This window comes from Neolamprologus brichardi, chromosome 14, assembly GCF_056152115.1.
Source record: "Neolamprologus brichardi isolate AB-2024 chromosome 14, ASM5615211v1, whole genome shotgun sequence".
NCBI lineage: Eukaryota > Metazoa > Chordata > Actinopteri > Cichliformes > Cichlidae > Neolamprologus > Neolamprologus brichardi.
Window position 1 is genome coordinate 28,133,342 of NC_142117.1, and position 576,716 is coordinate 28,710,057.

Here is a 576,716-nt window from a genome sequence, read left to right on the forward strand (position 1 = left end):
ACACGTGAGTAAATTTAACTTTTTTTTAATTCCAGTTAAATTAAATTCCTGTTAAATGATAAATGAGTGCAGAATGAGTGGTTGTATGCATGAATGAGAGCGTTGTACAATTATATTTAAATTAATAGCAGGTCTGGTGTCTGGTTTTGATGCTCTTTTACCTTCCACTTCCACCACTTGTAACCTTCAGCTCATTTAAGCACCCACACATACTTAATAGGCACTCCTACTCTGCATCTTACAGTGAGTTTAATTCATTTAAATAACTCCATCTACATTTTGGTTTTATGAAGATTTTGCCAAAACACTGAAAATGAGATAAAGAAATTTGAATAATAGAGGTACACCAGATTTTAATCACACACACAAAAAAGGCACAATTTCGAGTTTTGGTGATGACATAAGAAGCAAAGGTATTATTAATCATCTAAATTTTCTCTTTAAATGAAACCAAAAGCATCCAGATGGACATTGTGCATTTTCTGGACTCCAAATCAAATGATAACAATCAAGTAGAAAGTCAGCCAAATTAATTTTTCTCTTTTCCATATTCATGTTTGAATGAACTAAACATGGTGAAAGATAAGCAGGAAAAATATGAGGGCTCCCTCTTTTCATTTGGAACTCTTGCTGAAGCCAATGGGCTGTGGACTGTCTAATAAGCTTCTTCTCATGCACACAAACAGCCACTAATGTTTAATTTGGTGATCGTACTAAAGAGAATTAAGCAAAGATGTGCATTTGTTTTATTATCTGCTGTGCTTCTAGCTTTGTTAACTGGAATATTTCCATTTTTATAAACATTGTGTTGTAGCTTGTAACTGACTAGAGTTTGAATGAAGATGAGCTTTATATGGAAGCTGAATTTGCTGTTAGAATATCTGAAAATAGATTCATTCTAAAAAGCAAATTGCTAACTATTTTTCAGGGTATCTGGTAAATTAGTATTTTTAAAAGTGGGATTTCATTCTTCACCTTTTTGGGTCTTTCTGCTATTTCGTGGATTATGGTCTGAACTACATATACAATTCTTCATAATTCAAATTAGGACACATAGTAAGACTAATCTTGAGCACCCAAAGTGACGCATTTACCAAAACCTTAGAGAAAATGTTACCAGCTCTCAGTTTTACCAGTTTAAAGGCCACAAGGCTGAAATGTTAGCACATAGGTGTCAAACTCTGGCCCGCCGGCCAAATTTGGCCCGCAGCCTGATTACATTTGGCCTGCGAAGCCATACTAAATTACTATTAGAGCTGGCCTACTGGTATTATACAGCTAATATATATATCTATCGTTTAGTATTAAGCTTTGCTTGTTCCATATTCAGTTTTTCAGCAAAACTTGTTTGAGTCCATAAGAAAAGATTCATTCTTATATCTGGAGGAAGATTTTTTTTTCAATAAATATTAATGTTAGCCCGCGACTTTGTTCCAGTTTTGAATTTTGGCCCACTGTGTATTTCAGTTTGACACCCCTGTGTTAGCAGGTTTGTTGAGCTGTCCAAAGTAAACTAGTGAAATTGAGACATCTCAGCTGTTTGCCTCAACCTTTGTTAAAATGCCACCTATTGACCTATTGGATATTAGATAGCAGAATAATATGATTTTGGTTTAGAACCACAGATAAATATATAGTTCTAATCAATGAAAAGGATGAGCATCATGAGATTTTTCAAAATTTTGGGAACTAAAAGATGAATTAACAGATTTTCCATTCTTTATGCTTAGCTAAGGTTATTGACTATCGGCTATAAATTCACCATATGCACTTTTATTCTACATCTTTTATTCTAGCTCTTAGCAAGAATGTAAATTGGAGTATTTCCAAATTATCAAGATATTTAGTTTAGGTGTTTGAGACCTAGTGTAAACGCTCACGCCTTCTGATTTGAAAGCTCTCTCTAGATGGTCCAAACTACTGACAGCTGTCAGCAAAAACAGCTCAAAACATTAGCTGAGAAAGTTCTAACAGCTGGGAAATGGTGCAGGCAATTATTGAACAGCAGCATTTTCATACAGAATCAGGCTGACAGATTACGTCATCTCCCACAGATCACCTGTTGTAGCATGTCTTATTGCAAAAATAATTTCCAGCCTCTAGCTCAGATGTTTTCATGTGATAATGTCTTAATTACGCAATTATTACATGAATATGCAGCACTCGTGGGTTAAACCACAACAGTATTCAAACTTGGCACCTAATTTTCTAATTTCACCTACAAACCTGTGCGTGCATGCACATGCATGCATAAGATATTACATCAACAATATCTGTCCACGGACATGCAGACACAGGGGCAGACTGTAAAAACCTGCCACAGCAGTCAAAGCTGCTTTTGTGCTACTTCCTGCCGGGTGTCCAATGAATCATAGGATGCCATGATTAAAAACACGCATACACATACACAGAGCTACAAGGTGAAAACAATAGCAGCAATGCTGTTGCAGCTGGTAACTAGCTTAAAGCCCTAAAAAAAATGGTGAGTGGCTCTACAAAGGTTTTAAACCAATGATATCAAAAACAAGAAAAACCCTCATCACATTTGTTGCTCTATTTATTTAGCAGCCCTATGTGCAGACAAAAGTCAAAGAATTAATGACACCAAAACCAGATAAGTACTGTGTGAGTTTTACATCAAATTGTTTGATTTTCTGCAACTTTGAGATAATTTTGTATCTGGCTCACTCTCATCTGAGTTGACCCACTTATTTGGAAGGTGCATCAAAGACGCGTGAATAATTGTAATTGTCTCATTGCAGAGGAAATCTCGAAGCAATCATACAGTCAGTACCTAATTCAGCTGGAAGAGCCTCTGTATTTAAAAAAAAAAAAAAGGTAGGGCACCAACTGTAGCATTAGAAGCTGGGGCCAAAATGCTGCTGCATAATTAAAACACAAGATGAGGAGAAATAAGTTCTAAAATGTGGAATCATTAACAAAATGAGAGAAGCGCTGGGAAAGAGCAGGAGGCTACAGTACATCAGTAATTGAGCGGTTAGACGGAGGGGAATTGGCTCAGATTCATGGGGGAGGAAGTGACACATGAAGGGAACACAACCAGACATGATATCACAGCAATGAAACAGAGAAGAAAGGAAGTGGGAAAAACAAAGAAACAGTGAAAAAAACAAATAAAAGAGGTGTGTGTTATTTCAAAGAAGCCCAAAAGTCTTTTTTTCAGTAAACACACACACAGATACAAACATAAGAAACACCAATCCCTTATCACACATCACCACAACACACTGCTGGCCCTAATATAGCGCCAGTATAAGAAATGTTCTCATCACTTATTCATGCAGGAAAGATGTTGCTTGTTGATTTATCCATGTCGACAGTATTGTGTACACAACACAGAAAACAGGTCAGAAAAACCCGCACACCCCTTTAAAAAACATAACAACATCCTTTGACTATCTGTGCCCATTTCTTGGTTTTTAATTGACTCGCTGTCACTGCTGTGTGGCTTTAATTAAAACCATGCAATTAGAAAATTGAAAAGGAGATGAAGAAACTGGGTGAGCTGGAAAGAGAGACGACACACTAGGGGATGTGATAATTAAGAGCCGGAAAACACCACAAAACGCCACAACACTTGCACCTTATGAGACTCTCCATTCCCCCGTCTCCTCCGAGTCCCACTCTCCCCGCTCAATCACAAAGCTAATGTCACCTCTTTCTCCATAAAAAAATGAGAGAGAAAAAAAAAAACGTTTTTATTCTGGCTCTTTTATTTGGTCTATTTATTTAGCTTAAAATCCCCCCAGAGCAGTGGCGTGCTCCAATTCTCCAAACCAGCCAGCCTGCATACTAAACTAAGAGGACTTGAGCAGCCCAAGGCCACAGCACCACCTGCATGGATTTGAGGCTTGCTAATCCTCTCTTATTTGACCTCAAGTCAGATGGAATATGCAGGAAAATTACTGAAAGTCAGCGTGGCATGTTTCTCCATAACAATACATCTAGGTTAAATTATTTTCTGTTGGCAGGTAGGGGAGGGGCTGGTTGGTGGAGTGTTTCTTTTCATGAATCATATTTCCCTGGTGCTGATCTTACTGGGGTGAATTCTCTGTTGTGTACTGTTGTGCCCTGAAGTTACCCTGAATGTAGTTGCTTTCCAGCTGAACCATGCATCATCACAGTTTAAATGTCCACTCTCAGAAGTGCGGCATCACGAAGAAGCCAGTTCTTTGGCAGCCACATTTCTCATGTGGTTTAAATTTGATGTGCTTCCACTTTATCTGACTGACTAAACTCATTCTTTCTGTGAATGCAGTCTATATTGTTTACATATTGAATACAATACACATTCAAAGGCCACTTCATTAGGTACACTAGATCAGCAGTCCCCACCCAACCTTTTTTTGCGCCACGGACCGCTTTATGTCCGACAATATTTTCACGGACCGGCCTTTAAGGTGTCGCGGATAAATACAACAAAATAAAACCAGTACTGGTATCCAAAAAAAGGAAGATTTATTCATAACACACGGTAAAAAAAACCAACAAAAAAACAGGAAAAACCGTATTAACGATAAAAACGATTTTACAAAAATAACAACAAAATAATAATGATAAAAATCGATACAAATGCTGAAAACCATCAATTTCACACCCAAGCCACAACTCTCGCGGGCCGGTATCAAACAACTCACGGGGCCCAGGGGTTGGGGACTGTTGCACTAGATCACCTGGTGCAAATCAGCAAATCAAATGTTAGCAACTCAGCAAACATGACTAAGAAGAAGAACTCTCTGAATGTACAACACGTCAAACTTTGACGCAGATGAGCTACAGCAGCAGAAGACCACACCAGGTACCACTCCTGTCAGCTAAGAACAGGAAAGTGAGGCTAAATTCACACAAGACCACCAAAACTGGACAAAAATGTCAATGAACCAATGAATCTCAATTTCTCCTGTGACATTATTAGGTTCTGATGGTATAGTCAGAACTTGGTGTAAATGACATGCAAGCATGTCTGCATCCTGCTTTGTATCAACAGCTCAGGCTGGTGGTATAACAGTGTGGAGAACATCTTGGCACCCTTACTATCAACTGAGCATCATATAAATGCCACAAACTACCTGAGTATTGTTGCTGACCATGTTCATCCCTTTATGGCCACAGTGTTCCCATCTTCTGATGGCTGCTGCCAGCAAAATAATGTGCCATGTCACAAGACTCAAATCAACTCAAACTGGTTTCTCGAACACTACAGCACGTTCACTGTGCTCAAATGGACTCCAGAGTCACCAGACTTCAATCCAGTAGAGCACCTTTGGGATTGAAAGATTCCTATTAGGGATGTGAAGCTGACAAATGTGCAACTTTGTGATGCTATTATTTCAATATGGACCAAAATCTATGAGTAATGTTTACAGCACCTTATTCAATTTGTACCATGAAAAATTAAGGAAGTTCAAAAGCCTAAACTGTGTCCAAAGTGGTACTAGCTAGGTGTAACTAATGAATTGTCAGATGAGTAAATGTGCTCATCCTCTGGTTTGTTCTTCCTGCTTTCCATCTCATTTACAATTAACCACACACCATCGGTTGAGGAGGGCTGAGAACCAGAGACATGACACTTTGAGCATGAAGCAGCCGTGGAGCCTATCACTGCTATCACTCCTAGAGGGGTCCACAGTCAAAAGGCTAATGACACACACACACAATTAATCACTTCTTTAGCAGCTCTGACAGAAGAGCTCCTCTTTACAGCCTCATTTTAATCTCTTCTGGTCTGCTGATGAGATGTCCTTTTGTGTATTGTACAGTGAATACATGGAGATAATTGTAGCATTAGAAAATGCCAATTAAAATGTTAGAATAAGCACAGTTTCTACATCTTAAAGAAGTACAAAGGAACTTAAACAAGCTGCTACATGGTTTGAAGAAAATGTATAATTGTGTGTTTCCTAATTATAATTATTATTTCATCTAAAATGTTGGAAAGAACCATCAACCACTGACCAATTGAAGGTTTGTTATTAGAGCAAAGAACCCAGTCGACATACATGTATACCTATTGCCATTTTCATTTATACAGATTTGTACTTACTGGAAAAGCCATTAATGAGCTTGATCTGTGCATTTTTCTGTTTCTAAAATCCTGCGAAAAAATTGTTTTATGACAGTGATAAACCTGTAATCACAAGAGGGGAGAAAAGATACACAAAAGAAGCAGGATAAGGCATGACAGATTTTCACAAAGTATAGAATGACATTTCTCATTTCCCAGAGATAAAACAGCAGAAAAAACAAAATCTTTCCTTAAGCAAGAATTTCAATTACATCATAACTCAGTTATCTGAAATATTAGCTCCAGAGTCCATAAACAAACAAAAAACTACTCATTTAAAAAACAATTACACATATTTTTTTCTGATATTTGTCGGCACTTACTGTAAAGAGATCTTTAATATCATTCCTGGCATCTTCTGGAACCACTTACCCAGTTTGGGATTCACCATCCCGAGTACTCCGATTACCATTGGGACCACTGTTGCCTTCACCCTCCACGTCTCCAAGATGATTTCTCAGTTCTTATTATTTTTCGAACTTCCTTTCTTCCTTCTCCAAACTTCCTTCTTCCCGATGTTGCTATCACTTGTTATAGCAGCCGTCTTCCTCTGCATTGTCTACCACTACTATGTTTGGTTGGTTAGTCATCACCGGTTTGTCCATCTGTATCTGGAAGTCCAATAGGATCTTAGCTCGGTCATTCTTGACCATTCCAAATGGCATATCCCATTTTGACTTTGGGACTTTTAGGCCCTACTGAACACAGATGTTTCTGTATGCTGTGCCAGCCATTTATTTATGGTGTTCCATATGCCCTGTCTGCTAGCATCTTGCTCTCTGCAATCTGCTAGATTGTCTCAGTGGCATCTTTGCACCTCTGCAGCTGAGGTATTGCCTGGTGTGGTAGACCCCAGCCTCTATTGATTTTGTGGGCAAAGCTTGTTCCTGTGCTGCCGTGATTAGTGCCTCTCTGCTGTCTTTCAGTCCAGCTTTGTCGAGCCATCTATTTTACTAAGCATGTGATCAGTTGTGGCCATCTTCCTGATGTACTGTGGATATTTGTTTCATGCTGGATAGTGGTTCTGACACTCATTAGTCCTAGGCCTCCTTCCTTGCACTTAGTGAACAGTTAAAAATTTGAAAAGTAGGTTTGCTTTGTAAAAACAAAAAAAAAAGGACAAGCACATTAGTCTGCCTCTGCCATGTTTATTTATTTAACACAAAATAAGTGAAAGCTAAATTGTGTGGGTTATCTGTTGGTTGGTTATTTGATGCTTGTGAACATCTGCACAAGATAAATGCATCTGGTTCAAAGAACTTTGCACTTTCCCTATAAAATATGCCAGGTATCATTATTGTCAGAAAAATTCCTAGAGAGGTAATGTCAACTAGGGGTGGGTTTTAATAATCGATTCATCGATTAAAATCGATTCTGGCTTGGATAACGTGATATCAATTCATTAAAATCCTGAATCGATTTTTTTATATAAATGCATTTTGCCCAAAATTCCAGAATCTCAGGTGAAACGTCACAAATTTTTGACAACCACCAAACATTTAAAACAGTAAATGAGAGCAGGTACGGCTTCTGCACAAAGACGTAAACACAAAGCGCGGAGCCGCGGATCAGAATCAGTGAGATGTCGCCTTTCTCACCCGACGACACGGACACGGTCGGGGCTGAAAGCCGACAGCTCGCTGATTCTGATGTTTCGGCGGGTCCGCGCTTTGTGTTTACGCCCTTTTTGCGCTGATTCTAAAGCTGTTAGTTTTATCTCTCTCCACCACAATAAAATCACACTTCATGCACAGCTCTCTCTCTGTTTCTCAGTGTAATTCAAGAACAGTTTCCCGTCTATCCACAAAATCTGTTTTCTGCATTATTCGCTTGCTTGTTACGCACAAGACTACCGTTGTTTACAGCGCTGTCGGCCAATGTTTTCTTTTTTCCTTTTACTTACTTCCGAAAAGAAAACCTAATTTCTGCCGTTCAACAGGCTTCTGAACAAATGTAAACTTTTTAAAATTATACAAAATGCAAAACGCTTAGCCGTGTCTGTAATAAAACCGCTGTAACTTCAGAGGTAATGTTTATAAGTTGATTAATGGTTTTCTTTCGTTTTTGATGTATTGCAGAATATTTTTATAAAATCCCAGGCCAGGAAAATCACCTTCATGTTTTTCTGTGTTTTATCTTCAGCTACTTTGATACAAAGGCATCTGCTGTGATGCTTACACCTTTGATAAAGTCTGGAAAGTGTCAGCTTCCTTTTTATAGATACAAAAATATGTAAATGTACTGATCTGAATTATAATATTTCTGACTGTCTAAGGCAAAATTTCCCAGACTCAAATCAAATTGAATTCAATCGAATTGAATTGAATCGAATCGAATCGTGGATCGAATCGATTCAGGACCTTGTGAATCGGAATCGATTCGATTCTAACAATTTAATAACAATCAGTCGTCCCGCCTTTAGATATAAATCGTTCATATTATTCATATTATAAAAATAAAGAATATCACATTATCTTGGTTTTAATTTTAGCAAGACCGCATTGTTTGTATATCATTATGCATTATTGTGTTGCAATATGTTATAATTTCAGCTCCTGGTGAACTACAGGGCAACAACATATAGCTGCTTTCTTGACATCTGAGCAAAAAAAAAAGACACATTGCTGCTTTTTTCCCCACCATACATTCTGTGCCCTGATATCTCCCAGTTTTTAATTTGAATAAAACTCTGTTCTGATCTACTGACAAAGTGGCTCTCTGGCTCTTTAACCGCTGGGTACAAAGAGAATGAAATATGCTGATGTTGTAGTGATTTTGTCACTCACCTTGAGGCTAGCCAGTGACAGACCCTCCCAAACTCACTTAATCCTCTCTGCCTCTCTAAGTACTGAGAAATACCACGGTCTTACCAGAGAAGCCAGGGTGCTCCCCTGTGCTTTAACAGAGCAGTGTTTTATATGCAACGAAGGGTGGCAGTTGCAGCTGATGGACCAGATCACTGGGCCAACTGCAAAGTCTAATTATCGCTGCATATTCTGCACACATTCAATACAACAATGGCAAAAGTCCCAAAGCCAATACTTTGTGTGAAGCTGTGTGCTAATTATGTACAACAACATAATAGAGGTTAATAATCAAAGGGTGTTTTGCTTCTTTCACTCTGTCTTTAAAAACAACATTGCAGTTTGCGCAGATTCAAAAATGACAAGAGACTGCAGCATCAACAATAACAAATATAACAGAGAGAAACAAAACCAAACCACCTCTTGTGTATCAATTAAGCCTCATTTTCAAAATACTAATGTAAAATAGGAAGTGCAGGAGCACATTAACTCTGTTATTCTGCAGAGGCTTTTCTGCTACCGTTCCAAGATTACATGTCACTAAGTTTTGCCACTCCAGCAATTAAAAAAAAAAAGACATGAAATGCTTGTCCCCTCAAATTCGCATGCTCCCACTCAGTGGGAGGCTGCAGGGGGCATCTGAGGTTGACTTCAAGCTTGTCTCACTGCTTCGTTCTGTGCTCCTGCCCAGCGGCACAAGCATCACGCTGATAAGCACACACCCACACTAACACATAACACTGCACATTACAATAACACAAACATACACTTAACAGCACATATTATTACATGTGATGCTCATCGCCCTTTTCTCACTGAGACACATATGCCAGCATACATGGGTGGTATCAGTATGCTTGTATGGCTTCCAAGTAGGTTTGTACCACCCACACAAGTACCAGACCCCAGCTGTGTTTACAGAAAACAAACCCTGCTGATGAACTCAGTCTGTGGCCAAATGCCAGACTTTGTTGTGTACGAATACTATATCAAAATGTATACACAATATGTACAATTTTTGAAAGCAGTTGGTTTGGTTAATATTAAAAACTGCATGTGAAAGATAGATATACCTACTATATCAATCACTGCTACGTTGCCATTTTTGTTTGAAGAAACTAAATATTATAAGCAATTGACACACGTGACTGAGAAAGGGAGGGCAGTGCATGCTCATATAGTAATACAGTAGAGACTTCAGTATTCACTACAGCTGTAAAATTAATCCTTTGCATCCTAGCCAGAGAATAAATTGAATGATAGCTTTTGGGTGTGAAAAATAAAACCAATGCCAAAGTACCTTAAAAAAAAAACGCTTGGATATTTGTGGCCTGTATATAAAGTCAGTATAAGTACATTTGTGGTCAGAAGTCTACATACACCCATCATGGGCATGAAAGTCATGGCACTTAGGGCCTTTTAATGTTTTCTTTGAACTGGTTTCTTTTTCCAGCGCTGAATGATTGTACAGCATACATCTTTAATTACTTTAAAAAACAGTGCAAAAGACTGAATGCATTTTATTTTCTCTAATCCATACAGGATCAAAAGTATACATACAGGCCCAACTATATACATACACTTCCACTAGTAAGTTGCACCCAAACTAGATGTTTTTAATCTGGTTGTTAAGTGATGACGTATGAACCCTGCTTCCGGGTCCAAACTACTCTGTGCTTATTAGGTTGTTGTGTTTTTAACATGTTTTAATTCTTTGTATCTTGTTCTATTTAATCTGAGCAAGCCCCGAAAAAAAGGCAGTGATCACTGTCGGCCTCTCTCGGTTTTTATTACCACTATTCATTGGCAGCACGCTTTAAAGCTCAGTTTTTAAAACCTTACAATGTAACTACAGCCCAGCCCATGCAGCAGTATATTAAGGATTAATCTTGTATTATTGATGGATTATCTCAGTTGTTTTCCTGACTTAAGTTTGGTCCGTTTACATCCTGCCATGCGATTGCAATTTTATTTTTAAGAAATCCCTCAGTCAGAACATTGCTTGCCTCCACCCCGGAGGGAAGGGTAACATCTCTTGGGTCTGGGTGCCGTTTCCCCCTCTGGGGGCGAGGATACCTGGACCCGGGGTATAGAGTATGAGTGAGTGCTGAGTGTTTGTATATGTGTGCATGAGGGTGGGAATGCGTGTCTGTGTCTGTGTGTGCCTGTTTGTCTGTGTCTATATGTCAGGTCGGGTCTTAGACTCCACCTCTCTGGGAACTCCCAGGCCCTCCAAGTATGGAGGCCTATCTCCCCTCACCACACTCCCTGCCGGTGACTGATGCCCTCAGGGGTCGGTGCATTGTTGGTTCTTGGTGTCCAGGGCTGGGCACTCAGGTATGTACCAGCTCACTCCCGGTGGCTACTTGGCGGGGCCTGGCGCCTGTTGCTCGGTCAGGCCTCTTCCGGGGCGCGGAGGGCCCTTGGGCCTCCGGCCTCTGTGCCTGCGGCTCGGTTCACTCTGGCACAGCTGGCTGCCGGCGGAGCCGGTGCAGCCCCCTCTAGCTTCTGCCCGATGACTACTGGGTGACCCCTCGTCTGGGGATCCTCAGCCCTTCCCATGAAGGTGGCACGGATGCCCCTCCGGTGGTCCTCCTTGGGCTCTTGCACTCTGGGGCCTCTGGATGTCTGGGGCCTGGATCTCCTCCATGCCTGCTTCATGCCCTGGGGGACGGGGCTATGGCTCTCTACATCCTCTAGCAGACCATTACATGGGGAAACCTTTTGAATACACGCGCGCCGATCCACACAGGTGTGCACACGGGTGTTCACTGTTCGTAGACTTAAATCACACCTTTCTTGACTGCTACTTCAAAGCACATTGTGCGCTGTCTGTCCTGCGTGCTGCACAACAACATTCAATATTTAGTATTTACTGCTGTTTACACTTAGCTAGATTAATGCGATGGTGTTGTGTTTAGTATGTTGCTTTGTTTTGGTTTTTTTTGCTTGTTTTCTATTCTTTTTCTCTCAACAAGTGATCCCGGAGATATTTTTTTCCCCCCTTTCTCACTGTCCCTCTCCCCTTCTGTTTTTCTTTTCCTTCCTCTTTCTTTCTCCCTTTCCTATCCCTCACTCATGTCTGTCCCGTCTGTAACAACTGAAAATAAAATAAAATAAATAATAAAAACAAAGGTCGATCAAATGGACCAATACGGCAATGCCATGATGATCCATTTGGCAAAATAAATCCATTGGGTATCCTTGCTGGTCTTCAGACAACAATTCTGACGGCTAAAGAACCAAATGGGACAGGCAAAAAAAAAAAAAGTCAGAACATTGTAAATCATCATTAGATGGAAACTAGCAAGCTAACTTCAAACTCTGTTAAACTTCATAAATTCTGTTTTCGTGGATGACTGGATGTTAAACTTAATTGTTACACCTGGTAGAGCACACTGATCATTTTATTAAAGAAGAAAGAATTTAGACCGTTTGTGATGCCGCAGTTGTTCGTTTGACTTTGGGACATGAAGCGGAGTTTGGACCCGGGAACAGCTAATGACATCAGACTTAAAAACCGGATACCCATCAACAAGCTTCTGGCTGGGGATCACATCACTCATGAAATGATCAAGTTAATTGAAATTGACTGGTGTCCTGACGTGGACCTGCCTTTTAAACATTGCCCAAAAATTTTCATGAAAATTTGGGTTCATTAGATTCCAGGAAAGCTATTCCAGAAATGTCATGTTAGCCTGCTTTATCCATTTCAAAGCCAGTTTTAGTGTGTGTTTGTGCTGGGACACTCAACTGTGTCCAAGTTTCAAGCAGCTGTTGATTTGAGGTGACGTTGAAGATTTTGGTAGTAGTAATCCTCCTTCATTATTCCAGCCACTTTGTGCAATGTACCAGTGCCAGTGGCAGGAAAACTGTTTACAGCAATATTTTTTCACCGTTTTGATGGTCATTGTAGTGGCTATATTAATTTCTTAAAGTTCTCTATTTCTCTTATATTTAATATAACCACACTACGGACGGACAAGCGCCTGTTTTTATGCGTTGTCATTAGCAACAACGACGGTAACAGCATCGTGTGTGCGCTTGTTTATGTTCCACATAAACCTTTCACAATAAAGCTCAAGATCCTGTTGAGACTTTTCAAAATAAACTGAATCACGTGAAAGAGCAGATTATTTACGGATGAGAAGCAAAAAAGAGCCGTCAGGTGCTAAAAAATAAACCTTAGACTCAAACGTTAGAACAGGCTTTTCCCCGAAGCACACCGTGTAATAAATACTCACAAAGAAAACGGCGGCTCTTACAACTTATGTCTAAAAATGTATCGTTTCATGCATCGGTTAAAACACTCGACTCCAGCTACATGATGCGCAGTTGGAAAAACTTCCCGCAAGTCGAGCTGCCCGAGAGTCACAGAATGTACAGAAAATGTTACATTTTTGTGATTTATATCGTTACCTGGACGATAGAATTCTTATATCGGGATATGAGATTTTGGTCATATCGCACAGCCCTAGCCTGTATGTATATTTTTTTTTCTTGTGTGAATTAATTTGCTTATCCCCGACAGTACTTCAATACTTTTGTGTTTTGTATGCTGTTGTGTCCCATTCAGAATGCAGACAGAAGGTAAATGATGGTAAAGGAAAGAAAGACAGCACTTTGTTCGCACTATCTTAGGCACTACTGCCTCTCACATTAGGGAAAAGATCTGTATTGATTTTCTGGCAAGTGAATCAGGTTCTGCTTTAATTGGATGTGTGCATTTGCAGTTCTTCAAGCTAATTGCACAAGGCTATGGCTTCTCAGAGTGAACTGCTTAGAATGGACCAGCATGATAGGTTTTACAGGCACTGAAATCTCTACCTTTGCGTAGAATAATCACTTTATGTCTGCCAAAGAGGACAGACGTTGTTTTATCACTAGTGTGTCTCAGGTGTGACTACATTGGAATCCCAATATTATCCCTGGAGGCATGAGTTCTGGTCAATAGCTGATGAGTGATGTCAGAAAATCAGCCTGGTGGAAGTAGGCTGCTGCAGGTGCTAGAATTGATTACTTCAATTTTATGTATCATTAGCTCTGTTTAAAAGTGTGACCTCTTTTTTTTTTTTTTTGCACTTGTATTACCCATCCTCTTTTATTTTTTCCTACCATAAATTTGCATTCATAAGCCCTGTTTTTGTTTTGTTTCTTCCTCCCTGCATTTGCAATGTAGCTTCCACATCTCTTCTTTATTGCCTTTTCTGACAAGTTGCTGATTTTGGCCAATAACTGTCCATCACTGCAATAGCATGTAACTATTTTCAGGAATTTGTCTGTATTTGTGTACATTCAAGGATTTTGAATGTGAGACATGCAGATCTTCACCTGAAAACAATAGCATTAATAGCATTGCCAGTTGTCAAAAACTCCAATGCAACACCCGTCCCACGTTCTATTGAGAGGGGCCCTGGGTTCCTGTTGTTGCTTACTACTGATACTCCCTTTTTGATGCTTGTGACATTAATGTGCAATAAAATAGGCTTTATGGAAACGAACCACACACAAGTGTGTGAATTATAAAATCAACTCCACTTTAGTGATAATTAGTTCCAATAACAAAAAAGAAATTAAGTAACACTAATAAAGGTTGTCGAGCAATGTTAAGGTATCTAATATCAACTGAAACCAAATAATTAAATAATATGGTGGGCCCACACACACTCGCACTGACACACACACCTTAACTGCAACAGTATTTCTGTGTTAACAAACACCTCGTTGCAGGCTTGAGTCGTGGTTCGGGTGCGCTGGGACCTTGTTGCCAAGCAGCAAAATAAAAGCACAAAAAAACAGTACTCAGGCCTTCAGGCAGTTCAAGGGGATAGTTGGGGCAACTGGGTCAAGGCCGCCAGCAGGCGCGGCCCAGCACCCACAGATGCAGTATCACGTGTTCCCACTTAACACATAAGCACAACACACCAGCAGAAGAGACCTCTGTGGCACGCCAGCAAGACGTCCGTCTCCTCCTACCGAATCAACTAACCCAGCTAAATGCCAACTGTCATGCTTTTAGATACTGTCTCCGCGATATTAGCATTTGCTAAATACATGAGCATGAGCTAAGCAAACATGCTAGGCTAAACTAGCGGCTAAGCTAGAGGCTGATCACAGCTTGCCCATCTTACATGGTAACTTAAGACACAAGTTTCAAACACAATTCACAGATTCATATTTACCTTGCGGTAGGGTACAACAGCTTTCACACTCCAGTTAACTGATCGTCATCCTGAAAATAAAAGTTTGTTGCTTGCCTATGAACTTTGCCTCCACTCACACTGTTGCTCATCTCTCCTCTCTCTCTTCCCGCGGAGTGCACACTCCCTCCCTCTACCTGAGACCGCTTGAGGGTTGGCCGGAGCTGCAGTACATACCAATAACTTTGCAGAAAATAATGACATACACCTCAAAATGCAAATAAGAAGGGTATGCATCTGATTGGCACACATCAGATACCTTACAGACGTTTGTATACATTCTTAAACACTGAGAACATTTGCATTCAACCATCAAAATTAATGAACTATATAGCCAGAGTTACATGTGGTTTTAAAAAGGTTGAAAGGTTTGTGTAAAAATAAAACAAAGACTTTTACATGAGTCAGGAGAGACCTCAGTAGTGTTACCTTGAGAGTGAACTGGGTGAACTTGATGTATAATTTTTATTAATTTTAAGAAACATGAAGTGGAGTTGCTTGATGCTTCTTGATACCTTTACTATACTATATATAAAGATTAAGCCTGCTATATATTAAGACGTATATGCTTCCCCAGTATAATCACACCAAATCAGCTGTCTGCACTGCTGGCAGGGAAAGTAAATGTCATTTAGCGTCCTGATAAATCTCTCCATGTCAGATATAATTGATAATTACGAGTGATTAATGAAGTGACCTCTGTTACTCCATGAGATTTAAATGTGCACAACAGGCTTTAGAGATGAACATTGATTTTGCTGTTGTGTGCTGCTTCCAGGATTTAATAAACTCAGATGGAAGACTGTTAAGCTGCTGGAAGCAACAAACAAAATCTCAGCTCCTGCTGAAACTGGGCTTTGATAATGAATCCTGCATTTTGCTGTAATGGGTTGTGAAGAGGAGTTAAATACCTGAATATCTTGGACAGCTCCCACAATCATAACTACTGTGTGATTGAGGTATTTACAGTGGTTGTCACACTTTATTATTTATCATTTGTACTGTTAAACAGCACCAGCTGTTTGATGTGTAGAATTCACCGTGCTAAGCGGTTTGGTAAATTTTGATGTGTTTTTGAAATGCTCACTATTTTGGATGTTAAGCTTAAGTTTCCCTCCTCTGTGGTGGGACAAAGGAACCCACTCAGGGTTAACAGTCACCTTTTAAATCTGAGCTCTCTGTAGCCCCTCATGGCACAGTGCAACCCCTACTGACCGTGCCAATAATGTTAGCTTTGGAAGAGCACAGCTGGCAAAAGCAGGTGCACAACTAACATGTAAGGGAGTTCTCCATGCTCCCTGATGTCCATTAATGCACTAGTTTCTTCAGAGGAATTCCACTAGCCCAGTAGATTTCTAGCAATCCTCAGCGATGCTTACCTATGTCTAATATAAAAGACAGATAAGATTTTTTTTTCAAAATGTGACCCTTGAATATTTTTATAATTTTTATAATTTTTTAAAGATATAGTTTGATTCTCTAATGTGTTGTTATATGTTTAAACCTGAGTTATTTTTGCCTCTTTTTCATACTGTGATTGTAAAAATGTTGTTTTTTATCACGTCTTTTCTTTTTTTCTTTTAGTCACACAGCTGTTTCACTATGGGGCAGATCAATTTAAAGTTCTCACTGCAGCAGGGTAAATTGATTTACTGGGAAGTGATTGATTTACTGGGGGCAGGTGGCTAACTGCCTAAAATGAAAACATGTAAAGAAAAACAATGAGGTAAGTGGTAGTGACAGGTAAATGGAACGAGTGATGGGAAGGTAGAGACAGCATAATGACAACGAACAATGGTGAGCATTTTCTCCAACATTCAATATAATTGCAAGGAACGGTCTATTTTGTGAAATAATGTTTGTGGAGTGTGTTGTATAAATGTGCGTAGCAGAGTCCTTTGCTATCTCCCTCAGGGTTTGAGCTGGAAGATCAAGCTCCAATGTCGCATCCCCAAAGCACTGACAACGAACGGTGAGGCAGCGCTGCGTGTGCCTCTCCATCACGGGGGACTAGTGGTACTGCTACTCATGTCAGCATGCCTTTTTCTCCTCACTGCTAAAAATAAGATGTTAAACCCTTTAAAAAAAAACTGCCTCCCATCTCACTTAGTTTTTTCTAAGTTGCTTCAACGCAGAGACTATAAAAGATTCAGTCTTTCCCATCAGCTTTGGAGCAACACTTCTCTACCCCACAAACACTGGGGAGGGAACTGTCAGATTCGAAAAAAGCTCTGTTACACATTGAAATGATTACCTCCGTAGAGTGCCACATCAGTCAGAATAGAAGGTGGTGAGCAGAAGAAATAACTTTTCAAGGTCTTTTCATAAAGGTGGGTTTCTGATCAAAGAATTCAAAACATTGCAGATGACTGTGATGCCATGAATTTGTAAACCCAAACCAGAAGGAACACAGACTCCCATGAAGGAGGGAGGTGTTTCTGCTCTCTTTGGTGACTAACAAAACATTTTCAGGTCCACCTAGGGGGTCTTTGGTTGCAGTTAAACTTGATTTCAAACATTTGCAACCCACACTGTATGGCTGACTGTTGCTACCGTTCAAAGTGAAATGTGCTACCCCACTCTATACCTACATCAGGCAGAATTGTCAACTGATTAAACTCTGTTTCCGTCTTCAGTCTGCCACTGCATCCAGTCTGGTAGATTTTTCACGGGGATTTTATTTTGGAATTATAGGGAAAGGTATCTGCTTGAGTATAAAGTCGTTTCAAGCTTGAGTTTTAAGAGATTAAAGAATTACAGTAAAGATAAAATACAATACCAAAAAAAAATAAGGATACGTAATAGTGCTGCACCTTTGGTCCCCACTGTTATTGTTCCTGCTTTTTAGCTCTACTGCACAACACTTAACAAATGTGCCAATCCCAAGCATGATGCTTATTAGCCAACCGTCCTCCATCATCACTTACTGGGGCGGATTAAAATGGGCCGGAACCATCTAGAATGGTGTTCCGGTACTTTGAGTTAATGACTAATTACAGTGCAGTGAAAAAGTATTTTGTCCTCTTGCTGATTATTACTTTATTGCATATTTGTCACACTTATATGATTCAGATCATCAAACACATTTTATTTCCTAAGTAAATTAATTTATAAAAAGCACTTTGAATTGATTTGTGTTATGTTTCTCTAGTATTAAAAACACTATCCAAATCTACCTGGCTAATGTGAAAAAGTAATTGCCACCTAAACCTAATAACTGGTTGTGCCACATTTGCCAGTAAGAACTGCAATCAAGTATAGTGAGCCTTTCACATAACTGTGGATGAATTTTTAACTATTACTTTTTTGTAGAATTGTTTTAATTCAGCCACACTGAAGGGTTTTCGAGAATGGCCTGTTTAAATGGTAAATGGCCTGTATTTGTATAGCGCTTTTACTAGTCCCGCCTAGGGACCCCAAAGCGCTTTACACACCCAGTCATCCACCCATTCACACACACACTGGTGGAGGCAAGCTACAGTTGTAGCCACAGCTGCCCTGGGGCAGACTGATAGAAGCGAGGCTGCCATATCGCGCCATCGGCCCTTCTAGCCAACACCAGTAGGCCAGTAGGTTAAGTGTCTTGCCCAAGGACACAACGACCGAGACTGTCCGAGCTGGGGCTCAAACCGGCAACCTTCCGATTACAAGGCAAACTCCCAACTCTTCAGCCACTACCACCACCGTGTGTATGAAATTCTCTGTATAAAATGCTGTGTAGCTTTTACGTTAGATGTAAAGAGACACAAGGCTTCCTAAAAGTTATGCTTTGTCCTCAGAATATATTCCCAAAGTCTTGGAGATCATTAAGATGTTTTTTGGCAAATGGGAAATGAGCCATTGTGTTATTTTTGGTCAGCAGTGGTGTTTGCCTTTTAACTCTCCCATGGATGCCATTTTTTTCCAAGTCTCTTTCTTACAGTTGAATTGTGAACACTAATCTTTACTCCAGCCTGTAGTTCTTTAGATGAAATATACAATGACTATTAATTGCCTTTGGTCTGGAGCTCCTTGCAAGATCTTGTCACATGCAGTTAGGGAGGTCATGAGAAAGGAGTTGGATAAGCAGAGCTTGTTGATGATCCAAAGGCAGCTGGGACCAGAGCCACAAAGAACACCATTGGTAACACACATCATCAGCTGATATCTTGTAAGATCACAAAATCCCCCTGTTCAAGAAGCCACATGTACACACCCGTCTAAAGGTTGTTAGAGAACATTTAAACGATTCAGAGAGGTTTGGGGAGAAAGTGCAAACCAAAACTTTGCTCTTTTGCATCAACTCGGCCTGTGTGTTTGAAGGAAGAGAAATGATCCAAGGAATTACATCCCCACGGTCAAGCACGGGGATGGAAATATGCTTTGGAGCTGTTTTTCTGTGTCACAAGCAGATTTGACCCCACTGAAGAGAAAATGGATGGGGTGACGACCATAAAATCTTCAATGAGAACTTTTTCCCTCACCCAGAAATGAAGATGGGTTGTGGATGAGTCTTCCAGCATGACCATAACCTAAAACATACCACTAAGGCAACAAAGGAGTGGCTAAAGAACAAGCACATTAAGGTCAATGAGTGGCCTAGCCAGTCTTCAGACCTCAATCTTAAATCTGTGGAGGGAGCTGAAGCTTTGAGTTGCCAAGCAACAGCCAAAAAACAGATTTAGTGAGTTTGTGTAAGGGGCAGAGAGTTAAACTCCCTTTTGATATGTGTACAAACTGGTGACCAACTACAAGAAACGTCTTCTCTGTGCTTGCTAACAAGGCTTCTCCACCAAGTACGAAGCCATATTCTGCTTGTCGATCAAACACTTATTTTACTCAGTGACATGAAAATAAATTTTTACATGATGCATTTTTCTGGATTATTGGTTGATTTTCTCTCTACTAAAATGAAGCTACCAAATCTCACTTTAATCCCTTCTGATAGGACTTATTTTTCAATTGATTCTTCACTGCATTCATGTTACAACTACTGTTGGAACATGTTCCAAAGTTATTGTAATCACATCGCATTTTTCAGTACGGTAATACATTACTGTATTAAATTTAGTAACTACAGGTAGAGTTATGTTGTTACTTGCTTTACAAAGGTTCTTTAATTATCTGCAGGATTGCATTTTGTTTGGACTTTGTGTTCATACTTAATCACCAAAAGAAAGATGGTGTCGATGTTCTCATCAGGAATCAGTAGGATCAATAAAGCAGTAAGATTGAAAAGTTTTGATCCAAACAACTCTTCTTTCTCAGTATTATAAAAAAAAAAAACTCATCAAAAACGTTCTTCATGTCCTCTCCAGACCCATCACATTTGATTCAATTTGAACTTGTCAGTTCAAACGTGCTTACCCCTCCTTTCCTTCATACACACACACACACACACACACACACACACACACACACACGTAACAACACACGACAAGAACACAAGATAGAGAGGCATTGCCTTTAGTTCACGGTGGGGAGAAGAAAGCTGACATTTGAGTACAAGTATCTGTCCTGCTCAGACATGCAGTGACGCAGATGCACACTGTCCATTCCACTCAATTATCAACATACTTCTGTAAGACTTTCATCTGCTTTAAAGCCCGGACAAAGCAGCCGCTGTGAGCACACACATTGCTGTACAATTCTTCCTCTTTTCAGAAATGTCTCATCTTCACCAGAATTAGTGAATTCATCTCCAACTCTGAGCTCTTCTTGCTCGTATATCAGCGAGTCCTCGGAAACACACTCAGCCCAGATTTGCAAAATATGATCATCTTTCAATCTGAAAGACAAACACACTTGCCACTCGCATGTCACTGATTCTGGTCAGTAATGGATGGAGCAAAAATCATAAATATCTCACAGCTGATGAACATTTATTGTGAAACTGTTTTGAGATCAACGTTAATTGTTGCACATAATGACTCATCTGTTGTCTTGACAAGGCTAGAAGATGAAATCAGTAGACATGGAGAAGTTCAATAAAACCACGATTGCTTAAAGTGTTTCTGCCCAAATAAATAAATAAATAAAAAATATCTGTTGTGAGTCGGCTCATTTTTCGACTTATAAACAGGGGCATTTATTAAATAAACAAGTTAAATGTCATAGCAAGCAACTGGTAAACAACAAAAACACAACGTTATTAATGGAATGGGGCGCCTTCAGTGATATTGTTTTTCATATCAAATAAATAGTGATAGGCAGTTTCCATAAAATACCACAACAGGCAGTGATGAAAACAAAAAACAAATGCATTACAGGACAAAACAGAAGTCTCATTCACAGCTGTGTGATGTTAAAAAATAGGGATGGGTTTTAATAATCGATTCATCGATTAAAATCGATTCTGGCTTGGATAACGTGATATCGATTCATTAAAATCCTGAATCGATTTTTTTATATAAATGCATTTTGCCCAAAATTCCAGAATCTCAGGTGAAACATCACAAATTTTTGACAACCACCAAACATTTAAAACAGTAAATGAGAGCAGGTATGGCTTCTGCACAAAGACATAAACACAAAGCGCGGAGCCGCGGATCAGAATCAGTGAGATGTCGCCTTTCTCACCCGACGACACGGACACGGTCGGGGCTGAAAGCCGACAGCTCGCTGATTCTGATGTTTCGGCGGGTCCAAGCTTTGTGTTTACGCCCTTTTTGCGCTGATTCTAAAGCTGTTCGTTTTATCTCTCTCCAAACAATATTAACTGAACCAGCAGCAAAAGAAGATCCAAACTAAGCTTCACATAAACATCGTCATGGATTCCCTCTTACTTTTGCTGTTTTGCTTCCACCACGATAAAATCACACTTCATGCACAGCTCTCTTTCTCTTTCTCAGTGTACTTCAAGAACAGTTTCCTGTCTATCCCCAAAATCTGTTTTCTGCATTATTCGCTTGCTTGTTACGCACAAGACTACCATTGTTTACAGCGCTGTCGGCCGCTGGGTTTTTTTTCCTTTTACTTACTTCCGAAAAGAAAACCTAATTTCTGCCGTTCAACAGGCTTCTGAACAAATTTAAACTTTTTAAAATTATACAAAATGCAAAACGCTGTGTCTCTAATAAAACCGCTGTAACTTCAGAGGTAACATTCATAAGTTGATTAATGGTTTTCTTTCGTTTTTGATGTATTGCAGAATATCTTTATAAAATCCCAGGCCAGGAAAATCACCTTCATGTTTTTCTGTGTTTTATCTTCAGCTACTTTGATACAAAGGCATCTGCTGTGATGCTTACACCTTTGATAAAGTCTGGAAAGTGTCAGCTTCCTTTTTATAGATACAAAAATATGTAAATGTACTGATCTGAATTATAATATTTCTGACTGTCTGAGGCAAAATTTCCCAGACTCAAATCGAATTGAATCAAATTGAATTGAATCGTGGATCGAATCGATTCAGGACCTTGTAAATCAGAATCGAATCGATTCTAGAAATCAGTGACGATACCCAGCCCTAGTTAAAAACTGTAATAGTTTAGGTTTGACTTTATTGTTTACCACAGTTTATACCTGAGAGACATCAAGAGGTACTTTACTTTAGTGCCACACTCAGGTCAAATGTCTATTCTCATGAAGCATTAAGCTTTTTTCTCATCATGTGTCACCAACACATACATTCAACATGACAGAGGCCACCAACCCAGAGGTGAGAGGTTTTCTCTCTGCCACTTATTAATCCAAATGTTCCCTATTCAAAATGTACGGGGTCAGAAGGGCATAATATCCATATGGAAAAGGAACAGAAAAAAGGGTTTTCAAATTCACCTGTTTCCAAAGGTGACATATTTTTCACATGGGTATTTATTTTACATATCCACCACCTGAAACTATGGACAGGACTGAAGACTGAAATAGATCAGAGGGCTGTACACTAACAATTTTACTATATTCCCAAATGTAAAAGTAGCATTTTCTTTTCTTGGAAAAACAACATATAATCAAAGAGTGAAAGACATTATTTAGTTTCATGTGGACCTTTCACAAAACACAGTATGAGTGTGATGTCCATTTATGCTGACTTTAGAGGCACCTACCCTTCCTGTACTTATTTCATGGACTCTTGACAGCAGAAAACAAGGATTAAAAAATTCTCTTTCAGCAGTGGGGAACTGGGGGGGAAAAAAACAAAGCCTCTAATGTTTTTCATAGGAACTTTTTTTAAGCTTCACCAGTTCTGCTGATTTATTTTTCCATGTTTTAATATTCAGGAGCCTTTATTTTGTGGTTGTGTGTCATGAAAGTCACTAAGATGCAGTTTTCAGTACACTGTCAAACCTTTTGTTTTTTCTTTGTTTTGTTTTTGCTTGTCTTTTTTGTCTTTTTGTGAAATTCAATCAACCAAAATCTTTGACTTTGAACTTACAACCTGTCTACTTTTACAAGTTTAATTCTAAATGATGTACTTTGCTGGAAATTAGCTAATTAATTGGATAGACACAAGTTGGGTCAAACAAATTAATTCTAATTTATTTTTTGAACCACAGAGATATCAGCAGGTGTATTGTATTGTATCTTCCCCTGTGCCATCATTGCACAGTCAAGTGAAGCAGTACTGACGCTCTCTATTGTTCTTCTCTACTGCTGCTTTACTCCTATGTTTTAATTTGTTCTATCAAATGATTAAAACACAGGCCATCTAAATTTCACTACAAACCTATCGGTGCATGTATCTCTGCATGCTTGCTGTCACTTCCGGCAGCAGTAAAATAACTTTTATGCTGGTCGACAAAAATGTATTGAAAGTCATATTTCTCCACATCATGAAAGAACATGACCACGTTTGCGATGATATTGTGAATTTTGTTAAATTATTTCCTCCCTCAACCGTTCAGAGAGGTTGAATTTTGTTCCACAACCCAGCTCCTTCTTTTTGTATGATTTTGAGAGCTGCATCCTGATCTGGAGGTTTTGAGGTCTACTTTAGGAGTGCATGTATAAGGTCTTCTAGTTATTTTATCTTCAGGATCATTTTCATGCAAGCAACAGGTATCCAACAAGTTTAGTACATAAGCCATAAAGGGTGCAAAGGTTGTGTAATGTTAGAATCACGCCTAGTGTGTTAAATTAATTGCAAACATTAAAAAAAAAGCATACATAAAAGGGTTAGTCTTGAGAAGTCAAAGACTAAAACACAAGCAGTTCAACAACTTCAATAAATCTGTTCTCAAAAATCAAACTGCAAAGAATTTGGAAAGATTCATCGTCTATAGAAGGTAATATTAAAAATCCTGATCTTGATAAATCTGTGTATACAGGGGACAAGGACAAGGCAAAACTAATATTGAATGACTGTGATCTTCAGGCCTCGAGGTGACATTTCATTAAAAACAGTCACAGCAAATGTGTGGATAATTTCTTGTTGGAGGGGGGAAAGTTCTGCACACTGCTATCTGCAAATGATCACACACTGCACTGGTTCGTATTTTGGGACAGCCTTTGTCCACAAACAAGCAGAAATGTACTAAACTGTTTGTACATTAGAACAGAGGCACATCGTGTTCTGTTCAATTGACTACAATTTTAATTCATTTAAATAAAAAAGAAACTAGGAACAATAATGTTTACGAAACTGTAATTGAAATTGAATGTGCTAAAGCATAGGACCTAATGAAAAATACTTACAGTATAGAGTGTATGTATTATAAAATGCTAAGTATATCAATATTAATTATATCTTAGTTACCTCTTTGTTAATGTGGCCACAAAACACATACACATGTGCATGAAAACATTAAATCCACTGAAAAATGACACAAAACAATCAATGGCTGCAATAATTAAGGGACGGCTTTTGGAGGCATTTTCCGAATCCTACAGTTAAATGCTTTGGTTAGTGAGGGAGGATTTACAGTAACAATACAGGTGCACCCAACCCAATCAAGCTGCCAAGTGGCTGCCAATAAACCCAGCCTGGGCTCAGCTCCCCATTGATCAGCAGAACTGGTCGGGTCACTGTTTGAGTACGCCTCATTACTAGAGGTGGCCTTTCATATTAGCTTTTTTGTAATCAAAGAGAAAGCAGAGAAAGGGAGCCAATGGAACAGCAAGGGCATTTACAAAGCATTTTATTCCTTAGCTCTCACCATGTGACAACATCAACAAATATGTGTGATGAAATGCTGAAAGGCTTTTTTTTTTTTGCATTCATTCACTGTTTAAAAAGACACTAATAATTGACCCTTTTAGGGCTGTTTTTGTTAATAATTGTCTCTGTCAGGTTTCATCTCACCCTCATCATTTAACTGTTCCTTTGGACCCTCTTCACTTGCATCTTGGCATTGGCATCCCTTTATTCAAACATAATAACCCATTATACATCTCAAGCCAATCATTCCATTTCTACTTATCCATTTATCCATGAGAAAGACATTTCAAGACATAATCAATTTTTGCTGAATCAATAACTTGAAGAGATGAAATGGGGACTATATTCTCACTGAGCTGTCATTATGACAGTTTGCATTACTTGTCGCCATCATCTGCTGCTTGATGGTATCCAGTCAACAAGTACAAACATGCAGAAGTATAAGATGCACAGTTAGCACAGTGCTCTGCCATATCGGTCCGTCACACCCTGATTTTAATTACACACCACCTCGAATGTTACAGCTCAGTGGAGCTGAGTTCGCTGCTCCAGTAAGCACAAGGTACCCTTTTGCAGAATCAACATTCCTTGAAACCCAATAAAAAAAGTAATTTCAAATTATTTAATCATATCTACAAATGTTGACATTTGTCATTACAACTGCATTACCGTGGCAAATACAAAATGCATTTGCATTTCGCTCTCAATGAGCGATGTAGCGTTACAGCTGGAGCTTTAGCCTCCCATTTCATGTGTCATCCTGTAAAACAGCTGAGCTTTAATTGGAACCGAGTCAAACAGCTTTGAGTGTTGTATTTACTAATGCAGTGTCTCGATGAAAGATAATGGTTCGGGCAATGTGAGTTAATAAAGGCTGCAGATGTGTTAAAGCCTGTAGAATTTAAAAAAAAAATTAAAAAGAGCTACTATAAAAATAGGTGCTTCAAAAGAAACTCTCACTTTGTGGTAACAGGGCAGACACATAAAAGCTTCTTTCCTAATTGCAATAATGGGTTGCAATAGTTACAGTAGGGGGCATATTAGCTCATTGCTAATATGGTACACAAAATACAAACAAAACTGCTAAACCTGTAGTTTCTCTGTGAAATGATACAGCAGACCTGTTCAATGTAAATATAGGTATTATGTTGGATATACTAGAAGTTTTGGCTCACTGTTATCATTAGCACAGCTAATGAAATACGCTACAAAATGTTGTACCCACAGCCCTCTAAGTCTCTTTAGCAGCATTTTCCAGAAAAATCTGTCATATGATTTGGTGAAGAGATGATGTCCCTATAGGCTCCCAGAGTCATCATTAAGGATTAGACAGCCTGACAGATATGTCAATATTTGTAAGGCCATTCGATCGCAAGAGGTGTTCCCATTTATCCTGAAAGATGCTACATTAGCCCCATAAGACAAATCTTGAGTGACAGGTATTTATCACTGAAAGATGCAACTACTAATTCGTCAGACTGGATTTAGAGCAGTTTGATTACAAGTAACATGTTCCCTGAAAGCAGTCCTTGATGGCTTGTGGATTTCCATGCAACCCTTAGAATGTAATTGCTCTTGGGTCCTCATATAAATCATTTTTCTTGGCTCTGTAGTAGCAGAATTAACTCTTTGTCATTTTTGAGGCTGTATTCTACAGCAGTGTCGTGGTGGATGGCACTTCAATATGCCACGCTCAAACGTGTTCATGTATTTTGTCAACGTGCATATAAAAAGGTGGATAAAACATTGAAAGACCTCCTAAAAAGACTTTTTTGCTGCTTTTCTGATTACTTCTTTTCATCGGGGTCAGTTCACCAAATCAAAAAAAGAAAAGAAGAAGAAACATTTTTTCAGGTTACTCTTCGCAGTGCCTAACCATGCAGACACTCTTTCTTTTATTACACCCAGGTTTTAAGATGTTTACTGCTCAGATTTATGCTTCACCCTAGACTAATGGAGTTAAATGGAATTGTGTTTGTGGTGCTCAAAAAAATGATAGTAAAATTCAAACTGAGCATCAGTGTGCAAAAACACTGTCTGGGTTACACTGTTTAATCTAGAGACCTCGCTGTGAACTGCTTTATTTTAAACCATTTTCTTTTGAATAACATTGTCTGTTCGCTGCAAAGTCTGTCGATAGTGTCACAATAATAGGCCTGCACACTGTGCACATTCAAATTAGCTTTGAAGTAAGATTATTCTAGAGTTTAAAAGGTGCTTTTCTCCACCAGCTTTGAAATTAATTGCTGAAGCTCAGCTCATACTTGTGCAGCATTACATCATAATATTTTTCTTACATATACACCTAAATATGCAAAACTAATTACTGATTATTAGTAAGTTGCTAAAATAGATACATGCTATTTTTAAGAACAATAGCTAGGTGTGTCTGCTCATAATTTTTTTGAAAAAGTATCTCTGGCTGAAACTTTAACCCTTTAAAACCGGTCAGAACGGGCACGCTCTGTTTTGCGTAAGTATTTTTAAATCCCGGTAGCACTGCAACCACGTAAGCTAGCACAATAATTTTTTTTGCATATGAAACCGGAGGAGTTGTACTTACATCTTATGCCATCAGCTTGTCCTCGGTCAGGGTTTCCTTCCACATATAGCTTTGCAAAAAACTGCATAAAAAGCACTTGCAGCAACAAAAACATAATATTCCACAAACACGCTTTGCCGATCTGATCAGCTGTTCATAACACTTCCTACTGGAATAGATGTCAGAGGAACTTTCGCATGTCCGCCATTACCTGCCTGAAACCGGAAGTGACGTCATTTTCGCGGAAATGTAGTTTTTCACCATCAGGGGCTCATGAGCCTTTATTGGTGTTTTTAAAAGTTATCTTTGACTTTATGACTTTCTGTGTCGTTTCTGGGATGCTTAGAAGTCATATTGCACTGCTGGAAATAGTTTATTTTGATGCATATGCTGTTTTTTTGCAAATTTGCACTATAATATTTATTTTCGTTTTTCCTACAATATATAAAAATTGGTGTATTTCAAAAATAAAACTATGAAGACACTTAAAATAAATTTCCTGTGGCGGGAAACTATTTTGTGCAACTTTTTTGTATTTACAGTTTTGAGGGATAAGCCTCTTAAATTTCTCTAACTAGAAATATATGTTAAAAAAAACAAAAACGATTTTCAATTTTTTTGTAGTTTATTGCACTTTTTTGCAATTTATGTAATTACTATGCACTTAATGCATACATATTATTAAGATTTGGGCTATAAAGGTTGTATTGATGTATAGCAACTTGAAACGCTCCCAAAAAATGGCTCCACAGCATGTAAAAATATAATATAAGCTCTGGCGGACTTGGTTCTATGGTAGGTCTTAAAGGGTTAATGGCTTATTAACTTCATATCAGCATTACAGCTGGGTGTGATCAGAAAGGTGATTTACTGTGTTGTAAACACACCAAGTAGTGATGTCATCGTGTACCTGTACAACACTCCTGCGAGGTGAGAAGTAAACCACTGGAGATTTAACCTGACGCACCAGATGGTTTGTTTTTCAGAACCATCTGGCAAGTCGTCCTTTTAAAATGTTTGGAAACTTGCACTGGCACTTCCATACTTGACATGCAATTGAATGAATCATTTGTATTTTTTCACCATAAACCAATAATAATACTATGTAGTTAGCATGTCGTTAGATGAATCTGGCTGTTATTTGACAAAACATGCGGATAATGCCAAAGTTGGAGTCTCCTGGAATCATCTAGTCTTAAATATATATTTGCCTCACAATGTAAGAACAGCAACAATAAGAATAACAAAAGCAAGTTTTTCACATCTTAGAGAGAACAATTGGAGTTGCAAAGTGGGTGGAGGTACTCCAGCTTCAACCCCATTTTACCACAGAAAATGTTACATGACTCACAGTGGGTGCGTTTTGGAATAAATGAACAAACTTCGCTAGCTGAATCAAAGTCCTTGAGGAAGCAAGACTTACCACTGGGCAGCTATTTTGAATCTAAGTAGTTTATTTCAATGGTCACTAGGACAAAAAAGGGAAAAAAAGAAAATGCATGAACAAACTCACCAGTCCATCTAATAAAATACACTTTACTTTACTGAGCACTCAAAGTGCTTTCAGCTACACATGACATTTTAACCACACATTCATGCTGTGCTTTGATTCTGTACACTTCATCAAATTGATTTCCCTTATATCCACGGGTAATTTATAATCCACAATTAACCTAACATGCATGTGTTTGGACTGTGGGTGGAAATCAAAGTACCTAGAATAAATCCACACAGGCACACGGAGATGCATACAAACTTTGAAACAGGAGGCCCCTGTTGGGATTTTAACCAAGAACTTTCTGACAATGAGCCAACAGTGCTAAAGAGTGCATTATCATCTTGCCCTCAAATTTATATTTCTGACACCATCTTTGCTGTAACAGAAAAAGTTCATCTCAGGATTCTTCGAATGCGATGTCTTTGTCTGAATCATCTGTAAATCAGAATCAGAATACTTTATTAATCCCTAAGGAAATTATGTGGTTACGGTTGCTCCAAGGCAATAAGAAGAGTAACAGACTGAACTAAATTAAATAATAAAATGGATTACAAAGTTACAAAATGTAAGAAATAGCTTTAATATATACAAATAGCTCAATTGTAAAAATCCAGAACATTACAGAGATTAAAAATATATGATTGACATTTTACGCTAAACTGTAAAACTTAACAATTTTCACTGTAGAGGATGTCCAAAATGGTGCAACTACTGCACTGTGTACTGTGCATTATATGGAAGAGTTGTACAGGGAGATGGCCACAGACAGGAATGATTTCCTGTGTCGTTCAGTGGTGCATTTGGGTAACCTCAGTCTCTCACTGAACGTGCTCCTGTGACTGACCAGCATGTCATGAAATATGTGGGAGGTATTATCCAGCATCCTTTTTTTAGACAACATCCACCTCTTGACACCTTAAGGGAGTCCAGCTCCATCTCCACAACATTACTGCCCTTGCAGATCAGTTTATAAAGTCTGTTGGCATCTGCAACCCTCAACCTGCTACCCCAGCATGCAACAGCATAGAGCATGGCACTGGCTACAACAGAGTCATAGAAAATCCTGAGCATTGTTAAAAGACCTCAGCAGCCTCAGAAAATAGAGATGACTCTGGCTCTTTCAGAGCTCAGTTTATTAATAATGTGTATTTCGAGGCATATATAGTTTTCCATAATGTCCACATCGACCCCCTGGATTGAAACGGGTCACAGGTTTCCTGAAGTCCACGGTCAGTTCTTTGGTCTTTGTCACGTTGAGCTGCTGATGATTCTGCTCGCACAACGAGTCATAGGAGTCACCCACAGCGTGGTACTCCACCTCATCACCCTCAGGCATCCAACCACCGCAGAGTTATCAGAAAACTTCTGAAGATGGCAGGTCTCTGTGCAGTGGCTGAAGTCTGTGGTGCAGAGGGTGAAAAGGAAAGAGGAGAGGATGGTCCCTTGTGGTGCCACAGTGTTGCTGATCACCTTGTCAGACACACAATGTTGAAGATGCACAATCCAGGACACAAGAGAGGTATCCACCTGCATCATTATCAGACTTAAAAGTTCAAGTTCCAATTTCAGATTTTGCTACACAAAAGCAAAAATAATACAATGCTGAGGAGACTAATTATATATAATGCACTTAAAAAGATTCATTTTTGAAGTTGAGCAACTACAGCATGTGTTGTCAAGTGCAAGAACAAATGACCTACAAAGTCCTGCTATAAAAGAAAATGTGTAGAAAATGAAAGGTGGCACAGTGGTACAGCGGTTACAGCAAGTTCAAATCCAGTCTGGGGCTCTTCTGAGAGGAGTTTGCATTTCCTCATGTGTGTGTGGATTCTGGGTATTCTGGCTTCCTCCCACAATCCAGAGACATGCGTGGGGGTTAGGTTAATTGCCAATTCTAAATTGATCGTGGGTGTTAATGCGATTGTGAATGGTTGTCTGTCTCTATATGTCTTAACCCTGGAGCAGATTGGCAGCCTGTCCAGGGCGTACCCCACCTCTTGACCCATGACAGCTAAAATAGTCTCCAGACCCTCTGTGACGCTGAACTGTATAAGTGGAAGAGAATGGATGGATGGATATTTGACAATATAATAACTAACCAACCTTTTTACCAATACCATCTTAATTAAAATTCACATATATTGTATTATGCAGTACATAAAATATTTTACAAAATATAAAATGTATTTCCCTCACACTTGATTTTTTTTTCTTTGCCTCATTTTGACTTGCTTTTGGAAACTGTCTATTCTTCCCTCTGACACGAACCTTTTTTTTTTTTTTACTGCACTGTTTAAACAGAAAAGCAGTCAAACAGAATCACCAGTGACTGAAGCATTTCTCCTGGTGGGCTTATTCTTTATCAGGATAACTCAGGTTATACAACATGGCAGGGGCCAGTGGCAGGCCCTCTGTCTTTATACACAGTGTAAACCCCCGTCTTAAGGGGTTGTTGTTGATTCCAGAACTGACAGGCATGAAAGAAAGGATTTAGATGTTGACCCAAACATCTCTCCACCTGACTTTGAAGCCTGTGAGTAAGGCCCAGTATCACACAATCCCACCACATTGCTTTCTTCTGTAAAGCTTCCAGCACAGCTCCCAGTCAAAGATGTACCTGCAGGTTCCAATGTAACATTTCCCTCTGCTCATCTACTTTTGTTACATTCCCTGTGTGGCTCAGTGGTGCAGTGGCTGATGAGATAAACAGTCCAAATACTGCCCAGACACACAGACCATTAAATGTCCCCCAACGGATACCTCACCATGAAAGTCGAGCACCAGTAAGGAAACATCTATGTTGCTGCTTGGCCAAATCAACACCTCAATTAGGCAAAAAACAATGACTGCTAGCTGAGGCTACAACTGGCCTGAGGAGATGTTCCCACCCACACAGCAGTGTTATCTACCACACTACAGACATGCATGCATGGCCTGGAGCTTCGCAGACAAGACACACAGTTGGCATTGGAAGTTCTTGTTTAATTATAGCTCTTCACAGTAATGCTGCACATTACCTTAATGTTTCCTCATTAATGGCTGTCATAAAGCATCCCATGGCTTCTCTTGTAACCCATATTTTCAGTTTGTTGATTTTATTAGTCAAACACAAGGCACAATGGCTTGTAAGTAATGATGTGAAATGATAGCTGCAGGGTATTTGCTGAATTAAAGCCACCGAGTTGGCAGGGCAGAAAGTGAAACACCTTGACATCTGGGTAGTGTGTGTGCAGTTCAGTATCTTCTCTCTTTTTTCCACACATGATAATGTGAGGCTCAGCCACAGAAAGAGCGGACTACACTTCCAAAGTCCCCTGCCAGAAACACAAACAAGAGTCACTGATCTTGTCAAGACCTCTAAATTATCAGCGCTGCTTCTTCTGCATTGATCTCTCTTTGACAAAAGAGCTGACGCCACAGTATGTGACACAGAAATGTTTCTTTTTTTGCTTGTCCTTCACAAATGAATATTACAAGGATCTCACAGTAAAACGATTATTTCACCAAACTAGTTTCTCGATGTCTCTTTGTAGAGGTCTAATTGTTAAGTCTGCACGATATGGTGTGGCATATCACTTCACTAACTGCGAAGACATGCATCCTCTCAGTAATAAGCTCAAGACGGCATATTTTTGTAGGAATGCTTTAAATGAGACAGTCGTAAACAGAACAACACATTTTAAAGAAAAGGAGCAAAAACTGTGATTTTCAAGAGGATTTGCTTTATTCATTTAACTCAAGCCTTCATTCATTGCCAACGCTCCTTTTCCATCGCTTTCACATAGTAAAGGGTTTCTCCAGTTTCAGCCTTGTCTTCAAGGGGGTTGTAAAAAGATGTCAAAATATCATCTCCTGCAGGAAGTGTGCAAAGCTGCCTGTGCAGGCATTCTGTCAGCTCCCGAGACAGCACAGTCGCTCTCCCTGACTCCTACTTTTTTCATCTTATCCCAGAAACAGGAGAAGGCTCCACTGACAAGTAAGTAAGTAAATAAGCCAATTTTGCCTTGCTTTCTAGTTGTCCCTCCAACTGTGTCCCTCTGGCTGATCCGGTTTAGCATCTGCCAACAACAAAGAGATTTGCGAAAATGGAGCACAGTGCAGATACAGGAGAAAAATTACTTTGTCACCACGGTGCATCACCCTGAGCATCCAGAGGGACAGACTACCGAGACATATTGTAGCAGAGCCCGAGGCTACGGCCTCCACTCAATGGGTCCGTTTGGCCTAGCCTGCTTGACATGGAGATATAATCTGCATCCCGGAGAGACACAGGGGAGCAAGCAAATTTTCTTTTCCCAACAAGCATCAAACAAACATCTTTGAATGCATGAGTTCCACTTGGACTCCCACTGCACTGAGGCGATAATGTGACCAAGGACAGATATCGAGAAAAGATAACAATGTAAGAGAAAATAAAAAATAAATAAAATAGAAAAATAAAAAAATAAAAACAGGAAATGCTAAAAGTGAATCTCCACACTGAGGAATTCTATAAATATAGAAAGTACAGAGATGAGGAAAGAAGCATAGAGGATGGGACTGAGTGAGTTTGAAGTCGTGTAGAATCCCCTTTCTCCAGCTTGCGTGTCCTCAAAGCACACGCAGACGCACACGAAGGGACAGAGTAGAGGTCACAAACTCAAGCCTGAAGGCAGCAGCATTTCTTAACAATTAAAGTCCCAGTGCATGAAAGAGTGAAAATTAGAGAGAAGAAAAGAAAGGAAGGGAAAGTGAGGCACAAAAGCAGCATGAGGAGGAAGCAGTTACGTAACTAAAAGGCCTGTCCAATTCCTACTCCACAGGGACATGTCCCTGTATAGAAGCTGGAAAGGATGGGAAATGGAAGCAGAGAGAGATGGAGAAAAGGGGCTGAATGGAGAAGGTGGATGTAGTGATGATGTATAAGTATCCAAGAACTGGACTTTACAGTACTGGCATCACAGTAAATTACTGTTTACGATGCCATCGGAGTTTATTCAGGCAGACAAGTGTTTCCAGAGGGAAGACAACAGACCCACACGCAGTACGTTCTCACTGCGGTTAGGCAGCCTCTGACAGGCTCCAACACTTCTCCTTGGCCTGTCTAATCACTTGTTATCTTGACACTTCAATGAACTCGGAGATGATACCACTCCTCGATATTCACTGATGAGAAGCCCTTATTCAAAGTAGCAGGTCATCCAATTAAAGAGAGCCGAGACAAGGTCACCAGCACCTGTACATACAGAATGAAGACCAGTGCATGGCATGTCAGTTCCTTTGTGAGTTTTACAAAAGAGCAACATGAAACTTCAAAGTTATTTTGAAACTGGAAACCATACTAGAATAGTAATTCCAGTGACGTTCAGAGCCTTTGATGTATTTTTTCTTTTATTTATTTTTTTTCCCTTTTTTCCTGTTTCAATGTAATGAGTAGATGGAAAATATACTGGCATGATTCAAAATTCCCCTGTGGTGCTGATACCTTCCCTTCAAGAAAAGACAAGAATAAATAAATATAAAATGACTGACAGGACAATCCCACCCCACACCACCACTGTCTCTCCTAACACATGTGGAAAGAAAGCCAAAAACAGGAATTTTATCAAAATGTTGCTGCTTTAAACACATCAGATATTCTCAAGCGGTTTCCTATTTGAAGAAACAGAAGATATATTTTGTACGCTCAGTAATTATGTTGAGAGATTGCATAACAAACCTTAAAGGATCATTACAAAAAACAGCCAAGGAAGTCAGCAACTCAATAATAAGATTTACTGACAAACAAATCAATGTAGCTGAGGTCTTGACAGAAAGTGAGTGTCTTTTCTAATTATTTCTGAAAATATGTTTCCCATCTTTCTTCTTGTCACTATTCAGGCTAATATCCATACAATACCGTGCACAAGTCTTAAACCATTCCTCATTTCTTTATATATTTGCTTTAAAGGAGCCAGACTTTCTTCTGATTTTTATTGTGGTCTTAGACCAGTTTTAGATTCTCTGAAGGTCTTTAAATTATTCAGAAAAAAATGTAGCTAACTCAAGAGATGAACCAATGTTGCTCCTACACATAGCAAGGAACCTATGTTACTAACAACTTGTCACAAAACACATCTTTTTAAGAAGTTAAATTTCTGAAAGATTACAGTTTGACAGGCACAAAATAATATTTTTCTACCAAGGTGATTCCCTAAGAGCCGTTTCCTGGAAACTTGGCAAACCTCAGCAGGGTGTGCTGTGTGTCCCTCAAGAATGTGGACAAGTGGAGGACAAAAGAAGAGCTATTTACAACATATGAACTGTATTTGGAAGTCACGTCCTTATAAAAGTAGGGGGGGGGGGAATCCAGCAAAGATCAGTCACAAGACCTGAGAGATGCACCTGACCCTTTAGTAACCAGTAGATGGATCAACTGAAGGGTCATCAGGAAATGTCTCAGCCATTCTTAATGAAAAGAAACAGAAACAGCTGAGGTGGACTATACTGGCATAAGCAGAGTGGAGGCTCTATCATGATTTGGGGTGGCATTGCAGCCAGTTCTGTTGGGGATCTTGTCAAAAATTGATGGAATTATGAATCCAGCAAAGTACAGTCAGATTTTGATTCACATGCATTAGCATATGACTGATAGCAACTTCATTTTTTATGATCCAAAACACACTGCCAGTGCAGTAAAAAGCATACCTGAATAGAAAAACATACAGTGGAACACTATCAGTCATGGATTGGCCTCCCCAGAGCTCAGACCTCAACATTGGGAGGGATTGTGGGATCATTTTGGTAGAGGAAAGGACAAAAGGCAGCCAACATCCAATAAAGAGTCTCGAAGATAATGTTTAATACCAAATAAGCTTGTATTGTAAAATTCTGGTTTTGCCTTACATAGTGTAATTCCATGTATGTTTGCATGTTTTGATAAATCACTGCATCCATTTCCCATTTTCCTAGCAAAATATAAAGAAATTAGGCTTACAGTATTATTCAGATGTAACCTAGTAAATTACAACTGCCCAATGTACTTTGATGGCTTCTTGAAGAATTGAGAATTAAACAAATGTCTTCATGTAATAATTTATTAACATTGCAAAGTGGTTTTAAATTGCAGGGAGTGATGAAAGCAAATGATATACTATACAGCCTGGCAAGCTTGGTCTCTGTTGAGTGACCTATTCTTGACTCTTATTTTTCTAGCCAAATTACACTGTTGGAGAGCAGAGCTGTTTGCAGCTAATGCATTCACAACCCGTAGGTGTGAAAAGTGTAGAAAAAGTTGTTCAAAACAAGTGAATAAATGGAGAGATATCTGTGTGGAACTGAGGACACAAAGTCAGAGGAAAGTAAGCATCTTACAATTCATCTATATAACATTAATTTTTAATGACGCAGACAGCATCCTTCACACATACCAAATCGCCCAATACTCAGCTCTGAAGTATCCAATCATTATCACTTACATGTTGCAAGCAGTCTGTCAGTCAGAAGATTTTGCCAGACAAAATTGTAGAGACCAAAACTATAAAACCCAAACTAGATGATGCTGCCGTGCTCTGGAGAATTGTACAAAACAGATGTGTCCGCAGTCTGCAATTCTGTTGAGAATATTTGTGTGAGAAAAGCAGACCACAGAAATGAAAAGGATTCACTGAAATTAAATCAAAGTAAAGTGCATTTTCCAGGATCCTGACAATGATGAGGAGTCACTGCAGAAAACAATACAAACTCCCTGCTCGGCCTTATAATCTAGTGCTTGTGAAGACAAGCAGAACTTTATCTATACCCAAATCCAATTAAAGTGGAAACAGGATTGGGGCCCAAGACACAATTGTATCTACAGATTCAATCTGCTCTGCTTTTCAGAACAACAGTGGATTATTACTTTATTTGATTGCAACAATTATTGTAACAATCGGCTTTCCACCTGCCAGACATTTTGACTGTCAGTGTAATTTTCTGCACCCTATTTGAAGACGGAACACAAATCCTGGCAGAAATATTCCCTCTCTCGTATAATCACAGTTCTCCAAGTGGCCAGTCAGGGAAAAAAAAAGTAAAAATAGCCATGCTGAGACCGTGCTACTTGTGTTTGGTCAACAAGTCCCAAGACTAGTCTGGACTGCTGCACGCTCAAATACAAACACAGCCTTCCACCGGTCCCAGGAAAGGACACCCGTGCACCAGGAAGGCAACAAGACTCATGAATCATAAAGAAACACACACACACACTGCTAACTCCCATTCATTACAGCAGTACCCAAGGGGTCCTCCTACCGCCCATACATCTTCTTAATGTCAGTGCCACAGGCTCTCCTGCATTCCACAGTCTCAACCTGCTGGTCCAAACAAGAAGTAGTGGCGATAAAAGCGAATAAACAGCAGACTGGGAAAGGCCAAGGCCGAGGCTGAGGCTGTTGATAAAAACAATAACTTATTGATATACAACATATTCTCATTTTAAAAAAAAGACCCTGTAGTCTATGTGCATTCTAAGCGACCATGCACTCCATAACGTCTGGACCGATTCCACAGTGAGGAAGCTGAAATACAGACCACCAGAAACACATTAAATGCCTGTACTGAAATCAGTGCATTGCAGGAATACATTTTTCCATAGGATTAATCGATCCCACTCGCAAAATGGCTTTTGTTTGTATTTATGTTAAAGCAGACACTGAGGCAACAACTCAGAGATTTCTTTTTCCTCAAGCCGTTATGTAAACAAATCGACATATAACACAGCTATCTATAACAATGTATTACAAATTTACCAGATGAGCAAATCATGGAGTATTATTGAACTGAACCCTTTATTGCCATTATTCCTGCATCCATAGTCAACAATGAAATGCTGTTTCTCAAAGACTGAAAAACAGCAGTATATCCAATTGATAATACACAATGTACACAATGCAAGATGAATATTCACATAGTGAACAGGGTTGTGTATTTGAAATGGAGATGGGTAGTCTAATTATGCACAAAGTTTACAATGCAGTGTGCAAAGTGGTATAGGTGGAGAAGTTGGGTGATCGTGTAGGTGACAGTTGGTGTGTGTGCATCACAAAGTCTACATAGTTGTAGGGATATAGGATGGTTCAGGAGGATGGGTAAGGGGTAAAAGCGTTCATCCTAAGGTGTGAAGCTGTTGAGAAATCTCAATGTCTTGATTCAGATGCTCCCTGATGTTGGGAGGGGGAATAACGACTGGGAATGGTGAGAAGGGGTCTGGATGAAGATGGAGCTTCTTTAGATCTGCAGCATAGAGAGGGAAATAGCACTAATAATCTGTTTTCAGAAGTCTTTACTGGGTTTTCTTTATACATCGTACAGCTTTGAAACCACACTCCATCCATTCATTCTACTTTTTCACCAAACACTTATAGACTGGTTGGGCAAACTCCCACACACCCTTGAATATCCTCAAGAGGATGAAAAGAGTCCAATGTTCCACAACCAGGACAAAAACGGCATTGTTCCTTCTGAATTCAAGGGTGGTACTGCTGCACTTTCTTCACAATTGCCATGGTGAAGTCAAGTTGTCTGATACACAGCATATATGTTCAATGTCAAATTGAACATTTAAAAATTGTTCTTATGCAAAAATTAAAAAAAAAAGAAAAAAAAAAAAGGACTCAGTAGCATTTAATCTTTAAAATGTATGTCATAAAATAAAGATCAAAATATTTGCAGAGGTAGAAAGCCAACCAGCAACAGCCCAGGAGTCATCAAGCATTACAAGGTGCCTTAGGTGCTCCATCTTATTGGCAGTTGTAATCAGAATTAAATTCGTGTCATTCTTTAAGGGGACATGTAAACCTATAAATTATATTTTCCAGCACTGACACAGAAAATGTCAACCCTATAAACACCTCGATGAAATAAATGAGCACAACAAAGAAGCAATCAATGGCTCATCAGCAGCACCGCCTGTGGTTCGCCAATATGTACTATGACTGGTGTAAGTTGGGGCAACAAGAATACTTTCTTCATAACTCAGCAACACACATGCCCAGTGGTGTTTGGCACAGAGCACAACGTTAATAAGACTGATCCATTTTATTCTGCACTACTGAAATATGCTCATGCCTACTGGTCATAATCGTGTAATCACTACATCGCAGAAGTGTGCTGTGCTTTCAGGGAAATTATTTACATTTCAGAATATTTTACTCACATTTGGAGGAATAGACAGAAACCGTGTGACATCCTTGCACCAAAAGCCAAAATATCTTTGGCAGCGAATATAATATAATCAGATGCATTTTTAAACTAATGCATATGGCAATAAATATTTATTGTTATTCACTACTGCAATTCTAATTTATCCCAGTCCAAAGGCGATGGCTGGATTCACCTGTTGGAAGCCCCATACTGACTACAAAATCTCATCCTTAGTGCTTTGTGTAAATACGAAGACATAGACTCAAGCTTTAAGTTTATTCCACAGTTATTGTGATAAAATAATACTAGTGCCAAGTTTGTAAATAAAATTTATATTTGGGTTGAATGTAAATTTTGATACAAGACAAAGCCATAAGGCTTGGCAGTAGTTAATAGCTTGTCCCACTCAGTATTTTACATTATGAGCTCAAATTTCTACAACCAAATCATCACCTTGAGTTTGATTATGAGGTTCACAGGGGTAATTGCACACATTTAGTTGGCAATAAAGTCCTGTAACAACAGTTGATTCGATGGATTTTTATACAATTAAATTTCACCTTCTTAAATGTTTTTTTAAACCGGAAGAGTTTAAACTCTTCTTTAAGTTTAAACAAGCAACTCGTTTTCAACACCGCTAGCAGTCCTTTCAGTTAAACTGTATAAATGGACTACAATGCAAACATCTACCAGAGAAATGAGACAAACAGTAACCATTTGTTATTTAACAGTTGATGGATGAACCCTGTCAAAGCAGGGTCATCAAAAAGAAACTGCATTCATTTATAGTAAAACAACAGTAAGCTTTCTCAATAAAACAGACTACTTATTAGAATAAGCTGAAGGGTAATATAAATTAGCTTTATTTTTGTTTAACTAACTTACACAATGACAGACAAGTTTATCTTACTGCTCTATTATTCAAGGCGTCTCCAGGGCATCGAACAAGACCAGTTGCTGGGATCATTACTCTCAGCAACTTGCTTTTTGCACACTGCATGATAGAGATTAACTAAAAACATTTTGTGATTGAAATTAAGTTGTTGCTTCTGCCAAACAGTCAGTAGGTAGGTTAATTATTTAAATGCAATTATCTTTGGGGTGCTAAGCTTAAATTTATATCTGGTACAAACTTACATTTTCAGTGTACTGTACAGGGTCCTGGGAAGAACGCCGTGAACTTCGCTGATGCTCCATCTTGCCATTTTAAAACTTTTTAAACTGTGCCCGATGGAGCAGTTTTGAACCAGAAATGGGTCTTTTGACTGATTATGGGTCACAAACATTTTGCCCAGCCATACTCACCCATTGCTAATAAAGCTGCAACTGCAGCTTATTCTTGGGTAACAAATCTAATTCAGTCCACTTTGTGTTCTCAGTCTAGTAGAGTAAGTAAGAAATCCAATTATAAACAGATTTTTATGTTTTGTTTTTTTGCCTGGAACTGTGTAATCATCTCAACTTGAAAACAGGTGTGAGAATTAAATTACCTGGTTATTTTACTTTAGCCAATACCATAACAAGTTCTCCTTTTTCACAAAAGCGTATGGGGCAGCAGATGTAAACAAGGACAATGCCACCTCACCACAGCAAAGTCCCCAGAGATGCTGCAAGATCTACAAACCTCATCCTCAACAGTAGTGTACAAGCACATGAATAAAAAACAAAAATCAGTTCGGATGCCTTAAAAGCCCCAATGTCTTTGTGTTTGGTAGACTAAACAGAATATAGCATTACTGTCTACATTTGACACCATCTGACGCTACATCCAAGTTGTGTTGCTCTGAAAATACTCTGAATGTACTGCAACATCCAGAAAAGCACTAATAACTGAAATGAAAAGGAATAGAGGTTTAAAAAAAAAAAAAAAAAAAAAAAAAGCTATCTGGAAAGAAATGGAGTGGTCTGGTTATATAAACCTCCATGTCTCCAAGCATGTTTCCCCTCCAAGTAAAACTTACCTTTCCTTACCATTTCAAGACAGCTCGAATCCATTTCAACACACTACAGGCAACAGAAACGATCAACAGAAACCAGATGTTATCACAAGAAAAATGGGAAGGTGCAGCCTCACTGATGTTCTGCTTTAATAGAACATGAAAGTGAAGTTTGCAGGGAATCTGTTGCACATCTGAGCAAAACCTTTAGAGATGGAGGGCATTGTGCACCAGCTCTCGCATAAATCCCCTGAATGCACACTGGGGGCGGGGGCGCACATGTTATTGATGTTTACTTTTAAAAAAAAAAAAAAAAAAAAAAAAACGAGAAAAATGGGAGGGGCAGAGGTTCAGCCCAGGATCAGGTGTTCCAAGCACCATTATTTTGCATTAATTATGCGCATCACTTAACAGGAATACACTTTTTTTTTTTTCAAACGTGATTACAAATATCTTTATTCCAACTGATAATTATCACAAATAAACAAAACTACAGAATCTGTGAAACACACAGTGGACACACAAATGTGTCTCTACTTAACACAAAACAGAACGTAGTACATTTCCCATTAGGCCCACACTGTACATGTGTCTATGTGCTTATGTTTGCAAGTATGTATGTGAGAGTCGGAGGAGGAAAAAAAAAAAGAAAGAGTGGGAAAGCAAATGGTCTTATCTGGCATGTGCAGGTCCAGCCCTGCCATTCTAAGTGCACGTCAGAGGGTGAAAAGGAGTGCTTGCTACTTTGCTGGTTTTCTGCTTAAAAGCAGCTACCACCTCCACAAGACCACAGTATACACATAAACAGGTGGCTTACTTAAGACAGACACTGTGGTGATTTATTCTTTTGTGCCTTACTGACCCACTCTCTCCTCTGACTTCACATAATAACAAAAAAAAAAAAAGAAAGAAAAGAAAATCCTTTTTTATATGATCATGACAAAAGGACAAAGAGTACCAAAAGATCATTTTGACGTAGCTGATTGGTAAGCAAAAACTACAACACAGTGACAGCCTTTTTTTGTACAGAAAATGAAAGATTTGCAAGGACAAACAAAACTAGAACACTTGTCAAAGGTTCCTAGTGGTTAGCCGCCAGTTTCCTTATGTTCAGGATCAACCTCTTGCTATACTCTTTATGATCAACAGGCTTTACATCCATCACGGTAGCTTTAATCCTCGATTCATCCTGTCAGAAAGAAAATGACATTCATATGAGAAATGGCATACAAAATCAAGTTCGATACATACATACATACATATGTATGTATGATATCTATCTATACAACAAAGACAGACAGATATCGATATATATCTGTCTCTATCGATATAGATAGATATATCTCCAAATGGCTGTATAAATATATAGAGCCATTTGGACTTTGGCATTTATCCCATGGTAAATGCTTTCAACAAGATTTTGCTAACGACTAAAAATCATTATGTAATATAATTAATTACCAATGAAAGACAGAGTCGAACATTTAAAGCCTTAGACATCTCCATAGCTGTCTAGACAGAGGAAGGCCGTTCTACCAGGGCTATTACTCTCTGCATTTAAACAGTGGTTACACTCCTTTTGTCTCCGCTGATTGTCTGTTGCTTAAGTGGGTGGCAAGAAACCATTTTTCTTTGGATATGAACCCAAGTCTTTAAGAAAAAAGAAATCATCAATAGATCTTAATGCTTGGTTTTTTGTAAGTGAAATATGCAGACAAATATGAAGCGACCTCAAACTGCGCAAATTTAATCATATGAATGGAAATTGATGTTAGAATCAGGGCAGAAGACCTAGGGGAGCCCTGCACGGTGCACATTTTAGCACAGGAAGGCCAAATTTCACAAATGCTAAAAGCAACAAGTTCAGATATAAATATGGGTGTTTTATTTAATTTTCAAAATGAAGGCTAATGAAGTCATGTACTGTATAGAGATTACTATAGGAGAACAAGTGCACTGCTCACCTATAACCCCAGTAAACGCTTTCCTAGAAAGACTTCAATCCTATTTATTACAACATTATGCTGTTTTTTGTCCCTATAAGAGTCACGTAGTCTCACGTAGTGCAAGGCTGGGCAATTCATTTGCTTTACTCCAGGGCTACTTTGTGATTGGCAAGTTTTTACTATGTGCATGCAGTGTCCCTCAGGTGACAGACTGAACTTCAACTACCAACAGGTGACATCATGGTAGATATGTCCTTTTATATACAGTCTGTTTATCCTGGCACAGTGTTATACCAGTAGTTCCTTCCAGACTGGAAAACTGGATGAGTGCAACTCATCTGTGGTGGTGGAGTAAAAAGCCTGCTGTGCTCAGAACAATCAGTGTCAGAAACTACTTTGCTCCTCTCTAAAATCACACCCCTCACCTTGCACTAAAGCCCCAAAGTGTGTGATTAGAGATCGCCACATCCCATCAGACAGAACTCATGAGGGCAAAATAAGGGAGATATCCCTTCAAATCCAGCTATTTCTATTTAAAACTGGAATAGTAGTGATCAATGCGGGAGAAAAGCTACAATAAAAACTCTAGAGCTACTTGGTTCCAGGCAAGTAAAAGGTCAAGTACTGACTTGAAATATTTATGAGGTCAAATAAACAATTGATCAAAGTATTTAATCTACAGATTTACATTAAATTAAATTATGCATAACACTATTTTTGCATGATAAATATAATTAAGAAGTTTCACCAATTAATCATAGTATTACACAGCCCCCATATTGCTCTTAAAAGGACAATAATATTATTTATTTAAGACCTTATGCATATAAATGTAGTTCAATGAGATTAATAATGGCAACCTCAGGTTTTGACTTTGACACCAGCAACATCCCACAACCCTGTCTTTGTTTTTTATTTTAGTATGAGCTTCATTCTAATTTGAGTCCGTTCGCATCGTTAATTCCAAACATCTCCTTCAAACTCTGTTTTAACTGTACAACCATTAAATAGTGTGACAATCAGAGAAGGCGCTCTACTTTGTTGTACATATACATTACAAAAAAAATAATTTTGTACCAGTTAAAAAAATAAAAATAAAAGGAGAAAGATGTAATAAAAAATAGCAATAAAATGGAAAAGGATCACATTTTCCTACAGTATGACATGAAACTTTTCATTTTCTTTACCAGCATTATAAAATACAAAGGATATGATGGCAACGATACTTAATAAGTCAATAATTACTGAAATAATCCAATAATTATCTAAATTGCCAGTGCTTAATTACCTTCTTAGGTTTAATTTGAATAATTGCACTGCACTGCATCTGTGTATTTGGCTAAAAATGTGATGGATTCTATTCTAACATGTGATTATAGCTAGACTGACCTTTAAATGTGCTGATGGTGTGTTTCACTGTCTTACTGGCATTACAGAAGGTAATTTTATTACACTCCTTACAGGGGAACTTCATTCGGTTAAAACGAAGAGTGTAATTCCCTGAAATATTCTGATGATGCTCTTTAGAGGGGTCCGGTCAATATGCAAGTCACACTGTGTTACAGCGGACTGTTATCAACTGTTAAGAACCTGCTTTGTCCCACACCAAGCCTATAAATCAAAGTACACAACAATGTGCGAGAGCATGACACAATGGCTGGATTGTAGCGCTGAGAAGTAGAAAATAAACTCAAAGAGGGGTTGCAGGTGTCTCTGTTGAAGGAATATGGGGTGTGGAGACAGAAGCCAATACATGCTTGTAGCAGTGCCATTGGCAGTTAGGATGCTGAGCTGAATGTGACAGACACAGTGGCCCTTTTTTGTGTGTTGAAGGCGGATGCAGTCTCTGGCTTGGCTCCAGACTTCCTGCTCAGAGTCCCAGCCCAATCAATTCTTTTATGTGCTTCCCTCAAAACAAACCTCTATCTGTGTGGCCTACAGGAAATACTGACCGCAGCTAATCTGTGCGTGCATCCTTCACAAAGCCACTGAAAATGAGCAGCATCCCAGGACAAACACTCTGACGGCTTTTTTTTTTAAGACTCAGTTCATCCAGTCAAAATGGGAGAACTCTCCCATGTTAAAAAGAAGAACAACAAAAACAAGCAGAACCTCTTATGTTCCCGCTGTGAAGTTTCAGTAGTTCAGGGACGCAGAGACACGGCCTCATTTTTCTCGAGATTTCTTTTTTTTCCCCTCTGAATGCATGTGGTCTGTCTGACACTGTGCTGCAACGACTAAACCCTGGGCATTTTATCACACTACCACACCATTTTTACTTACATTATACGTTTCCAGCTTCACTCTGTTACGGAAGACGAAAGTGTTGAAGTTGGCATGCTGGAAGACCTCATCGAAGGCAGCTTCATTCTGAATTTTAAATAAAAGTTCAGATATAATCCTTTAATCAGAAGCCAGTTTCATCAAACAGTCTTGAGTGCAAAGGAAAGTAAGTGTCTGACAAAACAAACAAACAAACAAAAAACTTTGATTTTTCTAAGTAATTATAAATAGAAGAAACAAAGCACCACAGGTTTCAGACATATTTGCATTTGTCTACAGAAACGTATGTGTGTGTATGTTTGGGGAGCATGAAGCTTAAAGTTTAGCTCTGCCCTGGTCGTTCCCAGAGGAAAGTATTACATTCAGCAGAGAAAATCTCACCGAGTCCTTGAGCTGCCCCAGGTAAGCTGCATTCTGGCCCAGGATAGCCTCTGCACTCTCCTGGAAGCAAGTCACCCACTGGTTGTCCCCATAATCTGCAATGTTGGCCTGACGGATAATAAAGGGGGGAAAAGTTAAATGCATAAACAACTATTGACCAGAGTAGCCTGGCTTACATTTTGTGAAAGGGTGTTTGTTTGATATAACAGTTAGTGGATAGCCTATGTACTCCCGGCAAGTGTGACACAAACACACAAAAGCGCGCACACACACTCACAGGTTAAGCTAAAGCTTGTGAATAATAATAATAAAAAATAATAATAAGTCAACTGGTGAGTGGTACGAAACAAAACCCGCCTATTTCAGATGCATGCCTCTCACTGCTTGTTGCTCACTGAGTTTTGTGTAAAATGGTAATGCCGACGGAAAAGCTGCTGCAATTAACCCAACGTAACTAAACACATGGGAATACAACATGTGTCTTCATTACACTGCGTCACAGAAACTGCAGAATGGGATTTATACATCTCTAAATTTAATCACAAAGAGCAGATTGGGAATATGTTTAAACACAGAGACAGAGCCATAAAAGGGGTGGATTGGATTGAGCCCCAGGATATAATAGGCAATATAAAAGGTAGGGATGGGCTTTTAAAAAAAAGAAAAAAAGAAACTACAACATTTTCGCTGGAAGCAATTTGATTGTTCTTTGAAGCTCGCTTTTAAATGACTGTGCACAGTTGTGGCAGACTTGTGACGTGCTAGTTTTAGTTAGTGGACTTCATATTAGAGCCGATTTAATAAAAAATTTTGCAGTCGAGCTACAGATAGACCTTCGTGACAGTTGTAGCAGTCTTCTGCATTGCACCGTTCTCCTCCTTGTACATGACATGTAATTTACAAAATCTTCACCCATCTGATGCCTGGTAGTTTATTAGATGTATAATTAGATTATTTATTAGACATATTAGAAGAATCATTGACTCAGGATTCAACGAAAACGGTCTTTCAATGTGTGCATGGGCATATATGTTTCTGCAAGTGGATGCCATAGCTTAAAAAGAAAAAGAAAGAAAGAAAAGACAGCCAGAAGCTTTTGGGGGGACCCACGCTGAATCACTTACAGAGAGGATGAGGCGGTACTTGAAGTTGGGGAATTCTTTGTCACACTTCTCACACCGAAACATGCCATTCTGCTGGTCAACCACTTTTTTGTTGCAGTCTTGGCTCAGGCAGGCCTGATAAAGACAGTTTTCCTTGCGCAGAAACACAATCGTAGCTACGCAGGTGTAGTAGTCAGCCTAAACAAAAGACCAAAAAAAAAAGTATAAACATTGTAACTGTGACATACTCATCACGTCTCACTCTCATGACCTTTGTGTTGTGGATGTTGACTAATGCAAACCAAAATAGAAACAGGATAAAATTAATATTAAGATGGCATTTTTGGGACCATGCAGTGATATATGCGAATAGTCAGAAATAAACTTATCATCTAAGGAGCAGATGCATAACTAACACTGCCAACCCGAATGCTAATGGCAAGACAAATGCCAACTATTGAGGGAGCTGCTGCTTTTCCACGGATTCAAACTTGAGAAACATGCTGCATGTAAACAGCTTCCAGGAAGTTTTCTTTGTTGTCATGGAAAACATCAACCAAGTGACATTTGCCATAGTCGATGGAAACAAATCTCCTGACAGTCCTAGTTTCTAGTTGTCCCTTTATTCTCCGTCTTTGTTGCAGTCCAAAAGCTGACTGTTTTTGGAGAATCTCCCACCTCATACCAACCTCAGAATAGCCTGTCATAACATAAGTCTGGCTTTTCCACGGTTTGATGAAGGATGAATAACTGTGCCTTGGCAAAGCAACTGACCTTCCATGTCTGAACGATAATGTTCAAGTCAGATGTCAGAAAACCATGAAAATGTCTATAATAACTTGGTTAACTTAAATACAAACAAGAGCAAAGTGCAATAAAAATATGATTTTTAAACTGCTCTTCTGTTCATACTGACCATGGCTATAACATGACATACAATCACCTCAATTAACTTCCAGCTCAAGGACAATTGTTACTCAATGTCACTTGTCCTTAGGAGTGAGGTAAATGACAGGGAGAAAATACAGGGGAAACAAATCTTGTTTCAACACACAGCAAATGTCTAAGCTTTCTTTTTTAAATCCTTGACTATTTTGATTGAGCAAAAAAATAACCCTGACACCAACCTCTACTAGTTTTCCAAGAGCTCCAATTAATCAAGTAAATACCTCTTTAATTAACGTGTGACAGACCAGTAGGAACATGGCAGAAGAACTTGTTTTTTTTTTGGCCCTGTCACTGGCTCTTACAAATGGGATGTCAAGCCAACAAGTGGAGGGTGACCACTTGCTGTCAGAAAGGGCAGAGGGGCAATGTGGAAACTTGAGATTGTGGCACACAAAGACTTTGTGACGGCAACAATTAATTGCAAGAAAGTTCCCTGGGTGTGGCCTTGAAAGCCTGACCCCATGCCCTTATGTATAGGATGCCTCAGAGGGTTAAAGACCGGACTAACCTCATTTGTCAAAACCGAGCCTCATCATGTGCCCAATGGCAAAAGAAATTCACCTGAAATTGGCTGAAGATTTGTGTTAAAAATGTCAATTTTTAACAATAAGTTGCATTGATGGACGACGAAGGAGGAACAGATACTTTCAGCTGCACCCTTAATCACAAGAGGTCACCACAGTAAGTAGCTCCTCATGTTTTGGCAGATCTTCAATGCCCTTCCAGACAGGACACAAAAGGGACCTCGTCTCCTACTGGGATCGAACCGGAGCTCTTCTGCTTGTGAGACAAATGTGTAAACCACTGCTAACCAATAGCGTTATTTGTAATTTTAAATCATTCATCTCAGCACAGTAGATGTTTGACGGGGTCACTAATTGACTGTTATGCTCACTATTTAAAACACAATTACTCCTTAAAGTATATTTTACTTAACAGTCTCACTCCTATACTTTGTCTGAAGCATTTCTTTGCTTTCCTAAGCTTCCACGTAGCCAGAATATCAATCCTTACAGTCTTAAATTCGTATTTTACAGACAGTGTCAAACTTGTTCTCATTGATCCCCTCATAATTGCTTGCATCTATTAATTGTCCCAGTTTTATGGGGCGTTTTCATCATACTGTGATGATTACTAATGTGTTAAATTATGTTAAACTACACAAATTAAGATCTCAGCACAGGTCACATTATCCATTTTGGAGAATTTATACACCTCACTGAGCTCCATTTCCCTCAACAGCACTGATGAAAAAACGAGGAAATTGAAGAACATATATTACTTTACTTATTTGAGGGCAAGGAATTACATTACAAATGGGCAAAGAATAAAGCCAATGTAGAATCTATTCAGCACTAGAATTAAATGTGACTTTCACCAAGAACATACAACAGGGCTATGGAGGGGACACCCACAAGGCAATGTATTATATTGCATTAGGATAAGGAACTTTAGTAGGATTCGGTTTAAGCGCACATACGTGTTGGTGAAGTGCTTTTATACAACGCTGATTCCAAAGCCTTTTTGCTTCAGGTTTGCAAAGCAGAGCTAGAAGTAAAAGCTACAATACAGAAGCCTATACAGAAATGCAGCATGCACCTTGGATTTCTAATAACAAATGCATTTTGACTGCGAGCATTTCATATTTATTGTTTGGGATTCAACAGCGGCCTTTCAGTGTGTCCTTGAATATCTTCAAAGAGGCAACCTTGAATAACAATATTGGGGTTACCATATCTTTAATGTTCAAGCGTGTCAACACAAAGCCGTGCGTGCGTGTACCTTGTCTCCGTGTCCCAGATGCTCAGTCTTAACGTCAGATAGAGACTTCCAGTTGGTGTTTCCTCCCCCGCTGCCACCTTTCACCTCTGTCAGAGACTGTCCATCCATAGCGTGCCCCTCCTTGTCATACCTGTGTAGAATACAGCAAATACCAGTTACTGCTGATTTGACCCAAATAAATGGTTTTATTACTGATTAAGCTCTCGATTATTCTTTAGTTAATTGTTTGGACTACAAATTTGCAAAAGTGATTAAAATGTGTATTTCTCATTTTGTCAGACTAATAGTTCAAAGCCAACGCATTTTAAATTCACTCACAAAGGACCAAGACAAACATTTGACAAACAAATATTTCCAGTTTAAATAAAAAAAAATGGCTTATTTGATTATGTAAATAGCTGTCATTTAATTTTCTGTCACTGATTTTATGATAAAAGCTCTGTGTTAAGTATATCTTTGTATTACATTCACTAGATTCCTGAATTATATGACAGTAAAAGTAAAAGAAAAACTATAATTGATAATATCAGAGCTCATATTTTATTCTATGCAGTTCTCTCTAATGGACAGTTTGATCACTCCACTAATACATCAAAGGCTTTTACCCCTAAGCTGGAAAGCATTTTTACAGTTTGAAATGGGAGTGGCGCATTTTTTTACAGATTCTAAAAACGTCAGTACCGTGACAAGGTGTTGAGCATCTTTTCAGCACTGAGCATTTGCCGTTTTTTCTGATTTCCAATAGCCAAAATACGCTCAGCTTTCACAGTGGAGGACTGGCAGGACAAATTCAATACCAACCAACCATCACATCACACTTGTAAAGGTGCTGAATAACAGTCAAAAAGTTAATACTGCTAGTGCCGAGTCTCCAAGGGACTCTCAGGCATTCCCAACCAGGCTTTTTCATAAGAGCGCTTTCAGCGGGGGAGGGGGGGGATAACCTTTGGTCTACACACCAAATAAGGAATCATAGGGCTCTTTATAACAGTCTTCAGCCTGAAAAGTGACATAATTTGTAGTGCTTTATAAGATTTTTGTATAGCTCCCTCTGGAGCCATAAAAAGCTTTATACATATGCAGTTATGGAAAAACATGTTCATGTGCACAATCTGTGGTCTTCCCTTAAGTAAATGCACCATGGTAAGTTGATAAAATTATATGTAAAATATTTCGACTCGTCACAACACTGCTGTGCAGAAGCCCACTTATAGACTGCAACATTCATTTTAACACATCCCAACCCAGGCAGGAGGCACAATACACTGCTGTTCACATGACTGTCAACAGACTGCAGGCTGTCTATTTAACAGTTGAGTTAAAAAACAAAAATTTTTGTTGTGCAGAGAATCTGTTTGTGTTTGTCAAAGCAGGGACAGCTCATCTGAGGGGAAGGCAGGCTGAGAGGCTTGTGAAATGAATCAACAGCAGAGGGACTGATGAGCTGGCCAGGGTCAGGGCTGTTACGGTGATATCAGAAACCCATTTTCATCTAGTGTTCCCGGTAATTCAGGGAAGACAATAGGAGAAAAAAAGGGGGTAAGGCAAGGTAGACTGAGAAGACGGATGAGGGTAAAATGCACTTGTGGGGGGGGGGAGAAAAAAAAATAAAAAATAGCAGTTTAAAACGGTCACCAAGATCAATACAGCTTAGTAATCTGTTGGCCACAAGGCAGAGCAGCGTACAATGGCAAGGCCGGGTTGTAAATACAGGGAGAACTTGCTGTGCTCCTGACAAGCATGACTAATAGAGAATATTCCCATTAACATTTTACACTGTGGCCCAAGCGAAACACAGGTTGTCGATTTCCAGCTCCTCCTAACAAATGTAAACAATTCCTTAAAGTGGCACCAATTTCCTCACCAGTGTACCCAATTCTGTCTGCATCCAATCAGAAGCTTCCCCTGACCAATCAAATGACAAAAACAGATGGCATTCCTTGGCATGAATTAATGTCTCTAAAGAAATTATCGCCAGAGAAGGCAAATACACAATATTTAAGAAAAGAAAAAACTGCAGAATAGCAAGACTTCACATGGCTTCCCTGGTAACCTGATAGACAGATACCCAGAAGAACATAGTGACCAAATTCATTTTAAAAAAAGAAAATCGGCTGCAGGAAACAGAAATGGCACACAAAAATTAGTGGTTGTGATAAAGAAGACAAAAAGAGGGCAAATTCGGTCTGGCAGAAAATGTGCAACAGACAAGTGAGAGTGGAAAGATCCAGGCCTAGAGCAGAGTGGTTTCAGTAAGACAAGAACACCATGATATCTGGCTGGAGGTTGGCAGACGCATGAATGTGCATAACACAGACATGTCAAGTGTCACTGTACAGGAGTGGGGACATGTCAGGTAAAGGGACATGAAGTAATGATAGAAGACTAGGCTCCAGGCTAGGGCTGCAACGATTAGTCAACTAGTCACGATTACGTCGACTATCAAAATCGTTGACTAATTTAATAGTCGAGGCGCCGTTTGAAGCTTTGTAAGATCCCAAAAGACGCAGGAATAAGTAGTAGGATTTAAGAGTGTAATAACGGACTGAAACAGAAGATGGCAGCACTGCATGTACAAGGATGCCAGCTGCCGTTAAACCCCGAAGAAGAAGAAGCAGCGTCCGGTATCGTAGCTGTGTCCAAATTCAGGAACCGCATCCTCCTGTGCCCGCATTTGTAGGCCGATTACGTTACAGCGACACAACGAAGAGTGTCCAAATTTGAAGACCCCGACAAATGCATCCTTCATTTCCCCAGATTTGAAGGATGGGTCCGGGTGTATACTTCGTGGCCCAACCTATCCCAGAATTCATAGCGCGGCCCAGCTCAGTTTCCAACAATGGCGGCAGCTAGTTAGTTTTAATATTACTCTTATTATTCTTTCTGGGTCACAAAATAAACATTTAACATATTTTCAGGAGAGAATGTAGCTGTGTAAACTTCAATTATCTGCTCAGTTTATCAAGACACCACATATTTTCAAAAGCGCTCCGATGTTTTCGGAGACGTCTGTTACCCACTAGCTCGATAGCTAGCTGGGGTTCAAGGCTCATTAGAGCCCGTGAGAACACCGGACTCCTGGCAAATCGTTTTCAAACCCACCGCCGTCTTTCGCTACTCAGGTTAAACGTATATAAGTCACTTAGATAACTTAAAAATTTTATTGTTTGGCTTTTTTCAGTATTTTTTTATTTGTTCCTGAGTAAATCGGTTTGGCTGAGATTAAAGTTATAGATTTTACACAGCTGAATAAACGTCAAGCAGACAACTGATTATCAGAAGTGTGAGATGCTGGAGAATATACTCCGGTGTCCCGTTATATTTTAGATAGCAAGGAGCAGACAGCTGAGTTTATTAAACTCACAGAGACAATCTGCAAATTTCATTAAAATTTAATAAACTATCATCTTGTCTTTATTTTTAGTTAGCACATACCTTAAACACTTCAAGCTGTAAGCTAATGATAGTTATATAAGAGCAGATGCATGGTGGTGCAATAAGCTGTACGTTTTACGTCCAATGGATGCATGATCTGATTAGTCGATTAATTGCAAAAATAATCGGTGACTAGTCGACTATCAAAATAATCGTTTGTGGCAGCCCTACTCCAGGCTGACTTGTGGATTTTTACCTAAAGTATTCAGATTGTTATCAGCAGCATAACAGTCAATTCAATGACAGATCATGTTCTCCACACAACTGTGCTCAAATTTGTTTGCATCTTAGCTGGCATAATTACATATGCGCTATGCACAAATCCAAATGCTGTAGTCACAATATGCAAGACAGAAAATGCCAGTTTGGACTGTGACTAAATGAGCTGATGACGAATGTCTGAGGTTGACAGCTTAAAAAAAAATGAGTATAAACCTGACAAAAATGTCAGAACAGGGACTACACCACCTGTCATTTTAGAAAAAGACAGGAAGGCGATCTAAATGTGCTGTTGCCACCTAATGGACAACCAAAACTTCACATTTAGTTACAAAGAAATGCTAATGTGAAGTCTGATTCTGAAGATTCCTGCAAAGGGCGTAGGCCTTCACTCTAAATCTCAGAACAAGGTACAAACATCTAAGACTAACAGAAGGCCAAGAATATTAGTGCTGGATTGTTACTAAAATAAATGAATTCTACAGCAAGGTCATGAAATGTTTTAACAGGGATTTTTTTGTCTTTTTAATCACCAATATAGTTTAGAAGAAACAGCTGCAATTCAGCTTTAATTCAAAGGGTTAACCAAAATATATGAAACCCTCTGTAACCATAACAAATTAATATAATCATAAGTAAACTACTCAATTTCAGTACTTTGTCAAGAGTCATTTGCGGGCAATGACTGCCTGTAGTCAATAACATGTGAACATGAAAGGATGGGTTTGCATTGTGATGCTTCGCCAGGCTTTTCACTGTAGTGGCCTTCATTTGTTTTTGTTGTGTATTGGTCTTTCTGCCCAATGCTGCTAGACTGGTCTGAGATTATAGACCAGTATATAAAGGATGGATGTAGCCACAGTGCCATCACCCACTGGCACTGTATCTAATCCTTTTACATGTTTAATGAAGGAACACACCAAACTTGCCTATAAATGGCCTTTGTAACAGTTGTCCAATTACTTTTGGTCACCTGAAAACCCTAAGGTTTCTCATTAAAGAACTTTAATTGCTTAACTTGTCGTCTAATTGGGATGTGAACGCCCTTAAATTCAAGCTTAAAGTCATCTGTACTTCAAGCTCAGATGCTTTATGTAACTAGCTTGAATGTATTTTGGTAAACATGGAAAATAAAAACTGTCAATATTCAAATACATATGCCCTGAACTATATTTTTGCCTCTCCCAGATTAATTAGTGTGCCAAAGGAATGCTACTCAGCTTTCTATATAAGACCACTGGCAAGCACTGAGCAGCACTGCTAATATGCTGCATGAGTTTGAGACAACAGTTCACCAAGGATACACTATTCATTTGAGAAGGTCCCAAAGGTCTGCGCCAAAACACAATCAAATTAAGATGCCTCTGCAGGAGTAAAACAATGTTTCAGCAGCCTTGGCACATTAAAAAAAAAAATTTTTTTTGGCTGATGGAGAGAACACTTTGGATTCTCTTCTGTACGAGATTAGAAAAAAAAAAACAACATAATTATCAAAAGATTAATTTAGAGTTTAATTGTTTTTCCTTCCCTTATCTCTGTTTGTGAATTTCATGTCAAGCTTACAGAAAGAGAGAAACACAGTCTGTAACCATGGCCCAAGTTTATCAACAGCACAAAATCCATGTTACACGTTTCACAGCAATCAGTGGTACAAGAGAGAAATTTCTTCTCATGTTACCTAGATGTAATTTTGGATATAGCCTTTACAAATATATCATACAAGCAATTGTTATATACAATATAACAAGCAATTATTTTCATCTGCACAGCTTTAGACAGTTGAGGCTACATTTTCAGATAAGTTATGTAATGGTACCAATGCTTGTCAATGCTTTTCATTTGACAAATGAGTCAGGATTGGCATCATTCCATTCGTGAGAAGGGAAGAGAGAATGTAGTAAGTAGGGCTGCACGATTAATCGTTAGAAAATCGCGATCTCAATTCATACTTATGTGCGATCTCATTTCCAAATGACAACAATTTAAAAGAAAAAAAAAAAAAAGACGACGACGATTGTACCGCATTTTGATCCGGGATGTAATCTGCATGAAAACAAGCGCTCACTCTTCCTGCTCAACAAATGACAAGGGCGGAGCCTTATACCACGTGATACAGAAGCTTGGCAGGGAAAAAACAACGGAGAACACGTCAGGGATGACGAGAAAGTGACAGGAGAAAATCCGTCCCGGTCAACCACCCAAACATCAATAACGGGAACCTTATACAGCGCTTCCCTATACCCGTCGAACTCCTGCAGGCACAAAGAAATTACGGAGGCTATTACTTATCACCTGACCAAAGATATGGCTCCCATCAACACTGTGCAAAACGAGGGATTTAGGAAAGTGATCAAGACCCTAGACAAACGCTACACAGTGCCGTCCCGCAACTATTTTTCTATTGTTGCACTACCTGCTCTATACACGCAGTGTCGAGCAACGGTGGAGACGGAATTTCAAGCAGTACAACATTTTGCGGCAACGACAGAATGCGAGACATTTGTTGTTTTTATGTTTATTTATTGTTTTTATGTTCAGTCTCAACTGTTACAAAGTTGATGTGCAGTTAATAAGCGCAATAAATATTTATACTGGAAAAGAAAATCGTGAGAGAATCGTGATCTCAATTCTAAGCAAAAAAATCGTGATTCTCATTTTATGCAAAATCGTGCAGCCCTGGTAGTAAGTGTATAAAATCTGCTGCAAGGGTCTGGAAATGCGACTAAGGACTTCATGGTGTACAAGTAAAAGAAAGCGTAGGACCCCAGAGTGGTCCTGATGATGCTCAACTTCAGAGAGGTTCAGTGTAGTTGGCATTCTGAGAAATGAGATCTAAAATATTCAGAGAAGCCAGCGGCTGTTCAAAAACTATCATAAAGAAATTACCATCACCCTATACATTAGATTAAAAAGCCACTGAGCATAATTTATTGTCTGCTGCCTTCTCACCTGCAAAAGGAGAGTCACATTTCACTGCTCCGATTATGCAGATCAGGTCCCGAGTATAAATACCCAGTCACATTTTATAAGGCAGAAGAAAAGATTACGCCAACTTGTCACAAAATAAATTTCAACTGTTTAGTGTCTTATTTCTTAGCGTGGAGCAGACACTGGTATTGGAAGGTAAATAAACAAAACCCTTTGGATACAATCGATTGGCCCTCCACTCACAAACATAGACATTTGCCTTCATGTCAGTGAGGAGGGGTCAGACACGGCCTGCTTAAGCAGGATCAATACAGAGGACAGATCCATTAATGTGCCACAGTGCAAGAGTAAGGTTAAGTACCACCCTCTTTAGTCCATGTGAGGACTGCCTCATGTATCAATCATGTGCCAATCGAAACAAACTAACGCGCAGCCTATAAAAATACTACCCACCTCACGTCTCGCACAAAGAGCACGGCTATTTCAGGTCATGTTGAACACTAGGGGATAATTGAAAACCTGGCACATAATGCAAAAAAACCCATTTTTTTTTAAATGTTGTAAACCTGTCAGCATATAACTCAGCATCCACCTCTTAATAAATTCAACTAAGCGTCAACACACATGACCACATGTGCAGAAAGAGCCATGAAGACAAAGACTTTATGGCTAATTTCCACATAACTGTATGTGTTCAAGTGAAAAAAAACACCCAAACAACATACATATGCACACACTATAGCCACGCAAACACACGCACACAGCAAGAGAAAAAAAAAATGCTACAATCAACATAATCACACAGAAATGAGTCGGGATTTCGTTTCTTCTGAAAGGCGATTAGAAGAGCAAAAGACACATTTTCATAGATTAAATATGATTTCCATTTATATCTAATGCTTCACTGAAGCAACCCCCACATTGTGGCTAATGGGGGAAAGCTAATCTTGATAATGAGAATCAGTGTATGTACTCTTACAACTTGGGAAATACAAGCTGCCTCTTAAATCCTTAGAGTTCTTTATTTGTAACCAATATCTGCATCTATGAAGCAGTCTTTAAGTTTGTGAAAAAGATAAGTAAAGCCTTATGGCAGTAAATATAAACCAGATTTTAAAAAATGCTTAAAATGCTTTACAGCAAGCATTTTACACTTGCTGTAAAGCCACTTTGTATGATTGCAAGAACACATGAGCAATTTCTACACTGCATTATCTATGAAACTCGAGCCTACTTACCAGCCTCTGAGCTTATATGCCTCAGGGATGTCTGGGTTGATCATAAGAGTACTGCTGAAGGATGCAGAGAGTGACCGGCCTCCAAAGTCTGAAAGCTTTGCCCCTTTAATGGCAATGACAGGTTGGCTAGATCCGTCAAACTTTTCTGCCTATGAAAAGAAAGATATACAATATTTAATTTGCTTTCTCCTTCACTTTTACAAACTGACAACATCAGATATACGTGTTTTTGGACAAAGAGATCTTTTATGGTTTTAAATAAATATGGGCAGAGGTTCATCAAAAGATTTAGAAAATCCCTGTCCACAAAGGACAAGTCAGAAAATCAATATTGGATGCCCATGATCTTCAGGCCGGCGGCACCACATTAAAAACAGGCATGAGACGGTCATGGAAATTACTCCATAGGCTCAGGAACACTTCCTCAAATTGTCTGTGAACAGTTTGCCATGCCATTTACAAATTCAGGTTAAAGCTCTCTCGCGAAGAAGAAGCCATTTGTGAACATTCAGAAACACTGCTGTCTTCTCTGGGCCAAAGCTCATTTAAAATGGACCGAGACAAACAGGGAAGCTGTTCTGTGGTCAGAAGAATCTAAATTGGAAATTCTTTTTGTAAAACATGCATGCTGTGTCACTGGACTAAAGGGGAGAAGAACCATCCAGCTTGTTATCAGCACTTAGATCAAAAACCTGCACCTCTGAATGTATAGGGGTGCATGAGTGCCTGTGGAATTGGCAGCTTGCACGTCTGGGAGGATGCCATCAATGCTGAAAGGTACATACAGGCTTTAGAGCAACATATGTGCTATATATGTTTGTTTGTTTTTTTTTTTAATTTTCATATTTTAGAAAAACTAGGCTAAAACACATACTGCAGATATTACAACAGCATGGCTTCATAGCAGAAAACGGTTGGTGTTGAGCTGGCCTGCCTGCAATACACATATTTCACCAACTGAAAACATTTGGAGCATCATAAAAAGAAAAGTACAACAAAGAAGACCCAGGACTGTCGAGCAGCTAGAGTCCTATATTAGACAAACACGGGACAACGATTCTCTCCCAAACAGCTGGTCTCAGTTCTGAGATGTTTACAGAGTGTTGTTAAAAAAAGAAAGGACACTACACAGTGGTAAACATGGCCCTGTGTCAAGATGTTGAGTTATACTGATACTATCAAATTCCAAATGACTCCCCCACTAATCTCTCAGTTTGAACATTTGATTATTAGACTTGCATGTAATTTTATGTATGTTTTTAATGTACATTTTACACAGCATCCCCACTTTATATTTTTATCGTTTTGGTTATGTGGTTTCATTTTGGGTTCAATTAGTTTCACCATAACTTTAAATTGTTTTTGCCTTAAAACTAGAAACTAAAGATTACAAGGTCTGATTTCCCCCAGTAGTGGCAGCAGCAGGGTAAAAAAAAAAAAAGTAAATAAATAAAAATCAAATGTCAAACATAATTTGCCTTCTAACAAGATAAAACTATAAACACACTTGCTGTTCAGCTCATAAAACCAAAGAAAGAAGAGCAGCGCAACAGTAAAGCTATCATATATAGGGGAAAATATCCCCAACAATTGATTTTTGGCAATTCTATTGTTCTTTATAAACTATACGTCTTGTGCAGTTCTCTGAATCCCTCTGGAAAAAGTGTAACTGTCGAACAAATACAGGGAACACTGCTTCTTGTCTGGAGGAAAAGAATTGGTGGTGAACTCAGCGCAGTCCCTCTGAGCCACAGGTAAAAATCAACTGCAAGAGCGCGCTTACTTTATCACACAGTGACAGGAAATGTAGTCAATAACTTCAAATCTATCGCCTTCTATCACGCAACATGCACACTGTTAAATCAGTGCTCAGAGCTGTTCACCTGTGACCACCGAGTGCACTGAAGAACCTTTTTCATTCAATGCCTTTCTGACATAATTCTAACCAAAAACTAAGGATTAAAAGCTACACACAAGGATGATTTAGCGTAGGCATTTGCTTTACAAGTCAATGGGCTCTGGCTTTAGACCAGTACCTATCATTTACACCAACTACTTTTATCCCTCCTACGTAGAATAAAACCATCTGCTTAAATTTAGTTCAGGTAACAATTAATTTTTGGAAAGAAAATTGTTCTGAGAAGAAAGCTTTAACATGTTGATGCACTGAAAACCTGTTAATGACTTTCACCACTTATTTGAAAACTCTAGACACACGTTCCATTACACATTTTGTACTTTTTGTCAAGTCCATACTCACTTCCTCTCCCCACAGTGTGACAGTCACCACCTTCCCAGACATATCCATCAGACTGAGTGTTCTCTTAGACACTTCACGGTTGGACTTGGTTGTCAGGCGGGATATGTCGTCCACACTCTTGCACACTCCAATTACATCTGTAAAAGGATATACACAACAGAGAGCATTTGCTTTTCTATTCCGCATCCTTGTGATTCACAGCCTACAGCAGAGTTACAAGTATCTAGCACAAAACACATAACATAAAAACAACAACACACAAACAAATACTGTGTCTGATTTGTTTTTTCCCCATACACAATTACATCCACACACAGAGGTCATTCCATGTCCCACAGCTTACGGCACAAATTGGCACTTGGCGATTCATTCATGACGTCAGAGGCCAGCATGCCAGGAACTTGCATCCATAATATTGGAGAGAAGTCAGTAAAGGGCTTTAACTGACTAACGCAATCAAGCACAGTAAACTGGAAGAGATGATCTATAATGGTACAGCACTGGCATCTCCATCAGCAGTCAGTTTTAAACCCCAACTCTGAGCCACCGAGGATTTTAAACACATTTAACCACTACAAAACTTCTCGATGCTACCTAGCAGGCAGAAGAGAAGTTACTCAAAAAGCAATTTCCATTGAAAGAATTACAAGCCAGCTTCTTATTACCGCCTCACTTTACCTATGACAGCAGGTTCTCATTTTCTTACCATAGGGCCCAAAGTCAATCTGCACTACAGGCCATTACTGTCATCAGGTTTATTAATACCACTTTTATCTGTCTGCTCGTATAGTGTAATTACCTCAACCTCCCAGCATATCCAGTTCGACTTTCCTATTCAGACTTTATTCTCACCTTATGATCACTTATTATTGGGCGCTCGGGAACCCCTCTGTTGGAGCTGGGCTCGGAACACCGGCTGGTTGATTTGTGCTTTTTGTAATACACAGTAGTTAAGAGAAATGTAATGCGTTTAGGCCTCACATAGTCACCTGCAGTTTGGTGAACAGTTTGCTCACCGATTGAAAATTACATTATCGCTCCCCTGTGCACTGCATTATGCAATTCTGCTCTATTGTTCCGGTTACATAAGACAACATCTGAATTAATGTCTCATGAAATAGATTGGGGAAACATGGCTACCATTTAAAAATATCATCCTCCTAAAGTACTGCTGTATAAGACGGCGTAAAATGTCAATCGCAACGATTTAGATATGCCCATTCTGAATAATCAAGCTTCTACCGAATGGTTTCCCAATATCAAAAATCAAATGATTTAAAAATAATGTAAAAAATGATTGCATGTGTTCTTAGAAACATGCTCTCTTTCAGGTGTAGCAAGCTGTATGCAATATTTTCTACTTTAAAATGAAAAATGTCAGCATAGTGAAGGATTTCTTTTCAGAATTAATTTTAGCCAGTTGAGACTTTCCGAAATCTTTTAATGAAAAAAATCCTGATGTACCTTTATGATTTTTTGCTGCACTGATTATTGTGCTTCTCTTAATTACCGACTGCTTGATTGCGCAGCCAATTCCTAGGTGAGGTTGTGTCTCTCTCTGTCACAAACCATTTGTCTGATGACAGTCTTGCACCAATACAAATTAATTCATTGCATGTTAGATTATGTCTCCAACTTCTGAGGTACTCAGACACACATGACACACCTCTCTCATGCGATAGATGTCCAGTTTTTTTTTTTCCTCTGTACTTTTTGGGGGACATGTTGGAAGGATTAAGAGGCTTTAATGAAATGAATGGATATTGTCTGACGAGAAGAATTGGTGAACAGATCGGCCTTTGCCATATATTTATGAGGACTACAGGCTAAATTTTTATGTTTATACAGCCCGTCTTCTTAACAGTATTGCACTTTGAGAGTTTCAACCTGCCAGCTTCACTCACTGGACTTTGCAAATACCCACAAACACACTGACAAATCAAAACATAAACTATCACAAGTCTAATTTTCAGCAGGAAAACCAGACTTGAGTTTTTTGTTGATAATATTTCAGGAATATGCAAAGGCACTTTTGACTTATTTTTCACACAAAGTGCCCTTTATTTGCAGTTAAAGGCTGCAGGCTGTTTATCAGTTCACCTCTCAAAATAAACTGTGCGAACAAGAGAAGGAACAGACACAGTTATGTGGGACCTTAAAGACACATGCTGGGTTCAGAAATTCCGGTCCAGATTGTTACTTCTGCTCCTTACCAACAATAGCATCTTTGTCTCTGTTCTCCAGGTCGCCGATAGAGACAAAGTCACATTGCACCATGGGAACATCACAGCTGTCCTCACAGGGGATAATGGTGGACTCGCCATTGAGTGTCATCTCATAGTCATTCTTTACTGATGTGTACTGCTTGTTGGCGAGCTTAAGGGAGCCCTTGGAGATGTAGTAGACCTGGCCCACACAGATGGATGAACCACATGTTAATCAGAGATCTGGGTAGCATTTCACCTGACTGAATGGAGCAAACAAGATAGGACTTCAGGCAGTCAGTGGGAGGGAGGGGGGTGATCAACAAAGGCTGGCAGATGATCATAAGCAGCTTATTGTATGGGTACAGTGCAGCCAGATGACTCATTCATAGTCTCTGTGGTTTTAACTCACAAAGTACTGGCAGCTGTTGATAGCACAATCTACAGCCAAATCAGTCTTTGACGGCGCAGTAAAAGGCGGTTTTGGCATAATAATTAGGACATATTGAATCATTATCTGAAGGAACATCTCACCTTGCCAGCCTCAATAAGACTGTAGAACTTGTCCACTTCTTGGTTGAAACCAGTCACTCGTATCTCTCCCTGTGGAAAAATATAAATATTTAATTTAAAACAAAAAACATACATCCAAATTGTTTCTAAATCAGGAGATGTTTGGTGGGTTTTTTTGTTTTTGTTTTTAAACACAAAAATTAACAGTCAGAGTACAAATACACTTACACTCTCATCAACAATCTCCATGGAGAATAGCTTGCCATCCCCCCGAGAGTTGCTCCACGTACGAATGGAGCTCTTGTTGGTCACACGAGCGCGGATCGTCCACCTATTACAAAAAAGACGAATCTGAGCTCATCATTTCCGCATTCTTCATTTTTCGGGCACCTTATGAGCCCAGATGTCAGCTCCACACACATGTAGGGATTCATGCACTTGGTATTGTGACCTTTTAAACATCTGTCCCTAGAAGACCTTTGCATAAATATCACTGAGCAACAACATCATTAAACCCGTTTAATTTACTTGCTTCTTTTGCAACAGGTTTTTACAGACATTCTGATTACCATTTAGAAAGAAAATAACAGATGTACTTTAATTAGCCTAATATTAAGTTAATTGTGCCAGCAGTATGAGCTCTGAACTGGCATTCCTCTGTAAGATTTGGTCAATGGTTAGTAGTGCCTGTGTTGGTTGCTGGAAAGGCTTGTGCAGTCTAACATGCATACATTCATATTGGGATGTAATCTCCTTAATCCATTTTAAGACTGAAACTGACCTTCCAAAAAGTTCTCCAAACACACGTGTTCCATGCAACACTGTCGTGTAAAGTCTTGGCTATTTAACATTTGTGTGTCACAGAATTGTGAACCTTAGAGTCATAATTACTTCCATCAGTCATGGCACCACAGCTGAAGCAATCAGTGAGAAGGGCCCCAGGATATGTCCAGAGTTTCCACCAATCACCATCGACACCCACGGCAAGTCCCCCTTCGTACCGAGCCCCACAAAGCCACCCCTCAGATCCCATCCTTATTCCAAAGTTATGGATCTGGACATCTGAATTCCATTATCAGTATAGTGGTACAGTGGTTAGCACTGCTGCCCCAGGGCAGTGAGGGTCCTGGGTATAAATTCAGGGAATCTGCACGTTCTTCTGTTCAAGTGGATTCTTTCCGGTTACACAGCCCAAAGACAGTGTGATAAACACGGGTTTGGTTATTTTAAATTAAGGATTGAAATGTAATTGAAGTTTATACCTTCTACTTTATTTAGGGTTTAGCAAAAATACTGCAATAATGTTTAAGAATTGTCGGGCTCAAAATTACTGGATTAATGACTCAAAAGCAGTTTTAGTGCCAGCTGTTCCCTGGTTTTCTGCTATTTCATGACAAACAGCATCTCCCAAGTATTAATTTTGCATTTCCTAACTGCACTGACAAACAGCTGGTTTAATGATGGCCTCCTTTCCTCATATGAATACTTTTTTGGTTGACATTCAGTTTTTTGCCATATGTACACAATGCCTTTTGCTGACCCAGAAATATCAAATATATATAGCATTTAAAGATTAACGTGACTGGCAAACATACTTACTTGGACTGGTAGGGGTTGAGGCTCGCAATGGGCACAACTTTGGAGCTTCCCCCTGGAGTATTTGGCATAACAGATGGAGCTTTCTTCCCAAAGTCTCTGTTTAAACCTCTGTTCACTGCTGAGGGAATGAGGAGAAAAATAAATGATCAATGAAGAGCAGTGATGAAGAGTCATGAGAGAGGCACATTATTCAGAGACAAATTACAAAAAGATAAAAACCATCCAGTTTCTTTGGATTGCAGTTGCTTGATCACTGTAATTATCTCGTATCATGAGAAAGAAGTCCATCCCCCCAAAACCCTACAAAAACAACCCATTGACTTAAAAGTACATTTACCATCACTGACTCTTGAAACTAGCAAGCAGGAACAACTCAAACAGGAAACAAAAATCCTGTCAAGCCAAGTTGTTGGCGATGTGTGATCCAGCATTTTGGTGAGAAGGATGATTCACATTTCACAGAATCAGGGCAGAGTGTGAAATGCTATAACAAACTGGAGCTGCTCTTCCCCCGGAGAGCGGTGCAGCCTGACTTTGAGATTTTCCGTTTGAACAAGCGCTGCACATTTGATTTGTGTGCGTCTCACGCGGAGGATTAGAGTTCAAAGTGTCCACTTAAGTCCTCCCACGTTGCCAACCACTGCACTTCTGGTAATTAAGCCCCCAGATCAAGCAGCACACACAGAGAAATGAACAATGACTGTGCTGATGAGGAGGGTGGTTGCCACAACCTCAATTCCCACACGGCAGATTAGAGGGATGAATACCTGCTATGACACACTGGAAGACAGCAAAACCCTTATGATAGCTGGACTGCACACCTCACCTGGTCCAACTTGTCCGCTATGCTGTGATATACTGCTCATCTCTGACATGATCAAGTGACAGTGTTTCAAAAGCAAATTCAATACTTCATTCATCTCTTTCACACTCTCCTACGAGTCTGTGTTGCTGCGTGTTTGTTCAGTAGCGTTTTCAGTCAAAGGAAGATAAACATGGTGATTGACACACGCAGGCACAATCAGCTCTCCATCTAGACAAGCTCAAGTAGCTGTTGAATTTCATGAGGCTACACAGTAACATGAAACAAGACAGTTGGAAGATGTGTGTCAATAATAGGACATTTGAGGCAGCCAAAAAGAAAAATATTTCACAATGGGGTTGTCAAAATTACTTAAGTCCTATAAATCTGTGGGTCACCCAGAATACCACAAAGCAACAGAAAAATGCTACCACCTGGTGGTCCTTTATGTACTACATGCTCAGTGTGTTTTTCTGTTCCCATATACAACCTCCAGAGCTGAAAATTGAAGTAAACATGGCAAAAGTTGAAGTTCCTCCAGGTGCCACTTGAGGCTGGTCACAAAACGGAGTCAAGTTTAAATGCCCAATTCTGCAGCATTAAAAAAGAAAAGACAAAAATCCTATGCAGCACTCTACCTCCTGAGCTACACCCTACCCCTCGTACAAAAAAGATTTTGATCACCAAGGAAAGTTTCCCCATTTACAACAACTCTGAATGGGATTTTTTTTTACATAACTGAACCACCTGGATTAGGGGTAACACCACATTGATTGGCAGGTGTACCAACACAGGCAGCTGCAGTTGACTGGAATCTACTAGGTCTCATCCACTACTCTGAATCATTAAATTGAACCTTTTTACGTTATGTGCACTGTCTGAGCCATTTGGAGCGTTTTTAATGGATTATTGGATTAATATTATAGCTTTGTGCTTCAGTTTAGGTGAGTGAAATTCCAGCGTTTTTTTTAGTCCCTTCCTTGGCACTAATGAGCCAGTGTGTGTGTCTGTGAGTTGCACTCAGTTTATGAATGCCGCGTGCTCACTAAACTAGTATTAGTAGATAGATTAAAAATCTCACTCTTTCATCCACATAAAGGTAACTGCTGACAGTGTTAAACCTTCAAAATGTGGAATCCAAAGCCAATGGGTAATGTCACAATGACCCCCCCCCCACACACACACACACACACACAAATCTTAAGATTTCATTAATTTGAATTCATTTTCAAGATTAAAATAAACCTTTCACTCACCTTCATTTCTGTTCTGTGGCTGCAGCGGGGGTCGGTTTTCAGGGACAGGAGCTGACTGTGGGCCTTTGCTTTGCCCTGTAAGAAAGACCTGACATTAGTGTTACCCTGCAGTAACAGTATGACCCATTATGTGTGACTAATGGATCTCTAAATTAGTCCCACTTCATAAGCGTATTCACTGAGCACTGCTGTAATATCAATGAAGTATATTTCAAAGACTTACCCTCAGTGTAAGGAGTAGGGTCTCCTATTCTACCGGCAACATCTTTTGCAGGCTTAATGACATCAATTTCCAAAATGATTACTACTCGTCTGTAATGAGACATGTCCATTAATGACAGAAAACAGCCCTCTGCTCCGTATTTATTCATATTTAAGTGTTTTTAAGGCCTGTTTGCTTCCATTAAGTCGAGAACGTTAAAAAAAAAAATGTGCAGAAAATGTGTATACCTTCCATCCTTCAGTATATTGGTCACGTGTCTCTTCAGATTACAGATGCAGTTTGGGGCCAGTATGTTTTCCTCAGCCATATGGTTCAGCTGGGTGGAGAGCATGAATGCTGCAGACGGTTTAAGAGAGGAAAGTCAGACAAGAGTGACCCAGGTTCCCCCTACTTATGAGCCTCTTGAGAGCAATAGCTTAGTGTTTAACCCCATGCAAGTAGTCAATTTAGTAGACCATCTTTTTAAAAAGCCAATTAAAATGTAATTTCATGTAAGAGATTTGTCAGCGAAAACTCGTGACTCTCAATAATTTAGAACAGATGGTTAAAATGGGTACATGAACATGTTTAAAACTTCAATGCAAAATACATCAGTGAAGAAACTTAATAAAAACCTTACATGACAGAGTGTGCCTTCCATCACTCATCATCACCCGAAAGCGAGAAGGACCATTTCCTCCATCGAGCTTGCGAATATTCTGAAAAACAATATATGAATAAAACTGTTCAATAAATTAAAAAAAAAAAAAAAAACACACATTTTTTGACCAATATTGTGTCCCTTATGTAAACTTGCACATTCTGTGATTGCATTATTTAAAGTATAGAGGGTATTTAGTTATTGCCTATGGGCCTGTACTCCGTATTCCCAGATGCTTTTACAGTGAGATGGATTCAGTAAGGATGATTTTTCTGTAGTCTTTCCTCTTAAGTAAAGTTACTGCTCAGAGAGAGGTTTTAACTAAGAAACTGTAGCCTTTTGAAGTCTTATAGTGATTTGTCAGACCTGCCCCTTAAGAGGGGTCAGTCCCTAAAAAAATGTAACCAAATCTTTTACCATTTTTAAACACGTTTGAGCCCTCGTAACATAACCACGGGAAAGTATGTGTTCAGGGGGAACTGTCAAGGGCCATCAAAACAAGTTATAAGATATGAACTGAAAGACCTCAGTTTGATATTTAGATTTTTATAAATTCAGTAAAAAGGACTGCCACAAGTTGAACGTGGAATGAAGCGATAAACTCCCAACAGAGCATCCAACTGTGTGACTTGATTATTTACTTTTTCAGTAAATAATCGGAAAACCGACAGAAAATCCAGTGTCCCATTGTTTGTTTGTGCTCCTGTCGCGGGCAATAACAGTCGAACCGACAGCAGTTTTTCAGCCCTGTACGTATATTTAGCAACTAAGTTAAGAGGGCTCAAAACTGATGCAAAATCTCGACCCCACACACTACACATACGTTCAGGGACAGAAACCAGCTTGAAGATAAAACCGTGCAGGCCTCCAATAAAAAAAAAAAGTTAGGTGGGGACTACGGACTGATTTTTCATGGAATGATCTAGAACTAATCCAGCTTTGTTTTGCAGAATTCATCCCATCTCATTTAAATAGATGTGGTTGTTGACGGAATGGTGTAATATTAAATATACATTTTCAAAAAAAAAAAAATAATTAAATAAGCTGCTACTCACCACCAACTGAAGCACTGCGTCGCTGACACCGGTGCCATTTGAAAGAGCCTATAAATACAAACACGTTCAGATAATAAATTCTACATTTAATACAACTATTGTCGAAAACAAAACCACCCTTTCCCTCCTTGACTTTAACACATTTTGGTACAATCACAGTTTTTAGAAGACACAAACGTAAATAACCGCTAATATCAAATTAAGCAACCGTCGAACAACGTTCGCAGTTCTGATTACAGCGGATGCAAAAATATGCAAACAAATGTACGATAGCGAACAACTCCACCTAAACAAAGACACCATTAAGTAGACGGCGCCAATTTACATTGAGCTTCTACAGCTTGCAGTATTAAACAGCGAAATATTTATGCTGTAAAAATAAACCATACCTCTATTGTTCCCTCCGAGAGTTTCGTCATGGCTGACAAAGGGTGATTTTAGCTACCACAACAAAAGAAAAATATCTGAAAGTTTTAACAAGACAGAACCTCAGTACTACTAGCACTGACAGTAAGCAACAAAATTATGACCGTGGCGCCAACAGCTTCTAACAACGCGCCAAGGCGCGTATGCGCTGCCACGACTTCCGTTTCCGTTTCCCGATCTGCTTTCAGTTTAGCCTTTCTAAACATCGTGCATATGCGTGTCTTGGTTATACTGAAAACTGATCAGAGATCAGCTTCGCTAAAGTCACCGCCAACAATGACGTGACGTCAGGCGGGTTTCATGGTGCCTTCCTATTTATAGGAAACTGGGATACTTCAGACTTTACCGTAACATTTTTGTAAGATACGAAGAAATCCCTTAAGGAACATAGATTTGACAACATTATGTTGATATTTTTATTTGCCAAAAATACCCCAACTGTAATGTTAACTGAACATCTGCTTCTTTTCTTTGCATTTAGGAAGATCGTGTCCGTCAAGTCTTTTTCATAACAAACACAAAAAGAAAAATGGTGAGGTAGAAGATACCACTTCATTACCTGAAAAGAAGAGGCAAAGACAATTATCCACAGCAAGAAATTGCTGAGACAATATATGTAAGAATGCTCCCTACCACTGATTGCGTCATTACATTTTCCCAGTTTTAGAAATGCAACAACTTACAACAACCCTTTTCTTTTAAAGATATGTCATTTTGAAAACAGAATGAAGGTTTTCACCACAACTTCACCTACTTCCAAGCTGCATGGTGAAAAACAAGGATCTGAAAAAGTCAGCGTTTCGGTCTGTAGCCAGGGTCATCCACAGGCCGAAACGCATTGGTCAAGTAATAAAGTTGTAGTCTTAGTGTTGCTGAAGCTTCGACCTGTTTTCACGATGTGTCACAATGAAACTCATAAGCATGACGTGTGATTCAAATCAGTTCAGTTTATTGAGTCATTACATCAAACCATCCAATACACATACTGATTCAGTAATAATCTGACACTGTAACAAATTTACTTTGTGTTGAGATCAAAATGTATGTGCCATCAAATTGAAATAGGCTCAGTATAAGCAACAATGACTATACTTTTTTTGTTTAATTATTATTTTTGACAAGGACGTCTCATCTAATAGCAACTATATTATTTTAAAGGAATACTCAAGTTTTGGGCTCCCCATTTTGTTCACAGAATCAGTTTTCACAAATATTTTGATTAAGCTAACTAATAGTCTTTCCTATAATAAATGTACTGGTCTGAGTTTTCCTGGAAGAGCTGTAAAGGGTTTTAGTCCTTACTTAGGTGGGCCTCCAAATTGGGCCCCATCATTCTTGTCAATGGGAAATCCCACTTTATCCTTGCTTCCAAATTCCCCTTTCTGTAGGACAGGAGCTCCAGGATTGGGGTTGTTGATTACACCCATAAAAATCGGTATTTTAGTTACATCATGCATAAGTGCAAAGAAGAAGGGTTGGCTGAGATGGAAAACTGGATTGGATGCCCTTGAAATAACCACAGTAGTAGCTGCAGCTGCCTCTGCACCGTCCTCATTTATCTCCATGCTGGACTTATGCATTACACTGGACACCAGCAGAGGGCCATCTGAAATCTCAGCCAGGTTGGGAGAAGAAAATATCTCACCAAGGCCTAACAAAGAGCACAGAGTATAAGGTCAGTTCATGGGTTAAATGTTGCTACCTTTATCTCACACAAAGTCCAGTAGTTTCATGAAGCAATACTGTAATGTATAAGTTGTAAATTATAAATGTAACACTAAGTTCACAGAAAACAGGTCTTACCCAATTTGATAAAGACATCTTTTAACTCTTGAGCATACTCTAGTTTGAATTTGGGGACTTTTACTTGAACTGCCCTCTCTTTGGGCAGTCGATTATACAGGTTAGAGACATCGATCTTTGCAGCAAGTGACGAGATATTTGTCTGCAAAGACATAGGCACGACCACCAACAAACTCATAGACTTCAGGAATGGGAAGCTCGCTACCTGCACAAAGAAAAAGAATGGCGCTTTAGTAAAATGGAGGGTATCCAAGGAATGTAATTTTCTCTTCAAACATTTGAGGTTTGAAAATATTTCTGTTTTACCTGAGCCTCCAGTTCATGATCAATGAAGAAACTCAAGGGATGTTTGGCATCTTCCATTACCTCTACATCAACCATGTGCTGTTCATCGAGATAGAACACACCTCTGGAGGTAAAGCGGGGGTCAAATCGAGCTTTCCACTCTCCTGTGGGAGCAAAGGAGGGAGGATCTCGGTTTGAGATAGCAGCAAAATGTAAAACACTTCGGAACACAGTCAATTTCACTCGGGATTAGAGAGGAAACAGTATCTCATAAAATGGGCAGAATTTTACAAATACAGTGGCATTTAAAAATCTCACTCGCCTTTGAAATGGACGGCATTAATGAGCATGAGAAGCAGATTGGGAGGTAAAGCAGAAAGGAAGTCAGCTATCTTTCCTTGAGTTGCGTTCTCTACCCATGTGTTTATTTGCTCCAGATTCTCCAAGATTGCTGGTTCCGAGCGATAAAAGCGGTGAGACTCATTGACAAATACTTCCTTCGGCTTAAACCCTAAAAAATATAAACATCCCGACTTTATTTCTCCTAAATACTCTCAGATTATCTTTAAGGTGTAACGAGAGAAATTGTTTTAAAATTTAAAGACACAATCTTCTCAGTCATAACCTTCACGCAGAAAGATACGTGTGGCAATGTGTAGATCGTTGTTTTTGAGCTGCATCAAGATACTATGCAGAGACTGGTGGTAGCAGGGGAGAGTGTTTTCATGAAGATGATGCATCAGCAGTTCCCTCGTCTCATTTACAGCACCTGTAAAAAGAGAAGAAAAAGAGGGGCACAATTACTGGATGAGAAATATGGTGTTCTCTAGACAACAATAAACTAGGGTAAGTTGCTGACACAATTCATCAGATGTGGTAACACCATATAAAAATAACAACTCGCTTAGATAAAATATGATGCAGTAAAAGCACATTAACAAGACATGCATACCTAAAGCCAGCTGGGAAAGGCCTAGTGATATGCTTAAAGGAGATATGATAATATTTGGCTGCTCTGGCGTCATCTCCAGGTTCTGCAGCAGCTGCACACCCATTTTCTGAATGGCAGCAGCAACAATTTCCTTGGAATGTGGGTTTCTGCCAATAGACAGACAACCCCCATCATCTTCTTCTGTCGACGAGGCTCCGGTGGGCCCACTACTTGTTGTAGGTGGTTGATAGGATGTTGTAATTATAGAGGCTTCTGTAGTACCTGCGGATTCTGGCTGTGCTGTACTGCTGTGTCCTGTTTCCTATAGACACACATCAGAATTCCAAAGCTTATTATTTTCCAAGTTGCTAATTTAGGAGTCCAGAACCATGACCACGGAAAAACAAAAAGAAAGAAAAATAACAGCAAAAGCGTTTTGACTCTAACCTCCTCTGGTTTTGTAAGAGGCACCAGCGAGACTGGTTGATTTTCTTCCACCTCAGCATTCTGTTGTGCACAAAGATAATATAGATTAACAATCGGTACAGGGACAGGACATAATCATCCAGTATAATCTTAACAGTGATTTTTTTTTTGAGATCTTTAAGAGGTTTACAGTGGCTCCTTGGCTACAGAGATAGATCAACAGGAGTGTCAGGCAGAGGTCCATTTCCTCACAATGCAACTGTGAAAGAGAAAATTAGGTTAACGGCAAAATTCTATATCCTGCTTAGATTTTATGGATCGACACAATTACCTTTCATGCTCACTGCAATTTAGCATGCTATGCGATAAAAATGAGTATGCCTCTGAAAGCAGCATATTCACTCTTCCAGCTAATAGTTACAAGCTATTGAAAAAAGAAAGACATTAAGACACAACATTCCTCACCGTTATTTAGAATTACTTTGATGGATTGTCTGAAAGAATTGAGCACTTTCACTCACTTTCAAAGGAAATCACCAGAAATGTGCCTAAAACACATGTGGATTTCAACCATAAATTGTCTACTTTCAAGTATTATTCAAGTTGCCAAAGCACATTATAATAGAGCAGATTAATCTCTAAATAATTATTTGCTTTACAAATATTTTGAAAACCATTTGTACTGTGGTATTTAAACATGGTATGGAAATCTAAATCAAATGTCAAAAAGGCATTAACTCGGATTGCAACATTAACTCCCTTGCAGACCTTATACATGAAAAATGTTAAAACAGTGATATTTTGTGTAATCATTTAAGTTTCTAAAGTATTCAAATGTGCAGGAGTGTTTAAATATATGAGTATGTCTTACCTTATATTTAAATTAGAAAAAAAACTTGCTGGCTTGTCCAAAAAAAGCGCAACTAAGTGCGGCGCATGTCAGGATTCCTGGGAGTAAGGGATTGGCATTTGCTCAGCAAACAGTTAAATATCAACTTAGATTGATTGGGGCCTCATTTAAGCCACTATTTGTTTGTAAATGTAACTCCTGAAACTCTTGCAGGGTTAAATGTTGAAGCTAAACACAAGCAGCTATTTAGCACATCAGTGGGGAGGTGATAATTTCATGACACATTTAAATCCAAAGGGAAACACGGCAACTTGTTGCAAAGGTCTGATTAATCCAGCTTTGTGTCCGTAAACAAATACAAGTTGCTTATTTCAAAGTTCTACATTTGATGTCAGAGAACACACCCCCACATTTCCCAGAAGCCCTGGACTTAATCCATGATTAACTTAAGATCTCAGGCAGCAAAACCAGAGGCTTCGGTTAACAAATCACTGTTTTGTGTTGTGACCAATAATACCCTTTAGATTCTCAAAGAAATATATATATATAAAAAGAAACTCATCTGTTGGACTTGGTCACATTTTACCACTAAGCAAAAACGATATCGTTCAGATCACATGACTGCAGTCTGCAAACACAAAGAGGACTTTGTACAATCTGAGCTTTAGTGATTCAGCCAAGATCAAAGGACATGCTAGCAGTCAATGTATGTGAATCACAGAACAACTGGTACACACACAGAAAAACATTGGAGTAATTTTTATTAATCCAGTTAATAAATAAGTTTTTCACTGACTTCTTGTAAAATGTTTGGAGACAGAATATCGATTGTAACCAATTATCAATGTGCAACTACAAACTTTAAAACAAAGTTGGTCATTTTATGGTTTGCGCTTTCACTCTGGATTTTCTAAAAAACAAAAACAAAACTAAACAAAAAAATCAAAACCTGTAATACACTTAACAATTTTGAACTTTAGGCAAATAATTAGAAAAGTAGGCAAAGAGCAGAGCTTTCATAGTTAAATGCTACTAAACTTTGAAAACTTGAGGTTGGGCTAATTTTAAGGAGCAAAATTTCAACTGTATGTTAATTTGCATCACACCATGACTACATTATACAATACATTTATTGATCTGTAGCTTCTGTTGCCATCTCAGCAGTTTTCAAGCAGTTAAACATAATGGTTAAAATACAAAAGCAGTTTATCTTGGCATTGACTGTTCTGATGCTAGCTTTTAAAGTCAAAAATTAGAAGGTGATTGCAGAAGTCTCTGCAATAGCTGGCAAACCCACTTAAAGCAGCATCTGCTGGGTTTCTCTTTCAGTGTATTGTTGCTACAGGTTTTTGTGAAGTGTTAAATCAAGAATACCTAAACATTGTTTAGAAAATCCCAAAGCAACTTCAAGTAATTTATTAGTGGATAAAAAACATTCAATCTTTAAAATCTGAGTGAGACTCTAAATGTTACAATTCAGGCCATACTTGTGCAGTAGAATAAAGGCTGTGCATCAGTCACTAACTTTTTAATGTGACGACTTAAGTGTCTCCTCTCTGAGAAGATACACCAAGACTGTCATCACAACAGCGAGTGTACTTTTATTGTTCGTGATGTATACACAAACACTGAAATATCTAATGAAAAATGGAGCAACACTAACACAAACAAAGGATTTGATCTACAAATACTGCATAGTTTAATCAGTGCATTTGGATACATATTTGTTCTATCATGAGGGAAATAAAAGGTGAGGTCAATGTATTTTTGGTTTTGTTATGCATCTATTTGGAAAAGTGTAAACACTACATAAGACCTTCCTGAGCTTGTCTTCCAATTCATTCCTTTGAACAGAATAAGGAACCTAGTCAAAAGAATAAGTGACCTTGTCTATATGAGAATCTCCTCGTATATACATCTATAGGTTTAAAAGAACAAAATAATAAAGTAATTCAATATCAATGTACATGATGCATGTCAATAGCCTCAATGGCAATATGCAGTAGACATGAAACTTATACAATGCCTCTACTTGTGCTGCCTCATTCAACAAACAGTTTAAAGGATATGACAACCTGCCCTATCAGTATAATTGACCAAAAGCACAGAAGGGACAGAGGAGCTCAGACACTTGGCATCTGGCATGAATAAGACACTTTGAAGGTCAATGCAGAGAGTGTTTAGTATAGCTTGTAACTATTGATTTAAGCTAATAACCTAATGGCACCGTTCTCAGAGCCCAGCAGCAGAAGCCTCTTAGTGGGCAGGACCGCAAGGCTGGTCAGAGTACCGCGGAAGTTCTCCGTGCTCAGTTTTGTGCTGCTAACGGGGCTCAGGGAGATATCAGCCATAGAGTACACTCCGATCTTATTAGCCACTGTTCCCGTTACAATCTCTGAACCGTAAAGGTCAAAGGCGTGGATGGGGTCGGATGGTGACTTGTACAGGCGAAGAGGCTTGTGTTCCAGATCTTTCCACACAGTCAGTGTGTAGTCAGTGGAGGAGCTGATAACAATATTTGCTTCTGCAGCCTGAAAAATAAAACAAGAAACAAGAATCAGTGATTGTGGATGGCGTGTCCCAGTAAATTAAAACAAAACAAAAATTAGGAAAAAAGACTAAAATGTCAAATACAGCAAAATCATTATAGACCTTGCAAATACTCTAAAATTTAAGGAATACAACAAAAGATGAGCTGAATAAACACAGAGAAACACAGACTCTTAGTAAATAAAACTAAATGGCAAAGGGGTTTATTTGAAAATATCTTTAAAACAGAAACATTTCGCACATATTCAGACAGACAAAAATCAGCCTTTAGCCTTGTTTATATTAAGTTTCTAAATCATCTTTTACTATCAGTAACTACCATTGAAAAACAAACAAAAAAAACAAAATAAATAACAACCACTGAATAACATGTTCCGTATCCATAAATTCCTAACCTTCAGTTAGAAGCAAGGAAAATTTATTTTTAAAGTACATTTGGAATAGGCTGCTGCAGGTAAGAAAAAAGGGGGAGGTCCGAGTGATGTGTGTGCGCCAATGAGAAATCTCCGTAGTCTTTCTAATACCTAACCTGTGTCCATATTTGCCCAAACTTGTGAGTTTAAAACTGGGGCCCTTATCTCTGACCTAATTTGGGGTTAAATAAAGTTTGCGCTATGTTGACAACATATTTGCTAGGTACAACTTTCACCATCTCTGTGCCCCTTAGTATCTCTTAATCACTACCTATGGGGAATACCAAAAAATAAAAGACACTTGACTGATTGTTTTAATATTTATTTACCTGACCACTGAACAACACAGCTACACTTCCTGGCTTGAGCAAATTATAGTTTAGGAATCCAACAGCAAAAATGTCTGACCCCTTTTTTGGACAGTCCTGGTGTCAGGCAATATCTGTAAATCTTAAATAAACGCTGGTAAATTATTACTCCACTTATCAACCTAGAGGTTAGATGCGCATGCATAATAAAAAGCATTATTCAGTAATCAGAGGAGGAAAATGTGATGATGCTGCTACTATACCAAGTACATCAAAAACAGTTCAAGTAAGTAACAGAACAAAATTTTCCATTTTGTGTCTGATGTAATGTGGGTCACTCAGAGCGATGGAGTCTATGCAACTGACAAGCGATTAGCTGTGCACTGCGTGGGCTGTGTGGTCACCCAGAAGTTTCCACTGTTTACCAGAAAGCCCGATAGTGATTTTGTACAGCCCAGATTCAGCTGGTTGAAGTGTACAATGAAATGATTACATTATACCAATAAATAACTGCAGGGGTCTTGGATTTTATATAATCCAATCATCTGACCCCATACTAACTGCTCCTGGTGACAAAATAAAAAGTTTGACCAAAGCAGAGACCAATATATGCAACAACCTCATGATCCCCATGCATCCAGCCCAAGTCTTCTGTAAACAACTTGACTGGTACTTGGTGTAACAAAAGCTACATTCACACTGCAGGTCTTAATGCTCAAGTCCAATTTTTTGATCAAATCAGATTTTTTTTTTTGTCTGGTTGTTCACATTACAAATAAAATGTGACAACAAACGCGCTCTAGTGTGAACGGTTCACGGCCCTCAAAGCGGCCGCATGCGCAAAAGACGACATCACAGCCAGGTGACAGCTGGGTTTGTCGCCCAAACTCACCATAAAACGGGCAGGTGACTCGATCACGTCCGCTTTGTTTGTTTATATCTTTAGCTTCTTTAAACTTGGCTCTGAGGCTCTTCACTTTCCTCTGACACTGTAGCCACGTTCGCCTGTGCCCTCGTTCAACCATTTCTTTGGCAATGCACTCGAACACAGCCTGGTTACGATACGACCCTTCAAGTTTAGCTTGAATGGAATTCTCACCCCATATGCTAATCAAGTCCAAAACCTCAGTTTCTGTCCACTGACTCCCTCCGTCTCCAGTTTCTGCCGCCATGCTTTATCGTTTGTTTTCTCCGGCGTTGATAATTGGCGTCTGTCTTGTGTCAGTGGCGTGAAAGATGGATTTAATGCGACATGACCATTCAAACAGCAGTCGCTTTCTAAAACATCAGATATGTATCGGATTCAGATCCACATACGAAAGTGACCTAGGTCGGATTTGAAAATATCGGATTTGTACTGTTCACACAGTCACACCATGATCGGATATGAGTCGCATAGGGTCAAAAAAGTCAGATTTGATGCGCTTTCGCCTACAGTGTGAAGGTAGCCAAAGATTGAGGTTCATGAATCAAGGTATCATATACATTGAGAAAGTATTATTCTAAGCTGAATAAACCTTTACCTTCTTTTTATCTACATTTGATTGAAATAACAGCATCACACAGTTACTGCAGATTTGTTGACTGCACATCCATGATGTCAAACTCCTGCTCCACCACATTCCAGACGTGCTCGATTGGATTGAGATCTGGTGAATGTGGAGGCCATTTGACTACAATGAACTCATTGTCATGTTCAAGAAACTAGTTTGCGCTTTGACACAGTACATCATCCTGCTGGAAACAGCCATTAGAAGAAAAGAAATTTTTCCTTCACCCCATTATACCACCACATTCAGCCTGCTTTCATGTTGTTTATGCCAAATTCTCACCCTACCATCCCAATGTTGCAGCAAAGAGGAGACATTAGGCAACAGGCAACATTCTTGCAGTTTTCTATTGTCCAACTTTGGTGAACCCATTTAAAACGTAGCCTTAGTTTCCTATTTTTAGTTTATTGGTGTGGTAAGTAGCCATCTGCTTAAAGGTCTGATATTTTGTGCATTCAGAAATGCTCTTCTACATTCCTTGGCTGTAACAAGTGTTTATTTGAGTTACTGTTTCCCTTCTGTCAGCTGAAAGCAGTCTAACCATTCTCCGCAACAAGGCAGTTTAACCAAGTTTAACCAAGTCAGACTATTCTCTGTAAACACTAGAGATGGTTGTGTGGGAAACATCCCAGGAGATCAGCAGGTTCTGAAATAATCAAACCAGCCCATCTGGTACCAAAAACTATCCTAAGTTCAAAATCACTTAAATCACAATTTTTTTCCATTCTGATGCCAAGTTTGAACTTTAGTACTAAGTAGTAGTCTGAAGACATAAATAGGTGTGCTTGACAAATTGGCCAGCGCGCGTATATAACAACAGTCAAAATCTGACTACATACTCCCCTGACAACTCAAGCTGTTACCCAGACATACCGCCTTACCCATTTGACTGAAAGGTGACTGAAACTGCATACACCACATACAAACTGTAAATATACCTTCATTTGGAGTATGTCTCCTTCATGAGCTGGCCAGCCCTTCAGTACAAGCCCTGTGCGTGCATCTAGCAGAACAATGAAGCCAGATGAAAAACCTGCCGCCACTGTGCGTCCTGAAGGGTTTACAGCCAGATAACGGATGAGCCCAGCACTCACATTGTTGTATGCCAGACGAAATTCATGCTGAGTACATAGGGAAAGATTACTATTATTATTACAGTAGAGAAGCACAAAACAGCTATCGTTTTCAAAACACAGTAATGAAAAATAATTGGTGGGTGATGTATAAACTAGGCCTTAACAGATAGATTGAAATTGTTACCTGCAATCCAGGTTTGCGAGGATCAATGAAGCGGAGAACAGAATCTGCGCTGCCGTACACAACACTGCTGTGTGGAGCGGGCATGGTGGTGACAGCTGTAATGGGATTCTTCCCATCCACGGCTTCGTGCAAGCGGATCTGTTTGCCTATGTAAAGAAGATAAAAAACTTATATTTAAGCTAAATGAAAATGTTTAACTTGTGTGTAGTAATGCACTGCAGTTCATCTCCCTACCTGTATACTGGTCCCACAGGTGCACGGTACCATCACAGCTGACTACCTCCTGTGAAGCCTCCAGCTGTCCAACATAGAACACAGACTTTCGATGGTCGTTGTACGTCAGCCTGGGCTCCACATCCTGCGTACCATCACCGTGGTTATACAGCGGCCAAAGCTTCACGGTCTTGTCTTTACTACCAGAAAGAAAGTAATCCTCTCCTGCAAGAGGTGCCAAACACTTTGTGGTGCCCGAGTGACCCAGAAAGCTCTGTAATCTGATCTGATGGAAGTGAAAATGTGGATCTTGTTGATTAAGACCAATTTCATACTGCCAGTAGGCCAGCCAGTTGCCCTGCAGGGAGCGGCTACTTCGGGGGAGCTCCTGTTTCAAGACGCTGTCCTCTGGCGTGGGGCTTGTCACCCAGGAGGAGGAGAAAGAAGCTGCGCCAGTGGATGGTGTTGTGAAGGTGGAGGCTGTTGTAATGATAGGTGTGGTATGACCAGAGCGTCCCCAAGGGTGAGTCAGGCCAACGTTTGAGCAGCCACCATAGTCAGTGTCTCTGGATACTTGAATTCGGTTTCCTACGAGGTGGCTCCCAAATGTGCCTGACTCAGGAAGCAAGTCTCCTTGCAGGGTGGAACTAGTTGAGAGGGATGGAAACGTGCTACAATCCACACGTCTGCCAAAACCAGAGGGTGGAAGTGGATCCACCCTGGATGCTATGGTGGTTGTTTCTTGACTCTGACTTACACTCTGATGGAAAGACTCGGCCAACTCCCAGACCAGCTCATGATTAGGAACTAGTTTCCGGATTGCTGTATCACCTAGAGCAATGACAAAAGAATGGTGTTTTATATCTCTTTATTATTAAAAAAAACAAAAACAAACAAACATTACTTTTAGCACAGATAATTTCCATTAGATAAAGTATTACATTACAAAACATAAGACATCTCCTACCGATGAGGCAGTAGAAGGGGATGTAAGAGGCATGAGCCATTTGAGGGTTAAATACAGTCTGCAGCTCTTCCAAGACCCCCAGCTCATATGTCACATTTGACTCTTCAGTGGTACAGACATCTACCACTGTGACTTCTCCCACAACCCTGCGAGGGGCGTTGTTGAGCTACAGGATAAAGACAGACTATACTGACATATTTGACATAACTGTCATTTTAAATTGTATTCCTTTTTTGCAACTCCAAGAAATAAGTGTAACTAAAATACACCTTTATATTTATTATAAAAATGTTATTATAGGTTTCTATCTAGTTTTTTTTGTTTGTTTTACTGTTTTGTCACTTCATGTCAAATATTTCTCATGAAGCTATTTGTGACAAATTTCTAGTTGAAAGCCTTTTAGAAAAAACAAACAAACATGCAACATAACACTCGCCAGTCATTATGTATTAGTTGTTGGGTTATCCATCTTTGTGAGGACCCAGCTGAGACCCTGTGTCAGAGTTATGATTTAGTTTTTGGTGGTCAGCATTTAGCTGTGACAGCTAAGGTTGGAGATTTTGAAAAAGTGCGTGTGTGTGCGTGTATGCATACCTGGGGCTGCAGAGAATGCAGCAGCGAGAAAACAGCAAAGAATCGACGCAAAGTGTCAGCCATATGCTGCTGCACCATTTCCCTCCCAATGCGTAGACAGATGAGAGCCATCAGGCTGAGTGTCTTGAGACAGACAGCAGTGCGTGTCTGAACTCCACTGGGAAACCTACAGAGTACAGCAGAATGGGAAAAACAAAACAAAAGATAAACAGATGTAACAGAGTTTTTTTTTTTTTTTTAAATAATCATCATCATCATCTTTCTGAAACAAAATTTAAAGCTTTTTCACTTCAAAACATAACAACAGCTCAACAAGTTAAAGCAAAATCATCCAACAGTTTGCTGTTTAAAAAGGTTTTACTGAATTCTGGCACCCTCAGTGTCTATTATACACAGTCCCCTCAAATTAATGTACTTGTATATAATTTAGTTTGTAAATTACCCCATACGAGGTGTAGTAAGCAGGTCCAACAATGGCAGAAGAATATCCTGATTGATCTTCATAAGCATGTCCATTAAAGTGGTATCAGAGAGAAATACAATGATCTTCTGTGTAAGTGCAACAGCTCCAAGCAGACTTGCTTCCTTGCGTGTGTTAAGACGTTGAGAAGAGGGTGGAGAGACCTGAAAAACATGAACGTTTATTAAATGAATAGCATATTTTCATTTGTATTTTTACATCTTAAAATACATTTGCTTTCCCATGACAAAGAAAACTAGCCTCAAAATGCTAATAGATGGCTTCATGTGTAATTGTCAGAAAAAAGTCTATTGTTCCCTTCTTACTAGATATCCAATATAAGGCAGGTACTGATAAGTCAGTACAGGCTCTCCATAAAGCTGAGCTATATAGATGAGGCAGTCCAGCACAGGCCCTGCAGTGTGGTCACCCACAACAGGTTTCTTCTCATATACACTGCCCATTCCCACACTCTCTAGGCTGCTCCCGTCAGATGCCGTTGTCACAAACTGGTGATTTTGAGGTCCTAAAGGCAGAAAGGAAGGAAGGAAAAAAAAAAGAGGAGGAAAGAAAAGGGAAAAATAAAACAAAACAATAAGATATAACAAGAGTTAAGAAATGCAAAGCTCCAGAGCATCATTTTATTAATTACCAATTAGACAATTAAGCTTTACCTGTCATAAATTTACATACCAATGTAACAATTTGTGAGCAATCGCAGCAAATTTCTGGCTACATATCGAGATGTCACTGTTGGTCCAAGTTTCGCTGACAGCCATCTAACTGTTTTGCAGACTGTATCTGTTTTTAGAAACATGATCAAAATGTTAGATACTGCCACTTTATGTAAAAACATTTGAATGAACCACCGTCACTAACTCACCAAGAAGAATTTTGTGCTCTTTTCCCTCAGATTCTTCTGACGGATCATGGTCATCCTCTTCGTCTTGTCCTTCCACAATCTCTTTCTCCGTCTCTTCCAGTGTCATCCCATTCACAAACTCACCCTCTAAAATGGCAACTGTGGCACCTGAAGCTTCTGTACAACCAGAAAGAGTAAGCTCAAGGTTGAAGACTTCTGGGTCATTTGTCCCCTCTTTATCCTCACCAGCATCTGGCCCCTCATCGTCCTCCAGCTCTCCTCCCTCCTCTCCTTCACTGGTGTGTTTCAGGTCCTGGCTGCTGTCAGCTGATTTCAGGCTGGTTCGATCCCGCATTGAGTCCTCACCCAGAGAGAGTTCACTTGCGCTACTTTTGTCACTTAGTTTCCCCACACTGACAGACTCTTGGTCTTGTTCCCTGGCTGCAGAGTTCTGACTCTGCTGTTTCCCAGTAAGCACCCCTGCTCCACTGTTGACATAAAACCCATTCTGAAAGTCTTCTGGCTCCGAAAGAAACACCTGGTCACTAAGACTGATGCTGCCGCTAGCCCCCATATTACCGCTAACAGACCCAGACGTTGGCCGAACCTCACCACACTGAAACTCCTCTTCTTCCTCCTCTCCCATATTACACATGCCATTTCTCAACCCTTTAAAAGGTTCTGTTCCAGAGCCTGAGTGGCAGCTTTCAAAGCCAGTGATGACCTGGAGCACATGGGGAAGTAGGCTGGATAGAAAGGCCTGCAGGCCCAGTCTCACAATCAGCTGCAGAACGAAACAGTCAGTGTAAAGATAGAAACGGCCTCGGAGGCAGTGAGGGCTTTCATAAACATTAATCAGCGGTTTCAGTAAGTATTTGTTTGCATTTCTGGGACCCAGTACTGTAGAAATGGGCTCAAAAAGGTACCAAGATGCATAGACAGCAGTGGACTCCTCAAGCATGAGGGCTAGAATAAAGGGCAAGAGGATCTCAAGACCCTCTGCTGTGATGTTACTCCGCAGCAGTGCTTCAAGTTGCTGCCACAAGTGAAAAACAACATCTCTTCCTTGAAGGCTACTAATATTTTCCATCTTAGCATGGTAGGAAAAAATAAAATGATGAAGTGCTGCAAAATAAGAAGGGAAAGGAAAGGGAGTGATGACAGAGTTCAGTAACTGAGAGGGGCTTGGAGGAGGCAGACCATTGAAGATGGGGTCATATTTGAAGAGGAGAGGACTTGGGTAATCTGATAAATCTTTGTTTGCTTCTCCAGAATGTTTCTCTATTAGCAAAAGTGTCTCAAGAGCATGGTGCAAACACAGTGGTACATCACGGAGGCTGGCAGCACATAGCTTTATAACAGCTTGGAAACGCTGTTCGAGTGCAGTATCTGGTTTCAGTCCCCTTAGTTTAGTGGCGTAAAATATCTCAGCGATGAGAACACCAAGAGCCTGCATATCTCTTTGGTAGAGATGCATAAGAGAGGGGAGGGATTCGCTCATCGGGTCAGATCGTACACTAGAACCCGAAGGATGCCATACATCAGCGTGCAGACTTTTTACCAGAAAATTGTTCAACTTCTCCAGCTCTTCTAAAGGCTGAAATGGGTTAAAGCCTTCAGGGAGAATGATCTTCATTTCCTCTGTACTGGAGGCAGTCACACTTCCTTCCCCATGCTTTTTGTTCATCGTCCCACCTCGTTGCAGCATGGCACTTCGGAAACCAGGACCAACACCACTTGCGAGGTCACCAGGGAATGAACCTGGAGACTGAGATACAGTAAGTGCTGTGTGGTCTCCTCCTGTCTTTCCACCTGATGCACTAATACCTGGCATTGGCACAGAGCAAGATGCAGAAGTGGATGAGCCAGTGGATGCTAAAGAGTCCAGAGCTTCTGTACCTTGTTCAAGCTCTTCATCTTTGTCCACTGTGGTCCAGCCACTGGATTCACATCCTGTAGATTCTGGCACCATTCCATCCAAAGTGTCGGCCAGAGTCTCATTTGGAGTGATGGGTAGAGAAGGCACAGTAAGAGCAGCAAGGCCAAGAGGAGGAGGTTCTGCTGGGGCATACTGAGAAGGAGATAAGCGAGGTGGGTGTGGCTGGTCAAACAGCTGAACTACACCATAAGTAGTTAGATGAGTGTGGTTGTCCACGAGATGAAGGCACACATTCTTGGCCTTGATAGCTTCTTTACCTGACAGCTTATAGCCAAATGTGAGATCAATCCAGTGATGCAAATGCTGGGACACCTCTCTGCTCTCCAGAAGCCGCCGATGGACCTCAACGAACTCTTCAGAAGACTTGCACCACGAAGGCACATCCAGGTCTGGCATGTCAGGGTGAATTGAGTGGAAAATGGAAGGGTCTGTGTAGAACTCTGGAATGCACTCATCAGGGGTCCAGCTCTGCATGCGCTCCATACTGGCTGGGTATTCATTGGGCTCCCACTGGGATCGAACATGGCTGCACAAAACTGACTTGGGAGTCTGCCTGGCTTTGTAGACATAGTATGTAATGTCTGACAGAACATCGGATATGTGATGAGGTACATGGAGGTGATCAGACTGTCCCGCACCAGCACCACCTCCACTGAGGTCTCCACCAACACCTCCTCCACCAACCCCACTGCCTCCTGCAGCTGCCAAAGCCTCTTTGGTCATCTCGTATGTAAAATCCAGTTGCTTATCCCCTTTATTGAGCCTGAACTTTGACCTCCTGAGATCCCGAAATTTTCCCTCTGGCACAGTGAAATCCACCACCCAAGGCAGAACTGGGTGATAATTTGGGTCTCCTTCTCGCCGCCCCGCTAATCTGTTTAGTTCCATCAAGTAGCGGAAGTTACTGACCCGTCCATGGACCCAGTCCAGAACCAAAGTCCTTAATTCATCAAAGCAGTTTTTGCAAAGTCTTTTGTTCTCTTGGCTCACACACAGAATTTCCCTTGGCAGGACACTTTTTGGCTCTTTCCTGCGACTAACATTACTTTCTGCATCCCCTTCTGTTCCCAGTTCCTCATAATGAGCTAGGTTGAGCTTTAGGCGGCTGCACAACTGATCATCTACTGTTATGTCCTGAAGAGACAGCTCTCCACAAGATAGGCCTGCTGCATGACATGCCTGCATAGCTATTAGAACCTGGTAGAGAATGAACAACACTTTGGCATTGCTGTTAGCAAGCTTGGCTGGGCTGAAGGAGACAATATCACGAAGTGAATACTGAGTGTAAGGGAGAATCACATAGAGCATTTCTGCTGTCTCCAAAAGACATTCTGCTGGCAGGATGTTAGGACACAGACTGTCTGACTGGGATTTGGAAAAACAAGAAGAGCTAGATGGCAAGCAGACTTCTTTCTCCTTGTCTCTGGCAGGAGAAAGCAATGGAGATACTTTTTCAGTTGAGATAAATGTGGAATTAAAGAGCTTCTGTAATGCATGACGTACTGCATCTACAGCTGCAACATGCATCTGTTCACTGGCTCCTGAATATGGCCGCACAAGTTTGTTATGAGCTTCACGCCATAGATTCCTGAAAGAAAGAAGAAGGGCAATGAAGACTGTTAGGCATTAAACTCGCTCTTAGATCATAACGCCTAATGTTGTTCGGACTGCATGATTAAGAAATGCCTCTAAGTAATGAGTAACCATGTCCTAACTAAAGCAAGTAATAATACCTAACACAGCTCATTTAATATGAAAGCATTACACATTAACATTAGCTGTGGACCTAAAACATATTTTTCATTACTGACTAATCTAACAATTTTTAGTAAACTATTTATTGAATAAAAGCCCTCACAAATACTCTCTCACACAGTCTTTCAGTGCTCAACGATTAATTAACTTGATCAGCTCTAACAAAATATTGCAGAAAATGTTTTCTTAGACAAATAATCTTAGCTTAATCAGGATCTAGAACTACAATAAGGTGGTAGGCAAAGATATATTTTGCATTCGAATTTAAATTATGTTGAGTACCTGATATTATGCTGTGATACACTCTGCATTGTTTTGACGTAAGAATCCTGTGACAGAAATTCCATTTGTTGTTGACATGGCTCTTTGGCCAGTCTGTAGCTCAGCTTACTTTTCCTCAAACCCTGAATGCACACTCTAGTCCACCCAGGGGGCAGTTTCGCCTGAGAAGACTGAAGGTATGTGCAAATTTCTGCCTCACTGATGCTGTCAAAACGGGCACAGCGCATGACTCGCCCCTCTCTTAGGCCCATCACCCAGCGCACAGGAACAAGGGCTACAAGCTCTTGAGGACGGCGCCCTGGGCCTTGCTGCCGTCTTTCAATCCCCAAGTCTTTTTCAACTGCATGTATCAGCCAATCCATGGTCAATCTGCAACTGGTTGTTCTCACTTAGACAGTTTTCAGCTACTTTCCACTCGCTGTCAGCCACTAGAAGTTTTCAGTTTTCAGATATCCATGGAGGAAGATATAAAATCACCAACAGCAAACGTTATCTCCTCATCCACCTGTCCCTTTAAAAAAGAACTGTAAAGTATAAACAGACAGTTAGATGAGCAACCACTTTAAAAACAATACTGCTTTGATGCTTTCTACTTCTCTCATAAAGTTTGAGCTCAGCTCACATGACTCAAGTTCTACCCGACAACAAATCTAATTTGCCCTGTGGGCAGGTTTTGAAGTCACCGCTTTTCATAAATGCTCACAGCTTGCAGGCAGATATGACACCAAAGAAACAGCAATTCCCAATTTAAAACGACTCTTTCGGGGATGAAAACTTAACAAAGTCACGTAACTGTGTTTACATTATGGCAACCTTTTTAACATATTTAGTAACTCAACGAACAAAGTTAATAAAAACCGTCGGTAAGATTAAGAAATGACCATTAGGGAAGTAACGTCGAAAGTTATCGCTAGCTAACAGTTAGCTTAACGAAGGGACTAACCTTACGAGGCACAACTGATGGAAGCAAAACGCAACCATGCAGTTAGTTGCTAAAATTTCTAGCACAAAGCTAAACGAAAGCAACTACCTCGTTAAACAATAACTAGAATGCAATTGCAGACCAATTGCCACCAACGTATAGCTCACCTCTCACCACTTGTAGCAGTTGACAGCTAGTTAGCGTTGAGCTAACAATGCACCCCGGTTCCATGCATGATGAGTTTGTCCGACATTAACTTCATAACACTTGGACATCCTGCATGATGACATGTGTTTGCTTCATTTTCTGGCATTTAGAGATGAGTGTCAGCAGCTAGACGACAGTCAGTCAGCCGATTGTGTTTTGCTCTGAGCTATTTGGAGCCATGTTTTAGAAGCGATACCTCACGTGACATAACACCAGGCCCCTCTCATGTGATTGCTACTGATGCTTGCTCCCTGCAGCTGTGACGGCAGCGCTTCCTCTGCACTACACGTATATTTGCGCTTCAGCACTTTATTCTGCCATAAGCCGCAGAAGTAATGTTTGTAGTTACCTTTTTAGAGAAGATGTATTGACAACCTAATTTTGATGTAATACATTAAGGATAATATATTAAAGGTAAAGAATGTCCGAAATTTAGCCAGTCCTCTTGGCACATCGTGGTTCTTTATGCATTGGTTAATAATACTGTTTACTAACAATAAATCCCTCGTATTACAGAGACACTAGCACTACTATTAATGTCTAAATAATATGGATGAAATCTAGCCACAATTTCCAGATCTTTCTTCATTTTTTTCTGACCTTTAAGGACCCAGGAAATCACCTGATCATATTTAAGGTCGCATCACATGATAGGCTACTTCCCAATTTCCAAGTTCACAAAGAGAAATACTGTATTTACCTGATTTCTGTGTTGTACGGGTTCTCTCCACAAGGTGGCATGATGTGTGTATTTTTATAGACAAATCCTTCACTTGTGCAGACTTTGCAATCTGCACAAGTGAAATTCTTCCGATCTTCTTGCGTTTATAATATCCCAAGCAAATACCTGCTTTCGGATATTTGCCTGCCACTGTTATTTGCAATGTGCTCCTGTCATTATAACTGATGGCTGGCATCCAATAATGGTCACTTTTTTATTTGTAGTTACAACACCAAAAACATGAAATCTGCTTAGAGTCAGTTGTTTCTATCCAAACTAAATTAGTGTTAGTTTTCTATCCCAACTAAATCATATTTAAGGCCGCATCACATGATAGGCTACTTCCCAATTTCCCAGTGTTCCAAGTTCACAAAGAGAAATGCTGTATTTACCTGATTTCTGTGTTGTACGGGTTCTTTCCACAAGGTGGCATGATGTGTGTATTTTTATTCCTTGGAAGTGAAGGATTTTTAAATCCTTCACTTGTGAAGGAAGTGAAGGATTGTGCAGACTTTGCAATCTGCACAAGTGAAATTCTTCCAATTTGCTTGAGTGTCTGCTATGCATATAATATCCCAATCAAATACCTGCATTAGTGCCTTTGTCTGTCATTGTTATTTGTAACGTGGTCCTGTCATCATAACGGTCACTTTTTTGTTTGTAATTACAACACCAAAAACATGAAATCTGCTTAGAGTCAGTTGTTTCTATCCCAACTAAATTAGTGACTCCTTTAGAGACTATATGAAATAAACTGAAGTACACTGCATGTCATAGATGAAATGAAATGGGGGGTGGGGTGCATATCTTCTTGTGATTTTTTTTATGTTTTCATGTATATATCGATTTCAGTGTTTCTATTCAAATTATTTCTCTGATATTGTAAATAAATAGAACTTGCATAAATTTGAGATAGAGACTACTACAATGGTCACAGCTGCAAATTTTATGGCCGCAATTTACTAAACACAGCACATTTGAACAATATGGCTCTCACTATGCAATGATCAACGTTGTTTTATTGCTGTATGAATCCTTTTGTCAATATCTGAGACAGCACTCATGTTAACACTGTGGACAAAACATGTATTATACAGTGTGTATACACACACACACACACACACACACACACACATATATATATATATATATATATATATATATATATTGTAAATGTATGGACGTAAAGCAGCAGAATTAAGGGAATTGACCGTCCACATTATAGTATATATTTGCATGCCTTGCCATGTCACTACACATGGTTGAAGACTCACAATTACAGGGACACAAATTAAAAGCTTCTCTCATCCTAGCATACCACCAATGCAGGATAATTACTGTTAGCACTTTCAAAGAAAAGATGCTGCCAAAAAACATGACATTCCTTGGCTCAGCATTTTATGTTCTTCTCTTACTTCTGCTCTTAGTTTTATTTAACTTCCATGCAGAATGTGTTTGATGTCTTAAAACAGTGTTGGCTTGGGTTTATGGCACTCACTACAAATATCCCAAGCTTACAGTACATTAAAAGGGAGGCATAATGAGGCGTATTGTGCATCACATTTCAGTGTATTACAGTAGCCCTGGAGTAAATACTGTTTGTACTTATTTGTACTATTTTCACTTCTGTATTTTGTAATGCAATCATGATCCAGCTCCCCCACTACACTAGTTCCATAAGTGGTTATGATCATAGATAATTAAATAGTTATCATTTGAAATAATGTGACTAATGTTTAATAAACTCACTGGACGGGTTAGAGAAAATAAAATTGCATAAAAATGGGTATTATTTGTTCGGGAAAAGGAAAAGGAAAAAGGAATTCAGTTCAGTCAAAGCTTCTGTGATGTTTTTGGTGAAATGTTGATTGTGCTGTCTTAAAGAAAGATACAACGGGATTTTGGGCGGATTACTGCCACCGTTATAAGGGCTTATTTTATTTACCTAAATTGACCTTTGTAAAACTAACTCCAAACCCCTTTTGTTAGACAGTGACCAAGAAATTTTACTTTTAGCATTTTGAAAAGTAAACCTTATATACGTTTATAGAATTTCAAGAAAGCCTAGCTTGAAAAAAAAAATACTTGGTTGAATTATTTGTTGTGTCTCTTGCCTAAGCAACAGCAAGACTGAAGTCTGCCAACCGCATTCGACCTCCTCTCCCCCGCCCAAGAGAGGTGATGGACCTAATGTGGGGAATCCTCGGTTTCAAGATGGTAAATGTAAAAGATGTAAACTATTGTGGTTATTACGTGGAGGAACTTTTTCACTTTTAATTGGTCAGTACTTTAGTTTAGGCGTTTGCGTACCCCCCCATCTCTCTCTCTCCTCATTACGTTTCTCGCTCTCGCTCTCTTTTATTTGCGTGGGACTCCCCCCCCCCCTCCTTCTTCTCTCTTCTGCGCCTCAAAAGTGCCATCCACGGTGCAAAGTCTGCTTTTCTCCATTTTCCTTTCAAGATGGCATTCTTGAAATGCCTTTACTCTGTCAAAAATGAAGTGATCCTCTTCTTAACTCCGTTACTTCTTCTTCCACTGCCTTTGGTGATCAGGACACAGGTATGTAATTAATCTGCGTTTGGCTTAAAACTAAACACAGTGATAAGAAAGGATGAAAGAATAAATTAATTTTAATGACAGAGATGTTACTTACTTGAATAACTTGAATGAACTAAAATTACGTGAGATTTTACCTTTCGCCCATTTTAATTTGCACTAGGTCTTTTGCACCTGTTGATGCGCGGTCAAGTGCACAGCGCTTGGAGCGAGTGCATGAGAGCTGTCCAGTGTTGGCTGGTGTGTTCTCCGGTTCTGTTACTTTAACTTCTTTTTGGTAGCATGAAGCTTAAGCGTGGGACATCAGAGTAAAAAGGGCTCTTTACGCGTCGTGGGTCACAGAGACAAAAAAATCACAGGGTGCAGGCATGTTATCACTGGCACAGATCTAAATGCGAAGCATTGAAAAAGAAAAATCGGTTTTTCAAGCAGCTGATATTTAACCGGAATGAAACAATTCTAAATAAGGTAGTATCATTGACAATCCAAGTTTTGTTTAGATCTCACTTATGTTATCCCGACAGATGTAGAACCTGGCGATGAGACACTACAGATTATCTTATCTTCACCCTTTGAACTATCATAGTGTCTCATTAAAATTGCATCATAATTATTGATCTTAGCTGTTTATGAACTTAAGTCAGATTTTCATAGATAAGTTGCTGACACAGACTGAATGTAATGTCTTTGTTTTGTGCAGTTGTCTGTATGTTATAATTTTTTCTTATTGCAGGTGGCAGAATGTGCTTATGTGATAATCCTGATGGCAGTGTACTGGTGCACAGAGGTTCTACCTCTGGCTGTAACCGCTTTGCTTCCAGCTCTCCTTTTCCCTTTATTTGGAATCATGGAGTCCAAAGATGTAAGTAAGAAAAACATGCCACAGTGTATAGGCTTATTTATGTGTGCATACATCTTATCCAGTGTGATCCCTTTGTCTCAGGTGTGTATGCAGTACCTAAAGGACACAAACATGTTGTTTGTTGGAGGACTCATGGTTGCTGTAGCTGTGGAGCACTGGAATCTGCACAAGCGCATAGCTTTGAGGGTGCTGCTCATTGTTGGTGTGCGTCCAGCACTGTGAGTGGTTAATTACCTTTCAGACCGACATTATATCTAATCTGTTATGACATCAAAAGCACAGATACAATGTAGATTAAAAAAAATAATCCTTTCACTCCCATCATAAAACTTTAACATACTTCATGTTCTGTCCCAAGAGCACGAAGAGCACCTTTCTGATTTTTTTTCTTAATTTACTATTAATTTTACTTTATCTTCTTGGCAGACTGATGATGGGCTTCATGGGTGTAACAGCGTTCTTATCCATGTGGATCAGTAACACCGCTACCACAGCTATGATGGTGCCAATTGTCCAAGCAGTGCTGGAACAGCTAAACACCAATGAGCCAGAAATGCCTCAAATCTTCAGCTCGGATGAGCAGGTCCAAACATCAGAGACTGACAATAAAGCTGATTCACAGACAGAGAAACAGAATGAGGGACAAGGTGAGCCCTTTGTAACTTCTTTATGTTTTGCTAGGACACAAAATCAATAAAAATCAACAGCTTTAAAGACTTTTATTAAGCTGCTAGTAACCCCTTTTTATTTCTTTCTCTTTGTTTAAAGGCCCAGTAGTAGTGACTTTCTTAGATGCCACGACTGAGGCTGTCAGGCATAAGGAGGCAGCAGAACGGCGGAGAATGTGTAAAGGCATGACCCTGTGTGTTTGTTATGCTGCCAGCATCGGAGGAACAGCCACACTGACAGGAACTGGTCCCAATCTGGTGCTCATGGGCCAGATGAACCAGTGAGTGTTCTCTTATCAGTTATTAGTATTGTGCCAATATTTCAAATCATGTGTATTTATATATTCCTCTTGTTTGTTTTGTCTTTTTTATTAGGTTGTTTCCAGAAAACGGGGACATTATTAACTTTGCATCCTGGTTCGGTTTTGCCTTCCCCAACATGATCATCATGCTCACACTGGCATGGCTTTGGCTGCAGTTTGTCTTTATGGGATTCAAGTGAGTTTGATAATGCTTAAAGCCTGATTATAAGTGACAGAGACTTGAATCACCATCAAGAAACTTTTTACCGCACTAAGACCGTGAGTGAGTGTAGAAGTGACACAAAGACTTTTCTTCCCATGTGATCCTCCAGCTTTAAGAAGACATGGGGCTGTGGGGCTGTGAAGACAGAAAAGGAAATTGCTGCATATAATGTGATCCGTGAACAGCATCGCCTGCTGGGGCCGATGTCCTTTGGAGAGATAAGCGTCCTGTGTCTCTTCATTTTGCTCGTGTTGCTGTGGTTCACAAGGGATCCAGGCTTTGTCAATGGCTGGGCAACAGATATCTTCAACTCCCAAGCAGAGTTTGTATACATATTTTTATAAAAAACATACAATTCAACACCTAATTTTTATTCATTCATAAATTTACTTTATAAAACTTGGATATTATTTGATTTTTGCTTTCACTCAATCCTTCAGGTATGTATCAGATGCCACGGTGGCAGTCTTTGTCACAGTCCTTCTCTTTGTTCTGCCCTCCAAACCTCCACGCTTGTGTTCTTTTAGGACTCATAGTTTTGACATAGGTGAGCCATCATTTCTGAAGAATGTTCTGAGTAGGCTATGCTGTAATTAAACTTTGATGATTTGTTTCTTTGATCTGTAGCATCTCATCAAACTGCTGGCCCAACACCTCGTCTCCTCAGCTGGAAAGCTGCCCAAAAGAAATTACCTTGGGGTATTGTGCTTCTTCTTGGAGGAGGGTTTGCTCTGGCTAAGGGCAGTGAAGTAAGTTACAAAGGCAATTGTTAGATGCAATGGTTGTGGGGCCAATAACAATCTCTCAAGAAATTTTGAACTTCACAATAGCCATTCAGTGTCTTGAGATTCTGATTCTACTAGTTTATTTTAGAGGTATGAGGATTCATAGAGATGTTTATCAAATCGACCACCAATTAAATCTTTTTTTAATGGTATCAGCATCATGCTTTTTACCCCTGTAATCTCCTAATGCAGTTTTAAAGTTTTATGCAAATCAAATGATTAGTAAATCTCTGGATTCAGATGTTTTTGGTGTTCTGCACATACAGTTGCATTGTAGCGGATGCAATATATTGTGACCAAACCTGAATCACAGTCTCCTCAAAGTAAATGTGCACTTTGTTTTGTTGTGTCTTTAGGTGTCCGGACTATCAAAGTGGATGGGAGATCAGATGGCTCCTCTGCAAAGCATCCCTCCCTGGGCAATTGCCATTGTCTTATGTCTGCTGATTGCCACATTCACAGAATGCACCAGTAATGTAGCCACTGCAACGCTCTTCCTACCCGTCTTAGCTTCGATGGTAAGCAAGTGAAGCAGTATAGAGCAAGTGAAATATAGGTGGTGTGGGAGAGGACAGAAAATACTGTTTGGGTGCAATAGCTCAGTTAGGTTAAGTGCTTCCTAGCGTAAATTCTTTCCCCCAGCTGGAGTTCACCATTGAAACTACTCCCAGTGAGAGCTGGTCCATTTTCCCACGTTTTGGTTTGGTTACCCATCTTGTTGGTCATTCAGGCTGAATATGTTTGGCCCCCTTCTGTGGGCCCCTTCTCCCATTAATAACCTGCCAAACACCAATTCAGTCCAGTGCCTTGTAACAGTGCCCTCCCCGCTGCTGCTTCTTCTGAAGAATAGCATTTCTGTGCCCACTAGCTGAGCACTGGAGAGAATGCCAAAACGAGGTCTGAAACGCAAGTAGTGGTTTTCACATTTATTGATATCTTGAGGGAAAAGCCAAGTAGATGCACACGGATGATCAACCATTCTGTGTTTAGCCCTTGAAAATACAAACAGAAAGTGAAGAAAGGGAGAATAAGTACTTTAGTCAGATTCACACAAACAGCTAAAGGCATGGTGAGAACACTTTGTGGCAACGGTGGCTTGTGTCATGTCACTTTGTGTGTCATCCTGTCAAGAGACTCTTCAGCATTTGATTTAGGCAGAAACCCTGTGACAAGACAAAATACTGTCATCCTGGTGACCTGATATACAGCTGAAGTTTAACGAAGACTAAATATAAAGTTTAGGTCCTTTCACCCTTTGGTTATTTTGAGAACCAGAAATTACTGTGCACTTGTAAGCTAGTGTGCTGCAGGATATGTAATTCAGAAGCAAATTCCACTGAGTAATGTCTTTTGCAACTTTAAAGTCTGCCATTATCTCCACATATGTAGTACGTTTCTTTTTAAATATCATGACTCAGCACAGGGCCAGCAGGAATTACATCTTAATTACACACACCTAATGAGAGTTTTCCCTGCACACAGAATTGCATACATTTCATTCTGAGTTATGAGCTGGTGATTAAGGTTGCAGAAAAATAGCCAGAAAGAGTAGTGGAGGATTTTGTGATCAAGGCTGTATTCATCTGTGAGTCAGACTGCTGATACCTTGTGTGTGATTATTACAGTCTCAGTCCATTGGAATCAACCCGCTGTACGTCATGGTTCCTTGTACCCTAAGTGCCTCATTTGCCTTCATGCTGCCTGTCGCAACTCCTCCCAATGCCATAGTCTTCTCTTATGGATACCTTAAGGTTGCTGACATGGTAAGTACGACGTTGGTTTCGGTATGCTTATTGTGTAAATTACATGTTGCAGTGCTGTGACTCTGGGACCAATGTTGAACTGCTTGGTCTGCAGAATTTACATTCATAAAAACGCGGTTGTGACCAGAATCTCTTAAGTGACAGTCACATTTTGACGATAGCTGATATTAAGGGTATTCTTTAGTTGTGTTCCGGCTGCAGAAGTGAAGCAATATGTTTTCCAGTGTTTTACAATAGTAAATGTTACCACTGAAAAGTTGTAGCACATGATGAGTCACTCTAAGTAGCCAGTGTAATCTGCAATCGATTTAAAATATCGGCCGTTTTCTGTCACATCCTTGTATGGTTATAAGGCATTTTAATGAGTCAGATTATGCACATTTTCTGTGCAACCTCATACAATTTCAAATCAAATTAGTTTGGTATGTAAAATTTGTGTCTCAAGGTCCCCTGCCATCGACTTTCCAGGAATGTTAAACAAGTTTAACACCTTCCAATTGAATTATTGATGTGGATTTGTTACATAAATATTAAAGTGGTAGATACAAACAATAGACAATAATAATATACAAAAAGAGTGGGCACATCCAAAACACTTCCATGGGTTAAAACATAAACTTGAGTTTATCTGAGAGATAACATTACAGTACATTTAAAGAAATATTCCAATCTACACACTGTGGGACTTCCTTATATACTTCTTTAGGGATAATGATCTTCTCATGCAACTTTCAGCAACAAATATAGATGTTAACATTAAACTAAATCTTGAAATGACTGCATTCTTTTCTTCTCCACCAGGCCAGAACAGGATTCGTCATGAACATCATTGGCATTCTTTGTATTACACTGGCCATTAACAGCTGGGGTAAAGCAATGTTTCACCTAGATTCTGTCCCTGCCTGGGCCAATGTCACTGGAGTATGAGACTGGCTCTGCAGTGAGAGAGGATCCATGCACAAGCCTATCCACAGGTGCCAGACTAAGACCTGTGGTCAGAGGGATGGTATTGGACCACGCAGTGAGATGCATGTGTGCAATTGGAGTTAGGACACAAGTCTCATGAGGCTCGTTTTGATTGACACTTGAGTGAAAAAAAAGTGGCGATCTATAAAATTAGGGAGAAAAATGGTTCAATTACATAAAAATATTCATTTTCATGTAATTGAACTTTATATATACATACATAATGATGTTAAACTTCAAAGAAGTTTAGATCTCTTATATAGACCTATTACACTATTTGAATCTCTTATAATACACATTTCTGTTATTCAGTACAATGGAATAACTGAAACAATATATTGGGACTATAGTGTCTGTAAATTTACACTCCTTTATATCCTTAAGTGAACCAAATGACATCTTGTTTTCTTTTTATCAAAGAAAATTAGAGGAAAAGGAGCTGTTCATATAGTCAAAGTTATTTAACATGTACCCATGTGTTTATAGCAATAAGCCATATTGTTTGTATATCTTGATGATGCAACTTGAAAATATTTGACGTACTTCTTTTTTATTTAATTTTCCTTCTATGCCACTTCTGCTTTACTGAAAGATATTTTCACTTTCACATTTGTCGGACAGCTCCAGTAACTGGTTACCTTTCAGATTTTACACTTAAAGAAATCTTTGGTTTTGTAAAATATTATACATTGATACCTTGATAATGAATATAAAGTTTAATACTATTAGTCCCACATTGAAGTGATAGAAAAAAACATTACTTGTCAATACATTAGCAGTAATTATCCGTGAACTTTCATATAATATGACACTGACAAGAGCAATTCAGCTGCATAATTATTACTTTTACTACTGATACATTTTTGGCTCAAAATATGTATTTCCATAAATAAAAGACTCTATTTTCAGACATTTAAGGAGCGGATTATAAGGTAAGATATTACAATATCAATAAACGGATCTATTTTTTCATACATAAGGTGGACAGGATTATAAGGCGCATTAAACAAAACATGACTGATAGCCTTGAGTTGGACTTTGTAAGCATGTCTCTTAACAGGTGCCATTTTTGGGAAGCAATATTATTTGGAAGCACAGTACGTATCACTCCGCCAGGCTCCTGACTACGGTAGACGTAATGCTCAGACAATCCATCAAGTAGTACGGTCAAGTCGTACTAAAATATTTTGACAGATTTTTGAGCGCCGTGTACCACATAAAATCAGTTTCAGGTCAGTAAGCACAACCAGAATTAATACTTAAGCCACACCGATTATAAGGGACACTGTCGATTTTTAAGAAATTTAAAGGATTTTGAGTGCGCCTTATAGTCCAAAAAGTATGGTTTTAAATATTGAATGCTTTTTTGGTTGTAATGTGGGCAGCATAAAAAATATATAAACTGCAATATTTTCTCAATCACTCCTGTGCCACACAGAAGACTTTGCAAGTGAACATTTCTTAAGAGATTTGAGGTAACAAAAGCTAATGGCTTGGTTGGTGAACTTGGTATTTATCAGTTCAGAGCTAATACTGTATGTGCTGAATCAGACTTTCAAACTGGCTATGAATAAAGGATCAACTTTTTATCCTATCAAAGCAAAAGCTGTATGTAACGTGTACAAAAAGGATGACTTATTGTACTGTAAACACATTTGAAATGTTTGAGTCAGTACAGTTTGTCTCACAGCAATATTAATTGTAAATGAATTGCAATGAAGTGGTATTTAGTAATAACCGCATATAGTCTACTATTCTCTTCAGTTTCAAGACTTTTGCACATGTCAATTTATATAAAAATAAATAAATAATACAAACACATCCGTTGACGTTTCTTTTCTGTTCAACGACTTCACATTAGATGTTCAATAACAATGGAAAAATCACAAAATACATCCAAAGTACAGCTGTTTTCCACACACAGCATTTTTTTAATTGAATGGATTTAATCGAATGAGGCGATTAGACATCAGAGATGTTTGTGTGAGAGAGACTTGTCAAGATAATACACTAGATTTAAAATGATTTCAAATGTGAGAAACTCAATTTGGCTGTTATTAACTGTAATGCTGTCTATTATTTTAAAAAGTGAGGATGGTTTATTATAACAAAAGCTCAGTCTGAGCTGTCATCTCTCACCATCATCCAAAACAAAATTATCAGATTTTCCTCACCATGCAACTTTTTCTCAACAGCATATGACTATTATCCATCTTTTAAAGGACAAGTATGTTTCGCTGCCTCTTACTTATTGACCTCTGTCTTATGTATAAAGCTGACATGATCCTTTAAACACAGCATGGAAAGCCATAATGAGCCTGGACTTAAAGGCCACACCTAATGGCAAGAGGCCTATGACATTGTAATCTGAGATTAAGGTTGAAGGCAGGGATATTGTTAAGCATTATTGTGCATCATAAGCATTATGAGCTTAAAGAAGCTCATAAGAAGCTCTTACGTCTCCATTTAAAGATCTGCCAGAGAACTTTAATATCACCTCGTAAGTGTCGATCACTATGTTGGGTTTCTGTTTTAAAAACATGACGAAAGTTAATCATAAGACTCGGGGAAGTAAACATCAACAAACCCTGTTGTTGGTATGGTGTGACAGTAGAAAACATGGCCAAAAGGTAGCAGGAAGAAAAAAAAAATCAAAGGATCACATCAAAGTTCTGACCCCATTCTTTTGGGACAATTAAAATGTTAGATGGTTTTTGGTTAACAAGCGGTTGGGTGCATAGAGCAGTTTAGATCACTATGATCTCATGTCCCACTGGGAAGGAAAACTTTTGTAATTACAGTGTCTTTCTCTCCTTTTGCTCCCTCTGAGCTACCCACTCATTATCCAATTGCAACACATCGTCTTGTGTCGTGGACTATATTATTGGCTATATATACATGTAAGGCCTCGGCAGGAAATTAAACCTGCGAAGTGTTCACTTTGCTAAGATTTTGTCCAACTGACTGCACAGGCAAGGACTCTGGTGAAGCTAAACACGCATTTCTATGAACCCATTATAAACTAGGCTTTCTAGTTGCAGAGTAAGCAAACAGTGAGCTTAATGAATGACTTCCATAAAAATATGAAGTAAATAGGGAGTTAGGAGTACGTAGAAGAGGTCAAAAAAGGAAACTTTGTATTTCATCCACTTGCATTTGGGAGTATTTTGTTGATGAGAAGGCTTTTGAAAACCACATTGCCCTTTCACCTCTTCTGTATCAGTTACATATGAGCACAATATGCTGCCTGTCCGATACAATCAATCCTCCCTTGAACATAAAGACTTGTGTGTAGAGATGGTTTCAGTTAGCAATTGGAGTATCCAATTAAGCTTCGGACATGAGTGAGGCCAAAAGCAAAAAAGATCCAGAAGAGGACAGAGAGCTTTTTCATTGCTTACTTTAGGCCAAAGTACATCCATTGTTTAATGGGGATGGGTGGGATTTGGTGTAAATGATTACAATTTTATGAACTCTAAGTCAGCAACAATCAGCAATGAAGACACATGTTTTTATTTTAAGGTACTAAGACAAACACTGAATGCAAACGAAGAGCAACGAGGAACAAAGTACTATCGACTGTGCAGGATTGAAACCTGGAGCTGATTTACAACCACGATTCCCAAATCAGTTTTGCCCGGTCTCTTTTCACAGTACTCTCTTTAGCTGTATGTGACTATTAGGATGCTGTAAAATGTAAATAGAAACAGAATACATATTTACAAATATAAACCAATGATTTACTCACAGCAGAATATAGAAATTATATAAAAAAATGTTGTTCTCTTATGAGAAAAATACTGGATGATTTTTAATTTGATGGCAGCAAAAAGGATTCTAGCGATATTTTTCACTTTATGATGCATCAAATGTTTTTGATTGGTGAAAGGTCTGATTTGTAGGCAGGTCATGTTAAGCATAACTATTAAGCTATGCTGTTGTAATAGATGCAGTACTGTATACAGTTTAGGCTTAGGCTCCCTGAAAAACATGATCTGGATGGGAGTTTAGATTACTCTAAAGCCCGTAAATGCCTTTCAGGATTCAGAAAGACTTTATTTGTCCCCAAAGGGCAATTAACATACAACAGAGCAGCATGACGTTGAACATAAGGACAGGGCATAAACAGGCAATAAGAGTGAGATAATAAATATACAGTATATACACATTGATGGTGCCTTTCTAGATGTGCAAGCTGCCAACTCTAAAGGCGATAATGCACCCTCATGCCATCAGAGATGCATGCTTTTGAACTGAACGTTGATAACAACATGGATAGTCCCTCTCCTCTTAAATCCAAAGAATGCAGGGTTTCACATTTTAAATTTTGGTTCATCTGATGACAGAACAGTTTTCCACTGTGCTTTAGTTCATTTGGCCAAGACAAGACAAATGCATTTCTACATCATGACGGCTTCTTTGCATACTACAGTTTTATTCTCGATTTCTGGATGGCACATTGAACTGTGTTCACAGACGGTGATTTCTGGAAGCATTCCTGAATTAATGCAGTGATTTCCATTAAAGAATCATGGTTTCTTCTAATGTGATTGTCATTTTTTAACTTGTTCCTTGCACACAGATTACACACAGAACGCAGTGTGAGGCAAGGCAGGATAGGACACAAAATCTAGGACTCAAAGACAAGAACTAAACTTCAAGGTAGCTAACGGCTGATTACAAAACTCACTAACTAAAACTGGGAAGGCTCTAGAAATCTAAACTAACTGACAGAACACACAGGAGAAGACACAGGCGATATATATAACAGAGGGAATCAGGGCAGAGAGGAAACAGCAAGGAAACACGGCTGACTAAATACAGGGAACAGAGGAATGAGACAGAGATAAGAGCAGGAGGGACAAGGCTGAAAGAGCGAGGGATGGAGAGGGCGAAAGGGAGAGAGAAACCACACAGAGACATGACTGGAGAAACAGGCAACTAAACACGGAGACAAGACGGACTTCACAGGGAAGCACGAAGCACAAAAACTGAAAACACAGTCAAAACTCTGAACCATGACACCTGATGGCATTTATAAACTATTTAATTGAAAAGTTATTCTCCAGGGCTTTCTTTTTTTAGTAGCACTTACTTTTCAGCTTATTGTTGGTCTATCCCAAGTTTTTTGGATATGGGTTATTGCTATTTTTTTCATGAAATATTAAATATGTCTAAACCTGTTATTAAGTACACTTCATAATACCAATTTAACTACAATTTTTAAGTCCTCAGAACAATTTCTGTTCGCTAGTACACAATTTCCACAAACTATCCTTGTGGTGGGCTAGTCTCTCTTGGTGTCTTTTGAGAACTATCACACAGTTGGATGGGTTTGAGAATCGAATGCGATGCAGGATCACAAAGCATTATGCAGCAAAAGTAGGGAAAATTTCCATGAGAAGAAAAATCACAGTGGAGAAAATCTGCTGGAAGCCATCTGGAAATTATATCTCTTGCAGTAGCCTCTCCCATAGCCACTGACTTCAGTGGTTATAACACTTGGCCTAGCAATTTTGTGGTGACACTACTAGTCTTTTTCTTGGTGAAGTGCGTGAAACCAGTTCAATGTTAGACACCTCATTTGTGGAAAAGAAGTCACAATGTTACAAGAAAGGTCTCACTCAAATTAAATCTATAGATGGACAGTGGAAAATGCTTTTACAGATTCAGGCTATTCAAAATAGCCTCCAAGAGCCCAGTAACCTGTTTCGCTTACTCTGTTTATTGGTTTAGAAAGTGGTAAAGAGAGCCAAGGCTGAGAAAGTTTTCATTTAACTGAATTTGGGTATGAATTTATTTGGAGAATACAAGCACACAAGTAAGTAGCTATAGAGCTACTCCCAAATATTAATTTGTGTAATCTGGATAATCAATTACTGTCTGTCTGGTTTACTATCTAACTTTTACCTTTGCCAAAATTTAAAATATTCATTATTTTGTTTGTAATGCGTTAAAGTTCTTCATTAACAGTCTCAGAGTCATAGTATGTCAAAAATATTGCTAACATTATGCAGAAAAAGGATCGAATCTGGGTCACCTTTAGCCCAGTACACTTGGGAATGTTAATCTGGGCGTGCATGTCAAAATATTTAAAGGTCATGAGCTTGTTAGTGTTAAGGGCACTGTCATTCGCAAGGACTATACTGTAATGAGACTGATGTTTACAGTGTTGTCTTTTTTTAGAGTACCTCCATGTTTTCTGGTGTCTTGGTGTCTACTGTACCTTCTGACGGATGAATTCGAGGTACCGCTCGACAAAAAATAAACCATGTGCTCAAAACAGGCTGACAGATGACTCATTGGGCTATATGACCACAGTTCATGTGTTCTTTGCACCGCTTCACTCACAAAAAGGGCATTTTTAGGTGTAATAAGAGGTTGTGGCACTGCAACCCTACTATTGTGTCTCTTTCTCTGAAGTTCTCAGTTGACTGCTTTCATAAAACTAAAAGGCCAATTGAATCCAACATTGAGATTTACAGTAAGCTGATTCAAAGATGCCCGACTGTTTTTTCTCTGCAATGCAAAGCACAGACATTTTGATGACCAATGAGCACTCACATCTGTCCCAAAGTTCCCTTAACCGATGATATCTTTCCTTCAGACCCACAGACCCAGATCACTAATACTGAGCTATTTTAGTGCAAAAAACATGTTGTTGGCAGTTTTAATCTTGGACGCTATTGCAAAAGAGAACTTTGTGATTGTTTTTGTGCTTTTGTGGCCAGAATAATGTCAGTCTAGCCAGAATATAGCCCTGCATTTGTCATAGGGATCAAACCTGCGTGAGATGGATTAGATCTCATTGTACCCAGCGTCTCCTTTTAGAATTTGAAAAACCACATAATTATATTTAATACACCAGTGTTTTACCTTTATCTTCCTCAGGACAATACAAAATATGGTTATGGACCGGATTCTTTCCAAGATGCCTTTAAACAACTACAAATTTCTGGCTACAAGGTGATGTAATTTAACGCACGAACACACACAAAAATAAATTTTTCAAAAAAATGAATTCACAAAACCTTGATCAAACGTTATTATTTATTCAACGAAGAAGCAAAATATATTTTTTATATCACTTTTACTCTGATATTGGTGTCATAAGTAGGTCTAATTGCAATTTATAAATCCTGGTAAATTCAATAAATAACAAGTCTTGATATGATTTAAGCTTTAGTCGTTATTCAACAAGGCTTACAAAGCTAAATATAATGTATCCAATATCTACATTTTAACATACTATGTAAGTATGAGAACTTTAAAATGCACTGAAACATGCTTTTCTCAAAAACCACAAGCTTAAATAGGAACACAGTAAATGGCTCCATCTGGTGGTGCAATGCACAATCAAACAACAGGCAAAATTACATCTCTGTGTACTGTATGTACACCACTTACTTAAGAAAGGAAGAAAGAAAGCTTCTAATGGTCAGACCAGAACATTACTAAACATGGAAATTGATTTCCAGCTGGCCATCCAGCTCACTATTACAATTCTTTGGCCTTGAAACCATCAAATGACCCTAATGTAAAGTAGATTTACTGCAGCAGAATAATGTTGACCTTAGCTGGTCCACAGAGCAGTTGAGACACTGATAAAGGTATAACCACAGGTTTATACCCTCAGCAGAACCATCTTTTCTTCTATATCATCTCCCCTACACCCAAACAGTTTTGTCCAGCTTGTTTTACAGTGCCCTCTATATCTGTATGTGACTGTTAGGAAGCTGTGTAAAATGTAAATAAGAACAAAACACAATGATTTGTAAATCTCCTAAACTCATATTTTATTTACAGTAGACTAAGAAAACACATCAAATCTTTAAAATTATATATTTAATTTAATTAATATTTTAGATCTTTTAATATTTCATGAAAACTATTATCTCATTTTGCATTCGATGGCAGTCATACATCTCAAAAAAGTTTGAGTGGGAGCAACAAAAGGCTGGAAAAGTGAGTAAACGTAAAAGAAACAGCTGGAGGAACATCTCGCGACTGGTCAGCAACCTTATTGGATATTAAAAAAAACATCTTACAGAGGCACAGTTTATCTGAAGTAAAGAAAAAGCAAACAAACAAAGAAAAATCTGTATCAACAAATTGTAAAAAACAAAACAAAAACAAAAAAAAAAGCAACAACAAAAAACCATTAATATGTAAATAATGTTCCTCAGTGTGAAACTGTGAAGACTAAAATGCCATCATCATCTATCTGGAGAAATTTCTGTCCGCAAGGGACAAGGTTGAAAATGTTTGAGCCACAGGTGGTACTGTATTTTTTTTTTTTAAAAAGGCCATATGCTCCCAGGGATGACCTTTTTCAGGCTTCAGACCTTGCATATTTGAGCAAGACAGTACTAAGCCACATATTGCATCTATAAATATTTGAGGCATCATGAAAATACAACAAAGAAGACACCGAACTGAAGAGTCCTGTGTCAAACAAGAATGGGACAATGTTCCTTTCCAAAAGGCACAACAGTTGGTCTCCTCAGCTCCCTGACGTTTATAAGATGAGGGGATGCTACACAGTGGTAAACACAGCCTTATCCCAGTTCTCTGAGACATTTTGCTGCCATCAAATTCAAAAAGACCATTTTGGGGAGGGGGGGTAAAATCATGGATGGAATATGAAATCACCATCCACTAACCAATTATTCTAAAATAGCATCCCATCCCTGGGGAGTAGGAGGATCTAAATGTTTTCAGTGGAGTCTAAAGTTTTTGTGTAACGGCAGTTAGCATCAGCAATAAATATAAATTATTACATTCCTTTATTTTTGTCTGTTGGCAGCAAACAATTGCACAGCAATTTTATTGTCCTAGAAGCATTAATATATGATCCTACAATAGGATACAGGACTGCATCTCAAATTTGATATAGAATAAGCCTGTGCTTGAATCCTGTTTTTATATTGAAACTTTACTCTCAAACCCTTAATCCAATTTTGACATGTGCGTGCATTCATGTAAAATGTTGTTCTACTTTATTCCAATTTGCTGAAAAGTAACTGTTGGAAACACAGAACACACGTCAAGAATACCTGTTAAATCAGTCAAATGTTTCACTTTGATCTGTGACAAACTCAAGCGTCTCTCTTATTGTGACAGTACATTTTAATGGATCCGGGACGGGGGGGGGGGGGCGGACTCTAATAACTGAACTTTGATCAACCTTTAACACGATTACGGTTACGCAATATTCAGACAGAACTGAGAATAAGAGTTTCACACCTTAGCTTTCCCACACGTTAATGTGAATGTGGTGCAATCCACACGATTCATAAACACGTGGACAGCCTTTGAAGGCTCGACGAAACGTGGTCAAAGCAGTTCCCAATTCGTTTTTCGACGTCAAGACCAGCTGACTTTACGGGGAGTGCTTGACGTGTGCTCCTCTCACGCGGTTCATAAAGCAAACTTTCAACCACTTTCATCATGAATGCTAAACACTGACAGAGATTCTTGACTCACCGGAAGAGGCTCAAGTTCAACAGCAGCATAAATACAGCGGTCAATACAGAAAGACATTTTCCCCCCTCCCCACGGAAACATGGATATCGGGGCAGAGAGCGCACCTACCTCATGGAGGGAATGTTTTATATTAAAGAGAATCCGCATGCTGGTTCCTGTTGGTTACAAGAGCGAAATAAAAGAGCTGTCAAAACTTTCAGTACCAGTGGTAAGTACCCTGTATTTAAATAGACGCTGGTCAGTAATCAGTATAATAAAAAATAAAAACTTAAAATAATACATTGGCATTTGATTATGTGGATTAATACCAAGATTTTGACTGTCTTCTACAGTCATTGATTAATACCGATATATATCGTACAGAACAAATTGACCCCTCACGCTGTAAATTACTAGTTTTAAATAGCTGTTTTTGTTGCCCTGGCAACTTTTAATTCATTTCGAATTTCCTTATCAGATGATATCCCAGCTCATGAATTTTTCCTTGAGCCTTGTAAGTACAATATTTTGTGGCCATCTGGGGAAGACAGAGCTGGCAGGAGTGTCCCTGGCCATTGCAGTAAGTGAAATTCATACAATCACCTTTTATTAAGTCATTAAACCAATAGAAAAGTGACATCCAATCCATCAATGTTTTCTAACGTATTTCCAGGTTATTAATGTTACAGGTATATCTATTGGTAATGGTTTGGCATCAGCATGTGATACTCTGGTTTCTCAGGTGCGAATCTTTGGTCCATCACAAATAATTTATTATCAGATATGATGGTGCTTAACAATAGCAATGGCAGACTAAACTGTTCTGTGCTTTTAGACCTTTGGAAGCCATAACCTACTGAAAATTGGAGTTATTCTGCAGCGGGCCATCCTCATTTTGCTCCTGGCCTGCTTCCCCTGCTGGGCCATCCTTATCAACACAGAGCCTATTCTGCTGGCTGTCAGACAAGAACCAGAGGTGGCAAGGTCAGCCGTGACAATCCGCTCATGCTTTCTTGAATTTTAAAATGTGTGTTCATTTTGATGGGATAAAATCAATCTCTCTCTCTTTCAAGGTTGTGTCAGATGTATGTGAAGATCTTTATGCCCGCACTTCCTGTAAGTATGTCTAAGGCTAAGTGTGCATGTGTGTGCAACACAAAAGCCACAAAATTGAACCAAGTGGGAGAGAGGAACAGGCTGACATGCATCTCCTTGGAGGCCGACCTGATTGTTCCTTACGTGTCCCTTTTTATTAATGTTTTAAGATAGATTTAGAGTCACTCTTCCAAATAAAAATACACCTACAAAAAGGAGGCCTTGCTAATCCCAGATACAGAAATCAAATATCCCCACAGTAAAATCTTCTCCAAAGTGGGCTAACTGGTCAGCTAGATAAATTCAACCCTGTTTTTTAAGTAGCTAGTAATCGCGTTATTTTAAGTAGAAATCAATGAGTCTATAAAGTCTCTGCTGGACACTTACTTAGTTGGTTAACTTACAGCATAGCTCTATTTATTTTCCCCCTTGTACAGGTGTATTTGATGATGTAACAAGCTGTCACTACCAAACAGGATGAGTCCCAGTCTAATCACATTAGAATAAAATGTTTCAAATAATTGCAACCCAGACTATGTTGTTCTTTTCTTTCTGTTTTTATTTTTTTGGTGTGTGTGTGTGTTTGTGTGTGCCACAGGCTGCATTCATGTACTCATTAGAAACAAGATATCTCCAAAACCAGGTAAATATCTCCCTGATTATTTTGAATAATACAGTTTGGATCGCAGGGAATACAGATTGTGTTCTTCTTTTATCCACAAAATGATAGAGTAGATTGAATATACAATATGTGTCTGTAAGTGAGACTCCAGTCCTACTGGCTACAATGTTTAATGATTGATGGTGTCCACATACAGATAGCAAGGAGATCAGGGCTCCTTGAGCCCTTTCATGTCAATAAAACTATGATTCACTTCACTTGACAAACACTGCGAGCTGCTGTTTTTGATTACAGGAAATCAGTCAGATATTTAATCATCCTTTTGTCTGTTGATGGAAAACTGTAATGATGTCATGTACAGCAGGTAAAATAAGTATTGAACACATCACCAATTTTTTTTAAGTAAAATTTTTTCGTTAAACACAGGATAAAAGTATGAACGCAGGTTGTCTAAATGCTGTTCAGCAAACTTTAAACATGCTTCAACATGCTGTTTCTTCAGCAATATGTGGTAAGCATGCATACAGGGCACGGTGGTTGAGTGCATTACTTATTGTTTGATTTGAAACAGTTGTACCTGTTGATTTAAGGTCTTTCTGTAGCTCTCCACAAGTGGTGCTTGGCTCTTAGACAACTCTTCTGATAATTCTTTTCACTCCTCTGTCTGAAATCCTGCGGCTAGCACCTGTTCATGGTAAAAATTTTTGTTCTTTCCTCTTCCAGATTATGGCCCCAACAGTGCTCATCGGAAACTTCAGTAGTTCCGAAATTCTGCTGTAACCAGTGCAATCAGTATGATTTGCAACAATAAGGTTGGGAGGGGCTCGAGAGAGTTCATTAGCTTTACCCATCGTGAGATGATTCTTGTGTGACACCTTGGAAATGAGATACTACTTATAAGCCATCAGTTGGGACTGAACCAGAAGTAACGGGGTTGATTTCAGCTGGTGTCATGACTGCCCATGCCTTTTTAAACCTCCCTTTCTTCATGTGTTCAGTAGTTTTTCCCTGTGTCATTTCTCATTGTAACACAAAACTGAACATATGGTCATCTATGGTTTGATTTCTTTGTGTTTGTTGATTGGATGGGTTGTTGCTGACATATAGTGAGAATTTCATGGCAATAGCAGCTTTACAAATATATTTACTTAGTAAATTGGTGACGTGTTCAATACTTATTTTACCCAGTCTATCTGGGCTGTCATTTCACCATTTCCTAATTAAAATAAACTTGTTGCATTTCTGTTTTAGGGCATTATATGGCCACAGGTCATCACAGGCTTTCTTGTCAATCTTCTAAATGCACTCATCAACTACATCGTCCTCTTCCCGTTAAACCTTGGAGTTGCGTGAGTTTGTTTTATTGTATTGCACATGACTTCGTTAGTGTCGTCTTTAGTGGTATCAACTGACATTATCACATACTGTATAACCAACATGACACATTGAAATAATCTTTACAGAGGTTCTGCAATAGCCAATGCCATTTCTGAGTTCTTAATGGCTGGAATCCTCTTTGCTTATATCATATGGAAAGGACTTCATAAGGCCACTTGGGGAGGTGAGTACTGCATATACACTGGATACTGGTTATATTTAATATTAAGAGAAACCCAAATGAGTTTAACAATGATTAACAACTAACAGAAATCTTTATTTAACTGTATAAAATATAAGTTGTTTTACACAATTACAAAATGAACAACTTGTTAGAAGTGTTTATAGAAAACATAAACATGTCTGAGAAAGACTATTATTTGAACTATTGTCATGGTGACAGCTGGATGTAGTGACTTTTAATGGAAGGGTTAGGTGGATGAGGTCAACAGATCATCAGATAAAAGTCCGAAGGTCGAAGCTGAAGTTGGACTGAACTGACGAATCAAGCATTTAAGAAGCAATAAAAAAAACAAAAAACCTACAACCAGGTTACAAACAAAATGAGCAGAGTTATAACAAGTTCATGTTTATTTTCCTTTTAAGTGGACCTGTTTTATTTTCTGTTATTATACTGTGACATTGGTGAGTGCTCACATTACACAGGGCTACTTTGAAAGACTAGGTAATCCCTGTAAGCAAAGCCCAGACTTCAGACTGCTCTAAATGCTAAACTTTTCAACTCTTAGATTTTATATGATGCTAAAGAGAAGTGATTTCTTTCATACAGCCTGGGTGTAAATATGGGGATCCAAACCATCCGCTGTTTTAATCTAAGCAGCAAATCAGAACAAAGTTGTCCTTACAGCGAGAGGAGCTAAAATGGCTTGTTTTTCAAAATGAACAGACTGTGAGATGAGAACACCTAAAGGGAGCAAATAAAAAGGAGGAGATGATTAAAAATTTAAGCAAAGCCACATAAGCACACAAGTCCAAGGGTGTCATGTTTATGCTGTGGCAGGCAGGATGAGGATCCAAACGCAGGACTCGAACGATGGGATGAACAAAGCAAGGCAGCTTTGTTACGCTAAGATAAAACACAAACAAATTTGTGAAAACCAAAACTTGAACATGGAAACTGGAAACTAAGAACTAAACACGGGGAAACTAGAGACTAAGGACAAATAAATCCAGGCTCACAGAAGAACTACACAGCACATGGTGTAACACCAGACAGAGAAAAACTCAGGGCTTAAATACACAGAGAAATAACAAGGGAATGAGATGCAGATGGAGAGCACAGCTGGGAGTAATCATACATGACGAGACGGGAAGGAAGCAAAACTGAAAACACTAGCATAGGACGCGAGACTGTCAAAGTAAAACAGGAAACAAGAGACATTCACAAAGACACGGACTTTACACTGAAACAACAGAGGGAACATGGAGCACAGGAAGGGCACAGGGACAGAAACCTAAAGACCAGGGACTATAAATATAATATAAGCAGAAAAAAATAGAGAGAACCAAAACCATGTAAAATGGTAAATGGCCTGTATTTATATAGCGCTTTACTAGTCCCAAGGACCCCAAAGCGCTTTACATATCCAGTCATCCACCCATTCACACACTGGTGTGGCAAGCTACAATGTAACCACAGCCACCCTGGGGCGCACTGACAGAGGCGAGGCTGCCGGACACTGGCGCCACCGGGCCCTCTGACCACCACCAATAGGCAACAGGTGAAGTGTCTTGCCCAAGGACACAACGACCGAGACTGTCCAAGCCGGGGCTCAAACCGGCAACCTTCCAATTACAAGGCGAACTCCCAACTCTTGAGCCACGATCGCCCCAATGTAAAATGACAAATCAGAGAATATAACGTAAACCAGAAAAACACAGACACTGGGTCACCACACCCAGTACTATGACAAAGGGTAAAACTATAGAACTGGAAATTAGCGTATTGAGATTTGCTTTAAATCATGTGGTAGAAAAGCAGGTTGACAAATGATTTATTGGTTTATTATATGACTACTATTTGTTTTGAGAGAATTTTTAAAGTATTTTATTTCTTTTGCTTTTGTATGCACTTCAATTTAAATATACATTTGGAATTGCTAACATCTACTTTATAAACACTTACGCAGGTTGGTCTCGAGAGTGCCTCCAGGACTGGGGCTCATACATCCACCTGGCTGTCCCTGGCATGGTCATGCTATGTGTTGAATGGTGGACATATGAGATTGGAGGTTTTCTAGCAGGTAATGCCACAGGCCACTTTGGCATGCCTTTGTCTGTAGAAAAGCAGCTCTGAAATCTATCCGCTATCTGTCATTGACAGGTCTCATAAATGAAGTGGAACTCGGAGCTCAGTCAGTTGTGTATCAACTGGCAAATGTTGCATACATGGTGAGCCCTTTTGATGTGAAAAAACCCTCTGCACTGCCAAAAAACTTTATTCATAAAGAATTTTCTCATTTTACATCCATGTAACAACTTTTTTTATTTTTAGTTCCCTTTGGGTTTCAGCATAGCGGGCAGTGTAAGAGTTGGAAATGCTTTGGGAGGTGGAGAAACAGAGCAGGCCAAGCTGTCTGCTAAGATGTCAATGTTCTGTGCAGGTCAGAATGCATCAATGTTTATTTCTTTGCCGTGTTTTTTTTTTTTTTTTTTTTTTTTTGTTAGTTTTTTGTCTAATATTCATTTGAAAATATTTTTAAAGACAGTCAATTAAAGGTAATTAATTACATAATTTAATGTTGCATAATTCCAATTTTGCTCTCCAGAAGGAAGCACAAAAGTAGCTTAGAAATTTTAAACAGTCTCCGTAATTATAAATGTTAGCAGAAAGCGTGAATATTTTCACTTCTCTTTATCTACCTATGATGTGCCCTCGAGAAAGGGTTTTGATCCTATAAGGAAAAAGACTGTTAAGGCATGTTGCTCCCGAAAAAGGTAAATCTTTAATTATATTTCTGTCTTTACTGCAGTGTCAGTGTCTATATGTTTGTCAACTCTCATCGGGAGCCTAAAGGACCACATCTCTTATGTTTTTACATATGATGAGTACGTATATAATTTTATGTTTTTTTGAAACAGTTTTGAAACAGTCAGTTTTGTTTTATAAATCACAGCAGTTGTTACTTAAAAAGAAAAAAGAGAGGAAATACCAGCATGGGTTACACTTACACATGCAATTTCAGTATCAAGTCTAGGGGAGATAGCAGGCCTCATAAACGACCTTTTACCCTTACATAAGTTACTGTCATCCTTCGCTTACATAATCTCTCTTATACTGAATAGACACAAAGGTTTATGGTAGCTGCACTCAGCTGTGCTGATAATTATTTACATATTTCTCCTGTTCCTTAGACAGCATAATTGTATAACGTCGCACAAGGCTCAAATTACACAAAAATCTGTTTTTACAAACTCAACAGTCTCACTTTAAAAATTTAGACTCTCTTCTTTCAGACAAATCAGGCAAAGGGTTTCAGATGTCCTATCTTTTTATGCACCTTTCATTCTACTTGATGCAACATCTGTGAGTATCTGCCATACCCCAGAAACATCCCATAAAGTACGTGTTTGTGGGTACTTAACCATGTCTTTATCCTTTTTGCGTGACTAGGCTGCCGTGTCTGGCATAATAAGAGGAGCAGGTAAACAGAGAGTTGGTGCTATTTGCAACATTTTGGGATATTATGGTGTTGGCTTTCCGATTGGAGTGTCACTGATGTTTGCAGCCAAACTAGGAATCATGGGTGAGATGTTTTCAACCATCAGCTGTTTGTATCCATGTTATTTTTGTCCCTACAGTTCTTTTTTTCATTTGATTTCTACCACAGCATCAACATCTCCTTCCTCCTCTTAAAGAAAAACATGTTTTGTTTTCCTCAGGTCTGTGGACAGGCTTGTTAACCTGTGTGTTCCTGCAATGCTCATTCCTGATTTTCTATCTAATCAGAATGAACTGGAAAAACATCACAGTTGAGGTTTGTGTTTAAGGATAAATATTTAATTTTCAGTAGTTTTCGGCTGTCTCTTTATGACTAAAGGATCACGCATTGATTCGTCTTGCAGGCTCAGATCAGAGCAGGAGTGCATGTAAGCCCCACAGACACAGGTAAGGGACAGTTTTCACAAATTATTTAATTTGGCTGAAGAGCAAAAGTGTTTATCCTGTTCATCACGAGAAACAAAACAGTTCTGTGTGGAAGTAGAACATACAGAGTTTAAAAGATACCTTTAGAAGAATATTTAATGAATCTTGTTTGTGTATTTGAATTATGTCTCTACATTATTCACAAAGATTTTACAGACTCTTGTGTCCCCAAATCTTCAATAGCATTGTGGACCCAAAAATGACGCAGGATAAATTTGTTGCAAAACCTGCGACAAATGTATCCTGCGCCACCAGAAATGAATTATGTTGTTGTTAGTTTGATTATTGCAACAATGTCTCCATATGTATGTGCAAACTACCTTTGTCATATTCAAGCCACAATAAAACGTGCTGAGTGCGGAAAGGTTAGGACAGCATTATGTCACCAGTAACTTCTTTAATATTTAACAAAGGCTAAAAACTTTTAGAATAGAATAGAATAGAATAGAATAATCCTTTAATTGTCCCACAAGGGGGAAATTTGGTTGTAACAGCAGCCAAAAAGACAAATATACAAACAAACAGTACACAGGACACGGAACAGAAACATACACAATTTTTCTTACATATTTTCCTACCTTCACTTCACCAATTGGTGTGACTTACAATTTATCTCTGACAATAATCCTAAAAGTGTCATGCTTTAGTTGCTGTAGACAGGGTAAACTAATAAAAGCACAATTTACATGTAGAAGTAAATACATTTAACACTTTTAAAGGTCTATAACATATTTTGTAGCTATTTTATTATTGTTGTCATTTTGATATGTTTGTATGTAGTAAGTGTCCTTACTTTTGTTTTGTTTTAATCATGCAAGGTCTAAAAGTATGAAACGTTCAAAGTCCAAATTGTTGTCTGCAAATTGGTATTTGCTAAGCAATCAGAAACCAAGATCTTCATATTTTTTAAATGTTCTTTAACATCTTTAACTTCAGTCTATGGCAACACTAAAAAAACACTCAGTTGGATCAGCAGATAGAACCATAAAAAAACTAACAAACAAACAAAAAACAATTCAGAGATTTTAGATATTGATTATACAGCAATTAATATAGAAAACTTCCAAAATGTGAACAATATTTTGAATAACAATTATAATTTCATGATCCCTAACATGGAACATTTGCATATATTTATGTCCAGGTACCCAACTAGAAGACCCTGGTAACTCAGTGGGTCAAGCAGACACCATTGATCTGATGGATGTTGAGGTGGAAACAACAGTGCGGACAGCTGAAGGAGAGCTCTCTTTCAGGACTCTGGTTCTGCGTAGAGGCTTGGCTCTAGCTTTCATGTTGTTCATCTTGGCTGTTGGTATTATTTTGAACCTACTTATCACCAACTTGGCTACCTGAACATGAGTAATGTCTGTCTCGTTCAGTGAAATAACTCCAGAGTCTCCAGTGCTGCTTTTCTGGGAGGTCTCAGTAATATGCTAGCATTTGCATCACAAAGCAGACAGTGACGGATGGCACAAGCAGGCACAAAGGCAGACGAGCAGGAAATGAATGAATGGTCTCTTGATTAATCAACGAACGAGCATTATATTACTCTTAAACATGACGAGTATTTGGCAAATTTGCCTGTGCTCAGTTTACAACACCTTGCAGAGACAAACAAGTCAAACTAAAACTGGTTTGAGAAGGCAATATCAGATTCTCTGTACTTACAACATTAAACAGAATCATTGCAGTCATCTATTGTTCACTCTGACTCTTCATCTGGCACCAACATGGTGGAGAAAATTTGATCAGGAGTATATGTAGTGTTGATCGAGTCCACAGTAGAGTTGGTCTTGGGCAAAGGCACAAGGAAGTGAACACCTGCTCCCACAGCAAGAAGTGCAACTGCAGCAAACATAACGAGGCCTCGCCTGAGGATCAGTTGGGTGATGGAGAGGCGGCTGCCCTTCAGCTTCTGTGTCACATCTCGATCCTGCACCACAGTGCCCCTGTCTTGGCACTCGGTGCTCACAGACATATAGCCATCCATCAGCTAGGAAAAATGAAACAAAAACACCAGCAGGTTGGTCACACTGCTGTGGTCATAACCTGTGTGCATGAAGTATCTATATGAAGGATGTGCTGTGCTCACTGCAATCATGCAGAGTAGAGAAAAGAGGGAAAAAACCCCATTTGCAATCAATCCAGCATATAGAACAGTGTGAAAACTGAGCTTTTAGCACATAGGGATTACTTACTCTTTGAAAATCTGGCCATGTTGAATATGAGCATCCACCACTGCAGTATATAGTACTCTGCAAAAATCTAATTTCTCCTCTTTTTAAAAATATTTTGCTGGGAAAACAGTTTAAAATACAGTTTAAAATCCATTCTTTGCTAATTTATCTGTTGTGTTGACACAAGACTAAAAAAAGTTTGTTTGTTGTATTTTTAAAGTTTCCATGATTCATAGGTAAGTGCTAAATGACTTAGCAAATACAAGGAAATCATTCTTCTGAAAATGGCCGTGTACAGGAACTGAAATGAGTAGAAAAGCAAGTCATGTCAAAAGAGCAAAGGGTGGCTCAGGACTTTAGCACAGTACTATATATATGTCAGTAATGGAAGAAAACATAATATAAATGTAATCAAGAACGGTTTAAGAAAAACAAAACTATGTCAAGAAATTTAGATTAATTGTTGCTATTGCTGACTTTAACTGTTACATAGACTCACATTACTTGATGTTTGATCTTGGGTGCTGTTATCCACAGTGCCTGTCACGGGAGCTCTTCCTAATAACGAAGGATTTTTCTGAGCCCGTTTCACAGCCTGTAAACATGAAAAGTCAGTGTAAGCAATAGATTCATTAATATTTTTGGGGTCTTGGAAGCTAAGTATAAACTGATCTCCAATTTGAGGCACAGTATCTTTATTGGTTGTTTTCATATGATACCTCCTCAGTGATTTTCTCCCAGTTCAGCTTAAAGATGACAATAATGTAGAAGGTAGATTGTAAAATGACACAAACAAGCAGTCCAAGCCAGAAACCTGCAGAGAAAAAGACAAATTACTTAAGTGCAAGGCAAGCTTCACTTTAAAAGCTCATTTTAGTAAATTACAAAAAAAAAGCATCACTTTGTGCAATTACCCAACACTCTTAGTTTTGCAACGAATGTCAACGTGATACTTAGAGAAAGCCCTATGCAGTAGTATCCAATGAAATTAGCCACAGCTGGAATCTTCTGTTTCCCTGTGCCTAAGAAAATGCCCGTGCACACACACTTGGATGAAACAGAGATAAACTTTATATTAGATTTACTTGTCATGCTTTTAGGAGCATACACGCGCTGCCAAGTGTAACTAAAACTCACCACAAGACCATCAAAGAACTGAAGGAAACAGTAAGCATTCATCAGCTGTGAGACCAGACCTATGATCTTCCTGAAAGAAAAAGGTTTAATTAAAGTTTTGCACATCCTTGCCAATCTTTGAATGCAACAACAGTGTTTAGGAATATTACTGTTAGTGAAATGCGAATGCAGCTGAACTCACTCATCTGACGTGAAGATGAAGCCAATCACTGTTTTGACGGAGCCAAGGACAAGGCCTTCTACAACTGCAATGCTACCTAGAAAACAAGAGCTCCAAAATCTGTATAACGGTAATAAAGTTATGGGAAACGAATATAAATCACGATACATTTCTAACTGACCTGCAAGAGTCAGGGACATCTTGCTAGTTAGGAGTGCTCTGCCGGTGTCTCCTGCACCAAGAGCATTACCCACCCGGGCACATGCCGCAGCTTGAATACCAAGAGGGAACTATGGATTCATTATTATGAAAAAAGTATAGGAGAAAATTTGCTCTCGGGGGGTTCAAAGCAACCAAAGAAATATTTTAAAGGGAGAATTTAATTCTCTGATTTGTAGTGATTAAACTATACCATATATGTTATGACAGTCACCATCATGACAGCGTGCTGGGCTGCCAGCTCATTTTCGCTCAGCATTCCTGATTGTTACAGACAAAGAAGAAAGAGCAGGCATGATTCAAATATTTTTTAGCTGGTCTATGATCATCTAAAAGGAAAAAAAAGGATTACCTGCAAAGAATCCCCCAAACTCATAAACCCACCACTCAAAGCATTTCATTAATGTACTGGGAATAGCCAGCTTCATGTAGGAGCCCCAGTCCTGCAGTGATTCTACAGACCAGCCTGCAGGGGGCGAGAGACACTCATTTATATAAAACTAGGGAAAAGAACAAGATGGTGCATGAGATCATCACTGTTCTCAGTATACCTCCCCATGTTGTTACATGAAGCCTCTTCCACAAAATGTAAGCAAACAGAAAAGTACAGATGTAAATCTGAGACAGAGTATTTGCAGCTGCAGAGCCACTGCAAGACATTTGGGTTGATATCAGTGTTAAATTCTTTTATTCAGAATGAAAGCATTAAAGTGATATGAGTGTGAGTTCACATACCTAACACCCAGATCCAGCCAGTGAATAAAAATATAGTTTGTCACCACATTTGCAATGTTTGCCAGAGCAGCACTATACATTTGTGGCAGTATTATTCCCTGAGAATACAAAATGTAGTCAGCGTGATTACATTTCCTTTTCCACCAAAATTGTAATTCGTTTTAGAAACAATTGCGATATCTGTAAAACCAGTACGGGATCGGAATAGAGAAATGGACCTGGTTCTGCAGGTAAGACACCTGAAGATGATGTAGAAACATTGCCTACGGAAGAATAACAAATTATTGCACAGCACAAAAAACGTCAAACATTGGTTTTGAATGTTTGTATAAAGGTTAAGGAGAAAAGCAGCGACTCACTGGTACAGCAGGCAGGAAGGCAGTAATATACAGCTGGGCTATTCTGAAAGCAAGAAGTGCATATGAGTACATCTAGTACATTTTACATTTTAGTTTATATGTATTCATAAAGGCCTTTTCAGAATAAAGTTGTACTGAACTACACAAACAATTAAAAATAAATAATTTCAGTAGAAACAAAAGCAATTTCAAATCGAAGAGAAACCAATACTCATGCAATCTTACACATTAAAGAAGTTGCTTTGTTCAATAAGACATTAGTGGGTTTAAAAAGCCAAAAAATAAAAATGCATTTAGAAGAAGCTACAGAATTAGCCAGCCTGAGGTCATTAGGCAGAGGCATCAGGCATGACTGAATATTTCAGGCAGCAGGAAGTTTCATATGGATACAGCAGCTTAGATATGCAGACAGGTGCTTAACAAAGTTAAGCTTCAAAAATGATCCGTAAAATCATTTCTAAGGCTAACAGGTAGGAAGTGCAGAGCTGTAAAGACTGATTTCATCTGGTCACTTATTTTGTTAAAAGCCTGGCAGTTGCAGTTTGAATTATTTGTATCTTATTTATGTTATGACGATGAATAAAGTGCATTACAGTGGTCAAGTCCAGAGGACATAAAAGCATGGATGACCTTAATCGAAATGAGATAGGAATGATATCTGTCTAAGCGGAATGAAACACGACTGCATAACTTTAAACACCTGCATATAAAAGAGAGAGCTTGGACCCAAAATTACCCCAGGTTATGAGTCTCTCTCCAGACATTTTTAAATACTGTAGGAGACCCAGATTAGAAAAAAGATCAAAAGTGCTGCTAGTGCTGGGGGACGAGGGTGTGATTATAATTACTTCAATTTTATGATCATTCGGGTTTAGAATGTTTTTAGACATCCAGTTCCTAATTCAGCTAGATGGGACCTAATATGTGAGATATCAGCGGTAAAAGGTTTTAATAGGACATTTGTGCCTGCATAGCAGCGAAAATCAACTCCATCCATTTGAATGAGAAGATGAGGCTTTGTCAGTCATTACAGAAATTTACTTGTTTGATAGACCTGACATAAACCAATCCAGCGTCACATCACTGATACCAGCACTGTTCTTTAGACTGACTGAATTAAATGTTCTGGTCCACAATATACAAGGCTGAGATCAGGCCAAGGAGAATGAAAATAGAGAAGAGCACAGAGTCAGCAGCAGATTGTTTGAGACCTTGACAAGAGTAGTTTGAGCATTGCTAGTGAAGCTCCTAAGACATATTTGGTGATTCCCTGAATAAAGCAAAAAGTTAATCAGAATGACTGTGATGTGGACAGTTGACAGTTGTTTTAGCTAGCAAAGCGGCATGGCTGATGTGGAGTGAAGCCACGTTAATGACAACGTGTACAACCATTGGAGATGTGAGCAGGACAGACGGAACAATTGACGGAAAAAGTGTGGACTTTATACCAGTTTTTAAATTGTGTTGATAGGCCACGTAAAACCAGAGTTATGATAAAAATAATCAAAAAATTATATGGCAACATGGCATTTAGTTGTTTAGGAAGGGGGAAGTTTTAGGAATGACGGCAGTGTTTTAAGATGTGAGAGATTTGCGACGTTTAGCGCAAATCTTGTGTAGTTAGTGTGTAGTGTAGTTAATAGTTTTGTTGTGTGTGTCAGAACAATGAGGCGACTGCTGAATGTTACAGGTGTTACAGAAGTGATACATCTCCTGTTGTCAGGCCTGCAGGTCTCATAGTGGACAAAAATTATTTTTTGGAGTGGCACAAATAATTTGTGTGGCATCAACTTTGATGCAGAACAGCTGATTGTTCTGTAAATAGTTTCAAATGTTTATTTTAAAAAACGCCTTGGCTGCATTTTTAGGTAAACAGCTGCAAAAAACTTTGTTGTTTGCATAACTCAGTAACTTTTTTGAAGAAGTAACTATTTTATTAAGTGCCCAACATTGGTCATTATATACTGTATTTTGCAGACAGATAGTTACAGGACTCTCTCCCAGACCACAGACTCATACTCATTATCAGTGTTGGTCAAGTTACGTGAAAAAAGTAATCAGTAACTAATTACTGATTACTTCCTCCAAAAAGTAATCCCGTTACTTTACTGATTACTTATTTTCAAAAGTAATTAATTACTTAGTTACTTAGTTACTAAAAACACGATTTACAACCTGGATAGGTGATAAAGCGATAGATCTTTCAGCCCAATTCTACTTTTTCTGCATAATCCATCATACAAAAAGTAATCAAATGGAAAAGTCTCTTTTTAAAACTTGTTTCATTAGTTTTAATCTTTTAACTTTATGCATCAAGCAAAAATTTAATTATATGCAACATTCTCTGACTGGAAGAAATTTGTTTAACATTTAAACCTATTTCCTGCACATTCCAGCACATAAAATATATACATATTTTTATTTACACTCACTCTTTCAAATAGATGCAAGTAAAAAACAGCAGAAAATAAATAAAATCAAAGACTAGCGGTCTTGTTGCTCTATTTTCACCTGTATAGCAGGAGTAGGGTAGGCAGAGGTTTACCCTGGTGCAGGTGTGCCGCAGAGGTCAGTGGAAGAATCCGTGAGTTTGTCTGTGATTTTCCCATTACGTGGTAGCGCACTCGGTGCTTGCTTGGGAGTTTAGGGGGTTTTTTTTAGCTGTAAAATTAAGTTTTCTTCCCACGCACAACGGACGCTAATGTTTTTGTCACTTTTTATGGAATCAAACTCAAAGTAAGGTCAGTACTTCCACGCTTTAAACGCTGCATGCTCATACTCTGTCCCGCACTCGATATATTATCCATTGTTGATCTGCACACAGCTGTTGTCACGAACTCGCTTACGTCATGAGACACTCTCGCAAAAAAAATCGTGGTTTTAGTAACGCAGTAATGCAGCGTGTTTACGGGAAAGTAACGGTAATCGAATTACCGTTTTTGCAATAGTAATCCCTTACTTTACTCGTTACCTGAAAAAAGTAATCGGATTACAGTAATGCGTTACTGCCCATCTCTGCTCATAATACAAGTCAGAGCTTTATATATATAAAAAAAGAAAGTTGTGTTTTCAAAATTAGAGTTCAAGTTATTTTTACTTCCAAAAGTTTTAACATACTACACAGGTCATTAACAAGATTTTTTTTAAATTTTCATTGTAAGTGGGCTAAAGCAGTTAATTAAAAGTAGTCTAACATAAATGCTGTAATTTGATTATTTTAATAAACCATGTACCTTGGATGGATTCGATGCGGGCGTGACCACAGTGCACACGTCTGCTGTTGCTCACAGTGGTCCAAGGGACCGCTAAGGGAGTTTGTGTTCGCTCAGACGCATAAAAAATTAGAGGGAACATTGGTTCAGTTTTATACGATTAGTTGAGATAATTTTGACATTCACTTAATTTGTATTGTGATTCTGTTTAGTGAATCTTTGGCGACCAGAAATGGTTTTAATGCACAGATGTTATTCCTGAGAAGATCAGGTTTCATGTTTAAATGTACATTTATATCTATGCTAGTTGTAGCAATAATATTACTGTATATTTGCTGCTGTTAGTTACCTGGCCACCTCAGGGTCCTGGCCCACACATAATAGGATGGCCTGAGCATTAATGAGGAGACCCCAGCAAGGCAGACAGAACAACAAGAGGATGATTATGCCCCGCTGAAGGATCACGCCCACCCGGAGTAGATTTTTAGCACCAAAAGTCTGTCAGGATAATGAACATTTTAAAGATGGCAGCAAAAAAAAAGGGAAAGCAAAAAATTCCAGTGTATGATATCATCATGTCGACTTGGTTTTACAGACCTGAGAGACCAAAGTATCACATGCCAGTCCCAGACCATATCCTGTTGCTGCAGTGGTAATATTAATTGTCTGAAATGAATGCAAACTATTATAAGCAAAACTTGAGTGATTCTTAAGAGCAAGTGTCAAGTGCTGAGCATAGATTAAATCACAAACAAGTGTTGTTGCCGAGTGATTACGAGACAATTATCTTGCTGACTTAAGTAACAATTCCTTTTCTTCCATCAGCATCCTCGTAATTACTTCTTCATTTAGTCCAAGTAAGCTTCCAAACATCAGCGGAGCATACAGATGATGACTTACAGCAGAAGCTAATCCATAGCCAGCCATCACGTCATTTCCCAGACGGCCACAGAACATTGTAACCACAAACGGAAGCATGTAATTGAGGATTCGAGACAGCAGCTAGAAAGAGAAATACCATAAATGTTGCAGGAGTGATACCAGTATCACATGACAAGTAATTTAAAAATAAACCATTACATACTGCAACTAATTATCGTGGTACACAGATTTCCTGACAAGTTTATTTTCTGCAGTTTGCAGTCATTATTCAGCAAGTAAAAAGTGCCAAATATTGTTTCAGTTTTATTGTCACATCTGTGAAAGTGTGTTTTCCTGACATCTTAAACTTTTTTTTTTAAAAAAAAGACTGTCATCAGTCTTCTGTTGTATCATCAGCAAGGATAATCTCCATCTACGTGGTCTGTTAAAGAAAGATCATGGCACATGACAATCCCAGTACTTACCAGAGGACCTGTCATCTTCAGGATGTGGTACAGTTCCTCTCTGTGGGCCACAGGAACCCTGTGGCACACCCGTCTACAACAAAAACGTTTGCCGCTGGACCTCTCCATGTCTGCAGCCCCAGATGCAAATGTATGTTCTTCCACTAAAATCTTTCTCTATACTCTCACACAGTCATCTTAGTTGCACTCCAGGATGCTGCAAAGGATGCAGCCACAGCTGCCTTGGAGCAAAACAAAGTCCAGCTGAAACAACACAGATTGTGAGAAGGAAGAGAGAAACACTCAGCAACCACAACAAAGGCAAAGATGGGGGTGAGGACTTGAAAGCAAGAATGTTTTGATCTGGGTGATTAAACGTGTGTAAAACACAAGTAACTGCCTCTAGTTGTGATCAGCTGAGGAAATTTTACAAAAATAATAACATCAGGATTTTAGAACTGCAAAGATCAAACATTCGCGCAATGTTAGACCAAAAAAAGGCCATTGTTGGAGACAATCTGATAATGTAATCTATTGTAGTATTTCACAGACTTCTTAAACAATCCAGCATCCTGGGAACATGAAATAGCTTACTTAATGCCTTCTCAAGCCAAATTGAAAGTGGTAATTAAGAACTCAACCATCAAAGAGGTGTTAACAATAGAAAAGGAGTAAAGAGGGAAATGTGATCTTTTTGTAGTTGATTGTAGTTGCACCTCCACATTTAAAAGAGCTGGTTGAGATGTCTTCGACATATGATCAGGATGTCCCCCGTAAGATGTGGGGTTAAGTGAGGTGTTTCAGGTATGTCCTACCAGGAGGAGGCCACACAGCAGAACCAAGAGGTGATAGAGGTTATTTCTCAGAGCAGAGAAAGGTCAACTAAGGTCTCCATAACCCAGAGCTACTATAACACTCTAGCTACCTAACATATATGCAGTGTTGGGGAGTAACGGAATACATGTACCGCCGTTACGTATATAAAATACAAAATATGAGTAACTGTATTCCGTTACAGTTACCGTTTAAAAAGGTGGTATTTAGAATACAGTTACTTTGTTGAAATAAATGGATTACACGGCGGTACTTCGCTGTTTTATATTGTGGCGGGTCAGGCCTGTTTGGGTTTTGTTTGACAGCTGCGTTCTGTTGTTCCAGGTGGCAGCGTTACGGTTGCCATGGTTACAGGGTGACGCTCTCTCTCTGCGTGTTTCCTGGGTGAGAGAGGCCTTTTTGTTGTTGTTGTGCTAAGCTAATAGGCAGAACGCTACCGGTATAGCTCTAAAGAATGTAGCATCATAGGCAGCGTAGTCCGTGTTGCAGGGAGAATGGACTGCCATACACGTTATGTGTCTGTGAGCGAGGGAGGGAGAAAAAGGAAAAGTACGAGCTGTCATCGAGCAAAAACGGGAGCTGGAAGCATGTAAATATAATAATAACCACTGCAGCCAAGAAGAGTGCCTGACGAGCCCAGTTGTAAGTAAGCTATTAAGACTCGACTGTACACCGTGTTCGTGTTTTCCTCCAAAAACAATAAGTTCTGTTGGAGCAGCCTTTCAACGCCTCTCTCTGTCTCTCGCTAGCAAAGTTGACCCAGACAACAAAGTAAAGCTAGTTTTCGGCTACGAGCCCGACACAGAACCCACCGTATTAGCCAGAGGTCCCTTTACTACGGTTCGGAGCCGCGGACCTTCAGTAACAGTAATAAATCACAGCAATTGTACATTCATGTAGTTGTAAACAGCATGATAATATATTAAGTAATCCAAAGTATTCAGAATACGTTACTCTCATTGAGTAACGTAACAGAATACGTTACAGAATACATTTTGGGGCATGTATTCTGTATTCTGTAATGGAATACATTTTAAAAGTAACCTTCCCAACACTGCATATATGAGGGTGAAGGCTTTTAGGGGGACAAGTGCATACTCTTAGAACAGGATCCAATAACTATTTTTGAGACAGAAACATTTCTATACAGCTGTTTTTTACAGCTTTCCATTTAACAGTGCAAAGACATGAAATCCTTATCACCTGAGCAACACATTAGATATGTTTTTAAAATATTTCTAAAAAATTGAGTGAAATAAATTCATGATTTCATTTTTTCCATGCAGAAAAAAAGGAGAAAGAAATTAATAACTGGACTCTATCTTACATCCCGCATCATGCAGTCTGAGTTTGGCCACCCCCACATAAACAGCTTGGCTTCACCACGACAAAAACAAACAAATAAACAAGCTAAAAAAATTCACACAGAAGAGTTCAACCTAGAATGTTTTTTTTAAATAATTAAAATGGAACATCTATTTACATTTCTGTCAACAACATTATTTCTTTGGTCATTAGACAAAGTTTAATTTTCATCTCCAGGCAGGATTTATACTTAGCAACTGTTGACATGTATTCTTAAAAACAAAATGCTGATAAAACAATCAGATACACATTCATCACTTTGTGATGAAATAGGTCATTTATTACTTAATAATGATGATAATTTGAAGAAAATGAAATGTACCCAACACCATTAATTCACCTTATTTTTGAATCACATCTGTTACAGTTGGGTCCTGAAACAGTCCAAGACAATCATTCTGTAAGAGCTTAACACTGTGTTTTTACGCTATCTCCCTAATGTGACCAGCACAGTGGTGGAGATTTGATCAGGAGTATCTGTACTATTAATCCTGTCCATTGTAGAGTTTGCAGGTATCATCTCTGGCAAAGGCACAAGGAAGTACACACCTACTCCCACAGCAAGAAGTCCAACTGCTGCAAACATAGTGAGGCCTCGCCTGATGATCAACTGAGTGATGGAGAGATGGCTGCTCTTCGGGTCGTGGTCCACGTGTTCGTCCTGTGTCGCTTGGCACTTGGTACTCACTGGTGTGTAGCCATCTACTGACTTAAAGGAATTGTATTTTCCATTACTTTATTAAGTTAAATAAAGATAAATGCAATGAAATGTAAGAATAAACATAGAACAAAGTACTAGAAGTAGTAGAAGTGCTACTTCTACTCTGATAACAAAGTAGAACAAGACACATCAACCAATTTAGATTGGACCACTTACATTCCCATTGCTTGATGTTTGGCCAATGTCTGAAACAACATCCATGCCTAATGCCGTCATGTAAGTCTTTCTCTGAGCTCGTTTCACAGCCTGAAAAATAGAAAAGTTGCAAAACCAAATCAAAATTTTCCATATTCACGTACAGCTTTGTCTCACTCACAGATGCCTCAAAAAATTAAAACAACAAATCTCTGTCTGTATATGAACAGCTGAGTCCCTGCATGACCTTGATTGTTATATTAGTCAGTTAATATACCTCATCTGTCATTCTCTTCCAGTTCAGCTTGAAGATGACAATGATGTAAAAGGTGGACTGTAAGACGACGCAAATGAGCAGTCCAAGCCAAAAACCTGCAGAGAGAATGACAAATGGGTCTGTTGAAATCCCGCTGAGCATCAGTTGTAATAACTGGCTCTTGCTAGGCAACAATTTATTCTTCTTGCATGTCTATGAACTTAACAAAATATGACCACTTGATGTAATTACCTAGCACTCCTAGTTTTACAACAAACATCAGAGTGATGCTCAATGAAAGCCCTATGCAGTAGTATCCAATGAGATTAGCCACAGCTGGTATCTTCTGTTTGCCAGTACCCAAGAAGATGCCTGTGCACACACACTGGGATGGGGAAAACAAATTTCATATTTGACATGAATCCTTTGGAATCATGCTGCAAATATAGTTGCTTTGAATACAACGAGAGCTGGTAGACTCACCACAAGGCCATCAAAAAATTGAAGGAAACAATAAGCGTTCATCAACTGTGACACCAGAGCTACAATTTTTCTGTAATGATAATTAAGCCAAAGTCTCATGTATAGAGTTTCTACTGTATAAGCAGGTGTTTAGGTACACAGGTACACAGACTCACTCATCAGATGTGAAGATGAATCCAATGATTGTTTTAGTAGCACCCAGGAAGAGGCCTTCAACAACAGCAAAACTACCTGGAAAGGTAAGTAATCTGTCATACTGAAAAAAAATCTAACTTGAAATACTCATAAATATCAGACACCACAGAAGAACACATTTAGCTAACCTGCAAGAGCCAGTGACAACTTGGCTGATAGAATCGCCCTGTCAGTGTCTCCAGCCCCAAGAGCATTGCCCACACGGGCACATGCTGCAGCTTGAACACCAAGAGGGAACTATGGATTCATTGTTTTGAAAAAGTTAAATAAATCACCCAAATTTGAGACTTTTTATGAAAGAAGCGACAATGTAATGTTCTGATTTGCAGTCACTACACAGTACCATGTAAGTAATGAAAGCCACCATTATCACAGCATGTTGAGCTGCCAGCTCATCTTCACCCAGCATTCCTGATCATTACAGACACAGAATAAATTATAGCCCTTGCAGACTGTATTGCCAGCTCTAAACCCAATTATCTTAGAAGCAGGCTTTACTGATTTAATCCTGTATATTGCACATATTCCATGATAATTGGATATATATATATTTCACGCCATAAATAGGGATTACCTGCAAAGAATCCTCCAAACTCATAAACCCACCACTCAAAACAAGTCATTAAGGTACTGGGAATGGCCAGCTTCATGAAGGAGCCCCACTCCTGCAGTGATTCTGCAGACCAGCCTGCAGGGGGAGAGAGACGCTCAGTTTATATAGAACTTTTTAGTGCAAGCACAGAGAGAGCATGCATTTTAAATATCTCACCTCCCCATGTTGATACGTGGAGTTTCTTCCACCAGATGTACACAAACAGAAAAGCGCAGATGTAAATCCAAGCTAGAGTGTGGGCTGCTGCAGAGCCACTGAAAGCCATATGCAAAGACACAGAGATAGTCCAGTATGACATTTTTTTTTCTGTATACATGTGTGTGTGTGTGTAAAATGATAGTTGAGATGAGTATATCTACCCAACATCAAGATCCAGCCAGTAAAGAAAGATGTAGTTTGTCACCACGTTTGCAATGTTTGCCAGAGCAGCAGTGTACATTTGTGGCAATATTATTCCCTGAGTACACAAACACCAGATGATGCAAGGCTTACCTTTCTCTCTGTATCGCACTGATTGAGACAACAAACTGTGATTCTATTATATAAAAAGGCAATCATGTACACAGCATTAGCATACCTGGTTCTGTAGATAAGACACCTGAAGATGATGTAGAAACACTGCCTAAAAAACAATTATGACAAAAATGCTTAAATTTAGCAAAAAGAAAAAAAATTGTGTGCATATGTGTCTCTACTGAATTTGCACAAAAAGCAGAGAGAAAAATCACATCTCACCGGCACTGCAGGAAGGAAGGCCGTAATATACAGCTGAGCTATTCTGGGGGAAAAAAAAAGGAGATGTATTCAGATCCAATCAAAGCTAAAGAAATGACTATTATAGTTAGATACACTGTTCAGGCTGAGATAGCTCTGCTACCACTCAAAAAGTAATTTATGGCAAGAAATGTTATTGAAAGTTATTGTACTGCATATGACTCCTGTAGGGACAAGTGTTAGTGTAGAGACTTGTTAGCGTTGAGAGGGTATCTTGTTCTGACTGACAATAAGATTGAGTTGTATGTGCAAGTTCTGTGTGCTCAGTTACCGGGCCACCTCACGGTCCTGGCCCAGACATAAGAGGATGGCTTCTGCATTAATGAGGAGACCCCAGCAGGGGAGACAGAACAATAGCAGGATAATGATGCCTCGCTGAAGGATCACTCCCACACGCAGCAGGTTCTTACCACCAAAGGTCTTTAAGCAGCACACAGGCATAGTTAATCATTTTATGAATGTGAGAAATAGTTACAGTTAGGATGTGCATTAAGGGAAATTAGGGGTCAGGGGGAAAAAAACTAATAAAATATGAGTTTCCAAACCTGAGACACCAAAGTATCACACGCCAGTGCCAGACCAGTGCCTGTCGCTGCTGTGCTCACGTTAATGGTCTGAAATGAATATGAAATATAGGTATATAGAGAACACTAATTCATAGCTGTAATATCTATTGTCCATCTGCTAGGTGCCTGGAAACTTTGTCTTTATTTATGATTTCCTTACATCAGCCTCCACAGACAACCACTTACAGCGGAAGCTAGTCCATAGCCGGCCATCACATCGTTTCCCAGACGGCCACAAAACATTGTAACCACAAACGGAAGCATGAAATTGAGGATTCGAGACAGCAGCTAGAAAGACAAATACCAAAAATGTTCCATTGGTGATACAGGTATCACATGACACAACGTCTTACAGGAAGAAAAGTGTAAGCAGACAGTATCAGTATTTACCAGAGGCCCCGTCATCCTCAGGATGTGATACAGTTCCTCTCTGTAGGTCAGAGGGACCTTGTTACGAACTCCCCTGCAGCAGAAAAGCTTGTCACTGGAAACCTCCATGTCTGCAGGACCAGACGGTTTTTCCACTGAAGCATCCATCCTGTCTGTCATGTACTTGTATCTGTAATGCCCTCTATGCACAGAATCCACCACTGATGTTCTAAGTTTTTCAACATCTTAAAAGGTTACTAATGAATTTCCCCCAAGTTATCCAGTAAGTCTTTTTTGTTTATTTTCACAGTATCATTACAGAGGTCTAGACGGTTTCCTGACTGCAGATACACTCTAGGAATTTGCATTTCATTAATAAGTACATGTAGCACTCGTTTTGCAATCTTTCTGGTTTTATGTCGTTTCTCTTTTGCACACACGTGGGAGCTTTGCCATTTTTTGCGAGCAAAATCACCTTCAAGATCCCACCGCATGTCTGTAGCTGCTAAATACATGAATGTAATCAAAATCAAAACTTTATTTATATCACACTTTTCATACAATAAGGATACAACACAAAGTGCTGTACACATTAAAACCAGAAAATAAACAAAAACATACATAGATCCCCTTTATTATGCCCTCACTGCACCTACATTCTCACCTAGATATTAGACGCCAACCCATTGTACGGAAACACTGGCGATAAAATGAAATAAAGTTTTAAAAAGGTAGATATACAGGTACATATAAAGGCAATCAAGTTGAAAACACTGACTGAGAGCCAGTGCTGAGATCTTAAAATTGGTGTAATCCGGGCTCTTTCTGGTCCTCATCAACATGTGCAGCCGAGTTCTGAAGCAGTTACAGGGGTAACAAAGATTTCTTCGGAAGACCAAAAATAAGAGCATTGCAGTAATCAATCCTGCAGGAGATTTATAGTGTTTCCGTGTCATACTGGAGAGCAATAAGGTTATGCAGTCAGTGCTCTAGAAACATATCACTTGAGATGCAGCCTTCTGCTGCTGTTAGGCATAAAACCCACTCAACTTGCTATCTCTGTGAGAGTGATTGCATGTAGTCTTCTTTTATAGAGTTCAAAAAGATGTTTTTACCACTAAGTGATTTTGCTTCTTTCTTTCTTGTGAGCTTTTAAGGAGGCAAGGATTTTGAGAGTCTCTAATGATACATTTCAACTGGAGGGACCTGCAGATTAATACACAATTATTACACTTTTTTGAGTTGAGTAAGCTGTTCGCTTTTGTTAAATAAATGCAAGTTTGTGAGCCGTGAGCAAAAGTCAAATAATAAAAATATATCATTATGTAATAGAGCTGTATTATGTAGTATTTGTAACACAGTACAAAGTCTGTTTCACGAGTTAATATTTGCTGGTCCATGTGTGCATTTCAGTTGGAACAAGCAGGAGATAAATATATAATTGTTAAATTGTTAAACTTGTTTCCATAAACTCACACTGAGTCACTCTGAATACTTCTCTTATTGAAAACCTAACTCTCTTATCATAAATGCTTGGAGTATACAATTAGTAGGGGTGCAACAATACACAAAATTCACGGTTCGGTTCGGTTCGATACTTTGGTGTCACGGTTCGATATTTTTTCGATACACAAAAAAATGTTCATGCCTTTTTATTAATTTGTCATTTATTAAATTTTCACGGCACATTCTGCACCACCTCTCTGTGCGTTCATCATTTGTTTGAAGCCAGCTCACCTCCTGCAACCACTTTTCCGAGAATACGCGCTTCTTTTGTGGTTCGGACTCCTGACATTTCTTTGGAGGTGGAGGAACACCAAAGTAATTGCTTAAAGGAGCTTCTTCGACATCTTTAAGAGTTCTAAACAAATGTCTGTCCTCCTCCTGAAAATCTTATGTATGCAAACACGCGTTGCAACTTCTTATCTTGTGCGCGTTTTTTACTTTGACAGCGAATGCGCACCTGCGGACCACTAATGTGTAGACCTGGTTATTTAGCTCCTCATATTGCAGCCACAGAAATTCTTTTGTCCATGAAACCATAAAGCTGCACTTTCTTTTTGCCTTATAGTCTGATTTGTCATAACTTTTCCGTTTTGTGGTAAGCTTTTCTTTGGCTGTCACGTCTTCACCCTGACCTGTCTTATTTGGCTCAGCAGAACTAATATATATCCTGCTGCTTTTACACACACACTCACATAACGCTCAGCGATTCTCTGCGCGATCAACCTCTCACATGTTTAAGCTTGCTGCAGGAGATTTCACTTGTCATGTTTGCATAGTAAGCTAACGATTGATAAGACGATGTCAGAGGAATTGGTGCGCAAATTATCATCACTCACCAATCAGTGCTGTCGCTCTCTATACACAGTTCACGCGATTGCAAAGTGAAAGCAAAAAACAAGCGCAAATTCAAACGCGATTTCAATATGTCACATATTGACAGTGGCTCACCGATGCCAATGACATAATTACCCAGCTACATTTCCGAAAGAATGCAAAAGCATTGACATATATTTTTCCTTCCTACGATAGGCCAACGAGCAGAGCAGGGCAGCCCGACTGGAAAAATCGCTAGCCCCGGGACGTCGGGCTAGCGATTTTGCGAGCCCTGTATCTGATTGAGGAATCACTCATCTTTGGAAAAGAGAGTTTATTACAGAGAAATGTCTCTTTCCAAAATAAAAGCTATACTATATGCTTCTTCTGGGCTATATTCTCAGCAGCATATTAAACATATCAGGTCCCCATAAGGAGAATCATGTGCTAACGGCTGTCTAAATGACTCGGGTAAAGTTTGTATGCGTGCTTGTTGTTTTTGTCTGCTTCCACTTGTCTTTGCACTAGGATGCTATCGGGTAAATGTGCAGTCATATTCGTTGTGTTCCCACTAGTGCTGTCAGCCTTAATCTGAAATGAGGTTAACGCCACAACACGGCAAATCTCCGTTAACGAGCTAGCGCGGATTGCCCCGTGTGTGGGGCTGGACAGCGTCAACACATTAACGAGCTAACTGCGCTAACACACTAGTTCCCACTCATGTAATTGAGCATTGCCTGGCACATCTGACATACTGTTTTACTTTAGTCCATGACACGCTTACCTTCAGGGTCATATGTCACATGAAGACCAAAATAGTTCCAGACGCCAGATCTGAATGAGGGTGGGGGAGGTTCAATTTGCCATGTTGCAACAAGCTTAACTTCTGTCTAGCTAGCTTGCCCTGCGCTCAGTGAATCTGTGTTCGACTACTCCGCCTAGGCTGCACTGTCGAGCGCAGATCCACTGAGCGCTCAACACAGACAGCACCGTCAGAAGGAAAGTTGATAAAATAAATTAAAAATGTTGTATTGTTCGATACATATGCGTACCGAACCGAAAGCACTGTATCGAACGGTTCAATATCGATACGAGTATCGTTGCACCCCTAATATATATATATATATATATATATATATATATATATATATATATATATATATATATATATATATATATATATTAGTGTGAGATTCACTTTGAATGATTCAACAACCTTGATCATTTTTCATGTGACAAAAGGATTGTTTGTGCACTTCTTTAATCTCACAATCCAAAAAAGGTGAGTGAATACCAGCTATAATTGTGCAGCTGGTGACAGGGAAGGATGAGCAAACCATTCTGCATGTCCTCCAAGATGCAATGGGCTCCGCTGAGTGTGACAACCTGAAGCCTTCCAGGCTTTACTTCAGCTAGATCAATCAGACTGCTGGAATGAGCGCCACAGATACCATGTGTTGTAGTGCCAGTGATTTGTATCTGTCAGTTATTATTTTCCAAAACACTGCTCTGGCGTTTGTGTTTGGAGAGTCCAGTTGACGACATCTCATCTAATTTTTCCTATCTGCCTTGCTGTGTCCCTGCCTCAAATCAATGAAGCATGCATCATTGCTTAAACTGTGAGGACTTTGTGAAACAGTAACTGCGAATACTTTCGAGTTATTCTTATTCTTGTTTTTCACTGAAAAAACAATAAAATAATTATTTGATATCTCACAGTTAACTGTGACATTTTTGTTTAAGCCTTGTATGCAAAACTCTATAAGTTTAGTATTAGGAATGATTGGATAAAACCATTTAGAACTGGATTTAAAGTTAGCCACTTTAATTATTTGCTAAGCAAACTTATACAGTGTATTTGATACAAATCTGAATAAGTCAAACCTCTGAGGAGACACTGTTCATGCATTTGTTTCTCTTTTAATTATTCACTTGTATTTTATCTCTCACAGTGCTGCGAGTGAAACAGGTTTGGTGTTAATGAGCTACAGAGCTGACAAAACATTACAAAGACAGCTCAAAAAATGTCAATGTTTACCTTCATTCGTTTCAAATTCAATACAGAAATGGCAGAATTGTAAAAACCATTCAGAGCGAAAAGCTGTTTCACATAAATGAGACATCTTGCTTTAAGAGAAAAAACAGAGGATGCTACTTTTAAAGCTTGTCTCCACTGACTAGCATAACAATCAAAAAATATAAAGAGGATGAAAGGCTCCTAACCCTCTCTTGTTCAGAGCAGTCAGACCATTAAGTTCAGTAAAATATTGATGACTTTGGTTAATGATGACAGTGAAAGATGTGAGCTTTGCCATGAAGGGACACAGTCTGTCACATCTGATGCCAGTGAGAGCAGTGATATGTGGCTTCAGCATCTGACCCTCTCTCCTTGGGGGCATTTTGCATAATTGCTTTCTGAAATGCAATCTACAGATTCCCCCACCAAAAGTAATATAGAGCAGCGAGTTTCCAAATTCTTGTTACCCAGAACTGATTTCAGAGGATGGGTTGCAGGCTAATGTAACAGGATTTTGCATGCATCCAAGTGCCCAAGCTTCAAACCACCATGGTGTCCTCCAAAGTGATTTTGTGGCCTATTTTTAATCTTGCTGAAATTCATCACTTTAGTAATCTTAAAAACTTTCAACAAACAGTAAAACCACTTTTCCCAGGATCACCATGCCTAAGGACGGCCACACTGAAAAACTACACTGGGTCTCATGACCAAGTCTCATAAAAAGTGGAAAGCTGTAGCAACTATAACAAAGTAATACAGTGACCATGCCCAAAAACTAAAGTGGATAAATTTAGATTTTGCAAGATCTGATAGTAAACAAACTTGACCTATGTAAAACAATAAAGTTTTGGTCCAGGATGGTGCTTTAGCTAAGAATCTGTAGAGTGTGATTTACTTTATGTTGGGTCATTTGTGTTGCAAAAAGCTAGTCTGCCTGGCTCCAAGAAATCTTTCTCTACATCTCTTTTTCTCTGTCCCCGGGCTGTTCTTGACTGTTCATCTATTCAGATTTTAATGCCTTCTTCATTGCTGTCATCCAGAAATCCCCTGCTAGATCACAGGACAAATTAAACCACAGTGTACTATGGAATGACAATAAGGCTGATTCAGTTGTGCGGCTGCTGTGCAGAGCTGGAGGTTGTGGTCATTGTTAAGTTGCTGCTAGGTAACTGACTTGATTTACTTTGCAGAGCATACGCTGCATAAACACGATCACCTAAGAACGACAATTTCTGTCTTCGACAATCAGTGTGTTGTACTCTTAGATATGCATGGGGTGAAGTTACGTAGGAAACCTAATGAGCAGATTGTTTATCAGCAGTTATCTGAATGTCTTTACCCTCTGGGCGATTCTTTGATTGCACTTTGAATGTGCAACACGCTGAGAAAACTAAATTTGGTCATTCATTCACAAGTCATACCCATCAATCTTTAAAAAGATCCAGACTTTGTGGTCTGACAAGAAAAAGAAAACAACACAGAAAGTCAATTAGGTATGCAGAAATCCACTTTATGTAATCAATACTCATGTTGACATTTATTTTATTTATTCGTTGATTTGCAATAATTATTTATTTAATCAATGGAGTGAGTACAGGGAGATGCAAGGCAAACCATTTCATGTAAAGTGTCCCTAGCTGAAGCTATTTTGTATCTCCCATCTCTGGTTAGGCTCTTATATATATTCATGTTGACATATTGTCGATTACCCATTATGCAGTAACAGATTTTTGATAAATATATTTATGGGAAAAAGACAGAAAATAATTGGGTACTCTCCATAATTCAATAGCTTGTAGATGTACCTTTAGTAGCCATAACTTTAAGAAATCATTTTCTGCATTTTTTTCTATCACTGTGGAAATTTATCCCACTCTTCTTTACAACATTGCTTTAGTTCATTGCGGTTTGTGCACAGCTCTCTTAAGGTCACGCCACAACAAGGCCTTGATAATTTTCTTTTTTAGTAATTCTGCTCTAAATTTGCTGCTGTGCTTGGGATCATTGTCTTGTTGCTTGTCCCAATTTCAGCCAAGCTGTAGCTGTCAAACAACATTTGACTCTAGAATACTTGGTCAACTGAATGATTACAAGGGCTGCAGTTTCTGTAGCTGTAAAAAAACAACAACAAATCATCCCACCTCCACCACTGTGTTTGCCAGTTGGTATAATGTGTTTGTGCTGATATGCTCCATTTAATTTGTTAGATTTTCTTTAAATGTGGTGCCGATCATTATGGCTGAACATCTCCAATTTGGTCTTCCTTGTCCTTGTTCAAGATGTCTTTGTTCAGATACAGCTTTGCAAACCTGAGCTGTTCAGCCAGATTCCTATATAGCGGGAAAAGGATTACTCCTGGCAACCCTTCTATACAAGCCTAACTTTACCCTTTAAAAGGATATTTTTAGCTTTTCATAGGACTCCATAGAGTCCTCTGAAAACTGTCTGTTATCAGTGACTGTGTATGTACATGGATTCTGTTTCACTTTTAAATGTGATGGCCTTTTAATAAATGTGGTAATCTTTTATAGCTTTGGCCTTATTTGGTTTGTTATTGGATGTTTAAATTTGTTTATTAAACAATATACATAAATAGAAATGTATATTCAATATATAATGTGTGTGTGTGTATATATATATATATATATATATATATATATATATATATATATATATATATATATATATATATATATATATATATATACATATATAAAATATATAATTTAATGTTTCATCTGTGTTACTTTCATTTAGTCATAGAGGACCCCCCAAAATATATATGACATAAGACAAATGTATATGACAACATATGCAGGGTATTTTTAGCAATATATTCATATCAGAATGTTAGTTTTTTGTTGTTGTTTTTGTTTTTGTTGTTTTTTGTTTGGTTTTTTTTTTTTGCTGAAATGAGAGCATAAGGACACAGATTAAGAGGCCTGTGAGCCAGAAACATTTGCCAAGGTTCAGTTATACTTTCTTTAGCTCACTTTAATTTTCTTTTATGTGGATCGTAGATCTTGGAATAAGGGAGCAGTAGTTCTTCTTTTCAATGGGTGAATTTCTTGCCTGTTTTCCCAGACCATATGTTACTAATGAGGCTTAAATGTGGCTTTGAGAATCACAGCTCCAGCTCATTATGCCAAATGTCTGAGGTGAAATAAAACATTTAATAATGAGCTTACATATCCCCGTAACTGTCCTCATTGCCTTCAGATTGATCAAAGCAGTTCGTAAATTTGATTAAATTATTAATGTTTTCAGGGTTTGTTGAACTGGAAAACTGAGTTCATGTGGTATTTCTGAAATATTTGTTTAAACAACGACATTCAACAAACTGAACAATGGCTGAGTTATGAAAATGTCTCTGACATTAATATAATTGAAATTACTTCATGATAGGTTACCTCAATTCAGCTATGCAGAAATGGTAGCTTACACTAGATTGGACAGATAAAGTGCAGTAATTTGTATGTGTAGCTAACAATTAGGCATGGTTATTGTATTTGTGTAACTGTATATGACCTGTATGACAAATATTAAAACAAGTCTTTTCTATAATATGTCATGGCAGATAGGATCTGTACATATTTACATTTCAATATTAATCCTATATTATTGATCAGTTGTCTATCATTTGGTTTACTAAAACTTTAAAACTATTATTCGTTAGATTTTGGCTGTCCATCAGGTTCACATCTGTTGTCTTTAGTGAAATAACTACTGGATACACTGAACTTGATACATTAATGAAATTTTGTAGCTACATTCTAATGGTGTGCTCTAATTATTTCAATAACTTCACATGGTGCTTTACTTCAGTGGAAACCTGCAACATTAGGGATATTCCCCACTAGTATCTTACCATTGAATTTTGTGTCCAGCCATTTTACATGCGCTCTGTCAAGGTAAACAGTTTCTTGGTCACCCCCCTGACTAATGCCCTTCTATCCTAACAGCCCAGATTGGTTGGGTGGTCAGCTTTACAAAGAGTCCTGGTGATTCCAAACTGCTTCCATTTACAAATGATGGAGGCTTCAGAGGTCGCAGATAATCCCTTTGATTTCATGGATTGGTTTGTGCTCTGATGTGCAATGTCAACAATGGGACCTTATATAGACAGGTGTGTTTTTCCAAATGATGTCCAATGAGCTGTTGTAGAAACATCTAACAGATGGTTGGTGGAAATAGGATGTGCAAGAGATTTTAAGTGTCAAAGAAAAGAAAAATAAAAGTGAATACTTTTGTTTTTGGAATAAGATATATACATGACAAAATATGGAACAAGTGAAGACAGATGCATATCTTTCATGGGTAACTTCACCCACTATTTCTGAACATGTGAAAAACTAAACATTGTTTTGCTGTTACTGTGAAGTATTTGGGAAGAGCTGGGATTCTGATGCATTTACAGCTATCTTTGGGTTGACCAGCTATTTAAAACCTGTAAACAAGTATGAATGGATTTCAATTCTGTTTGGAATATCATAGCAAAAAAGTTAACACTACAGTAGCGGAAAAAAAGACTGCATTTGAGTTTTGGAAGGGAGAAATATGTGTTACATCTGGAGAGTTTAAGACTTCTCAACAATAACAGACATAATAAATTTGAGAAATCCTGGAATCGTGTTTTAACATTTTTGAATGGGAAAAAAATAATATGCTCTGTGTGAGTGTGTGTGTTTCTGTGTTACGTATTTATATTGTGTCTATACAAGATGTTGTGGCTATTGTTGTCAGACGTGCTGTTTGTCTTCCATTCAAAATACAATAAAAATTCTCCTATTATCCTGTTTTCACCTTGTCCTGTTTTTTCTCATTGTATTTCCTTGTTCTGTGCTATTGCTGATTTGTTAAAAAATAATAAAAGAAAAAACTGAATATAAATATTGACCAAAAAAAGTTCAATTTTGGCTTTAGATGCAGTCAACAAAACCTGCCACAGTGTAAAAACTCTCAATGAATATTCAAACTCAAAGTCAGCAAATTATTGACTGAGCTGTAACTATTGTGTGGGGTAGAATAAAGTCCACAGCTTATTACAAATAAATGCGAGTATTGCATAAGTATTAAGCATGATGTAGGCTGAATTACACTGATTCATCTTGTTTAGAAAATTAACAAAAATAAGATTTTTGAATGAGATTTAAACGTTTGACTTGCAGCAAGCCTTACAAATATAAAATAAGCGATAATAAGATCTGCACTCAGCTCTGATGCCCTTCAGTAGAACACCTGACCTTGAAGAAGCTTATCGGAGGTGATTCACCCTCTGTCTTCAGAGATAAGGGGGATGTGGAATATATAATAAGACACTCCTGCAGCAAAGCTAAATTCTTCCACTGTGAAATATCTTTATTTATGCACTAATGAAAGATGGACTTAGTCCAGTAAACACAATAACATGTTCATCATCATCACAGGGGATATGTACAAAACAACAAACGTTGCAGCACTGAAACCAGGAGTTTTCCCCCCCTCTTTGGTCAAGAGGGCAATGTAAAAAACAAAGACTTCAGAATAAATAAGAGCTATTTTCTTTAAAAGAAGCTGTAACACCAAGTTGAATAACTGACTATAGTCATACAAATTGTTAATAAATGGCAAATTAGGTCAGTACCCAAGACATAATTTGGAGAATACTAATTTGACAGCATTAATTAGCACTTAGTGAGGTTAGTAATACGATGCTCCCTCTTTTGTGTTTTTTCTCACATATGGGAACATTTTTTTAATTAACTAAAGACTGTTTAACATTTTATTGGAAAAATGGAAACTAACTTCACTCTTGATTAACAATTCTCTGTCGATGAGAGTATGGACCATACAGGTAAGAGTATTTTCACTCTTTAGATCTTTATCATAAATTTACTGATTTGGATCTTGCTCACTGTGTAGTATCATTACAGCATGTCCACGAATCATCATTCCCCACCTTTTAACATTAAATACTTTGCTGTTACATGACATTGTCATGTTTGTGTTACCTCAAAGGTGGCAACTGATAGTTATTGCTTACAGCATCCAATCAATCTCATACACAGAACAGCCACCATCTAACCATTAGATTATTATTTGCCATTTACTAACACTGTTGTGGTGAAATTCCAACTAGATTTTCAGTATATCCTTCAGTATATCCTTTGTACATCAAAATAAAACGTATGTTTTGTACACTTTGATTCACTTTGATTACTGTGTGCACATTGACTGGAATGATTGGTATGCTTTAATATGAACTGTTTAATTACAAAACAAAACTGAGTAATTCAGCATTGTATCTGGGATAATATACAGTTACCAGGTAATGCTAATTGGTGCACTGTAATTACGGGGCTGAACTACAGGGAATCATACATACTTATTAGTGATCACTTAATCAACTAATGGACCATCAAAGGCAGAGGAGTCAAGAATAGATCCAACCTGGCTTTCGTGTTCCGCTCCATGCAGGCTTTAAGTTAAAACAAGACACCCAAAGAGCTCATATGCTCTTTTTCTTTCAAGGTAAGCATTTAAAACCTTAACCAAGTATCCCCCTGATGCCCTGCTTAAGCTCAGCATTATAAAAAATACATGCTCCCTTCTGAAGAATCGGCAGTATTGAGCTGCAGTTGGATCGTGCAGATATATTAACACTGGTCTGATTTTTCTCTGCAGAGGCGTTTACTTATCATAGCTGTCTTCATGTTCTCAGTAAGTACAACTATACAACAAATGCCTCTAAACTCACACACTCATACACACATCCACACACACACACATATATACTGTATCTGATCAACTAGATAGAATGCACTTTGTCATGAAGTAACAATAAAACTCAATACTTTGACAAAACAAATTATTTTGTATTCCTACACAACATCAAATACAGTTTAAGGCAAAAATCAACAATTCTACAAGTAAAACAACCAAAAATTCAAAAACATACATCGAAAATATTTCTATTTACAATATTTGCTCATAGAAAAATATGTTCAACTTGCACAGATTTTTAAACATGACCACAATAAGATTCAATTCAACTTCAAGTGCACAAGACGGCATCTGATTTTATCACAAATCTATTGGTTCCAGGGCAGCTGTTATAAATGGACACAAGGGCATCCTGGTAGAACCGACAGGGATTGTGTCTATTATACAATTCTGCGAGCTACACAGCTAACATTGTATTGAAATACTGGGATTAAATATTTCAGAGAGGACTTTAATTTTTACACTTTCAGAGCCACACACGTTGTCTCTAACTAACTCTAATCTGACGTTGCCTAACAGCTGGGGGATGGCCAGCGGTTGTGGCCCATTTGTGTTCTGCAGTGACCTCTACTTGCAAAGCAGTTACAGACTTTATAAGTCAGTTAGTTAAACCAACGCACTGATGTTTTTTGTTTGAATGTTTGAAAATAAGAGGACATATTTAAAGTTTTTTTTTATTCAGATATAACAACTTCTATACATAATAATTTATATAATCTTGTCACTTTTAGCACTTATTACCATGATTACTAAGTACTTGTATAATTTGATGCTATCCAAAGTGAGAATGACACAGTGTAAATGATAAAACATGTTTGAGATAAAAGTTATTTTTCTATGTTCTTTGTCGTGTTACTTTTTAGTGACATGAAGAAGCAATGTTGAAATATTTAAGCAGCAAATATTTAACTAGTTAAAATTCTGAATTTGACTGCGAAGAGCGTGGAGGTATTTAAACCCTGAAAAAGTGCACTGCAACTACCAGTCAACTACCAATCAATACTTGACATGCTAATTATGCTTTCACTGTAATGATTTAGGCAAACATGTTTTGATCACCATTTCACGGCTGTGTCTATCAATCAGTAAACATTTTCGGTAAAGTGAACACTTTGCTATGAACTATTTGTTCAGTCGTTCAGTAGTTACAGTAATCAACAAGCAGTGACAAGAAGTACAAATACACCAAAAATGCATCTCTTTGTTTCTGAAGCTCGAACTGCAGCTAAATCGAGAGCCACTGCTGTGTAGTGCAAATGCAACCTCGGGGGCCGAGCCGTGCACACCACAGTACTTCAGCGGCTGCGGACCAGGTCTGAGGCAGCTGTCAGATGGCATGTTCTGCCTGACTGGTTGAAGGGGAGGGCGGTGGGGGTGGGGTTGAACTAGTACTAAGCCAACCACAACGTGAGGGGAAACATCCAACAGTGTGAATAAAATAGAGGCAGAGGCTGGAGTTCAGAGAGGTTGGGTGTTTGGCGCTCTGGATTGCAGAGATTGAACTGAAATGTCACAGTGCTTCTGTGTCCAGAGGCCCACACAGGGATAATGTGTGTTGAGTATTTACATCAGTGGAGTCAGTGCAGAAGTCATTCAGCGTGACCACCTCTCAGCACAGCAGTCTGAATAGGACCGTGGTACGTGCAGCATCTGTTAATCAGCTGCTAAGGCTGGAAAAGGGTCATAATAGCTTCAAGGTAGCCACCATCATCGTTTTTCATCCTCTGGAGCATGTGTGTGTTCATAAATATGTGTGTATAGTAACACTTTAATTACATTCTTAGGTTTGACAGTGAGACACAACTGAAGCTTGACACAAACGTTGACAAAAATTGCTGCCGTCCTCGGCAGCTGTTTCAAATTTAAGAAGACCGAGTGACCTTTTCCACCGAGCAGGTCAGGAAAAGGACCGAACAGGTGGCGAAGTGTACAGGGCCAAGCAGGAGGTAAAGAACAGGAGGATCCAAAGTACACATAGAGTAGGCAGAGGTGACGCTGTTAAATGAGAGGAAGGAGAATTAGAGTTTTACTGTAACGCAGTTCTAATTTTCCATTTGCACAACTCAAATTGCACAGACAACATTTCTAAATTAATATATGAGTGAATTTCAAGCATTAACAGACATTGCAGTTGAGCTTGCATAATCATTATCATGGCCAGATCTCCATTCAGTCCTGCTAGGGAACTGCTGCTAATAATAGCACCCATTACTCTGGTTGCCACAGGAATATGTGGTATTGAGAAAAAGAGAACGATTATTCCCCCGTTGTTCATTTTTCCCTTATTTTGTGCTCTTAGACTTATTTATGCATTTAAATTCAAAATGGCTCTCTGACTAAAAACATGAAGACTGCAAGTCAGATCAGATACAGCACAGAGCATCATTTAATCAAGGTGGACGCTTATTGACTTTGCTGGAGCTCAACAGAAGTGAACAAAATCAATCTGGGTTTGTGTCATGGCTTTGCAGAGCCTCGTGCTGTTAAGATTAACACACAATGCAGCGAAGTAAAAGGTGAAAACTTACATTATTCAATGAGGATTAATGTGACAGTAAATAAAACATTACTTCGCAGACGTAACATGAGGAGGCGTATTACAGCACTCTGATCATAGGCTGTCTGAAAGAGCCTGCCTACAGTTTGAAAGTGTGTGAAAATGTTTGCTTTGCAGAACACACAACACTGATTTTCCATTTTGCACAAAATGACAGGGCCACAATTAACTCTCACAAAGTGATACAAAGAGACTGGCTTTAATCTACACTAAATAATAAAAATTGGGGGACCAATGCATGCCACTGTTGTGCTGCTGAACACTCTACTGATGTTCAGTTTTAGGTTGGACTAATGGTCCAAATATTGAACTCTTTCTGCTTTCAGATCTAACAATGTTTTTCTTAATGTTCTTGTGATTTGATAACACAGACAACAAAAATGCTGTATTTTTTTACAAAACAATAAAAACTATTGAAAAACTTGGACACTGTGGAAAAACTCAAAATAAAAACAAAAATGCAATGATTTGTAAATGTCATAAACCGATACTTTATTCATAAAATAAATGTTTAAACTGAAAAAAATTACTATATAAGAAACATAATGGCTTGTTTTGAATTTGATGGAGCAACATATTGCAAAAACACTTGGGACCAGGCCATATTTATCACTGTATAGCATTCCCTCTTCTTTTAATAACAGCCTGGGAACTGAGGAGACTACCTGCTGAGGTGAGAGGTGAGAAATTTTCTCTTTGTCACTTATTATTTCAAATGTGTCCTATTCAAGATGGATAGGCTAACAGTTTTCCTTCTGTTTTTTCCTTTTGTTTACATTATAAGGTGTATGAGAGTCTCATATGGCTTTATGAGATTTGTAAATCAATCCATTCTGTTTTTCTAGCTCTGGACGGATCAGTCTAAGAGACTTGTGCCTCATTTGTCTGTGTTATTTCTCAGACACACTCTGCTGCACCTAACCACTGCACGTTAGCAAGATTATGCATAATAATCCCTCAATTTCCTAAGAAAACTGTGTTTCCATTTCAGCAAATATGCATGGAATATTGAACCAAGTCTATAAAGGACACAGTCTATAATCGGCAAAGGGCAGTAATATACTACACAATATGGGGAAATAATTTGTTTTGTTCAACCTGTAGCTTGTCCAGGATATAACTCCTTATAATAGGTCTCAGAATCTTATATACTGTCCTATACTAGCAAAATTGCAAAAAAGTATAAGAAAAAAGCAAACAACAAATTGCAATGTTATAACCTGGAATATGGAATAAGATGTCACCTTGGCCCTGGACACTAAGACCCCTTTGTTCTCCTCTTCTGTCCTCCAGCAATCCTTTCATCTCTTGTCTCTTGTCAGGGAGTTGTATCTCCGCGATGCATGGAGGCTCGTCCCCAAGCACCTTGTCCTTGCCCTTGCCCTCCTCCTCCTCCGCCTCCCCCACCACCATGATCCTTATCCGATTCTGGTTGGCTCTGGGCTCGCTCAGGCTTAGGGTTGGGTGTGCACGGGGGGTCAGGTTGTTGGACTGACATGGTCCTGCGCAGGTGGGTTCGTTTACACAGAAAGTCAGGCTTCGCTGAGAGACCAAATGAACCTTTCCTTAAGACCATGCGAACTGAAGGAGATTTCTTAGGTCTGGCTCTGTGCCCAAACTGAAGAGTGGAGAGGTGTGCTGCATAACCTTCGCTCAGGAACTACACATACCACACAGGCAAAGAGTTAGAACATCTGACAGGGAGAAGTGAGAAGATCAAAGTACACAAATGTAAACTGAACTACCTGGCACTGATTTTGGTACTTCTTCGAAGGTCTGCCAACAATATAAATTTGTGAGGGGCTGAGGCCAAGCATGTTGTAAACAGAGATGTCCTTCATGGAGCCATAGGCAGAGTTGATCTTAATGTGACACTGGTGAAAGAGAAAATAACCAGTCACACACACGTGTGACATTTTGATTCAGCACATCCCAAAGCTACAAAATTGTGAGTGAGAGAGTGAGAAAGATCTCACTGTACGGCGGGGACCAAAAGGTCTTATTTGCTGTATAAGAAATATTAACTGCCTATGTTAATGTCAGGATTTACCTCCTGGATGAGGTTCCTGAGGAAGATGGTCTTTTGTCGCAGGGGGTCATGAACTAAGCCCTCAGAAAAAAAGATCATCCCGTGGGGGAAATTGTGCTGCGAGAGCCAGGACACCACACGCTGTTTCTGCATATCAGGACGGCCTGTGATGTAGATGATCAAATATCCCAAGTCCTGCCAATGCCTGGATGTGAATGCATAAAATCAAGCACACATCAAAGGGAATAATTGTATCACGGTGGCATTATCACAGAGAGGATGCGCATAAATCCTTAAAACACTGAGAGCTCCAACAAAGCACGCGCATTGACTACTGAATTTGTATTTTCCTGTGAACCCATCTACCTTCTCAAGATTTACATGTAGACATACAACCACACGCATGTATAATCAAAAAGGGTAATCAGTTACCTGACCACATCGACAGCTCCAGGACGGACCTTGGGGTCGCTGCCCATGATTGACACACTGGCAGCAAAAGAGCCATCAATGCTGAACACAACACACTCCATGCCCCTTGGTAACACAGTCAGGTAGGCCTCTGCACTAGTCTGATCCCCCCTGTGGATTGAAAAAAGGAGAAACTACATATTAAAAAAAAAAAGAGAACTTAGTTGTTACTCCCTTCAAGGCCACTATTTATGCAGCATTATCCAGCAAGGAGCTCATACTCCAACACAGAGCATAAATAAATAAAATCTTTCTCTTCTTTCTACATCTTATTTGATAATACAGCACTTTGTAAAGGGAATGCCACATGGATGCTTACTTGACTACCATTTTAATGGGATATACTCCTAGGCCAAGCTTCTTGGTCTTAGGTATTGTGTATGTGACTCTGCCACTGCTGTTGGTCACCTCTGTGTCAAAGTGCACCCAGCGGCCCGACTGAGGCTGTGTCATGAGCAGGATATCCACCTGAGAGGGGCAGGGGTATAACACATGCGATTAATTGATTAATGTCAGCCTAACAAAGAAACGCACACACATCAACATAAATCATATCGCTGTTTTTCACCTTTTCTCCAGTCAGAGTGACCATATCCAAGGGGCCATACATGAAGCGACCAACCAGAGTCTGGGGTCCATCCTCGGTGGCAATGACATCATTCACCCTGTGGTTTGCTGTGACGTTCTGCAGTTAGTGACAAGAACTACCTCCATTATTCAGGACACAAATGTAACACGTGAGCCTTTACGGCAACAACAGTTTGTCTCTGGTGCGCTACCCTGGAGTAACTTTTATGACTCATGCCGAAATGTGATTAGAAGTAACAGAAAAAAGGATCAGTGTCAGAGTTCAAATTAAAAAATATAAAGGATATTATCGCATGAAAAATATATCTAAATGTGCTATGAGCAACATTTAAACATTTAATAATTCATTCATTCATTTATATGGTTAAAGAACAGTCTGCTACAATTGTTTGATGCCAAGTTTGACGCAGCTGCAATACTGTGTGGCGTGCCTCAAGGGTCTAACGGTGCTTTTTAATCTTTGTTAATCATTCTTCAAATATCTGTAATTATTAAACTAGACTTACTGCAGTGAATTATTACTCTGCTCTACAGCTGCTGTAGTGCTTTTACAAAACATTATGATGCCATCTTGAAACTGTCCTTCGACCTTTTAGATGTAAAAACTCATAATTATATCACTACATCCGAAAACACATTTGTGAAAAGGTTCATTATTATTAGTGCACCATTAATAAAAACACATATGAGTGCTCTTTTTCTAAACAAAACAGAAAATGACATTACTTTACATTACTGTATATAAAGCATGTATAAAGACTTTACATCCACTGTATTTCTGTCTAGCCTTTCAATTTAAAAAGTTAATAATAAAAAGGCAAGAAAATATTCCCCACATTTAAAAGTAAATAGTTTAGCACAAAGGGAATTTGTCAGATTAATTACCAAATGAGAAGGGATAAGATATAATACACATTCATATCATGCTAATTTATTTATTTATTTATTTTTTGCCTGTCTCATTTGGTTCTTTAGCCGTCCGAATTGTTGTCTGAAGACCAACAAGGATACCCAATGGATTTACTTTGCCAAATGGATCATCACGGCCTTGCCGTATTGGTCCATTTGATCAACCTTTGTTGTTATTATTTATTTTATTTTATTTTCAGTTGTTACAGACGGGACAGACATGACTGAGGGATAGAAAGGGAGAAAGAAAGATGAAGGAAAAGAAAAACAGAAGGGAAGAGGGACAGTGAGAAAGGGCACTTAAAAAGAGAAAGAAGAGAAAAAAAATCTCCTGGATCACCTGTTGAGAGAAAAAGAAGAGAAAACAAGCAAAAGAAACAGAGCAACATACTAAACACAACACCATCACGTTAATCTAGCTAAGTGTAAACAGCAGTAAATACTAAATATTGAATGTTGTTGTGTAGCAAGCAGGACCGACAGCGCACAATGTGCTTGGAAATAGCAGCCAATAGAGGTGTAGTTTATGTCTATGAACAGTGAACACCCGTGTGCACACCTGTGTGGATCAGCGCGCTTGTATTCAAAAGGTTTCCCCATGTAATGGTCTGCTAGAGGATGTAGAGAGCCATAGCCCCGTCCCCCAGGGCATGAAGCAGGCATGGAGGAGATCCAGGCTTCAGACATCCAGAGGCCCCAGAGTGCGAGAGCCCAAGGAGGACCACCGGAGGGGCATCCGTGCCACCCTCCTGGGAAGAGCTGAGGAGAGCCCCAGATGAGGGGTCACCCAGTAGCCACGGAGCAGAAGCCAGAGGGGGCTGCAGTGGCGTGCCCGCCATCTCTGCCAGCAGCCAGCTGTGCCAGAGTGAACCGAGCCGCAGGCCCAGAGGCCGGAGGCCCGAGGGCCCCCTTTGGCCCGGCAGAGCCTGACAGGCACCAGGCCCCGCCAAGTAGTCACCGGGAGTGAGCTGGTACATACCTGAGCGCCCAGCCCCGGACACAAAGAACCACCAACGCACCGACCCCTGAGGGCATCAGTTACCGGCAGGGAGTGTGGTGAGGGGAGATAGGCCTTTGGAGGTCTTGGGAGTTCCCAGAGAGGTGGAGTGTAAGACCCAACCTGACATATAGACACAGACAAACAGGCACACACAGACACAAACATGCATTCCCACCCTCATGCACACATATACAAATACTTAACACTCACCCAACATAGGGATAGACATACATGGACACTGTACACACAATCACACTCCCCAAACAAACTCTATACCCCAGGTCCAGGTACCCTCGCCCCTGAAGGGGGAAACGGCACCTAGACCCAGGAGATGTTACCCTTTCCCCCGGGATGGAGGCAAGCAGACTGCCCCAGGCTCCGCAGCAGCAGGGAGGCCCCGCATCCCAGATCCCAATCGGATGGCCAACACCTCCTCCCAGCCCCCCCGCCCCGATGGCCAGCAGAGAACAGGGGTGTGTGAAGACCCCAAACCTTCCTCCTCTCGCTCATGTGTAGTGTTGCTGCATGTTGTTCTAAGGTGCATTTAAAACACGGGAGAGCATGGTGCTGCTGCCAGAGAGCAGCAGGTGTTAGCACGGCCCCTCCCGAGAACCCTCAATGTCTACATGGATTTAAAATTGAGAGGTGGGCACCGGCGCCAGAGGTGGGGTTGAATACATAGACCGTCGTTAACGTGCCCACCGTCAAGGCCCTATATGTATGTGTTATGAGAGTGTGAGTAATGTGGATGTCTAAGTTGTGGAATAAAATTGAGGCACGGGTGGCCAGAAGGGGGGGGGGGTAATGCCTCCCCTGCACCCTGGTGACACACCCGCACCCCAAGGCCCCACTTGTGTGGGTGGGTGTGTTGGAGCGGGAAGAGGGAGGCAGCCGGGGATGGGGAGGAAAAGAAGGGAGCAAGATGCCCCTCCCTGGGCCAGCTCTCCCGCTGACCCCAGTAGGCACCCCCGTCCTTCAGCACCCACCAAGGCAAGGGAGCCCAGGCTCATCCAGATCGGGGCCTACGGCAGCAGGACCGCCCAGCCCCACAGAACCCGGGGCAGCCCACCCAACCCCACCGCAGAGAAAACTGTACCCACCCTAACATTCAATCATCTCCCAGACTGCACAAGACAGTAGACACCCAGGTTAAGTTTATTCTCCACCTCTCCTATGACTCTCCCCCACCTGCAGAGTGGACTCCTGCAAGGATGGAACAAACTCCCTGTCAGTTGAAGAGCCCCCTAGTTAGGCCGATGTGCCAGAGGCCCCCTGTGCCAGGGCTGAGCCCCCGTGCACCCACCCGCCCACAACCTCGGCGACACACCAACAAGGGCCTAAGGCCCCAAGGCCCAGCCAGAGCCCTAGCACGGAGGCGAAGCACCCCTGAACCCCAAGCCCCCACGCCATCATGCTAATTTATTAATAGCTTCATCAACAATACTGTGCAAACAAGCACAGATCATAGAGTGAAGACACTTTAAAAAAAATAAAAGAACAAACTTAAATCAAAATTTTAATCAACCACTTGTTGCTTTTAGCACAATTCTTCTTGGGACACTAACAGTTTTTCAAGGTTTGTGCTGTAACTAAGGGAACATCTTCTGTGGATTTAAGCTTTCTTGATTCTCTGTCTCTGTCATGTAATCTGAGATGACTCTACAAGAGTAAGTCTGCTTCATCATTTGTTGCAGGACACCTTGCTCCACCTGTAGCTGAATGTTTCTTTATGATTAAGGGTTTATTGTCCGGGGACATCATTAAGCTCTGCAAAGTGAATTTATGAACAGATGCTTTCCTGATGGTAATGCGTAATGTATAAGAAAGGGAACATCTAAAGCACCTGAACTATTGTGAACTTCCACCAAAATTAGTCGTCACTTTTGTCTGTACATGGCCTGTCTTTACAAGCCTTTGAGACAAACACAATGAGAGGGAATGAGATGAAAAATAGCCATAAATTTCCTGCTTTCATGCCCTGTTTTTCCAGATTTCCAAGTCCAGCCAAATATTGCTGAAGAGTGCACTGTGGGACCTTACAGAAAAGCATGCTAACTCCCTATTAAGCTTCCTTGTCATGTTCTATTCTCCATATTGCGCTATTCAGTGAGTACCTCCAAGTGTGCCAGCAGTGGAACACTAATCCCTAAATCTCTTCTTGCTGAGATGGTTGCATTTTAATAGCACATTATGAGCACGCTAATGTATAATTCACAGACTCTGTTGTGGGTCACCATGACAGAAACTGTAATTTTCCCTCCCTAACTTCTCTGTCATTTCTGCAACCTCAACGTTATACTGAAGAATTTTAACAGCATACAGTGCAAGTTTTATTGGCCTCACGAAGCTAGTATTTCAATTTTGGATTTATGTTTGTACATTGTAACAATAATTGATCAAAATAAATTATCAAAGGGGCCAACATCTATAAATAAAATATCACAGGTGTACAGCCACACGTGCAAACAAAAGCAGCAGCGACGATAAATTTATTAACTCAATCGTTGTTTACTGCGGTTGTTTCATCAAGATTAAAAGGCTCGGATACATTTCGTTTACTTGAAAATGTTCTGCTGTTTATTGACAACACTCAGTGAAAGATAATGGAGCATCTGCACATGACAAATACAGCTAAATGCTAATGTGATCAACCATGTTGTTGTTGTGCTTTACCGTCTCACCACATCGGCTAATGATAATTGATTTAAAGGATGTGACATCTAACAACGAAGTTCAATGTTTCCAGCTGCTATCCCGCATTAGCTTTGTCAACAGTTAATTGTCTGCCAGCAAGAGGCGTCACTTACTCATCCTGTGATGGCAATGCAGAGAGAGAACATGTAAATATATATGTGCATACCTGTGCGTGTACATGCACCAGCATACAGTTTAACAAGATCCCAGCCTGCAGCTATGTGACTTGAGTGCATCACATGGCTCAGCATAGATTTATTTTTTGTGTCATGAACTCTGTGTGGAATATGTGAAAACAATACGAACAAGCAACTTGTGGCTAATGACACCATCAACTCACAGACAAAACTATGGAGGACACGAGTTAGTGAGTCAGACACCTGCCTGTTAAAGAGTAGCACACGAGAAGCAACACAAGAAACAATTGCCACAGTAGTGGTCCCTCTCCAGCTGTGACAAAGGCCTCTTACCACAGCAAGAAACCTTTGAAATAGTTGCCAAATCTCTCCGAATAGCATCGCCCTGAAACAGATCATCTGGCTGCGCCCAGACTGAATCGGCATGGGGCTGCTTTAAATCCACACGTACCGACTCGTATCCAGGACGGGGGCAACTGCTTTCAGCACTAACATAAGAATCACATCACTTAGCTGAGGTGAGGCATGAACAAGACGACACCGAGAAAAAGAAAACCTTCAAACTCAAATATAGTTATGTTTCCATGGCACTCTGGCTATTCAGTTCTATTTATAGCCTCATGAAAAGCAAGCAGTCATTTTGTGTTTTTAGAAAAGGGATAGCAATGTGACCTTGATTATTCTACTCGGCAGGGTTCAGGAACATCGAGCAATTGTATGCGTCTGCCTGTATCAGTGATCAGGGAGTATTTTAAGATTTTTCCAACTTCAGACCATTCATGGAGGCCAAAGACTTAACTACTACAGCTTCAGCCATCTGTAGTACCCGTATTTTAACCCTGATTAAGTGCATGTTACAAATTAGGGAAAGATGACTGAAATCAGATTTTGTCTACTACTTTTACACCCTTTACTGTGTTACTTCATCTGCATCTTGCAATCGAACCCAGTTGTTGCAAACAAAGGCATTTAATTTTTCTTTTTTAATTTGGATCAACATGCCATCGTTGGTCCATGCCTTAAAGGCACAACCAATCTCTTAACCACCGGATTTCTGGCTGGCAAACCTGAGGCTCATCACCTAATCAACACCCTGCAGTATATATACACTAGCTCGCAGATTGTTCGTTCAATTGTTGTGGTAGAGGGGAGCCTTTCTCGTTTCCCAAACTCTTGCTCTGATCGCTAGTTTGCTAACCTGCTATCTTTGCGCCCTAGGTTTCCTGTGTGAGCCAGCCAAACCTGTGTCAACTCTATCTGCTGATTGATTTGACAGCTTGCCAACCCTGCCTACCACTCTACACGTCTACAGTCTTTGCCAGTGTCAGCCACAGCTGAAAAAGCCTTTTAACTAAACTCTAGGATCATCTTTTTAGTCAGCCAATTCTTGATTCCCAAAACACTGAACATCATGTTAATCTGGTATTAAAGTATATACATCCAAAAAAAAGGGGGAATTTTAATTTTTTACCCTTAGTTTGACATGTGTCCTCCTTCTAAGCCACTTCTCACGGGGACCAGAGGGTGAGAAAGGAGCCGAGTCCAAGTTGTCTGCTTCCTTTGCCTTTATGCAGTCACATCGCATGAGCTGTTAATGAATACAAGAATATTTAAAAATAAGAACAGGCATTTCCATAAGATAACACAGGTTTGTTTGCTAATTACTGTTAGCTGATATACTGACGAACAGTGCATCTAAAGCCTTAAAAGAGGTTCATCGTGTTTCTAATTCACAGTTTTGTAGGGAATTACTGCATATTGCTTGACTGAGGCTCTGCTTATCATTTTTGACCAGGTGGCCTAAACATCAAGAGAGAGTTTCCATTAACACAGCAACAGAAAGTCTGGCAAATGACTTTTCACACAACTTTTACATTCTGTTACAAATCGTAAATATTCGGCAGCACAAATGATGCTGTACGCCAAGGTTTATTAAATTCCTAATGACTTCAATAGAGCTTTGTTTACTTTGTGCATCTCTAAATCCTCTCCACTGTCTCACAAAGACAACACACAGCAGATCGAGCCAACACGAGATTTCTTTTCCCTATGGAAGCTCTGCTTTCTAATCATCTGTTTTAAAAGAGTGCCAGTGTTTCTAGAAGTTTTTCATAAGAAATAATGTGATTAAACAGATGTTTTTCAAATGTATTTACTGGCATAGTGTTCATTGGTATCTGAGGAGTTACAGATTCTCCTTATCCTTGTTATCATAGGTTAAAGCTGAACTGCCCATAACATTTTTATGGGCAGTTCAGTGGGCAAAATGTGGCATAAACCTTGTCAAGGTTCATTGCTTAATTCCAGCTTTAGTGCTAGAAATATATACTGCCAGCATGTTAAGACTCTCCTGATCAAATGATGGGTCCGTATGACTAATTAAAGTTGAGGATGGTAATATGGAAATGGCTACAGCTGAGCCTAAGCTGAGAACATATTTGCAGAAAGCCTAGCCAAAGAGTTGGTAGCACACATACATTTTCAAACTTTTGTAGATTTCAGTCATACGCTTATTGAATTTATTTATAAAGCAGACTAGACCACAAAATCAGACATGTCCATATTTTTGGCATATCAAAGAGCAAGCTTGATAAAAGGGTTTCAGTTTGTCAGAGGCTCAGCTGTGATGGGTCAGATGAATCCTGAACAGCTTCACATAAGATCAAGCACATCAAGTGTAACCTTGCCTTGTTTTGCACATCGTGTGTGTGTGTGTGTGTGTGTGTGTGTGTGTGTGTGTGTGTGTGTGTGTGTGTGTGCGCGTGTGTGTAAAAGAGAGTAATTTAGAGAGTCCTATTTCATGTTTTCATGCTGACAGCTGAAAAGTTAGGCAGCATCTACAACATATGCTGAACAGAGTTTCATGTCTGGACAAAAATGTGAAGTTTGACTGGTTGTGGTTGTTGTGGACTTTTGGAAACAGATCAAACTCAAATGGCTGAGTTCCTCACATGCCATCCATTCAATTACAGTGAAGCACGCTCCCATTTACAGTACAGCTGAACTTTTTTCTCCGTCTCTGCTAGTCTGAGCGTGAACGATTCTCTGCGTTCTGAATTAGCCTTGTGATAGACAGGTGACCTCTCCAGGGTGCAGCCCTCCTCTTGGCCTGTGACAGCCGGGATAGTATTCAGGCGATCCACGTGACCCTGAATTGGATGAGTGGTTAAGAAAACGGATGGATGGACTATCTCCTAGTGTGACAAATAGGTCAAGTCATTGTATGCTCTTTGAATTACACATTGTATGAACTGTTTTACATTAATAAACCCTTTCTCTTTTGTCCTGTTATGTAGAGAACAAGACAGTTTATTGTTTTAAGCACACTGCATGAAATGCCAGTGCATGAGTCTAAAAACACCACAGTTTATTCTTATAATGTTAAGATACACTGTTTCCAACTTGACACCTCTGCTCATTATCTCCATGTCCTACCTCCCACACCTTTATCGTTGTTTTTGTTGCTATATTGAACTGCGTTAGAGAGCTGAACTTGTTTTTGGTGCATCTCTCAGAAAGAGTCCAGTGGATGACGCTTTTAGATATTTAAATACAGTTAGGTAAAAAGTAAGTACAGCCTCTGTCATTTTACATATTATGATATAATACAACCACAATTCCAAAAAAGAGTCGCAAATAAAAACAGAATCCATCTAATTTCCTTTGGAAACAGTAAGTGTGTACATAGACAGAACGAGGATGGATAGGTGGATGATGTGTTTGTATTTTTAAAAAATGATGGTGGTTCTTTATTTATCTGATTTGTTTGTTCTAATAGGCAATTTATATTTCATCATTTGCAGGGAATGAGTGACAATAAGATACCTCTTATACCTAAGATACCAACAAAAAGCATACCTCATCTAGTGATCATGTCCAGATCAAAGCTGTGATTAAGGGTATAAGTGAGCTGCAGGATTTAGTTAGTCTTCAATTTGAGCTGCAAAAACAGCCATTTTCGAGAAAACAATACTGCTATTAGCAAGGCTCTCTCACCTGCCGAAGAACAAAAGCTGCCACGTCAGTGGACTCCCAGTAGGAGGCGTGAAAAAGGTGAGGCAGAGCCACTGTTGGAAACGCAGTCAGCACATCAGGGCAGTACAGAGCATAGTCCAGCCTCTTGGAGCCCCACCAACTACTGGAAACTGAAACATAAACACACATCCTCATACTTAGATGGGGGATCTGAGGTCACTTTAAAAGCTGTGAAAGCTCATCAACTTGAATTAATCTCCAGAAGACAAATGAAAGACGACGGCGTGGCCTTTCTGTCTCTTTGTTTTCCTCCCACTCACTGTTAGCGATGGTGTTTCCAAGTTGGCCCATGGAGCAAATCGACATTTCACTTTCCACACTGGTCACACTGGCTCTACGCCCCCCCTCTTCTCCTCCTCCTCCTTCAGTGTCGGTCTCAGAGGACTGCTGCGAAGTCGGCCCTCCGTGAGTTTGTTCACCTTCCAAAAACACATTTGGATGACTTTGGATACTGTCTGCTATAGAGGGAGGGGAGGGGGGGTGAATACAAGAACAAATGGAGAGGGAAGAAGGAAATGCTTTGATTACAACAATTGACTGGTCTGAATCTTTAAATCAATGCTGCTATTTGCCTAATAAGCCAGGTTCTTGCTGTGTATTGACTTGCTTTGCATTTTATAAAGCAAAACAAAGACAAGCACTATGTATAAGTGTGATAACAGACGAAAAGCTTCTTCCACACTCTGTCGGTTTGAATCAATTTATTAGACTGTATTTGGCATTAGCTTTGGGAGCCAGAAAGCATCTTGCTGTTGGTTCCTGCAGACAAGTAGAATAATTTATCAGGTTGGGTTCCTCGTTTCCCCCAGCAAGGCTCTACACTGCATTTTCCTATTTGTTCTGTCTTAATACTGAAGATCCCAGAGACCTCGTTTCACTAGACATCCCAAACATAACAGTTTTCTCTCACAGACCCTAAAAGAAAAAGCATCATATGGTTATTAATTCAGACAGCAGAGAGGCAAAGGCCTATCAGCTCTGTTCATTAGCACATTTATCTTAACAGCTATAAAAGATTCAGGACAAAAGGAGATTGACGCTGAATGTAACAGAGCTTCTACCTGAGAATATCCTCTGACAAGCTGAACAACAGCAGCAAATGAAAAACAGCGAAAGGCTCATCTCTTTGTTTGAGAATGCTCCCTTGATGTTTTCTGCTTTGACCTATACTATAAAACTTTTTTATCTCTTGAGAGTACTGATTATTCCATTAGCGAAGCCATTTTTTATGAAAGTAGAATGGCAACTACAAACCCACCATTACATTTCTATCTCTCTTTCTCTCCTGAGAGCAAATGCTAATCAGAACACATCGTGTCTGGGCTGGTCTTTGATCGGCGCTTCGGATACAGCATACCCTTCACAGTTTCTTCTGTCAGTTTACTTCTACTTGTGCCAAACATAAACATTAACATTACAGATAAACATCTGTGGACATTGTGGATGCCTGCCTCTATTCAGTATCTGCAAATGGCTGTGATGTGTCAAAGTCATTATCCAGAATTTTCAGTTTGTTTCACAGCTTGTTATTCTCACGTAAACCCTTTCGCTGCTGTTGGAATGGCTATAAATATGCCAGCAGATGAAGTCCCATGTTGCTTGTTTGGTTTGAGAAGGATGAGCAACTGCAGCAGAATACAGATTAACTGCGGTTCTCAGAAACATGGGGGAGAATCAGCGGTGGTTAACAAATCCCCGCAGTCGAGGCAAAGAATAGTCCACATTCGGTCTGTTAGGAAGATGAAGATGATGAAGAAATCTGACACATACTCTGTACTTATCAGTGCCGGGCATCTGATTGCCAAATTTTCTGTGTCACAGGTCTGTGTTATGTGAATATATGTGGGAAGAAAAGACATTTTTAGATGAGAAGGGAAAAATGTAACTGTTCAGTATTTTAGGGGTGTTTTAAATGAAGTCTACCAGGTTAAAATATAACTTCAATGCTGTGTTACATAAACACATTTGTGTGGTGATGAGCATGTGGGGTCCTGCATTTGCTTGAACATGCAGTCTTTTAACAGATAACTACTCAAATCTTTGCAGGTCGCATTACTGGACATTGTTTTTACTTATGGCAATCTTTTTTTTTTTAAGGATATGTACTGGGGATGACACAACGATTCAAAAACAGGATTGTTATCTAACACCCGATTCTATCTAGGACCACAACGAGTGGGATTTATTCTTTAGTTTGCTGTTGAGAGCAATCTTTCATTATCGTTCCCCAACTCAGTAAAAACTGCAAAACAAACACGCCTAAATGTCACAGTCCTAGGGTTCTGTTCTTTTGTTGTCGTGTTTGAGTTTCATTGTTATTCCAGTTTTTGTATTTTGATTGCTGCTTCGAGTTCTTTTTCAGTATCGCTCTTTGTTTTCGAGTCCCAGCTTTTGTTTATCATTTATATAGGTTTTATTCCCGTCTTCAGTTCATCTTATTTAACTAGAGTTTCATTTTTTATCGATTTATGTTGTTATTTTATGGTAGAGCCTATGAAGTTAAATGAATTGCAAAATGTGAGCGCTTGTAGAATAAATGTGAGAACCTGTAGGGAAAAAAACACACATATTTACCTTCATACTTGTCCTCCTACACTGTGTTGTTTGCAGTTTCAGTTTTTTTTGTCATTTCTTGGCCCTTGTTTTGTCAGAGTACATTTACTGTGCTATCTTCACGTTAGCTCGTTCACTCACAGTATTGTTGTGTTTCCTCATTTCCGTGAGAGTTGTTTGTTTCCCAAACACAACTCATTGTTATTAGAATCTGTATCTGATTTTGAGTTGACGCCCTCCCATTGATTGTCTGATTATCCTCATCTGTCTCTCATCACCCAACTATGTCCATCCCCCTGATTAGCTCTCTCATGTCTCCCCTCAGTCTTGAGCATCTGTGTGCTTTCCCAGTGTGGTGCTTGTTTGTTTCCCTGGAGTTGTAGACTTTTTTAAACTTTGTGTTAAATATACAACATTCACCCAGTAACACAGTTCTTTTCCTATGCCTAGCACTTTATATATCTCCTTGCCCAAGGATACGTTGGCATGCCGACTGGAGCAGCCGGGTATGAACCACTAACCCTTTAGTAGATAACAAATTAGTATATAACCTGCTCTACCTACAGCTAGAGCTACTCCACAGACTTTTGCATATAAATTCTCCTCAGCACAACAAGCCTGATTCTTTGATGGCACACCAAAGGATTTTCTGTCAGTGACCTGGTGCTAATCACAAGAGGCCAAGATCTAAACAGTAATCAGACAGTTGGTATAAATGTATTATTTGAGGGGCATAAATTTTGTTTAAATGAAAATTTCCAAAGCTGTACATCAATATCACACAAAAACCCATACACCTTGTGTTTTATAGTGGTAGTGCTTTATTTTCACTTCAATAATTTGAAAGAAAAAAATTCCTTCCTGTACTTCCTGTCGCTACTTTATCACTCATACAGACACAGTTGTATTTAAACTGAGGACATCACATTGATTCAAGTTTCACTGTAGTACTCCTGCTGTAAACCCAATCAAACCTAATCATTTTCTAAGCTTAAACATCACTGTAAAATGTTATGGGGGGGGATCTTGTGAAGCTTTACCTCCACTGTCCCCATGACAAAAGTGTTCAAAGTAAGCACACACAAGTGCAGACACACTCAACATCCTGCTTTCATTAATGAGACCTGCCCTAAGCCTCTCAGAGGGACCTTCCTCTCCTTCAGTCTATCGAACAATTGCACAGCCCTATCTTTCTTTCACAGCACAATGAGCAAAGAGAGTCAGAAAAGGTGGGGGCGGCACTGACTCTGGCGTCATTTTCTGAAACATGCGCCACCAAAGATGTGTGCTGAGGAAGAAGAGGGTCATAAAAATCTGCTAGAGTTGCCAGGAAAAATGGAGATGGAAGGGGACATACATTTTCCAGCTTTTCTTCCCCACCTGTTTATATGCATGTCTGTGTGTGCCTAAGTTAAAGCAATAAGAGCAAACAGAGGTTTGGTTAAATTACCAGTATTTACATAGAAGGAATTTTCAATAAGTGTGAAGAATGAGTGGTAAAAGAAAGGATGAACAGATGACTTTGCAAGTGAGGGAGGATGATCCTTAGAAAGTCGTTGTCACAAAAAGACATGAAAAGGGACTTTCAACCCACTCAGCCATTGCAGCGCTCTCAGCCTCCATACTGAACATCTGATTAACAAATACATTTATGGTGAGCTAAAATATACTGCCGTCAACCTTTTACATTAAAACGCCATTAGCTGTGCCATTAATACTGATAAGGATTATTATAATTCCTTTTGCATTTGCTGTTTGGATGATCATATTTCCCATTGGGCTGTTGCTGGAAATCAATAACAAGAGGGCCCATTCTCTGTATATTAGCAGCATTCATCATAATAAAAGCTCTACTGTTGGCGGGTGTAGATGTCAAAGTCATACCCACAGGAGCCTGATTTGATTGGCTCTCCATGCCTTCATAACAACTAATTACCATATTACAGAGCAGGAAATGGGTAATGTGAGCGCTGCTGTAACTTCTGTGCGCCTGCACCTGTCTATGGTTTTTGATTTAACACACATCGCAATTTGAGAGCTTCCAAGTCTGATCAACAGAACTGGGATGCAGACCTCTAATTAAAACCCACTGTAGCTGCAAGCCAGTGCTGTCTGTGTGCTTTTTACACTTCATCACCTTTATCAGCACTTCTGGCTCTAAGAGGCGTCAAGCATCTCCATTTGTGACCAGCTGGATGCAATTACATTTTTTTAAAGAAAAGGAAAAAAAGACCTCAGGGGTTCAAGCATGTGTCAGATATTTCCTTTACATAGGTCTCATTGAAGAATCAGCCATGAGTCCATGTTTAAACAACAAATGATTCAATGATCTAATGACTGCTTCAATGACTGCTCCAGGATTAGATACAGTAGTTTAGCTAATTAGATTCATTTCAAACAAAGAATAACCCTACATGGTTCTGTGTTAAGCATTCCCCATTGACACTCGGAGGTTTCTGTTACATAACTGAACCCTCCTTACAGGAAATGAAAAAAATAACCAGATTTCTCACTAATTACTTGGATAGCAATAAGTGCTCAGAGAAATCTGCTCACTATTCAAAAAATGCTTCAGCATGCAGTAGAGTGATATGGGAAACATTATTCTTATACGTAACATATAGTAACTAAAGTGCTAAAAATTTGCTTATTTGTGGTGTTTCTGTCATGGTCCTGGGTCAGTGACCCAGTGTTTTGGATTTTGCATTGTTATTTTTTATTCTTAGTCTTTGGTTTCATCTTGCTTCATGTATATTAGGATTTAATTTCTGTTTGGTGTTTCTATCTCTTAGGTTTTGTATCTCTTAGGTACTCAGTGCTCCCTCTGTTTAGTGTCTGGTCTGTGTCTCTGTACCTGCCCTGGACCCGCCTTTCCTGTCTAGTCGTCCCTGTCCTTATGTTCCTGATGTATCAGTATCATGAGTCTGTGTCTGTAAGTTCTGTCTGTGTGTTTCCTGTTTTAATTTGAAGGTCCGTGTCTCAGGTTAGCGTATTCTGTCTTGCTTCCCTTGTCTCGTCTTGGCCAATTAGATTCAGGTGTGTCTCCCTCCTGTGCGCCACTTCCTTTTTACCGAGTTTGTGTATTTAGTGTCCGTGTCTGCTCCTACTTGTCGTCGTGTCGTACCCTCACCAAGCGGTGTGTTATGTCTCCCTTGCCTTAGCTTACGTTTGTGTCTCTCGGTTTAGTTCAGTTTGTGTCCAGCAATAAAGCTGTTAAAGCTCACATCTGCCCTTTTTGAGTCTGCATTTTGGTCCTCCATCCCTTCCTGCATGCATACAGCCATGACAGTTTCTAATAGCTTATTCCTGTTTTTAATGAAATACAACAATGCTGAAGTCTTTGTTTATTTTTATTTTTTTTGCCTGACATGCAACTTCTCACAGGAAAGGACCCACAGAGAGGACAGCTGCATTGAAGTTCCAGCCTTCAATCAACAGGCTGTAGCCAAAAGAAGCAAAGGTAATTGGAGAGTATGTATGCTGAGTGAGTAATGAGCTAACTGTACAGCAGTGCAGCAGATCTTCAAAAACATAAAGCAATTTTTAAAAAAGGAATCTCAAAATTAAAACAGGAAATAACAGAAACAGAAACCCAAAACTATGACAGGCAGGGCAGCCAATTTTTGACTGCCATCTCATATGTGCAACAAGACTCGTGTGAGTCACACTTGTTGATTTTATTTTAGTGTAATGCTGAGCACAAATATTTGTCAAAAATCATAAACAAACATGTACATCATCTCTGTTTGCGCACAAAATTATTTTTTGTTCACTCGTGTCCCAGCTTTTCTAAAGGGGAAACAAGTGTGACACAGAAACTGATAAAATTACATGCATGTCTGGTTCTAAATAAACAGTTTCTGCTCTTTTCTTTTTCAGTAGTATACCACTTTAGGGTTTCTAATAAAAAAGGATAGTTGAAAGCAAAATGGAAATTAATTTTCCCCATAACTGAGTAGACACGACTGACAAATCTGCTCTTAGTTCAGCATATTTCTAAAGCTTGCACTTCAATAGCAGGGTATACAATTTTCTAAAGCCTCACACCAACCCACAAAGCCTTATCTTCATATCTCTTCCCGTAGGCTGTTAAAACAAGCGATCAGTCCTTGTCCTACTTTCTCTCAGTAATGTAGGTGGATGGAGAGAAAGGGGAACCAGACGATGCATCATAACTGCTGTTAAGAGAGAAGCTTTATGTCCCAAGAGTGGGCTAAAACATGCACCAAATAAATCAGGGACTCATTATGGAGTCCCTACAACCAAGAATCCCAGAGAGATTACAGCAGTGCTGTGCCAGATCTAACAGCTGACTACCTCACATACTGTGACTGATCCTCAGAGAGAAGTGTAAAGCCAATGGTACTCCACCACAAGAAGATAAAGTAATAATTACTTGAACCGCAGGCTTTAGGGGGCAATTTCGGTTCTGCCTCTATAGGACAAAAACACACAGATGGGATCAAGGCTCTCTGTGTCCTGTATAAATGTAAATGGGAGAACTCACACTGCTAAGTCACTTAGTCTCTCTGTAGTCAGTCTACCCCTGTAATCCAGTCAGAGTAACAGAATTCAAACCAGATTTCATAAAATTAGAAATGAGAAAATAGATTAAGCAATGAAATATTCAGGAGCAGCAGTCCTCCCATATCAGCAAATTGATTTCCAGGCTTAAATCACTCGGCCTACCTATGAGCACCGAACGTCCATCTCCAAGAGGGTAGCGTTGGTAGCGTGGCACAGCAAAGGGTGGCAACTTGTGGAAGAGAGGCTGCAGTAGCGGCTCCAGTCTAGAAGCTGAAGGATCCGAGGGGTAAAACAGGTTGAAAATCTGAGAGCAGGCTGGACGAAGCTGGCTCACTGAGGGTCAGAAAACACAAATGACAAGCATGACCATAAGAAATGATTTCAACCTGAGTCAAGCGAGCCCTTTGGATAAGTGGAGTGATAAAAGCAAAGTGAAAATCAGTTTACCCTAACCCAGTGTAAACTTTGTTACAACGTTTTCATAGAAAAACAACATATTGATTGTATTAAATTTAAATCTACAGTACTTAAATACATGTTTTGCATCATTTCTCCTTCTTACCTTGAACAGCGGGCAGCACAGTGCGTCTCATGGCCAACACTAGGCCCAGCGGGCAACCCAGCAGGAAGCAGTCCGATACCTCAAAGTCAAATCTGCCTGGGTTCAACACCAGACTAGGACTACTGCCGCCACGCACCTCTGTGCCCTCCTTCATCAAACTGGAAGTTTAAAAATAACAGACACAATATACATCATTCATACAGGCAATTCACATTTAACATAATCCAGTACAAGATAAAAATATAATTAGAGTTCTGACATCTTGGATCTGAATACGCAGAAACTGGGGAGCGATGAGTAAACATCCCCCCGGCGCTTAATGCTAAATGCTCGGTTGGTGGAAGGGGTTGAAACAGCAAACAGTGATGGAGCAGCACTGACATCTCAGAGGGGGAGTTGGGAAATTTATAGCTTGAATGGGCCGTCAAATTGGGAGGGAGCGTTTGTTATACCACTCGAAAACAGAAAGACATGTTACATGTGAATGATGTAGTGCAGCCCAATTTGTCTGCCTGATTTAGCTCCATCAACACCACCAAGCTTTTTCCCCCTACTAACTGCTTCCATGGTCTAAGAGTCCAAAGGTGTGCAGTGTATGCCCTTCTCTCACCTGTAGTTTTTCCATTTCCCTCTCTTTCCTCTGTCTTTCTGCACATACTTCCATTTATAGGTGTTTGTTTCTGATCTCTGGCTACTTGCCTGAATAACCAAACATGCTCAGTGCTTATTCTCATACAGAAAATAAATAAGAAAAATGTTATTCAAAGTTTCCCTTTAAAGTACACACTTGTATTTTATATAGAGGACTTATAAGACTCATGTATTTTATATTTCTATATTTTTTTCTCATAAAATATATTGTTCACTGTATCCACACATTTAATTCTGATGCAAGAGAAAAATATTAAAGAGGCCACTTTTACAAGTGCTTACAAGCCTTTAATCCCTTTGAAAAAATGCAAAAAAAAAACCCATGGCGACCGTGGCTCAGGGGGTTGGGAAGCGTATCTGTAACCGGAAGGTTGCCGGTTCGATCCCCGGGCTCTCTGTCCTGGTCGTTGTGTCCTTCGGCAAGACACTTTATCCTACCGCCTACTGGTGTTGGCCAGAGGGGCCGATGGCGTCATATGGCAGCCTCGCTGCTGGTGGAGGCAAGCTACAACCGTAGCTTGCCTCCACCAGTGTGTGAATGAATAGTGGCATTGTAAAGCGCTTTGGGTGCCTTGAAAAGCGCTATATAAATCCAATCCATTATTATTATATTTACTATGACATGTTTTTATTTCTTTTGGGTTGTGTGTGTAAGGGGGTTTCTCGCCCTTTCTCAGATGCAGGGCAGATGGTCCCCCCTTCCAAAGCCTGAAGCTCCTTCCTATTAAAAGAGAGTTTACTGCCTACTGTCAGCAAATGTCCCGCTCAAAGGGAATTGTCGTATCTAAATTAATATAAGGTCTCCGCCTCAATACGTAAAGTGCCCTGAGATGACTTTTCCTATTATTTGGTTCCAAAATAAACTGAACTAAATTAAATCACCATGCTATCTTCACGCTCACATGCACTAATTCACAAGCTCTTCTTTGGCAAAAAATGTTACTGAATTAAGATAGTGCTCATGATTCACAGTAGCTAAATGGAAAATGTGAAAATGTTACGGAAATGATTAAGTCCATCACTGGTGTGTACATAACATTCAAACGAACGCTTCACCCTCTTAACACAGATTAAGGTGCATTCATCACTTTTAACATCTCTGCTTTCCATGAAAAATATGAGCAAGTAGGAAATTAATACAAAAAGATCATTTTAATACAGATTTCTGGCGTGTGTGTGTGCAGGATTCAGCTAACATGATGACAAAAGCTGGCAGTGTAGCAGCGTTACATGTGCAATAAGACAACATTTTAAACGAAAGTAGAGGTAATCCAAAATCTCTTATGGTGAACAGTTGGAGCAGAATGTTGGAGCAGTTGACTTGTGATTCTTTTTCTTTGTCCACATTTAAATGTAGGCTTGCATGTTTTAACATTCTGGGGTTGTTGCAAGCCCTGGGCCTAAATGACTCAGCCAGAGCAGCTTTTCACCCGGTCTTCACAGTCTGCATCACACTGACAGTTGTTTGAACAGCCGAGTTGGTCTCAGACAGAACCCACTGCTGCTGAATGACGAGATCCATTTGCTTACCAGCAAGCCAACATTTCCCATCAAGTCCTACACAAAGAGGACGGATTAGCCAACAGTCTCCAGCCATCCTTAAAAGCCAAATCAATAGTGCTTTGATTGCTTTCTGATTCTATTTTTAGCTTTTGTCTTCACACACACGCACGCACACACACACACACACAATCGACTTCATTCACAAACAATACACACAAATCTGTATTTAAAATGTGCAGAAGAACAACTCACATATGAGTCATGGATTCATTAATAGTTTTTTTTTTTACCTGAATTTGCAAAGATAAATTCGACCTGCCTTGCAAACATCTGGACACAAAGCATGCCCGTCTAAAATGTAAATGCATCACTCAGCTAAATGAACTCTATTACTGCATATCCTAAAAATCTGTAAAATAATTAATGGTATTAAAAAACTAATTAATAGCCATACTTGCTGGATATCATGACTTCCATTCAAATTGTTTGCCATGTGCAGTGAGTTTTATTGCTTTTATTCTTCCTCCCCTCACCAGCAACCAGTCGCAGCAGCTGGCCGTCCCTCCCTGAGCCTGGTTCTGCTGGAGGTTTCTTCCCGTTAAAAGGGAGTTTTTCCTTTCCACTGTCGCCGAAGTGCTTGTTGATAGGGGGTCACATGATTGTTGGGTTTTTGTCTGTATGTATTATCGTAAGGTCGGCCTTACAATATAAAGCGCCTTGAAGCGATTGTTGTTGTGATTTGCTGTGCTGTATAAATAAAACTGAATTGAATTGAATCCATGTTACAACTCTTTGCAAACGTAAGAGATGGAGTGTGGCAGTTTGCAAAGAGATTTCAATGATCAGTGGGCCTAAAGATGAAACGTGCAAATTCATTGAAACGTTTTGTGCAAATTTCTAAGATTTCTGCACACACATTAGTGAACTACACCACATCCACATCTTCACTTTGTCTTTGTTTGAAAGAAAATTCATTGCTACAGAAAAGAATTCCTGAAAATTAAAAGAAAGCACTCTTGTTTGTGTGTGATTCATTGAGAATTGTTTACACAGCAGAGGTACCCTTGGGATTTGGATGACTAAAACACTGAATATATATTGTTTAAATACATTTTCATGTTAAATTTATTTCTGCTGTCCATAAGATGCTGGAGTGTGCTATAGCTCAATAAGTGTTATTTGGCCCTGTTTTTGTAGGAAGTGAAACATTGTTCTTGTTGTTTAGAGGCTGTCCCATCCTTTTTTTTTTATTTCTCATTGAAGTCGACATTATTGTCAGTATACAAGATAAATCTCACACACATCCCATTTGTGGTGTTTTTGTGTGAATGGTTGACATTTTATGAGACCTAATGAGTATTGAACGCATGCTGTGTCATTACTGTACTAAACAGATCTGACACTGATGCCTCCACATCAAGCTAAAGCACCTCTGATTCTGTGATGGGCTAGCCAGCCATTCTCCAAGCAATCTTCACATAATCTCATCTTTTTCTGAGTAGTTTGAATAAATAAGATTTACACATGTTAACAATGTGTTTTGGTGCTTTTTTGTTGGAAATTGTGTCTGTCTAAATATCATTGAAACTGATCCAAACAAACAGAGACATCTATGGTAAAATAAATGGTAAGCACAGCACACCCTTCTGGGTTTCCACGTGAGAAATGTCATGATCATTTGTGCATTATCTCAAGGGCAATTTTTAGTCTGGAATATTACAAACTCCCGGGTGAGAGACATCAAAAAAGCAATTCTCAATTGAGGAATAATGTCCATGCAAGAGGAGATTTAATAAGCCCTCATGGTGACTGTAGGGAAAAAAAGGCAGACCCAGGCGAGGAGCTTAATCAGGAGTGTAGAAGCAAAAAGTGAGAAGGGGCATTGATGTGAACTATGTGGCATAACTGTGAATTGATGAGATCCTATTTCCAGTGTGTCTGCTTAATGGTGTAAGCCTAGTAGAGCATGTAATATGCAATGGGAACACTGGTTGCTTGAACTAAGTCAACATGGCAGTCGTTCCCCCTTCAGGCCCCAGTCATATTCACCCGCAGTTCTCAGTCTCCATCACAAACTGGCTGGCAGAGGTACAAACGGGCTATTTATAGTCCAGCAGACTATAGACAGGTAGAGAGGATGTGCAGTCAAGCTGTAAATATTGATACAGAGCAGGGACACAGGGCAAAGTATTCCAGACAAACCTGGAAGAGGGCCAGCACACAACATCTGGTTCATCATATAAAGCTGTAATGTAGCATTGCTGATCAACAATGGCTGCTCTGCAGATACAGATGTTGAACAATGAATAAAATCATCTTTTATGGTGTATTATTTTTAATATCACAATATTGATGAATGTTATGAAAATAAATAAAGAAAACTAGGGATTAAATTGCTAATTTATTGAAAAAATGATGCAAAAGAAAACAGCAAGTCAAAAATCTAATACTAATAGATACTATCTTAAAAAAACACTTGGTTTCACTTTATTAAAAACACTTAATTTCTTTAGTTGTGGGTTAAGTTCTTTTATCCTGTTTCACCTGGAGAAAAAGCTGTGCTGGCCAGTGGACGAGGTGTCTCCATCATAAGAGTCGCTCTGTTTACGGCTGAGTGGTGGGCCGCTCTGGCCTTCGTTGGGAGCGGAGATGTCAATGTTGCTTTTGCTCAGCCTCTTGCTAGAGCTCAAACCCGAGCTGGACTCCCCCAGCAGGCCCGAGTTATCCTGAGAAAAACATGCAACCTACTATAAGACCTCAAGTCACGACAGTGGTTACACCCCAGAAATTACACATAACATGATGGGACTTGATCTGTTTTCCCAGGTGAACAGTTAAATGGAGGAGGGGAAAACTGTCTGCAAGAGTGAGTCTATTAGATGTGAGGGGATCTTAATGGAAAAATAGGGCTGAGAGGAGGGAGGGAGTACAAGGCTGGGATCATGCAAGGCGTAGAACAGGGAAATAACAAGCTGCTTCAGGATGGCAGTTCGGCACAAGTGTCATGATGAATATGTTACATGCACACTGCAGGAACTCTAGTCCTCAGGAATATTCAGATCCCCTTGAAATCCAGCATGGAGTATAAATGTTGACCCAAATGTATGACGAAGGCCCAGGAAAACACAGGTATGTCATTTTGATGTTTATTATCATACATGTCCAGAAAGTGTTTTGTTTCATTAGACGGTAATAGTCTTCCCTGTGCATCATCAGTGTCTGTGTCCCTACCTTCAGGCTCTCAGTGCTATTGTTCCTGCTGCTGTTGTTGGGGCTGCCAGGCCTCTGGTGGTTGCTGAAGCACAAAGCGTCAAAGCACAGAACACCACCCACACAGTCGCCCATCAGGCAAACCTGCACAGAAAATATATGATATAGAGACCCACTACATGAGATTCACTCAGTGATAGTAGAACTGGAGCAATGAATTTAGAAAACAACATATGTTACTGGAACTAGAGGGCATGACGCTGACTTTGTCTTAGTTTCTTATTGTATGCAAACAGAATATTGTAGGTACCACAGAATAACTGCCACAGTATGCCATTAGTAAAAGTTAGTATGCAAGGAATTTTAGTGTTTTGCAATTATGTAGTACATTTATCAGTGGACAGCAATAATAAATGTTGTTATGATAATAATAGCAGGTAAAAGCTAACAAAATTAAAATTAAAAAAAGTTGCTGTACAGCATTATTCTGCAGCTGTTTCACATCTGTGAGCAACTCCTCAATTTCCCTTGGGTATTGCATTGCCCAAATATTTTTTATGGCGAAAACATTTCCAAGAAAAGCATTCTCAAAGATACAGTTCATGCAATAATTAGAGGCCCCTCCAAGTTATAATTCTCACTCAGGTATATTGGGAATTTGGACAATTAGAATGTCTCCAGTTACATTAGTTTGTTTCAGTTCTGCTAGTCTTTCATTTCCTGCTTTACTTTCTTGCATAGTTGTCTCTGGTTAGTTGCGTCTTTTTTTGAGTTCACAACCTCACTTGCCTCACTGTCTAGATTAAGCTTGGCTGACTCTCATCGCCCTCCTGTTTCCTGTTCCCTGATTACCTCATATGTACATGAGGTAATCAGGGAAAAAGCGCTATACAAATACAGGCCATTTACATGTAGGCTTATCCTCCTCCATTATTATCTTAGGGTTTGTTTGCATCTCTCTGTATAATTTTTTTAATTCAGTTTCTGTTAGTCTGCCTTTGGTCTTGTATTTTAGGATCTGTCGGCCAATAAATAGGTTTTTGCTAATCGGGCTGCCATGAAGTCCTTTTGTCAGCAAATTGGTTAGTTTATGTACTCCCAGTCAAAAATCTGGACACACTTTGAATTTGTTTTTGTTTTTGTTTTGTTCTTTTGTGTGAGTTTAGGTAATACGTCTTTTTTTTCTTGTCAATTAACCAGTATTTAGGCAATTCTGTGACTACAAAAGTAGCATCTGGCTCAGCACCAAGCAGTAATACTTGTCACACAAATATCCTTGCACTTTCCTTCTGTATCACTGAATGCATCAGTTTTACCAATGCTTGTTTTCAGTGTCTTTTGGAGTTGAAGACATTGCAATTAGTCTGCAGAATTAAACTGAACACATCAAGTCATGTTTATATTTGCATCAGTCTAATGATGTTAAAAATATGCAGTGTTGGAACTTGGTAATTACAACAATAGTAATTACTAGGAGAGAAAATACTGAGAAAGCATGCCGGGCAGTTTTAGACATAAAGCAGGAGTAGAATAAATTATGAGCTTAAACACAACATCAACAACATCCTGCAGCATACAGTATTGACACACACACACAAATCAAAGTTTAACAGGCATTGACATCTCTATCTTTATCATAATGGTCCTTGCACTGTTTTGAGGATACTGACTGTTAATGTAGATGGCATTGACCATTAGCTACATGTATTTACTATTTGTCATGCACCATGAAGTCCTGAGCATTTTCAATTTTTTACCATATAGTGCTTGAAGAACTGAATTGTAACTACATTTAAAATAGTTCACATATTTGGCATTTAAGGGCCCAAATCCAGTGTGTGAATTCAGGTCCACTGTGAACAGCGTTCTCACAGATTATTTCCCCATTATGAGATGCAGCCCATGACTAAGAGCCTTGTAAGTTGTTATGTATAACTAAAAGAGGAAAATGTGGTCCAATAAACATTCAAGATCTGGTGCTCTCTGAGGGTCTGAGCACCCACAGTTTCCACACATTAGAAAGCCCACTCAAAAACAATCTTTGCTCCATTGACTTCCATTAAAGGGCCTAAAGCCCATTACTAAATGATGAGAGACAAGAGAGTAGCAGTTCCCCTCACCTCTCAACGCTTTTCTAAATAGAAGAAGGTACTACAGACCTGACCGCTGAACCCTTGACCATCTTCTGACTGCAGGAAACTGCGATAGACTTGGTTGGCCCGGTCAATGACGGTCGCCACAGCATCCTGGTAGCGTGGAGAGACAATGGCGAGGAGGGGAAGGGCAGCAAGAGGCAGGTGGTCTACGCTGCTGGACACACAGCTCTCATCATAGCTGTAGGGGTTGAGACTGGAGGGGGTGATGGTAGGAGGACAGGAAGGAAGAGTTTAAAGAGGAATAGATGGATGAAGAGCAAGAAGGAAGATTTCATTATTATTTCATACCTTAAAAGGTTTTTTTTACCACTTTGTAAAACACCAGCATAACGGATTTTTAATGTAGAGAACCCTTTTTTTGCTGAGGTTTTAATGTTTGGGGGAGGCCTGAAAAAAAATCAAGACTGATGAAGTCTTTTGGAGCTCAGTGACCTGTCTTCTATTTGTCACTGTTTGTTTCTGCTTCATGACGGGCCTCAAGGACAGCCTAGCTGGTTTTTGATAGCTTAAACACAACTTAGTTTTGTCTTATCTGGACTATAGATATAGGAGAGGGTATACGAATAATTTATATACACTGTAGGGATGAAGATGCTTCTTATAACAGCCGTGTTTATCTCCTTGTCATGTAAGAATAAATGAACAAAAAAGATTAAAAACAAAGAAGTTAACGATGTCTAAAATCAAAGCATCATCAAGAAAAGTTCCTCCAGTGTTATGTGATTATTCCACATCCATTCATGGCACACGATATCTGAATTTAGCTCAGGTTTTTCCACAAAGCTTGTGTAGGCATACATGCATTTGTGTGTGGTTATGTGTTTGTGTAGGCAGGCAAGGTGAGAGGTAGAAGAATGTGATCTCTAGAAATAAAAATTATGTAAACAAGCAGCTACAGCAATGAGAGCAGAGTGTGCATTTTTAGCGAGCGTGCGCGCGTGTGTGCGTGCGTGCACACACAGATCAGACGGAACACTTTTTGTGACAGCGTGGGGAAACAGTAAAAGATGGTATTGCCCTGTACTGTCTCCTTGAGCTGCACTTCTGCCACCATCCATCATCTGCTCTGATTACAGAAAGAACCACCAATGCCACACCAAGGCTGAAATTCTATCAGCAACCAAGTTGTGTTTTTTTTTTTCTCTTTTTAAGTTTTCATTACATTTTTGACAACAGTTTTGGGTACATGCAATTGCTCTACTGAGATACGGGTATCAATTATAATGTTATCACTGTTTAATCCAGCCACTACAGATTTTCGGTCCTGTAAATCGGTAAACAGTTTTTTACAAGCTTTGACACACATTTGTGATATATTTAGCTTTACGCTCCCATGATGTCTGCATATTTTATTAGGCAGATTTTTACACCAGATGTCCTTCTACAACCATGCCCAGTTTCAAACCAGGGATCTTTCACGTGTTAACAGTTACACTAGCTTACTTAACTATTTTATTTAAGATTTATATAGAGAAATTTAGCTCTTTGTAACTCAGCTTGAAAGCAGGCTTGAAACTCATACACTGAATTTATAAGATAAATGCTTAATTTAACATTGGTTTGCATTATTGTGCAGTTTTTGGACAATTAATCAAAAATGAACACACATAGTAGGCTGGATTTGTGTATGGTATTATGGACTGAATGGGTGAATTCTGATGTACAGTTCAAACTGTACATCAGGATGTTGAAATATTATTTAATTGACGTTAAACATGGCATGGTTTCTGGCACCAGACAGGCTCGACAGAGTATTTCAGAAACTGATGATGGACTGGGATTTTCCTGCACAACCATCTCCAGGGTTTAAAGAGATCCAAAAAAGAGAAAATACTCAGTAATTGGCAGGAAAAAAATACCTTTTTGATGCCAGAGGTCAGAGGAGAATGGCCACACTGGTTTGAGCTAATGGGATGGAAACAGTAACTCACATAACCACTACAACAAAGGTATATCCATGTTCTGGTGGCTTCTTCTAGCAGGATAATGCACCATGATAAAAAAAAAAAAAACCTCTAATAATATCAAACTGCTTCCTTGAATATGATATATATATGATCTGTTAATTGTTCTTAAATGACCTTCATAGTAAACCGATCTCAATCCACCCATCTACCTGTGGGATGTGCAGCTGACAAATCTGCAGCATCATGTCAATATGGACCAAAATCCCTGAGGACTATTTCCAGTACCTCATTGAATCTGTCACAAAGACTTACAGCAGATCTGAAGACAAAAGGAAGTATAATCCAGTACTAGGAAGCTGTTCCTAATAAAGTGTTGGGTGCATGTATCTGCAGCAAGAGCAATCCATGTGAGTCCTGGGCTTCAAGCAACACAGCATTCTGCTGTCAGCCAGTCACATATACAGTGGATAAAGCCACCTCCACAATTCTCATTGTCACATCAAGCACACTTATTCAGCTTGATTTTAAAAGAGAAACTGTCGGTAAATTGGTTTGCTTGTCGCAAAAATCCCTTCATTCTCTGCTCATAAAGCCGCATAAAAAATGCACACAACACAAGAGTTTCACAAGAAAAACCACAGATGTGCCCCTGATTGGTGTTGAAATACCCCCTGTTGAGCCCTTTCTCCTTATTTGGCAAGTCAAGTTCACATTAAGTCATTTTAAGTTCACATTAAATATTGAGTAGGCACAGCTGAGAAAAAAAGAGGAATATGAGAGGAACAAAAATACAATCTTAAAGCCATTTGCCACAAGGTGTCACACAAACAATGACTTCAGAATCACCTCTGTAATGGATAGGGGGAATTATGTGTTGCAAACTAAGAATATTTAAATCAAATAAAACCAGTGTATTTGTATATGTAGTGTAAACCAGATTTGAACCGTGAACTTCTCTTAGCTTAACTCCTACTCCTCCTAGCTACATGACAAAATATGCATACAGCTTTTATTGTTATTGAGAACTCTGGCGTGCTCTTATTTAGATGCACAAGGTAAACAAATTAGAAATTCAATGCATTTTGATAAAAATTGAAGTTCTTGTTTTTCATGAAAAGTTGAAAACACCAGAGTGAGTAGAAGATGAAACCAGAAAAGAAGTGCATTTTCCTGCCTGATATTCAGCAACTGACCAGAGTTGCCACACCCATTGAAATGCAAATTATGACTGCTAACAGTTCACACGATCTACGAGTAAAGTCAGATACAGTGAAAACCAACTGCCTGCAAGTGAGGCGTCCCTTACATTTGCCTTTATAACAGCTTTGCTCACAATATAATTGCCATGTTTGAACTTATATATATATTATAACTCAAAGAAGAGTAGTTTGTCAGATTTTAAAGAGTTCCACAAAACACTATACATCTTCCAAATTCATGCCCAACAACAATATTGCTGAGTAGATGTACAGAAAAATGTGACAGCGCTGTGTGAAGGAAAGTGACTGGAGTTGTCAGGGGTTTTCTTTCTTACAATTTACAAGTTATAGAACTAAATCAGTGCTTGTGTGTTTTACCTGTTATGTTTCCAGAGGTTTTGCTAATAGCACTTTTCCACTCTGATGTGTAACTGACAGCAGATCTTCTAAGACTATTCACCCTGCAGTGTATGAACTCTGCTCTTAGGGCAGCTTTCTGACAGTGATTCAACACCTCAAGCTGCTTTCATGCAGATTGTAAAAAAAAAGAGAGAGAGAGAGAAAAGAGAGAGAACGATAGAGGGGAGAAAAAGAACGAAATCCTTTGTAATGTATTCGCTGTTGCTGGAATGGCGCAGCTATCTGCATAACAACAGTGTCACTCCCTCTACAGAGGCCGCTGTGAAATATTCAGTTCAGGCAACTGCAGCACAGAAATGTCAGGATATTACTCAGGAGCAAGGCTTGTTGTCCAAAAAAAGAAGAAGTAGAAGAAGAACTAAAAAAAAACATTAGGTCACCTCATAAATTGAATCAACATAAATTGTTTATCCACTGGTTGTGTATTGAGCTTTGGAGCTGAGAGAAAAGAAACCCACTGTGGGTTTGGTCCAAGCCTTGTGGGGTCCTGATCTTATTAAAGTCGTGTTAACAGATGTTCCTCTCATACACTCACAAAACACACTTGCTTTTGGAGAAATGCAAAAAAAAACCCCTGCGATTAAGATTCCAAACACAACTCTACCTCTGAAGAGGTTTCACAAGTCACACGACAGGAACAGAGGTTTTACACCTGCTGCACTGCTCCACAAATGTCAGGTGAGACACTCATTATTTGTGTTGTATAATTACTTGATTATGCAAGCGCTTGTTAGTATTAATACCATGGAACAGCCACTGTTTTACATTAGAAAGAGTGCACAAATAGGATTTGTTTGTATGCACATGAACCAGACTCTTCTCTATTTTATAAAAACATCCTTGAAGGCTGCAGGTTATTCTCTGCACAACATCCATTATTCTAATTAATGTCAAGCAATTACTACAATCTTTTTTAAGACAAACATGTGCTTTGAAACAGGGTTTCGCTATCAGACCATCTAAATCCGATCTGTATTTATTGGCTCTATCATGAAAATGATTTGATTTCCTTTCCAATCTTTGTCATCTGGATTTTACAGTTCAGTATAGTGGAGGATTCAGACTCCTAATTAAGAGCCTAATGTAATATAGCAGACCACAGGAATGACGAACTTGGCATCAATCAAACAGCAATGAGATGGCTGATGATTCAAATGTACCACTTGGGAGGCTTTTTGCTCCTCAAAAGAGACGCACCAGCATCTCCCTGACTGACAGACGAGCGTGCCTCATGTCGCTGTGACGTTTCTTCCATCATTATTTAAATTCATGAGTCATGCACTCACGAGCAGCGGCATTTACCTCATTCAAATCTCCGAGCTCACGTTCAAAAAATGTCAGCTAAGAATATACGAATATACACGTAATATCTGCATGTAATGAAAGCGCATGACTCTGAAGACTCCCATAACAGGAAGCATTTTTTTAAATGGGTAACATCATCTTCATATCAGCTGTAAGGTTATCCTTTACATTCGAAGTGAGAGAGGGTTTTTCCTTTGCCTGTGATTACCATGTTAAGTTACTTAGTGCCACTTAAAGGCAGGGTAATTACAATACCCTGCTATATGTACTGAAGTCTTCCTCGACAGTGCATAGTAATGTGATGATGCCATGATGAAGAGCTCCACAAACAAAGCATGGAGACGATAAAGCCAAGTAAGCCAATTAAATCTCGAACCAGCCTCATCGCACACAGCATAACCTTGAGACAGACTTTGTTATGCTGCCCTTCAAACCTGTCGCTTCTCGCCACATAATGGCAAACTGAAAAACTCTGAAGTCACTCAGATTTCCTGCCTAATTGCTCTCCCAATTTCTTAATGCCTGGCTTAGCACTGCATAGCATTTACGCCATTAACATGAACAGCAGCAGCACTCTGCTAAGCCTTATTAATTAGAGAGAGGGGGCATGGAAAGAGTATTGGCATGTCCTCAGTTACCAATGGCCAGAATAATGAGCTTCTACCCACCGAACAGAGGTCATTCTCCCTGGAGACGGACAAGTCAAAATCCTTGCAGCTGCCCTCGTTTGGCCTGAACACTGATGGGTGTACAGTGGCACTGAATACAATATATTTTACTCTCCTGCTGCTCAGATTTTAAAATCTGAGATGCTTCTATTTAAATTGAGGCTGCAGAGGAAATCAATTTGGGAGCATTTGTGTTGTTGCTGTTAATTGGATGTGCCATGGTGCTGTAATATACATTCAGAGAGCTTTCCCAACTCGTTCCGTGTGGGATGTTTTTCTTCCAACTGTGTTTATGGATTACGCATGTGTTTCTGTGACGCTCTGCTCCTCGTCAGCACTCCCAGGTATGTTCATTAGTACAGTGGAGCTAATAATAACTGCTCTGAGCCTTGTGGGACACAGTAGCTCTTGTACACACAGCAACAAGAAAACTGAAAAACATGTTTATTCTCTATGGGAACCTTATATGGTACGCAAGGAACTACTAAACGGAGTCCAAGGTTTGTTTGTTTATGTGAAAGTTTCTCTTTGAGGCGCTAAGAGGTTTTGCCACCTCCACTCTGTGGTGTGATTTTCAGCCAAGCTGTTACCCAGAATGAGAACAAATTACCCACACTGCAGTAATTCCTTTCTGTGTGGCTTATTCCTAAGATGTTTATATTGGCATCCAAATAAATGAGACTCCAAACACCCACAAGTTCAGCACTATCATTAGAGAAAACACTGTTAAATGACAATAGTGCAGTTGACTGAGTGCTGTGCCTTCATGTTTGTAGGCATGTATTAATCCCTACTGACCACACATATTGTGAGAGTATATTAAAGACCTAGAGCCATCTGCCCAAAATAAAGTTTTATATATTTTCACTGCAGATCAGAAATACATATCAACTTCAAACTGCTATCAGGCAATTGTAAAAAAGATTCAGATAAACTACTGCAGATGTATGTTTCAGTATCTGGTTTGCCTACATTAAAGGACTGACAAGTTGTTTTTTGTCAGCTACAATATGTATTTAGCATTTAGTGTGTATTAGTCATACTGACATGTGTTTATGGTAAAAACACAACAGGTTAACCTATAAAACAGTTTAACAGTGAATGAAGGAATAAATTGAAAGGTACATAAAAGTAGGGAATTACTATTATTATTTATATCAATAGCAATAGTCCAATCTAATCCTGTAAGGTACTACAGGTACTGACGAATAAAGACCATACCTGTAAAGCTAATCTTTTCTCACTATACAAATACATGAACTTTGACGCAAAAAGTGTAGTTTCTCAGTGTCTTCTTTCCCCATGACAGCGAGAGCAGCAGGGTGTACTACAAAGCAAGATTACTGAGCCATGTAGACCTTAAAAGCCAGAGTTTCACCTGGCTGGATCACCATGGTAACTCAATACATAACCTAGTCCAAAACAGGTGATGTTCAGAGTTTCAGTTTGAAATGGGCTGGAACCTTTTTTTAGTTTATTAACAGTAGGATTTGCAATAAATAAAGTGTGACACAGATTCCCTGCTTCGGTTTCAGCAGCACATGCTGTGTGTTTTACATTGTCTCTGGAATTTCCATGTATTCAGCTGGTGACCCAGTATGTGGATACATTTTTATGTTTGTCTTTTTAAATCTGCTGCTGAGTCTTCTTTTTTCATACTGCTGGAATAGCAGCTAGAGCACAAATTAGAAACTGAAAAAAGATTTGCTGCGACGGAATATTAGGGACACATTAGGGGAAAAGAATATTGTTGATCATTTTGAGAATAAAGTCAAAATTTCAAGATTAAAGTCGAAAATGTATTTTGAGATGTGAAGATTACCGTTACTGTTTCACAACAAACTGCCATGGCTGCTATACCCTTTACAAAACCTTGTTTAAATGAGTTGGTGACACAAACTGATCAGCCACCTTGTGATAAGACATACATCCTCTTTATTGCACCACAATATCACCATTGATAACCTTTCATCTGTCTATTTTAAGCCATTCCCTTTTGAAATGGTAAATTCCCATTTACCATTTACCATTCATTCCCTTTTGTGATAATCCACTCGTCTGCATTTGTGTTTTTCTGCCTGACCACAAGCACCTTTTCAAAACTGATTCTGAAGTACGATTTCACTAACTCAGAGGGTCCAGCAACCGTGGCAGTTTGTCTTGAAACAACAACTGTAATCTCCATAGTTTGACTTTTTTCTCAAAACTGAATTACGACTTTAATCTTGAAATTTCAAATTTATTCTCAAAACCTTTATTTTTCTTAATGTGGCACTCATACTCCTTCCTAATTTGCTGTTAATAATAAGCTGTTGGATCAACAGGATAAATTTTACTTTGATCTGACAGCAAACTAAAGATTTTCACACAAGTTGGAAATGAACACACTGAGTAACCTTTAATGTTTGTGTGTCTGCAGTCTTAATCTCTCATGTTAGAAATAAACAGCAGCACACCGAGCAGAAAATAAGTATAATAACTGTTTATTTCACCTGCACTTGTAACGATCTAATCAAAAGGTTATTACTAGAGTATTACTATCTTGTATTATTTTGCAGCAGCAGCATCGGATTTTACTGTTATTTTTCTAGATCTTTAGAGAGCTCTATCACCGGTTCTTCAGATGATGCATCTGAATGGAGCAAGCCCTTAATTCTTACGTTTTATGCAGAAAAGTCGAACGATGTGTCTCACGCTCACAATTATGTGAGTGAGCACAGTCTCTGAATCAAAAAAGCCTGAGTTAACAAAGAATGATGATAGTCACAAATGTGGTACTCATCGTCAATCAAACTTAACAAGACAATAACAATAATAAACAATAAAATAACAAAGAATAAATGTATGACACATGAATAATCCTAAATGTATTGGTATGTGTGCATAAATTGTTTCTTTAGTTATACATTTCCCCATCTCTTAATTTTATTTAATCATTTATTTATCTCCCAGGAAAACAGCTTTGGTTGACACACTGTTGCAATAAGAATAGTTTTTTAAGCGAAATTTCATGCGTGCCTGTGTGTCCACACGCTTTCAATTACAGACAATCGAGACACGCAGCCATATAACTCAGTTCCGCTCAACTGCAATGGGAAACTGTTGTCATGAATATTTTATCTCTGGATGTGGTGAAAGCAAAGCAGACGTCAAGCTGCTGAGCAGCTACACAACTCAAATCTCTTTACACTTGTCTTGCTTCCAGTCTGTACCTCTCTCCAGCTAGCATCAATCACAACGCCAAACAGAAGCCTCGACTTGACTGCTAAACACATTCTTTCAGCCACGGTGATTAGTGACAATTCAAACAAAAAATATCCTCGGCATATAATTGGGGGCCGTGAAAACCGAGTGACGCTGTCAGAGGCAAAACTGTTGACCACTGGGACATGTGACATTAAATGTAAAATGAAATTATTAGTTACGCTTAAGCAGCCGTCTGAAAAGACAGCAGTTCAGACTAAGGAAAGAGAAAGTCATGCTTTTGCCGTCTATATCTCATAAACACCATCCAGCAGGTTTCCATCAATTTCTATTGCAAAGAATAAGAGCTGTGAGTGTTTATGGATGTGGATGTGGATGTTTAATATATCATAAAGAAAGAATCATCTGCTAACTTCTGTTCATTACCATGTTAATATAACAATGTCTACAATTAACCCCGCCCCCTTGAAACTGAAACCTGAATGCAAAGTAACAGCAGCTAATTAACCAAACAGATCATTGCTTGGAGAGGCCTTAGAGGAAACTGTATAAAGTCATTAAAGCATTAATTTTATCCACTAAGAAGACACCTCTACTATTAAAGGGGAGCTTTAACAATTAGAAGCAGCATTTAAAAAGTTTAGGGGTTATATTTTCCACATGATCACATGCTTATGGGGCCTGAGAAATGCCCTGAGCATGCTAATTAAAACAGCAGTGTGGCTGACCTTCACCACCTGAGCAGCACTGGGCATTAATTCCTGCAGACATGCACATTCTTCAAGCATCTTCTTCAAAAATAAAGAATTCAATGCTCCTTCATTGTAATTGAAGCTTTCAATCAAAATGGGAAGAAATTAAGATAAAAAGCTACAGAAACAATTATTACCTTATGGAGCACTTGGCTTTTTCCCTTTGTTTTCCTTGTCAAAAGAACCGAGCTGGAATGCAGCTTACTACGGGCAACAAATTACAGTGTGACAGCATGAAACTGCTCAGCGTCATGCCTCATAATCATTGACTTATTCATCAGCTGACAAGTGAAATCACAGACTCCTAACTCTCTCCAACACACTTAAACTTGGGCAGGTTGTGAGAGTAAGCCACGTTAGCTGTCATTCATTTTTTAAATATGGAAAGTAGACCATGAGTGTTCGTGTCTCACTCATAGTCCATCCAAATGTTTACGCATGTGAAAGAAAGAAAGTTAATGCAATAGCATTAGCATTAACTTTCTTCAAGTTACATATCATTGATATGAGGAACTTTGGTTTATTAGTGTGTCAGTGACATCTTTCATTTATGTGAGTATGGGGAAAATAAATTATTAAAGTGGAACTATTTTGCTTTTTCTTGTTTTATGTCATATAGTTGCTGTTAAAATGGTGTGTAGTGATATTAAACATGTGACCCAATATCAGCTGCTCAGGACAGTTCAGGAAACTTGTGGGTGAAGCAAGAAGACAAAACTAAATAAACTGACTATCTGCTAATATTTATACGAATTTTACTTTTGAAATGTAAATTTTAAAGGTGTTCCAACTCATTCTAATGTCTAATGCACTGACAAGCACAGGACCTTTTACAGAGTTGTCACTGATTTACAGTCTGCAGCGACAGAATCAACAAAATAGCTGATTAAAAAATCTGGTGTCACTTTTCCCACAGTGTTCATCCATTCTACTTAACTTCATATCATTTTAGATAAACACGGAGCTGTTTATCAGAGCTGCCCGAGGCCACTAGTTCGTGTTGTCCTCCCATCCAAGCAGCAGAAGGCACATTATTCTATTTAAGGTGTGAAAGGCTGTGTTTCCACATAATTTATTTCCGACAAGAAATTGTACTGGCAACTGAAAAATTCTGGTTCACTGAAAGGGATAACCCTGGGAGTTCTTAAAAGTGCCTTAGTGAGGTCTGGGTCACACGGAGCATGAACGACAGCTTTTATTCTCATTCAGTTGTGAAATTCGCTGCATATCTCTTCATTTGATACTTGACTTCAGCTAATATTTTGGCATATTTTTTTTCCTGAGTCTTCAATTTTTGGGTAGATCTGGAAGCGGTGAAGGCCACAGCACATGATTTACACCATTTTCACATTTATCAAACTATTCACCGTGCCTCTGTGCCCTTCTCCAGTTATGTTTTTCCATTGATCTGTCACCTGTGTGGCTAAATATGAATGAAAGAGAATTAAATCATCTGGATTTTATCCAGGTATGCAACACTTTAAAATGTCAAGAGTACATGAGGGCGTGTGGTTTAGCATCAGCACTTACTTGGACACCAGAGAGAAGGCTTCAGCACATACAGCTGGACATGGCACCAGCTTGATCATCACGTGTTCGGCAGCAGCTTGGAAATGCGCCCGCGTAACCTTGTCGAGCACCGAGGCCAACGTGGCCACATCGCCAGCTTTTGTGCTGGGATCTCCGCCCACTGTGTCCAAGATGTTTCCCCCATGCACCACAAGTATTAGCACATGGGTCTTACATTTTCTCTGCAAGGGTGTTGAAAAGGGACACGTTAAACACGGGAGTGAAAGGGAGAGAAAAAATAAGGGCAACATTTTGTGAAAGGGATGAGTACTCCTCCATGTTATTGGCTACTAGTGAACAGAGGCTGTTTTGTAATGGTCCTACCTCTGTATCGTCCACTCCTTCAATGCTGCTCTGAGGGGCACAGCGTGGACCTCCCAGCTGGTACAGACCCTCTGTATTGCATGAGTAAAGTATAGGGGCAGGAAGTAGCAGCAAGGGAGAACGAAGGAAGGAACAGAGACAGAGAAAAGGAAAGAATGGGTCACGGCAGGAGATACTTCAGCCAGACACACTAATAACAAAAGCATAAATGGATATTGATTAGTGAATATGGTCAACATTACGAAAGCCTCTTCATCTCTCTCTATTTCGACTTCAAACTGTGCAGTGGTTCAATATGCCCTGAGGCTCAAATAAAACAAGCATGAGATTCAGAGATCAGTACCAAACAGCAAACAGCAGTAGTTTTTTCTGTGGCAGCATCTACAGCAAAGCATCACGTGAGATGCAGAAAGAAAGATGGGGGCACAGTTTTTGTTTTGTTTTTTTAATATCCACCAGTATCTCTCCCTCCCTTTTGAAGGTGCAGCATTTCTTTGGAACCTGGCCAAACTCATTACCCTCTCCGGAAGCCTCTGCATGCTGTGTCATCCTATTCCTGAGCTCTCTCCTGTCTCTCTATTTTCTCTCTCCCGGCTTAAGGCGCAGCTCTGTGCTTTTGCTCGCTCACTCGCTCGTTGTTTATTTGGCCCCCTCGTCTGGGACTGACTGTCATGGGAGGCTCTCACAGACTCATGCACCGTCGGCTTCCTTCTACCCAGTTCCTAGCCCACAGCTTGCCTCCAACTGCCTGCTTGTCTAGAACAGATCAGCACGCACAGGGGACTCAGCATACTGCACTATTCTAGTCACAAAGTAACAGGAAATCAATGGAGTAAGTTTTTTGGGTTTTTTTTACTGAAATAGGAAAGTAGGGTAGAAAAGTTCTTCCAAAAACCTTGAAGTATTTTAGCGTGCAAACACTGCCGAAGACCAAAATGTTGTGGAAATTGACAGCAAATACAAAACCTCAGCTGCTTGACAAGAAGATGGCTGTATCTACTTTTTGATTATTCATTAATGTGTCAAACATGAGGCCACTGATATAACAACAGGTGAAGAGTGAAGAACAGTCTGGATTCAAACCGAGAACTTTCTTCTTTCGAGCTTTATTGTCCGCACAAAATGATTAAAATAAGAATTAACTGTTGACTTTTCAGTTTCCGCAACCATTAGCACCATTAACATGTCAAACAAGCACATAAAGCTACCGACACAATTCTCAACAGCTTTTGTCTTTATTTAAATCCATCATTTTAAGCTTTGAAAAACTGTCCGTTTTGTTTTCAAGACATGCATGTGTCTTAATAAAATTATGAACACCATTTAATTAATGGAACTATTTGTATTTAACATATTACTGTGAAAGCTGGTTGAAGTCCAGACGGAGACACAAATTGAGTCCGTGTCAAGAAGGGGATCCAGAATAAAACTCTGCGAGGTCAAACATTTGGAGGTACCCCTATGGCAAGGGAGTGACTCACAAACTGACATGAATAAACCAATACCAAACTTTTATTACACAGAAAGAAGTAATCACAAATAGTACAAAAAGTCCAGAACATACATTTTAAATTCTCAACAAATACAACCACAAAGAGATATTACCAGAGAGCCAGACACCAGGAAAACTGATGCTATAAACACAACAAGGACCAGTGTTGGGAGGTTACTTTTAAAATGTATTTAATTACAGATTACAGAATACATGCCCCAAAATGTATTCTGTAACATATTCCGTTACGTTACTCAATGAGAGTAACGTATTCTGAATACTTTGGATTACTTAATATATTATCGTGCTGTTTACAACTACATGAATGTACTATTGCTGTGATTTATTACTGTTACTGAAGGTCCGCGGCTCTGAACCATAGTAAAGGGACCTCTGGCTAATACTGTGGGTTCTGTGTCAGGCTCGTAGCCGAAAACTAGCTTTACTTTGTTGTCTGGGTCAACTTTGCTTGCGACAGACAGAGAGAGGCGTTGAAAGGTTGCTCCAACGGAACTTATTGTTTTTGGAGGAAAACACGAACACGGTGTACAGTCGAGTCTTAATAGCTTACTTACAACTGGGCTGGTCAGGCACTCTTCTTGGCTGCAGTGGTTATTATTATATTTACATGCTTCCAGCTCCTGTTTTTGCTCCATGACAGCTCGTACTTTTCCTTTTTCTCCCTCCCTCGCTCACAGACACGTAACGTGTATGGCAGTCCATTCTCCCTGCAACACGGACTACACTGCCTATGATGCTACATTCTTTAGAGCTATACCTGTAGCATTCTGCCTATTAGCTTAGCACAACAACAACAAAAAGGCCTCTTTCACCCAGGAAACACGCAGAGAGAGAGCGTCACCCTGTAACCATGGCAACTGTAACGCTGCCGCCTGGAACAACAGAACATAGCTGTCAAACAAAACCCAAACAGTCCTGACCCGCCACAACATGAAACAGGAAAGTACTGCTGTTTAATCCATTTATTTCAACAAAGTAACTGTATTCTAAATACCACCTTTTTAAACTGTAACTGTAACGGCGGTACATGTATTCCGTTACTCCCCAACACTGACAAGGACTAATCGGGGGAGTGGAAATACCTGTGATTCAAGAACCAGCAAAAAACTAATCAAGGACAATGAGACAAGAAAAGTAAAAGTAAAAAGAAGATACAAGAGACAAGTCAAATCAAAGCTAAGGCTCTAAGGTAAAAATGAAAAGCAAACAAAAAATTCTCAGAAACAGCCAGAAAACTCAAAATGACCCAAAAACCTACAAACCATAACAATTATGCCTGATAGACGCAGACCAGAAATCTTCTGGTTTAAACTTTTTTTGGTTCTCTTGAGAGAAATGATGGAAACACTTTAAGAGTAATGACTCACAAAATGCTCTAAACTCACTTTCAGCAAATAAAACCTGAAAACATCTTAAGGTGAAACCACTCGAAAAATCTGACCATAGACACACTAACAGAATCACTTGAAACAGTGTGCGAGAAATGAAAATCTTGAGTGAAACCTGGAGAAATTGGAGCAGCACCAAAAAGCGGAAAGCTGAAATAGGTTTCATTACATGTTCGCAGAATAATATCACTGTGGCTGAATGAGTGACATAAGATTAATTTGGCTTGGAGAAAAGGAAATGTTGCAGTGACATCCAAGGCAGTTTAGATTTTTGATGTCCAAAAAAGAATAAAGCCAGCGGATCCTGATTCTCTCATATCATTTACTGATTAAACTAGATAGGACAATGACATTGCATCCAAGAAATGCCAGTATAAATAAAACCTACATCTGAAACATGAAAAATGAACTGGCTGCCAATGGGCAGCAAACAGCTGCATTCAGCAGGTTGTAAAGAGAAAGACAAAGGAAAGAGCAGAGCTTCACTCCTCACCTCGTCATTTGTGAAAACAGGACACATGCTGCGCTCCTCCTGGCTTCAACATTAAGTGAAGCATTTGTCTGATATGGGTGCATGTTTCTATTGGCGCAGCTCAGTGGTATAAACTTGCCTTCCTGTGGCTAAAGCTAAACCATTTTCTTCCATCTACAGCAGACTTTTTTGCTGCGGGGGTGGGGGGGTTCTTACCATCTGCGTTTCTTTTTCATTTTCTTGTGTTTCTTCTCTCAGAGGTCTGAGTCCTCCCGGTCAATATGGGCTTTATGAAGCACATATTGATCTAACCTAGAAAGCACCCAGTGGGAAGTTGACAGTGCCCTAGTTCAGTGGCATCGCGGCCATTTCCAGTGGCTCTAAGCCCAGGCAGGCACACACTAACAGCAGGCGAACAGAGTGCGTCAATGCATCTGTTGTCATACTGAGATATTTCATAAGTTATCTACGAGAGACGGAAAGGAAAATTGAGCTAAGGAACAGGGTTGCGAAGATGAGAACAGCTCCACAGAAAAAATCTCCAAGAGCTGAAAGTGAAAGGTTGAAAATACTGACATATTGATCTCTGTCAGGATGCCCCTTGTGTGTCATTCTGTCAGTGTAACTATGATTTAAAATGTCATTGTCTATAAAATGGTGGCTTCTTTTTGTCTCATTTATCACCTTGCATTCAGCAGATGGAAGGAAAACAAAAGCAGCAGGATGAGACTAACTTCCAGACAACAGAGTTATAGCTTCCCCAGGGTCTATGAAAATGGCAAAACGCACTCAAAGTTTCCTGTCTGTTGGAGTGTGATTCAATTCATTAGAGTTCCAGTATCATGGTGAATTATCTGTGTTCCCGCAAAGACGCGAACAGAAAACAGCAGCATTTTTCCTTCCCATCTTTGATTGAACAAGATACACTATAGACTCAAGCAGCAAGACAAAATGTGTGATGCAGAGCAAAGCTGCATGATGTACTAAACAGGTGTGGGAGAATAATCCGCAAAGAGTGTATTAAAAAACAAACATTTAACTTAAACTTCCAAGTGCATTTTCAACATAAAACCTACACTGACGTATTATGACTGCATAGAATCTTTAGGGTGAATGTTGCAGGCGGTATAACGTTCGGCACAGCATCGCTAAACTCTTTCACGTCTCTGTCACATATTCTCACTGTGAACCTGCCCTCACCTGTGAAGAGAATGGGTCACACGTTGCACACCTGCCAAGTCTGGTGTTCTCTAGCGAATGCCAATCGAGCTCCATGATACATGGCTGTGTGAGCAGTCCGACTAAACTGATTCTAGCCATTTAGTCAGAAAGATGGACATGAATAGCCGACTGGAGGTCATGTTGGGGTGGCTGTAGCGTAGAGCAGGTCACCTACTAACTGGAAGGTTGGTGGTTTAATCCCTGTGTGCTCCAGTCTGCATGCCAAATATCATTGGGTGACCCCATGTGATGCATCCATTGTAGTATGAATGTGTGTGAATGTTAAATGGGTGAATGAGGCAGTTGTCTAAAGCGCTTTGAGTACTCAGAGTAGAAAAGCAGTATATGAGAACCAGTCCTTTAACCATTTATCATGTTGTAGGCCTCCGTCAGTGCTCCTCCTGTTTCCCCTCACATAAAGGAGCTGCTTGCTGGTGCCCTTCTACGGCCTTGACCAGCTCATCTCATGTAATATTTCTTCGAAACTCTTGAAAATGTGCTGGGAGACACAGCTGAACCTCTTGCAACGGCACGTATGAATGTGCCATCCTGGAAAAGCTAGAGTACCTGTGCGACCTGAATGAACCGCATGTACCATCTCATACTACCAGTAGCTACAAGAACACTAGCAGAAAAAACACCTGTAGCACAAAACCTATAAAATCCTGGCCTTCATGGCCGCCTATCTTGTTGCTTCTCCCTGTTATCACTTTCATTTGCGCCAGAGCAGCAGAAACCGATTCATCCTTCGGTGATCTGGGTCAGTCTTCCGAAGTTTAAATGACCTTGTGTTCTACTGCGATGGTCGAACGTTCCCTTGACTTTTGAGGAGTGTAATTATTTGAAAATGAAGAAAAATGATACATGCTGCTTTTAGGGGGTTTTTTTTCTTTCTGTTTCAAATAAAAATGTCAGATGTCAAAGATGAAAATGTAAATTGAAAAGCTTGATGGAAGGCATTTATTTGTTATCACTGGAGTTGGTTGTGTGCCTCACAGGATACAGATTTCAACTTATTCAGGATGCAGCTGCTCAAATTCTACCCAAGATTTGAAGAAAAAAAAAAGGATCATGTCACTCCAGTTACTCCATAACCTCTGCTGGCTATGAACTGCTTTCAGAAAACATTTTAGGATTTTCCCCCTGGTAGATAAAGCTTTTAATATCTTTCTTTCTCTCAGTCTACATTGTTAATAGACCTCTCAGGTCACAAGATGTTTCTCTCCTTCACAGATCCAAATCATTTCAACATTTTTTTGTGGCAAAATTTAAGCCGCTGAGAGAGACATTTATATACATGAGGCAAATAAATCATGCGTAACTTTGTAAGTTCTCACTATGTGTTTATTTGGATGAATGCTGTCTCGTAACTGGGTGAACAAGCCCCTCTGACCTCTGGCACAGTATAGGCATGCTAACAAACTCAGCCATCTGTTCAGCGCCGCTGGCATCAGGGGTCTGCTTTGTTGCCCTACTGAGAAAATACTCGAGGGGACCCCACCAGTCCTGCTGCATGACAAACCTGCTGACCGAACACATCAGCATACACACGCGCACATCCCATACGACTGTGCAGTTTATATACACTGACTGCAACCATCAAATGCACTCACAATCTGTGCCTAACAATCCCAGCTGCTCCCAATCTACATGACATGGCTGCTGTACAGCAACACACGCTAACGCAGAAATCTACAGCACACAGAAGTGAGGAAGGAGAGGCTACTTAGTACTCACAACAAAACCCAAGCGTAGGAGACTTTGAATTCTTTGAATATAATCTACTTATTATTCTGTTTAGAATTTGCATTTGTATTATTCTGCCAAATCCAAGGGAAAAAAAAGTTTACAAATATACCCAGAAATATATTGAAATATACTGATAATGAGCAGCATTGAAGACCAGTAAACAAGTCCACGACTAGTGGGACAAATATAAGTACTATGTGTACTTTAGGCATGTGCATATACACTGGATCCATAAGTATTTGATCAATGACACTTTCTGCCTCCGTACATTACCACAGTGGACTTTCTAGTACAGGGTTGGACTCCCTTTACATTCAGAACTGCCTTAATTTTTCATGGTATGGATTCAATAAAGTGCTGCAAACATTCCTCAGAGATTTTAGTTTATGAGACTGACATGACAGCATCATACAGTTACTGCAGATTTGTCAGCTGCATATCCCAATAATTCCCCACTGGATTCCGATATGGTGACTGTGGAGGCCATTTTAGTACAGTGAAACCACCATCATGTGACTTGGTGCATTATCCTGCTTGAAGCAGCCATCAAAAGATTGGCACGGTGGTCATAAAGAGATGAATGTGGTCAGCAACAATACTCAGGTAGGCTGTGCTGTTTAAACGATGCTTAGTTGGTACTAAAAAGCCCAAAGTGTGCCAAGAAAATATCCCCACACTATTACACCATCAGCAGCCTGAGCCATTGATACAAAGCAGAAAGGATTGTCATGGGCTGGGTCGTGTGACCCAGTGTTTGAGTTTTATGTATTTTTGTATCCATTTTTCATCTAGTTAATTTCTAGGTGGCTATTTAGTCCTTTACTTCTTAGTTGTTTCTGTCATCTCCCCCTGTACTTAGTCTCCCTGATTCGTGCGTCTACCTGTCATGTTTCATGTCTGTGTGGTTATGTTAAGTTCATGTCATGATTTATCTTCATGTCTCTGGGTTTCCTGTTTTATTTTGAAAGAGTCTGGTGTTCTTTGTTCACTGCGTTTAGGTTTACTCTCCCCTGTGCTGTAATTATGTTTCATTCTAGTAAGCTGTGTCCTCATGTGTCTCCACTTCCCCTGATCACCTCATGTGTGCATTTAGTCCTCAGTCTTGCTGTGTTCAGTGTCGCGTCGTCTGTGTTCTCACCTCCATGCTTTCACGGTCAGTCTTTGCAGTGATCATCATAGTCTCTGAGTCTTCTTAGTTTGTCACAGTATTAGTTTTCCCAGTTTAGTTATAGTCTAGTTTAGTCACGCTATCCCTGCTTTGTTTGTACACTTTGTCTTCAGCCATAATAAAGGCTCGCTTTCTGTTAAGTTCACTCCCGTCTACCCACTTGTGTACGCACCTGGGTCCATCACACACACCACCGCACGGCCTGTCTCCGCAGACCGTGACCAGGATACATGCTTTCATGTTATTTATGCCAAATTCTGACCCTGAGAGCTGTGCAGATTTGGAGCTGACAGCAGCCATGAGACGCTATCCAGACGAATGTTTCCATTTCCTTGTTAACTGTTAAAACATGCATACAGTCTTACAATGATGCTCAGTAAATAACTTTATTGTTCACAAAAATCAATATACTGTATGCTGTACTCTATTTTTTTAATACACTGTTAAGCTCTTATTTTCTTAGAATGTTAAGTGGCAGAAACGAAGGCAGCTACATGCCATATAAACATTTATGGCAACACCCGATTAACATTTCTAAGCAGTAGAAATCTATGTGGAGCTGAGTGACAGATGTGGTGTACTGCTTGGGTTTCTTCCTCCTTCCTATTTCATATCTTCGTTCTCGCTCCTGCTCGCTCTTCCTTTTACCCCCCCCCTCGTGGGGCTCCAGGCTGCGACAGTGTTGTCTGCGTGTGATTATCTGTTCCCCATGTGCGATCGCACAGCCTTTCTTGCTTCATATCCTGTCAGACAAGCATGCTCATATGCACACATCTGCACACATACAGATAAACAATTTTCACAGGCGTAAAAGTACAAATAGACACAGAAATGGAGACACAAAGGTGCCTTTGTTAACAAAAGCATTATAACAACTGAATGCCTTTAAAACATTGTAGAGATGAGGCTCTGGCTCATTAGCCACCTAGATCACCTCCTGTTTGTCTGCAAAGCCCTCTCCATGATCCGGCTCCATCTTACATGCCCAACATCTTATACTCTACTTCCAGGTCCCTCTGGTCAGCTGATTGGACCACAGTCAGAAGCATCCAATCTAGATTTAAACTCAGAGGAGACTGTGGGTTCTCAGCATTCCCCTCACATTCAAACCTACCCATTTTCCACCAAGTCTTTAAAACTAGACTTAAAATGTATTTTTATTCATTAGCATTTGAGTCTTTCTAAATTTGCTCATGCACATTTGTTTGCCACGACTGTATAGTTTAGCACCTACTGGCACTTTATTACTTTTACTTAATTCTCATCTGTTCTCTTGTTTTTATCCATTCTGCCTGTTGAACAGCACTTTGATCAACGTGTGTTGTTTTTAAATGTGCTTTATAAATAATTTCGAGGTCGAGAGTATTAAATTGCTAAAACCGTCAACTGCTAAAGGGCCACAATTTTATCCTGCAGCACAACTGTCTCCATTAAACTAAAAGACTATTTTTTTCTGACATGAATAGACGTAAAACCAGCTTTGTAACTAACAAATACGCAGCTTTGAGATTTGTTTATTCTTTCCCCAAGCTAGAGGAAATAGCAAGGACAGACAAGACCAAGCACTCAGTCATTCGCCTGATAAACAAAAGGGTGTTTCTTGTCATCTCATTCCTGACATGCGTAAACTAGCGGACCATATTTGTCCAGGACGACCACACAGACTGTTCACATATGTAAAGAAACCAACATCTGTCTATTATAAGGTCAGCCAGGAGATCTGTGTCAGGCGGCTAATTTGTGCAATTTCTGAGCTGGTCAGTAGCAAACAAACCATTTTTACTTTGACATGGGCAACTACTTTGTGGGATATTTTCATTATTTTTGTCCCAATTAATTATGTTGGTCCAATGACTGATAATACCAAAGTTTTTTTTTCTTTGAGGTCAGAGATTGTATTATAAATATCTCACTCCTGCATCTTTTTTTTTTTATTTGTTTCATTATTCTACAGTAATTGCTTTTGTCTTCCCTGTGTCTATGCTTCTGTTTGCAATTTTGTTTTCAGAGAAAGACAAAAACATTAATTTAATGGGAATTAAAGCAAGAGTGACATTGTGCCTATCCAAGCATCGTGTGTTAAAAATGACTGCGGGGATGCATGGGTAGAATACAGATGAGCCTCAGACCTTAAATTTATGTTTTCTGTCTCACTCTGTGTGTTTTCTGAATAGAGCTCCGGGGTGCATTCACAAAAGAGAGCCGTGGTGCTCCACAGAAAACAGAAAATCATTCTCCCATTCAATATATTTCTCTCCAGGTCACTTAGTGTGGAATTATATTTCCACCATATATTATGTAGCCAGAGAAACATCATCTGTGGCTGGTTATTTGGTAGGGCTTATCACTTAGTCATCTCTACCAAAGTGTTTGACGTAGCAATTTCAGATAATGTTATCCCAGCTTGGCACCGCACGCCAAGAAAGCAGCCAAGTCGGAGTCAGTCACTTTTGTTTATCAAGCAGCCCATATTTTTTTAAAAAAAGATCACTTATGTAATGCGGCTATTTCAGGTCTGACTGTATTATATCGTATTAGTCAGTCAAAGAAGTGGAAAAACACAGGAATGAAAGGAGCACAGCATAAATATACAGATAATAATCTTTGCATAGTAAACAGATGGGAAGTATGAAAGATGCTGGAGCGGTGGCCGATGTGAGATCGCAGCATCTTACCGAGCAGAGATAAAGAAAGAGTGCAGAGGAGAATAAGGGGCAGTTGTGCTCCAGGCATTCCTCTCTGTTGCTGAGATTTTCATCACTGTAAGTCACCTCTACTGCAAGAGAAAGTGTTTATAGGAGCCAGTGGCTTGTGGAGTAATGAAAGTAGGAAGAAAAGAGAGGGAATAAAAGAACATGATGAGGCTTATGGAATGAATGGGCATAGAAACTGTGGAGAAATATAAGATGGAAAGAGCCAGCTATGTTTCTGAGAAAACAGAAACCGATGGAGATTAAAGGGCAGTGGATGTCAGCTCAACTGCTAAAAAGACTGACTGACAATAGTCCAGCTGCAGGTTTAGCTGCAGCACTTTATGTTTTCCTGATTATCACAGATTTTAATTGATAATATAAATCCCACAGGAAGCAAACCACAACACAGCAATGTGATTCAGCCTTCTTCTTATTTTTCATTAAAAACCACTGACAGTAAATCACCAGCAATGAGGTGATTAAACAAATGGGCAGCTGTAGCAGCTGCGGTTATTAGTGACTCATTTACCTGGTATGAGAGTTGATAATTACAGCACAGTAAATCTTCCACAGAAGACAATTTGGACATGTTTAGATGTTTTAGAAGGATTGATTTGGATGTGCTAATGCCCAAATGCATCAGATTTTTAAACACTTAATCCACAAAAACACTTGTAATGTAGCTGGCACCCAACACCTTTCCCCCAATACCTTGGATTTTTATACTCTCCTCACTAATTGCTTTGGTTCATCCACCTGTGCTTCACAACTTTATTGTTTTGGTTCACTCTCTCTGGTCTCCTCGGCATCATTTATGGCAATTAAATTAAATTAAAATCTCAGTGAACAAGTTGCACAGAAAACAAACACAGAAACTATGACCACGTAAAAATCATAGAATATTATTTAGGAGAGGATGCAAAAACAAAACCCTTTAAAACTGCATTATTTTCCCAAGTAGTCATACAAGTTATGTGGCCTAGTCATGTTGATTTCAATGACTTGCATGTTTCATTTTCCTGCCCTAGTGAAGTGCGTTGTAATAAAGATACTGATGAAGGCTTTGTCTTATAGAGATATTACTCCAAATGTCACCTACTGATTCTTAACAAGTTAAATTAAAAAGATTTTTCAGGCCTCTTCTGGGAATAAACTGTTTTGTAGACACCACTTACAAATTGCTTTCCCGCAAAAATGATTCAAACATCAACATTATCTCCTTAGTCAAAACTGACGTTGTGACTCATGATGGCAAAAATGATGGTTTTACATGAAAGTAGAAATTTCAGTCCTCTATTACAAAACAACAAACACAAACGCTGTTTGGATTATTGCAATTTATTTGATGAAGACACTGTCAAGAAAAGACTTCCACACAGTGCACACAGGCTACACAGACTAGCATTACTAGTTGCCTGCCATCCCTTTATCCATCCCTCCATCGCTCCCTTATTCAGGGTTGCTGGGACACCACTCTAAGCAGAGAATCCCAGACCCCCCCTTATATCCACTTCCTCCAGCTTATCCGTGGGGACACCAAGGCATTCCTAAGCTAGCTGAAAGATATAATCTCTCCAGCATGTCCTGGGTCTCCTCCGGGGCCTCCTCGTGGTATGACATCTTGCCCACCTCAAATGACTCTTTTCAGTGTGGAGGAGTAGCCCCTCTACTCCCGAGTGCCTCCTGAATGACTGAGCTCTTGACCTTATCTCTAGGAGAGAACCCAGCCACTCATTTCTGACGCCTGTATCCACAACCTCATTCTTTCAGTCCCTAAACAGAGTTTGTGACCACAGGTGAGGGTAGAAACATAGATTGACAACATTTATCCCAGTTATTACCTGGGTTCAAGCATTTTGAGACGACAGTAGCCTACTGTGTAATATCAGCCAACCATTTGCACATATCTACCAGCCTCTACAGCTCAATCCCCATGTTGATCAGTTACTTCAGTAGGATAAGAAATGGTCGGAGGTCTTCCTCTTTCATTTTGTTCTTCTTGATAAAAGGATAATACAAATACAAATTTCCCTTGCTAAAAAAGCAAAGGACATCCAGGGGACACTGAGGTAGTGAGTCAAGCTCAAGGATAGGGATGCACCGATACCGATACCGGTATCGGGTATCGGCCTCGATACCACATTTTCTAAAGTACTCGTACTCGTTAAAAGCCCCCCATCCCGAGGACCGATACCACGGTCTGAGACCTGTCTATGTTTGAGCGGCATGTAAGGGATTAATCACAGGCGCCGAGTGCCCGCCCCCAGGCCCCGGCTGCAGCTCAGAGCTGAGAGAAGGGCAGGCGAGACAAGTCAGCCGTATGGAACTATTTCAAAGTGAACGAAGACGCGAAAACAAAGGCGGACTGCAAATTGTGCTCAGCGAAATTGTCCAGAGGAAGCTCTAAAGGTAGCGCATTTAACACAAGCAATTTAATCAAGCACCTAAAATCCCAACACAACAACAAGTACAGAGAGTTTACCCACGCTTATTTACCCACGCTTATTTACCCATGCTTATTAGCACAGAGGAGCATAGCTGATGCTATAGCAGTGGGGCGGAAAATAGTTGGGCATTTTAAACATTCCGCCTTAGCTTACTCCCGCCTCGAGGACATTCAGGGACAGCTCAACCAGCCAATAAAGAGACTGCAGCAGGACGTACAGACGCACTGGAACAGCACGTATTACATGCTCCAGTCCCTCATTGAGCTAAAGCGAGTGCTGGGTGTGTCCAGCACGAACTCCCTGACTATCTCACCGCTCACCAATGGGCTCTTATGGAGACGACTGTTGCCATCCTCGCCCCCTTTAAGGAACTAACTAAAAAAGTGAGCAGCTACGATGCACTAGCCTCTGATGTCATCCCAGCTGTGACTGTGCTTGTGAGACTTCTAAACAGAGAAACAGACGAACAAATTTACAATTAAATTTTGTTTTTTTTGTAATTATTTATTCTGTAATATGTTGCATACAACATGCTTTTCATTTTAAATAAATGTTCTTAATTCCAAACTAATCCCTTGTTTGTTTGTTTTTTGTTAAATTATAGGACTAAAGCTGTTACCTGCAAATTTAAATCATGTTTTTATTAAGTACTCGGTATCGGTACTGAAATGCAAGTACTCGTACTCGTTTCCAAAAAAGTGGTATCGGTGCATCCCTACTCAAGGAACTACTTTTCAAGTAATTTCTGCTGTTTTATTAGTTTTTTTCTTTCTTTTTTTACCTGCTGGAAATCATAATTCATTTTCCAGATATATTTGTATCTAACCTTGTTGTGTGGATAGTTTTTTTTTCTGCTTCGATCAGTTTTGCAAAAATTAAATTGACATCTTTAATGTTTCTGTGCCCCCCACAAGCAGATTGCAAACTATTAAAGCATGCAGATTCTTACCAGGCATGTACACACTTTTATGCAGCACGAGTAATGGAGAGAGTTTTTGTGTTGAGTATGTTTGATGTAAAGACTGAGTGGAAGAGAGAGAGAGAGAATGTAATTACAAATGTCCCCAGAAAGTTAAAATAACATTCTCAACAGCAACGAAAAAATGTTCTCTATTTACTTCCCCTCTTATAGGCTCTGTGGAACAAGATGTCATAGATATAGTTAGAAAATATGTTTCATGTAAAGCATATGTGCGCAATATTATTATTGCTTACACACATGTGACGAAGCTTCTGATTTCATTAAAGCAGGGTCATGTAAATTGTGCCACTTTTCTATTTGACAGGGACACTTGCGGTGTTTCAGACATGACTCTGTGTTTTCTCAGTTCAGCCTCTCAAAGAATGCAAAGACTGCAGCTTAAGACCTTCACGGATTTAATGTACTGTACTTCTAATAATGCACTAAAGGCAACATATCCCTCGTCGCCTACAGTATAGCTGGGCTATTTTCTTTAACGGACACTAAGTATACTTAAATTTTTATAAATCACAGATGTGCCTACCAGCATCAGACACCCTGACATTACTGAAGTAATGGTGCATAAAGAAGGTGCTTTTTATCTGACTTCTATGAGCTAAGATCTGAAAGACCTACATCAGCTGACAGCAATGGCAGCTGGAAGCGATCACTACATAATCCTCCTGTCGTGCCCAATCAACAACTCTCTCTAGTCTCCTTCCAGTTCTACAGCTAGATAACCAGATACGTTCCTGTGGGGTGTGCAAATATGCAATTTTAGCTGTTCACAAACAGTCATACAAACTTCATCACATGTCAGTGTCAAGCTGTTCAAATCCGATAAAAGGGTTAAAATCAAGATTCTTAAGCTCCGAACATCATTAATCAACCCAGGATTAAACTTTGTTATAACTAATGCCATGGCTAACACCAATATTGGAAAACACAAAGTTATACTTCTATTTGATGTTTTATGTCATCGCCCTTCCCTTTACTCCAAGTCCCTCTTTGAACTCTGAGATCTTTTATCCGATTACTCGTAAAGTAATCTGTGTCATTGATCATTCAACTCACTTCGATTCAATAAAACTTTATTGATCCCGAAGGTTGGCCCCGAAGGAAGTTGGGTAGATCATGTGCAGATGTTTGAGATTATAGACTTCTCTACAAATGCAAATAAATTCACTCAGATATAATCACACTTGTGATGTTGTGACATACGTACCAGAAAGTAAACTTTTAATTATTTCCAAAATAATGCTTGTTTTTTAAAGTCATTAGATGTATGCTGTATAATCATTCTACAATTGAAACAGAACAGTTAAAATAATCCTTTAAAGTCCAAAATTACCATGACATTCATGCTTACAATTAGTGTAAGTAATCTTCTGACCACAACTGTATCTCCAGGCTTGCCTTCTTTCAACAATGCAATATTGTCACAGTTAAGAAAATCCTTACAGCATGTTCTGATAGCTCCCTGAAAAGCTTTCAGCTTGTGCAAAATGCTGCAGAGGTCATAGTTCTCTCATATTCATGTCTCTTCATTGGATCTCTGTTATATGCAGAATTTAATTTAAAATCCCTCCTCTAACATAAAGTTCTAAATGATCAGTCCCATCATATCTTAAAGACCTCATAGTACCGTGTTATCACAATACAGCACTTTGTTCTCAGAGTTTGGCTGACTTGTGAGTTTCTGAAAGTAAAATGGGAGGCAGAGCCTTCAGCGATCAGGATGCGCTCCTCGTGAGTTTGGGCTCAGGAAACCTCTCTACTTTTATTACTGGGCTCTAAACTTTCCTTTTTGCTTTTAAGTTTAGCTCATGTGACCCTGAACAATCCTTTAATTAGGCTCGGGCTGTTGGTGAATTGCCCAGGATGCACTGAGCTCCTCTCTTCTAATTTCCTCTTTCACTCCCCATGCATTTATATGCCACAACTGCATCTCATTTCCATATTTTATACTTCCTCCTCTTTGTCCGTGCTCTCTTTGGATCTTTTCTGTAGGTATCTCTGGCTCAAATGTTGTCTCCCCTTTCTTTCTCTCCTTACTTTGCTGTCACCAGAACCATGGTGGCCGCACTCCAAAGACTGCTCTTCATGTTAAAAGGGAGTTTTGACGTTTGACTTGCAAATATACCTGTGTGCTTAATGCCTAAAAAAGGAAACTGACAAGCTGACTTTCTCTTTTATTATATTTTAAGATATTTGCCTCTATTCACTGGCCACTTTATTAAAATCACAAGTTCAGCTGCTCATTGAATCAAATATCTAATCAGCAAAATCACCCAGCAGAAACTCAACGCATTTAGGAACGTAGACTTGGAATAGATGACCTGCTGAAGTTCAAACTCAGCATGGGGAAGAAAGGTGATTCATGTGACTTGAATGTGACACGGCTGCTGGTGCCAGACCTGCTGATCTGAGTATTTGAGTATCTAATCTGCTGATCTACTGGGATTTTCATGCACAGCCATCTCTAGGGTTTAGGAAGAATGGTCCAAAAAAGAAGAAAAAAAACATCCAGTGAGCAGCAATTTTTTGAGTGAAAATGATTTGATGATGCATTAGATCAGAGCAGAATCAGAATCTTATCAGACTGTTTTCAGCTGATAAGAAGGCAACGTGATTTAAATGTATGCAGACGAGCATCTCTGAAAGCACAACATTCGAACTGTGAAGAAGGTGGTCTAGAGCAACAGAAGACCACACCAGGTAGCTGGGATGATGAGCCTTGAAGAACACAACTTGGATCCATGTGGATCCATCCTGCTTTGTATCAGTGGTTTAGGCTGCTCGTGGTGGTGGTGTAATGGAGTGAGAGACATTTCCTTCCCATAATTTTGGCTCCTTAATACAAATTAAGCGTTGTTTAAATGCAACAGCCTACCTGGGTGGTGGTTTTGATATGTCCATCTTCTGATGGCTGCTTCCAGCAGGATAAGACATGTCACAAAGCTCAAATCACCTCAAACTGGTTTCTTGAACATGACAATGAGTTTATTGTACTTAAATAGCTTCCACAGTCAACAGATCTCGACCCAATAGGCAAACGGTTATCCAACAAGCTACCGAAAGGGGTACATAAAGTGGCCAGTGAGTGTATATAGTCATGTGTGGAAATTTAATTAAAGTACACTAAAGTTCCTATCTTCATAGTAATACAGGAATCTCTCACAAAGAACAAGAGCTCGGTTCAGTGATCCGTATTTAGCCAGGAGTCAAAGAGAATGATGGATGGCAGTGGCACAGGAAAATAAATGATATAAACCTTCAACAAATAAGACAGATCTTAAATCATTTACTTTGACGAAAACAGACTGCTACCGTGACACTCCAAATGGTACTGCTACAATGAGCTCATCACGTGTCATGACTAGTTTACTAAGAGGTCTGTTGATCTGTGAGTGGCTGTAAAGAAGACATCATTTTATATATAATTCTCCAGTTAGCACCACATGACTTGGGTACAGCTTTCCTGCAGGAGCAGCTTCTTTCATCTCTGCAGGACCAGGCTGCACCCCCACTGAACTGCACTGATTAAAAGCATCCACTCCAGTTTGTCAAACCTCAGAAATGACCTTTGCAAAGAGGGCCAGTCCATTTCTCAGTAAACAAGACCAAGAAAAAAAAGTGCCATGCAATAAGCGTGTGCTATCGGCATAGGAAATTTTATTAATGTCTACACTGTCTTTTGCCCACAGCTAACCTGATGAACATTTTCTATGGATCTTAAATTATTTTTATTACATGTTAATAGTAAATTCTCGCACTTAACCTTCAAATATATAACTATATTATAGTATTTTTTTAAAAAAAAGGTTAGAAAACATTGACATCAATTTACACCTGAAGGCCTTTGAATGTCATCTCAATTCATTCCCTTCTGTTCTACTAAAAGCCACTGATGTGGATAAATCCCTGAACTGATTTATGATCTTTGAAGGCACACACTGAACTTGTCTTTTTGTCTGAGAAATACTGTAGCGTTAAATCTCTGGGCAATATGTAATTCATTACAGTGGTTAGATAACCACGCAGGAGAGTTTCACAAAAGAACGTAATCAAATAAATTTCTCACAGGGAGAATTTGTTAGACGAACCACTCGATCTGAAGTCTGCACTGAGGTCTGAATATGAAAACTGTTGAACAATTATGTTCCTCCTGTCAGTACTCTTTGTTTCATAAATATTTATACTGCTCCGTACTGGGAGAGCATCTTTTTATTTTCTCAAAACACAAAGAATGTAGATGTAGACATTCATTGATTTTCTCGATTGTGATTAAAAAAAAAAGCTCATTCGCTAAGAAAAAATCAAGAAAAAGTCTTTTGATCCAAAAATAAAGTGTAGCAGTTCCTGTATTAATCCTGAGGACCTTGAAGTGAAAGCACAAGGGAAGGGTAGACGTAAAACTAAGCAGAAAAGAAAACGCTAAATCTTTAAAATCAAAGGAAGTTCTGTTCATTGAAATGTAATAAAAATGTTCCTGTATGTACATTTTTCGGCCTCATTAACTCTTATTTCCTGTGAGGAAGGGTTGGATCAGAAGAAAGTACAAAGCATCCGACATATATGAGATCAAGCCATCCATGGTCTTGTTTAAAATTTAGCGACAGTCTTGAATAGAACTGAAAGAAATATTAGAACGTTGCTGCTTGTAAAGAATTGTGTTTTATCAGATGCTTTGCATGCACACAAACAAACTGAGCAGCACAAAGAATGAACGCAGATATGCATGTTTCATGCTCAGTGATTTTTTTTCCGCAGGCATCAAAGTACATATCTCTGCCAGCCCCGTGTTTATTAACTGCTTTCAAAATATTCTTGTTATCTAACTGATCAATTACAAAATATTCACCACATGCAAGGTAGCCTGACCCGGTCTCTTCCACTTTAAATTATGCCTTGGACTGTGTAGGAGGTTGTTTTCTCAAGTGGTTTTGATGCAGAAGCTTTAACCTAAGTTAATCACCCTTTCCGATATTAGGCTGGCATCAAAGAACTCAGCGTAATGTGAAGCGGTCACTGGTAATAACATAATCTCTGTAAACATATTCCTGCATAAAATCATGTAGACTGTCTAGGCAATGGACAACACCTACTACATTTACTCCCACAGCTCTGTGGTTTCTGTTTGTAGACATTTTGTAGGTACAGTACTGAACAATTCTGTCTGTGCATCCTAATGCAGTCCATGTAGAGAGCAGAAGAAGAACGCACTGGTCAAAATACAATCTCTACTATTGTCTTGTCAGCCATTGTATGACAAGAGTAGCTTTTTATTAGCTGTTTTAATTATAAGCACATGTATGCAAAGACTAGAAACACTGACTGGCATGTGGAACACAAGTGTTGACCTGGACATCAACATTATCCATTGTCTAAACATCCGCTGACTTCATCAAAGCCCTCTAAACATTGTTTGCTGTTCTCAGCCGCTTAAGATACCAGACAATAGCTGGTGTTTTCCCAGATTGATTGAATAATACAGTGATGCGAACTCTGGAGGTCTGTCCAGCTTTAAACCTGCGTTTCTTTATTGTTGTTATAATTTAGATTTACAGTGGAGGACAAACAAAGCTTAAGTTATTCTCACACATTCTCTGCATCCCTGAACTTCTCTATGACTTACCTGACAGATGTGCCCAGATCAGACATTAGCCAATGTTTAACCTGCCAGCTCCCTATTTACAAAGTCCATGTGATGTCAGATTAACCTGATGCATTCACTGCTGGTGAGTAAGTCTTATGTTTGCTGCCTGGTGCACATTCAGGTCTCTCTCTCACCTCCTTTCTCAGAGAGCAAATGCATCTCAAATGGTCGATTTTCTGTTGTGGAAACTCCAGAAAACATCCCAGCCTGATTCTCCCAAAATTGTCCAAAGTTCATGTGTAAAATTGCCTTTTGTCACCAGATCTTTGACGTGAACTGGCTGTATTGAATCCAAATAGCCATTGTCCAAAACACCAGCAGCTCTTGTTTGTTACTAGCAACTGTGAGTACCACCTCCACTGTTTTCAACTGATCTGTAATTCATAATATTCTACTTTCTCGTTAAAACCACATTAAGAAATCATGATAACTACAGAAACAATCATCATCTTGAAACTCTGTCAATATAATGGTGTTAATCTCATAACCTTATTTGCAATGCATTTATATGCAAGTTTTTAGTGGACCAAATAAGAGATGTTGCCCTGAACACAAGACACTAATGAACTGAATAAATCTGATTCAGTCATTTAACTGATTTGATACTTGGTTATGTGACTGGATACAGTGACTGCCAGCCTTTGAGCTTTGACTAAAGTGACTAGAATCAGCACAGGGAAATTGGATTTCTATGTCTCTAAAATGATGCTTATGATGTTTCCTGCAAAAGAGCCTGGTTAAACAAAGTTTGCACTACCTGTCTGACACTAAAAGAGCACACAAGTCCCGGTGACGAAGGTCAAGCTGCTTAAAATATGGATATTTTCCTAAGGATTTATTGTTGGGCACAAAACCTTCAAAGGCCAATACGTGTTAACCATTTATTCTATCATAGTATCTATTAGTGTCAAGTGGACACTAATGCTGGCCAATCAAATACATGGAAGGGTCGACACCTGGCATCATTATAATTATTTACCATTTTATTCTGCAAAAAAACTATAAATTGCAAGAAATCTGATGACCTGTAAGAGTTATAAAACTGCCTCAAAGAAGATATCTTACTGTGCAAAAGGCCTCCCTGGTAGCAAACACACACTGAGGGCTATTTTGGGTCTGCAGTTCAAAGTTGGAAAATATTACCCTGTACTCATTATGATTTAATAAGATGAAATCAGGGCAGTTCTTTCACTTCTTTTGGCCCTTAGTGGTCAAAAATGACATAATGTAGCTTTAAATACAAGCTACAGTCCATTTACGATCTGGCCGCTATTATCATCATTCAGTGGGAAATTTTCACTATCATTCCAGGCAATTTGGACCTTCACTATGGATGTGTGAGCAATGTAAAAACATCACTGCACTGATGTGTGTGTGGGTGTGCAGAAATTACCGTGTGACTGGTCCTCCATGTGTCCCAGCGTTTCGATCTGCTCCACCAGGTCATTTGAGTTCCACTGACTCATCCCCAGCAGAATGGCGCTCTTCCCCTCGATAACATCTGCTGGGACACACACACACACGCACGCACAAAATGAAGTAAGGACAGTGCAGCAAAAACAAAGGCCTGTTCTTCTTTCTGCATATCAATAATATTCCAAGTTATTGAAGCTTAAACTGATCAAAGTGAAACAACATTAAAGGCTCAGAGTAGACTTCTTCTCTGTTGTTTCCTGGCATCTCACATGTTCTCATGTAAAACTTTTAGCACTCCTTCTACCGCCTTACACCTGTAGCAAATGGTCAACACTCTTACATTTTTATTTTGGTTTGCCAAATAGTGTATGTTTATGCCAAATGCAAACACATCTTAGTGTGTGGTAGCCAACAACTTGGCAAATAACCAAAAGAAAGGCATAAATAGCTATTTATGCCTTTCATCGCCACATAAGTGAATCACAGACATTGTTTATTAATGTCTAAAACATTTGGCACTGCACACATGTCTGATAAGCACATACCTTTCACATTGACTTGCTATTGTGTTGTCTTAAATTGGGTTTGGATGATGTTTGGGCAAATTGATCTTTCACGTAGCTGTTAGATGATCTGAACACTTGGAAAAGTCAGTTAATAAATTGTAGAGCAGCTGAAAGTGTGAATATTTTTAAACCTAAATTTAGAATCTAACTCTTGACTTAGGAACATAACAGATTCTATGGCAGGGATACTGCATTAGATAAATAATAAATACACCACTGGACCAAACCCAAGACAATATTTTGTGGTGTTAAGCTTTAAAAAGGTTATCTTATTATTGAGAACTTGGCAATTACATGTTTAAAAATAAGATATTGTTTATTGAATGGAGGACCAAGCACAAAAATGTAACTGGAATGTGTACTATCAACACAATAACTGGAAAATAAGCATCTGTAAAATGCAAAATATTTTTCAAATGCTGTTTTTTCATGCAAAATAAATGTGATCCACGAGATCCAATAACATTTGTTAAGTCAAAATGAGTCACGAGATTTGTTTTATTTTTGGTGTGCGGGGAGCCAACTTGCCTGTTGTGGACCTGGCTTGTATATGCTGCCAGCACACTGTGGAGTCATTTGTAACCTTAAACCTGCCAGTTGAAAGTAAATCTCAATTTTTTTGCCAATAAGACCCGATTCTTGCGTTGGGCTCTTGGGCCCACTAACCTGAGCTCAAACATTTATTTAAAAAGAAATTCCATGCGGTGGTAAAAGAGTTCTACCAGATCCAGCTTCCTGTTTCACCTACGATGCTTGTAGCCTGTGTAACAGAGCTTATTAATGGCATTCTAGGAGAAACAGGCATTCTATCATGCTTCTTACCTAGTTAGCAATGTTTTAAAGGGTATATTATATCGGTTTTATATTAGGTATGCTTTCTTTAAAACACAACTCACCACATTGTCATAGTAAATGACAGGCTCTACTCATCACAGCTTGTCATCCAGGACCGTTTGAGATGGGCCCTGTCATGCATGAAGAAACACCTCTACCTGACAGACTTTTCTCCCTAACATCTTGGCTGGCAGCCCTGAGAGACTCTGACGTGGAGCTACAAGCCCCGTCTATCTGGATCACACAGCAGCCAGAGTGCTGGTCACAGTTTGTCTTTCGCTATCTCCTCTGACTCTTTCACCCTCTGTGCCCTCTCTTTCCACTTCAATTACACAGTACTGGGATGAATATAATAATGCAGAAACACACACACAGACACACAGACACACGAACACACTCACAGTTTCAGACACATAGACAAGCACTAAGAAAAGGGAAAGCACTAAGGAGGAGACGCATATTTGATCCAAGCAAAGTGTTTCAGGATGTAAGAGGCCAGTTTTTTGGACAGGGGGAGAATGTAAAGTGGGTTTTACACAAAACCATGAAAACACAGGTTACTGAATATCTGTGGAAGGGAGAGCAGAGCAACAATACTCATCCAAGAGGCTCCTCTGAGAAGCAAAATGTATTCACAATGAACAAAAAAACCTCCACTTAAGCTAAAATCAGCATGGCACAGAAATAAGCTGCACACAATTTCATCTGCAAATGAGTAAAATAGTAACACCAGCTCAGGAAATCAGGTGGAGCACAATGAAATGTGCTGATAAGCAAGAGGGTAGTAAAGCCATTTATGTCCACCGCATCTCTGGCTTCTGGAGTATACGAAGGAACAGCTAAATCGGATTTGAAGAACAGGCATAAAGAGGAATGGAAGTGTGAGATTTGACTGCAGCTGACAGCCCTGAAGGAGGGAGAAAAGAGATTTAAAAACATCTCTCAACCTGTCAGCTCGCAGTCAGTTGTTGTCAGAGTGGAAGCTGCCTCGATTGACCCTGACCACGCCGGTGTTTTAACAATTCTCAATTTCTTCGTCTCATCAGAATGAGATGGTTGCAGGAAGGGAATACCAAAATACTACTTCGGGCTTTATTTTAGGTCCATTCAACTTCCGATGACTCGCTACGAAAATGAGATTGCTTTGGGGATTATCCGACAAAATGGCATAAAAAGGATGAGTCGGGTAAGTAGGCTGCTGAAGATGGATGGCACTGAAGTATCACGCGCAGCTCACATACAGACAATAAATATGTGATCAGTTATACAAAAGCCAAAAAGTGTATAAAGGATGTGTAGACACAAGTTTATGCCTGAAGAGGAAGGTTTTAGTTTTTCATCGTGTACTTCCAAGTTATATCAGCCATCTGACTTTTTGTTGTTGAAGACATAATAGAAATATTTAAATCAAGTCTTTTAATGTGTGAATTATCTGCTCTGTCAGTGTGACAACCAGAGTCTGTAAAAATACAGAGCAGATGGACAATTTATCACAAGTTTGTAGGAGAGGGACCCAAATGCAGACAACACAATAAACAACAAATGCACTTTTATTCAAACAGGTGGAAAAGTCCAAATTCCAAATGACAAAGCCCATACAGGAATGTACAGTAACATGACAGGGAAGACACACTGAGCCAAAACAGACATGACACAAGAGGACAATAAGGAAAAGTGAGGACAGCTGATGGATGTGATGCACAGGTGAACAGAATTTAGGTGATGAGACAAGGAGGAAATAAAACTAAATACAAAGCACAAGAGACAAAGGAGTCCTAGAATATAACAGGAAGCAACAAATGAGGGACAGAGACAAAGAATTAACAAGACACAAACATTTCTTGTAATTTAAACTGAATCACAAAAAAATAAACACAGTACTTGAGATGTAAACAGAATACAACACAACATAAAAGTAACCAACCTAAAAGCCAAAAAGATAAACTATAAACTTTACAAAATTTAAAACATTAGGCCAGAGCTCCAGGACCTCCTCTTTACACATGATTTGCTTGAATTCAAACGGTTTGACAAAATATTGCGTGATTTGAACAACTGATTTGATCAAAAGTCCCCAAGTATCGATTCCAAATGTTAAACTTGATTCTTTTCTCTGGAACTCTCAGTATGAGGTCCAAAGAGTGGCTGATGCAAGTGAAGATGATTAGAGAGTTGAGAGAGACAGCAAATCCACAGAGGACAAATAAAGTGGATGATAACCATTTCTGTGATTAAGAAAAAAAAACAACAACATCTAACCAAGTCAAGATCAATCTCGTAGAGGTATTGTTACTAAGGTCTACAATCAAGAGACACCTGCATGAATGGAAATACAGACGGTTTATGACAAGCTGCAAACCCCTGGTTAGATTAATGAACAGGAAGACCGGATTTGAATTTGCCAGAAAACACCTAAAAGAGCCTGCACGACACTGGAGAAATTCCTCACGCAAATGAAACCAAGATTAACTTGTTAACTTGTATCAGAAAGACAAGAAGAATAAAGTATAGAGAAAGAGAGAAAAACCTCTTGATCTGAAGCATGCTGCATTATCTGATAACATGGAGCCAGCAGGGTGCCAGTTCAGCTCGATGGGATAAGCAGGTAATCATATCTTGCATAGCTGAGAGCGGCTGGCCTGGGTTCAAATCTAACCCACGACCTTTCACCACATATCTTCCCCTCTTTCTCTCCCTCTGCTTTCTTGTCACTGTACCTTTTTAAATAAAGCTGAAAAAAAGAACGGTGGCATAGCTATGGCATGTACAGCTGCCAGTGGAACTGGGTCATTAATGTTTATTGATGATCGGTCTCCTGATAGAAGTAGCAGAATGAATTGTGACATGTACAGATTCTCTGCTCAGATTCAGCTAAATGCTGGAAAACCGATTGGACAGCGCTTCAAAGTACAAATGCATAATGACCCAAGCATGCGGCAAAAGCAACTCCAGAGTTTCTGAAAGCAAAGAAGCCGGACGTTCTTAAATTGTTCTTCAAGTCCCTCTGAATGTGTGGAGCTATTCTACAAAAAGCTATTCTACAAAAATAGCTGTAATTGCTGCAATAATTTTGTTAAAACCCTTGAATTACAGCTGAAAGTCTGCACTTCAATCACATCTTGATTGCTGGGTTTAAAATCCCTTGTGGTGATGTACAGAGGCAAAATTACAAAAGAAAATGTCCAAATTTCGTTGTCCAAATTTCAATGGACCTGACTGCAATTGTACAATCAGCTACACTAATGAGCTACTCAGCTTGTTCACAACTAGCGAAGTGTAGAGCTTGGCAATACATGAAAACATCTCTCCCATGCAGCCATATCACCATTCAGCCCTTCACCATAGCAACTGGGGTCGCCAGCGGTGGACATTTAATCTGACATTAGAAATCAATTTTGATTAATTATGTGATGTAACCTTTTCAGGATTTAGCAGCCTTGTCACTGCTGCCCCAAAATGCTGACTGCAGTGACCCTGAAGCTGCATGATCAATATAAGCACTCACCATTACTTTGATGATGAATCTGTTCTTCTTCTTCACACCACAAACTGGGGGGTGGGGGAGGAGGGGGGGGGGGGGGGGGCAGTATAAGAGGAGGAAGTAGGTGTAGCTCCTGCAGGGGCCCTGTAATTTTTAGTGACTGACATACTATGTTGGTTGTTGCATATAAGCAAATGTCCAAAACGTACAGTTTTTTAATATAACTTTGTCTTTTTCTTTGGACAAGTAATCATCACAAAAGCCCTGGAGGGCCCTAAACCAAACTAAAGATAACTACTCGATTACTACACTGTTTATTATCTCTATTAATAGAGGATGTGTCGCGATCCTGGGATGTTTGACCCAGCGCTTTGAGTTTTAATATATCCTGATGTTTATGGTTTATTTTTTAAATTTATTTAGTCATCTTAATCTCCTCGGTCGCTCAGTTATAGTTCTTTGTTTATTAGACTCCCTCTGTGTCATCACCCCCTGTGTTTAAGTCTCCCTTGTCGGTTCATCAGTCTGCTTGTCTTAACCTGTCATCTTTCTTGTCTTCGTGTCCTATGTTGTCAAGCTCGTGCCATGTCTGTCTATTATGGCGTTGGGGGTCTGCCTTCTATTATGTTTTCTGTTTTATTTTGAAAAGGTCTGGTGTCCCATGTGTGTTGTTTCACTTCCCCTGTGGCGGCATTGGCTGTATCCCAATTCAGGGTCTGCAGCCTTAAAGTACGCAGCCTCAACGATCCTCAAGGGCCGCGTACTTAAAGACCGCTAAGGCCGGAAGTGCGAGGCTTGTGAAATGGGACGGTCTAGCCTCCGTTGCGCTGCCCAGGTTGCCTAGCAACCATGATACTAACAGCTGGAAAAGTTTCATACAGCTTTGTTTGACAGAAATGAAGGAGAACATATTTTGTTCATTTGTTTGTTTGTTTCTACATGAGCTTTGATCATTCTCTGATTAAGGTCAGCTATTGAACGGCGTATATTTTAAAGTAAAGGCTTTAAAACCAAGTTAGTACAAACGTCACTAAAGTCACATAACTTTGCTGACATGTGGCCAACAGTAATGTTTTAATGTTCTTCGTTATTAAACATTTGCACATAAATAAGTGACATAATATTCAGTACTTACTTAAAGTTTACTCTTCGGGCGCCCCTCATCCGCCATTTTTTTCGGCAAAATTATCCACACCCACTGCCGCGCTATGCATTCTGGGATATGTTGGGCCACGAAGTCTACACCGCCACGTCCTTAAAATTCAGGGAAATTAAGGACGCATTTGAGGGCCGCATTTCGAGCAGCCTTCGAATTGGGACAGCCTTCGTCGCGTCGCTGTGACGTAATCGGCCTTAAAATGCGGCCTTTAAGGCTGCAGACCCTGAATTGGGATACAGCCATTATGTTCATTCTAATCACCCGTTTCCCCATTTGTTTCCACTTCCCCTGATCACCTCCTGTGTGCATTTAGTCTGTGTGTTTTCATTCATTCCTCATCCAATCGTTTGCTATCCTGCCATGTCATGCCATGTTTCCAGGTCTTCAGGTATTCATGTATTCAAGCCAAGTAGTCACGCTTAAGGTTTTTTCATGTTTATTTTCTCCTCGCCACATTTTTCCATGGTTAAGATGTTTCATGTTTTCTTTCTAGTTTTCCCCAGTTTAGGTTATTGTTTTTGCTCAAAATTATTTCCGCCCTTTTATTTTTGTACTGCTCAATCAGCCATAATAAACTACGCGTTTTCTGTTAGAATCAAGTTTTGTTTTTGCGTGTCTGCATTCGGGTCCTCCTCACTCCAAACAGTCTGCTTGAGACAGACTTTGACCAGATGTCATTAAATGCCACTACAAATGTACAAACACTGTGTAAAAGAGCCCTGGTTTGAAGCATATCCACTCACAATCAAATTAGATTTTAACCAAATATAGTTCAGGGAGTACACAACAACATAGTAATGCAAGTCTGACTTGCATTAAAACCCAATTTACAACCAAAACAGTCATATGTTTTAATATCCTGTCAGGCTCAGTCCTCTCGCTATTTAAATTTATGTCGTCAAATAACAAATCAGGATTAACACACAGCAAATTTGTTAACAGCTCACATCAATAAACAATCGAGTTGGCATTCGCCTAAGCAGCTAGAAGGCAAAAATAGTCCTGATGTAAAAAAGGAAAACTAAATAAACTAAAAAATAACTGTCTTCTCCTCATTGTGTATGCTACTCAATTGCTTTTGAATGCAAGATCCTTAAAAAAAAAAGTCGAGATGTATTTATATTCCAAGGTCTGTATTATGCATACAAGCAAAAGGCAAACGTAAATGTGATATCATCTAAAATCAAAACAGTCCGGCATGTCTCACAGCGAGGAGGACAAGGAGGAGGAAATCAAACAGTTTTGACCTAAAGAACTGTTATAGCTCATCAGGAATTTAACGGTACCACAGCTGACTAGGGATGAGTACCAGTATCCGGTGCCATCATGGCACCGGTTCTGACATAAACGGTAGTAACCAGACCGAAAAGCAGCGCACGTTTCGGTGCTTTATTTCGGTGCTTTTTTTTTCCTGAGCTGTGATACACTTTAGATTCTAGCCAATCATTTTACGTTTCCGAGGATAGTAGGCGGGTCCAGGTACGTACGTTCTTTTAGAGCAGCGCTACAGATTAAAAACGCCCAAGGCGAAGCGGTCAAAAGTCTGGCTGTACTTCACAGCAAAATATGCAAACTCAACAGCCTGCAACAAGTGCTTTACGCTGATACTGTGATACTGTCAAAAGAGGTAACACCTCAAGTCTGATGAAACAGCTGGCGACGAATAGCGTTTTTTTTAAAAGCAGAGAAATGTGCCGTATTTGATAGCTTGCTGCGAGACCTCACATCGAGCACATCTACGGCGGGTGTGGTGCCTGTTATCGGACCCGGAGTTAGCAACATCCCTCAAAAACCCGAAGAGGAGAGTCCTGGCCCCTAGCCCTGCCAGTGTAGCAGAAATGATGACGGATGATGATGGCAGCAGCAGCCGTTCTTCTCTGCGTGAGTAGCTTAATGTTGTTCGTGTGTAATTTACGTTAAGTAGGCTAACCACGTTATTACATTAATGCATGTAAGGTGAACTAGCAAACACCATCATAGCTACATGCGGCTCTCTCCTTGTTTGATGGCAGATACTCCCTTCACCCTGGCCAAAAAGGCTAAAACGACCAAAGACAAAGTGGAAAACAGCTAAACATGAGAGGTTTTTGGACAAAGTTGATGTTTTTTCCATTGTTTAAGCACTGCGTCCAGCCAAGAGTGATACCATATATGCCCCATAGCTGCAGAAAAGGCTAACATTGTTACCTTTTTACAAAAGAACAGCTGAACATGAGAGTTTTTTGGACCAATTTTGTGTTCTCCATTCTTTAAGCACCGGTTTAAGCACCGTTTAAGCACCAGCACCGTTTCAAAAGTACCGGTTTGGCACCGGTATCGGATAAAACCTAAACGATACCCATCCCTACAGCTGACACTTCCGGTCATTAACCGCAATAGAAATTTTGCTTTTACTTATTAATTATTTTCATTGTTTTTGTCTGCTTGCATTCATTTTAAAAATACTAACGACATGGTGCTGAAGGGGTGAGAGGCTGAAGTGAATGTGTAGGATTGAGAGAGACAAAACTTTTCAATTTTACTACTACAGATGGTGTAAAAAGAGGAAATGAAAGCAATTCTCATACATTTACACACACTGCTGTTGTTGGTAATACAAAAACAACACTTCACGTCGCAGAGAAACAGACTGCATTTCTACATTTACGTCTACGACATGACACAGCACAAACCACTCTGTGATGCAGGAAACCTTAATCATGTTTCGTTCCATTTAACACCCCAAATGTATGGGATTGGTGATGAGAAATGCCATTAACTGCAGCTTTTCTGCACTGCATTTTCATTTGGAAACAAAAGAGCCAAGAAGAATCGTAGCATTGTCTCTTAAACTGTTACCCTCAACCCAAAACAGGCCAGTTATCGAATAAAACTGGACTATGTTTAGTCTTACTAAGCAATTTTAATTAGAATTGCAATGTTTAGGTTAGCACAACTTATTCAGCAACGCAAGAGTAATAACTCAAAGAAAAAGCCTTTATTCTATTGGCTTGCTCAAACTAATGATGTCCCATCATGTTTCTGCATGTGGTTTCTTCACTGCAGGCAGAGCTTCAAATAATTTAACAATTTGAAAGTATCCTCTTGAAATGAATCGGTAAAACTCCTCCTAAGCAGAGTGGTTTGGATTTTCCTTGTCTTCTCTGAGGATAAGCTTTGAATGTCTTGTAATCTCCTTTCACTGGAGAGCTTTCTGGATTTGAATTGGAGGTAAACTTGAGGTTTACCTGCCTCTGGTGGAAAATTAATATTTTATGCTCATCGGTGAAGCAGACTCCAGAGAATGGGGTGGACGTTCATGAATCCGCTCAGCATCTTCACCGGATCTTTGTGGATGTCTGCACGTCAGCCTGGGAAACTCTGTGACCCCCAGTGTGTGTTTCGCTTCTGTTTTTGTCATCACTGTAGGTCAGCTCCAGAAGCCTCTGACGATGTGACAAACTGATTTTGTGTTTGCGTGTTGGGGTGCGTGGGGGCTTTGCTAAGGGGCAGCTGTGCACAAAGGAGTCAGGGGAGTTAATCAACAGAGATGACAGCATCAAACATCCAGCAAACAGCTGTGTTGCCTCTACACCATGTCACACAAACACTGGCTGACACGCAACAACATCAGTAACAAAAAAATAAAGCTCACAGCCTCAGTTCTCATCACAGACGTTGATGAATTTCATGTCTGCTTCCCCGTTTAACAATATGATTTACACTGTCATTTGTTACATCTTATTCAATTATTATAATTTTTTCTTACAAAAAACTGCTCAGATTTGTACTCTAATGCTACAGTTAAATTAATTTTCATCACACTAAACAATAAATCACAAATATGCCTTAGGGTTTATTTGAATTTTTTTTGCAAATATTAAACTTTGATGGCTTTTTAGGGAAGAATCTGTTTCTGAAAAAACGAAAAATCTGTGAAAGAGCAGCAATGAAAATCGGAGAAATGACAAAGAGGAGGATTGTGTGGAAAGAGGCACATCAGCAGGATGAGATTTGAGGCAAAGAATGTGAGGCGCTGTGGCTAAAAACACGTCTTTTTTGCTGTACAAAGCACATATGTGACTAGCAGTAACAGATGGGACCCAGCTTCAGTAATATGTATGAAATGCTCTGTTAATTAGAAATGATATGCTAATTAGAAATTGTATGATAATTATATGGTAATTATTTGGCTGGTAATTATTATTGGTTAATATCTGGTTAGAGAATTCTAATCTAGTGAAAGCTGTAGTATTTAAAGATCTTTTAGAATGAATTTGAACATCAGAATAATATAGTTTTATTTATTTGCTTTGTTCTGATAACTAACTATAAAAAATCATACTTGAGATGAAACATGGAAGTTGTCCATTTGTTAAACTAAGCTACGGTTAGCCTAGCCCCTTCACTGACTGAATGTTTGTACTACTGATAGAATACCATCCTGTTTTCATTCATCAGGCAGAACAGAAAATACAAGCACATTATTTAATAGGAATGCTGCAACCGGCCTCTCAAGTCTCATTTAATGGGACACTACAGGAATCTTAATCTGCTACGTTATGCTAGAAATGAGGGGCCAATACATAAAATCATACTTCCCATACAGTATACTGTCACCATATTATTGTGAACCCCCAAAAGGACAAAAGTGATGCCCTAAACTAATGCTGCAAAACCAATCTGCTGGATGACAGATGAAAAACCTCACAAATGTCAAACCCTTGTGTCCTCCGCTTATGTGTGCATTTTCATCTTTTCTTTTTCGCAAACTCTTTACAAGCAGTCTTTGATCAACTTGTAATAGATGCATGCTGTGACCAACCAATTATATTGATGGGTCTCAAAAGCTTAGATGAAGTGAACGCTCTGGAATACAGTGTAGCCACTTCTGAATACTCAGCTTAAAATGCCATGTGCAGTGTGGGCAAGAGCCCTAGAGATGCATCATTTCCTTTCCAGGAAGATCCAGAGAATATATTGTATTTACAAAACCATCTGTATAGATACAGCTCATAATCAAGGAAATGGTTTAAACAACTGTTTAAAACAATACCACCCCCCACCCCACCACCACCCACCCACCCCCCCCACACCACCCCGACCCCCCCACACACACAAACCCAAAGTGATAATAGAGGCAGCCTGGGCTCATCTTTTTAGCAGAAATCTGGGGAAATGCTCTGACAGTCTTCATACATTTTCATGTGTTTTTTTTCCTCTGTCCACTGGGTAACGCAGTGCAGAGGAAGGCATTCATCATAACAGCATAAATAAAATTCCCCCAAGCTTATTGTGATGGTTTGAGTGGTGGGCCTATAATATGACAAACTAACCACTCAATCATGCTTTCATTCGGAATCCAATTCTTTCAGTTTCTCTCTCAACTTTTCTAACTTTTAAATTACTTTTCATGAGAAAACCATATATCCCCTTTGCCTGCAGGAAAAAAAGAGATGAGTTATACACAACCAACACTCAGAGGCCTGCAGTTAGCAAGCAGCTGTAGTGGGTCATAATTTCAACAACCTTTTATGACCTTGGTCTGGTTTCCCTTTTAAGGAAGGCATCTTTCATTCTAAGCGCATGTTTATGTTTAGAATAACTTGCTCTGTTGTCTTTGCTGCAGGACACAGCTCCACTTCTCCCCTGAGCTCAGGCTATAAAGTCACAGACAGACCACAAGGAAAAAATAAACTCAGTTAGAATATGCTCCCCTCTCTGTGCTACGCTGTATATCCTTTCACTTGTGCTCATTCTTAAGAGCCTTCTTTGCAGAATGAAGCAGTCTTGCTTTTATCCAACTTGAAAGGATAATCCAGGGTTTTCACAACCTAATACTTCAAAAACACTGGCCTGCCCCAAGTCCTTCCGATGGTGTGCTCGGTGAGAGATGACAAAATGAGATGTGATATGTTTGCTCTCCACAGACCAAACAAACAAGCAATAAGCCAACTAGAGATGGACGAAATGGCCTGAAATAAAAGACAGGACCAAAACTGAATGGTGCTTTGTGAAAAGCGTCTTGAATACAAATTCAGGCCACTCTACAAAGAAGCAACACGGTTTTCACCTCACAACAGATGGATATGGAAACTTTGATGTTACAGATTCTCTATAAAATGCAAAATTCATGACTGGAAAACAATAGCATCCTCCTTGATCAGTGTTTCAGCTATCTTGACTGCTTTGAGGAGACAGATGTTCCACAGCAGTTTATGTCTGAAGCTACAGATTATAGCCAGTTAGCTTTGGTGGATATAAGATAAGATAAGATAAGATAAGATAAGATAAGATAAGATAAGATAAGATAAGATAAGATAAGATAAGATAAGATAAGATAAGATAAGATAAGATAAGATAAGATAAGATAAGATAAGACTTTATTGATCCCACAACGGGGAAATTTTTGCGTCACCTCAGCTCAGGTACAGATATCAGAAGGAAATACAAAAATACAAATAAGTACAATCAATGAAAAAAAGTAAGATGATACACTATATACAACACTATACACTATACACTACACTATATACACTATATACAGGCAGGAAATTAGGAAAAAGGTTAATTAACAACCTAAATCATCTTGACATGGGATTATTACGAGTGGGGACATCGTGTCATTTAGAAATTACCCTCTAACTGTGAAACATGTCACTTATTACCAAACAATGTAATAACTGACATCTCTGGTTGCTATTTGCATAACCATCAATAGGCTGCACACAATGACTGCTGAGCCTGTTGAAACGCATGCTACCATGCACTGAGCTCTCTCTGTAAATTGGTCTCCAGGTTATGTAGCAATATATATCCTCTTGAAACTGCACTGTATAACTTGCATACAACATATTCATCGTGCAGCAAAGAGGCAGAAAAAAGTGTGCTTTAAAAAAAAGCTGAAATCACAGGGGACTAACGGTAACACAGGGAGTCTTCTTTTTCAGCTGCTCCCTTCAGGCGTTGCCTCAGCGGATCATCATTTTTGAATATTCTCTGCAGTCTTTCTCTTTGCATCTCCCAACAACATAGGACTTCTCTGGTTGGAAACCTATAGTAGAATTTTTACTTTACAAATTAGAGGCATGGCAGGTTCTCACAGGATTAGGATGATAGATGACCTCCGCAATGATACTAGAGGTCCGCCAATCCTATTTAAGGTGTAAAGACTGATTCCAATATCAAGTCCATACTCTAACTATGAAGCTTCACAGCTAGAAGGCAAATAAGCACATTTTCCAACAGTGCCAAAATGTTCATTTGAACTAATTAACAAGAAATACGTAAACACAAAGAAAATATCGTCAAGATAATTGCAGCTTCTTTTCCCATTAACCACCAATATTTAATCAAAGGACATAAGGGACATCTCCGTTTCTCTCCGCTTCACAGCCACGTGGGATATTTCTTGGCTGAGAGTGGAATTCCATGCAGATAGTGTGAGGGTGATGAGGTACATCGGCTCACATATAAGGCATGTGTGCTATCTTATCCCCCAGTGATTCCTCGCCACTGATAGGCGCCTCGATGCCGGTCTCATAAAATGCAGTGCAATGCACAGCTCTGCTCTGCAACAGCTGTGATAAGGATAAATATTTAATGTTTTCTAAGACTATGAGTTGTAAACGTGCCTTTTTTTGGCAAAGAGACAACGCGGGAGAGGGGAGGGAAGGAAAATCAAACAAAACTGAATAAAAATGGAAGGGAAAATGGCATCAATAAAAGCAAAAGTTAAGGACAAGACTGAATAGACAATGTTATATAAAGCTCCTCCACACCGCACATGTGACTTACATTTTCCCTTAAATGCAAAAATAGAAATGAGTGCAGCACTTTTTATCTGATACCCCAGAGGCACATTTTTATCATGTTTTCATCTCATACAAAGGAACACTAAACACCCGAAACTCTAAACACACTGCTGGATATTCACCGATGTAAAATAAGAACATGTTACACTACTAAAGCCATAATTGATAAGTGTCTCTACCATCAGACTCTTTGGGGATAAGCACTTGGAGTGGCTAATTGGAGCGATAAGTGTTGTACTTATTCGCTGATTAACTCCCACTGGGACCGTGAAAAGGCTAGCAGTCCGGCATGTTCTCAAGTGTGTCTATTTATGGTCAAGCTGACATCTAAATGAATTTAAAAGGATCTTCAGCAGGAAAGTGGACAACAATTAAGAGTGACAGACTTCATTTGTCATCTATATCAAGTCCGGTCACTACAGCAATCATAAATACACAATACGGACCTCCTGCTTTGAAATAAAAGGAGCTAATTAACCTTTGTCACAACCTGTTACATTTGTCTAGTTTTATTATTTGATTTATTATTCTGTAGTTGGAATTCAATCTTGTATGATATCCCAGATTCTTAATTGTTGAGATTAGTGATTATTGCCTCTTTTAAGCAAGTTTTCATCATTGAGAGAAGACACTGAAAAATACCTGCACCACCAATCGAAGCTGTCTGTGTAGTGTTTGTTTGATGAGTAAAGGAAACAGACAACTCTGCAATCATTTGAAATTTGTTATTCATTGTTATTCATGGTTCTTTGTATAATTCTGTTTGTTTTTCAGATTTGTTCCTGACTTTGTTTGTCTGCCTTGCACCCACATTATGCTGACAAATCATCTTGTATTTGTTGCTAGCAGCTGCACCAGCTCCTTTTGGCCTCTTTTCCCTAAATGCTAAACGAGGATGTGTCATTTTGTCCAGCAAGAGTTGTGTTATTTTGTTACTTGTCCTTGCCAGCACAGATGCCTTTTTAAAATAGTGTTACTGCTATTTTTTAATGCTTCTTCTGGAACTTTTCAGTAATGAATAATTTATCTATCATAATGCCTACAGGATACATTTTCTTCAGCTCCTTCAGTGAAAAGGGCAGCAAGGAAAACAAGTATAGAGGTTTTTTGAAATGCTGATCATAAGTTCAGGTTATTCCATTCACTAATAATGTTGGAAAGTCCAAAAACTACAAGATGAAGGCACGAGGAGATGAGGACATGCAATGTCTTACTAACCTCTGGCGTCAAAGAACTCCTCATCGGAGCTGTCGACTGATTCTTGTGCAATATTCTGCAGGCACCAATGAGTGGCGCTGTATTTTCTTGACGAACCTGTGAATCCAAAAAAAAAAAAAGGGTGAAAATTCTGCTTTTAGAGTCGGTCAACATAATGCAGTAAATGAAGAAAGACAAGGACAGACAACTCAAACATATTTGTATTTTTTCCTTTTCTTTATGTTGGTTGACACCTCTAAAGATTTGGAGAGAAAAGCAAGTGTGAAAGCCCCAGGTGGGAGTGCTTGGCCTTTCAAGTGTCACAGCAGGTGAAAAGACCCAATTGCACTTTCCTTTGAGCACTGTCGCAGCCCACAAGTGTCTCAGCAAGACAGCCAGGCAGTGTTTTTCATGACCTTCTGATACAAGAACAGAAACAACAACAAAAAATTTAAGCCTTTTTCCATTTGTTCACAATGTTTACTCTCAGGTATCCACACATAAAACCACTGCAAACAGCCAAGAACAGCAAAATGATTTCTTAAAATTCACTGAAGCGGCAGTAGTCTGAAACACTGTGGGTCAAAACTGAGAAAACACTATGTCAACTCCACTGAATGCGCTGGATCTCAAGTGAAGTTCAAAAGGCCTGTACCAAAGTTCAGATGATGTTTATTTACTGTTCTTCTCCTTGGGACAGCAATTTGATAAAGCTCAAAGAAAGATTCCTCTGACCTCTGCTGCATTGTGATGATGTACTGGTAATGAACCACATTTCCTTCCTGACTCCTCCTGGTTTAATCTTAAAGCAACATTTTTGCATCTCCTTCAATGTGCAAGAATTCACTGGGCAGTATAACTTTTAGAATAGAACAGAATAGAATAGAACTTTATTAATCCCTTGGGGAGGTCCCTTCAGGGAAATTATGAATTATTTATGAATTATTGTGAATTATGTCCTTCATTGCAAACCTACACATGTAAGTTTACACTACAAATTTGAAATTGTTTAAAGCGATGTGTAAAAATACAGCTTATAAGGCAACAGGAAGAGTTTGCACAATATTAATTGAAAGTCAATATTCTGTATGACCACCTTTACTCTTCAACACACTCTGAACTCTCTCTAGCAAGCTTTCCTGTAATTTCTTTAAGTAGCACTTAGGAGCAGTTCTCGAGGACATTCAACACTCTTCTTGCCTGCCTTTTGCTCCATTCTCTCTCAAGATAGTCTCACACTGCTTCAATAATATTGTGGTTAGTGCTCTTGGAAGGCCAGTCCATGACTGTTAGTGCTCCACTCTGTTTTTTTCCCCATAGAGGCTTTTACCTCATTAGCACTGCGTTTACCATCATTGACCCGCGGAAAAATAAAGCCATTGATAATCAAATGCTTTCCAAATGGTACTGCATCGTGGATCAAAATTTGACTTTATTTTCTGCGTTCATAATTTCATCAATCTTCGCATCATCCCCAACACCACTGGCAGAAATGCAGCACCAAACCATGACAGGGCCTCTACTGTGTTTTACAGGTGGCTGTAAACACTCACTGTTGTACCTCTCTCTTAATTTCCTTCATAAATATTGATGATGGTTTGAATCAGATATTCCAGAATTGGACTCAACACTATATTGCCATTGATTTTTACTCCAGTTTTTGTGTAATTTGGCATACCTTGGCTTTTTCTCCCTGTTTCTCTTACTTAAGAATAGCTTCTTCACAGTGACTCTTCCACTGAGACCATTTCTATTGAGGCTTCAGTGAAGAGTCAACTACAGATTGAGATTGCAAGATTGCATGTCTCAGGTTGTGTGTCAGGTCGTTGCTGGATTTTCACTTTTATCTTTCTTTTTTTTTTGCATGACTTTGTGCATGACTTTCAGATACTGTTACTCAGCTGTTTTTTTTAAAAGCCTACCACTTCTTCTGTCCTCCACTTGTCCAATTTCTTCAAATTCTTTAAGGACACACTGCACAGCATGCTGAGGTATTCCAGGTTTTCAGGTGTTAGCTAGTGCAAAAATACTATTTATGTCTGTTAAATGATACTATCTTTGGCAGTTTTCATAGATTCAGCTAACAAAATCAGAACAAACTATATGTTTTAAGATGGGACCTAGTAACAGTGCTTAAAGGCAACTAAAACTGATTCTTTGTCAAGCTGTCTGTTATGTGTAGACAGAACATTTATGTTTGAATGATTCACAAATCAAGGTTAAGTGGCTTAACAAACAAAAAATATTTTATCTAAAAAATGGTTAAGAATCTAAACTTGACTGAAAACGAGTGAAAAAAATTAATTAAAAAAAATAAAAAAACAGCCAACCAGCCAGCCTTTAGAAAGCCTAGACAGCTATTGCTTAAGAAATACCAAGAATGTCTTGCACCTTGAAAGCAAAAAGACTTGTTGCACAGCAGCATATGTGATGAAAATTGCTAAATTATACCACCAATCATAGAAATCATGCAAATCCTAAATATTTAGCAAAGACAGAAAGACTCTGACTACATCTCCATACAACAAGTTCTGCCAATTCAATTGTGCACTGAGGATATTTAGTGATATCAATCCACTGTAATGTATCAATCTACTTGCCTGGAACAGGCAAACAGCAGAGGCGTGATGGCACAGGTGCATGTCTGCTCACACAATAGGTGACGAGAGAGTTTATTTACAATTTATAGCCGATACCAGGGAGGAAGAACCAAATAGTACAATAAAAATGATCTAATCTACTGTAATTCATAGATGTAATGATTAAACATAAGTTTAATGCCCAATGATTGCATGGAAGTTTTTGGTATTCAGCAACCAATTTCAAGTAGTTGTGCAAGATTGCAAGGCAGCTGAACAGGCCCTCTGATGGAATCTGTCTCCAAAACATTGCAGTCTGTATCAGATTGACTGCAATCACTCTCAAAGCGATTGGTGAAGGTTTGCAAACAACCACCATCTATTATAAATGCAAACAAGCAACCAAGCTGGTTGCCAGCTGGTTGTAACCTAGTTATATTCCAGCAAACACCTATTTAGCCATTAAGCTTTTAAATTATCATCCTCCAGCTACTACATCACTATTTGCTGAGTAATTTCTGAATTTCTGTTTCAAATCTATGAGGTTCAGGTTCAACAAAAGATTTATAACAGACAGCAACAGATTTGCAATTTTCACTAATTTATCACAGTTAATTGCTCCATTATCACAAATTTATTTCCCAGCTTGACCCCAATTGCAAAGTAACAGCAGACTGATAGTAGACTGACTTCATCTTGATGCCATTTAATTGTTGTTTTGACGTAGCAAAAATGAAGACGGCTCCTGAATGTGAGCAGTCACAGGATCTTTCAAGCAATGATTTCTAATAATAATAATAATAGATTGGATTTATATAGTGCTTATCAAGGCACCCAAAGCGCTTTACAATGCCACTATTCATTCACTCTCGCATTGGATCGTGCCATCAGCCCCTCTGGCCAACACCAGTAGGCGGTAGGATAAAGTGTCTTGCCCAAGGACACAACAACCAGGACAGAAAGCCCGGGGATTGAACCGGCAACCTTTCGGTTACAGATATGCTTCCCAACCCCCTGAGCCACGGTCCCCCAAAGGCAACAAGACTGCAATTTATTGCACCATTGCAATTGTTTTGATTATGCGTTGGTCTCAAACCACTGGTTTGCATAGTGTGACTACAGTATAAGCCTGGCTAGGAAGAACTTATGATTTCTTGTTGTAATATGCCACATAGGCTCGGATCGTATAGCTTCATATTACGTCACATCTAGGCTGGATCTTTACTCACACTGGACTGCTGTGAGGTAGCTCTATGATTATGGCATAATCACAGAGCTACTTTCAGCATTACAGAGGAATAATATGGATAGATGACTCAGTAACCTTGCTTTTCTCCCATAAAGGATGATGACATAAATAATCAACAGGCCTAATAAGTAAGGATTAGGGTGAAGTTTGCTCTTCAACCTTTGACTTAGCAGCAACTTTCTCTATCAGCAAATTGTCTTCAAGGGACTATGGGATCCCTGAACCACAACACAGCCTTTTCCCTTTTCTCTGCAATGGAGAATGATTGAGCAGGCTCAAGTGTGGATTAGTCCAGTCCTTGAGTGAGCATTTATTGTGCATCAACATTCAGACCAGCAGCAGCACCCCCAGCCAAAACAGCATTTTTCCAGCACATTACACAGGAATCCCTTATATACCATCCCTGAGTACTAATTTGTGGCAACAACTGGTCAGGGAGCCCAACGTACACAGAGCAAGGCAATCTAGCCAAAATATAATTCTCTGCTCACAGACAAATAAGCAATTACTGCACCAAACACCAAGATGATTGCTATTTCCAGGAAAACACTTCTCTCTTTGAAAATGGAAATATGCTTCCAACCACTTTAACAAAATGGAAACAGGAGCTATAAATACATTTAAAATGCTCAGCAAAGCCTTGACCAGAAGACAGGTAAGTACAGCAGACAAAGCGCACATTATTCTATTATTCTGTAAGTGAGTCAGCAGTACAGTGCTATGAAACAACAGACAGCTGGCATGCCTGCTTGTGGTAGCCCACTTGCCCACCCTCTCATTTATATTGTATGTATTGTGTCAGACTGACTTCTGGCAGTGGCACAGACATCAAAACAGCACGAAATACAAGATGAGATGGAGGACAATCTCTGGTGTATTTATCTTTGCCTGGTACAAGATTTGCAATGCATTTGGTTGTTCATTTGAGCTGCATTAGTTCTAACTATATCAACAGGGTCACGCTCAATGGAAGAAATAATAATGAAGACATTATTTTTATTTGTGTGCAAAAAGGATGCATTAGAGCGATTTTATCCATCTAATTTAGTTGTTTGGCTTACGTCCTGGACAAGAGATTATAGATTTATGCCTAAATGATCATGAGAGCAGAACTACTAATGCTGGCATTCACATTGTAGCCCGTGGTTCTGATTCAAAAAGGGGAAATACTGCACAATCACACAAGCAGTACCTTTGAAAGGTGCTTTTTCTTTCAACAATCCCTGCAACCCCTGCATTCCCTGCCATCTGCAGTTATAAAAGATGATGGGGAAGATTGGTATACTTATCCTTTTCTGCAGTGTTTGATATTTGTCTGGGACGTTCATGTGGTGTCAGGGCAAGTATTGGATGGATGCTCTGGATTTATTTACTGTGTATTCTTATTGTATGTTACTGTATTGTTGATGGTAATGGTCCAGTGGGTTGCTTCAAGAGGAAATATTATCTTTTCTGTTCTCTCTCTCTCTCTCTTCTAATAAATAACTGATTACAAAACCGGTAACCCTATAAAATAATATAGTGTGTATGAATGGTGACAAGTAGAGTATAGCAGTTAATGTTGGGAATAAAGCTGTGATTCTACTGTACATAGTGAAATTGGAAGACTTGGTCATGTTTGCATTCTACATGAAAGCAGGCAAACACTCTCAAAGGGCAAAACACAAACTTTCAGGCTTGTATGGTTACAAGTCTCTACCTGTATGTAATATCTGAGCCGTCACTCTCCACTGTGCTATCTATTTTACTGTCAGCTGTTTGAAAGAGCCGTGAGGTGGAAAGTTTTTTGTTTTTTTCTTGTTTGTTTGTTTGTTTTGTTTTTGCTTTGTTTTATTATTTGCTTCGAGCCCTGTGTACAGGAGCTGCATGCTAAAAGATCTTTTGTTAAAAGGGTTGGCGTAATAAGCAAATGCTTCAGCCAATACCTTTTGATTAGCCTTGTCTCATGCTTTCTTGCTTTGTGGTAAATCTTTGTTCTGTCTTCACTGAGATATTTGAATGCTAATCAATAAAACATGTGAAAGCGTACTGACGGGAGGAGGCGTTCCTGCATGCCACAGAGTTGAAAAGGATGGTGGGCAAGGAAAGCTCATGCTGAGTGTGAAGAGAAGCCCATGGGGTTCACAGCATCCTAACTACTTTAAAAATAAAAACTCTTACTTTCCACATATATCAAGTCAGCTGCTGCCTTAAAAAAAACAGCCGAGCAGGGCGCTCCATTGTGGGATTTGATTTGTCGAGTGCCCTGCATACACTGTCAGTCACCTTATGAGATCCTCCAAGTGTTTTTAAAGTGCTACTTTTTTATTCAGTGGACCTACCGCTGGCACCGATACCAATCTAATGAATATTCTGTGGATGTTGCTACATTCAGTTTACTTTCGGAGCTGCGCATGCACTCTGAATGCATTATTAGGTTTAGGAAATCTAACCAATTGCTTGGGTGGCTGAAACCTCACACCACAGTGCCTATCACCACACAGTGCCTTCCCCACTGGGTAATGGAAATTATTGCTGTAAGTTCCCACAGGGCATTCATCCTACACTATACCCCAAAACAGATACTGGTGACAGCTTGAAAGAACTACAGACTATGATCAAGCAAACTGCAAACAGTATAAATTTCAGCATCTTGCTGGTTTATGGAAATCAACAGGCTTTAGTAAGCCCTATTAGTAACTGAAAATTAATATTTTGAGTCAGACTGTTGAGACTAATAGTGCTCTTCTATCTACTTTCAATGCATATGTGAACTGCAGTTACCCCAGTATTCACTTAACTCTAAAATAGAGTCAGTCCCATGTTAAAATGTCCAACAGCAACATGGTTGCAGCACTACAAAAAACTGTTTTGGTTTCTATCGCTAATTTCCTCTTTTCATCCACACCTGTGTTTATTTATTTATTTATAAACACACCCATTTGGATTTTGCTTAGGCATAAAGTCACAAAAACCTGTAGCCAGTCTGGTAACCATCGTTTTGCTAACTCGAGTGACTGAACCTGACCTCTCAAACTTGTTATCTAAAGGTAGAACAGTTCACTGCAGGGTAAGACTGTCCTAGAAGTTTGAGCTCCAGTTTTGAAAAGTGACATTATAGTATTTCATATTTAGTAGGTATCTATGTCTATGATTTGCACCCATACAGTTAACGAATACAATTTGGTTGCTTAAGCTCTAACTTCTCATTCAAATATGGCAACTCCAAATCCAAAACAAAACAAAATCAACACAGCAGCAGATAAAACCCTAACAGGCTTCACAATGTAGACTCCAGAAATTATTATACATACTCTACGGGGTGAGTAGGTACCTGATCTACAGGTTTAATGGCCTGGGTTCATAATCTTCTTCGCCTTGTAAAACTGCCTTAGATTAACGGACACTTTTTAATCCATCCATTTAGTGCAGTTTGCTTCACAACAACATCTTGTCACCACTTAGCTCTACTAAGTATGCTGTGAAGAGTGTTGTTTTCTGTACCCTTGCCACTCCCAGTGCACACACATTTTTTGTGATGCATTTTCACAGGAACACGACTGTTGATGTAATCGGGTTGTAGTTCCAAGTCCCAGTTGTGTTTAATTATTAACACCACTTAACACTGAAAGCTCTAAAATACAAAAGTGCTGTGTTTTTAAAAACAAATTGGAGGAAAGAAGTATTGGAAGTCACGACAGCATACTGTGACAGTGATGCTTTACAGGAGAAACGCTTTGGGAAGATAAACATTCAGAAAGTCAGCTTAATGAGAGTGAACTGAACAAATCATAACAAATAAACAGGTCAGACACAGGACTGTCATCCTGGAGTTAAAGTCCATGTCCTATATGAAATCAGAAGTTCTTCTGGACTATTTTGAATATTGTTGATTTATTGTTTAATCACAGTTTATTTACATTTATTAATACATGCATATATACATTTAATACATACACACATATATATTTATGCACATTTTCTGTTATAGCAATATTTTTGCAGTAAGCCCTCAAGGCAAACTTCTCTCATTTGCCAGTGCTCTCAGGGAACTCCTAACATGTTTGTGTTTATCAATATCTGATCTTGATCTTACAATACTCATTTGCAGTATGTATGTTGAAGCACTTACAGTGCTTAGTTAAGATTAGAGAAAGACTGTGGTCTGGTTTTAAATTCAGCAGCGGCTGTGGATGCACAGTGCACATTTATTTTATTTTGCACTTTTATTGTGCAATCATAATAATAATAACAGCTTTAACAAACAACCTATGGGTTTGTTTTCTGAGGGAGGACTCAGATATGCTAAAACTGTTCAAACAAAATTGATAATTCATCATCACGCTGCCTTTGTCTACAAAAATCAAAGGCAAAATCCAAACAGCTGCTCTTTGAAATTGAATGTGGAACTTATGGAAACTAACAAAAACCGAGGGAGAGAAGCTCAGCACTTCACTGGACAGTGTTCAAAGAAAGCCCATGTCTAAATATCTAAAAAGCTTTCCTTCAGAGCAGCAACACAGCAACACGAGGCTGCTCGTGATTCATCCTTCTTTCATCTCTTTCTTTCCTTTATTTACTTGCAACAGCGTTTAAACAGAAGCCTGCCGCCAGCCGAAATGGTGAGCTGACAGTATCTCTTACCAAAGCACCTCCACTGCAATCACCCTCTATCTGCCACTTGCATACAGCAAGCACACATGTTGTGGCAGTGTTGCATGTGTGAACAATTTGTCGCAGGAATTTTTATGCATCAAATGTTTTGACTTTCAAAGTAAGCGGAGGATGATTAGCTCAAAATAACAGGTGAATTTCAAGCATTTTGACATACATCATATGCCTCTCACCCCTTTAAAACTGCTCCTACCCTATTTTTCAGCTACAGAAGCCAGCTGTAAAAAAATAAATAAATAAATAAAACTATCAAGGGCGCTGTATGTAATTTTCTCACCACAAAATAGGCAAAAAATAGCACTGTGTTCAGCAGTTCAGGAGCCAACAATAAAGCAAAATGAAGAATGAATGTTGGACATGCATCACGTGGGGGTAAATAAATACTGCTCCAGCAATTTCTGCTGAATGCTTAGTACAATCCTAGCTGTTCATGGTGAGCAAACACCTCCAAATTGTGTCACAATTTCAGCTTCAGCATGAATTCAAACCAGAATATATGAAATGTTGGTGTGGAGGGGTTTAAATTTTCACAGACACCTGAATGGGACAAAAGTGACACTAAGTAATATAACTAATAAATGCTCCATATATTAATGTTATGATATTATTAACTGTCCACTGTTCAATATGTTATTATTTCCATGTTTATAAATAAATAATTTATACAAATATGCAATTATACACTCACAAGCCACTTTATTAGGTATTAGGAGATTTTGGTCCATGTTGAGATGACAGCATCACACAGTTGCTGCAGATTTGTCAGCTACACATACACAAATCTTCGGTCACCATACCCCAAAGGTACTCAAGTAAGCTGATTGGTAGTAGGGTAAAATGTGTTAGAGAAAATATCCCACACATATTACACCAACACCAGCCTGAACCTTTGGCACAACTGGCCAGATTCTGACCCCACCGTCCAAATGTCACAGCAGAAATGAAGATCAGACCTAGCAGTGTTTTTGCCAATCTGCTATTGTATTGTGCTCTTCTGCCAACCTTGATTGTAACAAGTGGCTATTAGAGTTACTGCTGCCTTTCTATCAGCTCAAAGCAGCCTGTGACCTCTAGTATCAATAAGACATTTTAGATGGATAGATAATTCAGCATCTGGTAAGTTTAGTGTATAACATGGTTGTGTCATTGTTGTACAGTTTTGATGGGCCAAAAACTCTGCTCCAGGTTTCCAAACACAGCAAAACGAGTGAAGACAAAGAGACTGTAACAAACAAAATGCAAACTCCTTCATCTTCAGGCAGTATAAACACATTAAGTGGGATTTATCTACTTAAAGAAACTTCCCTGGATTAGGCACTGAGCAGCTACTGGACTGCATCTTTCAAGCTCCAGCTGACTCTCCGCCAACAGAAGCTACTTGGTTTTCCTTTAAGGACGTTTATCTGTCAATGCAAATGGTGTTTAGCTGCTTTCAGTTAGTTGAACCAAAGGGAGAAAGAGAAGCATACGCTGCATGGTTGTTTGAAAAATCTCTTAGAGGAATTTCTGCTTTATAGCAACCAAAAGATATTATGAATTCAGATTTTTACAACATTACAGGCAATAGGGAATATTTAAAAATCTGAAGTCAGAGTTCTAATAGAATATTTTCTTTTTTGAAGGTGTTAAAAGCAAATGGGCTTTAACTCTGTTACGAAAAAGACACACAAAAATGTGTAAAGAGTTCAATCAATAAACAGGACTGGAATGGAAATTAAAAAATTAAATCAATATCCAGCTGTACTTAAGGTGATAAGTTGCTGTATGTGTGACTAGTCTGTACTTATAAATCAAAAGCAACATCAACAGTATAATAAGTGAGCAAAGAACATCTCTCATCCTGCATGACTCATATGTTATAGGACATTCGCAGTGGGAGAAAAACCTCTCTCTCTGACTCAGGCTATTCTATTTAAACAAACCCTACAATTTATTAATCTATATGCTATTTCCCACTGATTTTCAGCCTGTTTGCTATATTTAAGTGAAATTCAGTAGAAATATGTTAATTTGAGGTGGGAATTACCAGGCTCGATTTCACAATGTGAAACATTCTTTTTAGTAGACTATTGTGACTGAGCCATTGCTTTGCTCTAAATTAGTAGGTAGCTTTGTCCAGCTAAGTGTGCCCAGTGTTGGATGGTTTTTCGGTTTAAATTAAGTTTGCTCAGCTAATATTACTTCAGGATGGTGGTGCATGAGATGAGCCCTCTTGTTCGTAGTATTCCCAGAGTATTATAATTTATTTAATAAACTATCTATACCTGGTGTTTCTTGTGTCAACACAATATCACAATACAAATATCGCAATGCAATTTTTTCCCCTAACCGTTATCTGTAGCACTGTAATAAGGGCAAGTCTTCACTACTCAGTAGCTGCAGCTGTTGAAGAGACTGTGAAACTAGAGATTCAGAGAGAGAAACAGGAAACAGTTCTGATGCACCTCCTGAAAGATTTATAATTGAACTCATTTATCTTTCTAGCTTCCCTAATACATAAAATACAAGTCTGCCAAAAACTCTACTAAGATAATATCTCACCTCAGGCTGACGCTTATATAACCTCAGTAATTTTTTTAAACTATTTGTAAAAAAAAAAATCAAGTAATGAATACACAATAATAAACACATATTACATAAAAGCTTCAGCACATTATGAGGTTATAAACAGGACAACATTTGGTGGTATCAAGCCCACAAAGAGTACTAAATCTGTGGTTCATTAGCTGGTAACGTATCCAAAGGTTGTGGTAATTCATCTATATCATCTGCAAGTTGATCCTGCACCTGGCTTTAATTGCAGTGAAATAGCCAAGCAGGTGGCTTTGCAGGAAGTCACCATTTCTCAAAATCGCACAGCATCTATTCATATGTGTTTTGTGTTTTTTGTTTTTTTTACAAAGTGGAACAAAAGGAGTGCTAACAAAAGGAACAAAGTGAATTATAAATTCAGCAGAGTGCAGACATTAAACCGCCTAAAAAACTTGCTGATACACAGTGGTGCAAAAAGGTTGCTAAGAGAGCATGCTGTGTTATTTTCAATGTAATGCAGTAACTACTGCAGAGAAAACACCTCTTTATAATGCACTGTTCTTCTCAGATAGTCATGCTCTACAGGTTTTCACATGTTTAACAAGAGTGTGTTCACACTTGCAAGTGTTGTTTAGGTTTTATGTGTTATAGGATTCACACTTCTAACATGTGAAAGTTGTAAATACAATGAATAAAGAGGTTATATGAACTAACAAGTACCTCTTATTCTGCAATATCCTACATTGCCCCACATGTAAGATTCAAAGCACTGTTCTTATTCTGGTGACTGAGTAGGCACTTAGTCAAAGGAGCTTGCAAAGAAAAGCGTCTGGACTTCTTTAAGTTCCTTGAAGATGTTTCACCTCTCATCCGAGAAGCTTCTTCAGTTCTAAGGTCAAATGGTGGGGAGTCCCAGATTTAAACCTAGTGGGAGTATCCCCCCACAGAGGGACAAAAGGACCCCCTGATGATCCTCTAATCGCCTGAGCCAAGGTGTGAAAATGGGTGTGGGTCCCAATCAGCCAGAGTTTCGGATGAGCTCGTTGTGAAACCTGGCCCCACCTTATCATGCGAATTCCTGAGGTCAGATGGCCCAGGATGTGAGTGGGCGTTAAGGCGTCTGGGGAGGGAACTCAAAACTGGATTATAGATGGCAGACAGTTGGTGTTGTATGTCTGTGAAGTTTCTCAGTCATCCAGGTCATCGTAGTCAAAAGAGCTTAGGCGATTAGAGGATCATCAGGGGATCCTTTTGTCCCTCTGTGGGGGGATTCTCCCACTAGGTTTATATCTGGGACTCTCCACCATTTGACCTTAGAACTGAAGAAGCTTCTCGGATGAGAGGTGAAACGCTTCAAGTAACTTAAAGAAGTCCAGACGCTTTTCTTTGCAAGCTCCTTTGACAGTTGGTGTCGTAAACCACCGCCTCTGTTCAAAGATGGTCGCTCAAAGTGGACATAGATGCTTCTTTCACTCCTCTTTCAAACCATCTGTCCTCTCTGTCCAGAATGTGAACATTGGCATCCTCGAAAGAGTGTCCTGACATAGAAGAGCCACCTCCACAGGACAAGACTCAGCAGTCCATCTGCATCTTAAGGATAAAGGACACTCTTTCGAGGATGCCAATGTTCACATTTTGGACAGAGAGGACAGATGGTTTGAAAGAGGAGTGAAAGAAGCCATCTATGTCCACTGTGAGTGACCATCTTTGAACAGAGGCGGTGGTTTACGACACCAACTGTCTGCCATCTATAATCCAGTTTTGAGATCCCTTCCCAGACGCTTTAACGCCCACTCACATCCTGGGCCATCTGACCTCGGGAATTCACATGATAAGGTGGGGCCAGGTTTCACAATGAGCGCACCCGAAACCTTAGCTGATTGGGACCCACACCCATTTTCACACCTCGGCTCAGGCGATTAGAGGATCATCAGGGGGTCCTTTTGTCCCTCTGTGGGGGGATACTCCCACTAGGTTTATATCTGGGACTCTCCACCATTTGACCTTAGAACTGAAGAAGCTTCTCAGATGAGAGGTGAAACATCTTCAAGGAACTTAAAGAAGTCCAGACGCTTTTCTTTGCAAGCTCCTTTGACTACGATGACCTGGATGACTGAGAACCTTCACAGACGAGTAGGCACTTAATTACACTGAAAGCTTTATCCATCTTCTCTGGTAGTTATGAAGTGCTTACCCTCACAGAGAAGTTACATATGTGCATTAGTCAAGACTGCACCTGATCTCCTTCTTAATAGCAACAGCCAGCATGAAATAGAAGAAGGAAAGTGTGTCTTGTGTAGTGATATATGATGGACAGGACCATCACATTGGTCATAAACTAAATTTGCCACAAACAGTTGTTTACATCCACTTGAGAAGGACTGCTTCAGGAATTAAGAGAATAAACCTTAAATTTTATGAGAATTAAGTTATTATTACCTTTTGTACACGTGCACAGATAGACGAGGCATCTATTTTAAGTACACTAATGGAAATTTGTAGATCAACATCATTTTTCCATTTTTTGTGTGCAAGAACACAAATAATATACACTCACCAGTGTTGTTCAGTATGAACAAAAGCACGGATCCATCGTGCCTCATATCAAAGTTCATGCTATTTCTGGTGGTGATGTGGTACACTTTGCTTAGTATTGCAGTGTAACTAAAAAAGTGTACCTAATGAAGTGGTCAGCGAGTGACAGAACAGAATTAATTTATATTTTATTAACAATTAACAATTTCAGGGTTTGTCATGACACTGAGCTGTTATTTGTTTCTCGAGTTTGGTGGTATAAAGGTGTGCTATTGTCATTAAAAATGGCAAAGTTACTTAGGATTATTTTAGATGTGTAAATGTCACATTCTTCAGTTTTTGTCAAAATTATACATGCATTTGGCATAAAATGAGATACTATTGCTTAAAAAACATTACTTAAAAAATATATGCAAATGGATCCTGTAAGATTTACAACCTGACTGCACAGCAGTAACACTTGTGGCTGATATGCCTGGATTTATTGGCGTCACATTTCGGCTTTTTGGCCCACATGGCTCACAGGCTACATTAAGTGAAACTTAATAGACACACATTAATCTGCAGAGCATTAACACAGGACCAATCTTTTCTACTGGATAGCAGCAGCTTTTGAAGTTTTGAAATTAGGGATTCAGGATAGCAACTCCGGGAGAGAAATAAGAAATAGTTTTGGTGCAGCTCCTGAAAGATTTATAATTGAACTCATTCGTCTTCCTGACTTCCCTATTACATAACATGCCTCAACATCTCTGTCAAATACTTTACTAAGAAGATAACATCTCACCTCCGACTGCACAGCTGACTCCAGCTATGCAGAGAATGACTCTTGTGTAAACTCCTGCGTTAAACTTAACCATGAGCTAAATTGTTTGGCTTCCAATATTTACAAAAAGAAAAGCTTAACATAAAACATGACATTCTCATATTGTCTCGCGTTATAAAATCCAGTGCACCACTTTCCTGTATCTCTAAAAACACCAAACTCATTTCCTGCCTGGCGAGTTCTCGTCCCGGAGAATTAAACACTGCTCCTCTGAAAGAAGAACTGCTGACGTCTTCAAATTACGCACAAGGTGTCCTTCAGTTTCTGCGCCTTGACTGTCGTCCAAGACTTATTGGAAACCTAGAGATAAGAGTTCATTTTTAAAGAGGAGGTTGTGCTGTGGAACCGGAGGAAGTCAGAAGTTTGCAAGCAAGGACACCATAGTTTGTCCTGTTTGGGAGATGCTTTTTAGTTTTGCTTTTACTGGTTAAGTTTAAGATAAGATTGTGGTTTCATAGCATTAAGCTTGGATAATGAAAAATTAAGCTTACCCAGTAACACATATAGACACTTTATCAGTGTCTATATACGCTGAGTTGAGTATGACAGACCTGCCTTACTGTCACCTAAAATGGCCTTTTAAATGGCCTGTATTTGTATAGCGTCTACACCTCAGACAAGAAAGGAAACTTTGTGTGTAATTTGGAGGGATATTGTGGCATCTCTACTAGTACTCAAGGTGAAATGACAAAAAGAAAGCCTTTATTTTTCAATTGACTCATGTTTTAAGCTCGGGAAAACTGAATCAATACTTAATCATGTTAAATAATTGTGATCTCAAAACTGACTAAAACCCTGACTTGGACAAGCAGAGGATGGATGGATGGTTTTTTTTATCTAACCACAACCTTCCACAACTTTTATATTCATCTTTCAACAGAAAAAAAATCTGCCAGTAATGCAGTCCACTGTTAAGAAATCATTCTTACTGCTACGTCTTATTGAACTAGACATGTAATAACGATCATTTGTGTAGGCAAGATGAAAGTATTGCAATTTTGAATGTGAAAATTGCTTCAGTGTGAGCCTACAGAAGGTTAAAAGTGCTGTGGGTTTTGAAAATAAGGAGCAAGCCGTCAGCATTGAAGATGGCCCCATACCGAGGATCACTCTCCATCCGAGACCTCATCTGCTTTTGATCAGCTGCTACCTAAAGATATTTCTTCCAGTCAGAGCTTTATCTCTCACTGCCCTCTCAAGCCCAGATGGCCTGTAAGCTACACTTGTGCCAATCTGCTCGTTTTATAATTACCAGAATTTAATACTCAAGGAAGTCTAAACAACTAACAGCCCCTAAAAGAGCAATGGGCTGCAGTGGCTGGCAGGAAGGGCAGAAGAGCTCTCTGGTGGTGCAAACCACTTCTGAGTGATTATTGGACAAGCCACAGCATCAGAGTGTGATATCTGCATTGTCAAAGGGAAAACCAATTTCGCTTTTCTTTTGTGAATGAACAAGAAGGAGGAAACTGCTGATATTACAACACGAAACATGTCCCAGTAAAAGTGAAGCTGACTAGATGTAGCACTGAGCAGATTCTTTGTCTGCTCAGTCTTTTTATGTCGTGCCTCAGCAATCGGCCCATGGTAAACAATAAACAACAATATACCCAGCCCTGCCATTACCTATCCTTTAGCTGCACAGATCAGCACTTCCAATTGACTGTTAATGGACTGCTACACTACAATTAGATAATGATTATCATTGCTGACCGTGTTCTGCATCCCTGTCTGTCTGTGCAGTAATGGCCACATAATGCTGTACTGTTTGTCTTGCTTGAAGAAGACTTCTTGCTGGTTTACATTGTGAAGTCTACAGTTTATGGTAATATAATCTGAAACTGGATTGGTTATAAATAGAGATGTGGCATAAATCAGAATTTTAGTACCTGACAGCAAAGCAGTCACTGCACTACCACTAAGCAATAATAAAATTCTACAATTCAAAGAACACAAACCATTAAATGAAATGACCGAAAGATAAATTATGTTCTGTCTAGGTTGTGTTTAAAATATTTTATAATTTGGCTCACGTGCAGAAGCAGAAACAAGATGTAAAAACAAAAGTAATATAGTAATTCAACCTTTTAAGTTGCTGTGACAAACCTGTTAGCAAGGAAATGCCTGTTTATGGTTACATTATTTTTATGTAAACCCATATTTACTGAGTTTTTGATCACCACCATCTCCTGAGACAATGATGGTAAACAGACGGATTCTTACATAGCACTTTTCTACTCTACCTGCTCACTCAGCATGTTTTAAACATTTCTCATTCACCCAAACACTTTTTTCTTCATCTAAGTGCTTTCTATCTACATTCTCGCACACGTGCAGATGCACTCCAATGAATGCACAAGGAGGGTCTTCTGGCATGCAGACTGGAGGGGATCGAACCACCAACCTTCCAATTAGTAAATACACTATCCTACCTCCCACCATATTTTGTTTAGCTCATTAGCTGCTAAATCTTTTTAGCAGCTAAGGTTTTTATAAGCCAACATTTTTGGTATCGGATAGATGCTGAGCAGCAGCTTTATCAGTATGTTTATTTACTGAAGGCTAAACTAAGCTAAACTAAAACTGTGTCACAATTGCGCCTTGAAATCACAAAAATATTCAGTTTGTGGCAAAAAAAAAACCCCAAAACAAACAAAAAAAAAATGGACAAATCTTTTTGAGATGCAGGAACCAATGAATGTTTTGACTTTGCCAACTGACATTTAGAAAAAAAATCTGAAATCAGAATCAGTCAAGAAAACTGCAATTGCTGCATCTCTACTATTAAGTGCAGCTTTTAAAAGCTGCCAAACAATTCATCAACGTGAATGGCGATTTAACTCAGGCCCATGTGTTTAAAGCCCTGAGCAATGGAAATTACCAGAAACCCAGAATGGTATCATCTTGCTCGCAACATTTTGTTCCCTACTGGCAGGACACATGCTGAGTAATTGTGCCTTTAAAAAACCTTTTCTGGAGTCTGTGAATATGATTCAGCAAAGCGAAAAATAGAAAACACAGGTTGTGCCTTCCACACCACATCAAGACTTTTGGCTGTGACAGATGACAAGTGAACTATTGCCGTGCTCCAGGTGAGCTGGTCCCCTGCCACTGCCTCATCTGTGACCTCAAACAGCAGCAGCAGCCTAGCTGCTCTGTGCGTTGTGAATCGCTGCTCCCGGACACAAGCCCACTGTGCCTCCCCATGACAAACAGCTATTAAATTCAAATTAACACTGTTTTGTATGATCAAATAAAATAACAGAGGTCACAGGCTGAATGCATTAGCGCACGCCTCTGTAGAATTCAGAGAACATTGTGTTGCTGTTTGATAAACAAGCTGTCTGGGGACCGTTTTACCAGTTTGACAACACTATACACAGCTGGTGCTGGCAGTATGATGCAGTATATAAAGTATTCATCGTGTCTTAAAGTGAGTGATAAGAATTGGGTTTGGAGAATCACTGACAGTGCAGAATCAATTTTTTTCAGAAAATGTGCCACCAGTCTATTTCCCGTGAAGAAACATCACAAAACAAATTATTTTAACATAACAATACTGCCATTCCCCCTATTCACTTTTGCAGAGAGTGAAAAGTAGGAGCAGAAAGAAAGAAAGGGGAGAGACTGTTCACCAGCATCATCCAGTTCTATTTTTAGCTTGATGGTAAATCTCAGCAAAACACCAGGTAGCCTACCCATTTATTTTATTTGGACAGCAACTGAAAGAAAAGGCTTTCTGGCTGATCTAGATTCATCAGCTCTGAGAAATACAAAAACTCAAAGGTGCAATCTTACACTGAGCTTTGGAATAGTGAGTGAAGTCAAACAGAGGACAAACAGTGGAATCTGTAAGACTGTACTCTGTACAGAGGGAGGAGGTGACAAAGATGACCGACGGTGATTCGAAAAAAAATCTTAATAGAGGTATTACACCACAATACCTGTCTGGCTCAAGGTTCAGCTTATAGTGGAAGCAGAAACAGGGATGCACAATCAAGTGTAAAACTGAAGTGTGAATTCCCGTGCCAGCTGGTTGAATTACTCGTCTCATTAAAGGATAATAAACTATCAAATGTAATGTTGAGCTGCTTGCAGAAATAAACATTACACATTTGTATTTCAGGGTAGCACTATTATGATCATATAAAAACCACAAAGGGTCATGCAAAACCTTGTGCTAAAATGATGACTTTGTTTTTTTTAACATTTAAATTGTCATTAAGTTACAAAGACATCAAAAGTTTATGATATTTCTTGTTTGTTTGTTTTGTTTTTTTGCCATAAGGTAGCAGTAATGCAACTACAAGCTAAAAACAAGAAAAACATAAGGAGCATGTTAAGATGCTACCAGTAAAATTGGATTAGATACTCCTTTGCAACAGTATTGATACTAACAGTGCAGTCTTTGCTTCACACCACCTCTGAATCTGAATCACAAGCAGGCAGTGATTCAGCCCCTCCCCTCAGCTAGCAGCTGAACACATGAACCAGCTAGCAGCTAAACACATGCACACCATCAAGACAAATTTAGCAAAGCAATGTTAAAGACAATCACCCCAGTCTTTATGAAGAATTTTGTTAGATCAGTAAAGCTTCTGTTTGAACAACATTTAAGTGTTAAACAGTTCTACATGTTAACTTGCATGGCACACACTTTGTTAATGTTAACCAACAGTCGCACTAGCTATCCTTCTGCTAGCATGGCTACACAATGAAAAATCCATTAATATTTCTTACACTCTGAGTCACACCTGCTTTATTTTAAGGACCGAAGCTTTACTCCACACAGCTCTTATAATTCCTAAATCCTTATTACTCTGCTCTAATTATCTTTCAGTGTTTGGATGATTAAAACTGAGGCTCTCATCTGTTTTGCTAGACAGTCAGTGAATCTGGGCACGAGGCCATATTTCTGCAAAAGCCGAAAAGGGGAGTACAAACCGAAAGCTTAGATCACACACACTTGCTGTTACACTTTAATGATGAAATACAGAGCATATCCATATTATCTTTGGCTTACATTTCATAGACCCTACACTCGATTATAATGAAGATTTTTCTCCCAAGTGTGTCAAGAGATGATTTTAAATGAGAAGTTCATCCCCTGCATGGCTCCTATGATTGAAAATGACAAAGTTAAGATCAGCATACATACGTGAAAGATATGAAATAAAAACATCTGCATTGTCCATGTTGCTGGGGCTTTGAAGAGTAATGTTTTGATAGGACCTGTTCTACTTCACAAGTTATACTGGGAACTGAGGTCAAGTGATATTTAATAAAAACAGATACACAGCATGCTTGATATATGGCTGTACTAACAATAACCCCACACAAACTGCGCATCGCCATCAATCTGCCACCAGCCTGCCAGAGCATCGCAGGGTTTGCATGATTTTATAAAGAAGGCTGAAGTAATATAAGGCAGCACAGTGTAGTTTCCATTAGCTAGTGAATTTTACGGCGAGACTCAAAGAAATATAATTAAGATTAACTGGAGAAGACATCCAGCTACAGCTGGTGAGAAAAAAAATGGCTTTCCGTGCCTCCAGAGAAGCTAATTTGTCTTCTGAGACTGTTTACTAAAAATAAGACTACTCTCTTGATTTCTGTGAAAAACAAACTCCTTCCCATAGAGGCTGCACCTCACTCTCAGGGGCAGGCTGTGCTGCAGCCTTGATGGTTTGATCCCCAGCCCTTCCGTGTGTTGAAGTATCTCTGGGCGAGATAGTGAACCCAAATTTGTTTCCAGTGGCAGGTGAACACCTTGCATGGCAGCCCGTCTGCCACTGGTGAGTAAATGAGAAACACACAAATTGTAATCCACGTACCTTTGCCTGGGTTTAAGAATAAACTGGATTTTTATTTTGTTGGTTCAGTTTCAGATTTCTGTCAGGATATTATTGGCTCATGCTTCATGCTAAATATACTGTGCTGTCAGTCTTTGTTCAGATCATCATTACTCTCTAAGTTCAGGTTTTTCTTTAACATTGAACTTACATCAGAATTGTGTGGCTGAGGTTTTTAAGGGTCACAAATATAAAAGCTATATTTTTATTTCAAGTGACATCGTTTAGGGCAGATTATTCGATTTTTAAAAGACCAATGACTCTTGAGTCACAAACATTTCTTTACTTATACGCAGAAGTTGGTGTCTTGTAAATCGTCATAGAAGTTACAAGACTTCACTTCATACACACTTACATGCCACTTCATTTCACGTGCCAGTTCACCAGCTTGTTAAGACAAATATTCAATCTGCCAATCACACAGCCACAAGCCCCAACATTTAGGCATGTAGACTTGTCCAGGATGACTTGCTGAAGTTCAAACCAAACATCAGAACGAGGAAGAAAGATGATTTAAATGACTTTGAACGTGGCATGGTTGTTATTCCCAGACAGACTGGTCTGAGTATTTTAGAAACTGATAATGTGCTGGGATTTTTTTCACACTATCGTTGCTAGATTTTATAGAGTATATAGAGTGGGGTCTGAAACTATCCAGTGAAGCTGCAGTTCTTTGAGTTAAAATACCTCAATGATGGCAGAGGTCAGAGGACAAAGGCCAGTCTGCTTTCATCTGATAAAAAGGTAAGAGTAACTCAAACAGCCACTCGTTAGAACAAAGGTATGCAGAAGAGCATCTCTCTGAACCAGATGGGCAGCAGACACAGCAGCAGAATACCAAACTATAGACAATAGAAGACTGGAAAAACCTTGCCTGGTTTAGAAAGTCTCAACATCTGCTGTGATATTCAGATTATAGGGTCAGAATTTGGCAAGCAATATGACAGTATGGATCCATCCTGCCTTGTATCAATAGTTCAGGATTGTGTTGATAGTGATGTAATGTGTGTGTGTTCATTAGTGATGAAGTGGCAGTTGATTGTTTGTGGAGCATTCTGGAAAAACCAAAATATTTCTACTGTTTTCTAATGGTAAACACATAAAAAGTGTCTTTGCACACTTCCTGAAAGCAGGACAGAATAAGTTAAATAAAGTAAGGAAAGTACTGAAGTGGGAATTTTGTGCACAATTTTAAAATGGTTTGGACAATTTTGTCTGAATCAGCTTGCTGACAATAGGGATCTACTTTGTGTTATTTCAGAGATGTTCGCCGTTGGATGTCACTGCACCCTGTGCCTTTTATTGTGTTCTACTTTGAATCAGAGGAATCGCTACTTTAAAGACCAAGCCACGCCGAATATTATCCCCTCTGTGTTGTGACACTTTCTGCCACCACCTGTAGTAATAATGATTTGATATTTCATTGATCCCTGCGGGGAAATTTTCCATCCACTCGCAGTTGATGTAAAAGGTCAGAGCACAGAGGCCACTGTGAGCCTGAAGCTTCCGGGGATTTGGTGACACGCTCACAGGCTTTTCCGCAGAGCAGATGCATGAAAGAAGAAAAGTATCACTACTCACAACATCACAACCTGGACTGATGGTATCATGCATCCAGGTTGTGAACCCACTTATTAATGTTTGACACTATATCACTGGAATATGGCTTAATTTGCACACCAAAACCAAATAAATAAATAAATCCTGGTCTTTCACTACAGCTATAAAACTGCAGCAGGTGCATAGAAAGAGAATAATAGCAGCCCTTTTAAGCACTTCATTTCTAACAGATTAGCAGAAAGAGCACAAACGCAAACAGGTGGCAAGTGTGAGCAGCAAACCCATCTTTCCAGTGAACAATAAACCTTTTATGCCACAGAAATGTCAGGACTTCAAAGGCTGATACTGTCCTGTCAACACTCTTTCACATTCCACATATCCAATTTAACAATCAAATGAGCTGCATGAAAAAAAAAAAAATCTTCAGCTATTTTTAGCAATGCTGAACTCCTTTGCATTATTCCCTTTCTTTTGCACTTTGTCCTTGATGTTTATATTGTGATTTACGGTTTCTTTATAGACAGAGTAACGAATGCAAAATGTGATACATATTGTGACCATTCACCTTTAGTAACACGGGTCTGTCTGTAGGTCACTCGCACCTCACCTGTCCAGATTTGACCCTGCAGCAGCGTCACAGAATCTGACGCAGACCTGCTGTGACACCTTTACGGACACACGGAGACAGGCAGGTCAGACAAACCGTCTGACTGATATAAAGACGGACCTGGCTGGACAGTCCACCGGACCGCTTCTCACACAGAGGTCTGTATTGACCGTAGCGCATTCCTACGGATCGCCTTCATCCACGCAGCACACGGCTGTGCGCGCCAACATCCAGCAGCAGCACGAGACGCAGGTTTCAACCTGTTAGCACAGACCAGGCATGTAGTGTCTCCTTACCTTTTACTCTCGTCTCCTTTGACATAGTGTCCTCTCCCTTGTGATTCTGTCAGTCTGCGGCCACTCAGCAATGCTGTCACGTTATTCTCCGTATATACACCGTTTCGTCGGATAGTTAATTGAACATCGGCTCTTCCTCTGTCCCCTCTCTCCTGGCTGCTGCACCTTGACGCTTGCCAGGCTGGATCAGGGTGAAGTGGGGCACGGGGAGGTCTACAGCTGCCTCATCGGTCTCCTCTCAGCGATGAGATGAGAAAATTAAACAAAAAAGCCAAAAACAGGAGAAATCTGCAGCTGTGTTCTCATTCACCTGAGTCAAGTCCCTCGGAGCATCGACCCGCCCCTCCGCAGACATACTTTGGCTATGTGGTGTATCTGTGCAGACTTGGCTCACATGTCATGCCCACCCAGCTCCCGTTCCTCTCTCCTCTCCGCCGCTAACAGCAGCCAGAGTTGTGCCAAAGCTCCGGTCTGCAGCTTGACTGCCTCCAGCGGTGCGCGCACGTCCGCGGCTGCTGAAGGGCGTCCGTCTTCCTCTTCCTGTGTCCGTTTTCTGTCTGTGCAAAACACTCAAGGAGGACCCTAAATGGAGACCTAAAAAACAGCTGGTCCATTGCTTTTCTCATGCCTGGAGCCGTAATGAAAAAGCAGTTTACCAGCTATATTGTCACTGGGACGACACATTTAATTAGCCAAGGCAGTTTAAATCAGTTTTATTTAATCTATCATGCCAGAAGCCTTTGCAGAAATTACACATACTCTGTAAGAAAGGTTGCTGCATTTGTGTGCTGGGGTCCCAAAAGTCCGGTTTAAAAAAGAACAAGGCACAGCTTTAATGAAAGAGTAGAAAAAAATACACAGAATATTAAATGTAAAGTAGATTAAAGTATTTCTGCAGTGTCATACAATCTGGTTTTGCTGTATAGTTTGGCTGTAAGCAAAAATAAATAAATAAAAATCGAAATTTTGATATGGAAAACATGTGGCATAAAGAAGAAGAGCATGGGGGCGCAGTGAAACAGGATGGAGGGGGGAGAGCCAGCACCCCTTTAAACCATCCATCACAAAGCAGCAGATGCCAGATTGGTCGGTCAGCTTGGGCAGTCACTCAGGTAGAGAAGCAAATCTTTTGGGCTTTGAGAAGTGCTTCAAAATGCAACCAACCATCAAAACAAAGCACATGGGTGAAGCACATGAACCACGTTTCTCTCAGCAGCTTTAAATCCTTTAAATCCAGTTGTGAGATCTGGTTTAATCTCACAGATGCTTCACCTAATGGATTCCTCTAATTCATTTCTACGCTTATTTCAACCTCCAGTCCTGCAATACTTGACCCGAATAGCTGCAGAATAGCTTCCCTCACGTTTCTTTATGGTGCACATTAAGCAGCAGTGTGTCAAATGGTCACAGTAACACCTGCTGTTTTCAACACTCGCATCCACATATGTAACCACACATGAGCTTACACAGTCCCTTAAGGATGGTCTGGTTGTGGCATCAATGGCCAGTCACGTCCACACAAATGAATATTGATGGGGGAAATAGTGATGGCCGAAACATCACCCTGGAATAAGACAGCCAGACATTCTAAGTTACCAGACTCTACTAGGAATACACACAGCCAATTTGTATTTATCATGGAAGCCAATACCAATACACTTCTGGTGTAGAACAGTGAGTTGCAATCCCTACTAAGGAAAACTAATAGGGAAAAGCCTTAAGGCCAGGAAGACAGGAAGACAGATTGCTCTGATTACACCAAATGGCAGCACTGCCTGGATCCAAGAGGAAAAGAAAGGCTAATTGAATTATGTGAATTTCTTTTGTAAGAAGAATTCTCTTCATGCCATTGGAGACACAACTCAAAGCAGCACTTTGCTTCTCAACAGTGGCTTTTGATGTTATTTGATGTCAATATTCAGTAAGAAATATTTTACTGAACCATACAATTCTAAAAAAAAAAAAAAAAACAACAGATCTCTGAGGCAATTCAGGGCCAGTCTAGGCACTGAGAATTCATTGTAAACATGACTAAAGTCTTACCTAGTAAAGGCAGAAAGAAACTCAATCACACTAAATGTTTTTGTTGGTATAAACACTGCAGGGGTTTTGAAAAATGGATGCAGCATTAAGCTTTCAGGGAGCCGTTAAAAGACTCACAAACTACAGTGCAGGCAGTCAGCAAACTGAATTTAGCACCCAAGGTGCAGATTTGTTGTTCTTTTCTGTCTTTAAAAAATAATCCAGCAACCTTATGGAAGGAAAGGCACCGTGCTGTATGTCACAGCACTCTCACGCAAGGTGAAGTTGTCAGCTGGCTGTTTTTACTCTAAGGTGCTGTTTGATGATGTGGCTTGCTGTTTCACACACATGCAGATATACTTACTATTCTACTGTTTAACCCTACAATTCACTGTTGCTGTGACCCTTTTGTCCTCTTTATCATATTAGCAGCTTTAGAGAAGTACTGTGATCCAATAGGAATGAATTGGAGGTTTAGAAGAGAACTGAACTGTTAACCAGCAAGTCTCTTGTTGTTAAAATCTATATTTTAAAGGAGACATGGCCTACAGGGCACACCACTATAAAGTTATGAAAATAATAAATTAAGACATAATTAAAACATACAAAGAAAAAAAGAAAATGACTTAAAATAGGAAAGGAACAAAATACAATTCAAGCTTAGGAATAGTATTTTTATTCCTTGGTTACAAAGGTGTTTTTTAAAAAAAATAAATAAATAAATAAGAGACTTATATTCTTCCATGCAATGTGGATGGACAGGTTGACTGATGAGGATGCAGTAGTGTCCATGGTTCACAGATGACAATGTGATCTGTAGGAAGTCAGTGAAAGAAATCCTGGAGAAGTGGAGGTATGCACTGGAGAAAAAAAGGAATGGCAGTCAATATAAGCAAAGTAACTGTAATGTAGAAATTCAACACTTTTAATCAGCTTCCGATATCATGTCTGCTTCATTTGCTGTGAAATCTCAAGGAAACAAGCTTTACCTGCTTTCCAATTAATCATCCAATTCATATTTTCTTCTTCTGGAGTTCAGGTATAACAGTAAAAACACTCAACAGTTTCATTGTTCATTATTCATATAAAACACAACTATTATAGGTATTGTGAATTGATTTTTAATGTAGTGAACATATTTATAATTGTAACCTGAGTAAATTACGCTGGGGTGCAAACTGACTTACGTTTACTTCCTGTAAGTACATTTAAGGCTACCTTATTATTTAACCTTTGCAAATGATATTAAATTCTTATTAAATGTAGTTGTTGCTATGGTGTTATTACACTTTAACCACCTACAGTAACATGCTGCTAACATATTCATGCATCAACCATGAAAATTGAAAACACCAGTTTCTGTAAAATCATGAGCATTGAATGCTTTCACTTTTAATTTGTTCTACAGGCTACGTTTTGTTTATCCGTACTTTCTCCTGAATATATTTTGTACATTTGAAAGCAGGGCTTTAACACTTTTACGCTGTGGTATTGCAACTTCAAGTGGAGAGCATTACTACTTCTCCCACTCTTTGATCAACCATGATATCAAAGAAAGGTCATGCTGCTCCTCCTGCTGAAGTGAGCTATTCTGTATGTCGGCCTATACTCAACTGTATCTTACATTAATAAAAAATAAATGAAGAATATATAGTTTTTCTAAATAACTCCAACATGTTCACTCTGCCTTGTACGCACGTGTATTGAGCTTGACAGATAATCATTTCTATCTCATGATCCATCATTGGGAGTATAGTTGGCTCTCTGCAAGGACTCGATTCATATAATAACTACATAACAAACAATTCAATCTGAGAGGTATTATTAATCCCAACAATGCAAAGCCATGACAGATGCTTCCCTTCAGTCATGTATTTAATGAGATCTCAGATGGCCAATTGCGTCTCAAAATGGTCTGAAAAAAAAGGGGAAAATATGAGAATGCAAACGATGGTGGTGTCTGCGCGACAGACTACTCAGTGATGGCCAGCATCTCAGCAGAAATCATCCCTCAGATACTTCGTCTTCGACAGAATATCCCCCGAGAGGAGCAAACATGACTAACAAGCAAGGATCCATCTGTCGTAAACACTGAGCAAAACAGACCCAACTGCCACAAAGCAACTTTAACACACCTGCATGCCAAAGTGCCCCTGCGAACGTGAATATATTGCAGTCAGTGTTCTGATAATGAGTCAGCGCTGACCGATGGCAAGGTCGAATCTCTGTGATCATTTGAAATTATAATGATGAGCAAAACTGTTCTAATTCTGGTCTTTCCACAGTAATATGTTTGTGCATGGTGGTTACTGCATTAACGCTGAAAAATCAAAGACATCCAAGTCAACCACAGTAAAGCCTGAAAGATCAAAACAGTTTGGTCTTACTGGAAGATTTGCTAAGCTGCTCCCTGATGTTAAGCAGTGCTGACAAAGCAAATATACACTGATTTGTCTTTTAAACGTCTCCTGAACTATAAAAGCTAAAAATAATCATAAATCAACTCATTATTTTATGGTCTTTGATGTTTCCCAGTCGCATGTCAGAGCTACCTGCCTTCCTTATACCTATGTAAAGACAGCAACACCTCCCTCACATTGAACGTACCAGTTTGTATTTATCAGAGATCGCAAAGGGGAAATGTGCACTGTGCATGAGCCTGTTAAAGCTTGCATGCATTCTGACACCCTCGTACAAAGAAACACGCACACACAAAAACACACAACACAGCCTGAGAGGAAATACGGGGCAGCTGATGCTGTGTGAGCTAATTCATTCAGTCACTGTATGTCCCCAATCAAAGGCTGGTCCCCACAGGCCAGTGCAGCATCTGCATGTGCCCCCATTGCTCTATCTGCCTGGCTTTCATGTTGCTCTCAAGGGACTCAGACATTTTCTCAGCCTGTCAAGTTTGTCCTGTTTAATTTGTGCTACACATTTTACCACAATTAAGAAAGAAAAGCACAGAAAAGAGAATTATTAAAATAGTTCTCAACCAAGTTCAAAACCCTGAAAAGGAAAAAAAAATCCCTAACCATACCCTTATCACTTTCCTTTCATGTGGTCCAACCCTCGAGTGGACAGAGATTACAGGGATAACACATTAAATTTAGAGGGAAGTATTTTTTCTGTGCTGAGACACTTTATTTAGACATTAAAATGAATGAGAAATCAATTTACAAGACCTCAAGCGCACCATGTCCTTGGCTTACTACATCAGTTTGGTGGAAACCGTATGCAATTAATTTATTACCATATGCCAATGTGAAAATAATAAGTGTGAGTAATCCTCAGGGAGATTTAGACCAAGTGCAAGGGGACGGCTGTAATCTTATAATCCTCTGTAATGTTCTAATGGTCTCTCTAAGCTTATCTACACTAAACTAACTTTCCCAGAGGTACGCAAACACAGATACAGATGGACCAAAAGAAGTAATGTGACTAATGCTCCCTGTGTAACTCAACAATCTCTTCTGCCGAGCTTTACAATAAAATGTGTGATCCCAGTAAAATAAAATCCTATTGTGTCATTGCAGAAGTTATCTATGAACGTGTTTTCAGACCTTTGTCTAAGATCAAATAAATAAAAACTTTCAAAAATAAAATATCTGATTGTACAACATACAAAACTCTATATAAAAATAATAAATAATAGTAGTCCAGGGTTTGACAATGTAAAAATTTCCATCCACAGCAAACATAATATCAAAGGTTTTAAAGATAATGCTGCATCCATAATGCTGCAGCATCCTATTGTCCGGCCAAAGATGCGGCTGAAGCGGGTGGCGACCGGATCGGCTGCAGGAACTCAGAGGTGAAGATGGCCTCAGCATACTCCTCCACGACATCCTGAAACTCTGCTGCCACATCAGCCAGAGCCTCTGACAGCAACTCGTCAGCCAAGCTGTGAGAGGATAACAGGTGCAGATGTTAGAAAATATGGTTATTTTCCTTAAATCATATTTAACCTGTATAAAAAAAAAGTCTTCTAAAATTTGAAAACGTATACGCTTCAATTTGGTAGAATTCATTTGTGGCATCAAAACAAATCACATATGACAATGGTACTTATGTTGCTACTGCTCCTGCTATTTTTGGTCTTCTCACAAGATTTTAGGCTAGACATTGTGAAAGACATGCAAAATAAAAAGGTCAGTGGGCCTGAAAACAATGGAAAATGCAAATCACTTGAAACATGTCCTTTGAAATTATAACCACTGTGCACAAAGTAAATGTAAATCATCAGTCTTGCGTCATTATCTTCAAAAATGCAGAAGGTCAAATTAAAGCTGGTTTCTCTGCACAAATGCGGTATCTGTTTTTTAAGAGGTGCACATGCAAAACTTAGTTTAAAAACATAAAATAGAGCAAAATAACTTTGAAGCCTCATGAACTGTGTGCAGCACCAAGCTAAATTTCAGTGTTTGATCATTATCTGGGTCAGCACACACACACACACACACACACACACACACTCAGGCAGAGACTGAGGCAGGGACATAGAGGATGAGGGAAAATGGGAAACACTCTCACATATCCACTGAAACGTCAGTGCAACAAAACTATCAGAGTAATTGTGTGTTTTTGAACTCCCTGTTCCTTTAAAGGGGCATGACAAGAACACTTTGCTCACAGCACCATATAGCGAGAGAAATCCAGAGAAGAGTGTGCCGCTGTGGTTTGGGAACAGGCATTATAAAATATCATTAACATCAATATACAAGGAACCATGCTTGCCCTTCTGAATTACTCCAAGTTATCTTTATATTTAACACACCAGTAACTGCACAGCGTACCGTTTATGCTAATGTATGAAAATCAGAATAAAAAAGCAGATTCATACAAAGTGAACTAGGATCCTAGAACCCTACTACTGTTTTATTTACATGCATAAAGAAATTCAAATAGCTGTTTTGGCAGTGCTGACGTCTTTCTATCTTGCAATCAGTCTGTTAGCAGACAGAATGAATGAGATCCTCCAGGTGGTAATGCTCCACAGCAGCACAGGGCTGCTCATTACCATCTCATCACACAGAACGCTTTCTGCACTGTGTCAGAGCAGCAGGGGTCATACTAGTCTATACGTATGCCTTCTCCGTCTCCAAAAACACTGAGATAATTGGATGGTTTCTCACGCAATATCTTGTTGTTGTTTTTTCCAAGTACAGATTCATGTCTTAAAAATTTTGGCTTTTTGATGTGAATCTGATAATGTCAGCCAGATCCCATGGGTGGGACTGGACAGTTTTTCAGATCTAAACTTAAGAAAGACAGTTTATCAAGCTGTTTGGTATCCCACGCAAGTCTGTGACGCAGAGGAAAGAGGATTTCAGAAGTTTAGAACTCATATATTAAACGCATAAGTTCAATATGTTCACAATGATGGCACGAAGCCAGCGTTGCACCAGCAGCGGCCTGTCAAGTATGTAAGTTTGTGAGTGGGAGAGAATGCAAACCATAAACTCTGCATGATCCTCTCTGAGTGAGCGCCTCCTGCTGTGCACAGTGTCCTTCAATCGTGTCCAGGGACAAAATAAATAACAGAAAGGACAGATCTGCTTCAGCGTGGTTCTAGTTACAAACACTAAGCATGTCATATGATTAATGTGTAGCACAACTTAAAAAAACCTTATATTTCACTCTGAAACTGCTGCAGAGTGGAAGAGACTCATTCATAGCAAATAGTTATATTAGGTGGAAAATGTCTTGTTGTTTGAGGGCGTTCTAGATGAAACTGAACACTGAAAAAGGTCCTGCTGAGAGCTAATGCCCCTTAATAAAGATACACATGAACACTTTATGTGCATTTAGAAGGATAACTTATTCCGAGAGAGGAAGCTGTAACTTCACAACCAGTGTTTATGTCTGTCATCATCTGACACTGGTACAGGACAGAAATCAACCAACATCCATAATGCAATCTTTGTTTTTGCCTGTGTTGTGGCCAAGGAAGGGAATTTCGTAATTCGTGTTAAAGGAAGCAGAAACACAGTAAAGCACGCACAACAGGATCTCCTGCTCTCCATTGGTCTTATAGCAAATGAATCAGCCATCGCTGCGTTCACAATTTCATTCACTGCTTGTGTTCGAAATGACTGTAAAGAGGTCAGAATGTTAGGCCATGGCAAAGAAAAATCTAACTGGGCAGCACTGCTACTTTGTCTCTCATGTTGGACCGAGCACAGACTGACTTATTCTCACATCCTATGGTACAAAGTGACATAGCAGAAGGGCCAGCAATAGCAGATTAGCATGCTAACGCAGAAGGAGATGAGTGCAACACAAGACATAATGTCCAGCTATCTATTTTCTTAACAGCATGTCCAATTCAGGGTCGCGGGAGGGCTGGAGGCTATCCCGGCTGTCACAGTACAAATGCTGGGGTACACGCTAGACAGTTTGCTAGTCTACTGCAGGGCTAACACAGAGAGAAACACAAACATAGCTGTAGATGTGAGCATGCTGTATTTCACAACCAATTAATCAATCACTAATTAACCTAACATGCATGTCTTTGGGCAGCAAATGGAGTATCTAGAGAGAACCCAAGCAGGCACAGGGAATACCCTCACAGAAAGGACCCAGATGGTCAGTGAATTTGAACTCTGGACTCTCTTGCTGTGAAAAAACAAGGCTAACCACTGCACTGTGCCGTTCAATATACAAAGCAAAGGTAGCACTAGTGGAGATCTATGCACACATGTAATGTCACAGGTGTTAAATGTAAATGTTTCAAGCTGTTTTTATCCTATACTGTCATCTTACATATTTACCTTTAAGCTTAAGCTAAACACAAAACAAGAAGGCTCGAGCGGTTGAGGGAGCTTATAAAAATCTTTATCTATAGCACTGTATTGAGATCCCTCCCCAGACCACACAAGCCCCACGCACACCTTGACCCATGTGAGCATAATGACTCATGTGATGTTAGGGTGGAGCAGCGAATTGACACCTTGGCTCACGTGACTCTAATCACTCACATAATGACAAGGTGGGTCAGTGACTCTCACCTTCAGTGGGACAACCCCACTAAGAGGTAAATTCCTGAGACTCCCTATCAGCTTTTATAACTGAAAAAGCCTCTCGGATGAAAGGTGAAACGTCTTTAAAAATCGAAAAATACAACTGCAGTTGTCTTAAACTCAAGCACTTTAGACTATCCCGATGACTGAGACAGATCATAACTGCAATGCATACTTCAAACACTGGTGGCAATCAGCCAGTGCAAACAAAATTCCCTGATCATGTTTATGCACATGTCTCATTAGCTTAAGTCATTATTAAAACAATCAGTTTTCTACCCGTCTGCAACGGCCCAGGGGTCGAAGCTGCCCACAGCCTCATGAGCCACAGCGCGCAGGTAAGCCTCATAGTCTTCCCGGTACTGCCGAATGCCTCTCAGCATGCTGCCTGGCACTGAGATAACAGGCGCCTTGCTTCCCTCCAGAGGGCCAGGGAACATGGTGTTGTTTGCAGGATGCTGCTCATCTTGGGATGCCTCCTCTGTCAGGCTGTTCTCACACAGGAAGCTGCGAATGTGGAAAAACAAGACGATGCTCAGAAGGTGAGACCAAGAAACATATTTTTTCAATATCTCAAAATTGTATTTTCAGTTCAATTCAGTTTTATATCATTTTAAAGGCACTTTAGGGCAGGTAAAAACCTCATAATATTATAGAAAGAGTGAGAATCCCATTGAGAAAGCAACACGATGAGTAGATGACCTCTAAGAGATGTTTATGTGGAGAAAAGGTAACTCTGCGGTAGAACACAAACTCTCGCCGTGCCTGACGTGAGGGTGTAGATGATGAATTTAGGAGAGGTGTCAGAGTGCAAGCAGCTCTCTTGCTTGCCCCTTGCTCAGAATGAGCAGGGGCTCAGCTGGGCATCGCCGTGGTCTGGCTTTATAATCCTCTCTGTTTTGACAAATCAGCCTGGCTCTTGCAATGGCGCTCACTGTGCTATATTTAGTGTTGCAGCAGCTCTAAAGCAAAGTGCCTCTCTATTGTGCTCCCTGGGCCTCAGCTAAACTTGTTTCAGTGTTGACTATTGGGGCTGCAACCCATGGGGTGGCCATAAATATCAAAGTGCCAGCACAGCGAACCATGCTTCCAGTCTGAAATGGGTCGATTTACTGTTTGACGGGAAAAACAACAATTCTGTACCCTGCAAACTCGCTTATTTTTAAAGTCGCAATGGCTCCCACGCTTCTGAAAAGAAAATAGACCAGCCTGTGTTTTCTGTGAATGAAAACCATTCAGATACTTTGGCAAAAAAGACCATCTGCAAAGCAAGATTAGTCTTGCATAACAATCTGTGAAAAGGTGATATGAGTGCTGAGAAAAAGATTTGCAAATTAAATATGACAAATTCTTAGTAATAGTTTGTTACTCTATTGTGCCCTACGAAATTCACTCGAAACTGAATGAGACATCTATAATGAACCTTCATTTCAAAATCTGTGCTTTCACAACTCTGTGTACATTTCTGTTTGGCTAGTGCATACAAGTACCAAAATGCTGAAACACTAACAAAACATCCTCTATCCATCACGCTGTAGCACCTGCAACTTGGCCTGCACACGGGATTTACACAAACCCAAACAAGCAAGCAGCATTAGCCATTAGCGCGATCACCTCAGGTTTGTCTTCTCATTTCTCAACAAAAACTAAAGCCACGCTGAGCCTGGCAAAGATGGGACCTGGCACAGGACGGTGCCATATGTGATATATCAAAAGGGATCCAAGCTGGGCTGAAGCTGAGTCAGATAAAACCACAAGTGGCTGAGAGATAGTAAGGGGGTGATTCAAGCGAGGCTCAATGAAGCCTCAGTGACAGCGCGGAAGATCAGTGTGGAAAGAAACAGGTGGAGGATACTGGGGGGAAAAAAACAACAACAAAAAACAGAAATCCTCAATATTCCAAAAAGAAAATCCTCTTTTATAATATTGCACTGGACTGATTTAAATGTGGGTGCAGAACTTAGAAGACATCACAACTATAAATCTACCAGGTTACAAAGTGACGAAATACAGGAGGGGACAACTGTAGCCACAGAGGGAAAAGGTGGGAAAGAGCAGTGTGAAATAAATAAATAAAATAAATGCACGGTTTTTAATTTTTCCGAGTGAGCTTCTTATCTTTTTATTGATTTGCTTGACCAGCTGATGGAGCTGTAGGGGGGATGGGGGAGACTGAGGTTTGGGCTCCTCACCATGGATACATAAATCTTATCTGCTGCTCTGCTGATGTGTTAAAAGACTGTCTCCGTGGTTGTTTGACAGCGCTCACACAGGCACCTGAACAAAGACACCCAAGGTAAGAAGCACATGCTGTTTTGGAAAGAGTATTTAGCGCGACAAAGGCAGCGTTACGCCTGGTGAGAGTCAATGGAAGTGTTAAAACCCTCTGGGCTCTCCTGTCATTACTAAAAAGTAACCCCGACTATAGTCAGCAGAGATTAAAAGAAAAGAACAGAGTAGCAGCACTCACTAAATATAAAACTATTTTATTCTTTCAGTTAGTATTCTTTTGAAAACTCCCGATCAATCCTCACCTTCCTTGGCTCAGTGCTTACAGAAAACCAGCTTAATACAAAAATCAGGAAACCGATAACCAATACCATGTGACAATGTCCCTCTTAGCTATCAAACAATAGCCCCAAAGCACCTCCAGTGATAGTCACACTGAGAAAATTATGCAGCTTTATTTCCATGGCATGTTGTTTTTCCCCCATGGTGTGTATAAATATGTGTGTGAGGCACAAAATGACGAGCATGTCGCCTGATTTGTCTCTCAGGACTGAAAAATTTGGGCTGTAAACAACAACTCAGGGCTGAGACAACACATGATGAGCTCTTTGCTCATTTTCCCGTTCCCAAATTAAACCTCACCATTCTGCTACACTGAACACCGGGACAGTCAACACTGACAGAGGATTAACACAATCCCACATCAGCACGAAAAACAAACCATATTTTTAACCACAGGTTTTGATCCGAGAGCTGCGGAAGCAACAGGAAAGTGCTGCAGTTGTGAAAAGCTGCTTATCAAAATAACTTTCCTAAATGTCTGGAAAATGATGCTTCTTAGAGAGCAACCACTGGGATGACCTGCTGCTCTCTGGCATCAATTTTAGAATTACCCTTATTTCTCAAGACCTGATCACTTTGGTGAGAGAGGTGAACTATTATACAAAGGGCTGCTGCGCACACAATCTGACATAACCTAAAGTTATAAAGCAACAACAGTTAAATTTAGCGTATAGACTGCAACAACATAAGGCGAGGCTGTTTTTAACTTATAAATAGAATAGAATTAGAATAGAATTCAACTTTATTGTCATTGCACATGTCACAGGTACAGGGCAACGAAATAAAGCATCCTTGGTGGTTTGCTTCCGCATTAGCTTTTCATCCCTTCATCTGTGCTGGTATGTGTTGTACTATGTGGCACCTGGGCCTCTTTATCCTTCAGCACAAGTAGCCAAAGCATCTCCCTTACAGTTCAGTTCATTTTACGAAGCAACTCTGTGTCCCCCAAAGACAGCTCTGTAAAACAATGTGCCTAATAAACACAATTTCTCTCCCCATCTCACACCAAACGACTCCCTACTTCCAACTTTATTACTTCTAAGGGGGACAAAGCACTGTGAAAAAAGAGACGCTGTAGGTGGACAACAAGTTCCTTCTTGCACTTTAGAAAGAAAACAAACAAACAATCTGTCAGAGTGTCTTGCAGGGAGGTTTATTCTTTCGCAAGTTAGATAGTGCAGTAGTCATGGAGTAAGTGCTGAACAGGCTGGGTCATGCTTCATTTAGAGAATAGAGAATGGGGACAATATATAGAATCCTTTTTTCATATGCAAATGAGTACAATTACTGCATTACAAGCAACCTCAGAGCCTAAAAATACTACGCATGCAAGAGCCAATGGCACGACCACCATCAGTCTCGTCTTACTGCCATTATTGGACTAGGTAAGTTGACGAGCATCTTATGGTTAAAAAAAAAAAAAAAAAAGGATTCTGTGATGGCATGTGTGACTCAGCAGACAGCGAAGCTACCCGCCCTCTGTGCTGCTGAATTTCTCTGTCAACCTCACTGATTTCACTAAGAGACTTAATCGATCTGTGTACCAACAGAAACCAGCTGCATTTTTCTCTAAGCATGACCAAGAAATTTCAAATGCTTTCAAACAAAAAAACAAGTAAATACAGATAAAACATGCCTCGCAAAAAGCTAAAATACGGAGCCGATTAATTATTCACTGATATCTATGTGAATTTAAATTTAATTCAATTATCACCAGCTGTTTTGTTATGGTACAATCGTCCCTTTTTGAATACACAGCACAGCCGAATTACTATTTATCTTGTGATAATAACTCAAGGGGCTCAATACACACAATCACCTTGTGTGTTCTTTTATTCATAAGCATTCTAGTCAACTTGTTTACTAAGATTAGTACTTGCTTTCAAATCAAAGTGTTTTTCTATTGATCCATGTCAAAAAAAATCAAAAACAAAAAAAACAAACACCAATCACATCCACTGTGATTTAATGTGTCAACCAAAACAAAACACACAAAGGTCCAGTGGGCTGCCAGCACTTTTTAGAGGAGCTGTAATTCAGACTGAGGATGAAAGTGCTGCAGACGGGTCTGTTCTGAGCTACAGTGATTCAAGGTGTTTCAGAACAAATGAGCTAGCAGTTATCAAATGACTGTCCCCGTTAAGAAGCTGGAAGGCTTGATGCCTCTAAAATGAACAGCTAATTAAAAAAAAGACACCTCTTAAAAAAGCACCTGTGTTATGTTTGCCAGAGAACTGAGTTATTGCTTGATAGATGCATTAAGAACAGTTAAGCAAAGTGCAAAGCAAAGTGGCTCTTAAGGCAAAGTTTCCATCAAGTGAAGTGAACCCGAGGCAGCTGAAGACTGACAGACTTTAATTTGCTAATGTTTGCAGCTTGAATTTGTTAAAAGTATCCTGCTGGCTTGTCTGTGTCAACAACTTCTAGTCCCTTCCAGTCTCTTTTCTCTTTCCTTCCAAGTTCCTCGTTAATTTAAGCAGTATAGCAGCTGCAGCTAAAGCCCTGGGCAGTGGAGGGTCTCCCTGTGGAGTCTGCTGCCAGAGTCAGGAATAGAGTCTGCCCTGGGTGCAGTAGCCACCAAGTGAGTTTTGCAGGATGAGTAAGGACTCCCAGTGGAACAGTGATTACAGGGCACACACGTCATGTGGAAAAAGACTAAATGTGTATAGCTGGGAAAAAAAGAACATTAACCACTTCCTTGTCATTGAGTCTAGAGGTGCAATTAAACCAGCACTGAATTACTTCCTGTGGAAGATGCCGTTTGTTTCTCTTCATTACAGCATCAGCAACTAAAGCAAGTCATTAAAGGTAATTTGATATGTAATTTGTCTCATAAGATTTCATTAAAAGTCACCTGATACTTTCCAAGTAATTAAAATCCACCATTTGCATTTGTTAAAAAAAAGGGAGTATATCATAATTTTGTGCAATCAGGAGCATTGAGCCGAGCTATGATGACCGATAATTGAAGCTAAGACCTATAATTTCAGCTCAAATGATTGGAAAGGGAGTTAAATAGGTCAAACCTTAATACTGGGCTCCAGTTAATATTCTGAGAACACTCCAAAATTTCCCTACTGACTTTTCAAGATGAATTAAACAGCAATGAATGGAAGCCGTCAGCTAAAGATGACACATAGAAATGACTTAGGTGCAGTAAAGGGGAAAAGACAGAGAAACCCACCCAGTCTCGACAGGTTTTTCAAGGACAATATCCGCTGCAGAGGTCTGCTTCAGCACTGGATTTGTGAGCCTAATTGGCTGAGGAGAGGCTGGCCTGGAGCTGGGGGCATGGGACTGGGATCCTGAGAAGAAGAGAGAGAAAGCAAAAGAAGGGGGAAATGTTAAGAGGGATGGGTGGAGCAAGGAGCAGACAGATAGAAACACAAAAGGACAACAGCATACAGCGTGAATGACAAGTATTCATCTGGCCTTTTCAGTTGTAGCACTGTCTCCACCTACAGGAAAGGTCTGGGAAATAACTTTCTAGGCTTTGCACTTGCAGATAACATTTTTGTTTAAGTGCAGAAATTGTCTGTTTTTGGCTTCTTCTTTTTTTACCTGCTGGTCCTGGTAGTTTCAAGTAAAGAGGGTCTGAATAGGTGATAGAAGCAAACCGCCTCCTCACTTCCTCCTGATCCCGCTGTCAGAGACACACAGAGAACCAGATTCTATAAACACAGCATCCTACTGACAAAGAGCCTTGTCAAACAAATTGAACAGTGTAATCAAGTCTGGAAAATGCATCAGTATGCAGACGCAGACCACAGCTGTCATAACAGCTCATTATAAACACTAAACCAGTAACCAGTGACCTTTCAAGTTCCATAGTGACCTTTCACTGGTGGGTCCCTCTCACCTGTATCTCCTCCATACGAAGCAGCATACTCTCCAGGGTTGGGGCCTGCAGCCTGTCCTGGCCCATGTCCTGCAGCTGTCTGTCTGTCCTAACTGTCCACGCCACCCGCCACAAATCGTCCAGCAGCTCTTCACTCAGCTGCTCAGCACTTTCTTCTGCCTGTAAATGGCAATAAATACAAAAAACAAACAAACAAAAAAATACAAGTGTTCTGAGTTTAGCTGCACAGTTTTTAAATCCTTGCCATGATAAACTTAAATGTCAAATCTCCTGTAGTGAAGCTCACCCTCTCTGCAGCCTGTTCAGGCACTCGACTCCTCAGTGGAGAGTTCATTCTGTTGTTCCTGGACTCACCAATTTGCTGAACGCACAATAAAAATCTCAGTTTATTTTACGAGGTAAATCTGAAGCCAAACACACGCATACACACAAACTTAGATTTATTTAATCATTCACATGCAACAACTGTCTCCCTCGTCTTTAGGGGGTTTATAAAAGGAAGAAAATCTGGCACTAGCTGGACAGCAGATAATTCCTCCTACCTGGGCTTCATCCAGAAGGGGCTGAATTCTCTCTCTGGCCTTCTGCTCAGCTCTCTCAGCCCACTGAGTTGGCGAGACAACTTCAGACCTGTGAACCAAAACACACCCACACTGCAAGCTGTCACAGAAGTTCTGAAGCTGAGCTGCTTTAACTTCAAGACACAAAATTTAAAAAAATTTAAAAAATTAAAAAAAAAAAAAGTATTTACACAAAGTATAGTTAAAAATATATTTGGAATTTTAGCCCACCTTGGGTTCAGAATTAATTAAAAAGATTGAATTTCTCTGATTAAGAAACAAAAAACTTTCTGCCAAGATTTTAAAATAACTATCCGTTTGAGTCGAATAAAACATTCACATTACTGGAAATGCATGAGAGAATTAATTAATCATCACTATCAATCATTATCATTGACGGCCAAATGTATTCACACACAATAGAAATAGTCATCAGGCTCAGTGTTTTTTAAATTATTCACATTAATCTGTAATTATAATAGGCATATAAGGTCAAAACTGTCAAACTCTTTGCTGGCATTATATTGAATGTCTTCTGGTTACGTTCACTGTTAAAACCAATAAAAAAAAAGCCATAAAGGCTGACATGCCAGTTAAGAGTTTCACCATCTGAGAGCAGTTGGAAGCATAAAAGACTCACTAAGTGTGACATAAGCATTTTATTCAAAATGCAGCCTGTTGATTGTATTAATGTCTATTGTGTCCAACTTATCACCTGTAAACAAGTGAAGCAGTTTAGTGCTTTTACTTCTCACAGTGGCAGGAGGAAAAAAAAACAGATATAGTGACTCGTTATACGTCTAATTTAAACACTTTAACACTTTTCTGCAGCTTTCTTTAGCTTTAAAACAAAAACAAACAAACAAACAAAAAAAGAACCTGCCATGGGTATAACACACAGGCAAAACAGATCTGTAATAATGGTGAATTTTCCTTCAACTTTCCATGTAACACACTATGTGCAAATTTGTTAATGTTATGTAACCCATAAAACTATAGAGGCTGCATGTGTTCTTAATTAACATTACATGTTTCCTGCAGTGGTATTCCCCTCTTGACAAGGTGAGTAAATAAAGAGCAGGCCTACACGTCTTTGTGACAGAGAACACAGTAGCGTTAACCCACACATTCACAGTAGTGTAATTAAGTGTTGACTTTGCTCTGTGCACATTGCGCTTTGTTGCCAGCCTTTTAAAGTTGGGCTCTCCAGTGACTAATTAACAAATACACAGCGGTCTATAGGAACATATGCTCTCCTTGGTGCTGAATGGATGCGCTGCAATCACAGTCTGCATTATTTTCCACTCATTGTTTTGTTCTGTTGTCGGTAGATAATGTTGCTCATGTTGTAATTCCCAGAGTAAATGCTCCTTTGATTGTGAGCACAATGAACCGAGTGGGAAATGTTTTATTTTCTTCTTAAATAGCATAAATGCCAAGTATTTACAAAGGTTAAAGGGCAAGTGCATATATCGCTATATATACACACTGCACTTACTTTTTTATGTCATTAATTAATCCCTTTTAATTCGGTCAGAGGGAGTTTGTTATCATCCCATAGTGTCTGCAGAGGTTGTGATTAGGGGGCACATGAAATAAAAAAAAATTTTGGCTAGATTAATATTCACCATGACTTTAAGCCTTCATCACCTTGGATCCAAGTCTGCTAAAACAATAATTTTATTAGTACTGTACCTTAATCTCTGAATGCGTTCAGCCTCTTCTTTACTCAGCTGGTTCAGCTCTTGCAGTCTCTGCGCAGTGATCTTATCTAGCCAAGCTTTCCTGCATCACCCAGGCAATCATCAAATGAAGCAAAATGTAAGCTCAAAGAAGCTTTGCACATAAATAATTTATAATCCTCATCTTTAATCACGCTGATAGCCACTGATTAATAAGAAAGCACAACTGCAGTAATTAGGATTTGATTAAACGGAGACATATGTGGAACACTCAATCAATGAGGTGCTTATAAAACAGGCAAACTATTAATCACTCAAAAAGAGAAATGGCCTCAATCTAGCTGGCACCTAGATTAATTTATTGGAAAGAATTAACTTTGAATTAGAATCAGAGTATTGCCTCTGGCTCTCAGCAAGTGGGGTCTGACATAAAGGTTAGAAATGGCTCTCTGAATGTTCTCATTAATGTTCCTTTTCCCTAGATTCCACCCATGTGGCATTTTGCTATGACAGATAATCTAATGTGAGAAGCAGAAATGACACAGATTACAAGGTAATCTGAAAAAAGATATTTATAATAAGTAGAAGCGATAAAAGCTGGGACAGGCAGATTTTTCACCATCAGGCAAAAATTCCCAACTAAACTGCATATTTCTTTGGGCTCCATTATCGGGTTTTAAGAAAACCTAGCCAATTATATTAGATTCTGGCCAATCAGAGGTCCTTTCAGAGAGTCAAAAAGTGCAGATGCACATGCAGATCACTAGTGCATCCCTAGAGAGAAGAAAGCCTGAGCCAGTGTCGGAAAATATTGCAGGAAAAGTTGACGGTCCCTCACTAGCAACAGCTGCCTCTGGCCTGCAACGCACCACAGTAACAGGAAAACAGACTTATCAAAACACATTTATATCTAATATTATGGTCACAGGTCCTGCTCATAGGGGAGCCAAGTGTTTGCCTTTTTTTCCACGATCACTGTAAGAACAGCCATGAAGGATGTGTAATTTATGGTTCAAAGCTTTGATTTTATATGTAACATCTTAGACTGTTATCATGAAAGCAAGAGTAATAAGGCCTTTTTCTAAACTAAACCAACCAGCTTACACATAGCTTCTGCAATGGGCACAAGAAGAGTGTGATCATCTGCAGGGAGCGAGCTTAGGACAGAGGAGAGCTGATGGAAGAGAGATTAACTTTCACATTTTATTTCCCTATTGTTCCCGATTACTGCCAACCCGTGTATTTAAAATAAGGTTAAAAAAAAACATTGGGAGGTAAGGTTCACCTTAATGCTTCATTCTGAGCTTCTTTCTTCCTTTGTGAGCTTAGGCCTGGCTCAGTTGCCAAACTACCTCCAGGCCTCTGCTTTGGAGGGTCTGGTGAGGATTTCACTGGAGAAAAGAGACAACGAGGCTCTGGTCCTCCCCTTTGTGGGGATCTGCTGATAGCAGAGAATGATGAATGGGTTAAAAAATGTAAACAGAAAGATGCTATATTAAACAACTCAATGGAAAGCGAAAGAGCAATTTTTATTTTGACACTTACATCTCTTATACTATATTTACCAAATTCCTTTTTTTTTCCAGATTTTCCTTATAAGCAACTGTCATCAATGAAAAATTAAAAATTTGGTGCATATGGTACGTGCTGCACTTTACCAGTAACACTGAATACAATCTACAATCCTATAATGTATACAACCTCTTAGTCCATCAGATAATCTGATTATGCCTACTTGCATCCACAATCTGATTGAAATTCATAAAGAGATAATTGTGTAAAATGGTCTTTTTGGGGGTTTTTTTTGTCCACACATATTATTTCATACTAAATGTAAACTGTTACCTGGAGATCAGAGTTTCAGACATTAAAGCAGTACTTACATAATGACATTAATCATCGAGTGAGCCGAGGACTGCACAGAGAGATAACAGACTCACCGTTGTGGAGGAGGAGAGTGAGGGGATGTAGGTATCCAGGGCACAGAGTGCTCTTTTTGAGGGAGCTGGTTCACTCTGAGCCGAGAGGAGACTGTAGGCTGCTGGAAGCCTGCATCTTGCATCTGATTATGCTATAATAAAAATAGAAAATAAACATTTAATTATCAGTTTACATTAACCTCACATTGGTTACGTCTGATCATTGGTAAAAAAAATTAATAAATATATGTTTTCACAGGGGATGATATCAAACAACAAATCATGTTGCTAATAACGTGTTATTAAGCGTTCTCTGTGTCTTGTGAAATACTGAGTTCAGTACAAGCCCAGCACCTTTATTGTTTCAGCCGTTTTTCTCTGAGAGGGCAGCTCTTTTCTGCTGTTAGTATTGGTCTGGGATCGTCTCTGCAGCTCCCTCTGCTGGACGAGGCTCTCCAAGCCCGACCGCAGCACCTCTCTTCTATTGAGGGGCTGTTGAGTAGTTTTGGGTTTCTGGGAGGCCATTCTCTTATCTGCTAACAAAAATAAAAAGTTAAACAATTTATTTGTTTTGATCTTAATTTATTTAAGTTCAAACTAAATAAAATTCAAGACCAAACAAGATTATTTATCCCTTTCAGTACAATTCAATTAAGTTGAACCCCGATGGGAGTAGACAACACGACCAATTACAGAATTTGCTTGCACTCTTGACAGCCAGGTGGATGTGTGGTTTAGGTTCAGGTTTCTAGGGAGATCTAGATTGCAGATGAGGCTCACTCTAGGTGTTTATATCATCACTGCCTCTCAGCCCAATACCCAGCAGGACTTAACTGCTCATATGCTAAACAGCAGGGGACCAAATGCCAGAGTTCTGCACTTGTTTTCCTATCACTTCCTGGCTCCCTGATCAATTTTAAGCCTGGGTACAGCAATTTACGCACAGTGGGAGGCCCCAAGACAACTGCACAGAAGCCCTTGGAGGGCTTTTATATACATAGGAGAGCAAATGGTTTGTCCTTCGTCAACAGGCCTCTATCAACAAGTAGGTCTTAAGTTGAAATGATAGTCATTAAACAACACCCACGAAGTCTGCATTAATAAATACACAAAGCAAGTAAACAGTGGTCACCATGGAGGCCTCTTCTGGGATTTTTTGCTTTGCAAGGACCTCGAGCCATTCCTTGCAGTTTGGGACGCCTGGGTGCAGTCGTAGGAGACTTGCTGCGATGAGGAGATTTCCTTTGCGGAAGGCATGCTTGAGCCTGCATCTTTATGAGCATCTCTTGTTTACTGAGAGCAGAATCCAAAGTCTATTAAAAATGAAGTGACAGCAAAGCCTGAGATTATTCACTCAATTCAAAAAATATATATTTTCCTAAAATAAGTTTTACTTTTAGACAAATTCCACAAAATATTGATTAATCCTGCAGCACAAGTCATCTATGTTTACAGTAATATCACAAATAAACAATGTAACAAAGAAAATAACATAATAAAAATATATGATGCATCTGCAGAAATCATATCATTTAGGCATATTAAAATCTTATTACTACTTCGATCTGTGACCTAGAAACAGCAGCAGATACAGAATCTGTTCTTGTAATGCTCTGCTAAACCTGCACTGCAGTTAGTTGGAATTCATGCATGAATATTTGCCTTTATTAAGTAAAATAAGAAAGTAGGTTTAAAGTCGGGACCAATACAATACTGCACTGGTTTGCCACATTGAGCTTCTTTCTGCTGATTGTTTTTGCATTGTCCAGGAGCCAAGTCTACACTAGGAAAACACACATCACTCTGTAAATACAGCGGTTACATCGTGATCCTTACCTCTAGTTTCTGCAGGATGTCAAGGGCCTTCTCAGGCACAGCCGAGCCCTGGTCCACTTCAACTTTTGCTGTGCACAAAGAGAGCTGGCGAATCAGCTGCCCCAGTTCTTTGGAATAAGCAGGCACTTTGCTGTGAGACAGATCAGAGAGTTGATGGATAAAAACCTGTAAAGCCCTCAGTGCCCCACGATGTGCAGCTGCAAGCCTGTTTATCGCCATGGACTGAAAGTAAAAGAGAATGCAAATAAATTAAGAACAGAAATGTCAACTTTTTTTAACAAAACTCCTTCATAAAAAAAACCAAAACAAAAATCAGACACGAGTGATTTTACTCATTTAATTCAATTTTATTTATATAGTGCCAAATTACAACAGTCGCCTCAGGGCCCTCATAATGTAAGGTAAAGACCCTACAATAACAAATAAATAAAACAAATTTTAAAAAATTATAAAGATAATGGATAAAACAATCAGACCCCCCCCCCTCCCCATGAGTAAGCACTTGGTGACAGTGGGAAGGAAAAACTCCCTCTTAACAATAAGAAACCTGGTTGAGTGGTTGAGGCAGAGGGGAGAGCCATGAAGTCCAAAATGTCACTGACTTTCTTCTCACCTTTTTAGCACCCCACATTTTCTGGCTTCGTAGTTTTTCTATATCTTCTTGTATCTCTTTTACCTGTTAAATAATTTGAGAAAACATTGTCTAGAGGAGCAGAGCAAAAGGAAATCCAGTGACAAACATTTAATGGCATTCAATAGAAATTTAAGTACCTGTTGCTGCAGAACATAAATAATACGCGCTGAGCGAGCTGCCTGTTTCTGTCTGCGTATCTCCAACTTGTTTTCCTCTTCAGGTTCTAATGACTCCTGTATTTTCTCCCCTGTTGTTTAAAAAAACATTATAGATTATTTATCAGCATCATGCATTGGTAGTGAAATCATAGGAAAAGTGTGATCATTGCAATGGGTTCCAAAATTATGATTACACTCCATGCATTTCAAGTTATAGGTGTCTTGTGGGCTACCTCTGTTAGCCAGCTCTTCCACTTTCTGAATATACACTTCCAGCTCATTTTGCAGCCTGTGGATCTCGTGGCTTAAAGGTGCCTCTTTGTCTCCTTCTACCTGCCTAAGGCCAGGGTCTCTGGTTGGGGGTGAGCGGCTCATTTGAGGCATGGATGAAATAGGATGTTTCTGGGATGTGTGTCGTTTGGCTCCAGCTACAGTCACCTTCTCTTTTGGACTGGATGCTTTTGACATCATCTTACTTGGACTTGCTGCAAACTCCTATAAAGAGAGGAAATAAACTTCATTTGCTAAACAGGCACAAACAATTAATTTCATATTATAGAAACAAGAATGTTATTATAGACAAAAAAGTAATTAAATTACCTGACGGAGTTCTACATCACTTGTTTCAAAGAGTAAGGCCTCCTGAGAAGGTTTGGCCGATAATTTTATCAGCGATTCAAGGCGCCTTCGTCTTAGATCTCGCTTGGCCTGCTTAACAGCTGCCTGAAGCCTTTCCTCAGAGAGTGTGGTGAAGCTGAAAGAGCTTCTGGCGCTGTCCACATTTTCCTTAACGTCTGATACAGGCAGCAGTCGCTCTATCACAATGGGGGCAGGCAGGCCGACATGTGTGGCACGGTTTCTAGTACTTGCAGGGACGGTGTCATTGAACAGCAGCTGTGGTGTGCAAGACAGAAGTCAGTTTTATCTGGTATAATCAGTCATTATGATTAGACCCAATCACATATATTTATCAATAACAGGTATTCAGGAAAAGGTGTCATTGCATATAGTTGTGGTCAGAAGGATACATGCAATCATTAGGGGCGTCATGGAACCAGAATTACCATGAGATTCATACGATAAAGTATACCATATCATATAAATGTCGTAGTAATTTGGGGCTTTTAATGATTTCTTTCAACAGATGAGCAGATGGAATAATAATAACATCTCTTTGTGCGAAAGCTATATTGTTGAAACTTGGATACAACTGGATGTTGAACAGGACCATGATCTCAAACACACATCAAACCTGATTTTACAAAGGATAAAACAGGCTAACATGAAGCTTTTCGAATGGTCTTCCCAAAGCTGTGACCTTAACCCTGATGAATATTTGTGGACTGTGTAGGCTCATGCCAGGAAACTAACCAATTTAAATGAACTCTACCAATTTTATCAAGAAGAGTGAACGATTATTTAGACAGAATAATGCCAGAGGCTTGTGAATGTGGAAAATCATCTAAGGGACATTTAACCAAATGTTAGTGGGGGTGTATGTATATATTTGAGCCTATATGTATAATATGTGTATTAGATGGCATTCAAATATTCAGAAAATGCGCCTAATTCTAGTGCAACCATCTCCAGGTCTCACTACCATCTTGTAAACCTTCCTTTAAATCCTAATGAATGAAGCCTTAGCTTGATGCTCAAATGAAATGAATGAATAAATGAATTTTATAGTACCATATCACCCCATTAGAGCACTTCGCTAAGTATTTAAAAGAAGAATGGGAGGGAGAGCCTTCGGTTTTCAGGCCCCTCTTCTATGGAACCAGCTTACAGTTTGGATTCGGAAGACAAACACTATCTCTACTTTTAAGATTAGGCTTAAAACTTTCCTTTTTGCAAAAGCATATAGGTAGGGCTGGATAACGTGACCCTGAATTCTCCCTTTGCAATAGGTGCAGGCTGCTGGAGGATTCCCATGATGCATTAAGCATTTCCTTCTCACTCACCATGTGTTAACAGACCTCCCTGCATTGAATCACACTTGTTTTTAATCTCTGTCTCTCTTCCAGAGCATGTCTTTTGTCCGGTCTTCCTTCTCTCACCCCAACCGGTCGCAGCAGATGGCTGCCCCTCCCTGAGCCTGGTTTTGCCTGAGGTTTCATCCTGTTAAAATTGAATTTTTCCTTCCCACTTTCACCAAAGCGCTTGCTTATAGGGGGTCATATGATTGTTGGGGTTTTTCTCTGTATGTATTATTGTAGGGTCTACAATATAAAGCGCCTTGAGGCGACTGTTGTTGTGATTTGGTGCTATATAAATAAAACTGAATTGAATTGAAATTGAATCCAACTAAAAACAGCACACGAATCTCTGGTAAACTTCACTGAGGCGCTTTACTTTGACACCAAGCTATTTACAAACATTGTGATATGAACATAGTGATATGCTTCAAACTGAAGTCTTACAAAAATCTTAAAAATGAAGACAGAAAGAGTATTATAACAAACACTTCACTCGCGTCTCCACCTCTTTTTCATTTTCAGAATGGTTGATCCCGGGTATTTAAATGTCTCTACCTTCACTGCCTCTACTCCTTGTAGCGATAAATATTATGACTTTCAGGACTGTAATATTCAGATTTATTGTTGACATTGTGCTGCACTCTAGGACCAGCTGATCTCAATCAACCAGCTCCAGGTCTGTGTATGTATCACTAGTATGTGGCCTTAGCTTTTCCATTTCAAATTGTGTACATGCAAAGATGAACTGCATATAATAAAGATAGATGAATATTATCAGACTTTCAGTGCTGTTTACCTTGGTATGAGAGATCCCAGCCGTTAAACCGCTGCGGCTGTGAACATTTCTGGTTGATCCTAAAGCAACCCAGTCTCTCTCTTCGCTCTGCTTTCCTGAGAAAATCCCGGGACCACTTTGCAGGGATTGTGCAGTCATTACAGCGAAAAACAGTTGTCACTGTAGTAAACAATACTAAATGTTATGCTAATGGGAGCTAATTTTGCTAAAATAAAGTTAATCAAATCCAGAAACTAAATTCAGGCACTTCGCCGTCGTTAATGATCAGTTCTTCCACTTTCTGTATATGAATTATAAGTCAGCTATACGCACCGAGTGGCTAATTGAAGCATAATTAAAATACAGGACCTCGTTAATATCTTAAATTTCAAATTTAGCTTCTCAACAATTTGAAACGGCGCCATGACAACAACACAACCCTAAAGACGGAAGTAGTTTTTTTTTAAGTACGGCTTGTCAAAGAAGCCAAAAATCAACGCAAACGCTTTATAATAACGTGTGATAGAATAGGCATTCTCACTAAATATATCACATATGATCACATATGATATATCATATTTAAATACTGGAGAATAATTAGGTGTATAAATAAGAAAAAATATATTACAATGCGATTTCTTATAGCGGTTACTTTAAGAACTTTTTCCACAGACCGGAAGTAGGCGTCGACTTAAGAGTATTGCTACCAGGACCAAAGTTCAGAGAAGCCGCATTGATTATTACACTTGCCGCACGGGTTAAATTTAGCAGTTTAAATTTGTGCTTTGTCACATTAGCTTTGGTTAAAATAATGGCCCATTACGAAGAAGTAAATGTACACGGGTATGATGAATTCTGTCGGGCTGTGTCTGAGAGAAAAGGGAAGGATATTTTTGCATACTTTTCAGGGGATAAAGACGAGCAAGGAAAGAGCTGGTGTCCAGATTGTGTCAAAGGTAACCTCAGAAATCTTATACTTGGATATATTACGCAACTTACAGCCACAGCTACTATTCTAACTGTTTTGTCGTGACTTTTTTGGTCTTAAAGACTTTGATATTTAAATGCTGCTTCACTTAGCTTTGGCTACATTGTTAGTGATAGTGCACTCTTTTAATGGCATATTATATAGTAAAAGCATAGACATTAATCTGTCGTTATGTATTTAACGCAGTTTAGGTTTACATATAAGAAATTAGGTTTACTTAAGGATTTTACACTCACCTGCTTCTGTTTTGTACACAAGGTGATTTAAATACTGAAATACTGCACGGTTGTTGCTGTTGCCTGACGTGCTGGTCTGAGTGTTTCAGAAACTGCTGAACTTTGGGGATTTTGCTGCACAGCCAACTTTAAGGTTTACAGAGGATTAGGGGTAGTTTTCTGGGTGAAAATGATTTAGAATGGCCAAACTGCTTCGAGCTGATAGGAAGACAGCAGTAACTCAATTAACCACTTGTTATAGTTATAGAATGGAGAAGAGTATTTCTAAATTCACAACACATCAAAGCTGGAAGGGGATGGGCTACAGCAGCAGATGACCAGACTATGAACAGGAAAGGGAGTCTAGAATTCACACAGGCTCACCAAAATCAGGCAACAGAAGATTGAAAAATGTGTCCTGGTCAGAGTCTCAATTTCCTCTGTGGCATTCAGATCTTAGGGTCAGAATTTGACATAAAAAATGAAAGCAAGGATCCATCCTGTCTTGTATCAAAGGTTCGGGCTGATGGTGGTGTAATGCTGTGGAGGATATTTTCTTGGTACACTTTGGGTCCCGTAGTACCAGTTGAGTATCATTTAATCAGTGCACGTCCATCCCTTTATGACCACAGTGTACCCACCTTCTGGTTGCTGCTTCCTGCAGGACAATACACCATGTTACAAAGTTTAAATCATCTCGAACTGGTTTCTTGCATTTGACGCTGAGTTCACTGTACTCAAATCACCTTCCCCAATCGCCAGATGTCAATTCAACAGAGCACCATAAAATGTGATTAAATGAGAAATTTGCATCATGGATGTGCAACCTGCAAGTCTGGAGCAACTTTGTTATGCAGTCAATATGGACCAAAATCTCAGAGGGATGTTTTCAGCACCTTGTTGAATCTATGCCACAAAAAATAGTGAAGCTCTGTAGGCAAAAAGAGGGTCCAGCCCTGTGCTAGCAAGATCTACCTAATAAAGTAACCAGTGTATGTGCATTGAAATTACAGAATGTATATGTATGTATGTGGTTTAGTAAATCAGCTCTAATGATAAAATAAATATTTTGACTGATAAGCACATAAAAAAAAAAAATCTAACTTCATTTCTACACAAAAGTTTTAATTAACCAGGTGAAATTAAGAGTTTGGATATATTCTGTCTTTTTTGAATGTGACAGTGTTATTTAAATGTTATATAACAATTACATTTTTTCATAAATGTGATTGTTTTGGATGGAAAATTTGGCTAAAATGAAAAGGAAAGTAACGACATTGCTTATCGCTGTTGAGATTAGAACTATTGAAAAATAACAAGTCGAGTTCTTTCTTAGCATTTCTTTATCAAAATTGCATAAAGAGCATTTTGTGCTTCATCCTGTGACTTCTACCTTTCCAGCCGAGCCAGTTGTAAGAGGGCAGCTGAGTCACCTTCCGGAGGGCTCTGTTTTCATCTACTGCCAAGTTGGAGAAAGAGCCTAGTCAGTATTTTATGCTTCCTTTTTCCGGCATGTTGTGAGAAGCTGTTATTATTTCAAACTCTTTAGTCACACAAATGTCACGCGCTGTCACCACTATAGCACATCATCATTATTTCATGTTTACTTGTTGAGAATCACAGGTAGCCTGTCAATAAAAGGATTTTACTGTGGCAAAAAAGCTAAATAGTAACTGACTGAATCTCCATTGTAAAGTTATATAGAATTAAAAGATACATGAAACATGAGGTAATTTCATTGAAATTGAAACCGATCATTGTTCTGATCAGAATTGATATTTTTATTTTGTTCAGCTGACCACAGAGCCAGTTAAACATTTCTTCTTTGGTATAAAGTGCTGTGATATTTAACATCTTCCGATGAGGTCTCATTATCATGAGACCATATCATGAGACCATGAGTACATTCTGAACCTTTACATGCTTTTTATATTAGGAGACTTTAACTCTTTGCTACTTTTGCTATTTTCTTTGTTTGTTTGCTTTAACTAACCATACTACTTCTGTTTATGTTTTATTCTCTAATGTGAATTGTGTGTTATCATTGTGTATTGCATACATAAATCACTTTTGTAGTCTTATTGACCGCTCTAACCAACTCAAACCACTTTTATAAACACTAATGCACGTTAATGATATACTGAGTGCTGTTTGGGGGTTTATTATCTTGCTCAAAGACACTTTCACATGCGGTCTGGAAGAACCAGGAATGGAAACACTTCAGTAGTTAATTAAGTTTAACTTAACCTTTTAATTCTTCTGGAAGCAGTAAGGAAGCACAAATTTTATCTGCAGTGTGAGAAAGACAGAGTTGTTATTGACGACTGTTTACCGTTTCTGTTTAAACAGTATGCTGTGCAAATGTGCAATATCCGTTTTTGCTGTGATAAATTTTTTTTGCCTCCCAAGAGCCATTTGTTCACATGAATGCAAAAATGTGTTTCAATGCATAGTCCAAAGTGTTGTTATGTTATTAAATGTTGTACTGTTAAATTTTAAAAGCTTCCTAATAATGTCTTTCTCACTCCAGTTGGAAGGATCCAAAGAACGATTTCAAGGAGACACTGAAGTTGACTGGAGTTCCCACACTGCTGCGATATGGCACAGTAAGAATGCATTTACCTTTATTTGTTTATGTATTTATTTGTTTAATAAGGCAGTTAATATTGAATATTTCTGTAATGTTAAGCGTCGTTTCTGTGTAATCTTTGTTTCAGCCTCAGAAGTTGGTGGAAGAGGAATGTTTCAAAGCAGACCTGGTGAAGATGATGTTCACCGAGGACTGAGGAATACTGCGCTGCTTTCATCACTCAACTAAAGTTCAACATTTCAGCACTTTTCCCCCCCTAAATATAATTTAAAATGTGAAATATCTTCCACTTTGATTCTGATAGAAATCAGAATTTGTTTAAGTTTGCTCCTAAAACAGTACTGACTCGTTTAGGTATTTAAATAAATGCTGTAATGCCTATGAGATGCACGCTTTACTTGCTGTCTTAATGTTTTTTTTTTATTATTGTGACTATTGATTTCATTAATTTTGTTGTTGCAGTGGCTTTAAATGGAGTGACACTTATAGGAGTAATTCTCTGGGTTCCTCTTTTGATCTGTCACACATGTCTGACCATGTTTTTGTTGTGCTGTTGTGGGTGATGGACGTACATGGTAAAGTTCACATACACAATGTGTTTTAGTTGTTCTTCATCTTCTATGCAACTTCAAAATAGATGAAGCTGTGCCAGAACTTTTCACGAGTCATTCTATGGAAAATTAGTGAGTGTCACACCCTCAGAATCAGTAAATTTTTGTCATACAATAACTTTTGCATGTCTAATCAAGACACTGAATGTTCATATGTCATACTGCAAAAATAGTCCGAGATAGAGCTCGTCAAAGTGCAAGGATGATTTAAAATTTGGTGCTTTTTAGTTTTCCTTTATTTATTTTATTTTTTGTCACTCTGGAACACCCATAACATAACAGTTACATTAGCTAGCAACATCAGATCTTTCCAGGCTGAAAAGCGTGTTTAATCTATTAAAAAACTGGAACCAAATTCAATTTAAACCCACTCCATTTGTCAGAGCTAAAGCCAAAAGCTCTTTTTTGTTTCAGGATGATCAGTTAGTAGTTTAAATATTTCAACACAAACTTGATGTCAGAAACAGAAGAAAACATTGCTACTTTGGATGTTTTCCGTGTTTTCTGATCACTCACTGTAGCAAACGTAAATGGTAAAATTTTGGAATTACTTATTTTAAAGCTGTTGTAATTACGAATCAGCTGACTACGAGGGGATCAGATAGGTACTTTTCTGTGTGATGTGACTGACCCTTGTTTTCTTTTGTGAGGACTAGGTGGCAGCACATCCACAGGAGTTGAGTTTAGTCTCACCCCCAGTCTAAATACAAATGAGTAGAATTTAATTTACAGTTGTCTAAAGAAAATTAATCGACTCAAATTTAATGATGTTTGCAAACACAAGACTCTAATGCGATTCTGGAGGTCAATCCCGGAAAACCGCTGTTATTATTCTGAAAATTTAACAAAATTAAAAAAAACCCCATAAACTCGGAAATTAAAACAATTCAGCTGCAAGTGCAGCTTTTATTGCATTTGAAATCCATAAATTGATTAAAGTGGCTTCCTTACAAACAGAATGATAAATATTGTGACAAAAGTGTGTGCTTTTCTCTTAAAAGAGTGCAACCGCTGTTGCAGTCAGGGCGATTTAAGCGGAGCGCATTCCTGCACAGCGCTCGCACCGGAGGACGAGCAGCGGTGAACACAGAGACCGCAACGCCTCGCCGGGGCTGGGAGCTCACCTAAAACCTCAAATTGGAGGTGGAGGAAGTGCTGGGTGTCGCTTGAACATAGCGGTTACATGTACAGAGGTTTCGGCTGAGGGTAACGTTGTGTGTTCGAGGACTGTACGCTGCGATGTCGGAGTTTCTGGTGAGTCTACTCGGGGAGCGGCTCGTCAACAGCGAGAAAGCCGAGGTGGACGTGCAGTCTCTGGGCGCGAAGCTGTCCCTGGTCGGGCTCTTCTTCGGGTGCAGCCTGAACGCCCCGTGCAAGCAGTTCAACGGCAGCCTTTGCGAGTTTTACAGCAGGTTCAAAAAGACGTCTGAACATAAGGACAAATTGGAAATCGTCTTCATCTCGTCTGATCCGGATCAGAAACACTGGCAAGACTTTTTGCAGGAGATGCCATGGCCTGCGTTACCTTTCAAAGACAGACACAAAAAGGTAAGATGGGCAGCGGTGATGAAGAGCAGCAGCCGAAGCAGGGCTTAGTGTCTGAAGGGGGGGTTTCTGTGTTGTACATGGGTTGAAAGACCCTGGAAAAATAATTTAAAAAAACCCTACACATTTAGGCTATGTCTGCTTCTTCTGTCAGAGCACAGGTGTAGTTTTTAATTTGGGTCATGAATTAGGTTTGTCCTACATCGACTTATTTTAATCAGATTCATTCAAGTGGGACAAATGGGATCATCTTCAGATTCTCTGTGGAAATCTTGTAACTGGTATTCGTTATCGATAACACACAGCTATCACACACTAACGTGTGCGTACGTGTGTGTGTTTTTAAACTATAAAATCAGCTGTTTATTTTAACTGACATATACATGATTGAATTGTCAGTTTTTCCACAAAAATATGTAAGAAATGTTAACTGAAATGTGACTTTTAAAAACCACATTTCAACCATTTTAATTAAAAAAAAAAAGAAGAAGCAAACAAACAAAAATAAACACTTAGAGTAAAAGGATGGACTCTTGCCCTTTGACTTGATTTTTTATCAATATATCTTAAAAGTGCCAGTCTAGACATTTTTGAGTTATGAACAGGACAGATAACAGGCTTCTCTTCTTTTTGGTTCTTCACTTTGCACTGGCTCATATTTTGACCACAGAGTCATTGCAGAAGCATAGTTCCACTGATCATCACAGCAGTGTTGTTATTTTATATTCTATCATATTAGCCAGGGTGGCCTGTACACAGAGAAGGCCTGTTTTTTCATTTTACTATCATTTCATCTTTAGTTTTCCTTAATTTCCTAAGAGTGTCAGCAAAGCAGTGCTTTGAAGATTTCTGACTACTTTGATTTCCCTGACTTAGTAATTACTTTTATATTTGTAATGTTTGTGTACATTGAGAGGCTTAGGTGTGTATTTTGTGATGGATGTGTGGATTAAATTGCTTAATTTCTCTCTGTGTAAATGACTTTAAGCCAAAAAATAATAATTAGGGTGTTTTTTTTGTTTGTTTTTGAAGGAGTTTTATTATTTGGGATAAATATCCCCTTTTTTGTTAATTGCAAAAACTGACAGGAAAAAATGATTTATTCAAATATATTCTTCCTTTCCAAAAATAAAAATCTTATGGCTTATATATCATGGTAGAGGTTTGCTCTGTCAGTAAGTGCTATCTACAGCTCCAGAAAAAATAAATCCAAGTCTTAGAAAAATGGAATTGAGGACAATGTTGCATATGTCATGTGTGCACTGCAGAATGCCAGAGGGCCATGCCAGTGTCCAGTTTGCAGCACAGGTCTCATCCTTGCTGAATCTAAATGTAATTGCAGATGAGGCATAAACAAAGACACCATGCTCAGCTGCATTTGCATGGCATCAGTCAGGCGTGTCAGTGAATTCTGATGATGCTCACAAAGAAAAATGCTAGACTAGATAACAAATTGTCCAAATAAAGAGGTCTGTGACCATTTCTCTTTTTGTTGTTTTTTAAAAAAATATATTATTATTTTAAAGGTGAGGCCTGATGCCTATAAGAGGAAATATTTTTAGGAAAATCATACAGCAAAAACGATGTAATCTAGTTTAGCATCAGTCACGTCAGGCGGTGTGTACATAAAACCACGGTGGTCTAAAATGTTTAAAATCTGCTTCTTGTCCTAACAGTGCGCATTGGTTTTAGAAAAGACGTGCCTTGCTTAGCCATGTATAACCCTAACCTTTCTTTGTGACCACGAGGCATGACTTGGATTGAATCATTGTCTCGTAAATTCTTTCAAATTGCCAATGATGATTCCCGTTACACTTCATAATGAAGTCCAGACGTGAATAAGGTGCAGTGATGACAGGGGAGTGGGGGTTGTCTTGTTGTCTGGGGCGGAGCACGTCCACAGTGCCGTGTTATTGTGCTGTAACTCCAAGCGGAAAATATGTGTGGCATCAACATAAGCATTGTTCGTGCTCTAATTGGTGGTCTGTTTGCTGCCCAGACCTTGTGAGAATATTGCAGTACAGCTGTCTATCTCACTTTTGCAGAGGCCTGCAGTCTTCGTTCAGTTTGGGTTTCATCTCCACACATTCGTCATAATTCACTGTACTAACAGAGTCTTATAAATATGACTTTAGAAATGCGTAGAGCATTGTTATCTGTTCTCAGGCACTAGTTAATTTGTGATTCGTGCATGCTGGCATCCAAGTTATATTATAGCATTACAGGGTGGTTTTCCTGCCTTCACTTACACAGCAGTCTCTTTTCCATTTAATCAGATGTTTATCTTCAGAGGATCTGGCAGCATGTTTTTGTTCAGAAATGGCTCATTTCCCTTTCTCTTCTGGGTTTTCTTGGTGTAATCAGTTGAGCTCTGATAGATGGTTAATTAATCTGCAGCTCTATTGATTATAGACTGAATGTCTCCCCCCCCCCAAAAAAAAAAAAAAAATTCCAACACAAGGATTACATGGTGTTCTTTGTCATGCACGGAGGCACACCGAATATATTTGGTTGAATAAAATAAGCCTCAACTTGTTCCGAGGGAATTTTAAATGGATTCCATTCACTCTTTTTCTTACTTTTCTTTTTTTTGCCAAAAAGTGTTTTTTGGACTAATTGAAAAATAAACAGCAAATAATGAGGAGATTCAATGATAATGAAAATAATTGCAGCCATAATTAGCAGCCTATTGTGTGGGGATTTATGTGCTTTGATTAAACAGAAGGTGGTCAGCTGAGGACTCAAATGCAACAATTTTTCTTTGTTTTAGTTTTTATTAGTTGTGTCTGATTCGAGTGCGAGAATCACATTTTGCAGGTCAGGCGGTGTGAAGTTAGCTGGCGGTGAAATGGGGGCAATTTGAAAAAACTCTCATTTGGCTCTGAGTAACACAGGAAGATCGCCTGCTCGTGATGTGCCAGAACATCTGAACGACTACATCACAGTACTATTTGTACCATAGACAGGCACAGGCAGACCTAATGGGTGAGTGATGTTGACTCAGTGGTGGGCTCTGTTGATGTTGTGGGTCTGTGGAGACTAAGTGGCCCTCTCAGCCCTCCATTCCGGTTTGTTTTTGACGTGATGCAGGCGGAACTCATCTCCTAGCGAAGGATGCAATTTTTCTTCAGCCCTGTCTTTCAGAGCCATCTAACCCACCTCAGAATCTCCAATTGTACTTTCCCTCCTCCTCCTCCTCCTCTCTGCTTCCACTCCTCTGCCTTGTACTGACTTGGCTCCTTCCCTCTCTCTGGAGGCTCTCCCCTTTTCTTTTACTTAGGACTTATCCAGGCCTTCCCGTTGCAGGAAATGTTTGTTATTTAATCAAGAAAGGATAATATTCCTGATTAAATGCAGAAAGTAAAGAAAGTCTTCTGCCAGTCTTTATTTAATCTGTCCTTGGAGAGAATAAGGTGAAACTGTCATGTTGTTCTGGTGGTTTCGTAATATGAATGTACTGAGAAGTGTAATTGGCCATTATATCTTGGTACCAAATGAATGAATTTAATTTTGCTCTCCCCTCATGTGCGTGTCTGCTTTTTATAAAGGTTACGCTCGGGTCAGTTATACACTGCATAATTGTTTCTGCTTTGTTTGATAAGCTTTGTTTGAGCTGGTGGTCAAGCTACGGGTTCACAACACAGTTTCTAAACAGCACAGAGGACTCTCCACTTGTGCTCGTTTTGAGAGACCCTCGAGTAGCGAGTTCTTAGTGAATGGATGTCTGCTGTTGTTCAGAGATGGCCAGCTGTCTGACTTGCTGGCACTGCCTTACATGGACTTGTGCACCAGCAGCAGCAGAGAGACAGAGAGTTGCATGTAAATGAATTGAAGCCATGGCCAAAGTGATCTGAGAATCCAACTTTACTAAAGGGGGAGAACAAGCTGAGATGCTGCCAGAGTCGTTCCTGCAGGAGTGAGAGGGGGGAGGATCACATCGCAGGGAGAGAAAGGCCTCTTGTTCGACTCCTCCTGGTCGGCGGTTCTGCTGTGTGGCTGGCCCCTGAGGCAGGACGCCCGCTCGCTCGGCTCGCAGCCAGGGGCGAAGGGTGCAAGGAGCTTCAGAGTGGGGCTAAGGACACCTTTCATCAGTATGTCAGTGGTCTGGTGAAAACTGAATTGCACCCTGCCCATCATGCATCTTTCACTGTAACCAAAGAAGTGGCTTGAAAGAGTGGTTTGAACTGTTTTATCTGCAGGTGGTAATCCTCTGTTCTTGATCAGCTTTGCCTTTGGTTTCTGTGGCTTTGTGTTGTAGAGGTCTTCTGTTTTGGTCTGGGTTAATACTGGGACATTTTTGTGGCTTCTGTGATGTGGAAAATTCGCAGCGGAGAGACCGTGAGAGTTAAATGTCAGATTTAGAGATGTATTCCTCACAAATTTTGGCCCAGTCTTCCTGAACAGCTTGGCATACAATACATGAAACGGCTTATAAACTGACCTAAACTTGTACTATAAGTGAAAGCAAAAGGCCATCACTAAATGTGTCAAGATGTGTCAAACTCAAAGATGACTTACACAAAAACTAAAAAACAACACAGATGGAACAAATGTGAGAAGGTTGATAAAAGTGTCTGCACATTGCCTTGCCTAATCCGTACTTCTCAGATTTCTTCATTAGAGGTTTTAGTACGTGGTAGGGCTGGGCTATATCATACCGTTCACGGTAATACCGGTGTAATTTTGGGCAACGATAGGAAAATGAAATATCGCGATAGAATATGGGTAAAACGCGCATGCGCAGTGTCTATGTTTATATAAGCACATGACGGCGACACAGAATGAGAAGAGCGAAAGTGGATTGTTGAAGGAAACGGATAAACCAGAATTGGTTTGTAAAAATGCTGCAATTTCAGTGGTGTGGAACTGGTTTAGCTTTCGTCCATCAGATACACAACAAAGCACTATTTTTTGGTAGCGCATGCTAGCGGGCCGTCGTTATTACTGTGTTGTTTGGAAAATATGGCACACTTAAAATCAATCCTTTGATTTTTCTGAAAATCGACAGTGCCCCTTATAATCCCGTGTGCCTTATGTATGAATTCTGGTTGTGTTTACTGACCTCGAAACGATTTCATGTGGTACATGGCGCTCGAAAATCTGTCAAATGTTTTAGTATGACTTTGCTAAACTAGGAAGCCGCACCACTTGATGGCTTGTCGGAGCATTACGGCTGTTGTAGGGAGGAGCCTCGCGGAGTGATACGTACTGTGCTTCAACATAATATTATCGTATTATGTGTGTAACCTCTTTTTAAGTTTTGTGGATATTATACATGATTATGCTGAAGATATGTCGGCCAGTTTCCACTGGAAATGCCTTTTGGTTAAACTGTCAGCAAGGAATTTGCACTGTTACATTTTTATATAACTTTAATGCACATAAAAAAAAACAGCTGCTTGTTTAAGTGAAAATACATTGATGGGGTTTTTTTGCACTAATAAGTTGTGGAGTTGTAAAGCATTTTGTCTAGTGTCAATTATATAGTCAGTTATCATTATCGCAAATTATCAAATGTATATCGTGATAAATAGTTTTGGTCATATCGCCCTGCTCTAGTACGTGGTATGAAGTTGGCTATGGAATTAAAGTGAATGAGCTGATCCTTACTTTAAAACATTTCACCTGTGTAGGTTGCACGACCAAATCTTAAAATCAGTTACACTCCCCGAGAGAGTTTAATTGATAATTTTTGTGGAATATAAAGCCGGAGAGAGTTTTTAAGAGCAGAAACCTCTAATCTTCACACTGGTTCTTGGCATTTTTTTTCTTATACATTCAGATTTCTGACATCTAAAAATATAGTGATACCTAGCTTCATGCACAGAGTGTTTACTTCTCCAATATGGTTCATGGCTCAGGGGTCTGACACTGACATTATGCTGGAAGATAACGGTGATTTTGTCTAAATTGCATGAAAGAGCACAATTACCTCATTCATCAGGCATTAATTTAATCACAATGTGCAGTTTGAACTTCAGCTGTACTTGCTTTCAGTCTTTTATTTCTGTTTCTGTCAGCACAACAGCTTTAAGCTTTTTATTTTATTGATTTATTTATTTTACATTTTGGTAAATAACTTATGGCGTGTTTCTGTAATATAATTCAAATGCAGTTCTCACCATTTGGTTTGGCCCCGTTTCTGACCACAAACTGACCTTGGAGAAACTGTTACCTTGACTCCGGCTGTAAGTGTGCATGTCTGGCTGTAGAGCTGTACTTTAATGAGACTCCATTGTCCTGCAGCTGTGAGGCCTTGCTCCTGTGCGCCATGTTTGACAAAAGCTTATGTAAAGAATGTGCGCAGACACCTGCTCCACTGAAGCCGTTCAGGGCCACGGGGCATGGAAATTGTGTGTTTGGACCCGGGATACTCAGCAGTGCCAACTGTTACTTCTCACAGCACCGAGCTTGTATTACTGTCTCCTTTCACTGCCCATTGTGGCCTCTTTACTTGGAGAGCTGTAATATTATGAGAGGCGACAATGGAGATTTCATCAGAGGTGAAGTTGAGTGGCTTAAGTTACCCAAGTGAGAGTTTGGCGAACAGTCGCATTATGTGTCTCGTAAAACTCTTTTCCCCCTTGCAACTCTATCTGTTTTTACTTCCGTTATCTACCCGTTCAGTGACAACACACAATGGCTGTAAGGCTGCGACCTCTGACTGTGGTCCATGAACCACTGAAACGATACTCTGAGACTGACTTTTCCTCTTTGTCCCGCGTTCTCCGGCTGGATCGCTAGTGGACGGTGTGTGGTTTTCAGCCAGGATTTTCCAAAGTGGAGTGACGTTAAAGATAATAGACGTGGCTAATGTGTTCACCACAGTGTCTGCTGTAGCTCTCTATGAGAACAACAGATGATTCATTTAGCCCTGTACGTTATCCCAAAACCACCCTATTTGTGACATATACTAGTAGAATAATCCAAACCGATGCAGCAGAAAGTTCAGCATGCATCACTCAAAATTAATTTTGGGTTCCACTGATGACAGCAAAGCGGCTTAGACCGAACTCTTTTCCATGGGAATAATCAGATGGTTGTTACTTCAACGGGTGAAGCCACCATCATCTGTTATGGTTTATTGCTGCTGTATCAGAGTTTGTTCTCCTTTTCTCTGAGCTGAGAGCGTTTCATGGATGGGTTGGCTTGCCCGGACCCTCCCCCCAGTCAATCCTCCGGTCTGTAATTGCCCCGCACCGCAGCTCAGCAGCCCTTTCCAACATAATAACAGCATAGCCGCCCCAGGGGCATCCTGCCATCCAGAGCTGTCCTTTGTCTTGCTGTTATCTCTCCTAGATTGAATGTTGGCTCTTTGTGATTTCTCAGTTTTCCCCTCTACATTTCCAGTGATCATATTTCCTGAGCTAAATTAAAAAGATGCATTTATGGTTTCGAAATTTGGGCCGTGTAGGATTGCTACAAATTTTCATCGTCACCACTAACAAACAATAAAATCTATCTCATGTAGGATATCTGTTGCATCGGTGAGACGGGATGCTGATTTGATGTAAATTTATTCATAGTTTTAAAATTTCTGGCATGACAAGTTTCCCTCTGGACGATAGCCTTTTCACTTCCATGTGACCGCCACCCTGTTTCCCCGGTTGTGTGCACTGTTGTGTGTACTCGCAAGCTGTAAACCCCCTCCTGTCTGTGGTATTTTCATTCAAGTGTAAGTGTTCCTGCAGCTCCTGCTGCTGTCTGTAAAGAAGCTCGTCGTACAAAGAGACCCAGTGTCTCAGCATGTAGCATGGCACGCTGGCATCAGCTCTGCTTTCTCGCCCGGTTTAGCTGTTGCATGCGGCAAGTGCATGCATTTATTTATTTATTTTTAAATCTCACATACGAAGCATTCCCTCTGACAAAGTTAAGAAAGGGTATGTTGAATTCTGACAGCGGCAGGCTGTTGCTTAACTAGAAATTTTAATCAATTCCATTTATGTACTTGCAATTACAGCTGGTCTATGAAATAGTTGTAGAAAAGCTCAAACAGTAGAAACAACATCCGAGAGCAGCAAGCATCAGTTAGGATTGCAATTTGATGTCTAACCAGTTGAAATAAGTTATTGATTTAAATTGTTAAAACGATTACCTAAAAGTTCAGAAAAACAGTTGCTGCATAAAATATTGTAAAGTGAAGACAGGACCAGAAATGATGACCACTTCTTCCTCTGTATTCTTATGGGCTTTGTGGGATTCCTAATGCTGCATGACAGAAGACAGAGTAGCATCCAGCTCTTTGAGAAGTTTGAAAGATGAATTTCCTGTAAGACAAGGCCAATGCAGTGCATCTCATTTTATTGCCTGTCATTGCAATAACAGAGTAGGATTTTAATATTGTGGATTGATTTGTGAGGCAGACCCTTTTAAAGTTAAAGCTCTTTTGGCTTTTGAATTATTCTTTTAACTTAACACTGCATTCTCTGCATTTTAGATTTTCTTTTTTCATATAAGAACATTTAAACATTTTGGAGATCTGTTCATTTGCTTTCTGACTTGAGTATAGATGAGAAGATCAATACTGCTCTAATATTTGCATGGTCAACATGGAGCTGTTATTATACTGGAGCACAAAGATTAGAAAACGAGTGGGAAAAATCTGACTATGGTGGACCTCAGAGTCTTCTCATCTTATGCTCATTAAAAAGGCAAATACACCGGTCACCCACACCATTAAAATCACTCAAATAGACTACTGGGTTCAAGTTGATCTGGATTTTGACAAGAGCCATCCACTCCTCGCCTGTACCTGTACATTGTTGCAAACCAAGCGTACCCCCTTTGGCAGTGGTCCTCAACAACAGTGGCCTCCCCAGAATTCAAGGAATGGCTTGAGCAGGACAACAGAGACCGAAGCATTGACTTGATATCCAAAGTCCCCGAATCCCAGGCCTGTGGTGTCAGGCACCAAAGTCCACACCTAACGCATCCTTTTTTTTAACTTTAACTAGCAAAAGAAGGGCGACCTGCACACAATTACATAAATGATTAAACCGTTGTGGCTGTATTTTCCAAAATGCAGAGCTGTTCCTTTTAGGGAAACTTTGACAGGCAATAACTAGACAGTATATTCAATGTGCCACATCTCATCAGTTATCAATGGTATCCTTTCAGCATGGGCACTTTCCAACTCTCAGTTACTCAGCAACAAGATGTTCTCTGAGCACCAGAGGAAACTGAACAATATTAAAATCCAGAAATAGCTTTGTCACAGTCTTTTTGACAGTTTGCAGAAACTTCCATTACCTCACCCTTTGCCCAGGCCCAGAAACCCTGTCTTCTTTTTCTGCTTCTTCAATTTAAACGTCTCGTTTGCACGTCCCTTTTACCCCCCCTGCTGTTTGAAGGGTTTTATCCGCATGTAATGTTTTGACCTTGCTGATCTCACATAATTCAGATTAGCTGGTTCTAACTGATGGCTGATCCTTACTTTTCTCCTACACAGATGCCACATTTACAGTGAGTTGTTAATCTCCTGTAGGATAATGAGGCAGCTGGGGATGTATCATATGTCTAATAAGATCCGATGCCAATGCAGACATGCTTCCCAAGAGTCTTTTCCATAATATTGAATCAGCTTTTTCAGTCTTTGCGGTTTAGCTCAGAAGCAAGTTGAGTTTTAAGAATTGCAGAAAGGATGAAGAAATATAGGTGAGCATCTTCAAATGTACTTTTTGTCAGACCTCAGCATCCCAATAAGACTCAGTAGTTGTGTGTGACTAATTTAAATGCCATTCTTGCTAAGTTGGCATGTTGTTTTTTAGAAAAAGTGAATAAAATTGAGGAGAATCTAGCTGAAGCAGATCTCCATGGCCTCTAGTTAGCTCATTATTTTGGTAATAACCAGAGAGTCACTTGGAATCATTTGCAGATGCACCCACCCACTCCGGCAGGAGATTGCACACAAACAAGCATACTTGTACTTGGAACATTTAATGTGTTTCTGTTGCAATTATCACTCTAAATATCCAAAATCATCTGCAGCCAGGTTCACTGAGTTTACCTCGCCTGTGTTATTTGACACCATTGCAACAACACGCTCCCCACATAATTGCACATTATATCTTCTTTGGACAAATGGATATGTTGATATTCCCACTTGGTGTGTGTGTTTGTGTGTGTGTTTCTGTGCACATGTCACATGATTCTGTAGAATACATTTGTGAGCTATTACTCAAGGTCACCGGTGGGCAAGCTAATCTGGAGAGCAAATAATGGTGCTGCAGTGCGCCCCATAAATTGATTCATGCTGTTGCATTATCAGTTGCATTACACTAACAATAAGAAACTGTTTATTTTGGAGCTGGTTTATTCCTACTGAAAGTCCGTCACTAAGGTAACAGTATGGCACAGATTGTCTTGCCTGCTTTTTGTCAGTTAGTGGTTTGTTTGGGTTTTTTTTTTTTTTGTTTTTGTTTTTTTTGTACTTGATTACATGATTATCCATCCATCCATTCTCTTCCACTTATTCTCATCAGGGTCGCAGGAGCCTAGAGCTTATCCCAGCTACCATAGGGTGAGAGGCACGGTACACCCTAGACAGGTCACCAGTCTATCACAGAGAGACAGACAACTATTCACACGCACATTCACACCTATGGGCAATTTAGATTCGCCAGTTAACCTAACCCCACTAATTCCATGTCTTTGGACTGTGGGAGGAAGCCGGAGTACCCAGAGATAACCCACACAAACATGGGGAGAACATGCGAACTCCACACAGAAAGGACCCGAGCAGATGCTAAAGGACTCGGGACCTGTGAGGCAACAGCACTAACCACCACGCCTAATTTATTTCTACTGAAAATTTTTTGCCATTATACAGTAAATGCATGTTGTCTGTAAAGTTGCTGTGATCAATACTTTTATATGTAATAAAAGCAGCAACCACAAGCACTAAAAAATAGGCTATATGAAATTTCAAAAAATGTTGGTTCAAAAGCTAGGCAGTCTAATTAATGTCCATGCTTTTTGACAACTGGAGGGTAGGTGAATTTTTATACAGCCTTAATACAATTGTATTGCATTTAATACAAAGGCTCATATATTTGCAAGTTATAATTAAAGGTGTGCTTACTTTGTGTGCCAGGTGTGTGCCCTTTCAGCTTTGAGCATTTGTTATACAAAGGTCAGGTCAAGATACCAGGAATTTAGCATTTAGCAGAATTTAACAACACCGAAAGAATTACACGAGGCTTGATACACAATTTAATACCAAGGTAAAAAGGGTCATCAACTGTTTTAAAGCTCTGACTTTGTTGTAGCAGCCCATTGACATGAAATGTTAACATTATATTTTGTTGACAGGACACAGTCTGAAATGTTATGACAGTTGCTGAGAAACTTACTAATATTAGATACTACACTACATTATTACTATATAGCATTGCCAAAATTTTAGTTTGTTGCTTTACAGAGTTAATCCCCATTAACCTTCATGTTTAGGTGCATGGTGTTCTGTAACTGCAAAGCCTTCTAAATTGTATGCTGTAACCTGAGCTGCCTCCTTTCACTTACAGAAGATTTACACCCACACTACCTATAGTACTTAAATAAAAATCTTTTTTTTTCCTCCAAATTTTGAAATGGGTACCATCCCTAACAAACATAATGTAAATTGGTGTTTTAGTTTTCCTATTAAGTATGTTTAATGTAAAATAAGTACCCATCTGTTTTACATAATGCCAAGTGATGAATGAAGCTTGCTAACCAAGCTAGCTAGCGCAGACAGCGCTGATAATGTCCCTGCTCTGCGTGGTTATCTCTGGCTTCAAAAAGCAGCAGCGATAGCAGGTAAAATATCACTGTTTTGACTCGCTCTCATCTTTCTCTTTAGTGACGTTTCTTTTAAAAGGAAGTTTGTGTGTATGCGGAAACCTTTCTGTATGGAGCTAGCAGGGGGATGGCTGGGGAAAATATTGATTCATTTAGGAGGTGCAGACTCACATATTTCCCTCACAGTTGGTAGAGAGCAAAGAATTAACTTCACCCTTTTCCTTTTGGAGCGTTTGTCAGGTGGACACAATCTTGGAGAACTTTTTTTTTTAATTCAAAGCTTGTTTTCTATGTTTTAGTGTCAGCCTGCGTTTTTATTGTAATGCTGTAGACCTGTATTGAATTGTATGGTGCTGTTTTGTTTGTTCACATCAGCTCCAAATAAAGCAAACACGCAGAGAACTCGACCTTGCTGCTGACAAACACACGGTTTCTGTATAATGCACAACAGCAACAGGCCAGAAGAAACACTGATGGCAGCCCATATGGAGGTGTTGGCTGTAACTGGGGAGAAAATGAGAAGAAGGATTCATGAAGGGAGAGCAACGCTGTCAGGTAGTAAATGTCACGAGAGGTGCTTATTATCCAAGAACGAGGGTTTCTCATCTAGTAGTCTAGGATGCATGCTAGAAGTAGGCTTGTAGAGACCAAGAGAGGCTCGCTTGTGTATTTCTTCACTCATCACATCCTATTTCGGAATCCGCTACATCTTTGTTCTGTAAAAACAAAAACACCACATGCATTCCTGCTCATGTAGTTGCACTGAGGAATGTGTTCCTCAGAAAAGGCTCTCACAAATCATCAGACACTTTTAGTGGTTGAAAGTAGACCCCCTGCTGAGGCTGTGCTGTGGCTTAGCTCTGTTTCTGTGTTGGAGGCTAATCGCTGTTTTTATTAGTCTTTTTTTTACCCAATCTGTTCGCATGAAGCCTCAATCCCACGGCCATGTTGAATGAAAGGGTTTATCAGCTTAAGCCTGTTGTAAGGAGCACGAGAGGTCTCATCTTTTCACTGAGGAACGAGAGCAACCCTCGGACACAAGTGTCCGGGCAATTAAGAGACGCGGGGGCCTCAAAGAGAGATTACTGGCACACAGAGTTGTGGCCGGCTTCTTTCTTGTCCTGTGCATTGTTCGCTCAGCGCTGAGACATGTTATGATTGGTGCTATGTTCTCAAAGGGCCTTGGAGGGAGGGAGATGACTGAATGCAGTCATGGGGCTCTTATCTGGGGAAGATTCAATGGATGCAGCATCAAATTATGGCTTTTTAAATAGTCACTGGCTAAACTGTTTCCCTAATAGTCATCCTAAAGTGACGTGATGGCTGCAAATTCAGAGGTAGTGAGGTTTTTTTTTTTGTTTTGTTTTTTTTCATGGTCTGGATGTTGAGCTGTGAACATGTTCAAACGTCCATTGTGGCCTGTTTTGACTTTGTTTATTATGTAAACATAATACTTTGCTTTGTGAAGAAGCTTGCTCGCTATCTAATCGCCTTTTATGGTGTTATGGGTGGATGCTTGGCCTGGTCTTGGCACATCAAGGTTTTGATTATGAGCTAGTACAGATGTTGTTCCAACACTAGCTGTTAAGTGCTATTCAGCACTAAAGTATCTATGTGAGAAGGACCATGAGAGGCAGGTGAAAGCTCTGGGGGGGGAGGGGAGTAGAAGGTCAAAGGACAGTGGGGCTTGTTGTTGTTGTTGTTGTTGTTGTTGTTAAGCTCTTACAACAGAAATCCCCGTCCTAATATAGCCCATCATCATGTTTGTGGCAGGGGTATTGGACCTTCACAATGTCACTGATTTATCATCCAAACCTTGGCGTCGGCTGAAAATTTCCTGGTTGACTGCCATTGGTTTATTGCAAATCCAACTCCTTTCACTGATAGGAGTGTTTATGGGTGGCTTCTCATCAGCTGTGTGGTCCTTTGTATCTAGATCAACTTCTATAAATTTGTTTGACTGAGTTAATGCTCCTTTGAAAAATGATTTTTCTTTCTCTTGAACGTAAGGGGGGATATACATCATAGAGAGAAGGGGGAAAAGCTCAGACTTTTACTACTGATGTGTCCCTATAGACTATGTCAGAACTCCTCTCTACACGGTGAAAACTTTAGTAAAAGTAAGCTGTAATAATCACCACTTTTTGTATTCAAAGTGTTGCTGTAACATTGCTGTTTGAAGAACTGTGTATTGCTGAGGTGCACTGATCAGCATCTGTTATCATTTAGGGCTTCGTCACACAAACCAGTTAGCAACCATCTGACAACCGCTGGACTCGAGGGAAAAATCTGTATTCCCCAACCTGTTGGCGACCGGTTCCTGACTGTCGTCAGCGAAATCAGTCACACAGAGGGTGCTGAACTAAAACCTCTTTGGTTTGCTTTGGTTGCAAGCAGATTAAGGGAATACACACTTTCCCTAGCAACTGGAGGCTACCAGAGGGTCACAGGCTATTCTCAAGAGTAGCATGAATGGGGCTTTGGCAGTTGATTTCACAGCCTGTTTGCTCTCATTCTGTACATGTTAAAATTTTAACGTAGTATGGTACTTCAAATGGGGTTAAAAGTTATAGTAGTAGTTACAAAAAGGATGTACAGTATTGAACTTGATAGATTAACAACAAAAATCTAACCTGCTTAGTTTCATATAGCTCCTGTGTTATATTCAGGGATTTGATATTATATAGACCTGTTTAGCTTATTTCTATTTCTGGCTTTAACACAAATCATCACAAAAATGTTGTAAATCTTGTTGAAGGTTCTTGATTTCACTCTTCACAGTTTGGCTCAAATTCAGCATTTCATGTCTGAATTTCTTCCAACAATCTAATGTGAAATGAAAAATACTGTCGTGATTTTTTTTCTTCTCTTTTTTTCAAACTTCACTTTAATTCACACCCGCACACATCCTTCCACGTGATTTTAAACAGTAAAGGCTTGAAATCGAATTCCAGTGCTCTTACTTTGGTGTGGCGTCAGGAGTGACGGTGCCTCTGTAATTTCATTACTTCACATCTTTGGGTGTTAGTTAAAATGGCCAATAGTCAAGATATAAAGCGAATACCGGCACACAAGACCTACATTGTTGTTAAAGTTGGGAACTATTCCCCTGAAGACATTATTAAAAAGTAATGCGCAGTAATCTCCCTCAAGCAGCTACACTGAGTGCAAACAAAATAGTAGTTCATGTTTTGACATGTATGTATTTTTTGGGGGCATTTATCCTTGACATTAAAAGGACTGGAGGCCTCCATTTTTATTTATTTTCTTACATAGTTACTCGTTTAAAGGACATGAACTCTGAGAAAGAAGACAAACTTAAAGCGTGCACCTTTCTGCTTGTGCGACTTGTAGCCTGTGAGGTGTTAAATTGAGCCAGGAGACCATGCGAGTGCAGGGAGTGGGTAAACACAGACGAAATACTTAACCCTCCCTGCGCTCCTCTGCTCACCACTATGTCACTCGCCACCTGCTCATTTGACAGCACTGCTGCTTTTGGAAGCAGCAGGTGTGCTTTTAAGTCCAAAGGTAGCAGGTTCCGCTCCGACAACCTCGGCTTCTGTTGTGGTCGCTTTTTGTAAAGGCGGAGTATAGAATGCTGAGATCATTACATATCTTTCGTTTAGCCGCATCAATGGTGCACTGTTTGTTCTCCACAGAAACTTAGAAAGCCGATGAAGTGGAGCTGAAATAAGTCAGATGATGGTTTTGTGTCAGGAATGCCAGGGTTTCTGCCAAAGCCTATACCTATTCATCTTCTCTCTATCTATCATATAATTATGGTGCACAGCTAGAGCCAGAGGTATGTACTTTGACTAAAAGAGGGAGAATAAAACTAAAGAATTATTGTTGCAAATGAAAATGACTGCATTTTCTTTCTTTCTTTCTTTCTTTTGATGGAAATGTAGTCAGGCTCAAAGAGAGGAGGGGGGTGAAAAAGGCACAGTTCTGTTCTGGGATTCTTTTTTGGAGTGCAAAGAGTAGCTCTTTGTAGCTGAAAACCCCACATGTGGAATCATTTCTCTCGTGTCCACAGACTTCGCTGTGTGGCCGAACCCCCTGAGAAACAAAGGCTTCTTCATCACTTCATCGCTTTTCTTCGACACTCTGTTGCTCCAGGTGTTCACCCTCTAAGCTGTTGAGATGAACTGTAGATAGGAGGCTTGTCCAAAAATACATTTTTAAAAAACTGGAGGGAGGAGAAATGCTGGCCAAAGCGTGCTGCAAGCCTGTCAAAATTCTCACAGATACTTAATAAAGCTCTGTTTTTCCTCATCTGGACTTCTTTAAGCTTGAGAGGCTAACTGAGTGCGAGGAATCCACTCTGCTTTGTTGTGGTGAGGGGAAAAGAAACCTGGGCAGGGTCCTGCCAGTTGGGTGGAGATGGGTTCATAATGTATTCTGTAATTGCCCTGCATAATTATTGGCATCAGGGCATAATCACACAGGGCAACACAGGCAGCATCTCCATCAATCGTGCTTGGTATGGTGGCATTGGTTTTTTTTTTTTTTTTTTTCTGTTGTTTTCTTTTTTTTCTGCAAAGCTGAGTCTCTCTTGTAAAACAGATTGTGGTCTCAGTAGGACTTCCTGGTAAAATAAAGGTAATAAATAAAATCAGAGCTGAAGCTTTAGACAGTTGGCTGTCCAGAAGAAGGTATGATGTTTCAGGAATGACGGTGGTTCTGTTTTTCAAGAAGGGAGGTGTATATTTTCATGATTTCTAGACCTCCTCTCACATGTTCTCCCTTTGTCCATTCTCAGAAACTGAAAGCACAGCCAAGTTAAATATCTGGCGTGGACTCAAAGCTCTGAATATTTCCGCACAAAGCCAAACGATTTATAGAAGTTCATGGATGGAGATAACAGATCGCATGTTATATATGTGGCTATTTAGTTGCCAGTGTTAATGGGTGGGTGTACCAAGCGCTGCCGTGGAATATAAGGTAATAATACACTGGGGTTTCTCAAGTTTGACCATTGTTGAAGGGAATCGTCTGGCTTTGTGAATCTGAGGTTGTGTGTTCTAATGAAAACTCGTTGAAAGAAAGGAGTTGTAATACAGAAGGACTGCGCTAAATATTAAGACTTTTTTTTTTTAAATTGGAAAAACACAAGTATCTCTTTAACAGGAAAAAAAAAAAACACCGGTTCTTGCAGGTGTCGTACTGTCTGGTCTGGTTTTCATCCTGGCTCAGCTGAATAGCTTTCAGATCTTTCCTTCTCATGTCCTCCTGTGCAGGACAGCCGTCTCCTGTAGTTGCCCTTCTTTCTCCTCTTGTTTTATGCCTTCTGTTTTCTTTTGAGTTATTTTGGCCTTAAAAGTAAAACCTTCTGTCCTAGACTCATCATTTAATCATACCCACTTCTCTTTCTGGATGATTTGAGCTCAGCTGCTTGGACTCAAAATATTTCCCTAAAATTCAAAGACAACCCTGCAACCTTACTGCCGTGCTGAGAGTAGGCACTGAAAAGAAGGCAGGAAATGGTTCTTTTGCAATGGCTCGCACCATCTTTTATTATTATGAAACATAATGGCTGCAATTTGTGGGGGGAAAAAACAACAACAAGCCCTTAGATGACCACGCTTTTGATGTTTATTTTGAGATCACCCTGCTGATTACAATTGCGACTTCTCATGTCTTTTATGCCATACAGCAACACACTGCTAACACGACTGCTGCTCATTATGCAAACACCCAGATAACACGTCTTTATCTGAATGGTGGGAATCTGTTCCAGTCACAGTCTGTTTACATAAACGCCAGAAGGAAATATGCTGGTGGTTTTGGGGTTTAGCGGCGCAGTCGACGGTTAGCACAGTTTGTGTATTTGGCACCAAGTTAACACATCGAAAGAAAAGAAACAAAAGCGGAGCTTCAACCACGATCCGAGGCCTGCTTTTGTGTTTGCCAGTGGTGAAGTGTGAGCAGCTGTAGGAGGATGCCAGCATGAGGACTGAAATAATTACTGCAGTATGCTAGCGCAGTCAACGCTATACACTGCAGCTGTTTCCTTTTGCTGTTGAAAGAATTTGAAAGGATCTAATGCAGCTCCAAGGTTTCTTTTTTTTTGGGGGGGGGGGTTAGTCAGTGAGTGGAGTCATGACTACCTAGCAGGGATCTGCTGGACTGTGGTGCCATTTTGAAAAGTAAATGCATTTAAAGTTTAACGGCCAGAGACTTAAATGTGGAAAGGACCACTCTGGCGATTTATTACCTAGTTGAAGGGCTTGGACATAAACTTGTGGCCTCACACCAGGTTGCTATGTGTTTTTTACAGACTCCACCCCCACAGCAGTGTCTTCTTCCCACTAACACAAAAGAGATCAGGACGTTTCCTTTCATTTATGTCTAAAAGGCATTCGCCTCCTTCTGATTTTACTGTTTGTTTTTACACATTTTGACGTTTCAAGTTGGGGGTGAAAGACTCCCTGGTGTCTCTGTTCTCATGAGCAACACACAAAAGAAGCAGTGAGAGCTGAATGTGCTCTTTAAAGCAGTTCTGGCTGTGCTACACAGGCTGTGATGCGGTGGGTGGATGGTGCCACATTAACCAAAGGCACTGATATGCACAGTCTGAAAAGACTCTAGAAAGCATGTGGCTGTGTTTAACCCTGTGAGGTCTAAGACGTGATGACTCTAACCATCTAACCAAAAATAATCCTATGCAAAGGTGTGACGGGACCAAAACACTAGGGCTGTTCGATATAACAATATATATCGGATGACGATATAAAACAGTCTATCGTTTCATTTTACGCTATCGTTTGTTTCGTGGTGTCGCAAAATAAACTGTTTACGGCAATATTTTTTTCATTGTTTTGATGGTCACTGTAGTGGCTATATTAATTTCTTAAAGTTCTCTCTTTCTCTTATATTTAATATAACCACACTACTGACGGACAAGCGCCTGGTTTTTATGTGTTGTCATTAGCAACAACGACGGTAACAGCATCGCGTGTCCGCTTGTTTATGTACCACATAAACCTTTCACAATAAAGCTCAAGATCCTGTTGAGACTTTTCAAAATAAACCGAATCACGTGAAAGAGCAGATTATTTATGGATGAGAATTAAAAAAGAGCCGACAGGTGCTAAAAAATAAACCTTAGACTCAAACGTTAGAACAGGCTTTTCCCCGCAGCACGCCGTGTAATAAATACTCACAAAGAAAACTGCGGCTGTTACAACTTATGTCTAAAAATGTATCGTTTCATGCATCGGTTAAAACACTCGACTCCAGGTACATGACGCGCAGCTGGAAACACTTCCCGCAAGACGAGCTGCCCGAGATTCACAGAATTTACAGAAAATGTTATATTTTTGTGATTTATATCGTTATCGGACGATAGAATTCTTATATCGGGATATGAGATTTTGGTCATATCGCACAGCCCTACAAAATGCATAACGATATGTAAGACAATGCAGTCTGTAAATGTAATTGTTATATGAAGGCAATTAAGACTTAAAAACACTTTAAATGTGGTTATTTTGACCCTTTTTATTTAGATCTTCTGGGCAAATGTTAAATGTAAAAATGTGAAATGTCTAAAATATAAAATGCATGATGGCTACTGTAGTAGCAATTTTACAATGGAGTAAATTTGTACTGTTCTTTTGTGCATCCCATTCATAAATTCTCTCCAGAGTCTTTCACGTGGTTCTTGTGTAGTTGGCAGAAGAGGTCTGTGGTGTGCGAATCTGTCATGGGAACTGGTGTGCAGCATAATTTGCAGAGTATGTTTGTTTTTTATTATTATTATTTTTGGTTCGTGTCACACTTTTGTAATCAAATCACACCCACGCTACAGGGGTCTTCCCTACCCTTTTGTCTCTGCTTGACCAGAGCTACTTAGTTCTGCCTCACCGTATCTCGCCATGCTGGGATTCACCTTTCTGTCTGCATCCAAGTGGTGCCATGTAAGAAAACCTCATCCACATGATGAAAACAATATTGCTGTGAACAATTGTGCAACGTTTTTTTGGGGGGAAAAAAAAAGCTGGTAGAACATAATATTTTTATTTCACCGTCAAATACATGTTAATATATTGTATAAAGTCAAGTAACCCAAGGTGAGGGTTTGGAGTTTAGGGTTGGCTGGTTCATGTTTTTAACTCTTCATAGTTGCTTGCTTGAGGAGCTGATGATCCTAGTTGTTACTATAGTGGCTATAATGTAGCTAATAAACCATTTTTTTGTTGTTTGAAGAGCTCACCTGGACATGACGTTTTAGATGGGAAAGCTAAACCCAAAATATTCCCAAACAGGAGCAGGGGCTTTTTTCCTCACTTCCATGTGAATCTCTGAGCTTGTCCTCACCTAAATTTCCTTTTTCAGTAACAGAGATGTCCTTCATGCTGTGCGGCGCACCATAATATCTAACTTCAATACAGGAGCTGCTTATGAAGTTCAACAAAACACAAGCATCTGTATTTTCGACATTCCTACAGACAAATCCCCTGTTTTGCCGTAAATACGTGATGCCACCCAAGCCTAAAAACAACCCCACATCTGTCCTCACACGTTTCCAGCTGAGCTCCAGCCTTGTCAAACCAGTGAATAGAGCTGAGGGGAAAAAGAGTAAAGACCACAACCTTTCATGAAAAATAACTACCATGTTTTGCACGTTCATGTGGGATCCATTTGCTTTAAAAATTTGTTTTTTTTAGTGCTTTTAAGGGTTTACCAACAGCAGAAATGGATTCTCTGTTGTTGTGAATTTCTAGTGCTTTAATAGCAGCATATGCTCATCCTGACTCAAGGTCTTTTTGATAATTGCATTTGCAGACATGCTGGGTTGTGCCTCTCAGCAGCAGCATCATCCTGCCCTGCTATTTCCCAGATGAGCAGCACTCTGTCATCTCAGACAGCCAAATGCAGCCACTGGATAATGGAAATGCTCCAGCAGGCAATCACTTTGAACAAAATTATGCTAACCATGCACTTTATACTCAAATACTGCATTTTCTTTTTAATTTTTTTTTCATCCAAATCATAATTTATGGATTGCCCACCTTCATAAAATTTTCTGAGCGCACACTGGGCAGCTAAGCAACTAAAGTGCATACGAGTATGGAGTCTGCATTACTGTGCAGAACTAAACTTCAGTTTCCTGTCATTCATCATGCGCACCAGAATTTAGTTTGTTTCCAGAGTGCGTGCCACTCTTCCTGCACACTTTCTCAGGCTTTAACAATAGCTCCCTCGTTCCCGGCCCCTCGTAATCCTCTTTGCACCCCGAAAATGCCCCAACTTCTCTACAGAAAGCTCCCCCCCAGACCAGAAACCTTACCCTGGTGTCAACATCACTCAGTCTAAAGCAGGCCTCAGAAATGTACCAGTGTTTTTGGGTTTTTTTTAATTATTATTTATAATGTTTAATTTATTTCAAAATATTTAACCACAACTATAAAAATTTCAGATATCTGCTTGACTTATCAGCTGCATGCCCTAGAAATATTTTTGTTCATATTATTTTGTGAGCAGCTTGTTGGGAGCTGACATGTTTGAGAGTTGATGAAGACGTTGGCTATAGCTCTGTCCAGTCCTTTCTGGTGTTTTTTTTTATACTGAGTGAAGGCCAGCACAATACTGCAGGCTCCACTACAGGATGCATTGTGCTCATTATGTATCGTTTCTGATGTGCTTTGATGCTGCTCTCTGTTCAACATGGAATCTTGGAGACCGCAGAGAGAGAGAAAAGAAGGAAAAACAATGAGTTGGGATACTTTGTAGTTTCTCTCTTTGAGTAGTATTTTTGTCATGTTCCTCCTCCTCTTTGTTGTTGTTCTGTACGGTCTATTGTTGTTATAAAAATCTGTGCAAGTTTCCATCTACTCCATTAGCAGGACTGAGAAACTCTCGAGTGGATTTTTGTTGGCAGCGTGTAAGGTTAAACATCTCAATATAGCTGAAGGTTCTTATCTCAGAGGGAGGTCTGTGGATCTTTTCTTTTCCTTCCAAATAGGAAGATCCCTCCTCCAGTTGTAGTGGTTTATTGTTGAAGAGATTCTTTCAGCTTGATTAAAAATTTAATTATTCACTCATTTATCCCTTTATGCTTTAAACAGCCTTTTTTCTTCAATGGAATGGCAAGTGACGGGTGGTAATTGTAGATCAAGGCAAGGCGCTGGGGAGCCCGCCGAATGGGGGTTGGAGCTCTGTTTCAGGCTTTAGCGGCTGACTGGCCATATACCGCTGATGTGCTGCTCATGGTGTGAACTTAAAATGCTGCTGCTTAAGAAGTCAGCCCCTTCTCTCTGTGGCTCTGGCGTTGTGCCCTGCGTTTGCCATCCGTACAACCACGCCTAGCCTCTTTCATTTCAGCCCTCGCTGAGTGATTCCTGCCCTCTGCCCCACAGCCTTAACAAGCGATGCTGTCACTCAAGTTGAGAGAGGGCTAGGACTAGAGGAGGCCGTGACAAGGCACTGACACTCTAGAAATCCACTTCAAACAAACAATTAGAGCATGCTGCTACATAAAGCTAATTGGTTTGTGTAAGTATACTTAAAGGCATCCTTGCTGCTGAGCTGGAATACATTATTAGCTCAGTTTGGGGCGCTGCAAGACAGAACTATTAAGCGTTTCATGTGATGCAAAGGGGAGTGGAATATAGTAGCGGAATGAAAACGTGATTGCTACACCAGTGCCTCATCGGCTCCCACAGCTGCTAAATGTATGCAAAGCCATCTCCTGACAGGGTTTGTTAAGCATCAATACTACACAGCTGCTCTAGAGATTTATTTCACTATGGATCATTACCATTGATAAAGTCCCCATTCAGCTGACTGCTCACTCCCTTTGTGACTTCAGGTTGCTTAAAGGAGGCTTATTAACCAGCTGCGTGGAGGGTGGGTAACTTTCCCAACGCTTTCTTTTTTCTTTCTTTTTTTGTGATATGACAACTAAACAAAGGTGATCAGTTGCCAAGCTGATATGAAATGGTGGAAATAAGTTGTAATGACATCATTGTTTTTTGGTTTTTTATTTTTTTTTATAATTTAGACATAAAATATCTGACTGCATATGCACACAAGTTGGCTAGCACCTGGTGATTGCCAGTGTATTTGCAGAAGTTTGTCTGCAACCTGCTTGTGACAAAGTGGGTGAGAAGACCATTTGTCCATATTCTTAGTTAACATTCTTGTTTTGAGTTAACCATATTTCACATGTAATCTGCAATAGGCAAACATCTACTATCCCGGGTTTGTTTATGTTTTGCACTTTTACAGATTATATAATATGACATCTTGGTTTAAATCAATTCCTACAAGTTTGTTAAGTTAACATGTTATTTATTTCAACTGTTAATTTGTATTGTTTAGAACTTACCTTACCTACCTGTCTTCCAGAAACAAAAGGAGGAAATGTAGTTTTACTTCCTGCTTTATAGCTTCTGGGTTCATCTGAGGTCACAGGAAGAGACCAAGTGCAGAAGGGGAAGAGCTCTTATAATTTAATAAAGTTGATTTTAGAGGGTTTATGAAGAAGTAGATTTATTGTTATAGTATGTATTGATTACACCAGAGTTCATGTTGCCAGTAAAGAAGAGTAGTGGAGGTCTGAATATAATCATGTTCATCGTATCTACCTACTTGGAGTAGTCCAGAGGAGAAATTGTTTGATTGAGTGGACTATTTAAGCAGAAGGACTCAGGTGTTTCAGGAAAGGTTTTGGGTCGGTGTAGCTGTGTGCAGTTTGACCTTAATTTCCGTTGATTTAAGTTTAGTTATGTTTATTTGAACTGAGTTAATTATAGAGTTGAGTTTCTTATTTGTTTCTTTGTAAATATTGTTTCGGTCACAAAATGGTGAATAAATCACTTGCTACACTGGACAGCATCAGTCTCCTGCACTTCTTTGACCGCATAAGTCGAGTCTTACCACATTTGGTGGCAGCAGTGGGATTCCAGGCCAATTAAGGAGTGGAGAAGATGTCTACCCGAGCAAAGAGGGGACTTGTTCCAGAATGTGAAGCAGATGATTTACAAGATGGCAGTGACCAACAAGGGGCAATAAGTGGCCATATTGCTGGACAAGAGAATGTGGCTGAATTGTCCAAACTTTTGCAAACTCTGATGCAACAGCAGGCTGAACGCGATTCTAAACTGGAGCAAGAGCACAAGCGCCAGGAGGATAGATGGAGGCAAATCCGGCATCAGTTTGCCCAGCTTCAACAGCAGGTGCAGCATGGCAATCTAGAGCATCAGTTACCTGAAGTACAAGCCTCTACATCAGCTTCTTCAAGACCACCTACTCCAGAAACATCTGCCAGCACACAAGAATCAAATAGGCTTGACTTGGAACCGGTACATCAACGCAGTGAGGCACAGCTTTCAACACTGGTGAGACATTCAGGCTGGAAGGGGCCAAAAATGCAACCTTACAATGAAGGTGAGGACATTGAACATTATTTAATCACCTTTGAAAGAATTGCTCATGCTTGCCAGTGGCCGCGAGATGAGTGGGCTCTTCACCTAGCACCACTGCTAGCTGGTAAAGCACGTTCCGCCTATGTAGCCATGGATATTGATGACACTATGGACTATGCAAAAGTAAAGTGTGCTGTCTTGCAGAAGTATGAAATAAGTGTTGACACCTATCGAATGAGGTTTCGTTCTAGTACCTTTGGAGCAGAGGAAACACCAAGGGAGCTGCAGGTCCGCCTAAAGGAGTTGTACATCAAGTGGATGAATCCTGAAACAAAGACAAAGGATCAAATCGGAGACGCCATCATCATGGAACAGTTTCTCAAGGTTCTGAATCCTGATCTTCGGACTTGGGTTAAGGAACGTAACCCAAAGACTTCCAAGGAAGCAGCAGAACTGGCTGAAGCTTTCTTAGCAGCTCGTCGACCATCAAAAGTCTTCACACCAGTTAAGTCAAATTCCAACATGCCATTGAACATGTTAGGTGGTGGCCCTGACTTGAAAGTTAAGCACACAAGACAGAACTGGTATAACTCAGATCCTGCCAGATCTGAGACAAAAAATAAAACCAATAAAGCATGTCATTTGTGTGGTCAAATAGGTCATCTTAAAGCTCAGTGTACAAAGATGTCTGTTAGTAAAAATTACATGTGTTCTGCTAGACAAACTAAAGTCAGTGAGAATCACAAAAATGAAATTGAATGTCAGCAACGTGAGCCATCAATTGGGGTATTTGTTGAAGACAAACCCTGTGTAGCTCTGTTAGATTCAGGAAGTAATCGCTCTCTGGTTAGACAAGACAGTCTTCCTAGGGATGTGATCTTTTCAGGAGCAACAGTGGATGTGTGCTGTATTCATGGTGATAAGGTATCATACCCAGTTGCTGAAGTTGCAATTGAAGTAGAAGGCCAGTGTTACACTCTTTCAGTGGGAGTGCTGCAAACTTTGCCTTATCAAGTGGTGTTGGGCCGTGATCTCCCAATACTCACAGAGCTAATAGCCAAGCATTCCTGTCAGACTGAAACCATTGAAAGTTGGTTAGCAGTCACGAGGTCAAAAGCTAAGGAGCAACAGGTTAATGCTTCGGGTTGGGATGACTTGCCTTTCGCAAATGAGGATGCACCATTGGACGAGTCTAGCACTCATTCTAAACCAAAAAAGAGCAAGAGACAGAGAAGACATGAAAAGGTGAAGGGAACAAGAGTAGCTGAACACATTTTAGATCCTTTAAAGACTGAGTCTCTCCCCAGTGCTAGTCAGGTTGCTAGGCTTCAGAAAGAGGATCTAACACTTAAACCATTGTTCTCTAAATGTGTTCCAGAGTCAACTACAGTTGAGGGAAGGCAGGAAGTGTTTGTGGTTAAGGGAGATTTGTTGCATCGCCGTAGCAAGATTGGTGACCAGTTGGTAATCCCCCAGAGTTTGAGATCTACCATTTTGAAAATGAGTCATTCCATTCCCTGGGCAGGACATCTGGGACAATCTAAAACATTTTCTAGAATGATTCCCAGATTTTACTGGCCCCAACAGTTCAGTGATACGGTACAATACTGTAAAGCTTGCCCACAGTGCCAGTTAACAGCTCCAGGCAGGAAATCAGATAGAGCTCCGCTTATCAGTATGCCCATCATTGATACACCCTTTTCACGCATTGCCATGGACATTGTTGGCCCACTAGAACAGAGTAAAGCAGGTCATAAGTACATACTTGTAGTTTGTGACTATGCCACAAAATATCCTGAAGCCTTCCCCCTGAAGAAAATAAAGGCTCGTCAGATTGTTAACTGCCTGATTCAGTTGTTTTCCAGAGTAGGTATCCCAAAAGAAATAATCACAGATCAGGGGACCAATTTCACTTCTAAGATGCTCAAAGAAGTATACAGTTTGTTAGGGATCCAGGGTGTCAAGACCAGTCCCTATCACCCACAGACCGATGGCCTTGTGGAGCGATTTAACCAGACCTTAAAATCAATGCTCAGGAAATTTGTGAATGAAACAGGGTCAGATTGGGACCAATGGCTCCCATTTTTGTTATTTGCCTACCGAGAGGTTCCACAAAGTTCTACTGGGTTTTCACCATTCCAGCTACTTTATGGGCATCCTGTCAGAGGTCCAATGGATGTTCTGAAAGAAGCTTGGGAGGGTTCGATGTCAGAGCAGAGGTTTAGTGAACTCTCATATGTCCTCAAAATGAGGGACAAGCTCGAACATTTCCAAGAGCTTGCTAATAACAATCTGGCCCATGCGCAACAGCAGCAGAAACAAAGATATGATAAAGTGTCAAGAAGAAGAGTCTTCGGTGAGGGACAGAAAGTTCTTCTACTGTTGCCAACTTCTGAGAGCAGTCTTCTTGCCAAGTGGCAGGGGCCATATGAAATCATAAAGAAGACAGGCCCAGTCACATATGAGCTTCATTTACCAGACCGTCGAAAGAATCATCAAGTGTTCCACGTCAATCTTTTGAAAGAGTGGACTGCCCAGCCACAGGACTCAACATCCATGTGGGCATGTACAGTTGTGGACGAGGAAGAGCCTCAGGAGCAGTACTTCCCTTCTTCAGCTGTCAAAACTGTGTTTCCAGACTTAGACCATTTGCCTTTGGAAAGACGTCAGGAGGTGCAATCACTTTTGACTAAAGAACTCTTCAGTCTAAAGCCAGGTCGTACACACCTCATTGAACACAAAATCACTTTGCATTCTCCAGACCAACGGCCAATTAGAGATACCACTTGTCGTATCCCAGCTAAGCTATTGCCTGAGTTGAAAAGTGAGCTGGAGGAGATGCTGGCTGCAGGAATCATTGAGCCATCACACAGTGAGTGGTGTAGCCCTGTTGTGCTTGTACCAAAGAAAGATGATCCTAAGCTTAGATTTTGTGTAAACTTTTCTAAGTTAAATTCTGTGTCTGCTTTTGATCCTTATCCAATGCCGAGGGTTGATGAACTAATTGATCGTTTGGGAAATGCTAAATTTCTGAATACCCTTGACCTCTGTAAAGGTTATTGGCAGGTTCCCTTGACAGACTCATCTAAGGACTTAACAACATTCAGAGTGCCAAGTGGACTGTTTAGATTCACAGTGATGCCCTTTGGTTTGCATGGAGCACCAGCTACATTCCAAAGGTTGGTGGATCGAGTGTTGAAGGGTGCAGAACAATATGCAGCTGCCTATATTGATGACATTGTTGTTTATAGTGGTACATGGGAAGAGCATCTGAAACATCTTGCTGATGTGTTTCGACGTATCACCAATGCTGGACTTGTCATAAATGCCAAGAAATGTCACATCGCCAAGCCCGAGGTGCAGTACCTGGGTTATGTAATAGGGGGTGGAGGCATTCGCCCTCAGGTTGGAAAAGTGGATGCAGTTGCTGCAGCACTCATGCCAAACACAAAGAAAAGGTTGAGATCATTTTTGGGATTAGTGGGTTGGTACCGTCGACTTATTCCAAATTTTTCATCAAGAGCAGCTTTATTGACTGACATGACAAGAAAATCTAGTCCTACAAAGGTCAGGTGGACGAAAGATGCTGAGAATGCATTTAATGATTTGAAAGACTGTTTGTGTCAAAAACCTGTTTTGCAGTGTCCAGATTTTAACCTTCCCTTCACAGTACAAACAGATGCCTCTGAGGTGGGTCTGGGAGCTGTTTTACTGCAAGGAGAGGAAGGGCAGCAGTTGCCTGTTCAGTACATCAGTCGGAAACTTTTTCCAAGGGAAATGAGGTATTCGACCATTGAAAAGGAGGCATTGGCAATTAAATGGGCTCTAGACACCTTACGATATTATCTTGTTGGGAAAGAGTTTGTTCTTGAGACTGATCATCGTGCTTTGCAATGGATTCATAATATGAAAGACACTAATGCCAGGATAACAAGATGGTATTTATCTCTCCAGCCTTTTCGTTTCCAGGTCCAGTATAGACCCGGACATAAGAATGTCATTGCTGATTTCCTGTCCCGTGACTCAGAGGAGTAACGGTCTTAAGGGGGGGGGAGTGTGACAAAGTGGGTGAGAAGACCATTTGTCCATATTCTTAGTTAACATTCTTGTTTTGAGTTAACCATATTTCACATGTAATCTGCAATAGGCAAACATCTACTATCCCGGGTTTGTTTATGTTTTGCACTTTTACAGATTATATAATATGACATCTTGGTTTAAATCAATTCCTACAAGTTTGTTAAGTTAACATGTTATTTATTTCAACTGTTAATTTGTATTGTTTAGAACTTACCTTACCTACCTGTCTTCCAGAAACAAAAGGAGGAAATGTAGTTTTACTTCCTGCTTTATAGCTTCTGGGTTCATCTGAGGTCACAGGAAGAGACCAAGTGCAGAAGGGGAAGAGCTCTTATAATTTAATAAAGTTGATTTTAGAGGGTTTATGAAGAAGTAGATTTATTGTTATAGTATGTATTGATTACACCAGAGTTCATGTTGCCAGTAAAGAAGAGTAGTGGAGGTCTGAATATAATCATGTTCATCGTATCTACCTACTTGGAGTAGTCCAGAGGAGAAATTGTTTGATTGAGTGGACTATTTAAGCAGAAGGACTCAGGTGTTTCAGGAAAGGTTTTGGGTCGGTGTAGCTGTGTGCAGTTTGACCTTAATTTCCGTTGATTTAAGTTTAGTTATGTTTATTTGAACTGAGTTAATTATAGAGTTGAGTTTCTTATTTGTTTCTTTGTAAATATTGTTTCGGTCACAAAATGGTGAATAAATCACTTGCTACACTGGACAGCATCAGTCTCCTGCACTTCTTTGACCGCATAAGTCGAGTCTTACCACACTGCTATCACCTTATTCAGGACTATGTGAGCAGCACAGTAGTGTTTGCTACTGTCACCTGACGCAAAGAAGGTTCCTAGTCCTTTCTTGAGTGTGGAGTTTGTATGTTCTGCCTGTGTCTGCATTGAATTATTTTTCCCTTTTAGTCCAAAGGAATACTTATTAGGTTAATTGGGTATTCTAAATCAAGGGTAGGCAGTTAATTTTCCCAAGGGGCCGCAGTAGAAACTGGGACTGTTGTGGAAGGCCGCACCAATAAGCTAAGCTTATGTATGATCAGTGTTCATTTATCTCTTGATAAAGAGTAGATGTTACAGTTGGGTCCTAATTGCGGCCCCTTGAGAAAATTAATAGTTTACCCCTGTTTCTAAATTAGCTCCGGGTCTCAGTGTTAGACTATTTGCTCAGAGTCTGTTGGAATAACCTGAATTGGATGGATAGTTTTACACTGGACAAAACTTTAATTAGATGAAAGACGCAAGGTTGCACAGCTTTTAAGCACGCAACAACGAATAGCACATGGTGAACGTATTAAAAACTAGCACTCCCGTTTTGCTTGTAGAACACAGGCTCTGGGATAGCTGGTTTACTTAGAAATTAGATGGAAATGGGAATGGATGGCATTTGGTTTCCACCCCCAGGAAAACAACTGTCAATAAACACAGCCTGTTGGATATGGCTGATAAATTCAACCCCTAAAGTTCCCAAACAGTTTTATGTACTTGAATGGATGTTTTGTGTGACTGCCACTTTCAGAGGGGGGGGGGGTGATCTGAAACATGATCAGTAGTTAATTATGGATTATTTATGTACATATTTGATGGAGTACAGTCTCCAGCAGACATTTGAAATTAGCGTTTATGGAACTGAACACTAAACCCACTGTGATGAATTATGTTTATTGACATTTACATTGATTTATTAGCTTAACAGATTTTGTCTGAGGTGACAGTCAAATTAGATCAACTACAAGCTATGGCAAGAGGAGCTCATTAGTGCTGCAGTATTCTTCTCCTAATCAAAATATTAAGGACAGGTGTGTGGATTTATTTTTGTATCCATCTTCTGGCTTTCTTCAGTTCAAAGTATATTTAGACTAGAGTGATATAGCATTAGTACAATGAAAGGGATCTTTGACCTTGTGTGTTCACTCCTCTAAGACGCAGCTCTGTGCTGCTCATCATGGCCTAATGGAACACAACACAGCAGCAATTAAGCAGATGTTTTCATTTAATCAGATAAACCTCCCAGTACTTTTCTACATGTCTGAAAGGAGACACTTCGCTGTACACAGTCCTTTTCAGGTTCCTCCAATTAGGAAAATATGCCTTGGTTTTTAAACCAATCTGTATTGCAACATCTCCTTTTCTGTTGTCCAGCGGCTGTGCTAAAACAATTATATTGGAGCCGAAAATGAAAACGAGGACAGGCTTTTTAGGTTGGAAAAGGAGTGTGCAGTGGGTGGGATAAGTGCTTAAGCTCTAGAGAATAGATGCTCTCATAGCTGATAAATCTGTGTTACTGCGATTTAGGCTGGTGCAGGAAATCATCTTTAGGCTGCAGATCTCTGTTGCTAAGGGACCAGACTGGTGGGCTTGTAATGACTGTGTGGACCCTGAGCAATCTTGGGCAATTACTTCACTTATCATCAAGATCTGACAAAGGGAGGAACCCTGCGCTGTGAATTCATTACAGGGTTGAAACACGAGATAAGCCGTAGTTACAGAGACGTGCGCAAAGAAATTGACAAGAGTGTGAAAGACGTGGAGTCATTATGAATCAAATGTTCGTGTTTGGAGGAGCAATTAGCAGTTATTGGATTTCTGTGGACTGTTAGGGAATACACCGTGAAAGCAAATCAATTATAAAAACAGCACTGCGTCATGTCCCTTTTGTTTGCCCTACATGAACTTATTGTAGAGGTGTGTGTGTGTGTGTGTGTGTGTGTGTGTGTGTGTGTTTGTTGTATAATGTATGAAAATTGCTGACTGGATCTCTTTATTGGAACAGTGAGGCAGCTTTGTGAGCTCATTAAAAATTGGGAGGAATTGTCATGTCTGTCATTTCACTGAGAAGAAATGAGTTGGAGGGGGAAAATAAAGTGTCCCGTACAAAAGTCCACTTGTAGCTGAACCAGTCCAAGCTGGTCCATTTGCTGCCCACTTTGCTGGACCACCCAGATTGATCTGGTGGGCTTCACAAGTGTACATTGTATTCCTCTGGGAAACAGGACATGTAGCAGAGCTGATTTCTTCCCAGAAACAAAAGGACTAATTAACAAAATGTCGAATGCACTGATTAAAATATCAAACAGCTTCTCCTGGCAAAATGCATGAATGGTAATTATAAAGTAGAATTGATGTTAAAAACTATAAATCTCCATGTGTAAATGTTCTTGGTCCCAAAGGTCTTGAGCCTCCACTCGTTTATTTATTTATTTTCATTTTTATTTTACTTAGGAGCTGCACATTCTTGTAATTTCTAAAAGGTGTCTTGAGCAATAATCTCCAGGCTTTCTGGAGGTCTTTCAAAGTTGTTCTCTGGACATTGGCTGCTTATTCACTCATTTTCAGTCCAGCGCTTGGACTTGAATGTTCTATAGGTCAACGTTAAAAAAAAAAAAGTGGCTTTAAAAAATTATACTTTCGAAAATGATCCAAGTATAAGAAAGGCTCATTAAGGCGAGGTTTGAACCTTGCAAATTATCACCTTTAGGCACTTTACTAGCAGCCTGATGGTGTTTGACAGGCATGAAACTGTATTTTTGTTAAGCAAAATACTTTGAATATCTCAGCTTGGTGTGCAACTTGTCCTTAAAAAAATCAGAGGGAACTGGACAATGAAAGAAAAACACAAGTTTTGTTAAGGCTGCCACTATCTACAGCAGATGAACAAAATGTGAAAGTAGTTTCCTTAAGAAAGGAACTGAAAATGAAAAGAACTGGACTGAAAATCAGTGGCAACAGGTCTTATGGAGTGATGAATCGGTCAGGAGAGAGGTACAAAGATGTGTACGGCCATCTGTAAAACACGGTGGAGGCTCTGTCATGGTTTGGAGCAGCATTTCAGTCATTGGTGTTAGAGAGTTATCAAAATTGATTGAAATATGAAGACAGAGAAGTACGATCACATTTTGACCCACCATGTATCTGACTGGCAACGACTTCATTTTTCAGTGTGACAGAGTTCCCACGCACTCTGTGTAGCAGATGCATAACTACAGAGAAATGGTCATGGATAGGCCTCCCCAGAGCCTGAACATCAACATTATTGAGGCATCATTGAGGCAAAAGGCAGCCAGGATTCAAATAAAAGCTTTGAATGTCCTTCAAGAAGGCTGAAGAACTGTTCCTGAAGACTATTTAAAGAAATTACAAGAAAGAGTTCAGGCTGTGTTGAGGAATGATGGCACTCATACCAAATACTGACTTTCACATTTGTAAGAATGACTGTATTTCTATGTTTGCTCAAACATGCAATTATTTGTTGAAACATATGTACCCATTGCCAATTTTCCTAACAACATATAAAGAAATCAGCCGTGCCTTCTTTTTGCACAGTACTGTATCAGAAAGTGAATTTTTTGTCAGGAAATTTCACTTTCGTGGCTTTTATTTTGAGTGCATTAACCCTTGACTTCAAGAGTAACGCACATCTTTCAGTAAAGACTTGCTTAAAACAGCACAGCACACGTTCTGTCCTGCTTGTTTTCTCTTAATAAACCAGCTAATACTGGGCTGTCTATCACCCCCCTCTGTCCTGTCTTAAAGAAAATAACCTATAGATTGTTACTGTAGTCTTTGCATCACTGTTTCATGTGTGACTTCCAAGAAATTGGATTCTATCAAATGTGCTGCTTGGCACCAAATCATTATTTACACAGTATCTGCAAGCAAGATACTACAAGCAAGACATCATGATTGACCACTTTTTTTTTCCTGCCTCATAAGTGCATTCATAAGGAATATACACTTCTCATGCTCTACGACTTGTATTCACTAAACGCAGTTAATCTCTGCCATTTTTATTGTGCCACGGCAGACATTATGTTATGATGTACAAATTGGAGCCTCTGGGCCTTTTTAGTTTTTAACAAGTTCTCTGGCTGAGGTAAAAGCAGACAGACATTTGTCACACTCAATAAATTTTCACATTTAGGTTGCATGCTACAGTCGTTCACATGCTGTCAAATTAAAGCGAAGATTATTAGCGTCAGCACCTTGGATCCATTTCCTTTTATAAACGTGTTTTTTTTTTTTTTTTCTTTCTACCCCCTACAGGAGAGGTGGCTTGCATTCGTGCTGTTTTAAAGTGAGCAGTAATGGTATGGGAGTACATGAAATGGCAGGAAATGTTTCAGGTCCATAAAGTTTAGGGTGAAAAGGAATAACAGGCAGCCGCAAAAGAGCAGGCTGTGTGGCCTGCTTGTGGTAGGTTATCTGTCAGAAATTATAAATATTATGTGAGCATACCCGTTTCTAGCATGAGCATTGCAGTCAGCCCTGTGAAGCGCTGAGCGCCAAGATCTTGACCAGTTGTTCTGTTGGCTTAACAAATGTGAGCGAGCACATAAACAGAGCGCAAAGAGAGCCTGTCGAGTAGCAGACTCCCATATGGACTCCCCATTTGTAAGAGCACTGGCTTGCTGTTTATAACTGCCGACCTAAATAATGTCATACTTCTTGTTTTGTCCATTTAGACTGTTTATGAAGTTGTAGCCATAACCAAGTGTCATATGCATGGTGCCTGATAATTAGCAGGTAGCTCATTGTGTGCTCTCATCAAGACAAACCCACATTCAGTACTCCGCTGGTAGTTTATGTTGGGAGAAACCAGCCACTTACACACTGTGTGCTCTGTAGGCTGTGTAGACATATACTGTGTCTTTTAGAAACCACAGTTTCCTGGTTGGTATTTGGCAGCACATGGAGTAAAACATTAGCTACACTGGTTTTGATCCAAAACCCTAAAGCCCAGTGACAACAAAACGTCTGCAGTCAATGATGGAGTATTTTTTATTTATTTTTTTAAATTTAATTCAGTTGATTGAAGTAGAGCTACACCTGTAATTAGGCTGAGATTGAGAGTGGCATTGCAGGCTGCACCTCCAAATCGCGCCTGGGGCCACATTAAGCCTGTAAGCCTTGAAAAGCAGCTTCGCTGTGGCAATCTATTGTACGACTGTAACATTGCCGCCATGTTCCACCACCCCAAGGCACAATGCGTGCTGGTCATCTGAGTGTACGGATGTCAGTTTTGCTTGTGTCTGGCAGGATGTGTGTATACTCCAGGAAGCTCTTCATCCGGTTTCTGTTCGTATGCATTACAACGAGTGCCACTCACAGGCCAGAGGGAGCAGGCAGGAATCTGTAGGTTCACTCAATCCTGTTAATGTGGAACAGCATTTAATTAGATTCGCTCTACATCGGGCAGCTGCATCCGTGTCTGCAAAGCAACAACAGTCTGCATGACACTAAACGCTGATGTTAAGTGAGGATTGCTTTGAAAGGAGCTGTCGTAGCTAAATCTGCGTTATAGCTACCACACAATTGCTGTGAGCGGGACAACTTTGTTTGGAATGTAGTTATGTGGGGATTATTGAGAATTATTAACAAATGAGAGAAACAATGTCAATCTGGGCTCAGATGTATGAATGCGTAGAATCAAATATATAGCATCCACTCAGCATTTGGCTTTAACAGCTGGAAAACCACACAGTTCTTCTTTCCACCTCAGGTATTCATGCATGTGATTTTCTTTCTTTTTTTTCCCTGAGCCAAGATTCACAGGCTAGTAATAATAGTAAAAAACTATTTTCACGTAAGGTGAGTGCCCCCCGGTGAACGACCTGATGTCATCTCTGTATTTCTTAATAAATGATAATCCGATGACCTTAGTGATTACTGTCTGTTCTTTTCTTAACTGGTATTTTTGCATTTTTGTCATGAAACTTTGTCACATAAGCTAGAAACTGGACGGTGATCAGTTGGCAGCTACAGGTTCCTAGGAAAAAACATGCTAGCAGCAAATGGCTGCTAGCATGTTGATACGTTGGCATCTTTCTGGCAACTGTATCTGCAAACACTCACTCACACTGCAACTTCTCTCCAACCAGTTGTTAGCGAGTGTTTCCAGTCAAGGCGTCTTTCATGCAAACTATGGGCAACTATAGTAATGGGGGTTGGTTTTGTTTTTTTGTTAAATAGTTTAATCTATCAAAAATAGTCCATCCACAATTTTGCCATATTTGATTAATTAACTATTTTTCTCACTTGTCTAATACACAGATCAAATTTCAGCTTCTTACATTTGGAAAAACTGGAAGGAACATTTGCTTGTTAAACTATTTTGATTAACAGAACGGTTTTCTATGAACACGGTCATCTTAGATCGAGGTATGAAGCCATACTTTGTTGCCTTCAGAGGAACCTTTTGCTTTGAAAAGAATAAAGATGAGTACAATAACTGCAAGAGAGAGACTTTGCATTGCTTCAAATATCTATCACAGGATAGATGTTTGCTAAGATGTCTGATTGTGGAAGTCAGTAGGTTGCTCCTTACTGTGGAAAAATTTCTGCCTTTGATTTAAAGGGGCAACGTCAGACCGAGGTGCTAAATGAAATGATAAATGTGACACAGATGCTTCCAGTTTCCAGTCTCTGCTGTTTTCTCTCCATGTCGCCGTAGTCGACTGTCTGTGTTAGTGGCTTAAAAGAAGAGGGACTGACGGTGTCCTGGCCAGAGAAAAAGGTTCAAATGACGTATTTAATTTGTGGAATTTTTGAGAGAAAACTGCTCTCCAGTGTGGCAAAATCACACTGGAGAGCAGAATCGGCATCGCAATCCGATTTTCCACAGTATGAAAAACAGGACAGACATAAGTACATATTGTTCAGCCCTCCTCACTTTCCGTTTTTTCTGTGTGTCGGAGAAAAGCATCTAAAATGTGGTGTGACTGGCTATTGTGCAGCACGCCACCTCTTTACCCTCTCTCCCTCATTCTCTGCCTCTCAGTGCATACTATTATAGTCCTTCATTTAGAGGAGAGAAGGCATGAATGGAGTACTGGAAAGGTGACGAGAGGACTGAGAGATAGAAATCAGGCTGGTTTTTATCTTCGTCGAGTTTCAGGCGCAGACGGAAGCAGGCTCCTGCTCCCCAGCAACCAGGAGAAAAAGGATGAAGGCTGTAATGTGGCAGCAGAGATTGATTCTCATCATAATCTGTTTCTCTATCAGCTCAGGCACACCGCATAGCTTTGCACAGAAGTGCTTTTCAAATAGACTTCCTTCCTCTTTTCATGCCATTGTGCTATGCAACCTCATCCTTCCAACCACATTGTCTCATTATTTCCAAATCTACCTTATTCCTATTTGAGCTGATCTGTTGTCTTGAAGGTTTTATCTCTGTTTGCAGTCACCATTGAATGTGTGAGAAGACTGTGGACTGGCTTATCACATTTGACAAAATATCGACTAAAGAAAACCCCAAATAACACACACATTGAGTCATCTGTAAACACCACATGTTGGGACTGAGAGTATGTGGAAAAAGTAACTTTTACCAGGCAGTGCAGTTGGAAATTGGATCATAGCAGAATCTGGTAAAAATATATGTTTTCTCTTGAAATGAAACAGATGTATTTTTATACACGGCCTCTGACAGTCCAACTAAACTAAACATCTCAGTTCGCAGATGGTCGACGTGCCAGAAATGATGGATAAACAGTTTGAGTAGTTAAGAGGAAGCAGTGGTTGAATATGAGGTGTGATTGAAAAGTTCCGAGACTGCACTGCACCTACTAAAGCAAAAAAAAGTGGATCAGCCATCCCCTTGGTTCCCAGATCTCTTGTCACGCTTGAAAAACATCAGTTGAATTCTGCATCGCCATCTGTGATACATGCTGGATCTCCTGCGCTGTGCAGCGGCCCTTTCACTTCTTTTGGAGAAGATGATGCATGTTGTAGGGAGCCAAATTCTGTGAGCAGGGTTGGTGGGGAGTGATGATTTTGTTGGTGCAAACCAAAAATGTGTGGTTTTTTTAATGGTCTCGGAGCATGTTTATTATCATGATGAGACACCCAGTTGACACTGCACAGATCAGGTCATGTGCATCAAATATTGCTATCGTTATCGTTATACTCATTACATAATATATTACAGCTCAACTCTGGAGAACGAATTCACAGTGCAAAAGCATGTAAATGTCAGATAAAAATGATGAGACATCTCCTAACCTCCTAAGTTTTGGAGACTTCAGGCTCCTACCTTTGTAATAGTGCGCCATGTTAAATTTGAGCTATAATGATAAACCACTTAACTATAAAGAACTGAATTATTGTGTCTTAAATGATGATGATAATAAGCAAGAGTTGCAGCCCTGATTTGATGCCCTACATTCCCCTCCTTTACCCCACTTAACCTACACACACACACACACACACACACACACACACACACACACACACACACACACACACACACACACACACACACACACACACACACACACACACACACACACACACACACACACACACACACTACCACCTTGTATGTTCTTAAAGGTTGCTTTGAGTATTCTTGTCTGCTTATGCTGGATCTGCAGGGATACACAGATGCAGACGAGCTGGGCGGGTCGGGCACCGGTGCTTACTGCTCCAGTGAGACACTAGTAGTAACAAGGAGGGCGGAGAGGGCGCTCTGCAAAAGTGGACCAGCTTAGAACAGCAGCGCCTTTTGTGTCTGCCTGTTTCTGACGGTTATTTATAAATCCAGTAAACCCACTGCACATTCCAGGCTGCCACAGGCACAAGGAGAGCTGCACCTCACCCATGTATGTCCTCTTTGTCTCTGCAGGCAGCTTGATCGTAGCTGTCAGGACCATGGGCGACGTTGCTTATTGCCCTGACGTCTGGTCTAACGAAGGTTACTGTGACAAAAAGGCTGTTGATTGATTTATCTTGCGCTTTTTTTTTTTTTTTTTTTTTTTTTTTTTTTTAAGATTCATTGCTGCCTTGTTTTTCTTTTTTTCTTGGCTGTTGCATTTTTATGGCCACTGCTTGTGGTCTTCCATGACTCATATTAATGGGAGGTGCCTCCTTCCTTGGCAAAGGATTGCTCACTTTAATGTTAGCCCATTACTGAAGTAGACTACTTTGAAAAGTGTAACTATTTCTTTCAGTCCAGCTCTCTCGGGACTTCTTTTTCTGCATTTGTGGAAAACATTAATCACATTTCCCTGGACAGCTTTTCAAAACCAGAATGGGACAATAACGCTTTCAGGCTTTCAGGGATTTTAGACTTTTAGACTGTGGATAAGTCTCAGTAAATTAGAAACATTTTGTGTCTAACTTCTAGGTCATCTAGAATTTGCTAGTTGCTGATGAAGACATAACTCTGCATTTCTTTTTTTTTTCTTTTTCTTTTTTTGTACAGCAACATCTCAGGAGAGTCATTTAGTCAGAAGAAGTTTATCCTATCCTCCTCCTTTTTCTTTTCCTTTTTTTTTTTTTTTTTTTTGTTGGGCTGCAGTAGTGTGCAGGTTTCCTGTAGCCAAGACCGGAGAACTGCTGGAGGAAATCCAAGTGCTAAAGGATACCCCGTCCCAACCCTCTGAACCTTTGAACCAGACGCCATTTTTCATCAATAGCAGAGGTCCTAGAGCTTACAAGTCCAAACGTACAGCATGGTAACAGAAATGCTGTCATTAATTTCAGTTTTGGAATTGAGTGCATCACAAAGTGTTCTCCAAAAGATGCGGTTGATGTTGACTACAAGCAAGCGCATAAAAGATTTGTTGCACCAATAGTCATGTTGGCCATCTCTTCTATTTTTTTCTGTAAAAGAAACTAACAGATATTTGAAATACAAAGCTGTACTTTGTTTTGTTTTTTTTCTCTCTCTCTATTTTCCTGAATATTGGCAGGCTTTAAAACAGTTTTCTGTTCCTATAAATGTTAATCCTGAGTGCAAATCATGCTGAAGCACTCTGAGACCGACGTCTGCTTTGCTCTGCTGTGCAGCCTAAAAACACTGCAAATGAACCCTAATCAAAAAAGGAGAGACTTCCTTTTCAGTAAAGGAAATAATGTCTCAGAAGGTCTCCAGCCATTGAAATATATTTAAAACCTTCAGTTACATATTTTTGAGTTGATCTAAAGTCAGTACAAGTATAAATCATTGTGGGGTGAAAACGTGCAGCAGCCTGGGGCATTGGCTGAGAGGTTTGATCAAAAGTTTGTAGATAACATCAATGCAGACTGATGTTACCAGTTTCTTTCACATGAACCCATCACCTTGTTTAGTTGGACTGTCCCAACTTACAGGATGTTGCAACTTGAAGTGGTAATAGACAACTTCCCTTACACCCCTGTTTCCCACGCTGCAGCCAGAAACCAGGTTGCTTTCTGTTTTAAAACACCCACTCTGGGACCCAATCGTCTACTGTGACGTGGGATCTAAAATGTGAGAAGCCAATTTTCTTTCTGGTGTAACCAGAATATCAAGTAGTTTGTTTGTCCAGCAGTCAAATGCTAGTAAGCAAAAACCACTGTCCCACCATGGAACTAGGTTTGAGATTACATTTCAGTCGTAACAATGGCTGTTTTGCACTTGACGCAGACCTGCATGCGCTTTTGCTCAATAAAACTCTATGGGCTCAAATTCTGGTCATAAATATTTCGTACTTGTAAATCAGACTGTAGTTGTGAACTAAGTTAGTAACCTTGTAAAGCAAAGTATCTTAAAATTTTATGTTTGTGCATCCATAGATAAGAATTTGTGTGTGCGTGTGTGTGTATTGCTGTTGTTTTGTTTTTTTTGTTTGTTGTCGTTGTTGTTTGTTTTGTTTTTTAGATTAGTTAAATTTGGTCAATGCCATGTCAATCACAACTTTCAGCTGGAAAGGAAGAAAAATCTAGTCAAAATTTGTACTTGCAAGGTGAAACTCCCACAGAAACTTTTACTTGTAGTGTTTTGCTTTCTATCCGTAAACAGTCCTTAACAAAAAAGATAATTACTAAAAAAAAAAAAGATGCAATTATTTTTTAGAAATATCTTTTTTACACAAACACAGATTCTTAGCTATGGATGTACAAACATAAAATTTTCAGATATTTGGTTCACAAGGTTACAGAACTCAGTTTACAACCGTGCAGTCTGATTTACAAGTACAAAATATTTATGACCAGAATGTGAGCCCAACTACAAGGGGACTACAAAGAGAAATGTTAACATCCCAGCTACTTCTGCTTGTCCTGCCTATTTTCGATATTCATAAACAGATTGTATAGAAACTATTATTGCGCTTTTAAAATACATATAACATATTTAAAATGTTTCCTGCTAATCTAGTACAAGGAATGCCAAAGCACTTTTTAACCCACATGTCTCACAGCTTTCTCAGTCGAGTGAATATCTGTCTGAGGTGACAGAAACTGATCACTTGCCCTCTTTGTCTCCTCTGACAAAAGGACTTTCTGTTGCCGAGTAGAGTTTCTGCAGTTACTTCAGTTGTTCTACCATCAATTATTCCAGCTACTTGGGTAAAGTTACCAAAAACTAATGGAAAAAACAAAAGTTATGCCTTCTTCCTCTTCCATAATTGAGCTTGGAAAAGACGTTTCACGTCTCGTCCAAGAGACTTTTTCAGGTCTTGTGAGCTAAGCTGGTCTAATTAGAACTCCATATAATGACCTCAAAGTTAATGTTGCAAGGAAAACCTGTACAACAGATTGCCATTAATGTAAAGTACTCCTATCATTGGTTAATGTCATTGACGTAGCTACTCGTGTTGCTGTCACTGCAAATGTTGTGCATCTTTTCACATTCATGAATGGTCATTAATGCTTCATTTGCGACACAGTGGTACAGTACTTAGCACTCAGTTCTGGGATTAAGTCTGCTGGCTGGCTGGCTGGAGCTTTTCTGTTTGGAGTTTGTATGTGAAGGATTAGCAACATGTATGGGGTTTACGCCCTCATCTCGCTTCCTTTTAATATCTAAGGTTGGTCGATCTTGTGCTGCACAATAATGTTTAATATTTAGTATTTACTGTTATATTCCCATACATCATTGTGATGTTGTTTATATTGCTCTTTTTCTTCTGCTTGTTTTCTCGTTTTTCTTTCTCAACAGGTGATCCAGGTGATTGATATATGTATTTTTTTTGTCTGCTTATTTTGTTGGTTTTTGTTTTTTGCCCTTTATCCCTGTCCCCCTTCTCTGCTGTTTTTCTTTCCCTCTTTCTTTCTCCCTTTTCTTTTCTCCAGTCAAGTCTGTCCCGTATTTAGCAAGAGAAAATAAAATAAAATAAACAATAAAATAGACCATCATGGCAAGGCTGGGATGGTCCATTTGGTAAAGTAAATCTGTTGGGCATCTTTCTTCGCCTTTAGGCATAATTCTGATGGCAAAAGAGCCAAACAAAGATTGGTATGATGGGTGTTAACTGGACAACTGGCAGCTGCTCAGGAAAGGTAGAAGTTTGACCTTGTTTCTTTGTGACTTTGCTTGTCTGCAGTTTCAATGTTACTCCCACGTCGTGCTCAAACTGAGTTAACACATAAACAGTGCTACATGTTGCAGAACTGTCACATCGCAATGTAACTTTCTTTTTGATAAGCTCTGATTTGCTGTAGTGGCTCATTAGGCTGACATTGTCCTTTATTCCCGCCTCTGCTGCAAGGACGATTCTTTTAACCAAACATTGCACAATGGCACAGTATATAATTGCCAGAGGCTTAAACTCTTCCAAGCTTTAAAGAGTGAAAATGTAAATGAATAATGGGGATGTGTCGGACTGAGTGTAGGATTTGTGCCTGAGGATTACATCATCTTGTCCAAAAAGCTCTTGAACCGCAGAAATAAGATATCAGAGGAGTCTGTTGGAAGCTGAGGCTTAGCGAGGGCTGGTGACCTCTGCCTGCATCTGTGGGAGGCCTCAGATCTGTGCTATCAGCTCTACAAGCTATCGGGCTTGTGGGGCTGAATTACAAACACACCGTCGAGCTCACTCTTTAGACTGATCCTGCTGCACATTATTTTTTGATGGTGTGAAAGCGCTAAGCTCACAAGCCCGGACAGTTTGCTTTACATCTGTGGAAATTGCTGACAAAAACAAATTTGTGGTGGTGTTTTCTTCTCAGTCTTTACAGGTGCGTACAAGACAAATCCCACTAAAGAGGCCTGTTAGCCTAAAAGATGGGAAGAGTGGCGAGGTTGTGGAATATTTATCTTAGAAGTTCTTTCCTTGTTGAAGTTTAAAGGCTTAGAGGTGTCAGGGTGCATCAGGGCTTGGATGAAGCTAAGGCGTGGATGGCTGCCATTAAGGTCACCCTGTTCCAGGCGGCCTATTAAAAGGCTTGAACTTTGAACCTGTGCTGTTCCCCATCAGTCAGCCCTCCACCGCAGTGACATGACCCTGAAAATTGACACTAATGTCCCTTCTGTGTCAGTCTGTCTTTCTGTTCTTTCGCTCTTTCATCATCTCAGCTGTTTTCTGTTTGTTTAAAAACCCTCATGTTACCTTTTTGTGGTGCCCTTCATTATCTCAGCAGCTGTAACAGCAGACGACTTAAAAGTGCTTGCATCAGGATTTTGAGTTGAAATTGGCACAATGCATACCTCTTACATGTAACAGCCAACTTTTTCTCCTTTTTAGATGTCTTTCCTTTTCATTATGTGAGCTTTTTCAGCTGCGTTTTTGTGAATGGGATAAATTCGTTAAAGGAAGGACGCACAATAATGTCATATAGTCACTGTACAGTCAGTCAGACCTGTTTATTGGTTTTTCATGGAAGGATTATCACTCATTACTTGGGTTGAAAGGAATATAGAACTACTTCCACATAATAGCTACTTGAGAGGGATCATATGATTTACTCATATTTACTCTAAAGCCCTTTGATTCTGCAACTAAACATTTTGTTTTCCTGCTTATTTTATCCCTTTATTCACAAGTGCATTTCTTATGTGATTATTTTCTTCTTTTTTAATCTGTAAGTAAAGCATTCGCTGATCTGCAGATACGCGAAACATGTTTTGAGATGCACAAGCCGTCGCTGTTAACATTTCATCACCTTCGTTTTCTCACATTATGTATGTTGTTGATGGTAATTTAGTTGTGGGTGGGGATTCTTTTGAAATGTCGCTGCTGGTGTGTTCAGAGATGCGTCTGAGAATTTGTGGTCGTTGTGCAGGACTTTGTTATGTAAGAAACCTCTACACACACATTATCCCTTTCAAGACATCTGCCTCTGATTTTCAAGTATCGTAACTTGTAGAGGTTCAAAGTTCATTGCTAGACATGAAAGGCAGCAGCTGTGGAGCTTTTGATCATATCCCGTTTCCAGGAGATGGATGGCTGGCTACTAAATCGAACTTGACATAAGAAGTTTTTTTTTTGTATTTTATTCCATTTTATTTTGGGTAACTGCCTTTTTCCAAATGCGAGATGATGTTTTGAAACTCAGCCGAGAAGCCAATATGGACAAATCTGTATAAAAACAAAAAACAAAACAAAAGCAAAATAACCAGAAAATTGTCATTTTAAAAACTGAGAAAACTCCATCTGTTGATGATCATATGGTGAGAATAGTATAGCAGGAAACAAGTTCAATAAACTATAGAGCTTTGAGTTGATTAACTCTGAGATGAGTAACTCTTGAGCTTCCTGTTCCAGAACAGCTGATCAGATTAAGTTAGATCTACTCTGAGTATGTTCACCTTGAGCTAGACATACATGGACAGGAAAGAGAGTCATCATCAGTGGAGCTCCAATACCATGAGTCACCATGGCAACGGGTAAATGAAGAGTAGAGCCTTCATTCAAATCTGGTAGATTTCCATTAGATTGAGGAATATGAACATGTCATGTCAGAAGAGCCATTTTAAATAGCTACATTCTGGTCATGATTCAGTCAAAGTTTCAAAGTGCCGACAGCATTTAATAACTGAATTTGAGTCTATGAATGCATTTCAGCGTCAAATGTTCAGAACTCGCTGTCTGTAGCTGCTTTGACAGCAACTTTGTGAATGAGGAAATGAATGAAGGAAATGAGTGTTCAGGTGCAGCTGGAGGGGAGGAGTCAGATGGAGAGTTTGCTGAAGAAAACCTGCCAGCAAGCAGGTTAAGTTTGGTCTGTTACCACGGTTACTGACTTGGTTGAAAGTACCTGGAAGAGAAAAGTCTGCGTTTCCCTCATTACAGGGTTAACAAACTCTGAGGTTTTCTCTTTAGCTGAACCTGGTTCCTGGAATAGAGCTCTTGTTTAAACATCACCAAACCATCTACAGACTTTGAGGCTTCAGGCCTTTGAAAGAAAACCCTGACTATTCTATTGTTTTGTTGTTGTTGTTTTCTTTACTTCTCATTATGGTATTAGAGCCCAGTTATGCTCCCCCTGAAGGGGACAGAAATGTGTCTTTATGTTATAGACTATGAAAACCATGTGCAGTGTGTAGTTTGCAGAGTGCTGAAAACTGGCTCTGCTTTTCTGACCTGACAGTTGAGTTCCTGTGTGACAGTTCCTGTGGTTACATTAAGATCCTGTGAAGACCAGGCAACACATTCCTCCTCCTGACTAAACACAGAGTGAGTTCAGGACATATTGACACCTGATAGAAATCCACCTGCCCCTTCAGCACTTAGCTGTTCCCTCAAATTCCTACAGGTGAAACTAGAGGAAGCCTTAAGAGGGGGGGGACACTTTGCTTGCTATGTTGTCACCACAGTTCTGACCTCAAGGAACTTGATGGATGTTTATTTTTAAGCTCAGTGGGGGGTTTGGCTCTGAGCTGCACATCAGACCTTTTTATAACTACTTATAAAGGGAGACATAGCCTCGGGTCTTCTGGCAGATCACCACAGGTTGTTCCAAGGACTCTGCTTCTAAGACGAAGGTGACCTGGTCTATCCGTGAGAGCTCCTAAAGTCTGTAAAGGTCTGCCAACACTGAGGCTAGCCAGATCAGTAGCATCCTTCAAAGCAAACCTCAAACCAGACTTATACAGGAAAGCATTTTTTACAAGCTGCATTAAAGTTATTCTCTTTATTGCTGTTCTTACCTTGGCTGTCTCCTTGCTGTTGAATTTTTATTTCCATTGTCTTTGTTTCTTTTGATCGACTCCTTTTATTTCTTCTTTTTTTTAATCCTGTTTTGCGAGGAACTCTGCAATTGATGTAAATGCAGTGAAAAGGTATCCCCAATGTCCCAATTAAATTCAATGTCTTTTAAACTCTTATCTTGAATCATGCAAACTGTCAGCAATGTTTCTATTTTTAATGCCCACATGCTTTAATTAGGAAGCATAAGTATAAGGATAATCGAGGGGTTATTCATTTATAACATGACATTTTTTTTTTTTTTTAAATCTAGTTACTGGAAATGTGCGCAGGGTTTTTCCTGCTGCATTCCAAGTGTTACCGCCCTAATGGTTATTTGATTTGTATGATGCTTTGTGCAATACTTAATCTGGATGAAATGAAATCTGTACCCATGAGACTCTTCCACTGGCCAATGTGGGCTGATACTGATTGAGAGGGAGCTTATGGAAGTCTGAATCTCTTGCCGCTGCTGTGAAACGTGTCGTGGGGGGTGGAATAAGCCGAGAATAAAGCCTGCATGAACTAGAGGAGGGGGAGCGCTGGGAGATATGCAAGAGGGGCCCAGATGTACAGCTCGACTATAAACTGCACAGGGCCGGTGAGCAGCGACAGCCAAACAGATGTGACTTTTATCTGAGCGTACGACTGGAGGAGGAAACGGGTTAATGGATAGATATAAAGTGTCACCATGTAACCAAATACTGTAGAGCTAAATGTAGCTCAGGTAACGAGCAGAAAGTGGAAGAACATCCTTTCCCTCAGGAAACTGGAACCAGTGCTGTTGTGGCAGGTCATTGTTTGCGTCACAGCCCACAGCGGTACCATACTGGAGTTGTCAGATAAGAAAACATGGTGGTTGTCAGGCTTACATGGTTGTATGTGTGCTCACATTAACAGTTTGCATCTGTGTTCACAGGCCTTGTTGTTGCCTTGTATGTTTTACAAGGCACACCAGACTCAGGGTATCAATGTGATTTATGAGTCTCCTTGCCGGCTGTGTGCAGTACAATGGACCAAAAATAGCTTTAAAAAACCCTGACAAGCGCAGATTGTCTCAACTTTGGGGCACTTATTGTGTACTGCGGCATTTTTAGATGTGTTCATAGAGGAATTTGAGATCTAAGTGGACTCTCAATCCCTGAGTGGTATAGAGGTCCCTGACTCTGAGCATAAAGTCTGAAATTCAGGAGAAAAATTCCAGGATGTGACAGCCCAGGCAATCAGTTTACGGGTTTCCCTTATGTGGCCGTTAATAGCATATTTACCTCAAACTCAGCTTGCGAAATTGCACTCCATGTTGACCTCCTTTCGTGCCAACGACTGTCTTCACATCTCCTCCACTCACTTCAAGCCAAAACGTGTTTGTTGAGCTGCAAATATGTAAGTAGAAATCACAGAGAGTGACATGTAAATTATGAGATTATGATACTTCAAGTGCACCTTTATGTTTACATGTAATTTGGAGTTTCCTGTGTGATCAAACATGCCTTTATAATAGCATGCATTTAGTTTATCCTCTCCATAAATTTGGCCAAATATGCAAGCACCGGGGGGAATAAATGCACTGCTTGGGCCAACTACCCACCTGAATGTGTTATTAGCTGGATGTAGTCTAAGGGGGTGGAACCGTTATTGTTCACAAAACGCTGATAATGTGTCTGAAATGCTCCCTTTAAATTTCCATAAATATTAATGTGTTGTGTTGTGATTGGATCGCGGATCGAGCTTTGGCTCCAGAAGCCTTCCCAGAGCTTGAGGAGGAGGAGTGGTGGTGGGAGTTAAACGTGAGGTCAAACAGAGGTCACAACAGGGAAGCTGTCTAAGCCCCACACCCCACGCCAACTCCACCAGCACTCCAGGAAACTGGGGTGCCAGAGAGGCAGTAATGTGGAGCCTTATGGGAAGAATTAATGCATGGCTGCTCTGGGTCTATTTGCCGAGTGCAGCTAATTGAGCAGTAAGCGTTAAGAGCACATGCGTTGGCACATGCTGTTTGTGCTGGAAATCTTTTTCTTGTGTGTGTTTTGTCTGGTTATTAATATGGAACGGCTGATTTAATGAGCCCATACAACGTTGCTTCTCCTGTGTTTTCATGACTTTATTTGAATCATTCCATACTGTATTGGATTAGTTCTGAGAGCGTACATGCTGAATTACCTTTTTTACACTGAAACTAACTCAAATCCCAAAATGCACCAAGCTTTCCAAGTCATGAGGTGGCCAATCGCTGCGAGAGCATAATGCCCCTGTTTTTTGAGAGGGTCACACTAAGGTAACCGATCCAGCTGGTCCAGAGCCAGACCGGCTTTAAATCATCTCTGTGTGTCTGTGAGACCCTGCAGGCTGAGGGCAGTTAACTGTAAGCTAAAACTACCTGAGAAATCATGTCATGGTGTTCATACAATAAGTTTCTGTCGTCTTGTGTGGGGGCAAATCATTACGGCGCACTTGAGCTGCCCTTTCAGCTGAATTTAATGATTAACCTGCAAGGAATAGTCTCTACCATTTCAGCAACTTGCATACAGTAGAAAGGTGGTGCAGAAATATGAGAATATGGTGTGCTTAGACTATCTTGTTGTAAATCTTTCCCCTTAATTGCAAGCTGTATTAAGTGCTATGCAAGAAAAATCTTTACTATATAAAACAGTCACTTTAACATAAGTACTCGTAGGCGTGCGTGTGTGTGTGTGTGTGTGTGTGTGTGTGTGCGCTATCCCTTCTTTGTAAAGCTGTCATTTCTTTTAAAACGAAGCAGGAGTGTGAAAGAGTGTGATACCTAATCAGCAGTCTTCAAAAATGGATTCCTTAAATCATGTGATGATCTCACATCAGCGCCTAGGTGACTGTTTTTTAATTTGATTCTCTTTGGATGACGTCTTTTTAAAAAAATGTGCCTTTTTGCGTGTGGCTAGTTTAGCAACGATTGGTGACTAAAGCAGAGTCAAGGATGCAATTTACATTTTTTCCACATTAGTGTGAACACGACAGGCGCGTGTGCCTGTGTATGTGTGTTTGTTCGGCTTGTATTTTGTCGTAATGAGGAAGGGATGCAGAGCAGTAAAAAAAAAAACGGAACTCCTATAGAAGGCAGGGGAGACAGGCGGGTCGGTCTAAACACCAGTGGGAGGGAAGAATGCACCCCCCGCAGCCCTGACCTTTGACCTTGCAGAATGTAGGCCTCAGGGGCAATCCCACTCCTGGGGAGAGACAATGCTGCAGATACCTATTGAGCCTGGCTTTTTACTCCTTTACAATGCCCCCCGCCCCATGCTTTTTTCCCCCTCCTATTGTGTTCTTTACTACATAAAAACTTCTCACCACGCAAGGTCCACGTTTGGATTTGGAGCCTGTATTCAGAGCTTTTGTGCCTCCACACAAGGCTTGAAGCAGGGGGAAAAGAAAAAAACGCCTCCCTCTCTCTCACTTACTCATGTCTTTTTTTTTTTTCACTTCCTTTTTTTTTTTCTTTTTTCTTTTTTGCAGGTTTATTTTCCCCAAAAGCAGTCTGACATTCTGGCACCTGTTTTCCTCACAAAACCGCTTATTTATCACTGAATTATTAACCAAGAGCCCACAAAGTGTCTGCCACTTGGTGACATGTCCTGACTTCATGGTGGGGAAGGGAGGGCTGGTTGCTGTAGCAACAAGGAGGGCCTTTATCAAGAAAGTGGGGTGGGGAGGCAATTTAGCCAGTGTCTCCCATCTGCGTTGTGGAGGATCCACGAATGAAATGGTTGGGCCGGAAAATGTTACAGGATTAGTGAAATGGACAAGAGCAGGAACACTTTTGCATTGAAGAGGCATGATGTGATGCTTTCAGCGCTGCAATTTTTGGGAGAAGTGCATTTGCTCATCACAATGGCTGTGTATTATGGAGTACGATGAGCTCTGTAATGAGCACAGTGGAGCAGCCTGGAGAGAGTGACCTGTACTTTTTGTATTTCAGAAATATAGATGACACCCAAGGGAGGGGAGTGGGGGTGTAATATGGTAGAAAATGGAAAAGCTGGTTAATAACTTTTTTAAATTTGTGCAAGAATGAGTTGCAGTAATCCCCTAAAAATGAAATCAGTTCTTTTAGGATGCTTTATGTTGAACAGAACGATACACACATGCGAAACAACATGAAGCTGAGGAGTATTAAGAGATCCGTCATCACACAGAGAAAGGGCAGCAGCTGTCACAGGGTTTTAAATGTGCATCTCCCCATCAGGGGAGCCGCAGCACTGAAGAGTCTCGACTGGGTAAAGCGATAGGCAGGTCAGAGGCACACAGATGGAAGCTCTGAGTAACACACGTTAGCGGGTGTAGTGAGGGGCTGAAGTATGGCTGAGAAGTGGGAGGGGAGGGCTTTCTTTGTAGCCCTAAAGAGCAGCAACAGCGTTTTGAAGTGGATACAGGCAGTTGCTGAGAGCCTCAGGAGCAGATTGAGCAAAGGCGGGGTGCAGCATGGAGGAATGTAAGCCATAGCCGGCTGCAGGGGCCCCAGCCAAAAGGGAATCGCGGTGTTGTAGGAGCTGAGGGAGCAAGCAGGAGAAGCTTGTTTCTCATCTGTCTTCAACCTGAGGACTGAGAAGGGGAGAAAAAATGCCGTGTTTTAGATTCTAACCTGCAAGCTGCCTTCAAAACTGACACATGACGAATGACCTGTTGATGCTGTGGTGCACAAACATGTTAGTTTGAGTCCTTTTAGCGATGACGTTATACATGTTGCACGGGTCATGACTTGATTTCTAAAAAAAAATAAAAGAGCATATAGAGAGTTCAGTCCAGTCCAGCCTGATTTCTCCTGTGGGCCTTAGCAGTAAATCTTTATGGTTGGAGATCACACCTCCCGCATGCACTTCCAATAAAATGGTCCCAGTTAAAGACAAATGGGTTTTGTGGAACATGCCTTAAGGGCTGCAATCTGTCCATCAGATAACCTCCTGAACAAATGGCTTTACGCACTTAAGGATAACGATTAGTGGAAGGCCATCGATCACTTGAGTCTTATCCGTTCATTGAACAAATGTATTTATTTTATTTTGAAAAGGCCGCGATTGTAAAACAGTATACAGAGGAAATTATACAGTTTCATTTTACTGTTAATTGTGTGGAAAGGATTGTTTTTCACTTTTTCCCAGCAATAAATCATGCCACTAAATTCCCTGTGAGATGAGTCAAGCGCCTATAAGGGGTTTTTAGCCTGACAATGAACACCACTGAGAATTCCTAAGTAGGTTCAATTAAATTCGCTAAATCTACATTTTAGCTTCGGCCTTTTTTTTTTTTTTTTTTTTCTTTCTTCTGTTTTCACACGTTATCAATTTGATTTTCCCCATTTGTCCCTCATAATACTCAAAGATGAAGAACTGAGCTGCTATCAACATCACAGCATGATATCTCTTATGTCTTCTGTTGTAAAGGGCTGGCTTTCCTTTGTAGTGGCACAGTTGTAATAAAGCAGCAATGGGAGCGTCTGGCAGACGCCTCAGGCCAGACCGGTCCAGTGAAAGCAGATCTGTGAGGAGATGGAGCTCAGATAATCAGAGATGAATTGGGAACGTTGACCAGAGAAATTTCTTCCACTCTAGTTCTCTCAACAGAGTGACACTCTCCCCTCCATAGCCACTGTTTAGAGGCCCAGCAGTTACTGACTGAGGCCAGATTTCAGGACAGGACAGGGGTTTTAAAGGGGGACTAAGTCAAAACTAAAGCAGATGTGTGTGGATTTTAGAAGCCCGAGCATTGAGGGTCTTTAAGTGCAGAAAGTTGCCATAAAGTGCAACAGTGCAAAGCAGCATGAAAGCGATCGCCACGCATGACATTTAACACGGAAATGTGGATCTCATGGGATTGGGTTTGTTTCACGGCTTCCTTTTTTTCCTCTTTGATTCTTTTTCACTCAGTCTAGTATGGATACAGGAAGATAAATTAATGCAGTCAATGATCCCATCAAATAACATCTAAAAAGGATCAGGATTTTCTTTGATCAGGAAGATTTCCGACCCTGGAATATTCATGCACACATGCCCCCCACCCCCACCTCAGTTGGCTGATTCGCTCTTTCTCTGGATGTGAATCCGCAGCCATGCGTGATCCAATTAGTATGATGAGCACAGGGTGTAGAGCGAGGCTAATGTTTGCATGTCCAGGAGAGTAAATGGATTCTTAGAATGGATTTCCAGCTCCCTCGAGTCTTAGCGGTTTGTGGCCTCTCTGCAGGAACTATTGGCATAGTTAAACCACTGTGTAACTCTATGGCCAGTCCTCCTGCTTGGCTCTATCGTTATCCAGTCTGTTGATATGGATAATGAATAGTGGCCCCCTTAGACAAAACTAGAAATGGTGGCATGCAATTTTGATGCCATTCAGGCTACACACATTTTACCTTATAATTGGCCACTGCCATACTGTTTGTTTTAGATTATGTATGTCTGCAGCAGGAGTCTGTTTAAAATCATACAGCTAAGTATGCAAAGTAGTAATGTGTATTTTAATGATTGGTTACCCTGCTGGATATTTCTTAAATTATTATGAGTCAGATTGGAATGAGTAGTAACTTACAATCAAACACAGACACACAGGAAGTGGTCACAGGTTTATTCCCTTCCATCACTTCACCTTTCCCTTCACCATACTCTAAAACGCTAGTCGCACTCTTGATATCATTTGGAAACCGTCTGGAGGAAAAAAGACACACGATGAAGAGTGACAACAATATATTGGAAATGAAGATCAACACAGCCGCTGTAACCCACCCCATTATTATTATTTTTTCTTTAAGATCCATTTTTAAGCACATTTTAAGGCACTGTGCTTGGACGACGGGGTTAAATGCTAACCTTAGCAGGACTGCAAGCTGCATCCATAAAAAGCATTATGTAGTATTTCAGCATAGTCTAGAATGGGAACAGCAAAATGAATGTAGGTAGAAAACTCGGGAAGCAGATGGCTAAGCAACATAAAAATAAAATGCCTGATTTTAATTAATCAAAACTGGAGCACAGACTTCTTGGATGGTGTGCTAATAAAATCAACTACATAGCAAGCCATGCCTGTGTCATAGATGTATTAAAATTAATCTTTAAAAAAAAAGGGGGGGGGGCAACAACACCACAAACCCAGTTCAGGTGCACTTCAGTCAACTGAGTTGGTAGACAGCTTGTATTTGGCCACTTGTGTCAGTCAGATTTAACTGTTAAGTTATTTGTTAGTGTTAAATTGGTCTGTTATCCTACTTTTTCCCGTCATTGTTACATGAGTCTCTGGGGATTCACTCACATTTGCAGCCAGCCTCAGGTGACTGGATGAGGACCTGCAATTTTTGGGTTCTAATAGGCAGCTGACTAACAAAATAATTTGTCATCTTAATCTTGCCAAGACAATAAACAAGTGTTCTTCTCTCTTTTCTTCCAAGTGAAACATAAGGATGCTTTTTGTTGAACATCAGATTAAATAAAACCAGACAAGATTTGGAGGGGGCGACATGTTCCCGTTTTTACAACCTGTCATGTCAGCTTGTGCATTTACTGTCTGAGCTATAATGGATTGCTTGTACCTCTGCACAATGAAACTTGTTTTTTTTTTTAGGGAGGGGGGGGGTGAAAATAGATCACTGAGGCATATGATCCTCATGTTTTCTATTCATGAGGATAAAAGAGGCTAGAGCGGTTGCTACAAAAGCCAACATCTTGTAGAAAGATTAAAGTGGATGACGAGAAAAGCTCAACACACGGCTGTGATATACATGATTCCCACTTTTCTGTCAAGGTGCTAAAATTGGGCTGAGTTCTGCTTGTTTGTTTGACTCGGGTGTGCGCATCCTTTGCCGTTACAAGGCTATTCTTCCATCCTAACAGCCTGTTCATGTTGAGGACAGATCTAATCTCTTGAAAGATTTAACATCCTGGGCTACTCTGATCTGCGGCCAAATCATCAGAAGGATTCAAGGATGCTGTGGATTGGTGGGAATACAAAGAGGAGGGTTTGGTTTTGTGTCGGAGGCTGCTGGACAAATTTCAGAGCCTTACCTGTCAGTCCACAGCCTTCTTTCTTTACTCCTGCAAGAATCATCCCTGCACTTCAGGAATCTTAACATGATCTCAGAGGATCATGTTAAGATGTCATGTGTTGGTCTGTATGATCATCTAGATGAGGGATTGGAGAGATACACAAGACAAATATTTACTGCTGAACTCTTAAAGTTGTGAAGCATTCAGAGTAAGTTGGCCTTATCACCAAAGCCAGTGAGATCCTGTTGTCCAACAGCAGTTTATTTCAGTACTGAAAAGACTGTTTCCAAGTGGATGTTCGGATCTTTCTTTGTACTCTGCTGCTGCTGCTGCCCACCTCAGTGCAGCACCACTCTAAATCTTCTTCTCTCATCTCTCTGTTCTTTGGCTAAATCTGGCTCTCAAGTTGACATTATCAGTCTGAATGACAGCAGCAGAGCGAAATGGCTGTGCAGAGGCAGCAGTGTGCTGCCAGCTTTCGGAGACAGTCACACTTAATGCTTCTAACCCCATCAATTTGTGAGCAGAGATTGAGTTTCCAGAAGAGCATGAAGTGTGTGGTAAAGCTGTTGACTGTGGCAGACACTGAAGTTTGCTTTTGAGGGAATTCCAGACCGACATAGTTGAGAGGCTCCGGGTCGTCTTGTCCAGCGAACAAACCGTCTGACCTCTGTCGTAGGAAGGTCGTGCGGTTGACCTGTGCTGTTAACAAGGGGGGTTGAAAAAACAATCGCACGTATGATCAGTCTCTCAACCAAACTATCATAATAAATCAGCGCTGCAAAGAGCATACTGACCTGCTAGAGAAACGTACTCGGCGGTAGCTGCTGATTGAAGTAACAGGCACAAGACTTCTTGGCTTGGAGTGCGTTAACACCAACAGCAGCTAAAACAAAACATAAAGAATAGAAATATAGTGTTGGATCTCCTCAGCAGGTCCATTTGTGACTCTATGGTCAGACCCTGCAATCTGATGACCCCAATAATCCGATGAACTCCTATAAGCAAGCACTTGGTCACAGTGGGAAGGAAAAAATCCGTTTTAACAGGAAGAAACCTCTCATCTGCCACGACTGGTTGGTGGTGTGAGACGGGAGACAGAACAGGCTGTGGAGGAGAGCCAGAGATTAGTAATAACCAATGATTAAATGCACAGAGAGAAGTGAGTGAAGAAGAAATGCTGCATCGTGGGAAGTCCCCGGCAGTCTAGGCCTATTACAGCGTACATAAGGGAGAATTCAGGGTAATCTGATCCAGTTTTATCAAAAAGGAACGTTTTAAACCTAGTCTTAAAAGTAGGATCGGAGCTTGACTATTCATGTATGTATGTGAGGGGAAAAAAATATCAATATCCTTGCGATTCCATGGCATGTTTACGTCTACACCTAGCAAGCATTGTCTGCGTCTTTTGCACTTTGCACATTGTATTTACTTGACTGCAGTGCCTCTCGGTGAGGTGTCACTGCTGTACGAACAGTGATGATAAAACCAAAGGGCAGTGAAGTCACTGTTTTCACAAAGAGTGCAACAAAAGGTTTTCATCAGCCTGGAGCTCAACAGTAAGCAAACTCCAGGCTTACCGCACTGAGCGGTGCTCATTTCATTTAACTGTTTAGAAGTGTTTTGCTTGCTGTCATAAATTATTTCCTGCTGCACAAAGCTAAGTATGTGTTTATATCTCAAAAGATGAACTCGCTGCTCTAGTTTGACTATATTTCAGTAGATACACGATTTCCAGCAAAGGTGTTTTGTTATATTTTGACCTTGAAGACGCAGTGTGTGTTTATTAAAAATGTTTTATAATATGTGTTTTCTTTTTCCGTTTTGTATTTAAATTTTTCAAGCTGGTTTCAGGTTTTCAAGCAAAGAGAACCTTTTCCTCTTCTGTAGATGCTGAAGCAGCAGCGCTGCACAGGGATGATTGCTGCTCTTTACAAGACAGGGCTATTTTCCATTCACAGCGTAGGACTCTTCCTCTGATATGGAAAGTGAGCCTCAGAAAATGCTTGATCTGCTCTTTGATGTTAAGGACTATGCTGATCTCTGAACTCGATGAATAACGTCAGTTCACACACAGATATCTGGCTGTAAAGGGTCTTATCTGGCTTTATGAGATGGTTAATATCATCTTGGCATATAGGAAAGTATTATGATTAAATTTAAGGCCAATGAACGTTCATAAAAGCCTACAAAAGTATGAGTCGCTTATGTTGCGCACTTCCTTTTACTGTTATTCATGATGCCGCAGGGACAGCACATCTGTGCTAGTTCACCTCAGGGCTGCATGCACTCTCCTACTATTTTCATTCTGCTTTTGTAGTCCATAGGGTTTATTTTAAATGACAGAGGAGGTATTTATGCTAAAATAAATAAAATACATCAACATTTGTTTTCACTGTAGTACTCCAGGTGCACACATTGCATCATTAAACACATAGTTTTAGACCGTTTTGTGCTGCTTTTCCAGCTCGGAAATGGAATTAGATACAAATCTGTTCCCTGAAGTGTTATCAATCCACATTTTCCAACCACTCCTTATCTTTTTTTTTCTGCTTTCAGATGAAGCTGTGGAACAAGTATAAGGTAACCAGTATCCCATCTTTGGTGTTTGTGGACGCCTCCACGGGGAAGATCGTGTGTCGAAACGGTCTGCTGGTGGTCAGAGATGACCCCAAAGGTGAGCTCAAGCATCTAGAGCTACAAACACACACACAGGCCACAATATTAGTAAAACCATGTGGCTGATTTATTTTTATTTCCTAACCTCAAGCTCTGACTCTAATCCTCTTTACTGAATGGTTAACCCTAACCCCAGTTCAACCCTAGAAATATGACTGTTTAATGAGGTAATGGGAAGACGTTTTGAGGGTCAAAAGGACAAACATCATAGATCAGTTTCTCGCACAGTTTGTCTGTCATAGCTTATAGCGCTAAATTCTTGGTGGGTAGCAATCATCAGTCACTCTTGCTGAGAGTAATAAGCGGCATAACTCATTGAGAATTGCATACTGACTTTACACCAGTCTATCTTCTCTACTGTAACACTTGTCACTTCCAAATGTATCTCATGAAACGGCAGCAGCTGGGCTGTAATATTTCCCCTGTGGCAAAAGGGTATGAATGAGCAACTTGAATAGCAAACTTCAAGATAAGAAGATGTTAAGTTTCTATCTTCATGTGAAGAAAAACATGCTGCATGCATGAGCAAAATATCTTCATGGTGAAGATAAACAGTCGTGTAAATTCTTGTAAATTCTTTAGTCAGGTGGAAAAACAAACCCTCATGGGGAAGAGAGAAAATATGTAAATGTGTTTATGGTGTTATTAGAAATGTTGGATGCTAGACTTAAAGATGGCAACCCTTTCAGTCTTGTTAAAACTGCCCAGCTGGCATCTTCCTGTTTCTTTCCCACACACAGTTTAAATCAAATATAGTAACCAAACACCTTCTTGGGCCTTACAAAAGGTTACTGTATCAAATTCTAAAAATGATTTCATCTGAGGTTTTTATGAAGGGGGCGAAATGGCTTCTTTTTTTTTTTTGTAATGATTGTTTTGTGCTCAGTGTGCACAAGCTGAACACGGAGCTCCTAACAACCTGGTTTAGCCACTACATCAGAATAGTTTCACAGGCCAGTGCTGTTCAAGCTTGGATTTGTTCCAGTGCTGCACACTGCACGTGGGCACTGTTCATACCCTCCTACTGAGCTCATGAGATTTAACCCAAGAATGACAAAAAAACCCAAACAATCTCCTTGCCTGTTAGTGCATCTTTTCCAGTATTAAAAACCATAGGTATAAAAGTTATAAGATGAATAATTTCTCTTTATTTGTTACATATTGGACAGTTTCTTTTTTTTAAATGGTAACAGTAGGATGATTTCATGCTGGAACACCTTTTAAAAATATGATTATTATTATTATTATTATTATTATTATTAAGACACTAACATAAACAGCTTAATAATGATTTACCATCACACCAGCAACAACTTTAGAACCACCAAGAAACTGGATAGCACGTCTTTGGACAGGTTCAAACTTTCTTGCTGTGAGGTGATCGATGCACCATCGTGCTGTTATACTGGCTAACTCATCAAATCACACCTTCAGGTTGGTTAGCTGATGTCCTACCCTCTTCTAGTTTAGTCCGTTTTTTTCCCCCTTTAAACTCATCTAGCAACCAAAGCACATAAACACTCCAAGCTACATCCACAGAACTACTATTCAAGACCCTCTCTAAATCCTGAGCCCGGGTAAACAACAAGACTTCAACCACAGGTGAGAATTGGGTAACCAGTGAGGAGTACACGGAGTTTATCCAAGAGATTGGACTGAAATAAATACTACACGATTAGTATGACTTCTGAACTTGACTTGCTGTATCCACTGGCAAGGTGAGATGTGTAAGATCACACCGGCCTTGAGATCAGTCAGTGTCTCTAGGCCCTCGGAAACTACCGGTAACAAGGAAGGGGGGGAAAAAAGTGTATTCTCCAGGTGGTTGCCGAGGTGTTGTTGCCAGCTGCTAAATGAAATTGGTCGCAGTTAAGGTGCTATACCAAAAATACATATTTCCCGCCTGCTTTTATTTATTTGTCATTTTGCTTGGTAGACGGTGACTCATCTGCACAATTTTTCCGTTGCACTTTTTACAATTTTGCTATCACTCACCATTAAAAACTAAAGGTGACCAAAGCAATCACAACGATTTTTTTTTTCTCTCTAGTGACCTCATTGTGTCATGGTTCACACCAATCATGTTGTTTTGTTTTGTTTTCTCTTCTGCAGTGTCATCTTTTTAATTCAAATTTATGTCACATGCTTCCTGTAAAGACTTATTTATTATCTATACGTAAACCACAGCCAAGCATAACAATTTGAGATATTTATTTATTTATTTATTTTACTTCTGTTTTCACTCAGTTTTCTATCTGCTAATTGAAAATGTGCATTTAAATTCTTCATGTAAATTCTTAGTTTTATAAGAAATAAAAATATATAGCCTACCACATTGGGTTCACACCATAAATAAGTCGTTTAAGTTAACCAAAATGTAATGAGCGCAGTAACTAAGGTCAGACCCACATTAACTCGCACACAACACACACCTCAAATTCCTGGTGAGGATTTACTGTGGATATATTGCCCAGTCCCATCATTCAGCGTTTGTCTGAAGCATTTTGCAATAACTTTCCCCCCCTTGTGTTTGAGTTAATGCCACTATAATTATGGTGCCGTGTGAATATTATAGCGTGTCCATGTCTCACACTCTCGTCTTCGAAACCTATAATTTCTGCACTTTGAAAGTGGAGGTGGAGAATTAACAAGAGAGGGCTTGCATTCCTTTCCTGTATTGAGGGCGTCCATCTGTGGCTGAGATGATCTCAATATTTTAAAATGCTGCCTCTTCAAAGCCTGTTAGGTCAGCTTTTTAAAAAAATTATGGTGTCGTGTCATGTGAGAGGGAAGAATAGCAGCCATGTGAGGACTGTGACAGATTTCACTGTCTGTCTAATGAAAGCTGGTCCATGCCTGCAGTGATATTTCCACAGTTCATTAACTAGATGTGAGCTGAGAACATATTAAATTGGTGGCTTCAGTAGCAAAGAGAGCCACCAGCACTTCAGGAAGTTTTGCATCTCTTTGAAATAAAAGGCTGTGCTTTTTTTTTTTTTTCTTTCTTTTTTCTTTTTTTTTAAACATCAGATTTTTAAATTTGATGTATTAGGCTGTGGACGGTTCCTAATGTGACAAATCAATTCAGGTGCAACAGCCATAGCTGGGAGAGGTAAAGGGCAGCAAAAAGTTCGCGTACGCTGACAGTCGGAGGGGCGGGTGAACAATTTGGGACCCCACTGCCTTTCACTGTCGATGAAAGGCCTGACTTGAGTGGTGGCAGACTAGCCCTGCAGCATAAAGATGGAGTGCACTTTTACAATCAGGACAACAATGAAAGGCCGCGCCAGCGCAGTGCAGACGTGTCGTTCCTGCCTAATGAAGCCCCGGACAACAGCGCTCACATAAAGAGTCCATTATGAACCAGCCATACAAGCTTTTATTTATGATTACACCCCCCCCCCCTTTAATTCAGCTGTACCAAATGCATCTCCAGAGCTCGCCGGGAACAATGAAAACACCTTGAAAAGGAAATGAAAAGTGTGAAAGAGAGCAGGAGGGAAGTATTTCTGACAGCTTTCATTTGCTTAAGAGGTTCGACATTTCTTTTTCTTTAAGTGTGTGTGTGTGTGTGTGTGTGTGTGTGTGTGTGTGTGTGTGTGTGTGTGTGTGTGTGTTCACATGTGTGCATATTTTCAAAGCAGAAAGCACAAAACAGCCCTTTAAAAACATATTTCAATGACAACTGTGTGTGGTGGTTTGACATGTGACACCCTTAACGGACACAGAAAAGGTGTCTGTGGGTCTTCTGCTGAGCTGAAGTGTGACTCTTGAGTCCACATTTCAGTATCTAAGCAGCTGTTAGATGGATTACCGTGATGTTTTGTAAATATTCATGATTCCCAGACATGAAATCCTAACAGTGTCACTGTGAGTTATAGTGGTTTTAAGTGTGAGTTAAAGCTTTGTGCAACAGTGGACAATTTGTCATGTTATTAATAATGAATGCAGCCAAATACCTATGAAAACACAGCGTCATCATCTTCTGCTGCACTTGTTCCACTGGTATGGAACAAAATACCGGCATTTAGCTCAAATCAGTGCCACGCAGCAACTCTTAGAGCCGCTAGCATGGCAATAATCTCTCGTTTTCCTTCCCATGTTTCCCCTTTCTTTGCCCCCTCTGCTTTCCTACCCTCTCTCAGGCCTGGAGTTCCCCTGGGGCCCGAAGCCATTTGCGGAGGTGGTGGCAGGACCTCTGCTCAGGAACAACAGACAGACAACAGACAGCAGCTCTCTGGAGGGACACTATGTGGGAGTGTATTTCTCAGCACACTGGGTGAGTGGAGAGAAGACAAAGAGGACCCCGTCTTTTTTTTCTTTTCTTTTTTTTTCCCTATTCAGGGCTCCTGACTCTGTGAAAACATTGAGACATCAGAGAAAAAAGAGCGGCAGCAGCACAGCAGAGCAGGAAGAGGCAGAAACAGATAAGAGAGAGGAGCGAGACTCCATTGTGTTTGACTGTTTATATTACAGCGGTTGATGATCTCCATCAGTCCTTTCACCACCAACTGTGGATCAGTCACCACACCCCAAAGACGTCACACCGTTGTTTCTTTTCTTTGCTGCCGCTGCCGATAGCCAGCGAAGGTCATGACTCACGATGCGTGGAAGGCGTTAAATCATCGCTGTGCTGTTCCTGATGAGATGCAGCGCGAGCTGCCGAGGCCAGTCGGCACAGCAGCTGCCAGAACCGTAGCCTCAGATACCGGCTGCTCAGAATGGTGACGCCTGAATGCTGGCGCAAACCCCAAAGCCATATAAAACTGAAAGGACAAGTCACAAAAAGCAATTACAGGAGTTTATTTGCGGTGTTTTACACCAGGGTCCCCTGGTTACTCGTGTTAATCTATCTGCTACTAAAGCAGTCTCACAAAAACGAAATGCCAGCACTTTGCCTTGGCATCCTGATAGTATATTTTCTTTACTTTATTTCCCTCCTTCATGTTGGAGGGACCTAAATGCCCCATGGCAGAGACACATGCAGCGTGACCTTCTCTTGTAGTGGGAGAAAACTTTAGTAGTACTAAAGTTAGTACTAAATAGTACTAAAACAAGCTTGTGTAATGAGCCATGAACACACTTATACAGTGTTTATATCTGTAAGGTATAAGGGAAGATCGCACTTACTACACAAGATACTTTGTGCTTTTGTCCCAACGTCACTTTGTGTTGATATGATGAAGTGCCACAGTAGGAAGCTTTAAGCTTCTCTACTTAGTAAACAGGAAGATGAGATGAGCCTTAGACATATGATATGTAATTAAGTCTAGCAAAAATACCTCAACATATTTACAGGGAAGGAAACTGAAGCAGCTATGGCATTAATCCATATTTACAGGGAATGTGCTTACTGTGTGTATGTTAAAGATGTAGTCACTGTGACACAAGCAATAAATCTGGCATTTTTGAAAGATTATTTTGGGGCATTTTTGCCATTATTAGACAGGTCAGTGGAGAAAGCAGGAGAGTGGTGCAGACAGAGAGCAAAGGCTCCAGGCTAGAGTCGAAGTTGGGCCAGTGCATTCAGCCTTTTTGTGGGAAATGGTCGCCTTTGTCCGTTTTGATACAAGAGCATCACACAGTTGCTGCAGATTTGTTGCCTGGACAGCCATGATAGTACTGCACATAACTGGATTAAGATTTGTTGACTGTGGAGGCTTTTAGAGTACTGTACAGTGTACAGTGAGCTTATTTTCATGTTCAAGAAACAAGTTTGAGATGTTGTGATTTACGATGTTGCTCATTAGTCTCCAGCCATTGTAAAATGGGTATACTGTGATCATAAAGGGATGATTATGGTCAGCAATAATACTCAGGTAGGCTGTGGATTTTAAATGATGCGTAGTGTGGCAAGAAAATATCCCCCACACCACCAGCAGCCTGAATCATTGATGCAAGGCAGGATGGATCCATGCTTTCCTGATTTGTTTTGTTTTTAATGCCAGATTCTGACCATAACATCTGGATATTGCAGCAGAATTGGAAACTCGTCAGACCAGACAACATTTTTTCCGATATTCTGCTGTCTAATTTTGGTCAGCCTGTGTGAATTGTAAATTTCCTGTTCTTAGCTGACAGAAGTGGCACCCAGTGGGAACTTCTGCTGCTGCAGTCCATCTGCTTCAAAGTTTTTATGTGTTGTGCTTTCAGAGATGTTCTTCTGCATACCGTTTTTAGAACCAGCGGTTATTTGAGTGTACTGTTGCCTTCCTATCAGTTGAAAGCAATCTGGCTATTCTCCTCTGACCTTTGACATCAACAAGACGTTTGCGGGAAAGTCCCAGCAGATCAGCAGTTTCTAAAATATTCAGGCCAGCTTATCTGGCACTGACAACCGTGCCATATGCAAAGTCACCTCTCTTCTCCATTCTGATGCTCAGTTTGAATTTCGAGAGGTTGTCTTAAGCATGTTTACATTCCTAAATGCACAAAGCTGCTGCCGTGTGATTGTATGATTTGATATTTGTGTTACTGAGAAGTTGAACAGGTGGACTTGGTGAAGAGGCTGATGAGTGTATATGTATGTGTATTTTGGTACTTTCTGTCCTCGTGCTTCTCTTAGCTGAAGCAGTCTGCATTCATTAATTGAATTACTTATCGTTCATGGGCTAATCAATGTTTAAATAAGCACAGTCTGAGAGAAGAGAAGAAAATCTATTGTCCCTGAAATCATTTTAACCTCAGTTTCACTCAATGCAAACATGTGGCATGCATTTTGTAACTCTTCAAGCTGGTTTAAATATTATGTTTCTATTTTATTATATATTCACAGCAGAGAAAACAAAGAAAATACAGATGCAAAGCAAACAGAGCATGGGAAAGAGGCTGGAAGTTGAGACTAGTCTGTTTTGCTTCTCACTGTCATGGTGCTCTGATGTCATCATAATGCCAGCCATGCCACCGCTCCCCCTTGCGCTCTAAACACATACAGTAGAGCAAATACTTTCTTAAGCTCGAGTATTCCTCGGGATTAACGTTTTAAATAGCCTGGATACAAAACAAAAAAGAATTACTAGTTTGTGGAAAGGTGTTTGGCGGCGGAGAGGAAAATAGTTTTGGGGAAAAACCCTGGGGAATGAGCACCTTATTACACTTGTGACTGTGTATATTAGATGTTCACTCGTTCGCTCTCTCTCAGTGCCCACCGTGCCGCAGTTTGACTCGTGTGTTGGTGGAATCGTATCGGACCGTCAAAGAGTCGGGCCAGAAGTTTGAGATAGTGTTCGTCAGCGCCGACAGGTGAGCGACACTGCACCTGCCTTTTGCCTGTTAAGAACCCAACTGGGTCCCTGCTTACCTGTTGTTATTAAAACCAAGAAATCAGCATCTGTTGTCTTCCTGTTCGGTTCTCCCCTCCAACCCGCTCAGGTCAGAGGAGTCCTTTAAGCAGTACTTCAGCGAGATGCCATGGTTGGCAGTGCCTTATTCAGATGAGGCTCGGCGATCGCGGCTCAACAGACTATACGGAATACAAGGTATTTCACCAGCTCCATCACCGTTATCGCTGAATATGCATGTTTTTGCTGGCCTGTTATGCTATTTATCCATTGCTTTGTTGAGAGTTGCAGCCAACCGCATCACTGCACAAAAGGCAGAAAAGCATCCATCATCTCCCTGCGATGAGAGGCTGATGCTAGTGATAGTGTTGGTTAGTTACGCTGTTGTTTTTATTGGCAGATGTAAACAGCAGGAAGAAAATAGTTCTTCCTTATTAATTTATTCAGTTTTGGCACTTTGAGCGCTACAAGTCAAGATCCTTTTAGTTACATCACATTCAAGAGAAGGCCAGTTTCTTCAAAATCTAACAAATAACAGTACAGATCAGGAAAAAATATGTGATTGTTGAGTACAGTGTGCCTTTTAAGATAAGAGCAGAAAGTGGATATATCTATTTTTTTTCTCTCTGCCAAACTTGGTTATGTCACATACTGAAACACTGGCACAAAGGCTTGACAGCTCTTTGTGCTGGGCGGGCAAAACAGCAACACAGATCGCCCTGCAGCCTGAGGAATGTGGGCTGGTTATCCAGTTTACCGTCTCACTGCGGAAGTGCCGTGCCTTCCTCCTGAGTGTGTGAGTGGATGACTGTGGATGAAGTTAGCGAAAACTGGCCGTCGGCCTGTCCTGCAAAGAATTTGAGGAATGTGTACTGGACCAGTTAACACTGCCCCCCCCACACACACACACACTCAAACCCCTGCAGTCTCTGATTTCCCCCACCTCAGTTAACTTCAGTCCACATGTGCAGACAGGAATTTACTGATTGCTGCTTGCTTGCCTGATTTGTGTCTGTTTCTGATAAAGGAATTGTATTCACAGTGTGGGTGGCTTGTAAAAGCACTATCAGAGGGGTAACGGACAGAGCTAGAGGGAAGTGAGAATCCCCAAAAAGAGGTTTAAAAAAAAAAAAAAATCTCACTGTGAAAGGGAAAAGAGTGCGTCATGATGCGATAATTAAAGGAAACGACCCATACCACCTCCCAGGCTTTTGCCCATTTCCTCCCCTCCTATGTTTCTCTTCCTTTCATCATCATCATCTTTCTCCATTCCAGGTATTCCCACGTTGATTCTGTTGGACACGGAGGGTCACATGATCACGCGACAGGGCCGGGTGGAGGTGTTGAACGACCCAGAGTGCCGGCTCTTTCCCTGGCACCCTCGGCCCGTGCTCGAGCTCAGCGAGTCAAACGCCGTGCAGCTCCACGAAGGGCCCTGCCTCGTCCTGTTTGTGGGTGAGAGGCTGAGGCTTTATAATTCGGCGAAGTTCCACATGGGGCTCTGTCTGAATGAAGTGGCATTTATTTAGAGCATATTGAATGTCAGACTCTGCGGAAAATTCTTCCAATGTCGAAAGGTCCCAGAGGGAAATGCTGTGGGAAATGCTTCATGTAGTATTTACTGTTTCCATCTATTTATATGCTAATACGGGAATGCTAATGCAAAAAAGAAAAGAATTTTTCCAGTGAATGGCACTGAATGATTTAGACATTAAGGTGTAGAGAGGAAACAGACATGGAAAAGAATTTGAGAGTGCAAAGTGATGACCCTCAAAATATGAGACCACCCTGGTGTCTCCTGAGGCCAAACCAAATCGCATAACAATACTGAGGACCATCTGTACATGTAGTTTCTTTCATCTCTTCACTCATCTGTCCTCCAGTTGCCTTGTAGCCACTACTTTCACTCATCTGTTAGTTTTTTCCTCTCCCATGTGGCTTCTTCATGCTTTTAACAGAGCTCTGTTTCTCTTTCCTGGTTAATGCAGACGCTGAGGAGGAAGGTGAATTGGAGCCAGCCAAGGAGCTGATTCAACCAATAGCGGAAAAGCTCATGGCCAAGTACAAAGCGAAGGAGGAGGAGACGCCGCTGCTGTTCTTTGTGGCTGGAGAGGTGAGATAAGCCGACAGAGTGAAATACCATTTCACACAAAACTGGCATAAGCTGGGGTTTGTTTGTTTTTTTGGGGGGGGCGAGGTTTGAACATCCTGCTCTACCTGAGCTGTGCTTCGGGATGATTTAGTCTTTGAATGTACAGCTCAGACGATCCTGTGTTTTTGGTTTCTTTTTGTTTTGGTTTGGGGGTTTTGAGGCAGATACAGACATGATAGTGAAAATGCCAGTGCAATAACACAGCGACGTGCATAAACAAACATTTCCAAACATTTCTGGTTTGTTTTTAAGGAGGTGGAGACGCGTTAGACAAAAACAGACTCTCGGGAAATAACAGTATTCTATCCAGAGGAGGATTTCACCTATTTTTGTCACGTTGTCTTTGACCACATCCAGCAGTTACTTTCTCACTTTGGCCCTTCTGCAGTTTCTACCCACTACTGTGGGGAAACATGTGGCTCTGCTGCTGCTGCTCGGTGTTCACCACCTGCTTGCTAACTGCGTGTGACTGTTGTGAGTTACTAAAGAGTCAGTTTTCTGGAAAAAAGCTGCCTGCTGCCACTAAGAGTCACCCTGCGTGAGTGGCGAGAGTGAACAGAACAGTTGAGGGTCAGAAGACCAAACAATGACTTAAACAGCAGTAAAATGACTCATAAAATGATAAATGTAGGGTTGAAGAGATACTTTGGAAACACAAAGTTGCATATTGACAATGTCAATATATGTTTATATTCAACAATTTATTTTAGCTGCTTTGGATTTGAGTATTTAAGGGGATGTATTAGTTTCAAGTAATGAAGTCAGCTTATTTACAAGTAATCCCCATGAGCCAAAAGCTCAGGCTTCAGGGTGCTCTGTAATCTCTGATGCTGCTTTCCATTTGAAGTGGGAACTGAGAAATCCAGAGTTTCCAGTTGGAATTTTCCACTCTACCGCCCCCTTCAGTCAAACTTTCCACTCAGAAAGTCAGGGCAGCCACACCAACCTTGACTTTGCAATTAAATTAAAATTAAACTTTAGAACTTGTGCATATGTGCAGTAGATGACATTTCCACAACTTCAGTGGCTACTAAAGCATTTGAGGCCGTGTTCTTGAATGTGCAAGAGAGGCATTCAGTCCCATCCATGACCTACAATTCAACTGTGCGCCTCTATCATGATGGGTAGACGCAGAGCGTGGCAGCATTCTCCCTCACAATACTGACAAATCATCCTTCCTATCTGCGCAGTATCTCCTCCCACATCTTCCCCGTGTGGGATGAGCCGTGGAGCTTTCATAATACTTGTTATCTCGTGTTGTTCTGCCTTGACCTCTCCAGAACTGGTGCAGCAGCAGACATAATTACCAGATTAGCTACCTCTCCTCAGTTCCCCCGCACTCTGTCCTCCAGCCAGCCTTCCTCCCAGTTCAATCTGGGGGTGACGGCACTGGTTTCTGGTGTGTCACTTGCCCAAAAGCAGGCTCCGGTTTCAGTTGCAGGTCTTGCACATGTGCTAACTGGTAGCTCAACTCTAATGTCTGCTTTGGAATATCGGTGGCACATGTACGCAGACCTAGAAAAGCTTAAGTTTTAAGGAAAGCACGAGTTGGACTGATAGCGTTTCGTGTTAAATGTGTCAGGTCAAAGAAATGTTGGCACAAACACAAAGAAACGCTGTTGCACTGGAGCTTGCGGTTATTCGGGAGCAACACATGCTAAGCCGTATACTTTTACATCCATGTAGTGCAGGTCTAATTTCCTGGCTGTAGCTCAGCCGGCTATGAAATCACCAGGTTTCCCCCTCCAGACTGGGTTGCGTCAGATATCGCTTCCCATGTCAGGCATTCTGTGAAGCTTCCATGCTCTGGGCTCCTTCAGCTTAGCTTGTGTTTGCCCTGGTAGGCACACACTTCTCTGCCAGACCAGCTGCTGGGTTTTCTGTGTCCATGAGACAGCAGTATGTTGGCAGCCCCTCAGGGGGGAGGCCAGTCTGAGCTGAATGATACAGGATCTTCTTACCCAACTGTAAAAAAAACATACGCCACAGGGTAGTACAGTATACTGATTTATAATCGCAGAATGAAAGATCTTTTGTTCTTTAACTTCTGCTGCGTTTTGGCTCTTGCATGCAAAATGAACTTGAGCGGTATTATCCAGTCACATAAGAATTTAATAGACTTTTGTGGCAGCCAGAAGTGACTGTGATTCTGCTCTTCAAAGCTTTGTTTTTGCCTGCTTGATTTGTGTGTGTGTGCGTCCCTAAACAGGATGATTGCTTTGACTTTGAGATTATAGTGGGTTGCATAACCACTCTGGTACTGCATTTATTCAAATCGTAGCACACTGGCAGTTTCTTTCGCATTCATTATGTTTTAATGTAAAATGTGAATGCTTCACATATGCACATTTTGATCATGTTAGTGGAAAGACAAGGTCATACTGTGGTCCAACATGTTTATACAGATCAATAGTATAACAGTGGTGGTCCCTCGAGGTTAATGCCTCGGTTTTTGCCTTAAGCCTTAATAAAATTTTAAAGAGATTACTTGTGTTTTGAAAAATGACCTTCTGCACAGTGGGTTCATTTCTGGGGTCAGCCTCAAGTGGCCATCCAAGGCACTCTACTGTTATATGGCCTTAGCTAGTAACAAATGTATATGGGGTTTTGTTTGTTTTTGCTTTTTCTGTTTCTGCGGTGAGGTGTCAAGCAAAAACAACAAGCGTGGGATATAATAACCTAACCGGCCAGTCAGAAGGGTTATTTCCTAATTATCTTACCAGCTAGTGACCCAAGCAGGTTTCATTCAGCAATGTAGACCAGGGCTCTGGGTTGTGAGAAAGTCTGTGTTGTAGTAGAGATGTCCAAAGCTCGATCTTATGCCTCCATGTTTCTAAATGGATGACCGGTAACTTTACATGTGACCATGTGTGTAAGCATGTAAGCATTCACAGGAACAGAATTTTATCTATGCTGGCATTGCAGAAAATTACCTCATGCAAATATTAACAAAGCACACAGCTAAACATCATAAAGGAAGATGAAGGCCTGTGATATTTAGCGATTGTGTGTTTATCTAGCTTGTTAGCTGCTAACAGGCTACGTCCACTCTAATGCATTTTTGTTTGAAAACTAATCGTTTTCTCTCAGTTTTGGCCTCCCGTCCACAGCGAAAATGGAGACTTCCTAAAACGATGACGTATGTTAGTCATATGATGCAGTCATGTGACCAATTAAACAAAGATAGCGGAGTTGTTTTGTTTGCTCTCAATTTTAATAGCCCTATTAAAGATTAATATCAGTCAGTACATGCTCCAGATAGCTTTTCTTCAAATTCTTTAACTCGCACTCGTTTTTGCAATTTTGTACTTTTGTACTCCAACTCATTGTTAGTCCATTTAAAAAAACTCGGTGCTTTTACTCAACATTTTGCCGCGACGTCTCAAAGATCAGGAAAGTAAATAAACGACAGACAGAAATGAGGCAGGTCCAAGCTTCTTGTTTTTCACGCATGCGCAGTACTGGGACGTAAGCGTTTTCAGACGTTTCTATGTGGACGCGCAACTCTGTGAAAACGAGTGAAAACGACTGAAAACGCTCGTGTGGACGCGGAGCGTTTTCAGACGAATCTATCCGGGCTAGTGTGGACGTAGCCACAGTTACAGGCCAAATGGAACACAATTATTGCATTGACTGAGAGTTTAAGTTATAACTTGTTTTCCATCTCAAGGTATAGTACTGTGTATAGGTCTTGAGACACCCCTCATTTCTTTGCATTTTGCAGGGATAATGGGAAATGGGCGAATCAATATACTGAAATTTTGAAATCTTTTGCACATTGCTTTAACTGTAACTGTGTAGAAAAATTAATCTGTTGGATTTTATTTATTTATCGGTGCACCAGGTAAAAATGTTTTAAATTTCAGCAGTATAAGGTAGATATATCTATGACAATTACGACTTTTTCTCAGGACATCAAAGGTGACCTGTGAGATGGACACAACCCCAGCTCAGGGGCGAGTGGCTGGGTTCATCATTATCAGCTGAATCCTTATCAGATGGTCGATGTCTGTTTCTGAAATGCCACAATGCATCAGTAATCAGAACAAGCCTGGCACGGCCCAGCAGGTCCCACACGGTAAACACAAGCTGAGCCTTATCACAGCTGTGAGTGTGGGTTACAGAAGAGAGGCCCTTTGTCTTTTTTCTTTCTTTTGTTCTCGGCTGAGCTGCAGAGGGCCCCTCTGAAATGACTGCACCTCGTGAGAAGCAGTTTCCACAAGCCAAAAGCCACAAAAGATAAAAAATATGCACGGAGGTGAAGACTGTTGCAGAGATTACATCTTCTCATATCGAAAATGCTGAAAAGATCATGCTGATGGATTTTGGAGTTTCTCTCGTTGTGGTTTCTTTACAGATGATCTCTAATCTATGCTTCGTATGGCTGCAAGTGAGCCTGCAAGCAAGAGCTTTTATTTGTAGTATTAAGCAGTATTTCTCTCGTAACAACATTGTCCTTAGTGACAGCTTACATCTGTGAGCATTAAGTAGTTGATGTATGGTGATTTGCAGCATAATAAAATGGTCTATTCAGAGGAAGTTAGCTGCCTATAACAAAACACCACACTTCAATTCATCTGTTCCATCTGTTAGCAGTTTTGGAAAGTAGAGATCACAGACTTCATCTTGGCATACTTATCCTTTTTAGGTAGCGGTGCAGCTATTTAATGAAAAGTCTGAGGGCTCATTGTGGGGTTTGATCCATTTAACAAGAGTAGCTGCGGATCCTCTGATAACAAAGAAGAGACAACAAATTGAACTTCGAAGAGTATCACATGAAGCAGGAAATCCATCCAAAGTTGCGATATCGTTGACTTTGTTCCACTTAACTCACTCTGTCACATAAATCAGTAACTAACAGCATCAGAGGCCTTTATTTAAAGTCCAGCTCTTTGTTGCAGTGCCACCCTCTGGCCTTTCCTTGTATGTTCTGCATTTGAAACTAAATCTTTGCCATATGGAAGTGATCTTTAATCTTTGAAGCTCTCCCTCCAAGCCAGCAAGCTAAGCTGAGGAGAAGCTGGGCCATCGTGTCATGAGGATGAGGAAAATGTTGCAAATGATATTAGTATATTAGCTGTAAGCATTTAAGAGAACTATGTGACCTCGCTAAACTCAACACATGAAATTCATTCGCCGAGAATAATGGATCTCTGTCCAGGCAGGAATGCTGGTTGCCGAAGCGCTCGCGGCTGGAACTTTAAGCTGAATTACGAAACTGTGATTTCATGTTCAGCCTCAATAATTGATGGCCCTCTCAAGCTTGTTTGAAAGTTGCTGCTTGCCTTCCCCCTGTAGTGATTCATATCTATAATCTCTGGGTACAGAGGTTGTAATCCTGACATGTTAAGGGGTGAAAGGTGACATCAAGCCTCAGGCTAAAAAATGGTGAAGCTGTTTTAAAATAACTGGAAAGAACTCAAACTGGAATCCCCACTATACACCCAGCAGCAATGTATTTTTAACACCCCCCCCCTCTCAAATCTGCACTGCTCCATCTCCCGCTAACATTAATATGCTCTGCGATGGGAGTCAAATTTGATGTGGGTGAGCTTTTGATAAAGGAGGGATGCTTTTGGACGCCCACCGTGGTCCTTCCCGTCTTTCTATGCAGCAGGATGTGTGACTAAGGAGCGGCTCTGTGGTCTCTCTGGGCAGGCCGCCTGCAGGAAGATGGCAGAGAAGAGTTTCTCATATTCTCTTTCAAGAAGTGTGCATTAATAAATGGTGCCAAGCAGTTCTGGATTTTATAGCGTGGCATAGTTCAAGTGCAGGGCGCTGTCCTCGTTTTCTGAAGTGTGAACCGCTGTGGAGTACGAAAATGTCTAGAGTGTCTCCTCCAGGTTTTTGGTTGTACTTCAAATGCCATGTCAGCAATTGTGGCCAGTATAAAAGCTCCCTCTTATCTCCCAACAAGACATCCCCATGCCATGTACAGAACTGCAGCACTTGCAATCCTGTTGATCTTTGTGGGACATTTTCAGGCATTTTAGGTGACATTTCTACACCGGAGGTTTAGCTGTTTGTTTATGCTGCAGTAGAGTTGGGATTCACGGCCTTCTTTCACTTGCAGGCCCTTTTAAATAAAACTGTGAGCCTGTTTACACTTTTAAAATGCATCTTCGGAGCGCTGCGCACAGTGTCATCAGCAAGCACTAGATTTGTTTAGCTCGAACTAGCAATGAAAACAAAATGTTTGAAGTACTAATATACATGTACCGGCAGTTCTAACTGCTGACAGTTCTTGAGAGAACTTCTGGACTGATTACTCATGTTGGGCCAATCATATGTAAGATTTGCCCACTCACCAAAATTATGCTAAAACTTCCAGGCTGAACCTTACACTTTGTGGTGTAGCATTAATCCAGATTACTTGTCTTTTTGAAATGCATTGGCCTCGATAGAGGATATTTTCTTCTAGTTTTTCTTTAATAATTTAGAGACTGAAGTTGTCACATTGTGCAATAAATTAAATGAGGTGTGAAACTGAAGTCATGCAAAAGAAAAAATGTTGAATTCACTACACAGCAGAACTTGCAGCAACCCAAAACTACAGGAAACAAAGACTTTATATATTTGTATATTTTTATTTTCCTCTCCATCATGATGGAATTTCTTGTGGTATCCCAACCTGTAATGTCAGGAGGCTATATGTGACAAGACTTGAAACTTGAAACATGTGGTGAAAGGATGGAGAAGGCAAAGATTTTGCTGTTAAACTTTTTTATTTTTTTTTATTTTACAATTTTAATCACAGGCTTGCTTTAGTCAAAGCAATGACAGATTTGTGTCATTTTGGCCTGAGTCCCACCAGAGGCCCTGATTGTAGCTTAACCATTCCCGCATGTGAGGAATGTACCGCTCTATCACACAAAATCACACTCAGCGCTGTACTTCCTTCTCATTCCCTGCAGGATGACATGAGCGACTCTCTGCGAGACTACACCAACCTCCCCGAAGCGGCACCTCTGCTCACGATCCTGGACATGTCGGCCCGTGCTAAGTACGTTCGCGATGTGGAGGAGATCACGCCGGCCGTGGTGGAGCAGTTTGTCGGCGACTTCCTGGCTGAAAAGCTCAAACCGGAGCCCATCTAAAGAGACTGTCCACGTATAAACTGGACATATTACATGGGACTCACGCCATCATCCATCCCTGACCTATTGCTACACCCCACAGTTTCCAGGCTCCCACTCTCTCTCCCAGCTACAATCCTGACTGTTAGAGAGATGTCTCACTTTTTACTGGCATTTTAGCATTTTTATTTTAGATGTGTTCCTCTTTCATGGAGTCCCCTCTTTCTCCTGTGGTGCCTTGCATTGACTATAGTCCATACAGTAATATATATGGAGATTCTGTTGTTTCTTTTTCTTTCTTTCTTTTTTTTTTTTTGCCTCAGAATTTTTTTTTTTTTATTCTCTCATGGTGGCATTTCTAGAGAAAACGGAGAATTACCCAGTGGACCTACTTATACAGCCAATCTTTTGCTTTCTGTTTTGTCTGCAAGATTCTTGTTACTTTTGTTTTCTGAATGAAGTTAAGAAAGAATAAATAAAATCATCTTTTTTTTTTTTCTTTTTTTTTTACAGTTGTATTTCACCTGTAGTGCAGATGTGCTAAACTTGAGTTGGATGTAGCTGTACGCCTTCGTGGCCCTATTTAAATAAATAAATATCCCACAGTTTGACAGGTGCACATACAGTAAAGAGCATGTTCTACTTGCTTGTGACAGACCAGTGACTGATGTTTTAACCCCCCTGTCTTCTTGTGTCATGACATGAGTGAAAGTCATCTCTAGTCGGTTCTCATCTCAAAGTCATTATGAGGACTTTCTGTGAAGGTCCCCCTAATGGAAAAAGTCCAGATTTTTTTCTTTTTTCTTTCTAGAGGCACAAAAATGGCTTCTTTTTTTTTTGAAAAGTTGAATGTATAAATCCCTTTTATATCCTGTTACCTTAGTCATAGCTTCTCACACCAATTAAACATTCACTGGCAAGCACAAGAGTTTTGTTCCTGCTAAGTTTTATCAATAAAGTTAGCTCTTGAATATGGAAAAGACAGTGCAGTGATGCTCCAGTTCCTTTCTCAGAAGTTTAAACTGTGTGGGATCAAATGACAAACTTAATGTTGCATTTATTATGGGAGAGTCTGTACCTCGACTTTCTGCTGATGCACTAAAATCTCAGGTGGAACAGAAACTTCTGACCTTGAGCTGTACTAGTAAGCAGGGTAAAGTTCTGCACTTTTGCATAAACAATGTAGCTGCTAATAAAAAAACGTTTTTTTCTCCTTTGTTTAATAAGAGCAAACATCTGGTTAAGGCTCCAACAGAAAACTATTAGAAGGGAAGAAATAGCTGCTTTTTTTTTTTTTGCTTACCTTCCAGCACAAGGCTTATTATGAACTTAAAAGTATTTGATGCAATCGTGATTAACACATACAGCAAAGCTTGTGTGTGGGGGGGAAAAAGTTGCAGTATTACAGAAATTTGATGCATTTTGTTGCTAATACAAATATTTAAATTAAAGTGCACCTTTAAAATTTCCATGAATATATGAGGAACTGAGGGTAGTTGTTTTAAGGAACTCACCATAAATTCTTTGACCTTTCAACTGTATTCATCATCATAATTCAAACTTCCTTTTAACAGGAAGAGACCTCCAACAGAACCACATTCAGGGACTCATTTGGGGGTAAGGAGGGAGAAAGAGGGAAAAAACAGGAGCATGGAGAGGAGGAGTTAATGATGTGAATTAATGGCATGTATACTGATGAAGTGAGGCAAGTGGAGACAAAATGCTCAGTACAGCAAGGAAAGTTATTTGCCTGAGCCAGTAGTTTCATAACTGAGGGATGCTTCACAGTCACCTAATCCAGATTTATCTAGGCTTATCTGTAGATAATGCTTTATTTTTGTTTTTTTTGCAGTGAAAGAAAACAACACATTCAAATTCACATAAATCAGAAACACAGTTTGCAAATGTACTGTTAAGAGTATTATATGGGACACTGTTCAGTCTGATATTTAATAGAAGCATCATGGAAACTATTTCTCAGCTTTACATTGACGTTTCCTTCCAGATGTTTGTAGTTTTAAGAGTTGCTTCCTGCCTTCAAACAGAAGAATGCTAGCTGCCATGGCAGAATTCAAGCTGTCCACATCAGGAACAACGGGAATAAAGAGCCTGTGGCCGTCAGTTTTCTCTGCCAACTTGACTGCTTCAAGGCTCAAACCATTCGTCTCACCACCTATCACAACAGCAGCTGGGCTTTGAGCCCAACTGTCATAGTACAGCTTAGTGTCCACTCTGGGGAGTGAAAGTCCCTCATGTTCAGAGTCCGAATCCGAATCGTAATCCTCGTACTCCATGTTTTTGCGGTTGGGTCTCGTGCTGACCCAGCCGTAATCTCCAGCTTTGGAGGGTTCAGGAGACACATTAACCTTTACTTCTCTACTTCTGTCGGGGCTGCCACTGCTGTCAGCCACGTGGACAGTCACGGGTTTAGGGAGATGGTTTTCAACATCATCCCAGTCAAGGCTGGGATAGATGGGAAGGCGGAAATGGGCGCCCATTGCTGCACGGAGAACTTTAGGCTCCCAAACATCCACACAACCTGTTTGAAAAAAATGCAAAGTTCCCAAAATTCAAAGGAAGGTTTCACAGGATTATTAACTTGATCTCTAATAATTACTGTAAACCTACCCTTTGTGAGGAGGGCATTGTGACAGCCAGCAGCAGCAGCACATCGCAGCATAGTCCCGAGATTCCCAGGATCCCGGATGTTGTCACATATCAGAGACAAAGGCACTGAGTGACCTTTACTTGCAAAGTTTAACTGTGACGGATCTGGGCGAGAAAATATCGCTGCAGAAGAAGAGGTCAGAGTCAGAAATAATTGAGATATTAGTGAGCCAAAAAAGAAAATCTGAGCCTTACCGATCACTCCCTGTGGGGCTACAACGTCAGACCAGAGCTTGATGTCCTCAAACTTGACTTTCACTAGTGTGGCCCTTCTCAGCTTATCTAAGGGCAGCTCTCTGAGTCGATCCACCGTGCTGAAGAACACAGTCTGTGGTTTAGCACCAGCATCCAGGGCGTCACAGATCAAACGCCTGCCTTCAAGAAGGATTTTACCCTGGTGGTCCCGAAACGTCCTGGAACGAGCCACACTCACTAACCTCCTAGAGCAGAGATGTGGAGAAAGAGGAGAAGGAAGGAATGGCTTCAGAAGGATGAGGACAGCTACAAAATCTATGTCTACCTTGGGACAAGATGTTGATGGAGGGCCACATGCACCTGGGTGTCCTGACATACATACTGCAGTTCTTGACCTTCTCATAAAATTACACAGTTCCTCTCTTGGCACCCTATCATATCCTTTCTCTAGATCCACAAAGTTACAGTCTGACTCCTTCTGACCATCTCAATATTTCTCCATCAGTTCTCTCAAAGCAAACATCACATTTGTACTGCTCTTTCTACGTAGTGCTCACTGACCATCACCTCTCTCGTTAAACAAGCTTCAAAAACTCTTTCCCACATCTCCATGGTATGGCTCATCAGCTTTATCTCTCTGTGGTTACTACATCTCGGCACATCAACTTTGTTCTTGCTGTATTCCTAATAATTATGCTTTTGTTTTGTATGCCAGGGCCCATGGCCTCTGGCTGAATCACCTCTGCTGCTGCCCTCACTCGGTGAGACTTACGCCAGTCTTTTATCTCCAGGCGAAGCCCTCTCATAGCGCAGTCCGTCCACTTCATTCTTTGTCACAGTAAAAGCATGTTTCGTAGCTGACTGCGCATCAGTCCTCGTCCTGACAGAGTTTCTCTCTTCGTGATGCTGTGTTGCTGCAGATATGATTCTTCCCCTGGTCTCCCTCTGGATCTTTGGCTCGTCTGACTGAATCTGAGGCGCCTTTATGACTTTTCCCGTCTCGTTTTCAGGAAACAGCACTCTGACAGGTTTCCTCCTCAGTCCGCGTACATACCGTTTTGATTCCACAGTGACACAGCTCCTGGTTGTTAGGAAAGCATGTCGCTCTATCATGGAAATCAGGCAGATCATGCTTCTTGTGTACGCTGCCATTTTGCCTGCTTTCTTCTTCTCTCATCTGTCAGGATGTTTCAGAAATACAAGCTAACCCGCCTAGCGCCACCACCTTTTAATAGCTGACATTGCGTTTACAAATTAAAAATAAACCAAACACATTTGGTGGCGTTATTAATGTAATTATTCAATAACATAATATGTCACAAATTGCTAAACGAGTCCTATAGTAGCCGTTTTATGTTTTTTTTTTTACATTTATTGACGCTTCAAACTTGACGCTTGATCATAATCTCGCGAGAAAACAATGACACATTGGTATGTGTTCATTGGTGATTACCAGTCGAGCACAGAAAAATCGATACGACCACAGGTAGCACGGCTGTCAACAAACATGGCTTTGAGACGAGCGCTGCATTTTGTTTTCAAAGTTGGTGACAGGGCCAAAACTGCCACCTTTTACAGAGATGTTGTAGGTATGAAGGTAAGTTTTCTGAGCTGCATTTAAATGTAGGATTGGACTAAAGCCGCCGTAGATTAGCAGCTTTTTGCTGATGTCGGATAATTTCAGGGTTGCACAACCTGAGAAAATTTCCATAGTTATCATTGTATAAGTGGAAGTGGACATCACTGAATTGTAATGTTCTCACTACTTGTTATTTATTTCAGATTTTAAGACACGAAGAGTTTGAGGAAGGCTGCAAGGCAACTTGTAATGGGTATATAAGACACAACACCAGTTGAATCTTGAGCTCAGTATAACGCTAAATAAAAGTCCTGTGGGGGGAAAAAGTATTTGCCACCTTCCTGTTACACTTTCATGTTTCAGATCAAGGTCAAACAAATCAGGGCTTAATGAAACTATGTGTTGCCCCCTAAACCTAATAACTGGTTATGCCACCTTTGGCAGCAATCAAGCGTTTAAGATAACGGTCAAAAGGTCTTTCACGTCACTGTGGAGGAATTCTGACCAACTCTTCTTTTCAGAATTGTTTGAACTCAGCCACAGTGGATGGTTTTCCAACATGGACAAAACGCTTTACGGTCAGATTTACGTCTGGACGCTCTCTCTCTCTCCCTCCCCTTTTAAGCCATTCAGAGGTAGACTTGCTAGGGCGTTTTGGTCTGTTTCTTATTGTTGAATCATGAACACTGACCTTAAACGAGGCAAGGGAAACGTGCAGTTCTTTAAATGTTGTTCTGGGTTCTTTAGTGACTAGATTAGTTGTTAATGCACTCCTGGAGGAATTTTGGTAGGCTGGCCACTAATGGAAAGGTTCACAACTGTTGAAAGTTTTCTCCATTTGTGGATAATGGCTCTCACCATGATTTACTGGAGTCCCAAATCCATACAAAGGGCCTTGTAATGCTTTCCAGACTGATAGTGTTAGTCACTAACTGAACTATCAGTGACTTTTTTTTCAAATGTGTTTCTTTAGATCATGGCATGATGTGTTTCTTTTAGATATCTTTCAGCCAGGTTCTGTTAGGTCTGTCTCATTTTTTAAAAAACATTGCCAGTGGATATTTTTTTTAATTCACTCAGGTTATCTTTGACTAATATTAAAATTTGTTTGATGGTCTAATAAATATCACTGTAACAAACATGCAAAACATACAAAATCAGGAAGAGGGCAAATATTTTTTTCACAGGACAATGCAGATGTTGATACACTAGTGGTAAACCTGCCTTCACCCCCTACCTGTACAGCCCCTATGATGGGAAATGGAGCAAGACAATGGTTGGCTTTGGTCCAGAGGATGACCATTTTGTTGCTGAACTGACCTACAACTATGGTGTGGGAGAATATAAACTTGGCAATGACTTCTTGGTGGGTGAGAGTTTGTTTTCACATTTCATGCAGGAAAAGATTGTCTTGTTATTCAGTGTACAGTGGCAATAATGGGATATTTGTACGTGTGTTTTCATGTTAGGGGATCACTCTGCAGTCGAGCCAAGCTGTAAGCAATGCTAAATGTCTTGGGTGGCCTCTCACTGAGGTGGGAGAGGCTCTGTATCTGACTCAGGCTCCTGGAGGCTATCCTTTCTATCTGGTGGACAAAGAGCAACCTCCTAATGGTGAGTGTCACACAAGTCAAATCTGCCTGCTCCTTCTTCAGCTTCTTCCTCTTTTTCTTGGGTTTCTAGCAGGCTGGATGCAACAAAGGCATATTGTTTGTTTTTTGTTTTTTTTTGGGGGGGGGGGTTGCTTCATAAACCTCCATCAAGGATCAAATCCTTACATGCAGTCTGGTATGCACAAACTTAAATGAACACTTTGTAACTTCATATTGATCAGAGTTCAATATTGACTTTAGAGAAAAGGCTGTAATGTCCATTCTTGACAGTTCTGATCACATAGGGTTTCTCTCCATGACATAGTTGGAGCGATCTATCAAAACCTGCTTAAGAGTTTCCATCTCCTCACATGTGCCACACATGTTCCACATATGGATGCTTCCTCACTAGTGACAGCTGTTTAATCTGTCTCTGACCCTGTATGAAAAAAGGCATATGATCACTGAGCTGGAATCAGAATCAACAGAATTAATCCCGGAATTATGTGGAAAAAGTGTAAGCAGGTGCTGGGTAAGAATTTTAAGAAGACCCAGATGTCTAAAGTACAGCAACTTAATTCTGAATCTTATTTCTTTTAAGGGTTTATTTTTGCACATCCAGAGTCACTTTCCAGCAGTCATAAAGAGTGATTATCAAAACACCAGATGCCAGTATATATGATGTGAATCATTTTATAAGCTAAAATACCAAATTACAAATAAAAGAGTTGCTAATTTTCACATATCAGTGCACTTATTTAAAAGACATTATTTAGACATAATTTTAAATTCCATATCTAGGCTGCGTAACCATATCTTCCCTTAGAACCGAAGAAAAAATAATATTCCCATTGAACTTGTGATTTCCTGCCTCTTTGATGCTAAATGAAGCCACCCAAAGAATTTAAATATCAATGGAAAGTCCAGGATGTCCTCTGCTCATACATCATGACTTATTAGGGTAGGTCTAATAAGTCAAGATATAGACCAAAAACAAATGCCCATTGCGGAGGACATAAATGAATAAGCTGGTTCTCAGAAGTGTATATATTTATTTTTTCATATGCAGCCAATGACACACAAGTGAAGTGTGTTCACACAGTGGTTTGATCCTCAGCCCATCTACTCTGCATGTATCCTTAGCGCAAGATACTGAACCCTGAGTTGCTCCGGTGTGTGTTTGTGTGTCTGTGTGTGAGGTTAAAAAAGACAATTTTATGAATATGTGTGTTTATGGCTGAATGCAACTTGCAGTAAAAAAGTGCTGTAAGTGCTCAAATAGAGTAGAAAAGGACTACAGAATTACCCATCTGTTAACCTGTTAACCACTTACTTTCTGTAATCTGTTCCCAGACCCTGTGCAGAAGGTTTGTCTCGGGGTATCAGACCTCCAAAGATCGACCCACTACTGGTCCACACTCTTGGGGATGAAAGTGATGGACAAAAATGAGGAAAAGAAGATGGTGCTCATGGGATTTGCAGACAGTCAAGTGAGTCAAAGAAATTAAACGTTAAACCCTAAGATAAGTTTAAAATAGTTCTATTGTTAAAGTTTGAATTGTATGTTTGTGGTTTATGTTGATGCCTGAGTATTATGTGTCAATTTTTTTGTAGTGTAAACTGGAGCTTCGGGACATTGGAGGGATGGTTGACCATGGAACAGCTTTTGGGAGAATAGCGTTTTCATGCCCGCGGGAGCAAGTAAATTATCATTTTCTAAACAGCTAATGTCAACTTGCAGATAAATTATTTCCAACAACATTATAATAAGAAATTATTACGCTCCTCAGCTGCCGGATATTGAAGCCTTGATGAAAAAGGAAAATCAGAAAATTCTCACCCCATTGGTCAGCTTGGACACTCCTGGAAAAGCTACAGTAGAAGTGGTTATTTTGGCTGATCCTGTAAGCACGTTCCCAAAATAATGCTGAAATGATGTCAAATTCATTAAGTGAACAATATTAAACGTAAAATGTTTGCTTTAGGATGGCCATGAGATTTGTTTTGTGGGAGATGAGGCCTTTAGGCAGCTTTCCATGTTGGATCCCAAAGGAAATGAATTCCTTGATAAGGTTGGTGTTACTATAACACATAGCCCTCAAATGCTTATCCAGCATGTGTCAGATATTCACTGTGCTTGTCATCCTTTTAACACTTTTCAGGCTATGGCTGAAGATAAAAGTGATGAATGGTTTGCCAAACACAACAAACAGAAGACTGCTGCATGAGATGGAGCAGCCGACCTGTCAGTTTTCATCAGTTAATGAGGATGAGATGCCGCACAACGCACCTGTAGCATAGATCTGCCTTAGGCTGGCAGCGTAAGATTAATTTTGTGTTATGTAAAAACATTTGTGCCCTGAGATGATGTAATGAACCACTTGTTATGGAATTTTTTTCCCTATAAATATTCTTCCTAAAAGCAAGGCTGAGTGATGGGCAAAAAACATTAAGTCAGTTTTATCTATAAAAGACATTTCAATGTGATCTTAATTTTGTGCATATGAACCTGTTGTTTTATATTCTATCCATGTCTACCTGTATTTAGAAAACATGTGCCATACAGCATAATAGAAATTAATGAAGGAGAATTTGCCTGATTTTGTATGTTCTTCCTCATTAGTTGAAGCATTTTGCATATATGCAAACAATCAAATGACCAAAAGGCTGGCAGGTGCAGGAATGTTACCTGAGAATGTAGAAATACGTTTTTTTCCCAAAGGGGGGTGGCAGAGGAGTCTAACACTTGTGTGCACAATGGGAATAAATTGTTTATTTGGTATTTGTAAAACTGATGTCTGACTGGAATAAAGGTTGCGCATTTTATTTTCTTGCTTGTTTATGGATTAGTTTAAAGTTGGTGTGAACCGCTGAGTAATATGTGACTGTTTAGTTAAAGATTACTTGCTTAGACAGCGTTACTGGCCAATCCCCAGCTCCGCTCCCACCACTGCGCTCCACCAAGCTGCCAGTGCCAGCTGAGCACGGCGAGCCGGAGAACAGTGTTTACTAAGCTCTGAGTCAACTGTCACATGAAACTGCTCTGTCTGCAGCGTTACACTGCGCTGCGACAGCTCGGTGTTGTGAATATGTCAGGGTAAGTGAGTTTTGTAAGAGAGTGAAGCCAAAAAGACCAAAGACGACCAACAGGCGCAAAAAAGAGTGCCAACTGGCAGTTCCGCTAAGTTAGCGGTAGCGTTAGCGTGCTACAGTGCTAGCCCAGATTTGCTTAAGATTTTTGGATGACGCGGCGGCAAATTTCGTTAACTGTTTAGTGCTGGGTTACTGGCTAATGCTGCTGCTGCTGCTGCTTGGCAGTGAGTGCTTCTCACTGGCGGCTAGGTAATGGGAAACAAGTTTTAGTAGAGGTTTGTGTTTTCTTTACACTGTTAGCTGAGCGATAAAGTTTAGCTAGGTGCTGTTTCGTGGTCGGTTTGTAATTACACTGTAGTTAATTAGCGGTGTTAGCTCTGTGAGGCTAGCTGTTAACGTTTTCCACAACGAACGGTTGTTAACTTGTGTAGAAAGTGTTGCCCCAGCTAATTACAGTTATAGCAACTGTTTGCAAGCAGTCGGTGTCACCTATCAGTAGTGGGTGGAACCTGGATGTTGTGCTTAAGTACATCTCTTCCTCTTTGACAGCAGCTGAGAGAAGATAAGGAGCAGCCAGACTCATGTCCCAAGATTTGGGTGTGAACAACTAGAGACACAATGTCTCTCCTGCTGATATCATTATTTTTAATCTTTTTGCTGGCTATTGGTGTGCTGTGTGCCATTTTCAGGTGAGGAATGTGTGGAAATTTCTACAGTACAGCGATCATTGGTATGGTTTAAACTGCAAGCACTGCTTAATAGATGTTTCCTTGCTCTCCTCATTTAAAGTAGCACATTTTCCCGTTGTTCTAGGTGGCTCATATGTACCCTGGCTGTGCGATTCTTCCAAACTGCCCTCAATGCTCATCTGAAGATTAAATCAGTAGGATTTTTTTCTGTCCAAGGAGTCAGTATCCAGTTTCACCCCCAGCATACTTTGGTAGGACACGCTTTTGTTTACATGACATTTATGTAGTCGGCACATGCTAAACAACCACTCCCATGTCAATGGTTCACTTCTGACTGAGTTTGTGTACTTTACCATCTATCAAATGTATTTTTTTTATCTTGCTGTAATTCTGTGAATGGCAGGAAATTGACAGGATATGGATTTCAAGTAAACTTCTAAACCAGGATTTACCGTAAGTAGCTTAATGTGTTGCCCAGATACTCTGAGATAAAACAGTTAGCAGCAAATAATATCATAAGTCGTGTTTCAGGCGATACCTGGCATTCTGTGTTGGAGAAACCAGAGTCCGGTTTGACTTGCAAGCACCACTAAAACCTTTGGTGAAGCAGAGCCATGGAAAAAAGTCGGCGAAGATTTCTGTCAGCCCCAAAACGCTTCGATTCTTGTCACAAGTATGAAGGCTGGCGATAAGTTAACATTTCTTTTTATGCTTATTTGTACACAATATCTCACTTCCTGTTTTGTATTTCCAGTTGCTGTCATTCCACATCAGCTCCATCAACGTGATGGTCCTAAACCTAGCACTGCCAGAATCTCTATGGCACATGACTATTGCAGGTATCACCTTGTTACTTGACCACCAGAGTAAAAGGTATTATTTATTTTGGTTTATAACTAATCTGACTGAATCAATAGTTTGTATTAGTTGTCCAAAATTAAATCCATGTTGAAAAATTTCTTTACAGGTTGGCATGGAACTTCTCGGTTGGACAACTAAGCAGTAAAGTGCTCAAAAGCAGTGAACTGGTGAGTGGAGTAACTGTCACTGAAATAGAAACAGGTGGTTGAATGTTTGTAAATGATGTGCTCTCCATATTAGGACATATGTTTGGCTGAAGTGGCACTTAGCCTGTTGCTATCTGGAGATGTGAGTTTACCAGAGATGAAGCCAGGTTGTCTGTCCCTGAGTGTGAGGACTCTAATGGCAGAGCTGCACGAGGGGCTGTTCCTCAGTCAACTCCAGCTTCCAGCAGTTTCCCACAAAGAGAAAGATCATGGTGCATTTGGTGAGTAACGTTTGACCTCTGAAATGGAAGCAATGATTTTTAAGTATAGTGTTTATCCATCACATTCATTTGCATTCGTTCTTTTCTCCAAATTGTAATCTATAGTACTGTGCAAAAGTCTTGAGCCACCTCTCATTTCTTTGTATGTTGCTTCCAAGGAGTGAGACTGTTGTAATTTTTCAAAGTGGTCCAGGCATTCTGAAAGTCTTTTAATGTTTTTTTTAATGGACATTGACCGCTTGTTCCCTCATTTTCAGTCCAGTCCTTGTAAATGACCATCTTCAGAGGAATGTTTTTGCTGTTAAACTCCTTAACATTGATCATTCAAGCTTTTTTTTTTTTTTTAAAGGGATGAACCAGTGTTGTGTCTACACATTGCAGACAACTTAGCAAAGAACCAGTTTTAAATTGTATCTTTAGGCGCTTTATTTGTTCCTTTTTTTTATTGAGTCTACAAAAAATGCCAAACATGACACAGTTTGGCAAACATAAAATAGTATTTTTGCACTAACAAGGTGATTCACAGACAGTTATTAGCCAAATATAATGAATATCTGTGCATGGTGTGCAGTGTGTCCTTAAAAAAACATCTGATGAAACTGCACAGGTGCAGGGCAAATTAAAGTGTGAAGCCTAAAAAAAAAAACTACCTACAACTGATTAACAATCTGGACAGACACAAAGGCACATCCCCCATCTCTCCAGACCTTAATAGTATTGCGGTATCATCTTGACAGAGAACAAAACAGCTAGTGTCCAAAGAAGAGTGTTGAATGTCCTTCCAGAAGCCTGGAGAAGTATTTCTAAAGACTACTGAAAGAAATTACTAGAAAGCTTCCCAAGTGTTCAAGCTGTTTTGAAGAATAATGGTGGCTATACCAAATATTGACCTTCAAGCTCATTACATTTGTACAGACTCTGTTTTTTCCTTATGAATTGTATTTCCACACATGTTTGAACATGTTTCAATAAATCACTCTACCTATTTCCCATTTTCCTACCAAAATATAAAGAAATTATGAATGACCCAAGACTTTTGCACAGTACAGTTTTATCCAACCACTGCAGTTAACTTTCAGTTTATTTCATTCTATTTTTCAAGTCTGATTTGTTGTATTGTTTTGCATTCATATTTGTACCATTACAGATGGTAAAGTTTTAATAATCTTTTTTTTTAATGATATGTTTATTGAATTGGAGGGAAGAACCCTTATGAAAATCACATTTTAAAACGGTCTATCCTGCAATTAGTATTGTCAAGTGTTAGATGAATAAAGAACAGTGCTTTGGCTGTTGTACATCCACAGGACCTTCACTCTGTGCTGCCCTACTTGTTGTTTTTTTCTGCCTTTGCATTTGCATTTGATCTTTTGCGTGTTCTAAAAGTGCCTGGACATTTTCCATCATCTGTGATATTTTTAGCTGTTCTGCTAACCAACCAGAAAATGAAAACAAGGTCATATCATAGCTCTTCACTGGCCTCTGTGAGTGTTTGAAATGTCCTTAATAATAAAGTTTTACCAACACAGTCAAAGTAGGACTAAGTTATAGATTCATTACAAAAACAGGAGAAAATGTTTGAAAAGCGTTTAAAGCAAGATGATTTTTTTCTTCCGTTTCTTTATAGATGCACAGGTCTGTTAGGCCATTGAATCAGATGTTAAAAATAGCTTGCAGTTAAAAACACGAACATAAACATTGCACATACAGTTGAGGCTGGTGGTTCTGTCCATGTAAATAACTACTAACATTCTCACGAGCAAAAAAGAGGAAATGACACGTAACCTTAGTATGTATTTTTATAAGAAACATATTTATAGATTAGTAGAAAATAATGCATTAAAGTTGTGTTGTTAGTGATTTAACTTCTCAGTATAATCCCAGGTTGCTCTGCCTTCATATGCAAAATCAGTTGCATTATTAAGAATCCACCTCCACTCTAACAGTTATAATATTAAGTGTAGTCTTAAACAACATGCATGTTACAGAATAAAATCCCGTGGAATATGCACAATGTCAGAAAGTCAACACCTGCGTTTTATTAAAGGTTGAAGAAGTGCTAATTTTGTCTTTCTAACTATGTCATAGATTTTTAAAATTCAAATGCCAGCTTGATAGGCTTGACATTTTTGATAATACTTTACATAACACTAATTTAATTACTGAAATACTATTTCCTTTTAGAGTGTGAAAATGATGAATTTATCCAGACTGAGACTGTGGAACGCTTTCATCAGCTGATTCCCCACAAGGTCAATGTGGAATTTGATAACACAAACATCACCCTGTCGATGCACAGCCAGAAACGGTGAGTCACCATTTTACATCTAGCTGCGTATATACTGTGATCACAGTTGTTTCAGATATTTTATGACCCTATTTTCTTACCTGTACAGACACCTGAACTGGACTCTAAAGTCTTTAAAGGTCTGCTACGGACGTGACAACGAGCAGCTTCCTCTTAAAAGCTTCACTCCTGAGCTGAGCTTTCCCCAGAGCAGCTTGGAGCTCCTTCTCGAGGGTAAGTGGACAGCTGGGTGCCAGACTTATTGCAGAGAGAGTTGGAAGGAGGAAGAAGTCGTGAATAGCACGCTCTTTTTTTTTTCTGCTGGCAGATGGACTTCTGCTGTCTCAAAGTAGGCAAAGAATTCTTTGTGTGAACACAATCAAGACAACCCTGCAGGTGAGGGAAATGCTTTAAGGCCACATTGCATCGTTTTGTAAATCAGTTACTCAGACTTTCTCCCTCGTGTCTCTGTGAATTTAGGTTACATCAATTGACATCTCAGGGTCAGTCGTCGTCAACACTTGCATCATTCACTACCGTCACCAGGAGTTTTCCCATTGGCTCAATCTATTTCCATGGGAACAGCTATTCCACAGGAAGGAAGCACACAGAAAAAGGCAAGTTGTAAAAGTGAAACTCACATAGTTAGATTGCTGGATTTCTGAAATTAAAACTTAACACCTTTCACCATCTTCTCTTCATTATCCCTGTTTGTGCATCACTCATTCTCTATTGTTTTTGTCCATTACCTTACCTTGTGCGGTGTAGTCCGTTAGATTATTTGCCCACCCTCCTTTTCCTCAGGCGCCTCCCTCACCTGGATGCTCCCGTGATGATCACCACCTCTGTGTCCAACATCAATGTGTCTGTTCAGCTGGGAGACACCACACCTTTTGCTCTGGGCTTCCTCTCTGCCAATGGAGGTACTTGTTGTCATGTGAAGAGTGCATTATGTTCACAAAAGTACCAGATGCAAAATAGTTATACAGGAATATTTATTTTAACATGCTCTTTTTTTAAAGATTTACTCATCTACACACACAAAACAATCGGTTAAGGTGTGTAGAATGGAAATTGGACACCTATAGCATTTTCTCAACAGTTAATTTTTCCTTGGCATGAAACTGGAAATAATCAAACCTGGTTTTTGCCACTGTCCAGGATTATTTAGCGTCTGTTTAGTCGGCATAGTTAAGGTTTTACAGTTTTCCCATCTGCTGATTGCCAGACAGTGCTCAATGTTAATGATGCTCTATATAGCAGAGTCAGATGGTAAGCTCAGGGTTAGTACAGTTGCAACCATTAATTTAGTTTATTGTTACCATTACAGGGCTCGCAAAATCGCTAGCCCGACGTTCCAGGGCTAGCGATTTTTTTCAGTCGGGCTACCAAAATCTATCTCTGCTCTGCCAGTCGGGCTGTCATAGGAAGGAAAAATATATGTCAATGCTTTTGCATTCTTTCGGAAATGTAGCTGGGTAATTATGTCATTGGCATCGATGAGCCACTGTCAATATGTGACATATTGAAATCGCGTTTGAATTTGCGCTTGTTTTTTGTTTTCACTTTGCAATCGCGCAAACTGTGTATAGAGAGCGACAACACTGATTGGTGAGTGACGATAATTTGCGCACCAATTCCTCTGACATCGTCTTATCAATCGTTAGCTTACTATGCAAACATGACAAGTGAAATCTCCTGCAGCAAGCTTAAACATGTGAGAGGTTGATCGCGCAGAGGATTGCTGAGCGTTATGTGAGTGCGTGTGTAAAAGCAGCAGGATATATATTTTAGTTCTGCTGAGCCAAATAAGACAGGTCAGGGTGAAGAAGTGACAGCCAAAGAAAAGCTTACCACAAAACGGAAAAGTTATGACAAATCAGACTATGAGGCAAAAAGAAAGTGCAGCTTTATGGTTTCATGGACAAAAGAATTTCTGTGGCTGCAATATGACGAGCTAAATAACCAGGGGTGCACATAAGTGGTCCGCAGGTGCGCATTCGCTGTCAAAATAAAAAACGCGCACAAGATAAGAAGTTGCAACGCGTGTTTGCGTACATAAGATTTTCTGGAGGAGGACAGACATTTGTTTAGAACTCTTAAAGATGTCGAAGAAGCTCCTTTAAGCAGTTACTTTGGTGTTCCTCCACCTCCAAAGAAATGTCAGAAGGAGTCCGAACCACAAAAGAAGCACGTATTCCCGGAAAAGTGGTTGCAGGAGGTGAGCTGGCTTCAAACAAATGATGAACGCACAGAGATGTGGTGCAGAATGTGCCGTGAAAATCCCACTCTAGCGGTCTGTAGTGTTGGACCCAATAAACATATGCTGGAGCGAATATATTGACAGCAGAACTTTTATTTGATGTTGTGGTTTCATTGACACAAACACTCCCGCTCTCTCTCTGCTGTCACGTCCGCTCCCCCTCCGACTGTCACTGCCAACATATAAAGACACACAATCAATGTCAGATCCCAGCACACCTGTTCACACCGCTCCTGCGCCGCCCCGGGAGCTCACTGTGTCACCCCTCCTCTGCAGCTGGCCAGAGACCACACCCACGCCACATGGTCAAAAACAATGCCTTTTATATGGACGCAAACACGCGTTGCAACTTCTTATCTGGTGCGCATCTTTTATTTTGACAGCGAATGTGCACATGCGGACCACTTATGTGCACCCGTGTAAATAACATAATATTCTGCCGGGCGTGTTGTTGGTTTTCCCTTGAGTCGACAAGCGCCTTTGTTACTGGGACCAGTAATTTTAAGAAAGGCCCCCATTAGAACCCATGAGAAATGCATGAATTGCTCAGTCTGCAATATCTTTCCCGGAACAAACACCAATTACAAATAACATACTAAAAATAAACCTGAAAATCTGTTTAAAACAGCGTACTATGTTGCAAAGAGTGAACTACCACTGGCACAATTTAGCAGTCTTTGCAAACTTCAAAAAGCAAATGGCCTCGATCTTGGTTCCACTTGCCTCTTACCTGTGACTTCAGTGGAAATTTCAAATTCAGGATCTGACACAGACTGATTCATGTCCTACACAGTTCTTACAAGTTCATAGAAATTTCTGTTCAATTAGAACCAAGTATTTGAGTTGATGATTGTAATTTTTATACAATGTTGTAATTTGTGTTTCAACAATTTTTTGATTAATGTTTTGTTTCCGTTACAATATTATACTTTAATATATAATATTCTAACGAAAACAAAACAGGAAACAAAACATCAATCAAAAAATGGCTCTCTTTTTTATTCGGGCTACTTAAATTTATTTTGGGCTACCAAAAACTGAAGAGTCCCTGCCCGAAGGGCTACCAGGGATTTTGAAATTTTGCGAGCCCTGCATTAGCCACTTTTACATATCTAAGAACAGCCAGAAAAATAAATAGAAGTAAAGAATTTTTAGAAAAATAACCTGGAATTTTGTGTGACTTTACCTACCTGACTACCTTCAGTTATTCAGCTGAAATTCTTGTAATGTAATTCCTGTACTATAGTGGGTTAGATCATTCACCACTTCCCCTCTCTTGCACTAGCAGTTGTTCACATTGAGCCTTCTACCAGGACAACAAGCTGTTAAGAATTACCCATACAGTATGCAGTATTGCAGGTGGATTCTGCTATGTTAAACCCCAGCACTCCTTACCTGAAAAGCTTTACTTTACTTACACTTTGTTTTTACTTTACTTTATTATGTACAAGTCTCCTCTATTCTTGAAACACATTTTCCTTCATAACCTTGTTCTATGGGTAACTGTTCGGCCAACCTCTTTCAAACATGCGTAGATTAGATAAGGTTTTTCCACAGGGCCCTTTTTAAATGTTACTCATTAACTTTTTCTACTTCAAGCAATGACGCTAGAAAGAGGTCTCCTTTTATTCAGAGTCACTTGAATTGAAAAAGTACTAAAGACATGGTCTGAAAAGTGAAGCTAGTGCTTAAATGCGGCTAAATGAGTTCTTTTTAATTGCCACCAGGGGACCACTTAGAAATACTTGCTTTCTGACATCAGTAAACTTTTTCCTGATCTCTTTATGGGCACATAGTTTCAGGTCATATCGAATAAAACATGAACATCATTTTGAAAATGGTGGTATTTATTAGAGTCTAAAGATTATCGTAGACATTCTCATTGGCTAATAATTTGTAATTCCCAGTTCTTAGCCAGTGTTCTAGGTTACAAGGTTGAACCTACATCTCCCTCTGTGTTTACAAAAAAAAGTAAAACTGTGACAGTGTTTATCTTTTATACTGTCTATGCTTAACTTACAGTGTTTTTTTTGTCTGCACACCCTTTGTTTCTTCAGAACTGCGTCATATCCTTGACATTAAAGTTGAGAGTGAGAATCAAGAGTCCCAAAATGTGCACGAACGTGCCTCGCTGTCCTTGGACAATTTCTGGTGGAGAGTGGGTCAGGGGTCTCATATCCAGCAGGCACCCCACCCTCCTGGTAAACATGTATGGGGAGAAGCTCTAATCCTAGACTCACTCAGCCTGCAGGTAGGACTGCAGACAAACCTTTATAAACATTTGTATCTTTCTATACTGATGCTTTATATTATTTTTTCCACTTTATTATTCATAGCTAAAGCTTAAATTCTTATCAGCAACCTTCTTTGAAGTGACTTGTGACTGATATTGTTTGTTTTTTTACAGTTTAAACTTGGGAAATCTTCCAATTTGTCCAACTCTAGATTATATGAGCAATGCAAAATCAGAACATGTGGTTTCACGTTAAACTGATTTTAAGGATTTCTTCTTTAATCTCTTCTCCCTCCAGGGGAGTTTGAACCGACCCCACATGAAGTCAAGCAGCCAGCCTCTGAGTCTGAACGTTGAGTCCAGCCTGAAAGGGCTTCAGGTGGAGCTTTCAGAGACCTGTGCACTGTGTCTGTCTCGCTTGCTGTCTCTCATGTGTTTTCCTCGTCATCCAGAGTCACAGCTGCCAGATGTGACTTCATTGTCTCCTTGTAATGACGACACCATAAAACCTATCCCCTCCTCACAACTACACCTGCTTTTTAAAGTGGACTGCTGTCTAGAGGACGTTAATGTCTTCACACTTTCTAATGTTGCAGGTAAGGAATGAGCATTTTTATTATAATACAGAGCTGTTTGACTGAAAAGACTGTTTTACAGTTTTAATTCCAAATGTAACTTCTGTGGCAATAAAACAAATCATCACATACAACTGATAAACTTTTTCAGCAACCACTCTGGTAATTGCGTAGTACTTTAAATCATATTAGGACATGTATGCTAAACAGGAAATTGTTTATGTGTAAAGAATAAGGTGTATTCCTTTTCACAGTTAAAACCACTTTTGTCACATAGTTTTTCAGTTTAAAGCATATAGAGCTAAAGGTTTCTTTACTCTGTTGGTAGGCTATCTCACAACACTGCAACAGTTAGGAATTTTACTGTTTTTTGCTAGTTTTACTATTTTTGATTGATGTAACCTTTGGCTTTAGTAAATTGTGAGGAAATTTGTAACTTTTTTTCAAAATCAAAATTAATCTGAATGCATTCTGTCAGTTACATCTCTTGCTTTATAAAAAAAAGAGAGAGAGAGAAATATTTTCTACTGAAGATAATATGTGGCTGCTACTATAGCTCACTTGGTTGAGCAGACAGTCCATGTGCTGTTGCAGAGGTCTAGGTACAAATCCACCTTGTGCCGTTTGCGTTGTAGCTTTCCCTCTACTCTCTCTCCCAGGATACTTCCAAAAGAGACCTCCACTTTCTTCTCTTCACTGTTTTCTTTTTTGATTTGCTTCCATTTTTGCCTGTATTATTTCTTCTTTCTTGTTTCCTGTGTAGGAGCTGTATCTCTGCGGATGGACACTGTCAGAGTCCTGACCTCTGCTGAGAGCTCCAGGGTGTCTCTGCAGGGGGTCAGCTTGTCTGTGATCAAGACAGTCACAGAGAACATGGAAGTATGTTGTCCCGCCTCTCAAACCATCAACCCTATAGTAAAACTCACCACATTAACGCTGTGGTACCACATCACCACCCACACCATACAGGTAATCACATTTGTTGAATTGAATTTATCTGGACTAAATAAATTTCCATCTCAGCATGCTAGCGGTATTTATTTCAGAGTGTATTAATATGTTGATTTCTTTAATTAGGTTCAATGTGAAGAGGATCTTACTGTCGAATGGACGCCACCAGACCACATGGTCCTATATCAGCACATGACTGAAGGTCAGTCGTGTTGGTTAATGCTGTGTGGAGAGAAAGGAGAGGAAAAGCCAGTTAAACCAGTGAACACTGAAGCTGCCTCAGGTCAGAATAGAGACCTGTGTTTGCGTGTTGAACTGGGCTGTACTCGTTTAACTGCTCATGTTACTGATCAGAACTACATTCTGCTGCACATGGATGCACTCTCTCTCTCAAAGCAAGGCAGTTCTATGCATATGCGCTCTCCCTCAGTGATCTTCAACTTTGATGGCAACAATATAGTCTCTTTTAATGACCTAGATGTGGAGACACATGCAGATCTGACTGAAATGCAGTTGCACAGAGACACTTTCCCCTTCCTCACCACTCCTCATAACCGTGTCTGGGTATTGACATGTCCTTCCTTATCTATGGAGTTCCCCTACCAGTACAATTTCTCAAACACATTTGACAAAGCTATTAGTGTGCAGAAGTGGCTAAAAAGTCTCCATCAGTCCCCAACCCAGGCCTCAGCAACCCAACGTCTGCCGCCTGACCTTATCTTCAAAATTAGCCAGTTCTCATTTGTCTTCCTGGACGATGTCTTTGAAATCAAGCTGCGAGACAACTATGAACTGATGAAGGATGAAAGTAAAGAGAGTGCAAAACGTCTGCAGCTTCTGGATAAGAAGGTGGCAGATCTCCGCAAGCAACATGGAGAACTTCTCCCGGCTAGAAAGATAGAAGAGCTATATAGTTCACTGGAGAAAAAGCATATAGAGATCTACATCCAGCGTTCACGCCGCCTCTATGCAAACACACCCATGAGGAAGTCGCTGCTGACCTGGACTGTTTCAGACTTACAACTTGTTGTCATTGCTGATCAGTCCCTTCATGGCCCCGACAGGGTGAGAGAACAGTTGAGGGACATTGATGGGATCAGTCCCTTCCCCAGAGATGGGCTCCCTCTGGTCGTCCAGTGGTGCCGTGCAGTCAAGTTTAAACTAGCTGCATTTTTGGGTAAGAGCACCTTTATATGCCCATTTAAGGCAAAAAAAATGATTTTTTCAAACTTTTTTTTTATTGTTTTACTACTTTTGCTTTGTACCAGTGAGAATTCGGGACTACCCTCGCTACCTGTTTGAGATCCGTGACTGGGAGCTGTCGGGGCGTCTGATTGGCACAGAGCAAGATGGACAGCTGAGAGGTCGGCGCAAACAGACTGTCCCCCTTGGACCACCGTGGGGAGATGTAACAGTCCACAGGAATATGCCACCACTCAAGTTCTACTATGACTTCAAATGTGAGTTATGAGTATAATGTTGGTCAGTCTCCCAAAATCCTGTCTAGATATGCAGAAGAATCTGCTATAATCCTATGACTATGACCAATAAGTGATTTAAAAGTTCAACTGTTTAGACTAAAACTGATGAAGCAGAAGACTGAATTTTCAGGAGTAAATGACGAGAGAAATGTGTCCTTGTCCTTGAACATACAAAACTAGAACTCCTCTAAAAAAGAAAAGTGTACACTTTTCTTTTTAAAATATACAACTACTCAGTGATTATGACTGAATTCAAATTGAATTGAATGTTTCACACTGGAATTGTTACATGTTTTTTTTTCCCTAGCCAACATCTCTCTGTACACTATTGTTTGGGGGCCGTGTTGGGACCCTGCCTGGACTTTGATTGGCCAGTCAGTTGACCTTCTGACCAAACCCACAGCTGATCCCTCGCCTCTTCTGGCCTGGTGGGACAAAAGTCGTCTCCTTCTGCACGGGCGCTGGGTCATGGACATTGATCAGGCCAATCTTCATCAGCTGGCTACAGAGGTAAAACATTGTTTTTTCTTAGTATTTATGTTTACCTGTGACAGGTTATTATCAATATCAGTTTATTTTTATGTTTTTGGCAGCTTTCTCCTTCTTATGTTTTGACACTGTTAGCAATGCCATGATAACCAGTTGTTTACAAACTGTGGGGCAGGAGCCACTGAAGCTGGGGCACAGATAGCCTGGCAAAAATATAAAGTATATTTTATAAATACTTTACTTTAGATTTAAGATGAATAACATATTTTTTTAGGGAAAACAAAACAAGAGTTTTCTGATGATATTGCACTACTATTTGGTTAAGTTTATTCATGTTGGATTCTTTATATTTTTAATAAAAACTGAGGGGTGTTTTTGGCTGTTGAGGTAGAACATTCTAGAGAATGTCTGAGAACCACTGTGCTAAGCAAAATTAGTAACAGGTTAATTTGTTATGATTCTTACAGGATCCCTATAATACCACGGAAAATTTGCACTGGGAGTGGAATAAGCTGAACTTTGACTGGAACCCCGGCCAGTTTGCTTTTAAAGGAGACTTGGATGTAAATGTCAGGACCGCGTCAAAGTAAGTGGAAGCAATAAAAGCAGTGTTTGCAGAGAAACATTCAGTATTAATAAGTGTCTTTTTCCAGGTATGATGATATCTGTTTTCTACACCTACCCAACCTGTGTATGACCCTTGATCTCCAATGGCTTTGCCATGGCAATCCCCATGACCACCACGCTGTAATGCTCTGCTGTGCGGAGAACATTGCAGACGTGACCTCAGGACAGCCTCACGACTCTTACAGAGCGTTTCGCTCTGAGAACCTCAACCTCTCCATCACCATGGACCTTAACCAGCATTGTGACACAGGTTTGTCAAACTGTATTCAATCATCGTTCTATGTAAACTAAATTTACCACACTTACAAACCAGTGTTTTATGTCTATTTTACTTTTGTGAGTTAAAGGTTTTGTTCTTTTTTTCTTCGTAGACACTTATCAGCCCAGAATCCTCCTGTACAGCAGCACACTGCGCTGGATGCAAAATTTCTGGGCCACCTGGACAAGCGTATCTCGGCCAATCTGCAGAGGCAAGCTCTTTCATAGCCTCAAGCCAATTCGCAAGAAGCTTGGTCAGCACTACAAGCAGATGTCCTACACAGCTGCCTTTCCACAACTACAAGTAGGTTTTGTTTTGTTTTTTTCAGTGTGTGCAACAGCAGCGGTCTCAGGGTCAAAGTTTGCATTTTTCCCATCAAATATGCCTCAGTTTGTAACTGTTCATTATATTAGTGTTTTTCTTGATTATTGCACATTTTATATATTGTGTACCCTTTAGGTGCATTATTGGGCCTCCTTTGCCCAGCAGAGAGGCATCCAACTGGAGTGCAACAAAGGCCACGTCTTCACTCGGGGCACACAAAGACTTATTCCACAGGGTAAAAGCAATTTACTTACAGATGTGCTGGATGCACAACATCACATAAAGTACTCTTCATTAGTTTACATGTGTGCGCTTTTGTGTGTTTGTGTGGTGTCTCAGCTGGCACTGTGATGAGGAGGCTGATCTCTGAGTGGAATGTGACTCAGATGGTTAGTGAGCTCTCACAGGTGACAGTCCACCTGATGGCCTCCACCTGGGATGAGACTGCTGACCACCAGATCAACACTCAAGTGAAGAAGACTCACCTGCTCAGCCTGTCATCCCTTAGCTACCAACGACAGAGCAATCGTATGGAGGAGGTAGCAGCCAGAGCCTAAGGGCTGGAGTTTAAATGTATTTTTCACTGCGACTGCATGAATAATTAATGTCCTTATCTGTATCTTCTTTGTCAGGAGGTGAACGCAAAGGATGAAACAAATGCGTCTTATACTCACAAATTGCGTCTGGTGGATCTACGTGCTTCCTGGACAACTACAAACAGAAACATAGCCTTTGGGCTATATGATGGCTACAAAAAGGCATCTGTACTGAAAAGAAATCTCTCCACTGAAGCTTTGAAAGGTCTGAGAATCGACACACAACTGCAGACAAAGAAGCTCAAACGCTCTCCTACCACCTACTCCCCCACCACAGCTCCTACCATACCAGTTGTTGCTTCTGTCAACCGATCAGAAAAAAGTCAAAATGAAGGTAAGGAAGTCACCTGACTAACAAAAAGGCCACGGTTTTAGGCTTTAACATCTATTAACTGATTGCTTTCCCACTTATCTTTCAGGCACATCGATGCTTCAGAAGTTGATTGAGGAGACAGACAAGTTTGTGGTGTTTTCAGAAGAGGATTCAGGTGTCAGCGACCAGCTGTGTGGCATTGCAGCCTGTCAGACTGATGATGTATATAACCGCAACTGGTTTATTGAGTTGGTCAACTGTCAGGTAACTGCAGTAATAACAGCAGTTATATTTCAATAATTTGCCACTTTTCCTTACCCATCATATGACGTTCATGTAGATTGTCACTATTTTTACTTGCAAACTAATCTGTCAAATTTGGATTAATTGATGCAGATTGATTGTCAGGTGTTTATCTTTCAATCATCCTTTGCGTTACTTAGATGATGTTGCGTGGCACAGAGACTGCCGGCTGTGTACTGGTGTCTGCAGCAAAGGCTCAACTGCTGCAGTGTGAGCATCACCCTGCCTGGTATAACGACACCTTGAAGCAGAAGACCACCTGGACCTGTCTGCTGGATGGTATGCAGTATTTTGCCACCATGGAGCCCAACCCATCTGAACAAGAGGACCGACAGTTGTGGCTGGAGGTAGGCTAAGCTCTCACGGGGTCAACTAACCCAGTCGTAGAATTAGGGCTGCAAAGATTCATCGAGTAATTTGAAAAATTTGATTATAAAAGATTCTCGACACAAATTCTCTGCTTCAATATTTTGTTTGATGCACAGCACTGTAGCGCACCGATGTGATAAACGATATAAACACGAGCAAGGCCTGCAACAGAAATCTCTTTAGAAAACTCTGATGTGAAGAAAAGCAAACTTTGCTCCAACTGCTGCTGTTTGTTTAATACAGTGAAAAATCTGTAGAAAGCCTCAAGAAGCCCTTAAAGCCAGTGACCTAAGGGTCGTTAGGTTGGGCAATTAATTATTATTAATATTAATTAATGTCTACACAATCTCAAAGTCTGTTTTCAGCAGCACAAAAACTTGCCTTCTATTAATGCCAGAAAGCCTTCCAAGAGAACAGAGTAAAGGTTTTAGATTGCATATATCTTATTTTATTTGACTTTGTACTTGAGATTATTATATATTTTTTGCATTTAAGAAAATATTTTCTTTAAAGAATTCAATTTGTATTTGGCACGTCCAAAAAGTTTAAGGGTTTAGCTGTTGTTTACAGAAGTTGTCTGCAGTTAAACTTTAAAACATTGCAATTTCTAAATGAAAACCAATGACAGGTCATTCTGAGTGCCATGAAGTTGTACTGTTATGACACTGTATTTAAAAAGATGACACAAGTAACTAATTTGCTGCTTTATTTTAAGTCATTTCAGTTGTTTTTGCTGCAAAATAGTGAGAAATTGACAAAGGGCAGTCTTTGCTGACTGAATAAAGAAATTTGAAAGGCTGTAATTGACATATTCGATGTTTTATAGACTAAACATTTTGTTAGAGAAAATAATTACCATAGTATTAAACAAGATTTACAATAACTGTCTGTTGTTGTTTTTTAACTTAACAGCTTTGTCATCATAGCTTTGAGTTTTTTATTTATTTATTTATTTATTTTAGGTGAAAAACATTGAGGAGCACCGGCAGCGTAACCTGGACTCGGTGCTGGAGCTGATGGAGAGTGGCCAGGCTGTGGGAGGAATGGTTAGCACCACAACAGGTGTGGCCTTTACTGCAGGACACTGAACACACAGTAACTACAGCTGTAAAAATCAATAAATAAAAAACATGACTGAGTGCATGGATGTTTACATTTATACACTGAGAAAGACCCTTTTACTGTCAAGTCTTCTGGCATATTTATATTTTTGTTCAGAGCTAAAATGGGTATTGTAGTTATTGATTGATTCAAATATTGTTTGATCTTTGATTGCAGATTGGAACCAGCCCGCACAGGTGAACGAGTCTCAGCAGGTTCAGCGTATCATCTCGCGCTGTAGTTGCCGGATGCACTACATCAGTTACAGTCATGACATCAACCCAGAGCTGGCCACTCAGATTAAGCCTCCAGAGCTGAGGAACAACCACGAGAAGGAAGACCTGCTGAAGAAACAGGCTGGTATGTTTGACCACCAACAGACCACATATCTTTAAGCATGAGTGCTAATTTTCTAATAAGAGAGTGATTTTTCATTTTTCATTTTTTTCAGGTGCTGTGGACACCTTCACTCTCATTCATCATGATCTTGAGATATCCACTAACCCAGTTCAGTATGCTATGATTCTGGACATTGTCAACAACCTGCTCTTACACGTGGAGCCCAGACGCAAGGTGGGCTAGAGATGCAACAGCTAGCTCATAATTCCCATGCCCTAATAAATGTTTCAGCTTTTGCTGACTGTGTTTCTTCTGTGTTCTGTGTGGTGTTTCTGTAGGAGCACAGTGAGAAAAAGCAGCGAGTGCGTTTCCAGCTGGAGATTTCCAGTAACCCCGAGGAGCAGCGCAGCAGCATCTTGCATCTTCAGGAGGCCGTTAGGCAACACCTTGCTCAAATTAGACGCCTTGAGAAACAGATTTATTCAAACATCAGGGTAAGCGTGTAATTTAAAGTTAAGTGTAAAAGCCCAGAAGTTGACTGTGTTTTTAATTGTCTTTAAGTCCATAAAATTAGTCCTTTGTGACCATCAGTGTAGTTTTACATATGCCAAAGGTCTTGTTAGAGTCAAACAGTAAACCTGAATTGTTACTCTTAATCTTTAAGCACGTGAGATAATTTTACACATCAGTAAAACTGCATGCTTTATACATTGAAGTGTGAACAGGTTTTTTTGCATAGAATATTACGTTAGTAGCAGTTGTGTCTTCAAGTTTGAAAATAAAGACTATCTGGGTCTGTGGAACTCCTAATCATCTCTGCTTAACTCATTAAAAGCAAAGCACACTGCAATATCTGAGTAAATCGAACACTGGATTTTTATAGCAGCTTGCACCATGTTGGACATGTGGCACTGTATTAGTGGAGTGCAGTGCCTGGGTCTTTTAAGTCAATGAAACACTTTGTTTCTTCTTCATCTTGCAGGCGCAACCTGAAGAACTGGGTTGCGATGAACTGAACGAGATTAATGCACGATTGCAGCACCAGCTGAACCAGGAGAAGAATGACATGCAGATGAAGAGTGAAGAGCTCAACATCCTCATCAGGTCTTATGTCAGCACTGATTTGCATCCAGCGTAGAGCAGAGATGGCAAAAATGTAAAAAAACAAAAATGTATCTGTTTTCCAGATGTTTTAAGGATTTCCAGCTGCAGCGGGCAAATAAGCTGGAGTTACGTAAACCTCCCGAGGATGTCAGTGTAGTGAGGAGAACAGAGATCTACTTTGCACAGGCCCGCTGGTGTTTGACAGAAGAGGACGGACAGCTTGGTATCGCTGAGCTGGAGCTGCAGAGATTTATGTACAGCAAGGTGAGCAGATGCTGATAATCCATCCAGAGCTTGGAGACAATCCATCTGCCTCTCACCACAGCCCACAAATTCACTGTCTTTAGTTCTTTACTGCATTTTAAAAACTGGATAAGAGGTTAACATATGTTATTTGATATTCTCCTGCTGATAAGATCACTGAGTGATAACCACTTTGAAAAATGTCTCCTTGCAGCTGAACAAGTCTGATGATACAGCAGAGCATCTTTTGGAGCTTGGGTGGTTCACAATGAACAACCTGCTACCGAACGCAGCGTACAAGGTAAATAACTTTATCAGAATATTCAGATTAGGCTGAATAGCTTATTTTCACTTGCTTTACATTTATTTTCTTTGCTTTTTGGTTACTGAAACTTTGAGACTAGCCAGTCCTCTCTTCTACAAACCACTTTGCATTGTGTCACTTTACAACCAAGCACAATGTGACATATATAGCAGACATCAATTTGAAAACTAACTTATTTGTGCCTGGTTTCCTCTGTGCAGCGTTTGAGGGTATGTATACAGCTGGAACAGTGGCGAGAAGTTTCATATTGTGCATGTGCACCTGAGTCATAGACGCATGTTTGAGCCATTAGTTCACTCAACCTTACAGTGTCTTCCTTCTTTCCTGTGTTCATTTCATCAATGAAACGTGGTGTTTGTCTTTTTCAAACTCAATCTCAGTAGAGCTTTTTCAAATCAAATCACTTTTGTGTGTGTGTGCATGCGTGCGCGGGCATGCGTTTGAATCTAATTCTCTCATCTCTTTTAGGTCGTACTTCGTCCACAGAGTAACTGCCAGTCTGGACGCCAGTTTGCTTTGCGGATCTTCAGCAAAGTGCGCCCCCCTGTGGGAGGAATCTCTGTGAAGGAACACTTTGAGGTGAGAATGAAGACTCTAAAACACTTCTATGGTGCTTGATTGAATGTTTTTTCTAACACTATTTTGTTTTCATCATCAGGTGAATGTGGTGCCTCTCACCATCCAGCTGATGTACCAGTTCTTCAAACGAATGATGGGGTTTTTCTTCCCGGGGAGAAATGTTGAAGAGGAGGAGGTCACAGATGAAGAAGACAAATTTAGGCTGGTTACTACTGGTATGCTTTTATCAACAGCTGTAATATAACCGTAGCACTTCATCTCCAGACTCTCTGTGTGATCATCAGCCTGAAATTTATACTGCCTAAATGATCAATAGTTTCCATTTTCTCTACCAGACTTGCAGTGTCAAGTTGCTTTTCTGTTATGTCATCCCTCTGAGCTCTATGTAGAGCCTCAGCCACTTTGAATATGACCTTGATGTGATACTCGGTGGGAGTATAAAGTGTAGAGTCACCCAGAGGCCAGAGAGCTTATTCTAATATTGTCTGTGATACAGGTATCCCTGTCAAACCTCGGCCATTGTCAGAGGACACCATGGGTGCTATGGGTCCCAGCAAAGGTGTCACCCAGGGACTGAACCGCACTGCTGGGGTTAGAAGGTCATTCAGGAAGGCTCCAGAGGTAGAGATGCTGTTTTATGTGTGCTAAAATGTATAGAAGTTTATTTTAAGGCAGAGTAAGTAGACTTTATATTTTGTCACTCAGCATCCCGTCGATGACATTGATAAGATGAAAGAGCGAGCTGCAATGAACAACTCATTCATCTACATCAAGATTCCACAAGTGCCTCTCTGTGTCAGCTATAAGGTGGGTTTCTGTGCATAACAGCTGCTACATACCTCTACAGTAAGATTCAGTACCCATTTATTTATTGGTTTAAATGCAAAGATCAACAAAAATCATTCATACAAAATATGTTTAACTAAGCATTGTTTAACTGCCAAATATTAGATATTAGAAGATAACTAACTTTGTCACCAGGCAAAAATCTTTTTGTTTTTCAGAAAGGATCGCAATTCAAAACAACCAATTTTTAACCTCTGACCCAAGCTTGTGTTTGAGATGCATTTTGAGATCGTTGGATCATACATATAAAAACATTAATCTTTAAACGGATAGTAATTTTTTAAAAAATTCCACAGCTTAATACAATAAAGCATTAACAAAGCATAAAGCACTGCTTCATTCTGTTCAATATCAATAAAATGGAGAAAAGCCAAAATGTGATGTCCTCATATGAGCACAGAGGGTCTCACCTTGCACTGGGCCTTAGGTTGGCCCTCAGTTCTGTCTGAAACCATCTTAAAGCCAATCCTCCTTTTAAGCCAACTTTACTCTGATAGGCTGCTTACAAAGGCAAGGCAAGGCAAGGCAAGTTTATTTGTATAGCACAATTCAACAACAAGGTGATTCAAAGTGAATGATGTCACACCCATCTGCTGTTCAAACACAAGGTTTGAACAGCAGATGGGTGTGACATCATTCAAGAGCTACAATATATTTAAAAGCTTTTGGCTCACAGGTAGACAGGCTCAAAAAAGATTGTACTGAGCTATGAATGCATCCGACAAACACCCAGAGGTTGTTAGTAAGCATACCATGTTTTCTTTACATAGTTTGCAAACAAACAAACAAAAAAAATACAGAATTTCTACGTTGCACACCAAATCTTTAACCAGCAGTTTTTTTTAAACATAGCTATAAGAAAATTGAAGCTCAGCTTTAGTACCATTCATTTCCTGCATTGCCCAACCATGTCATATTACATACAGTGATTGTTTGTGCAAACACTGACATCATTACTTAAAATGCTGACAATGAATATCCATTAAGAGAACAGATCCCCTTTAATCTTGTGTTTGCCTGTGAAATGTTCGTCTCTCAGGGTGAAAAGAACAGTGTCGACTGGAAGGACTTGAATCTGGTTCTGCCTTGCTTGGAGTACCATAACAATACATGGACATGGCTCGACTTTGCCATGGCTGTTAAAAGAGACAGCCGAAAAGCACTTGTAGCGCAGGTACATTAACGTTCTTATCTCTTCATTAAAGGACAGGCAGATCTTTGATATTTTTAAACTTGTCTTTTTTGCTCCTTGCTGCTCAGATGATAAAAGAGAAACTGCGTCTGAAGCCAGCTTCAGGCTCAGACTTGAGGGGGAAGGCATCTGAAGGGAAGGCGGACAACAGCCTACAGCAGCAGGAAGAAGATGAGAAAGCACGACTCCTCATCGGTCTCAGCACTGCAGACAAGAGCTCCGGCAAGAAGAGTATCTTCAGACGACATAAGTGACGCCTGGAACTGAGTGGATAGTCGTCTACAGCAGCTGCAGGGAAAAAGTACAGAGCATCATTCTGGCTTTGTGAATCAGGATGAAAAAGGGGGCACGATGGAATATTTCAAGTGGATTTAGGAAATATCTTACTGTATCACATGAGCCTGCTGATCTATCTTTTTTTCTTCTTTTTTTTTTTCAGTTAACTCCTGTTGTGTCTTAGGTTTGAATCTCAAGCAGCTCCAGGATAACTGGAGTGCCATTTTGACCAAATATAAATTATTCTGTTTATTTGTGTGCCATTTAAAAACTTCACTCTGGTGTCATAAACTGCAACCTTTGGAAAGAACGACCGCTTTGGTTGCACTGAATGTAGCGAGGAAGGTTTACAGTATGTAGCTGGCACTTCACTGTTACTGTTTCCTCTGCTTCTGAAAATCCCAGACCAACATGCTACTTCCTGCGGGCTCAGGAACACGGTGCACTCTGCTTGAAGAAATGACACTTAACTGAAGCACATGTCACTTGTTTAAAACAAAAAAACAAATATGATCATAGAATATGTTTTATCAATTAAAGCTTAAAGAAACTGATCGTGGCTGTATGACTGTCGCTGACAGGAAGGCCTTTATCCCCATATAAAATGCTATTTTATATTTTCCATGTTGAATGGTGGCCTGCTTCCTCTCAGCTCACTGTTTTTCTGTACCTCACCTCACTGCAATATGACAGGAACAGAGCAACAAAAACATGGTGATGTGTGGTAAAATGTGGCACTCGGTGTGTGTGACAGTATTGTGGCAAAAAAAAAGAATGCGTGTTGCACCTAACTGCTGAGTGTGTTTTGTAATTTGAACACTAAAGCACTTTTATGCAAAGTATTTTGATATTTTTGTAACCGCGGTTGTTTTCCGTTGAATTGTTGCTAAATCCTGAATTTTGTCACATTTCTGATCAGCCCTGAGTATTTCAATTAAAAGGATCGTATCATGGCCCATTTGTGTCAGCTTATCTCTCAATAAGTGTTATTCGTGTGTGTGTGTGTTTGGTCTGTTGATCGATCACTGATCTGACAGCTCTAACTGGAGCGGAATAGCGCTCTTCCCGCGAACACGTGGGTGTCATGGCCGAGACGCAACTGTGCAACGCTGACAGTGAGAACAGACGCGAGGCGAGACGCTGGATTTGTGGTGGTCTTATATATATATTTTATTTAGTTTTTGATTGAATTACTTGGGTCTGTCGGTTTCTGAGGATGCGATGGGCGGTGAGGTCAGTAAAAACCGAAAGGTAAGTATGATGAGACGCAGATCGGAGTTGTTTACCTTTTTAACACGCTGTAGATACGGAGTCGTCACGTGTAGCGACCTCTAGATGGGGTTCTTGTAAGAGAAGATGAAGGCAGTGGTATTTGAAAGTCTCTTATGCACTGATCAACTCACAAGTGGACACAGATCTTCAGTCTGTGGCTCAAATCCGCTTCAGATCGTCTATTTATTTATTTATTTGTGGGGGGTCATGTGTGATCTATGAGCTACAAAATGTTTCTACCCCATTTATCTCCAACACTAGTTAGTGATGCCAACTAAAAACCTAACCAAGCGCTGCGTTTCTTAGTTATTTTTGAGGCTTTAAAGTTGAGCTTTTATTTAAATCAATATTTCGTAAAGTCAAAAGCATAACTGCAGTGTATTTCACATTATCCCTCCTGTGTAAAAGCTTTCAGCTCACTAACGCACTGTATTTTACGTCATTCAAATCTCAACAAAACCTAAGTCTGCATGATTACAAAGCCTCAGTCTGCACATTGTGGACAGGTCGTGCAGAGTTCGTGATGCCAGCTCATCATTCATTTCCAGAAACAACAACAACACCCCCACAAAAGCACAGCGCCGCCTCCTTGTTTTACTGTCCTGGTGATGTTCTTCCTGTCATGCATTCTTCTTATTCCAGTGTTCAGTCACAAACTCTCCAAGGCTACACAGATGTTTCTTTCCTGCAGATTTTATTTTTATTTATTTATTTAGTCTTTTGTTATAGTCTCTACGGATACTTTTCTGTGTTTGTTGGTTTCCTGCCTTGCCCAATTTTGGTACTGTCGGCTGTTAATAATTGTGATGTGGCTGTATTACAAAACATATTGCTGTTGTTCAGAGAGTGGAAGAAACACTTTCATTACTATTAAATATTACTGATTTTAGTTGCAACTGAATAGAAATATGTGCATTATTTCCGTTCACCAGCAGGTCATCTTGACCACGTCTACATTCGTAGATGTGTTGAGCTGCTGGCGCGTGATTGGCTGATTAGATTGCATTAACGACCAGTTGGGCCTAATAAAGTGTCCAAGGAGTGTTTCCCAAATAGTTATCAGATTTAATTACAGAGTTATACTCTGAAGTTACACGTTTCAAACAAATGCAGTATGCAAAATAGATTCGCGTGTACAGAAATATCCGCATAAAGTGAGGATAAATAAAATCTGAATAGTAAATATATATTATAGATTATAATTTTTTCTTTTAAAATCTAGAGCGAGGGGCCGGCTGCTCAGCGTCGATTCAGCCACGGGTTCCTCTCGAACGTCGGGGTCTCCATCGTTCATAGACTCGGACACTCAGCTGTATTTTCTCGCCCTGTGGGAGCAGACAGCAGGCAGCCCATCAGACTCCCGTTGCCTCCAGAGGACGGCGCTGAGGCGTCCGGCGCAGACCGGACTCCTCCGGCTTTTATCTCTGTCTTTCTGCCCGAGTTCCCACACCGTAGATGTCCTGATCATTTCCAGGTACTGCGGACCACAACACAACCCAGTTAAAGACGCAAAGAGAAGAAGTTCTTTAGGAGAAACAGAAAGATAACTGGGCCTAATTCTGTGCTTACAGATCCTGGGCTTGATCGCTAAAGGCTCATTTGGACCCATCCTAAAAGTCAAAGATATTTCCAAAGAGAAGATCTATGCAGTTAAGGTCAATCCAGTATTAACTAAATACTGTTAAAAATGTGATACTTTTGGACATCTTTAGTGTAATTTTCTTCCTCTGTTGTCATACAGGTTCTGCCAAAGTCTGAGTTATTGAAGCGCGGAGTCCTGGAGCAGTCAAAAGAGGAAGTCATCGTTCAGGTACAACATTGATAGAAACAAAATTCAAATAGTTGAAATTAAATAATCAAATAAATGTTTATGTCACCTGTTCAGCTTTTTTAACCATGACACAAGTAAATAGGGATTGTAGCAGAGATTGTTTTTTACAGATATGGGCAAAATTTAAGCTCTTGTAGGAACCCCTATGCTGAGGCTAATGATAAACGAGAAATTATTATGCCAATAAACAAATATTACATCTGCATACAGCTGAATTATAGAGTGCTATAAACTGTCTATGTGCTGGCCATAAATACTTACTAATAGGTCAAAATGCAATATTCTTAGTAGAGCTTCTCAAAGTATAAACTGGAGAGGATATCATTGCTGAAAGGAATTTATTCATGTCAAGCAAAAATTTCTCAATTTAATGCAAATAGTAGTTATATGGTTATTATAGAAAAGCACAAACTATGTACAATTATAAATGTGATGATAAAAGTCGACCAATTATGCTCATTTCCAGCTTCATATCGCCGTCTTTGGATGCTACTATCCAGAAAGGGAGTGCAAACAGGCAAACCCAGGTGTAGATACAGCTGAGGGGAAATGGAATAAATTAAGCTGATTTGTAATGAATAATAGCGAAGGTGAAATGAGCCTTGGGGTTGCCGGAGGTGGCGTCTAGGCTGATGGCTGAGCCAGAGGGCTGGGTGCATTGTTGGGCAGACTGAGCAGGAGATAGAGACAAGACCGGAGCCAAGCTAAGGGTAAATATGAAAAATAAGATGCAAGAATCAGGATCAGGGCAAGTGGCAATGATCTAACTTTAACAATAAACTCAAAGGCTTGACTGTAGAGTGCCGCATAAAGCATGACTCACAATTCAAAATAATCCTTATCTGTCTAATACATAGCTTTGCTCCACCCCTTCTGTTTATCCACTGTCGGGGAGCTTTTGTTCTGATTGGCTGTACTTTACAAACACAAGGTTAATTGTCATCAGGTGGGTGGACTCTCAGAACTCACAGCAAAATCGATGACCAGTCTGATGAACTGTACACTGACTTCAGTATTTAAAATTCTGCTATAATATGAGCATCATTTATAACAGTTTAAGACAGTAAATAAGTAATGACTTAATAGGTCCACTTAAAGGATTACAGTAGGTGGTGTGGCATAGTTTCTGTCCATAGTCCGTAGTCCTCACACTGCAGGAAACTCTCTGTGCATCCCTCACTAAATGTTCACTGTTCATCTGTGTGTGTCGACTGTTGCATTGCAGCGGCAGCTCAAACACCCTTTTATCCACAATCTGCAGGACTGCTGGCAGACGCAGCGCCATCTCTTCATTAGTGAGTTAATAAATAGAAACGATGGCACCGCTCGACCCTCCCCTCTTCCGCTATCCTTTGTTGTTCCTGAGAAGTTCCCCCTTTCCCCGTCTTTGGTCCCATAGAATAAAAAGTTGTCAACTGTAAAACCAAGCAGTCTAAAAAAAACCTCTGGATAGTGAAGAGGTGCAGTGCCATCTAATGAGCATCCTGGGTAAAACTGTCCTCTGTGGCTGCAGCTGCTGTGTGACCTTTGCTTACCTATACTGTTGTCACAAATGCAGTTTTTTTTCCAGTTAAGATTACTGGAGTGGCTAAAAGATGTTTAACGAAACAAAGAGCATGTGTGTTTTAGACTTAACCCTCTTCCTGACTTCTTCCTTTCCCAAACCACAGTGGGATGAACAAATCGTTTTTTGTTTTTTTACTTTAAGTTTCCTTGCAGATTGCTTTATTTTATTTTTATTTCCGCCTTTGGTGATCTACTTTACCCACGCTGCCGATTTCAAAGTGCTGAGAAGTATGTTTGTGTCTGGTCCTCTGCAGTGTGTGACTACTGCAGTACTGGTGACCTGCACACTTGTTGGTTGCTGAGGAGCCACTTTGGGGAGGAAGAGGTTCGGCTCATTGCTGCAGAGCTGGGCAGCGCACTAGGTTAGTGCTCATCAAATGACTTGTACTGTCACAGAAATTATGCTTGAGCGCGCAGTACAGTTTTTTCTTTAAAAAAAGATTAATGTCATTTAATTCTTGTTCTCTGTCTCTGATTTATTTCTAGGATTCCTACATGACTTAGGAATCATGCACAGAGATATAAAAGTATGATATTTTTCATTTTAATCACTCTTGGAACTTCCACACGTGTGTTTAGAGCTTTTAATGGTTATGGCTTTGCTGCTTTTTTTTCAGATGGAGAACATTCTGTTAAATGATCAAGGTAATGCTCTTCTGCAGTTGTTAATGATACACTTTTAAGACTGAAGTATTTAGAGAAATCATGGTTAGATGAGTACGGATGCAACGCAGGTAACAGCAGATAAGCATGACATCACAGCTCAGGAGTGTTGCCAAGACACTAACTTAAAACCTCTTTAAAATCTCTTTAATATAAACTTGACAACTTCAAGACCCCTCTTATGGAAACATTTATGGTTTTATTTCTACAAATCAGTCTCTCTTTGTTTTTTTGCCTCTATTCAGGTCACCTTCGACTGTCTGATTTCGGGCTGTCTCGCCGCCTGAAACGAGGAGGGCGAGCTTTCACAATATGTGGGACGATCCAGTACATGGGTGAGATTTGTGGTCGTGCCACAGATACTCTGTGATTGTTTTCCATGACTAACATTAACATGAGAGCCTCACCTGCGTTTCATTCCCCCTGGATTCAGTTGACCCAGTTGTGAATGGGATGCACCTGTAATGTACTCTGCATGTTATTACTTTTTGCTCTATTATTAAGAGGTATTTTCTTCCCTGCATTTAACTTTTTCCTTTTATGCACACACATATATATATAAACATATATGTGGATGTGTGGATCTCTGTTTTGGGTGAGCAGCTCCTGAAATCTTGAGCGGGGGTCCGTACAACCATGCTGCTGACTGGTGGTCTCTTGGGATTATGCTGTTCTCACTGGCGACAGGAAAGGTGAAGACACTTAAACTCACTATTTCACGGCTCTGTGTGTAGAAAAGTGTCTGAAAGTGCAGATTTTTTTGCTTTAAATCCACTTGTTTCTCTATTTGCAGTTTCCACTAACGGCAGAAATAGACCACTGTCGCATGCTGGCAAAGGTCAGAGATTTTTCTTATGCGGTGCCCGAGACGTTCAGCTCTGCTCTGATCCTACTCCTCACTGAGGTCAGTATCCACTGATCTTTTTACTTTGTGCCACCTTAGAGCTATAGTGACATACTCATCTCTTTATCACCATACTGATGTAGCTTTTGTGCAAGAATCCGATGAACCGCCTTCGTAATCTGGAGTGTTTCAAGATGCAGACGTTCTTCCGTGGCACTTCATTCGACCCTTACATCCTCCAGAAGACACCGGTTGAATTCATCCTGGAGCTCAGGACGCACCCCGACTGGGCAGCCAAATCCGCAAGAGGCTTTTCATTGGATTACTTTGATAACTTTGACTGTGATCAAATTCTTCACTCCCCCGTGAGTCCCAGTGAAGTCATAGGGTAGTCAAAGTCTCCTACTTTGGCCAGTGTGGACCTAAAATTGGCTGCAGAGCAGACTTGTAAAGCGTAAAATTGATCTGTGTTTACGGACACTAGATACACAAATTCTGCATGTGATGGCATTTCCATAACAGACTTGTTTCTCTACAGACTTATGTTACCTCTTGGAATTGAAAGTTTAAAGTTACTTTTTCTTAAATACTTGTGAAAAATATAAACAGTCAGTTTAATGTTATATGTGACTGTTTATATTTGACACATCCAGTCATGCACCCATTCGCATTCATTCTGGTGGTGATGGCAAGCTACATTGTAGCCACAGCCACCCTGGGGCGCACTGACAGTGTTCGGCGATGTCACACTTCGGCGAGGCTGCCGAACACTGGCGCCACAGGGCCCTCTGACCACCACCAGTAGGCAACAGGTGAAGTGTCTTGCCCAAGGATACAACGACCGAGACTGTCCGACCCGGGGCTCGAACCGGCAACCTTCCAATTACAAGGCGAACGCCCAACTTCAGCATGTCTCTCCCATGATGCAGTTGAAGGTGAGGTTTTGATGTCTCTATACACACGTGTCCTTGTATTAACTGTATATCATTTTATGTTGTTTCTAAAAGTTGTTTAATATACACTGTCTGTTGTTTTTAAATGCAATTGCTCAAATAAAGTTTAATTTTTTTAAATAAAGTATTCATTTATTTATGTTTATTATTTCTTAATACTCTATGATGGGTGGGGGAGTAGAGCTACTACAAGGAGCGACCAGTGATGAAAAACAAATGAGTGAATGTTGAATGAACACTGTCTTCCTGACCTTTGTTTCACTGATTAAACTGGCTGTGTTAATGATTAATAAAAGAATTGCGGGGACTTAACTTTTTTGGAAACAGTTTAAAGACCACAGAGCTACACGGTGGTTTTATATTTCTGTGTTTAATGGTGGACCATGTTTTTCTTGTTTTCCCCATTGCTGTGTAGTCAACCATTTCTGGATTTTAAGATTAGACTTAAAACTTATAGTTAGGACTGGATCAGGTGACCCTGAACCATCATGCCTGCCTTTCTCAGGGAACTTTATGTTGACAGGCAGTTCAGTAAAGAGGTCACATACACTGTAAAGACCCAGCTCTCTTTCAGGTTTGACGTTTTTACTTCTATAGAATAAAAATGAGGGAACACCAACCTGAAAGGGGTTCTTTTATATTTCTGTATATCAGCACTAGCACAAAAACATAAATGAGCCTGCTGTGTTTTCTGTTGGCCACTTTTCTGATCTCAGGTATCTCAGGCAGCCTTGGGTTGGCCTATTTACAGGAGTGCTCACAAACCCACTGAGGACAACCAATAATAGGACAGAAAATTGAGGACCAGATAAAGTATCATCATTAGATGCTTTTAATTAGGTAACAGAGAAAAAGTCGAGGGTCCCAGAGGAGGCAGCCACACATAATTGCTGTACTTCTTGAAGTCATGAATCTATTTAAAACTGTATCTCTTGAATGGGAGTGCACCAGCTCCTCCCACCACCTCTCAGGCCCTTGTCTTAGACAGGTCCACCATGCCTGTGTTGTGGCTGTATAGTGGCAGGCAGTCCATTGACCCATATCTGCTTTCAGAGGCACACTGACCCACAATAGTGAAGAGAGGAGTCCCCTGAAATCCTGGAGGGCCATCCCACAGACTCTCACCAAATAGTAACATTACATAACTGAACACAACAGAAAACATCAGTTGCAGCTTATCCTGCAAATGTGCACAAAGACACAGATTGACACGCAAGTAGTCACAATCAAATTCAAAAGCCATGAAATGATCCCGACTGGCTGATGATAAGCATCGTTCAAGTTTGCATTTTAAACTTTATAAACCACACACATTATTATTATTCAAAGTATTATTATTTGAAACCTTTCATTTTCAAACAGAAGCCAATTACACAAAATAAAGAAGCAAAAAAAAATGGTTGAAAACCTGCTCTTCATAGGGGAAATGATCTAGTTGACCTAATTTCCTTCTGATTTGGCCCATTTTGGCCCACTTTTACACTGACTGGAACCTAGAAATGATTTCCATTTCTGGAACTTTCCATCATTTTCTTCACAGTTTAAAGCGTTGCGGAAAAGCCACTGAGTGCACGAATTGCTCGGAGACTCAAACACCCCTGAGAATTTGAGGGTGAAGATCAAATTATCAGGAGAATTCAAGCCATCCTCAGGGCACATTTTTACTAATTAGAATAAAAATAGCACACCACGGGGTGTGGTTAAACGCCTCATTTAGGCCCTTAATGGACAGAAGGTTCTGACTTAATACATGATTTTGTGTTTTGCAAGCAACCTGAACATGTGGGAAGCATTATTAAAAACAATTTGCATGTAAAAGATAAAGTAAACCAGTTTAAAACTCCAGGTTTCTAAGCATTGCTGAGTCAAAGTGAGTGTGGCCATGTGAAAAATTCTATATCAACGTGATAAAGATGGAGCTAAATGAATTTGAAAAAAAAAATCACTATATTTAAATAGAACAATGAATCATCACATTTTTTTTATTCATGTGGGGCAAAGGTGGGCGTACACGCTCCGCCCAGGGGTGTTGGCTTGTGAGGTGTGACACACTTGAGCTGGATACAAACTAAAGCTGGCAGGGAGGCTCCATCAGTGTTCATCGTGTCAGTAGATGAGACCCATTTTAATTTCAGGTAAGAGCTTTTATCTCGTTATTTTTATATTCAGCTGATTTTAATGCTGTCTTCACAAACTTGAAATACAAGCTGCCTTTAGATTTTATTAAAATTTGAAGATTTGTGCAGCAGCTCTAACAATTTCATATATTTTTTACACTGCTATCAGTGTTTGATCAACTATCTGACTGTGATTAAAGATTTTTGTGGTCTTGCGTTTTTTCCCACCTAATTAGCCTCTTTCTAGCGCTGTGAAAATCACATCTGGAAATCAGAAAATATTTGAATGGCATCCAAGCCTGGACTTACTATTAAAGGGCTATAAAGTGATAAACCTTTTCTTCACATTACCAAACAATGATGCACTCAAAGCTTTATAAACAGCTGCAGACACGCTCATTATTGGAAAAGTACCAATATGGATCAATCTGCTGTTACTGTATCCTTCAAATCAAACAAGCTCTCACATCTTTAAGGTAGATAGATGATAGGAGGACGGGTGTTAAATCTAGATAACACTGGACCGATTTTCTGTTTGATTACACTTCAGTGTCTGCCCTTTTTAGCTGCTAATGAGTGAATAATAATCAGTCAAATCTTTTTCCAAAAGCTGCTCAGACAATCAGTCACTCAGGATGACGCATCAGTTCCCAACGCTCTCCGAGGCTCAGAAGAGGGAGCTGCATGAGACCGCTTTACGCATAGTTTCTCCAGGGAAGGGCATCCTGGCTGCAGATGAGTCTGTAGGTCTGTAGCGCTCCTTCTTTAAACATGCACATTTAGTGAGTGCACACCTTATGTCCAATCCAATCAAAGAGTGTAAGTTATCACCTCGTTTAAATGTCAATGACAATACACCCACTGCAGGCAGTATGGCTAAGCGGCTGGCTCAAGTCGGAGTGGAGAACACGGAGGAGAACCGCAGGCAGTATCGGCAGATCCTCTTCAGTGCGGACGATCGCATCAACAGCTGCATCGGAGGGGTCATCTTCTTCCACGAGACCCTGTACCAACACTCTGATAATGGAGTTCCCTTTGTCAAAATGATCAGGGACAGGGGAATCCTGGTTGGGGTCAAGGTCTGACCACTTTTATTAAATTAAACAGATTAAATCTGTTTAGGTTATCAACTTTTTATGATAATAGGTTTGGATTTTGATTCGAATTATTGTCTGCATTCTTCAGGTTGACAAAGGTGTTGTTCCCCTGGCAGGAACTTGTGGAGAAACCACCACACAGGGTCAGTCAGACTCACACTGGACCGCTGCTGATATCAACCGTTTCATCACCACAATTTCCCATTTATGAACATTTCCCTTCTCTGTTTTTTTCTTTGTACTTTTTACCGTTCTCCACAGGTCTGGATGGATTGTCTGAGCGTTGTGCGCAGTATAAAAAGGACGGCGCTGTCTTCGCAAAGTGGCGCTGTGTGCTCAAAATTAGTGACGTCAATCCATCAAAGCTGGCTATCACAGAAAATGCGAATGTTCTTGCACGTTACTCTAGTATCTGCCAGCAGGTCAAGACTCCAAATCATAAAGCCTAAATACTTATCCACACATCACTGTGATCTAATGCATATACAGTGTTTGATCGTCTATTTTTCCTTGAACAGCATGGCATCGTGCCCGTCATAGAGCCAGAGATTTTGCCTGATGGTGATCATGACCTGAAGCGCTGCCAGTATGTCACTGAGAAGGTAGGGAGTGGTTGCGCTGTTACTTTTATGGGTTTTTCAGACATTCTGTACCACTCTGCTGCTTCTTTAGTAAAACACTGTCTGTGTTGCAGGTCCTGGCTGCAGTGTACAAGGCCATGTCAGACCACCACGTGTACCTCGAAGGCACTCTGCTCAAACCCAACATGGTCACTTCTGGACACAGCTGCTCCACCAAATACAGCCCAGAGGAGGTTGCAATGGCAACCCTCACTGCTCTGCGCCGCACAGTTCCCCCAGCTGTGACAGGTAAGTTAAAATGATGCTCTCATTTAGAGGTTTAGAAACAGAAACGTGTGCAGAAACCAAACAGAACAAATTCATGTTTTTGTGCACAGGCATTGCTTTTCTGTCGGGAGGTCAGAGTGAAGAGGAGGCCTCTATCCACCTTAATGCCATCAACAACTGCCCTCTGCCCAAACCCTGGGTCCTGACGTTCTCCTTCGGACGAGCCCTGCAGGCGTCTGCACTCAGAGCCTGGAGAGGACATAAAGAGAACGAGAAAGCCGCCACTGAACAGTTCATCAAGAGAGCAGAGGTAGCTTCCAGTCTTTTTTTAATGCACACATAAAAAAAGAACCAGGTGCTATTTGTATGACGTTTCTCTGCTTGTTTGCTCTCTGTTGTATCTGCAGGTGAACAGTCTGGCATGTCAGGGAAAGTACACCGGTGGAGATAACTATGGAGAGGCTGGCCAGCGCATTTACGGTTCCTGCCATGCATATTGAAGAGTATAAAAAGAACATTTTAACTAGCAGTGTGTTCTTTCACACCATAACAAGATATATTACAGAGGAGATGTACTGCATATTCTTAGGTTATTTCAGAATATTGGCCTACATAATGATATTAAATGAAATATCTTGCCTTGACAAATGAGAACAATCAGAACATGGCCTTGGGTGTTTCTAACACATGTGCTGAATGAAAGGCTCATGCTTTACTTGTGTTGTAGCAGTACTTTGACTAGAGCTTTAAATCCTGCAGTTAATATTGCAATGCCAGCCTAACATGTGCTCCACAGTAATGATATTAGTTCAACTCAAAACACAGTTAACTAAATAGTTAAAGAAGCTGAATCTATATGATACAGCTCCCAATCTATTATTTAGAAGTTGTTATGTGAAGCTTCTGTGCTTGTGTGACAGAGAAAGTGGATTTGTGTAGTTCAGTCTCTTTATTTAGTTAGCAGTGAACATGCACAAATAGACATATTGTAAGAGAATTAGCTTGAAGCTAATTTGCATCTACAGTCCCCAGGTATGAAGTACAATCAGCTCAATAAGTAATATACAACACATGCTGATGTGTGTTATCATTCTTAGTAGCATTATATGTCTAATAAACATATTTCAAATGTAAGTATTTAGGCAATAAAACTGTGTTCTAGTAAAGTCTGATTGAGATGTTTTGTTTTATGAAGGTTAATGGTATGTCACGCTCTTTATAAGATGACAGACACTGATTCACTATGTGGAGAAAATTCGTTTTCACTTTTTAAATTTTTTTTTTTTCATCTTTCAAACCCTGTAATTTAAGGGTATTCTATATGATATCTAATGTGTCAAATGTCCAGAAAAGGCATCTGACACGTGATGCTGGAGCGCTTCTGTGATATTCTTTGTCAGCTACAGTTCATTTCCACCATTCTGTAGTTTGACATACGTGTAACTCCTAATAGTTCAAAATGTCACATTCAAATATTTATGGACTTTTTTTTTTCATTTCAAGCCCGGTTCAAGTCTTTTTAAATAAGAAAAACTAACAACAAATGTACTCAAAACAGTGTGATGTACCCTTGATAATGTTTTGACACATCAGTATATATATCTGGAGCCTATCCCAGCTGTATTAGGGCAAGAGACATGATACACCCTGGACAGGTCGCATGTCTGTCCCAGAGCTAACACATAGAGACAGACAACCATTCCCACTCACGTTCACATTCAATTAACCTAACCCCACTAACTGCATGTCTTTGGATCGTGGGATGAAGCCAAAGTATCTAAAGAGCAGCCACGCAAACACGGGGAGAACATGCAAACTCCACACAGAAAGACCCTGGATTTTATTTATTTGTGCTATAATAATAATATTACTACATGAGATTACAAATATTTGAATCTAAATTCTAATGAATGTACTCAGTATGTACACAAGCAGCAAGAGAATTTGAAAAAAATGTTCTGTTGCCTACATTGTAGAGGGTGACACTGCCTCCCCACTTAAACCGATAAACTAGTACAGTAAGGGGTTACAGTGAGATTCAGCTGGTGTAGTGTCTCAGCGTGGGGAAAATAACCACATCTCACAATGTATATGCAGATGCTTCTTAATGTACATGCTGTGATCAGCTGACGTGTTGCTCCCTTACACAACTGAATTCAACAAGATAATAACAGATGTTTCACAGCGATCTTGGCTGATTTCCATTTCCTGTACTGAGGGTCCACTGCATATTGTTTTCATACTAGACTGTATACAGTTGGTATGAAGGTAGAATTCTGTGAATTAACTGAACCATCATCATCTTAAATGCAAATTAGTCTACTACAGTTGATGTAAACCAACGCAAAAAATTCACCACAGTACGACAAACTAACCTCTGCCTCCCATACAAACTATCACACGTATTTTCGTGTGACATTTGCATAACACAAAGTTAGTATAGCTTAGTTTGTTTTGCAGAAATATCCTATATGTGATTAAAATGATGACATTACAGGTAAGTTTTAAATTTAAAGTTTATCAAGCGTCACCGAGTAAAATACCTATACTGCCTTTAAATATAACCTCTCTTCTTCCTCTCCTGTCTTTTCTTACATCTTTCTCCATTTCGGAGTGAAGTTTTCTCGCACGCTTTTCTCTCCCCTGGAAATACACCTTTAGCTTGCAGTTAGCTAATACACCTTCAGCTCCCAGACAGACTGTGACTAACTGCACACAAATAGTTAGTGTGTTTGCTGATATTTGTTGAGCTGATAGAAATGTTGAATTTAAAATTACCTGACAGTTGAAAAACGTCACTCACTTCATGCTTCCTCCTTTTCTGTAGAGCTAGCTACATTTTGAAGCAATGCAAACACAACTAATGGACACCTGCACTCCCTCTGAACTAAAAGTAATGAGTCTGTTTTGAAAATGTACGAAGTAGACAGTACAGATATTTGTTTTAAAATGTAGGGAGTAAAAGTAAAAAGTTGTCAGAAAAATAAATACTTAAATAAAGTACAAATACCTGAAAAGTCTACTTCAGTACAGTAATGTAGTATTTGTACTTTGTTAGTTCCCACCTCTGCACCTTTCTAGTGCTTTACCCTATTTTCACAAAGGGCTCTAGACTATAAAATAAAATGCAACAACAAAGACAGTATAAAAAGAAACTAAAACTAAATAAAAGCAATCCACAGGTGGGTTTTATGCTTCTTTTTAAAAGTATCAAATATACTCCGTAGTTTGTATGGGAGGCAGAGGTTAGTTTTTAACTTTACCTGTTCAGTAAAGACAAAAAAAGGATTAGTGGTCTGTCCAGGGATTGGCAGCAGCTTTTCTGCAACCTTATTACATTATTATCAACATAGGGCAGTCTTGCCAGGGGGGGCCACTCGGGGCCAACTTAACTTCGAGTGGAAGTTAAGTTACTGTTGCCTTTCTATCAGCTGAAAGCAGTGTGACCATTCTCCTCTGACCTCTGGCATTAACAAGGCATTTTTGCTCACAGAACTGTTGCTCAGTGGATATTCTCTTGTTTTGAGACCATTCTCTATAAACTCTAGGGGTGGTGGTGTGGGGAAATCCCAGCATAAGGCAGTTTCTGAGGTATGCAAACCAGGCTGTAATGCAGTAACAACCATGCGACATTTAATATCACGTAAATCACCTTTCCTCCCCATTCTGGGCTATATTATTGAAAAAATTATATTAATTATATTCTTGAATTAACAACTGGTAAAAATGAAGCAAAATTATAAGCCTGTTGGTAAGTGTCTATATTTATAAAACATTTATTATTTAGCTGATGCTTATATTATATAGAAATAATACCAATATAGCAAGTCTTGCATTATAAGCGATGTGCATTATATGATATTATAATATATATTATTTGATGACAAATGTTATTAACAAAAACATTGATAGCTTTGGATATGGTCGGACTATTTTCTAAGGCGGATGTGTCAGACTCGGCTGTAGTGTTTCCGGTGTTGATGAATGCCCTGCTCGGTTAAAAAAAAACGCGCTGGGGTAGGAGTCACCTCGTCGGGAGTATTGTCTGCTCAGTAAATACCCTTCACAGTGTAGCGTAAAACGGCGCTCATTTGATTGCTTTCTCGTTTTTCTTTTTGCCTCGACCACTCGCAGGCGCTCGGGGTCTAATCACCAGCAGGCGTTAAAGAATCCTGGAAACAGCGAACTGTTAGCTTGAGTTAGCAGCGATGTCGGGTGTTGTGCGAGGCCCCGCTGGGAACAACGACTGCCGAATTTACGTGGGAAACCTCCCGCCAGATATACGCACGAAAGATGTGGAGGACGTGTTCTACAAGTACGGGACGATTCGAGATATCGACTTGAAGAACCGGAGAGGGGGGCCCCCGTTCGCCTTTATTGAATTCGAAGACCCCAGGTAAGAAGCTAACGGTTAGCCGCGCCAGGCCCGAGGCGGTCCCATTGTGTTGCTAACAAACTCGTGTGTGTGCTAACGCGTTGCTTAGGGCTCAGACCATTTCCTGGATGTTTTTTTTCTGTTATTCCCGTAATTAAATTTGGTATGTGTGTGCGCGCGTGCTACTTTCGCTTTCGACTTGGTTTGCATACGCCTGTGTCCCGTTTTTCCTGCGCTGAAGCTTGGTGCCTTTGTGGTATTAATGTCCATGTTGCTGGAGATTAATACACCCGCTTCGCTTCTTCGCTGCAGACGACTTGCGTCAAAGCACTCGCAGCTTTATGCTTTGCTACATGTTAATTTGGTCAATCGTTATATGTTTTCCATGAAACAAAAGTTTCATGAGACTAAATGCTGCGGTTGCATTTGCAAAGCGGATTAGTAGACGTTTAGTAATAAAGCTAGCCGCTAACATGGCTGCCTGCATGTTGCAAGCCTGTTCCGTCGTGCATTTGTTTATGTCTAAGGCGAAACTGTTTTATTTAATAGGGACGCTGATGATGCCGTCTATGGACGTGATGGATACGACTACGACGGCTACAGACTGCGAGTGGAGTTTCCTCGGAGCGGCAGGGGATCCAGAGGAGGGTTTGGGATCGGAGGAGCACCCAGAGGCAGATATGGACCCCCCTCCAGACGATCTGAGTACAGAGTCGTTGTGTCAGGTAAACAAACCAAAAATATGCAATGCCAGGCAGTTATTTGTCTGTCTGAAGGGGGGGAGGATTTTATTTTTATGATTATAGTGAGTGTAGTTTTGAGAGACATGAAAGTTTTTGTTTATGTTATGGAAACAAAATCTCCTGAAGAGTGTTTCAGCGGTTTTAAGACTGTCTTTGAATGCTTTTGCCTATGCAAACTTGCTGTTGCACAACCACAATGAGCCTGGATCTGCCTGGATAGAGTTCAGACGGGGACAAAATTTTGTGTTACTGTTGTTTCTGGCATTTGATAACTTCAAGTGGTTAAATATTTTTCTCACACACATGGTGATTTCCCTTTGTCAGTTTTGTTTATATAGCACATTACGTTACACATCAACTGGATGTGCTTAACGACAAGTTAAAAATAAATTGCATAGCTCTACAGTGATTTAATGCAAGAAAACCTCAAAAAACAACAGAACTTTACAAGGAAATAAGACTACATTTCAAACACACAGTTAAGTGTAAACCACTGAGAATAAAAAGTGTTTTTTAGTCTGTTTTTGGATGTAGACACAGTTGAACTTGATCTCAGGTCAGTTGGCGGCTTTGTTGCAAAAAACAGGACCACAATAACTGAAGGCACCCTCAGCATATTGGGTCTAATTTTATGAACATTTAAAAGATCTGCACCTGATTACCTGAAACTTTAACTGGGTTATAGACACTAAGCCAGTCAGACATACTGACTGGCTTAGTGTCAGTCAGTATACCAAACGGTTAAATGTTTGTGAAAGATTTTAAAGGTAATTATGCATTGAACTGGGAGCCAGTGACGTGACTTCATGATTGGGGTAGTAGATTCATATTTCTGTGTATGTGTTAGGTAGCCCGTTGGGGTAAAAATGTTTTAGATGTAAGAAAACTTCAAAAACTCCTAAGGATAAATGTGATTTTCTTTATTGGTGGCAGCCACTGATATCTGCATCTAGGGCTTCGATAATACTGACGGTCGAGTAATCATTCCTGTGATACTGCTTTGAAGTATAATAAGAAGGGGTGGATTGTGATGTAAATTCTCAGTGGACAAGTTGACAGTCACAAAAAGCAGACATCAGAGAGCTGTTATTTTTATCGAGTGGATCTGGCCAGAGAGTAAAATTTCCCTTAATCTGTATAAAAAGAAAACAGTCTCATGGTAGTTGGCTGCAGTGCACACTAAATATGTAAAAGTAATCAGAACCAGCACATTTTTAAATAAAATATGTATTTTACTTATTAACGCAGCAGCAAATCTTAGTGTATCTTGGTGTTAAATGACTAAATCTGAAACAGACCAGCTCTGGGGCTCTTAAACATTCATCCCTGTGCGCATAAACACAGCTGGAGGGTTTACTGTGTGTGTTGACGTAATGTTGGTGTTTTTCAGGGCTCCCTCAGAGCGGCAGCTGGCAGGACCTGAAGGACCACATGCGTGAGGCAGGCGACGTGTGCTACGCCGACGTTTACAGAGACGGGACTGGAGTTGTAGAATTTGTGCGCAAAGAAGACATGACCTATGCCGTTCGCAAGCTGGACAACACCAAATTCCGCTCCCATGAGGTATGTGTATGATTTTTAGCATCATGGATAATTGTTCTTTGCTTTGCTGTGCTGAGGTGAGTACGTCAGGAAACGTGACGTGTCGAGAACAACAGCCAGCCCTTAATTCCATCTGTGGCATTTCCACCGTAGGCAGGAATGTATGCCTTTTCAATGTCAAGTTCTCTTGTGTCCGCCAGGGAGAGACTGCTTACATTCGTGTGAAATTAGACGGTCCCCGCAGCCCAAGTTACGGAAGATCACGCTCTCGCAGCCGTGGCAGCCGGAGCAGGAGCCGCAGTCGGAGCGCCAGCCGCAGTCGCAGCAATTCCCGTGGTCGTGGCAGAGGATCTCCCCGCTACTCACCCCGTCACAGCCGCTCTCGCTCCCGTTCCTAAACTTTTCTGCCGTCGATGTTTTGCTCCTTTTGATGTATACCCTCCTGTTTTTACCTCCTATGAGTTTCTCCAGATGTCAGCTATTGATTTTAATTTCTCCCCCCCCCTCCTTTTTCGTGTCCTGGTGTCCTTGTGGATGATCTTGGTATGTAGTTGTACCACCCCGACCCGTGCTTCAACCCTTCCCCTCTGTCTCCTGCAGCTTTGTCCCTTCTTCTCCCCCTCTCCCTCCCACTCCCCTCTCTCTCCACCTCTCGCTCCCTTTTTTCTGTCCTAAAGTTTTGCAAAAGTAGAAATTGTGCTGTGTCGAACTTCAAAAATGTTGAGTTGTTTATAACCTTCACTCAATGTTTTTGCAAGTACTGAAAATTTGAAGTTTTGTTTTTGGTTTTGTTTTGTTTTTTTCTTATATATTAAAAAAAAAAAAGCTTCTCGTTGGATATGTGGGGTGGGCTGTTTGGACGGGGAGCCCGATGCTTAACTGTATTTTACCCTTGTGTCTTCCTTTAGACATCTGAAGAGAAGGATTAAAGTGATTTGGAATAAAACCATTGTGGAGAACATTTCATTTGTATGGTCAGGATAGGACATCTAGGAGCAATCAGGTCGAGGCAATGGTACGCTTCATATTCCATAAATTGAACGTTTCTGATCGGTTGCTGTATCATGCATGTCATTTTAACAAAGCCACGTGCTGTACTTTGTTATATATACAGTTTTTAACATGCTACTTCTGACCTGTGACAGAATAAGCAGTCCTAAATCAAGTGTTGTGATGTAAGTGTAACATCTTTGCTGTCAAATGTGGGGGAAAAAAGTGAATTCACTACTTTGATGCAAAGTGTCTCACTTAAATATCCTCATTGCTTTAAATGTTTTCAGGGAGTGATTGTTTTTGTGCTCAGTGGCATTTAAAAATCTGAATCTGACATGAGTGCTTCAACATGGCTTAAAAAAAAAACAAAAAAATAGGCCCCCAAATCTTGACATTTTATTCTAACGGTCTGCCTCTGATTTTCTTCCTGGTATTTCAAGGTTTTGATTGGAGGAGTGGCTCAGTGGATCCCAATCCTTGGAGCTGGATGAGTGGATCGATTAGGGAAGGGATAGGCAAGGATGGATGCTCGGAACGGGATCAGTTTTCCAGGATTCAGATGAGTTGATATCAGAACTTAAAAAAGAAAAAAAGAAAAAACAAACAAATGGGAGTCTCAGAACATTTTTTTTATTATTAGGCCCCCATCCTGCCTATCTTTTAAAGGTTTTCAGGGATAATGGCTTTATTAGAAGAAAACGAAACTGAGGACCAGGAAGTTGGATCAAAGGATGGAGTCGTAGATGCCTGGTATGAAGGAATTAAAATTGGGGAGGTTGGGAAAGGGGTTTCACATGGGTGTAGTTTGTATGTTTTTAATTTTGCTTAATCTTTTTTTTTCTTCCTCTTAGCATTTTCAATAAAACACTTTGAAACAAGGACATTTAGTTTGTCTTTATTTCCAACATAAACCCAAGCATGAATTCTTTACTATTAATAAAATAAACCTGTTTGATCTCCCTCATTACATTTACGTTTGTAACCAAACCAACTAAGGATAACCATGGAGTTAGGAAACAAAGGCAGAGCATCAGCTGTGGACATGAAACACCACCACAGCAGCCTGCCCGTGTTCATTATTCAAAGCTCTCGTGTCCCTCAGCTGTGACGGTGACTGATGAAAGGGCCTTTTACGCACAGCCGAGTGATGCCTGCCGTGCGCCGTGGTCTCGTTTCCTTTTAGCCCACAGTCGGTGGTGTATACCGTGAATGATGCATTGTGGGATGAAATAAGATGCCGGCAGACAGGAGCTGGAGAAAAACGCTTGCAACACACGGGGAAGCTGCTGCCCAGCCAATGGCAGGGTTCAGCATACAGCAGAGGGGCGGGGAGCTGCTGGAGCACAGCGGAGAGCCAACCTACCTACATGCTTATTGTGTAAATCTTTAAAAAGCAATTACCCGCAGCATCATCCTAACCTTACCCACCGGCTGGGTGAAATAGGCTACTTATTTTTGGAAAGGAGTGTTTTCAGGTGGCTCGAGAAAAGGTGGGTTGCATATTTTTCATAATCTGAGGGGGGAAAAAAAGACTGACTCTCATGTCTTGACATATTTCTGATTCGAGTTATTTTTCTTGTTCTTACATGATGATCTGTTCCTGTATGCCTCTTTGCATTTTGAATGATTGGATATGTAGGTTGTACTGGCGTATTTTGGCGGATTCTATATTTGAGTGGGCATATTTTGATACTTTTGCCCTCCTGATGCAGAAGCTGCTTTAATCCGAAAGTGATTTTTGCCAAGTAATTTAACTCCACCTGTATCAAGTTTCGCACTCAATCTTTGCAAACGCTCAAGTCAACGTCTGATCAAACATATGGGCACAAATACACAGCCACGAGTTGTAGATTCAGATGAGTGGGATTAGTGGGAAACGCTTTGCCAAATGGCCAGTTTTCTGCTTGTGGTGTTTGCGATGATCCGGGCTGGCCTAAACCGTCCCCATCACCACGTGCGGTGTTAATTTTCAGTGCGGTACGTGCGTGAACGTGCTCCCTTCTTCCTCCGCAGGCATCCTCAACCATGACTGACAGGAAAGCTGTGATCAAGAACGCAGACATGTCCGAGGACATGCAGCAGGACGCGGTGGACTGTGCCACCCAGGCCATGGAGAAGTACAACATAGAGAAGGACATTGCAGCCTACATCAAGAAGGTGAGACAGAAGGGGGTGCATGGATGGATCCAAGCAGAGCTCTCACCGACAGAGCATGATCAGCAAATTGAGACACTAACACATTCTCACATCTATTTTTGCCCAGCATGGAGATGAGACACGTGATCAAAGACACAGTCAGGGTTTTCTTTTTATTTGGCACGTTTAAAAATCCTTCCTCCAAAGCAGGGGCGTTTCCAGGATTTTTAGAATTTGGTGACACATGGCACAGTTAGTCAGAAGTGGCAGCACAAGAGCATGAAGACTGTATGGCAGTCACTGACTTCTTACTAAAAGGCACAATCGTACTTGAGTACTAATACAAAAGTTTTTGTCACTATGCAAAAACCTATACAGTTTGTACATATAATCATTGATTCATTAACGTGTGTTTTACTTTAATGTGCCAACTGGACATGATTTTAATTGGTCAACTGGCTTCAACTTAACTTATACGACATCACTAGATTAAAATAAGCAAAAATAAGTTATTAAAGATTTAAAATGAAGGGTTTGAAGTATAACATTTGAATCCAGAATATACTGGAGGGGAAAGGGGCTAATAGAAATGCATTAAAACTGATGGTAAATAAGTTATGTGTCCTTGGTCCTTTCCACTCTAGCCCATTGGTACTGTTTGTAAGGCCCCCTCTGCACATGCTCTTACACGAAATTACATAAACTAGAATTTAAAAAAAGCTTTTGATTTGTTTGTTTTTATGTGCATCAATTTCCCAATACAAGAGTGGAACTCAAACCTATATTTATAGAGTGCTTTAAGAAGAAGTATAAAAACTTCAAACTGTTGGCTGCTAATGCACAAAGTAACAAGAAAAAGGAAAGCGATAGTAGTAATAAACAAGTAAAACTGTAATGTTTTTCTTATGAAAAGCCTGGCTATGCAGGTTTTTGTGTGCTATTGCAAGTCTGTTTCTAGTTCTCATACACACTTGCCGGCAGCATATTGGCATTAATGTTAAACTTGTTTAAATAAATGATCTAAATAACAAATTAGTGCTTACAGATTATCAACTCTTTTTGCATTTCCCGCTGCAGCTCATACAACTCCCATGTTCCTGCTGAGGACCACAGTGTGGAGACAGTTATCCAGTTTATTGAATAGCTTTAGCTGAAACTGGTTTGATATAGAAGAAAGCAGGGATTAAATGTGCTATAATGTCATTGTAACTAATAATATTTTAATTAGTCCTTCAGGAAAATTAAGGTTGGGCATGACCTCTATACAATATAAATCCATCCAATCCATATAAAGTAACTTGGACCCTGATTGTTGTCGTCCTCTTGACTCTTTTCAGGAGTTTGACAAGAAGTACAACCCCACCTGGCACTGCATTGTCGGGAGGAACTTCGGCAGCTACGTCACCCACGAGACGAAGCATTTCATTTACTTTTATCTGGGCCAGGTGGCCATCTTGCTCTTCAAGTCAGGCTGAGAAGTTTCTGATGGGTATTGAGGAGTTTTTCTCCCTGAACCTAAATCGGAAATGCACTGGTGGCTGATGTCTCCCATACACTAATAACGACATACCATAACGATGCAAAACCGGCCATGCGCAATTGCATGGACTATACACTATTTAATATGTATGTTACAGTAAGTTTACTTTTTGATAGTTGCCATTTGAATGCAACGGAAGTAGTTTTTGTTGATGCTGTTAAATTCTAGGTTGTAAAAGATTTCAATGTGGCCCTTGATTGTACGTGAAAGGAAAGCTGTAGAATGTAGTGGTGCATCCACTTTCCTTCTCAAGTGGCATTGCCAGACCCCGTTACGAGACAATGTTGATTTTGATGGTAAAACCATCCCGCGTGCACCGGTTTAGCAAATCATCGTCCACATTAACCTGTGATTATATAAAGAAAACAAATAATGGGGTTTGTTATCTCTGCTGCCAATTTCCAAGGAATTATGTTGCTTGAAGATGCACGCGATTCAGTATCTCCACTGTTTTCAATTGGGATTTAAGACAGACCCACAGCAGAAGTGAAATTATTGCAGCCGTGTTCAGAAAAGATGTCACATTTTGGACCCAACACAAGTCAGTGCAATCATTTGCAGGGATTTTCAGTTCGACCGCTCTTAAATTTTCACTGTGAAGAACGATGGGGGCCGATAAGCCTCCCATACACAGACCTTAACCTGTAATGTACGACTTGTGACACTAGAGACTGGCTACCCAAATTTCCCATCTCAACTACTCGGACTCGAGTCTTATAATCCTGTGTTTCTGCATGTTTTACCACAGATTATTTAAACGTTATATAGGAGACAAACAGAAGCTCTTCTTGGACACTTTTGTGTGTTTTATTATTATTTTTGTTAAACCTTTGAGTTTGTGAATAATGGCCTGGGCTAAGTGTGTCTTGTCCCAGTAATTGCTATAAAGCAGCATTAGGACAATGTTTAGATGAAGCATCTGCAGCCGACTCCACCAAGGCTACCAACGCCCATGTGTTTCAGGTTGTGACGTCTTTTGTGGCTACCTTTTTAAGTTGCACCCCCCCCCACAATGCCTTTAGTTCTGCATTGCCAGTGTACTGCCAGACATGAGGTAAGGACAAAGCATTCAGAGTTGGGACTTTTCAAAGCAACAAGAAGCAGGCTTCCTCTTGTCTATCTCAGATTTTTGGCTTTTCGTTTTGTAATGTCTGCATAACTAGTTTGAAATGGCGATGCACAGTGTTTGCGTTCTGATTAAATATGTTGTCTGTGAGGACAGATTTGAGGGTATTCGTGCACAGAGCCAGATGACGGATAAAGGCCGAATGTTTCTCAGATGTTCCCTCCTTTATGTGAGCTACGGGTGAAATATGTATCTCAAGTGTTAGCTTGGTTTGACATCGTTTCTCTCTAAGTTTTTTTTCTTTCTTTTTTGAGGGACGTCTTCCTAACTATTGTCAATGTAAACTGATTTAGTATTGTTTTCCTCTGGCATGTATTTTTGCTGTGTATATGTAGGAGCCGTTCCAATGCTGTTAAATTTGCACAAAACGTGTGCCTGTCATTGCTCTCAAATGTAACTGGCTTGAGTACAATTGCACTTCATCAGAAATAAATACAGTAGGTTGCTACAGAACCAAAACCATGTAACTCGATAAAATAAAATGTTGACTTATTACACTGTGGTCTTTCATTCTGTCCCTCTGAGGCAAATCTGAGCTTCAACAGTGGTTTTTGTACCCGTGCATGCGAGTGTCTGACTTTAAATCTGCTGGTGTTCACAGTATTTTATTTTATTTTTTAAACTTGAGGGTGACTTCCCAGGCTGCATTTTTAAAGCAAAATGATACTCCTGATGATACCTCGGTACCAACTGAGTGCCATTTAAATGCCACAGATTACCTAAGTATTGTTGCTGACCATGTCCATCCCTTTCAGCATGAGCATGGCACTGATTTCACTGTACTAAAACGGGCTCGGCACTCTCCAGGTCTTAATCCAACAGAGCATCTTTGGAATGTGGTGGAACGAGCGATTCTCATCGTGAATGTGCAGCTGACAAACGTGTGATACCGTCATGTCAATATGGACCAAAATGTTCCAGGAATCTTTCCAGCACCTTGAATGAAATGGCTGATGGGTTTATGTTTGCACATTTGTAGAACTAAAAAGCTTTGACCCTTTTAAAATAGGCAAATTAAAGTCCAGCTATTTCAAATGAGCTGTCAGTTATGTTTCAACAGATCAACAATGTGGTGCTATATTTTGCTATATTTCAGTCATTATGGAATCATTTTGTTTTTCAGTTAATGCACTGCAATCACCCAAACTCTCTAAATCTATATTTAAATACTACATCAGCTGATTTCACTGATTTGCATGCAGTCGGCCAGAGCCGGTTTTGTTTGGTGTGCGTTAAAACCTGTCGGCAGATGACAGGTGTCAGATGAAGAAACTAACTCCTTCAGCCAAGATGTTATGTGTCAGGCTAAGGGCTGGTGTAATGGCATGCATTACTGTGTATTAATATCACAGAAAAGCAGATTTTATGGGTTTTTTTATTTTTATTGTGTGCTTCGTTTCTCTGCAAAAATTGTGATTGCACTACAGCATACAAAAAAGACCATCTGCAGAGAGATCTTGTTCATGCCTTTGGCTGTTGTTTTCTCATTGATAAAAACTGCATGAGTCGGGTGGCACTTGTGTAACGTGCTGCAGTTACGTGATGTCTGTAAGTGGAAATCTGTAGAAACAAGAGCTCACGAAGCCAGCAGAGCTGAGAAAGCAGACAAATCAAAGAACAAGTGACTAATGAATAATTCGTAGCGACAGACTGGGGTCAGAGTGGATGAAATAAGATGCTCGCTGGAGTTAAGCAAGGCTTTGTTCTTTTGATACTTATCATTGCATCACACTCGCTCTAAAGTTCCTCTTTTTAAAAAATATTCGGGATTCACTTGCAGCCCTTGTTTAGTGAGCAAGGAAGCCACGAGTGAGTGGCACGAATAAGGAGTCTGAATGGTGTTAAAAACGTGATGTACCATTATGGTCTCACATTCACTCACACTTTAAACAGAAGTGCGTCAGAGGCCCGTCTGCTTTTCTACCCAACCTTCGCTGCTGTTTTACATTCTTGCTTTTCCCATCAGCACCCCCCCCCCCCCCCCCCCCCCCCCCACACACACACACACACACACACACACACACACATACCTGCCTGCTTTCTCTTTCATAGCCTCTGGCTGCCTTCATCCATCTTCCCACACAGAGCTGTAATTCATGGTTGGAGCACATTCACATGTAGACAGCATAGATAATTGACTGGACCAAAAACTAACCCCTGCTGCTTGAAAACTAGTCACACAGTTAATATATATCTAGAGCCATGTTTCACACTTTGACACAAATTATTTTTCTGAACTGTGGCTTGTTCAGTATAAAGAGTATTGTTTTCTACCAAATAACTTTCTCGTAGCGTTAAAGCAGATTTAAATCCAGCTCCATCTCACACTGTCATTAAATAGCTTTCATATCTGAATCTGCAAAAAGTCTTAAAAGGACTCTTTCATGGCAACATTTTTACCTCTCTGCACTTAAATAGCTCTATTCAGCTCAGCACAGGTTCAATATGAAAAGCATGTGAATAATCTGAATTGCTCTAAAGAGGCTGATGTTTTGGCGCTGGCTGAAAATACCCTTTTCTTTTGTTCAGAGCGTGGCTCTCATTGACGTGGTGAATGTTTATGCTCTGCAGCTCCCTCATAGACTTCGAGATGACCAGTGGGCGTATTTCACGCTGGCACAACAAGGAGGCAAATGACTCAGATTCAAACATCAGGGATGTTGAGAAACACATTCATGTGTTAATAGAAGCTACTGGATTCTCTGGTTGCAATTACATTGCGCGTAGGTTGAAGTATGTGGTGTTATTGTCCGGGAAAGTCAAATTTGAATTCATCATTGGATGAAAATCCTTGAAAATTAATATTTTTTTTCCACTATTGTTGTGATTGATGAATGTCTAGTGTTTGAAAAAAGGTGCACAAGAATCCCTGAATTATTTATATTAAGCCATAGTGTGGAGATGAACATGCACTGGCTCTTCTTTGCATAGTGCCCATAGTGATTTTCATACATGTTTTAAGAAATGTATTTTTTACATGAAACATAATCACTATCACCTCCGTACCACAGTAGGGAAAGCACATGTGGAATTAACAGCAGCTCAGTTAAGTGCCCATCTATACCCACACAATTACATCTGATTGCCCAATAAATTGCTAGCCCCAAAGTTTGAAGTCCACTGTCTATTGTAAGAAATTCACCAATGATTGACAGATGAAGTCCAAAGATTCTGTTCACCGCAGTGTTTTTTCAGTTGAAATCAGACTTCTGCTGTCAATGCTACACAATAATCAGTTCACAAATCACATACACAGACCCAGTTCTGGTCTGGGACTATCACCAGTACCAACTTACTTGTATGAAAATACATGCAATTAGATAATAACAATTGTAAGGTTTGGTTTCTCCTAAGCAGGTTTATTTTTAGAACCAGAAAAACCTCCATCCCTGTTTATTCCTTTTGAAGGCCAGCAGGGGACAACCCCTAAAATGAGGAGTGGCTCAAGACTTTTGCACAGTACTGTACAGTCTATGACTTAAACCCCGAAACTTTAACATGGATGTTTGATACAACTGCGACTCAGAAATTCTTTTGTTTATTTAGTGAAATCTGAATAACACCTGACTGACAGTCTTAAAGCCTATAGTATGACCACAACCTTGTGCCTTTGGCCACAGGGCAGGGTCACCATGTGCTGAAGAACTAAGTGTGCAAAAGTCACCAATACTGCTCATTCAATAGTTCCAAATCTCCCCATGCCATGAAACCTGAGCTTCATGATTTGGTAAAGGCCCTTTTCCAGCACAACTGTGCCCAAGTGCACAAAGCAAGGTCTATAAAGGCATGATCCACCAAGTATCCATCAAGGATACAAGGATACCCTCCATTAAGTATCTTTGGGACAAACTAGAATGGAGACTTGGAGCCAGTGTCTGTCCGCCCACATGCTCTTCTTTAAGAATGTCTAAAAATTCCCACAGACACACTTCAGAATATTGTAGAAGCCCTCCTGCCCCAAAAAACAAAAACGAAAAACTAGGAGCTACTATAGCAGCAAAAGGAGGACCAGCTCTATATTATTATCTATGGATCGAAAATGCTCCAGTAGGTGTGATGTGTAGGTGGCCCAACAGTTTGGTCCATGTAGTGTAGATAGACATTGTTGTCTTTTGTGCACTTCCACACTCTGACCAGATGAGGGAAGTATTTCTCTTTCTTTACAAAGAACTCCACTCAATCGCTGATATAAAATGAGAATAAACTGTTTTTTAAACAGTTTTTAATAACATTTTATAAATTATTATGATTTAAATGTGAAAAAGTTTTCAGCTTTAAGTTTATTTTGTAGTGTCAGTAAATGCATGACCTCGTGATTCCTCAGAATTTCAGATATTTGATTTTTCCCTTTTATTTCCTTATGAAAAGCCACAAACCCCCAGAACAAACATTCAGACCAGGAAACTTTCCTACCTCATAATGGGGTTGTTGACATTTAGTCATCTGTCTACATTACTAAGGCACAGAACAACAGACTTTACCAAAAAACTATACAGACCCTGCACATCCTGCACTTTTTTCACATATTCTAACCTAATATTTTTTCACATTAATGGATAATTATGAAATGCTACAAGAGGTTTTAGAGGGGAAAAAATTCCCATGACTAAAGGGAAACTTAGTTACTGATTACACTGATCATGAGAATTAAATACATTTTTTTTCCATGACTTCACCACTTCTATTGCTCCTTAGATGAAGCGTGTGAGAGTTTTAATGCAGACCGTCTGTGCTTTGTCCTTCCGTAGGGCACCCAGAGGTGATCTAGTTCATAAATGATCATGCCCGGTCTGCTTTGCTGCACCTAAAAGCAGTTTGTTCTAATGGTTTCCTCTGAATGGACTGAAGCCATGAAGGTGTGCATTGCATTGCGGGAAGTTGCTGAAGCAGTCACCCTGTGCGTCTTCACTCAGGTGTGCTATCGCTCATATGCTATTAGGCTCATTAACAGAGGCATTCTGAAGATTAGAAAGGAGGACCTCAGCGGGGAGGAATTTTATTGAGACTACTGGCATAACAATGCACACACAAAGTTAATCAGGCCAGCAAAACACTGCAGGAGAAGGAACAACCAAAATACACACACACACACACCTCAGTTTTAATGTTTTTAATTACCAAACGGCAAACTATGCAAGAAGCTCAGAACACTTTTAAAGTAATTTCCCGTCTTGGCAAACTTTCGAGATGACTAAGTAAGGAACAGGCTAAAGGTTGAAATGGCTTCCTTTCATGGACCGCGATATTTTTATGACCTTGTCTGCTCAGACCCCCCTGAAAACACATAAACTAACTTTTCTCCTGGTTAAACTGAACTTCACGATTGATCCTTAAATTTAAAAAAAACGCAAGCGCAAACTCTGGCTTTTTTGACTCTAAATCAGAAAACCTGTTTTCTCCTGCCCTAAAGTCACCGGCCCTCTTCTTCCCACAAAGCATCTTATCTAAGCCAAACCCTTTATGGACCATCACCTTGTAATCCTGCTCCTTTACTGCTCTCACTGTGCGCTGCCGTCAAGGATAAGGCAATCAGCTTATCATGAAGACATGATTTGCAAAACTTAAATGCAATGAGGGCATCAGACTCTCTTTGATATCTTCCAAAGAAGTGTGATCTAAGTCTCTCTTAAAAGTGCTTTAAGATATGATGATGTAAGCTTGTTTAAGTCATTTCTTTTGATTTGGTAGAGTTTGTGTTTATTCCTAAAAATCTGAAAACTAAATTTTGGCAAGTTACCATTCAGTTCTTTCACCCGTGTAACCAGCGCAAGGAGGAAGGAGAGTGGTTCAGCCTGTTTCGGTACTTTCTTGCCTTATCTCAGATCATATCCCAGCTCTGAAGGCATGTGATCTTGGGCAACAGGGCCATAAAGGAGGGCAGTTCTTTATGAGAAGGACTGTGAAACTGCAGTTGCACTGACTCTGTGGCTGCAGTACATATATTTGCAGTTCTTTTTTCAGTTTTTGTTTCTGGATCCAAACAAAGAATAAAGATTAGTAAAGAATAGACCTGATTTAGAGACCCTTAGTAATTGAATTCACAAGCTGTTTTAGCTAAAGATTAATTTGATCTTTGTCTGCTTTAGCTTAGCCAAGATTATTTTTGGTGAGTTTAAATACAGCAGTTTAGTTCAACATTCAATTCAATTTTATTTATATAGAACAAAATCACAACAACAGTCACCTCAAGGAGCTTTGTATTGCAAGGTAAAGACCCTACAACAATAACTTCATTAAAATAAAATAATATCATTTTAGTTTTATTATAGCTTAGCATTTTGGTGCTAAAACGTGGCTCAGTTTGAGTTTATCCTCATGAATTATTGCATGGAAAGTGGAAAGATTCCCAGGGCCCTGGAGCTAATGGGGCCTTCGGGCTTAGGATTTTATATTAAATGTGTATACTATTAGCCTTTTGTTGTGATTTTTAAAGTAGAATGTATGTATGGTTACCAATTAGCCAATTAAATCACATAATTTTGACAGAAGTTACAAATTAAATGTCAATCTGGACACAGCATGGGCAGTCTGCAGGAGAAAGGGATACTTAGCTGGTCAGCATAGCAGTTGTCATACTGATGCTACATCTCTGCCTCCTGTGGAGCTCATGAATACTTGTATAGCTGCTAGCTATAGGTAGCTTAAGGTTACAGGAGCACAGTGCTAGCATCAGCAGGCTGTGCAGCTTAGGAAGTCTGAGTGATGCTCTTTAGCTAACTTCTTAGCAAATGCCCACACAAGTGGGCAACAGATGTTGATCCTGGACCAACATTGTTATGATGTAGAAACAGCACCAGCATGGGGAAATCAGATCACATCTATGACTGTAGTGGGGCTATTGGCAGTGCAACAAAACAATTATTGTGCAACAAAATCACTCCCGCTGCACTCTTTAGCTGTTAAGCAACAGACATTTGCCATTTAGTTGTGCTTCATGTTATCCTTATAGCCTAGCATAACTTATTTCATTTTTCTTTAGTTAAAACTTTAGTTAAATGTTTTCGTTTTGCTTTACTTAGTTAAAATAGCTTAGCTAAGGTTATAACTTTCTCATGCTGATTTACTCTCATATTCGACACAAATAATGGTATATTTTTTAAATGAAATCCTAAATCCACTTCAAATCAAAGTATTTCCTCTATTCTGATATTTGATATGTAAAAAATGCTACAGAGCCACATTCACAGGGCAGACCTACCCTTGGATCACAGAAGGGTGGTACGGGTGCTGTCAGGGATTTACTGATGGGGTTTAGATTGGTCTGACAGAAGTTTAAAGCTGTTATAAAAGTGGGTTTTTATGTGATTGCTGCTGGGTGTTCTTGGCTGTGTCTCAAGGTCTGTTTGTAGGCAATACAAAAAAAGGGCTTGGGGAGGCATGTGTATGTGGTATGTGTGTGTTACTTCGTGTGTCTGTGTGTAGCATGCACAGGATTTGGTGATGGAGATCAGAAGGGTGGGGAAGTCTCACAGGTAGAGGACGCCGATGGAGGTGGTGGGACTGTGCAGTCACCGTGTCTCAATCTACAAACTGACCCTGCATGACCAGTCTTGGGCAGCAGCTAATGGCCCCCAATTACAGTTTCTCTGTCCTCCACAAAGCAGCCAGTGTGGCGTGACCCTTTGAAATGAATGCATGGCAACAAATGACATGTTTAGAGAGCGATGTTAGTTTTTGCATGGCATTTTAGTTTGGACTTATTTAGTCCTTTACCTTTGACTCTTTCAAACCGCTAAAGAGTGTGAGGGAACAGTCTGGGTTTGAGGGTGGGAAAATAGCAGAGAGAGGGTCCGAGGTGGAAAGGTCAAACTGATGTTTCACCATGATGCCAGCGAGGGACATTTTTTCCGTCAGGATGCCTCCTGCGGTCGGGGTTAATGTGGTGTTCTACGGACAGAGATGTGCAGATGAATTAATTTTAGGGATGAGCAGAGGACCGTGGAGACAGAGGTCCAGAGTCCACTGCTGAGAATGGGGGCGGTGTTTGGAAAATGGGTCTCTGAGTGCAGATCTGTTGGCACCATGTCCAGCTTTACTTCAATGTCATTTTAATGTCATAAGCCTCTGTACATAAAAAAAAAATTAAAATCAATAAAAAATAATAATTAATAAAAATGATATTTTTTAAAATTATTTTCTCAGGGAAGATTTCAATAAATGAATAACTCAGAAATGACAGACAAAAAAACAAAACAAATGTCCTCCACATGGTGGCTCTACACAAAAAGTCAAAGTTGCATTACGTGGTAACCAAGAATGCCTGTGAGGAAATTTGGTGTCAAGTAGTGGCACAATATTTTAAACAGGTATTCACGCCTACCAGTTCATGTGTCTTGTGACTCTTTTACCTGTGGCAATTGTCAGGTCACTTTGTCCATTACAACTGTCTGGGAACTCACCAGCTGCTTTTTGATGACAGCAATTGGAGCACAATTCATGGACCACGAGCACCTGTTTCAATTGGCAGTCATTATTTATAGGAACAAACAAAGAATGTGAAAAAATATGAATACTTGAATATAAAGCTGAATTGTCCCCAAGCAGTCAAAACTCACTCTTACCTGATTGCATAGTAGCCGTCCACAGACACACTCGATACGCTTGTTATATGAATGTTATGATATTCCTGTTGTCGATGTGGATAACTTGTGGATGACTTCTTCTATCTGAAGATGACAATTTCTTGATTCTTATTCACATTCAGAAGCAGATGATTCCTCCCAGATCAGTGCTCTGTACTCCTGCTCCTGCCCATCGCTAATACATCCAAGAACTGAAGTAATGTCATAGTATTTCTCTAGGTGGCATGAGTTGTACTGAAAGTCCAAGGTGTGCATATGTATACAACTATTGTGATGTTCATATAAATATGCTGATCATTAACAACTAAAGATACATGGCCTTCCCGTCAGCCTCAGCTTTACATTGTTTTTGTAAGAGTTGCTGTGGTTCTGTAGGTCAGACATGTATCAATCAGAAGGATGGTGGTTCAATCACTGCCTATTCTAGTATCTTGCCCAAAGTGTCATTGGAAGGTTGCCAGTTCGAGCCCCGGCTCTGACGGTCTTGGTCGTTGTGTCCTTGGGCAAGACACTTCACCCGTTGCCTACTGGTGGTGGTCAGAGGGCCCGGTGGCGCCAGTGTCCGGCAGCCTCACCTCTGTCAGTGCGCCCCACGGTGGCTGTGGCTACAATGTAGCTTGCCATCACCGGTGTGTGAATGGGTGGATGACTGAATGTAGTGTAAAGCGCTTTGGGGTCCATAGGGACTAAGTAAACCGCTATACAAATACAGGCCATTTACCATTAACAATACATTTCTTTTTTATAATTACAGGCAAGTCAGCGAGCTACCAGAACTTTATTGCGTGTAATCTGACACATTTACATTTATAAAACACATTCTCTTACAATTAAATCTTAAGCGGTCATGCTGATAGATTCATTTACTACGGCAACATTTCTTTATCATGTAGAAAAACTGAGATGTATGATTGCACTTAAACTCTTTTTAACCTTTTTTAAAACATATTAAAATATCTCATGGATTCAATGTGTAGCTTATCCGTTTACACTAACAGAAAGAAGAGTTTCACTGGTCTGACCCACTTAGGATCAAAGTGGGCTGTAATTGGCCCACGATCTAATATGAGTTTGACATTACTGCACTAAACTGTGAAATAGAATAGGCAAAATTAATTGTGTAATTTTTGATGTTAGATTAAAGTTTCAGCAGTGGGTTAATGCGTAGCCATTTTGCCGGCTGTTCGTTAACACGTGTGAAACTATTTTTACTAATATAAATAAATAAATAAATGAAAAAGTGAAATGATCAATAAATCCAAATCTAAATCTGATATAATAAGGAGCTCAAATCTACTCATATGTGGTAGTCTCTTGAGGCCAAAAGTGAAAGTATGCAGCTTTCTGTAAGATATACTTGTCTTTCACCTTTCTTGTGACAAAATAAATCAATAAATTAGATTTTTTTAAAGAAGTGAAATATATAAACCTTTTTTTTTCTACGATTACCACAATAGGGAGTCACATCTGAACTACACAAGGAAGGAAAAAGGCAGGTACTTTAAGCACTCACAGGGGGACAAGACAGACACCATGGTTGACTGAGTGTGAAGCTTTTCTCTTTACTCATGAAATAATAGATAACTTGGGTTTCACATTAGGTGGCATGAGGCCAGAATTTTAATTGTTCAAAAGCTGACTTATATAAACAAAGTGGTTTCAGAGGAGCTCCTGTGAGGCCTTTGCTATCAAAGTTCATGTTTGTAGTAAAAACAGTTTTTATTGGAAAGATCAGGGCTCATCATGACAGGCTGGCACAGAGAAACCTGAGAGGCTGACGTTTCTTAATTCTCGGCATTTTCTTAAATAATTGGAGTTATATTTCTCTTTAGTTTACTGTAAGAACACCCCCAAACCACTCAGTACTACATGATTACACCTGTAAATGTATATTCAGTTTCTCTTTTCCAGCCAGCATGAGAAGCGCTGCTCTCCTGACAATGATCCCATTTAGCTCCCTTGCAGCGAAGCCACACCAGCATCGATCTGTGCATGAGGTAAAAGAAAATGTGCTGATTCCTTGTACACCCGGTTATACATTAACTGTTAACAAAAAAGAAATAAAACGAGCTTATAGACTTGGACCGATAACGCGCTACTGCATCTGACAGGCCAGGCAAATAAATTGCTGACAGAAAAAATAATCTTGACACTAAAGGTTACTGTTGCTACTGTCACATTTTCGTGGTATTGGCACATTTATTACCCAAAATAAAAATCTATGGGTTTTGGACAGCGGGAGGAGAGATGGGAGAGTTCACCTCTAAGTGAACGAAGGAGCAACCTTGACAGCACACGTTTAACTCTCAGGGTTTTTTGTACTTTTAAGGTGGCCACATGGCTACAGTCATAAATTTTTACAAAAGTGAGTATGAACAGCACAGCATAAAAAAAACTCGATTGCAGGTCAAGGTCATATCACTTAAGTCAAAAATATAAAGGTATCATCAGTACAAAAGAAGTGCAAACCAAAGGCCTTATTATTATGTTAATAACTTTGTAATAACATAATATTATTATGTCATGGGATCAACAGAAATAAAGCTTTTTATTTGACATGTCAGGTTGAATTATCTAACAGGTCTATAATAAATCCACATATGATTCATACATAAGAAATGTGGTGTGATGTGATGTGATGGCTGATATATTACTACAGCCATCACTTGCCTTCAGGCTTGAAAACATAACTGTGCAGATATAAACATGTAGTCACTCCAGTATTTGAAATTCAGCCTGCGTGCGTGCTGCTAGTTTGAAGAGTAGTGCTTGTCAGTTTATTTGACACCAATCCAGTTATAGGTGGTTGCAAGGTTGGTGTGTAAAATCTTTATCTGCATGATAAAAGAAACTGAAGCAGAGTAAAGAATATGATTTCTCTGAAAGTATGAAGTCCATATACTTATTGCAGTATTTGCTCTTCCTGCTACTTCAAAGTGTCACTTTTGTCACTTAACAGAGCCCACTGCTGCTTGAGGTGCTTAAAATTATATAAAAACATTTTCCAACCCCACTGAAACCTGGAAATGCTGAAGTAATCTAAAATCTGCTCATGCACATATAACAAATGGGCAACAAAAAAAAAAAAGAAGACAAAAAATCAGAAATTATTTTCCGCTCCTTTTAAAGAGCAGGATCCAGCACCTGAACCAGGCCGTGGTTGTTATACAAACACAACCAAGCTGCATTTTTCTAAATTTGCAAAGCGTGGCACGTTTAGGCCAACGGGTACTGCTATTAATAAAACTGATGTAGTAGTAGTACTGATTTTAGTAAACTAAAATTAATGTTATTTAGAATTTAAAAGTTTTTTAACTTCAGGCTAATTCTCAGGATAGGGTGTCACATTTTCATTATTGTGGATCTAAACCACTTTATCTTACAGGAAGTGGACACTGGAGCCAAGCACTGAGACAGACAACCCTTAGAGCAAAGAAATACTCCCAAAAGCAATTTAGTTCAATTATTTTTATTTAGCAACAATCACAACAGGAATCGCCTTGAGGTGCTTTATATTCTAAAGGTAAAAATCCTACGATAATACAGAGAAAACTCCCCGGTGGAAAATCACCAGCATTTCACTGCTGTGCAGCAACAATCATGGTATGTTATAGAATAAGCGGGTTAAAATTAGGTTAAATTTAAACTCAAGTGAAGTAAACCTTTACACAAGTACTAACTGTGTCCCCAGTGAAAACTTGGAGCTGGGAATCAGTGTGCAATACTACACTGTAAAATGAACACAAAAGAAACACTGAAAACTGGTTCAATAACGTTTGGATATTATGAAGTTGACGTTACCTTCAGAAATGTGACTGTATGACCACTGAGTGTATGTATTCTGTGTAACTCTGCGCGCAGGTTTCGGCAGCAGCGAATGTGTCCTGTCAGAACATTCCACCTCTCATGGCCGCTAATGGCAGGTGTGCGTGCCTCTACATTAATCAGGGTGCTGTGAACCTGCAGAGGAAGCCGAGCAGGTAATTACTTTTGAATTTTTAGTCACGCAGACCAGGAGAAAGAAAAACACCGGGCAGAGATGCAGCCGTGAAAAGAGGACAAAATCTTGTGTAGCCTATGTCTGATTTCTGGCTGTACCTTAAGTCCTTGCATGACACTGATCAATACAGGTGACAAAATATAGTCTTTCTGCTTTTCATTTACATTAAGTTTTACAATGAAAAATAGACAATGATTTTTCCCCCTGTGTTTTTTGGGCAATAAACTTGATCATCACAGTATAAGAACAATTCTTTTAAACTTAAGTAACAACTAGACAACCCCCCAAAAAAGGAATGGACCTGCAGGCGGTGGCCACAGACTGTTGCTTTCTCCTTATCCCTCCTGACTGATTTTGCTCAGGTTGCACAGGTACTCACACTCCTTCAGGACGGCACATCCATACATGTTGTTACAGCAGAGGAGACACAAAGAGGTTACCCATCCATAACTGCTGTATTCCTCCTGTCAGTGAGGAAAAGTCGAGGGAGCACTGCAAGAGCCCTGGAACATGCTCCAGTAATTTACCTTTACCTGACATATAAAACTAAGGACCAGGGCCATTAACATACACTAATAATATTATTATTAATAATAATGCACTTTGGATAAAAACAAGATAGGAAGCTCAAATGAAAGGATAGGTGGGACAAAAATGTAATGGCATGCACCTAATAACCTGCAATGCATGAAGAGAATTCAAATGGAAGTTAGTTATGGTAATACACTGCTGAATAGACTGGTGAAGAGGGTCAGCTTGGTTCTGGATAGTCAACTAGACCCCACAGAGGAGGTGGTTGAGAGGAGGATGTCGTTATCCCGACAGCAGTCAGACTGTAAAATATCCACACAGGATTAATACTGTCTAAAAATAGATGCAAATCATTATCACTCCCACTGCACTTTATGTACATATACAAATAATACTAATAACATTGATAACGTGACTGTATTCTTCTGAAAATAGTAACCATCTGTACATAGTGGAGCATTTTGGTCTTTTTTGTACACTAGTTTTTCATATTTATTTATTTATCTATTGTTTTCTTTTTTAAAATTTTCTCCAATATATCAGTTTCACTTTTCTTCCCATTCGTTGTGCTGCTGTAACAGTTGAATTTGAATGAATTTGAATTTGTATTAAATAAAATCTATGTCTGTTATGTCTTATGAGCTAATACATGTGACAGTGTCGGTCACGTATTGGTGACACATGTTCTGCTGGATCTGACTGTGGCACTTTTGGTTCAAATAGCAGAGGAGAGACAGTCTGTGGCCACTACATGCAAAAACAATATTTTCTAAGAATACTGCTCACCGTAGCACTCAAGTGTATCGCAGTTAGATGGCTCAAACTCAATCCCCCAACGAGTAACAGTTGGGTTACGTTGGTGCAAGAGGTCCATGAGATAGAACAAAATAATGTTCTTTGAGACGTTAGACAGATGCATGACATAACTAACAAACAGCAGAATCCTGCTGTAGTGATCCTGACTCGGTGAATTGACCTAAATCTGAAACAATTAACGCCACAGTGGAGTTTTCTCTCTTTTTTCTTTGTCTTTCTTGCTGTTACTTCTATGTTTTGTATTTATTTCTTAATTTTGATTTTTTTTTAAAAAATCTATTATTTTTATTTGCTTAATTCGTTTAGCCCTTTTAATTACATCTAATAATGATATCTCCCCCAGTCTTTGTTTTACTTTACCAGTTTTAACCATTATCATTAATTTTTTTTTTTTATAGATTTAATTACTGAAATACAAACAGAGTGGCTCAAATAGTGAAAACGCTGAAAGACAATAGTTTAATCTGTATATGTAAATGTACTGAAACTGAAATTAAAATGAGAACTAAGTAAAAAGCAGATGTTTTACTCATATTTAGTTATTTAGCTTTTGTTAAACTAAAATATTTCACCCACCGCTGCTTCTAATGCACACTTTTTCTTTAAACTTTAAACTGGAAATTTTGTGGTCACTTTAAAGCTATAGTTAATGTCCCCTTACACACATAGATGCCTCTAGTATAATACTAGTATTATACTAACTATTATACCAGAAGATGTTGCTTCTATTTACTTTACTTTTACCCTCAGAAATGAACGCTTTTAAAGAGTGCAGCCTCTTGATCGATGGCTGAGTGTAAAGCTCAAAGTGATTTAGTTCAGTGAATCTTGGGTCCCATAAAGGGGCCGCAAGATGACCCACAAGGGTGTCAAAAACCATTCAGTATATTTGAATATTGCATATGGTCATCTCTTCAGGTCTCAAACAATTTAAAAAAGCATTTTGTTTAACCATGTGCTGCAGTCAGTTTTAATAACAGTATTTATAGCTTTGGCAACTTCAAGCTCGCCACATTTCTTAATTCTTATGATTTTTTTCCAGTGAATGTCTGCAAATTTTTTCAGCATGTACTCAGCTACAGGTGTGACTTTATGCTTTGTCAATGGTTTAAATACACTTACAAAAAAGGCTTTGGCATGGAAGTACAACAATAAAACAGAGAAATGATAGTAATGGTAAAACTAAAATAAGGCAGTTGAATATCTCCATATTGAAATCTAGTTATTTACAATATATTTTAAGGTGGAAAGACATAAGCAATCCACTGCTGGACAGCATATTATATGAATTTGGTCATAGCAACAGAAAAAAAAATTCCACAGGCTGAAAAATGGTTTCATTGAAATTCCACAGTTTCATGTAGTTTATTCATAAATCAATTAAGTAACATTTATTATTATTTTTTATACATAGAAGCATAAACACTAGATAATATATACAAAATACATATAAATATACATCTACTATCTATATTGTTGCAGTGGCACATGAAAATAGCAGCGGGAATTTAATAAAGCACTGACTTATAATGCAAAGCTTTTGAGAAATCCCTGTCATACAGAGCTCATAATCCAACATAGTTTAGTAGCAGCTGTTGTCTTAAACTCTTTTTAAACAGAGAAGGATGTTAATAGTTCTGTAATGCTTTCTAGCCCTTTCCAGATCTGTGGCTCTCTACAGGTCACACTAAAATGTGCATATTTTTGTAAGAACACAAAGAGGGCTCACAAACCAAAAGTATTTAGGGCCTGATGATTTAATCTGAGAATAGCAGCAGTCTCATTTTGAAATACTCTGCTAAATAAAGAAAGGTCTTATCATGTTCAGAAACTCTTCCTTGTAGGCGTGTGTTTGACTTCCCGCTGAATGCAGCAGCCAGCGGCTTGGATCTGATTCACATGTTCTTTTCTCAGGAGATTTATTGCTCTGTGACACACCTTACATGGAGCTGGCACAGTTTGTCTGATCAAAATAAGGTCAGGGGTGATAATACTGTACATGCATACATGTGTGTATGTGCGTGAGTTTTTCATTTTTAAATATTAGTAAAAAAAAAAAGAGATTAAGTTGACAGATCGGAAACAATATGACAGAAAAAGAGAAAAGCATGCAGGATTGTGGCTGCATGGTATGGTATGTTGCAGTCTTACCTGTGCGATGTACTTGTAGCTGTCCCATCGTTCACTAGGTGACAGCAGCGAGTCCAACAAAAGGTGCAAAGCAAAGTCACAGCTTCACATCCACATACAGGTTTTTAGCCTGAAACAAAAGTAGTCTTATGTATCTCTGCTTTCAGCACAGAACTATGCAAAATGAACCACTGGTTTGGAACTCTTAGCCATCCTAAAAACTCACGAGCTCTTGTCAGAGCCATGCAAATCTGCCCAGAGTTGACCCGTTTAACAGCTGCTAATACATAACTAGGGAATAAATTCTGGTTCTCTGTGCAGGTAGATGGAACATCTGCATACTTTGCACACTCTCTGAAACACTTGGGTACAGTTATCCTTTCAGGAAGGACTGCATGAGGAAATACTTGTGCAAATGATTTCAGGTACAAAAACTCCCAAAAAATAGATGCTTTATTCTAGAGAAGTGAAATGAAACACTGAAACGGTCCCTATTTATTGAGTCCTGTTGGGTCTAATGGTGACAGTAAGCCTTTAGCAACTCTGAGTTGGAGTTTTAATAAATGTGTGAAAAGAGTGAATCTGTTTCTGTTCTAGTCAGGAACACAGATGTTTCTGAGAGTACACCACACCTCACCTCAGAAACATCTGTCTGGCTCTCCTGTTGTTGAAGAGCAGCTTTCTCTTCATGCCTGAGTGTGTTTTTTGGCTCATTTACTTTCAGTCAGTCTGCTTGACTGCAGCACCGCTGTCAACCTCTTTGCCCATGTTAGCAGGCAAGAGTCTTTCTTTTAAAAGCTTTTTAGATTTCTTTACAGCCAAAATTAGGATAAGTTGGCAAATTAAAAAACAAACAAACCGTTTCTTACATTTAAACATAGAAATAAAATGCAGTACTAATACTAAAAATACTGAATATAGCAATTAGAGGAACCAGTATTGTAAAATGATGTTGTGATGAACTTTACTGGATTTTAATTTTTTTTTACCTGGTTTAGTTCAGACAAATGATGACCAGAGTTTTTGTGTTTCCACCTGATGCCATAGAGATAGCAGGTCAGCCCCCCTGTATACTTGACAAAGTGGCTGTTGCTTCGATTCTTGAGTCAATATTGACCACCGGCCAAGAGGTGAGCAAAGCTGCAGGAGCAGCTGGGAGGAGGACCACCAGAAGACCATCATCAGCGACAAACACACACACTTAAAACAAAAAACTTCTACTACACTCAGTATAATGTGGTGGCTAATTAGTGGCATGTGGCTGGGATTCATTCTTATACTTTATATGAATCATTGTTGTGAAGCAGAAGCCCAGGAAAACCAAAACTTTTCCAACTATTATGAGAAAAAAAGAAGAAAAAAGAAAAAAATGTTATTGTAGCTTGGCATGAGCAAACCAGACTAAGCTCATCTTTAATTAAACGGATTCTTAATACTTAAGCTTTACATTCAACCAGAGAATGTATCATGAATAATAAAAAACAAAAGATTTAAAAGAATTAATAGAAAAGATTTCTAAAAGATACAGGTGTAAAGGATGTCACCATTTGGTCAGTAAAATCCCATCTTAAAGCATTTCGGCCATCAGTATTTAGGTGTGATAAATGAGGAGAGGATCTGAGAGAGAAATGACATACCGCGCACTCATACAGTAGTCTTCATCCTGCATCGTGACTTTAAAATTAACATCAAGTCATATTCAGTAAGACTTGATACAAGACCATAAACACATCAGGAAAGTGTGATGGCATGGATCATGTGAGGACTAGGATCTTATACAGTCTATGCTAAAACATGGCACAAGAAACATGACTCCTATACAAACCTCTCCATATACCATATAATGGCAGTGGCCTTAGAGGGTATAAAAAGAAGAAGCGAAGCTCTACCCTAGCTCGACATGTCCAGTTAAAAAAAAGATGGCGACACTGAAAACGCTGATCCTAAGGCTTCATGACAAGAGGCTTTAATACAAAACAATAGGTGACATCATGGTGGCTGCGGCCATCTTTTATACATATAGTTTTCACTCTTAGACTGTTGGCTTACTTGCGGTTCCTAGAACTCTCAGTAAAATGGGAGGCAGAGCTATAAGACTCTTGTGAAACCCAGTTTTGGATTTAGGAGACAGAAACAACCCTTTTTTATTTTTAAGATTAGGCTTAAAGTTTCCTTTTTGATATAGTTGGGGGTGGATTAGTTGACCCTCAACCCTTCATTTTCACTCTCTGTGTTTATACAGCACTTTGCATTTGATCATCAGTTATTCTTAATCTCTGCCTTTAATAATAATAATAATAATGGATTGGATTTATATAGCGCTTTTCAAGGCACCCAAAGCGCTTTACAAGTCCACTATTCATTCACTCTCACATTCACACACTGGTGGAGGCAAGCTACGGTTGTAGCCACAGCTGCCCTGTGAGGCTGCCATATTGTGCCATCGCCCCCTCTGGCCAACACCAGTAGGGTAAAGTGTCTTGCCCAAGGACACAACGACCAGGACAGAGAGCCCAGGGATCAAACCGGCGACCTTCCGGTTACAGATGCACTTCCCAACCCCCTGAGTCACGGTCGCCCCAATTGTTGGGATTTTCTTTCTTTTCTTGTTTCTATTATTATTGACTTTACCTTAAGATATGAAGCACCTTGAGCTGCCTGTCGCTGTAATTTGGCACTATATAAATAAAAGTGAATTGAATTGAATAAATATGTGGTGCTTGTTCAGTCTCATAAAAGAGACCAACAACAGCACAAATTCATGAAACATGTATTGTCCTTACAACAAGGTAAAGTTAGGTGGAGGAGGGTGGGGTTGGATGAATGGATCAACCAAGGTGACTATATAGTAATTTCTTGACCAGTGGCTTTTGAGAAAGACTGTCTGTCATGACCATAATATTCCTTGATTGTGCACTATTTTTTTTAGTGTTGTAAGCTAATTTTACCTGCTTTAAAGCCAGACTGTGATCCATGAGTCTAACCAGGTTAGATTGAGGTATCATGAAAATTGTTTTTGAATGTCACTCTATAATGTGTTAAATGTGATATTTCAGGAACACCTTGAGGGAATATCATGAAATGCGGCACACATTTTCACTGTGCCTCAAAGATGAAATATAAGGTCAAGGGTCAATGTCAATATGACTTAAAAATGTTCTGTACATATATTTCTGGCCTTACAATCTGTACAGTAACAAGCATATTTTATTCTTCAACGGGCAGTGACGGCCGTGCCGGTCCTGTAAAGTCAAAAGCATAAAATCACAGTGAGTATTGGCTTAGTTACAGTCAAAGTGTGGGAGTTCCAGACTCCTGAATGGTGGATAGAGGGGGCATACATAAAGCAAAGGGTCAGGCTGCCCTGATGAAGCAAACCCTGCATCATGTTAGAGAATCCTTTTCAAACATTTTTATTTACAAGGAAAACCCCAAACCTGCTGCATCTAATTTGTGACATTATACTTTATCACCGCAGGCAAATAATAAAAAACATAAAGATATAATAGGCATTGAGACATAACCAAACAACAGTGAGACAGAAACCAGTTTGCTGTGGCGTGACTAACAGCCAGACCTCAAAGCCGCTCTAATCTGATGGGATTTAACAAAAGGAAAGAGGAAAGGCCTTGTGTAGTCTCAAGAGCACACACAGCCCAAAGACTTTCAAGTCCTGGTCCAGATTCAAACCCACAGAGAACCTCAGTCACACAAGTATGCGCACACGCCGCTGCGGTGTTTGTTTACAGAGCCAACACTGTCGCTGTGACATGCAGCTACAGACCTGCAGCCGCAGGCCATCCCAACTCTACCAGAGGAGGATCATCCACGGGTCATGTTTATGAACTGGGAGGAGTGGATGGATGCCAGCATCTTCCATCACTTTCCTCTTCTTTATCTTCGTTGTATCAGTCAGCTGCATACTCTTAAACCGTTCTCGCGGTTCAGCCTGTGATTTGTGGGTATGGTGATGAAATCTTATTGCAATGATAGTGATCAAAGCTTCTGCCCCATCCAGTGAGGAGAAACTGTGATGTAATCAGTCTGACCACTGGGAGATTAATGACCGATAAACGAATGAGGCGGGGCAACGTGACAACAACTAGTCGTTATCGTAAGGAAGTCAGAGAATTTACATGATTAATAAGGTCTTGTGTGGGAAGTTGACAGAAGAGATTGATACTGGAAGTCAGTGATCTTGAGAACATATAAACAAGCACAATCGACGCGTAGCAGAGGAAATTAGCATAGCGCTGTTGCCCAGGTGTTTTCATTCTTCCTGATTACCTCCTGTGTCTACTCAAAGCTTCAATATGAACCTGTTCTTTGCCAAGTTATAGTGTCTCCTTGTTGCCCACCCTACTGTGTGCTCTCTTAGGATTAATATTGCTTGGATTACCTGTATTGCCTTAATTAATGTTTATTTTCTACTTAAGAATTTAGTCTTTTCACCAAATAGTTCTTATAGTGGATCATCTAATTGTTGGAGCTCTTTTTCTAATATTTGAATGTGTTTACCTTGTGATAAAGAGCAGCTTAAGACAAATGTTCTTTGTGCTATATAAATAAAACATGAATTCAATTCAAATTAATTGACACTGCACCCTCAGTGATGCCAGTTTCCATCCCAGTTTCAGCTCTAGGAGGACATCCAATGATGAAACATTTTACATCTGGCTTACAAATCAAGGGTTAGTGCTTATGGTAGATTGAGCCCAGCCCTGCACTGAATGATCCAAAGACCTTAGTGTATTTTAAAAGGATTTTTCTCCTTCCTCTTCCATCTCAGCATTCCCAACAAACCCCGAATCAATGCTCCTGTGTGGAGATGTATCAAAATCGGCAGCTGCATTTATGGCATTTATCTTATCTCGCATTTGTCTTGGAGTTAAACCTTAAAGTGTAATAGGGATTGAGATATTTTTAATTAACAATGCCATTTTTGCGTAACAATTGCGTGTGGAGTTTTGATGAAGAGAATTAGCCATTATCCTTAAAATTAGCTTGAAAGAAATTTACATTATTCAGTTTAGCCCAAGTTCCTAACACTCGCTAAGAGTTATGGCACAAACACATCTGCATGTCAGTAACAGGTCACAGTCACGGAGCCACTTATTGGCAACAAGACATCAGCCTCAAGTGACAAATGTAGCCCCAACTGTAGCTACATGGCGTATAATTGGATTTCCAGAGGAAGTGATATATAACTGATCTAGGCCTGATGGCATCCACGTCTCAATAAAAAAGTGTTGGGGGCTGTTTATCACTGCTGACTGACCTGCCTCTTCACAAAAAAGAGCTCCTATAGCCAAAAACATCTGCGTCACTTTACATCTATTAAGTATTTCTAAAAAAATATACTATTTTGCTACATCAGGAAAAAGAAAAAGTGTCAGACCCACAAAATATGTTTCCAGTGGAAATTCACCAAAACCACCCAAAGAGTCTATGCTTTCAGTCTTTTTGCTAATCTGGGCTCGTCTAATGTCTCCTGGATTTATAATTAACAGACAAAGAAGAACACTGTAGTTATTTTGGCAGTAAAGTGAATACTAATATTCCCTGAATTATACTTTAAAGTGAAAAACTGAAATTGAAATTGTGGTTAAAGGAATCACGAACCCGACGATTCAATCACACGATTAAATAATAGCAGGATTTGGCAACGGGTGTCCCCTTTACTGTACGAGGAGAGGAGTCGCTGAGTTCAGTTCGAGGGTAAGGTCCAGATCAGCCTGTGGAACGCCACATCGCTGCTGGTTTCCTGAACCTCACGCACACATCGTGTAGCCCTTGACCTTTCTATTTTCTTAGCCTCTTTCCAAATGTTCCGGTCTGTGCACCGACCTGTGGGCTGGGAAGCGAGAGTTCATGATAGATCGCTGAAGACACCAAGAGCAGCAAAGCACACCTTGAGCCATCATCAGTATCCTCTGCATGTCCCCACATGAGAGAGAACAGGATGATCTCAGTTGAATTACAAAAAGTAGAACTATACGTGCTAATTGGCGCATTTCTTTTTCTCTTCAAGTTGGTTTTTAGTGAGGATTTCAGGGACGGGTCTAGGGTAAATGTTTTAAGGGGCCCCCGATCATAATGTCATTCGTACAGCGCAGGTTAGTAAAGCTTTTGGCAGTTGTGCTTTCCTGTAATGAAAACTGATTAAACTTATGTTATCTGTGCACCAGTTTAATATCTTTACTGGTCTATCCTCAGTTTCTAACTGCTCAGCCTTACCCGAAAAAGAAAATCTATACAACCAAACTGCACACCTGGTCTCAGGAGATTTGCATGAATGTTGATCTTTGTAATGACGATAACTCAAACTCCATCTCATTTTGTAATGGTTAGTCAGAGTGAGCTCTGGCTCATTTCATCGGCAGATGTGGTAAACCTCAAGGGTAATAGTATTATATGATATGTTATTATAATATGTATTATTTGTTACTCTAATGTAATTTTAAAAAATAGCCTTGTAATAATATCCCTAACAAGTATGATGGATGCCAATTCTCTTAATCTAACATGCATGGAGTGTAGGGATTGCACTGATCTGATGTTTGGATGGAATATGAGGCAAATCCTGAATCACAAAGCCTGCAGTGAGTTGATGATTGGGGCTGATCTATTCCGTACATAATTAGTTGTTGTGTTTTTGTCACTGCAGGTCAGCAGCAGTGCATCGGTCACTAGCAGGAGAGCTAACACATCAAAGACCCTACAACAAAAAGCCACAACAGTTTGGGGTTATTTCACACTTGCTACACAAGTAAATATTTGTAGAGGTTTTTCTTCGTAACCCCAAACTTTTCTTGTGAATGACCAAAACTGAAAAGCTGATGTTTTTTCTGCCTGATGTCCCTGATGAGGAACTTTCCTGTCTGTAAATGATGAGGTCAGTAAAGATTTCCACACTGAACTGAAATGACAAATGCAAAAATAATGAGCCGTTTTTAATAACCAAAATAGACTTTCTAATGACCAGTCATCTCAGTGCAAAAATGTTGGAAAATTGATGTATTTATTTATCATGCTCTGTTTTACAAATTAAGAAAGCAATGTTTAACGTAAGCCTGATGACAACTGGACTTCTTTAGGTTTGTGACAACTTTTTCCTCACATCAGGTTCAGGTTTAAAACAACTGGTTTAGAGCAACAATTTGAAAAGATGAAACTTTGTGGAAAGAACGAAGAAAAAAAACCCTTTCCAATTTCATTGCTCCCGGTTTAAGGTTAGTGGCGTCTAGAAGAAGTCCCGAGAGTCACTGACCCATTATTAATCATGTGGGTTGTCACGTGAGTCAAGGTGTGAAAAAAAAGTGGGGGTCATTACCGTAGTGGCCAAGGAGTAAAGCCTTATAACACATTTCTCCACGCCACCAACATGTGAGCTAATTGGGGTCACTAAGACTGTATTGTAGGTGGCTGATAGTTGGTGCTGTGAGCCACCACCTCTGTTCGAGGTTGGTTATTAACAGTGGACATAGATGGCCTTGATTATTTCTCTTTCAAACTTTCTGTCTTCTTGTGAAATGTGAACACTGGCATCCTCTAAAGTGTATCTTCCATGAAATGCAAGTGTACAACTGAGTGGGTCTCCTATGTTGTGTTAGGAATTTGTGGAGTGTTTCTCTTGTGTAAAAAACGGCGCATACTTACTAAACTGCCCAGAAAACACTATATTGCTTAGCTAATGTCTGGGTATTTTTTTTCCCTTGGGATAACACAGTGTTTGTCCAAGAGTAATACTGAGTCTGGATGACACTGTGATGTTATTCTTGGAGAAAATCCTTCTGCCGTCTTTTAACCGCTTGACACAATTAGTCCCAGTCTCTCCTTCATATTACTTTAACACAGGTAATTCTGGTAATTAAAGTCAATGTCTGGGTATCAAATCAGAAATCGGAAATTGATAAAGCTGGATCAGTGCATCTCTGACTTCAGATTCTTAAAATCTTTAGAAATATAAAATACAAGTTGGAAAATGTAATTTGCTGCTGCAGACATGTCATCTGTTTTATTGGAATAGAAACCGGAAAATGTACAAAGTTTGAAAATAATAAAGGGAAACAAAGGTTAACAAAATTATGCCATAATCTAAATAATGGCATAATCAATACTGACTCTGTAGAATATGTTGTATGATCTTGTAGAGCAGAAATGTGTTTTATATTTGGGGTCATTTGGGCTTTAAGGTTGCAATATTTTGGTATACAGAGGAGTTGATGGTTGATTCGATGGCTGCACGGTGCCCAGGTCCTGCAGAACAGCACATCTAAGCCACGGCGCCATGTTGTTTTTAAAGAGAAGCGGCTTTCTCTCGGCAACCCTTTCAAACAAGCCATACTTGTTCAGTTAAAAAACAAAACAAAAAGCATTTAACATGATAACTGAGACCTGTAGAGTCTGAGATGTAGGTCTTGTTTGTTTTCTCTCTGAGCATTGCACAGTCTGACCTTGGGGTGAATTTACTGGAAGGTACACTCCTGGGAACATTGTGGCATTGTATTAACACACACCTGAATGCTCCAGACTAGCAAAGTGCCCAAACCTTTTCTTTTATAGAGCCGCTCAAGATCAGTTAATCAGGTGCACATGATTATCAGCACCTGGCTGCTACTGACCCTCTTAATTCCTATGGAAGCAATGAAGGTGTAGATATTTTTAGTCAGTAAGGATGTCACCCTCTGCAGCACAATGCCCAACTGCTGTGTGCATAAAGTGTGTGTGTGTATAATTGCTGTCACCAATTTGTTACAATACGAGAAACGTTTTAAAGTCTTTTCTAAATTCATTCCTATGCGAGTCTTTCCTCCTGGGCCCCTGACAGGTGGACTGTCAAGGGCCCAGGATGATCCAGACCTGTTGTTGCTCAACCTGTGTGTGAAACCGTGACGGGCAGTGTGCGTTCCTCACCACGCTTCAGTGCACATGCTGCTTTCACAACAGCCTCGATGGTCTGTGTACTGGATAAACTGTTTCTGCTTCTTGTTATTATTTGTTGTTAATGGCTGACAGATTTAAAATGGACACAAGTGAAAGTCCAAAATGAAATGGATGTCAAAGTTTGGATTGGTATGAGCGCATGTTAATGTTACTGTGAGACATTGTGGTACGATCTGTTATTTCTGGGAAAGAAATTAGTGGAAAACAATTGTAATGTCTCTATCCTCCATCATTTAGTAAAACATACGGTACCTTCTGCAGAGGATACATGTATTATGGGTAATTCTTTTCTCTTATTTACATTTAACCCAACAAATCTACAGTTTCAAGCCAATGTGTAATTCAAACAAACCCTCCATTCCTCGTGTGAAAATGTTTGGTGTAACACGACAAATGGTCCATTTGTTTTGTTATTAACAAAATCAATCTGTTTTTTCAGCGATTAACTTGTCAGCAGAGATGACAGGGGTGCAGACAGCCTGCAATTTATCTGTTTCCTCTTGGTTATACCTGCACAGCACAGCGGCTGCCGCTTTACACAACAGAGCGAAGGGCAGCTAAGGTGTGCATCTAAGGGAAACTTTATACAATGATAGCAGCTGCAGATAAGGAGAGAATCTGTGCAATGACACCAGAACCTGTGGCAATCTTTTATGTGAGAGAAACAACTGTGAGGCCTAATTAGAACAAAACGTTCCATTAATGAAACGTAACTACAGTAAAACAATTAAAATTCCTATAGAGGCCTTCTCTGTGTCTCTCAGACCCAGCATTGAATTTTAATAACCTTTTTGAACTTTATGATATTTTTACTGCCTCCTGTAATGCAACTAGGACACTTTTTTTTTTATAGTCACAAAGTGTTCTCCTGCAACCTACATTAGGATCATCACAGTAGTTTTCTGCATGGCTAAAGTCTCACTGAATTATAATGACTATAATGCTAATAAGGGCAATCCTGCATATTACTAATGATCAACCACATTGATACTACACTAAAGGATTATGTTTGACCAATAATTGGCCAAGTAGATTGTTGTAAACCATCATAGTCACAGTGGAAGTCAGCAGCTTGTTTTTTATTTATCTCTTATCTTCATCAAAAGTGAAAGAGACGCAGTTTGAATGTGTTTTTAATGAAAGATATAAGAAGGACTAGTGGAGTTCCCACCCTTTAACCTCCTAGGACCTGGCGTCCACATATGTGGACATCATATTTTGGGTTATTTAGTCTAAAATACTCAATTTTGCTCTACATGGGCTTGATATCCCCTTACAAGGACATTATACTGCTACTGTTCTATCAAAATTTTAAACCAATATCCTCATATGTGGCTCTTATTTTTCTTAAAAACAAAATAAGGTAAAAAAAAAAAAATCTGGTCATTCTTTGTTTTTACATTCATCGGGTCCCAATATGCCCAAATACCAAAGAGAAATTAAAAATGCATGCTGTGGAAGAGTTCGGGTCTTAGGAGGTTAAACGTATCTGTGAGTCTATATTTGAAAATAATAATAAAAAAATACGAAATGTAATTCTTAGGCTCTAACTCTTAAAGGGTACAGCTACATCTGAAACAATTAGATCATTAATTAATTAACAGAAATCTACTCAACACGTTTGGCACCAGATCGGTGATTCTGGTGTCTCAAATAGGAATAACTTCTATTTCATTTATAAATAATTTATTAATATTATATTTCTAAACTGTCTAAAGAGTGCCTCTTTTCAAAGATTTACCTGCATTTAAAAAAAAAAAAAATCGTTTACAAGTTAGGGTTCACAGCTGGGGCATATTAGACCTCTACAGTAATGCTGTGGGACTACATGGCACCATATCAGCTTTAAACTTTTCATTTGTTGTCTTTATTTAAGCGTCGTCCTGTGATCAAAGAATCTCTCATCCAAGAAATGATATAAGTAAGTCTTTGGGTTTAATAGCTTCTCGAAAAGTCTTAATCTTAAAGCGCCATGCAGATATTTTTAAACTCACAGATTATTTGCCCAGAATTAACAGCTACGGATAAATATTAATTCACCTTTGAAGAACTGAAAATTTGAGACCCAGAAATCATTAACAGTGAAATGTTGCGAACTCATCTCCCCGCTTAATAAAGTATCCTATATTTGAGAATTGATTCTCCTTCTTGTCATATCTCGTTATTTTTGACGTGTATCTTCTTCACGTCACTTTTATTAAAGTTTACACTTGATTTCAGAGTGGTTTGCTCTCCCTCATCATCATCATCTGGCTGCACCTGCCTCTGTGAGCGCGTTAGAGCTTCACGCAGGTAAACGCACCTTTATTAGCTATTTGTTGAATATTTGGAAGCAAAGGTGAAGGGCGATCCCCCCACAAAAATCCACTCTGCTCTTATCGATAATGACTGAGGGTTTGTTTAACTCCTGAGTGAATTGAAGGTTTATGAGTAAAATAAAACTTAGGCAATTTAGGGGTTAGGGATAGTTTGTAAAGTGGTGATGTGCGCAGATAAGACACGTGCATTCCTTTTAAAGGGAGTCTTGTAACAAATTATATTTGCGTACCTTCACTGTTTTATATCTTTATATCTTAAATTACAATCATTTGTTATCTTCACGTAAAAAATATAGAGTGTGACTTCTGCATACTTTGCTCTAGCTCGTCCTCGCGCTGTACCTGGCTGAGTGAGTGCGTCAGAGCTGCATGGTGACCCCCATGGGACGAGCACAGGTGAATATAACTTTATTAGCTATTGTTTTATTGCTTTAAGGTGAAGAGGTAAAGTCAATTGTGATCCCCAAAACGTCATTCTGCGCTTATCGGTATTGACTCAGGGTTTGTCTTACTCCTGAGTGAATTTAAGATTTATAAGTAAAATAAAACGGAGACAATTTAAGGTACATGGATAGTTTTGGAAGGGTTGATGTGCGCGGAAAAGACAAGTGCATGATTTTTAAAAGGAGGTTTATATATTTGCATACTGTCGCTACATTATATCTTAAACTTCATATAAATGTAAAATAAGTTATTGTAGCAACTCTGAAGCTGGAGACACATTTCACCTATCCATATGACCTCATATGTGGCAATAATTTCCAAAAATGTAAAAACAGATGGCTTATTAGAGGCTTTAACAATAAACAATATCTAATTTACAAGAAAAAACACAAAAACAAACAAACAAAAAATAAAGCCCCACACACGGAGAAAAAAAATTCCAGCACACAAATAAAGTTAAACAGCCAAAAAAGTACTTGTACTGTACTAGCTGTCTGGGTGCTTTTATGGAATAAAACTACTGATCCAGCGCAGCTGAATACGCGCAGCCCTTCTTAGTCTTTATGGCATATACAACAGGGTCCGAAGTCCACGAAAGTTTTGCTGATAAGGGGGGCCAATAAAAGCAGCCGTGCAGCAGTGTAAACACGTCTGCCTCGGCGCAAAGCGGCCCTTATTCTGTGGATTTACATAAAAGCTCCCATCAGCCGGCCCACTCATTACCATGTTTTATATTCCCCCGCTCTCAGAAAGCATCATGGCAAAGTAGCTCCATCCCTCCCCTTCAACAGGGAAGTGAAGCAGCTTCTCGGAGCAGGTGTCAGCAGCCGAAAGCCAGAGAGGGAGAAAAGGAACTTTATTTTGACTTTCTTTTGGTCTTTCTTTCTTTGGTCTTTTCCCCACGATCCTCCCTTTCAACCCTCGGCTCCAGCGCGCACACAGTAGGCCTATGTGGTGTTTTTAATGTTCTTTAAAATGGTGTCGAAACTGACATCCTTGCAGCAGGAGCTCCTTAACGCCCTGCTGGACTCAGGAGTTACCAAAGATGTTCTGATCCAGGCCTTAGACGACCTGGACCCCAGCCCGCCGAACTTTGGAGTAAAACTGGAGAACTTGCCCATGTCGCCTCAGAGCGGCAAGATGAACGGAGGGGACGCAGATACGAAGCCCGTTTTCCTCACGCTCACCAACGGCCACAGCAAGGGCAAGCTGTCCGGCGACGAGGGCTCCGAGGACGGGGACGACTACGACACCCCGCCGATACTAAAGGAGCTCCAATCGCTCAACACAGAGGAGGCCGCGGAGCAGAGGGCGGAGGTGGAGCGCATGTTGGCGTAAGTTCTCCTGACAAATTTCTATCTTCTAAAAAGTTTATATTATTTTTTTGAAATTGTATTTTTTTATGGCAGACGAGAAGACAAGAAAGTGAAATTTGCGCATAAGCTCGCTTATTTTTATCCGTCTGAGCTCGCCTAATGCGCTCTTAATTTAGACGTTTACGCCTTTTTTTAAATCAGGTTTTTAACATGTTAAAAAATATATAATAATAATAGGCATTAATATCCCTAAAACACTTTTCAGGCTTTGTTTACAATTTTAAAATAACCCGCCACGATTAGGTTTTCACTTTCTGGTTACTAATTATCCACACGGATTATTATTTCTTTACCTTTGCAAAATATCAGCTGAACTTACTTCTATTTATTATTAACTATAGCTACTCCACCTCTCGACGATAAAAACGCCGGGCGCACGGACTCCACAAAAAGAAAGTAACGATACAACTTTTATTATTATTATTATTATTATTATTATTATTATTATTATTATTATTATTATTATTATTATTATATTTAAATTTATTTGACTGTGACAATTTTTTTGTTTTCCGGTTCTTCCCCTGTCTGTAAACCCCTCTCAGGGAAAAATAATATCCCATTACGAAGCCATTTCTTTCTAATTATCTCCGCTCAAACCACTCATCGTCGTAAAACTAATATTTGAGGCTCTATCATCCACTAACAGAACCGGAAGAATATCAAAACGAACCCACGTGTAGTTAAGTTATTATTAATTTTATTCTATAAATCATCAACTGAAAGATACACAGTGGCGTGTGATTAGAGTGAATGGAGATCTGGTTATTCATTGTCAAAAGTTATAAACTAACATCTCCCACTTAACCCACAGACTTAGATGTAGGCCTCCACATTCTCCAAAACAAACAGACGTGCGCAGATTTGCAATAATTACCGATGTCCGAGTGTCTGGGCCTGTTAATGTCTGATTGCACGGTAAGGCTCAATTTCCACTCGTCTCTTTTTTTAAATATACGCGTAGACACCGCTGCAACAAAAATTAACCAGAATATAAAGGTACAGTTTTACCACTTAAACTTAAATTTTGAAGTTAAATTTATATATCATATAAATTCCATACAACTTAATGCAGTTTTTTTTTTTTAAATCACTAAACTGAGTTTTCCTTGAGATTCAATTTTAATTTTAGGGTCTAATATATGACTGTAACCCAAGGTTTGATTATCATCTTAAGAAATTCTGCATTTTTACATTTTTAAAGAATACCCTGCTGTTTGTGCTATACTAAATTATGTCTTGTTTTATTTTCTATTTTATACTTTGAGTAGATCAGATATTTAAAGTTAAGACAGCCTATGTAAAGTTTGTTTTATGGTTTTAATTTTGATTTTTACTCTTTCTATATTAAATCGAAGAGTTTAGGTAACAAATGCTGCTTAAATCTACTCTGAGCTGAACTAACCTTTGGAAATATTTACAGCTCACTGAGCAGGCTGGAATAATAAATGGGTTGTCTGTGTGGAGAGTCTTTATCTTTACAAACCCCTTAAACTCTTTGAAAACAGGGAAACAACAAAAGGGAACAAGTTCATGAGTAGTTGTTTCACTTTTGTATTTACCTTAAATATGAACAAGCATCTTTTAAAACCATTTCCATTATCTGAAATGATACAATCTCACATGAACTAGTGATTTAATAGCATGACTTTTCCAGAACTCTTTATTTGAGCCTCAAAGTTTGAGTAAATGGTGGATTTTCTTTTTATAACTTTCCCCTGAACGCTGCACGTACTTGAGTGCTGGAATGAACCATGTTGTCTGCCCCTGTTGTTCTAACTGAATGCAGAGAGGATCCATGGCGTGCTGCCCGCATGATCAAAGGTTACATGCAGCAGCACAACATCCCCCAACGCGAGGTGGTGGACATCACGGGGCTGAACCAGTCTCACCTTTCCCAGCACCTCAACAAAGGAACGCCCATGAAAACACAGAAGCGAGCGGCCCTTTACACCTGGTATGTCAGGAAACAGCGGGAAATTCTACGACGTAAGTTAATATTTGAGTTTCTCACAGCTTGGCCACAGCCTGAAATGTTTAGCTGGCAGCAGCATGCTGCTTTATTTGGATTTGAAACCTGTAGAGATATCATGTAACCCTGATGAATGGCATGTACATGCAACTATTTTTCATTATGCATCAAAAGTGAAAATGCATCTAATTTATACATTCAAAGTGCCAAACTTTGTATAAAAAAGCATTTTGATATCAGCGTTATTGAACATGCCTCTTCTTATTTTCAGAGTTCAACCAGGCAGCTCATGGTCCTGGCAGCAGTATGGCTGACAAAGGAAATCCAGATCAGGTTTATTATTTTGCAGAGTTCAATCCATCCGGTCAGAGCATGGGTCAGCCCGGCGAAGAGGTGGGCATCGAACCGTCCTGTAAGAAAATGAGGCGCAACCGCTTCAAATGGGGGCCTGCGTCCCAGCAAATCCTGTACCAGGCCTACGAGCGGCAGAAGAACCCCAGCAAGGAGGAGCGGGAGGCTTTGGTGGAGGAGTGTAACAGGTAGACACACACATGAGGCCACTTTTAGCACAAAAATGCTGCCCGTGCAGTACTACCCCCACATTCTCACCTGGTGTTGTTCCCCGCAGAGCTGAGTGTCTTCAGAGAGGTGTCTCCCCCTCCAAAGCTCAAGGCCTCGGCTCTAATCTGGTCACGGAAGTGCGAGTCTACAACTGGTTCGCCAACCGGCGTAAAGAGGAAGCCTTCAGGCAGAAGTTGGCCATGGATGCAATCACTGCTCCGAGCCACGGCATCAACCCTCTGCTGTCTCATGGCTCACCGCATCATCCCCAGGCCAGCGCGTCACCTCCAAGTAAGATGTCAAGTGGTGATGCTTTGCAAGCGGTTCGGCAGATTATACGTGCTAACATCAGCCTATGGGAGACTTGATGACGGTGGCGCAAAAGGCGCATAATTTTATTTTCTTTGGTGTAAAACTATTGTAAGGAAAGCACAGAGGCTCACAGTTGATGTGATCAGAGAGCCAGAGAAAGACAGGACAAGTGATCAATGAGCGTGAGTGAGTGAGCTGAGCGAGTGGCATTGTTATTCTGATCTTTGAAAACACTGAGAACAATCCACATTGTACCTGCAATCTCCACTCCAAAGTCAGCATGGAGAGGCATGACACAAAGGGCAGCAACCCCGTGACAGGCCAGGGTCAGGCCAGGGTCAGAGAAGGGGGAACAGACATCACCTCGACGTAGCACCTTCGTTTCCACATTTCCTCCTTCCATCGAGGTTTCTAAGGACTCACAGAGTTGCCAAAACAAGGAGAAGGCTGTGGACTGTTGCTCTGACCATTTCACCTTGCCTTTATGTTTGCATTCAAACTAATTAGTATTGACTGAGTTTACCTAGCGTATACTACATAAAAACAAAGCAGATAGGGCTCACAGAGCATTATCCCCATGCCATCACTCGCCCTCCATAAACCTCTGTGTTCAGAGACTCACTCAGATCCCATTGTTATCCTCTTGTGTTCGAACACGAGTCCAGCTTTGAAGGGGAGACTAATGGTTTGCTTTGTCTTGCTCTTTTACCTTTCCATAAACTGGTCCCACTTGTGGATTGTCTATTTGCTTAAGGTTTTTTGTCTCCTTGTTTTTGTTGAGAACACCTGAGCAGGCCTGGATATCAGGATGCAAAGAAAGGAAGGTTTGGTGCATGGCGTAGAGCACTTTGTTTCACCAAAATCTCTCCGCTGGCTGCTTACAAGGTGTCCTGCTGGCATCATGCTGACAGCATCAGCTGTTTTTCAGTGTCATCCCCTGACCTGACAATAATATCCCAGCGGGGCACCTCATTGCGTTGCTAGGGCACGGCCTGTATTATGCATGCTTAATGGACAATTAAAATCCTTTGCTGCTACATCTCCCAGGCCTTTGATAAGGGGCTCCTCTGATTCTGCTCTCTATACTCTGCTCCAGCAGGAGGTCCCATTGTCTGTGGTGTATTAGAAGACTGCAGTCACTGTAACCTAGGTTCATTTATCTTGGCTGGGCCTGGAGGAGGACTGAATTTAAAGCCCCCCCTCCTCACCTTCATGGACATTAGTATAGTTGCTGAGGCTGGTCGCAGACTTGGAGCAGCAGGAGCTGTCCACTGTGGTATTGGCTCTTTTCTGGCCAGACAGGACTGATGACCCCTTCTTTGCCTATAGAGAAAGCTGGTAACCCCCCTCCTTAAACTGCCGCCACACCTTCAGTCTTACAAGGGAGGTCACTTCTGGGTCATTTCAAAGGAACTCCTCTTAGTCAGGGAGTTTTTATTGATTTTGCTTTGGTTCGTTGATCAGTTGGTCACAACTGGATAGACAGTCAAACAGTGTGACGTGCATTTTTGGTGGTGACCTTTTTAGGAAATGAAACTGATCTTTCAAGCAGATTGCTTACAGTATTTTATAGCAGCCGTCTGTGTTGTCCCATGTAATAAGTGCCTAATATTCATCCACTGATGTTTACTGAGCTTATCAAAAGCATCTTATTTAGCCGTTATTCTTTAAAGTAGGAGCTCCTCAAACAAATTTATAGGTGTCATTAAAATGGTATGGTTATCAATCAGCATTTTTTTGGCCAAAGAAAAAGTAAAAATGAATGAAAATCATTCAAAAATCATAATTTTTGTATTGAAGATCTGCGTTTTACAAAATGTTTTTTTTTTTAAAGCTGAATCTAAAAAAGCCTGATGTCTTCTGTATACCCTTTTACAGTGAAGCTAACCTAACAGTGAGCTACTGTTAGTTTCATCAACAAAACTGGGATTTTTCAGCATGAAAGTTACTTTTACTCTTTATGCAAAAAGTCATTTTTTATCAGCAGGAGCAGTCAGTATCTGCATGGCTCCACCAAGGCTAAAAAGTCCCTCCACAAACTGAGTTCCTGGATCCAGAAGGATGTCTGGATTGTATTAGATTGTAATATATTCTAAAAATGGTGGTTTTAAATTATTCTATTTTACTTTGATAGGAATATGTAAAAGCAATCTTACATGAATTCAGATTTCCATGGACAAAAGCGAATCACGTGCATGTTAGTCCAAGCTGCTAAAACATTCGTGTCATTTATTGAGTTATTCTGCTAACAAGCAGACAAACAAATCGGACCTGGTTTGTGAAGATAATGCTTGTCTTTTTCTTAAGCAGGATTCTGAATAGACAACTTTTGCTTGTGATGGAGTGTTTTAGATTGATGGTAATTTGACAGCTGAAGCTAAATTGCGCTGTGTAAGCTGAACTGTGTTGTTCTGCACGTTACCAAACTAGCAAACTCAGAAGTTCCAGATCAGCTACAGTAGCATGCGTGGGTTGTGTTGCTTTCTGTAACCTCAGGCTAGCTTAAAACAGAGACACACACACACACAGAAGGAATGGCCTAGCTCTGCACTTTCCAGTGCTCCCAGAGTGCTACAAAGAGGAGACTGGCTACGTCCTGCAGAGACCCAGGAGGTCTGTCATATTCAGCGGCACTACAATGAGCACTGCCTGGGGTTGGGGAGGCAGGCTTTGATATTACATGGGTCACACAGGGAGCTAGAGGCTTTTAAACCTGCTGAAGGTCCATGCTACCACTCCCATCCTGAAGTTCTCGCCCTCCCCCTGCTCTCAAAAAGCAAGTTGCAGTTTTTTTTCTTGACTGGGCTGTCAAAAAGACTAGAAACCCTAGTTTCTAACTTTAGTTTGTGGAAGTCTGAGCTTCCCTGCAGCTTAAATTACTGCAGAAGCCAAAGAAACAAAACTCTCCTGAATAGCATCCTTTAAGAGGTGGCCCAGCTCCGAGATAACTGACTTTTTATGAGTCCTCCTCTATTGTGTGGCAATGGGGGTCATGAGTCCAATGGAGTGCTTTATTGTTCTGTGGCAGTGTTTACAAGGCACGGCGGGGTGTTGTGGGGTTGATAGTATGTTGCAGGACACAATATGATGTCTGTTGGCCGTACAAAATGGAGGACAGGTACTTTAGAGGATGAAATATGACAGCAGCTTTGAAGTAGCTGCATTTTAACTATCCATATTCAAAGCAATAGCTCCGCATTATCAGATGTGCTTGCATGAAATATGTTTGCTTTACTGGCGATAGTTAAATGAAAAGATTACTATTACTTGCATATCTCTTAAATGAGAAGCTTAACAAGAGTTCGTATTTTAAAAGAAAGACTTGGAGCAGGAGTGAAAAACTTTAAAATCAGCATCTAGAAGATCTGGAAGCTCACCCAGTAACAGGTTATCGGATTTCCTAAACCTGTACAAAGACAGATTTCGGCAAATGTAGAGAAATGGTGTCTCAAGATTGTTATGGTTAAAGCTGTAGATGCATCGATAAAGATGGAGCGTGTAAACTACAGAGATTTCATGATTAGTGGTTTTGGCAAAATCTCATTAGAAGCAAACTAAACTATACGATTTGCACAGCAACACCTAGAAATCGATGTCCCTCTCATTGCTCACCTATTGTGTCAAAGCCTCTCCCTCTTTTTATCTCGAAATGTGTGCATATCAATACTTCCGACTTCTGCAGGGTGTTCCGGCTGTCACACCTGGGTCAGGGACGCGGGACTTGGGGAAGATGATGTTGATCTTAGTGCAAACAGAGTTTGTCTCTGCACTGTTACTGAGGGAGGGAAGCACTGTGTGACAGTGCGAGGTTGAAACCACAGGATAAGAATGTGTTTGGCATTGCTTGTAATTGTGTAATGTTTACTCTGTTGATATCAGAGGGAGGCCTGCATCAGCAAACATACATTTGATTGTCAGTTGGGAGGTGGAGCATTCCTATGGGCCTCCAGTGAGAGACAGAAAGTAGTCTAGACGGGGGATTAAGTGATGTCATTAAATTTATTCTCATCGATTCACTGTGAATCTCTTTAAACTGTTTGAAATATAATAAAAACTTGAAAGTTTGGAATGTGGACTGTAACTAGGCTCCCAGTTTTATAAGACACTTATTACTCTCATTTTCAGTTCCATTTTTATTTACTCTATGGCAGTTTCTTATATGATTACCAGTTGAAAAAATGTCATTATCTATCATTCTGAGTTTGCATGCTGGGCGTTGGACCAGAGCCTCTCATACAAGCTGTTTTAGTCTCATCTCCTTTAGGCCAGCCTCCAACTTTCTTGTGATTGGCTGCCACTTGCAAACAGAAGGATAGGTCTCCAGTGGGGGGATTTGAGAAGACCGGTTTAACTAATCTGACTAATCTTAACTAAGTAACGGATTATCAGAGACTGAAACAGACACCCAATAGAACTGGCTAAATTATTGAAATGAAAATGTGAAAAAACAAAACAAACAGCAAATCAACACAGTGGCTAGCAATTAAAAATGTTAGCTAGTGGTATAAATAAGCAAATAAGTATTTAACTAAAACATCTCAATAAAAAGCTTGTATAGTTAACTAAAAATATAAATAAAAAATTGGATATCTTAATTGAAAGTGCAGATTTTTCATTAGATAATAGTTTGGGTAAATAAACAAAAAGGTTTTAGCTGATAGAATAGATAAACAAAAATGGTAACTAGCGATTACTAATCGTTAACTGACAGCAGAGATGAATAAATAGAAATATTGGGTAAAACTGACGATAAGGAAATTTTAATGTTTAGCTAATATATATAAAAGGGGGCTATAAAGGATTAACAGTACAGGTAACAGTTTAAATTGCTAGCTGAAATTATGCTGTAGGTAAACAAATAAAATAATTAGGTACTAGTATTGATAAATAAAGCCCCAGTATTGAGTACCCAAGTTAAATAGGTAGCACAAACACAAAACCTGAAAGACATAGCTGACAAATCTTAATTTCACCTATTTAGTATTGACAAGCTAATGTTTCCGCAATTTGGCCTTCAATTCATGCTAGTGCTACCTATCACACTAGAGTTATATGATTTAGATTTAGCATCGTGCATAAATGTGCTGAATCTGTGCTGCTCGTATTTAGCGAGTGAAACAAATAAAACAATTAGCTGAAATCATGTAACAGCAAGTTTAAATAGCTAGCAAAAATACAAATATAATGTGGATGCTTTTGGTTGAAAGTACAGATAACAGCTGAAACTGTTAGCTAATAGCACAGATAAACAAATTGAAATACAAATTTAAGTATCTCGTTACAAATATTAATAACATTGGTATATTATTTGTTTAAAGTACAGCTAAAAGTTACAATTATTAAAATTGTTAAAAGTAGATAAAATAGTTGGATAATAATATAGATAAAACTCCAGTTTTGAGTACCTAAAGGCAAAATAAATAGCTGACAAATCTTTATTTCAGCAATTTATTTTTGCTATGCCATTAAAAATGCTAATGTTTCGGCTCTGCAACCATCATTACAGTTTTGTGCTAGTATTACTTATTATGGAGTTATATGATTTTGATTTAGCATCATTTACTGAGAAGGCACATCCTCTTCAGAGACTGAAACAAATAAGATTCTTTGCTGGAAATACACAATGAAAATTTTTAAATATCTAGGTAAAAATGTAAAAAAAACAAACAAAACAGGTATTTTTGTACAAAGTACGAAAAAGTACAGATAACAATTGAAATTATTGGACAATAGTATAGATAAACACATAAAAATGTTAGTTAGAAATAGATTGCTAATATATTGCTAGCTACAAATATGAATAAAAATGGGATTAGTTAACAGTATGGCTAACAGTTTGAAGCTAAATACACTGGAATAAAAGTTGAAGATATTTAATATATTAGCTAAAACATCAAAAACCCCATTTAATAAGTTCCTAAGCATAATGTACAACTATTAAGTGAAACAGTAGCCTAAAGTAGTGGAGGAAATGTGAAAGTAAAGTTAACATTAGAGCCTAAATGATATACTTTTGAGACAATTCATTAAGTACAGCTACCATTACTCTTAATCACAGTTATTATCACCTTGGGCCAAATATATTGTTCTATAAGGTGAAAAATAAAAAAGCACTAGGGACAACCTTTGTTCAAACTGAATATCTTTTCGTAACCCTGACGTAATACAAACATCATTGGTAATGTTTGTATGCTGGTCACAGAGTCTGATGGGAGTCCTGCTTATGTGAGTGCATGTACACAGTGAATGGCCTTGGCTAAGCTGCTCAGATAGCAGCAGTGGACGGGTCACTGTCTTTGTTTGCTCAGTCCTCCCCTATCCGAGTCAAAGAGCAGGTGAGTACCTGCAATAGTTGCAGCACACAGCGACCGTGAGGCAAGACAAGTTAAGTTAACTTGCTCTCTCTCTGGTTCTCTCTCTCTCTCAGTGAGATACGGGCAAGTTCCCAGTGAGGTCACCTCCTCCTCGGCCATCAGTCACCACAGTAGCAACGCAATGGCGACCAGCCAGTCAGTGCTCCAGCAGGTGTCTCCGGGAGGACTGGACCACAGCCACAGTCTGCTGTCACCCGACGCCAAGATGGTGAGTGAACACACCTGGGCCCTGGTGGCCTCAGATTAGATAAGAACCTGCCTGCGTTTAGCATAAACGTACAAAGTAGGTTCCTGAACCTCCTCTCCCATGGACTGCTGGCAAGAGCCAACAATTAGCACATTGTGCTGCTGTGTTTGGAAGGTGGAGCCACGGTGGCTGTACTAGCAGGCAGCCATCACCAAAGTGCACCAGGCATGTTCATCTCTCAGCCAATAAACCTGACAAAGAAACATTCTGTTCCTATTGATTAAATGCCTCACAAAGAGGAGCCAAAGGTGGAGTGTTGCTTGTTCTGACGCCAACATTTGATCATGCCCGATACTTTTTTTTCTGCATCTACTTCTCCCCTTTTCCCTAGTTCAATATTTGATCAGTGATCAGGAAACCTGTGCATACTATCATAGCGTCTGTACAAGTACTTTTAAAAAATGTGCAATGTGCTAATGTCAAAATACAGCATTATTCAAATCATCAGGAATTACAGTATCCGTCCGTTTGAACTGTTTATTTTGTTTGGAAACTGGGGAAAAATTAGTCATACAGCTCAGTTTACCTCTGCCCTGCATTATGTGAAATGAGGGCAGGCATTGTAGTGTTCAGCAGGTCAGAGCTGTCAGTTGTTTTATGCAGATGTGAGTCGGGCCAAGTTCTCCTCTGTGGGCAGGAGGCTGTAGTCAAATAAACGCAGCCCCACTGAGTGGGAGGATCCAGATAAAGATTACTGTAAATGTTGGGTGAAGCATTTGTTTGAAGCCACATGCGCGGAGAATGCGCAACGCCAACTCACGCAGCCTTCTCGGCGACATTTTATTATGATTTTTTTTTCTTTGGAATTTTTCTCTTTATCAGTATGTGCTTGTGTGTGACGGGAATTGCGCAACTGTGGTGTCGTACAAAAGAATCCGAACTGAGTCAACATTTATGTCTGTTGTTTGTCTAACTGCCAGCATCTCTTTCACTTTGAACATGAATTTATGTGAATTTACATAGCCAGTACTCTGATAACTCTGAGTGTAGTACTCAGCTAAAAACAAATAGTACCGCTATAAAACTGTACTGTAATTTTATTTCCATGATCTCTTTACAGATTTCAGGTTCAGGTGGAGGACTTCCTCCGGTCAGCACACTCACAAACATCCACAGTTCCCATCACAGCCATCAGCAGACGCAGAACCTCATCATGCCTCTGTCTGGAGTCATGGCCATAGCACAAAGTATGTCTAGCATACATCAATACAAATTTTCGCTTGTTTTAAAGGCATGTGGTGACTGACATCTTACTTGGGTGTCACCAGGTTTAAACACATCGCAGTCTCAAACGGTGCCGGTGATCAACAGCGTGGCGGGAAGTCTTGCAGCGCTCCAGCCGGTGCCGTTTTCTCAGCAGCTCCACAGCCCTCATCAGCAGAGCCTGATGCAGCAGAGTCCGAGCCACATGAGCCAGCAGCCGTTCATGGCCTCCGTCACACACTCACACAGTCAGTAACACATTTTGATTGTTTTTGTCAGTCCAGTAGGCACTAGCATGCATTTTTAACAAGTTTTTGGAGGTTCCTAACATTAGCTTTTAGGCCTTGTGTTAAAACAAAGCACAACTTGTTACCAGACAGTTTTAATGTGTTTATTTAGACATAAAAAAAAACTTGTGATTTGAAGCTTTAATGGGGAGGAGCTCAGAGTAATCCAGCCTAAAACAACACCACAATCAGCCACCATGCTTCCATCTGGTCTGATTTCTCTCTCAAAGTCAGTTTTTGTGGTTTAAAGCAAAGAGTTTCCACCATGACTCTTAATAACTAAAGCACAAATGAAAGTGGAAGAAGATAGTTTGTAAATGCTGCTGAATATAATATTACACACCAGGTATGCAGCTTCCTCTCTGCAGCTGTAGATCAGCTCTTAACCTTAATACATATTTACTTGTCCCTGTTATGGAAGTGTAATAATCTATTATGTCTCCCTTTTTCAGTGTATCCGCACAAACAAGAACCCCCGCAATATTCCCACCCGTCACGTTTCTCCTCAGCCATGGTGGTCACAGACGCCAACAGCCCCCTCAGCTCCATATCCTCGAGCAAGACGGTGAGACTTTAACCCCGTGCCACAAACAGCTACAGTTAGACGCACCTTCTGACCGTTTCCCCTACCCGCCGATGATGATTTCAGTTCGAGTAATTACGGGGACATTTGCATGAGAATCACCGTTCAATTTGCATTTTATATTGTAATTCTTTGCAACTGTCGTGTTTCCCTGCTGATGCACAAAAAAAAGAAAAGTCCATCTCACCTTACTCTGACTGAGAGAAACAGCACCATCAAAGCTCGCTGCAACAGCAGGAACTAGATCACAGCAGGGAGAAGTGTGTGTGTGTGTTATGACGGTGTGCTGACTTGTTTGATTCCTGTCACATTAGGACGCTCCTGTAAACAAGATGGTGCAACTTGGGGGTCTCTCCTGGGTAAATACAATTTTATTAGTTCAGTCACGCAGTTTACACGAGTGAAATTATCCAACTCAAACACACATCTAATCACTTAGGACAGTTGTGGCTGTGCACGTTGATCCCTTTGCTTTCTGTTTACGGCTGATGTTCAAACGCTTTCATTAGGAGAGACGGATGTATGGATAGGACACTCCTCAGAATTCCTATTTCCTCTTAAACAGCTGTCTAATCAATCACATGTTCCCTCAGCCTGAACGCCTCTTGATTAATGCTCCCTGTTTTCACTTCCCTCTACCCGACGAGACTTACCTCTGCGATCAGGAAATGAGACCTGTTAATCAAAGTTCTCAACCCCTGTGTCCTGCAGCTTTCCTCCATGCTACAGTGAGGCTGGAGATGAGATGGGCTGGTTGAGGGGGCGGCGGCTTTTTTTTTCTCCTTTTTTTTTCTAATTACATCTCTTCCTCTTTCCTACTTCTCCCTGCTCTCGGTGATCGCTCTAGCCTGAAATGTTGTCCACGGTGCTTTCACACACTCAATTTCCCACGCTGAGACAGAGTGATCGTACCGTGAGCTGCTACTGCCAGACTGATGGCTGCAGGGGAGGATAGCTGAGAATGCTGTGTATCCTGTGAGCAGCAAATAACAAAAACTCCTCTAACCTAAGTGTTACTGCCTCCTTAAAACTGACTAAAAATAGATGTTGTCACCTGTAGTGGTAGGTCCTTTGTTTAAGTAAAAGCACTAAAACCATAATGTAAAAATGGTTTCAAACTTTTTTTATTACCTAATATGTACAACCTATATGGAGATCCTTTTTGTCGGTGAAACCGTCTGTAATATTTTAGTTTTTGTGAGTTGAACACAACATATTAGCCAAGAAAAAAAAAAAACTTTATTAATGATATCATGGATCTGTATGCTCAGATTATCATTATTGTTTGATAAGGATTTATCTATTTATGGTCTGAATTAATAAATTAATCATGTAGCTAAATGCAGTTTTATTAGACTGCATCAAATGGACAAAATATTTAATTTTAAATAAGAATTTTGTGAATAATTACATCTTGAAATCTTAGCTTTTTTCTCTACCAGATTATAGCAGGTTATTTTTGTAAAAATGAGGCTTTAGCTGTACTTTGTCATAATATTTTAAACTAATATCAATGCATTTTGGGGTAAAATGTTAGCCATAAAGGAAGGGAAGTACAAAGTAGCATAAAATTACAGACACAGTGCACATATACTCGGTTATTTTAAACCACTTCTTTTTTATTTAGTGACCTGTTAGCCCCAAAGCTTTCCGAGGTATTTTCTTATCAGGACTTTATTTGGATAGGTTTGCCTTCTTGTCGTGACACCAGCATGCTCGAGCTTTATAACACTTGCTGTTTACTAACCTTTCATTATACCTGAGTCTGCTTCAAACTCGCCTCTGCTCAGAGAGCCGCCGTCTAATGACTCAGGTCTTGGCTGCGTGTCAGCTTTATCAGGTGACGCTGTTTGCTGGCTGGGGGGTCACACCGGGGTCAGCTGCCTCCACCCCTGGAGAGGCAGGTGAAAAATAAATTCCACAAACAGTCTAAACGAAGAGAGCGTTTCAATGGAAACGTCTTTTCAGAGTTAGGAGAAGAGGGATGAGGAATGTATTTGGCCAGGTGTGGCGCATCAAGGTGGAGGGCTGCAGGAAGCATTCACTGAAGTAAAAGTAGAAATGTGACACTGCACAAGTAAAAGTCTTGCATTTGCAGTCTTAACTGATAAAATAAATTTGTTCAGTTAATTCATCTGTATTTTGAAGATCCAGTAAAGGCTAAGCTAACTGGGCAAAGTTGTCTTAATTGATTACTGATGTCAGCGTATGCGAGAAACCATTCTGCCTGAAAAATTTGCTGGCGGCTGCTGCTAACCTTTGAACGTTGCAGTGAATTCAGTATTTTTAGCCCTTCAGCAAGTAGTTTTTGAAACAGACACAAGATTAAAAGTAAACTAAAACCATCCCAGATGATGATGATAACGTGACAGTTGCTCTTTCTCACTCATCCACATGAATTAAATAGTTGATAGCCTTTATTTACCTCAGCTGCTAAAGGTAACTGGCCTTGTCCTCTGTTTGATCAACCGGTCACGAGTACCGCTGATCCTCTCCCCTCTTGCTGAAATTGCCGTAGAATGCTCTTGTAATAACACGTCTGCTTTAAATTAACAGCCATCAGCTCTCGTTTTGTTTTGTTTTTTAAGAATTAACCCCTCATTTCTTGAAAAGGCTTTTATTTTGAAACATGTGAAGTGAAGTTTGTGAAGAAATACGAATACTGACCGTCTGACAGCTGGTCACTTACTCGGGTGTTATTCTACATAGCAGAGTATAAGTGAAGGAGAAACCATCGCACAGGAGAGAGAGAAGATCAGCAGCTCATGGTACTGGTCAGATTGGAGCCGAGGCTGGAGATAGAGTTGACTTTATGAAGCGCTTCTGCTCTTTAACAAATAGGTTCGTAAGGAATGAAGCCCTGGCTGATTGAATCCATGTTTTTGATAAACTGCATGGCTTTGAATGCTTTTTTGGCTCACAATTAGCTTCATATATTTTGTAGCACATGAAAAACACCATATCTATTCCATTCCATTCAATTTTATTTATATAGCGCCAAATCACAACAACAGTCGCCTCAAGGCGCTTTATATTGTAAGGTAACAAGGTTAACAACTGAAAATCTACACCTGACGGTGCCAATGTGCTAAAGACGTCTTTCCACTGCCCCCAAATGGCTAAAATATCACCTATGGCAGCTTTGTCATTGACTGGTTCTGTTACTTTGGTGGATCATTATAATTTGGTATTAATTAGTGATCACTTCATTATACTGGGGTATAATATAAAATAAATGCACATTTCTTCTATATATTTGAAACATCAGGTACATGAAATGTTCCCTTTATGCCGTCTAATTCAACCAATACGACGATCGCACTTTGTTCATTTTTTAAAGCTGATCCATAAACAGCCATTCACCCCATTAACATATAGAAAAGGGTCAGAATGACAGGAATTCACTGTAGTCCATCATCACCGTTGTGTGTCTGTATATGTAAATTACTGGACAGATTGTATTTATTGTTTTATGAAACACAGCCTTGCTTCGTCTGACATTTCTCTCCTCCTCCACCTCCACAGTGTCCTCTTCAAGCTTGGTGAGAGCGTCCACCTGACTTCCTCGGTGCCCGGCAACCAGAGCACATTTTTCCACCCTCTCATCGCGGTGACCATGACAACTCCTAATAACCCGCAACAGCGTGCCGGATGATGAGTCAGTCAACAGACACAGAGGAGTGACGACGGCGGGCACGGCGGTGGAAATGAGAAAAGGGGACAGTGGAAAAAAAAAACAAACAAACCCCCCAACTCACCTGCACCTGAAAGGGAGGAGTCTGAATTTCCCTCTGTGGCACACAAATGATCAACAAGGATGTATGATTTTAACCAAATCTTTTGAAAACAGTGTTCAGTTTTCCATCCTCCCGTCTCTCTCTCTCTCTTTTTTTTTTTTTTTTTTTAACAATTTGCAGTCATCCTCTGTTGCGACATTACCAAGGAACAAAAATCGGGCACCAAAAACTGCTCACGAACCAGACTGAAGGCTCTGCGATGACTTTAACTGTGATCTAAGGTGGAAATACAAAGTCACGCTGGCACTAAGGGACAGAGACACTGATCTGCTTGTGTGCAGGCCGAGGTAGGACTGGGCTGAAAGCCTTGCGCGTGAGCAGACTACGTGACAATCACAGTAACCTTTATTGATCTTGCGTTTGACATTCTAAAAGAGTCTTCCATGTTATTCTTTCACACTCGGTTTACTGTACTAGCAGTAGTGCAAAGGATGAATGCCTGTTCGTCATTCCCAGCTGTTCAGTGTGTATACTGTGATTGAAAAAGACTTTGACAATCTTGAAAGGACTATGCAATGCGTCTGTAGGTGTATGCAATGCTTTGTATAACTGGATTCTGCACAAAACTCCACACACTTGTACACTGTCAGTGAAATCACCAACAGCTGCCTGTAAATAAAAGAAAAGCACATGGGTGTAAGAGTGACAAAATATGCCAAAGGATAGGAGCTTCGATTGCAGCTGCGTGTCTCATAAGCTACTCTGCCACATTTGTAACCTTGGCCTTGCCTCAGTCGTTGAGGGAAGGACTGAGTCACTGACTCTAAATGTGTCCCTTCCCCTTCAGGAAACCTCTGACTGTTGTTTGCACATAGATTCAGGTGAATTTCAGGAATGGGACCCGCCCTCCCTTTATCTCTCCCACGTCCTTCTTCAAACCGAAATAGTACAAATATTGTTAATAACTCCTCATCATAAAATATATATCACAGGATCTCCCCCTCCCCTTGAGTAGAATGATAATAATGTCAAGTATTCAGAAACAAAACAAACAGAAAAGTCAGACAATGTTGTGACAGGAACGGCTCTAATCATTGCAGGATTCCAGAAAGGCTGAGAAATGTCGGGGAGAGGAGCAGCTGCTGTGGGTACAGACGCCCACGCTAACAGTATTAAGGTTTGTTCAGAGAGATACCAAAGTGGGGTTCACGCAAATTTGATATCCCTCCCTCCAGCATCCTTCTTCCTCCCCTCCTCCTTCCCCTCTCTCATAGGTGGATAACCTGAATCACCTCTTACTCAGTCATACCATTAATTTTGTGTGCCGAAATTCCAAAATCTTGCTTTTGCTCTCTGTCTGAACACACTGTCGCAGGCTCATTAGCTGGACGATAGCGATACCAAATTTAGCACCAACCATGAGTTTTCTTCTCGCTTTAAGAACCCGTGAGACAAAAAAGGCATTTATGCAAACACAGCTGGCATGTAAGACGTGGCAGATCCAGTCTCCTGTTCAATATTAGGTCATAATATTGTTATTATTATGTCATTGGTTAGTGACTGTTATAGGCATATTTACTGCCGTCTGATCAGAAGGCACTCGTACTTGTTTGACAGGACATGATTTTCTTTTCCTCCTAATGTATTATTTTTGTATAAAATCGAAATCAATCTTAAATCATTATTTATACTTTGTGAGAAAATATTGGTATTTCAAGTAAAATGTGTTCCTTTTTTCAAACTGACCATGTGTTTGTCGTCATTTTGATTCACAGAGCTCAACAATGGTACATCTATCATTTATAATCATCCACCCACCCACACTGTAACCACCCTGCCCGTTACTGTGTTAAAACTGAGCTGTAAAAGAAATGCAGCGGAGTAAAAACGGCGTTTAAAGTAATATGAAATTTGAAATGGGTTTCTGCCCATTGAGATGAAAAAGTGTTTTAGTGTAAGTACTATCAGTTTATGATGCCAACAAAGATGTAGTCGTGTCGCAGCGTCATAAATCAGCCGCTTTGAAGTTCACAGATCTAAAGTGCACGTTACGCTTCCAGCAACAAGGTCGCTGAACTCTGTTGATAGCACAAATCATTTCAGACTTTACATCTTACTGACACTGAGCACACTCTAAAAAAATATAGTAGCATTACAGTTTTTGCAGAGACATCAAATCATGGTTATTTGGGTCAGGATAGTATGATATATAAGTCAGTGCACTGCTTGAACTTTAATTTATTGTACAAGACGCTTCTATAGCTGTAATACTGCACGGAGCATTTTGCTAGCATGCCTTGAGTTCACTTGTCTCCCGAGAGGGAAAGATCACAGCAAAGTTCACCTTTATCCTGGGATGGAATTGGACCCTTAAATAGTTTAATATGGATAAAAATGATGTGAATTACACTAGTACAAAAAGTAGTCTGTCATAATTTTTTTTTTTTTTAAAAAAAAGGAAAACATTCATATATTCTGTATTCATCACATGCAAATACTTCCTGCCTTTTTGTTTTAATTTTGCTGATTGTGACTTATAACTCGTGAAAATCTGAAGTCCAGTATCTCCGATTATTTCATTTCGAGGTAATTACTACTGAAACAGTTTAAATACTGTGTATCTCTCACTTTAGCTGTGAACACGCAGCCACACTCCTCTTTTCAAATGAAATTCAATTTTGCATTTCATTTGGAAATCAAGGCCCTGGAGTCTGGAGGAAGCGTGGGGAGGTGTTTGAGGTCCAGCCTGAGGTTTCTGCCATCTGTGCTGATTTGGTGTGTCATATCTTTGGTGTGGGTGATGGATGGTCCACTGTGGTTTTTAAAGTCCTAAGGCAATGCAGCCATCTACCAGGACGTTTTAGAGCACGTAATGCTTCAATCCACTCAAAAGGTTTGTGGAGATGATCGTTTCTTTTTGCTGCAAGACTTACCACCTGTCAAAACTCCTACCTCGCCTGATGCTTTGGCCCTCACACAGACTCTCTGCCAGTGTTAGGGTCGCTACTCAAAAAAAGTAATGTATTACATATAACTTCTTACTTTTCTCAATGGTAATGCAGTATGTTACTTAATTACTCACTAAAGAAAGTAATTTGTTGACTACTCATTACTTAACTTTCTCATATATTGAGCTGAAACGTATCGTCACAAAATTACCATTTAACAATACAAAGCTACAGGCTACAGTCCCGCACAACAACACAAATCCCCATCCTAGTGAGGACACACATAGGCTCTTTCTTTTAGTTTTTATGTATCAATACAAAACCATCAACACAAAGCAAAGATGAAAACCAGCCCAGAGAGACTTCAAAGCAATTGCCACAGTGACCCTGTGCACAGGTGAAAACGGAGGCTGTGCTGCAATGCTGCGAGCCTGACTGCTCATCAATGCTTTCGTTACCTGTTGAAAATCAGCGTCTGGCTGCTGTGCTGGAATCAAGACAACGCTCAGCTTTAACATCATTGTGGTTTCTTGGCTAGCTAGCATGCTACCTGTGCAGGTGCTTCCTGAAAGCCAAAGTTGTGTTAGCAGTATAAAGCAGTTGTTTCTGTCCTGGATGAATTTTACACTTTACCATTGCGCTCTTGTCCTTTCATGCATTATCAACATGAGTAATGTTTATACCTCCTCAAAACCTTTAGATCACTCCACCACTTTCTTCCACCCTGCACACAAACTGAAACCAGCTGATTGTAGCACAAGCGTGAGAGAAGGAAGAAAAGCACATTTGATGTTTTTTTTAGCCTTTTGTTGTTTTTTTCATGAAGCATGTGTTTCACATTGTGGTTTTTCATCTATAAATTAGTTTTTTTATTAACTGACCTGGTCATTTAAGGGCCAATTTTTGCTTCATCGTTATAAAGTGGCACATTTTAAATTCAACTCTTTAGCAAGTGATAAAGTCACCACAACTGTCTTGTTAAAAACTTTAAAATTCAAAAACCCACCATCTTGTGATTCATTTCACAAACTGTGCTTTGAGTCCCTGTGTTGACCTGCAGCCTGTATCGAGGAGCCCTGCTGGGGAAACCCTTGTAATCCACTGTTGTCGCTCCATTTGGTTGTCAATAAGACCTTTGATTCACAGATCCAGGAAGCCTCTATAGATCTGACCATGTCTTTTTTTATTCTTTGCTCCAAAAGCTACTGAAATACCAGGAGGCGCATTTGCATCTGTTAGAGACTGAAATACAACACTAAAGTCTCTAAACATTTAAGTCAAACTCAATTCATTTGCAGGCGCTTGAATGACTGTTAGAAATGCACCAATTGATCGTATGACTACAAAGATAATTTATATTTGTTCACTAATTAGTGGTATTTTATTGGTGCACTGATTAGGCTCATTAGCCTATGTGGTTTGCTGTAGGGTTATCGACTATGTCATCCTGACTTTGTCCCATGTTCCTTGCCTACTTACATTCTCCAAAAAAGTAGTGGGAAGTAATTCTTCAATCTATTTTATTGTTTATCACTTGTAGATTTGATGAACATATTTAGTTTTTTAACCTTGTTTATTTGTGTCCATGTTACCAGTTTATACAACTACACACAAGAGATTTTTGATCTCAAGAGTTATATATTATGTTGATGGTTTTAATAAGCATAAATAAAAAAAAAAATCTAACTATTCATGTCAAATTAAAACTGATTATCTGTCTATGCCCATGTGTTTGTACGATGGCACTCTTCCAGAGGATTTATTTCCGGGTCATTCCATCTCAAATCAAGATTGGCCTTCAGCTTGGCCAAAGTTTGGTCATATATAGTGATTTCTGTAAATTTTTAGCTTTATATGTCAAATAGATTTCAAAATATATGTAAACATATATATTTTAAAATGTTCCATCGACCTACTTTCGGGGCCTTCAGGCGAGAGGCGATGTTTGAACACAAATATCTTAACTATCAAAGATGAAAGCCTACATTTTTCAGTAATTTTTCTTCCCATCATATTGAAAAATGTTTGAATATTGACTTGTGGAAATATGAAAAAGAAATCCAGCACTCCTGCAAAGTCCATATTTGAGCACCAGTGTTGGTCAAGTTACTTGAAAAAAGTAATCAGTAATTAATTACTGATTACTTCCCCAAAAAAGTAATCCCGTTACTTTACTGATTACTTATTTTCAAAAGTAATTAATTACTTAGTTACTTAGTTACTTTTTAAAAACATGATTTACAACCTGAATAGGTGATAAAGTGATAGATCTTTCAGCCCAATTCTACTTTTTCTACATAATCCATCATACAAAATGTAATCAAATGGAAAAGTCTCTTTTTAAAACTTGTTTTGTTAGTTTTAATCTTTTAACTTTATGCATGAAGCAAAATTTTAATTATATGCACCATTCTCTGACTGGAAGAAATTAGTTTAACATTTAAACCTATTTTCTGCACATTCCAGCACATAATATGTATATATATATATGTATATATATATATATGTATATATATATATATGTATATATATATATATATATATATATATATATATATATATATATATATATATATATATATATATATATATATATATATATTTGTGTTTACACTCACTCTTTCAGATGCAAGTAAAACACAGCAGAAAATAAATAAAGTCAAAGACTAGCGGTCCTTTTGCTCTATTTTCACCTGTAAAGCAGGAGTAGAGTAGGCGGAGGTTTATCCTGGTGCAGGTGTCCCGCAGCGGTCAGTGGAAGGATACCGCAGTTTCTCTGTGAGTTTGTCATTACGTCGTAGCTACTCGGTGCTTGCTTGGAAGTTTAGGGTTTTTTTTCGCTGTAAAAATAAGTTTTCTTACCACACACAGCGGACACTAATGTTTTTGTCACTTTTTACGGAATCAAACTCAAAATAAGGTCAGTACTTCCACGCTTTAAACGCTGCACGCTCATACTCTCTCCCGCACTCTATATATTATCCATTGTTGATCTGCACACAGCTGTTGTCACGAACATCACACTCGCTTACGTCACTGTCATGAGACATTCTCGCAAGAAAATCACGGTTTTAGTAACGCAGCGTTCCTACGGGAAAGTAACGGTAATCTAATTTACCGTTTTTGCAATAGTAATCCCTTACTTTACTCGTTACTTGAAAAAAGTAATCGGATTACAGTGCCCATCTCTGTTGAGCACACACTAATAAAAAACATAATATTGGAAAAGACAAGTAAATCAAAATCAAATTCAAATTCAAATTCAAATTTTATTTGTCACACACACAACCATACACAGTATGACATGAGGTGAAATGCTTGCTGTGCAATGCAATTGCCGACCATTAAATGACAGTGGTTTTTCAGTATTTACAATTTACAGGTTATTACAAAATTTACAGATTTAACTTAGAAATTTACAGTAAAAATGTGCAAATAGCAGAAAGAGATTATAAATTATAGGAAGTGTGCATGAAGAAAAACCAGAGTGCGTGTGGTGATGTGATGTGTGTGGGAGTCCAGTCTTATAGTGATGTGATGTGTGTGGGAGTCCAGTCCTACACCTGGTTCAGGGCCCGAATAGCCTGGGGGAAGAAGTTCCTCCTCATTCTCTCTGTTTTGGCCTTAAGGGAGCAGAAGCGCTTCCCAGACCTCAACAGTGAGAAGAGTCCATTGTTGGGATCGGAGAGGTCCATCATAATCTTCCTAGCTTTAGTCTTGCACCGCTTGGTGTAGATGGACAGCAGGTCAGGGAGCTCTGATTGAATGATGCGTTCGGCCGAGCGCACCACTCTTTGCAGATTTTGTCTGTCCTGCTTGGTGCTGTTCCCAAACCAGGTGCAGATGTTTCCCGTCAGGATGCTCTCGATGGTGCAGGAGTAAAAGTTCTTGAGCACCTTCAGTGGCAGATCGAAGTCTCTAAGTCTTCTGAGGAAGTAGAGACGCTGACTGGCTTTCTTAAGTAGGGACAATTTCTGAATGATATAGAGCTGAATTTCACAATGCTGCAAAATAAAGCATGTAGAATACTTTTTAACAAGAAAACTCTATTTTCATTCGATTTTCATCCGGGATCGAGCATGAAGAGAGCGTGTTCGAAACAGAAAATGTTGAACAGAAAATGCCCTTAAAATCTGGTAATTTCAGATGTAATGACTCTTACTCCTTATTTACTCTTGGTAAGGTGGCTTAACATGCCTCGTTTTTAAAGAACTACCGCTCAACCGTTCAGTTAAAAAACAAAAACCACATAATGGGAACAAAGTCAGCATATACATAATGCTAAAATGAAGATACGGTTAAGAAGATCCTCCATTAGAAATTTAAAATGACTGTGACGCTGCGATGGAAGCTGACCGCAGACTGAGTGTGGCAGAGGACTCGAGAGGTCACCACAAGAAGCGAGTAGACACACTGGGATCAGAGGACTCGCACAAAGAGACAGAAAGTGGAAGCCGCAGAGTGAATGCAGCCGTGTGTTTAGCAGTGCCACAAGAAAGGATGCTACATCAACTCCAGCTGAGGCCCGAGGGGTTAATGGATAAGGCTACCCAGCAGGGGTCAAGGGTCAGGAGGCCACTCTGCACCAGGGCTAATTGGTCACTGCGACCAGAGTTTACGCCAACTTTTCTACGGAGAAATACATACACATGTATGGAGCTGCTCTGACAGGAGTCTTCCATCAAAAGCTGTGATCAAGAAGGCCTCTGTTGTGCTGCAGCACAGTCATGGAGATCAGCCAGTAACAATCGGCAGCCTTCACCGTACATCGACACCAGTACCACCTACGGTGACAGCTAGGCCGGACTAATGACAGGATAGGTGGCTTTTGATCTGAGTCATTTATTCATCAGCTTTCTTCTGATCATGGATTTGTTTCATTTTATCGCCACCAAACATCAGAACACATACAAAATCTTTATTAGCTGTGTTCAAGAAGCCAAGGTTTCAAAACATTTGTTGAAAACAAACTGTGAGTTAAAGAAAATGATTTAAAAAATGACAATAAAACTAAATAAAGCAGATCATATTTAATTCTGACTTACATTTTGGCTTTTTTGCAATTATACATCTTTCTACTCCATACAGAGTTTCATACTTTGTTAAACAAAGGTGACCCGCGTTATGTTGTAAATTGAACCCATTATTCCCAAATGACAATGAAAAAATATCATCTGTTCAAGACGATACTTACAGTTTTCAAATTTAATGCGGTCCAATTACTCCGAAACAGCTGGAAGAAATTAAAAATGTAATCCAAACAAGAGCTCGGGTGTCAGAAGGTTAAAAGTAAATTAGAAAGATGGTTGGTGTTCTGTTACCATCCTTTTACATGTAAGAGGCATACAGAATATAAATAAATGTGTATTATTGCTGCAGCTCTGCCCTTTGACCTCTCCTGGGTTTACAGAGATGCCACAAATTCATTATAACACAAATAACACAACAATGAGTACAAACATTACCAAAAAAATGACAAAAATAAAAATTTTAACTTTGTACATTCATGCTACAACATTCATAAATTACCAACATTAACATAAATTATAATACTTGAGAAATAACAATAAAATTTTACAAAGAAGTCAACTTTGCAGCTGAAGATCTGTTTAAATATGCATCGATGGCTTTTGTCTTTAAATTCTATCAAAAGTACAAATAATCAAATCATACAATGTTTTCAGTTCAGTAAAAAAAAATATGTAGAAACAGGTCTTTTAGTGTAATGATACAATAATATACTCTTGGATATTGTCACATACTGCTTTTAATTTGAATTACAGTAACAGCTGTGTGATATTTTATCAGCCTCTTATATTCTGGGAATGTTAAATCTTCATTTAGTAAACAAAGCTGCTAAAAAAACAACCTGAGTATCTGAAAAAGTGTATTTAAGTGCAGTGTTACATGTACTCAGTGGCATGGACTATGGCATGGAGGTGAGCAAGTGGTTTCAGTTAATAAAATGAAGCTTCTAAGCTGTTCAGGTGGAAGGATCGGATTTGCATTTAATAATAATGATCGTTTGTTGTTTTGAACCTCATCCAGCTACAGCCACCTGCTGCAGGAACTCAAGAGAACAAAAAAAAAAACATATAACGAGTATATATAAGTACTGAACTAAATATCGGAGCCACGCTTGTTGTGCAAGCCTGTTTTCTCCCAGTTTCCCTCTATTTGCATCTGAAAATCTGTGAGAATCCCTGGTTCAGAGGAATCCTGACAGATTGATGTTGTCATGCTGATGCTGTCACTGTCTTGATGCTGGACGGGTTAATGATTTATGTGGAATTGTGGGATGCCCCGAATGAGTCCCGGGTTAATGTTCACCTTTCTCGCCAGATCTCTGGGTGTGGGGGACTGCTCACATCCAGTCCAGATCCAACTGTCGAGGGGACTGACTGAGTGGCCGGCCTCCAGCTAAACCCGGCACACAGCAGGGAGGAAGACCATGCTCGGCGACTGAGAAGAAGAAGAGGAGGAGAGAGGAGGCTAATGAGGCCTGATCAAGCTCGGCAATGGGTCACAACAGAGGCAATGAGAGCAGAACAAACAAAAAAAAATCCAAGCAGTTATAAAAAGCTCAAAGAAAAGAACAACAACAACATGCTTTTCTCATTGTGTAAGGTGTGTAAGCTTCATGCATGACAAAGAACATTGTGGCCCACACAACATGCACTGACATGCACAAGTAAGAGGTATCTTATGTCCACAACACAGAAGTTTGAATATTTCATGTTTTATTCACCAAGTTAATCATTTGTATTTTCTCTAACTGTAATCAAACAATGAACATGTTAAACAATCAGGAGTAAAAGGATGATTTTAGTCCATTACAGGACCGGCTAAAAGCATCACCAATAGATGTTTAATATTCCTTTAAATTTGACTCTCTGCACATGTGACAGCATTTCATTAAAGTCATTTTGAATCTGAAGTCAGTTTTAGACTCATTTTTCTCACAAAAGCGTTGTGTCTTTTAATAATAATGTATGCGATCTATAATTATAATTACAGGCAACATCAGTGGTCCCACTCATGGTCTGGGGTTTGTCATAGTTTCCATCAATGATTTCTGCTAAAAATGCTAAAAAGCATTTACAAATATTGTTTCATTTCCTTTTTTCCTGAGTTTATATATGTTTCCTTCAAATAATTAACGTGTCTTTTGTACAGTAAAAATATTTCCCAAAGTAGGGCAGTGGGTGGAGTTTTATATGCACTGAGGCTGAATATCTTGAATGAAATAACTGCTTGTTTTAATGTATCTATTTGATAAACTTAGTACTTTTTTCATTTTTACATTTCAGTCAGACAAAAAAAGTTTTTTTTTACTCAAGTTAAAGCTCCTAATGTATATAAATGAACTATTTTACAATCATGTCAATTTTGTTTACACAACACAACTTAAACTCTTCCTATTATCTATAAAAGGACCTCACCGGGACATGACCTTGATGTCTTCAGCAGTAGTTGGTCCTGTGTAAAGACACAGCGTCTCTGTATTCCATCCTGCTTCCTTTCCTTACTTTATGTTGGCCTGAAAGTACAAAAAACTAAACAAAAACCAAAAGAAAACAACTAGATCCTGAACATAGTGGAATCAGCCTCTTTAATATCGTCCAGATACATATATGACCTCCGTTTCCTCGGTGAAAAAAGTATCCTAAATGCTTTAACAAAAGCTTACATTAATGCCACTAATAAACTCAACAAAACACTGAAAGCTTTCCTTTTCTTTCTTGTTAGTCAATCGGAATCCAAAAATGTGGTCATGTCCCCCTCTGTCATGTATATGCCCTGTGAACAGAGCTCAGGTATAAGGCTGGGAGCAGACCAGGTGATGGATAGCAGCAGGGCTTGTTGTCCTCTGCTTTACATGACTCTCATTAAGCTGTAAATCTTTCACAACAACACCCACTGAGACAATGCCACACAGGCTTCTCCTTGCTGCTCCACCTTGCCCTAGGCGTAACAATGAAACTGAATCACTTTGTCAGGACACACAATTGCCTCAGTGTTTCAGACAGCCAGTAAAAATGTTGGACAACACATCAGTGTGTGAATGTGGGTCTTTGGGTGAATCATAACAAGCAATCATAATTATTCAACATCTCGATGGTATCTGAGATAGTCACCTGATGACACATATGAAAATACAATGTAGCAAGCTGATGTAGAAAAATTGGGAATTTTGTACAGTTATGTACCATTACTTGTGAAAACAGATGCATACTATAAATGTCTTAGCAGCAAGCTGTACATGTTTATAGTGTAATTGAGACAAAGTCGAGAAAGATACGAAATTTAATTCAGAGTACATGCAGTTAGATTTTAATGTCAAAAAACAAAAATAAAGAAAAAAGGTAAAACGACGGGAACAAAGTAGGAACACTGAACAAAGTAGGAACACTAAACAAAGTGTGATGCTATGATACTGTAAAGCTAATACGTAACACTGCTATAATTTGTTTTTGTAGATTACATACGCTGTAAAATTACAAGCTACAGTACTTTACTGTAATCAACAAATTACTTACAGTAACTAAGGCCTATGCGAGGTATAGACCGTAAGATAATCCAAAAAAAAAAAAAAAAAAAACTTTACTCGGAAAATCAGACGCAGCCTTCGTGGGTGATAAGAATAAGTAGGTATACCTGTCCTACTAAACTGTACCACAGATAAAGAATCGCGTGCAGCTAACTGGCACAGGATCATATTTGCACACGTGACTACTTTCTCGTTTTTAATAAAATCTGAGATCTGGAATATGAACTTTATTTTTGTAATTTTCGAGCTTTAGAGATTACAGGTATTAAAGTTGAAGTATTTTCCTCCAACATGCAGTTTAATGATCACAACAGCTCACAGGTTTGTTTCTCTATGACAGGTTTTGTTTATGTGCCTTTGCATGTTCAGGTTCTCGCCTTAACAAAACCTCGACAAAGCTACACACTGACACCTGCTGGCAGAAAGTTTGTATTGCAACAACCAATATTAAACGTGGGAATTTGTTGCCCTGCATCAGTCCTCGCAGGTCGGCCTTCCGCTCCGTTCGTTTTGACCATCACAAAGGCGTCTTTATTTTATTTTATTATTATTATTATATTATTATTATTATTATTATTATTATTATTTAATTTTATTTATTTTATTTTTTTTTAGCATACACAAATAAGCCAACAGGGGCGATTCTAGGATCAGAGCTTTGGGGGTAAACTTTACTCGTCAGGATGACACTTCTTTCCCGTCTCTGTCAGTCCCTGCATCCTTAAATGTCTCCAGTTGTCCCGAGTTCTCTCTGACTGTCTGACTGTCTCCTTAGTGCATTTAAACCCCTGTTCCTCCCTGTCCCCGTCGTCTGTTGTCTTTGTCTCTGTTATCAGTCATCATAATTTTACCATCTCTGCGCAAGTCTTTCTTTATTAAATCATAAGATTCTTAAATTCATCAAGTCTCTCTGTGCCTGGGTCCTCGTCACAAAACATGACATCACCATTTTGTACATTTTAACACAATTCAATTCCCACATTTGTGAAAGAAAAGCAAAACACTTTTTAAAAAGGTCTGTAACAAAACCATCAAATCTGATAAAGGTTATTTAAATGCTACAACAGACTACTACTGCATAGAAGAATGGATTGGAATAAAACAAATACAAATCTAACCTTAATTACTGTGGGGGAAGGGGGGAGTAATGAATGATGCTCATAGTGGAAAACATTTAAAGCTGCTGTACAGAATCTTTGAAACAAGCTAGCTTAAAACATTTTTAGAATATAAACAGAGCACTCTGCTTCCCCTTACAGCTCCTCACTCCACCAGGGCTCTGTTTGGCACTTTCTGATAGTGCGCAAATGTGGTGCACATACTGTAGTGCAGTCATACAGACAACTAGATGGTCCAAAAGTTGGCCTACCTATTACTGGCTAAGGTTTTAGTAGAGTTGTGGCTGAACCACATAAAAATATATCATTAATTTTAATCTCCCCAATCAATTACAATGTTATGTTGGAATGTTGTTAAAGTGGGTCAAAAATGTTTCAACCCAGTTTGTGTTGCAGATTCTGTATAGCAGCTTTAATATAGGGAGGACACAACTTCCTGATTGTGTGAGTAAAATCAGGTTTTATTTCTTTGTCAGTTTAACAATTTCTGTTTTGCCTGTCACTGTTCCCTGTCTGTTTTCTTACTTGGTTCTTCCTGACCTTGTACTTTCTCCTCACGTTCCCCTCTTTCCTCTTTCCTTCTTTGGACTGACAATCATACACAAATAGAATGTATTCAATTAGATGAAAAAAAAAAATACATTAATATGAATTAAAAATACTATTAAGATAACTAATAATAAAGTCCTCTCTCAGTGTACTTTCAACCAAAAGGCAAATAACCAAACCACATGCACATCTAATAAAATATAAATATTGAAACACTGAACCACATTGATTGATGGATCATTTGATCTTACACTTTTTTTTACCTGAATGTGGCTCCTTTTTTTTTGTGAAAAAACTTCCTTATACCCATTACGAACTTGGCTGTCTCTCTGCACACACACACACACACACACACACACACACACACACACACACACACACACACACACACACACACACAATTCAGGAAAACAAATAGGCCAACAAAACTAAAAATTAGCCCTGCTATGAGCCGGCAAGTGTGCCTGACAGACTGAACTCAGGGCACCGAACGTCCCACATCACAGTCCTAAGTGGTGACGTCGTCTTCCTCTTAGTGACTGCTGTTATCAAGATGGCGCTGCGGCCAGGATCTGGGGGAGGTGGCAGGTATTTTAGCCATTTTAAACTGACTCATTTCAGGGGAAGTAATTTGTGCGTGAAACATTCAACCCCGACAGTCGCGGGTCTTCACATTTAGCCACGAGGACGCCCACAAATATCGCGATAAAGGCTGGCTTAGTTTGTCGGAGCAGGGAGATGAGATGAGATGGCTGGTGGTCAGGTGCCACAGCTAACGTTAGCTGGCTCCTTCTGCCTTTACCTGTCCATGTTCAGAGTGGACCAGACTAACTCCACGGTTTGGTCATATTAACAGATTTCACGCTTAAGTTATTCTGTGGTAGTCATAGTGTCCATTGCTCTCGGTCTCTGGTGATATAACTTGCTAGATGAATCTCTTGTAGCATTGCTAGGCAGGCCTGTGGATGGCTGGTAGGGACAGATATTTACACTTTCTCAGTATTATGTTTTCTGTTATTAGGGTTAGGGTATGGTAGTATGGTGTTGGCTATTTAGGAAGATAAAGCATTAGGACGTGAAGATTTGTGGGGAAGGGGTTGATTTAGTTAAGTTTTTGTCCCTGTAACACACCAAGCAGCAGAGACTCTAAGCCCTTCTTCAGGAGTCAGATTGCTCTAATAACTCTCTGCTGAATTACATAATCAGCCCTGTCGCACATGCATATTCCAGTAAGTAGCTGTAAATGGTGAGGAGATGTTCAGGTGTCTTATTAAAGCAGTGTGATGATGGTCTGCAGAGGAGATGAAAAGGCCAGCCTCATGATTTTTTCATAACACGAGCTCCAGCACCCTGAATAATAAATATATTCTGGCTACAAGGCTAGCCAGGTGATACTGATCTGACAGGTGAAACCAAAGCCCTCAAGACTGTCTGTGCCATTCTTTCACTGTGGTTGGTAAAGCCTCTACTGTATACTCTGGTAGATTTTGGGCTATTGTCATTTATGAGATGGGCCATGCTTAACTTTGACTTTGGAACTCTTTTTGTAAAAAAAAAAAAAAAAAAGTATCTACTTCCATGGTGCAGTGTGACTTTTTTATAATCAGTGGTCCCATTTGGTAAAAAACAATCTTGGAAACTTCAATCTTGGAAATCTTGGAAACTGAGTAGCTGCAAGAAATGACAACGTGGGTATGATAAAAGTAAAATGTACCTGAATGCTAAAGTGCAAAGCCAGGAAGTGAAGCCTGTTTGAGAATTCCAGCAACCTTTTGTAGTTTGTAGTAGGGCTGTTCGATATAACGATATATATCGGATGACGATATAAAAACGTCTATCGTTTCATTTTACGCTATCGTTTGTTTCGTGGTGTCGCAAAATAAACTGTTTACGGCAATATTTTTTCACCGTTTTGATGGTCACTGTAGTGGCTATATTAATTTCTTAAAGTTCTCTCTTTCTCTTATATTTAATATAACCACACTACAGACGGACAAGCGCCTGTTTTTATGCGTTGTGGTTAGCAACAACGACGGTAACACCATCGCATATCCGCTTATGTACCACATAAACCTTTCACAATAAAGCTCAAGATCCTGTTGAGACTTTTCAAAATAAACTGAATCACGTGAAAGAGCAGATTATTAACGGATGAGAAGTAAAAACAGAGCCGCCAGGTGCTAAAAAATAAACCTTAGACTCAAACGTTAGAACAGGCTTTTCCCCGCAGCACGCCGTGTAATAAATACTCACAAAGAAAACGGCGGCTGTTACAACTTATGTCTAAAAATGTATCGTTTCATGCATCGGTTAAAACACTCGACTCCAGCTACATGACGCGCAGCTGGAAACACTTCCCGCAAGTCGAGCTGCCCGAGATTCACAGAATTTACAGAAAATGTTATATTTTTGTGATTTATATCGTTATCGGAAGATAGAATTCTTATATCGGGATATGAGATTTTGGTCATATTGCACAGCCCTAGTTTGTAGGCTCCATGCAGATCCTCTGTTTTCAACAGGGCATGTGATTAGATACTTAATGAATGTCAGATGATATCCTGTGCAGAAACCATACTTTTTACGCCAGCTATTTAGAATATTTCTTCTTCTCTCAGCTGCTCCCTTTAGGGGTTGCCACAGCAGATCACCTACCTCGATCTTACTCTCGCTCTACCCTTCTCTTCTGACACACCAACCCTCTGCATGTCCTTCTCACCACATTTGTGAACATCCTCTGAGGTCTTTTTTATTTCCACCTGCCTGGCAGCTCCATATTCAACATCCTTTGTCTTTTTTATCCACTATCCCTCCCCTGCACATGTTCAAGCCTCTCTAACTTTGTTTCCAAACTGGACAACTCATGATGTTCCTGTATATGAGAAAGAAAATGATTAGTGCTTGCTTTTCAGAGTGCTTTCGGTTACTTTTAGTGATGCATTAGTTGTAAAATTCTGGGCCGATACCAATGACATTTTTCCTGCTCTGTTTATTCCCTCTGTTATGTCAAGAAAACAAAGAAATCTTCATTATACATGGATATCTAAAGTTTTTTTAAAAAAGGGCTTTCAGCTCTGAAATACAAATAATGACATTAAAATAAATACAACTGATAAATCAGTAAATAAGATAACATTTTCTGAGTTCAGTGGTGGATCTGTTGGCTAATATATCAGCCAAATGTCAATCAGTTGGCTGATGTATTCGTCCTACTTACCTCAGTTTTTCACTTAAAGCAAGTTTTTTTCTTGTTTTGATTAATAAACAGACCAAAAAGCAAATGCATTTCATTCAGTGACTGAGAAAACGATCAAATCCTTTCATCTGAGAACCAGCAAATGTTTTGCATTTTTTTTAAACTTTCCATTCATTGCATAATGAATCAGGGGACTTATGAAGTATCATAATTTAGTGGTGCCTTGATAACAAGATCGATACCAGTACAGATGTTTGATTATTTAAAATTCAGATGCTTTTTTTTTTTTTTTTTTTTTTTTAAAGAGAAACATTGGTTATTTTTTATTTATTTATTTATTTTTTTATAGTATTTATCCATGTTCTACACGATTCTTCTCAGATCAGCTGGTTGTGTTCAACATCATCACTCATAACACTGGTTGAAGGGTGTTTTTCCCCATCTCTTTATTTTTTTTCTTCCATTTTTACTTATCGGTAAATAGCTTCAGACAGCTAATAACAGCCATCCTATAGATTCATTGGCTCTAGCCATGGCAACGTTTTCCTACATAATAGCATCTATGGAAGCAACAGCATTAGCAGCGAATGAGGAAAAAGTGCATTTGGAGGCAGAAAATTGAGAATTTCTAGCATGTTTTTTTTGGTAAATAACAAAGCCCTAAATAATCAGTTGTTTGTAATTATATGCTTTAGATCTTTATGTAGCAGAAGTGGCAGGTCTATTAAAAGTAAGCTTTTCCTTTTTATAGGAGTGATTTTAAGTTTGCTCTCTATTCCTCTATGAGAGCAAATAATTTTAACAGTAACGACTCTGGCTGAAACTGTGCCTTCTGTCCCCAAGCATTTAAAGCAGTTTGATGGTAGCTATTAGATGAATCCAGACCTTTTACAAGGCTCAGGCCTGCCTGGTGTCCACAGCTGCTGTCGCCGCTTATCTCCCTCTATGTTAATCCACTCGGCCATGACCTCTGATTTGCTGAAGGATGGCAGACAGTAGTGCCGTCGTGCTCAAAAAGCTTTTTAAGCTGCAAATCTTCCAGTGAGCAGATGCGAGAATCTGAAACCCTCCGGTACTTGTCACATTACAACAGTATCCTGTGAGGGGAAACACTGGCTTCTTGCTTTTAGTTTAAATGTTTTTAGATGAACAGAGAAAAGAGGACCACTCATCAGCACCAAGAGTGCCCATAAATTCACATTAGTGTGAATTAAATGTGACAGACTCAGGAGGACTTGAACAAAGAGCTGTTGTGACTATGTCCCAAATCATAAATGTACAGTACTATGTTGAAGTTGAGCCACAGCAGGGCTGTAATTTCATGTACTACCATTTGGTAACACAAGATGGCACAGTGATTCAATTGAACCTTTTGTTTAAGCAGGCAAGTTATTAAGAGCACATCCATTTTAACAATGGAAGCCTGCAAAAGGCAAAACCTCTTGGAGAAATGGCTAACCCACACACCCACTGGTAAAACGGTGCCACCTGGTAGAGAAAGCTTTAGGTAAATTCTGCAGAGGGTAATTACAAAAAGTACCTTTAACCCTTAAAATAACAGATAATTTTGTCTCTTTGAAGTAAGCCCATGCAGACACCACATTTCCATGTTATCATATTGGACACTTCAGAGTTCCTCTTGCATTGGGAAAACTCAAAATTTCAAGGATTGTAATTGACCAGTTTTCTAAAGTGGGATTTAAATTACTCAAACAAAAACAACTTGTGTTTTTTACATGGACAGAAACACGAGGAAAATTCATAGACCTTAACTAAGGTAACAGTTGTGTCTGTGTGCGTACTCCCTCCCCAGAGGCCCGTTTTGTGTTGGAGAAAACCTATAACTCCAACGGACAAGTAGCACCACCTGATGAATATATATGGTTTGCTCTCTGCCAGCTCCCGAGGGAAATATGTGGTTCTTAAGCTGCTAAATGCTCCACTGGGTTTGCTGGCTAGTTACTAATTGTGTTTCAGATACAAGGAAATATGAGGGTTCTCCGGCTGGTTAGATAGTGCTAGTGAATGAAGATATTTGGAAATTGTAATGACTCTGTGAATAATGATAATAACGAATAACGGACAGGGTTAATCGATAAAGAATAGTTGCAGTCGTCGTGTTTACAAGCCTGCATTATGAGCCAGTGCCTGCTTTCTGTGACAGTGATCTCTCTGCTTCCCTTCTGTCAGCACAGTTGTCTCAGTTCTAAAGTTATCAGTATTATATTGTCAATGACGGCAATAGTGATGATCACATTAAACTGGGAATCGTTGGAAGCAGAGGCCCGGCTGGCTCTGTCTTCTGTTTGTTTCTGCATCAACGCTTCCAGTCTGTGAGTTGTAGTAAGTTATTTGACAAATAGCCGAAGGCCTGTGTGGGTTGGCTCCGGCGAGGGAGAGACTTGGCCGACTCGTAGAAAGACTTCCTCTGATTATTTCTTAAAGGCCTGTTTCTCAGCACAGCGACAAGAGTCCAAGTCGCCTGCAGAAACTTGCCCAGCCATCTACCCTCCTGTTTATCTGGCGTGAACGTTGCTCCAAAGGATCTGAGGGGTTCTTTGTGAATAAGCCTCAGCTGCTTCGAGTCTGTAGAACAAAACTGCGTCTGCTTGTTGATGTCACTGTCATCAGCAACACACTTTTATCGCATCCGTGTTTAATTTTACCCGTCGGCTTACAGGAGCGTGTTACTGTCATCTGAAGAATTACAGCAACAGGATTCAGATTTGACGCAAGAAGGAAGGGAAGGCATTTTCAAGTTGTTTTGAGGAGCTTGCAGTTTTACTTTTTTATATTTTTGGTTCTGTTTTGTCATCTCAAATGAGATCAGTATAAAATGGAATAAAATTAAACTGAAGGACCACATGAAACTGAAAAAATGGACTGATTTGTACAACTCACAGCCTCTCAATCTCATTTATTGTCAAGCAAACATGGCGTCACATCTAATTTCACTTATCTCTTCCACGTCAGTTGTGTTATTATAACGGCTGTTGATTTTAAAGGGTATTGTTGCAGCTAAGTGACAACAAGAGTCATCTGCTGCTATAAATGTTCAGCAGGGGACTGGGGAATAAAAAGGCCACATAAATGAAGGCTGTTTTTAATTTCAGCCTCAGTTTGAATCTCATAATCTGTGTTTTTCTTTTTTATTTCTTTAGTTTTATGTATCCTGTTGGAGGAGGCTTGGGACCGCCGCAAGGTGAGTCATTTTGCAGTGAATATTACCGCTCTTTCCCTCCAAACAGTTTGTGTAAATATATTCAGCTGAGGAGATGGCACACAAATGTGTTTTGTGTGAATTTGAATGGGATCATAGAATATTGCTTTTTGAAGCAAACTGTCAGGATATTGCACTTTAGAATGTAAACATTGTTTATTTTGACAAATGTTACTAGAAATCTTCATTTTATATAAAGTGGATATTGAAATACTGATTTTCTAACAAGTACGAGCACAATAAGAGTCATTCTTCCCTCGATGTAATCAGTCACACAAGATGTGATCAAAAGTTTCTCGGCTATGTAAATAACTTTAAAAAGTTTGGCTCATCTCCTCTTCAGTGTCGCCTTCTTTGGCAGCCTTGTACTCTTCTGAAAAAGGCTAGGAACTGAATTAAACTTAAATTTAAGTTATGATTACAAAACAAAATAATTTCATCCACTTTCTCTATAGAGCTGTTTGTTTTTTTTATTGTGCTATAATTCAAACGCACTCCGTTCCTTTGCAGTTTGTAGTTTTTGCTTAGTTGACTAAAACAGAGCTTCTCTTTACCAAGATCCATATATGAAAAGAGATGAAGAGTAACCCTGGATTGCTCAGGGTCTGTCACCTGGTCCACTTTCAGCACTATGACGCATTTTAGAACATAAATCCACTCCCAACATGTTTTTAAGTTCAGTAAATTAATGTTTAAACTACAGTATTGACCATAATAGTTGTGATTATGATTGTTGCTTTAATCGAGTGCTTGCTCTGGTGATTGAACTTTGTGCGCTTGTTTTGCTCCCCTGTATCAAACATCAAGCCTTCAGCTTTCATTTGGGGAAGAGGGTGAAGCCAAATCTGGGTTGGGAGAGAAAAATAAACCAAAATGCAAAATGAAATAAGAGGAATGATGAGGAACATGCTGCAAGCATGCTCCTCTTTAGTGCTAAAAGGAACATGGGAGGACAGCCTAGTAGGGGAGATAGGTTGGCTTTTGACGTTAACTTTGATTGTTTTCGTCCTTTCCTTTTAGTTATTGGTCCTTGCAGTTCTTGGGCATATGAGGATCAGTGAGGATTCGGCACATTGCAGCTCATATCTTTGTTACAATGCTCAGCACTGAGCAACGCAGGTCTCAGATGTACCATCATTTAGCTGTGGCTGCTCGTCCTACTCAGACTGTTGGCTTTACAGTAACGCCTCCAGATAAACCACGCATGCACTGGTGGGACGAGCGTCTCTTAGGGGTCATTATATGCTCCTGTTAGCAATGTCATTTTAGTCCAACAAATTAGAATGTGCACAGTCTCCCAGACAAGCCATTTACACAGCCCAGTTGAGCCCTAACACGGTGAATCATCTGGAGGCTCCAGTCGGAGCTGGCTGCTCAGCTCTGGTTGTCAGCTTACGTGGCGTCTCTGAAAATAAACACACACTTTTCCAATTTTTCTTCCCCCAATCCTCTTGTTTTGCTCCAAGTTGTCACAGTAGTCACCAGAGAAACAGATTTGGCTGTTGCAAAGCCTGTGTCTTTTTCCAGCTGTCGGAAGAAATGGTAATGGATTTGCAATACTGAATTATGACCGGCCTCTGGAGGCTTTTGTTTTTTCTTTTTCTTGATAACTTAAACTAAGATAAGTAAGTAAATACATTTTATTTCTCCCAATAGTTTGTAAATTCTTCATTATAGCAGTAAAAACATTAAACGCAGCCTATAACAGTGTAGCTTAATAAAATAAAACATGACCAAAATGAGCTCAATAAGGAAAAATTTACACAAAGGAAAGGTGCAGAGTTAAATGGACATACAGTACATTTTTAAAAACACAAGAATTCCCTGTAAAAACCTGAATGTAAAACAGGAAGAAAAAATTAATAAGAAAAAACAGATTAACTTATTAAACTTGTAATAAATTATTATAAAGAAACCAAGAACTTTATTTATACCAAAAGTTGGGAAGTTACCGTGTTTCAGCAGCCAATAAATCCAAGCACTCATTTGTATTATTAAAAAATTACACTAAATAAGGAGCTCAGATAAAAAATTAAATAAATAAAAAATGAAGAGCTCGATAAATCAGACTCCATATTATTTTGCGGACGTCTCACATTCCCCATGATGATTGCGGGAAGACCCCCAAATCTACTGTTTTCTATGTAGCTTCTCCGGTCTTACAGGCCTTGCTCCGGGCAGTAAAACTGTCAGTGCAATCAGCTGGTGAAGATTCTCTGTTGGCAAGAGAGTAATATGAGGAAAAACTACCAGAAGGCTTGTAAAAATTGACTTTACAAGACCCGTGGATCAAAAAAAGTAGCCAAATCAACTTTACATGAATCACACTGAGTAAAATCAAGGCTATCAGTTAATAAAACCATTAAAATAAATACAAAACAGTATCAATGGAAACTGCATCTCAGTATGGTACCAGGAAAAAATGCAATGTAAAAATTTGAATGTAATACAATAAAAGAGAGTAAAAGAAACTCAATAAATTCAGTAAAGCATAATAAACATGTTACACATAGAATATTTTAACCATGTCTACAGTATGTGATAACAGAGTGTGTGTGTTTCTGCAGGCATGGTACCCATGCAGCAACAGCAGCAGCAGCAACAGCAGGGCTTCCCCATGGTTCCTGTCATGCAGCCTAACATGCAGGGCATGATGGGAATGAACTTTGGAGGCCAGATGCCCCCAGGTGCCATCCCTATGCAGGTCAGCGCTATTTCTTATATGTTGTGCTTGATTCTGTGTTTGCATGTGTTTTTTGGGGGGTGGGGGTCAAATTAATATTTCCCTGAGGATTTATTTATGTATTTATTTATTCTCTTGTAGTATTTTGAGTGAACTTGCTAATTTGGCTGCATTTGGTGCATACATAGTAGTGAAACACTGCTGTATTGATTTAACTGATTTCACTCATGTGGAAGGCTGGCTTTACAGCTCCTATTGAACTCATTTGCTTCCATGTTAATCTCTCCACAAACAGTTTTAAACACCAGCACATTAACAGGAATTTATTGTTGCCTGGTGATGTTTAACAAGACTTTAATCCATTAACATTTTGCTTTCCCTTGGTTAAAGCATTTGATAATCACACGAGCGGAGCAGGAATGCTAAATAGTTTGTTGCATGTTTTTTTGGGGGGGTGGGGGTCTAACAGGGTGGAATGGCGATTGGGATGCAGACCCCTGGGATGCAGTTCTTGGGTCAGCCACAGTTCATGGGTATGAGACCAGCAGGACCCCAGTACACAGCTGACATGCAGAAACAGATGGCTGAAGAGCACCAGTAAGTCATCTTTACACCTCCATTATAATTCCTCTTTGTGTACATCAAGTTTAGGTAAGCAGCTAGCTTAAAAAACAGTGCAGTGGAAAATAAACTTCCCTTTATTACATTCAAATTTTCTGTCAACTTCAGTTCCTGGTTACTTCTCATACTTTTTAATAGAGCCTTAGTGTCCAAATTAGGTAATTTTTTTTCCAAATACACTGAAAGATCTGAGTTTACCATCTGAGAGCATTCTGCTACTTTTTAGGACGTATAATCCCCCAAACCCTAACCCACTAACCCTGTAAAGCCTCTTGGATTAGCTGGAAAATTCATTATCACAAAGCTGACAACATAAAGTTAGGTGATTTTTAAAGCTCTTGAAAAATGGACTTCTTCAACATCTTCTCACAGCACAGCAGCACTCCAAACATCTTAAAGAATATGGGTGCTGGGTTGGGTTTTAATCATGTGTTGTTGCTTATTTTACTGGAGTAAAGTGTCTAAATGCGTCTTTGAGCACTGCAAAAGAAACCACACTTTTCCCTGCACTTTAGTTTACTTATTTATTTTTTGATTTCTAAATGTTTAGATTTGTGTGACTGTACACTTGAGAGATTGGTGCATCTTTAAATGCGATGTCTGCACGTTACATTTAAAGGAACCAAGTGAATCCTTGTTTTATGTCTCACAAGTACTATTTTAGCCCCAAACTGTAGATTGTGCAGTCACTGTTGGTCCTCAGTGGATGAGTCCTAATAACCTAGATGGTCCCGTTGACAAGTTGACATTTGTGGTTTTAAATGAAATGTCACAAAAACTCTTAGTTGGACTGCCATGACATTTGGTTCACAGATTCATGTACCCGTCATGATGAATTATAATCAGTTGATGAACTTTGCATTAAAGGCCACCAGGGCACAGTTTAAATTTGTCCAAACACCTGTAAAGCTGATGACATTCCCAGCTGCCTCAGCTGTACTGTATGTAGTGCTAATTAGTGCATGTGAGCGTTTGAAGAAGAAGAATATGAAGCAAGAGAGTAGTAGAGAGAGGAGGAGGGCAACCGGGGGGGAGTAGCAGTCAAACATACAAATAATCTTGTCTCACTAAAATGAATACACAATACAGGATATTAACATGTTGGCTTCATCTTTATACATTCAAATAAATTCATTTTCAATTCAAATTTATTTATAGTCGTGTCAAAAAGTGGTTGCTCCCTTTCTGATTTCCTTTTTTTTTTTTGGATACTTAAATGTTTCAGATCATCAAACAAATTAAAATATAAAGATCATGCACGTAAACACAAAATGCAGTCTCTAAATGAAGGTGTTTATTATTAAAAGGAGAAAAAATCCAGACCTCCATGGCCATGTGTGAAAAAATTATTACCCCCTAAACCTTATAACTGGTTGGGCCAGTGTTAATAGCAACAACTGCAATCAAGCATTTGCGATAACTGGCAGTGAGTCTTTTACAGCCCTGTGAAAGAATTTTGGCCCACCCATCTTTGCAGACTTGTTGTAATTCAGCCCCATTGGAGGGTTTTCAAGCATGAACCGCCTTTTTAAGGTCATGCCACAGCACCGGATAAGATAGCTTATCACAGTTAATTCATGATTTAACAAGGTGGTGGCAGTCACTTTTTCTGACAGAGCCATGTAGGTTTTGGTTGTTTTTCCCCTTAATAATAAACACCCTCATTTAGAAGCTGCATTTTATGTTTACTTGCATGATCTTTATCGAATATTTAAATTTGTTTGATAATCTCAAAGATTTAAGACAAAAAATTTTAATTCAGGAAGGGGGGCAAGGACTTTTTCACACGACTGTATATAGCGCCAAATCACAACAACATTGATCTAATTTATGTTGTCAGGAAAAAACGTGCAATACGTCAGGTTGGCCTTTATTGCTTGTCTTAATGGAGCACTGTGTCCAAGTACAGCCTCACAGACCACACGGCTAATGTGTCTTGTGGATTTGATCCTTTTAAGATTATTTTCCAGAACAAAAAACTAACACACTGAATCAGTTTAAGCACCAGGGCTGCTGCTCTTAGCTGACACCTGATCTGATAGCTTTCTGGTCCTCTTCTCCATTAAAATAAATAAATCATTATTTTTTTTATAGATCCCCCTTCTCTTTTTTAGTAAGATGTTTTATTTTCATAATTTTCTGTCAGTTAAATCTGCCCATTGTATCTCAATACTAAAATATAAATATGACAGTTTTCAAAATTTTGCCTCTGTACACCATCGCAATAACTCAAGAGATGATTAAAGTGTATAAAGTGAAGAGTTTCAGCTTTACTTCAAGGCTTAGGAATTTAAATATTATTTGTGCTATTTTTTTAAGAGCATAACTTTGTAATTATAGGTTTGGATTTGCGTTTCCCTTCTTTCTCCTCTCAGGCAAAAATGCAGAGAAATACTTAATCCACAAGTTTATATGTAAAATGGTTAAAGTGATAAAATGTAAGTCTAGCTATAATAAGATAAGTAAACCGCAGAATGAACCGAATGAACTGAGAAATGTTGAAACGTTTTTACAAACTTCCATCAGACAACACGAACCTTCAGCTGCCGTTTTAACAAGCTTCCTTTGCGCTCATCCTTCTTAAGAGTCATATGTATTATGCTGTACTCTTCTTGCCCTTTAGAAAACGTCTGGAGCAGCAGCAGAAAATGCTGGAGGAAGACAGGAAAAGAAGACAATTTGAGGAGCAGAAACAGAAGCTGAGGCTGCTCAGCAGTGTCAAACCCAAGGTGAGCCTCTCTCCACATGTCGTTCTCCTTGTTTTTTCTGGCATGTCCACTGCTCGTTTTACTGACCCTCTGAACTCTCGATACCCGATTGTGCTGCGCTCAGACGGGGGAGAAGAGCCGCGATGACGCCTTGGAGGCAATCAAAGGCAACCTGGACGGTTTCAGCAGAGATGCAAAGATGCACCCCACTCCATCATCTCAGACCCAGAAGCCAGGTAACTTAGCACTTGGAGTTAAAAGTGTTTTCTGCTAAAGCTTCTTGCTTAAAAAAACCCTATAATAACTGAGTGATAGCTGGTCAACCAGACCACTGTTTAATATTCTTTACTTAACTCACCCCTGTGTATTTGAGGAAATTTTGGAGATGCATTTAACAAATACACCGCATCTTGTGCAGTGCTTCCCGACCTTTCTGAACTATGAAACCTAGCAGTATTAACTTGCTGCTCCATGTTGCCAGTTTGAGATCTGATTTAAGGACACTTTTGAGTATAAGTTTCATTTCTGTAATACTATAACCTGCATCAATCATCTCAAGGCTCCTTATAGATTTATCAGTTTCTCCTGGGTGCAGACTTCTGCTTCAGCTGTTGGAATCTGTACAAATGTTGAGGTTTTGAAAATGAATAATCAGAAATCCATCTAAACGACATGTAGTAAATCTGAATATAAGTTAAGTGTTCTTCAGTTTGCAGATCTACAATTTCTGCTCTTGCACAAAAAGTCATTATCTCACTCTTGCACTGTGCAGCTCCGAAATCATCTTCCATTGTAGTGTGTTTGTCATGTGCTGTGCCATCATCATTATTTCTTCATTTTTGCAGACTCATCGCCATCACACCCGTCTGTCACTGCTCCCTCCCTTCCCCCAGCTATGTCTGAGGATAACGATGACTTTAGTGACTTTCAGGGCCCCGTCGATACCCCCACATCGTTCCCTTTGCCCCCCTCCTCATCCTCTTCCTCCTCCACCACCACTCCCTCCAGCTTCGGGTTCTCCTCTCAGGCCCAGCCTTCATCCTCTGCCCCCAACATAGGTTTCTCTGAGGACGATGACGAGTTTAGTGACTTTGTTCAGGGACCTGTAAACACTTTCCCTTCTGCCAACTTCCACCTCTCCTCTCAGTCGCAAGTCCAATCGACTTTTCCACCCTCACAATCCCTCCCCTCTTCTGTGTCCATTCACACTGACACCCAACACTCTGCTGTCAGCACCAGCACCCAGTCTGCATTTCAAGGTAACTCTTCTCTTGCTTTGTTCACACCTCCCCCTCCCATCCCTCTAATTTGCCCTTTTTTCCACCTAGTTTGGAGGAATTTTTTACATTAGTGATTCTTTTATCACTGATGCTGAATGCTTTTACTGGTAACCCTGGATGATGGGTTCGTTTTGACCTGCATTAATGTGTGAGAGCATGCATCTAGCTAGACCAGCAGATGACCTCAGTACTCAACACTAAAGGGTAAACAAGGATGCATAATAAATAAGGAATACTGTTGAAAATGACTGTTTCTCAGTAGGTTTTTCCCCATGCAGTAGTTGCGTTTCCTTTTGATAGTGAATTTATGATTTGTGCACTGGTAGGGGACTGTCATGTCATTTGTCATTTGCCCTGTAATCTCTGGGATGAGCAGCTGCTCTGTGACAGCTTTCAGTCTCAGACTGTGAATGACAGGACGCAGAGATCACCTTCTGTCCAGAGCAATTCAGCAACCCTCCGTCCAGTGTCATCCTTGATTCTCTGAGACATCTCTGACCTAATTGTTTAGCATCTGGAATAAGCAGATTAGATGGCTGATGGAAAGATTGCCTCTGATATTAAGAGACCTGAGGAATTTATCTTGCAGTGTCTTTGTTGAAATTCAGTCAGGTAACATTTCTGTTTAGGGGGCTGTTTACAAATGATCTCATTTGCTTTTTTAAAAAAATCTTATTTCCAACAAATAACACTAAATAAAATCTGATACTTGGCTTCTTACGCAATTTCTGAAGAAAGGTTTGGTTAAAAAGAAGAATATATTGGTACCCCTTGAGAAAGGCTGTACTTTGGGTAATAATGGTTAAAGTGCCTGCTGTTATCAGCTCAAGAAAAAGATCTGTCACTGAATTTGTTAGTGTGCTTTTGTATGTGGGATTTTGTGTGGTTTTTGGGTAAATCTCCTTAAAGCTTCTTAAAGAAGCCCTGTGGAGTTCTCTAGAGGAACAAAAATTACATTTCTGTTCAGTCTTAGTCATGGCATGTTACTGCAGCTTGTTATAAGTGCAGCAGGGAATCATCTGTGCATGCATGCATTCATCATGCCCATTCTGAGTGTGCATGTGAGAACACATTGGCTGTGTCCCATTTCAGGGTCTGCACGCTTGAAGTACGCGCACTACGCGTACTACGTACGGTGCGTACTATAAGTACGAGAAGTGCGGAAGTGAGAGGCTTGTGAAATGGGACGGTATATGCTTCGTCGCGCTGTTCAGGTTGCCTAGCAACCATGATACTAACCGCAAGACAAGTTACATACAGCTTTGTTTGACAGAAATGAAGGAGAAAATTGTTTTGTTGGTCATTCATTTTTGTCATGACATCACTTTGATTAGTTGAGTATCTGAGGCTGAGACCACAGGACTGTAAAACATGATTCAAGGGCTTCATTTCTGTACTGAACAGTTATTTAAAATTAGCTAGTAAATAATAATTAGTTAGTATTAAATATAATATGCCCAATATCATAGTATTGTCAGATTATTATGATATATATATATATATACATATATATATATATATATATATATAATCTATATCACTGACTTTCAGCTTGTTGTGTTTGTGGATATATGACTGACTTTAATTATCCATAAAATCATCAGATTCTCTGTAAGATTAAGGTCGACTATATGTATATTTAGAAGTAGAGGCTTTAAAACCAAGTTAATGCTGAAAGTACAAACATCACTAGTGTCACATAACTTTGCCGACATGTGGCCAACAGCAATGTTTTAATGTTCTTCATTATTAAACATTCGCACATGAATAAGTGACGTCATATTCAGTACTTACTTTTGACAGTTCACTCTTCAGCCGCTCCCTTCTGCCGTATTTTGCGGCAAAATTATCCACACCCACCGCTGCGCTATGAATTGTGGGATATATGGGACCACGAAGCGTGCACCGGACCACGCTTGATATTTGGGGAAATCGACGGCGCATTTGGAGTATGCATTTCAAGTACACTTCGAATTGGGACAGCCGTCGTCGCATGGCGGTGACGTAACCGCACTTAAAATGCGTACTTCAAGCGTGCAGACCCTGAAATGGGACACAGCGATTGACAAACAAAGTTGGACCAGATATTAGTTAGTTGATGTTGGATTGCACTGGGTTGCAAATAGTTAAGTTCAGTTAATGCCTGTTAAGTAGTTATGTGTCCTGCCACCTGCATGATCTACCCAACGGCTCCCATACCTAAAGCACAGTAGTGGTTCAGTAGTGCGAATGCTTTTGAGGTGGACTATTTCCTGCCGTATGCTACATGCGGAAAAGGAAAACTGTGGAAAGTATTCCAAAATTGTCAGCTGTTTATGTTTGAAAACAGCTACAGGGAAGAAGCACAATAATGCTACAAGACGCCTGAACCATGATTAGCAACCTTTTATAACTGCTACTGACTGCTTCAGTCTTATCTTACATATCAGATCTCAAACACAAATCTTTAAGTTATAACATAAATCTACTAAAGCATCCCTAATTTCATTTGCAAATTAAGCCTATAAATAGATGGGTTAAGTGTGCATTGTTGCTAGTATGTGTTAAAGAAGCTTGTTCCTCATCCACCCCTCTAGGCCCATCCCTGGAAGAGAAGCTGTTCTCCTCCTGTGATCTCACAGCTGATAAGACTGCGCAGGTTAGCTTTAAGTCCAAGCAGAGTTTGGCTGAAATGACTCCTAGAGCTAAAGTTTCAGCCCAGTTTCAGCCCAGTACTAAAGCGAGGAATTGGGCCGCGGCCACCGAGGACTTGAGCTCTGTCTTCGTCACAGAAAAGCCACCAGAGGCCCCGGTACCAGCGCCCAAACTCCCCCCATCAGCTGCTGGCGCATCTCCTCAAACCAGTAGTGACAGTGGTGAGAGAAGTACCCGTTCACTGGACTTCATAGCTGCTGCTTCTCTCTTGCTTTGCAGCATTAACACACAATCAGGGTGGTAGTTCTCTTTCTGTCCTTGGGAAATATTTTCATTCTTTCTAACCCTGACAAAATAATTGTATGCCTCCTCTGGCAGTTTAATCTCCTCTATCTCTTTGGGTTATAATTGATTTATGCTAGATCCTGGACTGGGCATCCTACTGTTGTAGCCTGCGTGCTGTTAAATGAAATCAAGTTTATATTTTCTTCGCTGTTGAGGTGACGATGTCTTTGAGGTGCCCTTCCTTGTGTCTTTCCATCGTCTCCTAAATCTCTGCTCCTATTTCTGCCTGCTTTATACCTCTGTCTTGTTAGCGGGGCTCTCTTATGTCACTGCTCCCTGCACAGACTGTGGAAATGGACTGTGTCTGTCAAGGTCCTTGGGTGATACCTGCTGACTAAATAAGCCGCCGTCTGTTCACTCACTGTGTAACACCCTCTCAGAGAACGACCTCTGGCGCATGCTGACTGCTTTGGTTTAACAGGGATGCGCATGGATTGGCAGGTGCCACTGGGGCCCAGCATAATCCAAGGCTGATTGTGCATGCTACTCTGCTACTCCTTTGTGCTGTTATTTGTTTGTCTGTGTCCGTGTCCTCCGCGTCATCAGGGGAAATATTGTGGCTCATCACGGGGACCAGGGGAGATTTGTAATAAGATTCATTTAACTGCTCAAGACTGATGGAAGTATTATGTGCAAAGTGGGTGTCTGGGTAAACACCTGCCTTGCAGACAGAGTGTCAGGGACTCGAAATGAGCCATAGCAGTTTACTGAAATGTCTGGTTGTCTGTTTTCTAGAAAAGAATAATTTAGGTCAATGTCAGCTGTTAAATTATATTTTTAGTTAGTTTTTCTTACAAGGCAATTGCCTCTCTCCTCTCTCCTTGAAGCTGGAAATGACTCACAGACTGATTTATAGATGTCTGATGTGGCAGGGCGTTTGTGATTCAGTGCAGGGGAGCGTTACAGCTGCACCGAGCCTTCCAGACATCAGGTGTATGATTTTGTCGAGTTCGATATGAGCAGGGCTCAGCTGCCAAGAGACTTGGCAGATCGTAAGCCTGGACAAGACTTTTGCTTCAACAGCTAATTGTGTGTCTGTGTGTATGTATATGTGTGCTTGTGCTTCTGACAGCAGGTGTTGGTGTGTATCCACAACAAGAGCACATTCAGACCATGCTGCCCGCCTGGGTTTACAACGACAGCCTCGTCCCAGGTAAACGTTTACTCTCAAAAACATCCAGTTTAATGTTCAGACGACAATATGAAGAAATGACACGAATTGCAAAAACGTTTTGTTTTTCTTTTCCCAGAAATGTTCAAGAAGGTTCTTGAAATCACCATGACTCCGGCAGGGATAGACACAGCCAAACTCTACCCGATATTAATGTCATCAGGTCTTCCCAGGGAAGCACTCGGGCAAATCTGGGCATCAGCCAACCGCACAACACCTGGCATGCTGACCAAGGAGGAACTTTACACTGTACTTGCACTAATTGGGGTGGCGCAGGTAATCACTGAAGTCAAAACAAATTATCCACTTAGAACAACTCCACTAATCATCTCCCACAGCTTCCGCAGAGCCTCGCCATAAACTCCTCACTAAAATTAGCTGGGCTTAGTTCAAAACGGAGAGAAAAGAAGCGGTGCTGTGACTCAGCCCGCGGCCTGTGAAGCGTTATAAGTCCAATATATGGCTGAGTCCCCATCAACCAAGTTTGGCAGGAGGCTTCTTATCACGCTCAGCCCGGGCCTGTCACCACCACCCCTGGGAAGATGCAAATCTTCAGGCAGCTCACGAAACACTGCATGCCTCCGCTTCCATGCGAGGAATAATAAGACACCTTTGGTGATGTAAATCTTCAAGAAGCTTAAAACACAAGCAAAACAAGGTGCATTCTCTAGTGAGGTGGAAGAAAGTTTGAGTCTGCTGGTGACATCTGTTCAAAAGGATTGTGTTGAATAATTTATATATAAACGTTAGTCCTTGGCCGAGTTCAGTGAATACAGAAGGGCTATAAAATTTTAGGGTTCACAATGATCCGTGTGCCCTGATACCTTTTGTGATTTAACACATTAACCCCCCCCCCCCCAAAAAAAAAATGCAGCCAAATAAAACTTTGAAACATCTTACAGGCTTTGTTTTGTATTTGTCATTGTCAACAGTCCTCATGAAAAGACTCAAACTGACTCTGTTACTCTCACTCACTTCTTCACCTTATCTGTGGCTTTCAACCCGAGGCTTTTTTGCAGTCACGGATACATAACTCCATTTTTTAGAAAGTTAAGGTAGATTCCAAAAAAGCTGGGCATCACTGCTTTGACAAACATTGCACACAAAGCGTTTGTTGAAGACTGCTTTGATTATATCTGCAGCTGCAGGACAACGATTTCATCATGTTTTAATATGCTTTTGCACAACAGCTGAGCTCAGGGGGACCTGCTTCGCTTAAATATTGTTTGTTGTGTCCTTCCTTACTTTCAGAGTGGCCTCCCGGCAATGAACGTGGAAATCCTCGGCCAATTTCCTTCTCCTCCCGTGCCGAACCTGCCGGCTTTGGCTATGGCCATGGCCCCTGTCATGCCTCAGCACCAGCAGCCCATGATGACCCAGCCCCCGGTCTCCATGGCCATGCCCACAGCAGCCCCGCCACCAGTCATGCCTATGACACCGGCAGCATCGGCTCAGCCACCCACAAACACAAATTTCATTGCCAGTTTCCCTCCAGCACAGGTATCACAGGTATGCTCAGTTTCTTATTTTCCTGCTGTCGATCACCTCACTCACTTCACTCACTTCACTCTCCAACATGATGTTTGTGTAGGGAACCAAAGCCGATGACGATGACTTCCAGGACTTCCAGGAAGCTCCAAAGGCAGGAGGAGACCAAGCTTTCTCTGACTTTCAGGGGGAATCGGGAGGAAGCTTCCCTACTACCATTGCACCACAGCACCAAAACAGGTACAGGCTTGTTGATGAAGACAGTGAGTCTGCCTTTTTTTCCAGGCTTGTATAAATACGAGCATTTTAAGAGCTTATATGTCCCTAATTATAAGCTACAATAAATAAGATTGGGTATTTCTTATTCTAGCTCTCTCTCATTTTGCTTTCTGTGCTGTAAATATTTGCAGAGATGAGCATCAAATATTCAGCCCTAGATGATTATTTATAGCTGACTCATCCTGCATAATATTTGTACTTCTCATTGTCTGTCTTACAGTCAGACGCACTGTCTCAATATCTTGTAATAACCTCCTCAGAATAGGAATGAGTTTGGGTCATCTACTAATGAATTCATTTCAGTGGACAGTAGATAAGCTCGTTTCTTTATATTACTTCTTTCCGAGCCCTTCTGGAGCAACCGTGCCTTCAGTGAGAGGAAGCTGAAAGGCAATTATCCACTGAAAGACAACGAGAAAGCAGAATTAAAGTATCTGAAATCTAAGTGGCATTGGCGTTTTATGATTCGCTCCTATTTCGCAGCTGAAAAAATGCAGTCCTGACTGTTTCATCAATGTAACAAGAATTCCCCGCAGACTGAGATTGCTTTCTAATTAAATGAGAGGCTGAACAGCTCATATTGGGCTGCCAGCCTGAACTGGCAGCCATAACTTACTGTCGGATGTCTTACAGAAAAAGCGCTTTGAGGAAACTAATATTCACTGAGTTTAACAATTTCCCTAAGCCCCTGATTTGTCTGTTTTAGCAGATGATCAGGCATAATGGTCATCATATTTCTTGCTTTTGGCCTGTATTAAAGCATCCTTCACTTTCAGGAATAGTTTGGCATTTTGGGATTATGCTGGTTTGTTTTCTGTTGTGTTGAGAAGACTGAAGCCACTTTCTTGGACTGGCTCTTTCATCAGTTGACTGAAGTCTGTCAGCAGCAGCTCTTAAGCTCGCAAATAAACCAGTCTGTGCAAAAAAACGGAGGTGTAAAAATATGTTTTGGGTTTCAGTGGTTGATCATGCATCTCAGGTTGGACTGTTAACGTCCTGGAGTCTTCAGTGGGTGCAAGACAGCACAAACCCTCTAAATCAGGGGTGTCAAACTCAAATGTACAGTGGGCCAAAATTTAAAACTGGAACAAAGTCGCAGGCTAACATTAATATTTATTGAAAAAAAAAATCTTCCTCCAGATATAAGAATGAATCTTTTCTTATGGACTTAAACAAGTTTTGCTGAAAAGCTGAATATGGAACAAGCAAAGCTTAATACTAAACAATATATATATTAGCTGTATAATACCAGTAGGCCAGCTCTAATAGTAATTTGGTATGGCTTCCCGCGGGCCAGAGTTTGACACCTATGCTCTAAATGAAATTAAATATAAAGTGGTAATTAACGAGTATCAAAGGGACTGGAAGGTGTTTCCTTTTCACGCTAAACAAAACTAGCTCGCTACTGAATGGCCTGAATATTAGGAGACAGTAAAAGAAGTATTATCAAAATCTTTTTTAGACCTAAATCAATATAGGATTTTTAAGACCAATACCGATATTTGGCAATTTTTAAAAACTGGTATATCACTATATTTTTTAATATAACATAGCTATTTAAAAGTAATGTTGCTCTAGTGTTACAACAAGCCACGGATTACTTATTTACACTCTGCTTGGATCAGCTGCTTGTTCTTTGTGGCATTCCAAACATGGGCTGCTAACACGCAGTCCAGTACATTTTGTCCAAATTAGTAAAACAAGATATAAATACTTTTGTTGGTGAGCTGGATGTGAGACAGTGGGCATATATTTTTATTCCTAAGCAGAGCTACCTTCTGCCTGCCCAGTGGCCTTAATGGATGAAAGGACACCAAGAGCTTGTAACAAAAGAAAAAAAAAAAAAGCTGTTTCTCTCCAAACTTTGTGAATCCAGGGCAAACGTTCAGCTCAGGCAGCTTATAGGGATTAAACTTTACCTTTGAACTTCGCCCATCGTGATGTCTGACGATTCGCTTTTGTGTCCCTGCAGCACGCCTGCCTTGCTGACTCCAGTTTCTGGTTCCTCCTCCGCCTCCGTCACATCTTCTGATAAGTACGCCGTGTTCAAGCAGCTGTCTGTGGATCAGCCTGCAGAGCCTACACCCCCTGCCTCAGGTACGTTGGATACCTCATGTAATATTGTTAGTCCTCTTGGGGGTACACACTGGGACCAAAACATAAAGTCAGTCAGAGAAGGAAACAATATTATCATCACAGCAGCATGGGGAACGGCACGTTCCGTTCCTTCCTGTGTAGATAACTGGCAAGGATTCATTAAAAGCAGAAAGGGATAACATGAAATTTCCAGGTATTTCATCATGTCGAGCCCTTTTATTACATCTAAAATACGAAATTGATCCCTGAAGGTTAAAGCAGCTTACATAAGGACACATTCAGTTCACAAACTACGTTTTGGCCCTTGAACGATACAGGGAGAGTAAATTTCTTTCATATTGCTCTTTATAGTTACCAATTCTTCTTTATTTGCTCTGATCCAGATATTGGAGACAAATACAGTGTATTCAGACAACTCGAACAACCTTCGGAGAAGAAATCAGTTGGTAAGAGACCCACACACCTCGATCTCTTTGAAAAAATCAACACACGTTCACCTAATGTACATATTAGCACATCCTTGCTTTTTAACCTCTTTAGGCAGTGACGTAGAGAACTAAGAGATGAACTTTATGAACATCACATCATCCCCAGGAAACAAATAGTTTCTTTTTATGTTCTTTAATTAAACTGTGTATTATAACTTGGACAAAGCTGTCAGGTCATCACACTACCACAGAGCCATGTTTACACTGTGTCTTGTATTGCAAGCATGCAGCGTTGATACCCACTGTGTTTCCCATCCCTGTTTCATTAGAACAGTTTCCGATGGGGACACCTCTTACAACTCCAGTAAGTCATGCTTTGCAGTGACCTTTCTTTGGCATTGTCAGGCTCCATCTCCTTAATGAGCCTATTAGTTATCGCTCTTCCACCGCACACCAGCGGTGTGAACAGATTCTCTATTTCAGCATGCATACGTTACTCCACAGGATTAACAACTGCTGAAAACTTGAGAATTCATTCTGACTTTTTTCTGTGTGGAGTTTGTAAAAAAGATGCAAAAGTTTTCCCACTGCTATAAATACCCATCACGGTTATCTGCAGAAAATGATAATAGTTTGTTCTAGCTTTTTTACTTTTAGCTAACAACTTCATCAGGATTCTGTAGATGTAATATTGTTTCCTGATAACAAGTCATATCTGTCTTTTTCCAAGCTGTTTTGTCATAAATAGCATTTTCTGTCAGGTTCAGACTCTCTCATCAGAAAACTTCAGACATTTGCATAAAAGTCTGTGATAAACACAGCCACTAAACTCAGGTGTAAACTGTCATTGCCTAAAGGTATTTGATGCTATAAAATATAAACCTAAAATACAGAAATTACACTGGAAACCATTTGGCCTCGTCTACTTCACTGGAAGATATTGGATATTGTAGACAAAAATGACGTGTTGGATGGTAATTTTTGCAGAATGACTATAATCAACAGTTCCTTGCATGGTAGTGTCGATGTACATGCACCGTTTCTCATTAGTTTGGGGTCATTTGAAAGAAAAGCACATTTGTTTTTAGTAAAGTAAAGTTGATTGAGGATTCATTTTGTAGAAATTCCATTAAAAGTTATATGATGTAGGAAGTATTACTTTTTTCATCATTAACAGACAACAGTTTAATTATATATTTAATGAAATGAAGTGTGCATTTCTTTAAAAAAAAAAAAAACCCAGCCCTAAACTTTTGAGTGATAGTGTATGGAGAGCTTTTTGTGCAGTGATGTATGATCTTCTTTGCACACTGCAGCCCAAAGTTCACCAGTGGAGCAAAGGAGTAACTAACGCACCATTCCTCTCTCTTTTAGGATTGTAAAATAACTGAATGGTAGCTGTTGCAGCTGAGAACTTTTGGCCCCTTTGTATCTCTCTGTTGTTTTTTACTAATCTTAAATTCTTCTCTTTGGTTTACAGGAGAAGGATTTGCAGATTTCAAGTCTGTCGGCACAGTCGATGATGGCTTCACAGACTTTAAAACAGCCGACAGCGTCTCTCCACTAGACCCTCCAGATCAAGCCAAGCTCTTTCAACCTTCCTTCCCCTCTGCTTTTCCAAACTCTCAGTCACTACAGCAGCTTCCCCAGCAACAACCAGCAGTGTCTCTGTCTCAGCCCAAAAATCCTCTCAACATGGCTGACCTGGACCTTTTCTCTTCTATAGCGCCCTCTGTTCCTGCCCCCACTGAGACAAAACCCAGCACATTCCCCTCTGTGTCTGTGCCCCCCTCTCTCGTCCTCCTGCCAGGTGGAGCAAAACCTCCGGGAGGAGGGGCAGATGAGTTTGGGGATTTTGCCCTATTTGGCTCCTCTTCTGACTCCACTCAAGCTTCAGCCGCAGGAGGAGCTGCCTCAGCACCTCAGGATGACTTTGCAGACTTCATGGCATTTGGCAGCTCTGGTGGAGAGCCTAAAGGCGAGAGCAGCGCGGGTGTTCAAGGGGAAACCTCCACACAGCAGCGGTCTCAGCAGAGCTTTGACAAATACGACATATTCAAACAACTTTCTCTGGAAGGAGGCCTCGCCTACGATGACACCAAGGAGAGCGGCGCCGGCTCCTTCTCGTCACTCAAGAGCGACAACGACGACTTTGCCGAATTTCAGTCCTCAAAGTTCTGCACAGCACTCGGTGCTTCTGAAAAGACTCTGGGTGATAAGGTGGCCGCGTTCAAACAGGCCAAGGAAGACTCTGCATCTGTAAAGTCCCTCGACCTCCCGTCCATCGGCGGGAGCAGCGTGGGAAAGGACGACTCTGAGGACGCGCTGTCAGTGCAGCTGGACATGAAGCTGTCGGACATGGGAGGAGACCTGAAGCACGTGATGTCAGACAGCTCTCTGGATTTGCCGGGTCTCTCTTCCCACCAGCCCCCTGCTACAGGTGAGGAACTTGTGCGTTTGCTCTGGTGAGGCTCCGTGCAGTGACACACAATATCGCTTTCAAGGCCAGCCAACCTCTCCTTCTCAGTGACCCCTCCCCCAGACAAGGGGTCAAAGGGCAAATAATGAGGTCCTTGTTGAATTGAACATGCTCAATTGCTGAACACAAACACGAGTAACATATCAAATTAGATGCATCACAGCTTTCATTCTACATTTCATCGTTCATCTCATCATACTCTTTATTTATTACTTATTTATTTAAGTATTTATTTATTTAAATCTTTAGTTTCTTCCTCATTAGTTTTTTTTATCTCCACATTCCTCTTCCCGTATATTGTTATTGTAATGACAGGAAGGTCCTGGCCCATATCTCTATTTATTTACAAATGATGAGTGCCTGGTTTTGATATGCTGGCAGTCATAGTTCACAGACGAGGTTCCCCAGCTGCTGCCTGCACGACTCGGATAAGCCTCCTGTTTGATGTGTCCACACCGCGGCAGGCGGATGTCGCACTTCCTTTCAGTGTACCTAGTGTGTGTGTGTGTGTGTGTGTTGTTTTGGGCGATGCTAAGAGACGGAGCAGTTGAATACAGATGAGTACAGGAGGGCGTTTATCCTCTTGTTTATTCAAATCACAGGTTTTCGAACAATAGGCTGCAGCTTACCAAAGGCGTTATCCGTAAGCCATCATTTACCTTTTTAACTGATGTGTGCAAAAAGCACAGCAGATGACTTAATTTTGATTCGCTTGAAATAAAATGTTACCATTAATACGACGTTTTGCATGCAAAAACTGAAGACTATTTTCATATAGAGCAACACTATTTGTCACTATTAAAAATATTATAGGTGGATGTGAGGGCTTGAATGTGAGTGCATGCATTTGTCTCTTTATGCCTGTCAGTTATTGTATTACCCTGCAGTATTTTCACATTAACCACGGAGTATGTTTTGGATCAAATGGACATCTAATTGTAAGATGTCTAAATAATAGCGTGTCTGCTTTCTCCTCCCCTACCTCACATCCATGAAAGTGGAGTTAAAGTTTACCTAAAGCTCGTCCTTTTATAAAAAGGGAAATCAATCTAGTGTCTGTTAATAATCGGGTAGTGTCCGTGTCCTTTTTTTCCCCTCTCTTCACTGCTCATCATTTATTCATCAGGCATCTCGTCTTCCACATCATGCATCGTGTTTCATGCAAAACATTTCAAACCATTCTTGCAGTGAAACATGAGATGGGTTGCATGTGTTCTCAGGTGAAGGTTCTGTAATTCAAACGTTTGCCAGCTTTAAGGGAGCTTTCATTTTTATTTGAAAGCTCAGACAAAGCTTGAGAAGTTTGTACAAGTTGACCAAATCTCCACCTGACAACAGTCGTGCAATCATTTTCCAATATTTCGTCACTTATCAGTTAATTATCATCACATGTGTCAAGTTATTTCATCCAAGAAACTGATACTTTATCCTTGACTAGAAAAAGATGTAAACATCCCCATTGCCTTATTTCAGTTTCTGTGCAGTGGTCAGATTTTGGTTAAACCCAAACAGGCCCCTCCGCACGGAGAGCAAACAATCCAGTCCATGGAGCTGCAGCGAAACCGCTGATCGGGTAAAGACCTGCCCGCTTTAACATCGATACATTCCTGAGAAGCTTTTACGCTACCGTGACGGCGGTTTCATTTCACCCTTATTTATCAGCTGTTCTCGGAGAGCTCTGGGACTAACCTGTCGTTAACGTGTAGCAGTCCGAGCAGTTTGAGCACCTCACCACGCTTTGCACTGTGTTTTTGGAAATGTATGTAAGCTTAAAGAGACAGTATTTCTTTTCTGAGGTTCCTTTTGAGTGACAAGAGGAATCAAATTTTCTTTCTCGTAATTTTTTTTTTCCTTTTCAAAAAATCCGTTATCTGTGATATCGCAGCATGAATTTTTATCACGTGTGGCTCTACGGTCTGGCTCTTTGAGAGCATAATGAAGTTAGTATTACCCTTCCTGCCTTGCTTTTTGCTGCAGTGTGCCTGCCTTTTCAATTTGTGAAATTGACAAGAACGTAATACAAAATAACCATTTTATGCATAACAGTATTGCAAGTTGTTTTTATCAAGGGAGAAATGTGTACATGCAGATTTAATAGTGTATTTTTATTACAGGAATATGACCTCTTATTTTGAGACTATAGGAAGACTTCTCGATCTTGTTGTGATTTGCCAACTATGTAAATTAAATGTAGCCGACAGTATTTAGTAGAATCAGAGTATTTTTAGTTCAACGTGGATTCAAACATCAAAGTTTTTAGTAAATAATGATGTGTTATTAATCAAGGGGAATTAGTGCTCATCATCCTGCTTTGACAAACAATCACTGTAGCAAGAGGGGAAAAAAGGATACTGTCTCTTTAAATCTGTTCCTGCATCTGTGATTGGATGTAATGGAAGCCCTTACTGGGATGCCAGGTGTAAGGATGGCCCTCTTTGTTTTCTGTAACCCTTTGAGGGCTTGAATGATATCGCTTCACATGTTTACATGCAGATTAATGCAGATATCCTGATCTCTTACCCTTATTTATTAAAGACTAAATATGTACAGATGGCAGCCTCCTTGCTGCTTCGAAAGTTTAGCTTCCTCCCTGTCAGTTTGTCCCCTCAGGTCCTCAAAGGGTTAATGCTTCCTGCCTTGTTCTTTGAATAATCTTTCAACCTGGCCTTTTCAAGTGTTCTGTATTCAAATCTTTTTTTTTTTCTCCAAAAAAACAAAACAAAAAAAATACACCTGTTGATTTACATCCTTATAGTAAAAGAAAGTTTGTCATCTTCCCAGAATTACTGATTCTAGTCTGTGAATGTGCCTTCTCATTCTGCTTCTATATCCTCGGATTATCTTTGTTTTACTTTCTCGCTGTTTGTTTTCTTCCTTTTCTCCTGACTCTGCATGCACTTGTATTCCAGATGACTGAAATTTAATTTTCAAAGTGTTAGTTTGACTAAACCTCTTGTAATGGTAGACCTCTTTCACAGTTCTTTGTGACCTCTCTCTCTCTCTCTCCCTACTCATGTTGTCGTAATAAATATTACTGTTGGTATTGCTGAAACGCGTACCGTCTTATTTCTCCTTTCCTTTCCTGTGAGGCGTAATGTGGTTGTAATGACACGAGGCTCACACCACTCAATCCTTGTCAATTTCACAAATTGCTTTTTGTGTCTGAGGGTTCTGTCATGCAAAATAGGAAGGCTTCAACAAGGTGGATTTATGTGTTTGCGAGTGTCTGAAGGAGACCTGAATGCTAAAGCGTTGACAAATGTGTGCAAGCTGCACAGCTGTCAGTCAGTATCAGTCATAAAGAAAGTGATCAAAACACTTGTGAGAAACAGGGCAGACGCAGTGACAGGAAAGATCTTTTATTGATGTTGTTAGTGCGTCTGCCTTGAGACAAAAGCCTTCAGGTTGTATTTAATATAAAGAGATCAACTCTGATTATTGTTAGCCAAGCTGTTTGTCACCAGTGAAAGCAGCGAGTGTTGTCATATGGCCAGAAAAAAAGTTGCGTAAACATGACTCACCTCAGGCATAAAAACACCAAGGAATAATTTATTAGGGAAGATGTATTACGCTTTGTATTAATGTATTAACGCCTTGCATCATAGAGGGTTGATACAAGGCCTTGTTGTCAGTTTCACAAATCTGCATTATAAAACCAGTTTGTGGGCCCTTTGGATTACCAGGATTTCTGCATTGATTAGTATTGTTTACATATAAAACAACATCTGATCGACATCGGTGTCACGGCTTCAGACAAACACAGTCTGGTTAAACGCACTCCCACAGACATGCACACAGAGCGCAGGGTGGAAAAAGTCATCCGATTAAAAGAGGGATCGGGTCTACCGCCAGTCACAGTCAGTCGACATCTTCAAAACAACTTTGGCGCATCAAGATCGCGATAAGATCTGCCATCAGTTTGCCATGACATCTGTTTGTCATTGTTCTGTTCTTCTTCTTCTACATAAACAGAGTTTCACATTAACTTTGGAGTCGAACCAGAGCCTCACAGATTCGAAGCAGAAATTCCTCTACAAATGTGATTTAAGTGTAAAATGTCAAGCAGTCAGTAACTTTGCTTTTATAATCAGAATGCAACCAGTTAAGTGCAAAAACACATGAGTCGTGCTCATTGGTGCACACCTACTCTGATTGCTCTGCGCTTATAAATTAGGTTTTGGAGCAGTGATCTGCAAATTTTCATCAGTCTGTCTGAGAGGGGTTGCAGTCAGATTGCCTGCCTCTCACTGGGTGACCAGTTGGTTGAGCCCTGAGTGATAGCGTTGGTTTTACCTGCACAGATTGAGAGATATTTCCAGGATTGTGGCTTTCATCGTAAATTTTGTAAATGGATTTTCATTTCATTTAAGGTGCTCACAAGATTAAAACATGACAAAAAATGCCCTTCCCCAAAATGGTACTCTACATGCTCCTGTAAAAATAAAATGGGAATAGGGGAGTGTTTTCTAAGGGATCATTTCTTTTGATTTAAAGTAGTAATGCAGATTAAGCCATTGTTCCTAAAGAAATATCTGTCTGTACTTTTTAAAAATCTTGTGAGCACCATGAAAACAAATATTAAAAAGATTACGTTTAAAAAAATAAAAAGGTTCCCGTATGCTACAGAGAACTAAATGGAGGTGAGAAAATATGTTTGTGTTAATATTCTCAAGTGCTCTTTTCTCAAGACCAAACTACATTTAGAAGAAGCGAAATCACTTAAAGCATAGATAAATGAGAGTAATAACCCGACAGAAATCTCAGACCCCTGTTGAGGCCTATTAGTCTTCCTCCTATCATGACAGCATCTGTGCTATTCCGAGGAACCACCGGTATGTCTGTGTTGTCATTGCAGAAGGAGACGACATGAAATTTGACCCCTTTGGAACGTCAGCCCTCAGCACCATGGCCAGCTATGACTGGTCAGACCGGGACGAGAGTCTGCCCGGTGAGGTCAGAAAGCCACCGGGCTTGGAAGGAGCTGGCCTTCCATCTTTAGTCCCCACACAGAGGAAGGAACTGACCTTTGGCAGCACTGAAAACATCACAAGCAACTCCATAGCAAACATCATCACCTCCTTCCCCGCAGAGGACAGTTCATCATCAGCAGATGACAAGTTTGAAGCCTTTGCTGACTTTGGCTCCGGCGACCAGGGCAGTGTCCATAACGAGGATGACTTTGGAGACTTTGCAACTACTGTTTCGGAGAAGTCAGACTCGCCTGCTGCCACTGCCGAGGCGGGCTCAGAGGGAAACCAGAGCGAGGCCTCCGATGACTTTGGTGCCTTCCAGGGAGACAAGCCAAAGTTTGGCAGGTCTGACTTCCTCAAAGCCAGCGCTCAGGCCAAGGTCAAGTCCAGCGAGGAGATGATCAAGAACGAGTTGGCAACTTTTGATTTGTCGGTTCAAGGTGAGTTTTCTTGTTGTATTTACTTCAAGTAGGCGGCACATTGTTTTTCAGTTAAAAAAATAATTGTCTAAATCCAAATAGAATTTTGCTTAAATTATAAAAAAAAAACCCAGAAAATATTCATTTTTGACAACTTGGAATAATTGAATATAATGAATGAGTTATTGAAAATTGTTGTCAACTAATTAATTTATTAATTATTTGAAGAGCAGTTTTGGAAAAAAAGTATTCATTTCTGCATTGTTGAATTTGTTGACTCAAGCTTCCTCCCACAGTCTAAAGACATGCATGTTAGGTTAATAAAACCTGCTTTTATTATGCTCCCTTATTTGCAAGGGGTTGCTGCAGTGAATTGATCCTCATGTTTGATTTTACACTGGATGCCTATCCTGATGTAACCCTCTCAGGGTTTTGTTACTGCTTCCAGTGTTGAACTTGGGATCTTTCACATGTTGAATGTGTTAGTGTGACAGCCAAGATGTATGTCAGGTTAAGTGGTGATTCTAAATTAGTTGTTTTGGGGTTTTTTTGCCTGTCCCATTTGGTTCTTTAGCCGTCAGAATTGTTGTCTGAAGACCAACAAGGATACCCAATGGATTTACTTTGCCAAATGGATCATCACGGCCTTGCCGTATTGGTCCATTTGATCAACCTTTGTTGTTATTATTTATTTTCCATTTTATTTTCAGTTGTTACAGACGGGACAGACATGACTGAGGGATAGGAAAGGGAGAAAGAAAGATGAAGGAAAAGAAAAACAGAAGGGAAGAGGGACAGTGAGAAAGGGCACTTAAAAAGAGAAAGAAGAGAAAAAAAATCTCCTGGATCACCTGTTGAGAGAAAAAGAAGAGAAAACAAGCAAAAAAAACAGAGCAACATACTAAACACAACACCATCACGTTAATCTAGCTAAGTGTAAACAGCAGTAAATACTAAATATTGAATGTTGTTGTGTAGCCAGCAGGACCGACAGCGCATAATGTGCTTGGAAATAGCAGCCAATAGAGGTGTAGTTTATGTCTATGAACAGTGAACACCCGTGTGCACACCTGTGTGGATCAGCGCACTTGTATTCAAAAGGTTTCCCCATGTAATGGTCTGCTAGAGGATGTAGAGAGCCGTAGCCCTGTCCCCCAGGGCATGAAGCAGGCATGGAGGAGATCCAGGCTCCAGACATCCAGAGGCCCCAGAGTGCGAGAGCCCAAGGAGGACCACCGGAGGGGCATCCGTGCCACCCTCCTGGGAAGAGCTGAGGAGAGCCTCAGATGAGGGGTCACCCAGTAGCCACGGAGCAGAAGCCAGAGAGGGCTGCAGTGGTGTGCCCACCGGCTCTGCCGGCAGCCAGCTGTGCCAGAGTGAACCGAGCCGCAGGCCCAGAGGATTCTAAATTAGTAGTTGACATAAGGAAGCGTTGTTAGAATAAATGACTATATGAATATATGCATAATGTGGACACATGGCTCTTCTGGCCAGCTTTAAGTCCTTGGCCCTGCACTCTGCTCAAGCACCCCACCCCCACAGACAAGGCCCATCAGATGTGTAATAAAGCTGTCAGACATTAGATGGTAGTGTTGAGATGACAGCTCCACTCTCTAATGGCAGCGACTGGTGAGATGGATTAGCAGATGCCCACAAATCCATAAGCAGAAATTAACCGTATCCACTTAGAGGCTGTTTATTTTCGAACCGCTGTTTGCTGCTGTTATTTTTCACAAAATAAATTATTACAGTTTCCTGCACTGTGACCAAAGCCTCATGTAGATTCATTTCCCTGTGCTGAAGTTAATGTGTGTGAAGAAGCAGGGCTCGCTAACTCCCCTTCATCCTGTGGCTCAGTGACCTGATCACAGTGGGGCTTCTGGTGTAGGCTGAGTAGTTGTGTGGTGATGGTGGGGTTGAGGGTGGATTACCTGTGTGTAGATGGCGCACGCACACATGCGCTCACAGCTAACCCCACTGGAATAGTCTGGGCTTCACTTGTGTTTGTGCTCGTGCTTGTTGTGGTACCTTGCCAGGGTTTTTGTCCTTCTATGAATTATTCATACCTGCATATTTGTGCCTCTGTTTTGTACCTAATTATTGTTTGTCACAATTAAGTATTTACTCATGCTGTCCCTGTCTGGGAGGAATTAACTACAAACAGAATGGAAGTAGAATGGTTGGAGACAAACAGGTGCACAGCCCAAAATGAGTTGCATCACAACATGTCGCTGAATTGATATTTCTCTCATTTCTCTTCTTCTCTGCTCCGTCTTTGTTGCAGGTTCCCACAAGCGCAGTCACAGTTTGGGTGAGAAGGAGATCAGGCGTTCACCCCCGTCTCCGGCACCAGAGCAGCCCTTCAGAGACCGATCCAACACCCTGAACGAGAAGCCCGCACTGCCCGTCATCAGAGACAAGTACAAGGACCTGACTGGAGAGGTGGAGGTGAGGAGGGAACCCGAATATCAGTAGATTTCAGCGCAATACCGAGGACTGTTAAAGCTTCAAAATACATAAATGCCCCTTTTTGTTCTCTTCTGTTTTCCCTTTGTGTTCATTTGAGATAATTTTGTGCTGTTGCAGGAGAGCGAGCGCTACGCCTATGAGTGGCAGAGGTGCCTGGAAAGCGCTCTGGAGGTTTGTGTTTGTTTGTGTCCTGTATCTGACCTCATACCTGGGAGAGACTTAATTGTGAGAGCGACAGCAAATGTTCTAGAGTAATTAAGATAACCAAAATACACTGAAATGCTTTTTTCAGCCAGGATTTTACCTGTCACGTATGTCTTGGGATATTTTATTTTCTTGAAACTTGCAAATATAACTTCAGGACTTTTGTGTTTTTAAAGCTCATCAAAAATTGAGGATGTTGCATGACAAAATGTCTGCTGGAATATTTTCGTTTTAATGTGTTTGACATTTCAATCCTGGGTAAAGGCCATAATTGTAACACTTTACTGTTGGATGCTCATTATGAGTTTTATAAGCAAGACCAGTGTGTATGTAATAACGCCAGCCTCTGTCCTTCCACGTTAAGGTCATCACCAAAGCCAACAACACCCTGAACGGGATCAGCAGCTCTTCTGTCTGCACCGAGGTCATCCAGTCTGCTCAGGGCATGGAGTACCTGCTTGGTGAGGAGCTGCACTAATGCACATACAGACACAGCTACTACTACCACTACTATAAACACACCGGGAGCCTCATTTATCAAACCATATAGGGAAAGTGCTCTAAATCTGTGTGCAACAACCAGCACTTTGCACAGTAAAATGTCCATTCATCATCCACACACCACAGAGCAACCTTATATATTGTAAACCACTTTCCTTTCAAATGCCTTTAAATAGGTCTCATTGCCACCAACATGAGAGTTGGAGGTCCCGATCAATGAAGTAGCACTAAATAGAACTGTTTATTTATCATGTTTTCTGGAAGAGTGTGGACACTGACACAAAAAAGAAAAAATGAATGCTGCAGCTGTTCAGGTCAAAGAGAAGTAAAGAAAGTACATGTAAAAAATAGTGTTGATGACCACAGAATAAAAAAAAAAATACTGCCACAGGAGTAAGACGGTCCACCTCATCAGTATCGCCTGTGGATGGAAAAATTGCTTCAATAATTGGTGAGGTGTCTGTGGCAGAAATCATCCCTGAAGGTGATGCTTGACACGGTCGGTGAACCTCCACAAAGCACAGAGGGGGCAGGGCCATCATGAGTAACCACTTTATTTTATAGTGTGGTGATTGTTTTGGAGTTTTATGGCCATGAGTATCACACATAGAACTGAAAACACAAGCAATTTTATACCCTCCCCTGCAGCTGAGGACAATAGAAAAAATCAGAACCAAGATGACTTGTGAGTTCATTCGGATCGCCTCTATAGAACAAGGGCGACGTAATGGCAAGACAATGCAAATAACATTTGCTGATTACTCCTCACTCTTTGTACGGAAAGGTCCCTGCAGTCCCTAAAAACAAGCATTTCATGCTAAAATGTATCTATGAGTCGAGCTCAGCCCTTGAATGTTTGATGATATTGATAAATAACACTATGACCTGGAAACATTTGCACATAGAGAGTTAATACTTCCACATACAGTTAAAAAGAAATGAGGCCTTGCGAGCCTAAGAAGGCAACAAGAGCCTGTTAAAGAAGCCGGTGTGTGGCCTAACACCCTGTGAAGGACAGAAAGGACAAGATTAAGATGAGCTCTGGTGTGATGGCTTATCTCTGCCCCGTCTGACAAGGTCCTGCTGCTTTACTGTTTCTCTGCTTTTAATGAGCCGAGTGGCTAACACGTCACGGCTAAGTGCTCAACACCGACTAAGAAAGTGTGTTTCTGTGACATGTGTGCGTTTGTTTTCTCCCTCTCAGGCGTGGTGGAAGTGTATCGCGTCTCTCGGCGTGTGGAGCTGGGCATCAAGGCCACAGCGGTGTGCTCTGAGAAGCTGCAGCAGCAGCTGAAGGACATCAGCCGTGTGTGGAACAACCTCATAGGCTTCATGTCGCTGGCTAAGCTCGCTGTAAGTTGCTATGACGTTTGTACGCACGCACCAAAAGGCAGGACAGATAGATATACAAACAGATTCATACACTTGGTTGCTTTCTTTTTCTAGTGGAAGTACGCGCTGATAACAGAGCATTGAAGGTCAGTTAACAATGCAAGTCCTGCCAATAACATGATTAAGAGTTAGTGAATCCAGTATTGTCGGTCCATTAGGATAAAATCAATGATTCATTGATTTGAAAGCAATGCAGATGGAGTCTTTTGGTAGGCCGCTGTTTGGATCAGCGGGGATGACGAAGACTGTAAAGATTTATTTACCCAGCTGTCTCCAAGTATCTGTAAAACGGGACGCAAGAGGAGGACTGTTCTCATCCGCAGAGCCAGCAGACGAGGAATACTGTTTGTAGAAGATAAAAATGATTTAGCATCTTGAGAAAGGAGGCAGAAACAAAATGCAACAAATGTTTAATTAAAGCAGGGATGTAGATTTCTTTCCTTATAAAGGAGAAAGATGTAAACTCAAGAATTGTTTGTTTTTAGTCTGAGTAGCCAATGTCGTGCCAAGTCTTTATTAAAAAAAAAAAAAAGTTGATGCTCGGAGATGTTTACTGTAAGTCGACTTGTTCTCTCTGCTGTTATTATAAGAATAGAAATGACTACGTTTTGCCCTGCGGCAGGAAGTAAAACGTCTGTGTGTTTTTGTGTCTAGCCTGATGAAAGCTCCCTGGATTTCTCCTCCTGTATTCTGCGGCCGGGTATCAAGAATGCAAAGGACTTGGCTTGTGGGGTTTGTCTGCTCAACGTCGACGCTCGCAGCAAGGTTTGTGTGCACGCACACTCACACAGAGTAACTGTTACTGGGTACTGTTTTTTGTTTTTTACACACATGATGCTGTGCTCATCCCCAGCAGATAACAACTGACATTTCTTTGACTTTGAAACATTTTTCCAGAACAAAGAAGAAAGCACTATTGGACGTCTGTTTAAACGAGTATGAGACAGTCAACTGTCATCCAAATCTCATTCCACTCTTTCCTGTCGGGGTCCTTGGGGGGCCTATCCTCCTCTTACTGACGAGCCCTGCGGGGGGCCAAAGTGACAGGATTCCCTCCTCTCCACTGCTCTTCTATCAGAGCAGTTTTCTGCCTAGACATGCACATCATCATAAAAAACCCCACAAAGTATCATCCCAGATCTAAACCCCAACCCCTCACATTACTTTGCCTGTCAAGCTTTGTCTTCTTGCAGCACATATGATGCAAGTAATATTCATTTAACACGAGTTCATAGGGAAGATCAAATTCTTTTCACCTGTCACATTGCAGACTTTTATGCATGTAGTCCTTTAGTTAGTTAGCTAACTGTCACCATAAATCTGAGCAGAATCCAGCTGACGTTTATGAATTTTATGTTTCCAACTCAGTTGTTTGATAGCTTTCTGTAGATCGAAAAACTTTTAAAGAGCCCTGCGTAATGTAACAAAAGATTAATGAGCATAACAAAATAGTTCTTGAATTATAATTTCCTCCTAGTTAGTCGTAGTGTGATTGGGATATATGAAAGAGATGCAACAGCATGCTTCATATCTTTTATTATTGCAAATAGATTAAAATTATCCCCAGAGCTGCCAACCTTGGCCAAAACCAGACGGCTCAAACTCAGCTGTACGGCCCAGTTTGATCTCAATTCAATTTTATATAGACGTCTCAAGCTTTATATTGTAATCTAAAGCCCTACCATCAGACAGTCACACACTCAGTGACTGTGGGGAGGAAGAACTCCCATTTCATAGAAAGAGACCTCCAGCAGAACAACTGGGGTGGGGTTGAAAGGAGAAAATAAGAATAGAGACGGAACCAAATATAAACCACAAGAGAGAGTAGACACAGAGTTATTTATATGTGTAGCAGCATATATACACATCAGTAATGCATAGAGGAATAGAGAAGAAGTGCTGGGTGCATCATGCGAAGTCCCCCAGAGGCTTAAATAGAAGGATAAACAGGGAACCACCACCTCTTTTTTTTTCTCTTCTCTTTTACTCCACCCCCCAGTAGATTGTTGCCTCTTGCTGAGCACGTTTCTGCTAGAGGGTTCATCCCATTAAAGAGGAGCTTTTCCTTCCCACTGTCACCAAGTGCTTGCTGACTGGGCATAGTCTATTTGTTGGGATTTTTCTCTCTATTACTGTAGGGTCTTAACCTTAAAATATAAAGTGCATTGAGGTGACAATTTTTGTGAATCAAACAGAATTTTACTGCAACTGAGGTTTATAGTCACCAGATAGGGTTAAGCCAGTGGTGTTAAACATAAGGAGTCTTTGCAGGGCCTTGCAAAGACTCTAATTCAACCTTCTGAAAGAAGTCAAGGAGAACATACATTTTTTCATAGGTTTTACAACTTTGTCTACCAATAAAGACCTCCCCCATAGCCATCCATACTACTAATTAGGCAATAGATAAACAGTTAAATGTAATTACATTTGATCTGATGGTGATGCTATAAAAAAGATCTGCATGTTTAGAGTCACCACATTGAAACTGAAATTAAGCGATTCCTTCAAAACGTCTATCAAGTATATGGAGGTGTTGGATATATAATTGCAGTATGAAGAGACTTGCTTCTATTTCTGATAGAGCTTTCCTTTAATGTTACTCCAGAAACAATACAAATAGTCCTGAAAGTGATGCTGCAAAGTCAGTGTTTCGACAGTTTTTCCTTTGTAAACTCTCCAGACACTCTAAATGCCAGGTGTCACTCCTATTAGTGCCCCACAATGTGAACAAAGTCAGAGCTTGACAGGCTCTGATCAGACAGTCACTGCAGGGGAGACGGTGGGCAGACAGTCACTTTAGGTCATCTCCCAGCTTTTATGGTGAAGTATGAAGTTAGAAGTGTCCACGGATAACAATGTGCGCTCTTGAAGTAAATGACAGAGAGGGAAGATGTCACTTTGGCACCTCGGGGTGGGTTTTTTCACTCTGTGATTGCTTCCTCAAGGTCACAAAGGTTGTTACTTTGTCTTGGAAGGGTTTCATTTTCTATTCTGCCACCTCCATCTCGATGTAGCTGCACACTTTGCCACTTTGAGCTACCAACCGTCGGTGTTTCTAATAACTGTTCAGAGAGCGGGGCAGGATGGCGGTACCTCTTTGCCTAGGGTGTCGTGATTTTCATTGACGTGGGCCATTAAGGGTGTTCTCGGACCCTGCGGTTTAGAGGGCAGGATGGTGGCGTTGATTGTTTCTTGCGATCCGTCTGCTGCTCTGCCAGAGCCAGATGGATAGTCCAGACGAGATAAGGCTGACTGAGAGGCATCTAGGCTGCGAGCAGATGTGGCTTACACATTAGTCATAAGCAGGGAGAACGGCGGATAATAGACCTGCACACACAAACGCACTCTCTCTCACCTCTCGCTCCTCTGTGCGCAGAGGCAGTCTGAAATTAATGCAGTTTTATTTTGTCTCTGTGCCACAAGCATGAGATTAATAACCCATCTTTTAATTACATTTTTGGCACAAACCACCCTGGTAAGACTGCCGAGCGGAGAATAGCATCCCCTGCGAGTATAATGAAGTGAAAGAACAGCTTTGGCTACGGCAGACAGCACCGATTGTTGCTTTGTCCCTCAGTGAAGAGGTGCCGATTTGTTTTTTCGACCAAAGGTGCAGGCGGGTGGAGACGTTGATGTGGCATCAAAGAAATGCGAAAAAGGCTCGACAGCCGATGTGCTCAGTCTCTCCTGTTCAATTCATGTTTTGAATTCTGATATTATTCTCGATTGAAACAGAGCCAAACAGTCGCTTTCAGCCAGACTCACCGTGTTCCTGTTTGGCTAATATTCTCTGGGTTGTCGCACCTTTTTTTCTTTTTTTTGGTTTAAATCATTCTGCATGTTATCTTTGGGTTAAGGGGCTTGGATGGGCGACTGCAAACAGTTTCATCTCTCCTCAGTTTGTCACTCAGAAGCAGCAGCAGTTTCACCCTAAGTGATACTTTTTGGCTAATGATGCTCCAGCTCCTCCACTAAACGATAAATGCTAATTTAGGCATTTACAAGGAGAAGGACTGGAAAGGAGTTTAAGCTGAATAATTTAGCATTTTTGGCTATTTATTTTAATGCAGCTTTTTCAAGTGCCTCAAGCATTTGGATTATCAAGTTGAATGTGTGGTGTTTTGACAGCAGCACACGGGAGTTTGGACCACAGCTTTGTTCTTAGGCTGCCCATCTCTTTCACAGCATGTTTCCATCTGGTCGAGGTTAGCGGGGCTCCTGCACAGACAAAGAAAGTCAGGAAAATTACTTACCGTGCAATACCGACATTAAAGAATTTGGGAATTGAAAGAGCACTCTTTGAAAATGTTCAAAAGCACAAATTCGACAAATCTGAAGCTGAGAGAAACTGAGAAGTTGACATGTTTGTCTTGGTCATTCAACAGTCGTCTCTGCAGCACAAAAAAAGTGGAACTAGTCTTGCTCCAAAAACGCCGTGGTTTCTTTTTACAAAGCCTCATCAGCCTGGTTCGGATATTCGTCAACGACTTCCTGTGTGGAAGTGACATAAATTAGCGAAAATCATGTCCCCATCCCAACTTTAATTAAAACGTGTTGGTGCTAGCAAATTTAGACTGAGCAGATATTTAAATAAGTATGTTATTTCTTGTTTTTGTTTTATTGTTATGTTTAATTCAACATTGTAACATTAAAATTAGTTTCAAATTATCACTTTGTTTACATTTTACTTCACTTTTTTTAAAAAAGGGTTGTGCTAAAAGTAACATTAAACTTTAGCAACAACCTTAAAAAGTAGCGCTCGATTCCAGGTCTGGTGATGTATCACGGACAACTTGTAGCTTCTTTGTTTTTTTATCTCACAGTAAAGAAAGCTGTCAGTGAGGGCAGGTTTCTGTTTGTGCTGGCTTGTAAATCTTTGAGTCATTGATGGGTTTTTTCACCATGTAACACATGCTTTGTTGTTTTCGATCAATAACCCAAATCCCAAATATATTCGGTTTATTATTGCAGAAGAAAACCACGAAACAGAGATGAAGCTGTAGCTTTAAGTCAGCTAATATAAAGCTGCTGCAATACAGTTTCAGGCGATTGGCTGATTGTTTCAGCTCTAACCAATTATGCTGTTGTACCAGCAACACGGCAAAAGATGGCAAGATCAAAACACGAGGGACTGGTAAAGGTCCTTTCTTGGTTTTCTCCCAACATCTCAGCTTCTTTTTGAGCAGGGGACGTCTGATTAAACCAAACCTTTGTTCTTTCAGCCTTCAACCTTTATTTTAATGTCAGTTGATAACTGTCATTTTAAACACAGACTCTGGTTCATGTGAGGTGCTGCCGCTGCAATAGCAGCTTTTCTCCTCCTGTCTACAACCCAGATTTGTCTACAGGACTGGATTAACTGTGACAAACCGCGCTGATTTGTTTCAGTGAGCATACTGGCTAAAATCTTCAGTCAATATTTTAGATCGATCGCGGCAAAATCTCTTGAATTCTGAGTTGGAATAATGTGTAGGAGCCCCGAGGGTAAAAACTTTCATGTTTTCAACCAAAAACATGCTGTGAAAAGTGGTGAAACGGCTGCTCGCTGCTTATTCTGTGCACACTTTGCTCTGGGCGCTGCATGAATATGCTTCACCTCTCTGACTGCTCTTGTGCTTACAGGCATTGACTAAAGACAGGGAGAGGAGCTTAAGGGTAATTATGCCTTGTTTTTTTGTTTTTTTGAACTTCTAATAAAATAGTTTGCATTTAAGCTTGATTTTTATATCCGAACAGATAGAGGAGCCAGGACCTTTACATGCAGCTGAAAGGTCAGATGAATTAGCAGAGTCTCTGTTGTTTTATCTGACAACTCCAGCTTGAAAACATAAAACCCACACTGTAGTGTCACAGCAGGCTTTTATTAACCTTTATTTAACCAGGCATTAGAAACAAATGATTTTCCAGGGCAGGCTGTGTACAAGGCTCTGTTTAGTTAAAACAGGTGGATATTAGCCTCCCTTCACTGACACACAGGTGAACTCTGGAGCAGGAAAGGCACTGCAGTGAAAGCAGGGGTGTGTTTTAGTTTGACCACCCTTTCATTTTGCATCCTCTCCCTCCCAACATTTCCCAGCTTTGGCACTCCTCTAAGTGCAGGTTTGTGGAAGCAAGTAGGCCAGGGCACAGAGGGGTCTCTGAAAGGAAATCGCTCCTCCAGTGAAATGTGAGCGTGTGAAGGAAAAAGCGAAAAGTGGAAATGTGTCATTCGGCTCGTCTGAGAAAGCCCTTCATCGGGCGGAGCATCTGTGCCGCAGACTGCATTCAGGCAGGTGGAGATGTATTTGACTTAATGGTGTGTTGTGGTGGTGTATTTCTGCATGCGTCTCCCCTCTGCTTCTGTGTGGGAGGCTGTGATTCACTGCACATGACTCATTCCTCTCTCCGGCTTCAGCTCCATTATTTCACCGGGGATGCAAACTCCTAAACTGCACATCACACACATTAGCATCTCCTGATTGCGCCCACCGTGCCGCAGCTGGGCCCAGTGAAATCGCAAACTTGCATCAGAGCCCTCGTGTGTGTGTGCGTGTGAGTGTGTGTGTGTGAGAGAGATTTCAGGGGTTTCGGGTCAGTTCGACACATTTCATTTTCTAAATAGCTCCAGTTCAGGCAATGTTTTTCAGAATCAAATCACATTGTGACGCAGCAGGCTTTGCGGTAGGGCATTGTTATCCTTTTTGTCTCAACAAAATAAATGAGGTGATCCATATTTGTTGATACAAGTACAGACAGTGATGATTACAGCGTCTGCAGTCATAGCACGATCAGTTTTTTTCTTCTTTGGGGAATAATTTTGCTGTATTTTTTGCCCCATTTAGCAGTCACTTGTGGTGTGTTTGGATCCCCTGATCAGGTTGTCAGCAGGTTTAAACATGAGATTGCTATCATGTTTTTATAGCTTCCTCTCATTTTTCAGTGGATTTTTCAGTTTTGCCCCGCCACCCCCCACATTTAATATAAAAACTGCAGAGATGGCTTCATCTGATTAGACATGCAGCTTCAAACATATCTAATCTTCTCCTGTGTTTTGATTGAGCTAAATCAGCATGCATGAAGATATCTATGGCTGTTTTGATGGCTCTCATGCATACCTCCAGATTTAAATAAAGAACGTCATCTGATGCCCAGCTGTAAACACGTTACTTCAAAACATTATTTCCATCTTGGATGCATATTTTGTGTATAAAGAGAGGACTACACAGCACCTCTCATCTTAGGTCTCTCTAAATGTCAGCCAGTGCACATTTATTTGTTCCAGCACATTTACAGAAATACCAGGGGCACTGTCATCCTTCTTGAGTTTGTATATATATAACAGTGTAAAAGTGTCACAGCATGCAGCATCCCTTGATTTCAACCACAGTCACATTTTTTAAATATGCAGAAAATCTTTAGATTTAGTTTGACTCCTTATCAGATTTAGTTATGATCAGTGAGATGTTCACAGCATGTGGCTCTCACAGCATTTCTGTAGATAGAACATTTGTACCCGTTGGACTATTATTCATACAGTATTTTTTTCTTCTTTTCCTGTGCTCTCATATAATTTTATGCAGGCCATTTTTAACGACTTGAGTTTTTCCCCAGTAGGCGTTGCCCATGTGTATTGAAATGTTTTGCTTGCCAGAGGCAGATTTTCATCCTGCGTAACTTGGCTGTAATTTACTGCAGGGTCACCTACATTGAAGCTGTGCTGTGCTGTGCACCACTGTGCTGCTCTCAGAGGATAGCTGATTCATGCTCTGAATAAGCGTGCTGCACATACTTTTATAAATACCATCAATACAGCTGAGTGGTAATGGCATGTGTCATATTTCCCAGTTAATTAAGAGGCTTTTATGGTTGGACTGGTGCGAGCTTCCTGTAACCTTCCAAAAAAAGTAGATTTTAAAAGCTGCTTTCAGATGTTCGCTTACTCACAGGGGCACCCCTTAAATATTTTTCAGTCTCTACAAAAGTAGGCATAGAAATAACTGCATTGTGAGGTTTTCCATCTGAAGATCACGGCCTTCGGTAGATCTGATATGGACTCCATAGCGTGTCTTTTTTCCTCTCCCCCTCTTACCCACAACCACAGAAGACTGTCCCTCCCTCAGCTTGGTTTTCCCAGAGGTTTCTTCCTGTTAAAAGGGAGTTTTTGCTTCCCACTGTCACCAAGGTCTTGCTCATAGGGGGTCATCTGATTGTTGCGGTTTTTCTCTATTATTTTAGAGTCTTTACTTTACAATGTAAAGCACCTTGAAGCAACTGTGGCTGTGATTTGGAGCTATATAAATAAAACTGAATTGAATTCAAGTTAATTGGATGCTGCTGCAGGCTGCTTTGTGCTCGTCAAAATAAACTAGCCTTTTTTCCCTTTCAGCAGCATTAAAATGAAGTCCGGGTAAAGCAGGTGCACACACAGGTTTATATTATTATTATATTTCACCCTTTCACTCTAACAGGCGTTCAACTCGGAGACGGACAACTTCAAGCTGATGTACGGGGGCCATCAGTACCACGCCAGCTGTGCCAACTTCTGGATTAACTGTGTGGAGCCCAAACCCCCGGGCCTCATCCTGCCTGACCTGCTCTGAGCTGCCATGGTAACGCGGCAAGAACTAATCACCACCAGATAGGTGGAGCGGCCACTCGCCTCACACCAAGAGCAAGAGGAGGACATCTACAGTCACTGGATTCCTCTAGATTTTTTTTTTTTATTATCCTGAAATCTCACCCAGACTGTGTTCATTTGCAGATCTTTTCCCTGAATAGTCATTGGTCGGTTCATATGGTTACTCTTTCGTTCAACCATACAGGTCAGCAGTTGAGGTCATATTTAAATCTGTTTTTAATGCTGCTTTTGACAAATTATTTCTGCTGACTATTCGTGCAGAAATGCAACAATATTAATAAATATAACTAATCAGTGAATCCTATTTAAATTATTAGGTGTGCAATATCCTTATAACACTGGCAGAGGAGGTTTTTGCTTCTGTTTGTATATTTTTTGTTTGCAGTGAATCAGACTTACTGAATCATAAGTCTACCATTGAATTACTTGAATTGTATTTCTGTCGCAGGTCTGTTGGATGAAACTCTGTAGCTGTTATGGTTTTAATGTCTTTTTGAAAATCTTTAACGTTCAAACCATCTCTGCTCTGCCGGAAGGCAGGCGCCTCTCTTTTTCTGCATTGTTTCACTGCGTTGAATGTCTTTTGCACTGTTTGTGAGGAAACGTTAACACCTCTTTGGGTATTTAAATTGTATTTTGTAGGTGTTGGGGATTTGAAGGGAATCTGTTGTGACTTTCTGTGTTGTTGTTGTTGTTGTTGTTGTGTGCAGAGCTGAAATTCTGGAAGTATTTACTAATGCTGAATTTGAACAGGAGCGGCATTTTCTGTATATTACAGTGTCATGCTGCAGCTTTGTATTAATCACCCAGCTGTAATGTGAATGTTATGTAAATAAATGACGTGCAAACTGGTTAAAGTGTCGCAGAGTTAATGTAATTATCAGGTTTACAGGTCATGCAGACCAAGTTCACCTGAAGGACATGCTTGTGTGCACTGTGGCGTTTCCATGCAGACACAAGAAACTGGAGGGCATGTGTACATCCACTCTGAGCCTTATGTTCAGCCTTTAATGAAGCCACTTATTTAGCTCGGGAACTGTACATAATCGTGAATGAAGAAAGTATAACTAACCTGGACTGAATACACATCAGTTCATCATAATTTTCCATAAAGTAACCAGCTTCTTCTGAGGAAAGCAAATACTTCTGAAAACTACATGTGTAGTTCTAAAGGAACTCATTACTTTGGTGAATATAATTAATGTTACTACTCCATTACATTTTTTTTAATCACCTTTGGTCTTTTGCCACATAATTGCCTGAAGTCAAAGTTCTGCATATAAAATCCCTTTTAGGATAAAAAGAAAATACAACAAGTATTTAATGCAAGCTCCTTGAAATTTGAAAAAGTCATGCACAAAAAAATTGAAAGACTGTATTTTAAGACCCTCCCGCCAGACAGGCATAAAAAATAAGCCCTGATTTATATATTCTCTTACTATAGCTACTGCATTCCTGTGCTGTGGACTGTTTAGCCTGTTTTTTAGCCAATTTCCAGGTGATTACTCGGCTTATAATTCAATGGATAGTGGATATAAACTTGATGGTACTGTTGGAAAATGAAACTTCTGTGATGCTTTCACATCACTTTTCTGGATTCATTCATCCAGTGTGTTCAAATCTGAACACAGCACGGCCTTAAAATGACTCATTTAATTCACGTGGCTTTCTGCTCTTATTCCGCTGCTTTTCCTGTGATGCTTCCTCTTCCGAATGCATGAATGTTTCTGCACATTTCCCTCTGTCATTTTACCCAATAATGTACTTTCTCTCAGGCCAGAGAGTCCTCATTTCCATCACTTTGCGACAAAATGGAATAAATTCTCTACCAACAAGCCTGCAGGGCCATCGCTGGCGGTTGAGCTCAGCCAATCAAATGAGATGTCTGGGGGAAGGTGGGGGTGAAACCAGTCTTATTATTATTCCCCCGCTCTTCAGGTGTGTTCTCCAACATCCATTTTTATCTCTCGTCATTCCCTAATTTATTTCCTGCAGAAAATGAATTCCTCTCCTCTCACCGTGAACACCAGGATTACTAAAATTACAAACACTGAAATCAATTACCGAGCGAGGCCGCGTAAATCAAAATGCAGCCTCGTCTCTCTCCTTGCTGCGCCCATCTTCACGCCTATTGTCTGCGATGGCGTGCTGAAACGATCAGTCTGGCAGAGACAAGAGATTGAACTGATACGGTGCTGTACTGAGTGCTGCTCTTTGGTGTTTCGTGGCCATGGCCCATCATATTATTGATTAAAAACAGCTGCTTCTGTAAGTTCATCATCACCCTCGTGGAAAGAGCTGCTTCCCGCTTTACATTTTGACAACATTTCCAATTATTTATGTTTGAGGAGCTAAAGCAGCTGTTTCAGTGTTTACGGGATTTAATCACAGTGACAGCAGAGGAAGAGCTTAAATGTATTAGCAGCATTCGGGATGATTAACTGAGCACTAATCCTGCGTTTTTGCGGGGTGGTGGTGATGTTTGAGCAAAGTGTTTCCTTTTAATCAAGCAAAAATGTATTCAAAGTAGTCAAAAATTTTAAACTATCAATAAAATGACTCGAGCCATTCATCAAGCAAAACGTACAAACTGTCAAAGGTTTACATTTTTTAAATCGGAATGCTATTCCTGATAAATTACAACTGGAAGATTGATTTTTCATAGTTTTTCTGAAATGTTGCAAAGTGATTAATTGGTTAATTACTCATCTACAGTAGAAATATTAGGACTGGATTAATTATTGAAGACGCAACTGTGAAATTACCAAAGTTGACTCAATAACATGCCTTGTCAAAAAAACACAATAAACAAATCAACATCTAGATTATACTAAATAAAACACAAATACAGTAAACAAATACTTTTTTGTGTTTACTGATCTATGACCTATTCAAGCATAAGAAAAGGCGACAAACACACAACAGAAAACGCTTAAATTGGGTCTCCAGGCACTTTGTTACTAGCAGCCTTTCACAAAACCAAATCTTTATTCCCTTCTTTTAACATTAGCCTGCAAAAAATACCCACAATAACATAGTGTGACAAGCAAAATAAAAAGTAAAATACTATTTTTATGGCAACAAGTTGAACAAAGAGGTACAATGTTAAGTGTCTACAGCCATTTGTAAAACACGGTGGAGGCTCTGTCATGGTTTGGAGCTGCATTTAAGCCACCATCTAACTGGCAACAGCTCAATCTTTCAGCATGGTAGGAACGCTAAACACACTGCCAACAGTACAAAAGAAAGGTGGTCTAAGAAAGTTCAGTCTATGTTGAAGAAGGTGGCCAAATACTGACTTTCCAGGCCCGAAACTCATTGCACGAGTGAATGTGTGCCATCATCAAAGCTAAAGGTGGTTCAAGAAGATATTAAAGTGTCACTTTTTTGGTCACCTCATGAAAAAGAGCACGTCATGGAAATTATTTGAAAGACACATTTAAAGTTACATTTTTTAAAAAGTCCTTAAAATGCTGGGTACTGTGTTATTTCTAACAAATGTGACACAAATGGAAGTAAATAATATAAACTGAGGTCTATTTTTGGCCTTGGATTAATGCACATTGAGCTCCCGAGTATTTAACAGTAAGACAAATCAAAATATACTCCATGGTCTAAATAAAAATTAACAAATATGGCAAATGGACTTTTACACTCCCACTGGCACTCAAAGTGCTTTGAAACATTACAAGTCACATTCATCCATTCACCCAGGGCTTTAGGAGCTTTTTAATCTGTCACACACACAATCACACTCCGGTGAACGCATCAGGAACAATTTGGGATTAAATACCTTTCCCAAGATACTCAATCAGATCGAACCAACAACCTCCTGATTGCTTGACGACCCACTCTATCTCCTTAGCCACAGCCGCCTGTACAGAGAGTATCCTTTAACGCTCATCTTTGGTTCACTGTTAGTGGAAAGCAAAAGCCAACACTTAACATAATTTATGACAACCCAATTTCCCCATTAAGGACCTGGACACAAATATTAGTCATTTCCACTGCTTTGATGCTCAGTGCACAGACTCAAGCTTCGTGGCTCACAGCCCTTCGCTTCAGTGTCCAATCAGCTGAGACAGCTGAGACTTGAAAGGCAGCCGACAGATGAGTCACTGTTATACCACAGAGACAACGCACTCGTTCAGCTGCTCGCCGAGGAACAATGACTGTTTCATGACAAACTAAATTCTGCTGTGCTTCAGATGACCCCCAGTCAGACTGTGGGGCTGTTTTTCCTCCCCTTTCTCCATCTTTTATTCTCAGTTATGGATTTTTATACAACTGCTTGCACCCTGAATTTTCATTACCATAACACAAAGCACTAACAACATTTAAATCTGCCCTTTGGGACTTTTACACGGGTTTCCATCTCAGCAGCATCCTCTATGTGCCCATTCTCCTAATGTTTCCAACTGTTGTGAAGCTAAAACAAATGCAGGCTTTGACTCACACCACACAGCCGAAGCGTATGTTGCTGTTTGGCTAAATCATGTTGTCAAATTATTACTATAACGAGCATGTCAGGTCTAAAATTGAGGCAGTGTGTTTATATTAATAATGGGCTTGTGTGCATGGCCTTATTAAAATGGAAATGCAGGATTTACAACAGAGTGATACGGCAGTAGTTGTGTAGCTCATGCAGATTATAGTGGATCATTAGAGGCTGTATAATTTGAAGCCCGAACAGGCCATGATTCAGTAATCCATTGCAGCCACAGTGGATGTTTTTATTTGCTACGTGTGGTTGAAAAATTTCATTATTTACCAGGACTGCAGCAACAAAACATACGATGAAAACTGAAAACTGTATTTTCTACCGATTTTACATAATAATAACAATAACAACATAATTTAACTGTTGTGTTGCATTGTCAGTTCCACAGTTCTTATATATTCTGTTTATATTCAATCACTATTTTATATTTAACATAATATTTGGTGCTAAAAATAGATAAAGATAATTATTCTTTTAAAAAAAGGAAAGAAAAACATTTTCTGATATAATAACGCAAGAATGACCTCAGGATCTACAGTGGCAGCTCCAACCCTGAATGATTAACCGACTGTAGAAACCACATAAATATTGATTAGTTTGTTTGTTTATGTACAAATAAAAAACAATGATGTAATCTTTTTAGTTCTACATAAGTTTTATTGTTAAACAGCAGTCTGCTAGCGGCTCTGTGAGTCTGTACTGTTCAGCATTCGCACGCCGATGAATTTTGACAGCGAATGCGCACCTGCGGACCACTTATGTGCACCCCTGGTTATTTAGCTCGTCATATTGCAGCCACAGAAATTCTTTTGTCCATGAAACCATAAAGCTGCACTTTCTTTTTGCCTTATAGTCTGATTTGTCATAACTTTTCCGTTTTGTGGTAAGCTTTTCTTTGGCTGTCACTTCTTCACGCTGACCTGTCTTATTTGGCTCAGCAGAACTAAAATATATATCCTGCTGCTTTTACACACGCACTCACATAACGCTCAGCGATTCTCTGCGGGATCAACCTCTCACATGTTTAAGCTTGCTGCGGGAGATTTCACTTGTCATGTTTGCATAGTAAGCTAACGATTGATAAGATGATGTCAGAGGAATTGGTGGGCAAATTATCGTCACTCACCAATCAGTGCTGTCGCTCTCTATACACAGTTCGCGCGATTGCAAAGTGAAAGCAAAAAACAAGTGCAAATTCAAACGCGATTTCAATATGTCACATATTGACAGTGGCTCACCGATGCCAATGACATAATTACCCAGCTACATTTCCGAAAGAATGCAAAAGCATTGACATATATACTTCCTAGGATAGGACGACGAGCAGGGCAGGGCAGCCCGACTGGAAAAATCGCTAGCCCCGGGATGTCGGGCTAGCAATTTTGCGAGCCCTGTATCTGATTGAGGAATCACTCATCTTTGGAAAAGAGAGTTTATTACAGAGAAATGGCTCTTTCCAAAATAAAAGCTATACTATACGCTTCTTCTGGGCTATATTCTCAGCAGCATATTAAACATATCAGGTCCCCATAAGGAGAATCATGTGCTAACGGCTGTCTAAATGACTTGGGTAAAGTTTGTAGCATGCGTGCTTGTTGTTTTTGTCTGCTTCCACTTGTCTTTGCACTAGGATGATGTCGGGTAAATGTGCAGTCATATTCGTTGTGTTCCCACTAGTGCTGTCAGCGTTAATCTGAAATTAGGTTAACGCCACAACACGGCAAATCTCCGTTAACGAGCTACCGTGGATTGCCCTGTGTGTGGGGCTGGACGGCCAACACTTAACCCATGTAATTGAGCATTGCTGGCACATCCAACATGCTGTTTTACTTTAGTCCATGACGCGCTTACCTTCAGGGTCATATGTCACATGAAAACCAAAATAGTTCCACACGCATGAGGGTGGGGGAGGTTCAATATGCTATGTTGCAAGGAGAGCTTAATTTCTGTCTCGCTAGCTTGCCCTGCGCTCAGTGAATCTGTGTTCGACTACTCCGCCTAAGCTGCACTGTCGAGCGCAGATCCACTGAGCGCTCAACACAGACAGCACCGTCAGAAGGAAAGTTGATAAAATAAATTAAAAATGTTGTATTGTTCAACACATTTGCGTACAGAACCAAAAGCACTGTATCAAACGGTTCAATATCGATAAGTGTATCATTGCACCCCTAATATATATATTGTGTGTGTTTACACTCAGTCTTTCAAATAGATGCAAGTAAAACACAGCAGAAAATAAATAAAGTCAAAGACTAGCGGTCCTTTTGCTCTATTTTCACCTGTAAAGCAGGAGCGGGGTAGGCGGAGGTGTGCCCTGGTGCAGGTGTGCCACAGCGGTCAGTTGAAGAATCCGGGAGTTTGTCTGTGAGTTTCCCATTATGTCGTAGCGCACTCAGTGCTTGCTTGGAAGTTCAGGGGGGGTTGCTGTAAAAAGAAGTTTTCTTCCCACGCACAACTGACGCTAATGTTTTTGTCACTTTTTATGGAATCAAACTCAAAGTAAGGTCAGTACTTCCACGCTTTAAACGCTGCACGCTCATACTCTCTCCCGCACTCGATCGATATATCCATTGTTGATCTGCACACAGCTGTTGTCACTAACGTTGCACTTGCTTATGTCACTGTCATGAGAAATTCTCGCAAAAAAATCACGGTTTTAGTAACGCAGCGTTCCTACGGGAAAGTAACGGTAATCTAATTACCGTTTTTTGCAATAGTAATCCCTTACTTTAAGTTACAAGTAACGCGTTACTGCCCATCTCTGCTAACTAGTAGTTAGCAACTAAAGCAGAACTGGAGCTGGGCTGTACTTTGTGAAATACCACTTTGTACCACAGGATGGCATAGTGATGATGGAGCAGTCTTTATTAATGAGGAGACTTAAGAGCACATTCTTCTTTAAAACGGCAGCCTGCAAAAGACAAAGTTAAAGCAGCACACAGCAGGGGGTAAAATGCTGCCCCTAGTGGTGAAACCTTTGAGTAAACTATACAGAGGGTTATTATAAAAAACACCCTTAAGCTAAATGCTAATTTTCCCAATACTGTCCAAAACCTTGGTGTGAAAACTAACAGGTCACTACATGTCCGCATCCTAGCAACAATCCATGAACCGAACATTAAAAGCTTCCACATGAAACACTTTCCTCTGTCTTTAGCCACAGTCAAAAAAGATCATATTTGGGGTTTATTCTCTCATTTGGATAAAGCAGGCAGTTTGAAGATGCCAAATTGTGCATTTTTAACTTGACATTTTGTATACTGAACATTAAATAATTCATCATAAAACAACAAATTAAAAGATCATAAAGACAATATTAGCACACAGCGGTGTGTTGCAGCTCACCAGTATCTGATGCTTTCTGTTGAGTTGCTGACTGAATGTCTGAATGTCATCTCCAGAAATGTCCTCAGTGCCATTCGTTCTGCATGGACTGCACGGCTGGAGCCAGGCCTGCTCCGACACTCAGGATGATGCAAATGGTTTTGCTTACTGCTTTAATGATAGACGATAATATCCTGCTGCTGATGAAGGATGTGTTTACTTTTAGTGCTTGACTGTGCTCTGAAAAAAAACCCACATGCATGTGTGCGCGTTAACACTACCAGGAGGGTAAGGGGATAACTAAAAGAGTTTTTTGCAACCTCCAGCAACATTTAACGCACTCTCACCAGAAATGGTGTGCGCGCTGTATAATTTGGGCCCACCACTTGAGCATTTCAGTAGCGAGCCGTGTCTCTGTGGGTAATGGAATTCATTGTTAGGACCACTCTGGAGGTCCCTCAGAAGTGTGGGCACAAGACAAATGGTGCTCATCAATATCTGCCTGCTGCTCTGTAACCACAGCAAAAGCAAATGAATGACAGAATGCTTTTTTGACATCTAAAGACATCTCTTGGGGAAATTGGCTGTGCAGATTGAACATCAAGAGGCCTTTGGAGAAGGAAAGACTGCTGCCTGTTCATGTGAAAAAATCCCGGAGATGTCTCCATTCACAGTTAGAAAAAGAAAAGAGAGAAAATGTATGCTTTTAGTTTTGTTTTAAATGTGCACTCTGATTCTGGTAAAAGTCCAAAACAATGGGTGTAGGGGTGAATGCAAACAGTGATATTATTTTTTTATGTTTTTACATTTTAATGTCACTGTCTCAGGGTTTGAAATAACATCCTCGTACAATCCCGTACCTCTGGTGTTTTGTTCCTTTTTACACCTGGGATATCAGAAAAGCATCTGTGCACTGATCTCCGTGGCTTGAAAATTTCAGCTCAGTGCTGGTCTCTTAAAGTAGTACTACAAAGTGACATTTTATTGCACCATTGCATGGTTGTGGTCTCAAAAGAATTGCTTTCTTCTTAAATAATAGATTTATTAATCATTGCTCCAGTACATACACAAATGTTGCTTTTTATTAGAAAAAAAATACAGTTTTTTTCTTTTTTGCTTCTTTGCTTTTCTTTTTGGTTTGCAACAGAGTTTCTCATTATATTAAAAAGAAATATGGATGTACTGACAGTTACCAAGAAGTGGCCTTAAAATATGTTCACAAGCCGGTGGCTTGTTGAAATATGCCATAAAATTCACCACCTCTATGCTAACAGTTAGCCCAAGAACGGAGCAAAGGCAAGCAGGTCAGCGCAAGCATCAGGCAATCATTGATCACTAGGGAAAAATGTGAGTGGCTGCTGGAGGGTGCTGAAAGACAGGTTGTTGCACAGATAATCTTCAAGTTGCTTTGGTTGCTACCAGGTTGCTGTGGTTACATGTAGTTTGCATGGGAAATGCTGACTTGTCTACAAACACTTGCCAACTGCTCTCAGTAAAGTACTGAAACTTGAAAAATATAATAATTTGTAAGCAAAAGTTCTCCATTTCTGGTTTGCATCACACTCTTTCCAGTTTAAATATCGCTTGGCAAGTAGTTTGCGTGCAAACGACAGCCAACTGCGATAATCTGCTTGCAACCAAAGCAATCACAAGAAGGTTTTTGTAGTCACTGCCAAATGTTTGCATACAAAACAGCATCTTGCATGGAATCTACAGGCAACTATCTGCCAAAGACCAAAGCAATCATAAGGCGGTCTCCATGACTGATTTCACCTTGCGAGAGTTTGCAACCTTCAGCAGCCAGTCACTCACTGGTTGGGGAATACACATTTTTTCCCGAGCGACTGGAGGTTGCCAGGTGGTTGTTGGCTGATCTCTAGGTTTGTGTGACTGACGACTGAAACAATGAAGCATCTTGCATATCGAGTGAATTTTTCTTTATGTTGTTTCTGTTACATGAAAAGCTTCTTTCTGTTATTATAACTGAAAGGTGTTTCAAATAAAGTAGTCACAAAGGAATGACCTCTCCTTAACCATGTGATTCATCATTGTCTGTTTCACACAACACAGAGGGGTTCAACAATGCATTTTAACAGCTGATTCTGAGGGATCTTAGGGCCATTAAAGGGCCATATTTTCGATTCAATTTTGTACTGTAGGAAGAAATGGTGAGGTGACATATTGTCCATTTTAGCACCTGCACTCTGTGGTACCAGGGCTCTTTGTCCCACTGTGTGGTTTCTTTTGATGGATATATTCTTGGACTTTGGCCAGAAGAAACTTAATCTGAGCAAATTCAATAAATACATACAAATTCATTATACTTGAGGAAAGCTGTGTTTTTCAACAACCAATTTTTCAACCAGGGTTATGTTTAGTTTGTCTATAGTTCTGTCACACTGTATGGATAATATAGTACTATATTATACTATTATATAGTACTAGAATGTCAGTAAATGCAAAAACACTACCCCGAATAAAGCAGTAGAGACTAGATAGCGAGACAGTGAACATGAATGTAGGATTTAAATATTACAAAACTGGATTTTAAGCCAGGCTTTATGAGAAGGAAACACATTCTACAGACACAAAAAGTCCACTTGATGGCTCTAAGAGGAAAATATCACTTGAAGTATGCAGACATTTTTGTATTTATTCATCTTTTATGTGATAATTGTCCCAAAGTGTATTTTTATTATGATTTACTGCAGCATGTCTCAGACCTACAACCAGTATTTCTGAAGTGTGGCTAGAGCGTGCAAAAAAAGTTTAAATTTCATCCTGCAGATGATAGCAAAAGAAAAAGAGAAAAAAAAAGATCTTCAGCCTACTGATCTTCAAAAGAGCGCTACACCACAGAGGTGGACCAGTTTCCAGACAGAAAATAAAATGTTTTTTCTGTGCTGTGCTGATCTTTTTGCAGCCTTACCCGAATTTGGATAAAAGGCAAAAACTGTGGGATGGAAAATTGACTTCATAGAGCTACCGTTTATTGAGGCAGCAGATATTTTCTTTAATATAGCATCAAATAGCACTACAATAACATAGTGTGGTCAGAGGATGGAACAGTCAACCCTGTGTTACACAGGAGCTTTCCCTAAACCTCGATTCCTAGCTTACATCTTTTCAAATTTCACCTTAAAAAAGGTTGCTATAACATCTTTGATTCTCATTCAGTTAAAATGCACCCTAAGCTTTTTTTTCCCTCACTATCATTACATTCCAATAGAATAATTTCCCTATATTTTTTTCTGTACACTTATCTTTAATGCTACCATAAATTAAGAGCATGCTGCTGCCCTTCACACTAAGGATTACTGCAAAACTGGCACAATACCACCACATGACACCACGTCAGGAACAGAACTTCAGTCACATCACTGTTTGAACACCTCTATCATCCGCTGGAGCTGGAAAGACAGACCCAGAGAAGGACGGCACTGACTTCAACTCAAAGTTTTATCTTGTTTTGGTGTCTGACATCATTGTGGTCCCATTCAATCCTCTGGTCCGATGGATTCTGGGCTTTAAGTCCCCTTTCTCCCACTTAAAGACTTAACTGGAGAAAATTGGTTGGATCAACAGCAGCACCATCAACGGCCAGTGTTTGATTGAACTCCCTCTGTCAAAAAGCACCATCACTCAATAATTAAGCTTCACACACACGCACACTTGTGCATTTTCTCTTCCTCTGTCCAGAGCAGGTAGGAACCTCCAGTCCAGAAGGGCAAAAGGGCTTCACTTTCATCCTCGATCCCCCACTGAACAGTCGGCACTGCCTCTCTCACAGGCCCCAGTATGGAGCGAGGCTCCTGCGGTCCCTCTCATAAACATCAGGTATGACCCCGTAGGGCGTCTGCACCATCTTAACAGAGTTTCTGCCGAACAGCTTCCTCTCGTACTCGATTAGCTGGCGCCAGAAGCCACCGTTGGGCCTAATAACGGGGCGGCGGGCTTTGACCCAGGCGTGGGCCTCGGCCAGAGACACACGGTGGTACTTCATGAGATACGCCAAACACAGAGAAGCGGAGCGGCTCACTCCCGCTGCACAGTGCACCAACACCGCCCCTCGCTTACGTCCCACACTGTGGATCTTATCGGCCACGCTGTCGAAGTACAAGGAGATGGGGGAGTGGGGCATATCTGCCAGTGGGACCTTTACATATTCCATGTGAGGCCAGTTAAAGTTGGGGAGCTCAATGGTGGCGTTGACCACACAGGTGATGCCTTTAGACAGCAGCAGGCTGCGGTTGGAAGCCACGTTTCCTCTGCTGAGGAAGAGGTTGGGGGTGATTTGTGCGATGCCTCCCAGCAGGCTGCCATTTTCGGGCAGCAGCCTCGGTACCGTCGCAGGCACCATGGAGTTGCGATGGTGGTGGTGATGGTGGTGGTGATGATGATGGTGGAAGAAGCCTTGGCTGCGGGAAGCCATTGAGAAAACAAGTGGGCTTTAACAGGAATGGATTTTCTTTTTTCCTTTACAAAATCTTCATGAGCTCAGAGTCATAGTAGTGCAGCGGCACCAGCCAGACAGCTCCTGAAACACAAAAGCAGACTTAGCTTTTATCTAAATTAAACATTTTTCTATTTCAGTGCAGGCTGACAAACATAAAAACACTTCAAGGATGAGTAACGTGACTGCTGTTTGAAAACACTACATAACAAGGGCACTGAGATCCTTCTTTTGGAGGGCAGAGTGCTGCGAATCCATGAAATGGTTTGGATAAAAAGAGAGAGGGGAAAAAAGGAAATGCTTTTGTAAGAGTGCGTCTTCAAACTTTAAAAACCCAGACAAAAAAATCTGTTAGAGTCACAACAGTTTGAACTCATTTAAAAATACGAAGCTGTGAGCCTCACAAAATTATACGAGAGGGGTTTTCAAGAATCTGCTGCGCCGAAGAGACCAGTCACTCTACTGTACGTGTCTCAACATTCAGGTCGAATGGCCGCACGCTGAGACGAGCCTCGCTCTGCCATGTGAGCGCAGACGTCCCGCAGGCAAACACTCACCTCATCTCATGTTCATCCATCCACGGCTCCCACATACAGATTACATCTCGTCTCTCTGGCTATTCCTGCCGTTAATGTCATTTCTCTACTGCACCAAACAGCAGGGTGGAAGCTAATCACACATACTGTACGATCATACCAAACTTCATTTAAACACACGATTTGCCACCCTAATTTCATTTTCTTTTCTCTTTTTTTTTCCTAAAAGGAAAATTACCTCTACTCTCTTTGAGAGTACAGCACATACAAGGAAAAGTATATTATGGAAACTAAACTAATATGATATATACTACTGTATGTGCTCAACTGATGGAAACACCTGTGGCAATGCTTAGACTATCAGCGGAGAACCCACAGCTCCGGGCTGAGCTTCACACACTGTTGCACTTGTCGTGCGTCATCCACACATCCTGCACCAGTCTAGGCTGGCAGGTCTTTCTCCTTCATTTCTAGTGTGGTCTGGTTAACAAGACGCATGGCAAAAACACTGCTGTGTGCCGTCACCTTGCAGACTGGGATTCTTCTTATGAATTAAATTCTAATCAAAAACATGAGTGCGGAAGGTGCAATTAAATTGTGATCGCAGCTTTCAATGCACAAAAGGGTTGCAAGGTAAATCAAATCCTAATCCCTCGTTCCCCCCCTTTGATGAGCGGATGCTTCATTTTAATACAAGGAAGAGTGTCTGCTATGCTTTTCCATATTTTCTGTCATATTATTACAACAGTGGACGCTCATGTTAAAATCAAGAGTTCAGCATATGTACAGGTAACGTCCCTGTGAGACAAAATCTTTGTCTTCATTTCTTTTCCTACTCTTGGCTCTGTATGATGTCAAAGAGAGTGTCCATAAAATGTTTCTTAACATGGTCATCTCATGCACACAGCTCTGACCGTGAACAGGGAATCTGCTGTTTAATCCTATTGTTTCTAAGACGCAGCCAATCACAAGGAAGTCAGGTTAAAGGAGGACAGCCTTAACCCTCATTCTACTGACTGGGGTCCATGTAGACCCCCAGAGGTGTATTTTGTCATATCTCACAGATATTATTATTATTGTTTTGTTTTTAATTGTTCCCAATTTTATGACTTTGTCAATCAATTTGTTTCTTTTTTCCCCAATTCCATTATGTAATTCTCTTGACTTCATCAAAGCATGAACTTGGTAAAGTGATTGGGAGGAGCACCTGAAGACATGGTTCTCTAGCCAGGAGAGGGTAGAGTTCCCGCTCCACGCCAGCAAGAAGTTCAAGTAACTTGGGGTCTCGTTCACGAGTGAGGGGAGGGTGGAGCGGGAGATTGACAGACAGATTGGTCCAGCAGTGTTGCAGATGCCACCCGAGGTGGATCAGGCAGACGTTATTTTGATGGGGTTTCAGCCATGTCCTACTGGGAGGAGGTTGGGGCAGACCCAGGACACACTGTAGCGATGACATTTCTGGGCTGCCTTGCTTTGTGTTTGTTTTAATGATTTTATACTGGTTGGGGTTTTTTTTTAAGTTTTTTTTATATAAATACAACACAAATTTTACCTTAAATTATTGAAAACTAAGCATTACCATAATCAAAGGTTGGTAAATACACTGTTGAGTAATAATGTGGAATATACTTCCATACAAGCTGCAGGCTGCAAGAAAAGTAGAGTTTCATTTTACAAAACAACATGATTGAAAATGTAATGTAATATAAAGGGAAAATGTAGGCATACAAATAATAATGATTGGATAAGAAATAAGTTTTGATATTATTATTATTATTATTATTTCTATTACACTGAGGTTAAAGGGAAAGCAGTTAAAATGACTTGTTTCAGGCAGAGGATGTTTTGAGTTGGTGCACAAACGGTTACCATAAAAAACACTTCAAACAAACCTAACCTTCATTTCTGCTGTGATTTTGAATCCAGCTCACAGAAGAATGACGAGTTTGATGTCTGCTCACCATTTTTATGTCACTTTGTTCTCAACAAACGACACAGTGTATGCCAGTAAAGATTTTCAACTTGAACAGTTCATTCATCCAAGAGCTGATGTGTGATTTAAGTGTTCCCTTAAATTCTTTTTAACTTTTACGCAACTCTGGAAAGTCAAAGAACAAAAGCATTTAGCTGTAAATCAACATAAAAGGACCACTTTAAAACCCATAATATAAATAATATCAGTCATATCTTTTATTTTTCCCAACAAGTTTCTCTCTGCCTGCAAGATTTTTTTTTTTTTTTTTTTTTTTTTTAACATTGTTAATGATTTTATTGCCTAAAGCTTGCATAGAAAATCAGTAAGTCATGGAGCAGCTAATCTCCCCAAGGGCTAGAAAAGCCTTTCCTTGTATTGCTCACAGCTTTGATATCCCAGCATGGCCTGCTTCCCTTTAAAAAAGAAAAGGAAAAAAGGAATGAAAGGATAAACTAAAATAATGCAAAATAATGCTATCAGCTCTCTGTGTTCCTGGCTGCTATCCACCATGGACTTTGCTATGAAATGGTTGCCATAAACCTGCTGCACCTTCATCCACAGCGCCACCACTTGTGATAAAACAACAAATATGTTTCTCACTGTAGAGCCGTCTCAAAATCCCAAGACTACATCAGAGTGTGAACAAGTTTCCTGCAGGAGCATCAAGTGCATAATAAGTACTAGCAGTGATTTACCTCACCTGATGTGACAGTAAATTAATAGATTTTTGGTTTTTGAATTGCTGGGTTGGGCGCCTAAGCAGCTCTAAACACCAATAATTGAAGATTAACTGATAAGGAAAATCAGTTAAAGTACCACAGACCAACTGCAGCCAAAAAATGAGCCACAATTTACTTTATTAGTCAATGTTAATCATGCAATCACTTCATTTCAGCAATTTTAGGTTTGTTAATGGGGTCTTCATGGTTTTAATCATTCAATAATGAGTGATGGGTCCTTCAGTCAAAATGGATGTTAAACCTAAATCAAAAGTTTTATATTAAAATGTGAAAAAGTCCTGAGGAGGATTTTAGAGCTGAACAGGTCTCAGAGACGTCACATGCAGCAGAACCACAGAACAATAAAGATTTCTGAAACAGACTCTCCCAAATGAGTTATCTTCACTCTTCAGTTCACTTCACCTTTAGTGACTCTTCATAGTGCTTTACTGTCATTTTTGCAGAAAGATTGATATTGTAGCTCAAACTCAGGCACACCTCCATGTGTAACGATCGGTGAGGAGTAGTCAGTCTATGAACTGAATGACAGACGATGTGTTTTGTTGTAGCTGCTAACTCAAACAATCACTGCTCATTTCCACGTTAAAAAAATGTATGTATGTATGTATGTATGGACCCCAACGACCTCAATATCTCTTAAACCTTATATTTTGAGCAAAATCATTTGGACTGTAAAAGAACTATACTGTATTTTGATGGTCAAATGCCACTGTGACCTTGTAATTCAAGTTTCTGGCCAAAACTCAATCACTCTGAAATATAAAGATGACGACACGCACAAAGTGAAAAGGTCAACATCCCTTTGACACCATAATTTCAAAAACTTGCCTGGACTAAAGCTAACCAACGTGATGGAACTGACTCTTTGGTGATCAGCTAATCCATCTTCACTAAATACTATATGAGTCTGGAGGACATGGATACAAACTAGTAATTATTCTTTTACCAAGTTTTTGAAGGTATACCAGACCAGCATACACTGGGCCTTAAAAAAGAAAGTGGGACAGGGTCTTAATAATAATAATAATAATAATAATAATAATAATAATGGAATGCATTTATATAGCGCTTTTCGGGGCCCTCAAAGCGCTTTACAATTCCACTATTCATTCACTCTCACATCCACACACTGGTGGAGGCAAGCTACAGTCGTAGCCACAGCTGCCCTGGGGCAGACTGACAGAAGCAAGGCTATCGTGCCATCGGCCCCTCTGGCCATCACCAGTAGGCAGCAGGTGAAGTGTCTTGCCCAAGGACACAACGACCGAGACTGTCCGAGCCGGGGCTTGAACCGGCAACCTTCCGATTACAAGACGAACTGCCTTCTCCTCACATACAAAGTCTTGAACCATCAGGCTCTGCCGTATCTTAAAAGACCTCATAGTACAATGTTATCCTAACATAGCATTGCTGGCTTACTTGTGGTTTGAAGAGTTTCTAAAAGTTGAATGGGAGGCAGAACCTTCAGCTATTACGCCTCTCTCCTGTGGAACCAGCTCTCAGTTTGGGAGACAGACACCCTCTCTACTTTGAAAATTAAGCTTAAAACTAATAGGGCTGGATCAGGTGACTGTGAACCCTCCCTTAGTTATGCTGTCATAGGCTTAAATTCCTGTGGGACTTCATGCACTAAGTACTTCTTCTTCAGTCACTTCTTTTTGTGCTCCACCTGTTTATATACCATTGCGACATGTCAGAAATTTTTTGCCTTTTCTTCCTTATTGTGTGTTTTCCCCATTTCCCTATACTCTTTTTCTTTTCTCTTTCCTCTTTTTGCCTCGACCTGCAACTAGTCACAGTAGATGGCTGCACCTCCCTGAGTCTGGTTCCTCTGGGTTCTTTCTGCTAAAAGGGAGTTTTTCCTTCACACCCTCGCAGATTGCCAGCTCATAGTATTATTGTCGGATCTTTAACTTACAGTATAAAATGCCTTGAGGCAACTGTTATTGTGAATTGGCACTATATAAATAAACCTGAACTGAATTAAATTCTTCTCTGTAAAGCACGTGAAGGGGTTCTCCACCAGTTCAAGTCCAACACCTTACACCAAATGTGGGACAAGAGACTCATTTGCGATGAAGCTGATAGGGAAAAAAATGGTTAGAGAAAGATGAAACAGGAAGGGTTGAATAGATGAACTTTCAAAATAAAAGTCAGATGATTCTCCACTATTAAAGTTATCCCAGTCCCTAATCTCACCCACATCAGTCTGAGTGTAACATCTCCAGTGACATCTTTCTAAAATAACAAAAGCTAAGCCTGACCTGCGAGCAGATGCCTTGTCTTGAGTCTCTATGTATTGCACAGCTGATGCAATAATTCACAGACAGAGATAACACAAACTGAGTTGCTGGGCAACCAAGTAACCAACAGTGCAACAGCAGTAGCCACATCAACGGGGAAAAGAAGAAAATAAGAAAACCAAATAAGCCCAGGCCCTCTCCAAAGTGCTGATGAACCACAGCGCTGGGCTGTGCTGAGATTTGCTTCATCCACATGGTTATTTATACCCCTGGCAGGGCAGAAGCGGAGGAGGGAGAATTATGCACAGGCTGTCGTCACTGAAAACTCTACTGTACGTTGGAAATGCTGCAGCTCACTGTCAGTCAAATTTACTCTGAGGATTCAAAGGACAGCATTTCAACTTTTACTCTACAACTAATTAGTGCTGAACTTTACAAAAGACCAAATTGAAGTTGTTTTATTATATACATTTTCATTATTATAGCCTCATTACTATAATAGTCAATTCTCCAAGCCAATTATTCTACACCTATTAACAAAAATAATAAATCCATATTGGAGGCAATCACATTTTTAATTTCTCATTAGGCTACAACTATTTTGACGGTGTCTTTTATGGTTGTGTTTTAGACCATTAAATTCTTAAAACTGATTTGTGAAAAAAAAAAATCTTTCTGAGAAATCCCAATGAGACATTTCCCTCAAATCACCTAAATTTCAGGTTTTCTTCTTCTGATCTCGTTTATGTTTCAGAAACATCCCCTCTCTCAATCACTCAGATGAATCTGTCAACAGTTGGTGCCACCTCACAAATCTTGTGACGCTGCTCTCTCGCTGGGGAGATTCCTCAGGGGTCCGGTTCCACCTTCGCTAACACAAATTGGAAACGTGACCCACCTGCAGGAAAACTAGAGTAGCGGTCCCGCTGGCAACCTCGTCCTCACGACACTAACGAGTGAAACCTTGATAGAACTGAACTTCCTGACCGACACTCCCTCACACCACAGAACGAGATAACTGAAATAGCCGGAGACGGCTGCGATTTCTCAATAAAAGAGGCAGTCTGCTCAGGTTGAGTGATGTCTGAAAGTGTCTCGGCACAGACTCAATAATGATCTGGGGAGAATGAGCAGCAATGACAGGGCTAGTCTTTTTGGGAGAGCAAGGAAGGGCACGGCCTCTCAAATGTCTCCAATGCAGCTGGATTCCAGCACAAACAATGCACACAGTAGCTGCTGTTGGTTCAGAGGAGGGAAAGTTTCGAAACAGAGGGACAAATGCCACATGAGAGTTCGGCTCTGGCACCTTCCTGCTGCAGCAGCACCACCCAGATCCACAATGTCACACCTCAATATGTCGCACCAAGGGGAAAATCACTGACGGCCACAGATGGTCACATGTCATGTAGTAAGAGACAGCATGCCTCCTCCCTTTCCTTTGAGATGTTTTCCACAAATTTGTCTTTAAATGAAAAAAATTGGCGTCGCTTTTAGAGATTACTCACTGTAGCAGACACATGAGACAGATAAATGGACTCTACTTTTACACAATGGGAAAACAATGACAGACTGACACAACCTTTTATTATCCTTAATTGATTCTACAAGCTGGGAATGTCAAACACTGCGAAAATTAACCAGCAACTCTTCCTATTTGTTTTCAAATATATCAAAAAATTTACTAATTTCAGCTTTTTTAAAATGTGAATTGTTCTTGCTTTTCCTTATCACCTTTGATAGTAAACTAGAAATAATTACATTTTCAGATTTCTTTAAAAAAAAAAATTAAGAAGCTTTTATTCAGTGTTTTACGACATTTTACACATATTTTTACCAGTTGGGAACATGACAAGCAGATAGATTACTACTTTAAACTTTTATAATTAGCCTTGTCTCGTTATTTTTCGTTTTCAGCAACCAGTACGAGTCTAGAATGTGGAGTTTGAAGTGAATGACTCCTCAAGTTTAATAATTCAAGAACGAGCCGTGAATGAGGACCGCTCCTCTGCGCACGTTCCTATGCCCGTTCGCGTGCGCGTGACGCGGAGATGTGCTTGCGTTGTGACAAGTTGGGCTGTCGGAAATAGAGAATATTAGTAAATAGAAAATGCCTGATGGAAGTGTCAGCGACACGTTTGCTGTCCTGGCAGGCGCGCTCGCTTCTCCAGTTTCACTCAGCTTACATCACAAAACTAAAAAGCTCGACATAAACCTGCCCGGAAAACCCATTTTTAAAAAAGAAGTCAAGGCTTTAAGGTGAATTAGTAGGCATCTTATACGAGGTCCTCATAATGCCGATAAACTGGCTCAACGTCAGATGGAAAACTCAACTTACCAGTCGACTCTCTCTCAGGCAGAGATGGAGGTTTTCAGAGCGCCTTCGCCGCCTGCACCAAACCGGCGCGCACGGATCTGCTGCTGTCACACATCTACCTCCTGCCAGTCCGCTCATGCACACGGCCGGGTAGAAGGCGAGAGGTTGGCAAACAGCCCGCAACACACAATAACATCACGTGAAAGTCACCAGAAATACAGTACGAGCCATCGGTACATCCGCCTGGTTGTGCGGCGTGCAGAGGGTAGCGCTGCCTCCAGTATAAGGGGTGATCAGTGCCACACAGAGGGGGAGGAGGGGGAGGCAGGAGGAGCATGTTGGCTTACTGAGATGATTCCAGGCTTTTCTATTGGGAGATTCAGCCAGTCTGAAATCTACAGGGCTGTGGCCGAACAATGAATGAGCCTCAAGCTCCAGATTCACCGTCTGAACAAGACTAAGTGCATATAAACCGATTTACTGCACCAGTTTTACAGGAATTTTATAAACTAAGGTGAGCGATCTGTAAAAGTACCTTTACGATGTGTGATCGATTTTTAGGGATGAAAAGCTGGGGATCAGGACCAGAGGCAGTGAGACTGATCACAGACTGTGAAACACCCCCCACAGCTGTGGGACTGTCGGAGGGTCAAGTGCATGACGGTTCTTTACACTGGTGATTCTAGAGTGTATTGGGGTTCTAGGCATAAACAGGTGCCCATCCACTCAGCATTCATCACCACCAGAGTTGGCCCAAAATTTTATGGGTCCTTTAAGCAGAATTTTATTTGGGGACCCTCACCCCCACACAAACCCATCCCCAACTACCCACAGAAGCAAAGCTAATATGACCAGGCTTGATCATTTGTGCATTATGCATCAAACACAACTATTATCGTGGCTTACTAGAGTGCTGGAAAGAAATGAAACAAACCAACAGACAGTTCATGTAATTGTATGTGAAAAGGGCAGAACAGTCACAAAATTTAACATAGGCGTATATATTATTTTTGCATAACAATGCAAATGTTAAAACAGACAATATGAAATAAATTAACAGAAACTACCTGGTTAGAGCTAACAGCAGGTTACCAACCCTAATGCCTGTGGTTTCCACCTAAGCCCACAGACCTTGACTGAACCGAAGGCTCGTGTGACGCTTCTGTTCTCTATCACATCAAGAGTATCTCTCCACTCTGTGCGGACATCAGCACTGAAACTCTGTGAGCTAAATCAGTAATTTGTTTACAGAGGCATGACTGACACCTAGAAGTACCTACATAAGACACATACACAATCCTTTTTAAATATAACCCTCAAATTATGACTTTTGTAAGACAGGTGCTGAATTTATTCTTTTTTCTTGCCGTTACAATTATTAAGACAATTATAATTTGAGCGGGTAGTTAAGATGGCAAAATTAGTCCTTGTGGAAAAAGCGGTAAAGAAAAAGTTCAGCTAGAACATAATAAATACTGCATTTAACTCTAGTTCATCACTATGTATGTAGCCCCCAACATCACTGGATATGTAGGATGGCCAGATGGGTGATCAGAGTTGAGTCTGTGCTGGCCGTGCTTGTGTGCTTGGCTCTGTCTGTGATTCTTGAAACTAAAGACAGACTGCATTGGTCATATTCTCGCATGTATGCGACTGTTGTAGAAACTTGTGGCTTTTCGATGCACAGACGTGTCAGCACTTCGGCCAAGCTACTTTACAGTTTGCATGCATTTCCGAAATGAATGAGCAACACTGACAGAGCTGTTTCTTATATCTCAGTGCTGAAATTCACCCGGCACTCATGTGACATTCTTCACCGTGACTCCATACAGTGTGATACAAATCACAAACCAGGATTTTATTGGAGCCATCCAGCATATTGTGGCATTCAGTAAATATTCACAGCCACGGTTGTTTGCTGATGTTATACCAAGCTTTTCTACTGGAGGTAGATTTTCTAATGTGTGTTTTTATGAAAAATAAAAGTTTATATGAGCCTTATTATTGTATATTATCACCAAAACAAACAAACACAAAGGATCAATAAGCAGCAACAAAAACAATTGCTGGGTCAGTCAAGAAAAACCTGTTTACATGAACATATTCAAATGACACATTAAAGCTCCCGATAAATACATAGATGCTCCAATTAGTGGAAATCATTCATCATCAGGACTGATTGGTGTAGCCTTTACCATCTGGAAAAAGAAAGGTATAAGAAAGAGTGAGGATGTTGATAGTGAAAATAGGTTTGCTTCATTTAAACAATTTACAGAATGTTTATAAAATTCCTGCATCAGGATTTTCCCACTGCTTAAACAAATCAAGATTATATTAGAAAACATGCTTACCTTTGATCATGAGACCCTGGATGTGATGAATAATTTCTAGCAGGCACTATAAAACTGTCTCTGGAATTAGACATGCTTGGGTGGATGAAGTGAATGTGGAAGTAAACAATTAGCTGTGGGAAGAACATTTGGAGAATACACATAACTGTTTAGTGAATGTCAGACGTAGGCTAACATAGGTCATACTACTCTAGAGAAAGGCTTCACACTCTCTTCTTTGATATTTCACCTGTCTGTCATAGATGTAAATCTGCCGCTGGTAATCTGACTCATTTATTCTGGTGCTGTACAAAACCCACCACCACTCTGAAGCATTTGGAGAGAGCTGCCTACTGGATGTATTTATAGCTATACTTGATGTGACCAGCTCTTTGATTTCTGTAAACAAGTATGAACGATTGCAATTCTGCTCAGAATGGTGATTGAAAAGTTCATACTACAGCGGTGGAAAAAGAACTTTCTACCCACATTGGAGCTTTGAACAAGTATCTACAGAGACATCTCAGTGAGAACAGACTGAATATAATTGAGAGGTCCTGGAGTCCTGTACTGGCATTTCTGAATTGGGAATAATTAGTTTGTATTTACGTCAACTGGTTTTATCTTTCTACAGGTTTAATGCTGTCTCAAGGCTGTGGGGCTGTTGCTGTTAGATGTGCTTTCATTCAATACAATAACAAATATTAAAAAATACACACTTTAGGTGTTTAGGTATTTGGCATGTGAAGTATAAATGTGTTTTTACCTGAATGCAACTTTCCAAACTCCAGGGCTAGCTAACACCTGTTTTTTGCTCACGTCGCCCTCATAAACAGCAGTGTGTGTCAAAAGTGATGTTACAGCTGCACTTTAGTGTCATTTTGACCCATTCTGTTTTTTCCAGACCGGTGAGTATGATGCAGTTGGTGGGGATATGAGCGTACAGTCATATCTGGCTTTACTGCCATTTCAAGCTTATAGCTGTACAGGAGCCCAGAGGTTCCCTGGATATAAAGAGGAAGACGCTGCAGCTTGAAAAGATACGACTTCCTGGAGGAAACTCTGTCAAACTTCCTGTTTTGACTTCAATTCCTATACCAGCGCTGATGAGAAGGTGGCCATGCCTATTGCTCAGGAGAAGACTGCACTAAATCTGGCACACCTTTAAGTCCCAGTAAAAGATGACGAGGCTGTGTGATTTCACAGTTGGCATGTGACATGTGATTGTAAAGTAGGCTTTGTTGTTTTGCAATCTAGAACAGACTGTATACCTGAAATATTTACTGTTATTTCAGCTGCAGTTCTGTGTGGTAACCCCTTAATCAAGCCTACTGACCTTAGTTCAGCCATGCTCTGACCACCATTTAGTTTGAAATCTATCACAGCTAATGTAGGCTGACAATGAGTGGAAAGAAAGAAATAATTTTTCAGTGTTTTAATTCTATAATCCCAAGAACGTTTCCCACAAGGTTATTGCTATGCTTGATTTAATTAATAAAAAGTCAAGACTATTTATTACTAAAAAGCACTGAATATGATGTAAAAGCATGGTGAGGTGAGAATCAACAATCAGAGGCAGGTGTGCCTCGCATGCTACTGTGTCCCTGGCATCAATCACTCCTCATACGGAAGCTGTGGGAGGATCAAGCACCTCCCTGAAAACTGTGAGCTACAGCTATGGAACAAACAAACCTGTTAATGGAATCACTAAAGTTTTTGCTTCTTTAAATGAATACAAACAGGACTTAATGAAGACTACAGACACAGTCACACCAAACTGACATCCACCAGCCATCATTTATTCTACTTATAACCACATTTCCTCTGTCCACCCATCCATCTGGTTATTTGAGGTTGTGGTAGTTTATATTTTGTATAAAATCCTTTTAGGCTTACATATCAGTACATTTGGCTGTTTTTTCTATCTGCAATATTAGGCTGTCACTGATTAATTTAAGAGAATGATTCATCACCATTACACTTTAGTAATGATACCAGCATGAATGTTGCGCCCGTGAAGTGTAAAACAGAAAATAAACAAGTTAATGAATGTATGAAGAGCAGCACTCAGGAATCCAAGAGCTGTACTTGCTGAAGTCGAGTTTTCCATTATGACCATCGACATCTTTTTTTTTTTCCAAAAAGGACGCCTCAAGCAAAAGGTGAATCATAGCCATTCAGAGCATAGACACAGCCTGTGTGTTTTATTGTTTTATAATGGAGTTTATTCTAAATGCAGACAGTAATTTACAAAGTCAGCATATTGAACCGATGCCTTAAACTGTATACTTAACTTTATATTTAGGTCATAGCTCAAGAAAGCAGAGGTTCATTCTTTTTTCATCTACAGGAGTCACACCCTCCCAGACTAACTTTTGGCCACTTTGAATAAGACCAGGATTGTTTGTTAACATATTAAAACAGTGTTCCTGTAGCTAAACACTGATTGGAGCACATTAAGAATTTTTGGTCAGCTAAACTAAGATATACTAGGTATATTTAATCTAAAACACAGAGCTCATTTATTTTTGGCTAACTATAATAAATTAATGCAACTTACTTGTTGTAAAAAATTCACCCCAAAGTGAGACCGTGCGATGCTCATAGAAATACCCAAGAGCTACATCTCAGACTCTACAGGCTTCAGTTAGCATGTTAAATGTTAGCGTTAACTTGATGCCAGATGGTGGCACCTTATTTGGCTGCAGCTGCACTGGCTCCTGATAGTAAAAGACATTTAATGTCTCGAATCCCCTTAAACTGGATCGTTTGGCTGTGAATCTGCTGGATGGTAAAGCCAAACTAATATACAACTGTCAGTCATTGGTAGCACTTTGTGAAACCAACAGTTTAGGAACTATACATGCAAGCACTCTGTAAGGTCTGCGCAGCTGGCTACACAAGCTGCATGAGCTATGATTGGTACATCAAGCAGTAAAGTCTCCTACCAGCACTGTCTGCTAGTGGAGTAGAAGAAGGTGGTGCAATAGAAAAATAGAAATAGAAAAGCATTGCAGTTGATGGAAAGGGGTGGGGGGTGGGGGGGGGGGGAGAGATCGCCCATGCAGGATGCACGCAAGGCCCCAAGACCTTATGTCCTCCTTGTTAACATCTGCGCTTCTTGGAGAACAAACTGGACTACCAGAAGCTAAGACATGGCTAAATCCATCCATTCCAAGTGATGCAATAATATTCTGAAGCTGTGCTCTTATTACCTGTAGTCGTCGTGTGTGCATTTACACTTAAAAGAGCTTGTGCAAAAATACTGAAGTCATCTCAAGTCACAGCTCTTCACACACAGCGTTTTTGACTGTAAGATCTAGGCTCTTCTACCTGACCATTGAATGTACTGTTATTATCATCACAGCTGTGCACATTCCCTGCAGTGCAAATATCAAGGAAGCCCTGAATACTCTCTACTACCATCAATGACTTGCAAAATACTTATCCAGATGGTGTTTTCATTGTAACAGGAGACTTTAATCAGGCCTGCATGAAAACAGTTCTCCCTCATTTCCATCATGTAGATTTTGCAACTAGTGAAAAGAACACACTGGACTTAGTCTATTCAAACATAAAGGAAACATTTAAGGCAGCACCCCTTCCTCACCTCAGCTCTTTGTGTGATACTGACTCCTACATACAAGCCCTTGCTAATCAGAGAAAAACCCACCATGAAGCAAGTGAGAATCTGGCCTGCTGGAGCATTGAAAGCATTACAGGACTGCTCTGCTTTGAATATGCTTACTGGGACATGTTCCTGGCAGCTGCAACTGACAAACAACATGCAAATGTGAATGAGCATGCCAAGTCTGTGTCTGCATATATTCAGAAGTGCATGGAAGATGTCTCTGTCACCAGAAACATCATCACATACTGGACAACAATAAACTGTGAATGAGTAAAGCGATACATGCGATGCTCAAAGCACAAAATGATGTGTTTAAATCAAATGACATTGTGGCACTCAGAACAGCAACAAGTCAACATGAATCATTCCATAAAAGCAGCCAAGCAAAACCACGGTACAAGAATACAGAAACTTCTCCAATGACCCTGTAAGTACCAGGTGAATGTGGCAGGATATCAAAGCCATTATGGACTCTAACCCAACTCACTCACCCTGTGAGAACAGTATAATCTTTTTTAATCAACCTAAACAAACATTTTGGGAGGTTCAAAGTGCTTAACAACACCTGTAACACCTGCACACCCTGATGTGCAGGCATTTAGTCTTGAAACAGCTCATGTCTGGAAGACCTTAAGAAAAAGGGAACATAAAGGAAGCATTGGACCCTGAAAACATACCAGGATGGGCCCTCAAGGAGTATGCCAACTAATTAGCTCTGGTTCCCACAGAAATCTTCAACATGTCACTGAACAAGGCTGTCATAGCATCTTGTTTCAAGATTGCTGCCATCATTCCAGTACCCAAAAATACCCACAGTCACTCATCTTAATGATTACTGCCCTGTAGCACTCATCCACATAATGAAGAAGTGCTTTGAGAGGCTGGTAAAGGACCACATTGTTTCTGACTACCTCCTGCATTCAACCCATTCTGGTTTGTTTACTGCCCATATCACTGCATAGAAGACACCATGCCCTCTGCGCTGCTTCTAAGCCAGGCACATCTAGAGGAGAAAAAAATACATGCAAATGCTGTTCATGGATATCAGTTTAGCAGTTAACACCATCATTCCACAACACTTGCATAAACGGGTTTACCTGTGTAACTGGCTGTTAGACTGCCTCACCAGAGCCCAGTTTGTTTGGGCAGGTAAAAAATGCCTCTAGCATCATCTCCCTGAGCTGCCATCAGGGCCGCGTCCTGATCCCGCTTCTGTCCGCTCTGACGACCCACGACTGCTGTGCCAGATCTACCACTAATAACCCTGAGGCCTGCTACTGTTTACAACAGTAGTGTTTACAACACACTGTTTACAACACATGAGGCCTGCTACTGTTTACAACAGTAGCAGGCCTCATGTGAGATAATGACAGCTAAGCCCATGCAGAGGAAGTGAGCCAGCTGGTGGACGAGTGCAACACTAAAAACTTGACTCAAAATGTTAAAAAACAAAAATTAGTAGGAAGCAGCAGATTCACACTTGGTGGTCAGCAGCACAAAGTTCCTGAGTGGACAGATAACAGCCTGGTCATTTCAAATTGGAGCAGAAATTAGATTTTGTGCTGATTGAGGAGAGCTCACCTCTCCCCGCCCATTTGCAACATTTGCAGCATCTGCAGCAGAACAGCTAGATTCTGCATCAGCTTCTTTCCCCCAGCCATCAAGCTGCTGAATTCTCAATAAGTCTCCTCATCACTAACACACACATACACTCACTCACACTGGACTGACTGATCCTGGACTACTCAATATGTTCAACACAGGTTTCTATCCATGAAAAAACAAAAAACAAATATGGCTTGTTTGGAAGGATTGCCAGGAAAAAGCCTCTTTTCTCTAAGAAAAACATGGCAACAAAATTGCATCTGAACAAGCCACAGGACTTCTGGAACATCGTCCTTGAGACCAAAGTGGAGATGTTTGGTCACAATGTCAGAACCAAACACAGAATATCAGCACAAATACCTCACACTGTCAGCCCCGTGGTGCAGGGGTGATGATTCGGGTGTTTGTTTTGCAGCCAAGGGACCTGGAAACCTTGCGGTCATTGAGTCGACCATGAACTTCTTTGTATACCAAAGTATTCTAGAACAGACTGTATACCTGACAGTTAAGCTTGGCTGAAACTGGATCATATGACAGGACATTGATCCCAAGCACAGCGGAAAATATACAACAGAAAAAGAAAAGAAAAGAATCAAGGTGTTGCAACGGTTCAGTGAAAGTCCAGACCTCAGCCTGATTGAAATGCTTTGGTGGGACCTTAAGAGAACATAAACGACCAAACCACAAACCTCAATGAACTCACGCAATGGAAACCTGCAAAAACCTTTGTTTTCACATGACTGTAGTATTTGACATCCTGTAAATGAATTAAAGTGTTGGGCAATCAAGATAAGTGACAAAGGTTTCTGCTAACTTTTCAATGTAATTTTTATGATGCACTAATTTTGCATATATTTGTAAGCACAGCCAACTCGTATTAATTTCAATTAATACCATTGTAATTAATTTACAGTTTACTTTCATCAGAAGGACACTGATCAAACTGCTCTCGTATTTGTTCCTTTAGGAATCCATCCTGTTGAATTAGTGAGTTAGCAATTTATTCACTGGTACTTTGTCTGAAAAACACAGATCATCTGATCAATCATTTATTATCTCTCTCTCTCACACACACACACACACATACAACATGCCACTGCTTGTTTACGATTCAACCTACTACACTCTTTTTATCGTGCTTCCTGTCTCGTAACCTGTTTATTTCATCTATCTATACTCCTGTTATTGTTTCAAATAAGACAGGGTGTAACAGGCTGCAGCAATAAATGTACCCCTCTGCTACGCTGCTATATTATATGTGCTAATACACTCACAAGGTGTTTTCTTCACCTCTTTCTTTTGTGTGCAGACAGCTGCATCATACAAGAGGCACGCTCGATACTGTAGCTTCACAAACAACGTGAACTATTTATTTGACCGCCTGCAGAGACGCGTGATCGTGTTGCAGGTCTTGAACTTATAAAACCCACGAGCAAACCGAGTTGGAGATGTAATAAACAATGTAGGACCACACTCCACAGCGGCTCAGGCAATACATATCCACGTTAGTATGCTACTGAGGACGCGCACATTACCAATTTAAATGTTGCCTTGGCATGGCAGGCTACAGGCGTACATGGAAAACAAATATACTGACTGTTCTTTAGGTCTGTTATTTCAAATCTTATTATGCCCTGCCTGGAAGAAAACAGCTCTGACCATCTATGGCCACAGCTCGGAGACCTTGGAGATTGCAGCTGCATCTGCGCGGCTTTCTGTGCAACCCTTAGTGAATACATCCATGTGCAAAACCGTAATTAGACGTGCCTTCCAAAGTCAATTCTATTTCAAAGGGCTCCTAGGGGAGATATTACGCTACCCGTAAACCCATGGCCCCGGCCTCAGTCACTCCTAATTACATTCCAAATTCAATCAAGTGGAAACAAACAGCAGCAGTAACAATAAAAAAAAAGGTTTGAGGCAGACTGGTTCTGCTTTATGAGGGAAAAAAGTGACAGACTGACAACGATTTGTGATCCTGTACTTAAAATGCATCCTGACAAGAAAAATGCAGAGGAGAGGTATCAGCTCGAGCTGATTGAAATTCACCTGACGAATGTTTAAGGGGGAAACTGTGACACCAAATGTCTGTGAATGAAACAAGCAAGGAGTAAAAGACGACTGATAGATGTGTTAAGAATGGCTAACCTTGAATTAGAACAGTGAAAAGTGAGAGAAGAGATGGATGGAGATGGAAACGGAGAGAGAGAGGGAGGAGAGAGCTGCAGGCTGCAGAGACAGGGACTGGGGTTCAGACTGAAATGTCAGATGAGTCAGAGGCATTCTGGGAAGACGCTCCTGTTTAATATGTCTCCACAGTCTGCCATGGAGGCTGAAAATTTACAATGACACCATTGCCATAATAACAAGCACCTGCAGCCACGTTGTGAAGAAGCTGTCTGCTCCGAATGAGCGGCAAAGTGACATTGATTAACCCTGACCGCCTGTAACACCAGATAACTGATGTGGAGAGGGTGCCACAGCGATTTAACCTTAAAATCCTGTGCACATCCCTCAAACGCGCGGACACTCAATAACCTGTGCTTCTCAGTTATGGCTACTTATTTACACTTTCTGAGAGCCAGCACAGATCTGTCAATCCAAACACTGAATGATGAGCACGGCTGTGAAAAATCACTGAGGGGGAAAGCTGTAGAAGACAGGCGAGCACCTTTTGGAGTCATGCTGTGAGAGCTGAGGCAGAAACACATGCAAGAGGGACCAGAACATCTTTATCTCAAGATGGGTGTGCGACCTGCAGATTATCAGAGTATCTGTGTCGTCTTGCGGATAATTAGAGGGACGATTATCTCTGAGAAAGTAAAAGCAAAGTGTGAAAATCTGATCCCAGCTGGCTGGTAACACTAGAGATGTTTATTTCTGTCCATGGTGCTGTGTGTGTGAGTGTGTGTGAGACTGGTAGGCCGGGGGGTGGTAAGATGAGGAGAATGGAAAGTGTTTTGTGGTCAGATGCAGGCGTGTGTGTGTCTCTGTGTGTGTGCACATCTAAATAAAGTTGCCGCTGATCCCACAGGCACCCCAATCGCTCCAGCTGTGACGGTGGTAAATAGACATGGGATCTAAGTGTTTGCTGTGGCAACATGTGAGAGCAGCGTGGAGGCTGAGCTCAGCGGGAAGCCTCCCCGTCACTCTGATCCGCTCTGACATCAAACGCGCATACGCACATGTGACGCTGCACAAACGAAACACACACACACACAGAAATACAAACACACATCCTCCGTACAGTGGCGGCATCTCTTCTCATCCCAATAATATTATCTTACTGAGTGGTGAATGGCTCCCTCCATGACAGTGAGTCGCTGAGAAAAATTGCACACAGACGGATGGGTGGGGGAGAAGAGGGGAGGGGGGCCACAGCAGACTTCACTGCTCTGGTTTAGTCACGACTCCTCTGCCCAACAGATGAGCATGAGCAACAGGGCGAGCGTGTGTGTGTGTGTATGCATCTCCACGGAGCTGGCCCCCTGCCCCTCCTCTCCACCGCTTCATCGCTCAGACTCCAGCATGCCACAGACCTGGTTGCCAAGGTAACCTCTTGTGTTGATGGGTTCACCTCTGTGTTAATCACTGGCTAGCAATAATGACCAAAGGATGCATGCTGTGTGTGTGTGTCCTTGTAAGGTCGAGTTTATGGCTTAGGTTAGTGGCACAATAAGAGCTTGGATTATTCATTTAGCTGTGATGGTTAAAGAAAGGAACCACTGTCCTCACAAAGGTAGTACAAATACGTGTGCGAGTGAGCCTCTCAGCAACACACAGATGTGAGAGACATCTTTTTCCCTTTTCCCTGAATAGCAGCAAAGTTAAAAATCAATAAGACAACAGCAAAGGAGAAGCTCTGAAACCAATCGATTGATTTTCTCTGCAGAGTTTGTGTTTTCTGTTTCCATATCCACAAGAAAAAAAGTAGTCTAGTTTTTCTGCCTTAAAAAAACAACTATATTCAAATGTCTCTGCTGCAAACATGCAGATCATTAAACTTGGTATATTATGGACGATTAATTAACATTAGCGCAATTTGTCAGCTGGGATGGGCTCCAGACCCCTGGAGAGATAAGTGGTTGAGGCAACAGGTGGATAATTTCCTCTGTGTTATGTATAAAATCCAGCTCAGCCTGATGCAGATTAGCAGTGAAAAAAAACAACAACTAAACTAAAAATCTCTAAACTTAAGTGCAGCGTTCAGATCCTTGCACTTGTCCTTCAGTCATATTTTGTCACTTTAAGCTTTTATTTGATCTCAGATGGAAAATTGTGAATTCTCCTCCGTGAATCGCAACCTTATCGTGGTGGAGGGGTTTGTGTGTCCCAGGGATCCCAGGGGCTATGTTGTCTGGGGGCTTTTGCCCCCTGGTAGGGTCTCCCATGGCAAATTGGTCCTGGGTGAGGGACCAGACAAAGAGCGATTCAGAAGACCCCAATGAAAAAAACACAGAGGGAACAGTTTACCCTGCCCGGGATAGGGTTACCGGGGCCCCGCCCTGGAGCCAGGCCCGGGGAGGGTGCCCGAGGGCGAGCGTCTGGTGGCCGGGCCTTAGTCCATGGGGCCCGGCCGGGCACAGCCCGAAGAGGCGACATGGGCCCATCCTCCCGCAGGCCCACCACCCGCAGGAGGCGCCATAGGGGTCGGGTGCATTGTGTGCCGGGTGGCGGCCAGGAGCAGAGGCCCTGGCGGACTGACCCCCGGCTGCCAAGACTGGCAATAGGGACATGGAATGTCACCTCTCTGGTGGGGAAGGAGCCTGAGTTAGTGCGTGAGGTTGAGAGGTACCGGCTAGATATAGTCGGGCTCACCTCTACGCACGGCTTGGGCTCTGGAACCAGTCTCCTGGAGAGGGGCTGGACTCTGTCTCAGTCTGGAGTTGCCCCTGGTGAGAGGCGGCGGGCTGGGGTGGGTATTCTAATATCCCCTCGGCTTGCTGCCGGTACGTTGGGGTTTTTCCCAGTGGACGAGAGGGTTTGTTCCCTGCGCCTTAGGGTCGGGGAACGGGTCCTGACTGTCATCTGCGCTTATGCGCCGAGTGGCAGTTCGGAGTACCCAGCCTTCTTAGAGTCCCTGGGGGGGGTGCTGGAAGGTGCTCCACCTGGAGACTCTGTTGTCCTGCTGGGAGACTTCAATGCTCACGTGGGTAACGACAGCGAGACCTGGAGGGGCGTGATTGGGAGGAACGGCCTCCCTGATCTGAACCCGAGCGGTGCTTTGTTATTGGACTTCTGTGCTAATCACAGTTTGGCCATAACGAACACCTTGTTCGAACATAAGAGTGTCCATAAGTGCACGTGGCACCAGGACGCTCTAGGCCGTAGGTCGATGATCGATTTTGTAATCGTATCACCAGACCTGCGACCATATGTTCTGGACACTCGGGTAAAGAGAGGAGCTGAGCTGTCAACTGATCACCACCTGGTGGTGAGTTGGATCAGGTGGCGGGGGAGGACGCTGGACAGACCTGGTGCACCTAAACGCGTAGTGAGGGTGTGCTGGGAACGACTAGCAGAGGCCCCAGTCCGCGAGATCTTCAACTCACACCTCCGGCAGAGCTTCAACAGCATTCCGAGGGAGGCGGGGGACATCGAGTCCGAATGGACCATGTTCAGCGCCTCCATTGCCGAAGCTGCTGCATTGAGCGGCGGCCGCAAGGTGGTTGGTGCCTGCCGTGGTGGTAATCCCCGAACCAAATGGTGGACACCAGAGGTGAAGGGAGCCACCAGGCTGAAGAAGGAGTCGTATCGGGCTTGGTTAGCCTGTGGGACTCCGGAGGCAGCCGACAGGTATCGACAGGCCAAGCGGAATGCGGCTCGGGCAGTGGCTGAAGCAAAAACTCGGGTGTGGGAGGAGTTCGGAGAGGCCATGGAAAAAGACTTTCGGACTGCCTCGAAGAGGTTCTGGCAAACCGTCAGGCGTCTCAGGAGGGGAAAGCGGTGCTCTACCTGCACTGTGTATAGTGCTGGCGGAGCGCTGCTGACGTCGACTGAGAAAATTGTCAGGCGGTGGAAGGAATACTTCGAGGACCTCCTTAATCCCACTGACGCGTCTTCCGAGGAGGAAGCAGAGTCTGGGGATGAGGGGATTGACCCGCCAATTTCTGGGGGCGAGGTCACTGAGGCAGTTAAACAACTCCTTGGTGGCAGAGCCCCTGGTGTTGATGAGGTCCGCCCCGAGTTCCTGAAGGCTCTGGACATTGTAGGGCTGTCCTGGCTGACACGCCTCTGCAATGTTGCGTGGAGATCAGGGGCAGTACCCGTGGATTGGCAGACCGGGGTGGTGGTCCCCATCTTTAAGAAGGGGGACCGGAGGGTGTGTTCCAACTACAGGGGGATCACACTCCTCAGCCTCCCCGGGAAAGTCTATGCCAGGGTGCTGGAAAGGAGAGTTCGTCCGCTAGTCGAACCTCTGATGCAGGAGGAACAATGCGGTTTTCGTCCTGGTCGCAGAACACTGGACCAGCTCTTCATCCTCTCGAGGATACTTGAGGGTGCATGGGAGTTTGCCCAACCAGTCTACATGTGTTTTGTGGACTTGGAGAAGGCATTCGACCGTGTCCCTCGGGGTGTCCTGTGGGAGGTGTTGCGGGAGTATGGGGTGTCTGGCCCATTGCTACGGGCCATTCGATCCCTATACAACCGTTGCAAGAGCTTGGTTCGCATTGCCGGCAATAAGTCGGACTCGTTCCCGGTGGGTGATGGGCTCCGCCAGGGCTGCCCTTTGTCACCGGTTCTGTTCATAATTTTTATGGACAGGATTTCTAGGCGCAGCCAAGTGGCGGAGGGCTTTCGCTTTGGTGGCCTCAGGATCTCATCTCTGATCTTTGCGGATGATGTGGTTCTGTTGGCTTCATCGGGTGAGGGCCTCCAGCTCGCACTGGAGCGGTTCGCAGCCGAGTGTGAAGCAGCGGGAATGAGGATCAGCACCTCCAAATCTGAGGCCATGGTTCTCAGCCGGAAAAGGGTGGAGTGCCCACTCCGGGTCGGGGATGAGGTCCTGCCCCAAGTGGAGGAGTTCAAGTATCTCGGGGTCTTGTTCGCGAGTGATGGGAGAAGGGAGCCGGAGATCGACAGACGGATTGGGGCTGCGGCTGCAGTAATGCAGACGCTGCACCGGTCCGTCGTGGTGAAGAGGGAGCTGAGTGTAAAAGCGAAGCTCTCAATTTACCGGTCGATCTACGTCCCTACCCTCACCTATGGCCACGAGCTGTGGGTAGTGACCGAAAGGACGAGATCGCGGATACAAGCGGCGGAAATGAGCTTCCTCCGAAGGGTGGCTGGCATCTCCCTTAGAGATAGGGTGAGAAGTTCGGCTATCCGGGAGGGGCTCAGAGTAGAGCCGCTGCTGCTCCACATCGAAAGGAGCCAGCTGAGGTGGTTTGGGCATCTGACAAGGATGCCCCCTGGGCGCCTCCTGGGTGAGGTGTTCCAGGCATGTCCCACCGGGAGGAGGCCCCGGGGCAGACCCAGGACACGCTGGAGAGATTATATCTCTCGGCTGGCCTGGGAACGCCTTGGTGTTCCCCCGGATGAGCTGGAGGAGGTGGCTGGGGAGAGGGAGGTCTGGGCCTCTTTGCTTAGGCTGCTGCCCCCGCGACCCGGCCCCGGATAAAGCGGATGAAGATGGATGGATGGATGGATGGAAAATTGTTCTTTTTAAATCCTCTGTGTTTATCCTGAGAATATTACATGTATTATTATATTACTTATGTTGAATATGTTGAAGCTAGGCAACAATATATAAAGTGATAAAGACCAGTAATATCTCTACAACAAATGTACACGTTAATGCAAATGTTATAAGTGTGTTATTATGCCTAATACTAGTACTTATAATTACATATTTATGCTGGTAGTTTTTGTACTTTTACCTGTAGTCACATGGAAAAGAAGGTTTTCACGTGGATCTTACATTGTTGTTGTGGAATCTTGGCTCTTTCTTTTACAATATCAGTTCAGCTGAGTTGAGTTTGCATGCATTTGTTTATGCACAGCTCTCTTAAAGTCCCACCACAGCATTTCAGACATAGTGCGATCAGGATTTTTACTGGACCATTGCACCATTTTAATTCTTTTCTTTTTTCAGCAATTTTGTTGTAGATTTTCTGCTGTGCTTGGAATCATCGTCCTATTGCACGACTCAGTTTTAGCCAAGTTTTAGATGTCAAATTGATGACCTCACATTTGACTCTAGAATATTTTGGTACACAGAGGCGTTCATGGTGGACTCAGTGACTTCAAGGTTTCCGGGTCCTGTGGCAGCAAAATAAACCCAAATCATTGCCCCTCCCCCACCACGCTTGGTAGTTGGTATGAGGTGTTTGTGCTGATATGCTTTGTTAGGTATTCTCTAATTGTGGCATTGCGGTCAAACATCCCTACTTTGGTCCAAACAACATTGTTCCAGAAGTCTTGTGCTTTGTTCAGATGCAAGTCTTCTTTTTAGAGAGAAGAGGATAAATATACAGTTAAATTCACGTAGCAAATAGAATAGAATAGCCCTTTGTCACTGTACATGTACAAATGAATGAAATTATGGAATTTTCTTTTTTCTTTTTCCAAAGTGCCAAAATGTCTGCTCTTACAGAGGTGCTCACACTTGTTAATGAAGTGCATTTTCACCACCCTACATCACAGCTGCTGTATAAAAATCTAACACCTCAACACTGCTAATTTGGGGTTGCTGATTTAAAAAAAATAGCAACGCATTTTGCTCAATCACATTGTGGGTTTTTTTTGGCAATTGTAAACATGATCAAGATGGGTTCTTTTTTCTGGAATATCCGTGGATGCTTCATTACATCAAAACAGCCAAAACAACCAATAACCAAGACAAGCAAGCCACAGGCACCTCATTCGGTTTGCCAGGAGAGTGTCAAAAACCTTGAAACACTGAGTAAGAGAAGGAGAAAAGAGCCAAATCAGTTTGATGACAGCTACTTCTGTTTAGTTAATATTCTGGATACACACATGCACGCAGCGAAACAGAGAACAGAGGAGAGCAACACAACAACAGGAGAAACTCACACCAGGCTGAAAGTCAACACAGACAACACAAGCAGCAAAGATTCATATGTTGTGTAGCACAACGAATGCTATATTTTCATATTGCATTGTAAATCACCAATTAGTGGCAAAAGTTGCTAATGTTAGATAAACCTTTTTTGAGATCACCTACTCTGACAAGTTAAAACAAAATCAGTTTCTGAGATTTTCATGTATGAAACCATTTGAATCTGTGCATCCTGAGACTGTCATCTATTAATCTGTCAGTCCAGCTTACTTACATACTGTATAGATGTTACATAAAAATTATTTTAGGGTATGACTGTGCGAATTTCTCTCTTTGAATATATTTATTACCAGTATATAAGCTGAAGAAATTCAGCTTTGCTTTACCTTTGTGAGGAGTCTGAAATGAGCAGAGAGCAGCAGGCACAGTCTGCCTGAGAAGACAGTATGTGGGTGGATTGAGAAATGCTGCATCTCTGCACACATGCAGAGCGTTGACACTGACATCTGCTCCATCTGCTGCCCCTGCCACTTCAGCACAGACTTTACAGTGACGGAGAGGGGAGTGAGACACGTGCTGGGCGAAACAGGTGAGGAGTCTGGGCAAAAAATACCTGCTCAATTCGGCTTGAAAGGGGCTAATTAACTTGATCATCTCTTACTTCAGCACACTTGATGAATCACAGACTTGTTGCAGACTTTTCCTGAAAAACGTCATCTGCTTGTGTTGTCTTTGTACACCTCCATCTTTGTAAGCCACAAGTAATCCAAAGCCAGTGACAGACTGGCGCACACATCACTGAAAAAAAGCTAAAGCTGTGGGAACAAATGTAACACCTCTGCCACCTCAACCTGACACGAATCACATCCCTACAGTTCAAAAAGCTGAACTGAACCAGAAGGAAGAGCTTGTGCAAAGGATAAAGCGGCAACGGCACCGTTTACATGTTAAATTAGTGAGCAACATTTATTCAGATAATGATTGGGTAGAGCTTGAAAAACAAAACATATTCTAGAATAATCCAGAATGTAAAAGAAAAAATGAGCCGCAACTGTCAATATTAACACATTTTAAGTGTAAATGATATTTTACTATTAATGAAGATATATCTAGTACCTTTTCCAGATAAGAATTTCCAGCAGACCAATTTCTTTATGTAGTGAATTTTAAAGGCCAGTATATAGCTGCCTGTTTCATACTATTCATTAATTTTTTTCTCCTGTTCTCAGATAATAAATTTCTCAGCGTGTCACATATGAGACCAGCTTGGCTATGTAAAATATATTCACCAGCCGCTTTGTAAGGTACACCTGTTCAAGAGCTTGTTACTGCAAATGTTTAATTATCCAATCACACGGCAGCAATTGAGTGCATTTAGGCACGTCGCCATGGTTAAGACGATCCATTGAAGTACAAACCGAGCAGCAGAATGAAGGAAGTGTCTGAGTGTTTCAGAAACTGCTGATCTACTTGGATTGTTCAACACAACCATTTCTAGTGTTTATAGAGAACGATCTGAAAAAGAGAACATTTCCACTGGTTGAAAATACCTTGTTGATGCCAGAGGTCAGAGGAGAATGGCTTTGGGATAACACAAAGGCAACAGTAACTCGACCATTCAAACAACCATTGCCCAAGCTACGATTTGTGCTGGAATTTGAATGGTAGGGTCAGAACTTTGCATAAATGACATGAAAACATGGATCCATTGTGCCTTGTATCAGTAATTCTGGCTGTGCAGTTACTTGAAGAACTACAAAACTCCCATTGTCTCAAGAAAATCACCCAAATCCTTCAAGACCCATCATGCCTCAAATCATCTCAAATTGGTTTTTTGGACTTAGTTCATTGTACTCAAATGGCCTCCACAGTCACCAGATCTCAATACAATATATAGCCTTTCTTTAAAAGTCACAAAATTCAGCATTTATTTATGTGCCTAAATTGCAGACAGAATGAGCACCAGTTTCCACTCTGCAGAGGAAAAAGAGTTGAAGCTTTAGACGGAAAATAAAAGGCAAAGAGGAAAGATCAAAGTCTAGTTTTTCGAGGCTGGGTGGAACACATTCTCCAGTAAAGACACAAAGTTGACATAAGAAAAACTGTATTGAGCGAAAGAAGCAATTTCACTCTGCTGCCTCTTGTTTTGTTTTGAAACCTTGATTTTAGAAGACTTGTGGAGGCGTAACAAGTTTTTTCTCCTTCACATCCTCTTAAATTTTCTGCATTTCAGTACAGACGCCTCTCCGCAGTCATCAAAGGTTGAATCTGCAGTTATAATCAGGCCGTTAGCTGAGGCTGATGCGGCGGTTGCTCTCTGCTCCGATAAGCCTGCCAGAGGCCGGCGGTCTCCGGCCTGTAATACATTCGTCACAGTTTCCCCAAGACACATGAGCGAGCCCCACACAAATGAAGACTGAAATATCTGCTTCCGTTTGTCTGCGTCAGAGAAGAGCATCGTTCACCCTTACTCAGCAGTATTCGGTCTCAATTTGAAGAATCGGCAATGAGGTGTGAATGCCTCTCAATATACTCGTCATTCCTCTGCCAAGGGAAAAGCAGAGGTATACTTTCAGTGCTTTTTGTCAGCAGGAAAGATCACAAAATCCAGAGCCAAAGATCATATAACTGGGTAGAGAGATGGAACACCAGCCAGAGGAAGAACCCATTAAATTCTGGCACAGACATACATGAACCAGTTTAAAGATATGACAAAGGACATTGTTCTTTCTATTTGTATAACTGTTGAAAGAAATCTACAATAATGTATTTATTATATGAGAAATTCTAAAGTGCAATAAAAGCTAATCAGAATTTATTTAAGTTCATGAAACTATTTGTAAAATTAAATCAATCTTGCATAAACTGACTCTGCACATTTCTGTGGTTTCTCCTCTTTGAGTTTGCCTCAAACTTATTTCAGCAGATCCAACTTAATTAAAAGGAAGATAATCATTTCAATTTATATTTGGAGGATGGCTCTTTTTTGTGACCTACCAGTCTGTTTCGGTATAACCTTGTATGTGTAAGCATTAAAAAAAGGAGGTGGTGACATGGAACTGGTGTTGGCCAGAGGGGCCGATGGCGCGATATGGCAGCCTCGCTTCTGTCAGTCTGCCCCAGGGCAGCTGTGGCTACAACCGTAGCTTGCCTCCACCAGTGTGTGAATGCGAGAGTGAATGAATAGTGGCATTGTAAAGCGCTCTGGGTGCCTTGAAAAGCACTATATAAATGCAATCCATTATTATTATTATTATTATTATTATTATTATTATTATTATTATGGATTGGGGTTGCCAAGCGGCTTGAAGATGCAACTGTAAGCAGGCTAAAGATGTTATTCTGTGCCCCCCATGCCCTCCTGACACCCCAAGTTCTCATATGGGGACATTAAAATTTGATATTTCTGCACCTTATACTCTTTTTATAGTCTTTTATACTTTGTCAAATAACGTCAGCTTTATTGTGTTTTACTTTAAACTAAACTGTCCCCATGTGAGGACAAACAATCCCCAAATAGCTAGGTGAAATAAAAATAAATCAACCCCAAACAAAAGCTCAGGTCTCAGTGGGATGGAGACTTGACTGATACACAGAAGGAAGGTTCAGCTGAGTAATCGAGTGACTTTGATTTTATTGTCTGCATTAATTAAAACTACATCCAATCTAACAGCCATGACATCCTGAAGAGGATGCTGCTTATTATCATTTTAACCCTCATTGCTGCAGTTTTGTGGCTTGTGCCAGTTATACAATCTTCACCTCTGCAGCTTTCCAAAAAATTACAATGAAATTATGTTTTCTTTTTATACTCTTTCCCCCATAAAAACAGCATTTGATGACTTCCTCCTCAATAATGAGTTTTGACATCTCAGTAAAAACCAATAAAGACATGGTTAGACAATCATTAGAATAGTTTGTGTGTTTTTCCAGGACTAGTTAAATGGGCAGAGACCACTCACACCAACATCTGATTAAAAAAAAACAACAGTTACCTTGCTCTATAAGCAGCCCTGAAAAACCACTCACTTTATAAAAGAGCTCCTTTCATCACTTGTTTTTTGCAAATGCAAACGGATCTCCATTAGGAAGTACAAAAACAGATAAAAAAAAAGATTTTTAAAGAAAAAAAACTAAATATTCATGTTATAAATATAATTTTACTATAAAATTTACTGAATTGTATGGTTTCGACAAGCCTCACATTTATGACCAAATGGTGCTCTGGTTCCTAATTTCACTAAATGAATCCGCTTATTAATTCAAACCTACAGTAAACTAAGTTACCAAGAATTTTAATCCAAGCGGCTCTTTTACAGTTTAAAAATATCAACATGTACATCAGGTCATTTTCTAACACTTTATATCAGGAGAAATAAATACATCATTTTAATACAATCCCCTGTTCTTCTCACAATTATACAAGACTTGAGTACATTTAAACTAAAACACACAATAACAAATGTTATAATATAACAAGCAGCAACAATCTGAACGTCTTACAAAACTTGAGCTGACAACATTACAAGGTTAAAAACAAACTAACACTAACCACGATCGAACTTCCCACTGTGGTCAAACACTCCTACGCCTTGGTGATGTAACCCTCTTTGATTAGGAAGTCATAGATCTTGCGAGTCTTGTTGACGTCGATCTTGATCAGCGCCCGCGCCTGCGCCAGCCGCAGCCCGCCCTGCCGTCTGCACTCGTTAAGTAAAGCTTGTTTGTACTCCAGGTAGGCGCCCGGTACCAGCCGCACCACCTGACACAGCTACAACCACAAAATAAATACAGGGTTTAGAAACGGAGGGAGAGAGTAGCTTTAAAAAACAAACACACCGGTAAATACAGTGAAGTCTTGAGCCAACTCTCATTTCTTTACCTTTTTCTAAGAAAATACGTGAAGTGATTTATGTATTTTTCCAACTTGGGCATGCTTTTATTCCAAAGGCAGTGTATTTGGCATCATTGTCAAGCTGAAAAAATTAAGCCAATCACATGCTTTCAGATAGTATTCCACGATGGATCCAAATCTGACTGTACTTTTCTGTGTTCATAATTCCATCACTTCTGATAAGATTCCCAACACCACTGTCCAAAATGGAGACCCAAACCATGACAGAGGGAAGTCATTAAGAGAGGCCAGGGCCAAGTTGTTGACATAAATGTGTAAGCAGATGACTAATGAGACACGACTTAATGCATATTGACCCTTATTCCATCTGCGTGACCCTATCTTTACCTCTTTCTCCCGCTCGTTGAGCTTCTCTGTTCCCGGCAGTCCGGTCAGGTTGAGAGGTGGGGCGCTCCGCCTACCTGTTGCTGTGGAGCAAAAAATTTCTACAGTCAAATGGAAATTCAGCACCACAATGTTAGCCCACACTTCAGAGAACATAATAGCAGCCTGGCAACATGCAGTTAATTCCTTTGCATCGAAGAGACGGGCGAACAAATATTTACGCTGTGCAAATTGTGTAAATATAGCCATGAGGGAGTGTGCGTCCCATTTGTGCTCTGGAGGTTAGGGAAAGGCAGTTAATTTGAAAGGGAAACAAAAATAGCTAGAAAAATATGCAAGCAGGGGGCTATTTTTGAGCAGATAAATGGAGAAGTTGTTTGCATTAATGTGCCGGGAGCCACGGAGAGGACAGAATACATAAGGAAAGGTGGAAAGAAACGCCGTACCTGACACTGTGATTGTTGTGACAGCTGGAGTGATTCCAGCATCTCTGCAATCATTAAGAAAAGTGTTATTATCTTGGCTGCCATGTTTATATATGTACACACACACACACACACACACACATGCAGTGCATCCCTGGGCTTTTGTTCACTACTCTCACTCCTGGATCATCAACCAGAAAAGATGAATCATAGCATTCAAGGTTTTTTTTAAAAGGTAGAATAATTGGAAGAACTTGGATAACATCCAAAGAAAAGGATGAAAACAAGAGGAGCAGCGACCCATTAAAAGGACTAAAAATACAGCAGAGACTGTGGTGTAAGCGAGATGCTCTATAATACAGCTCGATTCATCTCAGCATGACCGGTGCTGGGAGTGATGACAGAGGTCAGCGTCTCCGGAGAGCGCAGCTTCACCAGCCCTTCTATTACACGCTGGGCTACGAGCGGGGAGTTTAGAGACTTACATTGCAGCCTGTTTGCTGAGCCACTGCTGACAGGCTCTGCCATCCTGGATGTACTGCAGCACGTCACACAGCATGGTCCTCTTCCTCCGCTCGTCTTCACGCATTCGCTTCACCCGCTCGTACACCTTGGCACCTATTGCGCAGAAAGGTGAACAAAGAGCATCCAAAATTAGGGCTGCGACTCGAAACTGCTACGCTGTTTATCAGAAACTGCCAAAAATGTCCTTTACAATTTCGCACAGTTCAAGCTAACACCCTCACACTTCTTACTCTGCTGGAGCAACAGTCCACATACCAAAGAAAAGCCCTAGGAGCCTGCACACTTTTAGTCTTTCCGTGGCACACATTAACAAGCTGGTCCAAGATTAAAATTCCAAAAATGATCCAAACACTGTGAGTGTTCTGCTGGTGCAGCAAAAAATAATTGATTTGAACTGAACTAAAAATAAAGTGCAAGCCTGAATATAAACACATTTTCCTGCTTATGCACACAACTTTAAAATGAAGTTTTTGTTCAAGGGAGGAGGGAAAGAAAAGGTCAAACTTGACTCACTGCAGAAAGACTTGATCCCTGCTTTCCTGTACTCCTGCAGCCTGCGGATCTCTCTCCTCAGCTCAAACTCCACTGGAAACAAAGAGAGAGAGAGATTGAGAGAGATGAAGGCAGTTAAAAGCAAACCTGTGCAGACTGTTGCAGAGATCCCTGAACTCACTTTCACACAGCTGCAGTTCACATTTCATTTAGCACGATGAGTAAGCATTTTGTGCTTCTCAGAACAGTTTCATACAGCATTCATAAAAAATTAAATCAACATCTGGGAACCGGATGGCTCGAGGACTACTGAGAAAGACACAAAAGAGAACATCAATGTCTGAATTGATTACCGAACTTTTTATGACTTTCATGACATGAGTAACTCCCCCCCCAAAACCCCATTTAGAAGCATCAAGCTCCATTACATAATTTTAGTATCTCATATTCAGATTAGCACATCTATGGCCAATATAACACCATCAATTAATCTACCAAGCTTCAGACTGTGGGAGGAAGCCGGAGTACACAGAAAACCTACATGCACAGTATTCAAACTCGACAGAGAAAGGCTGCAGTGGACCAGGAGATCTGAACCAGCAACCTGTTTGCTGCCCAGGACTCTAATTTTTCCAGTTTTGAACTGTTTTGTTGTTGTTTATCTAGGTCATTGTCTTTTTTGTATCACCTAGCCTCTCCTGAACTTCGGGTTATGAACTGGTGTCCTGATTTTTTTTTGATACAATAGATACAAACATGGACAGCAAAGCCCCAACAAGCTTTATTTGTGTGCACTGCTTTTCAGGACACTGCCAAGGAATTGTTATGGGACATCCAGCTGGTCTGTTGCAGACTGCTTTCAGTCACAGATACATGAACATGGATTTCAGCAGACTGTAGAGAATCCTGCAGGCGTTGATGTTGATGCTGGTGGTTTTTTTCCCTCCTTTTTAAGCAATGGACTTGTTCTCACTGTGAACTTTGCAGCACGCCCACCTTTAGGGACAGTCCTGAATTTTCTTCATGCATGGACACTTTGTCCTACTGTGAACCAATTAACAGTGTAGTTTTAGCTTTGTGCATCTCTGCAATGATTTGTCTGCAGTCCTATAAAAGTTGTTGCAATAGATGCACGGTTCACATCAACTGTAAGTCCTTGACCATAAGAGCAGGTCTTTCTACTATCCTGAGTTTTTTCTTTTTCTTTTTTAAAGAAATCAGTAACCTGCGCTATGACTGACTAATTAGTGTGGTTCAAAAAATAACGTTATCAGTTTAGTTCGTCTATCCATCTTCCACTTATCCAACGCAGGGTCACTGGGTGCTGGAGCCTAACCCGGCTGCAGGGGGTACACCCTGGACAGCTCACCAGTTTTGTGCAGAGCTAACAGCGAGAATGTGTTGCTCAATAACTGTAAAAGTGATTTTGATTATACTACATTTTATGAGTAATCAATCGATTAAGAAATCCTGGTTGTTCCAAAGATTAGTTACGATTTTTCTTGTAGCAGGATTAGAGTTCAACTTGAAGGTTAAGAAGACTGAAACCAACCTAATACATGCCTGTTTAATCTAACTGTGTGCTGGCTGTCAAACTGCAGCCAGAGCAGAGTTAGCTTAGTTTAGCATAAAGATGGTAAACAAGTGGAAACAGCTAACCAGGCTCCGTCCAACAGTTATGTAAAGAAAAAGAAAAAAATCCAGTCAGCACTTCCAAAGCTGACTAATTACATTAATATATGTGAAGTGTAAAAATAAAAATCTGCTGTTTAAAGACATGTAGGTGCTTGACTATTTCTTTGCAATGAACTGCAACTTCCTGGAGTCCCTGCTGGTTGCCAGGAAACTGCAACTGTCTGTGAGATGCCAATTTAAGAGATATCCAAATGACAGCGGAGGTTCAAAAACTTGATAAGCCTGTGTCAAGAAGCATTGCTGACTAATGAAGACATTTCGTGTTAGAATTTTCTTTAATTTGTACACAGACATAGTGGAAACGTGGGAATCTTTGAGAGAAAAACAGGAAGGGGTCTGGCATTACCTTCCCACAAAGATTAAAAATAACCTCCCTTGACGCTGCGATCGTCTGTGTGATGCTGAGACAGTGTGGCAAAAACTGGTCAAATCGATTCTATGTTTGTGACTGTTGCTTAAATTGCACGTAATCCTGCCATGTGAACTCAGCCAGATACTGACATGCGTGACTTTCGATGAATTTGTCATGTTCAATTGGTCCAACCACTCTGGCAAATCTTCTCATGACATCATACAGCTCCTGCACCTCCTTTGGGTAGCATCGCTCCAGCACTACCGGAGACAGAGAGACGAGAAAGAGAGAGAGAGATGTGAGTAGGCAGGCAGATACAAACAAATATAAAACAGAAATATGAAAGAAAAATATCCCCAGCAGACACTTTTAGACGTGAGCAGTTTGGTTTTTTTTACTCCATTCTAGGTGAAGTAATTTGGTTTCTTTTTTGCAGTTAACCACCAGAGAATAGCTGTCAACTTGCAGCTCTGCATCAATGCTGTGCATATAGGCATGTAAATATTACCAACATTTATCACAGTCACCCTGTAGATGCACCGCTATGATTCTCTGAAGCTGGTGCAAGGGGAGAATTTGCATCCTGTAGCTACTAAATGGCCTGTATGGTCTCTCAGCATCCATGCAAACAGTGCTTAACAGATTTATCTGACCACAACCCAATGTAAGGCTTATGGCATAGCTGCCCTGAAGTAACAATACTGTTAGTTACCATCATTTATTCGTGTTCTTGTAGGGGTTAACTGTACAGTAACCGTTCTTGTTCTGACAGGTGAACACACCTGTCAGCCAAAGGATTTCACAGACATTTCTTTATTACACCTTCTTGCAACTGTTTCTTAATTTTTTACATATTCATTACTACAATTTACACTACTCTCTTGCACATCTCTCAGTCTCACTGTTTACTTTTTGTTAACTGAGCTCTTGTTGTTTTGGGGTTGTTTTTCTTTAACCACTGTTGTATGTATGAAATGTTTGCACTCTCTCACAGTATAAGGCTCTCTCTGTGCACCCGTGGCACTTTTAATATGTTGTTTATTTTCTGTAGACTGTACCACTTTTAATCTTGATCCTGTTGCCGTAACACAATATTTCCCTTGTGGGACAGACTGACTGACTGTAAGCAAGAAGTAGCAACTCTTTAATCTAAATTAGATTTTTAATGCTAAAACCTTGTTATCCAATAATTTTCAGATTTGCTTTAAAAAAAAAGAAAAACAAAACACGTTACATGTTGTTTTTTGATTAGGTTCCAGTTATTTAGTTGCATTCCTGACAGATTTGTGTGTTTTTCTTGTTTTTCTGTTTTTCCAAAACAGCATCCAAGGCTGTTGCTCCATGAAAAAAAGAAGAAAAACCCCCCAAAACAAAAAACAAAAAAACAAAACAACACAATTTTATCCACCTTTTCTAAACTCACAGTCCACAACACCTCATCCTAGCTATCACAAGAGCCAGGGTTACTCTGGTCAGTTTGCCTTTCCTTCACAAGGCTAGAGACAGATAACCATTCATCCTCACATGGTCCACAGCCAGCAGGTGGATTTAAACAGAGAACCTTCTATCTAAGAGGTGACACTGGATCACTGTACTGCCCCTATAATCCTTCTCCTATCATAACTTACTGAATGAACGGACATAATCATAACTTAAAGACTTAATAGCATCTTATCATCTCAACAGAGTTCTTTGCTCTGAGCTTCCAGGTTTACACGTGGTTCACAGAATGGGTCTGACGAACTCTGAGTTATGGAAACAAATGCCATCTCTACTTTCAAGATTAGATTTTAAACTTTCCTTTTTGATAAAGCTTATAGTCTGCAGGGGGTCTGCTAACCTGAACCACTGCTTAGGTGTGTTGGTACAAACCAGGGTTTTAATAGTTTTGCAATTTTCATTAGTTTTTATTTTTATTTAGTTTTGACTTCAGATTTTCAATTTTATATCAGTTTTAATTAGTTTTTACCAATTGTTTGCTAGTTTAGTTTTTATTTTTTTGAAAATCCTTAGTTTCAGTTTAGTTTTGATTAGTTTCAGTTATAGTTTTAGTTGTGTTTGCAATAATTAAGTGTAACAAATCCCAGTTTCATCATATCAGTCATTCTCTTCTGCTTATCCTTGGGTATGTTGCTATTCCAGCTACCATACGCTGCACCCTGGACAGGTCGCCTGTCTGTCGCAGGGCTAACATGCAGAGACAGACAACTCACATTCCCACCTATGGGTTCTTTAAATAAATAAATAAAAGGCAGATGAGCAACCATTGATACCAGGCAACTATAAAATGTATATCTTGGCCCCAATGAGACTATTAGCTCTCGCAGCACCGGGTGTTCGTAATTTTGGTTCAAGTGAATTGATAAACTTTTTGAAGGTAATTGACTCACAGTTATGTAGATATCCCCGTCCTGTTGTCTCGGGATGCATCACGCTGCCTTGCCTGGGGTTAGCTTCTGTTTTCTGGGGATGAGGGTTGAGTGTGCTCCCTTACCTTCTCAAGGTAAGCTAGGTTAGCCTTCTTGTGTGAGCTTTTCAAGTGCACTTTAAGGTTTGTGGGATTTTTTTCCCTTTAGAAATGTCCCTCATAATTTGTCTCTTTCCAATACAAGACACTTGCTTTATCCAAAACACAGTCATATTCAAAGTAATCCCAAATTGGACTCTGGCGCTTTCTTCCGACTTTTCCTGACATGATTCTGCGCGAGGACGGAGCAGCAACACAGACGACTCGACTAACGTACTTGCCACCTGCTGGCATAATTAGACAGCAAGAAAAAAATCTGGAAACTAAACTTCATTTTCACCCTTGACTCTTGTATGACACGCACACATCAATGAAAACTAATCACATTTTTGCTATAAATTCAGTTAATTTTAGTTAGTTTTGTGAACACTCATTACAGTTTTAGTTAGTTTTCCTTTTTTTGATTTTATTTTTATTTCCGTTAACGAAGATGTTTTTTCACTTCTAGTTTTCGTTATTTCGTTAGTTTTCGTTAACGATAATAACCTTGGTACAAACAGACCTCAGCAAAAGTGCTTGGGGACTTCTTTTGATGCACTTTTTGTCTCCTTCTGTTTGTTTTGTCCCATTTGTTTTCATCCTTCTCCCCAAAAGGTTGTGACAGATGGCTGTCTCTCTCTGTTAAAACTGAGTTTTTCTTTCTCCCCATATGTGACTGTCATATCCTGGGGATCGACAAACACTGAACTGAAAATATATAATATCATAATATAAAGCACCGTGAGACAACAGTTGTCCTGAACTAGCAATATATAGAAAAAATTCAAGTGGAAAAAATCCCTCAAAACATTTTGAGAATTGTGATTACAAGCTGAACGTGGGTGACAAGTTTAAATAAAAAAAGTTAAACTGTGCTGGGTTATAATATGCCAACAGAACACTTTCAACGTTCCATGGGTTTGCACACATTTTGCCTAAAATTCCTGAGAACTGTAGTCCCGGGAGCTTTTTTAAAGGAACTTAAAGGTTCCCTCAGACTGCTGGTTGTCAATGTCACCACACATCATCAGCGTACACCCGTTCTGTACTTTCATCTGTAACTCAGTGTATGTGCTGAAGAACAATGAATTAAACATTGTTTTGTTTAAGGTTGGCTGTAATAAAATGATATCAGTATTTGATCAAAAATATTCAGGGCTGTCAAGAAAAAAAAGGATTTCTCCAAAAACGGGACGGTGGTAGAGATAAAAGAAAAGAACTCAAAGATGAAAAATAGTAAAAATAGTAAAGGGCATGACTGATTGTCTGTGTCTCGGAAACTCTACTGGAGAGATGGAATACCTTATAAAAAGATATTCCCCTTTATCTGTTGCTTTTACGATGACGCGCGACCGCTGTCCACTACATGTTCAGCAGGGATGAGATCTGGAGATCGCAAATGCCACAGCAAACGACTCACATCATTTTCATTACATCACAGTAGAGACCAGGACAGAAATGCTTTATCACAGTATTAAGGTGAACACTCAGATCAACTTTATTGATTTGCAGTGACTCTTCACTCCAAGGAGACAAGTGAGCAAAAACCATTTGGAAAAATGATTCTCACAGCAATAACAGAGCCACTGCATAACCCTCATCGCAAGGGTCAAGGGCTCAGGTTTCTCTTTTAATTTGCCCCGCCCCCTGTCTACAGACAAGTAAATAATGGCGAGTTTCAAGGCAGTTTCACCTCCAGACTGCTCAGGTCGGACAGAGGCGGTACACTCACTAATTGTTTTTGCACACAGTCTGTCACTTAACAAAAGTGTTTTGAGACTGAGTAATTTCCACACAGACAACCTTCATCAGTCGGAGGAGGAGACTGAACAACCTGAACAATTTTTCTGTGTATGACTATTTGGTGTTCGTATCTAATTCAAATCTAAACAGCCTAAATGAATTCACACATTTCTGTACAAAGCTGCAGCGTGCCTTCTTCAGCTATAAATGCTGAATACATACAAACTGTCCTGCTAGCATACAGCCGATGGTTTAACTTGACAGTGCAATCAAAAGGGGCCAAAAGATTCAAGTTTCAAAGCCAACAATCATTTTAATGCAACAGTTCTAAATTTAGTTTTGGTCCCCTATCTTTTCTAATTGAAAGTGTAGTCAAGAAGCACTACAGGAAGAAATAAATGTATGAAACTAAACAGAATCAGCAACCCTGTTCCTGTGATTTGTCACAGTAACGCCCCACTGCTGTGTATACACCACGTTTAGCTCTCACTCTGAAAGCGCTTGTTGTGCTCATGTGAAAGCATTGCCCGTGTTGCTGAGTAACAGACAAGTGTCAAAGCCACCGAGGAAAGCTGATGTGTGTGTGTGTGTGTGTGTGTGTGTGTGTGTGTGTGTGTGTGTGTGTCAGGGTCAAATTCCATCGTCAGACACCAGCCTGCGAGAGCTAATTATCAGCTGACATCTCAGGCTAAACAGATGAAGTCATGCTCTGAGCAACACAAGGAAAAATGTTCATATCTCCGAGGAGACATCAATGCTGGACCTGTGTGTGGTTTCACATGATCGGCACACAAAACTCTGACTGCAAACAGCAACGCAACCTGAATCATTCAGAGAGGCGAGCTCTTACAGGACGTCAAACAGATCGCTGTCCTGAAACAACAACGCTGGTCATTCTGCCTCCAGCAGTCACTGAGACATGATACCGTGAGCCTCCTGGGCTCAGATACTGCTTCCATTATTGCATGTGACACACACACACACACACAATCTTTGACAGTCTCCATGACAACCAGTCTGCAGCTCTACAGCTACTCTGAGTTCCCTTTTGTCTCCAAAGACTGGGGAGATAAGGGAAAAAGAGGAAGGAGGGCTAACTGGAGGCTGGAGGATACATAAATAAAACATGAGGGGAGAACTCTTCAACTCCCGAACCACAGACAATTTCACAGAGCAACACATGGAGATAGAACGAAGGGCAGGGTGGTCACACATAGTTTAAAAAGACACGCTCTAATTGGACAAATCCATTCACAGCAGTTCTCGCTGTGCAATGAAAAAAAACCCCAGAGATGCAAAGAATTACGTTACTGAGCTCGCTGAAACCCAACCTGTAACGGTTGGATCAATAAAAACAGCTCTCTTTCTCCTGACACACTTCAGCCATTATGGCAGCAAAGCTCACCGCACTGTGATCGCAATTATGCCGCGGCACACTCGAGCCAACGCAGGCTATTCGTACCCTTCGCTGTAAATACAAGCGCGGCCAGTTGCCACACATCAGCTACCAGAGGGGCCGTGGAGGTTAACGGTGGTTATTACAGCGGAGTTATTTGCATGCATCCATAGAGACCCTCGGTGTCGATTTGGCTGCCAGATATCGCATGTCTCCCTGAGCTGCTATGAATACTGTCGCAGCCAAGCCCAAGAGTGTTTCAAAAGAGGACTCACTCTGGAATTTCCGCAGGTTGATCAATCCATGGTCTCGGATTATCCTGAAAGAAACAAAGACATGGATGTAGACATTTATTTTCTGACTTCCGCTACACTTTGGCAAGTTAAAAATACAGTACATATCAACTATATGATCATTTTCAGGGCTGTAGTTTGGTGTGCTCGTGTCCATCACATTACATCATAATGAGGTTCTGCATTACAGCCCACAAACGACATTCTCCAAACTGATCCTAGAGCTGAATCAATCCTCTGTAAAGTAATCTGCAACAAAAACTGAGCATGCTGATCTTTGTGATGACGTCCAAGCTGCACTGTACCCAACAAACTGGACACTGAGTGCATCGACATTACGCATTAATACACTGAAGCTTTTAATAACAAGCAGAAATAACTTACCATGTTAATTAAATTAGGAACAATAACATTTACAATTACTTACAGAAAATGAATTCACTGACTTATAACAGTATAAAAGCAATAAATTTTTATACTTTTAAACATTCAGAAGATTCCTACTTTCACGTCTGAGTTTCACAACATCTTTTTCAACCACATACAGAAACACTTTAAAACCAACAGCCCTGTTGATAAATGAAGGAGGAATATTTAGGATGCCTGGAAATTAAGCTCAAGGCTTTTCATGACTATTTAAAGGCCTGTTTTGAGGGGAATAAATTAAATGGCCTTTAGGCCCTCAAAACCTGCAATTATGCTAAAAAGTGTGCTTTGAGGTTCAGCTCAACTTCTGATCTTAAAAGCCTTTCTGACAAGCTACAAGTTAGCAGAGATAAAACCGGGTTTCAGGGACAGATGAGGGAGCTGTAAAACACTCATTCCCTCCTAGTCAGACATGCCATTCCAAGCGTGCTCAGGGAGCATGAAGTCATTAAAAGTTGATTTAGTGATGGATACGCCACAGCAACGCTTGTCCGTGTATGTCCAAGAATGACAGCTAATGTGTTAAAGGCAGATTAATATCCTTTGAAATCTTTAAAATTGACTTCAATTTCTTATTACATCTATCAGAATACAGAAAAATAGTCATTGTGATTTCCTGCAGCCCACAGTGACTTGAATTTGAGGGCTTTCCAGTACCTAATGATAACCACCAGTTGCCATTTTATTAGGTACAATGGGTTTTACTGTTTTAACTGCTGCTACATATGCAACGTTATCTATATTTTTCTACCCACCAAACTTAACTCAATAAATGTGAGATACATACAACAGAACTGAGTATTACTGGGATTTACAGTGGACTGTGAGATGAGCGTGAGCTGGGGGTGTGATCCCGGTAGCCTCTATGATTAGCTACAAGTAAACTGTGCACAGTACATTTTCTATGAGCTTCAAAACATATTCCAAACTCTCCTCTGCTGAGAATGCTCTCCATGCCCGACTAAAACTGGGCAAAATGTCAAGCAGCTTGGCATGCACGTCGTTCACCGGGGGACAGACACATTTTCCCAATTTCCAAAAATATATTCAGGGTTTGAATAGAAGTTCCCGCAGCTTGTAAGTTGCACCTGAATGACTCCCTGCGGCTTGTAATGAGAGCCTGAAAAAGGCTTAAATATGCAATTATAATCACGCTGCTGACTTTGTGACAATCCCTCTCAGGATTCGTGTCTTTAAAAAGCTTTTAAGAAAATAATAAGGTTTAGATTAGAAGTTATAAATGTATTAGCGTAATGAAATCATTAATATTTAAATGGTGTAGATAGGATGTTGGAATTGTTAGCCTTGTTAATTTTAATACAGTATGAAATGCATTTATTCAACCTGAAAGTATAATGAAGTATCTGTGGAAACTGAGGCTCCACAATAAAGGCTCATGATGCCACCTGCTGACACACTGGAGTCATTACATTACATCGAATTAATTTTTTATCCCATAATAAATTAAAAGAGACCTACTTCTTCCTCCGTTGTCTCTCCTTTAATCTTGAATGATAAATATCAACAACTGCAAGCTTCAGTGCTGAAAAACAAGAACATGTGCGACACAGTTCATAGGTTTTGTAATGTAAATGCTGGGATTCACACTGTTGTTTAGTTGTCAATAAAACAAAATGTAACCCACCACGAAGGACGTCTGAATCATCATCCACAAAGTCAATATCTTTCAAATCCCATTCTGCATAGTTGTCAAACTCCTTTAACAGAATGGACACATAAGGGAAAAGGCTATCAATATTAAACAGCAAATCAAACAACAGGAAGATTCATAGACCTTTTACATATGCCCAGAACTTGGAGGAAAGCATCCCTACAGTAAAGGATGGTGGTGGCAGCGTCATGCTGTGGTTAAGTTTTCCGGCAGTAGGAACTGGGAGACTAATCCGGGATGAGGGAAAGATTAATGATAACCTGCTCCATAGCACTTGGAGCAGGTTATCATTAACACAATATGTGTTTTAAAGGCCAAAACAAAACAAATATAACACATTAAAAATTAATGTGGCGATCGTGGCTCAAGAGTTGGGAGTTTGCCTTGTAATCGGAAGGTTGCTGGTTCGAGCCCTGGCTTGGACAGTCTCGGTCGTTGGGCGAGACACTTCACCCGTTGCCTACTGGTGGTGGTCAGAGGGCCCGGTGGCGCCAGTGTCCGCCAGCTTCGCCTCTGTCAGTGCGCCCCAGGGTGGCTGTGGCTACAATGTAGCTTGCCATCACCAGTGTGTGAATGTGTGCGTGAATGGGTGGATGACTGGATGTGTAAAGCGCTTTGGGGTCCTTAGGGACTAGTAAAAGCGCTATATAAATACAGGCCATTTACCATTTTTACCATTTAACTCATGTAACTTGCCACTTAAGTGCTTCATGAGCCACCTTTATCTTTTCCACACATACCTTTATTCTGTGCACTTTAGCACTACCATGCATCCAAACACACAATCAGCTACAGGACAAATGTGTTCCCTCACCTCCATGAAGTCGGCTCTGGCAGGCATGTATCCAGCCATGTCGCGGGACAGCACCGAGTCAAATGTGGGCCGAGGGGGATCGTCGCTCGCTGTGGCATCACAGAAAATTTAACAAGATAAAGCTTAAAAATGTAAAGATCAACAAAGAGCACCACCTCCAAATTTTGTGCATTTTATAGTCAGACGCGTAACAACAGTCTGTCTCTACTTTGAATTTGTCAAACGATGCAAGAATAAGACGTTAAAATGCTTGTGGAGCAGTCAACACTGTGACAGATGGAGACCTGAAGCCCGCCAGGAAATGAGACACGATCCTCAGTCACCAACTGCTTCTGCCCAACTGTCGGGCCGGTGGCTTTAAATTTTATATGTAAAACTTTCTTCTAGATGCCCTAAAGGCCCATAATGAAACCTGGAATAATATTTAATAAAACTAAATAATAAATAATAATAATAAACAATCAAACTGAATCTAAACACTTTTTAATAATGAAGTAAACATTGTGGGTCCTTACGTTTAAAAGGAATAGCGCCTTCTGCAACACGAGAGTCTTTTGCTTTCCGCAGGCTGAGCAGGGTGGAGGAGAAGAGTGGGTTATTGATGAAATTCTTCATGTAGTGGCTCTCACACTCCTCTTTGGTTTTAGTCCGCATCTGATACGCAACATCTTGCCTGATGAAGACAAGCAGGGAGAAGGAACAGATCAAAAATAACTGTAGGCTTTCATATGATACGTTTAGCCAACTAAGGCTATAGTTATGGCACTGTATGGTTCAAACACCTTTTTATGGGAGAAAAAAAATGTTCTTCATTAGAAACTTCAACCATGTCCTAAAACCTCATCTTTGTTTTCAAGGCATCACCAAATCAAACATTTGAGTTTCAATCACCAGGCGTGTAAGTCAAACAATTAATATTTAACTTGTGATCAAGCAGAACAGTTTGTGAATGCAGTGGTGCAGAGTGGTGACACCAACTCAAGAGTTTCAACCTCCAAGCTACGAAACTCAGTGTGCTAAAAGAGCAGGAATTATAGGAAGAGGTCTCAGTCTTATGCAGGCTTGGCATAATTAGAAATCAGAATTGAACTAATGAATTACATTTTCTGTGAAAAACAGCAACTTCTTTATCATCAGAGTTTGAAAGCTGAGCAGAAACAGGAGGAAAAAATGAATTTGCAAGATACATGGATATGAACTTACAATGCATTGCACAAAAAACAACTATACATTTCATCTACACCTTAATCTATTAATCAGCTGGCACATCGCTACCCTCTGGGAGAAGGAGGCCACCTCCTGATATTCTAGTTTTTCTACTAGTGAGCTTGAGTTCAAACATGGGTGACTGCACTGTGACCCTTGTTCAGCCTTTCCTCCTTCGTGTTTTTCTCTCCCTGTGCATGAAAGCGTGGAAGGGTTTTAACAGCTTCGAGCTGAGAGGCAACTTGATCTGTAGCAACCGTTAACAGACAGTTAACTCTACATGGGTCAACATTATAGCACTAGCCTGGAGCCAGCTCTATAATTGATATAAATTATAGTTTTATAATTTATTGTTTTATAACAACTAATAAAGGCCTGTGCTACAGTACTGTTTGGCCAATTCATGATGTTGAGAAACTGATAAACTTAATCACACTGAGAAAAGTAGATCATAAAATCAAATATGGCAACATCACCAAATTGTGACCCTTACAGTAACAATGTTACATCATTTGAGTTAAGCTTACAGTATTTCAAGATTATATCAAACATTTAATGTTTGATAAAAAACTGTTTAAATGTACTTAAGCAAATGGGATTTGAAGCCATAAATATGCAACTTAGGGCTGCTCAATTATGGCATAAATAATAATCACGATTATTTTCACTGAAATTAAGATCTTGATTATTTGACAATATTTATTTAACAATAACAATGTATTGAATAATGGCTTTAAAGATTGTCAAAAAATAATATAAAATAGTGTGCAAATACTGATAACAGTGCAAATGTTTGCAATATAAAAAATAAATGAAAAATGTAAACATCTATGTTTAGTTGCTCTGTGGTGCAGCTACGACACCGTAGCAACGTTTACACACTATGTCTACTTGATCCACGTCTGACTCCACGAACCCATGTTTCCACACCACTGAAGTTGCTGAACTGCATTCTTTCTTCAGCAGCCATTATCCTCTCCTCTCCAAATAACTGGGTGTCCACATCACTCAGGACCTGTCATGGTCCTGCCACATCAACACCCAGGTTAAGAAAGCCCGTCAGCGTCTCTTCTTCCTCAGAAGACTTAGAGACTTCCATCTGCCACTGAAGGTGCTCAAGAACTTCTACTGCTGCACCATCGAGAGCGTCCTGACGGCAAACATCTGCACCTGGTTTGGGAACAGCACCAAGCAGGACAGACGAGATCTGCAAAGAGTGGTGCGCTCAGCCGAACACATCATTCAATCAGAGCTCCCTGACCTGCTGTCCATCTACACCAAGCGGTGCAAGTCCAAAGCTAGGAAGATTATGATGGACCTTTCCCATCCCAACAATGGACTCTTCTCACTGTTGAGGTCTGGGAAGCGCTTCCGCTCCCTTAAGGCCAAAACAGAGAGAATGAGGAGGAGCTTCTTCCCCCAGGCTATTCGGGCCCTGAACCAGGTGTAGGACTGGACTCTCCCACACACATCACTATAAGACTGGACTCTCACACACATCACATCACCACACGCACCACCACACATTTCCTATAATTTCCTATAATTTATAATCTTTATAATCTCTCTCTGCTGTTTGCACATTTTTATTTATTTTTATTTTTACTGTAAATTCCTAAGTTAATTTGTAAATTTTGTAGTAAATTGTAAATACTGTAAAACTTTTTTCTGTCATTTAATGGTCGGGCATTGCGCAGCTACAAGCATTTCACCCCCATGTCATACTGTGTATGGTTGTGTGTGTGTGACAAATAAAATTTGAATTTGAATTTGAATTTGAATTTGAAACTTCTGCTTAGCTTTCTGAGCTTTCCTCGGGTCCTCTTAATTGTTGTGACGCCTGTGCGAAATGCAGAGAGGTGCGCTCGATTTGCCACACAGAGCAGCGTGAGAGTAAAGCGCAAGGGAGGTGCTTATAATCAGTCATTTTTAATGATCGTTGAAAACCCAGATCATAATTTAGATTAAAATTTGATTAATTGAGCAGCCCTAATGCAACTATTATGAAAAGTTATGTTCTAAAATCCTCATTTACTATACGGGTGTGCACTTGGTTGAACAAAACCTTGCATACCAGTTTTTATTTAAACACAGAAGAGGGGTGGACTGTGTCAGGCTGACAGGTGTAGTAATACAATTGTAGACAGTGGGCCATTAACCATACATAGATGTTACATTTTGCTCTATATAAATATACAATCAGTCCAATATTTATTTCCTATTTATTTACAAAAATAACATCCCATCCTAACATTTCTTTAAAACTTTTCTCAGTTTGATTAAGTACATCAGCCAGTCAACAGCATAAACAGGCCAACATGTACTGTCTGTTTTTAGGTGATTCCTAAGCAACATAACATTGTAACATCAGATATAGATAAGAACTTGCAGGTTTCTAAGTCACACCTATGTGCCAAGTTTGCTTGCTTAACTCCTGACTGTGTAGAAGTTTGCAGACAAAGAAGCAAACAAGAAATTCTCTGCAACATTTCGTTCATTTGTTATCTTTGTTACTGTCGGTAACAGCTGTTTAGAGCTTTTTTTATGCACAATGATCTGAAAAATTAGCTTAAAGAGATGCAATTGCCATTAAATGAAACATTTATGTTGGAAAATAGTTAGTAGTTATTTTTGCTGCCTGAGAGCAAGTAGAAGCTGTGTTCGAAGCCACAGGCCAAATAAGGCCTTTCTGTGTGGATTTTGCAATGTTCTCCATGTGCCATTGTTGATTTGTCTAGATACTCTAGACAAGATACTAGATACTCTGGCTTCCTCCTAAAGTCCAGAGACTGCTTTTTAGGTTAACTTGTTCTAAAGTGACAGTAGATGAATGTGAGTGTGCACAGTTATCTGTCTCTGTGTTAGTCCTGCCACAGACCAATCACCTGTTTAGCTTGTACCCCACCTCTGGAAACTGGACTGCATGCCATAATCTTAGCATTCAGGCTTTTTAAGAAATAAGGACATGTGTATGTAGTTTATGAGGAAATCTCACCAAACAACTAGAAAATACTAACCAATTTCCAAAGCCACAGTCCATGACGGCTTCAAGCAGGGCCATCTCTTCCTGGGCCGTCCACCCAGGCTCCAGCACGGGGAAATCTGACGTCTGCATAACGGGGTGAAAGATGAACATTGATGTTGAAAGACAGCCACACTGGATAAGATTTTATTTGTTTGTTTGTTTTTTATTTCACTCACCATGATTTCATATTTGTGATCACTCTGGTGCTTCTTGTACTCAAATCCTCTGGTGAAGCACTGAAGGGAAACAAAATGTTTAGTTTCAGTCGGACTGGGTTTGTCTGCAGGTAAATTTAACAATTTTTGTGACCGATTCACCTGGAGGCACAGCAGGAAAGGTGAGGGTCCACATTCTGCACATTTGATATAAGGCTCAGTCAGATACGATGAACAACCTCTGCATGGCGGTTTATCGGAGGGGTCATCTGAAATCACGTGATTTTAACACTTTAAGTCACCAGGTAGGGTTGTATAAGAAATCAGCTGACATTTCTTTACATGAAATAAGCTTACAATGTAAACAAGACTGCAGATTTCAATTTATTAGGCTTTACAGCGAGCTTTAAGCTAAACCACACATGCTAACTTTAAAGCGCCATGTATGATAATGTTTCATCACCGTTTGAAAAGCAGCTCAATAACAAAAGGCACTAAAGGCTGTTAAAGTAGTTAACACACCGTGTTAGCATCGCTGCACGCTAACGCTAATGTTAGCATAGCAGAGCTAGCTTAATATAGCTAACCTGAGATAATAACCCCAAAAATGATAGATGATAACACTTTATAGCTGAAGTGGATACGTGTATCTGTGACATATTACTAAAACTTACTTGCAAAAGATGCTAGGCGGTCCATAGGATTACGTTTAAATGAAACTTAATAACAGCTTCGACGTTTAGGTTCCATCTATTTTTCAAAGCTCGCAAGTGACCCTGATTGTGAAGGCACAGCTAATCGAGCTCAGATAGCCCAATACTCCCCTTAGATATTTTCTATAAGGAGGATCGATAACTAAGAAATGTACATGTAAAATAATTTGGTATTTATATTACGGCTAGATATATAGAGATTATAATAATCCCACACTGGGCAAATTTACTTGCTACAGCAGCACAAGGGTCAGAGACAAAATGTGAAGTAATTATATATTAGAAAACAATAAAAACAGAAAATAAAACAAGACTTGCAAAAAAGCTAATACTTTTAAAAATGCAAAAATCAATAAAATACAAGACTAAAACATTTTTGTAGAAAATATACTATATACACACACTAATATACACTAAAAGCCACATCACAGAGATTTAAAAACAAAACAAAATATATGTATAAAAAGTGCAGTGGGAATGATAATACATACACAAGTATGGTGGGCCGTCCTACACTGTGGCTAGAGGACTGGCCATGACAAAGCTGGCCCTCTTCATTAGAGTATTAAGTTGTTTCTGGTTCCTCTCTGTGCTGCCACCTCCCCAGCAGAAAACTGCATAAAAAATTGCAATAGACCTCACCAGGTCATAAAAAGTCCTCAGTAATGTCCTGCACGATCCAAAAGACCCAGAAACCAACTTTGACCCTTCTTGTACATAGCTTTGGACCAGTAATCAAACCACTCCAATTTACTTTTAAGGTGAACCCCCAGATATTTGTAAGTGTCCGCCACCCTGATATCCAAACTATGGATGTTCACTGGTATGATAGGTGTTGGTTTTCTCCAGAAGTCAACCACCATCTCCGTTGTCTCACTGGTGTTAATGTGCAGGTGATATACAACCACTTTAAGCTAGAGGTAGAGTGAAATGGAGGCAGATGATCTGCTGTGGTGACCCCTAATTAAAAGGAACAGCTGAAAAAATAAGACTGATATATATTTATATAATCATGTTAATTATTTTAATTTTAATGTCACTTCCCCATTTATTTTTTTATTTTCTTTGTAGTGACCTACCAAAACTTACAATAACGATTATATTGTACTATATTTATTTTTGTATGTTTTTTTTTCTTCATATTTCTTGTGTTTCAGCATTTCAGCTTCAGTATTCAAAGGCACTGTCTGCTGTCTGGGTTGACCTTGCACCTGGCTGGCTCACAACACATCTATTAAAAAGGCAATCAAAATACATAAATAAACACATAAATATAACAATTATTAAATGTAGGAAAGGAAATTTAAACAAGAATATAAATAAATAGTTGAAATAATAACAATAATAATAATAATAATAATAATAATAATAATAATAATAATAATAAATGGTACAGGTAGAGACAAATTAAAGGTGAAATTTCTGTTAATGTTGCTGACAGCTCTTTATTGTTGTTTTTGCCATACATGTACAACAGTCCAAGAACAGTATGGAGTATAATAAATAATAATATCATATAAAATATAAAATCAAAACGTTTCACAGACACATGGAGATGATCTGTTTCACTTTTAATCTCTCACTGCAGTTTATTGACATAGCCCCAGACCTAGTCCCAATGAAAAGCGCCTTTATTAAAAATGATATTAAATAAAATTACAGCATGTTAGCAGGCTGGACTTCTTCTGAAAGGACCCCGTTTAGAAAAACGAAATAGTGTATGTATGTGATCTTTATTATTTTCGCCACTCTTCTGTCATTCTCCATCTTACCACAGGGTGCCGATCTTGGACTATTTCTCTAATGAAAACAATAAATGTCTTGCAAGTCTTTGTCTGCCTTTCTGTACACAGCACCACCTGAGCTTCACATAAGCAGCGTATATTATGCTGAATAATGGAAAGAAAGACCATAGATGTGGAACTTTATACGCAACATCACCATGCTGTTTTTTCTTGTCCCCCATAAAATTCTTCTACAAGTACTACTTGCCCTGAAAATGACTTTAAAACAGCTCATTCTGATGCAATAAATAGCTATGACTCCAGATATTTTCCAGGGTCTGTATCCAGCATTGGCCCCCTGAATCAAATATAAACCCCAGGAACTTAAGGTCGCCCCCTGTGATTGCGCGCTAAGGGACCTAGCAAAGCAAATATCTGAACATTGATGTGTAAAACTGTAACCTTGCATGCATCAAAACCACTAAAAGTACGGGAAAAAAAAGAAATATTTTTGTGATTTGAGTAAAAGGACCCTCTGATTCAGTCCAGATGTGATGGAAGTAGCTTGGTAAAAAGAGGGCAGGCACTGGTGTAATGGTGTTAAACTAGGCCTATTGCTTCACACCTTAATTGCCACTCATGATATTTACAAAGAAATGTAATCCATTTCACATTTTCATAGTTTTCTGCTTGATTTCAATAGATTTAATGGTGTGCTTTATATAATTTGCTAAAGCCCAAAATTCATAAACAGGATCTTGTGTGGCTGTGAACGTGCACATTGGGTTAAATCTGTGTACTCTGCTTTCCTCCTGTTAGCCTGTGCTATGTCCATGAGGACGATCCACAGTGACAAGTGCGTTCAGTTGCAGCATACTCTGCGTCCCATCTCCTGACCCTCTGGGGCTGCACCAGACCTCTGGGGAGTAACTCAGACAGCACAAGAGCCCAGAGCAATGCAGATCCACTGGTAATGACAAAGTGGCTATCCGACAGACTGTGCATAATAGAGGGACAGTTGCACTCTCCCCCTCATTGGAATTTCCAGCTTCCTGCCAGAGCAGAGTTTATTTAACAGTCCTGTGAGAACGTTATGATTTATTTATCTTTGAAAGAGGAACTCTTCATTTCTGGGTGACAGTTTGGAGTACAAATGGAATATGGATGTGTGTAAACTCATAACGGCCACCTTTAAAAAGAAAAAACCTTTTCTTCCTGCCGGATGTACACTATCTGATCAAATGTTTTATAGGCATACAAACAAAAATCTCACATTAAACAAAGTACAATGAGATTAGTGCGTGTACATAAGTGAAATTTACAAGGCAAAAGATCAGTCTGAGAACGTTTTTTCTCCTCTGTGATTTGTGTGACATCAGTGATATGGATGTCCTTGAGCATTTTTACAATCACCCTATGATTCGGTAGCAACAACAAGTTGAAGTGATTGTTTTCTGTATGACTTTATCAGTGGAGGAACTCTGGCTCACTCTTCTTCACAAAGTTCCTGGAGTTCATTGTTGTTTGTGAGCATTCGGTTACACGTAGCTCTCTTAAGGTCCCACCACACTGCAATCAGGTTGAGGTCTGATTATTTTCTTTCTTCAGACATTCTGCTGTAGATTTGCTGCTGTGCTTGGGATCATTGTCCTGTTACATGATATAATTTCAGCCAACCTTTAGCTGTCACGCAGATGGCCTCACATTTGACTCTAGAATACTAAGGTATACAGAGGAGTTCATGGTCGACTCAATGATTGCAAGGTTCGTTGGCTATAAAACAAGCTCAAATCAGCACCCTTCCACAACTGTGCTTGATAGTTGGTATTAGACGGTTGTTCCAATATGCTGTGTTTTGATTTGCCAAATATGATGCTGTGCAGTGTGATGAATGTCTCCACTTTGGTCTCATCTGTTCAAACGATATTGTTCCAGAAATACTATGATTTGTTCAGATGCAACTTTGTTCCTGAAATTTTCTTTTTACAGAGAAGAGGCTTTCTCTTGGCAGTCCTTTCAAACAAGCAAACAAGCTATTTAACATTTGACATCTTGACTGAGGTGTACAAAGGCTCAGATGGAGTTCTTGGGTTGGAAGTTGCTGAGATGTCCGCTCCTTAGGAAGATTGTAGAACTGTGATAACATAAACCTGAATGCTCCAGATGAGGAAACTGAAAAACTTCTGCCTTTATAGAGGTGCTCACACTTGCTAATGATCAGTGCATTTATTTGATTAAGCACCTGACTGCTACTTACTCTTAATTTCAATGGAAGCAGCAAGTGTTCACTTGGTTTTCCTCAGTACTTCATATATTAAGGACATACTGTTCAAACCTTGGGGCAGGCTGCCTAAAAGGGAGAGGGCACCTTGTTTTTGTCAGAGGTTGAACTGAGAGGCTGGAACAGGGCCCAGTGTGTAATAAGGATTGTTTTGAAATGAGAATCATGAAAAGCTGCTTTTTGGATATAACATTTCAGAATTAGTAAAAATTATTATAAAAGAATTTCAGTGATTAAAAAAAAACAATTGCAGAACTCCAGATAACATCAGGAGAATGAAAAAAATTAATATGGTAGGATCAGGAAGTACTATTGGAATATTTTCAAATTAGATTGTAGATCAGTTTTTCCTCTGTATGAGGTCAGCAACTGATGCTCATACTTCCCCCAAAGGTATTGGATGGGGTTTAGGATGGTCAAGATCTTCCACAAAAATGAAAAGAAAAAGCTTGATAGACTTTTCCATAAAGATTTGCTCAAGGTATCTAAAATAAGACCCTTCACCTAACACTTCAAACTAATTTGTAGAAAATACGGTTGTCTAAATTATTATTGCATTATGTAGCATTGGTGGCAGAGTGACCCATCTACCGATTGGAAAGCTGGCGGTTTGACTTCAGTATTCTAGAGTGAAAAGATCGACTCCTCTTAACTTCTCCAGTCTCCAGTCCGAGTATTCTTGGACAAGCAACTGAAGCTTGAGTTTCCCCTGAATGCATCTGTTGGAGTGTGTGAATGTATGTGACTGGGTGAATAAGACATGCTTTGAGGGCTTTGACTGCTCAACTGAGTAGAAAGGTGTATATAACTACCAGCAACTCAGGATCCCACAGATGGTAATGAATGCATAAAGATAAGAATATAAAAATATAAATATTCTGAAGCTGGCATTTCCTGCAGCCCAGTTTATGAGGACAGTGCTGTAGCCTCCATATGAATTTAATTAAGCAAAACTCTCACTGGAAGCCAGTTTCATATGCCAGGGTCAGCATATGTGAGAGCATACTGTATAAAATCACATCTTGGCAGAATCCATTATCCACATGGAGGCTAACAAAGAAAATAATGTCAGCCTCACAGACTGACATGTGCGCTCCCCTGCAACGGCCCCTGCTGCAGCATCACTGCCTGTGGGCAGACAACCTGCTGTCTCTTGAGCCACATGCCACCCCCACCTACTCACAGTGTCTGCTCCCTCTGCCTTCACACCCAGAGTAAAGGACCTGAACGACCAGGCGAACCCCCATCGTGCAGGCCTCACACTGCTCATGTGGATCAAAGGCAGGGAGCTTTGGGGTTTCTCAGCAATAGAAGTGTGCCAGATTATACAGAGGCCAAACAAATGCACACCCCACCCCATTAAATCTTTAAAAACTCCCCCAGTTCCTGCCCACTTCTTTCTCTCTTACCAAAGCACTTCCCAGCTGCTGTGATTTGAATATGGGGGTCCTGCTCAAGAAAAGAGGGCATCTGGCACACGCCTTGCAGGCTAACAAAAACCCCTAAACTGCTCCTGTCATGGAAATGTTCGGAAACAAGATTAAGCAGCTTTAAAAAAGCTGAGAGTTAAAATGGAGACAGCCACTAAAACAAATCTGGGTAAAAGGCAATATGATACGAAGGCAAGATTGAATGCTACACACTGAGAGCTTTTCTGTTGATTATACAGTGAAGAAAATACTATATTATATTAATTGTGTAACTCTCCAAAGGAGGCTTCCATTTCACATTTATTAAGCTACCTGCCTCCATCTGGCCACTAATGCAAATTAACATATAATTGCTCAAAGTGTAGACAGAACAGCGTTACATTTTCTTTCTTTCTTTTTTTTTTGTTGAAATATACTAAAAACACATTTTATTTTTACAGTACTTCTAGTTGATGACATATTGCCTGTGTCCAAGAGACAAAATGGAGCGGAGCAAAAGCCAAGGAAATTGGCGAAGGGTACAAGCTTTACTACAATGGGGAAAAAACCCAAAATGGTGTGGGTATCGCAAAGCTGCAAAACTCAAAGACAGCGTCGTGACGGTCAACTGATTGTGTGATCATCTCATGTCAATTGAAATAGACTCTGGAAAGACAGCTCTGCGAGTGGTCTGCTGCTACGCCCCACAAGTGGGGTGCTCAGATCAGTCCAAAGATGAATTTTGGGTACAACTTGAAGACCATCTACGCTCATCATGACCAAGAATGCTTGGTCATATGCGGTGACCTAAATGGTCATGTGGGGGCCAGAAGAGATGGCTATGAACAACACCATGGTGGACAAGGATACGATACGCGAAACGATGAAGGCTGCAGAATCCTGGATTTTGCCGAAGCCCACAACCTCATTGTAGCGAACACCTACTTCAAAAAGCGCCCGTCTCACCTGATAACTTACGCCAGTGGAGGACGGTTCACACAGATTGATTACTGGCTCACTCGCCGAAGCAGTATAAACCTTATCTCAAACGCAAAGGTCATTCCATCTGACAATGTTGCCCCACAACACCGGCTGCTAGTGCTAGATATGCACCTAGATATTGGACAGCATCGGCGCCCTCCAACAACCGGACCAGCCTGCATCAAATGGTGGAAGCTGCCCAAGAATAAAGACCAATTCAAGATGGGACTCAACCAGCTGACCACCGACCCTGGCCAATCAGCAAGTGCACTATGGGATAGTGTCACCAAACAGATCCGAAGGACTGCCAACGACGTGCTGGGAGAGACCAAACCAGGGAAACGCTTTATTGAGAAACAGACCTGGTGGTGGGATGAAGAAGTGCAGAAGATCATCAAGCAACAGAAGGCCGCTTTTAAGAAATGGTGTCAAACACTGGCAGACTCTGATTACCAGCAGTACAAAACTAGCAAATCGACAGCAAAGAGAGCAGTAGCAAAAGCAAGATCAGCCCACTACGACCAACTATACGCCGACCTGAATACACCAGAAGGAGTGAACAAGATCTACCACCTCGCGAAGGCGCGCCACCGCTCAGCGCAAGATATCGGTCAAGTCAAATGCATCAAGGACAATAACCACCAGGTCCTCCGAGATCCACCAACCATACTAAGGCATTGGAGCAACTACTTCTCAGAGATCAGTAACAAAGAATTCCCCCTCCCTCCAATTATAAGTGCCGACCCAGTACCCGGACCAGTCCTGCCTATTACACCCGCTGAAGTGGAAACGGCCGTCAAGAAGATGAAAAATGGAAAAACAACTGGACCAGATGATATCCCAACCGAAGTCTGGAAGCTTCTCGGGTGACCGGGAACAGCCATCCTGACAGAACTGTTTAACAACATTGTCAGCACAGGGGAAGTCCCGAAGGTCTGGACGACCAGCATTACCATACCCATATGGAAGAACAAAGGGGATGTAGCCGAATGCTCAAATTATTGTCCTATCCGCCTACTATGTCACACAACAAAAATATTCGAAAGAGTCATCGATGCACGTCTTCGGGAAATTGTCAACGTCACCCCCAACCAATGCGGTTTCGTAAAGGGATGTGGAACAACTGACGCCATACACGCCGCCCGACTCTTGCTGGAGAACCACAGGGAAAAGAACAAGACGGTACATATGGCCTTCCTAGACCTTGAAAAGGCTTTTGACAGGGTACCCCATGACCTCATATGGCACTCCCTAAGATTGCATGGTGTCCCTGAGGCGTACATCAAATGGATACAGCTCCTCTACAACAACGCCACCAGTTCAGTCCGATGCGCAGCTGGACTATCACCTCCCTTCCCAGTTAGTGTTGGGGTACACCAAGGGTCAGCTCTGTCACCCCTCCTCTTCATTATATGTATGGATACCATCACGGCCGACCTCCAGTTACCTCATCCATGGTCTCTCCTCTTTGCCGATGACGTATTCCTCGCCAGCAAAGACAGAGAAGAGACCCAAACAACGACGCAACTCTGGAAGACCCGGCTTGATGAATACGGTATGCGGCTCAATACGAAAAAGACCGAATACCTGGAAGGAGGCCACCAAACTGATGGCACCATCATAATTGACAACGAAGAGTTGAAGAAGACAGAAGAGTCCCTCTACTTGGGCTCAGTCATCAGCTACGATGGAAATATAACCTCCGATGTCCGAGCACGAATAAATGCAGCCTGGTTAAAATGGCGACAAGTCACTGGTGTCCTTTGCGACAGAAGAATGCCAGATCGACTCAAGGGAAAAATCTACAAAGCGGTGGTCTGCCCAGTAGCCCTGTATGGTTCCGCATGTTGGCCCGCATTGACCACACATGAACAGTCCCTAAACACCATGGAGCTGCGCATGCTCCGATGGAGCCTGGGAATTACAAGACGGAACCGTGTTACGAACAAAGACATATGGAAGCGACTAGGTGTAGCCCCAATTAAGGAAAAGATGCTCGAGTCCCGTCTGAGGTGGTATGGACACGATTCGAAGCGATGAGAACTCTGTAGCAAAAACGGCAATGATGATCAACCCAGAAGGATGCTGGCCTCGAGGCAGACCGAAGAAACGGTGGATGGACAAAATTAAGGAGGACATTAAGACCATCAACGCATCACCTGAGGACGCCTTGGACAGAACCAAATGGAGAAATCTTTGCTGAAGAGCAGACCCTGTACCAGCGGGAACAACGCCAGGATGAAGAAGAAGATAAGTCTTGATTTGCTTTTCAACATTTGAATGGTAGGGTAAGAATTTGGCATCAACAACATGGATCCATCATATCTTGTATCAACAGTTTAGGCTGCTGCTGCTGTAATAGTGTAGGGGATATTGTCTTGGCACACTTTGGCCTCCTTCATTTAAATTCCACTGCCTACTTGAGTGTTGACCATTCTTTTACAACCACAGCGTACCCATCTTCAGATAATGCACCATGTCGCAAAGCTCAACTCATCTCAAACTGGTTTCTTGAACAATGTGTCCAGTGTACTCAAATGTGAACTGCAGCTCCAACTTGTTTAATTCCATTTAAGTACGCTTGAAGCTATATGCTTCATTTCCTTTAAAATACACTTAATAGACCACCTTTCTTCTAGTTTCGAGATTAAGTCAACCACAGAAAGGTAGGCACCTGTTGAGCTTATCCTAATAGCAAGATTCATATATTAGTCTGATGTGCAGTAGTTTCAGACTTTTTCTTATGTCTTCTTTATCCGTGAAGTCTCAGACCCATGATATGTTTGCCCTTCTCCTTCAGAATCTACATTTTATTACCACCTAACAACCCATAGAGATAAGTTTATTATCAGCAGCTGCAAATCCAGCTCTAGCCTTTGCTGTGTTTATGATCCTGCAGAGACTACAGAGAAGTTTACATACAAGTGACCCTATTATTCACTAAGGAAGCAGAACCTTTCTGGCAGGAAATGCTCACGTAGTGCAGTGACTCAGGACAGAGCTATGAGTCTTTAAACAGAGAGCATGTGTTGATGAAACCTTTGATAAGAAATGCATTTTGTCATCATAGGAGCAGATGTTAAATCTAATTTTCCACTTTTCCCACAGTCTCATTTAGCCTTTGCAGAGAGTTTTGAGTGCAATTGAAATGGCTTTTGACACACAGCACTCGACACTTCTGATTCATGCGCAAGCACAGGCCGTGAGGTGATAAAGAAATTAAGATGTCTCTGTGTAATGTGCCATATAAATGTCAATAATAATATATGATGACCTTACTGCTTTTGAAATTACTCAGTTTCAGCAAAAGGGAATAAATTCATAAGCACAGATGACTCCCACACAATTGTGTCATCAGTTTATTTTTGCTGAGTGAGAGGTTCTCCTTACATATGTTCCTCCTCCCTGTGAGCTTGGTGGATGTCCTCCCCCCACGCCCAAGGTAACATGGAGGAATCAGGTTCAAGAAGGTCAGCAAGTGGGTGTGGAATCCATGTGTTTCCCACGCGGAGTAACTTGAAACTCAAGCACTGAGAAGCATCAGTTATTGCTCACAGAACTGGAATTCAAGTAGACCCAAAAGGACCACCTTTTGTAATGAGGCATCAGGCTTATTGAAAAATAAAAACACTGGTGGGGGAACTCCAATCCTTTACTTAAGCACAAACGCATATCAAATCCAGCAATGTTACAACAGAGAACAGAGAATCCAAGATGTTGAACTGACTTCAAAAGTCCCCAATCCGACAGAGTAATGTCACAACAAGCCTGATCTTTGGAGGACATTGGAGGCCCTGCAGTACAACCCAGAGAACCCAGAAGATCTGCTAATGTTCCAGTGCCAGACACCACAGGACACCTCCTGAGGTTCTTGACCAAATGAGTGAGAGCTCTTTTTGTAGTATAAGGACACAACTTTTCAGAGTGGTGATTGTGTTGTCATGTCAAAGCCCTGTCAGAGCATATAGTTTTAGGATTAGATGATACGTATTAGATGGAGATGACTATATGGTTTTCCTGTTGCTTTTCTGCATTTTATGTAGCGTTCTAACCTCCAAGTCTGAGGCCATAGTTTTCAGTTGGAAAAGGATGGAGATTCCACCTCAGGTCAGGGTTGAGTTGCAGTGGAGGAGTTTAAGATTTGAGTCGGAGATTGACATGGATTTATCGGTTGGTGTCATGTCTGCAATGATTGCACTGGATCGATCTTAGAGAGAGAGAGAGAGAGAGAGAGATCTATGTTCCTACCCTCACCCAGGGTCACGAGTTCTGGGTAGTGACTGGAAGAATGAGATATAAGCGGCAGAGAGATGAGATTCTTTGAAAGGGCGTCTCTCTCTTAGAGATAGAGTGAGGAATTCAGTAATTCGTTAGGATCTTGGAATGATGCCACTACTCCTCCCCATTAACAGAGGTGGTTCAGGCAATGGATGGATGGATGAATCTGCATTTGAGCATTCTTGCATTTAGAGAAACACTGCTAGATTTTTAACATAAGCTCTTAAATTGAAATGTTGAGCATAAAGTCACATAAAATGGAAACATCTAAGAAAAAAAATACTCCAAATTATAATTCCTGGGTTGGTTTCCACCACTGCGGGGGAAATTTCATCATCACCAGAGTGGGAAAATGTTGTGGGAGCTGAGAGAAGAGATCCGTGTGGTTGAAATGTGGAAATGTGGCCACACGCACACACATAAACACACAAAGGTGATGCATCCCACTGAGGCAGAGCTGTGGATGGAGAAAGAGCTCCCCGTGTGAACCACCATGTTTCCTATGTACCTCTTACGGCAGAGCGGATTTACCACAACACTGTCAGAACACATCAGCTGCAGTAGCCCTGATGACCTCCACACTCAGGCTCTCGCACCACAGCCCTGGAGACACACCACAGGCCTGTTGCTTTAGTCCTACTCCCAGCGGCCTGCTCAGCCTGCCTGGGTCTCAGCACAGTGGAGAGGGCTCCCTAACACAATACTCCCACCCCTCAGTTTAATCTAGGGGAAAAATGATGACGTGGATTAAGCATTATCCATGCTGGCGTTTGGGAGACTAGACAGAAATAACAGCAAAGGGTCACATGGGACATTGCAAAAGGTTTTTTAAAAAGGTTGCTCTATTGTGGCTGGAGCTGAAATGGCATTGAGCCCTTGAGCTATAGCTCCTGCTGCTTTGTGAGAAGAATAATATCTTCTGAACATGCCCACTGACCTCTTTGGGTTGAGAGACTCAACATATTCTGTAATGTCTTCCTTCTACTAGGTGGCTAAAAATGTGTCATGTCATCACTATATTCTCTTCTCACAATGGTATGCAGCCTGTCAACAGAGTGAAAGTATTCTTGGTTGTCACCTGCTCTTTTAGAGATGAGGAGGCATGAATTTCTGTCGGGTCAGGAGCAAGAATGCAAAAGAAGCAGTGAGAAGTAGAGAGATAAAGACACATGCATGTGGCTTGACTGACACCGGTTCAGGGTTATGACCTGTCTGCTTTGCCACTTTCTATTACACAGGGGAAATGTAAATCATTGCACTGAGCCTTGGTGAGTTTTCTGTTGAATGGGACAGCGTTGGGGATTTCGAAGGTTTTTCCCCCTAAAGTAGACACTTAACAAGGGCACAAAGTGTTCTTTTAACAGCCCGCTGATGGTCAGTGGACACAGCGTCATGACACCAAACCCTGGAGTGACACAGATGATATGTTGTTACCAGCTTGCAGACATCACAGGCAAGGATGAGGGCAAATGGAGTAATTTTGCAAGTACATCCTAGCAGGATGGTCAGTGGTAGGGTTCATTGAGTCAGCCGAGGCAAGAGAGTTAAATAGTGGCAGTATTTTGGAATAAACATTATAATTTTTGAGTTATATTAAAAAGAAAGCATACCAAATGCTTATATTCACCAGTTTCTCACACTTTTGTTTAACACTATTCCTGTCATTAATAAGATATTCTGTCAATCAGTGCTTTTACTGTTACACAGTAAGGAGCATTGTTATATATCTAATTAAATAACACAGCGTGTTAGGTCCAAAGCAGACAAATATAAATATGTGATTAGTGTTTTTATATGATTATGATCAACATTCATTCATGCTGATTAAAGAAAGAATGAATAGGCAGAGAAGCTGTGACATCTCTTGTTGCAGTGACTAATCTGTTCCATCATGTAAATATAGTCTATAATTTGCACATTTTTTCCACAACATTAATGTGTGTTTGCTACCTTTGGAAACATTGCAATTTCAAGAAGAACTTAAAGAACTTAATCTACACTTTGATGATAACAAATTTTTAAATGAAAATGAAAATTAAAGCAGTTAGCATTTTTACACCCATCTACAGATGCCGTCAGCATTACTGAGATTTGAAATTCATGGCAAAAACATCCACAAAAGATGAGTAAGAAGCAAAGATAGCCTCTGATGAGGAAAGTTTGCATTGTTTTAATGCTTGTGTTTACTTCTTCTTTATGTCAGAGCCTACATGAATGGACCAACTGGTTGTTCTACATATTTTCCCTCTGCTCCCTGTTCACAATAGAGTTATGGTATGTAGAAGATGTTCTCCAAAGCTCTTTGTAGGACCAGCACACAACCATGCTAGTCCCTTGAATTTCAGGTCATTTTTAAGCCATCCAGAGACAATATTATAGTATTTTATTTTGCTATAGCATGGTATATTATCACTTTGGACAACTGTGCTTCTGTGAAAAAGCCCTGAAAATAACTACAGACACACAGAGTTAGCAATTAGCTGGTAAACATTTCCCTCAAGACCAGCGAGAGACTAAAAGCAGAGCTAAAAGAGAGTGATTTAGACATATATTAGCCAACTAGCCAAAATTGGCTTGAAGTGAATACTTTTATATTTTGTATAAAAGTTGATGGTTATATTAAACATCATCGATCCATCCATCCATTAAAGTCCAGGTCAGAAGAAGAGCCACTGAAAGATATAATCTCTGTAGTGTGTCCTGGGCTGCCTCGTGGTTTCCACCCAGTTGGACATGCTCAAAATATCTCACCAAAGAAGCCTCCTGGTCAGATGCTTAGCATTAGCTGGCTCCTTTGGATGTGGAATAGCAGCAGTTCTACTTGGAACCACTCCCGGATGAACAAGCTCCTCATGCTTTCTCTAAGAGAGAGCCAAGATACCCTTCCAAGGAAGCTTATTGGTAACCACCCTACTACTACCAACAGCTAGTGGCCGTAGATGAGTGCGAGCATGTGGACTGACCAGTAAAGCCTAGTATTTCTGCTAAGCTCTGTCTTTACCACTGCAGACTGTCTGCATTACACCAGGCCGTCTGTCATTCTTAAACTCTATCTTTCCCCCAAATACCTGAACTTCCCTTGAGGAAATAACTCCTGTAAAGCCCTTTTCTAGCTTGGAACCATGGTTTCAGACTTGGAGGTGCTAAGTTATCACTTGGCTGCCAATCGCCACAGTGCAAGCCCAAGGTCACTGCTCGATGAAGCCAACCACAGCACCGTATCATCCATCAAAAATTATGAACAGAATTGGTGATAAATAGCAGCCCTGATGTTGGAATACACCCACTAGTGACAACAACTCTGGCTTAGTGCAATGTGAACCAAGCTCTCACCATAGCTGTACAGGAACCAAAATGATCTTTGACGACATGAAATTCCAGTTGTTAAACTAATTTAAACATATTTGGATCAGTCCTACATACAACAGAAACAGAGCACCATCAATCTAATACACAGGTGAGCAGTGTTTTTTTTTTTTTTTCATGTTTGTTGCGTGAGCAGCAAAGGTTGCAGAGCCAGTCTGCAGACAGCTGGCTTCAACGTGTCTGATCTCGTATTACAGGTGTGAAAATATAAACTCAAGCATAGTAAGCCTGTTTTTCCCCACCAATGCGTGCACTCTGTGTCATTTCCTTAAACTATCTGTAGTTATTTAATGTCAAAAAAACATGTTTGGGAGGGGCTTTATAGTCTCACAACAGCCTAAAAAAGTTGAATGAATACAGAGCCATTGTTTGCAAGCTTGGGAACGGGGTTCCCAAAGGACAAGACATGACAGAAAACAGGGACTGTGATCAGGGTATTTGGGTTTAAACTAGCATGTGGTTCTCATTGCTGCAGCATAGTGAGTGATCATTGTGTACTAAAGCTTTAACTGGCCCCAGCCTTGCACGTGAGCCGATCAAAACCACATGTTCCAGTGCGATTGTGTCTGTGGGCTTGTAAAGATGGAGCTTTGGCTGAAGAGCTGCGTTTGGCTCACACAGACACACAGAGCACTTTCTGCATGTTAAAAACATTTTTTCCACTCTTGGCTGATGCAACGTAGTACAACTTCCACATGGAGAGTATTTTCCCTGACTAAGGGGTTTGGGATCTGATTTATAGTACAGCACCGTTGTTCAAATGAGGAGTGAGGCTTTGTTTTTCTAAGAGCCCTCATTGAGTTAATATTCCAACAGCAATCAAAGAAGAAAGGAAGTTATTAAATTGATTATCCAGGCTATAAGCAAAAGACTAGTTGGAGGCACTGAGAGATTCTTTGCAGAGTTACCATTAAGCTCAACAAGATAGGCTGAACTATTTCTACATAATTATTTTAATTTAGCACCCTTTGAAATGCAAAGATTCTGTTTAAGAAACTGTTAGGACATCTGCTTTGTATTTCCACAAGCATTTTTCTTGGTCTTGTTGCTTTAAAAAAACAAGCTATGATCTATTTCAGATGAAAACTCACAAAATGTCCTAAATAATAATTATAAAGCTTATGATTGCACATGTTTTTAATGTTTCCAAAAAGTTTCTTCTTGTCCTGCGTTGGCGTACAAATTTGTAATTCATGAAAAGTTTTCTTACACTTAAAAAAACACTTAAAATGTAAAAGTCGATTAAGAGCTTGTCCAAAAATTGAAGCAAAGAGGGAAATTAACAATCAATATCAGTTAGCCTATATTTCCACTGCTCCACCTGGTAACTTTCATTGGTGTTTATAGTTTGTTTAATTAATTATCTTTTATTCAAGTTAACATTTTGTGTTCACATACCCTGAACCACTGTGTAAGACAAATGGGGTCTTGTCCGGGATTTGAACCCAGAACCTCTGACAGCCCTCCACTTGTTTATCTGGGCTGGCTTTTATAGTCTGAAAGGTCCAGGCGAGCTGCATCATCTCCCGACCCTCGCATGTCAGCCAGTTATTGGTAAGAGTGTGGCAGGACTTTCCTGGAGACTTCGTTATTTCACTCCTACAAACATATGAAATCATCTTTAATTCAGTCCACATGTTTTAAAGATATTCATTAGATACACCACATCATTATATGTCAGTTAATCTATAAATGTTAGATGTGTGTTAAAGCATAAAGCAACTTTTCAATTTTAAGTTGTATTACTTTTAGCTACAATTAGCCTATTTAATGTAAAAACAAACAAACAAACAAACAAGCAAAAAAGCAAACCAAAAGAATCCACTACTTATGCTGTCCTGCTGTTATCCTTCTGTTCTAATAATCATTTTAACTGTGCATTAAATACGTTTTCAGTTATTTTTCTTTTAGATGTTTGTTTTAGTCTTTTATTTATAACTTTCTGTAAATCTGTTGCTTAAATCTGTTACCTTTTCCTTTTAATTCTGTCCATGACCTACCTTTTCTTAATGTTTTTTTTTTTTTTTACAGTTATCACTACAAGCAATTCCATATGTAAATCCAGCATCTTAAGCTTTTTCTACTGTAAACCTTTTTAAATAAGTGTATTCCATTATTTTGATAACTTATTTGATTCTGGGGTGAATGGCTGGAGCCTATCCCAGCTATCATAGTGGAGTCTACCCTGGACATGATATTATAAGTGTATACTGGTTAACTGTTTACAACTTTAAGTGCCATTTTAACTTTTCAGCTTTCTGTCATTATACTCACCCGAAAGCTTCAACCATTTGTTTATTGGCTTTATTTTTGAATCGATGGACTTTCACAGCTGATTCCTGAAGCATTTCCCAATTGCTTTCTATTCCATCAGTACTGCAGAAACATTCAGATTCAAATGTGAATTAATCAAATCTATTTTGTATTATCTGGGTTTCTCCACAAGACCTGAATACCTGACTTACACTAAAAGGGGAGTATATGACGATGAGGTGTTCAAGGGAGTGGTATGTGTTAGTTGGATGATAAACGAGGGACCGTTTGTGGGCTGGCCGAGGTGTTCACAGTGTTGCTGCCCTGAAGTCCCCTGGAAAAAAGCCAGCTGCAACCTCACGGAGACATTGTGCGCCTTATCTCCAGCAGCCAGGATGCTGATTACAGGGCGACAGTAGAGGCATGCGCATATATCCTGGTCTGTGTCAGAGACGGTATGGCTGTGCATCTGCCTCCATGGCACCACAGATATTCACAAAGTCATTATAATGTCACTCTCCGTAATAGGATAGTGGACTTTTGAAGCAGCAATGTTTGACAAATACTGTTTCCTTGGACACTGGTGGCATCAGGTTGCAAAATTGTTTTAGGTGATGCTGGCACTCTTTTATTTGTATTTTATACAGCCAACAATATCTTTGTTGGCTTAAAATCTAAATGCACATAGACTCTGTCAGCAGTAGACTTTTAATGTACCTGGTTTAAAAACCCAGAGTTTTTAGGTTTATTGTACATGCAAAATATTATAGTATATTATAATATTATATTATAATAAAAGTCAAATGTTATCTTGTTATGAGTGGTCTTGCTGTTGTGTCATGGATCAGCTTTGCTATCAAATTTTGTACACATCGCCATCACATTCTTTAGATCTTTAAGTTTATTCAGATTTACAGTACTGTGTCAAATGACCATAAAGCCAACTGTAATGCTGTCATAACTGTACTAACTGAGCTGAGCTGAGTATTTCTACTTGATGCATCTTCATTTGGTCTTTGATCAGTGGTTGTTGATCAAAGTTATTTCAAAGTTCATATTAATAATAAAGAAACTGACCTCAAAGTCCATTGTTTACCAGTGGTGCTAGTTTCAGTCAAATGTACACTTTATGCATCATCTCCTGATCCTCTCATATAAACCTTATAAAGAGCCTCTACTCTTTATAAGGTTGTGGAAACCTGTAGTTAAGTGAGAACAAGTAGTCACTTGGATGAGTGATGAAGTGTTTCTCCCCCTGAAAACGCTACATCCAGAAGAACAGAATCAACTTTTTGGGGGTTCTTCATTTGGAATTATTCCACTTTTTACATTTATAGCATTACATATACAGTAATGAGCAAAAGTCTTGAACTACCCATCATTTCTTCATATTTTGCTTCTAAGGAGCCAGACTTGTAAATTGTTAAAATTGTCTTGAGTAATACATCTTCAGGCTTTGTAAAGGTGTTTGAAAGTTTTTCTTTGGACATTGGTTGCTTTTTCACTTATTTTTTTTGTCCAGTCTGTGTAAATGACAATTTTCAGAGACTGTTTTCTTCGTTTTGTTCATTTGTTTGTTGGATAAGCGGAAGACCATGGATGGATGGGAACCATTTGACACTAACTTGTGAATCAAACACAAAAAGCCACCTAACTCAAGACATTTAAATCAACAAAAAAACAACAACAAAACAAAACGTTATATTAACTAATCGCTCCACATGTGGGCCAACACCTGGTATGCCAGATTATAGTCAAACCCTGAAGAGAGGTACAAGAGTGAGTTTCTACAACAATCTTTGGAGGCTCTGTCATGGTTTGTGTCTGCATTTCAGCCAGGAGCGTTTGGAATCTTGTCAAAATTGATCAAGTATGAACACAGAAATGTGTAATGCTATCTAGGAAATATCTGATTGTCTTAGAGAATTCAGGCTACTCATGTGCCAAATGAAACAAATGAGGTGTGGCTCAAGGCCCACACAATACTTGGTTCTCAGATACAATTCCCTGCATAGAGTAGTAAGAACAGCAATCTGAGAGAAGTTTAATGAATAATAACTTCAGTGTTTGTGTCTTTCCCGCATTTTTCAATCATAGATTAATTTTACTCTCCTGGGATGAATAGTCACACTTATGTCAAACAAGTGGGATGTTAAAGGTCCTGAGATGTGTCAGCGTGTCAGCTGAGAACTGGACTGCTATTTCTGAAACTCTGCAGCTGCGAAAGAAAAGTGGCAAGAAGGTAAGTTGATGATTTGTGTCAGCTATATTTGCTTCACAGGAATGTGACACCAGATACACAAGCAAAAAGTAAAATTTGACCCATGAACTCTCTGACTCTGGTTAAGAAAGACATCCCAGACAACAAGCTCACACAAAGGTGTGTGCCAGAACAACAGACTTGTCTCTGCTCTAGATGGTTCCACATATATTTCTGATACAAAAAGGGCAAATACGTGAATACAATAAATGTCAGGAGATAAAGGAAACTGTACAAATACAATGCTTGCTTTTAACATTGAAGAGGATTAAAGCTCAGCTGTTATCAAGTGCCTCCAGCAACCTCCAGGCTTTCTGTTTGTCTCCTCACCAGTTTGGCTCTCCTTTTGATCCACAGAAATAGAGCTCATGAAGCTCTTGCTCCCTTTTTCATACACTGGCAGTAAAAAAAAAGACCACATTAGCCTTTTATTTCAGTGTCCAGTTCTCTTTTCAGGAGAAGAAGGCCTGTCGCAAATAGATTTAATTACATCCTGAACTAAATGCAAACAAGAAAATGTTTGAAACTGAAAGAAGGCATTTGGTGCACATATTACATCAATAATGAAGTTCAGCTGGCTTATATTGCCAATTAAATGAACATAAGTTTAAATTTATGACAAATTAAATTTATGTCATTATTTGTTTTTGTTTTTTTAGGTCTTCATTGTTGCAAAATATAGAACTACATATGGATAAAACAGCAAGCTGCAATCAAACCTCTTTTCCCTCCCTCATTTTAGTGACTGCAAAAGGGCTAAAAAGTCCACTAATGTGGTAGACAAGGGGATTACATCTACATTTTCTATCAGTATTCAATAATCTTACAAGCTCTTTGGTTTACCAGCTGACTAAGACATTTAAAAATCTAACTTTAATCTCAGACTATTTGCCTTTTATCCTGACACTTAGATGCAATATCTCTCTTTTGCTTCAGGTTGAAGATGACCGCCTGCAGCAGAACAGAAAATCTGGCAGCACCTGTCTCTGCTGCTGAACAGGGGGGTCTCGACCCGCAGACCACCAAGGCTGCTAGATGTTAGCCGAGATTACAGTACATTCTTCGTCTACTTATAAATCTTCCCAATTTCTACATCTTACAATTTTTCATAGTGTCTGAAAAGTAACTCTGTCACGTTATTGTCAGTTACGTCTATGGATTGTTGTAAAGTTCTGCAGAGTTTCTGTAGTTAAGAATCATGCTACAGTGTCCTGGCAGGTCCATAAGGATTCTCAGAGTCAAAGACATATATGTGTATGTTTATTTTAAGTGACTTGAAGACTTCACAGCTCCCAAACAATTGAAGTCAAGCAATAATTGCTTTCCTCTATGTTTGCAAGGCATATACCTTTAATCAGATGTTTCCTAAATATTTCTTTCAAGTTAAGTTTTATTGAAGCTTTTGCGTAACTTTAATAAGGAAGATCAGTAATCAGTTACCTGCCTGCTTTCTAGGAATTTGGCTGCCAGTAGTCTGCTACCACTTTCCCATCTTGTCAAACTTAATACCGTGGTGGTTTAAATGAGCTCTCCATCATTTTCCCTTTCCAACTCTCATTTGTGCAACCTACCTCCTCCCTATATCCATCTCACCCAAGTCACTCAGAGTTTCATCCAGGCCTCAGTCGTCAGCTTCACCACCAACACAATCATCTAGACTCCAGGGAGTATTTTCTTATATCTTATCACTGTTCTGTTCTACTATGATGGGTCATCGGAGTCTAATCATCAATTACATTATTTCTCTATATCAATAAATCATGCTTAATTCTTCCAAACTATTTTTTTCTCATTGAACTTACAATGTTTATTCAGCTGTTTATTTTTTCCATTATTTATTTATTTATTTTTTTTACTTTGTTGATACTACAGAGCAAGAATGGGCTTCTCATGTTATACTTTAGAGTTGTCCTCTTCATTTGGTGTGATCCAACCACCGGTGGCTATTAGATGGTGCAGCACCAAAAACCTCCTTGTGATTGCTTTGGTCACTAGCAGATTGGCATGGTGGCCTGTAGTTTGGATGACACCCACTTGTTGGCAAGTATGTGCTAACTATAAACCGAATGGTACTAAAACTTTAAGGAGTGTGTTGCAAACCATAAATGGAGCCCATTCGCCTTGAAAATGAAAAGTTGGGATTTGGCACTGAATCCAACACATTTCATAAGGCACAACGTTTGCCTTAATGGAAAACTTCCAAC

The 576,716-nt window shown here is 40.2% G+C and overlaps 22 protein-coding genes across 50 annotated transcripts; 12 read left to right on the top strand and 10 right to left on the bottom strand.

The window, feature by feature from the left end:
- Positions 1-41,924: 41,924 nt before the first annotated feature.
- On the bottom strand, positions 41,925-68,781 carry rpa1 (replication protein A1). Of its 2 annotated transcripts, none has more exons than XM_087851065.1 (17): positions 68,489-68,781; positions 68,100-68,147; positions 67,024-67,102; positions 66,632-66,740; positions 66,405-66,493; positions 66,182-66,256; positions 64,124-64,238; positions 62,753-62,855; positions 62,546-62,614; positions 62,021-62,213; positions 59,808-59,944; positions 57,548-57,696; positions 49,728-49,857; positions 47,019-47,195; positions 45,895-46,002; positions 45,514-45,600; positions 41,925-42,473 (listed from the first exon to the last, which is right to left on the bottom strand). In XM_087851065.1, exons 1-17 carry the CDS (start codon positions 68,516-68,518, stop codon positions 42,366-42,368), a joined length of 1,806 nt encoding a protein of 601 aa, XP_087707191.1. In that variant the 5' UTR covers positions 68,519-68,781; the 3' UTR covers positions 41,925-42,365. The 2 variants fall into 2 exon arrangements, with proteins under 2 accessions (XP_087707191.1, XP_087707190.1); XM_087851064.1 differs by having other exon boundaries at positions 64,124-64,241; positions 68,489-68,780.
- A 671-nt stretch (positions 68,782-69,452) lies between these two features.
- serpinf2b (serpin peptidase inhibitor, clade F (alpha-2 antiplasmin, pigment epithelium derived factor), member 2b) lies at positions 69,453-72,977 on the bottom strand. 2 transcript variants are annotated; one of them, XM_035912414.2, is made up of 10 exons: positions 72,842-72,889; positions 72,436-72,518; positions 72,161-72,229; positions 71,992-72,051; positions 71,566-71,866; positions 71,239-71,382; positions 70,936-71,124; positions 70,635-70,777; positions 70,329-70,533; positions 69,453-70,176 (listed from the first exon to the last, which is right to left on the bottom strand). In XM_035912414.2, the coding sequence occupies exons 3-10, from the start codon at positions 72,212-72,214 to the stop codon at positions 69,824-69,826; spliced, it is 1,449 nt and encodes a 482-aa protein (XP_035768307.2). In that variant the 5' UTR covers positions 72,215-72,229; positions 72,436-72,518; positions 72,842-72,889; the 3' UTR covers positions 69,453-69,823. The 2 variants fall into 2 exon arrangements, with proteins under 2 accessions (XP_035768307.2, XP_035768306.2); XM_035912413.2 differs by lacking the exon at positions 72,436-72,518 and having other exon boundaries at positions 72,842-72,977.
- A 318-nt stretch (positions 72,978-73,295) lies between these two features.
- Positions 73,296-87,314, bottom strand: wdr81 (WD repeat domain 81). The gene is made up of 12 exons (XM_006801552.3): positions 87,063-87,314; positions 85,974-86,497; positions 82,019-85,524; positions 81,829-81,936; positions 81,462-81,661; positions 81,118-81,299; positions 80,676-80,841; positions 80,082-80,247; positions 79,136-79,945; positions 78,902-79,047; positions 78,580-78,762; positions 73,296-75,351 (listed from the first exon to the last, which is right to left on the bottom strand). The coding sequence occupies exons 2-12, from the start codon at positions 86,333-86,335 to the stop codon at positions 75,025-75,027; spliced, it is 6,156 nt and encodes a 2,051-aa protein (XP_006801615.2). The 5' UTR covers positions 86,336-86,497; positions 87,063-87,314; the 3' UTR covers positions 73,296-75,024.
- Positions 87,315-90,250: 2,936 nt separating this feature from the next.
- On the top strand, positions 90,251-97,761 carry slc13a5b (solute carrier family 13 member 5b). 2 transcript variants are annotated; one of them, XM_006801551.3, is made up of 12 exons: positions 90,251-90,382; positions 91,113-91,241; positions 91,323-91,459; positions 91,668-91,888; positions 92,010-92,190; positions 92,285-92,407; positions 92,544-92,756; positions 92,875-92,981; positions 93,062-93,183; positions 93,576-93,737; positions 94,845-94,982; positions 95,784-97,761. In XM_006801551.3, exons 1-12 carry the CDS (start codon positions 90,284-90,286, stop codon positions 95,907-95,909), a joined length of 1,758 nt encoding a protein of 585 aa, XP_006801614.1. In that variant the 5' UTR covers positions 90,251-90,283; the 3' UTR covers positions 95,910-97,761. The 2 variants fall into 2 exon arrangements, with proteins under 2 accessions (XP_006801614.1, XP_006801613.2); XM_006801550.3 differs by having other exon boundaries at positions 91,113-91,459.
- A 7,601-nt stretch (positions 97,762-105,362) lies between these two features.
- slc47a3 (solute carrier family 47 member 3) lies at positions 105,363-114,396 on the top strand. The gene is made up of 17 exons (XM_006801546.3): positions 105,363-105,642; positions 105,892-105,993; positions 106,087-106,155; positions 106,249-106,397; positions 106,487-106,529; positions 107,107-107,151; positions 108,382-108,479; positions 108,594-108,691; positions 110,658-110,771; positions 110,852-110,919; positions 111,023-111,131; positions 111,501-111,576; positions 111,985-112,054; positions 112,142-112,274; positions 112,411-112,505; positions 112,594-112,636; positions 113,820-114,396. Exons 1-17 carry the CDS (start codon positions 105,514-105,516, stop codon positions 114,029-114,031), a joined length of 1,653 nt encoding a protein of 550 aa, XP_006801609.1. The 5' UTR covers positions 105,363-105,513; the 3' UTR covers positions 114,032-114,396.
- On the bottom strand, positions 113,111-122,262 carry LOC102786894 (multidrug and toxin extrusion protein 1-like). 5 transcript variants are annotated; one of them, XM_006801548.3, is made up of 17 exons: positions 122,024-122,262; positions 121,578-121,679; positions 121,275-121,343; positions 121,027-121,175; positions 117,466-117,508; positions 117,325-117,369; positions 117,107-117,204; positions 116,923-117,020; positions 116,724-116,837; positions 116,565-116,632; positions 116,334-116,442; positions 116,174-116,249; positions 115,993-116,062; positions 115,770-115,902; positions 115,575-115,669; positions 115,355-115,450; positions 113,111-114,671 (listed from the first exon to the last, which is right to left on the bottom strand). In XM_006801548.3, the coding sequence occupies exons 1-17, from the start codon at positions 122,129-122,131 to the stop codon at positions 114,381-114,383; spliced, it is 1,764 nt and encodes a 587-aa protein (XP_006801611.1). In that variant the 5' UTR covers positions 122,132-122,262; the 3' UTR covers positions 113,111-114,380. The 5 variants fall into 5 exon arrangements, with proteins under 5 accessions (XP_006801611.1, XP_035768313.1, XP_006801610.1 ...); XM_035912420.2 differs by having other exon boundaries at positions 115,770-116,062; XM_006801547.3 differs by having other exon boundaries at positions 116,174-116,442.
- A 2,218-nt stretch (positions 122,263-124,480) lies between these two features.
- On the bottom strand, positions 124,481-128,583 carry LOC102786293 (multidrug and toxin extrusion protein 1-like). Its single transcript, XM_006801545.3, has 17 exons — positions 128,335-128,583; positions 128,131-128,232; positions 127,924-127,992; positions 127,650-127,798; positions 127,340-127,382; positions 127,182-127,226; positions 126,964-127,061; positions 126,761-126,858; positions 126,566-126,679; positions 126,335-126,402; positions 126,120-126,228; positions 125,952-126,027; positions 125,797-125,866; positions 125,566-125,698; positions 125,335-125,429; positions 125,079-125,168; positions 124,481-124,910 (listed from the first exon to the last, which is right to left on the bottom strand). The coding sequence occupies exons 1-17, from the start codon at positions 128,491-128,493 to the stop codon at positions 124,629-124,631; spliced, it is 1,800 nt and encodes a 599-aa protein (XP_006801608.3). The 5' UTR covers positions 128,494-128,583; the 3' UTR covers positions 124,481-124,628.
- Positions 128,584-137,982: 9,399 nt separating this feature from the next.
- Positions 137,983-239,279, bottom strand: pitpnm3 (PITPNM family member 3). 4 transcript variants are annotated; one of them, XM_006801543.2, is made up of 20 exons: positions 238,745-239,279; positions 216,080-216,175; positions 201,006-201,113; positions 180,342-180,412; positions 179,979-180,199; positions 168,997-169,186; positions 166,859-166,981; positions 166,172-166,353; positions 161,474-161,631; positions 161,074-161,244; positions 154,092-154,289; positions 153,793-153,941; positions 151,268-151,384; positions 145,037-145,153; positions 144,788-144,936; positions 144,430-144,579; positions 144,019-144,202; positions 143,714-143,842; positions 143,213-143,628; positions 137,983-141,406 (listed from the first exon to the last, which is right to left on the bottom strand). In XM_006801543.2, the coding sequence occupies exons 1-19, from the start codon at positions 238,767-238,769 to the stop codon at positions 143,287-143,289; spliced, it is 2,880 nt and encodes a 959-aa protein (XP_006801606.2). In that variant the 5' UTR covers positions 238,770-239,279; the 3' UTR covers positions 137,983-141,406; positions 143,213-143,286. The 4 variants fall into 4 exon arrangements, with proteins under 4 accessions (XP_006801606.2, XP_006801607.2, XP_006801604.2 ...); XM_006801544.2 differs by having other exon boundaries at positions 154,092-154,286; positions 201,006-201,116; XM_006801541.2 differs by having other exon boundaries at positions 201,006-201,116.
- Positions 239,280-241,517: 2,238 nt separating this feature from the next.
- kiaa0753 (KIAA0753 ortholog) lies at positions 241,518-264,218 on the bottom strand. 2 transcript variants are annotated; one of them, XM_087851069.1, is made up of 18 exons: positions 263,780-264,218; positions 261,608-261,901; positions 261,241-261,502; positions 260,987-261,096; positions 260,829-260,891; positions 260,216-260,437; positions 259,512-259,692; positions 258,734-258,912; positions 258,401-258,531; positions 257,746-257,898; positions 256,474-256,563; positions 254,761-254,848; positions 254,505-254,579; positions 254,219-254,377; positions 253,921-254,002; positions 253,544-253,664; positions 248,068-248,295; positions 241,518-244,670 (listed from the first exon to the last, which is right to left on the bottom strand). In XM_087851069.1, exons 1-18 carry the CDS (start codon positions 263,915-263,917, stop codon positions 244,517-244,519), a joined length of 2,730 nt encoding a protein of 909 aa, XP_087707195.1. In that variant the 5' UTR covers positions 263,918-264,218; the 3' UTR covers positions 241,518-244,516. The 2 variants fall into 2 exon arrangements, with proteins under 2 accessions (XP_087707195.1, XP_087707194.1); XM_087851068.1 differs by having other exon boundaries at positions 258,734-258,915.
- A 55-nt stretch (positions 264,219-264,273) lies between these two features.
- txndc17 (thioredoxin domain containing 17) lies at positions 264,274-267,948 on the top strand. The gene is made up of 4 exons (XM_006801540.3): positions 264,274-264,714; positions 266,363-266,444; positions 267,492-267,567; positions 267,679-267,948. The coding sequence occupies exons 1-4, from the start codon at positions 264,570-264,572 to the stop codon at positions 267,745-267,747; spliced, it is 372 nt and encodes a 123-aa protein (XP_006801603.1). The 5' UTR covers positions 264,274-264,569; the 3' UTR covers positions 267,748-267,948.
- A 1,262-nt stretch (positions 267,949-269,210) lies between these two features.
- On the top strand, positions 269,211-342,934 carry nxn (nucleoredoxin). The gene is made up of 8 exons (XM_006801539.3): positions 269,211-269,710; positions 325,372-325,489; positions 329,637-329,770; positions 332,633-332,733; positions 332,863-332,969; positions 334,047-334,226; positions 334,760-334,884; positions 341,838-342,934. The coding sequence occupies exons 1-8, from the start codon at positions 269,402-269,404 to the stop codon at positions 342,018-342,020; spliced, it is 1,257 nt and encodes a 418-aa protein (XP_006801602.1). The 5' UTR covers positions 269,211-269,401; the 3' UTR covers positions 342,021-342,934.
- Positions 342,935-343,616: 682 nt separating this feature from the next.
- On the bottom strand, positions 343,617-346,182 carry mrm3a (mitochondrial rRNA methyltransferase 3a). The gene is made up of 4 exons (XM_006801538.3): positions 345,634-346,182; positions 344,862-345,106; positions 344,628-344,789; positions 343,617-344,538 (listed from the first exon to the last, which is right to left on the bottom strand). Exons 1-4 carry the CDS (start codon positions 346,011-346,013, stop codon positions 343,970-343,972), a joined length of 1,356 nt encoding a protein of 451 aa, XP_006801601.3. The 5' UTR covers positions 346,014-346,182; the 3' UTR covers positions 343,617-343,969.
- A 142-nt stretch (positions 346,183-346,324) lies between these two features.
- On the top strand, positions 346,325-350,858 carry glod4 (glyoxalase domain containing 4). The gene is made up of 9 exons (XM_006801537.3): positions 346,325-346,458; positions 346,644-346,693; positions 347,686-347,806; positions 347,910-348,054; positions 349,386-349,522; positions 349,647-349,733; positions 349,823-349,936; positions 350,018-350,104; positions 350,195-350,858. Exons 1-9 carry the CDS (start codon positions 346,369-346,371, stop codon positions 350,258-350,260), a joined length of 897 nt encoding a protein of 298 aa, XP_006801600.2. The 5' UTR covers positions 346,325-346,368; the 3' UTR covers positions 350,261-350,858.
- Positions 350,859-350,998: 140 nt separating this feature from the next.
- On the top strand, positions 350,999-373,130 carry bltp2 (bridge-like lipid transfer protein family member 2). Of its 5 annotated transcripts, none has more exons than XM_087851070.1 (40): positions 350,999-351,129; positions 351,675-351,814; positions 351,939-352,065; positions 352,218-352,267; positions 352,346-352,487; positions 352,569-352,687; positions 352,782-352,842; positions 352,916-353,102; positions 355,287-355,410; positions 355,499-355,623; positions 355,718-355,785; positions 355,870-356,006; positions 356,158-356,312; positions 359,710-359,903; positions 360,184-360,481; positions 361,224-361,429; positions 361,538-362,588; positions 362,680-362,871; positions 363,200-363,402; positions 363,849-363,967; positions 364,035-364,258; positions 364,380-364,570; positions 364,727-364,826; positions 364,931-365,130; positions 365,224-365,521; positions 365,607-365,764; positions 365,944-366,150; positions 367,135-367,234; positions 367,451-367,633; positions 367,725-367,846; positions 367,951-368,106; positions 368,595-368,716; positions 368,800-368,980; positions 369,174-369,260; positions 369,753-369,863; positions 369,943-370,078; positions 370,360-370,484; positions 370,569-370,670; positions 371,749-371,883; positions 371,970-373,130. In XM_087851070.1, the coding sequence occupies exons 2-40, from the start codon at positions 351,744-351,746 to the stop codon at positions 372,153-372,155; spliced, it is 6,753 nt and encodes a 2,250-aa protein (XP_087707196.1). In that variant the 5' UTR covers positions 350,999-351,129; positions 351,675-351,743; the 3' UTR covers positions 372,156-373,130. The 5 variants fall into 5 exon arrangements, with proteins under 5 accessions (XP_087707196.1, XP_006801595.2, XP_006801598.2 ...); XM_006801532.3 differs by having other exon boundaries at positions 351,678-351,814; XM_006801535.2 differs by having other exon boundaries at positions 351,678-351,814; positions 356,194-356,312.
- Positions 373,131-373,376: 246 nt separating this feature from the next.
- rskra (ribosomal protein S6 kinase related a) lies at positions 373,377-378,886 on the top strand. Its single transcript, XM_006801531.3, is given in 12 exon segments — positions 373,377-373,428; positions 374,672-374,923; positions 375,021-375,104; positions 375,191-375,259; positions 376,506-376,575; positions 377,101-377,208; positions 377,333-377,373; positions 377,464-377,491; positions 377,755-377,844; positions 378,113-378,201; positions 378,303-378,413; positions 378,497-378,886. Coding segments are annotated over 12 exon segments (1,287 nt in total). The 5' UTR covers positions 373,377-373,398; the 3' UTR covers positions 378,812-378,886.
- Positions 378,887-381,393: 2,507 nt separating this feature from the next.
- On the top strand, positions 381,394-384,537 carry aldoca (aldolase, fructose-bisphosphate C, a). Its single transcript, XM_006801530.2, has 9 exons — positions 381,394-381,441; positions 382,034-382,170; positions 382,291-382,502; positions 382,609-382,663; positions 382,782-382,942; positions 383,039-383,122; positions 383,215-383,389; positions 383,479-383,678; positions 383,776-384,537. Exons 2-9 carry the CDS (start codon positions 382,059-382,061, stop codon positions 383,866-383,868), a joined length of 1,092 nt encoding a protein of 363 aa, XP_006801593.1. The 5' UTR covers positions 381,394-381,441; positions 382,034-382,058; the 3' UTR covers positions 383,869-384,537.
- Positions 384,538-387,345: 2,808 nt separating this feature from the next.
- Positions 387,346-391,902, top strand: srsf1a (serine and arginine rich splicing factor 1a). 2 transcript variants are annotated; one of them, XR_437301.3, is made up of 5 exons: positions 387,346-387,764; positions 388,293-388,468; positions 389,877-390,049; positions 390,229-391,043; positions 391,462-391,902. XR_437301.3 is itself a non-coding variant. In XM_006801529.3 (4 exons), the coding sequence occupies exons 1-4, from the start codon at positions 387,577-387,579 to the stop codon at positions 390,424-390,426; spliced, it is 735 nt and encodes a 244-aa protein (XP_006801592.1). In that variant the 5' UTR covers positions 387,346-387,576; the 3' UTR covers positions 390,427-391,902. The 2 variants fall into 2 exon arrangements, 1 of the variants encoding a protein (XP_006801592.1); XM_006801529.3 differs by having other exon boundaries at positions 390,229-391,902.
- Positions 391,903-392,289: 387 nt separating this feature from the next.
- dynll2a (dynein, light chain, LC8-type 2a) lies at positions 392,290-396,318 on the top strand. The gene is made up of 3 exons (XM_006801528.3): positions 392,290-392,511; positions 393,035-393,178; positions 394,495-396,318. Exons 2-3 carry the CDS (start codon positions 393,047-393,049, stop codon positions 394,630-394,632), a joined length of 270 nt encoding a protein of 89 aa, XP_006801591.1. The 5' UTR covers positions 392,290-392,511; positions 393,035-393,046; the 3' UTR covers positions 394,633-396,318.
- Positions 396,319-424,367: 28,049 nt separating this feature from the next.
- hnf1ba (HNF1 homeobox Ba) lies at positions 424,368-441,935 on the top strand. 4 transcript variants are annotated; one of them, XM_035912400.2, is made up of 11 exons: positions 424,368-424,924; positions 426,756-426,955; positions 427,210-427,477; positions 427,567-427,790; positions 434,239-434,393; positions 435,493-435,619; positions 435,701-435,883; positions 436,375-436,487; positions 436,820-436,864; positions 439,215-439,346; positions 440,031-441,935. In XM_035912400.2, exons 1-10 carry the CDS (start codon positions 424,554-424,556, stop codon positions 439,305-439,307), a joined length of 1,779 nt encoding a protein of 592 aa, XP_035768293.1. In that variant the 5' UTR covers positions 424,368-424,553; the 3' UTR covers positions 439,308-439,346; positions 440,031-441,935. The 4 variants fall into 4 exon arrangements, with proteins under 4 accessions (XP_035768293.1, XP_035768294.1, XP_087707199.1 ...); XM_035912401.2 differs by lacking the exon at positions 439,215-439,346; XM_087851073.1 differs by lacking the exon at positions 436,820-436,864 and having other exon boundaries at positions 439,218-439,346.
- An 11,999-nt stretch (positions 441,936-453,934) lies between these two features.
- On the top strand, positions 453,935-497,455 carry synrg (synergin, gamma). Of its 10 annotated transcripts, none has more exons than XM_035912371.2 (24): positions 453,935-453,996; positions 459,766-459,806; positions 462,392-462,528; positions 462,977-463,104; positions 465,752-465,857; positions 465,961-466,072; positions 466,682-467,095; positions 469,693-469,971; positions 471,168-471,248; positions 471,346-471,542; positions 472,518-472,775; positions 472,858-472,994; positions 475,006-475,130; positions 475,514-475,576; positions 477,039-477,998; positions 482,893-483,447; positions 485,711-485,874; positions 486,013-486,066; positions 486,464-486,560; positions 487,805-487,953; positions 488,647-488,757; positions 488,890-488,928; positions 493,615-493,647; positions 496,440-497,455. In XM_035912371.2, the coding sequence occupies exons 1-24, from the start codon at positions 453,962-453,964 to the stop codon at positions 496,569-496,571; spliced, it is 4,407 nt and encodes a 1,468-aa protein (XP_035768264.2). In that variant the 5' UTR covers positions 453,935-453,961; the 3' UTR covers positions 496,572-497,455. The 10 variants fall into 10 exon arrangements, with proteins under 10 accessions (XP_035768264.2, XP_035768265.2, XP_006801584.2 ...); XM_035912372.2 differs by having other exon boundaries at positions 472,518-472,766; XM_006801521.2 differs by having other exon boundaries at positions 471,171-471,248.
- A 7,992-nt stretch (positions 497,456-505,447) lies between these two features.
- dusp14 (dual specificity phosphatase 14) lies at positions 505,448-516,963 on the bottom strand. Its single transcript, XM_006801520.2, has 2 exons — positions 516,717-516,963; positions 505,448-508,971 (listed from the first exon to the last, which is right to left on the bottom strand). Exon 2 carries the CDS (start codon positions 508,864-508,866, stop codon positions 508,219-508,221), a length of 648 nt encoding a protein of 215 aa, XP_006801583.2. The 5' UTR covers positions 508,867-508,971; positions 516,717-516,963; the 3' UTR covers positions 505,448-508,218.
- Positions 516,964-536,881: 19,918 nt separating this feature from the next.
- Positions 536,882-556,040, bottom strand: tada2a (transcriptional adaptor 2A). The gene is made up of 15 exons (XM_087851075.1): positions 555,922-556,040; positions 555,410-555,516; positions 555,269-555,328; positions 555,085-555,176; positions 551,377-551,534; positions 550,862-550,950; positions 550,021-550,093; positions 549,855-549,918; positions 547,932-547,975; positions 542,161-542,271; positions 539,986-540,057; positions 539,433-539,565; positions 538,969-539,012; positions 538,526-538,605; positions 536,882-538,054 (listed from the first exon to the last, which is right to left on the bottom strand). Exons 1-15 carry the CDS (start codon positions 555,944-555,946, stop codon positions 537,869-537,871), a joined length of 1,338 nt encoding a protein of 445 aa, XP_087707201.1. The 5' UTR covers positions 555,947-556,040; the 3' UTR covers positions 536,882-537,868.
- Between the last annotated feature and the right edge of the window lie 20,676 nt (positions 556,041-576,716).

Excerpts from the sequence above, each read along its gene's own strand:
- dynll2a (XM_006801528.3), top strand. The coding sequence starts at position 393,047 with ATGACTGACAGGAAAGCTGTGATCAAGAACGCAGACATGTCCGAGGAC. Across the intron at positions 393,179-394,494 it reads TTGCAGCCTACATCAAGAAG|GAGTTTGACAAGAAGTACAA; the intron begins GTGAGACAGAAG and ends GACTCTTTTCAG.
- rpa1 (XM_087851064.1), bottom strand. The coding sequence starts at position 68,518 with ATGACGAAACTCTCGGAGGGAACAATAGAG. Across the intron at positions 67,103-68,099 it reads ACGCAGTGCTTCAGTTGGTG|AATATTCGCAAGCTCGATGG; the intron begins GTGAGTAGCAGC and ends ATTGTTTTTCAG. Across the intron at positions 64,242-66,181 it reads GCCACAGAACAGAAATGAAG|CAGTGAACAGAGGTTTAAAC; the intron begins GTGAGTGAAAGG and ends TCATTCCCTCAG.
- dusp14 (XM_006801520.2), bottom strand. The coding sequence starts at position 508,866 with ATGGCTTCCCGCAGCCAAGGCTTCTTCCACCATCATCATCACCACCAC.
- bltp2 (XM_087851070.1), top strand. The coding sequence starts at position 351,744 with ATGTCTCTCCTGCTGATATCATTATTTTTAATCTTTTTGCTGGCTATT. Across the intron at positions 356,007-356,157 it reads AAGGAAGCACACAGAAAAAG|TCCGTTAGATTATTTGCCCA; the intron begins GCAAGTTGTAAA and ends TGTGCGGTGTAG. Across the intron at positions 368,717-368,799 it reads GAGCTCAACATCCTCATCAG|ATGTTTTAAGGATTTCCAGC; the intron begins GTCTTATGTCAG and ends TCTGTTTTCCAG.
- slc13a5b (XM_006801550.3), top strand. The coding sequence starts at position 90,284 with ATGGCATTCTTGAAATGCCTTTACTCTGTCAAAAATGAAGTGATCCTC. Across the intron at positions 93,738-94,844 it reads TACCCGTCTTAGCTTCGATG|TCTCAGTCCATTGGAATCAA; the intron begins GTAAGCAAGTGA and ends TGATTATTACAG. Across the intron at positions 94,983-95,783 it reads ACCTTAAGGTTGCTGACATG|GCCAGAACAGGATTCGTCAT; the intron begins GTAAGTACGACG and ends CTTCTCCACCAG.
- hnf1ba (XM_035912400.2), top strand. The coding sequence starts at position 424,554 with ATGTTCTTTAAAATGGTGTCGAAACTGACATCCTTGCAGCAGGAGCTC. Across the intron at positions 436,488-436,819 it reads CCATATCCTCGAGCAAGACG|GACGCTCCTGTAAACAAGAT; the intron begins GTGAGACTTTAA and ends CTGTCACATTAG. Across the intron at positions 436,865-439,214 it reads AACTTGGGGGTCTCTCCTGG|CAGAGTATAAGTGAAGGAGA; the intron begins GTAAATACAATT and ends TATTCTACATAG.
- nxn (XM_006801539.3), top strand. The coding sequence starts at position 269,402 with ATGTCGGAGTTTCTGGTGAGTCTACTCGGGGAGCGGCTCGTCAACAGC. Across the intron at positions 332,734-332,862 it reads GTGTTCGTCAGCGCCGACAG|GTCAGAGGAGTCCTTTAAGC; the intron begins GTGAGCGACACT and ends CAACCCGCTCAG. Across the intron at positions 334,885-341,837 it reads TGTTCTTTGTGGCTGGAGAG|GATGACATGAGCGACTCTCT; the intron begins GTGAGATAAGCC and ends CATTCCCTGCAG.
- LOC102786293 (XM_006801545.3), bottom strand. The coding sequence starts at position 128,493 with ATGACAGACAGGATGGATGCTTCAGTGGAAAAACCGTCTGGTCCTGCA. Across the intron at positions 127,799-127,923 it reads GTGATACTTTGGTGTCTCAG|ACCTTTGGTGGTAAGAACCT; the intron begins GTTTGGAAACTC and ends TGCTGCTTAAAG. Across the intron at positions 125,867-125,951 it reads TTCATCTTCACATCTGATGA|AAAAATTGTAGCTCTGGTGT; the intron begins GTGAGTCTGTGT and ends TTATCATTACAG.
- synrg (XM_035912371.2), top strand. The coding sequence starts at position 453,962 with ATGGCGCTGCGGCCAGGATCTGGGGGAGGTGGCAG. Across the intron at positions 471,543-472,517 it reads CACTAATTGGGGTGGCGCAG|AGTGGCCTCCCGGCAATGAA; the intron begins GTAATCACTGAA and ends CCTTACTTTCAG. Across the intron at positions 486,067-486,463 it reads GCCTGGAAAGCGCTCTGGAG|GTCATCACCAAAGCCAACAA; the intron begins GTTTGTGTTTGT and ends TTCCACGTTAAG.
- aldoca (XM_006801530.2), top strand. The coding sequence starts at position 382,059 with ATGACGCATCAGTTCCCAACGCTCTCCGAGGCTCAGAAGAGGGAGCTG. Across the intron at positions 382,503-382,608 it reads GAATCCTGGTTGGGGTCAAG|GTTGACAAAGGTGTTGTTCC; the intron begins GTCTGACCACTT and ends TGCATTCTTCAG. Across the intron at positions 382,664-382,781 it reads TGGAGAAACCACCACACAGG|GTCTGGATGGATTGTCTGAG; the intron begins GTCAGTCAGACT and ends CGTTCTCCACAG.
- mrm3a (XM_006801538.3), bottom strand. The coding sequence starts at position 346,013 with ATGGCAGCGTACACAAGAAGCATGATCTGCCTGATTTCCATGATAGAG. Across the intron at positions 344,790-344,861 it reads AGCCCCACAGGGAGTGATCG|CGATATTTTCTCGCCCAGAT; the intron begins GTAAGGCTCAGA and ends CTTCTTCTGCAG. Across the intron at positions 344,539-344,627 it reads CAATGCCCTCCTCACAAAGG|GTTGTGTGGATGTTTGGGAG; the intron begins GTAGGTTTACAG and ends TTTTTCAAACAG.
- serpinf2b (XM_035912413.2), bottom strand. The coding sequence starts at position 72,214 with ATGGACCTCTGCCTGACACTCCTGTTGATCTATCTCTGTAGCCAAGGA. Across the intron at positions 71,383-71,565 it reads CCTTTCCCAGCTGGCTTTAG|GTGCTGTAAATGAGACGAGG; the intron begins GTATGCATGTCT and ends CTCTTTTTACAG. Across the intron at positions 70,778-70,935 it reads TAATGCCGTCCATTTCAAAG|GAGAGTGGAAAGCTCGATTT; the intron begins GCGAGTGAGATT and ends TTGCTCCCACAG.
- kiaa0753 (XM_087851068.1), bottom strand. The coding sequence starts at position 263,917 with ATGACTGCACAATCCCTGCAAAGTGGTCCCGGGATTTTCTCAGGAAAG. Across the intron at positions 254,849-256,473 it reads GAACGCATTCAGAGATTAAG|GTCTGAAGTTGTCTCGCCAA; the intron begins GTACAGTACTAA and ends TTTGGTTCACAG. Across the intron at positions 253,665-253,920 it reads GAAACTACCAGGACCAGCAG|GATCCCAGTCCCATGCCCCC; the intron begins GTAAAAAAAGAA and ends TCTTCTTCTCAG.
- tada2a (XM_087851075.1), bottom strand. The coding sequence starts at position 555,946 with ATGGACCGCCTAGCATCTTTTGCAA. Across the intron at positions 542,272-547,931 it reads CAACCTGCGGAAATTCCAGA|TGCTGGAGCGATGCTACCCA; the intron begins GTGAGTCCTCTT and ends TGTCTCCGGTAG. Across the intron at positions 540,058-542,160 it reads ATTCATCGAAAGTCACGCAT|TGGAGTTTGAGCTGAGGAGA; the intron begins GTCAGTATCTGG and ends CTTTGTTTCCAG.
- pitpnm3 (XM_006801541.2), bottom strand. The coding sequence starts at position 238,769 with ATGTCAAAGGAGACGAGAGTAAAAG. Across the intron at positions 161,245-161,473 it reads TGTGCTGCCCGCTGTTCAAG|TGAGCCAGCTTCGTCCAGCC; the intron begins GTAAGAAGGAGA and ends TCTGACCCTCAG. Across the intron at positions 154,290-161,073 it reads TGGACGTTCGGTGCTCATAG|CAGACAGTATCCAAAGTCAT; the intron begins GTAGGCCGAGTG and ends CTCCCTCTATAG.
- slc47a3 (XM_006801546.3), top strand. The coding sequence starts at position 105,514 with ATGGATATCGGGGCAGAGAGCGCACCTACCTCATGGAGGGAATGTTTT. Across the intron at positions 106,398-106,486 it reads CAAGAACCAGAGGTGGCAAG|GTTGTGTCAGATGTATGTGA; the intron begins GTCAGCCGTGAC and ends CTCTCTTTCAAG. Across the intron at positions 112,055-112,141 it reads TTCTACTTGATGCAACATCT|GCTGCCGTGTCTGGCATAAT; the intron begins GTGAGTATCTGC and ends TTGCGTGACTAG.
- LOC102786894 (XM_087851066.1), bottom strand. The coding sequence starts at position 122,131 with ATGGAGAGGTCCAGCGGCAAACGTTTTTGTTGTAGACGGGTGTGCCAC. Across the intron at positions 117,509-121,026 it reads CAGGACCCTGAGGTGGCCAG|AATAGCCCAGCTGTATATTA; the intron begins GTAACTAACAGC and ends TCTTGCTTTCAG. Across the intron at positions 117,205-117,324 it reads TGTCTTACCTGCAGAACCAG|GGAATAATACTGCCACAAAT; the intron begins GTCCATTTCTCT and ends TTGTATTCTCAG.
- glod4 (XM_006801537.3), top strand. The coding sequence starts at position 346,369 with ATGGCTTTGAGACGAGCGCTGCATTTTGTTTTCAAAGTTGGTGACAGG. Across the intron at positions 347,807-347,909 it reads AACTTGGCAATGACTTCTTG|GGGATCACTCTGCAGTCGAG; the intron begins GTGGGTGAGAGT and ends TTTTCATGTTAG. Across the intron at positions 350,105-350,194 it reads GAAATGAATTCCTTGATAAG|GCTATGGCTGAAGATAAAAG; the intron begins GTTGGTGTTACT and ends AACACTTTTCAG.
- wdr81 (XM_006801552.3), bottom strand. The coding sequence starts at position 86,335 with ATGGATTGGCTGATACATGCAGTTGAAAAAGACTTGGGGATTGAAAGA. Across the intron at positions 81,300-81,461 it reads TGCCTTATATTGGATATCTA|GTCTCTCCACCCTCTTCTCA; the intron begins GTAAGAAGGGAA and ends CATGTTTTTCAG. Across the intron at positions 79,946-80,081 it reads CCCCTTCTACTGCCTCATCG|GTGATACAGCAATCCGGAAA; the intron begins GTAGGAGATGTC and ends TCATTGCTCTAG.
- txndc17 (XM_006801540.3), top strand. The coding sequence starts at position 264,570 with ATGGCCCATTACGAAGAAGTAAATGTACACGGGTATGATGAATTCTGT. Across the intron at positions 264,715-266,362 it reads GTGTCCAGATTGTGTCAAAG|CCGAGCCAGTTGTAAGAGGG; the intron begins GTAACCTCAGAA and ends CTACCTTTCCAG. Across the intron at positions 266,445-267,491 it reads CAAGTTGGAGAAAGAGCCTA|TTGGAAGGATCCAAAGAACG; the intron begins GTCAGTATTTTA and ends TTCTCACTCCAG.
- srsf1a (XM_006801529.3), top strand. The coding sequence starts at position 387,577 with ATGTCGGGTGTTGTGCGAGGCCCCGCTGGGAACAACGACTGCCGAATT. Across the intron at positions 388,469-389,876 it reads GTACAGAGTCGTTGTGTCAG|GGCTCCCTCAGAGCGGCAGC; the intron begins GTAAACAAACCA and ends GGTGTTTTTCAG. Across the intron at positions 390,050-390,228 it reads CCAAATTCCGCTCCCATGAG|GGAGAGACTGCTTACATTCG; the intron begins GTATGTGTATGA and ends TGTGTCCGCCAG.